At 45.5% G+C, this 480,445-nt stretch overlaps 5 protein-coding genes, 3 long non-coding RNA genes, 2 other non-coding genes and 2 pseudogenes across 35 annotated transcripts; 10 read left to right on the top strand and 2 right to left on the bottom strand.

Moving 5' to 3' along the window:
• Window positions 1–9,701: 9,701 nt before the first annotated feature.
• LOC105471297 (formation of mitochondrial complex V assembly factor 1 homolog) lies at window positions 9,702–15,372 on the top strand. Of its 3 annotated transcripts, none has more exons than XM_011723696.3 (2): window positions 9,702–10,182; window positions 15,078–15,215. In XM_011723696.3, the coding sequence occupies exon 1, from the start codon at window positions 9,794–9,796 to the stop codon at window positions 10,139–10,141; it is 348 nt and encodes a 115-aa protein (XP_011721998.1). In that variant the 5' UTR covers window positions 9,702–9,793; the 3' UTR covers window positions 10,142–10,182; window positions 15,078–15,215. The 3 variants fall into 3 exon arrangements, 2 of the variants coding, with proteins under 2 accessions (XP_011721998.1, XP_011722000.1); XR_981066.2 differs by having other exon boundaries at window positions 9,779–10,202; window positions 15,078–15,216; XM_011723698.3 differs by lacking the exon at window positions 9,702–10,182 and adding an exon at window positions 10,722–11,117 and having other exon boundaries at window positions 15,078–15,372.
• On the top strand, window positions 10,283–10,355 carry TRNAR-CCU (transfer RNA arginine (anticodon CCU)). The gene has a single exon. It is a non-coding gene; the product is annotated as a tRNA-Arg (tRNA).
• A 13,626-nt stretch (window positions 15,373–28,998) lies between the features above and the next one.
• On the top strand, window positions 28,999–95,791 carry LOC105471436 (LUC7 like 2, pre-mRNA splicing factor). Of its 11 annotated transcripts, none has more exons than XM_071094389.1 (12): window positions 28,999–29,132; window positions 31,979–32,062; window positions 40,965–41,041; window positions 45,663–45,757; window positions 70,720–70,818; window positions 74,175–74,285; window positions 77,666–77,809; window positions 79,423–79,599; window positions 82,086–82,177; window positions 85,019–85,048; window positions 89,884–90,075; window positions 94,501–95,791. In XM_071094389.1, exons 3-12 carry the CDS (start codon window positions 40,990–40,992, stop codon window positions 94,676–94,678), a joined length of 1,170 nt encoding a protein of 389 aa, XP_070950490.1. In that variant the 5' UTR covers window positions 28,999–29,132; window positions 31,979–32,062; window positions 40,965–40,989; the 3' UTR covers window positions 94,679–95,791. The 11 variants fall into 11 exon arrangements, with proteins under 11 accessions (XP_070950490.1, XP_070950486.1, XP_070950494.1 ...); XM_071094387.1 differs by lacking the exons at window positions 28,999–29,132; window positions 31,979–32,062 and adding exons at window positions 32,288–34,152; window positions 35,077–35,170; XM_071094386.1 differs by lacking the exons at window positions 28,999–29,132; window positions 31,979–32,062 and adding exons at window positions 32,288–34,710; window positions 35,077–35,170.
• A 24,069-nt stretch (window positions 95,792–119,860) lies between these two features.
• Window positions 119,861–119,964, top strand: LOC139363048 (U6 spliceosomal RNA). Its single transcript, XR_011622931.1, has one exon. It is a non-coding gene; the product is annotated as a U6 spliceosomal RNA (small nuclear RNA).
• A 3,646-nt stretch (window positions 119,965–123,610) lies between these two features.
• LOC105471296 (killer cell lectin like receptor G2) lies at window positions 123,611–152,545 on the bottom strand. The gene is made up of 5 exons (XM_011723695.3): window positions 151,764–152,545; window positions 150,644–150,745; window positions 150,124–150,269; window positions 125,031–125,134; window positions 123,611–124,629 (listed from the first exon to the last, which is right to left on the bottom strand). The coding sequence occupies exons 1-5, from the start codon at window positions 152,512–152,514 to the stop codon at window positions 124,509–124,511; spliced, it is 1,224 nt and encodes a 407-aa protein (XP_011721997.2). The 5' UTR covers window positions 152,515–152,545; the 3' UTR covers window positions 123,611–124,508.
• Window positions 152,546–173,662: 21,117 nt separating this feature from the next.
• On the top strand, window positions 173,663–175,173 carry LOC105471435 (hsc70-interacting protein pseudogene; annotated as a pseudogene).
• A 17,047-nt stretch (window positions 175,174–192,220) lies between these two features.
• LOC105471293 (C-type lectin domain family 2 member L) lies at window positions 192,221–213,438 on the top strand. 2 transcript variants are annotated; one of them, XM_011723693.2, is made up of 5 exons: window positions 192,221–192,452; window positions 204,580–204,654; window positions 208,343–208,509; window positions 210,389–210,489; window positions 212,576–213,438. In XM_011723693.2, the coding sequence occupies exons 1-5, from the start codon at window positions 192,236–192,238 to the stop codon at window positions 212,685–212,687; spliced, it is 672 nt and encodes a 223-aa protein (XP_011721995.2). In that variant the 5' UTR covers window positions 192,221–192,235; the 3' UTR covers window positions 212,688–213,438. The 2 variants fall into 2 exon arrangements, with proteins under 2 accessions (XP_011721995.2, XP_070950482.1); XM_071094381.1 differs by lacking the exon at window positions 204,580–204,654.
• On the top strand, window positions 201,965–204,573 carry LOC112424841 (enhancer of rudimentary homolog pseudogene; annotated as a pseudogene).
• Window positions 213,439–230,595: 17,157 nt separating the features above from the next.
• LOC105471291 (homeodomain interacting protein kinase 2) lies at window positions 230,596–450,616 on the bottom strand. 10 transcript variants are annotated; one of them, XM_071094375.1, is made up of 18 exons: window positions 450,225–450,428; window positions 416,199–416,374; window positions 414,448–414,643; window positions 388,783–389,866; window positions 302,750–302,873; window positions 302,313–302,432; window positions 300,110–300,196; window positions 297,508–297,692; window positions 291,068–291,230; window positions 284,255–284,462; window positions 283,171–283,292; window positions 273,982–274,124; window positions 270,317–270,496; window positions 266,288–266,569; window positions 252,769–253,016; window positions 244,104–244,264; window positions 241,909–242,355; window positions 230,596–236,649 (listed from the first exon to the last, which is right to left on the bottom strand). In XM_071094375.1, exons 4-18 carry the CDS (start codon window positions 389,862–389,864, stop codon window positions 236,581–236,583), a joined length of 3,621 nt encoding a protein of 1,206 aa, XP_070950476.1. In that variant the 5' UTR covers window positions 389,865–389,866; window positions 414,448–414,643; window positions 416,199–416,374; window positions 450,225–450,428; the 3' UTR covers window positions 230,596–236,580. The 10 variants fall into 10 exon arrangements, with proteins under 10 accessions (XP_070950476.1, XP_070950477.1, XP_070950474.1 ...); XM_071094376.1 differs by lacking the exon at window positions 414,448–414,643; XM_071094373.1 differs by lacking the exons at window positions 414,448–414,643; window positions 416,199–416,374 and having other exon boundaries at window positions 450,225–450,616.
• Window positions 270,525–278,830, top strand: LOC105471289 (uncharacterized). The gene is made up of 3 exons (XR_981058.3): window positions 270,525–270,555; window positions 275,236–275,292; window positions 278,697–278,830. It is a non-coding gene; the product is annotated as an uncharacterized lncRNA (long non-coding RNA).
• On the top strand, window positions 420,987–423,858 carry LOC139362718 (uncharacterized). The gene is made up of 3 exons (XR_011621918.1): window positions 420,987–421,070; window positions 421,887–422,104; window positions 423,739–423,858. It is a non-coding gene; the product is annotated as an uncharacterized lncRNA (long non-coding RNA).
• Window positions 449,530–464,845, top strand: LOC139362717 (uncharacterized). Of its 4 annotated transcripts, none has more exons than XR_011621914.1 (6): window positions 449,530–449,861; window positions 453,388–453,472; window positions 454,899–455,252; window positions 455,354–455,411; window positions 460,386–460,474; window positions 462,347–464,845. It is a non-coding gene; the product is annotated as an uncharacterized lncRNA (long non-coding RNA). The 4 variants fall into 4 exon arrangements; XR_011621916.1 differs by lacking the exon at window positions 449,530–449,861 and adding an exon at window positions 450,895–452,668; XR_011621913.1 differs by lacking the exon at window positions 449,530–449,861 and having other exon boundaries at window positions 452,679–453,472.
• The last annotated feature ends 15,600 nt before the right edge of the window (window positions 464,846–480,445 follow it).

Here is a 480,445-nt window from a genome sequence, read left to right as displayed (position 1 = left end):
CACCAACCTATTCTCCAACTCTCCAAACACCAACCGAGAATCCTACCATTCAATTCCATTTTGACAGTAAGAGTTACTCTAAGACTCACAGGTTGAAGCATTCAGTCCCACAGACTGCCTTCACTTATACGACTTGGGCCAGTCTCTAGCATTGGGTCCCCAAGTTACCCACACTTCTGTCTGACATAACTATAAACTCAGGGGTTCCCACAATCCTCCCAGATTTGATAATTTGCTAGAATGACTCACAGGACCCAGGAAAGTGCATTACTTACTATCGTCAGGTTATTATAAAGGATACAACTTAGGAACAGCCAAATGGAAGAAATGCATAGAGCAAAGTATGGGGACGGGATAAGTGGAGCTTCCATGCCCTCTCTGGGTATACCACCCTACTAGCACCTCAATGCATTACCAACCCCGAAGCTCCCAAAACCCTGTTGTATAGAAATTTTAGTGGCAGTTTCATACACAGTTATATGTAGGCCTGACTGATTCGACCATTGGCCATTGCTCATGGACTCAATCTAGAACCTCTCTCCTCTCCCAACAGAGGCATGGCTTTCAGGAAGAGAAAGTATTTCCCCTCCACTGAAACCAGGGCAGGCAATTAGGAGGGTTATGGAGAAAGGATGAGAGGGTTTTTTGTGAGTGAGCTACTCTGTTGAAAAGTGGATCTGGGCCGGGCGTGGTGGCTCACGCCTGTAATCCCAGCACTTTGGGAGGCCGAGGCGGACGGATCACGAGGTCAGGAGATGGAGCCCATCCTGGTTAACATGGTGAAACCCCGTCTCTATTAAAAATACAAAAAAATTAGCCAGGCATGATGGCGAGCCCCTGTAGTCCCAGCTACTCGGGAGGCTGAGGCAGGAGAATGGCGTGAACCTGGGAAGCGGAGCTTGCAGTGAGCGGAGATGGCGCCACTGCACTCCAGCCTGGGCGACAGAGCAACCATCTCAAAAATAAACAAACAAATAAATAAACAAATAAATAAAAGTGGATCTGCTGGACATGGTGGCTCATGACTGTAAACACAGCACTTTGGGAGGCCAAGGTGGGTGGATCACTTGAGGTTAGGAGTTCAAGACCTCACTGGCCAACATGGCGAAATCCCGTCTCTACCAAAAAATACAAAATTTACCTGGGTGCAGTGGCATGTGCCTGTAATCCCAGCTACTTGGGAGGCTGAGGCAGGAGAATTGCTTCTTGAACCCGGGAGGCAGAGGTTGCAGTGAGCGGAGATGGTGCCACAGCACTCCCGCCTAGGCAGCAGAGTGAGACTCTGTCTCAAAAAAAAAAAAAAAAAAAAAGGCCAGGCGCGGTGGCTCAAGCCTGTAATCCTAGCACTTTGGGAGGCTGAGACGGGCGGATCACGAGGTCAGGAGATCGAGACCATCCTGGCTAACACGGTGAAACTCCGTCTCTACTAAAAAATACAAAAAACTAGCCGGGCGAGGTGGCGGGCGCCTGTCGTCCCAGCTACTCGGGAGGCTGAGGCAGGAGAATGGCGTGAACCCGGGAGGCGGAGCTTTCAGTGAACTGAGATCCGGCCACTGCACTCCAGCCTGGGTGACAGAGCAAGACTCCATCTCAAAAAAAAAGAAAAGAAAAGAAAAGAAAAGAAAAGTGGATCTAATGGAATAGTTTTTCCTTCACTGAGGTTTCACCTTCCAGCTTGTTACTGCTATCAACCGATGTCTGAAAATGGGTGAGTATAGTACAGTTAGATGTTTTGAGAGACCACATTCACATAAACTTTATTATAGTATACTGTTATAATTGTTATATTTTATTAGTCATTAGTCTCTTACTGTACCTAATTTATAAATTAAATCTTGTCATAGGTATGTGTGTATAGGAAAAAACAGTCTATATAGGATTCAGTACTATCTGCAGTTTCAGGCATCCACTGAGGGTCTTGGAACGTACAGCCCTCGGATAAGGGGGTACTGAATCCGCACGGAGTGAAACTACAATGGTTTGAAGAAGCCCATAAAGTGCTGGGAAATGCTGCATAGAAGCCAATATTATGGCACTGGTTTCTGAGAGAAAAAAAAGCTTTATTATCACAAGTCAACTGGCAAGGAGATAGGAGGGAGGCAGCCGCCAAACTTGTCTCTCCAGTCTGCGGGTGGGTCCAGCCTTTATGGCCTGGCCATCTAGTCCGAGGGGATGCCAATGCAGCTGGTCTGCCAGGCTAGTGGTGGTAACAATTAGGAGGTTACAGCCCTTTCTATTGCACATGCCTGGACAATTTTGGCTCCGTGTCACCTGTCACAACTTAAGCAATGGTTAATCAGCTTGAGCTTGTCCCACGGCTACAAAAGGAAGCTCAGTCCCTAGATGACTTTTTAGAGCAGAGCTGCCCTACTAACCTGGAACGACCACTTCTAGACTATTATGCAACATAAATATTTTTAATTTAATTTTTAATTTAAGCTACTGTGTTTGAGGTCTCTTTGTTACAGCAGTTTAGCCTTTAATGAATACAGACAGGAAATCAGTTCAGAAAGAGAAGACAACTGATATACACAGTTTTCGGACCTGACTTCATCTGCTTAAAGTATACAATTTTTATTTATTTATTTATTTTTGAGATGGAGTTTTGCTCTTCTCGCCCAGGCTAGAATGCAATGGTGTGATCTTGGCTCACTGCAACCTCTGGCTCCCAGTTCAAGCGATTCTCCTGCCTCAGCCTCCTGAGTAGCTGGGATTACAGGTGTCTACCACCACGCCCGGCAAAGTTTTGTATTTTTAGTAGAGACAAGGTTTCACAATGTTGGCCAGCCTGGTCTCGAACTCCAGATCCACCCGCCTCCGCCTCCCAAAGTGCTGGGATCATAGGCGTGAGCCACCGCTCCTGGCCTTTTTTCTTTTCTTTTCTTTTCTTTTGAGACAGAGTCTTGCTCTGTCACCCAGGCTGGAGTGCAATGGTGCAATCTCAGCTCATTGCAACCTCCGCCTCCTGGGTTCAAGCGATTTTTGTGCCTCAGACTCCCAAGTAGCTGGGATCACAGGTATGCGCCAGCAAGCCCGGCTAGTTTTTGTATTTTTAGTAGAGATGGGGTTTTGTCACATTGGCCAGGCTGGTTTCAAACTCCTGACCTCAAGTGATCCGCCTGCTTTGGCCTCCCAAAGTGCTGGGATTACAGGCGTGAGCCACCATGTCCGGCTAAAGTATACAATTTAATGGTTTTTGATATAACGGAAACCACTACCCCAAATGAGATTTCTGTCACTATAGATTGATTTGCATTTTATATAAATGGATCATATAGTATGTAGGCTTTGTGTCTGGTTTTGCTCAGGATAATGACTTTAGATTCCTCCGTGTTATGCATCAGTAATTTGTCCCTTTTTATTGCTGAGTAGTATTCCACTGCAGATATGCTACATTTTATTTATTCATCCCTGTTGATGGACATTTTAATGAGTCTATTATTCACATATCGAGTATGACTCCAAATGTGATGTCATTTCTTTTATATTCAACCTCATTTTCAAGTGGTCAAGCAGTCGCTAAGCAACAGCTCAGTGCCTAACACTGCAGCAGTTTCTAGACTGACTTGCTAAACTTCCACAGACCCAGTCAAGAAGGAGACAATGAGTCCAATGGGGTCAGATAGTTTATTATTTACACAGACAGCAAAAGCAAGATGGTGTCTGCTCCCATGTCCCCAGTCCAGCAGGATGATGATGAATCACAGAAAGCAAATGATAGCTTAAGTGGTGGATTGCTCTGCCACGGAGCCAAATCCAACTGCAGCCAAGGCGTTTTATAAACTTATGCAGAAGTCTGCAGCTGTACCATAAGCTAGAATAAAGTGGAAAGTTCTGTGCTCAACTGACATTAGAGAAGTTGATGAGAAATGGCCCTGTAGCAGTCTCCCAAAAAATAGGGATGAGAAACTGCCTTACAGTAGCTCCTTACCAGGCATATCCCCTTTTTGCATCAGGAGCAATCACAGGGCTTTCTACTGAAAAGTGGGGAAGTAGATTTTGGGGGTGCCTAACTGCAATATATGTGGCCTACATGGAGACATGCATGGTTGCCAAGATGCCGTGGCAGACCATTCCTACACTCATCTTATACCATAATGACATCTTTTTTTTTTTTTTTGAGATGGAGTTTCGCTCTTATTGCCCAGACCGGAGTGCAGTGGCACTATCTCAGTTCACTGCAACCTCCACCTCCCGGGTTCAAGTGATTCTCCTGCCTCAGCCTCCTGAGTAGCTGGGATTACAGGTGCCCGCCACCATGTCCAGCTAATTTTTTTGTATTTTTAGCAGAGATGGGGTTTCATCATGTTGGCCAGACTGGTTTCGAACTCTTGACCTCAAGTGATCCACCCACCTCAGCCTCCCAAAGTGCAGGGATTACAGGCGTGAGCCACTGCACCTGGCTTCCATAATGATATCTTAAGTCACATGCCATGACAACAAAAATGCACTAAAAAATGACTAGCAGAATGAATTTGTGTAATTCACTGAGCTTAAGATTTCTCACATAAAATAAAAGTAGCACCTAAATGAATTCCAAGGTCACTTCTACGTCATTTGAATCAATTCAGAATTGTGACTGTACCAAATGATTGTCATTAAATTCATCATGCTAGGTGCATTCAACCTGATAGTCAGGTTTCACCTCAGTAAATCATATACTTTCCCTCAAGTCTTCTTATTACAAACAGCATAGCAAATAGGAACTAAAGAAGTAAACTGTTTAGGTTTCTTTTTCTTTTCTTTTCTTTTTTTTTTTTTTTTGAGACAGAGTTTCGCTCTTGTTGCCCAGGCCGGAGTGCAATGGAGCGATCTCGGCTCACCACTACCTCCGCCCTTGGGTTCAAGCGATTCTCCTGCCTCAGCCTCCCGAGTAGCTGGATTACAGTCATGCACCACCACGCCCGGCTAATTTTTTATTTTTTTCGTAGAGGCAGGGTTTCTCCATGTCAGTCGGTCAGGCTAGTCCTGAACTCCTGACCTCAGGTGATCCGCCCGCCTTGGCCTCCCAAAGTGCTGGGATTACAGGCGTGAGCCACTGCGCCCAGCATTTCTAAGAGTCTCAGGAAAACTGTCCCCCTGGAGGTTCTATGCCATCTGTATTTGACAATTACTGGAAAAATGATGGCAACTGAGAGAGCTGTCTCAAAATATCATCACTCAGGTACGACATATTCCATAATGGTGGACCATCTCCAAACAAAGCTAACAGCACTTTGCAGGTTATCTCGTGGAGATCAGCTATTCCAGGGCCAGCCCCAAAGAACATAGCTCCACATGGGAGCTATATTACATTATCATCATGACCCAGGTAGGTACCAAACTCTCTGGGTGATAGCTTTAATTTAATTCATTCGTTTTAATTATTATTTTATTATGTTTTAATGTTTTTACTCTTTTAAAACCTGGCTGGGCACAGTGGCTCATGCCTGTGATCCCAGCACTTTGGGAAGCCAAGGCGAGCAGATTACTTAAGGTCAAGAGTTCGAGACCAGCCTGGACAACATGGTGAAACCCCATCTTTACTAAAAATACAAAAATTTGTCGCGTGTGGTGGTGCACGCCTGTAATCCCAGCTACTCCGGAGGCTGAGGCAGGAGAATCACTTGAACCTGGGAGGCGGATATTGCAGTGAGCTAAGATTGCGCCACTGCACTCCAACCTGGGTGACAGAGAGAGATTCTGTCTCAAAAATAAATAAATAAATAAATAAAATAAACCACTTCAAAAAGAAAAAACAAAATGTCTGGTGTGATGGCTCACGCCTGTAATCCTAGCACTTTGGGAGGCCAAGGCGGGTGTATCACTTGAGGTCAGGAGTGAAACCAACATAGTGAAACCCCATCCCTATTAAAAACACAAAATTACCATCCTGGCTAACAAGGTGAAACCCCGTCTCTACTAAAAACACAAAAAATTAGCCGGGCTTGGTGGCGGGGCGCCTGTAGTCCCAGCTACTCGAGAGGCTGGGGCAGGAGAATAGCATGAACCTGGGAGGCGGAGCTTGCAGTGAGCCGAGATTGTACCACTGCACGCCAGCCTGGGCAACAGAGCGAGACTCCGTCTCAAAAAACAAAACAAAACAAAATTATCTGGGCATGATGGCATGTGCCTATAGTCCCAGCTACTCGGGAGGCTAAGGCAGGAGAATCACTTGGACCCGGGAGGTGGAGGTTGCAGTGAGCTGAGATCGTGCCACTGCACTCCAGCTTGGGTGACAGAGTGAGACTGTATCTCAAACAAAACAAAAAACAAAACAAAACAAAACAGAAAAACCTTCACAAAAAGAAAAAAGAATTTCTTTTGAGACAGGGTCCCACTCTGATACCCACGCTGGAGTGTAGTGGTGTGATCAAGGCTCACCACAGGCTCAAGCGATTCTCTCACCTCAGCCTCCCAAGTAGCTGGGAATACAGGCACACACCACCACACCTGGCTAAGTTTAAATTTTTTTTTGTAGAAGTGGGTTTTTGCTGTTGCCCAGGCTGGTCTCAAACTTCTGAGCTCAAGCAATCCGTCTGCCTCAGCCTCCCAAAATGCTGGGATTATAGGCTGGGATTACAGCCTCCCAAAGTGCTGGGATTACAGGCTGGGATTACAGCCTCCCAAAGTGCTGGGATTATTGTTATAATAACAATTATTATTATTTTAGAGATAAGGTTTCGCTGTCATCTAGCGTGCCATGCAGTGGAGAGATAATAGCTCAGTGCAGCCTGGAACTTCTGGGCTCAAGTGATCCTCAAACTACTGTGTAGCTAGAACTACAGTCACGCACCACCATCTATACGGTGATCTATTTTTTGTTAAGATGGGGTCTTGCTTTGTTGCCCAGGCTGCTGGCTATCACTGTACACTCAGTTAAATAATCAGTTGGTGTGTCTAGCCAAAAAGTACTATCCGAAAACCCTGAGTCTGAAAAATATGTAAGAGCAAGGAACTTTTTTTTTTTTTAGACAGGTTCGCGCTCGCTGTGTCACCTAGGCTGGATTGCAACCTCTGCCTCCCAGGTTCAAGCAATTCTCCTGCCTCAGCTTCCAGAGCAGCTGGGACTACAAGCACACACCGCCACGCCCAGCTAATTCTTGTAATTTTAGTGGAGAATGTGTTTTTGTCATGTTGGTCAGGCTGCTCTTGAACTCCTGGCCTCAAGTGATCTGCCTACCTTGGCTTCCTAAAGTGCTGGGATTACAGGCATGAGCCACAGCACCCAGCCAAGAGTGGGGAACATTTAAAATGGTAATCTTGAGAAAGCTGTTTAAGATGTTAAAGTTCCTTAATTTAGCCAGTGTGGTAATCAGCTGAGGGTGCTGAAGAGTGACCTATAATGAGACTGGGTTTTGAACAGAATCTTACATGTTAATACAAATGAGTTTACTACATTTTGTATTTATTATCAGGAGCATTTTTTTCCTAAAGATAAGGCAGGGTATCAGGCTAAGGAGATAACAGGAAAGAAGAAAATCATCTAAAAACTTAAAAAGACAATAAAGTTTTAAAAATTTTTCCAAAAAAAATAAAAATAAAAAGGCAGAATCATCAAAGCAGCTTTTTTTCCCATGAAGTAGGCACACCACATGTTTTTACCTTTTCTTAACTTTGAATCCTACCGCCCTTTTTTTTTCTTCCTTCTTTCTTTACAGACTAGAAGTCTGTGGGGCTGTTCTGTTTGGCATGCAGTACTTTTTTTTTTTTTTTTGAGACAGAGTTTCGCTCTTGTTGTCCAGGCTGGAGTGCAGTGGCGAGATCTTGGCTCACCACAACCTCCGCCTCCTGGGTTCACGCAATTATCCTACCTCATCCTCCCAAGCAGCTGGGATTACAGGCATGCGCCATCACACCCAGCTAATTTTTTATTTTTGGTAGAGATGGGGTTTCTCCATGTTGGCCAGGCTGGTCTTGAACTCCTGACCTCAGGTGATCTGCCCACCTCGGCCTCCCAAAGTGCTGGGATTACAGGCGTGAGCTACCGTGCCCAGCGGCATGTAGTACTTTTAAAGTATTCATTAGTAGCCAATATTTAGAAGGAAAGCTATAGTATTAAAACAGATTTCCAGAGTTTCCTGAAAAATAATTTTTTTTAAAAGGATTTGCTTTCCTAAAATAGCAACAATCAGTGGAGGTGAGTAATGACTGCCCCCTGGACAGGTGGGCTAGGTGCTGTCCAGTTCACCAGGTTTCCAAGCAAGTCAGCTTTCCTCATTAATGAACAATTGATGTTCCATTTGTTTGTCATTCCTGCTCAGTAGCTTATGTCTCCTAGCCATTGGGGCCAGACAGTGCCAATCCCTTTAGGAGCTTCAGACTAAGCTGTTATGACTATCCTACCAAGGAGTAAAGCCTGGTGAAGAAACAGGCTTTTCTGTTAGGCACAGGGCTTTCAGAGCTGAACAATTTCCCAGTCTGATGGAGGAGCCTGACAATTACAGCATGGAGTAGTGGCCATGTACCTACATTAAGAGTTATTTATGATGAGTAAATAAAGGGAGCAACAGGGGACCAGAGGAGGTGAAATTGTAGCAGGACGAGCCGCAGACAAAACTCCTCAAACACCGGATTAAAGAAGGAAGAGGTTTTTTTATTTGGCCGGGAGCGTTGGCAGACTCGCGTCTTAAGAACTGAGCTCCCTGAAGAAGAAATACGTGGCCTTTTTAAAGGCTTACAACTTTAAGAGATCCATGTAAAAGGGTCATGATAAATCAAGCATGCGTGGAAAACGTGACGAGGGGCTACATGCATCAGCTAACAGAACAAAAAGTTTTACAGTGCTTTCTCATACAATGTCTGGAATTTACAGATAACACTAGTAGTTTTGGTCAGGGGTTAATGTTATCATTATTATTTTAACCACCAGGGCCAGGTGGCGGTGCCAAGGTCGTCTAGCTATTTATCTTACTTCTGTTTCTTTCCAACTTTTTGCTTTCTCCCCCTTCTTCTGTCTTATAAACTAGGGAAAAGGGGAGAGGGGGAAAAGCTGGGAAAAACAGCAGGAGAAGTGGTGGTCTCATTCTGTAAAATGAGTAATTTTCACCTTGCGGTATTGACCTCAAGGGCCTAGAGATGCGTCTAACTTACACTTCTGGAATAAGCTGAAGCCCAAAGGGTAAAGAGGCATATTAACACAAATGGTTAAGTTTCAGGCAGAGGGAATAACAGGTAAGGTGTGTGGTGGGGAAGAGACAATGAAAGTGGAGATACCTGGAGCAGAGGGTGACAAGAAGCGAAGTGAGAGATGAAGATTAAGATATAAGCAAGGATCAATTTATGTCGTCTGAACTTAGGGACAATGGGAAGCCCCTGTGATACTATAAGTAAGGGTAAGTTTACTGGGACTCTGAAGTGTTTTGTTCAAGTTATACAATTAGGGACGGAACCAAAAAATGAACTGCTAATTTTAAAAATTAATTCCTAATCAATGTACTATTACTTCCCTGCTCTCCCATGTTTATCGCTGACCCACCAATTCAAAGGACACGGCACATGTTTTTTTTTTTTTGAGATGGAGTTTCGCTCTTGTTGCCCGGGCTGGAGTGCAATGGCGCGATCTCGGCTCACTGCAACCTCCGCCTCCAGGGTTCAAGCAACTCTCCTGTCTCAGCCTCCCGAGTAGCTGGGATTACAAGCATGCGCCACCACGCCCGGCTAATTTTGTATTTTTGGCAGAGACAGGGTTTCTCCGTGTTGGTCAGGTTGGTTTCACACTCCCGACCTAAGATGATCTGAGGCTGATCCGCCCGCCTCGGCCGCCCAAGATGCTGGGATTACAGGCGTAAGCAACCGCGCTCGGCCTGCGGAAATGGCCTCAACGCTTCAACCGGAAGCAGAAACTGACCGCGGCAGGCACCACCTAACGGCCGATGGCGCAAATCTCCACCCGGAAAGTCGCAACACCGGAAAAGGTCAGACTGTTTCCGGTAAAAACCCAACAGGGCTGTCGTTCAGAGGGCGAGTCTCGAATATCCGGCCAATTTGTCCAGCGCGCGTGCTCCGCGACGGCGTATGCCTGCTTTTGCGCAGGCGCGGGGACTACTGCGCAGGCAAGCGCGTACGCAAACGCGTGCGCGTGCCCGTTCAACGTCCGGAGCATCGGTGCAGTTTCGAGGGTAAAGCGTTTGGCGCAGTAATGTGGACTTTTGTTCTCTAACTACAAGTCCCAGCATACGTCACCCCTCACGTGGGCGCTAGGTGTGGTTTCGTGGGATAGGGTAAGGCAAAAATGAAATGACGATGACGTACCAAAGAGGAAAATAATTGAATATGTTGTTTGAGCGCGTCACTCACAGAAGCCCCAGTGGCCTAATGGATAAGGCATTGGCCTCCTAAGCCAGGGATTGTGGGTTCGAGTCCCATCTGGGGTGGCCTGAAATTTTTGGCCTTTCAAGTACATTTTTACCTTTCTAAACAAAGCGAAATATGCCAACTTTACTTTTTTTTTTTTTTTTAAATGGGAAGCGCGTGTGTTTGTGTTTTTACTAGCTGCAATTTTCGAGAATCTGCACACTCCCATGTCCTTTCTCTGAGCCGCAGGTGCCCTGGGATTTGGGGAAACGTCAGTACGTTGACTTTTGATATCCCTTCTATAAATCATTTTAAAATGTCTTCTCAGCGTGTTCCGTATCAAATCCACACCCACACCCCGCGCTGGGCCCGCTCCTCCTGAGACTCAGCGGTTGGTCGGCTAACGGGCATCTTAAATGACGTCGTGAAGAAAGGCCCCTATTTACCCAAATCCTTGTTGTGGGTTAGAGGACCTGGTAGCGTCAGTTAACGCTTGGGTTTTGTTTGCTTTTCTTGTTAGGGCGCCCCTCGGCCTTCGATTAATAAGGCTCGGTACAACGGACAAGTGAGCGGTTCCACTGCTAGTCAGTCGATAGGAGGAGCCGGTAGTCGTCCGACCGTACCATTAGGCGCCTGGCCGGGAGGAGGGGTTTTGCAGGGTCGTAGGACGCCGTCGGGCACCAGGCTCGGAGAAGGACAGGAAAATGGCGGCCTTAGGGTCCCCGGCGCGCACTTTGCGAGGACTTCTGCGGGAGTTGCGCTACCTGAGCGCGGCCACCGGCCGACCCTATCGCGACACCGCGGCCTATCGGTACCTTGTGAAGGCTTTCCGTGCACATCGGGTACGGGAGCCCTGTCCCAGGTTCTCCGCGTGCTGGGGAGGGAGGAAGAGTCGGGTCTGGGCTGGGATGGGGAGCACGGTGTCTAATTCCGGCATTTCTGAGGCCAACCCTCCCACGGAGCCCTGGTTCTGACCAAACCAACCCAGGCCCTAGGCTCCATGCTCTGGCATAAAACTCGCTGACCAAAGTACCGGCGGGGGCGCAGAGTCGCTCTGGGGACGTCAGTCTGTCCTGCAGAGGGGCGGACCCGTCCCGAAGGATTTCATTGGCTGGTCTGTTTCCTTTGTGGAGGGTAAAGTCAGGAAAGTGGAATAGAGGAAATGCTGGGGATTAAAGAATGAAGATGGACTTGAAGGGTGTACTGTCACTAGATTTAAAGCCACAGCATTTGGCCAACAATCTCCTCGTCCGTCCCCTAGAAAAGTTACTCCAAGAAGCATTTCTTTTTGAGACGGAAAAGAAAAACTGGGCTTTAGGGAAGGAAACTTGCTGCCCTTGAGCAATGTTGGGAAAGGGAGAACGATCAACTGTCGAATTTCTGAGCCATGGACGTCAGAATGTAAAATCTTAGAACTCAAATTCACCTAGTTTTTAAAAGGTGATAACTTAGGGGTTGTGCTAGGAACCTGGTCTAAATAGAAAGAATCAGATGCACATGGGTCCTGTCCTTTAAGAAGCTTGCTCCCCACCTGAGGGAGCAATACAGTAAAGCACTTAGGATAAATAAGTGCTCAAGGTGTAGACAACAGGGGCTGGGGTATAAAGAAGGGGTAGTTAGGGAAGGTTTTCCGGAGGAAATTAATCAGGGACCTGAGGGCTAATTTGGAGTTAGCAAGTAAATTGGGGTTAGGGTCCAGATTTAAAAGCTAAACAATTGAAAGCCAAAGGGGAGAAAAATTGCCAATTGAGAGTGGTTTAGCCCTAGGGTGTGGTGGATGAAGTGGAGGTAGATGAGGTGGTAGGCGGAACAAGAATTTAAACTTTTTTGTAAGTGTAATGGGAAGCCATTCTAAGATTGCGATCTCGGCTCAGCGCAACCTCCGCTTCCCAGGTTCAAGCGATTCTCCTGCCTCAGCCTCCCAAGTAGTACAGGCATGCGACACCATGCCCAGATAATTTTATTTTTCTTGGAGACGGGTTTCTCCATGTTGGTCAGGCTGGTCTTGAACTCCCGACCTCAGGTGATCCGCCTGCCTCAGCCTCCCAAAGTGTTGTGATTACAGGCGAGCTACCGAACCCGGCCCCATTCTAAGATTTTTAAGGAGGTGACATGATTATAGTTGTACCTTATGGGGATACCATTACCCTTGAGAGAGACTTGGTAATGGTTCTGAAATTCACGGTACATTCCGGAAATACCACTCTGGAATGCACTTGAGCATAGGGGAAATGGTTTCTATTTCCTTCAGGCTCAGAGCTAACTCAGCCATCCCATTTTCTCTATCCTTTCCCTCTGGGGAAGGGATTCTATTAGGGAGAAACCTCCCTTCACAGGGAAAATGCAGTGTTCTATAACATTTGATCTCTTTTATGTTCTTGTGATCTATTTACTGTTTCCTGTCTATTGCTGACCCTTCTGTCCTCATGATTCAGGCTCAACCAAATCAAGGGCAGTATTCTATCCTACGTTAACCTAGAATTCCCATGTCAAATTCCACACATTTAGGCTTATATATTAATAGAAATGGATGCTATGATTTGTTAATGCTTGATATTGGTGTTGATTTCTCATAAAGTTTTGATTACTAAAAAGTTAAGTTTGTATTAAAGCAGATTAATAATGTTTTTAAGCAGCTAATGAATGTTGCTTTCAACATGATCTGCAGATCCTGAAACCCACATTCTAACAGCATGGGCAATATAGTGTAGTGAGACCTCCTCTCCAAAAAATTTGAAAATTATCCAGGTGTGGTGTCCCATCCTCTAGTTCCAGTTAATTGGGAAGCTGAGGTGGGAGGATCACTTGAGCCCAGAAAGTCAATCAAGGCTGCAGTGAGCCATGTTCATACCACTGCTCTCCAGCATAGGCCACAGAGCGAGACTCTGTCTCAAAAACCAAGAAGCCACACACATTCTAGTTTTCAGATTCTAACACTAGATATTCAAATAGAGAAAGGGGATTAGACCAGTAGCGGTGGCTCACGCCTGTAATCCCGGCACTCTGGGAAGAGGTGGTGGGTGGATCGCTTGTGCCCAGGAGTTCAAGACCAGCCTGGCAACATGGTGAAACCCTGTTTTCATAAAAAATAGCCGGATATGGTGGCACGCATCTGTAGTCCCAGCTACCTGCGGGGCTGAGGCAGGAGGATCACTTGAGCTAGGGAGATCAACAGCCATGTTCACGCCATTGCACTCTAGCCTGGGTAACAAAGTGAGACCCTGTCTCACGAAAAAAAAAGGTGGGGGTGGGGATTATGTAGGCAGTGGTACCCAGATTAATCCACATTTGGACATGGCTCCTTTAGTCACTCAGAGTTATGTACACATCCCCATCTCACTTTTCCTGCCCCTTTCTCACAGTCTTGAATACAGAACTAGTCAAAGAGGGTGCAGTGAATCTCAAAAGTATGATGAAGAAAAAAGGTTTAGAGTCATTTGGGGACTTTGGAATGGATATGGAATTTCTAGCTTCTTAAAGTCATGAGTCCAGATTTTTCAGATGGATAAGCAAATGGTGAGAGCAAGAACAACTATTTCTCAGTAACTCTGGGGATTGGTTCTAGGACACCCCCCAGCCCTGCTCAGGGATACCAAAATCCACGGATGCTCAAGTCCCTGAGATAAAATGCTGTAGTATTTGCAATATAACCTATGCACATCCTCCTGTATACTTTGTTATCTCTAGATTATAATACCTTGTGCAATGTAAACGCTATGTAAGTAGTTGTTATACTACATTGTTTAGGGAATAATGATAAAACATATGTTTGGTAAGACATGATCATCCTTTTATTTTTTTCTGAGTATTTTTGATCAGAAGTTGATTGAATCTAAAGATGCAGAATCCATGGATATGGAGGGCCAGTTGTAATAAGTAATATGAACATAAGCATACTACTTTTATACATAAAACCTTCATTTTTTACTATTTAGCACAAAGCTATCATTTTTCAGACAAAGTAAGTTTCAATTTTCTTTTTTTTGTTGTTGTTGAGATGGAGTCTCACTTTGTCGCCCAGACTGGAGTGCAGTGGCCTGATCTTGGCTCACTGCAAGCTCTGCCTCCTGGGTTCACATCATTCTCCCACCTCAGCCTCCAAAGTAGTTGGGACTACAGGCACTTGCCACCACGCCCAGCTAATTTTGTTTTGTTTTTTAGAGACGGGGTGTCACCGTATTAGCCAGGATGGTCTCTATCCCCTGACCTCGTGATCTGCCCGCCTCGGCCTCCCAAAGTGCTGGGATTACAGGCGTGAGCCACCACGCCCAGCCAAGTTTTCAATTTTCACTGTAATGAAAGGTGTATGCCACATTAATCAAAGTCACAGAAATATAAATAAAACAGTCCTTTATTTGCTTGAAAGGGAGAAAGTTCTACATTATATTATTTAGGTGACATTAATGATCAGTGACCTAATTATAATTTCCATATCTACCATTAACCAACCTCTGAGCATCTCTGAGCTTTAGTTTCCTCATCTGTAAAATGAAGGAATTGAAACTAGTGACTTCTTGCAGTACTGACTGAATACAGGAACATTCAATGCAACTCCTTTTAAAAATCCGAAGTAGAGGTCAGCTTTACTAATAATTACAGAGTGCTTTTATAGATGTAGTAGAGGTCAGCTTTACTAATAGAGTGCCTTTACAGATGTATTAAGTATACATGTATATATATACATGTCTGTATTTCCTCTGTGCAATTTACTTTCATTCTAGTGAATGCTTATTTATTAAATCTGTCTCTGTGGACCTGTATCTGTAGCTGGGTTAAGAGTTTCTGACTTGCTGCTTCTCTAGGTCACCAGTGAAAAGTTGTGCAGAGCCCAACATGAGCTTCATTTCCAAGCTGCCACCTATCTCTGCCTCCTGCGTAGCATCCGGGAACATGTGGCCCTACATCAGGAATTTCATGGCAAGGGTGAGCGCTCAGTGGAGGAGTCTGCTGGCTTGGTGGGTCTCACGTTGCCCCATCAGCCTGGAGGGAAGGGCTGGGAGCCGTGAACATGGAGAGTATCCTCGGATGCTACATTCATAGGAGAACTGAATAATTTCTATCAATATGTATTTACCATTAAATTTTTTTTAAGTTTAAGATTTTTCTCTGTAATTTTGTTTACTAGTTCTTAGGGGAATTAAGTGGAGGTTTCATGTTTACTCTCAGTGAATTTACTGAACTTTTTGCACTAGACTGATGTTGTTTTTCTACTTAAAAAAAATTTTTTTTTTTTAAAATTTAAAAAATAGTACAAGCCTTGGCCAGGCGTGGTGGCTGTAATCTCAGCCTATAATCCCAGCACTTTGGGAGGCCGAGGCAGGTGGATCACCTGAGGTCGGGAGTTCGAGATCAGCCTGACCAACATGGAAAAACCCCGTCTCTACTAAAAATACAAAATTAGCTGGGCGTGGTGGCACATACCTGTAATCCCAGCTACTCGGGAGGCTGATAGGAGAATCGCTTGAAACCGGGAAGCGGAGGTTGTGGTGAGCCGAGATCACACCATGGCACTCCAGCCTGGGCAACAACAACAACAAAGTAGTACAGGCCTTTTGTTTAAGGAATTCAAATGTTATAAAATAAGAGAAGCCCTCTTTTCCTTTGTTCCTCCTCCCTTGTCCCCATTACCAAGTGGTCACTATTACTAACAGTACAGTTATACATACATACCTCATTTAAAAATACATAAATATGATGTGTTACAGTCCTGGCAGGAAATAGGTGGCACACTCAAATAGGGTCATTGAGGAGAGTTAAAGGGATACATAAAGGTGTGGGTGAATTAAGGTCGAGATGGTGAAGCTCTTAGGGGTTCTCAGTAGTAGAGGTCTTTTTATCTTTTAGTTTTAATTGGGCAGGGCCCGAACCAGAATAGGTTAAGAGAGACTCTAGTGGGGAGTTCTCACCTCCCCAGGCCTGACCAGTGCAGGCCCTTGGGTTGAGGAACATGGCCACAGCTCAGCTATAATCCACAGAGGGCGATGGATGAGTACATTGACATCTCTTTCTGTCTCCTAATCTTGTCAAATTGTTCCTCCTCTTGAACTCCCTATCTGGGCAAATAGCTCCACCATGCACTTGCTAACCAAGACAGAAACTTGGGCTTCATTTGCTATTCCTCTCTTTCCTTATTTTTCACAATTATTCAGCAATTTCGGCTTCTGCAATAGCTCTAATAACCTTCTCCCCCTCTGTCTCCACTGCCTCTGTCCTAATTCAAGCACTGAGAATCTTTTGGCTGAACCAATAAAATAGTCTCTTAAAGGGTCCCTTTGCTTCTTATATCCTTATTTCCTCAAAAATCATTCTTTCTGTGAATTGCCAACACTTATTTACCTTTGGCTCCTTTATGGTATATGTCAGTTTCTTCTGGTAGATAGATAACCTCTTTTCTCCTGGACTATGTCTCATTCGTGATCTTTGCAGTTTCCAAAGCACCTTCCACAGTGACTTACACATTGCATGTATTAAATGTTTTTGAATACATAACTTAGCTCCACTCGGAGAGGTACAATCTCAACAGAACTATTCATAAAGCAATTCAAGCCAGGCGTGGTGGCTCACGCCTGTAATCCCAGGACTTTGGGAAGCTGAAGTGGGCGGATCACCTGAGGTTGGGAGTTCGAGACCAGCCTGACCAACATGGAGAAGCCTCATCTCTACTAAAAACACAGAATTAGCTGGGTGTGGTGGTGCATGCCTGTAATCCCAGCTACTCAGGAGGCTGAGGCAGGAGAATCACTTGAACCCGGGAGGCGGAAGTTGCAGTGAGCCAAGATCGCACCACTGCACTCAAGCCTGGTGACAGAGTGAGACTCTCTCTCTAAAAAAGAAAAAAAGAAATATTTACATTGTGATTCTACTTTTATAATTTACCAGATGTATGCTCTTGGGCAGTTTAGTTGACCTGTGCTTTTTCCCTCTTATATTAAATGGGAAGGCCAAAAAGGTTGTTGTAATAAATGAGAATAATGTTTATATAAAACACTTAGGGCTGGGCCTGGTGGCTCACGCTTGTAATCCCAGCACTTTTGGGAGGCTGAGGCAGGTGGATCACTTGAGGTCAGGAGATTGAGACCATCCTGGCCAACATAGTGAAACCCCGTCTCTACTAAAAATACAAAAAAACTAGCCAGGTGTGGTACTAGGCCCCTGTGGTCCCAGCTACTTGGAAGGCTGAGGCAGGAGAATGGCGTGAACCCAGGAGGCAGAGCTTGCAGTGAGCCGAGATCGTGCCACTGCACTCCAGCCTGGGCGACAGAGCGAGACTCCGTCTCAGAAAAAAACAAAAAACAACAACCAAAAAAAAACTAGCCAGATGTTGTAGCATACGCAAGTAATCCCAGCTACTTTGGAGGCCGAGGCACAAGAATTGTTTGAACCCGGGAGGCGGAGGTTGCAGTGAGCTGAGGTGGCGCCACTGCACTCCAGCCTGGGCGACAAAGCAAGACTGTCTCGGAAACAAACCAAGCAAACGAAAAAATCCAACACTTGCATGGTGCATAATGAGTATTCAACAAAAAGAAAATCTTACTGTTTTCATCTTTTTACTTTATTCTCATTCCTTTTATCATGAACCCTTTTCTAAGCCCTACTGCCACCAGTCTTCAGAAGTATATACGTATTATGTTATGGTTTAAATAATTTTCTCAGGCCATTTCTGTTCACATTATAACCAACCTGTACCTCCTATTCATAGTTGCACCATCAATAATCAGCTGAACTCAGTGTTAGAATCGATTCTAGAACACAAACTGTATTGGCAGTAAACTTTCTATACTGGAAGGTCCCAGCCTGGGAATCCTGAGGTTTGGTTACTAGTCTAGTGATAAGTGATAAAGCACTAGTGGTAAGTACTTTACTGCATTTCTTCACTTTGTTGTCTCTTGCTCACCTCCTTTAATGTCAGCTGCTCCCCCTCTCTGGATTTTCCTTCAATAGTACTTAATGTATATAATAATAACTTAAATATGCTTTTCCTTCTAAAAACTACTCTGCCTCTACCTCAAATGCTTTTTCAGCTACTACCCGCTGTTCCTCTTCACAAATGGATGAATTTATTCAAAGACTTGAATGAATTATATTCACTTACTATATTTTTGAAACTTCTAAAATAAGTTGTATCAAGGTAAATTTACATATAATAAATATACCCATTTTAGGTGTACAGGTCAATGAATTTTGACAAATGCATACACCTGTGTCATAAACATCCCAGTAAAGCAATGTAACATTTTCATCACCCCCAAAAGTTATCTTGTGCCCCTTTGCAGTCAATTCCCCTTCCCCACACCTGGTCTCAGCAACCACTGACCTGCTTATTGTCACTATAGATTTGGCTGTTCTAGTATTTTATCCAAATGCAGCCATACAGTATGTACTCTTTTGAGGCAGCTTCTTTTGTTGAGCATACTGATTTTGAGCCTTAACCTTTTTGTTTTTGAGACAGAGTCTTGCTCTGTCGCCCAGGCTGGAGTGCAGTGGTGCGATCTCGGCTCACTGCAAGCTCTGCCTCCTGGGTTCACACCATTCTCCTGCCTCAACCTTCTGAGTAGCTGGGACTACAGGCACCCGCCATGACACTTGGCTAATTTTTTGTATTTTTAGTAGAGATGGGGTTTCACGGTGTTAGCCAGGATGGTCTCAATCTCCTGACCTTGTGATCCGCCCGCCTCGGCCTCCCTAAGTGCTGAGATTACAGGTGTGAGCCACCGCGCCTGGCCACCTTATCTTGTTAGTAATCCATGTTGTTGTTCTGTATCCATTTTCTGCATTTTTCACCACTTATCCTCAATGCACTGCAGTCTGGTTTCCACCCCTCTACTACCATCAAAACTGTCACCCAGCGGTACAGATGACCTTCAGGACACCAAACCCCGTGGATCCTATTTATTTTTTATCTTTGTTGTCTAGGGAGCATTTGACACTATGGGCAATTCCCTGCTTTTCCCTTGGCTTTGATGACACCACCACATTATTATTTTTTTTGAGATGGAGTCTCGCCCTGTCACCAGGCTGGAGTGCAGTGGTGCGATCTTGGCTCTCTGCAACCTCCCCCTTCTGGGTTCAAGTGATTCTCCTGCCTCAGCCTCCTGAGTAGCTGGGATTACAGGTGCCCGCCACCACACCTGGCTAATTTTTGTATTTTTAATAAATTTTATATTTTTTTAATATAAATTTATATAAATTTTAATAAATTTTGTATTTTTAATAGAGATTGGGTTTCACCATGTGACCTTGTGATTCGCCCGCCTTGGCCTCCCAAAGTGCTGAGATTACAGGTGTGAGCCACTGCGCCCGGCCCATATTCTTCTGTTTTTTTCTTACTCTAGTCATTTTTCAGTCATGTTCTGTGTATCCCTTACATGTTGGGTATTCCTCAGGGTCCTGACCAAGGTCCTTATGTCACACTCTACATGGTTTCCCCTGAGCGATCACCTTCACTTCCATGACTTCAGTTATTCTCAAAATGCTGATAACTCCAGTTCAGGCTCCTCTGGCATGGTGAAGACCTGGATGTCCAACGGCCTGGCAGATGACACCACTTAGGTAACTCAGGTATCTCAAATTCAGTGTGTCCAAAATGAAACCTCCTCATCTTCCCCTACAAGTCTCTCCTGGTATTATTCCCTATCAGTTCAGTGACACTTTCACTCAGTCCCTGAAGCCAGAAATCTAAGTTATTCTTTACTGCTTTCTCTCCTTCATATCTTCAGTTAAACATTCACTAAATCAGATTTTATCTCCCAACAAGGCCTTCAATTTTTGTCGCTACTATCCTAGTGTAGACCTCTTACATCTCTTCCCTTAACCACTGCCCTCCCTAATTGGTCCCTTTTACCTCCAATTGTGCTCTCTTCAAGTCCATTTTCCCCTATGCAACACAGATCTGATCTTGTCATTCTACTCAGAACCCTTCAAAGTAAGACTTTAACAAGAACCTCCAGGGCCTAGCCTTTGCTGGACCTCTTCAGCTTCATCTCTATTCTCTGTGTTTGACAGTCCAGCTAGAACTGAATACAGAAATTCAGTTACTGGGAGCCATCGTCTTGATTTCAACATTTTGCTGTTCCTTATACAGGGAAAGTTCTTCCAATCATACTCCCCTTCAGTAGCTCTTTCCTATTCATTCTTCAGGATTTCAGGTTAAATCTCACTTTCTCTCTTTTCTTCCTTCAACAAAGATTTATGAATGCCTACTATATGAGTGAAACTACCTTAGCTACCCTTACCTTTTCACTCTTAAAACAGAAGTGTGGGGAGGTGGCTCCTGTTTGTAATCCCAGCACAGTGGGAGGCCTGGATGGGAGGATTGCTTGAGGCCAGAAGTTTGAGACCAGCCTGAGCAACATAATGAGACCCTGTCTCTAGAAAAAATGTAAAAATTAGCCAGGTGTGGTGGCATGCCCCCATAGTCAGGAGGCTGAGGTAGGAAGATCACTTGAGCCCAGGAATTAGAGGCTGCAGGGAGCTATGATCATAGCCACTGCTCTCCAGCCTGGGTGACAGAGAAAGACCATCTCTACAAAAGAAAAAAAGCCAGGCATGGTGGCCCACACCTTTAATCCCAGCACTTTGGGAGGCTGAGGCAGAAGGATGGCTTGGAGCCAGGAGTTTGTGACCAGCCTGGGCAACATAAGTAGACACCTTCTCTCTTTTTTTTTTTTTTTTTGAGACGGAGTCTCACTCTGTCGCCCAAGCTGGAGTGCAGTGGCGCAATCTCGGCTCACTGCAAGCTCCGCCTCCCGGGTTCACGCCATTCTCCTGCCTCAGCCTCCCGAGTAGCTGGGACTACAGGCGCCCGCCACTGCGCCCGGCTAATTTTTTCTATTTTTAGTAGAGACAGGGTTTCACCATGGTCTCGATCTCCTGACCTTGTGATCCGCCAGCCTCGGCCTCCCAAAGTGCTGGGATTACAGGCGTGAGCCACCGCGCCCGGCAGTAGACACCTTCTCTACAAAAATAAAAATAAAAAAATTAGCTGGGCATGGTGCCGCATGCCTGTAATCCTAGCTGCTCAGGACGCTGAGGTGGAAGGATCCCTTGAGGATGGGAGGTTGAGACTGCAGCAGTGAGCCACGATTGTGCCACTGTACTCACCCGGGTGACAGAGCAAGACCCCATCTCAAAGATACAAATTATTTTAAAAAGTTTCTTTCAAGCAGTATAGTTTGTATGCTTACTGATTTTAATTCCCCTGTCTTGAATAAACCAATTACCTAGTTCTTTTGGTTTAGGTTTGGCTCTTGTCATTTCTCCTCTCCACAAGCTTCAGATATTAATACATTTTCACCAGAACTCAGGATGTTTCTGGCTATAAAGTATTGAGTTCCTTGTCTGGTTAAGTGTTAGAGATACAAATATGAACATGTGATAAGAACAAGATGTTCACATACTAGGATTATGTGGTGGGAAAAGTAATGTGTTGCTCTGAACCAAAGGCAGGTTAATCCAAGGCAGTCTGTAAAGTAAGTTTTAATTTAATCTGACTAAAAGATAGTAATTTTCAAAAAATTTGAACTTTAAAATCTACATTAATACACCAGTCGGGCGTGGTGGCTCACGCTTGTAATCCCAGCACTGTGGGAGGCTGAGGCGGGTAGATCACCTGAGGTCAGGAGTTCGAGATCGGCCTGGCCAACATGATGAAACCCTGTCTCTACTAAAAATACAAAAATTAGCTGGGCTTGGTGACAGGCACTTGTAATCCCACCTACTCGGGAGGCTGAGGCAGGAGAATCGCTTGAACCTGGGAGGCAGAGGTTGCAGTGAGCCGAGATCACACCGCTGTACTTCAGTCTGGGCAAAAGAGCAAGACTCTGTCTCAAAAATTAATAGGCACCATGTTTATAAAATTTGATTGTATGTACTGATGCCCCAAATATAACTGCAATATTACTTTGTATGAAATAGCCTTTATTTACCATATTTAGTTCATAAATTACAATAAATTGAAGAGCTGTCTGTTGTGGACAGCTAGCAAAACATGTTACTTGTACCTATTCGGTTTTAATTACCTAGTTTTAAGTCTATAGTTCAACCCTACTTTACATGATGTTTCCCTCTGAGACCTTGTTCCTGGAAGAGGAATGGTTATCGCTAAAATGTAGACATAGACATACAGAGATTTTTGTTTTCTTTTTCAGATGCTAAGATGAATACATAGTTACAACATTTAAACATTTTGCTTTGGGAGGCCGAGGTGGGTGGATCACGAGGTCAGAGACCATCCTGGCCAACATGGTGAAACCCCATCTCTACTAAAAATACAAAAATTAGCCAGGCATGGTGGCAGGCGCCTGTAGTCCCAGCTACTCAGGAGGCTGAGGCAGGAGAATTGCTTGAACCCGGGAGGCAAAGGTTGCAGTGAGCCTAGATTGCGCCACTGCACTCCAGCCTGGTGACAGAACAAGACTCTGTCTCAAAAAAAAAAAAAAAAAAAAAAAATTGAAGGCCAGGCACAGTGGCTCACGCCTGTAATCTCAGCACTTTGAGAGGTCAAGGCGGGCAGGCAGATTGCCTGAGCTCGGGAGTTTGAAACCAGCCTGGGCAACATGGTAAAACCCCGTCTCTACTAAAAATACAAAAAATGAGCTGGGCATGGTGGCTGGCACCTGTAATCCCAGCTACTCGGGAGGCTGAGGCAGGAGAATTACTTGAACCTGGGAGGCGGGGGTTGCAGTGAGCCGAGATCACGCCACTGCACTCCAGCCTGGGCAATAGAGACTCGGTCTCAAAAAAGTAAAATGAAATAAAAAATTGAAAAAATGTACAAACAGGAGAACAAACTTCCAATTCTGTTAATGGCAGTCTAGGTAATTTGGAGTGACCCTTCTGTTGAAGACAACTGAAAAAAAAGTCAAAAATTTTTTTAAATTCTTAAAATCATTAAAGAGCTAATAAAACTAATAGTGAAATGCTGGGTCAGAACATAGGAGAAGACAACCAAGACAAGTAGTGTAGCACACAAAGACACATTGTTGGCTGGATGGCATTTGTCTATTTATTTATTTTTGAAGCAGAGTTTCGCTCTGTCACCCACGCTGGAGTGCAGTGGTGCGATCTTGGCTCACTGCAACCTCTGCCTCCTGGGTTCAAGCGATTCCCGTCTCAGCCTCCGGAGTAGATGGGATTACAGGCACGTGTCACCACAACCGGCTAATTTTTTTTATTTTTAGTAGAGATGGGGTTTTACCATGTTGGCCAGGCTGGTCTCGAACTCTTGACCTCAAGTTCTCCACTGGCCTTGGCCTCCCAAAGTGCTGGGATTACAGGTATGAGCCACCATACCCTGCCAGCATTTGCCAATTTAGTAGAAACAGCTTCAGTATTGAAACCGAGCTACACTTTGAGTGGGCTGTAGGACTGAGAGAAAAAAAGCAGTTTAGGCTCACAAAGGTAGGGACTCTAATAAATCACACCCACTTTAAGCTCGGACCCTGAAATTCAATCCCAAATGTGAATTGGAAGTAAGTAAAACAAAACAAAAATCTTGCTGGACTTTTTTTTTTTTTGAGACAGGGTCTTGCTCTGTTGTCCAGGCTGGAGTGCAGTGGTAAGGTCATGACTCATTGCAGTCTTGACCACATGGGGCTCAAGAGAGCCTCTTGCCTCAGGCTTCTGAGTAGCTGGGATTACTGGCGCACAACATGCTCTGCTAACTTTTATTTCATTTTTTTACTTTTTGTAGAGACAGGGTTTCTCCATGTTGCCCAGGCTGGTCTCAAACTCCTGGCCTCAAGTGATTCTCCTGCCTGGATCTCCCAAAGTGTGGGGATTACAGGTGTGAGCCATGGTGCCCACCCAGCCTCCTAGCCAGACTTTCCACCCAGATTTTTGTCATTTGTTGGTCAAGAGAAAATGAGGCCTTGAACCTGTATTATGGTGGTTCCTGACTAGTAATCTCTTCAATTACCTAACAAAGTAAAATAAAAATCCTCTCTGGAGGAAGACAGGATTATATCCTATACTTAGGGCTTATATTATTTCTATAACTGTTTTTTTTTTTTTTTTTTTTTTTTTACAAATACATGTTCAGCACACAAAGAAAACCAGACACACAAGAAAATATTTCATATGTGAGAACCAACACTAACAACAGACCACAAAAAACCTTAAGATATTAGAATTGGCTAACTCAGATTACACAACAATTGTTCACTAAGGTCAAAGAAGCAGCCAAGCTTGGAAATTTCATCAGGGAACCAGAAACTATAAAATGACGTTATAGGTTTGATAAAGAACCTAATACAAATTCTAGAACTGAAAAATAATTCAACTGATGTATTTAACAAATTAGATACAGCTCTATAATGAGATTAGTGAACTATAAAATTTGTCAGAAAAAGGCATCAGCTTTGAAAGACCAAGGTAAAAGTGCAAAACTGAGAGTAAAGAGATGAGAGAGGATACAGTGAAAACTATCTAATATGCATGTATTTAAATGTCCAGAAGTTGATGAGAGAGGCAATATCTGAGGAGGTAAGAGCTAAGAATTTCCTAAATTGACAAAAGATGTTAGTTGATGGATTCTCAATGAATGAATGAAGGCTCATTGTTCAGTGAGTCCATAGCATGATAAAGTAGTCAGCTATCTTTAAAAGAGTGAAAAACAGAACTAACTTCTTAGGAGCAGTGGAGGATAAAAGGTCACGTAGAATGTATGTGCCTAAAGAAAATAACCACTGGGCGTGGTGGCTCACACCTGTAATCTCAGCACTTCAGGAGGCTGAGGTGGGCAGATTGCTTGAGCTCAGGAGTTCCAGACCGACCTGGGCAACATAGGGAGACCTTGTCTCTACAAGAAAAATTTTAAAAATTAGCTCAGTGTGGTGGTGCATACCTGCAGTCCCAGCTACTTGGGGGGCTGAGGTGGGAGGATCACTTGAGCCTAGGAAGCCAAGGCTGCGGTGAGCCAAGGCAAGATCTCACCACTGCACTCCAGCCTGGGTGACAGAGCAAGACCCTATCTCAAAAAAAAAAAAAAAAAAAAAGGAACCTCCAACCTTGGATTTAGTTGATAAAAATATCCATCTAGAATTTAAAGCAAAATAAAGATCTTTTTAGATAAACAAAATGGGAGCTTTCTCCCAACTAGCCGACCAACACAAAAGCAAACCCTGAAGCAAGGGACGCAAACTTTATAGTCAGGCCGGGTACGGTGGTTCACCCTGGTAATCCCAGCACTTTGGGAGGCTGAGGCGGGTGGATCACTTAAGGTCAGGAGTTTGAGACTAGCCTGGCCAACATGGTGAAACCCCATCTTAAAACAAAACAAAACAAAACAGTCAGATAGTAAATATTTGAGTCTTGTAGGCCACACAGTATGGGATCCCTCACAAACCACTCAACTCTACTGTGGGGCAAAAGCAACCATTAACAATGTAAATGAATGAGCCTGGCAGTATTCAAATGAAACTTTATTCACAAAAATAGGCCGTGGGCTGCATTTGGCCTGTGGACTGTAGCTTGCTGACTCCTGTGCTAAAGGATAAACTTCAGACAAAAGGGAAATGATCCCAGATGGACAGGCAGAGATTTACGAAGGAATGAAGAGCAAAATAAGTGGTAAATAAACAACACTGATTATATAAAACTTGGTTTTAAAAAATAAGACCTGGTAACTAGAGCATGTAACTTGGGATGAGAGTAAATGGAGTTAGTGTTCTAGGTTTCTTGTACTACTTCTCTTGGGGGAGGGGGGTATAAAAGTATTGATTAAATTAGAGTTTGATACCTTAAGGATACACATTATAACTTCTAGGGTAATCACTGAAAGAACAAAAATATAATAAAATGAAACTTCCACACTACTAGAGTGGAAAAAATTGGAATGAGTAAAAATCAGGCAAGAAAGATGAGAAAAACATGAAATAGGTGAGATAAATAGACAAAAATAAGAAATAGGTGAGACAAATAGACAAAAATAAGAGTTTTAAACCCAAACACAGGAGTAATTACATGAATATAAATAATGCTTCAAAGAGGGAACATCACTTAAGTCATTCCTCAATTTCACTCCTCAGTTTTGATCATTATGTATTGTATAGACTATTTTTAATCCCCAATTATATGCTATTTATAAGAGACATCTAAAATATAAACAAGAACTCAAATCTCTTCACCAAAACATAATTATTCGTTTTAGTGTATTTCCCTAAATACACTGTTTTTCAGGGTCAGATCACATTGTGTACATAATAGTGCATCCCTCTAAGACATATCAATTTCCACATTTTTCTATTATTGTAATCAGTTCCCAAAGGATATCCTAGTATTTGGAGTTTGGAATTCAGAGTTCTCTGAATAACTGGAGAGAAGCTATTTTGTCTATTACTAAAGATAACGTGATTAAAAAAAAAATTTTTTTTTTGAGACGGAGTCTAACACTCACCCGGGCTGGAGTGCTGTGGCGCCATCTCGGCTCACTGCAACCTCTGCCTCCTAGGTTCAAGCAGTTCTCCTGCCTCAGCCTCCCGTGTAGCTGGGATTACAGACGCACACCACCACACCCAGCTCATTTTTTCTATTTTTAGTAGAGACAGGGTTTCACCATGTTGGCCAGGCTGGTCTCAAACTCCCGACCTCATGATTCACCCACCTTGGTATCCCAAAGTGCTGGGATTACAGGTGTGAGCCACCGCGTCTGGCCTCAAAAATTTTTATTGGCCCAATATGCATTTATTTTTGAGATAGAGTCTTGCTCTATCCCCAAGCTGGAGTGCAGTGGCATGATCTCAGCTTACTGCAACCTCCACCTCCTGGGTTCAAGTGATTCTCCTGCCTCAGCCTCCGAGTAGCTGGGATTATAGGTGCGCGCCACCATGCCCAGCTAATTTTTGTATTTTTAGTCGAGATGGAATTTCACCATGTTGCTCAGGCTGGTCTTGAACTCCCGACCTGAAGGTCATCCCCCCGCCTCTGCCTCCCAAAGTGCTGGGATTACAGGCATGAGCCATCGCTTCCAGCTGCAATATACATTTAAAGGGATTTTGGGACTATTACTACTATTCATGTTTCTTACTGATCTGCTAATAACAGTTCCAAGGCGATAAATATATGTTAACGGAACACAAATCTCTATTAATAATTTCCTTTCAAAGTATCTAGAAAGTGCCTGTCTTCTTAAACATTTGATTTTATTAACTCATTAATTTTTCTTAGTTTTAAATTTCTTTTTAAGCAACTTTTCTTCCTGCACACAGACCTATATGTCTTAAGGAATTTTTTTTTTAGACGAAGTCTCACTCTGTCGCCTAGGCTGCAGTGCAGTAGCGTGATCTCGGCTCACTGCGACCTCCGTCTCCCAGGTTCAAACGATTCTCCTGCCTCAGCCTCCCGAGTAACTGGGGAGGCGCCCGCCATCACGCCCGGCTAATTTATATATTTTTAGTAGAGACGGTTTCACCACGTTGGCCAGGCTGATCTTGAACTCCTGACCTCAGGCAATCCGCCTCCCTTGGCCTCCCAAAGTGCTGGGATTATAGGCGTGAGCCACCGCGCCCGGCAAGGAATAAATATTTCACTAAAACAGATTTTAGAAACACCAGGGAAAGGCTCTGGGCTAAGTATTTTATTCCAGTTTGTTCTCACAGCCACGCCATAGGAGACATGTGACCACCTCCACGAGCCCTACGAGGGGCAGAACTAAAGCCAAGGACCCAGTCAGTCACGGGCCGGGCTTCAGAACCCAGGCTTCCCCGCGGTCAGCGCCGCTGGCTTCCTGCTCCACGAGATCGCCTCCCCAGTAGCTCAGAATACACTGAGTTTGATGGTTTCACATTCAGACTAAGCCGCCCGCGACCTTGTAGGTAACGATGAATCCGAATGGGTCGGCGCGCCTGTTTCTTAGGGTACTACTTTTGGATGCTTTCTCCTGAAGTTGACACTTCCCAGCCGAGGAGCCTTAAAGCCCCACGCAACGGAAGGAACGCGGCCCCGGCGGCGGCGAGACACGGCTGCTCCCGGCCGGAAAAAGGGCACGAGAACCAGGACGCGTCCACGCCACTCGGGGCGGGCGTTCGCCCCGAGCACGCCCACCTCAGACGCCAAGGAGGCTGACCGCAGTCGGGTCTGCAATGGGCATGGTCTCTACTTACTTTCTGCCCAGGCTAAGCCTCTAGCGCATTTTGCTAATTTGGGTCTGAATCGCCATCACCGCGGGCCGCGCAGCCTTAGCCGCCAGTCCTACAGCTCGGAGGGAGCCTAAGGTTTGGCGCCTCGGGGCGGATCCGGCTTGGACAGTCAGTTAAGGAACCAGAATATCGCGAGATCCAGGGTAAAGGGACGGGAGGAGCGCGCGTGCACGCGCCCAGAGCCGTTAGGGTGGAACTCCACTCGGGAGGGGCGGGCGGAGCGATACAGCTGGATGCCAGTTGGTGGAGCCCCCGCGGGAAACGACTGAGCGCGAGGAGCGTGCGCGCTCCCGTCGTGGCGACGGTGGCGGCGAGCAGCGTCAGAGCTTGGAGGGGGGGTTGACGGCTTCTGGCGGGTGGCGGTGTTGAAGGCGAGAGCTCGCTTGGCCCGTGTCGCTTCTGTCCCAAGAACCGGACGGAGAGTGAGGGCACGAGGGTCGCTGTCGGGGGCTGTCGTCTTCCACGTACACGTCGTCGTGAGGAGCGCAGTCCGGACTCTCTCGCAACCCCTCCGGCTCCCTTTCCGCACGCCTCGAGGCGGCGGCGGCCACCGAGACAGCAGCGCACCTTCCCCCATCCCTTCCCCTTATTCCCCCGCCCAAAAGGGCCCGGTCTGCGCCCCACCCCCGCCCGTCCGCCCGCCCGCCCGCTACGCCGCCGCCATGTCGGCGCAGGCCCAGATGCGCGCGATGCTGGACCAGTTGATGGGCACCTCCCGGGACGGTAAGTCTCTGCCAGGGCCCTGGGGGTGGGGGAGGGGACAGGGACGGCGAAGGGAAGGGGTTCTGAGGGCGCACCTGGGCGCGCGCGTGTGGCTGAGTAAGGGGCTCCCAGATTGGTAACACGAGGTCCCCGGCCCCCGTCCCATCCAATCAGGGCTTGGCAGGCGGGCATGGGGGGCGGTGACCATGCGGATTGGCGGGAACTGCTGCCAATGGGGTGAGGCGGGGCCTGGAGGCAGAAAGGAGAGTTTGTGCTTTTAATGTTGACTTGGCTGGGACGGGAGAGCCCGCGTCTCTCTTGCGTAGTGGGGGGCCAGTTTTGTCGCTGGTTAGGTACCTGCGGACGGCTAAGGCCTCCACCCCCGATCTGATTCCTTAACCCAGAGCTTTGGGATCATCCCTCGCCGCCGTCCTCCAGAGTACCTAGAGAGAAGCTTCCCCCTCCTCCTCTTCCTGGGTCAGGAGGAAACCTTTATTACTAACCCAGTCCCAGAGATGCACCCTCGAGCCCCACAGAAACAACCATTTTTATGGAAAATCTGACCCAAACCATGGTTTCTTAAGTGGGTGTGTTTGGCCCCATTTTGTGAGAAGGAACATGTTATGGCCTGTTTTTCCGAGAGACCTCCATTTTGTTAGACAATTTAATAGAGGCTTTGTTCAGTAAATATTGACAAATCTTGCATGTGCCCCAAATAGAACGATTTTGAAAATTTGGTACCCAGTGAAGTAGAATTGAGGAGAACAAAGATCCTTTCAGGCGCTTAGTTTAGATTCTGTATAGAAAGCCCTTGATTGCTGGATTATCCTTTGTCATAAAGAGAATATCTGAATAAAATGATGAAATGCTATTGCTTTTTTGGTGATGATAATTAGTAATGTACTCTCAAATTCAACTTAAATCCATTTAAATATGTAGGAAAGGTCTAGTTCATTACTTTCTTAACACAGCAAAATCTTTGGTAGTTTTTATGTGTTGTTTGTTGAGGCAGATAGTTTCTTAGCCACTTAGGAAATGCTTTTTTTCTTGACAAGTTATTTAAGTGTATTGATTTAAGAGAAAAGGCACATCTTAAATTTAGTTTTTAAGTTACTCTTTTAATTTACATGAGTGCTTTACAGCAAAATATGAGTAGATTTTAAAAACTTCATTGCATTCAAATCTTTCAGCAGCGCGTAGAGTGGCTTTTCAGTGTTCACATTTTCAGTTTTAATAAAAACCCATATTGGGAACTTTTCTTTGTAGAACATATGGACAAATAGGTATAGATGGCAAACCTACTTGTTGTGTAGAGAGGAAAGATTGTGAAGGAAATTAGTTTTGTATGGAAAGTTAACATTAACTTAAAAATGCCACTGGAGAAACTTAACTGTTACCATTTCTCACGTTTAAATAAGAATGGTTGCTTTATCACTGCAGCATGTCTTAACATTCCTCCTTTTCCAACATGAGAGAGGGTATTGGGAACGGGCTTCATTGGATCCTAGCTAACAGAATAATCTGTGTAATAAAATTAAAGAAATTATTTAAGACTTGCTTTACATGATCCTTTTAATCCTTGATGGATACCATTTTTGGGATCTTCTTCATGGATTGGATTTCTTAGTTTTGCTGGGAGGGTAGTTGAATCAAGGTAAACCATCTCCTGATAAGTTTCTGAATTAGGCAGCCCGTCTAGTATTGCAAAGCTAAATTTAAATATATATATTTCTGTGTGTGTAGTCAGCAGAAACATGGATTTCTTAAAATCCACTTTGTGTATTTTTTTATGTGTCTGTTACTGGATTTTTTTTTTTTGATCTTCAGACTTAGAGGATTTATGATTGAACTCATATTTACGAGTCCACAGTGTTGTTTAGCTGAAATGACTGGATTTTCACTGTTGTATTGGGTCAGAAGTAAAAAGTATTCTACTTTCAAGGAAAAATAATTGAGTGGAGTTTTTTTTAGATATCAAAATCCTATATATGCAAAGTAAGAATCAGAACTTTTTTTTTCTTACCATTTAATGAGTTTATATATATCATTTTATGATTCAGGACTTTTAATAATTAGGATTGTTCTTTTTTAGCGTACAGTCAACTTCAAGTTACCCAGGGATAGGGGAACATGGAAACGTCCCCTGAATAACACCATGTAATTTGAAACCATTTAATGGGAAGCCTTGTATTGGACACACAAACAGCTTATGGGAACGCTGTTGGGTGTCTTTGGCACTAAGAGGTGGAAATGGGGATCCAGGAGGTGGGAGAGAGATGGAAAAGGTAGGTAGGAGGGTATTTAAGGCAACTCTGTCCTTTTTTAAAAAAAAAATTCCAGAGACTATATAGCAGCTACTCTCTTTTTTGGTAGTGGGGTTCAAGGTGGCAGTGACCCCCTCAGCCCTTAGTGTCCTGTCTGTGAAGGAATCTGAAGTGGCACAGAGTCCTGGGGCTTTGGGAAAACATTACCTCCTCACCCCCTCAAGGTTTCTTCCTCCTCCCCTTCCCAACAGTTTTTAATTAGTTCCTTTTAAAATTCATTTGAGATTTAAGTCTGTTAGTTAAATATACCTTAACTTGAATTACATAAAGCAGTTAATCATTTAGATTACCTAAACTTCACTGGAATCCTTAGGAGTAGGAATTTTGTTAGCAGGGAATTGGAGAGGTAATTTTGGATCACTGGGCACTTCAAGAAAGGGCATTCCTGGGTGAGTGGTGGAAGTTGGGGGCTTTAGACGATCTGAGGGCAGCATGATGGTGCCGGGAGGCTGGGCAGGGGGACTGCCAGGAGGTGGGAGAGGAATGCATAAGGGAAGTGGGAGGGCCAAAGACAAACTCTGCCTTCTTTGCAATTTTGCCTAGGGCCCTGGTGGTGGCAACCGCCTGTGTGCCACTGAAAATCGTGCCGATGCCTGGCATACTGCATAAATGGAAGCAGGGTACCGCGTGAGTTGAAACATTGGTCACACTATATAAAGTTTGTATATGTGAATCAGTGTAACTCATACCCATATAACTGGGGGTCTGACTGTATTTGGATTTTTCTGATAAGGCATCATGGGCTAAGGAAAAGAGCACTGGGCTGAGACTCAGGAGACCTGGTTTCTAGCCCCAGCTGTACCTCTAATTGTAACCTTGGGTAAGTCACTTACTTAACCTTTTTTGCCTCAAGTTAAATCTGTAATTTGTTATATGGGAAACCAAATAATTTCCTATGTTATACTCAGAAATGTTAAAAAATAAATATATTTTAAGTTTTTTTTAGAAAGGAGGAGCTGTAAGTAGATAGTAATTACTGGTATCTTATTTTATCTTATTTATGCTTCATTACGTTTTATAAATATCTTTCTGTTTTAGTTGTTAGTATTAGCACGGGGGAGAGGGATAATTTGTTTTCCCTAAACATATTCATTCTATTTGAAAGCAGGGAAGAGGTGCACAGGAAAATCCAAGAAACAGTTTGAGAATTGTCTGTGTGACGATTGGAAGAACCCATTCCCCTCACACAGACTAGGATCATTTTTGCTCAGTTGGATTAATTGCAAGGATGTTCCTTAGCTAAAGCCCCTTTGCCAACGAATATGGTTTGGTCAGAAGTCTCTGGTCTTGATCCCAGCAAAGTCTAGGAAGATGCATGCAATAAGAATTAAATAAAATTGAGGCTGTGGATTTAGATTACATTTTTTTGTTTGTTTGTTTTTTTGTTTTTTTGTTTTTTTTTTGAGACAGGGTCTCTGTCGCCCAGGCTGAAATGTAGTGGCACAATCTCAGCTCACTGCTGCAACCTCCACCTCCTGGGTTCGAGTGATTCTCCTGCCTCAGCCTCCCGAGTAGCTGGGATTACAGGTGGCCGCCACCATGGCTGGCTAATTTTTGTATTTTTAGTAGAGACGGGGTTTCTCCACGTTGGCCAGGCTGGTCTCGAACTCCTGACCTCAGGTGATCCACCACTCCCAGCCTAGATTACATTTTAAGCTTAGAAATTGGGTAAGTTACAGAAGGTAATTCTGAGGGTTCTGTATCTCTTAATTGCTTTTACCTTTAAATGGGAGCAGAGACCACCTTTGAAAGATTAAAATAGGCCAGGAGTGGCAGCCTGCCCTCCAAAACAACAAGTAGACTAGGAACGTTAGATAGAATTTTATAGCATCATTAGTTGTCCCTTATGGTTAGGGACTGTTTTGGGCAAGTTAAAACTTTCAATAATTTTAACTATTTTAAATGTTAATCTTTCTAAATTGTAGGTAATCTTTCTAAATTGTAGGATATACTTCCTCAGTTAATACATTAATCGTAATATTTTTGCTGATCAGTTGTACAGTAGTTATAGTTTGTGGGATATAAAACTGAAAGGATACTCACACTCATCTCATACCCAGGAAAATACAGTTAGGAAAGCCATTTACCTGTTGCTAATGTAAGATTAGTAATACATACCCGTATAATCTGTAGGATAGTATGACATTTGTGCCTTTCTGCAAAATTACGAAACCAAAGTTTGAAGTAGTGCGTTCTTTAATGGATTTTATTTATAAAATCATCTTTACTGTAATCTGTGTTCCTTGACTTTTCATCAACATTGAAAACATTTTCTCTTAATTTTTTTCTCATTAACATAATGAACCATATTCATTTTTTGGTGAGTTATAAGCCATTCTTTTATTCCACTTGGATTGTTCATTTTAAGTGAAGGAGGCGGAGCCTTTAATGTATAAGCAGACGTTTTTGAAATAACAACAGGATATTTCTTAGTCTAGAGCTTGTAAATTCTTTAATATAAGGAATTCTATAGGATTAAACAGTAGTTTCTCTGAGTTTCAGTTAACTGTTTAACTTTATCAGAGTTTCAGGCATATCCAAAACACTGAAAGCACCTGCATAGTGAATCAATGAAAAAAGAAAAATTTTCCTCATTTTGCATTTTGAACTCTGAATAATATTTCTATCTACACAGCAGCCCAGAAAACAATAAAAGTATCACTTCATATAACATTGCATCGTTCCTGGATTCTCTACAGTTGTTTAGCTCTCCTCAAGTAAGCATATGCTTCTGAGACATTCTTTTACTTCAGGTAAATATAAGCAAAACAAAGAAAAATCATTTTGTCTATTTCTGCATCAGTTCTATAAGGAGCAAGTAAATTCTTTATTTTCGTTTAGGTTGGATGTTGTCATATAAGGATAGACGGTAGTGTTCTACATGTTCAAGATGGGCAATAGGAATTCAATGGCCATGAGGTGTCATGGATCAAGGTCAGGTTTAGTGAATCAGGTACTCTTCAGTAACAGGTGGTTCATACAACGCATTGAAGCTTAAAGTTGCTGTGAGTTCAGCAAGCAGGAGGATTGAGAAGACAGGTTTAAAACTAAAGGTCAGTAAGTGGGCAAGACTAGTTAAAGGAGGCAGGTACTCCCCAAAGATGGAATTCCAGAAAAATGCTTGAAAAGGACTGAATCCTTAAGCCTGCTGCTGTTACTATGTAGAGTTCTTGAGGAAACAAGCAGTTTGACATAACTTAATCAGTCTACTAAGAAACTATAAGAAGATGAAGTTGGAACATCTTGCTGGAAAAAGAATGAGGGAGTAAATGAGGGTAAGTTTCTGACTGGAATCTTGTGAATTCAGAACTTGCAGAAAAGCTATTCTGTTTCCTTTTTGTTTAGGTTCTCATGCACTCGCAGCAGCTAGAGTAGATATTGGGAGGCAGGGCTAACATAGATCAGTTTTGCAAGATTATTGAGGATATAGAGAAAAGTAATTTGTAAAAACTCTGAAATCATCTGCAGCTCCATGTTTTTGTTTGAACTAAATAACTTAGGACTTTGAGAAGTCAAAGCCGTCAGAAAGTAACATGAAGTCCATTCAACTGAATGTCATATTTTTCTATTAGCATAGAAAAGAATCTTTAAAACTTCTTTTCCAAAAAGCACTCAGTATTGACCCATATGTTCCAATGTAGTTGTGAACCATGTACAACTGATGTTTGACTTACTTGACTCAACATGAAAGGAATTTAACCAGCTGCCCTTGCTGAATCTTGTCTCCTGAATATGGTAAATGGTTTTTGTTTTTAATCTTCTTAATACCTTAGATTTCTGCAGACCCCAGTTTTTTCTTTTAAGAGTTAATTGATAATTATTGGATAGTATCTATAGTAATTACCTGGCTGTTCTTTTCTGTATTCTGCCCTGCTATTTAAACGGTAGACTCTTCTCTTAAAGTAACTTTAATAGTTTAACTAAAAGTTACTTGAGGGTATGTTTTAGATCAGGGACTGGCACTATGGCCTCCTGCTTTTGGTAAATAAAGTGTTACTGGAACACAACCATGCCGATTCATATACATATTGTCTGTGGCTGCTTTGGCTTATGACAACAGAGTTGAATGGTTGCAACAGAGTCATATGGCCTGCAAACCTGAAACATTTACCATTTGACTCTTTAACAAAAAGCTTGTTGGTCACTGTTCTGGTTTAGTTATTCTCAAAGTGTGGTCCTTGGACCAGCAATTCAGCATCACCTCAGCATCACCTTGTATTGTTAGAAATGCAAATTCTTGGATCCACCTACTGAGTCAGAAATTCTGGAAATAGGCCCCGGTAATCTATGTTTTTAGAAACCTTCCAGGTGATTGATACACATTAAAAGTTTGAGAAACCTTCTTCTAGATAAATGTTTCCCAAATGTTTGTCACACTTATTGCCTTTATTATTATTATTTATTTTTATTTATTATTTTGAGACAGAGTCTCTGTCACCCAGGCATGAAGTGCAGTAGCCTGATCTTGGCTCACTGCAACAGCCTGATCTTGGCTCACTGCAACCTCCACCTCTCGGGTTCAGGCGATTACCTTAGCTTCCCGAGTAGCTGAGATTACGCCCTGCCAATTTTTGTATTTTTAGTAGAGATGAGGTTTCGCCATGTTGGCCAGGCTGGTCTCAAACTCCTGACCTCAAGTGATATACCTGCTTTGGCCTCCCAAAGTGCTAGGATTACAGGTGTGAGCCACCATGCCTGGCCTTGCCTTTATTATTTTTTACTGTTTTCTATTTATTTAATGTTTTCCTTTATGTCAACTCACTTTCTAAAAATTTTAAGTTAATTTTAAAATGAAAGTTTATACCACCATAAAAATAAATACAATGAAAACAAAATAATTACTATACCCTAAAGTATAGTAATTATTGTGTTTTGTTAACTAGACTCTTGACACTTAGGGTCCCTGTGCTAAAAATTAGAAGTTGTTAAATTTATTAAACAAGTACTGTTGCAAAATGGGAACTTTTTTTCTTGTGATTAATAATTTTCTAAGTGAGTGGTATTTAAACGTCATGTTGGCAAAATCATGTAACACTTAAAGTCATCTTCTGTGCAGATCTCATACTTTGGAAATTACTGTTCCAGAGAGTATTCATGTGAAAGGGAAGCTGTTTGAACTATATATATATACCCAAGCCAGTAAGCAGAAATGACTGGACAGAGATACAAGCCTGTGAGACAGAGAGATCTAGGAGATCTCTAGAGAGGTCCAGCTAGACCTCCAGGGTGACATTACCTCATTTAGCTCGATTTCTCACCTCTCCTTTAGTGCTTTGGTCCTCGGGGGTCAATGGTTCTGCAGGATTTCACCAACTGGTTCCACAATGGGAATGTGAAAAGGTGCCTGACTGGGAGAAGCTGCTTATCAAAGAGAGGCCTGATAGAAATGCTAGGGGAAGTGGCTGTGAGTCTGCATTACGGATGGAAGCAGAGCGGCAGGGCATGTTGCTAGGACTAAGCAGTCGATTCACCTGAGTCTGGACACCATGTATGAGTATTTGAAAAAGTCCTGTTACAATTTAATTTACTCCATGGTGTTAGAGGGAATGCTTCCCTGCACATGGTGTTCTATATATGTATTGGTTGGTGTGCTTTAGGGTATAGTAATTAATTATTTATTTATTTATTTATTTTTTTGAGACGGAGTCTTGCTCTGTTGCCCAGGCTGGAGTACAGTGGCCGGATCTCAGCTCACTGCAAGCTCCGCCTCCCGGGTTCAGGCCATTCTCCTGCCTCAGCCTCCCGAGTAGCTGGGACTACAGGCGCCTGCCGCCTCACCCGGCTAGTTTTTTTTTTTTTTGTATTTTTTTTAGTAGAGACGGGGTTTCACCGTTTTAGCCAGGATGGTCTCGATCTCCTGACCTCGTGATCCGCCCGTCTCGGCCTCCCAAAGTGCTGGGATTACAGGCTTGAGCCACCACACCCGGCCTATAGTAATTATTTATAGCAATAGATTCTTAACTTTGCATAGTGTCCCCAGGTTGCTGAGTTGCTTTAGTTATATCTTTGTTTCCTTTTCTTAGAGATTATAGACATAATTTGCTTCTGTCATCTTTTGACTGAAAATCTATTGGGAATGAATAATTACACTTGAATGTTTATTTTTAAGTAATAAGTTCTATGATAGGTGTCTGCATTTGAAAAAAATGTTTTAAAAAGTACAAAGGTCAAACAAGCATCTATATGATTGAACAAATGTTATTTTGCATATTTCTGTCAAATTTAAAAAAGTGGATAAAGTGGCCGGGCATTGTGGCTCACGCCTGTAATCCCAGCACTTTGGGAGGCCAAGGCAGGTGGATCACCTGAGGTCAGGAGTTCAAGACCGGCCTGGCCAAGGTGGTGAAACCCCGTCTCTACTAAAAATATAAAAATTAGCTGGATATGGTGGTGGGTGCCTGTAATCCCAGCCACCTGGAAGGCTGAGGCAGGAGAATTGTTTGAACCCAGGAGACGGAAGTTGCAGTGAGCCGACACGGTGCCAGTGTACTCCAGCCTGGGCGACAAAGTGAGACACCATCTCAAAGACAAAAAAAAAAACAACAAAAACTAGGAAGAAGTGGATAAAGCATTACAAATAAAGTCTTTTGTGGTCCCCTTCACAGTCTCAGTCCTTTCCCCAGAGGCAACCCTTTTCGTAAATTTGTTGTATATTCACTGTGACGCGGTATTTCTGCTCTGTTTAGTTTTAAGGCGCACGTCTCCTTCATGGCAATCTGTTTTTCATTTTAACTTCTTCCTTTATCATTGGGTTGTCTGTCACCTCTGTCCTTTGATATCCTCATCTTTTTTTTTCTTTTTTATTTCTTTTCTTTTAGATTTGGGGAGGCTCTGGTTGGCTTCTGTAACTATCACCAGCTCATGAGAACTTGTCTTTTTTATTTATTTATTTATTTATTTATTTGAGACGGAGTCTCGCTCTGTCGCCCAGGCTAGAGTGCAGTGGCCGGATCTCAGCTCACTGCAAGCTCCGCCTCCCGGGTTTACGCCATTCTCCTGCCTCAGCCTCCCGAGTAGCTGGGACTACAGGCGCCCGCCACCTCGCCCGGCTAGTTTTTTTTTTTTTTTTTGTATTTTTAGTAGAGATGGGGTTTCACCATGTTAGCCAGGATGGTCTTGATCTCCTGACCTTGTGATCCGCCCGTCTCGGCCTCCCAAAGTGCTGGGATTACAGGCTTGAGCCACCGCGCCCGGCCACTTGTCTTTTTTAATAGATAAATCAGCCGGTCACTTTTTCTTTGAATCTTTTCAACTATTGCTTGGTAGCCAAAAGATAGCTTTCATTACTTCTAATTTTGTATATAGAAAGTTCTGGATGATAGGAAGGCACCAGCTATCCAGAGTGCAGTTGTTACTATATCAGAATTGCAGCTCTGCAAGTAAGTATCAACATAAAAAATTTAGCAGGCTGCAACTTTTTATGCCATGTATCTTAAATTCTTTATAACCCATTTTAGGACTTAAAGTAACTATTCAGGCTTTTCTGGTGTCTCTTGTAAATTTAGGAAGAGAAATAAGCTGATAGATTTCCTAAAGCAGGTACCCCCCAAAACATGATGTCATTGATCCCTGCCAGCTGCCAAGACCTTTTGCTTATATTAATACAGTGAGAGAAGATAGGTGCAGGGCATGGAATAGAGCCCTTGGAATGGAGATTCTTTAGTATTCCTGTTCTCACATTTTCATCATCACTATTCTGGTTAGCTTCAAAAGATCCTACGAGCTTTTTCTTCTACTATCAAGGCTGTTTCCCAGTCTCATTCTTTATAATCTTGTGATACGGATTTTTCACAGACAAGTGGGCCAGATTTTTAACATTTTAAAAATGTTATTAATCTTTGATCTTATCCAGCAAGAATGAACTTGTTCTGGAAATTTCTTCTATAATGGGCATTGCATTTTTAAAATGTTCGGCTTGTCGTGGGGATTATGGTGGGGGGTGATACTAGTACTTATTTCTGATTATAAACTTGTGGGACCATATGAACCAGAAGATTAAGAAGGATAGCTTTTCTGAGCTGTATGGCACCCTTGTGTTTGCATTTTCTGGAGGAAAGGAAAGCTGCTTTGTTTTATTAGAGATTACTTGATGTCACATTTGGAAGGCAGACTGTCATAATTGTTTTTTCCCATTGCCATCTTTGGCATAGTAATCTTTCTTCCCTTATGTAATAAATATATGCCTGGAAAGTTTTACATAGATCAAGACATATTAAATGTTTTCAAAGCATCTGTATTATTATGTTAAGACATGGTGATGAGTCCTTTTGTAAAATGAACCCTATACTTTGGACTGTTTAAATATACAGTGAGTTAAACTGAGTGTATGTATGAACAAGGGAACATGTAGTAAGGGAGTAATGTTTTTTTAAAAGGTTAATTACAAAAGGATTTGTATAGGTGGATTTTAAGCTGAATTCTAAAGGAACAACAAAGGTAGGTGGGAGAATTTGGTAGAGTGGGTGAGAAAGTTTGAGGAAGGTGTAAAAATGATCAGATTGGCTCCTTAGTATAATAGTTACTGTGCAGCAGTAGTCATTGCTTTTACTTTGATTCCACATGAAGACACAAGGGTTTTTTGTTTGCTTGTTTTCAGAGAGAGAGCCTTGCTCTGTGGGCCAGGCTGGAGTGCACTGGCACTCTCAGCTCACTGCAACCTCCAATTCCCAGGTTCAAGTGATTCTCCCATCTCAGCTTCTTGAGTAGCTGATATTACAGACATGTGCCACTACACCCAGCTAATTTTTATATTTTTAGTAGCAACGGGGTTTCACCATGTTAGCCAGGCTAGCCTTGAACTCCTGACCTCAGGTGATCTGCCTGCCTTGGCCACCCAAAGTGCTGGGATTACAGACATGAGCCACCGTGCCCAGTGACACAAGGTTTTACTTGTGCACTGCTTTAGATCTCTTCCTGCCCTGGGCTAGACTAGAAATTGGCCGTGGATCTTTGTACAGTTCCCACATTATTATATGTGAACTCAGCAGCTTATGTTGGAAGAAATGGAGGGAGGAAATTAGAGGGAAAAAGAGGGAGGAACATTTCTCTGCATTTAGGGATTCAAGGGGTCAGAAAAACAAGCTTTAAGCTTTTGGTTGTACACCTCTTGAGCTCTAGCTTTCCTTTCACTGAAGGGTTATGGATCTTATTTCAGAGGGAAGGAAACTGTCCTGTCCCAAGCCCACTGTGACACGTGACCCTTAACTAGTGTACCTGTGGGGAGGGCTTCAGTTGCCACACTAGAGAATGTGGGAGGGCTTCCCTTCCCCTGCCCCCATTTATAGACATGGGAGTGTCTCCATTGCTTTGTATGCTGTTGCATTTTCTCCTCCCTCTTTGTTTTTCCTAAGCTAAGCTCTAAGCTAATTCTGTGCAAAATAAATACTGATTGTTTTTATAAATTGCTTGCCATGAATGCCTGATAATGTACAGTAAAATAGGATTCTGCATACCATTAAATATGTCAAATATTACAAACTTTAAGGTTCTTTTGAAATTACAATACTAAACTCAGTTCACTTTTGCTTAGCCTTCACAGTTGTTGATCACATAGCATGGTCATCCACTCACAGCTTAAAAAAATACAGGGAGCATCGGAGAGAATGGGTAAAGTAAAATTTTGATGTTTTTAAAATAGCACCTAAATCTATGAAAGTTGATTTGGTTTCTTGTTTGTACGGGAGGGAGAGGGTGGGTAGTACTGGGGGGAGGGGGTGGATATTGGGAAGATAGCATGCAACGTATAAAATCATGTCGGATACTACCTAGGCTAAGGTTGTAATGTTACTAATAAAATTTAAGTGTTAATATATTAAGTTTCAGAAAAGGCAGGACCATAGAATGGAAGTGTTGGGAATTACAGTGGGCTTATTTTTTTCCCTCCTGACATACTTGGAAGGGGATTTTGAGAATAGCAGTATTTGAGTCAAATTTAGAGAGGAGGCCTCTTTTTAAAGTGACCTGTCCATATTCCCTGAATGGAACTGACTGCCTCAGTACCACCTTAGGTTCTGATACATTGGTGACAGACCTGGAGATGAATAATATGCATCCTCATTTTTATTGTGTACTTGTGACTCAGGTGTTCTCAAAGATTATAATTCATGAAACTCATGAAGGGGTTGAACAAAAGAGGGAGATAAGAGAGTTGTTGCTTGGTAGAGAATTTGGTAGAAATAGGAATTATTAGAAAAGTTGATGTTTCTATTAAAATGAAAAACACTTGCTAGAGTTCTAAATCCAGTTTCTAATTCTAAAAACTTGGCTGTGTAGTTATGTACAAGGCCTAATGAACTATTGTAGAGGTTATAGGACAGAGAGATCTCCATGGTTTTATAGGTGGGATATTTTTTGTTGTTGACAGAAGTAACTTCGTCTGATTTCTCTTCCATTATATTATTTTATTTTATTTTTTTACTTTATACAATAAAAATTTGGATTAAAAAATGAAAATTGTAAGAAATCAAATGTTACTCAAAAAGTGTTCTGATCCCAACTCTGCAATTCTTCTACATGAAGCCATTTGCCAAAGCCAAATACGGTTTACTTAGGACTGTCCCCCCAAACCTTGTTTCTATAAGCTTTGTCAAAGCTATTACTCCAGGTTGTAGTGCTTGTTTTTCTGCTTTCCTTTGATCTAAGTCCTGTCTTTCCTTCGAATTTTGGCTACTTACTGCATGAAGCTTTTCCCAATATCTCCATTCTTGGTGGTAATTTTAGTCTAAGAATTCCTGAAGTACTACCTAATTGAAACATACATTTGATACTTGGATCATGTTATCTTGTATTATAACTTATTACTCCATTAATATATCCTCGGCTGGGTGCAGTGGCTCCTGCCTGTAATCCCAGCATGTTGGGAGGCCGAGGAGGGAGGGTCATTTGAGTCCAGGAGTTGGAGATCAGTCTGGGCAACGTAGTGAGACCCTGTCTCTACAAAAAAATTTAAAAAATTTTAAAAATTGGTATGTCCTATCTCTTTAGCAAAATAATTGGCTCCTTGTGGGGAGAGAGCTTGTCTTATATGCCCCTTTGTAATTCCATTGCCTAGCACAGCAGATGTGGTCACTGATAGGTTTGATTCTGTGATTTGGATCCAATGTCAGTGTGACAGGATACTTTTTTCCCCCCATAATTTAGGTTATTTTTATATGACTTTATGCCCACAAAACCCAAAGATAAAACACACTAAATTGAAAATAATTTCTTTTATTATAAGGTGATTTGGTTCCTATTTGCAGTTCTTTCTTCTTCTTTTTATAAAGTAGGCGCTGTTTTACCTAGTTTCTTACGAAAAACATGGTTTGGGCCAGATATCTTGACAGAAACCAAATTATACCAGCATTTTTCTTTTAAAAATCATTGTTGATTTAGCTGAATTGTACTTCCATGGAATAAGCCCAAATAAATTTGTTAAGTACTGCATGGTTATGCAGCCAGATTGTTTTAAAATGTCAACCTTTATTAAAGTCCCCTAAGCAGAACTTTAAAAATATCAATAAACAGTCAGTTGCTATTCCCTCTCAGAGTATTTCTGTATCTCAAATTATTAAGCATTTTATTATATCATTGTTTTAAAGATTTCTATAATGGCTGCTGTTTGATAGCTGTATTTGTTGTGTTTGCTACAGTTATCAAATATTTATGGAGCACCCATTCATTTGCAGTGAGAAGTTATTTTAAAATGCTTTTTGGCATTTATAGAAACAGATTCTGATTTTAAAAGCTCACCAGGGAAAATATGTACAATTACTATGTATCCATAATAATTTTAAAAAACACGAAAAAACTCACTAGGGATACTTGCTGGTTTGCTATATTCCTATTAGGAATTGTTCATATTTTAACTGATAGCTGTGTCTTCAGGGCACAATTAACTTAATATTTGAATGTAAGTTGTTAAGCAGAAATCAGTTACTCTAGTTGATGAAATGTTTGATTAGTAAACTTCATGAATACTGATTTTATTCTAAGGCCTGAGCCATTAGTTTAACAGAGCACTGAAATGATTCTGCTGTTGCTTTACCAAAACATTTAGATACTTTTAGCAGGAAAACTAATAGATACATAAGGGGTTTTTTGTTTTGTTTTGTTTTTTTGTTTCAACTTTAAAATTTTATCATTTTAAAATTCCTTAATATAATTAGGGTACAGATTTAAAATGAAATATTTTTCTTAAATGATAGGAAGCAAAACGCCTGTAATTAAATAGCACTGACATTCTGATATGAGCTTATCATAGTACCATTCTAACATGAGCTTGAGGTCCTCACCAAAGTCTTGATGAAACATACTTTTTAAAGACATAATTTTTTAAAACCCCACTTGGTTCAAAGACATTGTCCAGAGCTCCAGCTTTGGACTTTTACCTGTAGTCAGTCAAACAATTATCTGGGGTTATGCTTGTTAAGTCAGTATTTTAAAAATGAAACACCCTGATTTTGTTCACTTTTGTTTTTATATAAAAGAATCTTTACAGTCAACATGTACTTCTAGATGCTGTATTGAAATTGCTGGCAGAGTTTATTCTATACAAAATGAACAATCTGGCCCCTTGTTTTATTTGTAAAGGTTCAATGTATCTATGCCTGCCTACCTCAATCTGCAAGGGAGTGTCAGAAAGGCCCCGCATTCGCCAAGCCGTGAGTTATCGCTAACTTTTCAGATGTGTTAATGAATGTGGAACAAAAGCAGTTGTGTTTAAAAGGAAAAAGGACCATCAAAATAACTTTCATTATAGTAGCAGGCGTAAACACTAAACTGAATATTCCAAATTGTGTCAAAAATAACCTACTAGAGACGAGCTTCTAGAAAACCTATTGTTGAACTGCTCTGAAGCCATCGTTTTAACTATAAATTACTGTTGTTAAAATTTTATATACCCTGGTTGCAAATTAGAATGTTTTGAAAATATCTTTAACCAAGTTAAAACAATTTGAACAAAATCTTACCCCATCTAAAAATGATAGTATTTAGTTGAATTTAAGTTAAGCTCTTTAGTATATGACCATATAAAGGGGTAAAATTTTAATCTTTTTTGTTACTTACATGTGAAAATACAGAAACTAAATGATTGAATCACATCCTACACGAAGGTTTTTGGAGTGCTCCAGGCATATCATGTGAAGTACGGAGGTATTTATATCTCTTTTGGCACCAATAGTTCTCGCTTCAGTATTTCACCAGTAGGTTTTCATTCATCAATAGTGTATCAGTTTAAGGCTAAAATAAAACACCTACATTTCTTAGGGCTTATTCGGTATAGAAAGGAAACATCCTTATGAGTTTTTTCTTTTGTCTTTCCGAAGAGATTCTAAGCAAAAAAATTGTAACTAACATCTGTATTTTGTTATTGGAGCTAGTTACCTTTCTTTTTCTTAGATTCTTTAACGTTTTGAGTAGATAGCCATATTTGATAAGCAGGTTGGATGCTTCTTTTGCTTAGGAGGTAGGTGTATTGTGTTATATGAAGACAGAATGAATTTAAATATACCCAGTTTGGCAGCATAGAAAAGCTCAGACTACATAAAACTTGGAGGTATGGAACCTTTGGACGCATTAAAGTTAACGTTTCATTAGGCAATGTGCCTTTGTTTGACTGGTGTGTAAGTCCTTCTTCCAGGTTTGTACGCTCTTAAACGCGTTATTCTACCCTCTCTAACTCCTCCCAGCAGCAAAAGGGAGACACTTCAGCTGGAACAAAATAGTGGAAGAAATGGCGTCTGGGGTTCAGTGGGGATTCGCAGTGTGTATGCAATGTTTGCAAGATTATTTTTTATGTTTTTCAATTACTGTAAATAAAAATATATCAATGCTTAGTGTCAAGAAGGGAACATTGTATACCAGTATAAACTCTCTTAGTGGGTCTGCAAGTTGCTTAACCTCTCGGGGCCTCAGTTTTCTCATCTGCAGTATGAAGGAGTTGGACTCAATAATCTTTAAAGTCCATTCCTGCTCTAAAATCCTATGCTTTTCTGAAGTACTCTATTTAACAGAATGCATTGCTTTCTCACTTTGACTATTTGAATTATGTATGCAGTACACTTACTGCAACTGCATGTTGTCTAAAATAGTTTTTCTATAGGATGTATATAAAAACTAATCCCTCTTGAGCTGATTTATAATGTGTGTATATAGCCACACATAAAAAGCTAGTAATAGTAGGGCTCTCAGAATAATACTTTCCAGTTGTCTAACCTTGAATGTTATTAACTCTTCTATATTACAGGAGATACTACTCGTCAACGAATCAAATTCAGTGATGACAGAGTATGCAAGAGTCACCTTCTCAACTGTTGTCCTCATGATGTCCTTTCTGGAACTGTATGTATTTACTAAATGTATTGTTTGATTACTGATACGCTGCAGTAATGAACTACTTGATAAAGTTTTAATTCTGTGTCAAAAGAATTGACTTGTGAGGGGGGATTTGCATCCTTTATTGTTTGTTTATTCAGGATGATTACTTAAATCTTCAGTAATGGGTTTCCTCACAAAAGTGGTTGATACGTTTTATTTTACAATATTTTCCATTCTTTACAGCAATTTTTTAAAAGCATGTTTTATTTGGAATACAGAGGTAGTTATATAGCATTTGTACTTTTAGTTCAAAAGTAAAATTATTTTTAAAGTAGTTCCTTTTACTGTTAAACAGTAGACTTTTATCTAGTACAGTATATATTTTTGTTAAGATTTTTACACACTTATATTGTGGAATCAGTGGGGAAATATATTAGTAAATACTTATATCCACACAGCTTAATTTGGGAGTATTATCACTTAAAATATTGCTCCTGCTAATAATGTAAAGCTCAATTTTGATTCTATATCTGCAGAGATGTTGATCTTAGAGTATCATTGTTTTAATTTGGAAGATAAACTGCATAAAGGTGGACCTGTTGGAATATGGAACAAAGAATTTGATTCTTTGACTTTTGGATTTGGTTGAAATGATTACAAGTAGCTTCCCTTCATATCTGCATCTGATGCTGGTGGGGAGCTAGTAGGGGCTAAACCTTGAGCTGGCTTTAGTTCTCATTTGCCAGAAATGACTGAAATGAAGAAAGATTTCTGACTTGCCTTTTCAGAAGCAATGAGTTTCTTAGCCAAATGAGTGGTTTCTTCTTTGATAGGAAGAGTTAAAATTAAGGACGTGCCCCAAAGAGATATGTATCAAGGCATATGCAACAGGAAACACCTTTGACTTTTTCCAGTAGGAAAGAGAGTTGAAACTGTTATGTTAATGGGAAAAAAAGAGCCTAGGTTTATTTTAAAGTATAATACTGGCCAGGCGCGGTGGCTTGCGCCTTTAATCCTAGCACTTTGGGAGGCTGAGGCAGGCAGATCACGAAGTCAGGATATTGAGATCATCCTGGCTAACACGGTGAAACCCCGTCTCTACTAAAAATACAAAAAAAAAAAAAAATTAGCTGGGCGTGGTGGCGGGCACCTGTAGTCCCAGCTACTTGGGAGGCTGAGGCGGAAGAATGGTGTGAAGCCAGGAGGCGGAACTTGCAGTGAGCTGAGATCGCGCCACTGCACTCCAGCCTGGGCGACAGAGCGAGACTCCATCTCAAAAAAAAAAAAAAAAAAAAAAAAAAAGGTGTAATACTACAAGGCAAGAAATCCAGTTTCTGAGAACAGGAATTTGGAAGGACTATGGCAGATAATACATATAATGAACTCTAAACTTTTTTTTTTTTAATACAGTCTCGCTCTGTCACCCAGGCTTGGAGTGCAGTGGTGTGATCTCAGCTCACTCTTACCTCCAACGCCTGGCTTCAGGCAATTCTCCTGCCTCAGCCTCCGGTGTAGCTGGGATTATAGGCGTGCGCCACCATGCCCAGCTAATTTTTGTATTTTTATTTTTATTTATTTATTTATTTTTTGAGATGGAGTCTTGCTCTTGTCACCCAAGCTGGAGTGCAGTGGCATGATCTTGGCTTATTGCAGCCTCTGCCTCCTGGGTTCAAGCGATTCTCCTGCCTCAGCCTCCCAAGTAGCTGGGATTATAGACACCTGCCACCATGCCTAGCTAATTTTTGTATTTTTAGTAGAGCTGAAGTTTCGTCATACTGGCCAGGCTGGTCTTGAACTCCTGACCTCGTGATTCACCCATCTTGGCCTTCCAAAGTGCTGGGATTACAGGCATGAGCCACCGTGCCCAGCCCTAACGTTTGTATTTTTAGTAGAGATGGGGTTTCACCATGTTGGTGAGGCTGGTCTTGAACTCCTGACCTCTTGATCCGTCCGCCTTGGCCTCCCAAAGTGCTGGAATTACAGGCGTGAGCTACCGCGCCTGGCTTTTTTTTTTTTTTGAGACAGAGTCTTACTCTGTCAGCCAGGCTGTGAACACTGCCCAGTGCAGCCTCCACTTCCTGGGCTCATGAGTTTCTCCCACCTCAACCTCCTGAGTAGTTGGAGCTACAGGCGCGCACCACCATGCTCGACGAATTTTTGTATTTTTTGTAGAGACTAGGTCTTGCCATTTTACCCAGGCTTGTCTCCAACTCCTGGCCTCAAGTAATCCTCCTGCCTCAGCCTCCCAAAGTACTGGGATTACAGGCGTGAACCACAGCACCCAGCCATAATAAACTCCCTTGTCTACTTTCTAACATTTTCATAATTATTTTATACCGCGCTATACTGCATCTGAAATCTATAAAATCTATGGTTGTCTATAGTATACTGTGAGTCTCCGTGTTTAATATTGTATAAAATTTAACTGTTAAAATTATTTTAAACATTTACTTTTAATTTTTATTTACTGGCTAAATTACCACTTGAGATAAATTTTGAGAACAGCATTAACAAAACCACTTGAGGCCAGGAGTTTGAGACTAGTCTGGTCAACATAGTGAAGCCCCGTCTCTACAAAAAGAATAAAAAAAAAATTAGCTTGGCATGGTGGTATTTCCTGAAGTCCTAACTGTCTGGGAAGCTGAGACAGGAGGGTTGCTTGAGCTCAGGAATTCAAGACTTCCAAGTGAGCTATGATCACACCACTACATTCTACCCTGGGCAACAGAGTGAGACCCTGCCTCAAAACAAACAAACAAAAAACAAAAAAGGAAATAAGAATCAACAGTTATAATTAAGTGTTTTTCATTCTTCATTTGAACAGCAGAGTAGAAATAGGCATCTTGAACATAAAGAGGTGTGAACTATCACACTCTGTCCCAAAAAGCATTTGTTGTATAGGGAATGACTGCTACCAAGTCATAGCTCTGTAATTATAAGCTATTTGTACGCAGGGTGAGCTGTTAAGTTTTTCAGGTCCTTAAGTACACCATTGTATGACACTTTTGGAGTCTTACAATGTCCTTTACCTAGTCCTCAAATCTCTGCTTCAATTCTGAAAGGTTTACAACTCAAGCAGTCCTCCCATCTCAGCTTCCCAAAGCACTAGGATTACAGGCAGGAGCCACTGTGTCTGGCCTTAACTGTTGACTTTATGATGCTTTTTCTTTGTTGTGTACCTAAAGATCATATGACTAAAGGTTGCCCTTTAGTTTTCTGGACCTTGTGTCTAAGATCTGTCACTTGCAGCAGAATATGATTTACCAGTATTTTAGATTATTTAGAAAAAGAATACAGAAAAGCCAGGCATGGTGGTACATACCTATAGCCCCAGCTACTTTGGAGGCTGAGGTGGGGAAGATTTCCTGAACTCAGGATTTCAAATGTAGCCTGGACAACATAGTAAGACTGTCACAAAGGAAAAAAGTATCCAGAAATGCATTTCCAAGCCTTTTCTTCATTGTAAAGAGGTTGGAACTTTATATCAAGCACTTAGAAATGGAGAGTGTGATTTCTAAAAATTCTCTTCATAACTGACAGTTTGGAATTTTTTGCTATTGAGTTTCATGAAAATGCACGTAAAACGTTTTACCTTTCATTACTCTAGTATAACTAATGCTTTTTTTTTTTTTTTTCCTGAGACAGAGACTCGCTCTGTTGGGCCAGGCTGGAGTGCAGTGGCACAATCTTGGCTCACTGCAACCTCCACCTCTGGGTTCAAGCGATTTCTGCCTCAGCCTCCTGAGTAGCTGGGATTACAGGCGTGTGCTACCACACCCAGTTCGCCAGGGTGGTTTTGAACTCCTGACCTCAGGTGGTCTACCTGCCTCAGCCTCCCAAAGTGCTGGGATTATGGGCCTGAGCCGCCGTGCCTGGTCTGGCATAACTAATTCTTAAAATAAATAAATCAGGGCTGGGTGTGGTAGTTCACGCCTGTAATCCCAGCAGTTTGGGAGGCCGATCACTTGAGGTCAGGAGTTTGACACCAGCCTGACCAACCAATATGGTGAAACCCCATGTCCACTGAAAATGTAAAAAACCAGCCAGGCGTGGTGGCCTGCACCTGTAATCCCAGCTACTTAGGAAGCTGAGGCAGGAGTATTACTTGAACCCTGGAGGTAAAGGTTGCAGAAAGCCGAGATCACACCACTGCTCTCTAGCCTGGGTGACAGAGCAAGACTCTTTCTCAAAATAAATAAATAAATAATAAATTAATCAGAGGAAGTAAGACAGAACAGAGGATCAAAATAATTATATGTTTAATGATTTTTATAAGAAATATGAATATTTTCTTTATCTCAGAAAGTTACTATACTTCAAAAGCTTGCGGCTAGGTGCAGTGGCTCATGCCTGTAGTCCCAGCACTTTGGGAGGCTGAGCCGGGGGAATCATCTGAGGTCAGGAGTTCGAGACCAGCCTGGCTAATGTGTTGAAACCCCGTCTCTACTAAAAATACAAAAAAATTATCCGGGCATGGTGGCGGGTGCCTGTGATTCCAGCTACTCTGGAGGCTGAGGCAGGAGAATCGCTCGAACCCTGGAGGTGGAGGTTGCAGTGAGCTGAGATTGTGCCACTGCACTCCAGCCTGAGCAAAAGAGCGAGACTCTGTTTAAAAAAATAAAAGAAAAAATAAAAAGCTTGGATTACTTTTCTATTCTTCTAGAATATTTTCATATTGTAGTCTCTCTCTTTTCCTCATTTTGGCCCACTTTCTCCCTGCTAAATTCACTGTAGGCAGTATGCCCTTTCAGATTTAAGCAAAACAGAAAAACCTAAACCAAGTTGTCATTTTTTTCCCCAACACATTTCTTCTGGTACATATCTTCCCTGAGGAAAGATAAGGAAATTGATAGCTTTAAAAAATATTTCCATCTAGTTCCTTGTCATCTCGAAAAAAGATACATGACGAATAATTTATAGTAGGCTTTAAATATAAAGCAAAGATGTTAACAGAAACTTGAAATTAAGATCTTAGGACGTGGAAAATGTATACTGTCATAGTATGCCTGTTCAAAATTCAGAAATCAGCACCACTAATTTTATTATAGATCTCATCATAGTGTAACTTTACCGTAGATAGACCCTCATATCTTCTAGTGTAAAGTCATCATTTTACAGTTGAGGAAAACTAAGGCTTAGAGAAATTGTGCTGTTAAGTGTCTCACAATAAAAAAACCACAGTATTCTATACCATTTAGGAATCTTAAATCTAGAAATACTTAAAACAATCTTTTGTTAGTTTTTTAGGTAATTCAGTTACGTAGGGCAGTGACTTTCAGATGTTTCTGAAACATCCTTGGAGGCATCTCATGCACTAAGGATTTGAGAGTAGGCTAGTTCGTTCTGTTTCAACTGGAATTTTACATATTTTGTTTTATTTTATTGAGACAAGGTCACACTCTTGCCCAGGCTGGAATGCAGTGATGCCATCTTGGCTCACTGCAACCTCTGCCTCCTGGGATCAAGCAAGTCTCCTGCCTCAGCCTCCCGAGTAGCTGTGATTACAGGTGTGTGCCACTAGGCTCGGCTGATCTTTTTTTTTTTTTTTGAGCCAGAGTCTTGCTCTGTTGCCCAGGCTGGAGTGCAGTGGTATGATCTCGGCTCACTGCAACCTCCCACTCCTGGGTTCAAGTGATTTTCCTGCCCCAGCCTCCCAAGTGGCTGAGATTACAGGCACATGCCACCATGCCTGCCTACTTTTGTATTTTTCGTAGAAACGGGGTTTCACCATGTTGGTCAGGCTGGTCTCAAACTGCTGACCTCAGATGATCTGCCTGCCTCACCCTCTGAGAGTGCTGGGATTACAGGCATGAGCCACTGCGCCCGGCCTAATTTTTTTTTTCGAGGTGGAGTCTTGCTCTGACACCAGGCTGGAGTACAATGGCACAGTCTCGGCTCACTGCAACCTCAGCCTCCCAGATTCAAGCAATTCCCCTGCCTCAGCCTCCCGAACAGCTGGGACTACAGGCACACGCCACCAGGCCTGGATAATTTTTTGTATTTTTTGTATTTTAGTAGAGTTGGAGTTTCACCATGTTGGCCAGGATGGTCTCAATCTCCTGACCTCATGATCTGCCTACCTCGGACTCCCAAAGTGCTGGGATTACAGGCATGAGTCACCGCCCGTGGCTAATTTTTGTATTTTTAATAGAGATTGGGTTTTACAATGTTGCCCAGGCTGGTCTCAAACTCTTGACCTCAAGTGATCTGCCTGCCTCAGCCTCCTAAAAAGAACCAATCTTGAAAAATACTTACAGATAGGGTTAGGGACTTTGATATTGTCACAGTCAATATTATTTTTTATTGAGGACTTTGATATTGTCACAGTCTTATTTATTTATTTATTGAGACAGTCTCTCCCTGTCACCCAGGCTGGAGTGCAGTGGTGTTATCTTAGCTCACTGCAACCTCTGCCTCCTGAGTTCAAGTGATTCTCCTGCCTGAGTCTCCCAAGTAGCTGGAACAACAGCCCAGCCACACCCGGCTTATTTTTGTGTTATTTTTGTAGAGACAAAGTTTTACTTTCACCATGTTGTCCTGGCTGGTCTCACACTCCTGGGCTCTAGGGATCCACCAGCCTAGGCCTCTCAAAGTGCTGAGATTACAGGAATGTGGCACCATGCCCAGCCGAAAGTCATTAAAGTAAAAATTTATCTGCGTATTTGAAGTGATTGGATGGGATTATTGGTTGTCAGATATTCCAGCCGAATTTTATGGTGCCCCAGTAGGTTCCAGGTTTTATCCCAGGTGTACCTTTTATATTTGAAACTCCTTTTTTTATTGCTTCCCTGACTCTCTTTTAAAGCCTAATCTGAAAATCAGCTACGTGGGTACATACAAACCCAAACTTTAAAAACTGCTGAAGTATCTTTTTGGTTTTGGAGAAGGAGTGTTGATTTGTTGCCCAGGTTGGAGTGCACTGTTGTGATCTCAGCTCACTGCAACCTCCGCCTCCTAGGTATAAACAATTCTCCTTCCTCTCCGAAGTAGGTGGGATTACAGGCGCATGCCACCATGCCTGGCTAATTTTTGTACTTTTAGTAGAGATGGGGTGTCACCATGTTGGTTGGCCAGGCTGGTCTCAAACTCCTGACCTCAGGTGATCAGCCCACCTCGGCCTCCCAAAGTGCCGAGATTACAGGTGTGATCCACCACTCCTGGCCCTGAAGTATCTTTGATAGTACATATGCAAAAGCCATGAGAATATGGAAATACAGAATAAGTGCTGAGAAGTAGACTTGCATAAAATTTTCTCAACCAGCCACTAGAATGTAAGTTCATAAGGGTGGGGACATTGTATTGTTTACTGCTATATCCAAAGCATCTAGAACAGGGTCTATTTATTGTATCAGATGAATGATCTGCCCACCCAAAAGTAGAATGCTACATAAATTATTTCAAAAACTAACTTTGAATTTCAAAAGTTAACAATTATTAATGGCAAAAGGGTTACAGATATGGAGCTGGAGAGTATCTTGGTTTTATTGGATTTCCTTTTTTTTTTTTTTTTTTTTTTGGTTGAGACAGAGTTTTGCTCTTGTTGCCCAAGCTGGATTTTGGCTCACTTCAACCTCGGCCTCTCGGACTCAAGCAGTTCTCCTGCCTCAGCCTCCCCAGTAGCTGGGATTACAGGTGCTGCGCACCACCATGCCCGGCTAATTTTTTTTTTTTTTTTTTTTTTTTTTGAGACGGAGTCTCGCTCTGTCGCCCAGACTGGAGTGCAGTGGCCGGATCTCAGCTCACTGCAAGCTCCGCCTCCCGGGTTTACGCTATTCTCCTGCCTCAGCCTCCCGAGTAGCTGGGACTACAGGCGCCCGCCACCTCGCCCGGCTAGTTTTTTTGTATTTTTTAGTAGAGACGGGGTTTCACCGTGTTAGCCAGGATGGTCTCGATCTCCTGACCTCGTGATCCGCCCGTCTCGGCCTCCCAAAGTGCTGGGATTACAGGCCTGAGCCACCGCGCCCGGCCCCGGCTAATTTTTTGTATTTTAAGTAGAAACAGGGTTTCACCATGTTAGCCAGGCTGGTCTTGGAACTCCTGACCTCAGGTGATCCACCCATCTCGGCCTTCCAAAGGGCTGGGATTACAGATGCAAGCCACCACGCCCGGCCTGGATGTCTTTTTTTTTTTTCCTTTTTTTTTTTTTTTTTTTGAGACAGAGTCTTGCTCTGTCGCCTAGGCTGGAGTGCAGTGGCGTGATCTCAGTTCACTGCAACCTCCGCCTCCCAGGTTCAAGTGATTCTCCTGCCTCAGCCTCCCGAGTAGCTGGGGCTACAGGTGCCTGCTACCATGCCTGGCTAATTTTTTTTTTTTTTTTTTGTATTTTTAGTAGAGACGATTTTACCGTGTTGGCCGGGCTGGTTTCAAACTCCTGACCTCAAGTAATCCACCCACCTTGGCCTCCCAAAGCGCTGGGATTACAGGCGTAAGCCACCTCACCTGACCTGGCCTGGATTTCTTATCAAAATATGACACCAGTGGTTACCTGTGCAAGTGTGAAAAATCAATCTGTAAATTGTTTACATCTTTTCCCATAAATAGTTTATTTTGGGCTGCCTTGGTATTATTTAAAGGTTTAAGTATTATTTAACTAAGATTAAAATTTGAAGAGATCTGAATGTGGAGATCTGATGTTCTTGGCATTAACCGTGTTTATTGGCTTAATATTTAGTCATATATATATATATGAGATGTATATTTCATATATACTCCAGGCTGGAGTGCAGTAGCGAGATCACAGCTCACTGCGACCTCTGCCTCTCAGGTTCAAGCGATTCTCCTGCCTTAGCCTCCCAAGTAGCTGGGATTACAGGATTGTGCCACCATAACCAGCTAATTTCCAAATTTAGATTTGAAGTGTGTTGTATTCTTATTTTAAGCAGATTTGCTGTATTTTATTGTTCTCAGTCTATTACAAAAATATACATTCTCTTAACTGTTTCTAGAGACTGTCTAAATAAAAAATGCATTTGGTGCCCAGAAAGTTAACTGCGCTTTAAAAGATTGTCAGTGAATAATTAAAATTTTACTATTAAACCTTAAAAACCAAGGCTTTAATCGTTTAAAGCATTTTTGGCAAATAGGAACAAGAATACTCAGAAATATTCAACTTGGGGTACTTACGCCCTTTGGAAATAATCCATTTCTGTCATTCTGAATAATAATTATTTTTTTAAGAGTTAGGGGGTCTCACTGTGTTGTCCAGTCTGGAGTGCAGTGGCTATTTATAGGAGCAATCATGGTGCCCTACAGCCTTGAACTCCTGGGCTCACGTGATCCTTCCAATTCAGCCTCCTAAGTAGCTGGGACTACTGTAGATGCACACCACCATATCTGGCTCTGTTCTGAATAATCTGAGATCATTCATTTTATATACTATTTAAAATAGTACAATTCAGGCTTATGGAGGTAGGTAATTTTTTTCCCCATGGTGACCCGTGTATAGTAATAAACCATGTATAAACCATGTAGAGTAATACCTTGTTCTGGTTTAGTCTTTGTTTCTAGTTGAGGGTTGTCAGCACTTTTGTGTATTAGTTGTATTAATGATTAAGTACAGATATATGTTCATATGGGTATGGCAGACTGTTGTGTTGATGTTTATTTAATGAATTTCCATGTACCCATCAGCCAGCTTCAGGAAATATTTTACACACAGACTACTGTATTTTATTTATAATCATGTATATTCCCCCTGCAGCTTTTTTTTTTTTTTTTTTTGAAGTACATCTTCAAAAGTCTTGAAACTATCAGTTAGGACGCCTTTTTTTTTTTTTTTTTTTTAATTAAAGAAGCAGTCTCACTCGGGCACCCAGGCTGGAGTGCAGTGGTATAATCGTAGCCACTGCATCTTGAACTCTGGGGCTCAAGTGATCCTCCTGCCTCAGCCTCCCAAGTAGCAAGGACAGCAGGCTCATGCCACCATGCCCAGTTAATTTTTAAATTTTTGTAGAGACAAACTCTTGCCATGTTGTCCAGGCTCTTCTCAAACTCCTAACCTTGAAGGATCCTCATGCTTGGGCCTCTCAAACGTGCTGGGATACAGGTGTGAACAACTGTACTCAGCCGTAGGATGACTCTTGAAGTTAAAGAGAGTAGTAAAGACCAGTTATTCTCAAATAAAGTAGGAGGTCTGGGAGTCATTGAAGCCGATTGTTTTTCATAGTCTAGTACTGGTTAATATATTTCAGTGTCACGTTGATTTCTTTGTACGATGAGTCTCAATAAATGCTTATTAGCTAAGAATCAGGAATTATTCTCTTAGTATTTCCTGGACCCTCCAGATGTTTTTTAGAGATAAGTAGTTTTATTAACTGTATTTTAACACTTCTAAGGAAACAAGCGTGTTCTCTGAAACTGTTTGTTGAAAAAGGGAGTGTGGAGTTGTAAATGCATCATTTGGAGGATGTAGTTCATTGAACACAATAGTAAGAAATGAAAACTTGAAACCGATAAATTTTTTTTTGAGACCAGAGTCTTGCTGTGTCTCCCAGGCTGGAGTGCAATGGCACAATATTGGCTTACTGCAGCCTCCACCTCCCAGGTTGAAGTGATTCTCATGCCTCAGCCTCCTGAGTAGCTGGGATTTACAGGCACCCACCACCACGCCTGGCTAATTTTTGTAGTTTTAGTAGAGATGGGGTTTTGCCATGTTGGCCAAGCTGGTCTTAACTCCTGGCCTCAAGTAATCCACCTGCCTCGACCTCTCAAAGTGCTGGGATTACAGGCCTGAACCACTGTGCCCAGCCTAAAAATATTGTTTATATAGGCGATTAACCACAAACATCAAGCAAATTTACAAAGAATTACAAATTCTCTGTCACTGGAAATATTTTTTAACATGTGATGAGTTCTACCTTTAGGCAGGACCTACATGCTTTCTAGTTGATTCTTACTCATTAAGGGAACTTCTAAAAGCTCATTAGTGTTTTACTTTAACCTGCATAGGATTAAAGGATTATTTTTTTTGGTTTTTTTTTTTGTTTTTTTTGAGACAGAGTTTTGCTCTTGTTCCCCAGGCTAGAGTGCAATGGCTCAATCTTAGCTCACTGCAGCCGCCTCCGTCTGGGTACAAGCTATTTTCCTGCCTCAGCTTCCCAAGTAGCTGGATTACAGGCATATGCCACCATGCCCGGCTAGTTTTTTGTATTTGTAGTAGAGACGGTTTCACCATGTTGGCCAGGCTGGTCTCGGACTCCTGGCCTCAGGTGATCTGCCCACCTCAGCCTCCCAAAGTGCTGTAATTATAGGCATGAGCCACTGTGCCTGGCCAAAGCACTTTGAGAATAAATGGTCTCATAAACTTTTTTGGCTTACAGGATCAAAAATAAAGATGTGTGTTGATTTTACTCAGATAATATGACTTGTAAAAGTTACTCTTTTTTTTTTTTTTTTTTTTGAGACGGAGTCTAGCTCTGTTGCCCAGGCTGGAGTGCAGTGGTGTGATCTCAGCTCACTGTAAGCTCTGCCTCCCAGGTTCACGCCATTCTCCTCCTCAGCCTCCTGAGTAGCTGGGACTACAGGCGTCCGCTACCACGCCTGGCTATTTTTTTGAATTTTTAGTAGAAAAAGGGTTTCACTGTGTTAGCCAAGATGGTCTCGATCTCCTGACCTCGTGATCCGCCCATCTCAGCCTCCCAAAATGCTGGGATTACAGGCATGAGCCACCGCGCCTGGTGACTTGTAAAACTTCTAAGTTTAGATAAGTTTTTGTGTTTTTCTCCTTATATTTATTACAAAAATGTTTAGAGTGATCAAATTTAAGTGATAATTGGAATTAAGCAGAGGAAGAAATAGAAAAGGGTGAGCAAGAAGGATCAGATTAATAAGGTCTGAATAGAGAAAGTAAAGATAATTCACGGTACTTGTTTTGTAATTTCTGAAGTCGCATCATAAACAAATACCCATGTGACTGTAACTTTAACAAATGAAGACTAATTGTAAATTAGCTTTTACATTTAAAATCTAATAAAAATTAACAAATTACTTCAAATTACTCATTGAAGTAATTTGTTATTTTTTTCTCTCTCTGAGGGTATTGCTGATGGCGGAAGTTAGCAATCATTCATTCACTCACTTAAATACTTGAGTACCTACTATGTGTACTGTGGTAGGTGGTGGGAATACAGATGTGGATCTGGGTTTCTGTTCCAGTGGTGGGAGTTTACATTGTAATGTGGGAGGCACACAGCCAAATATGAAAACAAATACTGTGATTTTAGGTAGTAATGAGTGTTATGACACAAAAGCATAGTTTGGTAATTCAGAGTGGGAATGGGGTGGGAGAGGGGGCCAAGGCCAAGGAGCTGCTCTGGCAGGGTTGTTGGAGAAAATTTTTATTTACTTTTTAAAATTCTTTCTTTTGGCCGGGTGCAGTGACTCAAGCCTGTAATCCCAGCACTTTGGGAGGCCAAGACGGGCGAATCACGAGTTCAGGAGATCGAGACCATCCTGGCTAACACAGATCAAGACCATCCTGGCTAACACGGTGAAACTCCGTCTCTACTAAAAAATACAAAAAGAACTAGCCGGGCGAGGTAGCGGGCGCCTGTAGCCCCAGCTACTCGGGAGGCTGAGGCAGGAGAGTGGCGTAAACCTGGGTGGTGGCGGAGCTTGCAGTGAGCTGAGATCCGGCCACTGCACTCCAGCCTGGGCGACAGAGTGAGACTCCGTCTCAAAAAAAATAAAAATAAAAATAAATAAATAAATAAAATAAAATTCTTTCTTTTTTGAGACGGAGTCTTACTTTGTCTCCCAGGCTGGAGTACAGCGGTGCGATCTCAGCTCACTGCAACCTCCACCTCCCGGGCTCAAGTGATCTCCTACCTCAGCCTCCCGAGTAGCTGGGACTAGAGATATGCGCCACCACATCCAGCTAATTTTTGTATTTTCAGTAGAGACACGGTTTTACCGTGTTGTCCGGGCTGCTCTTGAATTCCTGACCTCAAGCGACCCACCCCTCCCAAAGTGCTGGGATTACAGGTGTGAGCCACTGCGCCTGGCTGAAAATTTTTATTTTATTTTTTATATGAGAACTCTTGTTTCCTAATGGAGAAAATTTTTGATGAAGTGACATTTGAAGAGATCCGAATGTGGAGAAGAAGGTAGTCATTTCTGAGTGGGAATCAACTTGCCATTTTGTTCCTACGCAAAACTTGTGGTAGTTCTCTGTTGTTTATACCTGTACTGAAAAATTTAAAATACTTACCCAGGGTACTTCTCCCTTGAATGAATAAATAGTGTAAGTTGTTTTTTCTTTTCCTTTTTTTTTTTTTTTTTTTTTGGAGACAGAATCTTGCTCTGTCATGCAGGGCTGAAGTGCAATAGTGTCATTATAGCTCACTGGAGCCTGGAACTCTTGGCCTCACAGAGTGTTGGGATTGCAGCTGTGAGCCACCGTGCCTGGCTGGTTCCCTCATTTGACCAAACTGATTTGCTTATTGTCATCTCACTCCTTTCTTTCCCTCACATGCTTCTCATTTTTGTTTACGCTCTTTTCCTCTGCTTGCAATATTCTTTCTTCTCACTAAAAATTTAAATCCTGTCTGGCTTACTATATGTGATTGCCTTACCCTGTAGCAGTTTAGCCTCTCAACCCCAGTATAACACCTGCTTTCTGTACTACTGAAAAAAAATGTGTTATTTATCTCGTTTGTGTATATAGTTTCATTTTCTCTCTCTTTCCAGTTAGGTAGTACACCATAGTCTTTGTGCGACAAGACCTCTTGTTTTAACTTTTTCTAGTTTTCTTTGCACATCTAGGGTCAGAAATGGATACAAAAATATTTCCTACGTTCTTAAAAAAATTATAAAAAAGTAGAAAAATATCATGATTTATCTTTACTCTGGGAAAAATGGGTTTGGAGGTGGAACATACACAAGTGGAAAGAGGCAGTTAAGAAATTGGGAAGTGGTAGAAAACCAACAACGTTATATATGCACAATGTGCCCCATTTCTCTTCACCCTATACTCATGTCTAAGGTATAGTTGTTAACATGGAGGTCAGACTCTGTGTTCTTGTGTAATTTGTTACACGGTCTTCTGGAAAAATGCTTGAGCTGTAACTCTGGGGAGGAATATGTAAAACTTTCACCCTGGAAAACTTGAATAAAGAAAGCCTGTAGTGAATGTAGTCATATATCTGTATCATACTAGATGCTGCCACTTAGATTTCCTGTTATTCCTCAAAATCATCTTGTCCAGAGCAAGACGTTTTTCCTCATAGAACAGTTTTCCCATTTGATTTAGTCAGTTCTCTTGGTGGCATCATTGTTTTCTCATGTTTGAAATGCTTGAAACCCTGAAAAGACTCCTGACTTTTTCTTTCTTTCCACACTTAATTTCCATTTAGCTAATACCTGTAGGTTGAAAGTGATTGTGTTATTGAAAGAATATTGAGCTATATTAAAGACCTGTTGAGATTTTTACTCTGCTGCCATTAGCTTATGATCTTAGGCAAATGTTGATCTGAGTCTTGATTTCCACATTTGTAAGAAGGTGTGATGGGATTCATTATTCCAGAGACACTTCACATTTTTAAAATGGTTTTGTTGGTTTGTTGGTTTGTGTGTGTGTGGGGTTTTTTGTTTGTTTGTTTGTTTGTTTGTTTTTTAATTCTTCGGCAGTCTGATATACCTCTATCACCTGCTTTCTCTTTTCTGTTCTAATTTGACCCCAGTGGCTTTATTCCTAGGTTCTTGTAATATCTTCTCTTGCCCTTTGTCTCTTTCTTCTAGTCAATCTGTCTAGTGTTAATTGTTCTGAAACATGGATTTCATTGTGTCATATTTCTGCCTAAGTAGTCAAGTATTCTTTTCCTACAGAATAAATTCTGCATTTTTTTGACTCATTTTCAGACTCTTTCACAATCTAGTCAGAGGCTGTAAACTAGTGGCCTGTGGGCCAGTATAATCCTACATCCTCTTTCCCCCCCATCATTTTCCTTTATCTTCTAGTAGAAATCATCTCGTTCCAGTTAAGTTGTTCCTCTTTATTTTCCTGATAGGAAATATTGCATTCTCCCTTGAAGCATTTGCTCTGGCTCTTTCCCTCTATTCTATGTCTTCTGTGTAAATTATCTTCACTTGTCCTAGAAACTTCCTCATACACACTGATACTTAATAAAGATAGCCCTCTTTTGTGAATTCACTTGAAAATGGAAGCATTAGAAGTATGTAAAGTTATGAGCCAAGGAAATAAGTTCTTCACTGAACAAATAATTGAGCTGTAATATAATATTGTGTCATATTATATAACACAATATTGAGTACCTATTATGTGGTGAACAGTGTTGTCTGATTGGGGCTGTTAGAATGATCAAGAAAGGCTGTGTTCCTCCCTCATTGAGCTTATATCCCATTGCAATCAATATGCAAAATGACTAGGTTGACAGCCTGCCTTCAGAGTGCTTTTATAAACATCTTACTTGATCTGAACAGCAATCCTGAAGTACTTGAGAAAACAGAAGTTCAGCTGGCACGGGCAGGATCACTTGAGGCCAGGAGTTACCAGCCTGGACAACACAACAAGATTCCATCTCAACAAAAAAAAAAATTAACTCGGTGTGGCATGCACATGTCGTCCTAGCTACTGAGGAGACTGAAGCAGGAAGATCACTTAAGCCTAGGAGTTCAAGGCCACAGTGAGCTATGGTCGTGCCAGTGCACTCTAGCTTGGAAGTTCAGAGTTTAAGTGAATTTCTCAGGGTCAAATGGATAATACAAGGTGAAGGGAGGTGTTCTGATGTGGTCTAGTTCCCAGTCTCTTTTCTTTTCTTTTTTTTTTTTGGAGACCAGGGTCTCACTGTGTCCCCTAGGCTGGAGTGCAGTGGCGCCATCTCGGCTCACAACCTCCGCCTCCTGGGTTCAAGTGATTCTCCTGCCTCAGCCTCTTGAGCAGCTGGGACTTCAGGCACATGCCACCACACCCGCCTAATTTTTGTTTTTTTTTTTTTTTTTTTTTTTTTGAGATGGAGTCTCGCTCTGTCCCCCAGGCTGGAGTGCAGTGGCTGGATCTCAGCTCACTGCAAGCTCCGCCTCCCGGGTTTACGCCATTCTCCTGCCTCAGCCTCCCGAGTAGTTGGGACTACAGGCACCCGCCACCTCACCCGGCTAGTTTTTTTGTATTTTTTAGTAGAGACGGGGTTTCACCGTATTAGCCAGTATGGTCTCGATCTCCTGACCTCGTGATCCGCCCGTGTTGGCCTCCCAAAGTGCTGGGATTACAGGCTTGAGCCACCGCGCCCGGCCAATTTTTGTATTTTTAGTAGAGGTGGGGTTTCGCCATATTGGCCAGGCTGGTCTCAAAGTTTCTGACCTCAAGTGATCCACCTGCCTCGGCCTCCCAAAGTGCTGGGATTACAGACGTGAGCCACTGCGCCTGGCCTAGTCTGTCTTATTACTTAGACAATGTAGTTTTTAAGTACAAGAGAATAAAGCATAAAACATGAATGTTTCCAATTATATCTCACCCTCCTTCTCAGATCTAAACCTTGTCAACTATTTACTGTACATCTTTCACTCTCCTTTCTGTGCATTTACACAAGGTTATGTGTTTTAACGGATGGCGTTAAATTGTTTGAATTTTTTTTCACTTGTGTTGGAGAGGTTTCCGTATCAGTTGTCTGCATTTTTAAAAATGCCTGAATAATATTTTGTAGTGTGGCTGTTCTCTTATCTTTTATATGCAGTGAGTATTAATAATAGTCTTTGTTTCTGTTTTTGGTGTACACTGTGGCAGTCAAATCCTTGTATGTACATCTTTGTAGACATTTGCAGCTATTGCTTTAATGTCTTTTTTTTTTTGGTTTTTGAGACGGAGTCTCGCTCTGTCGCCCAGGCTGGAGTGCAGTGGCACGATCTCGGCTCACTGCAAGCTCCGCCTCCTGAGTTTACACCATTCTCCTTCCTCAGCCTCCTGAGTAGCTGGGACTACAGGCGCCCGCCACCGCGCCCGGCTAAGTTTTTGTATTTTTAGTAGAGACGGGGTTTCACCGTGGTCTCGATCTCCTGACCTTGTGATCCGCCCACCTCGGCCTCCCAAAGTGCTGGGATTACAGGCGTGAGCCACCGCGCCCGGCCTGCTTTAATGTCTTGATTTCCATTGTGAATATAAATTCCTTGATTGTAGAAATTATATTCTCATGCTGTTCTGTAATTTTGTTCAGGATCTGGTTCATAGAACTGAACAAATGTTCAAACACATAACAAAGCAGGTGTATTTACAATTACTTGGAGCTATTACTATGCCAAATTCTATCCTTTATATATTAACATATTGCTACTATTAATTTACACTTAACAGTACACTCAAAATGTATAAATCAACCTTTTGATTTGCTCTACCATAATTATTTCTATTCGTTAATTTTAATGTATAGTTTTCACATGCCTCTCAATTTTTTTTTCTCTAAAATTAAATTGGCTTCTTTTTTTTGGAGGAGGGGACAGGGTCTGGTCTCAGTCTGTCACCCAGGCTAGAGGGCAGTGACATGATCTTGGCTCTCTGCAACCTCTTCCTCCCAGGTTCAAGTGATTCTTCTGCATCAGCCTCCCGAGTAGTTGGGATGCAGGCATGTCACCATGCCCAGCTAATTTTTATATTTTTGGTAGAGATGGGGTTTCACCATGTTTGCCAGGCTGGTCTCGAACTCCTGACCTCTAGTGATCTGCCTGCCTCAGGCTTCCGTAGTGCTGGGACTACAGGTGTGAGCCACCACGCCTGGCCTGGCTTCTTTGATTGTTCTAATTGTAATAATAATACATGCTCATTGCTTATAATTCAACTGGTACCATAAAGTTCAAACAACCCTCATAGTAATACAGATTTGTAAATTCCAAAATACATATTTTATTACATCTTTCTTTGCCAGCTTCTCTTTTCTCCACTTGGTATATCAAGAACATCATTTTTAAAGACTAAATAGACACTGTATAGCTGTTCCATAGCTGAATCAACCAAACCCCTGTTGAGAGGCTCTTAAAATGTTTCTTGTTTTCTAGAAAACATTGTTAAACTTTATTCTCCATTTATCTTTTTATAATTATTTCACTATTCCTTAGAAATAGAATTCCTTAGTCAGATTATCAGGTTTATTCAATAGTCATGGTTTGTGCTAAACTTGGTCTCCTGGGAGGGATAAGTAAGAGAAACAGACGGTTTTTCTAACGAAGCTTAGAGTTTATTTGGGGAAATAACACTCACTTTTGGAATTTCAAAAGAAAAGTTAAAAATTCTTGACAATTTGGCTTTGTTACCTTGTTGGTAAAACAACAGTATAAAACGCTGTGGGGCTATAAGTTACCAGGATCGGGTATAGTTATTTGGTCAACATTTCATGGAGTAATAGATTCAGAATGGAGAAGACAAAATGCAGAGCTGAACTTAATTACAAATAAGCATTAAAAAAAAAATCTGGCCGGGCGCGGTGGCTCAAGCCTGTAATCCCAGCACTTTGGGAGGCCGAGACGGGCGGATCACGAGGTCAGGAGATCGAGACCATCCTGGGTAACACAGTGAAACCCTGTCTCTACTAAAAATACAAAAACTTAGCCGGGCGAGGTGGCAGGCGCCTGTAGTCCCAGCTACTCGGGAGGCTGAGGCAGGAGAATGGCGTGAACCTGGGAGGCGGAGCTTGCAGTGAGCTGAGATTGCGCCACTGCACTCCAGCCTGGGTGACAGAGCGAGACTCCGTCTCAAAAAAAAAAAAAAAAAAACCTACAATCTAAGCATTTAGATGTAAAAATTAAAAACCAAGAATAAACTTGTGGAAGGAATTTAATTATGAAGTAAGCTACCTGATTTTTTTGTTTTTTGTTTTGAGATGGAGTTTCGCTCTTGTTGCCCAAGCTGGAGTGCAGTGGCATGATCTCGGTTCACTGCAACCTCTGCCCCCTGGGTTCAAGCGATTCTCCTGCCTCAGCTTCCTGAGTAGTTGGCAGGCACCACCACGCCCGGCTAATTTTGTATTATTTTAGCAGAGTTGAGGTTTCTCCATGTTGGGTCAGGCTGTTCTTGAACTCTTGATCTCAAGTGATCTGCCCGCCTCAGCCTCCCAAAGTGCTGGAATTAGAGGCGTGAGCAACGACTCCCAGCAGCTGCTTGTTAAATTAAAAAATAGTTTAAGACCAGGTGTGGTGGCTCAGGCCTGTAATCCTAACACTTTGGGAGGCCGAGGTGGTTGAATAACCTGAGGTCAAGAGTTTGACCAGCCTGGTCAACATGGTGAAACACCATCTCTACTAAAAATACAAAAATTAGCTGGGTGTGGTGGTGCATTCCTGTAATCCCAGCTACTAGGGAGGCTGAGGCAGGAGAATCGCTTGAACCTGGGAGGCAGAGGTTGCAGTGAGCTGATATCACGCCACTGCACTCCAGCTTGGGCAACAGAGTGAGACTCCATCTCCAAAAAATTAGCCAGGTATGGTGAGTGTGCCTATTGGTCCCAGCTACTCAGGTGTCAGGTGGCTGAAGCGGAAGGATTGCTTGACCCTGGGAGGCAGGGTTGCAGTGAGCTGAGATCATGCCACTGTACTCCAGACTGGGGGACAGAGTGGGGCCCTGTCTCTAAAAAAGTAAAAATAATATATATACACACACACGTATACACACACACACACACACACACACACACATTTTGTGACAGAGTCTTACTCTGTTTCCCGGGCTGGAGTGCAGTGGCACGATCTCGGCTCACTGCAAACCTCTGCCTCCTGGGTTCAAGTGATTCTTGTGCCTCATCCTCCTGAGTAGATGGGATTACAGGTGCCTGCCACCACGTCCAGCTATTTTTTTGTGTTTTTAGTAGAGACAGGGTTTCACCATGTTGCCCAGGCTGGTCTCGAACTTCTGACCTCAAGTGATCTGCCTGCCTTGGCCTCCCAAAGTGCTGGGGTTTCAGGAGTGAACCACTGCATCTGACCTTGTTTTAAATTTTAAATACTCCTCATGTGCGTAGCACAGTGCCAGAGCAGATGCTTAGTAGTCATCATGGTATGGACAGAGGAACATAGATGCCTAGTATTCTGAAAATCTGCCTTGGCTATACCTACTGTCCCACTAGGTCCCTGAAGAGATAACCACTGAAGATATTCCACATACAAAAAAGCCTTCTTTGTTACAATTAGGCCCTTGGTCCTAGGGCTTGTGGTGAGGCAGGCTAGACTATGACAAGCCCTGCCTCTTGGAGGAAAAAAGAAGAGTAGCTCAAAACACTTAAGAAGGTAAGGAGTCCAAGCAAAGGAGATAATCCAAGGAGAGGCTAAGGAGAACCTCCCCTCCAGGAACTCAGATTAGTTTTGTCCTGTAATTCATCTTGAACACTCTGGCTTGTTAATAAGCCCCCCTGTGCCAAATGTTCTTCTTTGCCCTTTTTTCAGTTTGATTTGTTCAGCATAGGCACATAGTAGATAAAACAGAAGAATTCTTGCTCTATGGAAGTCACATTTTAGTGAGTTAATCTTACCCCTCTCATGAATCTTCCCCATGGCATGCCTTCCCCAAAAGGCTACTCTCACCAAGAAGTCCACCTCTACTATAGTGGTAAAATTGTATCTTTTCTTGTGTTCATTTTGTTCTTGGTCTACATAGTTGCTTTTCTTCCTTTGGTTGGTTGTGTGATGTAACTTTAAAGATGTGGAGGCAGGGAGCCTAGAATTCTTGCAATAGAGACAGATGTTTAGGTTAAAAACAATGAGGCAAAATTTATGTGTTACTTTTAAGTTTTTGTTGAATACAGATTGGAAATGTAGTTGATCAGGGAACTGATGAAAGTAAGATAAAGGAGATACAGAAGAAAGAAAGTAGACAGCTGCTTTGAATATCTGCTGTGAGCTTTTTTAGATGTTGTGGGGAATGACTTGCTGAAAAATATTGGAAGGTAAGTTAGTACTGAAATAACGGGAACTAGCATGGTAAAGTGGAAGCTATATTAGACTAGGAATCAGTCTAACGAGATTTTCTGATAAGCACCCTGAGCAAGTCATTCTTTCTGTGCAAAGAATGGGAATAAAACTAGATCAGTGAGTGGTTCTCAACACTGCACATTAAAAGTACCTAGAAGGCTTTTACAATTGAGTTAGTCTTTGGGAGGTAGGAATTGGGACTTTTTAAAAAGCTTCCATCAATATTATGTAAAAGTTCCCCAGGTCTAGTTTGAGAACGACAGTGGATCAAAAAGCCTTTCCAACTGTGACATCTTGCATTTTATGAAATAAAATTTAGCGTGTGAACAGCTATAGCTGTGGAAATAAAATAGTAAGGAAGTTGTTGGCATGATTGATGTTTAGAAATTGTTAATTTCAGAAACCTACTTCCTGGCATATCAAAGACAATGACAGCCTCCTTCTGCCGTTAGCTTCTTTCATTCCTATCATGTTTTCTGGAATTCTTTCTTAGGAATATTTAAGTTTTTCTGCATTTTCTTAATAATTGTTGTTTAATGAGCACCTTTTAAATTTGAATGTCTACACATTCATAAAAAGCTTTACTTTTTGTTTATTGTCACTGAAAAAACTTCTTAGCTTGTTAAACCAGACTAATGAATTGGAGGTAAGGATTGGAGCCTGGAAAAATCTCAGCATACTCAGTAACAGTACAGTACTTTAATACCACTAAGCATGATGAGGACTTTTATAACAGTGATGAGTCCTCATTATTTCCCAAAGGATAACTTTGAGGGCAGAATTTATACATTCTCATTCATTCCATTATGTAATTAAGAACCAAAGGTAATATAGTTTTACAGAAAAACATTTTCTGTTTGTTTTTACTTTTGAGACAGGGTCTAGCTCTGTCACCCAGGCTGGAATGCAGTGGCATGATCACAGCTTACTGCAGCTTTGACCTGCAGAGCTCAAGTGATCCCCCTGCCTCTGTCTCCTGAGGAGCTGGGACTGTAAGCATGGGCCACCATGCCTGGATAATTTTTTTTTTTTTTTTTTTTTTTTACTTTTTGTAGAGATGGGGTCTTCTTATGTTACCCAGGCTGGTCTGGAACTCCTAGGCTCAAGCGATCCTCCCACCTTGGCCCCCCAAAGTGCTGGAATTACTGGCATTAGCCACTGTGGCCAGAAACATTGTTGGTTTTTTGTTGTTGTTGTTGTTGTTTTAATAGTCACAACATCTAAGAGTCCGAAGGAAGAAAAAAACTACCTGATGGTTGAATTCTTTCCTTAATATCCTAGTAAAAGGGTTGTCAAAACAGTGTTTGAACACCTCACTTATCTGGGAACTCACTAACTCTGAGGATGTTTGTTCTACCTTCGGAAAACTTTGATTATTGAAAATATTTTCCTGATCAGGTGCAGTTGCTCATGCCTGTAGTCCAGCATTGGGGTGCTGAAGTGGGAGGATCAGTCAAGCTCAGGAGTTTGAGACCAGCCTGGGCAAGATAGCACCCTTTGTCTCTATTAAAAAAAAAAAAAAAAAATTAGCTGGAAATGGTGGCGGGTGACTGTAGTCCCAGGTACTTGTCAGGGAGGGGTGCTTAGGTGGGAGGATCGCTTGAGCTGGGAGGTGGAGGCTACAGTGAGCCATGATCATGCCACTGCACTCCAGCCTAGGTGACAAAGTGAGACTCTGTCTCAAAAAAAGAAGAACAAGTATTCAGAGAGTTAAAAGTCTGACTCATAATAAAACAAATAATAATAATTGTTTATTTGGCCCCATAATAAAACAAATCTATTTCTGCTGCTTTATGAAAAATTCCTCAGTTGATTGAAGTTGGTTCAGTCTTATTTTTGTCTTCTCTATTTATTTCTGTTCCCTGGCTTTTTTGTATAGCCTGGTTTTGAGATACTTATGTCTAATTTTCTTTTCTTTTTTTTTTTTTTTTGAGACGGGGTCTCACTCTGTCGCCCAGGCTGGAGTGCAGTGGCCGGATCTCAGCTCACTGCAAGCTCCACCTCCCGGGTTTATGCCATTCTCCTGCCTCAGCCTCCCGAGTAGCTGGGACTACAGGCGCCCGCCACCTCGCCTGGCTAGTTTTTTGTATTTTTTTTTAGTAGAGACGGGGTTTCACCGTGTTAGCCGGGATGGACTTATGTCTAATTTTCTCATATTCCTTTTGAAATGTGTTAGTACATAGAATGTGTTTTGGAGAGCAGTGGTTTGCTTTTAAAACCAGCCTTCAGTAGAGAATTCCTGCTTTGTTTATACTGTGTCCTCTTTGAGTTAGTTTTAGACAATATAAGTTTTTCTCAGTTGTGCCATACTGTAACCATTACTCTTGACTACTTAAATTTTTAAATTGTCTGATTCTCTGCTCATACCTACTTATTTGTAAATTTATTATCTTGGATATGTAACTATAGGACTTCATATTTGTTTCTTTTAAATTTTATCTGGTCTCTTAATACTTTTGAATCTTGATTTCGTGAATTAACTATGCTTTTTAGTTGGGATATTTTACAAAATTAATTGTCATACTTTTTATACATATTTAGATTGTTGACAAGTTAAATAGGCAGACTCATTTTTAGATACTGTATACAAAGCTAAGACTCAGACCTGTGTGCCATACTCTGTTCCTGTTCCCTGTTACCATGAACTTCCCTGTGATTAACAGTGGCATATAAATAAATAAATACTTTAAAGATCTGCCTTCTAAATCTTCTGTACAACCTGGAACATTACTTTTTGCCTTTTCCTAAGATTCATTTGCTTCTCCCTCTTGAGATCCAGTTTAATTGTATCCTCTTCAGAAAGGTCTTCTCTGACCAGCTCATCCCAAGTAGCCCCCCATAGTAATGGGGAGCATTGCTATTTTATTACATCATCTAACTTTGTTCATAGACATGATTCTTGTTATTTGTTTCCCCTCAAATAGAATGTAAGCTCCATGAAGTCAGACTGTCTCTGTCACTTAACTCTATATCCCTAGCACCTAAGATAGTGCTTACCACAGTGGGACCTTAATAGTCAAAGGAAGGAGAATGACTTGTACTCCCTTTTTACCAACCCTCCAGAGATTTTGAGGTATTCCAAGGGTGGTCACACCTCCAGTTGGAAAATCTCTGCCTTGCTTTGATCACCGATTAATCATAACTGTAATGATCTTGCATCTTGCCAATTTTTTCTCCTTATATTTTCCCCCAAAAAAGTTTCATGAAAGTTGCCTAGATACATGTAAAAATGGATAGATTTTTAGATATTTTGTCTCAGATACGAGAAAAGCCTCTGGTTTGGTAAATAACACCTAATTGGAGTTTCCAAGTAGAAGGACCCTAGGTTCAGTAAGAGTATTTATTTCCCTGATACATGTTTATTGTAAGTGGGGTTAAATGCTTGTTCTCTGTGCACTTATATTGGGTATTATTAGTAAATCATCTCTTTACTAGTTTGTCAGTCTTGTCCCCCGACAAGACTGTCAGAGTCACCAGTCTGTTTTGTTTTGGGTTTTTTTAAATTTATTTTTTATTTTTAAAAATTGAGACAGGTCTTAGTGTGTTGCTCAGGCTGGTCTCAAACTCCTGGGCTCAAGCGATCCTCCTGCCTTGGCCTTCCAAAGTGCTGGGATTACAGGCATGAGCCACCATGCCCAGCCACCAGTCTGTTTTTTGAGGACTCCATCTTTATTTGAAAAATAAGATATTCTTCAAAGCGCATTGACATCGCAACGATTCAATTTATATATTCTTTTAGTTTGGTTTAAAATTAACTATCTTTTTTGTGTTGTGGAGCTAAATGAACTATGTTTTGATGTAGAAGCTAGAAGCTTTTCTCAGATTCTGAAAAGCTTTTCCATATCCATTTATTGTTAAGTACAAGTGATCCCTGTTCCCATCTGTTGGTAGACAGAATTGGTGCCATTTTCTTCTTCTGACACCACGTTTTTTATTTGTCTATGAAATTTTGTAATTTGGGAGCCCCTACATAAAAAAGCATCTGTATGACTTAATATGTATTCTGAAAAGAACTGTGGTTGTTGATATATTTTTTTAAAAAATGTGTTTTTTTGTTTCAATATTATGTCTTTTTTCCCTTCCAGAGAATGGATCTTGGAGAATGTCTGAAAGTCCATGACCTGGCTTTAAGAGCGGATTATGAAATTGCATCCAAAGAACAAGATTTTTTCTTTGAACTTGATGTATGTGATTTTACTTTAATGGTTTGTTATCTTTTGCTGTAAAACATGTGGATTAATCTCTCTTAATAAGAAAAACTCTTAGCAGTTTATCCTCTGTGGTTATATGAAGGGTAAGACTCAAGTAAGATCATGTACTTTCTTGACAACTCTTTTAAAAATATGAGGTGAGACTGTATTTAAAGAAAATGTGTAAAAGTCATATGATTCATATATTCTTTTGAAAATTAAGCATATTCTTCCCAACAAAGTAGTAATGATTAAGGAAATATCAAGCAAATGTAAGCAACTAATTAATAGTGTATATAAGGACGTATCTTTAGTAATATACTGAGTTTTTACATTCATATTTATTTTTATATCTACTTATATATATACATGTATGTATAGTTGGCCCCCCATATCTGTCGTGGAATCTGTAGAAGGAACCAACTGGGGATTGTAAATATTTAGCAGAAGAAAGGGATTGTTGCATCTGTACTGAACATGTACAGACATTTTGTTCTTGTTGTTATTCCCCAAACATTACAGTATAACTGTTTACATAGCATTTACATTGTGTTAGGTATTATAAGTAATCTGGAGGCAATTTAAAGTATATGAGAGGTTGTGTAATGGGAGATTATATGCAAGTATTACATCATTTTATATTAAAAAATGCACATTCATGGATTTTGGTATCCACTGGGTATCCTGGAACCAATCTTGTACAGATAGTGAGGGACATGCGTACAGGTGTTTGGGGGAATTTTTTTTTTTTTTTTTTTGAGTCAGAGTCTCGCTCTGTCGCCCAGGCTGGAGTGCAGTGGCGCGATCTTAGCTCACTGCAGGCTCTGCCTCCCGGGTTCGTGCCATTCTCCTGCCTCAGCCTCCCAAGTAGCTGGGACTACAGGTGCTTACCACCACGCCTGGCTAATTTTTTTGTGTTTTTAGTAGAGATGGGGTTTCACCTTTTTAGCCAGGATGGTCTCGATCTCCTGACCTCGTGATCTGCCCACCTTGGCCTCCGAAAGTGCTGGATTACAGGCGTGAGCCACCGCATCCGGCCGTTTGAGGGATATCAAGGACAATGTTTATAATGAAAAACCAAGCAATGGAAGACACCATTTAGATATCTAAAAGAGCCTGAAATGTAACTTTATATTGTTGCTTTTACATGAAAATCGTTTGCATAAAAATAAACCTTTTTTGCATATATATAAAGCATAACAATCAGCATTACATAAAACATACTAATGTGCATAATCTTATGATATATTTTATTAGTGAAATAATAGATGTTTTAAATTTAGTTTTTAGGAGATAAACCAGTAAACAGGTCCTCCTGTCTTCTGAATATCCAACAATTTCTGCTAATGGAAATGAAATTGTTTTTGGAAATACAATTTACAACAAATTTTCCCTACTTTTTTGGTGGTTTTTGGCCTTGCGGAGTACTTTTATATTTATATTGTCTGATTTATCAATCTTTAACACATGGGCATGGTGGCTCCTACGCCTGTAATCCCAGCACTTTGGGAGGCCAAGGCAGGGGTGGATCACCTAAGGTCAGGAGTTTGAGACCAGCCTAGCCAACATGGTGAAACCCCATCTCTACTAAAAATACAAAAATTAGCTGGATATGGTGGTGGGTGCCTGTAATCCCAGCCACTTGGGAGGCTGAGGCAGGAGAATCACTTGAACCCGGGAGTCAGGTTGCAGTGAGCCTAGATGTGCCACTGTGCTCCACCTTGGGGGACAGAGCAAGACTCCGTCTCAAAACACAAACAGAAAAACCAAATCTATTTCATTAATTCTAAAGGCTTTTCTTTTTCTGAGGTGCTAAGAATTCTCTCCCGTGGTTTCTTCTGGCATATTTTGGCTTCATTTTATAGACTTTTCGCGTTTATTCTGGTTTAAGGAATTGAGATATGGATCTAGTCACCCCCCAACGTGACATAGCTACTTAGTCACCCAACACTATTTGCTAATTAGTCCATCTTTTCTCTCAGTGCTTTGAGATGCCACCTTTATCTTTACATAAGGAAATTTGAATAGATTTCTGTTGTGATTTAAAAAGTAAATTTCAAATTAATTAACTATTTTTATGTTATCACAGATAAAAGCTTTTTAAAACCTGATCCTTATTGCTTTTCACATTGAAGAAATTCTTGGGTTATCCAGCTGTTTTTGGAATTCAGTGTGTGCTGAATAAATTTGTATTTTTAGTTAAACATTTGTATCTTGAATTAGTTATATTTCTGTACAGTAAGATTTGGAAGTCCAAACTTGAGAATGAATTCTTAAAGTTTACTTTTAAATGAACTATTAATTATACACATTAATATGTGCCTCACAAATATCGTTTATATAAATATTGAATTTTTATAGTGTAGATACTGCTAAAATTCTCAATGGTTTATTCTCTGAAAAAAGATAAGTTTTCCTAATGTATGAGACTCTTGTCTCAAAAAAGAAAAAATTATAAAGCAGTTTGGAGAATTAAAAAAGGGTAAAAATGTCAGAAATGCTTATTGTTAGCATTTTGTATAGTTTTCCATTTTTTCCGTGTTTTTGTCCATTCAGATCTAGACTTGGCAGCAGATTTTTCTGTCTTTATTTTACAAAATTGGAATCTTACTGCATAACATTTGTAATTTGCTTTTTATTTACAAATGAATCCTGAACATTTCTCCATGTCCTCAAGTGATTTTTTTTGAGACACACACTCATTCTGTCACCCAGGCTAGAATGCAGGGGTGCGATCTTGGCTCAGTGCAACCTCCACCTCCCAGGTGCAAGTGGTTCTCCCGCCTCAGCCTCCTGAGTAGCTGTGATTACAGGCGCACACCACCATGCCTGGCTAATTTTTGTATTTTTAGTAGAGACGGGGTTTCACCACGTTGGCTAGCGTGGTCTCAAACTCCTGACTTCAGGTGATCTACCTGCTTTGGCCTCCAAAGTGCTGGAATTACAGGCAAGACCCACTGCGCCCAGCTGCTGCTGCTTTTTTTTTTAATGACCTCACTCTGTCACCCACACTGGAGTACAATGGCATCATCAGGGCTCACTGCAGCCTCAACCTCTTTGGGCCCAAGTGTTCCTTATGCCTCAGCCTCCCGAGTAGCTGAGACTACAGGTGTGCACCACCCACCTGGCTAATTTTTGTATTCTAAGTAGAGGCAGGATTTCGCCAAGTTGGCCAGGCTGGCCTCAAGTGATCTGCCTGCCTTAGCCTCCTAAAGTGCTTGGATTACTGATGTGAGCCACCGTGCCCCACCATGGTAGCATTTTAAAAAGCAAAATGTGATTTTTGTATGAAGATATTTCTGAATAAAGTCGACTTTCTGACAGTAATTGTCTTTAATTAAACTTTGTAGGCCATGGATCATCTGCAGTCATTCATTGCAGATTGTGATCGTAGAACAGAAGTGGCCAAGAAAAGATTAGCAGAAACTCAAGAAGAGATTAGTGCTGAAGTAGCAGCAAAGGTAAGAATTTTAATCATTTCATTAGTACAAAGTATTGTTTCGACTCCTTTTAACTTTTTATTTTGAAATAATTAGATTTGCAAGAGATTGGAAAGACATATACGAAGAATTCTGTATACTCTCGTCTGCCCCAGTGTTAACATGTTACACAATGTAGTACAATATCAAATAAATTGACATTGGTCTAATCCTTATATTTGATTCAGATTTTGCCAGTTATGCATGCATTTATTTGTATATGCATGTCTGTTTGTATAGCTCTGTGCAGTTTTTTTGTTTTTGTTTTTGTTTGAGACAGAGTTTTGCTGTGTTGCCCAGGCTTGACTGCAGTGTTGTAATCTTGGCTCGCTGCATTCTCCGCCTTCTGGGCTTAAGCAAGTCTCGTGCCTCAGCTTCCTAAGTGGGATTACAGGCGTTCGTCACTATTCCTAGCTAATTTTTTTTATTTTTAGCAGAGACAGAGTTTCGCCATGTTGGCCAGGCTGATCTCAAACTTCTGGCCTCAAGTGATCTGCCCACCTTGACCTCCCAAAGTGCTGGGGTTATAGGCGTGAGCCACTACGCCTGGCCAGCTCTCTGTAGTTTAATCACGTGTAATTGCAACCACAATTAGGATGCTTAACTATAGCATTGCCACAAGGCTGCCTCATGTTACCCCTTTGATAGCTACATCCATCTTCACCCCCATCCAACATCTCTTACCTTGGCCATCACTAACCTATTCTCTGTCTCTGTAGTTATGTTATTTCATGGAGTGTTATATAAATGAAATCCTGTGTACTCTTTTGAGATTTGACCTTTTTCATTCCATATAACTTTCTTGAGATTCATTCAAGTTGTTTGTATCAGTTCATTCCTTTTTATTTCTCCATTGTACAGATATACCACAGTATTTTTATTTGCTTTTAAAAGCAAATGTTAAATGTCATATTTCACCTGTAAATTATAACCACAGTAATACATACATAAAGTTAACAGTAATTTTTTAATGTTATCCAGTATATGTTTATTTTTCTTATATAGAGTCGATTTGTTATTAGGATCCAAACAAGGTCTTCGATATTGCATTTTGTTGATGACTTATTACAACATAATTATATTCCAGTATGATCTAGTGTGTTTTATGAAAATGCAGAATGGGAGAAAAAGAGTTACCCAGGTGGAGTTTAGATGACAGTATTAAAATATGGTGTTCAGATATGTATATGCAAATGAAAATAGATTCCATCATTTGAGAAGAGGGTTACTTTTAGTCAGCCTTTTCTTAAAAGTTCTCTGAAGATGGGGACTGGAAAGACGGGCATCCTGAAGTACAAAGGATCTAGTATCTCATGGTTGGAAGAGATCTGTAAGTGAGCCTGAGTTGTATTGGTTGTATTGGTTATCCATCACTACAGAAATGCTGTATAACAAACCACCTCAAAGCTCAGTGACTTAAAACAGTAAGTATTTATTTAGCCCATGACTCTGCAGTCGATGATTTAGGCTGAACTTGACTGAGTAGTTATTCTTGTTTCAACTGGGCTTACTCACATGCCTTGCAGTCCGCTGGAGGATGCAGAGCCATGCCCAGCAGGCTAGCCTGGCCGTGTTCTCATGGTGGTGGCAGAGGTGCAGAAGCATCAAGCCCCATCACACAGGCCTCTCCTTTGGTCATGTTTGCTACCATCTTAATAACCAAAACAAGTTCATGGCCAAATTCAGAGTCAGAGTACGATGGTACACAATTACATGGTCAAGAACATGGATACAGGGAAAAAGAGTTTTGGACAACAGTTTAGTTGTTCAGTAATGTATTTAAAGGAAAATACCATTTGGTAGAGAGGAAGGATAGTAATAATAGAATTAGGACTCTCACTGAGGGAAGAAATATCTTGGGTTGAAGGATATTTGAGAAGTAAAGATTATTAATTAAACCAGTAAACTGGTTTGTTGGGACAGGAAACTCATACCAAACTAAAACCTTCGGCTGGGTGCAGTGGCTAACACCTGTAATAACAGCACTTTGTGAGGCCAAGGTGGGTGAACTACTTAAGGTCATGAGTTTGAGACCAGCCTGGCCAACATGGTGAAACCTTTCTCTACAAAAACTGCAAAATTAGCAGTCATGGTGGTGCATGCCTGTAATCTCAGCTATGGGGGAGGCTGAGACAGGAGAATCGGTTGAACTCAGGAGGCAGAGGTTGTAGTGAACTGAAATCGTGCCACTGCACTCCAGCCTGGGGACAGAGCAAGACTCCATCTCAAAAACAACAATAACAACAACAAAAAATTAAAACCTTCTTTGCTAACATAATTGGCCATACAGCAAAGACTTTGTGGCCCAAGATAATGATTATATGTATGTTTTATGTGCCATTTAGAACAGTAAGAATGAACTAAGTTGCTAGGATGATAATAGTGATAAGGAAGAGGAATGTATTCTTTCCCAAGGCAAGAGTTAATCTCAGTGGAAAGCTAAGGACTCAGAGTGGAGTTGCCAGGCAAGTATGCTGAAAATCAGTAAGGTGCTATGCAGTGTACATACAAGGCATATTTTCTCATTTCTCACAACTTTGTGGGATAGGTACTGTCTGTACTTCTTAGATGAGGAAATGGATTCAGGTATAAGTAATGTGGCCAAAATTACACAAATAGTAATTGGTTTAGCAATAAGTCAGATCTGTTGGACTCCTGAGCTTGATCCACGAATTCATTTCTTTAACTCATATTTGAGCCTAGGCTATTTGCTGAGCACTAGAGATACAAAGATGGGAAATACAGCTAACTGTCCTTAAAGTAGTATGATATTTATGAAAGGAACTGTCAAAAAAGATACAAAGGTGACACAAAGGAGAGAGTATGGCCATGTTTGCTGATGTGTTTAAGTGGGGCTGGGATGCAGTGAATGTTAGGAATGCTTTACAGAAATGACCCTTGAGTTGGATCTTGTTGGAATGAGTGAACATTCAGTAGGCAGACGAAAGGTAAGGGATCCCATCCCAGAAAGAAGAGTATATGCAAAGTCACAGAGGTAGAAAACAACAGGGTAAGTTTGGGAAACTATAGATTATGTTGTGAGGTAGAGGAGTAGCAAGAGATGGTTTAGAAAAGTACAAAGGGCCAGATCATGGAAGAAACGGTATTTTAAACTAGGAATACACCACCTCGCCAGAGGACAGAAAGTTATATTGGGCCCAGTAGTAGCCCTGACTTCATTGAGGTAAGGCAGGCAGGCTCGGAACATCCTGATGTCTCAGTTCATTTGGGATATGCTCCGAAAGCATTCTTTAACCTCATATTGCCTTAGATAACAAGTCTCTTCTCAGCAGTTCTGAAATATCTTGAAGTTTAAAATTCATTCTCTTGTTTATTCATGACCTGTTTTTATTTCTTTTTAGGCAGAACGTGTTCATGAGTTAAATGAAGAAATTGGTAAATTGTTAGCTAAGGTGGAACAACTAGGAGCTGAAGGGAATGTGGAAGAATCCCAGAAAGTAATGGATGAAGTAGAGAAAGCACGGGCAAAGAAAAGAGAAGCAGAGGTAAATTCTTAATAGTAGTAGACGAATTCTGCTTAATTTGGTAAGACTTAAAAAAAAAAAGTAGTAGATGAAACTTTAATATCTATACTTCTCTAAGAACATGTATTTGAATGGAAATTATTGAACAGTTATTAAAGAGAAGTTGAACTAAAAGACAAAAACAAAACACGGAAAAAGCTGGTTGGGGTGGTATGTGCCTTTGGTCCCAGCTATTCTACAGGCTGAGGCAGTCGCTTGAGTTCAGTTCAAGTCCAGCCTTTTTTTTTTTTTTTTTGAGATGGAGTTTCGCTCTTGTTGCTCAGCCTGGAGTGCAATGGCACAATCTCGGCTCATCGCAACCCCTGCCTCCCAGGTTCAAGCGATTCTTCTGCCTCAGCCTCCCAAGTAGCTGGGATTACAGGCCCACACTACCACACCTGGCTAATTTTTGTATTTTTAGTAGAGACAGGGTTTCTCCATGTTGGTCAGGCTGGTCTTGAACTCCCGACCTCAGGTGATCCACCTGCCTTGGCCTCCCAAAGTGCTAGGATTACAGGAGTGAACCACCGTGCCAGGCCATTTTTTTTTCCTAAAGACAGTCTCACTCTCTAAGGCTGGAGTGCAGTGGTGCGATCTCAGTTCACTGAAACCTCTGCTTCCCGGATTCAAGAGATTCTCTTGCCTCGGCCTGCCGTGTAGCTGGGACTGCAGGCGTGCACCACCATGCCTGGCTAATCTTCTGTATTTTTAGTAGAGACAAGCTTTCACCATGTTGGCCAGGTTGGTCTTGCTTTCCTGACCTCAGGTGATCTGTCCACCTCAGCCTCCCAAAGTGCTGGGATTACAGGCATGAGCCACCGCACCTGGCCGGTTTTTGTTGTTGTTTTTAAAATTAATTTTGGTAAATTTGTGTTTCACAAAATCTAAGTTGTATTTATTGATATAAAGTTGTTCATAATGTTCTCTTTTAATATCTGTAGAATGTTTGCAGTTCGTGTCTTCTCTTTTCTTGATTTATCTAGCTGGTCAGTTTTATTTTGTTTTTCAAAGAACCAGTCTTCTGATCTTATTGTTTTCTTGTTTTCTATATCATTGATTTCTGTTCATGTTTATTATTTCTTTCCTTATACTCCAGTGGAGAGAGGCCCTAAGGATAGAGGATGGGGATAAAGGGAACCTATAATTTTCATAACAAAATAGCCATGCTTTTGTGTATTTTTTTTTTTTTTTTTTTTTTTTTTTGAGCTGGAGTCTTGCGCTGTCACCTAGGCTAGAGTGCAGTGGCATGATCTCGGCTCACTGCAACCTCCACTCCCCAGGTTCAAGCGATTCTCCTGCCTCAGCCTGCCAAGTAGCTGGGATTACAGGCACACACCACCATGCCTGGCTAATTTTTTGTATCTTTAGTAGAGATGAGGTTTCACCATGTTGGCTAGGCTGGTCTTGAACTCCCGACCTCGTGATTCACCCTCCTTGGCCTCCCAAAGTGTTGGGATTACAGGCGTGAGCCACCATGCCCGGCTGCTTTTGTGTATTCTTTAGAAAACATTTTGGTAGAAGCATAGTATATTGTATTTAATTGGATGACTTTTAGTAAGATTTATATGGTCATTGTTTTTTTCACTTTTGTTTAGGAAGTTTATCGGAATTCTATGCCAGCTTCCAGTTTTCAACAGCAGAAACTTCGAGTCTGTGAAGTCTGCTCTGCCTATTTAGGACTTCATGATAATGACAGACGACTGGCTGATCATTTTGGGGGTAAACTACACCTGGGATTTATTGAAATAAGAGAGAAGCTTGAAGAATTAAAGGTACATTGGTAAAATATTCCTCACTTTATCCTCTTGTTCTTTTGATCTGTATCAGTTGTCTTTTTGTACAATATTCTTGACTATGGTTCAGTAATATAGTAATCTAATGATGAATACTAAACAGTGTAGGATTACAGATGGAAATTCAAGTTGGTTTAATGGATGCTGCCTGAGAAACAGACTTAAATATTATTCTGTTATTTTGGGAGTTACCATTTTATATTAGATATGACACTGAGTTAGGAATCTTTCAAACTAGTTTCTAATAGAGTCCTGTAAAATTTCATTGTTATCGTTCTTTTCAATAAGGTCAATAAGAATGTAATATTAATACAATATTTATAAGAAGTTTGAGAAAATGAGCCCAATATTAATTTGAAATATTTTGCAATTCTTTACTAAATAACAAGCTTGCAGAATCTCTAGTTTTATTTTACGCTCCTGCTTCCACTTCAGAAAGGACTTACGAAAAAATTTATATATTTTTTTAAAGGGACAATCACTATTCAATATATAGGCTTTTGTGAGGAAAACAACATAGTTTTTACTCTTGTTTAGAGGGGATAAACGTGGTATTTTTATCATATTTGATGGTATTTCTGAAGTGATAAAGATGAGTGTTCGTGGATATAATCTATCTTTTAATATGCTGATAACTTTTTAAGAATTGTGGCACTGTAGTGTTTTTCCATGAATTGAGGACTAGCTGACAGATGGGAAACATGGGATAGTCATTTTCTTTGTAACTGTTATCACTGGAATTAACTCAAGGTCCATAGCATTTAAAATAATGTAGAATCAGAAAATGCCTATGGACATCTCCAGATTCGCAGGTAACGGTGGGCTCTTTTCAGTATTCTGAGTAGCTAGGGTGATCTCAAGTAATTTTTAAAAAATTTTCGAAAAGAGTCACTATAGCAAATAGTTATTGGGCTCCAAGTTAAAACTCCAGTGGTTCCTACTTGGGAATCTGCACATACAGACCTAGCAACAGAACTCAAGCATTTTACTCATATCTTTAAAAGCAGCAGCATCAGGATGGTAATTGGAAGTGACCTAAATATTTCCATATTAGAAATCACAGGGCATGGGAACTTGTAATGATTTATAATGGTTGATTTTTTTTAAAAAAATACAAGATAATACTAGAAAACAGAGGAGGAAAATCTTGTACAAGTGACTTGGAAATGTCACTAAGAAATCATGAAAGGCTAGGTGCGGTGGCTTACGCCTGTAATCCTAGCACTTTGGGAGGCCAGGGCAGGTGGATCACAAGGTCATTAGTTCAAGACCAGCCTGGCCAATATGGTGAAATCCCGTCTCTACTAAAAATATAAAAATTAGCTGGGTGTGGTGGTGCGTGCCTGTAGTCCCAGCTACTCTGGAGGCTGAGGCAGGAGAATCGCTTGAACCCGGGAGGTGGAGGTTGCAGTGAGCTGGGATTGTGCCCCTGCACTCCAATCTGGGCAACAGAGCGAGACTCTGTCTCAAAAAAACAAACAAAAAAAAAAGCATGGAGCTGGGTATGGTGGCTCATGCCTGTAATCCCAGCACTTTGGGATGCCAAGGTGGCCAGATCACTTGAGGCCAGGAGTTGGAGACCAGCCCGGGCAACATGGTGAAACCCTGTCTCCACTAAAAAATATTAATACAAAAATTAGCTGGGTGTGGTGATGCACGGCTGTAATCCCAGCTCCTCAGGTAGCTGCAGCTGGCAGGTGGAGGTTGCAGTGAGCTGAGATGGCGCTACTGCACTCCAGTCTGGGCAACAGAGTAAGACTCTGTCTCTAAAAAAATAATAATAGTAAGATCGTAGGCTGGTCTCAGTGGCTCGCACCTGTTAATTCCAGCACTTTGGGAGGCTGAGGTCGGAAGATCACTTGAGCCCAGGAGTTGTAGACCAATCTGGGCAACATAGCCAGTTTCTGTCTCTATTTTAAAATAATTTGTTTTCATTAAAAAAAAAAAAATAGGCCGGGCGCGGTGGCTCAAGCCTGTAATCCCAGCACTTTGGGAGGCCGAGACGGGCGGATCACGAGGTCAGGAGATCGAGACCATCCTGGCTAACACAATGAAACCCCGTCTCCACTAAAAATACAAAAAAATTAGCCGGGCGTGGTGGCGGCGCCTGTAGTCCCAGCTACTCGGGAGGCTGAGGCAGGAGAATGGCGTGAACCCGGGATCGTGCCACTGCACTCCAGCCTGGGCGACAGAGCGAGACTCCACCTCAAAAAAAAAAAAAAAAAAAAAAAGAAATCATGGAGAAAGGTGAAATTTTACACATTTTCCACAAAGTGGGGAAAGATGATGGAAAGAAGACTTGTAAGCCTAATGATTATTTCTGGCAGTAATTCAAATTGAATTGTTATTAAACAGATTTTGACAGCAGTTGTACTATATTAGAAACCAGATACTGTAAAGTTTAGGATAAAGCTGATTAAGAATGGACTCAGTAAATATGCTCCTCATTTATTACCATTTTTAAGAGAGTCGTAGCTGAGAAGCAGGAGAAAAGAAACCAGGAACGGCTGAAACGAAGAGAAGAAAGAGAAAGAGAAGAAAGGGAGAAGCTGAGGAGGTATGGAGTAATGGGCCAAGTAATTGAAGTTGAATCTCTGGTTCGAAAAAGAGATACAATTGATTTTAAATTTTAGATGGTGATAAATCTGTTATGGGATGTGGGAAACTTCTGCTTACTTTAAAAAATATTACTGTGCGAATTATATAAATGTTTAATTATACAAGTATCATAACTCTTGGCCATTTAACGGAATGTGGTTTCCTTTAAAATGTGTGGAAGAGTGAATAAAGAATGCTTCATATCTTGTAAGATTTATAACAAAATCCTTTTCTAGCCCTTTGATTTTTCATATTGGGCTAGGTTTGCACCAGGTTAGCATAGAATTATTTTTTTATGATGTATTTTGTGAATAAAAGGTTTAAGGGTGATTGTTTCATTGAAGGGTTTATTTTACATTGATCTTTGGTTCGTTATTTCCTCAATTCTAGGAGCCATAACCTGTTAAAAAGTCTATTAGTAATACCTCAATGTATATAATTCCTCTTACATTGGTATTTATGAATTGATAAAATCTTATAATTCTTAGTATTTGGAATGTCTAAACATTCTTCTGAGTCACTTTTACCCATTGGCAGCTAAAATCACATAGCATCATGGTGGCAACATTTTTTTGTAACTCATCTTTATAACCTTTTCAGCAGCTTTAGGATGGACAATTATATCACAAAGGATTTGCCTGTAGTCCTAATTTATAGTGTTCCCTGAATCATATTACATTTATTTATTTATTTATTTATTTCTTTTTTTTGAGACGGAGTCTCGCTCTGTCACCCAGGCTGGATCACTGCAAGCTCCACCTCCCGGATTTATGCATTCTCCTGCCTCAGCCTCCCGAGTAGCCCGGACTACAGGCACCCGCCACCGCGCCTGGCTGGTTTTTTGTATTTTTTAGTAGAGACGGGGTTTCACCATGTTAGCCAGGATGGTCTCGATCTCCTGACCTTGTGATCTGCCCGTCTCGGCCTCCCAAAGGGCAGGGATTACAGGCTTGAGCCACCGTGCCTGGCCCATATTATATTTAAATGTCTGAAAGTTAAATACTTTCTCTTCAGAGTTAGCAGATGTGCTTAAGCTAATTAAAACCCTTTGTAGTATTAGGTTATGCTCACTTCCTTCAATCTTTGAGCATATTATACTCAGTATATTTCAAGAAGTTTAAACAGAATTTGTTACATGGCTTATAATCAGGTAATCTTTTTGCACCATAATGACAATGAAACAAAACTATATGTCTATATGGTTCCTTTTCAGGGGAAGTGATGTCAGTCCTCTATTAAGAGAGAGAGAGTTCTTCATTTACCATAAAGTTTACCTCAGAGCTTTTATCTACTTGTTCTTTTGTGTACACTAAGTCCTTATGGGAATGTTGCCCACTATTCTAATATATAAGTGGAATTTTCAGTAATAATTGGGAATCTCATTTTAAGATTCAATTGAGGTGACAGTAACATGGAACAAAATTTCTTTGCAGGACTACATTTTCACATTTGTAGATGATGAAAAAGTATATCACATCTTACTCCTTTGTTTGCCAAATGGCAAGTTTCTTTTGACAGTGATTATACAATGCAAATTTCAGAAATGTTAAAATAAGTTGTTGAATCTGTGAGCTTAAATACGGAAGTACGGAAGATGAGGAAATTAGAAACTAGTATAAAATTATACAAGATGGGATAAACGAAAAAAATCAGTCATTTACTGGGTGCTTATTGTATGCCAGGCACTGTAGTAAGGAATTTATCCATATTCATCTAATCTTTATAAACCCCACCCCCACTTCATTCCGGTAAAATTTATATTAGTATCCCTCTTGCTAGTGACAGACTAAGCTGAGAGAGGATATATAACTTACTCAGGTCACACAGACAGTGAATTGTAGAACCAGAAATAAAACTCAAATCTGGCTGATCTCAAAGCCATGCTTTCAACAATGCTATGTATCATCCAAAAAAAAATAATCCCTGTGGTGTTCTACTAACCATAATATTCACTTTACATTTTATTGAGTGTTAACTGTGTGCTAGGAAATGTGACAAGTGCCTTATGTAGAGTATCTCATTTCATTTGAAGAAACATGTTGTAAAATTGAACTAGGTGTTCTAGAGATTATATTATGAGGTTGTAGCTCCGAGAGTATATAGATCTCAGACCATAGAATTTCACTCTTCCCAGAAGAGAAAAAAGAAATGACAGATATAAAATAATTTTTTCCAAGCAGTTAAGTGGTTTCTGAAAAATTAGCAAGTTGTGATATATAGGTTGAGCATCCCAAATCCAAAAAATCAAATCCAGTGAGCCTCAAAATCTGAAACTTTTTGAGTGCTGACAGCATTTAAAGGAGGTGCTTATTAGAGCATTTCAGGTTTTGGTTTCTGGATTTAGGGATGCTGAACTAGTGAATTATAATGCAGACACTTCAAATTTTGAAAAAAAATCGGCCGCCTGTAATCCCAGCACTTTGGAAGGCCAAGGTGGTAGGATCATTTGCATCCAGGAGTTCAAGACCACCCTGGGCAACAAAAAATGTAAAAAATTTTAAAATACAGAAAAAATCCGAAATACTTCTGATCCTTAGCGTTTCAGAGTACTCAACCTGTACTGTTTTAATCTCCTAGGAGCATATTCTTTAAGAGCCAGGTATTCTGAGTTAAGCAAACCCTGCAAGGTGAAGAAATCTGCCGAGTTTGTGGTGTATTTTGGAAAATTTTATGTGCATAGGTACATGCCTTGTATTTATAAAATTAATGTAAACATTAGAAATCAGGAAGAATATAATGTAACATTGTACTGTTTTCTTATTTATAGCCACTTTTCTAAAAATACATACTCTTTTTTTAGGTCCCGATCACACAGCAAGAATCCGAAAAGGTAGGTGTATTACATAAGACAGGTATAAGTAGTGAAGTTGTCTTTTTCAACGGTAGTTTTTATAGATTAAATGGTCCTTTAAAAAAATATTTTTTTGGCCGGAGCACGGTGATGCACGCTTGTAATCCCAGCTACTCAGGAGGCTGAGGCAGGAGAATTGCTTGAAGCTGGGTGGCAGAGGTTGCAGTGAGCCAAGATTGCATCACTGTAATCCAGCCTGGGCAACAGAGCGAGACTCTTTAAAAAAAAAAAAAAAAATTTAAGTCGTTTAGATGCTCAGAGTAGAGATGTAAAAGGATTAATTTTTAAAAAATCGATTTGGGTGGTACATTTAGGAAACATGTTCTAAGAGGTTGTAGCTGTTAAAAACATAAGTAGGTTAATAGTTGGAGAAAATTTTGATTGATAGGTTAAGCAAAACCAAAATGTAGAGTATACCCTGCAGTCTTGACTTTATGTGAGTTTATTACCCATTCCTTTATACAGTGATCACAGAAAGCTTTCAGAGGCATTTGCAGCCTTAAGGAGCAAGACAATACTTTATTTTGACTTTCAGCATTAATATTTGGGGTTTGAAACCTTTCTTTATCGTTTTTGCTAGTTGGTGGTACATTTTTTTTGTCTGAGAAAGGCAGGGAAATGTGTTGTATTTACATCATTCTTTCTCAGTTCTTCACTTGCCACTCTCATTCCAGTCGTTGAGCTTTTCTTCATGGATCCAATCCCACCTAGAATGCCCTTTCTCAGTCTTTTCCAAATTCTACCATTCCTCTTGTTCAGATCACATCTTCTTTTAGAAATCTTCTGAGTTCTCAGCTCTAGAGACAATTTCCCAAGAACTTTTCCCTAAAAAGTAGAGAATTTGTTTTTATGAAGGAAAAACCTGGCTGAGCGCAGTGTCTCACGCTTATAATCCCAGCACTTTGGGAGGCTGATCACCTGAAGTGAAGAGTTTGAGACCAGCCTGGCCAACATGGCGAAACTCCATCTCTACCAAAAATGCAGAAATTAGCCGGATGTGGTGGCAGGTCCCTGTAATCCCAGCTACTTGAGAGGCTGAGGCAGGAGAATCATTTGAACCCAGGAGGTGGAGGTTACAGTAAGCCGAGATTGTGCCACTGTATTCCAGCCTGGGTGACAGTGAGACTGTCTCAAAAAAAAGAAAAGAAAAACAAAAAATTTATGGTTCTGTTAGCTAAATCTTTCAATGGTGTTTCTGCCTAAAACACAGAAAAACTAAAGAACATTAATAAGTGGGGCTTGTTGTGTCCGTTAATTTCTATTATTGGTGAATTTCTCTGATCTAGCATGCTAAGTAGAAACATTAAACTGTGATACTGTTCTTGTTTACTGTTTGATTATTATAAGCTGGTCCCTTTGTTGAAAACATAAAGTATTGCACATAGAACATCTTTAGGTATTTGGGCCAGATATTTAATATCTACTCCTCTAGTCCAGTTACCTAGATAGTACGTTTGCCTTGTAACTGGGCTCCTTACTTCTCTGTGCTTGCCCACTCCCCTTCTTCACCTCATTCTATTTTTCACACATCAGCCAGGATAAGCCCTTTAAAAAAATGAAATACATCACGTCAGCCCTCTGACTCTCCAAAGGTTTTTCATCTCATTCATAAGAGAAGTTAACATCTTTACCAAAGCTTTTACATAGAGTGACGGTGTGGTCTGGGGTGTCTCATCTTTTGGCTTCCCTGGGCCACACATCAGATACACTAATGATAACCGATGAGCTGAAAAAAAAAATAGCAAAGAAATCTCATAATATTTTAAGAAAGTTTACAAATTTGTGTTGGGCTGTATTCAAAGCCATCCTGGGCAGCATGCGGCTTAGAGGCTGCAGGTTGGACAAGCTTGGCATAGCCCAAACTGCCCTGGGATAGTTCTGGTTTATGTCTTTTATCTCAGAATATGTATTAATAGCTTCTCATTACACTCAGTAACTTATTCAGAGCCTTCTGGTTTGAATGATAAAAGTATCTGGTCATCCTGCCTGTAAGACCCTGATGTTACTTCCTTTTGCTCACTTCATTCCAGCCACACTGGTCTTTTCCTTCGACATGCTAAGCTTTTTCCCACCTCAGGGACTTTGCATCTGTGTTCCCTCAGCCTGAAGCACTCCTCTCTGAGATGGCTGATTCCACTTGTTGCCTTTCTTCTTTTAGATTTGCTTCAGTGCCACCCTATCAGAAAAGCCTTCCCTGCTTATTCCGTATAAATATTTCCACTCTTTTCTCTTTCTCCACCCTATGTAATACCTCTTTTAATTCTTTTTGAGATGGAGTCTTGCTCTGTCACCCAGGCTGAAGTGCAGTGGCGCGATGCCAGCTCACTGCAACCTCCACCTCCCAGGTTCAAGTGATTTTCCTGCCTTAGGCTCCCTAGTAGCTAGGATTACAGGCACGCACCACCATGCCCTGCTAATTTTTTTTTTTTTTTTTTTTTTTTAGTAGAGAGGGGGTTTCACCATGTTGACCAGGCTGGTCTTGAACTCCTGACCTCAAGTGATCCGCCCGCCTCAGCCTTCCAAAGTGCTGGGATTACAGGCATGAGTCACCGTGTCCAGCAATAGATCTTTTTTTTTTTTTTAACCACCTGACATACCTTTATTTACTGCCTACAAACCTGTATAGATCCCTTTTTATAGTATAAGCACTAAGTTTAGTTCAAGAACTTTATTTTGCTTCTCAACCTCCCGTAGTACCTAGAACAGTGCAAAAATACCTAGTGAGTATTTTTTGGATGAAAAAATTACCTAGAATTTTTTAAAAGATGAATAAAGTTACACATTGGAAGAAAAAGCATTCATTAATAACTCAAAATGAGTGGTTAAATGAAATATAATTTGATAAAACTTATATTGAGTTTTATATCTTTTCCCTCTGCTTCCTTTTGGAATTATTTCAGCTGTGGAAATACGTTTTGTTTTTGTTTTAATTTTGTTTTGTTTTTGAGACAGGGTCTCACTCTGTCCTGAGTAGCTGGGACCACAGGGGTGTGCCACCGTGTCCAGCTAATTTTTAAAAATGTATTGTAGATATGGAGTCTCCCTATGTTGCCCAGGCTGGTCTTGAACTCCTTCCGTTTAAGGATTAAGCAATCCTCCCATTGTGGCCTCCCAAAGTGCTGGGATTACAGACACAAGCTACTGTACCCAGCCAGAAATACTCCTTTTAAGAGTGGCTAAAACTACATCCATGTCATGTACCTTTGTTTGACTATAATGTTGATATAAGCTGAATGTCTTTAAGCATTGTTTATAACAATCAGTTGAACATAAACTGTATTTGTAAACTATCTCATATGTATAATATGATTTTGAACTTGCTGTATCAAATTATGAGCAAACCCCACATTCTTAAAGTGACTTAAATTTAACAGTTTTATTGAGGTATTAAAAATGATTTACTCTGAAGTCAGTGATTTTTTAGCAAATTTAAAGCTGTGCACTATCACCATAATCCAGTTGAGAACATTTCCATCATAAAGTGACTCTTCTAACAAAATTGCATGCCTTTGTTTCCCATCAAATGTTTATGTCCTCTGCATGCCGTTTCCACCCTCCCCACGCACCCCCACCGACCCCACAAGTTAGTTTGTGACCTGGTGGAGGCTATAAAAGTGTCTTACACCTTGTGGGTTTCTTTTCAAAAAATGTTTTTATTTTGCCAGCACCTTGATCGTAGATCTTCTGGGTTTTCAGAATGTTTTTTGTCTCTATTTCTGTGTATTCATTAGAAATACATTTTGTTATTGCAATCGGAGTCAAGTTTTCAAAAATGATTTTCGCAAGTTTTCTTTCTCCCAAACTCTTTGCTCCTTGAATAGAGAACTGTCTTACTGTGTTTTTTCTTGCTCTCTGTTGCCCAGGCTGGAATGCAGTGGTGTGAACACAGCTCACTGTAGCCTTGACTTCCCAGGCTTGGGTGATCATCCTGCCTTAGCCTCCCAAAGTGCTGGGATTAAAGGCGTGAGCTACCACCCCTGGCCCTTACTCTGTTTTGATTACACTGTGACTAGGCATGCATATTGTGGGCATTAAAAACGTATTTCTATGGTTATCTCACCTTTCTAATTGAGAGAGAGAGTAATTTATCCTGACGTATGCTTCCTCATCTCTTCTCTTCTGTCCAGGTCTGTCAGGTACATATTTAATTTCTAGAGAATACAAAAAATGTTCAAGATATTTAAGTGCAATTAAATTCATAACATATCTAGATAATATAGTCCCTGGCATATAGTAGTGGTTCGAAAGTTGCTTTCACTTGAAAAACTATTTCTGATATAAATTTATACATTACTGATTGATCTCTGAGAATTATCAGTGTCCTGTTTTTGTTTTTGAGACAGAATTTCACTCTGTTGCCCAGGCTGGACTGCAGCAGTGTGATCACAGGTCATTACAGCAGCCTTGACCTCCCTGGCTCAAGTGATCCTCCCACCTCAGCTTCCTGAGTAGCTGGAACTACAGGCATGTGCCTCTGTGCCCAGCTAATTTTTGTATGTCTTATAGAGACAGAGTTTTGCCATGTTGCCTAGGCTGCTCTCAAAATCCTGAGCTCAAGCGATCCTCCTGCCTCAGACTCCCAAAGGGTTGGGATTACAGATGTGAGCCACGGCGCCTGGCTGAGAATTAAGTTTTATTTTGAATTCTAGTATGTAGTTATTAACACACCAGCAATTTAGTGTAGATTTAGCTGACTTGGAATATAATTGACATTAAGACTACTGAAAAAAAGTTTCTCTTTAAAGAAAAGCCTTTAATAAATGAGAAATGTAGTAATTACAAAGATAAAAACAAAATCTAATCTTGTCTGGTAGATCCAGGTCCAGAGAGCATCGCAGACATCGATCTCGCTCCATGTCACGTGAACGCAAGAGGAGAACTCGATCCAAATCTCGGGAGAAACGCCATCGCCACAGGTCCCGCTCCAGCAGCCGTAGCCGCAGCCGTAGCCACCAGAGAAGTCGGCACAGTTCTAGAGATAGGAGCAGAGAACGATCCAAGAGGAGGTATTGATGTGTCAATCAGAGGATATGGAGCTCCCTTAATGTTTTAGAGTTGTTTATGTTTACTTATGTTACTTATGTTTAGAGTTCAGATTATTGGTTTGAAACTTTTGCATCTGGTAATATGTACACATTTGTGTGTGGGTGTACAACGTTTTTCTGTGATTATATGGGTAGTTTTGAAAGAATATACTTATGAGCCAGAGCAAGAAATTGGAACCAATATGTGCAGAGGTTATTGCTTTTCTCTGGTTAGTGTGTCTTGGAAAAAAGTTCTTTACAGGTAAATAATATTAAATACCAATGCCCTTAGTATGGATCAGCAAATTAGGGGCTCTGAGAAGTCCTTTCATTAAAAGAGTTGTTTAGCTTTGATTTATTGTTTTCTAAACTTATTTGAGCTGGGATGCTTTTTCAGAGCAGACACATTCTAGTATATTCTTGTTTTATCTGCACTATAGATATGTATTGTTACATACCTTTAGCTTGGCAAGGCAGACTCGTAATCTTAAGGAAGTTCGAAGACTTCCTTGGTTTAATGAGAACATTCAAAAGGTGCAGGCATAGGGTAAGGTATGTTTGAGGACTTGAATATCTATTAAGAATAGACAAAGGATTATAATGTGGTAGAAGAGTTTAGCATTCAGTCTGTATAGATCAAGCTCTCAAAACTTCTCAGGTCACATGATGGCCCTTAAACCAGGTAATTTCTGTGTAATGTAAGCCATGTTTAAAATTGCTTTTTTCTTGACAACTATTCAAAGGTATATGTATGATAAACATTTTTTGAGTGCCTAGTGCCTACTAGTCTTACATATTCTGTGGATTACTCCACATAAAATCTATAATAAAATCCACAGAAAGCTGTTAAAATCTTTCCTTTTTTTGACTCAACTTTCCATTCCCTGAAATCACTCACAAGCTGAGTTTGTTAATAGGCTCTCAATATTTTATTTCTTATATTCTGGCCTTGTTTTTAGTAGTCCTTAAGGTGATTTTAATAATAATTGTATATGTTTTACCGTAGTAGACTTAGTAAAACATAAGAAAGACATATAACATAGTTGAACAACTTTAAGTTGCTCTAAGAAGTTTCCTATGTGAGGCCAGGCACGGTGGCACACGTTTATAATCCCAGCACTTTGGGAGACCGAGATGGGCGTATCACTTGAGATCAGGAGCTCAAGACCAGCCTGGCCAACCAACCCCGTCTCTACTAAAATACAGACATTAGCTGGGCATGGTGGCGCATGCCTGTAATCCCAGCTACTCAGGAGGCTGAGGAAGGAGAATCGCTTGAACCTGAAGGTGGAGGTTGCAGCGCGCCAGGATCGCACCATTGCACTCCAGCCTGGGTGACAGAGCGAGACTCCATCTCTCAAAAAAAAAAAAAAAAAAAAAAAGTTCCTATGTGAGTTAGAACACAGGATCTACATCTTTGACAATAATTAGACTGGCATAAGACTACCACATGTTACAAAGTGCTGAACTGCATATCATAGAGTAAGTGATCCGAGAGTTCAGATGAGGCAAATAACAAAGTAATCAAAAATGGCTTCAGGTAGTCGATAAAATTTGAACAAGTAGAATCAGCTAGGAAAAAGATACTTCATATAGAGTGAATATCCTAGGCAAATGCAGAGAATGAGCAGGGAGTTTGTAAAGGACAGAGTGATTTGTAGGCCTCTTATCTCACGCTCTTGAAACTGATTTTGGGGGTCCACCCTCAGTGCAGTGTTCAGAAATAAGCATTTTTTAAAAAGTTACCTGTCTTATCTGCACAATGAATTTTCAGAATTATCCTGCTAGGTGATGGAGGGTTTAGACATTTTCTTGTGTCAATCTGCCCAATTGTCATTGTTGTTGCTGAACTCTTAAATGTCTTTATTGGTGGTGGGTATGGGAAGGATGGGTGTGAAGTCCCCTCATCTGAGATTGTGTTATTTTAGTCCCTGATGCTTCCTGCGTTTATGAAGTTGTATAGGAATTTTTCCACCATACATGATACATGATCATATCTAAGATGTCAGCATGTTCATAAGGAGGATTATTTTTGTAAAACTATTAAAATTTTGCTTTTCTCGAGCACTTTCTCATCTTTGAATTGAAATTATTCTCTTCTAAAGCATCATTCTTTGTTTTTACTAAAAATTATCAGATAATTATTAAAACTTGGTATTTCATACAACATCAAGTTATCGCTACATATTTGGGTTTAATTTTTCAAGGTAAAAGTTCTTATTGAAAGCCTTTTATGTTTTGCTGTTCTCCTTTCCCTACTGTAGAATACTGGTCTCTGATATAAGTAGATTGTCTTTGTGACCTCTTCCTGGCAATAGTACCCGTGTAAATGAGGACCATTTGCATCTTTCTTTTTGCTCTGTTCAAACATGTTTAGTGCAGACTCCAAAGTCAGATTACTTGGGTTCATTGGTTTAGGCTAAGTAATTTATTTTTTTGAGACGAGAGTCTCTCTCTGTCACCCAGGCTGGAGGGCAGTGGCACGATCTTGGCTCGTTGCAACCTCTGCCTCCCGGGTTCAAGCGATTCTCCTGCCTCAGCCTCCCAAGTAGCTGGGATTACAGGCCCAGGCCACCACACCTGGCTAATTTTTGTATTTTTAGTAGAGACAGGGTTTCACCATGTTGGCCAGGCTGGTCTCGAACTCCCAACCTCAGGTGATCCACCCGCCTTGGCCTCCCAAAGTGCTGGGATTACAGGCGTGAGCCACCACGTCCTGCCTTGGCTAAGTAATTTAATTATCTCACCTGTCTTTCCCCATCTACTAAGTGGAGATAGTAAGAATACCTGCTTTAAGATTATTGGCAGTTTGAATAAAATAGTATATGGAAACCACTTATGTGTGGGACATAGTAGTTGATAATCATAGTTTTTCATTTATTATTACTGATCTCTGGGACTGTTTAGCATCTAGTGTCTTTTTAGGTATCATTTTTACCGTCTCTTTTCATATTTTTTTCCAACAAGGGCTATGGATAGGACTGATGTAGACATGGAATCAGTAGACTTGGCGCTGTGATTTGTATTTTTTTTTTTTTTTTTTTTTTTTGGAGATGGAGTGTCGCCCTGTCACCTAGGCTGGAGTGCCGTGATGCGATCTGTGCTCACTCACTGCAGCCTCCGCCTCCCAGGTTCAAGTGAATCTCCTGCCTCAGCCTCCCGAGTAAGTGGGACTACAGGTGCGCACCACCACACCCAGCTAATTTTTTGTATTTTATGTAGAGGCGGGGTTTCACTATGTTGGCTAGGCTGGTGTCGAACTCCTGACCTCAAGTGATCAGCCCGCCTTGACCTCCCAAAGTGCTGGGATTACAGGTGTGAGCCACTGTGCCCAGTCTTTTTATATCATTTTAAAATTAAGTTTATTAAAACATTAAGTAGAATATTCAAAGTTTACATTATTTTAGAACCTTTTTTTGTTTAACCCTCAACTATATTTCTAAAACTGAACAGTCATATTTTTTATTTCCTGAAAGTATTAATTATTCAGGTTCTTGGTAGTGCCTCAGATCCTAATTTTGAATATGGGTTGAGTGAGATAATTATGTAAAAGTACTGTGTCACCTGTAAAGAACCAAATAAGTGTAATTTGTTGGATTTTAGGTGTTGGAAGTATAGAAGATTCCATGTTTATTCTGATTCCATAATATGCTTGGTTTTCCTTCTGATTGTTATTATTTACACCTTTCTTATTGAAGTTGGGTGTATGGGAATGGAGAAGGTAGTAAACAGTTACGGCTAATCAAGATTTATTAGTGTGAGCATCTTTGTCTTTTTTTATTTCCCCTTGTTGGTTGAATAAGCTAACTCAGTATGAGTCGATTTTTTAAAGTGGTTATTTAAATTCATATTAATAATTGAGTAGTTCTCTTATCTAAGTCAGGTGTTGGCAAACTGTTGCCGATAGGCCAAATCTGGCCGGCAGCCTGTACAACCAGCAAGCTATGGATGGTTTTTACATTCTAAAAAGAACAGAACACTGCCACAAAGATTGCATGGACCTGCAGCACCCCAGATAGTCACCATCTGGCCCCTATTCTAAGCCATTTTAAAATTTAGACAATACCTTTCTTTCACTTTTTAAAGCTATTATCTATGTATTAGTTTTATATTGAAACACCTTTTATGAATTGGAGAAACTCTGTTGTCTCTGAGATAATGAGAGTAGCCTGTAAGAAATTATTTTAGCCTTCTGACCCTCAGCTATTTGTTTTCACCTGTCTTCTTGTTTTAATGCCCTTATCAGCTATGGTAGTGCTCAGTATTTGGTCAGAAAACTGACTCCTCTGTCATGGGTATATTCTTCTATATATCTTCAGCTATCAAGAGCTTAATATTTATCCTATTCTTTAATTTGGGTTTTTGGGTTACCCAACATATTTTGCTCCTCAAATTAATATTTTTCAGATCCTCAAAAGAAAGATTCAGAGACCAAGACTTAGCATCATGTGACAGAGACAGGAGTTCAAGAGACAGATCACCTCGTGACAGAGATCGGAAAGATAAGAAGCGGTCCTATGAGAGTGCTAATGGCAGATCAGAAGACAGGAGGAGCTCTGAAGAGCGCGAAGCAGGGGAGATCTAACTAGCTGTGTACATTTCTTCAATCCTTAAGCTTCCTATGGAGTTACGTACTATTGTTTAGTTCACAGCTGTTCAGGGCGACAGTGAGCAGATCCAGACACCAGATCCAGCTAGGCTAGATGTACAGTATCTAACTTTATCTGAACTGAACCTGTTTTCCTTGATGATGCCTAAAACTACATCCATAGTTTCTGGTGAACCTGTAATACAGTTCTGAAAGTACAGTTTTATATAATAAGATGCTGATCTCTTTATTCTTTCAAGTAAGAGTGATAGTGAACAAATTGTGTTACTTGCCTTGGGATTTTTTGAACGTTTGTAAAATGCTGTCTTCCTAGTCCAAACAGCTGCAGCTTTGGGCATTTTTCTTTTTAATTCTTCTTCCTCTGACTTTGTATCCCTTAATACCTACACTCTCCAATTGTAAGAGAAAGGGGGCAGGGAAGCAATATAGCTTCCATTCTAAGGCTGTATTCCTGTTATGAATTACTAGCTGATTACAGTTCAGAGCATTGATCCTGGAATGTGTGCCGGAGAAATTTAAAATACTGGGGTTTGTTTAATGGTGCCTATTTAGAGTTGGAAGTTGAACAGCTGTTGCATTACATACTTTTGCTTTTTTATTGAAATTTTGAAATCAAACTTGTCTTGATTTTTCTGTTCTGTTGAATTGCTATGTTCAGGATGTTCTTGGGGGGTGGGGGCAGGGACTCTTTTCATAATAAGCACTTGTTTTATTTTGTGTGTGTGGAGTATAAAGGCTACACCCTTATTGTAAAAAATAATAATAAAATGAAAAACAATCACCACCACCATTATTAAACTGTAACTTGTCTAGTAAATTGTCACTAGAACTATTTGCTGTGGGCATTTCCTCTATTCTGTTACATCATTAACAGTGCCTTACTGTGCAAGGCACCAAAGGACATAAATATGTACTTGCAAAGATTCCAGATGAGCTGTTCACGTGGGCCCCTTGCTGACTATATTCCAGCCACTTAAGGGTTGTTTGTAATGACCATTAGAGAGAAGGACTGGACCTGCAGAAGAAACCGGGGTGTTTTTATTCTCATTCAACAAACCCAAATAAAAACAGTATGTGTAACCAACATAATGAGACTAAGTTTCTGCATTGAAGAGGTGTATATCTACTAGTAACTTAAACTGTACTTGGCAGGTATCACTTGTGATTCTAGAAATTCTGAGGAAGAAAAATTCCTTAAGTAATGAAATTAGTATCTGTTGGTAAGGTCACCTTTCAAGAACTGTTAATGTCCTTCGTCCCCAAGTTTGACAGATTTGATGTCACAGGCATGTGGGCCTGTGTGAAGGTGGTGAGAGAATGGGAAACTAAGGCCATTCTAAGTGATACCAGATTACATTAAAAAAAAAAAAAAAAACCCTCATCAAGTTCCCAATTTACCAAGCTATGCCTCATTAACTGAGGGTTTTCTGCTGGATTTGGTTCCACACATGCAATTTATATGACATTTAATCTGAGAGACCCATCTGCCTCAGTGGCCCGTTTCCCTTCTTTTATTTTTGGTTGCTGAGAAATGTTTTGTATCTGCTTTGTTCCTGGTAGTCTGTGCTGTTCTAAATCCTTACAAGCACTTCGGATTTCATACATTGGGGTTTGGAGTAAAATCAAAAGGACTAACTGGTTGGTGTGAGGAAGAATGTCTGGGACCTGGCCCATTATAATAGTGTATCTGGACTTAGATTTTGAACTCTAAAGCATATATCAGTTGGAATGGAACACTTGTAGAAGTAACATAGGTCTGTGTATCAGTGGTTACTGCAGTTGTGGTTTCTAGGTGGTACAGGCTGCCCCAGCATGAACAGGGCATGAAGTGCACCGTCACTGCGGGGCTGCATGCCACACTGGACCACTTCAACTGCATGGCTCTTTACATGATTGATGCCACTGAATTAGAATAAAATCTCAAATCTTAATATCACTATCTCATACAGTTTTTGGTCTTTCTGTGCTGGTGACTGGTAGAAAGCAGAACTAAGTATGTCGTATTTGCAAAAAACTTCTGTTCCTCTGGGGAATGTTTTGCTAGGTTTTTACCTTCAGTAAGGTTTCCTTCATTTTGCTGTCATCAAGTATTACCCTAAAGCTCCTTTGCTGAGCTTATCAACACCAACTAAAACTAAGGAAAAAAGCCTCCTTAATAGGTACGTTTTAAAATTTATTTTATTTTTTTTTTGAGATGGAGTTTCACTCTTGTTGCCCAGGCTGGAGTGCAATGGTGCAATCTCAGCTCACTGCAACCTCTGCCTCCTGGGTTCAAGCAGTTCTCCTGCCTCAGCCTCCCAAGTAGCTAGGATTACAGACGTGCACCACCACGCCTGGCTAATTTTTGTATTTTTAGTAGAGACAGGGTTTCACCATGTTGCCCAGGCTGGTCTCAAACTCCTGGCCTCAGGTGATCTGCCCACCTCGGCCTCCCAAAGTGCTGGGAGTATAAGGCATGAGCAACCCTCCCCACCCTACCCCTGCCAGGCTTGTTTTTTAAACAAAGACTTTACCTGTGATTATTAGACCTAAAACCAATATACCTTTATCTTTTCCAAGTTCCCTCTTTCCCCTCCATGTTACATTTTAAGAATCTATTTTTAGTGATAACTTTCAACATTGGCCTTTTGAGCCATCACCAAGTATGCATTACAATTTCCACGAACACTTTTGCCATTTGATGTAGTAAATTCTTTCAAAATGGTTTTTAGGTAATGATTATGTATATCATTTAAGTTTTTTCAAATAAATGCTGGTTATAATTGTTAAATGTTTATAGTTTTTTTTGTTTTGTTTTGTTTTGTTTTAATACAAGGTCTTGCTATGTTACCAAGCTAGAGCACAGTGGCATGATCTTAGTTCACTGCAACCTCAATGTCGTGGGCACAAATGATCTTCCCACTTCACCCTCCCAGTGTGCTGGAATTATAGGCACGTACCACTATGCCCAGCTAATTAGAAAAGTATTTGTACAGGCCGGGTGTGGTGATTCATGTCTGTAATATCAGCATTTTGGGAGGCCGAGGCAGGCGGATCACTTGAGGTCAGGAGTTTAAGACCAGCCTGGCCGACATGGTGAAACCCCATCGCTACTAAAAAAAAAAAAAAAGAAAAGTAGCCGGGTGTGGTAGCACACACCTGTAGTCTCAGCTATTTGGGAGGCTTAAGGCACGAGAATCATTTGAACCCAAGAGGCAGAGGCAGAGGCTGCAGTGAGCCGAGATACTCCAGCCTGGGCAACAGAGTGAGACTTCGTCTCAAAAAAAAAACCAAACAAAATTAGCTGGGCATGGTGGCACATACCTGTAATCCCAGCTACTCCAGAGACTGAGGCAGGAGAATCACTTGAACCCTGGAGGCAGAGGTTGCAGTGAGCCGAGATGGCGCCACTGCACTCCAGCCTGGATGACAAGAGTAAAACTCCCATCTAAAAAAAAAAAAAAATTGTAGAGATGGAGTCTTGCTTTATTGCCCAGGCTGGTTTCCAACTCCTGAGCTCAAGCAATTCTCCCACCTCAGCCTCCCAAGGTGCTGAGATTACAGGCATGAGCCACCACATCCAGCCCATTTACTGATTTTTTAGCTTTAAAATTCTAAGCAAATATTACATATCTAAAAAAAAACCACACATACCTAATGTGGGTGTTCAGCTGTTACGGCTATCCCAGTTGTGAAACGATTGAAACGTCCTTTCAACTGGTAAATTACCTGCTGCCCTGGGCTAGTTGAGTGCCTGCCCCCAACGCAAGACCAGCAAGCACAGCCAGGAACCTCCAGCATTAGTTCACTACCACATGCTATACTGACTTAAATATTTTCAAACACATTCTTGTCTGTTTTGTATCTGAAAAAGCAGAAGCTATTTGATGTAATACTGATTTTCTTTCAAAAATGCTTTTTAGGTAATGGTTATCTACCTTTTAAGTTTTTTTCAAATAAATGCTGTAGGGTTTGTTTTGTTTTTCTTTTTTCTTTTTTAAGACAGGGTCTCACTCTGTTGCCCAGGCTGGTGTGCAGTGGCGCAAGCTCGGCTCACTACAGTCTCATCAACATGCTGGGCTCAGGCGATCTTTTCACCTCAGGACCCTGAGTAGCTGGGACGACAGGCGTGTACCACCACCATTCCTGGCTAGTTGTAGTCTAAGAGACAGGGTTTCATCGTGTTGGCAAAGCTCATCTCCAACTCCTGAGCCCCAGCGATCTGCCTGCCTCGGTCTACATCATGATTTTATATCTTGACTGTTGATAATTAAAATTTCCTGGGGTATAAATAAGGCAATACAAAGTTGCCCTTTCTCAGTACTTTTCTCTGTACTGCCTGTTATTTGAAAAAGCATTTTCTCCCTCAGGGGAGTTAGGAAAGGTTAGAGAACTGAGAGAACCAGGGTTTCCCTAGGCAGAGGCTAAGTAGGGGAGAGCAGGCAGGGTTCTGTCAGCAGAGTAGTACTGGGGCCATGCGTGAGTGGGGCCTTGGAGGCTCTAGGGTCAGCAGGCAGCACACCTGCATGTTCTCCAGGTAGCAGCAGAAACAGGGTGTTAGAGGTTTGGGGTCTGTAGGCATATCTGGGGATCAGAACAAGCTAATGGCCATCTTGTGTCTCTTAAAAGCAGGGCAACTTTTCCCAGGACCTCTCGCAGCCGCCTTCTCACATCTCTGTCCCTGGCACAGAGACCTACGTAGACGATGCTCGAATGTGGAATGAATTAATGAAGTGCCTCATTGTGCCCAACATAAGTTAACCCACACCATTTCATTTGATTTGTACAGCAATCCTGTGGTTATTCGAAGGGACCATATTCTATCACCATCATGCCTGTTTTCCAGAGTAGGAAGCTGAGCCATGCTGAGTGACTAATAGGACACAGTCAGCCGACAGCTTTTTGATTCTAAGTCCAAGGCTCTTCCTGGCATAAAGTTTTATGATAGGTAGGTCTCAGCTGGGAGTGGCAAGAAGGGAGCAACAGAAATGTCCATCACAAAAAGGACTGAAATGAATGAAGCAGGATGATAACTGCAAGTACTGTCCCATTTCCAGCACCTTTTATTCTAGTCTCATAGTATCTCAAGCTGATTGTAACAGATAAACCCGTAGTTATCCAAATAACATGGTATATAGGAGTTACCATTTTTTGTTTTTTGTTTTAGACAGGGTCTTACCATGTTGCCCAGGCTGGGGTGCAGTGGTGCACATGGCTTACTACAGTTTTGACCTCCTGGGCTCAAGTAATCCTCCTGCCTCAGCCTCTTGAATAGCCCCAGCCCCACCCACCACCCTCCCACTCAGCTAATTTTTTTTTAAATTTTTAAATTTTTTTTGCAGAGATGGGATCACGCCATGTTTCCCAGGCTGGTCTCAAACCCCTGAGCTCAAGGGATCCTCCCACCTTGGCCTCCCAAAGTGCTGGGAGTATAGGCATGAGCCACCCTGCCTGGCCAGTTACATTTTTTGATTTCTTGAAATTTTTGTTCAGAAAGTTTAATACAAATTGCTTGAAATCAATACAAAAATCTACTGGGTAATGAAATATAAAGGAGACTGAAGAGATGATAATCAGTAAAAGGGCTTGAACTCTGATGGGATGTTTGTTTAAAAGGCTGGAATAACTGGAGAAACTAGGATATGGATTGAATATGAATTTATTGCTAATTTTATTAGGTATAATGGTGGAATTGCAATTACACAGAAAAATACTCTTAGGAGATAAGTGCTAAAGTATTTAAGGATGAAGCATCTGGATGTCTGTGGCTTTCAAATGGTTCAACAATTTGCTAAACACATATGCAGAGCAAGTATAACAAATTGTTCACTGTTAGATCTAAGTAGATCATTGGTTTTTCAACTTTTATGTATTTTTGAAAATTTTCACAAAGTTGGGGGAGGAACTCTTAGATTTTCCATTTAAATAATCACTTTAGGCCAGGCGTGGTGGCTCACGCCTGTAATCCCAGGCTGAGGTGGGTGGATCACCTGAGCTCAGGAGTTCAAGACCAGCCGGGCCAACATGGTGAAACCCCATTGCTACTAAAAATACAAAAATTAGCCAGGTGTGGTGGTGCGCACCTGTAGTTGCAGCTACTCAGGAGGCTGAGGCACGAGAATTGCTTTAATCCTGGAAGTGGAGGTTGCAGTGGGCTGAGATTTTGCCACTGCACTTCAGCCTAGGTGACAGAGCAAGACCCTGTCTCAAAAAATAAGTAAATAAATCATCACTTTACATTGTTATTTTCTGGAGGCCATATATATGGGTGTTTTTAAGGCAGGGTTCCTCAAAATACGATCTCTAAACATTCTGAATCAGAATCACAAAAAAAAAAAATATTCAAATGGCCAATGAGCACATCAAAGAAGAATCAACATCATCAGTCATTATGAAATGAAAGTTAAAACTGCCGGCCATGATGGCTAATTCCTGTAATCCCAGCACTTTGGGAGGCTGAGGTGAGCAGATGACTTGAGGTCGGGAGTTCGAGACCAGCCTGACCAACATGGAAAAACCCTGTCTCTACTAAAAATACAAAATTAGCCAGGTGTGGCAGTGCATGCCTGTAATCCCAGGTACTTGGGAGGCTGAGGCAGGAGAATCACTTGAACCCGGGAGGCGGAGGTTGTGGTGAGCCGAGATCACGCCGTTGCACTCCAGCCTGGACAACAAAAGTGAAACTCCATCTCAAAAAAAAAAAAAAAAAAAGTTAAAACTATGAGATCCCATTATACATCCACTAGAATGTCCAAAAGTAAAAAGACTGACAGCACTAAGTGTGAATGAAGATGTGGAGCAACTGGAACTCACATTTGCTAGTGGTCGTGTTACAGGGTATAGCTATTTTGGAAAACAGGCAGCTTTTTGCAAATAAGCATATCCTTACCATATGGCCCAACAGTCCTCATTGGTGCCCAAGAGAAATGAAGACTTACATCCAAACACTTGTATTTGAACATTCATAGCAGCTGTATTATAAGAGCAGAAATATCCATCAATTAGAAAGCAGATAAAACAGGCCAGGCGTGATGGCTCACCCCTCTAATCCCAGCACTTTGGGAGGCTGAAGCGGGTGGATAACTTGAGGTCAGGAGTTCGAAACCAGCCTGGTCAACGTGGTGAAACCCCGTCTCTACTAAAAATACAAAATTAGTTAGGCATGGTGGCAGGTGCCTATAATCCCAGCTACTTGGGAGACTGAGGCAGAAGAATCGCTTGAACCTGGGGGGTGGAGGTTGCAGCAGTGAGCTGAGATTGCACCATTATACTCCTGCCTCACAAAAAAAAAAAAAAAAAAAAAAAAAAGATAAATTGTGATATATTCCTACAAAGGAAGGGATTACTGACACAAGCAGCAACATGAATACCTTTACAACAAGCTGAGCTAATAAATCAAAAGCTGAGCTAAAGGAATGAGACACAAAAGAGTACACATACTGTACAATCAATTCTCTTTATGTGAAATCCTAGAACAGGCAAAACTGGTTTCTAGGGACAGAAAGCAGGTTTGCCTGGGGCCAGAGCTCAGGGAGGACCAGGGATTGATGGCAGAGGGATACAAGGGAACTTTCTTGCGTGTTGGAAATCTTCCATATTTTGACTGGCAGTGGTTACATGGGTGTCTACATTTGTCAAAAGGCAGTCTTGAAATGGGTGCACTTTCTTCATTGTGCCTCAGTAAATCTGATTGAAAATATATACACTTTTTTTTTTTTTTCCTGTTGGCAGTATGGACTCTTTTAGGCAGGGTAGCTCAAAATATGGCTTCTGGACCACCAACCAGCATCAGAATTGCCAGGAAAACCGGGAAAGACCTTGTTTGGGGACCCCCATCCCACACCTGAGCTACTGAAAAACCAAATATCCAGAGCTGCTCTTCTGTGGCCAGAGATCCGCTAGGCCATCCTGAGTGTCAGAGCCTGACCTCAAAAGCTCCACTGCCTAAGCTGGGGCTGGTGGTAATGTTGAGTGTCAGTTTCAAACAATAGCTGGCAGTGCGTGGTGGAAAGAGACTAGTAGAGGAATTCCATGCAGACCAACCTGCTGTGTAGCTCTTCTCTTTAAACTTCTGCTTGTAGAAAGCAAAAGATACGTTCTAAAGTAAGGTTGAAACTCATGAGAATTTACCTTGGTGAAAGAAAGGGTTAGAAGCTATTTTTAAAAAGCAATCGCAGGAAGCATTTCTGAAGTCAGAACTTCTCAACCCAGGCTGTATACCAGACTCTTGTGGACCTTTTAAAACATCTAATTTCTATTTTTATCAAAGGAGACATGAATATGGTGTTTTTTAAAAAGGTGGATATGGTTTTAAGTTTGTAAATGTATGTTTAAAAAAAAAAAAAAAAATCAGTCCTGACCAGGCACGGTGCCTCACACTTGTAATCCCAGCACTTTGAGAGGCTAAGGCAGGAGGATTGCTTGAGCCCGGGAGTTCGAGCCCAGCACAGGCAACAAAGGGAGATCCTGTCTCTACAAAATATTTAAAATCTAGCCAGGCACAGTGGCCTGTGCCCGTACTCCCAGCTACTTGGGAGGCTGAGGCAGGAGGATCACTGGCACCCAGGAGTTGAGACTGCATTGAGCTGTGATCACACCGCTGCACTCCAGCCCAGTCGACAGAGAGGGATTCTGTCTTTGAAAACATAGAAAAAAAAAAAAAAAAAAAAGTCTGCCTGCAGCCTAGTCTGTCTGTGAACTGATTCCTCTTTGGAGGGAGACATTTAAAAATTTTAAATTATATGTAGGCGAAATACACAATCTTCAGAGTACAGCTTCATGGGTTTTTATATATGTACAGTCATTCCTCAGTATCTATGGGGGATTGACTGAAGGATCCCCCAATTTTTTTGAGACGGAATCTAACTGTTCCTCAGGTCTGAGTGCAATGGCGCGATCTTGGTTCACTGCAGCCTCTGCTTCTGCTTCTGGGGTTCAAGCACCAAATCTGAGGGTGCACAAGTTTCTCATATAAAATGGTGTGGTATTTGCACATAACCTATGCATATCCTCTATATACTTTGTCACCTCTACTTATAACACCTGATATAATGTAAATGCTACGTAAACAGTTGTTACATTGTTTGTATATTATTTGTATTTTTTTGAATGCTTTTTTTCCCCAAATACTTTAAACCCAAGGTTGGTTGAATTCACCGATGTAGAATCCATGGATAGGGAGGGCCAACACCCAACTCCCACCCAGATCAAGATACAGACCATTTCCAGCACCTAGAAAGTTCCCTGATGCTCTTTCCAAGGTAATAGTCCCCGCTTCTCAAGATAATCACTATTCTAACTTCAGATACCACTGGTTAGAACAACTTTGGGTGCTTTCTGCGGTTCCTTCTTGTATTTGTTTTCATAGGTCTAAATAATGCTTATACTGCTGTTTCTTGGCTTGCCAACTTGGGACAATAGTAACTTTCTCAAACGGCAGACCAGACTTTGACTCAGTCTCCATCCTCACCAAGTAAAGCAAAAACGTTCCAGATTTACAGGCCCCGGGGTCACTCCTACCACCACCTCGGCTTACTCAGATTGAATCCTGCACTTGGGAGGAGTCTGGGTACCCGCGGGTTTTTTTGTTTTGTTTTTTTTTTTTTAAGAGATGTGGTTTTGCTCTTGTTGCACAGGCTGGATACAATGGTGCAATCTCGGCTCACCACAACCTTCACCGCCAGAGTTCAACCAATTCTCCTGCCTCAGTCTCCCAAGTAGCTGGGATTACAGGCATGTGCCACCACACCTGGCTAATTTTATATTTTTAGTAGAGACGGGGTTTCTCCATGTTGGTCAAGCTGGTCTCGAACTCCTGACCTCAGGTGATCCGCCTGCCTTGGCCTCACAAAGTGCTGGGAGTACAGGCATTAGCTGCTGCGCCTTTTTTTTTTTTTTTTTTTTTTGAGACAGAGTCTTGCTCTGTTGCCCAGGCTGGAGTGAGTGGCACGATCTTGGCTCACTGTAACCTCCACCTCCCGGGTTCAAGTGATTCTCCTGCCTCAGCCTCCTGAGTAGCGGGATTACAGGTGCCTGCCACTACACCCAGCTAATTTTTGCATTTTTAGTAGAGACAGGGTTTCAACCATGTTGGCAAGGCTGGTCTCGAACTCCTGACCTCAGGTGATCCGCGCCCCCCGCCCCCCGCCCCCGCGGGCCTCCCAAAGTGCTGGTAGCACTTTGGTGTGAGCCACCGTGCCCAGCATCACCTGCGTTTTTTAACCTCAGGCGATTCCAGCGGGCACCTGGCCCTGGGGAGCCCTGAGCCTGCGGTACTTGGCCCTGAGGCTGAGAGGAGCTAAAAGGCTCCTGATGTCCCAGACACAGGATGTTTGCTGAGGAACTTGGAAGTTAAAATCGAGTATGTTCTCAGACTGCCAGGTTGATTTGCAGTTGAAATCAGCGGCAAGCCATGAGAATCACTAAAGTGTTTCTAAGATTTTTATTGCTTGTCAAGTACATCCTTTAAGGCTCCATATCTAAATATTTAAGATTCCAGCTTTGCTCTTATCAGAGCTCAAATGTGGCCACAGTTCTCCCACCCTTTGCCTGGTCATAATTCAGAACCAATTTATCATCATGGTTTGTTCTCATTCTCCTTCTCTTACTCCCAACCAGTGACACCCGGGCTTCTGCTTACAGCTGGAGGCACTGGCCACCTACCTTGCTTCCTTGGCTGAGGGCATCAATAGTCTTTACACGGCAGTCATCTTGATGAGTCGCTGGGGCCAAAGTCTGCCCTCCCTCCCTCTCTAAGCCGTATGGATTCCTTGTGGCCTTCTGAGCCCTCTCCTTGCTACTCAGAGTTTCCAAATCAGAAGACTTGCAGCCTGTTCCTGTTTTTCAAAAGTATTTATAAAAGCTGAATGTCAATTTTCTTGTTAGAGTTATAAATAGAAGCAGATGCTTTTGTTTGTTGATCAGCACGCTGTGTTCTTACAGGGGAAGTCGAAGAATCCAAAGTGTGCTTGGGAGCATAGAACTAGCACAAGAGGGCGCTAGTGAGGCGGCGCGGGCGGCCAGGAGCTAGAGTTTGGAAACAGACCGGTTTGAGCCCTGAATCTGCCGCTTAGAAGCTGTGTGCCCTTGGGCAGCAATAATACATTTACCAAAGTCAGACTAGATAACCCCAGCGCCGAGGAGTTATCCACATCATCTCTTCATCCTTCACAACAGTAAATCTATGAGCTAGAAGTTGTCATCTCCAGACGTACAGATGAGATTGCTGAGGCTTAAAAAAAAAAAAGGTACTTAGGGTGTCATGATAGGGTCTGGGGGCGTTGAATGCAGTTTGGATTAACCCCAAGACCTACTACTTTATTTTTATTGCGTTTATTCAAAGGCAAAAACCTATAAGAGATGCCTAAAAATGATAATGGCTACCTTTTTAAAAACTGCTTTGAAATGTAATTTTCCCACAATAAAATTCACCAATTTCATCTGGGCACAATTGTAATTGCTCACACCTGTAATCCCAGCACTTTGGGAGGCCGAGGGGAGTGGATCACTTGAGGTCAGGAGTTCAAGACCAGCCTGGCCAACATGGTGAAACCCCATCTCTACTAAAAATACAAAAAATTAGCCGGCATGGTGGCAGGCGCCTGTAATCCTAGCTACTCAGGAGGCTGAGGCAGGAGAATCACTTGAATCCTGGAGGTGGAGGTTGCAGTGAGCCAAGATCGCGCCACTGCACTCCAGCCTGGGTGACAGAGCGAGACTCCATCTCAAAAAAAAAAAAAAAAAATCACCAATGTTAAGCATATGGTAAGTTGACAAGTGTATCCTACCACTGCAATCATGATATAGAATAGTTCCATCTCCCCACAAATTCTCTCCTGGCCTCTCCCAATCCTCTCCGCAAACCTTTGGCCCTGGCAGCCACTGATCTCTCTGGCATGAGCTTTATCTTCTCTAGAACTCTATATAAATGGAGTTATTGACATACAGACTTTTGTGCCGGCTTCCTTCCCTTGACATGATGCTGCTGAGACTCACCCGGGCTGTGTGCATCAGCACATCCCACCTTTTCACGTTGAGTAGAATCCATTGTAAGGGTGTCTCGTTGCTTATCCACTTACCGTTACGTGTTTATTTGCTTTTTGTATATCTTTTTGGTGAAGTGTCTATTCAGATCTTATATAAGGTCTGTAATCTTTTTTTTTTTTTTTTTTGAGAGATAGGGTCTTGCTCTGTCGTCCAGGCTGGAGTGCAATGGCACAATCTTGGCTCATTGCATTGCAACCTCCACCTCCCATGTACAAGTGATTCTTCTGTGTCAGGCCTCCCGAGTAGCTGGGATTCACAGGTGCGCACCACCACACTCCGCTAATTTTTGTATTTTTTAGTAGAGATGGCGTTTCACCATATTGGCCAGGCTGGTCTCGAACTCCTGACCTCAGGTGATCCACACACCTCAGGCTCCCAAAGTGGTGGGATTACAAGCGTGAGCCGTTGTGCCTGACCAGGTCTGTACTCTTAACCAGCACACAGTATCTGCGCGTTTTCCTTGAGTCTCATCTATTAAGTGGAAATAAAAACGCAAGCATGAAAGAAGACTGCTGTTGTTCCATCTGCCCTTCCCCCACTGTCTGGGGAACCCCCCCCACACACACACACCTCTGCAGTCACATGAATGTTTTAGTCAATGTCGACCTTTCCACACTGGTAACAGTGACAGCTTAGTGGTCCAGAGGTGGGTGCCTGAGCCTGTTTAAAACAATCCCAGTCCTTCCTTGGGATTAGTTTCTAACTTGGACTGGCTGTTCTCTTGAACTGAAGACGTCGCGGAAGTTGAAAGCTGTTAGTGGCCATGTGCCGCCATGTTCTCCAGGAGCAGATAAAGCTGGCCACCACAGAAGAGAGTGACCCAGACACAGGAAGAGAGGTCGAGGCAAGACGCAAGGAGCCCGGCTCCAGCCAGTCCCAGGCCCAGTTGTATCCCTACTCTTGGCCTCTCTGAGGCCCTCCCGAGTCTTCTAATCATTTCTCTTTCTTGCTTAGGCAGCTTGGAATTGGGTTTTTGTCACTAAAAGCCCAAAGAGTCCAAACTAACCCACTAATGTACTGGGTCATTGTGGGAATTCCACGCACTCTGTACATAAACTGCTCACGCACACTACCTGCGGCATGGCAGAGTTGCCACATTTGGTGGCTACATTCTAGCAGTGCCAGCTAGAATGACCAGGCACTGGGTCCTGCTGCCCTCACTTCACTCAATGTCCTTGGATAGCCACAGCCTCACTAGGACCGTGTGTGCAAGGACCTTAGGGGTTTGAGGCAAGGCCGGAGCTTGACCTGACAGGGAACAAACAACTAAGACCCTGTGAGTGGGAAATGCCGTCTGTGAGAAAGACGCCATTGTGCAGAACTGACTGACGCAGCCTCTAGACTCTTCCTACATTCAAGAAATGAATGATTCAGCTGGGCGCAGTGGCTCACGCCTGTAATCCTAGCCCTTTGGGAGGCTGAGGCGGGTGGATCACCTGAGGTCAGGAGTTCAAGACCAATCTGGTCAACATGGTGAAACCCATCCCTACTAAAATACAAAAATTAGCCAGGCATGATGGCTGGTGCCTGTAATCCCAGCTACTCGGGAGGCTGAGATGGGGGAATCACTTGAACCTGGGAGACGGTGGTTGCAGTGAACCAAGATTACACCACTGCACTCCAGCCTGGACAGCTAAGGGAGACTCCATCCAAAAAAAGAAAAAAAAATTCATCATTAGTCTTTTGTTTGAGACAGAGTCTCGCTCTGTTGCCCAGGCTGGAGTGCAGTGGCATGATCTCAGCTTACTGCAACCACCGTCTTCCAGGTTCAAGCAATTCTCAGGCCTCAGCCTCCTGAGTAGCTGGAATTACAGGCATGTACCACCACACCTGGCTAATTTTTTGTATTTTCAGTACAGATGGGGTTTTGCCACATTGGCCATGCTGGTCTCCAACTCCTGACCTCAAGTGATCCGCCTTCTTAGGCCTCCCAAAGTGCTGGGATTACAGGCATGAGCCACCGCACCCGGCCATCATTAGTCATTTTTCTACAAGTTATTAGGCATAAATTGTGAAACATTTGCAGAATGGATTGTGTGTGAGATCATCTCTGGTCCAGTTCTTTGCCTCTCCCCGCATCCATGCCCTTTCCACCTGAGCCTGCAGCTCCATCTACTCCAGGACCAGCTGGACCCCCCACCCCTGCCTGCTGAGTTTGGCTGTTTCCATGGCTCCAGCCAGTGGCCTGTTGGGGAAAGGATGGTGTGTCAGTTCTGACTTGGCCTAAAAAGGCCTTGCGTGTTTCTTTTGGCTCTCTTGCCATTGTCACAAGACTATGCCCCCCCATCCCAGTAACTGGAGGACAATGAAGGAAACACAGAACAGGGCTGCCCCACCCAAGCCAGCCTGCAGATGTAGGGGAGCCCAGCTGAGATTGGTGGAGCCAGCCAAATAAACATGTATTATTCAGAAGTGCAATTTTATTTATTTTTATTTGAGATGGAGGGGTCTCACTTTGTCACCCAGGCTGGAGTGCAGTGGTGTCATTGTAGCTCACTACAGCCTTGAACTCCTGGGCTCAAGTGATCCTCCCACCTGAGTAGCTGGGGCCACAGACATGTGCCACCATGCCCTATTTCCTTTGGTATATACAGGGTCTTGCTTTGTTGCCCAGGCTGGTCTAGAACTCCTGGGTCCAAGAGATCCTCCTGCCTTGGCCTCCTAAAGTATTGGAATTAGAGGCGTGAGCCACTACACTGGACCAGAAATGCAATTTTAAATGAGATACCACTATACACTGATCAGTAGGGCTGAAAGTAAAAAGACAACACCAAGTGTTGGTGAGGACTTGTATGTAGCACCTGGACTTTCATGCATTGTTGGTGGAAACAGAACATGATACACCTTCTTTGGGAAACATTTTGGCCATTTTTTTCCCCCCACAAAGAGTCTCGCTCTTGTTGTCCAGGCTGGAGTGCAATGGCACGATCTCGGCCCACTGTACCCTCCACCTCCCAGGTTCAAGTGATTCTCTTGCCTCAACCTCCTGAATAGCTGGGATTACAGGCATGTGCCACCACACCCCGCTAATTTTGTATTTTTAATAGAGACGGGGTTTCTCCACGTTGGTCAGGCTGGTCTCAAACTCCGGACCTCATGTGATCCCCTCCACCCCCCCAACCCGCCTCGGCCTCCCAAAGTGCTGGGATTACAGACGTGAGCCACCACACCTGGCTTGGCAATTTCTTAAAAGGCAAACTATGTACTTAGCATATGACCCAGTGATCCAATCCCCAGGAATCCTGGAGATATAAAAACACTTCCATATAAGTACTTGTACTGACATGTTCATAACAGCTTAATTTATAACCACCCCAGACTGGAGACAAGACTAATGTCTATCAACTGGTGAATGGATAAACACATTGTGGTACTGTGTATCCATGCAACAGAATGAGCTGCTGGTAAGTGCAACGTGAATTTCCAGAAGCATTGTGCCGCATGCAACATACATGCTCTGTGGCTCCACTTCTACGAACTCTACGACAGGGAAGATGGATGCGGTGGAACACATCAGGACAGTATTTGTCTCTGGAGTGGGTGTGGGGGGCACGGGGAAGGGCCTTGAGGGAGCTTTCTGGGGTGCTGTTAAGGGGAAACAGTTCAGATGGTTGGAGCAGGGAGAGACCAGGCCGTGCAGTTGGAGACCAGGTTTGAAAGGTGGGCGAGGCCAAGCGGCAAGGGCCTTGTGCGCATGATCTGATTCGTCTGTTATCCCGAGAACGGTGGCGACACTCATGGGGGTTCCAGGCTGGGCCAGAGACTGAGTCTTCCTCTTTTTGCCCAAGCTGCCATCCCTCAAGACACTTAGTAGTTCCCCGCTTCCTCCCCAATTTCCGGCACGTGATACTCTGGAAACATTAAAGCCTGAGGGGTAACATAAACCTCCTGGACCCCCGCCTCGGCACAGGAGGGGATGCGGATGTTGGTTGGGAATAGCGGACACAAAGGTGACGGGTTGGTTTCCCAGGGCTATCGTAACAAAGTATCACAGACTGGGTGGCTTAAACAGAAATCTTTTTACCAACCTGATGCTTTTGTTTAAAAAATAATAATTAAAAATAATTTTAAAAAACAAAAACCCAGAAATTTATTCTCTCACAGTTCTGGAGGTCAGAGTCCAAAACCAAGGCACAAGCAGGGCCCGTGCTCCCTCTGATGGTGCCAAGGAAGGATCTGTTTCTAGGCCTGTCTCCTGGCTACTGGTAGCGTCAGGCGTCCCTTGGCTGTCTTCTCCCTTTGTCTTTTTACATGATGTGCTCTCTATGGGCATGTCTGCCTCTGTGTTCAAATTTCTGCCTTTTTTTTTTTTTCTTTTACAAGACAGAGTCTTACTCTGTTGCCCAGACTGGAGTGCAGTGGCATGATCTCAGCTCACGGCAGCCTCCGTCTCCCGGGTTCGAGTGATTCTTGTGCCTCAGCCACCTGAGTAGCTGGAATTACAGGCGTGTGCCGCCACGCCTGGCTAATTTTTTTGTATTTTTAGTAGAGACTGGATCTCCCTATGTTGCCCAGGCTGATCTGGAACTCCTGTGAGCCTCCCACCTCAGCCTCCCAAAAGTGTTGGGATTATAGGCGTGAGCCACCAGAGCTGACTTAATTTGTGTGTTTTATAAAAACACTAGTCAAATTGGATTAGGGTCCAACCTAATGATCTCATCTATTTTTTAAATAGAGATATGATCTCACTGTGTTGTCCAGGCTGGTCTCAGACCCGAAGGCTCAAGTGATCCTTCCTCTTCGGCCTCCCTAGTAGCTGGGACTACAGGCATGCCCCACAGTGCCTGGCACGACCTCATCTTAAAAGACCCCGTTTCCAAATAAGGTCACATTCATAAGTATTGGGAATTAGGACTTCAACATTTTGGGGGACACAATCTATAACAGTAGGCTCTATTTTAATATTATTTATTTATATGACCTTCATCTAGCAGTCTGTCATCTTCAACTGACAACCATCAGCTGTGCAGATTATATTTCTTTTATAAGTGTCTTGAGGCCGGCCATGGTGGCCCATGCCTGTAATCCCAGCAATTTGGGAGGCTGAGGTGGGCAGATCACCTGAGGTCAGGAGTTCAAGACCAGCCAGGTCATCATGGCAAAACACTGTCTCTACCAAAAAATACAAAAAAATAGCTAGGCGTCAATCCCATTACTGGGTATATACACAAAGGATTATAAATCATGCTGCTATAAAGACACATGCACACTCATGTTTATTGTGGCACTATTCATAATAGCAGACTTGGAACCAATGCAAATGTCCATCAGTGATAGACTGGATAAAGAAAATGTGGCACATATACACCATGGAATACTATGCAGCCGTAAAAAAGGATGAGTTCATGTCCTTTGCAGGGACATGGATGAAGCTGGAAACCACCATTCTCAGCAAACTAACACAAGGACAGAAAACCAAACACTGCATGTTTTCATAAGTGGAAGTTGAACAGTGAAAACACAGGAAGGGGAACATCACACACTGGGGCCTGTCGGTGGGGGGCGGGGGTACGGGACTGGGGGAGGGATAGTATTAAGAGAAATACCTAATGTAAATGATGAGTTGATGGGTGCAACAAACCAACATGGCACACATAAGCCTATGTAACAAACCTGCACGTTGTGCACATGTACCCCAGAACTTAAAGTATTTAAAAAAAAAAAAAAAAAAAGGCCAGGCACAGTGGCTCACGCCTGCAATCCCAGCACTTTGGGAGCCCTAGGCAGGTGGATCACGAGGTCAGGAGATCGAGACCATCCTGGCGAACATGGTTAAAGCCCGTCTCTACTAAAAATACAAAAAATTAGTCGGGCATGTTGGTGGGCACCTGTAGTCCCAGCTACTAGGGAGGCCGAGGCAGGAGAATGGCATGAACCAGGGAGGCGGAGCTTGCAGTGAGCCGAGATCACGCCACTGCACTCCAGCCTGGGCAACAGAGTGAGACTCCGTCTCAAAAAAAAAATAAATAAATAAAAAATAAATAAATAAAAATAGCTGGGCATGGGGGCACACACCTGTAGTCCCAGCTACTTGGGAGGCTGGGGCAAGAGGATCCCTTGAGCCAAGGGAGGTGGAGGTTGGAGTGAGTCAAGATTGTGCCGTTGCACTCCAGCCTGGGCAACAGAGCAAAAATGAGTGTATTGAATCTCTTGATTCATCTATTGAATAGGGCTCTCCCCTGGCTGCCACGCTCTGAACCGAGGCTGGCTGTTTAGACAGGCTGCAGCACACAGCAGAAGACCTTCCTGTTTAAAAATGTCAGAATGCTGCTGCTTCTCTCCAAATCTACCCCAAAGCAGCAAGGAGAACAAGCAGCAGAAATCCAGACCTTGGCACTAAGGAAACTGGGAGACATCTGAAACCCTCAGCCACGAAAGTCTGAGGAAGGGATGCCAACTGCCCTGAATGTTAAATGGGTGCAAGGAGAGGGGTGCATCCTGGAGGCAGCCAGCTGAGCATAATTCTCCAAAGTCAGTGACACGCCAGGGAGAGAAGCATGACAGGATGCTCAGGTGGGGACTTGCCCCGACCCAGGCAGGGAGCTGGAGTGAACACAGGAGGTGAGGCTGAATGTGGAGTCACACAGACAAGCCTTGTTTGAAGGAAGGAATCTGCAGGTGAGGTTGGGCAGAGGGGAGCAACTGTCCACCATGAGCCTGCATCCGATGAGCTCGGCGGACAGGAGGAGTGAAGGTTATCCACTCATGCGGATGCTGCTCTCCTAGAGCATAGCCCAGGCCCTTCAACTCCTGACATCTGGTGGTCTAGAGCTGCCTCATTCAAAGATGACTGATAGGCCAGGCACGGTGGCTCAGGCACGGTGGCTCACGCCTGTAATCCCAGCGCTTTGGGAGGCTGAGGTGGGCGGATCAGTTGAGCTCCAAAGTTCAAGACCAGCCTGGGCAACATGGCAAAACTTTCTCTACAAAAAATACAAAAATGAGCCAGGCATTGTGGCACACACACCTGTAGTTACATACTCAGGAGGCTGAGGCAGGAGGATCGAGGGAGCCCAGGAGGCGAAAGTCATAGTGAGTCAATATCATGCTACTATACTCCAGTCTAGGTGACAAGAGTCAGACCCCACCTCAAAACAAAACAAAAGCCATCACAGACAGCCAGGCACAGTGGATGCAGCACAACTGAAAAGAATCCTGAAATCATAAAAAGAGCAAGAAAAAAACCAATACACTGGGATTGAGAAAAATAGTAAAGAACAAAGTAGAATAGACAAAAGTTTAAAATGGATACACAGAAAATGATAGACATGAAGATCCAAGAAGTACTATATACATTTAGTTAATATTCCTGGAGGCAAAAACAAAAATAATGGAACAGGAAAATTTTTTTTTTTTTTTTTTTTTTTTTTTTTTTTTTTTTTTTTTGAGGTGAAGTCTTGCTCTGTTGCCAGGCTGGAGTGCAGTGGTGTGATCTTGGCTCACTGCAACCTCTGCCTCCCAGGTTCAAGGGATTCTCCTGCCTTAGCTTCCTGAGTAGCTGGGATTACAGGCATGTCACCATGCCGGGCTAATTTTTGTATTTTTAGTAGTGACAGGGTTTCACCATGTCGGCCAGGCTGGTCTCAAACTCCTGATCTCAAGTGATCCACCCGCCTTGGCCTCCCAAAGTGTTGGGATTACAGGAGTGAGCCACTGGCACCCGGCCAGGGAAGATATTTAAAGAAATAAAATATGCCAAGAGGGCTTTCTACAAATAAAATGACTTGGATCAACATGCTGATAACGTATATACCAAGCCCTAGGAAAAAATGAAACAGTATGACCAGTGTATTAGTCAGGGTTCTCTAGAGGGACAGAACTAGATGTTTAGAGGATGTATGTATAGATGAGAGGGCGTTTATTTTTTGAGATGGAGTTTCGCCCTGCCACCGAGGCTGGAGTGCAGTGGCATGATCTCAGCTCACTGCAACCTCCACCTCCCGGGTTCAAACGATTCTCCTGCCTCAGCCTCTCAAGTAGCTGGGATTACAGGTGTGTGCCACCACACCTGGCTAATGTTTGTATTTTTAGTAGAGGCGGGGTTTCACCATGTCGGCCAGGCTGGTCTCAAACTCCTGACCTTGTGATCCGCCCGCCACAGCCTGAGAGGGAGTTTACTGAGAATTGACTTGTACTATCACTAGGTTAAGTCTGTTTGCTGTCTGCAAACAGAGGAGCAAGGAAGCCAGTAGTGGCTCAGTCCAAGTCCCTAAACCTCAAAAGTAGGGAAGCTGACAGTACAGCCTTCAGTCTGTGGCCAAAAGCCTGAGAGCCTCTGGCAAACCGCTGGTGTAAGTCCAAGAGTCCAAAAGCTGAAGAACTTGGAGTCTGATGTTCAAGTGCAGGAAGCACCCAGCACGGGAGAAAGATGAAGGCCAGAAGCCTCAGCAAGTCTGCTATTTCCAACTTCTTCTGCCTGCTTTTATCCTAGCCATGCTGGAGGCTGCTTAGAGGGTATCTACCCATACTGAGGGTGGGTCTGCCTCTCCCAGTCCACTGACTCAAACATTAATCTCCTTTAGCAACACCCTCACAGACACACCCAGGAACAGTACTTTGCATCCTTCAGTCCAATCAAGTTGACATTCAATATTAACTGAAACTGGGATTACACGCGCCCACCACCAGGCCTGGCTAATTTTTGTATTTTTAGTAGAGATGGGGTTTCACCATGTTGGCCAGGCTGGTCTCGAACTTTTGAACTCAGGTGATCCACCCATCTCGGTCTCCCAAAGTGCTGGTATTACAGGCGTGAGCCACCGTGCCCAGCCGGTAATTTGGTTTAGATGAGGTCAAGAAGAGGAGCCCCTGTGATGGAATTAGTGACCTTATAAGAGACACTAAAGAGCTTGCTCCTCCTCTCTGTGCCACACGAGGACACAGCGAGAGGGTGGCCATCTGCAAGGCAAGAGGAGAGCCCTCACCAGGAACGGACCCTGTGGACACCCTGATCTCAGACTTCCAGCCTCCAGAACTGGAAGAAAATACATTTCTGTGGTTTATGTTTACCTTGCACCCAGTCTATGGTATATTGTTATGGTACCATGAGCAGCCAATGCAATATAAAAATAGTCACTAGTCAATGACACAAAACTCCCAAACTCTAAGATACACACCCTACAGAGCAAACAGATTAAATAGTGAGATATTTTGAACATAAATATGCAGACAGCGCTAAAACCAAACATATTTTCTCCTATCCATAAGTATAAAAATAGGCTGATCTTCCTATGAAGTCTTAGATTGAATAATGAAGCAAATCCATCATAAACTGTGGACAAGAGACGAGATTCACCCAAACACAAAGAGATTCAGGAAGGTTCATCCCTTCCTCCTTTCCACTAAGGGGAATTAAGCATTTCCTATGGGCTGGCACTATTTCCTTCTTTTTTTTTTTTTTTTTTTTTTTTGAGTTGGAGTCTCTCACTCTTTCACTCAGGCTGGAGTGCAGTGGTGTGATCTCAGCTCACTGCAATCTCTGCCTCCCATGTTCAAGTGATTCTCCTGCCTCAGCCTCCCGAGTAGCTGGAATTACAGGTGCCCACCACTGTGCTGGGCTAATGTTTTGTATTTTCAGTAGAGACGGGGTTTCCCCACATTGGCCAAGCTGGTCCTGAACCCCTGACCTCAGGTGATCCGCCTGCCTCGACCTCCCAAAGTGCTGGGATTACAGGCGTGAGGCTGGGCTGGCATCATTCTAAGCACCAAGGTTGGATTCATGCATAGACAAATCCTGTCCATGTGGAGCTTACGCATAATCAAGCACACAGATGATTTCGAGCAGGTGAATTTCAGCCATGGAAGGAGAAGAGGGAAGGAGAAGTGACAGGCGGGCTTGAGAAACAGCTGGAGGGGAGCGAGCCCAGGGAAGAAGGGACATGAGGCCTGACAGGCGGCTGGGGACCAGATCTGACATTCAGAAGAGCGGCACAGCCTACAGATGCCTTTCTGAAATCGTCAGCTTATTGATGGTATTTAATGCCATGAGACAGGGTGAAATCACAGGGGACAGATGGATCACGGGTTCTTAACCTTTTTTGGTTTCACGGACCCCTTTGGTAATCTGCCTATAGAGTCCTTCCTCCAACCCCGGCTTCTGACATCCAGTCTCCTCCTCCTCCTCCAGCACCCTCTGACCTGCCTGCCTCCGTCTTATAAGGATGCTTGTGATTACACTGGGTACACCTGGGTAACCCAGGCTCCTCTCATCTGAAGACCCTTAATATATATGTTTTTTAAGACAGTTTTGCTCTTTAAATTTTTTATTTTTTTGAGACGGAGTTTTGCTCTTGTTGCCCAAACTGGAGTGCAATGGCATGATCTCGATTCACTGCAACCTCCGCCTCCAGGGTTCAAGCAATTCTCCTGCCTCAGCCTCCCGAGTAGCTGGGATTACAGGTGCGCACCACCACACCCAGCTAATGTTTTGTATTTTTAGTAGAAATGAGGTTTCCGTGTTAGCCAGGCTGGTCTCGAACTCCTGACCTCAGGTGATCCGCCCGCCTCGGTCTCCCAAAGTGCTGGGATTACAGGTGTGAGCCACCATGGCCGGTCTAAAATATTTTTAAAGTTGTGATACAGTTGATAGTGTTGCTACAAACTTAGAGGCTCAGAAGAATGCAAAATGTGTACCTTACCTCTGGAAGGCCAGAAGTCTGCAGTCTGACTGAGGCAAAATCAGGGTGTCGGCAGAGCCACGTTCCTCCTGGAGGCTTGAGGGGAGAATCCATTCTTTGAGTTTTCCAGGCTTTTTTTTTTTTTTGAGACAGAGTCTCCCTCTGTCGCCCAGGCTGGCGTGCAGTGGCGCAATATTGGCTCACTACAACCTCCACCTCCTGGGTTCAAGTGATTCTCGTGCCTCAGCCTCTTGAGTAGCAGGGATTACAGGTGACTGCCACCATGCCCGGCTAATTTTTTGTACTTTTAATAGAGAAGGAGCTTCGCCATGTTGGCCAGGCTGGTCTTGAATTCCTGACCCCAAGTGATCCACCCTCCTCAGCCTCCCAAAGTGCTGGGATTACAGGCGTGAGCCACCGCGCCCAGCCTCTTTTTCAGCTTCTGGAATCTTCCTGCAGTCCGTAGCTCCTGGTCCCCTCCTTCAAAGCCAGAGTGTAGCATCTTTGAGTCCCGACGACGACGACCACCCCGGCTTCTGACATCCAGTCTCCTCCTCCTCCTCCTCCAGCGCCCTCTGACCCACCTGCCTCCCTCTTATAAGGACGCTTGTGATTACCCTGGGTACACCTGGGTAACCCAGGCTCCTCTCATCTGAAGACCCTTAATTTAATCACAGTAATCCTAAGAAAAAAGATTTTTTAAAGCAAAAATTAATTAATTTAAAAAGAAAACTGCCTTTGGTCAGTGAAAGCCTCTTCAGGTTCGTCCTCGGTTCTTTTGACAGGACCTGGAAGACTCTAAGCACTTCCTTGCCTACCCTGCCACACACATCAGTGGTGTGTCCTGCAGAGCTCAGATGACAGAGAGTCCTTATTCTTTTAATGAAGTCAGCATAACATTAAAATCCGATAAAATAGCATTCGAAAGAGATAGCTTCAGATCAAATACATTTTAAATAGTCATGTGTCACTTAACAACAGGGAAATGTCTAAGAAATTTGTTGTTAGGCGATTTTATCATTGTGCAAACATCATTTAATTACACAAACCTATAGGGTAGAACCTCCTACCCACCTGGGCTCTATGGTATGGCCTATTACTCCTAGGCCACAAACCTGTACAGCATGTTACTTGTGAAAGTTGATTATATGACTCGGGTCATTCTTTTTTTTCTTTTTTTTTTTTTGAGACAGAGTCTCGCTCTGTCACCCAGGCTGGAGTGCAGTGGTACGATCTCAGCTCACTGCAGCCTTCACCTCCTGGGTTTAAGCCATTCTCGTGCCTCAGCCTCCCAAGTAGCTGGGATTACAGCCGCCCACCACCACACCCTGCTAATTTTTGTATTTACTTTAGTAGAGACTGGGGGGGGGGTTTCACCATGTTGGCCAGGCTGGTCTCGAACTCCTGACCTCAAGTGATTTGCCCACCTCAGCCTCCCAAAGTGCTGGGACTACAGGCGTGAGCCACCGCAACCGGCCTTTTGAATTGGGTCGTTCTTGTCGGACCCAATTAAAACAGTTGAGAAGCTGGGGGGAAAAAGCACTTAGAGCACATAACACAGCTCCCAGAATGCAATTCTCTGCAAGCCTGGCGGCCAAAACGGCCTGCTCTCACCTGAAACCAGTTTTATCTAATGGCTTCTGAAACATCCTGCTACCGCTCTAAATCTAGTTTTACCTACTGAAGCCACTTACCAATCAGAGCGTGCCAGCTCCCCAACACTCTACTAGTGCTAATGGACTTTCTGGAAAAACAATGCATAGCATTTCTCCTTTCTCTTCTTGTCGGACAGACAGGTCTGACTGTTACTCAGGCTGGAGTGCAGGGGTACAATCAAGGCTCACTGCAGCCTCAACCTCCTAGGCTCAAGCGATCCTCCACCTTCAGCCTCCCAAGCAGCTGGACTACAGGCTGGGGGCCACCACACCCAGCTTACTTTTTATTTTTTTGTAGAGATGGGGTCTCACCATGTTGTCCAGGCTGGTCTCAAACACCTGGGCGCAAGCGATCCTCCTGCCTCTGTCTCCCAAAGTCCTGTGATTACAGGTGTGAGCCACCACACCTGGCCAACATTTCTCCTTTTTATAAAACCTCCTCTTTGTTCTTTGGACATATTAAAGACCAGTCAGTCTGTGTGTATGCCTGAAGTTGCAATTCTGGTATCCCAAATAACATGAGAAATTTAGGGATTCATCTCTATATTTTAATTTTGACTTCAATATACTGCACTGAATACTGTTGGCAGCTGTGTGTAATACAATGGTAAGTATTTGTGTATCTAAACATAGAAAAAGTACAGTAAAATACGGTGTAAAAGAGAAATAGGCTGGGTACAGCGGCTCACGCCTGTAATCCCAGCTACTCAAGGCTGAGGCAGGAGGATTGCTTGAACCCAGGAGGCGGAGGTTGCAGTGAACCGAGATTGCGCCACTGTACTCCAGCCTGGGCGACAGAGCAAGACTCCTTCTCAAAAAAAAAAATAAAAATAATAAAAATAAATTTTAAAAACAGAGAAATAGTGCTTTCTTCAGTAGCACACATACTAAAATTGGAACAATACAGAGATTAGCATGGCCGCTGTTTAAAAATTAAATTTAAAAAAAATTGACTGGGCACAGTGGCTCACGCCTGTAATACCAGCACTTTGGGAGGCTGAGGCGGGTGGATCACAAGGTCAGGAGTTCAAGACCAGCCTGGTCAAGATGGTGAAACCCCATCTCTACTAAAAATACAAAAATTATCCAGGCATGGTGGCGAGCACCTATAATCTCAGCTACTCAGGAGGCTGAGGCAGAGAATTGCTTGAACCCAGGAGGTGGAGGTTGCAGTGAGCCGAGATGGCATCACTGCCTTCCAGACTGGGCGACAGAAGGAAGGCTCTGTCTCAAAAAAAAAAAAAAAAAGCAAAAACAAAAATTGCTGGGTGTGGTGACTCACGCCTGTAATCCCAGCACCTTGGGAGGCAGAGGTGGGTGGATCATCTGAAGTCAGGAGTTCAAGACCAGCCTGGCCAACATGATGAAACCATCTCTACTAAAAATACAGAAATTAGCCCGGCATGTTGGCAGGCATCTATAATTCCAGCTACTCGGGAGGCTGAGGCAGGCGAATCACTTGAACCTGGGAGGCGGAGGTTGCAGTGAGCAGAGATTGTGCCACTGCACTCCAACCTGGGGGACAGAGTGAGGCTCCGCCTCAAAAAAAAAAAAAATAAAAACAGTACACTTGTATGGGGCATTTACAGGACTGGAAGTTGTTCTGGGTGAGTGGGGAGTGACTGTGAAGGTTTAGGACATTACACACTGTTGGAGACTTTATAAACACTGCACACTTAGGCTATACTAAATTTATGAAAAGTAATTTTCTTTCAATAATAAATATTAGCTTACTGTAACTTCATAATTCTTTTAACTTTTTGACTTTTTTGTAATAACACTTAGCTTAAAACACAAATATTATACACCTGTACAAAAATATTTTCTTTATATCCTTATTCTTGACTTTTAAAATTCTATTAACAATTTTTTTTTTTTTTTTGAAATGGAGTCTCACTCTGTCACTCAGGTTGGAGTGCAATGGTGCGATTTTGCCTCACTGTAACCTTCACCTCCCGGGTTCAAGTGATTCTCCTGCCTTGGCCTCCTGGGTAGCTGGGATTACAGGCGTGCGCTACCATGCCTGGCTAATTTTTGTATTTTTAGTAGAGATGGGGTTTCACCATGTTGGCCAGGCTGGTCTCAAACACTTGACCTCATGATCCGCCCACCTTGACCTCCCAAAGTGCTGGGATTACAGGCGTGAGCCACTGTGCCCAGCCATAATTAACGATTGTCTTGATGAATTCAGAAGTCCTACAGGTTTACAAAGCCTTTTTTTTTTTTTTTTTTTTGAGACGGAGTCTCGCTCTGTCGCCCAGGCTGGAGTGTAGTGGCGCGATCTCGGCTCACTGCAAGCTCCGCCTCCCGGGTTCACGCCATTCTCCTGCCTCAGCCTCCTGAGTAGCTGGGACTACAGGCGACCGCCACCGCGCCCGGCTAATTTTTTGTATTTTTAGTAGAGACGGGGTTTCACCGTGGTCTCGATCTCCTGACCTTGGGATCCGCCCACCTCGGCCTCCCAAAGTGCTGGGATTACAGGCGTGAGCCACCACGCCCGGCACAAGGCCATTTTTAAATTGTGAAATATTTCAGACACAATCAGTTTTATTTTTATTATTACTTTTTAAGCTATACCTACTGGGATGGGAGACAGTTTTAAAGTTAATGATTTTCTTGGATGTTGCTGTTTTTAACTCCGCAAGTACTTCGGTTCTGCCAGTGCTGCCCTGAGCACTGCGGCTGCGAGAGCAGGTAGCAAGGGCTAGCACTGGATACAGCATAAGGACATATTTCTCTTCCCCTTCAAACTGGCTGTCCCTGTAACCAATAAAATGTGGCCCATGTGACACTGGGTGATTTCTGAGGCTGGCCCTCCAGAGATCCAGCTTATGTTGTCCTTTATTTGGGAATGCTCCTTCTTGTAATCCATCTGCCATGCTATGAGGAAGCTCAAGCAGCCATGTGGAGAGCGGCAGGTACAGGAGAACTAAGAACAAAGGGCCCCAGCTAGGAGCCTGCACCACATTGCTGGCTGAACAAGTGAGGCCATTTTGGACTTTCCAGCCATTCCAGCACTCCATCCAATACCATCTAAAGCAGAACTGCCTGGTCAATCCACAGAATGAGGGGGAGGAAAATAGTCGTCTGGGGCAAATAGTTGTTGCTAAGTTTGGGAACAATTTGTTATAAAGCAGGCCATGCACTGTGGCTCACTCCTGTAATCCCAGCACTTCGGGAGGCCAAGGCGGGCAGATCACCTGAGGTCAAGAGTTCGAGACCAGCCTGGCCAACATGGCGAAACCCCATCTCTACTAAAAATACAAAAATTAGCTGGGCATGGTGGTGGATGCCTATAGTCCCAGATACTCAGGAGGCTGAGGCAGGAGAATCACTTGAACCCGGGAGGCAGAGGTTGCAATGAGCTGAGATTATGACACTGCACTCCAGCCTGGGCATCAGAGCGAGACTCTGTCTCAAAAAAAAAAAAAAGATTGTTATAAAGCAACAGATAACCGAGGGTGTGGATTATCACAAGTGTGAAGTAACTTGGTACCTCCTTTCTCCCTCACTCCACCTGATGGCTTCCCACTCGGCTGCCACTAATACCTTTCTAGATTCCTCTACTGTGTGCTGGGATGGAGAGTATGGCCTTTGGAGTCAGATAGCAAGTGGGTTCCATTCTAGACCTTGCACTTTCTAGCTGGGTGACTTTAAGTACAACACTTCCCTTCTCTAAAAGGTACTGAGAAGGCTAGATAAGGTTTTGTATACTCATAACCTACAGATGTGTCATTTCTCCAGGCACAGACCCTGGGAACATACGGCAGGGGGTGGGAGTGGTAACATACACAGCTTCTTGCCCACATAGGATGTATTTTGATTGGTGTCTGCCCTACCTGAGACACCCATTTCACCTCCAGCCAGGGAATTTCCATTTCCCTTTTTTTTTTTTTTTTTTTTTTTGAGACAGAGTCTTGCACTGTCGCCCAGGCTGGAGTGCAGTGGTGCAATCTTGGCTCACTGCAACCTCTGCCTCCTGGGTTCAAGCAACTCTCCTGTCCCCACCTCCTGAGTAGCTGGGATTACAGGCGCCCACCACCATGCCCAGCTAACTTTTTGTGTTTTTAGTAGAGATGGGGTTTCACCATGTTGGCCAGGCTGGTCTCGAACTCTTGACCTTGTGATTCGCCCACCTCAGCCTCTCAAAGTGCTGGGATTACAGGCATGAGCCACCGCACCTGGTCTCCATTTCCCTTTTTGTTGTTACATCTCAAGAGTGTGAGAAGTGCGGGGCTGGGGGACGGATAGCACTAGGAAAAATTTCTAACGTAAATGACAGGTTAATGGGTGCAGCAAACCACCATGGCACGTATATACCTATGCAACAAATCTGCACGTTCTGCACATGTACCCCAGAACTTAAAGTATAATAATACTAATTAAAAAAAAGTGTGAGAAATTTCTTCCATCTAGGACTCTCCATCCCATTCTCCCAGACAGCCCATTACTGGCTCAGATGCACCAATAAGGATTTCTGTTTAGGAGGGATCTGGGTGCGTGGTCTGACTTTAGAGGGAAGGCTGGCTTGCAAGGGCCAGTTGAGTGCGTGCCCAGCACCAAGCTAAGACGCAGGCCCAGGCTCCTGCTGTTTGGAGGTCTAGCTGGACTCAAGGGACTACACAACTCTGTCAGCCACTTCCTCCAGCCTGAAGGTCTTCACCGCACCCCAGCACAGAGGCTTCTTCAGGCTGGTCGTCTCTGCAGCTGTGGGTGGAAGAGCTGCCTGGAACCTGCCCCCATTTCTCTGATTTCCTTTCTCACTCAGACTTCTCAGCTTCCACTTACCAAGCTGGGGTGCTCTCCTGGCTTCTCCTGCCAGATGGCCCTGTCCTCTCTGTCTTGTCTTACCCTTGGGCATCAACTTGCCAGGAGCCGGCCAGCCCACATGCGGGATCTCCACCCAGAACCTTCCTGTCTGCCAACCCTTTGCCAACTCTCAGGGCGGGGAAGGAAAACCTTTCTCCCCACTCCTCCCAGGCCTGACCGCTCCTTTTCCTTGGTTAATTTCCCACAGAGGCTGCCAGGAGGCTGTGTCCGACGTACACCCAGCTGCCTGGAATAGAATTCACAGCAATGACGTTATCCCTGCCAAGTCCCACTGCCACCGAACAACAGCAGACTCGTTTCCATGAGTCGGAATGAGAACCCAGATTGGAATCAGCTATGGTTGCTAACCCTGTCTTTTTCCTCTAGGGAGAAATTGTCATTTTAATGAAACCAAGGCACAGAAATGCTAAACAACCATCCCAATGTCATCAAACGAATCATCCACAGAAGCTGGAGACTAATATTGGCACTCAGGCCTGAGGCCACAGAAAATCTCCTTTCCCTCGGATGCATCTTCCTGGGTTGAAGTCCAGCTCCTAGACTCGCTCGTGTGTGCCCCCTTGAACAGAGCAGGGAGACCTGGATGCCTGGGTCCAGGAAGAGGCTGCCCAAGCTCTCAACTGGCCTCCCCTGTAGGGGTGCTGCATCCGCCTGGCAGGCTGAGGACAGGCAGAGCCCAGATCACTGGGTCCCCTTGGCACAGACCCAGGGTCTTGGAGTGCTGCAGTTTGCAGCCACCAGAGTGCCTTCCTCCAGGGCCCCGCAGTTGATATCCGGGTTGTCCTTGCCGTCCTCAGGGAGTCTGGGGAAGGGTGGGAGGGGAAAGAGGAGAGGTGTTTAGGGTGCCGGGGCCTCACTTCCCAGACAGACCCTCTAGCCTGTGTGCCTGTCACCTCTACCGGCCTGCGCACTGAGTGAGTCACTGCACTGGTCAGCCACGTGGCACTGGATGAATCCCCAAACCTCCCTGGGCAGCTGAACCCGCATCTGTAAAACGGGGGTGACAACCCTGCTTGGGTGAACGTGCTGGGAACCCAAATAAGGAGTGAAGTGACAGGGACTCATCAGGCACCAGGCCGCGAGGATGGGCGTGGGTTGCTTTCCGAGTGGCATTCCAGGTTAGGGGAGCAGCAAGGAGGTGGACCCTGGACAAATGGAGGATCCAGAACAGCAGAGGAGGGAGAAAAGCCCATGGTCACTCACAGCCGGGGCGGCAGAGGGGCCTCGTCGATCCAGTGCCAGCCCTGGGGGCCTCGCCAGGCCCCCACCCAGGAGTGCCTGGAGACTGGGTATCTGCCCAGGAAGTCCTGAGGGAGAAAAGTAAGATGGTCACTCCCCTGGACACTGGTGTGGCTCACCTGGGGCGTATGGGTTCCACAGGGTCCCACCTGGCCAATCCAGAAGGATCCGCTCAAGCCAGTGCTTGCAGAACAAAACCACCTTGAAAGCTGGATTGGATGCCTGCTGGGTGCCAGGCGCTGTGCTCAGGGCTGGGTGCCAGAATGGGGGTGACCCTGTCTCAGCCAAAGGGATGTGAACGCCAAACACTACTAAGCGATGCTCAATGGGCGTTGAGTGGGCAAAGAAACAAGGAAGCTCAGAAAGTGAGGGAGGTGGTCAGGCACGGTGGCTCATGCCTGTAACCCCAGCACATTGGGAGGCCGAGGCTAGCGGATTACCTGAGGCCAGGAGTTCGAGACAGGCCTGTCCAACAAAATGAAACCCCGTTTCTATTTAAAAAAAAAAAAAAAAAAAAGCTGGGCATGGTGGCAGGTGCCTGTAATCCCAGCTACTTGGGAGGCTGAAACAGGAGAATCGCTTGAGCCCAGGAGGCAGAGGTTGCAGTAAGCCAAGATTGTGCCACTGCACTCCAGCCTGGGCTGACAAGAGGGAAACTCCATCTCAAAATAATAATAATAATAATAATAATAATAATAATAATAATGCATGCAGACATGCAGGAACAACAAAAACCAAAGTATGTTGGAGAGGTACTAGAGGAGACTTTTTTTTTCTTTTAAATATTTACCCTCAGTGTCACATTATTTTTAACAATGAATTAAAGCAAAAAAGACAATGTTTTAAAGTATATATTTAAGATTTTTTTTTTTTTTTTTTTTTTTTGAGACAGAGCCTTGCTCTGTCACCCAGGCTGGAGTGCAGTGGCACGATCCTGGCTCACTGCAGCCTCCGCCTCCCAGGTTCAAGCGATGCTCCTGCCTCAGGCTCCTGAGAAGCTGGGACTACAGGCATGCACCACCAGGCACAGGTAATTTTCATATTGTTAGTAGGGATGGGTTTTGCCATGTTGGCCCAGGCTGGTCTGGAGCTCCTGGCCTCAAGTACCTATCCACTTCAGCCTCCCAAAGTGTAGAATTAGTGGTGTGAGTCACTGCACCCGGCCAAGATTTTTTAACTTGGAAAAAAAAGTTTAAATATTTTAAGCCCCAGGGTCGGACGTGGTGGAGGGGCAGCGATGCCGGCACAGCCCGCATCAGCTTGTTCTTTCTGAAATGTCGTTTGGCGCTATGTAACAAGAGCAGCACCACCGCTCCTGCTCCAATGGGTGATTTCGCTGGGAAATAAATCCGAGAATATAAAGGGGAAAAATGAACTTATCTAAAGATAACACGGTGCCATTTGTGAAGAAAAACCGGAAACTCCCCAAACGCTCAGCAACCGAGAAATAACAAGGCAAATTATAGGATGTCGACGTGATGGAAAATTATAGTGCTATTAAAAATGACAAGTGTATAGAAAATGTCATTATGCAGGAAAATGTAAATATGAAATCATGCCAAGTAAAAAAAAAAAAAAAAAAGACTATACTAGAAAGTACATATCGCTCACAACGTCAAGAAGCACATGTTCCCTCTGAGGCAGGTTAGGAGCAGAGTGGTATACGTGAATTTCGTGTACGCTGAATTCTTCTTCCCTGAGAAAATGGTGTAGGTCAACAAAGACAAGCCCTGGGACTCAGAAAGCCAGCACTGGACTGATGATTGTCCCGTTGCTGCCACCTCCTCCATCCTTCAGATCTGAGCTAAAGGTTGCTTTTTTTACGGACACTGGGCTGACCCTCTCCAAGGTGAACTAGGTGTTCCTCTCTCCCCTTGGTTTCCACAACTTTCACAGAATAAAGTTGCCTCTTTTTTATTTTTATTTTTGAGACGGAGTCTTGCTCAGCTGCCCAGGCTGGAGTGCAGTGTCACAATCTTGGCTCACTGCAACCACCGTCTCCCAGGTTCAAGGAATTCTCCCATCTCAGCCTCCTGAGTAGCTGGGATTACAGGCACCTGCCATCATGCCCATTTTAGTAGCGATGGGGATTCACCATATTGACCAGGCTGGTCTTGAACTCCTGACCTCAGGTGATCCACCCGCCTTGGCCTCCCAAAGTGCTAGGATTACAGGCATAAGCCACCGCACCCAGCCTCTCTTTTTTATTTTTTAAGAGACAGGATCTCACTACGTTGTCCGGGCTGGCCTTGAACCCCTGGGCTCAAGCGATGCTCCCACCTCAGCCTCCAAAGTAGCTGGGACTGCTGGTACGTGCCAGCACTCATGTGCTACCTCCTAATGGCTTGCCTCCTTGTCACTTTCCTGTATTAGATGGTGAACCTGGTGCAGGCCAGGAGCTCGTCTTACTCAGCATTGCACTATGACAGCCCAGCACACAGTAGGTCAGCTCAGTGAAACTGCCTCCCCGTGCTCACTGCCAAAAATCAGCAAGAGCCACAGTGAACCCAGGCCATCAGGCCACTGCGTGTCCCAGAAGTGTCACAGAAAACCCATCTTCTGCCCCTCAAGGTTAGTACCAGTCAGTCAGCAGCCCAGAGAGAAGCCAGGGGCAACTTCCAGGCTGAAGGTTGCTAATCTTACCCTTCTTGAATCCTAAAGAGCACACAGGAAAATGGAGAGTGGTGAGTGGGCGGAACAGAGAAGGTACACTGGGCAGCTGTTCCTTGGCTGGTGCTTCGGGGACACACTGGGGCCCAGGATGGGGCTGGGCGGGGAACCCTAGAGAGTATGGGAGGGCCCCAAGCTGCTCTGAGGTGTGAGTCAGAGGGCTGAGCGGCCCAACAGCGTCTTCCTGGGAGCCCTCAGCTGCCTGTTTGGGAAGGCACACCAGGGCTCAGTGCCTCTCCAGGGCTGAGATGGGGCCAGGCTACCCCATATGCAAATTCTGGCTCCATGACTTGTGAGCCACATGACCTTAGACAAGTTACCCAACCTTTCAGAGCCGCTGGGTGGTCCTCTGTAAAATGAGGATGCTTGTGATGAGGCTTGAGATACTAACATAAAGCCAGGGCTACCTAGTACACACTCATCCCAGTCCTCTTGCCTCTGATGTGTGGTGGGCAAAGCTTGTGACCTGCCTCCGACACACATGAGCCCCTTTGATGCTTACAGCAACCTCAAGAGGACCCTGCCCTTCTGTCAGAGCCCCAAGCCATCTGCCTCTCTCTCCCTTCCCCTCTGGGCCTCCTGGTGACAGGAGCTGAAGGCCTCCCCCAGCCCCAACCCCGCCTAGACCCACCCACTCCATTCCATTCTTCTTTTCCTTGCAGTTGAGACTCCTGATCTCATTGTTAGCAAAAATGGTGGTGTGGGGAAGGTGTTCAGAGTTATAAATAAACTCCAGGAACTACTAAGTAATTTGTGGCTAAAAGGACTGCTCTGTGCAAAAGATTCTGAGGCCTCCTTAAACTGTGGATTCTCCAACTTTCCCACTAATATGGGGAGAGGGAATGTGATCCTGTGCAGAATGGACTGAAAATCTCATCTTTTACATCTTAAAATTATAGAAAATTATTTCCTATGCCTTCATACATTTCTTTTTAAAAAAATTGTGATAAAAGATTCATGGCCAGGCATGGCTGCTCGCAGCTGTAGTCTTAGCACTTTGGGAGGCTGAGGAGGGCGGATCACTCAAGCCCAGGAGTTTGAGACCAGCCTGTGTAACATAGTGAGACCCTGTCTCTACAAAAAATACAAATATTAACCAGGTGTGGCAGCACACTGCTGTAGTCCCGGCTACTCAGGAGGCTGAGGCCGAAGGATGGTTTGACCCCGGGAGGTCGAGGCTGCAGTGAGCCATGATCGCACCACTGCACTCCAGCCTGGGTGACAGAGCAAGATCCTGACTCAAAAAAAAAAAAAAATTTAATGACATAAAATTTACCATTTTAACTATGGTAAGTGTTGAGTTCAAGGGCATTAAGTATATCCACATTGTTGTGAAACGGTCATCACCATCCATCTCCTGAACTTTTTCACCTCCCCAAACTGAAGCTGTCCTCATTAAACAACTCCCCATCCCCCGCTGCCCTGGCAACCGCCATTCTACTCTCTATCTTCACCCATGTCTATTTTAATATTAAAATGTTTCAAATTACTTTTCTTAATCCTAGGATGTATATGTATTCATGGTTTAAACTTTTTGAAATTAGGATCGGGCTCGAGTTCAGCATGTGCTGTTAAGGTAGCTTCCTCCCTCCTCCACTCTGCAAAGCAAAGCTGTTAGTAAACTAATGGTGAGCACTTACAACTTCCTACTTTTCACTAATCCTGAGCAAAACAGGCTTCTGGGGAAGATGAGCCACGTCTATCCTGTACCCCCGGGCGCCCTGGCCCTGGTGCGTTCCTGGGGTTTGTGTGCGCTGCTTCTATGTGTGCGTCCTGTCCTCCTCACCCTGCCTCAGCACCTTCGGGAGCTTCCGGTCCTTGTCCAGAACTCAGGAAAATTCCAGAGTTCCACAACCATTATATTCCAGATTTTAACTGCCTGGATCTTGAATCTTAGCATTGTTCTTTTTGCAGGGAAGGGGTTTACCCAGAATGTGATATGTTTTCTGTAGATTTACTTATGTTTCAAATGATTGATGCTGTATGCATTTTTTTTGTTAAATTCTTTATCTCAGGTTCTGTTTCCAATTTGGATAGTTAAACCCACCTCCCCACACTGGCAACAAGGAGGTCTAAAATCATCTGAGGTGAACCTGTCTGACGCGAGGCCCGTTTTACTGGCTTCCTGTTGGCATTTGCTGTGCTCAGTTGGTCTGTCTCAGGACAAAATGCCATGTTCATCAGTCTTAAGCGATGGGATTCCATAAGTAAGTAATGGGATGAACTATGTCCCTGCAACAATCTGATCCGTGCCCTGCTTGGCTCCTGGCCCCAACTCCAGGCACTCTGGAGACCACCTTTGGACCCACCTACATTCCTATAGGCCTTCAATTTGCAGATACAACCAGTCTGGGTCTGTACAGTCTTGGTACAGGAGCCTGGGGTGCTTTCTTTGCACAGCCCATTCCCATCTCAACGACAACACCTCAGGGCCCAGCCCAGGAGCTGAGCAGAAACCGTTCTCTACTGAGCTCCTCTTGCCCTCATGGGCTACTGGTGCCCTGGCATATTCCCCCAGTCACAGCCTATATTATTTGTGAAACATTTAGAAATAAATGTTATTCCTGGTTACACAGTAATCTGTGCTCACTGTAAAACATCACCTCCAGCTGGGCGCAGTGGTTCACACCTGTAATCCCAGCACTTTGGGAGGCCGAGGTGGGTGGACCATGAGGTCAGGAGATCGAGACCATCCTGGCTAACACGGTGAAACAAACAAAACAAAACAAAAAATTACCTACAGCAGATTTTTTTTTTTTTTTTTTTGAGATGGAGTTTCACTCTTCTTGCCCAGGCTAGAGTGCAGTGGTGCAATCTCAGCTCACTGCAACCTCCACCTCCTGAGTTCAAGCGATTCTCCTGCCTCAGCCTCCTGAGTAGCTGGGATTATAGGCACGTGCCACCACGCCTGGCTAATATTTGCATTTTTTTAGTAGAGAATGGGTTTCACCATGTTTGCCAGGCCAGTCTTGAACTCCTGACCTCAGATGATCGGCCCACCTTGGCCTCCCAAAGTGTTGGTATTACAGGCGTGAGCCACTGCGCCTGGCCCTCCAGCAGATTTTTATATGGGAAAAATGGGAAGATACCAGCCACCCTTTCCTGAGCCTGCCATGGGGGTCGTGAGGGGACCTGGCCCCAGTGTTGGTGGTGGCTCCAATGTCATCGTCTTGGTCTGTTTAGTCTGTTTTCTGTTGCTGTCACAGATTACCACAGAAAGGGTAATTTATAAGGAAAATAAATTACTTCTTACAGTTTTGGAGGCTGGGTCAGGTGCAGTGGCTCATGCCTGTAATCCCAGCCCTTTGGGAGGCCGAGATGGGGAGGTTTCTTGAGGCTAGGAGTTTGAGACCAGCCTGGGCAATAGAGTGAGACCCTGCCTCTACTAAAACTCAAAAAAATTAGCCAGGCGTGGTTCCAGCTACTCAGGAGGCTGAGATGGGAGGATTGCTTGAGCCTAGGAGGTGGAGGCTGCAGCAAGCCATGATCACCACACTGCACTCCAGCCTGGGCAACAGAGCAAGACCCTGTCTGAAAAAAAGAGGGCTGGGTGCAGTGGGTCACACCTGTAATCTCAGCACTTTGGGAAGCCGAGGCAGGCAGATCACTTGATATCACGAGTTTGAGACCGGCCTGGCCAACATGGCAAAACCCCACCTCTACTAAAAATACAAAAATTAGCTGCATGTGGTGGCAGGAGCCTGTAATTCCAGCTACTTGGGAGGCTGAGGCACCAGAATTGCTTGAACCTGGGAGGCAGAGGCTGCAGTGAACCAAGTGGCGACCTGCCACTGCACTCCAGCCTGGGTGACAGAGCAAGACTCTGTGTCAATTTAAAAAAAGAGAAAGAGATGGCCGGGCGCGGTGGCTCAAGCCTGTAATCCCAGCACTTTGCGAGGCCGAGATGGGCGGATCACAAGGTCAGGAGATCGAGACCATCCTGGCTAACACGGCGAAACCCCGTCTCTACTAAAAACACAAAAAATTAGCCGGGCGAGGTGGCGGCGCCTGTGGTCCCAGCTACTCGGGAGGCTGAGGCAGGAGAATGGCGGGAACCCGGGAGGCGGAGCTTGCAGTGAGCTGAGATCTGGCCACTGCACTCCAGCGTGGGCGACAGAGCTAGACTCCGTCTCAAAAAAAAAAAAAAAAAAAAAAAAAAAAAAGAGAAAGAGGTTGGGCAAGTTGGCTCACGTCTGTAATCCCAGGACTTTGGGAGGCTGAGGAAGGTGAATCAACTGAGGTCAGGAGTTCGAGACCAGCCTGTATTTTGTCTCTACTAAAAATACAAAAATTATCCAGGCGTGGTGGTGGGACCTGTAATCCCAGCTACTCAGGAGGCTGAGGCAGGAGAACTGCTTGAACCTGGGAGGTAGGTTGCAGTGAGCCAAGATCATACCACTGCACTCCAGCCTGGGTGACAGAGCCAGACTCTATCTTTAAAAAAAAAAAAAGAGAAAGAGAAATGTGGGGGACACACTGAAACCATAGCAGCAGTGTTGGGGTGGGGCTTCTGAGCCAGGTGTTTGGTGCAAATATCTTCTCTGACACTCTGATCAAGCACAAGTTACTCAGCTTTTCTTTGCCACAAGATTCCTTATCAATGAAAGAGAAAAAGGAACCATCATCTCCACATCACAGGGCTATTTGAACTGTCAGGCCTCTGAGCCCAAGCTAAGCCATCATATCCCCTGTGACCTGCACGTACACATCCAGATGGCCTGAAGTAGCTGAAGAATCACAAAAGAAGTGAAAATGGCCTGTTCCTGCCTTAACTGATGACATTACCTTGTGAAATTCCTTCTCCTGGCTCATCCTGGCTCAAAAGCTCCCCCACTGAGCACCTTGTGTCCCCCGCCCCTGCCTGCAGAGAACAACACCCTTTGACTGTAATTTTCCACTACCTACCCGAATCAGCTCCACCCTTATCTCCCTTCGCTGACTCTTTTCAGACTCAGCCCGCCTGTACCCAGGTGACATTAAGAGCCTTGCTGCTCACACAAAGCCTGTTTGGTGGTCTCTTCACCCAGACGCGAGTGAAATTTGGTGCCGTGACTCGGATTGGGGGACCTCCCTTGGGAGATCAATCCCGCCCTCCTGCTCTTTGCTCCGTGAGAAAGATCCACCTACGACCTCTGGTCCTCAGAACAACCAGCCCCAGGAGCATCTCACCAATTTTAAATCAGATAAGCAGCCTCTTTTTACTCTTTTCTCCAACCTCTCTCACTATTCCTCAACCTCTTTCTCCTTTCAATCTTGGTGCTATCTTTCAATCTCTCCTTTCTCTTAATTTCAGTTCCTTTGCTTTTCTGATACAGACAGGAGACGCGTTTTATCTGTGAACCCAAAACTCTGGCGCCGGTCACGGACTCGGGAAGACAGTCTTCCCTTGATGTTTAATCATGTGGGGACGCCTGCTTGATTATTCACCCACGTTTCAGAGGTGTCTGATCATGTGGGGACACCTGCCTTGGTCCTTCACCCTTAGCAGCAAGTACTGCTTTTCTGGGGGGCAAGCACCCCCCACCCCTTCTCTCTGTGTCTCCACCCTCTTTTCTCTGGACTTGCCTCCTTCACTATGGGCAACCTTCCACCCTCCATTCCTCCTTCTTCTCCCTTAGCCTGTGTTCTCAAGAACTTAAAACGTCTTCAACTCACGCCTGACCTAAAATCTAAACGCCTTATTTTCTTCCGCAATGCCGCCTGACCCCAATACAAACTCGACAATCGTTCCAAATAGCCAGAAAATGGCACTTTCAATTTCTCCATCCCACAAGATCTAGATAATTCTTGTCATAAAATGGGAAAACAGTCTGAGGTGCCTGATGTCCAGGCATTCTTTTACACATGGGTCCCTCCCTAGTCTCTGTTCCCAATGCAACTCGTCCCAAATCCTCCTTCTTTCCCTCTCGCCTGTCCCCTCAGTCCCAACCCCAAGTATTGCTGAGTCTTTCCAATCTTCCTTTTCTACAGACCCATCTGACCTCTCCCCTCCTCCCCAGGCTGCTCCTCACCAGGCCGAGCCAGGTCCCAATTCTTTCTCAGCTTCTGCTCCCCTACTCTATAATCTTTCTATCACCTCCCCTCCTCACACCTGGTCTGGCTTACAGCTTCGTTCTGCAACTAGCAACTAGCCCTCCCCGACCTGCCCAGCAATTTCCTCTTAAAAGGTGGCTGGAGCTGAAGGCATAGTCAAGGTTAATGCTCCTTTTTCTTTATCCAATCTCTCTCATTGGCTAGCGTTTAGGCTCTTTTTCTTTTCTTTTCTTTTTGAGACGGAGTCTCGCTCTGTCGCCCAGGCTGGAGTGCAGTGGCACACGGTCTCTACTCACTGCAAGCTCCGCCTCCCAGGTTCATGTCATTCTCCTACCTCAGCCTCCCGAGTAGCTGGGACTACAGGCGCCCACCACCACGCCCAGCTAATTTTTTTGTATTTTTTTTTTTTAGTAGAGACGGGGTTTCACCATGTTAGCCAGGATGGTCTTGATCTCCCGACCTCCTGATCCACCTGCCTCAGCCTCCCAAAGTGCTAGGATTACAGGCGTGAGCCACCACACCTGGCCTAGGCTCTTTTTCATCAAATATAAAAACCCAGCCCAGTTCATGGCTCGTTTGGCAGCAACCCTGAGACGGTTTACAGCCCTAGACCCTGAAAAGTCAAAAAGAAGGCCGTCTTATTCTCAATATGCATTTTATTACCTAATTCGCTCCCGACATTAAATAAAGCTCCAAAAATTAGATTCCGGCCCTCAAACCCCACAACAGGACTTCATTAACCTCACCTTCAAGGTGTACAATAATAGAGTAGAGGCAGCCAGACGGCAACGCATTTCTGAGTTACAATTACTTGCCTCTGCTGTGAGGAAAAACCCAGCCGCACCTCCAGCACACAAGAACTTCAAAATGCCTAAGCCGCAGCAGTCAAGGATTCCTACAGGACTTCCTCCCCCAGGATCTTGCTTCAAGTGCCAGAAATCTGGCCACTGGGCCAAGGAATGCCTGCAGCCTGGGATTCCTCCTAAGTCATGTCCCATCTGTACGGGACCCCACTGGATATCAGACTGTCCAGCTTGCCTGGCAGCCACTCCCAGAGCCCCTGGAACTCTGGCCCAGGGCTCTCTGACTGACTCCTTCCCAGATCTTCTCGGCTTAGCGGCTTAAGACTGACGCTGCTCCATCACCTTGGAAGCCTCCCAGACCATCACAGACGCTTTGGGTAACTCTTACAGTGGAGGGTAAGTTCATCCCCTTCTTAATCAATACAAAGGCTACCCACTCCACATTACCTTCCTTTCAAGGGCCTGTTTCCCTTGCCTCCATAACTGTTGTGGGTATTGACGGCCAGGCTTCTAAACCTCTTAAAACTCCCCAACTCTGGTGCCAACTTGGACAACATTCTTTTAAGCACTCCTTTTTAATTATCCCCACCTTCCCAGCTCCCTTATCAGGTCGAGACATTTTAACTAAATTATCTGTTTCCCTGACTATTCCTGGGCTACAGTCACACCTCATTGCTGCCCTTGGATCTCCCTACCTTAATCCACAAGTATAAGACACCCCTACTCCCTCCTTGGCAATTGATCATGCACTCCTTACCATCCCATTAAAACTTAATCACCCTTGCCCCACTAAACGCCAATATCCCATCACACAGCACGCTTTAAAAGGATTAAAGCCCATTATCACTCGCCTGTTACAACATGGCCTTTTAAAGCCTATAAACTCTCCTTACAATTCCCCCATTTTACCTGTCCAAAAACAGGACAAGGCTTACAGGTTAGTTCAGGATCTGCATCTTAACCAAATCGTTTCGTCTATCCTCCCTGTGGTGCCAAACCCATATACTCTCCTATCCTCAATACCTCCCTCCACAACCCATTATTCTATTCTAGATAAACCTAGCTGACCCCATAAATCCTAAATCATTTCCCCACTCCCCTTTCCATTCCTTAAAAAACAGCCCTAAAAGCTGCACCCACACTAGCTCTCCCTAACTCATCCCAATCTTTTTCATTACACACAGCTGAAGTGCAGGACTCTGTGGTCCAAATTCTTACACAAGAGCCAGGACCGCACCCTGTAGTCTTTCTGTCCAAACAATTTGACCTTACTCTTTTAGTCTAGCCCTCATGTCTGCATGTAGCAGCTGCCGCTGCTTTAATACTTGTAGAGGCCTTCAAAATCACAAACTATGCTCAACTCACTCCCTACAGTTCTCATAACTTCCAAAATCTATTTTCTTCCTCACACCTGACGCATATACTTTCTGCCCTCTGGATCCTTCAGCTATACTCACTCTTTGTTGAGTCTCCCACAATTACCATTGTTCCTGGCCTGGACTTCAATCCGGCCTCCCATATTATTCCTGATACCATACCTGACCCCCCATGACTGTAGCTCTCTGATCCACCTGACATTCACTCCATTTCCCCATCTTTCCTTCTTTCCTGTTCCTCACCCTGAACACACTTGGTTTATTGATGGCAGTTCCACCAGACCTAATTGCCACTCACCAGCAAAGGCAGACTATGCTATCATATCTTCCACACCTATCATTGAGGCTACTGCTCTGCCCCGCTCCACTACCTCTCAACAAGCCAAACTCATTGCCTTAACTTGAGCCCTTGCTCTTGCAAAAGGACTATGTGTCAATATTTATACTGGTTCTAAATACGCCTTCTATATCCTGCACCACCATGCTGTTATGTGGGCAGAAAGAAATTTCCTCACTATGCAAGTGTCCTCCATCATTAATGCCTCTTTAATAAAAACTCTTCTCAAAGCCACTTTACTTTCAAAGGAAGCTAGAGTCATTCACTGCAAGCAGCCATCAAAAGGCATCAGATCCCATCGCTCAGGGCAATGCATACGCTGATAATGTAGCTAAACAAAGCAGCTAGCATTCCAACTTCTATCCCTCATGGCAGCTTTTCTCCTTCTCATCTGGCCACTCCCACCTACTCCCCTACTCAGACTTCCACCTATCAATCTCTTCCCACACAAGGCAAATGGTTCTTGGACTAAGGAAAATATCTCCTTCCAGCCTCACAGGCCCATTCTATTCCGTCGTCATTTCATAACCTCTTCCATGTAGGTTACAAGCCGCTAGCCCGTCTCATAGAACCTCTCATTTCCTTTCCATCGTAAAAATCTATCCTCAAAAAATCTCAGTGTTCCATCTACTATTCTACTGCTCCTCAGGGATTGTTCAGGCCCCCTCCCTTCCCTACGCATCAAGCTCAGGGATTTGCCCCCGCCCAGGACTGGCAAATTGACTTTACTCACATGCCCTGAGTCAGGAAACTAAAATACCTCTTGGTCTGGGTAGACACTTTCACTGGATGGGTAGAGGCCTTTCCCACAGGGTCTGAGAAGGCCACCGCTGTCATTTCTTCCCTTCTGTCAGACATAATTCCTGGGTTTGGCCTTCCCACCTCTATACAGTCTGATAACGGACCGGCCTTTATTAGTCAAACCACCCAAGCAGTTTCTCAGGCTCTTGGTATTCAGTGGTGCCTGGTTTTACCTCAAACTGCCACCCTTAAGTCTCTCTTTAAGTGGATAGAAGATCTTCAGTGACAAAGTACACTCCAATACTTTCACCCTAATGAAGTCCTATTCTTTACTTTTATATTCTCTTATTCTCATTCCCATTCTTATGCCACCCTCTACCTCGCCCCAACTATCTCCACCACACTATCAATCTCACTCACTCTCTCCTAGCCATTTTTTTTTTTGAGACGGAGTCTCGCTCTGTCGCTCGGGCTGGAGTGCAGTGGCCGGATCTCAGCTCACTGCAAGCTCCACCTCTCGGGTTTACGCTGTTCTCCTGCCTCAGCCTCTGGAGTAGCTGGGACTACAGGGGCCCGTCACCTCGCCCGGCTAGTTTTTTGTATTTTTAGTAGAGACGGGGTTTCACTGTGTTAGCCAGGATGGTCTCGATCTCCTGACCTCGTGATCCGCCCGTCTCGGCCTCCCAAAGTGCTGGGATTACAGGCTTGAGCCACTGTGCCCGGTCTCCTAGCCGTTTTTTAATCCTTTTTTTTTTTTTTTTTTTTTTTGAGACAGAGTCTCTGTTGCCCAGGCTGGAGTGCAGTGGCGCAATCTTGGCTCACTGCAAGCTCCGCCTCCTGGGTTCATGTCATTCTCCTACCTCAGGCTGGAGTGCAGTGGTGCAATCTCGGCTCACTGCAAGCTCCGCCTCCCGGGTTCATGTCATTCTCCTACCTCAGCCTCCCGAGTAGCTGGGACTACAGGCACCTGCTACCACGCCCGGCTAATTTTTTGGTATTTTTAGTAGAGATGGGGTTTCACCGTGTTAGCCAGGATGGTCTTGATCTCCTGACCTTGTGATCCACCCGCCTCGGCCTCCCAAAGTGTTGGGATTACAGGCGTGAGCCACCACGCCCGGCCTTAATCCTTCTTTAACAAACAATTGCTGGCTTTGCATTTCTCTTTCCTCCAAAATTACCAAGGCCTTGACTTACTGCTAAAAAAAAAAAAAAAAAAAAAGGACTCTGTATATTTTTAAATGAAGAGTGCTGTTTTTACCTAAATCAATCTGGCCTGGTATATGACAACATTAAAAAACAAAACAAAACAAAACAAAAAAAACTCAAAGATAGAGCCTAAAAACTTGCTAACCAAGCAACTAATTAGGCTGAACCCCCTTAGGCACTCTCTAATTGGATATCCTGGGCCCTCCCAATTCTTAGTCCTTTAATACCTGTTTTTCTCCTTCTCTTATTCAGACCTTGTGTCTTCCGTTTAGTCTCTCAATTCATACAAAACCGCATCCAGGCCATCACCAAACGTTCTATATGACAAATGCTCCTTTTAACAACCCCACAATATTGCCCCTTACCACAAAATCTTCCTTCAGCTTAATCTCTCCCACTCTAGGTTCCCACATCACCCCTAATCCCGCTTGAAGCAGCCCTGAAAAACATCGCCCATTATCTCTCCATATCACCCACCAAAATTTTTGCCGTCCCAACACTTTACCACTATTTTGTTTTATTTTTCTTATTAATATAAGACAGGAATGTCAGGCCTCTGAGGCCAAGCTAAGCCATCACATCCCCTGTGACCTGCACATACACATCCAGATGGCCTGAAGTAACTGAAGAATCACAAAAGAAGTGGAAATGGCCTGTTCCTGCCTTAACTGATGACATTACCTTGTGAAATTCCTTCTCCTGGCTCATCCTGGCTCAAAAGCTCCCCCACTGAGCACCTTGTGTCCCCCGCTCCTGCCCACCAGAGAACAACGCCCTTTGACTGTAATTTTCCACTACTTACCCGAATCTTGTAAAACAGCCCCACCCTTATCTCCCTTCGCTGACTCTTTTCGGACTCAACCCGCCTGTACCCAGGGGAAATAAACAGCCTTGCTGCTCACACAAAGCCTGTCTGGTGGTCTCTTCACACGGACACGAGTGAAAAGGATAGTGTTCTCTTTTGAACTTATGGATAGTGTTCTCTTTTGAACTTATAAAACAATTTGATACATATCAAAATGTCACGTGTGTCAGTCTTTTAACTGTTGGGATTCCGTAAGTGTGACGGGATGAATTCTGTCACCCTAAAATTCATACGTGGGTACCCTAACCCCCAGTACCTCAGAATGTGACTGTACTTGGAGTCACGCCTTTAAAGAGTGCTTAAATGCACATAAAGCTGTTCAGGTGGCCCCTAATCCAATGTGACTGGGGTTGTTACAAGAGGAGTAAATTTAGACATACCAAGAGACACTAGAGATGGGAGGGCACAGGACTGCCAGGTGAGGACACAGGGAGAAGGGCCACTACCTGAAAGCCAAGGAGAGGCCTCTGGAAACCCGGAACCTGCTGACACCTTGATCTTAGACTTCCAGCCTTCAGGACTGTGAGAACGTCAGCTTGTTGAAGCTACTCAGTCTGCAATATTTTGCTATAGTAGCCCCAGTAAACTAATACAATAAGATTTGTTTATTTACTTATTTTTTTGAGATAGGGTCTCGCTCTATCACCCAGGCTGGAGTGCAGTGGCGCGATCTTGGCTCACTGCAGCCTCTGCCTCCCGGGTTCAAGCGAGTCTCCTGCCTCAGCCTCCCGAGTAGCTGGGACTACAGGCATGTGCCACCATGCTCAACTAAGTTTTGTAGTTTTAGTAGAGATGGGGTTTCACCATGTTGCCCAGGCTGGCCCTAAACTCCTGATCTCAAGTGATCTGCCTGCCTCGGCCTCCCAAAGTGCTGCGATTACAGGTGTGAGCCACCATGCCCAGCCTACTTATTTTTTGAGACAGAGTTTCGCTCTGTCACCCAGTAGCGCGATCTCGGCTCACTGCAACCTCTGCCTCCCAGGTTCAAGTGTTCTTCTGCCTCAGACTCTTAAGTAGCTGGGATCACAGGCATGTGACACCATGTCCCGCTGATTTTGTATTTTTAGTAGAGATGGGGTTTCGCCGTGTTGCCCAGAATGGTCGCAAACTCCTGACCTCAGATGATCCACCCGCCTCAGCCTCCCAAAGTGCTGGGATTATAGGTGTGAGCCACTACGCCCAGCTAATACAATAAGATTTGAAAAAAGGTTTTACTTCTTTAATAAATGGAAGACTACAGGACTAGGAGGAAGATCTGAGGGCTCCCACTGGACCGTGAGGCCCGGCCATGCCTTCCGCACCCCTGCATGCCCAGTCCCCAGCACAACGTCAGGACACTGTGGGGTATAAGGAGTAGAGATTCCTTATGGCACAAGTGTGCCTAAGGGCATAAGGATATTCCCTATATAACAAGCGGACAACCGAAGGAAAGAGTTCCTACACACCAACAAGAAAAAGACTGAGTAATGCTAAGAGAAAAGAAACAGACAGGGCATGGGTAAGCAATTCTTTTTTTTTTTGGATGGAGTCTCTGTCGCCAGGCTTGAATGCAGTGGTGTGACCTTGGCTCACTGCAACCTCCGCCTTCCAGGTTCAAGTGATTCTCCTGCCCCAGCCTCCCAAGTAGCTGGGACTACATGTGCATGCCACCATGCCCAGCTAATTTTTTTGTATCTTTAATAGAGATGGGATTTCACCATGTTGGCCAGGATGGTCTCGATGTCCTGATCTCATGATCTGCCCACCTCAGCCTCCCAAATTGCTGGGATTACAGGCATGAGCCTCCGCACCCAGCTATGGATAAGCAATTCTAAGACTATTCCCAGACAGCCGAACCAGTATGAGCCATGGTCTGGCCTTATGTGGAAATACAAGAAATGCAAAGCCAGTCTTCTTTTTCCCCTGTCAAACTGACAAAGATTTAAACAAAAGTTAGAAAAAGAATTGGCCAGGCACAGGGGCTCATGACTACAATCCCAGGACTTTGGGAGGCTGAGGTGGGAGGATCGCTTGAGGCCAGGATTTTGAGATCAGCCTGGGCAACACAGTAAGATTTCATCTCTACAAAAAATAAAAAATTAGCTGGGTGTGGTGGCACATGTCTGTGGTTCCAGCTACTCGGGAGGCCGCGGCAGGAGGATTGCTCGAGCCCAGGAGAGTTCGAGGCTGCAGCGAGCTATGATGGCACCACTGCGCCCTAGCCCGGGCAACGGAGTGAGACCTGTCTCTAAAAACAAAACAAAACAAAAAAACAAAATAAAACCAGATTATGAAACAGCACATTTCTTTTCTTTTCTTTTCTTTTTTTTAAAGAGACAGAGTCTCACTCTATCGCCCAGGCTGGAGTGCAATGGCACAATCTCAGCTCACTGCAACCCCTGTCTCCCAGGTTAAAGTGATTCTCCTGCCTCAGCCTCCTGAGTAGCTGGGATTACAGGCACCCGTCACCACACCTGGCTAATTTCTGTATTTTTAGTAGAGACAGGGTTTCATCATGTTGGCCAGGCTGGTCCTGAGCTCCTGACGTCAGGTGATCCACCTGCTTCGGCCTCCCAAAGCACTGGGATTACAGGCATGAGCCACCAGGCCCGGTCTTCCATTTTTGTTTTTTTAAAAAAGTTACATATCGCCGGGCGCGGTGGCTCACGCCTGTAATCCCAGCACTTTGGGAGGCCGAGGCGGGCGGATCACAAGGTCAGGAGATCGAGACCACGGTGAAACCCCGTCTCTACTAAAAATACAAAAAATTAGCCGGGCGCGGTTGTGGGCGCCTGTAGTCCTAGCTACTCGGGAGGCTGAGGCAGGAGAATGGCGTGAACCCGGGAGGCGGAGCTTGCAGTGAGCCGAGATCGCGCCACTGCACTCCAGCCTGGGCGACAGAGCGAGACTCCGTCTCAAAAAAAAAAAAAAAAAAGTTACATATCATAGAAAAAAGCCTGGCAGTAGCTATTCCAAAGTATTTTGTTAGTGCTTATCTTTAGATATGAGATAATGAGTAAAATTTATTTTCTAAATGTTCATGTTTTCCAAACTTTTTGCAGTGAACATATTAATAATGAGAAAAATACATAGCAATAAGAGATACTGGTATGTGTGTTCAAGACTTCACTTCTTGGCTGGGAGCAGTGGTTCATGCCTGTAATCCTAGCACTTTGGGAGCCCAAGGTGGGCAGATCACCTGAGGTCAAGAGTTTAAGACCAACCTGGCCAACATGGTGAAACCTCGTCTCTACTAAAATACAAAATTTAGCCAGGCATGATGGCAGGTGCCTGTAATCCCAGCTACTTGGAAGGCTGAGATGGGAGAATCGCTTGAACCTGGGAGATGGTGGTTGCAGTGAGCCAAGATTGCGCCACTGCACTCCAGCCTGAACGGCTGAGCAAGACTCTTGTCTCAAAAAAAAAAAAAACAAAAACAAAAACAAAAAGAACTCACTTCCTGTCCTGCTCTCACAAGGGTCCTCAGGGGTTCTCAGGAGGGCTCCTCTTGGCTCCTCCAGAGCAAGAGACATCAGGCACTCCAGGCAGCTGACAGGACAGGCCCAGTGGCCAGTTCTTCAGGGCTCTGTCCCTCCACTCTCACTCTCATTGTCCCCAGGCGAGGTGGCACAAACAGAGGTGAGTCTCAGAGGAGGCGTGTGTCTCAGAGAGGTGTGGATATGACAGCCAAAGTGGGTGGGATAAAGGGCTGGGAAGCCCAATACAGAAGGTGGGGATACCAGACCGCAGACTGTTTCAGAGCTGTCACCTGACACGTGGCAGTTCCTGACCCCTATCCCCGGGCAAAGCCTGGACCCCTAATCCTTCTGTAATGCATGGCAGGCACTTGCAGGAACAATCCCACAGGAATAAAAAGCTAGGCACTCCCTCCCCTCCCCACTGTGTGGGGCTGAACAACTTTGACTCCAGGTAGGGACAGTCCGACAAAATGTCATGCATGTAAATATCTTCAGTGACATATTAACAAGTCAAGTCCAGAAATATTTGGGGAAAAAAAATCATGACTAAGTAGACTTGATCACAAGAAGCCAGGAATAAAACAAACCACCACAAGAGATTAAAAGGAGAAACAAAAAAGATATTATCATCCCACTGGATGCATAAAAAGCATTCAATGATTTAAACTCATTCATATTTAAAAACCTTAAATAAGAGTAGAACTTTTTTTAAATGATAAAAATAGAAAGAAAAAAGGACAAAAATAATGGGAAGAGAGGCTGAGTGGGTTGGCTCATGTCTGTAATCCCAGCACTTTGGGAGGCCAGGGCAGGAAGATCACTTGAGCCCAGGAGTTCAAGACCAGCCTGGGAAACATAGTAAGACCCTGTGTCTATTAAAAAGAAAGAAGAAAAAAGAAAAAGAATGGGAAGAGCCAACATCAGATGAGAAACATCAATATTTTGGAAGCTGGATAACCGTAACAGCCTCAGAGCTGAGAAAGCTCAGTGGTTTTCAAGGAAAGGACAGATAGACAGCTGGGAGAAAGCCAAGAAATACCCCCAATGTGTATTGAGAAGCTCCCAAAGCTTAAGTATTAGAGACAACGGGTCCTTCTGAAGGCCAAAGTATGGGAAAAAGGACTGGTTGAAAGTCTGTAAAAGAAGCAGTTAGGATCCTCCACCTCTAGCCCAACGATCCACTCATCTTCCCTATGGAGCGAGCTATTTGGAAAGATGAACCACAGAGGCTTTTAGAATCCAGGATATCAGGTTCAGCTAAGGGTGAAGGTGTTTATACTAAAACGGGAAGGGGATGCAGTAGCTCGTGCCTGTAATCCTAGTATTTTGGGAGGCCAAGGTGGGTGGATCGCTTGAGGCCGGGAGTTTGAGACCAGCCTGGACAACATGGCAAAACACCGTCTCTACAAAAATACAAAAATTAGCTGGGTGTGTTGGTGCGACTCTGTAATCCCAGCTACTCAGAGGGCCAAGGCGGGAGAATCACTTGAACCTGTGAGGCAGAGGTTGCAGTGAGCTGAGATTGCTCCACTGCACTCCAGCCTGGGTGACAGACCGAGACTGTCTGGAAAATAAATAAATAAATAAATAAATAAATAGGAAGGATATTTAAGTGCTACACACTTAGAGGTGAAACCACCCCCTCCTACCCCTAGAATGATGACAGCTCAGCACTCACTAAGAAAATGACTGCGTCCCTGCCTGATTTCCATATGGTAAAGCCTGCCTCTAAAAAAGCTCAGCCTCACCCCCACCCTCCCACCTGACATAGAACACTTAATCTGTAATTTAGTGCTTTACTCTCAATGACAGCAGCTGGGGATCGCAACATTTGAGGAAATTTTCTAACATGAAAAAGACAATAAACAGAATAAAAAGTACACACAAAAAATCAGAGCTAATGCAGGGAGCAGAGGAAAATTTCAAAACCACCAGCATCCACAATGAAATAAGAAAAGATGGCATCAGCCAGGTGTGGTGGCTCACACCTGTGATCCTAGCACTCTGGGAGGCCGAGGCAGGCAGATCACTTGAGGTTGGGAGTTCAAGACTGAAAAGATGGCCTCCATGAAACAGGAACAGGACAGCATAAAAAAGGAACATTTGGAAGGTCAAAAGAGTTCTGAAAATTAGAAACAAAGCAGCAAAACTGTAAATGAAGAAAAAGACCCACAGGGCATATTATTAAATTTCAGAACACTGAGAACAAAGAAGACACTGAAGTTTTCCAGAGAAGAAATAAAAATGAGTGACATACAAAGAACTGGGAATCGGAGTGGCTCATACTTCTTTTTTTTTTTTTTTTTTTTGAGACCTAGTCTCGCTCTGTCGCCCAGGCTGGAGTGCAAGTGGTACAATCTTGGCTCACTGCAACTTCTGCCTCCCAGGTTCAAGCAATTCTAGTACCTCAGCCTCCCGAGTAGCTAGGACTACAGGTGTGCGCCACTATGCCTAGCTAATAATTTTCTACTGTGCCTGACCTTGGCTCAGATTTCTTAATGGCAAGACTAAGAGCTGACAGTCACGGAGAATTCTGGGGGAAAGCGGTTTTCTACCTAGAATTCTATACTCAGATGTGATATTATGATATCTATGTCTCTATCTCCATATCTCTAACTAAAATAATGTTTTTGGCTGGGCATGGTGGCTCACACTTGTAATCCCAGAACTTTGGGAGGCCGAGGCAGGTGGATCATTTGAGGTCAGGAGTTCAAGACCAGCCTGGCCAACATGGTGAAACCCCGTCTTTACTAAAAATACAAAAAAATTAGCCAGGCATGGTGGCACATGCCTGTAATTCCAGCTACTTGGGAGGCTGAGGCAGGAGCATCACTTGAATCCAGGAGGCAGAGGTTGCAGTGAGCCGAGATCACGCCACTGCACTCCAGCCTGGGTGACAGAGTGAAACTTCATCTCAAAAATAAATAAATAAAATAAAATAAAATAAAATAATGTTCTTGTCCACAGTTCCTGGCTCATAACTCCCATAGCCCTTGCCACATGATTTGTTATAATGCTGTGGTGCTCCAGGCCTCAGACGCAGTCCCAGGCCTAGGAAATAGAATCTCTCTCTCTCTGACCTTCTGCCCAAGGCAGGACTCTAATCTGCTGTGGGTCATAAGACCTTATTCCAGGGAAGGTCCTGGCCCATCTCTGCTAGAGCAAATTAATCAAACCCAAAGGGGGAACGTGGGAGCCCAAACTTAAAGCCAGCCAGTCAGAAGTTCCAGAGGCCTGGACTTATGACTGGTGTCTGAAGCTGGGCAGCCTTAGGGACTGAGCCCTCAAACTGTGGGATCTGAAGCTACCTCCAGGAAGACAGCATCGGAGTTGAATTAAATTACAGGACACCCAGCTGGTGCCCACTGCTTGGTGCATAAGAGAAAAAACAACAAAACAAAACACACATGCGGTCACAGAAGCCTTCTGGGTTGATGGTGGTTGTTGTGTGAGAGCAGAGGAAAGACAGTTTGAGTGTTTTTCCTACACACCAGCCAAGTGATTGGTAGCTTGGAGGTTAGAATAAAAGTTCTTTAAGCACAAAAGGTCTCAAGAAATTGAGGTCGGGTACGGTGGCTCACATCTGTAATCCTAGCACTTTGGGAGGCTGAGGCAGGCAGATCGCCTGAGCCCAGGAGTTCAAGACAAGCCTCGGCAAGGTGGCAAAACCCTGACTCTACTCAGGAGACTGAGGTGAAACCAATGAAAAGACAAGCGATCTGTGAAACAGGGAATCCCACCAAGGAGAGAGGCAAAAGGCATAATGAGGATGCAGGTAAATAGAAATTCTGGAACAGCTGTGCAGCAGACCTGGTGAGCAACTGGTCCAGACTGGAACAGAGAAGAGAGGATTCCAGGAGGCTGTCTGGCCCAGTGTCACTATCTTTTTTTTTTTTTTGAGATCGAGTCTCACTCTGTTACCCAGACTGGAGCACAGTAGCACAATCTTGGCTCACTGCATCCTCTATCTTCTGGGTTCAAGCAATTCCCATGCCTCAGTCTCCCAAGTAGTGGGGACTACAGGTGCATGCCACCACGCCTGGCTAATTTTTGTATTTTTAGTAGAAATGGGGTTTCACCAGGTTGGCCAGGCTGGTCTTGAACTTCTGACTTCAGGTGATTCGCCTGCCTCCTCAGGCTCCCAAAGTGCTGGGATTATGGGTGTGATCCACTGCGCCTGGCCTCACTATCTTTTCTTGAAAGTGTTTTGAAAGGCACCTGGTGCCTTGCTCACCTTGACCTTCAGGACACATCCTCCTGTCATTTACTCTCATAGCACTGTGCACCGCCCCTTCACAGCACAGATCAGTGTGGTCATTAAACATCTATTTCTATGATTTCCTGATTGATGTCTGCCTCCCTCACTGCTCTCTTAGCTTTGTCAAGGTGGGGGTTGTGCTATTCTGGCTCATTACTGAATCCCCTATGCCAAACACGGAGTAAGTGCTTAATACACACTCCTTAAAGCACTGAAAGAAGGAATGCTGCGTTTTCATACGTACCAGAACAGCTAATATAACCTCCTGGCACCTGCCCCCAGGTAAAATTAAGCCAAGGATTGCTGGGAATGTAAAATCGCACAGCTCCTGTGGAAAACAGTACGGCAATTCCTCAAAAAATTAAAAATAGGATTACCATATGATCCAGTAATTCTCACTTCTGGGTATATACTCTAAGAACTGAAAACAGGCTGGGCATGGTGGCTCACGCCTGTAATCCCAGCACTATAGGAGGCCGAGACGGGCGGATCACAAGGTCAGGAGATCGAGACCATCCTGGCTAACACAGTGAAACCCCGTCTCTACTAAATATACCAAAAAATTAGCCGGGCGAGGTGGCGGGCGCCTGTAGTCCCCACTACTCGGGAGGCTGAGGCAGGAGAATGGCGTGAACCCGGGAGGCGGAGCTTGCAGTGAGCCGGGATTGCGCCACTGTACTCCAGCCTAGGAGACAGAGCGAGATGCCATCTCAAAAAAAAAAAAAAAAAAAAAAAGGGTCTTGAAGAGATATTTGTCCACCCAAATTCATAGCTGCGTTACTCACAACAGCCCAAACATGGAAGCAACCCAAGGGTACTGACCAATGAATAAATAAGCAAAATGTGGCACATACATACAATGGAATATTATTCAGCCTTAAAAAGGAAGCGAATTCTCATACAGGCTATGACACAGGTGAGCCTTGAGGACATGATGCTAAGTGAAATAAGCCAGTCATGGACGGGCATGGTGGCTCATGCCTGTAATCCCAGCACTTTAGGAGGCCGAGGCGGGTGGATTACGAGGTCAGGAGATCGAGACCATCCTGGTTAACACAGTGAAACCCCGTCTCTACTAAAAATACCAAAAAATTAGCCAGGCGTAGTGGCGAGCGCCTATACTATCAGCTACTCGGGAGGCTGAGGCAGGAGAATGGCGTGAACCCGGGAGGCAGAGCTTGCAGTGAGCCGAGATTGTGCCACTGCACTCCAGCCTGGGTGACAGAGCAAGACTCTGTCTCAAAAAAGAAAAAAAAAGAAATAAGCCAGTCACAATAAGACAAATACTGTGTGATTCCACTTGTATGAGGTTCTTAGAGTAGTCCAAACCAAAGAGAGAGAGAGAACGCAGCATGGTGACTGCCAGGGACTGGGGATGGGAGCAATGGGGAATTAGTGTTTAGAGGCGTTAGAGTTTCAGCTGTACAAGATGAAAAGATTTCAGGAGATGGATGGTGGTGATGGGTGCTCAACATTATGAATGTATTTAATATCACTCAACTGTACACTTAAAATGGCTAGGATGGTAAATTTTATGTTATGTGTATTTTAACACAATTTTTTTAAATGGGAAAAAAAAAAAAAGCCAGGCACAGTGGCTCACACCTGTAATCCCAGCACTTTGAAAGGCTGAGGTGGGAGGATTGCTTGAGTCCTGGAGTTTAAGACCAGCCTGGGCAACATAGCAAGACTTGTGTCTCTACAAAAAATAAGGTAGCCGGTTGTGGCACATGCCTGTAGTCCTTGCTATTCAGGAGGCTGAGGTGGGAGGACTGCTTGAGCCTGGGAGTTCAAGCCTGCAGTGAGCCATGACTGCACTACTGCACTCAGCCTGGGCCACAGAGTGAGGACCTGTCTCAAAAAACAAAAGAAAAAAAAAAAAAAGGAAAATGCTAGGTACAGTGGCTCATGCTGTAATCCTAGCACTCTGGGAGGCCGAGGCGGGCGGATCACCTGAGGTGGGGATTTCGAGACCAGCCTGACCAACATGGAGAAACCCTGTCTCAACTAAATATACAAAAATTAGCCAGGTGTGCTGGCGCATGCCTGGAATCCCAGCTACTTTGGAGGCTGAGGCAAGAGAACCCCTTGAACCTGGGAGGTGGAGGTTGCAGTGAGCCGAGATCATGCCACTGCACTCCAGCCTTCCTGGGCAACAGAGTGAGACTCTGTCGCAAAAAATAAATAAATAAATAAAAATGAAAATAAAAATTATGCCAAGGGCTGGATCCTGTCTATTGGTCCCTTTTTGTGGGTGCTCTCAAACCCACTGACTGGATTACTGTTCAGCTAACATCCACTCCTCTCCCTCTCCCATGGGAATGGACTATTCTACACTGCCCTTTGATATTCGGCTTGGCCATGTTATTGCTTTGACCACTGAAACGCTGGCCTGTGTGACAGGAGTGGCGGCTTCAAATGATGCTTGCACAGTTTGGCTCGTTTCTCAGACGTCCGCCATCTTTCTTATGAAGAGTTTCTCTCAGGTAGAAAGATGAGGGGCTTCTGGGGCAAACACAAACCCAACCTGCAGCCTCAAACCAAGCCCGGCAATCTGCATTCTAAAGCTAAGCTGTCCAGCCAAACCCAGCCCATCAAAAGATGACCCAGAGACCAACGATTAGAACATAAGTGCTTGGCTGTGCGCAGTGGCTCATGCCTGTAATTCCAGCACTTTGGGAGGTTAACGAAGGAGGATCACTTGAGGCCATAAGTTTGAACCGGCCTGGCCAACATAGTGAGACCCTGTCTCTTAAAAAAAATTTTATTTTTATTTTTATTTATTTTTTTGAGATGGAGCCTTGCTCTGTTGTGCAGGCTGGAGTGCAGTGGCGTGATCTCAGCTCAACTGCAACCTCCGCCTCCCGGGTTCAAGCAATTCTCCTGCCTCAGCCTCCTAAATAGCTGGGATCACAGGCACCCGCCACCATGTCTGGCTAATTTTTAGTAGAGACAGGGTTTCAGCGTGTTGGTCAGACTGGTCTAGAACTCCTGACCTTGTGATCCGCCCGCCTTGGCCTCCCAAAGTGCTGGGATTACTGGTGTGAGCCACTGTGCGTGGCCAAAAAAAAATTTTTTTTTAAAGCTGGTCATGGTGGCACATGCCTATAGCTACCTGGGAGGCTGAGGCAGGAGGATCGCCTGAGCACAGGAGTTAGAGGCTACACGAAGTTATGGTCATGCTATTCCTCTATATCTTGGTGACTTCTATAATGAAGAGCTGGATTCAATCATTAAGCTTCTTTCCAGTGCTAGGATTCTGTGGTCTAGAAGGATCTGTACCCCCTTAGATTGGCCACCCCCTTCTCACCTGGGTGTGGCTTAGCAGGGGGAGGGTAGCGTGGTAGGCTGAGCAGAAAGCCTGGCTGGCTTCCCAGGCCTGCGCTTCTACAGAGAAGTAGTAACAGTGCTCCTCGGACAACACCCAGCCTGGGGGGCATGGCTGACATCTGGCTCCTGCAAGCACAGAGACTGCTGGTGAGCTGCAGGGTAAGCTGCATTAAATAAACAAAGCCTGGTTGCCACCTCAAATGAAGGGGCATGGAACTGGCAAACCTCAGGGTGGGCAGGGCCCCAGGGAGGTTTTATAGTGTGTGCAGTGCACAAAGTCCCTGGGGTGACGGCTGGCATCTGATTGATTATCAGGGCACAAGCTGTGTCCAGTGGGAGGAAGGCACCAATTTTCCTTAACTTTGCTCATCAAGTACCATGTCTTCATGTTGCCTCTCCCAGTGTCTCTTTCGAATTCTAAGGTGTTTTAAGGGCTGGAAACACAGTCCCAGTAGTGGAGCAGCAGGGAGAAGGGATGAGGACTGCGGGGGACACCATACCTGCTCTTGAGGCCAGGACCACAATGACAACCCCAGAGACTGCCAGGAGCACAGCCATGAACGCCAGGGCCCAGTACAGGGACTTCACATACATGGGCAGCCCTGGGACAGGGGCAAACAGGACAGTCAGGTTAGCGGAGACCATCCCAACCAACCCAACTCAGAACCACAGACATAGCACACCAGCATCGCACCCACCTCACCCCAGCACCCAACCCCTCAGCCTGGGATGCCAACATAAACTGCAACATTTAAGTTCCAACTTTATATTCTGGAGAAAGAAGTCAGATATTCTTTATTTTTTTTTTATTTTTTTGAGACAGTCTTGCTCTGTCACCCAGGTTGGAGTGCAGTGATGCGATCTCGGCTCACTGCAACCTCCGCCTACCAGGTTCAAGCAATTCTCCTGCCTCAACCTCCCGAGTAGCTGGGATTACAGATGCACGCCACCATGCCTGGCTAATTTTTTTTTTTTTGTATTTTTAGTAGAGACAGGGTTTCATTATGTTACCCAGGCTGGTCTCGAACTCCTGACTTTGTGATCTGCCTGCCTCAGCCTCCCAAAGTGATGGGATTACAGGCGTGAGCCAACGCGCCCAGCCCTTTTATTATTTATTTATTTATTTATTTATTTATTTATTTTTGAGACCGAGTCTTACTCTATCACCCAGGCTGGAGTGCAGTGGCATGATCTCAGCTCACTGCAACCTCCACCTCCCGGGTTCAAGCAATTCTCATGCCTCAGCCTCCCAAGTAGCTGGGATTACAGGTGCCTGCCACCATGCCTGGCTAATTTTTGTAATTTTAGTAGAGACAGGGTTTCATCATATTGGTCAGGCTGGTCTCGAACTCTTGACCTCAGGTGATCCAGCTGCCTCGACCTCCCAAAGTGCTGGGATTACAGGCGTGAGCCACCGCAACAATGTGGATTACAGTTACGTAGGCAGGAATGTTATTGATTGTAAGCCCGAGATGCCAGATCGGGTGGGGGATCCGGATGGCCCACTGGGTCCCTTAGTCGGTCAGCTACCCAGCGGTCCAGGACTGGGCGCGTGTGGGGGTTTCGGCTACGTCCACCCGACCTGGCGGCGCCGGCTGCCGGCGCAGGTGAGCAACTCACCGGTAAGCGTTACTGCCCGGGGCAGCTTCTCGTCGCCCTCCAACCCCGCGCGGGGCAGCAGCGCCGCATCCTCCTTCTCCAGCCCCAGCTCCTTGCAGCGGCAGCACGTGGGGGAGCCCGGGGAGCTTCCTTCCACTGGGCTGGCCCGACCCTCAGCGTCGCGGCCGCTCTCCGTCCCGGCTGCAGCCAGCGTCGAGCCGCGTTCCCACGTGCCGCTCAGGGACGATGCGCGCGGCAGGAGCTGGTGCGCTGTGTCCGCTTGGCGGGAGAAGGCGGGGGACTCGGGCACCGGCACCGTGAGGAAGCGCGTGGAGGGCCTGGGCGACGGCGTGCGGCTGCCACCGGCCGCGCCCACGGGCTTCACAAGCACATCTACCTGCAGCTCCATGGGCGCCCAGGCGCCGGGCGCAGGCTCAGCCCCGGGCGCCTCGCCATTCCGGGGCAGCTTGACCGAGGCGGGTCCCGGCGACGGTGGCTCGGGGCAGGCGCCGTAGTCCAGGCTGAGCGGCGGCACGCGCGGGGTCCCGGGGCGAGGCGAAGGCAGCTGCTTCTCGCTCGAGGGCTCCCGGCCTGCGCCCGCCGCCTTCTTCATGGCCCTGGACGGACTCGGGCTGCTTTCAGGACCTTCAGGTTGTCGCGCCTTCTCGGGGACCTGCGGCTGCTCCAGCCCGGGGACCAGGCTTCCCACGGGCTCCATTGGGAGCTCCGCCCCGGCTTGGCCTCCGCGCGCAGCCTCCCAAACCCGCTCCATCCCGCGCGCCCCGCGAGCCGGGGACGCTGAGGGGCGCACCTGGGGTCAGGTGCAGAGGAGCTTTGCTCTCCTGCGTCCAGATTGCTCCAGCCGAGCTGCCGAAGTTGTCAGGCCACGCCCCTCCTCGAAGGCCCCCGCTGTGATTGGCTGTGGCTGCGGTTCTGCTGCCCCGCCTCCACAAGGCACTGGGAGGGAGCTGGCAAGGGCGGCCGGGCTAGGCGAGGGTTGCAGGGTGGGCGGGAGCTCTCCGGAGAAAAGCAGAACGTGAGCGGAGGCGTGTGGCAGGGAACCCGGAGCCCCACCTGACCTTTCCCTCTTCTTTGTCTCTGACCTCACCTATTTTCCCCTCCACCCCTATGCCAGGGTGTTGGTTCTGAGAGTTACAGTTTGGGCGGGGAAGGATTGGCCAAGCCTGTCTGGATCCTGGGACCTCAGAGAAATCAGAACCCAAAGGAATTGGGGCGGCCTGTGGAAAAGTAGCTCACCTGGTTGTCCTAACAATCCAGTGGAGTTTCGAACGGACTCTCCATCACACCTGGGAGGACTCCCTCCACTGAGTAACGCTAAGATAAAAGATAAGCAATTCTTCTTCTCCTTCTTCTTTCTTCTTTCTTCCTCTTCCTCCTTCTCCTCCTCCTCTGCCTCTTCCTCCTCGTCCTCTTCCTCTTCTTCTTCCTTCTCCTTCTTCTTCCTTGTCTTCTTCTTCTTCCTTTTCTTTTCTCCTTCTCCTTCTTTTCTTCTTCTTCTTCCTTTCTTCTTCTTCCTTTCCTCTTCCTCTTCCTCCTCTTCTTCCTCCTCTTCCCCTCTTTCTCTTCCTCTCTTCCTCCTCCTCCTCCTTCTTCTTTTTTTTTTTTTTGACAGAGTCTTGCTCTGTCCCCAGGCTGGAGTGCAGTGGCACAATCTCAGCTCACTGCAACCTCTGCCTCCCAGGTTCAAGCGGTTCTCCTGCCTCAGCCTCCTGAGTAGCTGGGACTACAGGCACCCGCCACCGCGCCCAGCTAATTTTTGTATTTTTAGTAGAGACAGGGTTTCACCATGTTGGCCAGGATAGTCTCGATCTCCTGACCTCGTGATCCACCCGCCTCGGCCTCCCAAAATGCTGGGATTACAGGCATGAGCCACCGCACCCGGCCTGTCCTCTGGTATTTTTAAGTGCCCCCAGGATAGGGTTGATAGACAAAATGCAGGTCAGTCAGTTAAATTTGAATTTCAGTTAAACAAGGGATAGTTTTTTAGCACAGTAGTCCTCCTTTATCCACTGGGATAGTTCAAAGACCTCCCAGTGATTGCCTGAAACTTTGGATAGCACCAAACCCTATATATACTGTTTTTTTTCTATACAAGTGGTCTTCAAAAGGTTCATGGAAAATGCATATTATGCATGCATGAAAAATGCAAAACTATGCATGGATTTCAAAAGTTTTTGGCACCAAAATAAATTTGTACTAACTTGTTATCACATGTCTGAACGAGATCTAGTTTGAAGCACTAAGAAGGATAAGACATCAGCTTGAAAAGAGCTCCTGTCAGAGCAACAAGAATTCTGCTAAATTTGAAACAAGAATAGCCATCACATTTATGGCGAAATCAGTGATGTTTTCATGAAAAGCTCATGGGGATAATGCCCCGAAGAAACCAGCAGTTTGCAAATGGATAACTCATTTTAAGAAGGGATGAGGCCAGGTGCGGTGACTCAGCCGGTAATCCCAGCACTTTGGGAGGCCGAGGTGGGTGAATCACTTGAGGTCAGGAATTCGAGACCAGCCTGGCCAACATGGTGAAATCCTGTCTCTACTAAAAATGCAAAAATTAGGCCAGGCGCGGCAGCTCACGCCTGTAATTCCAGCACTTTGGGAGGCTGAGGCAGGTGGATTGCCTGAGCTCAAGAGTTCGAGACCAGCCCAGGCAACACAGTGAATCCCTGTCTCTACTAAAATACAAAAAATTAGCTGGACGTGGTAGCATGCGCCTGTAGTCCCAGCTACTCAGGTGCCTGAAAGTACAAATAATTAGCTGGGCATGATAGTGGGCGCCTGTAATCCTGGCTACTTGGGAGGCTGAGACAGGAGAATTGCTTGAACCCGGGAGGCAAAGGTTGCAGGGGGCCGAGATTGTGCCACTGTACTCCAGCCTGGGTGACAGAAGGAGACTCCATCTCAAAAAAAAAAAAAAAAAAGAGAAGGGATGAGACAATGTTGAGGATAAAACCCTCAGTGGCAGACCATCCATGTCAGTTTTTGAGTAAAATAATTAATCTTGTTTGTGCCCTAATGAAGAGGACCAATGATTAACAGCATAAACAACAGCCAACACCAGAGACGTCTCAGCTGGTTCAGCTTACACTTTTCTGACTGAAAGATTAAAGTTGAGCAAAGTTTCCACTCTATGGAAAACCATTGTGTCCAGATCAACTGCAGCCAAGAGCAGAACTTTCAATGGAAATTTAAAACAAGGAAGATCAAGATCCTGAAGCATTTCTCTGAAGATTTGTAACAGGAGATGGGAACATGGCTTTACCAGTAGGATCCTGAAGACAAAGCATAAAGCAATGGCTCCCAAGAGGTGGAAGTGGCCCAGTCACAGCAAAAGTGGACAGGTCAAGAGCAGAAGTCACAGTCACGGCAACAGTTTTTTGGGTGGCTCAAGGCATTTTGCTTGTTGGCTTTCTAGAGGGCCAAAGAGCAATACCATCTGCTTATTATGAGAGTGTTTTGAGAAAGTCAAAGCTTTAGCAGAAAACCTCCAGGGAGGAGGGTCCTTCTCCACCACCACAAGGCTTTTGCTCATTCCTCATCAGTCAAGGGCATCATTCAACATGCTCAAATTTTAAATGCCTCTTTGGGCCCAACACCCTCCTCCTGCTAACACCCTCTCTATTCTTCCTTGTCATGGCAGTCTCATGCGTCCATGTACAGAGACCACCAAACAGGCTTGGTGTGAACAAGGCTGTTTATTTCACCTGGGTGCAGGCGGGCTGAGTCTGAAAAAGGAGTCAGCGAAGGGTGGTGGGCTTATCATTAGTTCTTTTTTTTTTTTTTTTTTGAGACGGAGTCTCGCTCTGTCGCCCAGCCCAGGCTGGAGTGCAGTGGCACGATCTCGGCTCACTGCAAGCTCCGCCTCCCGGGTTCACGCCATTCTCCTGCCTCAGCCTCCCGAGTAGCTGGGACTACAGGCGCCCACAACCGCGCCCGGCTAATTTTTTGTATTTTTAGTAGAGACGGGGTTTCACCGTGGTCTCGATCTCCTGACCTTGTGATCCGCCCGCCTCGGCCTCCCAAAGTGCTGGGATTACAGGCGTGAGCCACCGCGCCCGGCCTTATCATTAGTTCTTATAGGTTTTGGGATCGGCGGTGGAGTTAGGAGCAATGTTTTGCAGGCAGGGGGTGAATCTCACAAAGTACATTCTCAAGGGTGGGGAGATTACAAAGAACCTTCTTAAGGGTGGAGGAGATTACAAAGTACATTAATCAGTTAGGGTAGGGCAGAAACAAATCAAAATGGTGGAATGTCATCAGTTAAGGCTATTTTCACTTCTTTTTTTTTTTTTTTTTGAGACAGAGTCTCGCTGTGTTGCCCAGGCTGGAGTGCAGAGGCACGATCTCGGCTCACTGCAAACTCCGCCTCCCGGGTTCACGCCATTCTCCTGCCTCAGCCTCCCCAGCAGCTGGGACTACAGGCGCACGCCGCCACGCCTGGCTAATTTTTGTATTTTTAGTAGAGGCGGGTTTTCACTGTGTTAGCCAGGATGGTCGTGATCTCCTAACCTTGTCATCTGCCTGTCTCGGCCTCCCAAAGTGCTGGGATTACAGGCGTGAGCCATCTCGTCCGGCCTATTTTCACTTCTTTTGTGGATCTTCAGTTGCTTCAGGCCATCTGGATGTATACGTGCTGGTCACAGGGGATATGATGGCTTAGCTTGGGCTCAGAGGCCTGACAATGGCCAACTTTTTTTTTTTGAAACAGAGTCTTGTTCTGTCACCTAGGCTGGAGTGCAGTGGTCTGATCTTGGCTCACTACAACCATGGCCTCCCGGGTTCAAGCAGTTATCGTGCCTCAGCCTCCCAAGTAGCTGGGATTATAGGTGTGCGCCATCACAACTGCTTAATTTTTGTATTTTTAGTAGAGACAGGGTCTTGAGCTCCTGACCTCAGGTGATCTGCCCACTCAACCTCCCAAAGTGTTGGGATTACAGGCGCGAGCCACCACACTGGGCCATGACCAACCTTCTTTAACAAGGTAATTGCCCCCATTTGTCTGCCAAAATTTTCCTTGGCAAGGGTACCAGTCACCCAGCAAATGCTTTTTTTCCCTTTTTGGAAAAAAAAATACATATATATATACACACATTATAAGGATGGGGGAGTCTCGCTATGTTGCCCGGGCTGGTCTTGAACTCCTGGCCTTAAGCCATCCTCTCGCCTCGGCCTCCCAAAGTGCTGGGCTGACAGATGTGAGTTACTGTGCTCGGCCTGCAGATGCTCTTCAGTGCTCGTTTTATCTCAGGTTTTGACATTATGATCATTTCTTCCTCCTCTCAAAACCCACTCATCTGTGGCTTGCGGCCTTCCTGACACCACCTCTACCAGCTCTCCTGCCTCCCTGGTTGTTCCTTTGAAAGTTGCTGCAGAGCTTCTCACCCACCATATATGAGTGACCTTCAAGCCCAGATCTTTCTCCTGAGCTTAGGTTCTTCTTTGCAGGAATTTGACACTAGATCTGAAAGACCCAGAGCTGAATGTTGTCAGATTTCCTAGTAGGGCAGCTCCCTAGAGAGAAGGCCCAGAAACTCCGGCTCTGGGCCCCAGAGTTTGTCCAGTCTCAGCCCTTCCTAAAGCTTGTTTGTTCAATTCTGTGGATTTCATGAGACCCTGAGTATCCTTCCCATACCTCCTCCACTTTTTGCCTTATCTTTTTTTTTTTTTTTTTTTTTTTTGAGACGGAGTCTTGCTCTGCCGCCCAGGCTGGAGTGCAGTGGCCGGATCTCAGCTCACTGCAAGCTCCGCCTCCCGGGTTCACGCCATTCTCCTGCCTCAGCCTCCCGAGTAGCTGGGACTACAGGCGCCCGCCACCTCGCCCGGCTAGTTTTTTGTATATTTTAGTAGAGACGGGGTTTCACCATGTTAGCCAGGATGGTCTCGATCTCCTGACCTCGTGATCCGCCCGTCTCGGCCTCCCAAAGTGCTGGGATTACAGGCTTGAGCCACCGCGCCCGGCCGGCCGCCTTATCATTTAAGACTGGGTCAGGCATGGTGACTCATACCTGTAATCCCAGCACTTTGGGAGGCCAAGGCAGGAGGATCACTGGAGCCCAGGAGTTTGAATCTGGGCAGCATAGGGAGACTTTGTCTCTACTAAAAAAGCAAAAAGTTAGCTGGGTGCAGTGGCATGCACCTGTGGTCTCAGCTACTAGAGAGGCTGAGGCGGGAGGATTGCTTGAACCTGGGAGTTTGAGGCTGCAGTGAGCTGTGATTGTGCCATTGCATTCCAGCCTGGGCAACAGAGTGAGATCCTGTCTCAAAAAAAAGAAAGGAAGGAAGGACAGAAAGAGAGTAAAGGGGAGAGAAGGGAAGGGAAGGGGAAGGGGAAGGGGAAGGGAAAGGGGAAGCGGAAGGGAAGGGTGAAGGGAAGGGGGAGGTAAGGGTAAGGATAAGGTGAAGGTGAGGAGGAGGAGGAGGCAGAGGGGGAAGGGAATGGGAGGGGGAGGAGGAAGGGAAGCGCAGGGCGAGAAGGAGGGAAGGGAAGGTGGATAAAAGGAAGGAAGGAGGACTCTGATTGCAAGTGGCCGAAAACCCAAGTCCCACTGGGCTCCACGTCTCTCTTGGGGTGAGGGCCAGGCTTCGATGACGTCTCTCGGTACCTCCTGTGACACAGCACAGCAGCCTGGCACCAGAAGGCCATTTACAACTTCTAAAGTGGACATCCTAAGAGAGGTGAATTACCCAAATGTTTCAAGGGGGTTCAGATGTTGGCTGGCAAAAGGGAACAAATACCTACTGTGATCCTTCCTTTCATCTTTTCTCGCTTTCCCTCGCTTTTAAAATCCTGTTTGCTGCTTGCAACAGCAATGCATGCCTGCAATACGAAATGTAGATATTACAAAAGTGTATACTGTAGAAAATAAAGGTCACCTGTTTTCTATGCCCTGTTATTAACATTTTGGTATGCAGTATTCAAGATTTTTAAACAAATGTATATGCTAACCTGTACTGTTATTATATATAAAAATATCTTTATTTCCAAAACTTCACTCACATTAAACATTTTCCTATATGTAATTTATTTAAGAAGTCTCCTATTGATGGATATTTGAGTTATTTCCATTTGGGTGACATAATTACTGCAATGCTGTACATGATATAGGTATAATTCAGTGAGCATCCTTGTATATATTGTTTTTAAAAATCACATCTCTGATAATATCTTCAGAATAGAATCATTAAAATGAAATTGCTGAGCCAAAGGGTGGTCAGAATTTCGGATGTGATGGGTACTGGTAAATTACCCGCAAGAGTCTCAACAAACAAAGGATGAGAGGGCTGTTCCCATGGCCGCCCCATCGCTCCGTATCATCAATCTTCTTAGTCCTTACCAATCTGATGGGCACAAATATTGAATTCCAGCTTGCATTTCTTTAACTATGAATGAAGCTGAACATCATTTCGTTTGTTAATTGTGCTACTGAGAAGTATCTTGGACACTGTCAGGACCTGGGTAAAATATCACTAAAATTTCCTCTAATGCCAGTTCCAGATCACTGGCTGGTTCCAGGAGGTGGCCCTACAGGAATCATCGTTATTTTTCCTGCCCCACACCATGAAGTTCACTGGTCAAGGGTGGCTGATGGTATCTGGTCTGTCCGAACAGACTGAGGAGTTCTACAAGCATAAATTAAACTGCAGCTTAATTCCCCAGAGAGGAGGCAAACATTCCCACTCCTGGTTCTTGGCTGATGTCATCCCGTGGTATCTTGGGCCCCTTTAGGGGCCCTGGAGACACACATGAGAAAGGAGAGAGGTTTCCGCACAGCCATCTCCCTGGCAAGGCCCATCCCCAGCTCACATTCTACCTGCTCAGAGGCTCAGAGGGTACCCAAGCCAGTATGACATCCCCCACCCTGCCTAAGCCCCCACCTTGGTCTCTCACCTGTCAGCTGTCTTTCTAGCACTCTCCGCTGTCTGTGGTCAACACGTGCACACGGTTGTTCATCCTTTAATGCTTGTCTCTGGCCCCCTAGAAATCCTCACTGCATCCCCAGATCAGTATCTGGCACTCCATCCCTGGTTCTTGACTGACATCTCCGCCAGGAAATTAGTGAATATTTATTAAATAAATTATGCTGAATGGGGCATTGCACAGAGTGCTTCACACACCTGGTCTATCTTTTCCCCCCTAATCTTTAGTTGACACATTTTTAAACATTAAGAAAAATGGAAAGAATAAACAGTGATCACATGAACACCCTCCGCCTTGATTCAACAGTTAGCATTTCACACCTTGTTCTTGTCCTTCTCTCCATCTCTGTACAAACATTCTGTCTGTTGTTATGGAACCATCTGAGTGTGAGCTGCTGACCTCATGAACCCTCACCCTTCAGTATTTCAGCGTGCATCTGCTAAGAATACACGTGTTTTCCTGAAGTATAATACCATTCTCACACCAAAGAAATTAACAGTAACGCCAAGCTAGGTGATATTCTAGAAACCAAATTTAAATTTTTCTATTTTTTTTTCCAACCAGGTTCCCATCAGGGTTCACGCATTACATTTGACTGTTAGGTCCATTTACTCTTTATAATAACAAAATCCCTACTGCATAGGTGAGGAAACTGAGATTCAGAGAGGTTGAGGAGCTCGTGCAGGGTTGCATGGCTCCTAAGTGGGAACGCCAGCACGTCACTGGGCAGCTCTGGCTCCCAAACACATCTTTTCTCCCTTTTTGCTGCTTTATGCTCCCCTAGTTCTCCTGGTTCCCCGAATGCTTCATCCCGTCTCCCACTGATGGAGTCCTTGCAGGTCATGGGCTGGGGCAGAGGTATAGATGTTGCTCCTGTTACTCAACAGACTAAGCCTCGCTTTCCAGTTCCTTCAGCCACACCACACCCCTGTAACTTTCCGAGACATCAGTCACCCATTGGGAGTGACGAGGCAACCTCATTTTAGTGAAGGATCCACCTGCAGCTGGGCGAGGCAGAGGAGAGAGCTAGGCAGCTCTAGGAGAGGAACAAAAGGTGGCTTTAAGTCGAGAGTGTGGGTAAGGCAGGGACTGAGAAAACATTCCACCTGAATGCACGCAAGCTTATCCTGGGAGAACTGGAAAAGAGCCGTGGCCCAGCAGGAAAACAGGTCCCTGAGACATCTGCATGTTGAAACAAAGACCCTCCCTTGAGGTGGAGGTTGTAGTGAGCTGAGATCACGCCATTGCACTCCAGCCTGGGCAACAAGAGGGAAACATCTCAAGAAAAAAAAAAAAAGGAACATGAGGTCAGGAGTTTGAGACCAGCCTGACCAACATGGAGAAACCCCGTCTCTACTAAAAATACAAAAATTAGCTGGGCGTGGTGGCGTGCACCTGTAATCCCAGCTACTCAGGAGGCTGGGGCAGGAGAATCACTTGAACCCGGTAGGCAGAGGTTGCAGTGAGCCGAGATTGTGCCATTGCACTTCAGCCTGGGCAACAAGAGTGAAACTCAGTCTCGAAAAAAAACAAAAAAACCCCCCAAAAAACCAAAACAGATTACGAGGTCAGGAGTTCAAGACCAGCCTGACCAACACGGTGAAACTCCGCCTCTACTAAAAATACAAAAATTAGCTGGGCGTGGTGGCAGGCGCCTGTGATCCCAGCTACTCAGGAGGCTGAGGTAGGAGAAACGCTTGAACCCAGGAGGTGGAGGTTGCAATGAGCCGAGATGGTGACGCTGCACTCCAGCCTGGGTGACAGAGTGAAACTCCATATCGAAAGAAAAAACAAAACAAAACAAAACCCTCCCTTTTAGGAACTCCATCCCCAGAATCCTTTCCTGTCCAATGCAGCACTTGTGGGATTATAATGGTGTGGATAGACAGCTGTGACTCAGGGATATGGGGGACAGACCTAGCTCTCCTCTGGATTAGTGTCCCCAGCCTTAGCTGACTTTGCTGAGTCTGGGGCTCAACACTTGCAAAGACTTAGATGGGAGCAGGTAGAAGGACCAGGGGACCCGGGGGAGCAATGGAGTAGGACTGGGCTTGGATATACAAGACCAGGAAAAGCACTTCCTCGCATCACAGGTATGTAACAGACTTTTCCTGCCAGGCTGTGTGGGACTCCTGTCACCAGAGACTGAGGGTAGCAAAGGGAGGAGACACAAGTGCCCAGGAGCACCTTGGTGAAGAGGCCCCAGATTTAAGGATAATAGTATTCTCTTCTCCTTTGAACTAAATCATTATGAATGAGATTTGCTAGTCCAAGAGTCTTGAGGCCTAGGGATCCCCCATATCAAACAGGCCTTGCAAACATCTAATTAAAGGGCCTAGAACACACCACCAGAAAGTCATGACTAAATTTAGAAAATTGTAGTCTAATCAAATATATTAATAGATATGTGTTCATATGTGTTTTAAGACAAAGGTGGTAATTATTTATATAATCAGGAAAAAAGCCATGAAGCAATCATTTTCAGGGAAAAGTGGGAAGCAGTGGAGAAAAGAGTAGAATATAAGGTCTCCGAAATAACAAGACCTTGGCAAGTTTCTCTAGCACTGCCCAAGATAGAGAGACACCAGATGTTCTGATTCCCTGAGATGCAGGGGACCCATGCCTGATCCATGCCACCCACTGCCAGGCTCCTAACACTGAAGCCCTAAGCCAATATGGGAGGGAGAGCTGGCCTGGGAAGTATCAGAGGTCCTTCACCACTAATGTGCAGGTGGCTGGGAGTCTCTCCTCTGCTTCTGTCTTAGTCCATTTTCTGTTGCTTTAGCAGAACACCTGCCAGGTATTCTGAGACTGAGTAATTCATAAAGAAAAGAAAAGGCCAGGTGCAGTGGTTCATGCCTATAATCCCAGCAATTTGGGAGGCCAAGGCAGACAGATCACTTGAGGTCAGGAGTTCGAGACCAGCCTAGCCAATATGGTGAAACCCCATCTCTACTAAAAATACAAAAATTAGCTGGTGTGGTGGCGCATGCCTGTAATCCCAGTTACTCAGGAGGCTGAGGCAGGAGAATCACTTGAACCCAGGAGGCAGAGGCTGCAGTGAGCCAAGATCATGCCACTGCACTCAAGCCTGGGCAACAGAGCGAGACTCTGTCTCGAAAAAACAAAAAAATGAAAAAAAGAAAAAGAAAAAAGAAAAGAAAGTTGTTTCTTATAGTTCTAAAGACTGGGAAGTCCAAGGGCATGGCGGCAGCTTCTGGTAAGGGCTTTCATGTTGCACCATAACATGGCAGCAGAGGCGAAGGGCAAGTGAGTGAATAATTTACCCATTTATGCTCTCAAGAGAGGCATTGATTTCACTTAATGATCTATTCACCTCTTACTAACCTCACCTCCTAACACTGCCACGTTGGGGACCAAATTTCCCACACATGAATTCTGGTGAATACATTCAACACACAGCAGCTTCCCTGTCTAACCCCTGAGCATAGGGCCAGTCTGCCCAGGTCCTGGACTCCATATCCTGCCAGACTCTCCTTAGGTCAGTCTCACCTGAAGCTTGGCCCAGTTGTCTGTCCCAACATAGTTCCTGGCCATTCCCTTCCCTTTTTCCCTCTCATTTAAAGCTGAATCCATTAGCCTGCTGTGAAAACCTGCCATTGAAAACCATCCACTCAACCTTGCCCCTTAGACGGGATCCTGCCTGCTTGGTCTAGAGTTTACTATTCTCCTGTAATCTTAGTGCTACTGCCTCATACTGGGGTCCCCTCATCTATTGTGATTTCTCCAGTTCCTCTTCCGCCTAATCATGGCTCTTTCTTCCCTTCAGAAAACTCCCTGCAGGTAGAAGGAGAGGCCGTGCTGCAGTATCTCCCCCACCTTATATGAATGATCTTGTATTTGGATATATGTGTGATTTGGTGACCATCTGCTTTGGCTTTTTTGTTTTGTTTTTTTTTTGAAATGGCGTCTTGCTCTGTCACACAGGCTGGAGTGCAGTGGCGTGATCTTGGCTCACTGCAACCTCCACCTCCTGGGTTCAAGCAATTCTGCTGCCTCAGCCTCCCGAGTAGCTGGGACTACAGGCGTGCGACATCATGCCTGGCTAATTTTTGTATTTTTAGTAGAGACAGGGTTTCACCATGTTGACCAGGCTAGTCTTGAACTCCTGACCTCAAGTGATCTGCCCACCTTGGCCTCCCAAAGTGCTGAGATTACAAGCGTGAGCCACGGTGCCTGGCCTTGTTTTGTTTTGTTTTGAGACAGAGTCTTGCTGTATCACCCAGGTGGAGTGCAGTGGCATGATCTCAGCTCACTGCAACCTCTGCCTCCCAGGTTCAGGTGATTCTCCCACCTCAGCCTCCCAAGTAGCTGGGGTTACAGGTGCGTGCCACCACTGCCAACTAATTTTTGTGTTTTTAGTACAGCGGGGTCTCACAATGTTGGCCAAGCTGGTCTTGAACTCCTGACTTCAGATGATCCACCTGCCTTCGCCTCTCAAAGTGTTGGGATTATAGGCGTGGGCCACTGTGCCCAGCCCATGTGCTTCATTTTTTAAGCAAGAGATTTTTAAGGGAGTTTTAAAATTTATTTTTAAATTTATGTCTAAGAGACAGGGTCTTGCTCTGTCACTTTGGCTAAAGTGCAGTGGTGTGATCACAGCTCAGTGGTGCAATCATAATAACTGCAGCCTTTATCTCCTGGGCTCAAGGAATCCTTTTGCCTCAGCCTCCTGAGTAGCTGGGACTGCAGGGACATAGCACAATGCCTGGCTAATTTTTTTTTCTTTTCTTTTTTTTTGAGACTGAGTCTCTCTCTGTCGCCCAGGCTGGAGTGCAGTGGCGCGATCTTGGCTCACTGCAAGCTCTGCCTCCCGGGTTCACGCCGTTCTCCTGCCTCAACCTCCCGAGTAGCTGGGACTACAGGTGCCCGCCACCATGCCCGGCTAATTTTTTTGTATTTTTTAGTAGAGACGGGGTTTCACCATGTTAGCCAGGATGGTCTCAATCTTCTGATCTTGTGATCCGCCCGCCTCTGCCTCCCAAAGTGCTGGGATTACAGGCGTGAGCCACCACGCCTGGCCCATGCCTGGCTAATTATTTATTTTTTTTAATTTAAGAGACAGGGTCTTGGTCATGTTGCCCAGGCTGGTCTCAAATTCCTGGCCTCCAAACGAACCTCCCACCTTGACCTCCCAAAATGCTGGGATTACAGGTATTGTCCAACCTGCCCAGCCAGGGGAGAGTTTTCAAAGGGAGATCTCCTAGCTCAACCATCATGTCTGCAACGTGCTTATCCCTGATGTCCCTGATCTCACTTTCTTTTTGAGACGGAGTTTCGCTCTTGTCACCCAGGTTGGAGTGCAGTGGCGCGATCTCAGCTCACTACAACCTCCACCTCCTGGGTTCAAGCGATTCTTCTGCCTCACCCTCCCGAGTGGCTGGGAGTACAGGCGTGTGCCACCATGTCCGGCTAATTTTTGTATTTTTAGTAGAGACGGGATTTCATCATGTTGGCGAGACTGGTCTCGAACTCCTGACCTCAAGTGATCTGCCTGCCTCAGCCTCCCAAGGGCTGGGATTACAGGCATGAGTCACCACGCCTGGCTCCCGACCTCACTTTCTTTAAAGTCCAACCCCACCGAACCTTAGGAAACAGCTTTGGAGATGAACTATTTGTTGGTTGAATCCTATCAACTTCCTCTCCTATTTCTGCATTACTGTTGTCCCTTAGGTGGACAGGGCTCCTAAAAGTCACTGATGAGTAGCAATGTGCTTCTTAACACTCAGGTATGAGAAATGTCACCTTCCTTATTTCCCCGAGTTACACTGTATCCAGCTCCAGGCCTCATTTATAAAGATACATGAGAACTCCACAATGTGTGCATTCTGGTGCTACCTCTTCCCAAGAGAGTAAACAAGGACCCCAGGGCTTATTCACGTCCTGAAAAAGGATGCTCACTCTTGGGCTGTGGGTCAGAATTTTGCTGCTTCTTCTGCCTGATGTAGATGTAGTTTCTGGGCACCAGTCTTTCACTCTTTAGGATGTAGATGCCCTTTATGTGGCATTGACAGCCATTGCACCTGCCCACACTTTCAGGGCCACCCCCTACAGGCAGCCTTCACTCACACCCTCCACAGTCTGGGGGCCTGCCGCCTCCCCAGACCCTCTGGGAACACCTGTCCCATCAGCCTCCTCCATCTTTGGGCTATTTTTAGGTCTCAGTCCACGGAGGCTTCCTTGATTCCAAACCTCCTGTATTATTATTATTTTATGAGTCTAGGCTTTTAAAAACAAAACACTCAACTCTCCCCTGAGGCTAGGCACACTTCCATTTTCAGGATAAAAAGTTCAACTGCCCTCTTCAGAGAAGGAAGCAGAAAATCTCTCTTTTTTTGGGTAATGACTCAATAGGAAAGTGAAAGGGCTAATTTTAAACCAGACTCTCTCTAGCCCTCAGCGGGGTGTTTTTGTCACTGTCAGGAGCGGGGATGATGAGTGGCTCAGCTCCAGGGATGTCATTCACATCTGCATCGGGTGAATGGCACTCTCTGGGGCTAAGCAGCCCACAGTCTGCTCTGCTGAATGCACAGCCCTGGTGAACAGCCCCTCTCCTACAGCCTGTGCCCGGGCCCCAGTGGGTTGCCAGACTGCAGAGGAAGACCTGGGGGTCTCCTCACAAGATCCTGGCTACCCACTTTGGCCTGACTATGTGGAGCTCAATGAGGACAAAGAGATTGAATCCATTTCAAACCCACCAGATTCTGGTTCCACCTGGATCTAAGAGCATGGTCCTCCCAGGGAAGTCAGTCCACTGCAATAAAGCTGGATGTCAGGCTAGATGGCAGGGCTGGAGGCAGCCAGCAGTCTGGGCTACCCCGGATTAAAGGGTAGACGCAAAACCTCAGCGGCGCCACAGCTCTCCAGGGTTCAGTTTTGCCTGATGGTCTCTCGGGCCCCGGTGTTGGCTCTATCGGGACTGAACTGGCCTGGTCGCCTCTGCCTGTCCTCAGTCTGAGGTCCACCGTCCAGCCAGGCCCTGGTACATCTCAATCCTGTCTTGCTTCTGTGACGGCTCCCTCTCACCTGCCTTCACCTGTTCTCTCCATCTCCTCTGCCCACCTCAGGACAGGAGGGGATGCTTCCTGAGAGCTGTCGGATATTGGGAGGATCCTGAATACTCAAGGACTTGCCCATGTGAAACAGAGGAGGGAGCTCACATGACCACCGTGCCTTTCCAGGGACACTCACACACCCCAAAAGGGAGCAGCCCTAGAATCCAGGTATTCTCCACACCCTGCTCCCAAATCGTAGTCACTCCGTCCTGCAGGCCGTGACATCAGCACACTTCAAGGCCAGATCTTCCTTTGGGCCTTAATCCAAACCATGTGTCCCTTTTCTCTGGGGGCTCAGGGTCACATCCTGCCTCCCGCCTCACATCCAGCCCTCAGTGCCCCTATTGACCCAAAACTGGCAATGGCAGGGAGAACCCCCCAGCCAGGACTTGCTATCCATGGGCATTTTGTGCCAAGCTCTTCTGTACCTGTTGGGACCACCCTCAAGGGTGCAAATCAACTGTGGTCCAGAAAAAGCCTGAAATTCCCTCACTGCCCTGGAAGTGGGAGTTGTAGGAGTTCCTCCTTGGCCCAGGTTAATAACTCTGGCAATAACCGTGGTCTTTAAGGGAGATTTGGGGCACACAATGACACTACAGCACACCAACACTAACATCCATGCATACGGCTTGGCTGGGGAGGAGGGTTCATGACGGCATCAGGCGGGGTTGCGTCAGACATACGCTTTCCAAGCAGCGAGACTATCTGGTCAGATATCTGCACAGTCCTCTGTGGTACAAGCATAACATGATCGCCAGCCTGTCAAATACGAGGAGCCAGGTGGCTGGAGGCAGATGGTCACAGCCCACAAAGAGGCTTTTCTCCCCAGAGTAAAAGCCACATTCGTCAGTTAGAGAAGAATAAATGTCTGATGAGGAGCCTCTGGCTTCAGGGGAAATCTACTTCAGAAAATAGTTTAGGCCGGGTGCGGTGGTTCATGCCTGTAATCCCAGCACTTTGGGAGGCCGAGGCAGGCAGATCATTTGAGGTCAGGAGTTCGAGACCAGCCTGCCCAGCATGGTGAAATCCCATCTCTACTAAAAATATGAAAAAATTAGCTGGACGTGGTGCACACGCCTGTAGTCCCAGCTACTCAGGAGGTTGAGGCAGGAGAATTGCTTGAACCTGGGAGGTGGAGAGCCAACATTGCGCCACTGCACTCCAGCCTGGGTGACAGAGCAAGACTCCATCTCAAAAAAAAAAAAAAAAAAAAAAAAAGAAAAGAAAATAGTTTAAATGCTTTGCTAAAATTTCCTAATTTCATTCTATAAAAGTTGGTATCTGGTTGTCCTTTTCTTAATGCAAAGTGAGAATGTTCCCTACCGCAGACCCCACGAATATGATCCAGATTATGTTGCCATGAACATGTGGCCCAAAACGCCTGCTGAGGTTTTCAGGATGCAGAGTTTCGCTTTGCTGAAGTCTAAGCAGATATAAATATTTTAAGGGTGAAGAGTAGAGGAGGATCAGGGTCAGATGAATGGGAGAAAGAGAAAGTTGGACAGTTTGGGTCCTAATCAAAAACATCTTGAAGCCGGGCACAGTGGCTCTTATCTGTAATCCCAGCACTTTGGGAGACTGAGGTGGGCAGGTCACTTGAGCTCAGGAGTTCGAGACCAGCCTGGGCAACATGGTGAAACCCCCCACCTCTATTAAAAATACAAAAATTAGCCATTCATGGTGGCAGGCACCTGTAATCCCAGTTACTTAGGAGGCTGAGGCAGGAGAATTGCTTGAACCCAGGAGGCGGAGGTTGCAGTGAGCCGAGATTGTGCCAGTGCACTCTAGCCTGGGTGACAGAGCAAGACCCCGTCTCAAAAACAAAAACAAAAACAAAAAAATATTGTGAGTGCGTCAGCCAAGTGGAAATTGTCAGCCATCACTTAGCTCTGGCTGAAGTGAACAAAAACCTTCTATAGATGTGACCTTCTCTTTTTTTTTTGAAACAAGAGTCTTACTCTGTGCCCAGGCTAGAGTGCAGTGACTCAATCTCTTCTCACTACAGTCTCCGCCTCCCAGGTTCAAATGGTTCTCACGCCTCAGCCTCCTGAGTAGCTGCGATTACAGGTGTGTGCTACCACACCAGGCTATTTCTTTCTTTATTTATTTTTTATTTTTTTTTTAGTAGAGACGGGGTTTTACCATGTTGCCCAGACTGGGCTCGAGCTCCTGAGCTCAAGTGATCCGCCCACCTCAGCCTCCCAAAGTGCTGGGATTACAGGCATGAGCCACTACCTCCGACATATAGAGGTGACCTTCTAAGGGACAAATCTAACATCTCTAACAATCTTGGGACCAAGTCCATGGATCCACCAAGGTCCACCCTCCTCCCTAAGGGAATAGACACCCCTACTACTGAGTACCCATCAGAGACACCAGGCCCCTGAGGACAAAATCATTTGCCATTTTGTGATCACAGGGGCTCAGACTGCACTTTATAAATCCACATATGTAACCTTGACAGGAATTTCAAGGCCCAGCTTGGGAAATCGACCACTGTCAAGTTTAAAGCTTTTGCTTTCATTGCTAACGATTCTAGTTTCGTGATGAACCTTTTACAGTTCAGGAAAAATCGGTTGACTATTTTACTCGTGGGTAATGGGAGTTCCTAGGGAAGTAGTTCCAAATTGGTTTGTATATAGATTCCTTGAAAATGCCAGTAAAAGTTGGGAAACTCCTCCCTAGTAAATACCTATACATTTCCGTTTCAGGGGGTCACAACCTGAAACCCACTCATGAGCAACAACAGAAGGAGCCCTGGTTCCAGGCGGGAGTTCTACCAGCTGACTTACTGAGTCCACTGCTTTTTTGCCCAGGAGGCTGTCACACGGCATGGGAGGGCTGTTTTCTTTTTTTTTTTTTTTTGAGACAGAGTCTCGCTTTGTTGTCCAGGCTGGAGTGCGGTGCCGCCATCTCCACTCACTGCAAGCTCCGCCTCCCGGGTTCACGCCATTCTCCTGCCTCAGCCTCCCGTGTGGTTGGGACTACAGGCCCCCGCCACCGCGCCCGGCTAATTTTTTCTGTATTTTTAGTAGAGATGGGGTTTCACCGTGTTAGTCAGGATGGTCTCGATCTCCTGACCTCGTGATCCGCCCATCTCGGCCTCCCAAAGTGCTGGGATTACAGGTGTGAGCTACCCCGCCTGGCCAGGGAGGGCTGTTTTCTATCCGATTCTTCAGAGCCCCAAACTGAGATGATGGATGGCTTTTATCCAGATTTAATACCAGAGTTAAATACCCTGACTCAGCCAGCATGAGAGCTAGTCTGATCATAGCGCTTGAGAATGGCACACTATGATATTCAGGCAGAAAACTTTCACATTTCTGCAAGCAAAACACATCAACTAAAACAGGCGTTGCTTTGGGAGGCCAAGACGGGCTGATCACGAAGTCAGGAGATCGAGACCATCCTGGCTAACATGGTGAAACCCCGTCTCTACTAAAAACACAAAAAAACTAGCCAGGTGAGGTGGCGGGCGCCTGTAGTCCCAGCTGCTCGGGAGGCTGAGGCAGGAGAATGGTGTAAACCCGGGAGGCCGAGCTTGCAGTGAGCTGAGATCCGGCCACTGCACTCTAGCCTGGGCGACAGAGCAAGACTCTGTCTCAAAACAAAAACAAACAAAAAAAAAACAGGTGTTGAAGCTATCGTCACTTTTGAGAGGTCTTCACAATGATGATGCAGAAAATGTATTTCAAAAGTTGAAGGGGTGACCTCGGCAAGGCCTGTGGCGGCTCAGGTGCGCTGACCAGGCCCACCTGGCCTTCTGCAGATCTCAGTTTCTCTGGCCGCTAAGCTAACTCAGGGTCTGTTTTGGCCACCAAAACCTCCTTCCCCTTGGGAGTTTGTCCCCTGCCTGGATGCTTGCTGGGTGCAGAAGGTGCTTGCTCCTGGTGGCTGTGCCTGTGGGAAGGGTGGTGGGGAGCGAGGTAGTTCTGAATAGCTCTAAAGAGACTGTTCTGGGACCTAGGAGTTCTGCTCTCCCTGTCTTCAGGGTCTATAATGGAGGTGCCCTCAGGGAGGGCAGGGGGCAGGCCTTCTAGTCAGTGCTGGAGCCCCCTCTCATATCCTTGTCTCCCTGAACAGTTTTGTTTTTGCTTTTGAGATGGAATCTGGCTCTGTTGCCCGGGCTGGAGTGCAGTGGTGTGATCTCGGTTCACTGCAACCTCCACCTTCTGGGTTCAAAGGATTCTCCTGCCTCAGCCTCCCAAGTAGTTGGTATTACAGTCGTGCACCATTACACAGGGCTAATTTTTGCATTTTTAATAGAGACGGGGATTCGTTATGTTTGTCAAGCTAGTCTCGAACTCCTGGCCTTAAGTGCTCTGCCCGCCTCGGCTTCCCTAAGTGCTGGGATTACAGGCGTGAGCCACCGCACCCGGCCCCATCTCTGAACACTTTTCCCACCTGCCAACAAACGATGGGATTTCCTAAGCCCGCGGGACTTCCAGACAAGTCGTCTGCTCTGGAGACGCTGGGGATTCAGTCAACATGATCCAGTGTTTGCATTAGACCAGCCTTCCTCTGGGGAGTCGGCCCCAGGCCGCGTGTTGCCGAAGAGCCAAGGGCCCCCAGTGATGCTCCTCACCAGAGTCCAGATGAGGTGCACTCCGGGGCCGCAGAGTTCTCCCGCGCAGACCAGAAGCCCCAGAGCCGCAGCGGTGGAAGCCTTCGCGTGGGAACGTAGCAGTGCGTCCTTGTTGTCACTAGAGGGCGACCGCACGTAACAGGAAAGAAAAGCGCTGCGGGACCGCGCTCCCACGCAGGATTGCAGAGGCAAAGAGGGGACGCGGAAGTTTTCCAAGGCGGGGGCCTTGAGGCCACGAAGGCAACGCAAGGCTGGAGAGAGCAGGAGACTCGGGAGATGTGACTCAAAAGCATTCCGGCGGGGGGCGTTGGCTCACGCCTGTAATCTCAGCACTTCGGGATGCCCAGGTGGGCCTCCGCAGCTCGCGAGCGGCGATCCAAGGGCGGAACCAGAGTGGCTCTGTGTGCTCACAGCTTGTAAACGAAATAATGACTAAAATTACATAACACAACAGCAACAACAGGGTGTGTTTGGGAGCTTGATGTGAATTCGCTCTGCCCTGCGAATGTGCCGGGCACAGGTTCCTGGGCGTCTGCTCAGGATTCCAGGGTCGAGGCTGTCAGAGGCCATTGGTGTCACCTGTTGGTTAATAAACTGGGAAAGAGTGAAGAATGGGATGGGGCTTCAGAAAGGCTGTAACCTGTTGTTTCCAAAGCCAAACCAGGGAAAATAAAGATTTAAAGGTGTGGAGTCCTTTGCAGCAACAAGGATGCAGCTGGAGGCCATTATCCTAAGTGAATTAACACAGGAACTGAAAACAAACCAAATATGCATTATCTAACCTTTTTTTTTTTTTTTTTTTTTTTTGAGATGGAATTTCGCTCTTGTTGCCTAGGCTGGAGTGCAATAGCGCAATCTCGGGTCACGGCAACCTCGGCCTCCCGGGTTCAAGAGATTCTCCTGCCTCAGCCTCCCGAGTAGCTGGGATCACAGGCATGCGCCACCACCCCCGGCTAATTTTGTATTTTTGATAGAGATGGGGGGAGGGTTCTCCATTTTGGTCAGGCTGGTCTCGAACTCCCAACCTCAAGTGATCCACCCACCTCGACCTCCCAAAGTGCTGGGATTACAGACGTAAGCCACCACACCTGGCCGGTTGCATGTTCTCACTTATAAGTGGGAGCTAGACATTGGGTACTTATGGACATAAAGATGGGAACAGTAGACCCTGGGGACTCCTAGATGGGGGAGGGAGAAGGGCAAGGTTGAAAAACGGTTGGATACCGTGCTCAGCACTTGGGGGAAGGAATCATGTCTACCCCAAACCTTGGCATCACACCATATGTCCAGCTCACAAACCTGCACACGTACCCCTTGAATCTAAAATAAAAGTTGGGGGAAAAAAAGATTTAAAGGTTGTATTTTTGCCCCAATCAAAATGAAAATACAAGGCCGGGCGTGGTGGCTCATGCTTGTAATCCCAGCACTTTGAGAGGCCTAGGCGGGTGGGTCGCTTGAGGCCAGGAGTTCGAAACTAGCCTGGTCAACATGGTGAAATCCCATTTCTACTAAAAATACAAAAATTATTTGAACCTAGTGGCCCGCGCCTGTAATCCCGGCTACTTGAGAGGCTGAGGCAGGAGAATCGCTTGAACCCAGGAGGCAGAGGTTGCAGTGAGCCGAGATCACACCACTGCACTCCAGCCTGGGCAACAGAGCGAGACCTTGTCTCCAAAAAAAAAAAAAAAAAAAAAAAAAAGAACCAAAATGAAAATACTATTTTAGGCCGGGCGCGGTGGCTCAAGCCTGTAATCCCAGCACTTTGGGAGGCTGAGACGGGCGGATCACGAGGTCAGGAGATGGAGACCATCCTGGCTAAAACAATGAAACCCCGTCTCCACTAAAAATACAAAAAAAATTAGCCGGGCGTGGTGGCGGCGCCTGTAGTCCCAGCTACTCGGGAGGCTGAGGCAGGAGAATGGCGGGAATCCGGGAGGCGGAGCTTGCAGTGAGCCGAGATCGCGCCACTGCACTCCAGCCTGGGCGACAGAGCGAGACTCCACCTCAAAAAAAAAAAAAAAAAAAAAAAAAAAAAAAAAAAAAAAGAAAATACTATTTTAAAAACAGGAAACAATGCTTATTCATACAACTTTGGATACCTATTTAATTGGATCATAGAATGTGAGGGAAAAAAAGAACCCTGCTTTTATCCCCTAAAATGTGAATCAAGGTCTGGGCATATTTGAAAAGCGATCTGGAGGTAGCTTTCTCTAGTCTTTACCTCTTACATTCATTTGCAATACATGTTCATGTGTATCGTTTAATTGCAGCCCTGAACTAACCCCATGAGGTCGATGGTGTCTCACTCTGCCCCATGGGGGCTGAATCCAGGCCTCAGGTCTGGATAAGGGAAAACGCCTAATAATAATTACCAAAAGTCACCTTTTGCACGGTCACGCCAAGCCAGTGCCTGGGCCTGGAACTGGGCCGCAGCTCCTCAGCCTCGCCCACCGCCTCCCGACTGTGGACGCCAGCAAAGTGAACAAGCTTCGGGCCTTTGTGAAAATGTGTAAGCAGGATCCGAGTGTTCTGCACACCGAGGAAATACGCTTCCTGAGGGAGTGAGTGGAGAGCATGGGGGTAAAGTACCACCTGCTACTCAGAAAGCTAAATCAGAAGAAAATACCAAGGAAGAAACACCTGACAGTAAGAAGGTGGAGGAAGACTTAAAGGCAGACAAACCGTCAAGTGAGGAAAGTGATCTAGAAATTGACAATGAAGGTGTGATTGAAAGAGGCACCGATGCCCCTCAAGAAATGGGAGATAAGAATGCAGAGATAAGAGGAGATGATGGATCAGGCAAATGATAAGAAAGTGACTGCTATTGAAGCCCTAAATGATGGTGAACTGCAGAAAGCCATTGAGTTGTTCACAGATGCCATCAAGCTGAATCCTCACTTGGCCATTTTGTATGCCAAGAGGGCCAGTGTCTTTGTCAAATTATGGAAGCCAAATGCTGCCATCTGAGACTGTGATAGAGCCATTGATATAAATCCTGGGCCAGGCACGGTGGCTCACGCCTGTAATCCCAGCACTGGGAGGGCGAGGCGGGTGGATCACGAGGTCAGAGTTCAAGACCAGCCTGGCCAAGAAGGTAAAACCCCATCTCTACTAAAAATACAAAAATTAGCTGGGCGTGGTGGTAAGCGCCTGTAATCCCAGCTACTCAGGAGGCTGAGGCAGAGAATTGCTTGAACCTGGGTTGTGGAGGTTGCAGTGAGCCAAGATTGCGCCACTGTGCTCCAACCTGTGTGACAGAGCGAGACTCCATCTAAAATAAATAAATAAATAAATCCTGATTCAGCTCAGCCTTACAAGAGGTGAGGGAAAGCACACAGACTTGCCTGTAAATTGGATTATGATGAAGATGCTAGTGCAATGCTGAAAGAAGTTCAACCTGGGGCACAGAAAATTGCAGAACATCGGAGAAAGTATGAGCGAAAACGTGAAGATGAAAGAAAGAATAGAAACAGTTAAGAAGGCTCAAGAAGAGCGTGAGAGAGAGGCCGGAGGGAGGAAGAAGCCAGACGACAGTCAGGAGCTCAGTGTGGCTCTTTTCCAGGTGGCCTTCCTGGGGGAGTGCCTGGTCATTTTCCCAGAAGAATGTCTGGGATGGGAGGAGGCATGGCTGGAATGGCCGGAATCCCTGGACTCAATGAAATTCTTCGTGATCCAGAGGTTCTTGCAGCCATGCAGGATCCAGAAGTTATGGTGGCCTTCCAGGATGTGACTCAGAACCCAGCAAATGTGTCAAAATACCAGAGCAACGCAAATATTATGAATCTTATCAGTAAATTATCAGCCAAAGTTGGCAGTCAAGCGTAATGCTCTTCTGATAAAGAAAGCCCTTACACCGGATGTGGTGGCTCACACCTGTAGTCCCAGCAGTTTGGGAGGCTGAGGCGGGCGGATCACGAGGTCGGGAGTTCGAGACCAGCCTGACCAACATGGTGAAACCCTGTCTCTACTAAAAATACAAAAATTAGCCGGGCGTGGTGGCACACGCCTGTAATCCCAGCTACTCGGATCCTGAGGCAGGAGAATTGCTTGAACCCAAGAGGCAGAGGTTACAGTGAGCCGAGACCATATGCCACTATACTCCAGCCTGGGCAACAGAGCAAGACTCTGTTAAAAAAAAAAAAAAAAAAAAAAACCCTTGCCGAAGGAAAAGTAACCTAGATCACCTTATGGATGTTGCAATAATACAAGCCAGTGTATCTCTGACTTTCTCATCAAGAGAGCTGGGATGCTTTGAAGATAATCCCTACCCCTCTTCTCCAAATGCAGCTGAAGCATTTTACAGAGGTTTGCCATTAGGGTACTCATTCAGATAATGTTTTTCTGCTAGGAATTACAAACGTTAAACACTTTTTAAACCTTAAAAATACTTAAAACAAATTTAAAGGGTCTCTTAATTCTTATATTTTTCTTCACTAATCATTTTGGATTTTTTTTCCTTTGAATTATTGGACAAGGAAAAGATACTTATGTATGGAAGATTATTGCTCTAACTGAGTGAAATAAAAGTTTATTAGTGCGAGGCAAACATAAGTCATTTGAGGATAAAGCTTGTGTTGGACATGTTGTTCCCGAAGCATTTTGACTTGTCTTTTGAAATGCTTTATCTTTTCCTTTAAAGGTTTATTTCAGACCAGGCACGGTGGCTCACACCTGTAATCCTAGCACTTTAGGAGGCCGAGGTGGGTGGATTGCGAGGTCAGGAGTTTGAGACCAGTCTGACCAACATGGTTAAATTCCGTCTCTACTAAAAATACAAAAATTAGCCAGGCATGGTGGCACACACCTGTAATCCCAGCTACTCAGGAGGCTGAGGCAGGAGAATCACTTGAACTCGGGAGGCAGAGGTTACAGTGAGCAGAGATCATGTCATCGCACTAGACAGAACTAGACTCCGTCTCAAAAAAAAAAAAAATTATTTCAATAAAACTAATTGGGACCACCAGTATTCAGTAGGACCTGGGTAGGGACTGGAAGTACTTGGCAGGGCCGCAGCAATCTTGCTGTGTTTTATGTAACATGCATCCGCCTGGGCGCGGTGGCTCACACCTGTAATCCCAGCACTTTGGGAGGCCAAGGCAGGCGGATCACGAGGTCGGCCCTTACGCCGGATGTGGTGGCTCACACCTGTAGTCCCAGCAGTTTGGGAGGCTGAGGCGGGCGGATCACGAGGTCGGGAGTTCGAGACCAGCCTGACCAACATGGTGAAACCCCCGTCTCTACTAAAAATACAAAATTAGCCAGGCATGGTGGCGCATGCCTGTAATCCCAGCTACTCGGGAAGCTGAGGCAGGAGAATCGCTTGAACCCGGGAGGCGGAGGTTGTGGTGAGCCAAGATCGTGCCATTGCACTCCAGCCTGGGCAACAGGAGCGAAACTCTGTCTCAAAAACAACAACAACAACAACAACAACAACAACAAAACATGCATCCTTGGGCAGGTTGCCCTTAAATCTTACACTGTGGTGAAGGGATGGATTTTGTAATGCTGCAGTAGAGTTGGAGTACTTAGTTCTGTTTTTGTCCAGTATATCTAATAAATGTTTCATATTATTTCCACATAAAAAAAATAGTTACCAAAATCCAAAGAGGTCCCTACTGTTGTGGGCAGGACACACAGCTGCTGCTTGGCCTTCCAGAGAGCTACTTCTCAAGACCTTCCTGAACCAAACGTTCAAATATGGAAGTGGTTCCAGAAACATTTTTGGTTGTCACAACTGGAAGCCAGGGGTTGCTACTGGCAGCTGGTGGGTTGACACCAGGGATGCCGCCAAACATCCTACTATGCACAGGACAGCCCCCTGAAATGAGGAAGTTTCTAGTCCAAAATATGGAGAGTGTGGAAGTTGAGGAAGCTTGAAATATGAGAACGTTTATTTGGCTCCTTTAAAAATCGCAGTCCAGGCCAGGCATGGTGGCTGGCGCCTGTAATCCCAGCACTTTGGGAGGCCGAGGTGGGCAGATCACCTGAGGTGAGGAGTTCAAGACCAGCCTGGCCAACATGGTGAAACCCAGTCACTACTAAAAATACAAAAATTAGCCGGGGGTGGTGGTGCGTGCCTGTAATCCCAGCTGCTCAGGAAGCTGAGGCAGGAGAATCACTTGAACCTGGGAGGTGGAGGATGCAGTGAGCTGAGATTGCACCACTGCACTCCAGCCTGGGCGACAAACTGGGACTCCGTCTCAAAAAAAAAAAAAAAAAAAAAAAATGCAATCTAAAGTTGTTCCTTTGCCTGTTCTCCTACTGCACAGCAGGTGACCACCTTTCCATTTCCATTTCCAACAAACTTTCCAATTGCTTGACCATTTTTCAAGCCATTGTGCCAGTTCCTTTCAGTTTCGGAGCAGCACGGAGAGTTCAGTAATGCGGGTGTGGCAGTGAAACGGCGGTGACATGTGGACACTGACTAACTGGGAGGCTCATCTGCTAGCTCTGGGAGTGTCCTTCTACACCATTCCATACCATGGGCCTTTGGTCACTCCCAAAATGAGAACACTCACTCACTAAGACTCTCCTGGAGTCTTGTTGTGTTATACTGTATTAACATTAGTTAAGAAGAAGTTTAGACAGCAAACATTTGCTGGCGAGTTTCAGAAGAAGAGAAATTGAACCCTGCCTTCTCTAAATGCAAAGGCCAGCTGCTGGTTGCGTGAGAACAGGTGCTGGCATCTGCATGACACCTGGGGGCGCTGTTCTTTTTACAGAGCAGCACCTACTGTGAGTCCGAGGACTTCTCTATCAGCTGTGTGTTCACAGTGTGTGGTGTGTTCACTTCATGACTACTCCTGAGGCCGCCATCAAAACCCTTCCCAAGGCCGGGCACGGTGGCTCACACCTGTAATTCCAGCACTGTGGGAGGCTGAGGCAGTCGGATCACCTGAGATCAGGAGTTTGATACCAGCCTGGCCAACATGGTGAAACCCCGTCCCTACTAAAAATACAAAAATTAGCCAGGTGTGGTGGCGCACCCCCGTAATCCCACCTACTCGGGAGGTTGAGGCAGGAGAATTGTTTGAACCCGGGAGGCAGAGGCTGCAGTGAGCCGAGATGGCACCATTGCACTCCAGCCTGGGTGACAGAGCAAGACTCTGTCTTGAAAACAAAAACAACAACAACAAAAACCCCCAAAAAACCCCTTCCCAAGGTCTAGCAGTGGGATCAGGGGCACGCTGAGCCAGGATCCTTCTCTGCACATTTCCTGTCCTAGCAGGAAGGCAGTGACTGGAACATTTCTGAGCAGGCCTGCCAACGGCATCCCCTCCAGCACACTTCACAGTTCACCATGAATAAATAATCATGTGTATCATTTTCTGCCCCTCTGGTCTGCAGAGTGTTCACTCATAGGGTATTCTTTACCTCAAAATCAAATTCTACAATTTCAGACAGTTTCTGACCCAGTAATTCCACTTCTGGAAATTTCTTCCACAGAAATACTTCCACAAGGGCGCAGAAGTGTATGTGCTAGGATGTTCATTGCAGCATTGTAATAAAAATTTAGTTTGGGAGGCTGAAGCAGGAGGATCACCTGAGGCAGGAGTTTGAGATCAGCCTTGGCAACATAGCGAGACCCCATCGCTACAAAAAATACAAAAATTAGCTGGGCATGGTGGCATTTGCCTATAGCCCCAGCTACTCAGGAGGCTGAGGCAGGAGGGTCGCTTGAGCCTGGGAGGTCAAGGCTGCAGTGAGCTGTGATAACACCACTGTACTCCATAACACCACTGTATGCCTGGGTGACAGAGGGTGACCCTGTCTCAAAAAAAAAAAAAAAAAGAAAGTAACAATTTAAATGTCCATCAATAGAAGAATAGGACGGGCACAGTGGCTCATACCTGTAATCCCAGCACTTTGGGAGGCTGAAGTAGGAGGATTGCTTGAGCTCAGGAGTTTGAGACCAGCCAGGGCAACATAGTGGGACACCATCTCTACAAAAAATAATTTTTAAAAATCAGCAATGGGGTTAATGGTGATATGTACCTGTAGTCCCAGCTACTCAGAAAGCTAAGGCGGGAAGATGGCTTAAGGCCAGGAGGTTGAGGCTACAGTGAGCTATGATTGCTCTGCTGTACTCCAACCTGGGTGACAGAGTGAGATCCTGTCTCAAAAAACAAAGAAGAAACAACAACAACAAAATAGAATAATGAAATAATTGTGGTAACTCCATACTCTAGAATTCTACTTTTTCTTTCTTTCTTTATTTTTAATAATAAAATAGACACAGGAGTCTCACTATATTGCCCAGACTGGTCTTGAACTCCTGGGCTCAAGTGATCCTCCCACCTTGGCCTCCCAGAGTGCTGGGATTACAGGTGTGAGCCACTGTTCCTGGCCTGCTCTGGAATTCTAGGTCAAGAATGTGATGAAGCTGTCTCTACTAAAATACAAAAAAAATTAGCCGGGTGTGGTGGCGGGTGCCTGTAGTCCCAGCTACTCGGGAGGCTGAGGCAGGAGAATCGCTTGAACCCGAAGGTGGAGGATGCAGTGAGCCGAGATCGTGCCACTGCACTCCAGCCTGGCGACAGAGCGAGACTGTCTCAAAAAACAAAACTAAGCAAAACAAAAAAGAAAATAATTTTATTTAAAAAACCCAGTAGCTAGACATAAACATTAATCACCTCACATATAAACATTAATCACCTCCCATAAGCAATGGTGAGTGGCGTTAACGGCCAAAGCAAAATAAGCACTTCCGGGGCAGCTTTGGGGCCAGGGTACAAAGGAAGGGCCTGGGTGGGCTTGCAGTGTTCTGAGCTCCTCCAAAGGATCATTGGACCCCAAATCCAGGCGTGCACAGAGACTAGCCCTCCCTATCCCCAGCCTTGAGCTCTTACGGCTGAGCCCGAAGTTCCCCTTTTCAGCTGAAGGTATCCCCAGCCTCTGCCCCCAACAGCAACAAAAAAATGCGATGGGGGGGATTTGCTTTGCCCCAGCTCCTGCTCTAGATCCCTGGGCTTTGCTATCAAAATCTCTTCCAGTTCACAGACTCCACACACCTACACCTACACACACCTATCTAGTGGTATTCTCCATTCTCTGTAGGGGTAAAAATTCTAATATAGATGTTCTGAATGGAATTAAACCACTGGGCCTGGCTAGTTGGTATTCACTGAAAATGCACATGTACGCAGTTAAACATCAGAAGGCTAGAAAACAAAAAGAGTCTTCATTCCACCCTACCCAGCCAGGTCTGCACTACAGAGATAAACACCATTAACTATGTCTTGTGTATCCTTCCAAAAATCTTCATGCCTATACAAACACACACACTCATCCACATGCACATGTCTTCGGCACCTTGCTTTTTTCTAACTTAATGTATCTTGGAGATTGTTCCAAATCAGGATATACACATCAGCATTATTCCTTTTAAACAGATGCATACTATTCCAGTGTATATGTGGCCCTTTCTTCCCCGGGAAGCTCTCCCCTTTCCTCTTATAATAGTAGCCTGAATTTTGATGGGGAATCATGTCTTCCCCATTTTCAGTTCTTTGATTTAGGTGGAGGTGGCCCATTGTTGGGCAGATGACTCAGGCCTTACCACCATGACTGGTTCAGAGATGGACCCAGAACCCATGCTGGGACAGTGCCAATCATGACCAGGACTTTCTTTGAAGTATTAAAGGAAGAGAAGCTCTCTTTTTTCTGCTGGCTTCACACATGAGGATATACTGACCTGGAGTGCTGGAAGCCAAGTTCTTATGGTGTGGAGTCCAGGAATAAAGCTCACATGGTGAAGAACAAAGAGAGACGGTGCTCGTCGTATTTTTTTTTTTTTAATTTTTAAAATTTTTTAAATTTTAATTTTTATTTGCTCTATTTTATTTTTGAGACAGTTTCGCTCTTGTTGCCCAGGCTGCAGTGCAATGGCGCAATCTCCCCTCGCTGCAACCTTCACCTCCTGAGTTCAAGCGATTCTCCTGCCTCAGCCTCCCAAGTAGTTGGAATTACAGGTGCCCGCCAACACACCTAATTTTCGTATTTTTAGTAGCGATGGGGTTTCACCATGTTGACCAGACTGGTCTCGAAGTCCTGACCTTGTGATCCACCCATCTCGGCCTCCCAAAGTGCTGGGATTACAGGTGTGAGCCACCGCACGCGGCCTGGAGCTTGTCTTGACGACACAGCCAAAGTGCCTGGTTCAGGCAATACTCGGAACCCTTCCTCTCCACTCTGAACTTTCAGTTACATAAGGCAATGAATTCCTTTCTTTTTTTTTTTTTTTTTGCCAAAGCCAACGTGGGTTAGGCTTTCTGTTGCTTACCCTGGGAAGAGTCCTGATATAGAAACTGGCACAAAGAATGGAGGATTATTGACTAGGTACAGTGGCTCATGCCTGTAATCCCAGCACTTTGGGAGGCTGAGGTGGGAGGATCACTTGAGGCCAGGAGTTTGAGACCAGCCTGGCCAACGTGGCAAAACCCACTCTCTGCTAAAAATACAAAAATTAACCGGGCGTGGTGGCATGCGCCTGTGATCCCAGCTACTCGGGTGGCTGAGGCAGGAGAATTTGTTTGAACCTGGGAGGTGGGGGCTGCAGTAAGCCGAGATTGCGCCACTGCACTCCAGCCTGGGTGACAGAGCAAGACTCTGTCTCCCTCCCCAAAATAAGAAAAAGTAAAATAATGGAGGATTGCAGTGACCCTAAAGTGTAGAACTGGCTGAATCAAGGTAAGATGAAGACCCGTCTATCCTTGGCTAGCATATTGGTGATTCTTGTTATGTAACAACGAAGCAACAAATTAAATTGTTGCCCCTCAAACCAGGTGTTTACAAATGCGGGAGAGCTAGGAGGCTGAAGAGATGAAGTTGATGAGCTTTTCCTGTCACTTTGGGTAAGATCTTACACGAAAGAAACAAACCTCAAGGACTTTCTGACCTGTGCTACAACTGTGTTGAATCTTGGCGTTTTCCTAAGTGAAATCAGCCAGCCACAAAAAGACAAATACGGTTTGATTCCACTTACGCGAGGTCCCTAGAGTAGTCAAATTCACAGAGAGAGAAAAGAGAAGGGTGGTTGCCAAGAGAGTCGGAGAAGGGGAGACGGGGAATTGTTTAACAGGGACGGAGTTTCAGTTTTACAAGATGAAAGGGTTTAGGAGATGGTGACGGTTGCACAGCAATATGAAAATACTGAAGGAATGCCACTAAAATGTACGCTTGAAAATGATTCAGATGGTAAATTTTATGTTCTGTGTATTTTATCACAATTTACAAACAACAACAACAGCACACAGAAGGGAGAAAATGCAGCTTTATTAAGAAAGGCCCTTTCTGTCCAGCGATGCTGCCTTAGAACAGTGGAATTATCTGCAGTGCGCTAAATCTACTGTGAGCAAAGCCTGGGAGGCAGAAAACACAGCAAGAGAGAAGGATGGAATTTAGGAGAATAAGGATGATAACATTTCAGCTTGTCTTATAAATGTTTTACAGCCGGGAGCCGTGGCTCATGCCTGTAATCCCAGCACTTGTGAGGCTGAGGCAGGCGGATCACAAGATCAGGAGATCGAGACCATCCTGGCTAACACGGTGAAACCCCGTCTCTACTAAAAATACAAAAAATTAGCCGGGCATGGTGGCGGGCGCCTGTAGTCCCAGCTACTCCGGAGGCTGAGGCAGAAGAATCGCTTGAGCCCAGGAGGTAGAGCTTGCAGTGAGCCGAGATCGTGCCACTGCACTCCAGCCTGGGTGACAGTGAGACTCTGCCAAAAAACCAAAACCAAACACACAAAAAACTTTTACATATATGACCTCATCTATTTCTTATAACACCCCACAAAGTTGGTACAGTTCTACAGCTGAGGAAAATAAAGTCATGGGAAGTTAAATGAATCCATCCTGATGCAGTAAGCGACAGAGCCAGGCTGTGCCCCACTCAGTCTGGGTCAGGCCTGAGCTTCTAACCTTTGCACAACGTGGGTTCTGCAACATCTGGGCTCTTCTTTGTCTCCGTCTCCTTCTCCTTTTTCCTCTCCCTCTTCTTCTTCTTCTTGTTCTTTTTTTTTTTTTTTTTTTTTTTGAGATGGAGTCTCACTCTGTTGCCCAGGCTGGAGTACAGTGGTGAGATCTTGGCTCACTGCAAACTCCACCTCCTGGGTTCAAACAATTCTCATCCCTCACCCTTCTGAGTAGCTGGAACTACAGGTGCATCACCCCTGCACCTGGCTAAGTTTTGTATTTTTAGTAGAGGCGGGGTTTTGCCATGTTGGCCAGGTTGGTCTCGAACTCCTGACCTCAAGTGATCCACCCACTTCGGCCTTCCAAAGCACAGAGATTACAGGCGTGAGCCACTGCGCCCAGCCCCTTCTGCTTCTTCTAAATACCTCCTTACCAGTACCTCAAGGCAGAGACCAAGATGGGGATCCTTAGCGATTGATCAGAGCACTGAGGCCTGATTCAAGACATGGAAGGTTCCAGGGCGGATCTTGGAATCAAACACTGCCCCTTGGCAAGATCTCTGGCTTTGTGACGGCTCCACAGCATTGACTGGAAGCAAAAGCCAGGGTAGCCCTGAAATCCTAAGGGAATTGTGCCGGCAGAGGAACTGGCATTTGGTTCACAAAGGCTGGGGTTTGCTAACCTCACAGGTAATCTCCAAGCCCTGTTGCACCAACGAGGAGCAGGCTGTGCCTCTGGCTCTGCAGACAAGACATGTCACCTTGCCCATCCTCAGGAGATCTTTCCCTCATTCCCACACCCTTTAAATCCTGCAGACTCTTCTTTCTCTAGAAAAATCGTTGGAGCAGCTGAGGGAAACATTCGACCATGAGAAATTATCTGCTGATTCAAACCACTTGATGTGCATGGATCCAAGAACTCACCCAGCCAAGGCTCACTTCCTGGGCTATAATATCACTGATGACATTTCCCACAGTTAACTCTGGGATCTGAACAGCTCTTGGCCCAAGTCTTCTGATGAGCCCCGCTCTTTCTGCTTTGAGTGATCTATTTGTGTCCCCTACTTGGGGTTGCACATGGAGGCTGTGTATCAGCGTTGGGCTGGGGGTGGAAAGGCTTCTGTGTCTTCACCTGGCCTGGGAGGAGGATGATAGCAATGAGTTGAGGAAGAGTTACATCACCAGGAACCCATGGCAAAGGCAGGACCCAGGAGTGGTCCTTAACTGCCGGGGAGACTTGTTCTAGCAAGAAGAGCCAGCATCCAGAGGGAAGCAGAGGTAGGCTTTACAGAGGCATGGCCTTGCACCCGTCAGAGGCATTTCTTCAATAGACGGCAGCACCCACCGCTACTCCACAGAAAGGACAGTGTTTACCTGAACCCCAGGAAGAAGGGCCTTGAAGCCTCCATGGCTCCGAGCAGAGCAGTAGGTCATATGGTGATACTCACATGGTCTTGGCAATGGGAATTTGATTGTTTTTTTAATTGTTTTATTATAAACTGACAAATTATATACATATATAATTTTTTTTTTTTTTTTTTTTTTTGAGACAGTCTTGCTCTGTCGCCCAGGCCAGAGTGCAGTGGTGCGATCTCCTCAGCCTCCTGAGTAGCTGGGACTACAGGCACCTGCCACCACACCTGGCTAATTTTTGTATTTTTAGTAGATACAGAATTTCACCATATTGGCCAGGCTGGAATTTTTTTAATTAAAAAAAATTTTTTTTAGCAATAAGTTCTTGCTCTGTTGCCAAGGCTGGAGTGCAGTGGCACAGTCATAGCTCACTGCAGCCTCGACTCCTGGGCTCAAGCAATCCTCCCACCTCAGCCTCCTGAGTAGCTGGGACCACAGGCAGTGCCACCACACTCGGGTAATTTTTAAAATTTTTTTTAGAGATGGTGTCTTGCTATGTTGCCCAGGCTGGTCTGGAACTGCTGGTCTCAAGTGATCCTCCTGCCTTGGCCTACCAATGTGCTGGGATTACAGATGTGAGCCACTGCGCTTGGCCTATAATTGTATATATTTATGGATACAAAGTGATATTATATGTATACAATGTAGAATAATTAACTCAAACTAATTAACACATCCATCACCTCAAATACTTACTTTTTTTGTGGTGAGAACATTTGAAATATACAATACTGTACATTATTATTAACTATAGTCACTACGCTGTGCACTAGTTCTCAAAAATCTTATTTCTCCTAAGGGAAACTTTGTGCCCTTTGACCAGCAACTCTCTGTGTCCCCCACTCCCCGTGGATTGGATTGTTAGTCAAGAATAGAGTGAGGAAGGAGAACGTGTCAAAATACGATCATGTAACAAAACGTCTTCCGCTTCCAGTACTTAGTGTTTCTGCTCTTTGTTTTGGTTTCACAATTTGTTTTACTTGATTAACTTATTAAAATGTAGTGAATATTTATTTATTTATTTAGAGACAGAGTCTTGCTCTGTCGCCCGGGTTGGAGTGCAGTGGTGCAATCTCGGCTCACTGCAATCTCCGCCTCCTGGGTTCAATATATTTGTTATTATAAGTCACCTCTTCCTAGTCCTTTCTCCCAAGAACTAATTCCTCCCTGGTGTCCCACAGTAACGTGAAGACAAGGGCAACCTGGTTGCAGATCTTAGGTGGCTTCATTAATTTCTGACATGTGGCAGGCTGGGGGGACGGGTATGTGATTTCTCAAGCCCAGGCCAAAGGAATAGACTGAGAAACCTATAACCCACTTATGGCTAAGTTCTCATTCATATGCAAATACCTTTTCCAGCATCCTCCCCGTTCTGTGCCTCCTCATCGCCCCAACAGCATCTTGCGCTCTATGGGGCCGCTGCCACCCTGCGTTTGAATGTGTTGCTTAAATCAGGGATTGTGACCTGGCAGCTCAGGAGCTGAATCCATCCTGCAGATGCATTTTGCTTTGTTTGGGCTCAAAACAACATTTTATATTAAAAATCTGAATTATTTGCCGGCATTCAAACTTGCAGTTTCATGTAACAACTCAGATTCCCAGCTCCTTTGGGAAACTGGAAAGTTCTGGTTAATAGTGGGGCAGTGATTTTAATGACCTGCTGACATGAGCAGAGGTTGGGGGACTTACTCCTTCCTGTAAAATGTCTAGGGAGATTTCAGCTTGCAACGCTGTCCCCTACCTGGTCCAGTAAACACCAACATTCCAGAAATGCTCAAGGACCCATTGGGAAAAGACAAAGGATTCAGGTCTAAGCACCACACTCTGGCAGGTGGCAGGATAATTTATTGATATAAAAGTTTTTGGAGAAAAAGGTGGGTGGGGAGGCCGAGGTGGGTGGATAACTTGAGGCCAGGAGTTTGAGACCAGCCTGGTGAAATCCTGTCTCTACTAAAAATACAAACACTAGCTGGGCATGATGGTACATGCCTATAGTCCCAGCTACTTGGGAGGCTGAGTCAGGAAAATCACTTTAACCTGGGAAATGGAGGCTGCACTGAGCCAAGATCATGCCACTGCACTCCAGCCTGGGCAACAGAGTAAGACTCCGTCTCAAAAAAAAAAAAAAAAAAAGTGTTTTGCCTCTCTACATATTTCCCAACTGTAAGCAATTTGGCAGGCTTTGTGCTTCCTTTCCTACAGGATTTCAGTGGGGCAGAGAGCAAAGCAGTCTGAGAATGAGGCTGGTCTGTACTGAAAACCTAAGGCCACTAGGAGATTATAGGCTGTCCTGGAAAAGGAGAGGAAAAGGGAAACAGCCTTGCAGAGGTGGTGAAATGAGGGGTCTCACCCTGCCTAAGAAGGTCTGAGGCCCCTCAAGCGCCACAATGCCATCCACTACTTAATGATAGCCTCCTGAAAGGGACCACACGGCAGAGTGGCCAGGAGAGGCAGGACTCTACCCCTAGAACTCCAGCACCAGCAAAGACTCCATATCTCCCCTGCTGGGCTTCAAGGGACATGCTAATTTGATGTCAGCCTTGGCCACAGTTGACCTTCCCTCCTAAGCCTTGGGGATTGTGACACAGCCTTGGAAGAATGAGGAGCCCTCTGCCAGGTGTAGTGGCTCACGCCTATAATCCCAGCACTTTGGAAGGCTGAGGCAGACGGATTGCTTGAGGTCAGGAGTTCGAGACCAGCCTGGTCAATATGGCAAAACCCCGTTTCTACTAAACATACAAAAATTAGCTGGGCCTGGTAGTGGGCATCTGTAATCTCAGCTACTTGGGAGGCTGAGGCAGGAGAATCACTTGAACCTGGCAGGCGGAGGTCATGGCGAGCCGAGATTGTACCATTGCACTCCAGCCTGGGCAACAGAGTGAGACTCTGTCAAAAAAAAAAAAAAAAAAAAAAAAAAAAAAAAAGAATGAGGAGTCCTCAAAACTGGCTGAGAAGAAAAGGAATAAAGAACTGACCCATGCTATGACATGTGACCCTTGAAAACATTATGCTCAGTGACAGAAGCCAGTCTCAGGAGACCATGAATTGTACAATTCCATTTATATAAGATGTCCAATATAGGCAAATTCATAGAGACAGAAAGTAGGTTAGTGGTTACTTATAAGTAGTAAATGAAAAATAGTAATACAGAAAAAGGAAAGAAAGTAGATTAGTGGTTGCCAGGGGCCGGGGGTGAGGTGAAATGGAGAGGGGCTGATTGGCGGGCGCAGGATTTCCTTATGGGGTGTGAGCATGTTCTGGAATCAGACAGTGGTGAGGGTTGTGAATATACTAAAAGTCTGAATTGTGGGCTTTAAAATGGTTAAAATAGTGAATTTTATGTTATTTAGATTTTAGTTCAATAAATTTTAAAGAAATCTTTGACAGAATTTTCTTTTCTTTTTTTTCTTTTTTTGACACGGAGTCTCATCCACTCTGTTGCCCAGGCTGGAGTGCAGTGGCAAGATCTCCGCTCACTGCAACCTCTGCCTCCCAGGTTCAAGCAATTCTTCTGCCTCAGACTCCTGAGTAGCTGGGACTACTGGCGTGCGCCACTACACCCAGTTAATTTTTGTATTTTCAGTAGAGATGGGATTTCACCATGTTGGCCAGGCTGGTATCGAACTCCTGGGCTCAAGTGATCCACCTGCCTCAGCCTCCCGAAGTGCTGGGATTACAGGCATGAGCCATTGCACCCAGCCTGGTGGAATTTTCTACCCCCATAATGGGATGGTGACCTGAAGTTACAATTCAGTTGACTTAAAAGAAGGAAAGAATATGTCATTATTTTTTTCAACCTCTGAATTTGTGGGCCAGGAGTCACGCCTATTCCATAACTCTAAGAAAAGGAGATGGAGTCAATATCCTGAGACACAGGGGAAGGCAGGACAGAGCCATTCAGAGATGGGGACATACACTTTGTTAGACAGTAGTAAACAAACAAACAAACAAACAAAAACCCTGCCCAGAAGACCAAGGGAAGACTGGTGCTGGCCAGGTTGCATTTGAAATCTTCCCAGACCTCTACTTAAACTCACTCTAAGTCTGATCAAGTTTCCTGTTGGGCCTCCTTGACAGCACGTGGAAGTTCACATGCTGGGGTTCCCTGGGGAATTGTAGGTGTCCACTGTAAGCGTCTATAAATCTGAGGGAGTTTGAAAGCAGACGAGTTACTACTTGCTACACCCTTGTGGGACAAAACTGGGTCCCGAGAGGTAAGCAGTACATCCCCTGCTTGCTCCTGGGAGTTCAGCTGGTGCAGCCTGTCACCCAAGCTCCTCAAGGAGGGCCGTCTTAGAAACTCTACAGTCACTCAGGGATAGAGGGCAGGTGTTTTGTTTTTTTTTTTTTCCTGACGGAGTCTTGCTCTATCGCCCAGGCTGGAATGCAGTGGCACGATCTCCACTCACTGCAAGCTCTGCCTCCTGGGTTCACACCATTCTCCTGCCTCAGCCTCCCAAGTAGCTGGGACTACAGGCGCCCGCCACTATGTCCAGCTAATTTTTTATATTTTTAGTAGAGACGGAGTTTCACCATGTTAGCCAGGATGGTCTTGATCTCCTGACCTCGTCATCTGCCTGTCTCGGCCTCCCAAAGTGCTGGGATTACAGGCGTGAGCCACCGACCCCGGCCTAGGACAGGGGGTCTTGATGGGTTTTATCTCAATTGTGGTGTCTATTTTCATGAGCACCTTTTTCTTGAGGAAGCAGACCCTTTCACAGCCCTAAGGGTCATTATCTTTTGGGTTCCCCCCAAAACAGACCCTGACACAAGGATTTCAGTGCAAGTAATTTATTTGGGGAGTGATCCCAGAAAGCATCAGGAGGGGAGCAGGGAAGTTGACAAGGGCACGCAGGGACTCTGGGAGGCTTAGATCCTGCTTCCGATAGGTCCTGGATATTGTGATTGACTGGGAAGTTCCTAAGGTCAGCTCCACTGCCAATGCGTTGGTATCACGCCTTTGTTACTCCTTTTTATGTCAATGGTTTATTTCAAGAGTTTCTTTGCTGATCTGCTCCCAAACTGCTTTGTACCTGGTACCAAAGTTAATTTTCCTAAAGCATGGTGTGACCATGACCTTTCTTTGCTCAAACATCTTTGATGCTTCCTTGTGCCTATGTGAAGTCTGAAGCTTTGGGCCTGGTGTTCCAATGGGGCACTGCCCTAGGAACGGGGGATATAGCAGTGCCTCTGCCCTCACGCCACAGCTGGCCATCTGGTTGGGGATCAAGCAATGACAGTAGGATGTGTCAAGTGCTATGGGAAGAGAGGTGGAGAGTGTTCCAAAGGCCCAAAGGACAGGTGCCACAGTCTGGGATCACAGGAGGCTTAGGAGGCAGGGATTGCTGGTCATGCACATTTTCCATTCTCCCCTTCTTCCTGTCAAAATCTCTGCATTATTGAGCGTGGCAATGGCTTTAGCTAATTGCCCCTATACTCCACAGACTTACTTGGGATAGAAGTGGCCAGTGGAAGGTAAGTGGAAATCACTGGGGGTTCCAGAAAAACTCTTTAAAGGAGTCTGATTCAACAAGAGGCATGCCCTTTTCCCCTTGGTTTTTCCTACTTTCTGTAATCTGGTGTGCAGGTGTGATGGCTGGAACCACAATGGCCACAGTGAGACCATGAGGGAATCCTGAAGATGTAGGGTATATACTAAGGATGATGGTGAGCAGAAAGAGAGAAAGAGCTGGGGTCCCTGATGGTCTTGGAGCTCTCAATCCAGCCCTGGGCTGATCACCTCTAGACTTCTTTCAGGTAAAAAACAAAACAAAACAAAACAAAGCAAAACAAAACAAACAAAAAACCCTTCTTTCTAATTAAACTCTTCCTGGGGTTTTCTGTTGTAGTCTGCTGAACCTAATCTGAATGAATGCAGTATCCTAGAGACTGTGCAATCAGAAGCATTAGCAGAAATTTGGTAGGCAAACTAGGGTGCATGGGGGCTACAAGGAGGGTTAGAAGGACCAAGGAGGAGATGGGTTCCAGGCAGAGGGAAGAGTGTTCAAAGGCCCAGAGGAAAGAGTCAGAATAGTTGGGTGTGTCTGGGGCTGGCAGAGAAGGGGTGGGAGGAGAGGAAGCCTTAGGTAGGAGCAGGACTTCGACCATGAGGGACCTTCAGGCCTTGTAAAAAGATGGCCTTAACCCACAGGTAAAGGGACCCCTGAAGGAGTGGTGAGTTTGCACTTTAGGGAGATGCTGCGGGTGCTGAGTGGGAGGGGCTGGAAAGGAAGGAGCAAGAGTGGAGGCTGGGAGACCGCTTAGAAGGCTGCTGCTGTGGTCGGGCAAGAGAAGGCATTGGCTTGTACTTGGCCAGTGGCTAGAGGGATGGAATGCAATGGGCAGACTAAGAGTTTAAAACGGGCCGGGCACGGCAGCTCACATCTGCAATCCTAGAACTTTGGGAGACCCAGGTGGGAGGATCGCTTGAGCCTGGGAGGCCGAGGCTGCAGTGAGCCGTGATTTTGACGCTGCACTCCAGCCTGGGCTACAGAGCGAGACCCTGTCTCAAAAAATAAAAATAAAAATATTTAAAAGAGAGAATTCACGAGAGTCAGTGGCCTATTGGATTTGGGGGAGGGAGCAGGAGGAGCTGCGGATGAAGAACTGTAGATTGAGAGAGGAACCAGAGGTGGGACTGAGAATGGTGGAGGGGAAAGAGGATCAGGGCTGGAGGCGTAGGGCCTCAGGCGACGCGAGGTCAGCTGAGGCAAGGGGCCAGTGAAGACTCCGGAGTCAGACACCCGCCAAGCACATACCTGCCTGGCGCCGCCTTCGGAAATGTCCTTGACCTCAAAATTCCACTTCTCGGCCTCACCTGGGGGCGTTGTCAGCTAATATATGTGAAAGTCCCTGGCGCTTAGTAGGTGCTCAATAAACGTTAACTGAATCTGCAACGTTGCTTCGCTCGCTCCTTTAGACTCTACTCTCTCTGTGTTCATGGTTCGGACGTTTCTCTCCTTTATCAAGAGTTTGAGGGTCAAGTTACAGCCCCTACCACTCTCTGCTCTGGCTCCGGGGCAGCCTGGAAGAAAGGCGCTCATCTTCCCTGAGACTCCCTGCACTGTCCCTGTGAACTTTATTCCCATTTTCACAGATGATGAGCAGGCGGCTGGGGAGGTGGAGCTGAGTTAGAACCAGGTCTCCCGGCTCCAACACTGCGCTCCCAGCTCGGCAGCATCCGGCCTCCAGCTCAGGTGGCGGGGTCGGGGACCCGGCTGTCCCCGCTCCTCCACGCCTCCTCCCTCTCCGCGCCCGCCCCGCCCCGCGCGGGTCCACGGCTCCCGGCTCCCGCGCGCCGCCTCGCGCTCCTCCCCAGCCCGGCTGTGCGTGGAGGCTGCGGCTCCGCGGGGCAGGCGCTGAGCGCACGGCGGCGGCACCCGGCGCAGAGGCTCCGGCGCGGGGAGCCGGGCTCAGCCCCGGCCTGCGAGCGCCGCGGTCCTAGCCCACCCGAGGCCGGCCTGGGGGGCCCGCAGGGCGCGCGGAGCGCCGAGTGCGCATCGGGCTGGGCCCCGCACCCCGGTGCAGGAGCGCGGGCGCGGCGCGGCGGAGCGCCCCGCATGGAGCCGGCCCGGGAGCCCCCTGCAAGGGCCCGGCCGCCGCCGCCGGTAGCCGCGCGCCCCGCGCCCGCCCCCACCGCCCCCGCCGCCCCCGCCGCCCCCGCCGCCCCCAGGCCTCGCTCGCCCGCAGAGGCTGAGGCCCGTGGCCCCGAGGGGCTGCTGCGGCGATCCGGGTCGGGCTACGAGGGCAGCACCAGCTGGAAGGCGGCCTTGGAGGGTAAGCGCGGAGCGGCCTCCCTCTCCCGGCCCAGGGACCCCTGCCCAGGCCCGACCCGGGACCCGGAGGCGGTCAGAGTCACCTTGGCCGCTGTCCCAGAGGGGAGCGCTGGGAGCGCGGCGCCGGGACGCGGCGGAGTCATTCATTTCAGGGCGGCCAGACGCCGCTTCATGGGGTGGGGTGGGAGGGAACCGGGGGCCACCGCGAGTCACAGCCTCGACCCCGCCGCTGCTGCGACTCCCTGTCTGACCTTGGAGCGCGCTTCACGCTCTGAGCCTTCGTCTCCTCACGCATGAAGGGGACAGCCACTGCCTGACACCCACCTGAGGGTGGCGGAATCTGTGGCCGTGAACATACTTCAAGTAAAGTAAGAAATCTGGAGACCCCAGAGGTGGTGCACGCCCCTGTGAGAGCCGCGGGGACCCCGTGTTGGTGGGGCATGTGGGGAGGGCAGGGCAGGGGTGGAGAATCCACGAGAGGCTCTTCCTTGCAAGGTCAGGGGTCACACCTACTCCTCCATCAGACTGTCTCAGGGAGGGACCTCTGGCCTGCCGCGGGGGCAGGAACCCAAGTGGAGAATTGATTTCAAGTTCACGAGCTTTTAGGAAACTGGTATTAGCTACCGACAGCGGCGTGTGGTGTGGGAGATGCTGGAGTTGGTGAGAGGGTGGCTGGCCCTTTGGGTGTTTCTCAGGGTGCTCCTGGCACCCTGAATCCAGGGACAAGGAGGACCTGGGCAGCATTAACTAGGGAAGCCCGGAGCCTGGATCGCTCATCCTTATGGAGGCAGTGTCAGAAAAGGAGGGCTTCCTGGAGTAGGTGACCTCTGAGCGGGCGTGGAGACAGAGGGGAAGGTGTTCCAGACCCAGAGCACGATGATTCCGGGCCAGGTGGTCAAAGCTAGTCTATCCTATGTGGAAACTGAGCCCTGGAGTACTGGGATGGGGCAGGGTGGAGAGAGACGGGTCTGAAGGACCCGGACGGTGAAGGGCCAGCCAGGTCTTGCCCAGGAGCTTGGACTTTGCTCTGAAGGGGCTACTGAGGGGTGGAGACAGTGGGTTTGCCTTTGGAAGACTGGTGGTGGCCCAGAGGGGTGGGACTGAGGCTCTAGGTCAGGGAGGGGGTGGGGCAGTGCACTAGGAGGGACATAATCAGCACCTGGGCCAAGACAGGTCATGGGGGCTGCTGAGGGTGGTGAGGTGGGGGTGGTAATACCAGCCTTCTGCACAAAGGCTGTGGGCCAGGGGACGTGCACTGTCCGAGGAAGGGCTGGGCAGACTCTGAAGCTGGACCCCCAGACAGTGGCAGGGACAGAGGAGGCGAAGATGTTGCGTCACTGAGGAGCTGTGGCAGAGCTGTGGGTTGTGAAGAGTTGTGTGGAATGGATGGAGGTGGTGGGACACCTCCCTGTGACGCTGTCTCCGGCTTTACTGTTGGAGTGGCCCTGTGTTCCCACGCTTCCCTCCTGCCAAAGCTATTTCTTGAAGTTGTTCCCTCCTCTTGCCTGTGTTTCTTCATTCATTTATTCATCAGCATTGCTGAAGGGTCTGTCCTAACCTTAACCGAAGCCCCCATGGGAGGGCTGCTTCTGGGCTGCTGTGGCTCTTCAATGCCTCCTGTTTGCTCTTCCTGTCCACCTCCTGCCCTGACTTCTACCCCCTTGGGCTTCCTCCTCTCCACTGTGGCTGGGCTGCCCACCTGCCAGTCAGGCTGCAGAAGAGACCACACACCAAGCTGGAAGGTCACCCAGAGGCTGCCTGGGACCCTGAGTCAAGCCCACTCCCATGCTTAGCATCTTCCTGTGGTCCAGCCTTGCCTCACCATGGCCTCCTGCCTTGCCTTGCTCTCTGACTCATGCCACCTGCAGTCCCCTCCTCCTCCTTTCCCTGGACTCCCCAGGAGCAGTCCCGCTCCTGATAGCCTGTGGTCCTTGGGTGCTCAGCATCTCAGGCCTACTTTCTTTGCCTGCAGGAGTTTTAGGATCTGGAGTCTGAGTCTGACCAGGGGCCTCCCCTCGGCCAGTTCTCTGAAGGTCTCCTTGGGTACCCCCAAGCTCCCCTCTTCTGAGAGGAGCCTGGAAAAGGAGCCTGAGAGGAGACAGAGGGAAAGGTGTCCCAGACCCAGAGCACGACGTGTTCCGGGTCAGGTGGCCAGAGCTAGTCTGTCCCATGTGGGAACTAAGCCCTGGAGTACTGGGGATGGGGCAGGGTGGAGAGAGACAGGTCTGGAGGACCCAGATGGAAGGAGGGGTTCTCTTCTGGAGGACCCAGAAGAGAGGAGCTCGAGCAGCAGAGCTGGTCCTCTCCAGGGTGCTGCTGCAATGGCCCAGTGCTGGCTTTTGCACTGGTCTCCAGCATGCATTCATTCTTTCTGCAACATCCAGGTACCAGTCTGGGCCCTGGGCACATTTGTGTTCTCTCGGAGGTTCCAAGACAGGGCCTGAGACAGTGTGGGGAGGTGCAGGAAGCAGAGCATCTGGTAAAGCTGGGGCAGAGCCTTCCATTGCCACAGGCTGGTGGGCTTTCCAACTTCTAGGAGCATTTGTTTCCTCATCTGCTAAGTCAGGTCATGATTTCTACCTCTCAGTAGACAGAGGCCCTGTAGTGTGGGCTGTGTGTACGGTGACTCCTCTTCCCGACTGCCTGGACTTGGCCTCCTGCAGCTCTGCCAGGGGAGCCCACGCCCAACTGCAACACTTTGACTTCTGGTCAGCCTCCCTTGATTCTGCCTCCCACCCCAAACCTGAGTCCAGAGTTCACGTAATGAAACACTGTCAATGGGAGGAGGGATCTGTCCCTCTGGGGACCCAGGGTTATGCTGCCCCTGCTTAGCCAAGCACCTGTCTTGAGAGAAATGGGACATTTCCTGACTTGACCAAGCTGAACCCTCCCAAGAAGTCTCTGCTGCCTTATCGCCAGGTTTCCAACGCACAGCAAGCACCTGCTACGCGCTGGAGCCGTGCTGGGGCTTTCATAGTCATCATCCCAGTCCTCACCTCTCCCCCTTGCAAGGGACTGGTGAGTGTTCTGTTTCATAGACAAGGGAGCCGAGACTGAGAGCCTGAGTGTCTTGCCCAAGGACATCCCAAAGCCCTGTTGTGAAGGCTCCGACCCCTTCCTGCATGGCCAAGGACATCAGCCTTGGTGAGGCTAGCTGGGGATCATCAGATTCCCACACACAGCCTCTCCTCCCCTGCTCCCCAGACAGCCCTGCCACCTCCAGCATTGACGTTTTTCCCTCCTTATGGGTTAAATGAGTCAGAGAGCTTCTTAAATCAGAAAGCTGGGATTACAGCCCAGGTCTTTCAGACTTTTCTGAGATGCATAACTAGCTTTATAAACAGGAAGCCAAACAGAAGTTGCCTTAATCAAGTATTTTCTCTCACTGTAGGTATGAACCTCTCCTTCCAGCCTGGGGTATGAGGCTAGAAAAGGTGACCCGGAGAGCCCGCCTGGGTTCTGGGAACAAGAGAGGTGATTCGAGATGGGGATATTTCCGGCATCGAGAGTGGCAGTGGGGCGGAGTGGCCTGGGGCTACAGGAGAGGGGACAGAGTGAGCCTGCGTGCCTCAGCCTATAGATTTTTCAGTGCTCACCGATTCTGAATTTTTAATGCTGAAAGTTTCTTGATTAGGCAAAAACCCACAACTTCCTGATCAAAACCACACACATGCTTTTAGCCTCTTAAAAATTTAAAAATTACCAAACTTCACATTTGGTAGTTTTTAAGTCAAGATTATGCTTGCCAGGCTGTGTCCCCGATGACTTAGAGACAGCAACGTGGGCCTTTTTTGGGATATGAGTGTGAGGATGATGGGAGCTTTGTCTGGGCCTGGGAGTCAGGTTTTTTCAGTTGTTCTTTCTAATATTAGGCGAAATCACACACAGTTAGAAACCTAAATAAACTGCACCCTTAAACGCCATCTAATATGGGCCATGGCATAGTAGGGAACAAGAAATGAGTTAGACATTTGTTAGAAGTTGAGTTGTGTCCCCGCCAAAAAAGAGATGTTGGAGTCTTAACCTCTGGTACCTCTGAATGTGACTGCATATGGAAATACAGTCTGGCAGATTATTTGTAGTAAAGATGAGGTCAGATTGGAGTAGGGTGAGCCCTAATCCCGTATGAACTGGAATTCTTATAGGAAGATGGTCTCATGAAGACAAGGGCACTGTATTAGTCCGTTCTCACACTGCTAATAAAGACATACCCAAGACTGGGTAACTTATAAAGGAAAGAGGTTTAATGGACTTATAGTTCCACATGGCTGGGGAGGCCTCACAGTCATGAAGGAAGGTGAAGGAGGAGCAAAGACACGTCTTACATGGTAGCAGGCAAGAGTGTGTGCAGAGGAACTGCCCTTTATAAAACCATCAGATCTTGTGAGACTTATTCACTATCACAAGAACAGCATGATTTTGGAAAAACCTGCCCCCATGATTCAATTACCTCCCACCCAGACCCTCCCATGACACGTGGGAACTATGGGAACTACAATTCAAGATGAGATCTGGGTGGGGACATAGTCGAACCACATAAGACACACCGAGAGAATACCATGTGATGATAAAGGCAGAGATTGGAGTGATGCGGCTGCAAGCCAAGGAGTGCCAAAGTCCATCAGCAACCACTGGACACTAGGAAGAGGCAAGGAAGGAGTACCTGCAGAGTCAGAGGAAGCATGGTCCAGTGCAGCATCTAGAGAAATTATCTCTGAGACATAATGAAGAGGCACCTCGGGTCTGGCAGTGTTGGAGATATATGTACCGATCCCTCTTCCCTGTGTGGTCTTTCCTACAAACTCAGTTGAATTTAAGGTCGACCAAGGATGTTGTCATTTGGTGTGACTAAATTTCTTGCATAGTTTTTGAGTCCCAGTGGGTGCCCTGTAACATGCAAGGCAATGACCCAGCCCTATTTCAGGGAATCTGAAGGTGAGTAAAGCACAGTCCTTACCCCAAAGGAGCCTAGGGCTGATGGTCATCATCACACTGATGGCCCGCATAATCGCCACAAGTTGATTGAGTAGAGTTTATTACGCCAGGCACTGTGCTAAGCACTGTACACTGAATTCCTATAACACTCTAAGAGACAGATAGATATTATCATTACCTCATTTTCAAGATGAGGAAAATGAACTACAATCGTGGCTAAGAAACTTTACCATCCGTACACATCTAGAAAGTGGCAGAGCTGGGATTTGAACCCAGGCAAAGTGATGTCAGATGCTATACTCTTATCTTCAGTGCACAAAGGATTACAGCATCAATGATAGAGAAGAGGCTAATAGAAGGCAGAAGAAGGGTGCACTCAGCATGCTCACCATAGGCAGCCATCCTGTAGCTCCAGGGAACTGTGATGAAGCTGCCACCAAGGACAGCAGAGCAGGAATAGAGAGAGCCCAGTCCAGTGCAGGCTGAAGGCTCTGCTCTTACCACGTCTGAAGCTACCCACCCAGGACTCCCCGTCACTTGCCAACATAGACCTTGCCCATAGGAAAGACTAGAAATGTTTGTTGGACTTGCAGGTCAAGATGGCAGACTGAACACATGCATTTTTTCTTTTTCCCTTCAGAAGCCCACTAATACAACAGTAAAGGGGCCAGGTGCGGTGGCTCATGCCTATAATCCCAGCACTTTGGGAGGCTAAGGTGGGTGGATCACCTGAGGTTAGGAGTTTGAGATCAATCTGGCCAACATGGAGAAACCCCAACTCTACTAAAAATGCAACAGGTTAGCCAGGCATGGTGGCGGGCGCCTACAGTCCCAGCTACTCAGGAGGCTGAGGCAGGAGAATCACTTGAGCCTGGGAGGCGGAGGTTGCAGTGAGCAAAAAAAACCCAAAATTAGTCGGGCATGGTGTCACGTGCCTATAATTCCAGCTACTCGGGAAGCTGAGGCAGGAGAATTGCTTGAACCTGGGAGGTGGAGATTGCAATGAGCTGGGATTGTGCCACTGCACTCCAGCCTGGGTAACAGAGCGAGACTCCATCTCAAAAAAAAAAAACCAAAACAAAACAAAACAGAACCAAACCAAACAGCAAAGGGATTTTTAAAAGGCCATAAAGACAAGAACAAGAGAGAAAATAGCAACAAAATAGAGAGCTAAGGAGCAAGTGGATAAATGGTAACTGACTTCACCCCACCTGAGAAAGTCCAGAGAGGACAGGAGCCACCTCAGCCTCATGGGAGGACTCCTAAGGCTCAGGAGTTGGTGGCAGTGCTTGAAGATGGGGCTGAGAACAGGAGGACTGGTTGAAAATTTCTTTAAGGAGGATTTAGATTCCCATTCTGTACAGATTCTCCCCAGCCCTGGCAGGAACCTGGGGTGAAATCTCTCAAGAGGGCTTCAGCCGGGCACAGTGGGTCACACCTGTAATCCCAGCACTTTGGGAGGCCGAGGCAGGCAGATCACCTGAGGTCAGGAGTTTGAGACCAGCCTGACCAACATAGTGAAATCCTGTTTCTACTAAAATTACAAAAATTAGCTGGGCATGGTGGCAGGCACCTGTAATCCCAGCTACTTGGGAGGCTGAGGTGGGAGAATTGCTTGAACCCAGGAGGAGGAGGTTGCAGTGAGCCGAGATCACACCACTGCACTCCAGCCTGGGTGACAGAGTGAGACTCTGTCTCAAAAAAAAAAAAAAAAAAAAAAAAAAAGAAAGAAAGAAAAAGAAAGACAGCACCACCCTGAGAGCAAGCAACTAAGCCAACATTTACATATTGAATGCTGAGGACAACGTCCCAGCCTCTTCCCTCAGCTAGCCCGTATTCTCTAGGGGAGAAAACAGAAAAGCCTCCTCCATGGACTCTCATCCATCCAAGAGGAAAAACATAATGAAATAAGCATTCAGAGAATCCCAAGGATCATCCCAGCCAGGTCACTCTACTGTGTCCCCCACAGCTAATAAGCCCCCATCTATGGGCTTGGAGGCTCCAACAAAGTCATTAGTCTTCCTGCCTTAATCATGAACAGATAACTGTGGTCCCCAGACCACTGAGGAAAGTCTCTAACATGGAAGCTCAAGACCAAAACAGAGGTTATACAGGGGGAAATAATCTTTCTGCTCATTTTCCCCACCCCTCCAAAAAACCTGTCAGTCATATCTTCAGAGAGAAGAGATAAGAGAAAGTACTGCATCATCATTAAAACAAGAATAGGATTCTTTAAGAGTGGGTATTCATAGAACAGCAGCAACAAAACCAAGCAAACCTTGGAAATTAAAAATATAGTCACAGAAATTAAGAACTCAGTAGAAGGGTAGGATGATAACATTGAGAAAATGTTCCAGGAAATAGAGCAAAAAGGCAAAGAGATAGCAAGCAAGAGGGGAAAATAAGATGAGAAATTTGGAGGACCAATCTAAGAGATCCAACATTTGAAGACTATGCCTTCCAGAAGAAAACAAAACATGGAAGAGAAGAAATCATCAATAATATAATTAAAGAAAATTTCCTGGCTGGGCACAGTGGCTCATGCCTGTAATCCCAGCACTGCGGGAGGCCGAGGCGGGTGGATCACCTGAGGTCAGGAATTCAAGACCAGCCTGGCCAACATGGTGAAACCCCATTTCTACTAAAAATACAAAAAATTAGCCAGGTGTGTTGGCAGGCACCTGTAATCCCAGCTACCTGGGAGGCTGAGGCAAGAAAATTGCTTGAATCCAGGAGGTGGAAGTTGCAGTGAGCTGAGATCATGCCATTGCACTCCAGCCTGGGCAACAGAGCGAGACTCTGTCTCAAAAAAAAAAAAAAAAAAAAAGAAAAGAAAAGAAAGAAAATTTCCTGGAACTGAAAAATACCACTTTCCAGATTGAAAGGGCCTACTAGAGTAGATGAAACAGACCAAACCAAGGCATGGCACGCAATGATGAAATTTTAGAACATTGTGCGATGAAGACCCTAAAAGCATCTAGAAAGAAAATAATTAAGCAGTTGAAAAGGATCATGGGTGAGAATGGACCTAGACTTTTTGAAAGCAACACTGGAGTTAGAAGACAATTAAGTGATACCTTCAAAATTCTGAAGGAAAATTATTCTCGATCTATAATACTTAGTCCTCTGGGTTCACAATTCCACGAGCAACATTCACCAGTGCACCATGGAACACAATGAGAATCTTTGCTCCTCGGGTTTGTGCAGTGCAATGCTTTGGCTCTACCCTTCCTCAGGCAGCCATTGGATGATGTGCTTCACCAAGATGAGGGAGTAAACCAAGGAAGGGGAAGGCATGGGAGAAAAGGAATAGAGGAGTCAACATAGGAGAGGGGCAGATAAATCCTCAGACTGCTGGTGTGGGGAGACCCTGGATGGCAGCTGGGCTTAGAAGGCAACTAGTCAGATTCGAGCAGGTCAGAAAGTTCCAAGGGACATTTCTTCAAGATGGTCGTTATGGCCTGCATGTTGGTTTCCTCCCCAAATTTATAGGTTGAATCACTAACCTCCAACGTGATGATATTGAGGTGGGTAATTGAGCGGTAATTAGGTTTAGATGAGGTCATGAGGGAGAGCTCCCATGATGGAATTACTACCCTTATAAGAAGAGGAAGAGACACCAGAACTTCCTCTCTCCACTCTGTGAGGACACAGTAAAAAAGCGACTGTCAGCAAGCCGGGAAGTGGGCCCCCACCAGAACCTGACCATGCTGGCACCCTGATCTAGCCTCTAGAACTATCAGGAGAAATAAATGTCTGTTGTTTAAGCCACCCGGTCTATGACAGTTTGTTGTAGCAGACTGAACTAAGACCAAAGTAAAAGAGAAATTCCGATTTTGTCTCATCATGAAAGAGTTTTGGCGTTGAAATATGATACGCATACAGAAACTGAGCAAAGGGAAAAGAAGACCAGGATTAACAGGGAAACGAAGTTCTGTGGACATGATCACAGCACACGTCATGGCTTTGCTGAGAGTACTGTTTACACTGACCTAAGAATATAACACCAAAGTATCAAGCTAATACAAACTATGATATTGAGAGGGCAGGGAGTGAGTGGTCAGGGTAGAGTGGTAATGCAGAGAATTAAGTCTGCATCACTATAATGGGAAGTCAATAAATTATATCTAAAACAGAAAAAAATCTAGAAGTATTTACATACACATGGCACTTAGAAATTTGGAGCTAATACCAAAAGAGTCAGCTAAAAGAGTTGAAAATGGTTGGCTTTGGGGAAGGAGCAATGTTATTACTACTATTATTATTTTTTGGAGACAGAGTCTTGCTTTGTCACTCAGATTGGAGTGTACCAATGTGATCTTGGCTCACTGCAACCTCCATCTCCTGAGTTCAATCGATTCTCCTGCCTCAGCCTATAGAGTAGCTGGGATTACAGGCACACACCAACACACCCGGCTGATTTCTGTAATTTTTGTAGAGACAAGGTTTCACCATGTTGGCCAGGCTGGTCTCGAACTCCTGACTTCAAGTGATCCGCCTGCCTCAGCCTCCCAAAATGTTGGGATTACAGGCGCAATCCACTGCGCTCTGCACTATTATTTTTTAAATGAAGCCTATTAGAATTTCTTGATTCCTTAAATCTGTGCTTTTCAGACTATCCTTGGTGAAGGAAACAGGTTTCTTTTCAAAATCCTTTGTAAAATACAATACAAATGAATAACGAGCAACAGGCACTTGGATATCGGGTAATGCTGAATTGCTACAGATTCTTCCTCTCAATTTTGGCACTTTTATCATGATGGACAAGTAACAGTTTACAGACAAACACTGAGCTGCAGAGACAGTGTTTTCATCTATGATTTATGTATAACATTGACTAAAAAAAAACACTTTCAAAATGGGTGCACAACGACGTAACTGCACTTAACTGTGCGCTTAATGGTTAAGATGGTCAAAAAAAAAATCCAAACAAAGTTGTAAAGGGAATTCACACCTGCTAGGAGGGCCGTAATCAAAACAATGCAAACCAACAAGTGTTGGTGAGGATGTGGAGAAACTGGAACCCTCGTCTATTGCTAGTGAGAATGTAAAGTTATGCAACCAGTGATGGAGTTTGTGGTTCCTCAGAAAGAACTACTGGGAGCGGCGGCGGTGTCGGCAGCGGCTGTAACGAAGAGAGTTTGGCGCGATGTCTCACACCATTTTGCTGGTACAGACTACCAAGAGGCCAGAAGGCAGAACTTATGCTGACTATGAATCTGTGAATGAATGCATGGAAGGCATTTGTGAAATGTATGAAGACATGTGAAAAGAATGAATCCCAACAGTCCCTCTATCACATATGACATCAGTCAGTTGTTTGATTTCATCAATGATCTGGCAGACCTCAGCTGCCTGGTTTACCGAGCTGATATCCAGACATACCAGCCTTATAAAAAAAGACTGGATTAAAGAGAAGATCTACATGCTTCTTCATCGGCAGGCTCAACAGGCTGAGAAATAACTGTGTTGGAAGCATTGGGGGATGGGGGTGGGCTTGGAACACGGGTGTGTACAGTGTGCTGTAGTGGAAGTTTTGTATCATAGTAATCCTGTTTCCACTTTGTTATACTCTAGCCAAGATGGACTGTATTAGATGAAATGTGAAGATTTTGTTCAATCAGAAACCCCTGTTGCCCCCTCTTTTTTTCTTTTCTTTCTTTTTTTTTACTCAAACATTTTTATGATGATTTAGATGGAAGTTGTTCTTTGTCAGTTAATGTTGGTTCCAGTCCTTCAGTCTCCAACTGGGTTCCAGTCCATTCAGCTGGAATGCATAACATTCACTGTAGTAACCCTTCTTCAAGTTGGAGGGGGGAGGGTGGAAACACAGTTTAGCCATGTCCTCAAGATAAAGTTTTGGTAAAAATAAATAAGTGTTCTTTAGTAAAAAAACAAAACAAGTAAAACTACCATGTGATCCAGCAACTCCACTCCTAAGCATATACCCAAAAGAATTGAAAGCAAGGACTTGAACAGATACTCATACACCATGTTCTTAGCTGCATTATTCACAATAGCCAAAAGGTGGAAACAGCCAAAATGTCTACCAACAGATGAATGGATAAACACAACGTGGTCTTGCTATACAGTGGAACATTATTCAGCCTTAAGATGGAATGAAGTTCTGACGTATGTGACAACATGGATGAGCCTTGAAAACATGCTGTGAAAGGAACCAGACACAAAAGGACAAATACTGGATGTTTCCTCTTATATGAGCTTCCTAGTGTGGTCCAATTCATAGAGACAGAAAGGAGAAGGGTGGTTGCCAGGGGCTGGGAAGAGGAAGGGATGGGAGTTGTTTAAGGGGACAGAACTTCTGTCTGGGATGATGAAAAAGTTTGCAAACAGACAGCGATGATGGTTGCACGACATTGTGAATATACTTAATGCCACTAACTGTACACTAAAAAATGGTTAAAATTGCAAACTTTATGTTACATATTTTCATCACAACTTAAAAAATTATTAAAATACCCTAGGTTTAAAGTCTAAAAGATTTCTCTCTTTAAATATAAAATGAGAATATTAAATGATAACAAAATAAAATAAATAAATGAAAATAACAAAGGGAGAACCCAGAGGATCAGGAAGAGGACGGATCGTGTAGAGGTGGGCGAGTTTTAGAGAGTGTCTATGGAGGAGGTGGAGGAGGAGACTTCGGGAGCAAAGATTCAATAGCAGGGCTGTGAGAGCTGAATGGGTTATTTTGAGGAACCCATGTGGCTGAAACCTGCGACCGCATAGAGAAGAGCAGAAGATTCAAGGGGGAAAGCTCTGACCATCACTGAAGATTCTGTGAGCAGTGGGTAGCCCGGCAGGGAGGGTTTCAAGCTGAGGAGTCACAGAGTCAGAACTGCGCTTTACATCAGTGGGTCGCAAACTCCAGCCTGCATCAGAATCACCTGGAGGGCTTGTTTAAACACAGCTTGTTGGCCGGGTGTGGTGGCTCACACCTGTAATCCCGGCACTTTGGGAGGCTGAGGTGGGCGGATCATTTGAGGTCAGGAGTTCGAGACCAGCCTGGCCAACACGGTGAAACCTCGTCTCAAAACAACAACAACAACAACAAAAAAACACAGTTTGCTGGGCTCCACCTCCCCCTGTTTCTCATTAGCAGGATATGGGGCTGGTGGTGGGATGGCAGTGGGACAGGTAGTGGGATGTTGAACTCCTCTCTCTTCTCCTAGACACCACCACACGTCTCCTGCTGGGTGCCATCGCGGTCCTTCTGTTCGCCATCTTGGTGGTGATGAGCATCTTGGGTGAGCATGCATGTCAGAGCATTTATGCAATTCAATTTGCACACTCCTTGTTAAAAGCACATCTAATTAGTTAAAGAAAGATTCTAGACATTCCAAGAATCCTGTGGGGGACTAAGTAACTAGAAAATACATAGTGTCAGTTGTTGAGATTTTAGCTTAAAATAATATATTCACACACAGACTATACATGTCCCCTTTATTAAGCCATGCAAGTAGAGTGGAGATGTTACTTAGGTATTATTTTTTAAGTGCTGTGAGAACTCAGAACAAACTTGGGGTAAGTTAGGAAGACAGTGCTTCTTGGAGGAGATGGTTTGGGAATAAGGATCATATTCAGTCAGGCACAGTGGCTCACGCCTGTAATCCCAGCACTTTGGGAAGCCGAAGTGGGTGGATCACCTGAGGTCAGGAGTTTGAGACCAGCCTGGCCAACATGGTGAAACCTCGTCTCTACTAAAAGTACACAAATTAGCTAGCTGTGGTGGTGGGTGCCTGTAACCCCAGCTAGTCGGAGGCTGAGGCAGGAGAATTGCTGGAACCTGGGAGGCAGAGGTTGCAGTGAACTGAGATCGCACCACTGCACTCTACCCTGGGCGACAGAGAGAGAGAGACTCCATCTCAAAAAAAAAAAAAACAACAAAAAAACCCCCACACATCACATTCAGTCAGCAAACATTTATTGAGTGCTGCTGTGTGCTAAGCTCTGGGCTAAGTGCTAGGGTTAAAAAGAAGACGAATATGACACTGTGTCCTGTGTCCAGGGGTAAGTGCAATAATAGAGGTATTACTGCCCAGTGGCTTCCCAGAAGGAAAACACATGTGCAATGAACACTGAAGAATGAATAGGAGCTTCCCAGAGATTAGGAGGTAGAGAGTGCTAGGGAGGAAAAAGCTTTTCCTCTGCCCTCTTAAGTTCAGTGTCTAGGGGCCTGTAAATTAAACTATCAAAGACAAATTAGCAGGAGAAAAGGTACCTAATGTTTCTTAATATTTATGTTCATGGGATTTCACAGATAATAAGTGAAACTCAAAGAAGAATTTAAACTCAGGGGCTTACACACCTTTTTAACAAAGGAAAGAGGGCTTGGGTTTCAAGGGCTGGTAAATTAAGGGAAGTGACTAGGAAATACACGGAGGAACAATAGGAGATAAAGGCTATTTTAGTAAGCTTTGCTTATGCAAACTAATCTTGGTGTTGATTCCTTGGCATGTTTGATGATGAGTCACTCTTCCCTCCCTGGTTTAGGGTGGGCAGTGGGGGTATGGGAGGGTATGGGGTGAGGGATGGGGAGTAGGGAAGCTCCCTCCCCAAAGGGAAATTTATGCCCTACTTTCCGGCAGATGAGAGGGTAGAGAACTCATCCTGTTGATTCTGAATTGCCTTCAGCTTAAAATGATCCATATGTCAAAGTGGCATATTTTAGGGTGGCATATTCTGGACCCTATCAAGGGAATAGAACATTCTAAGTGGGAGAGGCCTGAGAAACATAGAGAGTGTGTGAAACTGACAGGGTTGGATAAATGAAAAACGTAGAAACTTCAACTAAGAACGTGTGAGGCTATATGAACAGGGAATCTGATTACTTTTAAGAGATTCAAATACAAGTGTATTGTAGGTTCTGAAGGGTTTCCAAAAATGATATTAGTGCCTCTGTCTTTAATCTTTGAGAAATGCCGTAAGACCAGAGGTGGAATCCATAAAATGGGGGAAAATTCCACCAAGATTATCAATTCCTACCAAACCCTCCCCTATAGGGCTTGTATGACAAGGACAGGGGTTCTGAGTGTTTAGAAATGGATATGGCAGCTGGGTGCAGTGGCTCAAGCCTGTAATCCCAGCACTTTGGGAGGCCAAGGTGGGTGGATTACTTGAGGTCAGGAGTTCGAGACCAGCCTGGCCAACATGGTGAAACCCTGTCTCTACAAAAAATACAAAAATTAGCTGGGCATGGTTGTGTGCACCTGTAGTCCCAGCTACTCGGGAGGCTGAGGAAGAAGAATCGCTTGAATCCGGGAGGCAGAGGTTGCAGTGAGCTGATATTGTGCCACTGCATTCCATCCTGAGTGACAGAAGAGACTGTCTTAAAAAAACAAACAAAAAATAAGGGTAACCACTGGGCCTAGCTTAAATTCACCTAGAATAATTCCTACAAATTAAATCAGTTTTCTTTTATCCTCTTACATCAGTTTTCTTTTATCCTCTTACTAGGTTGGGAGGCCAGAGAATGTGTAGACATAGCTAATATGATTTCAATAAAGCACAACAGTCTCTTAGGAGATCCTTGCGGAAAAGCAGTTGAGATGTGAGATGTAACCACACCATGGTCAGTACTCCCAGGTGGACTTGCATCTCATTGAACAGATATATATGCCCAGGGGGTGTCGATGGATGAATCGGTGTCTGTGTGGCTGGAGATCCCTAGGGGCTTGAGTACCAGAGGCCTGTTCTTGGCTCTGTCCTGGTCTACATTTTAATCAATCACTTGTATGAAAACAAACAAAAAGTATGCTTATGGAATTTGCAGCTGACACAATCCAAAAACACAATCCCACATGACAGATGGGTGAAAGAAATCAAGATTGAAATGTATCTTGAAAAACTCAAATGATGAGCCAGAGTGAATGAGATAAATGTGGAAGAAATAAATATAAGGTTCTGCATTTGGATTTAAGAAGTTATTTTCACATGTTCTGACACTGGGGGAGACCTGGCTTAGAATCAGATCATATGAAAACAATCTAAGATTGTGGATTAATTCCATTTGGCAAGGAGGCCCTTTGAGAAGCTCCGGGCTCCCTTCCCAGAAAAGTCCATCTATGCACATACCCGCCGATCTGTTCACGGAAGCAGTCTGCAGACTGGAGATCCCATGACAACTGGAAGACAGCATGGTGGTCACTGTCGCTGCTGGTAGAGCCACATCTGATGTGTCCCGGTCTGTCCTGGTGGCAGTGATTCAGTGGTAACCTGGGGACATTGCAGTGAGCAGGCAGGATGGAGAGCAACCCTTGCCAGGAATCTCGGGAGAGATGGCATCTGTTTCAACCTGGATGAGGCAGGCTGGTGTGCTTCTTTGAGTAGGGGGTAGAAGACAGAACGGGTGTCTCTGGGTCACTCCAGAGGCTAGATCCTAGACCAGCAGGTCTCGGTCACAGGGGTACAGGTTGGGACTCAACATTTAAGAACTTTCCATGCACACTAACAGCAAGGGGGTTAAGCAAATAAAAAATGCAAAGAACTTTCCAGCAGTTCAGTGGTGGAATGGCAGCCTTGGTAGCTAATGTGGGCATGGTTAATGATAGCGGGCAGTCTGTCCTGCTGTTGGTACCTGGCCTAGCTGGAAAGAGCGGACACGTAGCGGCCAGGTCTCTTCCCAGTCTGAGTTTCTGGCGTTCCATGCCTCTGGGAGTTTGGAGACAGAGGAGATCCTAACCCAGTGGCTGCGCCACTGTCATGTCCCCTTGCGGTGACGCCTGCCAGGCTTCCCACTGTCCCCTTTCTCATTCATTTAGTGGCCACCCTTTTACCTCCAGGCACCAGGAGAGGTGCTTACCGGAGAGGATAGCCACGCCTGCAGTGTCCCTGGAGGATGCCAAAGCTGAGGCAGGGGAGGGAGCCACAGAAAGCAGAGTGGGACTCTGGCTGGGGAGTGGGGCGGGCAGGGCCAAGCCGGTCTCTTCCCTGCAGCTTCCAAGGGCTGCATCAAGTGTGAAGCGCCCTGCCCAGAGGACTGGCTGCTCTACGGAAGGAAGTGTTACTTCTTTTCTGAGGAACCCAGAGACTGGAACACAGGCAGGCAGTACTGCCACACCCACGAGGCAGTGCTGGCTGTGATTCAGAGCCAGAAGGAGCTGGTGAGTGTGCCGAGGTGAAGGGCGGCGGGGGAAGGGATCTTCAGGGCCCCCAACCTTGACTCTAGGGGACAGTCACACCCTAAAGGATGCAGTGTTCCCTGTGACCCATCTCCAAAGCCACCACCTGCTGCATAACCACTGGGGGTGCAGGAAGACCTCATGGTCTGAGCACGTCAATGAGTGGCTCCAGTTTCCACTTCCATTGTCAAGGCCACCTATTTCAATCCAAGGCCCACTGGTTGAGGTCACTTAGCATTATAAATCATAAGAATGACCAATTATAAAGTTGGTGATGTGGTATACACCTCTAGTACCAGCTACTCGGGAGGCTGAGGCAGGAGGATCACTTGAGCCCAGGAGTTGGAAGTTAGTCTGGGCAACACAGTAAGACCCTAGCTCTACAAAAAGTAAAAGGAAAATTAGCTGGGCATGGTGGAGCGTGCCTGTAGTCCCAGCTACTTAGGAGGCTGAGGCAGGAGGATCACTTGAACCCAGGAGTTCAAGGCCAGTCTGGGTAACATAGCAAGACTTTGTCTCTCTTTTTTTTTTTTTTTGAGGCAGTCTCACTCTGTCGCCCAGGCTGGAGTACAGTGGTGCCATCTCGGCTCGCTGCAGCCTCCGCCTCCTGGGTTCAAGCGATTCTCATGCCTCATCCTCCTGAGTCCCTGGGACTGCAGCCGTGCGCCACCACGCCTGGCTACTTTTTGTATTTTTAGTAGAGACGGGGTTTCACCATGTTGGCCAGGCTGGGCTCGAACTCCTGGCCTCAAGTGATCCACCTGCCTAGGCCTCCCAAAGTGCTGGGATTACAGGTGTGAGCTACTGTGCCCAGCCACAAGACTTGTTTCTTAAGAAAAAAATAATTGGCCGGGCGCAGTGGCTCATGCCTATAATCGCAGCACTTTGGGAGGCTGAGGTGGGCAGATCACGAGGTCAGGAGATCGAGACCATCCTGGCTAACACTGTGAAACTCTGTCTCTACTAAAAATACAAAAAAAAAAAAAAAAAAAAAATTAGCCGGGAGTGGTGGCAGGCGCCTGTAGACCCGGCTACTTGGAGGCTGAGGCAGGAGAAAGGCGTGAACCTGGGAGGCGGAGGTTGCCGTGAGCCGAGATCGCACCACTGCACTCCAGCCTGGGCGACAGAGCAAGACTCTGTCTCAAAAAAAAAAAAAAAAAAAAAAAAAAAAGAAAAAAGAATTACAAATTATAAATGCATTGTGAAATGTAAAAACACGTTGTCATTTTCTAAAGATCCAAATCAGGATATGGTCTCTCATTTAACATCCAAAACAGTTTTAGCAACAGAAACATGAAAGAAATACAATTAATGGAGTCTATTGGCTGTTTTGGATTTTGAGGTTAACAGTGGTGTTAACCAAAATAGAAGATAATCTAAAAATCACTTCTGTTTGCCTTTGATACACAGTATGATATCCCCAGTCTGCAGGGAAAGTCCCAGAAATTTGCAGGTAGGACAACCAACCTGAGCATTGAGATTTGTCCCAGATCCTCCATCCAATGGGCAATCCCCAAGCTTCCTGCAAATCAGGAATGCTGGCCTGCTGAGCTAGGAGGGCAAGCCCTGTACGGCCTTCCTGGCCAGTGGGTGTGCACACAGAGCCAGGGTCCCTTTCAAGCGGTCGGAGGCAATTGCTGTGAGGTCAGCGAGCAGCTCGGAGCCGAACTCTGGCAGTGTGACTGCGGAGGACCCTGTAAGCCTAGCTCCTCACTTTCGGGATGCAGCGAGACAGCAGTCACTCTCCTGGCGTCTGTACCTCCCGAGAGCCAGTATCTTCCAAGCTGAGGTTTGTCTTGGGATGTGACAGCAGTCAGGAGACCGCATCTGACCCTGAGGTGTCCCTCTTTCCTCGGTGCAGGAATTTATGTTCAAGTTCACGCGGAGGGAGCCCTGGATTGGACTACGCAGAGTTGGGGACGAATTCCACTGGGTCAACGGGGACCCGTTTGATCCAGACACGTGAGCTGAGGCTTCATCTTCTGGCCACCGAGCTTAGACTGAGAAAGGCCTGACTCACCCCCTGGACACAGCTCCCGAAGAGAGAAGCCCTTGGTTTTGTGCTAGCTAGAGATACTAGTCTCGGGGTCCCGCAGCGTGCGCCAGAGACCCAGTCATGAAAATGCCTGTACTTCTCCCTCTCTCACAAAAGTCCAGCCTGGCTTGGTGGCTCTGCCCTGTGAAGCCATCGGAGCTTCCCAGGGTCTCTCCACCCTTGAGTCCCCGATCTATGCAGCCTGGCGCTCCTCAGCTCCACTCTGGCACAACCACATCCCATTCAGCCCCAACAGGACAGCGAACGGGAGGGAGGGCCCTGGATGGCCTCACCCTATTGGCCAGAACTTAGTCACATGGCAGCACCTGGCCGCAAGGGAGGATGGGAGACACGCCTTCGTCCTGGGCAGCCACTTGGCACCTAAGCACTGTAGCTGTGGAAGAAAGGGGATCTGAAGGCAGGCACCCGGAAGTGTTCTAGGCCACATTTTCCTGGCGAACGCATCTCTTGATGGAGGGGGCACTGCTGAGGTGGTGGCGTGTGCCGTGGTGGTTTTGTAAGACTCACGTGGTGTGGAAATGAGTGTGTGATGCAGGGCCTGGTGTGTGGTGTGGGGGTGATGGTCATGGGTGGAGTGGGTGGCAGATGTGTGGCTGTGGCAGTACAGTGGGGACTGTGTGGGGCGTGGGGAAAGGAGTGGTCTAGGCCTAGAGAAATGCAGGGAGGTGCATACAGGGGAGTGGGACCCTCAGAGCAGACCCTGTGGCTAGAGGAATAGGCTCTGAGGTGCCAGCGGGAGGGCATGGTGTGGGGTGGGGAACACAGCTCCTAACCCGATGATGATGACACGTGAGTGTCCCCAAGGCAAGGGCTAAAGCAGAAGGGCGTCTGAGACCCTCGGATCCTCCTGGTTGCCAGAGGTGGCCATCAGCTGCCCTCCCACCTGAGGGTGGCTTAGGCAGTCACGCCCATGGCAGCCCTGGAGGCAGGGGCATTCATGATGCTTCCCCTCCTCCTCCTTTTCCTTATCTCAAGCACTCTTCATTTTTGCCCCTTACTCTGGCCTCAGTGCCCCTTCCGTTTCTCACCCACTTTCCTGTCCCCCTCTCAGGTCTGCTCTCAGAGTGGCTGAGCAGGTCTTGCACTTTCCACCCCTCTCCCTGCCTTTCTGGAAGCTTCTTGCTCTCAGAGCCCTGCAGATTGGGGTCTGTGGCATCCTGACCACCTGGCAACCAAGGGGCCTTTGGCCACATTTCTCAGACGCTGCAGAGGTTCTTTCCCTTGCACTCCTTCTTGGGGTCATTCCAATGCCCTCTGTTGTGAGGGTCTACCTCCAACCTTGGCAGGGATCGGAGGTCTGGGTGAACAACTAAGGTTAAGAAGAAACCTCTGAGGCTGGAAAGGGGTGATTTTAGGTAGGGGGGAATCTTTCTACCGCACACGTCTGTGTGTGATGTCAATGAGTTCCTGGGCAACACAGCCTCAGCCCATATTGGGGTTATTGCCGCCTGCCCCTAACCTGTGAGGGGTAGCTGACTTCAGCCAGCTCTGCGGAGCTCCTCCTGTGTGCTTGACTCTGCGCATTGCAGGGGGCCAAGATGAGAGGACACAGAGCTCGCTGCTCAGGAGCTGACTGCTTTGGGGACCTGTGTGGACAGACAGGTAGAGGCCCCAGGGGGCTGTGGGAGTGCCCCACAGAGCAGGCAGGGGACTGTGGGGAGGTAGGGTGGGCAGAGAGTGGCCCTGAACTGGGTGTCATGGAGCCTGGGACCTGTGAGCCAACCCTGCAAGGACATGGAGAATGGGGAAGTGTGTGTGTGTCCAGGACGTGTCTGAGCGGTGTCCCGGGGTGGCTGAAGCTACGGTGCACAGAGTAGGAAGACAATGGGATGCCAAGCTAGAACAGTCTGTCAGCACAAATGTCCTAGAAGGCAGCTCCAGTGATGAAGTGAGGGAGGGATAGGCCTCAGGGCCTCCATGGCCTCCCCTGCCACTGGGTTTTGGGCTGAATGTCCCAGATCATAAACGCCTGGTCTTCTCTCCTGGCCACAGGTTCACCATCGCAGGTCCAGGGGAGTGTGTCTTCGTGGAGCCCACCAGGCTGGTGTCGACGGAGTGTCTGATGACCCGGCCCTGGGTGTGCAGCAAGATGGCCTATACGTGAGGTGGGTGGGGCCAGAGGTGGCCCCTCCCCCCAGGCCTGTGGGAGGTGTCTGCCCGAGACCTGCTCCTGCGGAGCCGCCTGCCCTCTGCAAGACCAAGCAGTGGGGTGGGTGGCCTCTGCCCCAGGCCCCTCTCCCAGGCCCTGGCGCTCTGAGTCCCTGGTTCCTGGCCTCCTTTGTCTCCAGGCAGGTCGTGTGGCTCAGCAGTTAAATCCCATATGCTAAGTAGTGTAGGCATCTGCCCACCTACGCACACACACACGCATACGCACACGCACGCGCACACACAGACGCATACGCACACGCACACGCACGCACGCACACGCATACGCACACGCACGCACACACACGCACACGCACACGCACGCACACACACACATGCATACGCACAGGCACGCACACACACTGTCCCCTCTGAAGCTCAGTGTCCACCCTGAGCCACCCCACAGATCTCTCTCTGGCCCCCTAGAAGCCCTCTCCTCACTGCAGCCCTGGTGCTCTGGGGAAGGAGGAGCATTGACAGGTGGTTTGACTGTTCACTCAGTAGTCCTGCTTCCCCAGTGGTTTCTCTCATGGCTGCCGGTGGAGGCAGGCTGGGAAAGCTTCCCCCTCACCTAGGCCAGGCCAGCCCTGGGCCCCAGAGGTCCCCTGCGTCCCCCTTCTTTGCCTTGCCTAGGTTCTCAGGCAGGGCCCCTGCTGTGTCCGTGGTGCTTTGTATTGGTCACTAACGGAATAAAGAGTTAATAACTCGTGTCCAGAGAAGTCTGCTGCCATTTGTTCCAGAGTCAGAGCTTGGGGAGGGATAGCGAGGGGCACATCTCTGGGTGCCAGTCTGTGGGGACCACCACAAAATTCACCTGTTCTAGTGCAGCAGATAGCGGTGTGTGAGGATGAAAAAACGCACCTTCTGGCCTCAGGGCATCATTTTTTTTTTTTTTTTTTGAGACGGAGTCTCGCTCTGCCGCCCAGGCTGGAGTGCAGTGGCCGGATCTCAGCTCACTGCAAGCTCCGCCTCCCGGGTTCACGCCATTCTCCTGCCTCAGCCTCCCAAGTAGCTGGGACTACAGGCGCCGCCACCTCGCCCGGCTAGTTTTTTGTATTTTTTTTAAAGTAGAGACGGGGTTTCACCGTGTCAGCCAGGATGGTCTCGATCTCCTGACCTCGTGATCCGCCCGTCTCGGCCTCCCAAAGTGCTGGGATTACAGGCTTGAGCCACCGCGCCCGGCCAACAGGGCATCATTTCATGTTGCTAAGCCTTTAAGGTATTCTTAGGTGGCCATTCCAGTTCCTTCATTGCTAGTCACCTCAAGATGACAAATGTTTATTCACACCTACCACAAGCCAGACACCACACCAGGCATGGGGGATCTATGGCCTTATCCCCCAAGAAGCACAAAAGAAGCAGAGGAAACAGCTCAGAAAGTGCTAGAACATTCTGGAACACAGTCAAGGGATGGTTTATTCTGCATTGGGGCAGGATGGAATGAAGTGAACGGGAAGATTAAGTAGTGTTCACATTGAGCTGGAAAAGAGTTTGTGAAGGTCTTATGGCCTCTTCCTATCCCCCTTGATCTGCTTGGGGAGGAAGTGGTGGGGGCATGGGGTTGGCAGGCAGTGCCCTCGGGCCTGTAGGGGCTCCACACTCTCCTCTGCACACACTTGAGGCTCCAGCACCAAACTGCAGTGGATCCCGGGCCTCTCTGGCCTCCTGATGTTCCCAGATGAATGAGATGTGGGTAGCCTGCCTGGGAGCCCAGTGTGTGCATTTGGGTCCTGGCCCATTTTCAGAAAATAGCTCGGAGAGAGAAACCGGGTCCTGCTGTGCTCTGCGCAGTCCTAGTACTGGTTTTATAGTCTTCAGACAAAACCTCCAACTTGGGTTTGTTACATTTTCGGCATGCTTTCCAGATACTTTGTAAAATACAGGTGGTTTGTGGTTTTATATTGTGCTGTCACTGGGAAGCCAGTTGGGGATCTGAGTATACAATAAAGTACTTAAGGGAATTCAGCTGGTGGTGGTGGGCCTGTAGGGGTGGCTGTGAGGGGTTGAGGGTTGAGGAAGTGGTCAGCTGCTGCCGCTTCTCGGGTGGGAGTCCCACACTCCCACCTGTTCTCAGTTACGTATAAGCCTGTGTTTTTCACCAGTATCCACCCCTCAAAGACAGCGAGGTTCAAAGCCTCAGTACTGTTTGCTTTACGTATGGCAGCTCCCTTAATTCTCGCAGAAATACTGGAGGCAGGTCATGCTGCCAAAGGTGAGTAAACTACCTTGCCAGGGTCCTGAGAACCACGTGACCGAGGGCTTCAGAGCCTTGCTTTCCTCCAGCCCTGTGGGTTCAGGGAAGCAATGTGAGAGGACACAGAATGGGTAACCTGTGCCTTTTGGGTTTTATTTTATTTTATTATTTGTTTTTCCGAGAAAGAGTCTCACTCTATCGCCCAGGCTGGAGTGCAGTGGTGCAATCTCGGCTCACTGCAACCTCTGCCTCCTGGGTTCAAGCGATTCTCCTGCCTCAGCCTCCCGAGTAGCTGGGACTACAGGTGAGTGCCACCATGCCTGGCTAATTTTTGTATTTTTAGTAGAGACAGGGTTTGACCATGTTGGCCAGGCTGGTCTTGAACTCCTGACAGGTGATCTGCCTGCCTCGGCCTCCCAAGGTGCTGGGATTACAGATGTGAGCCACTGCATCTGACCTGGGTTTTATTTTTTATTAAATGATCCAAAACCCGCTGCCTGAAGCTTTTAAAACCTGGTGGCAAATAAGGTCTTTTAACTTTAGATTTGCCCTGGACCATGCAACAATTCTAAATCAGTTTGGGAGAGCATGTGCCCTGATCCAGGGTCATCAACGTTTTAAGATTTTTTTCAATCTGTTTTCTACCAATGAAGGAAGTACAAGATAAAAACAAAACCCAACTTCAGAAATGTCGAAAATCCTTCCAAAGGTTACAGACCAGCCAGGCCGCCCCTGTCCCCTTTGTGGGCTGAACCAGGCTCAGTTTGCAGAGCCTTGGCACTCTGTGCTGTGCTCTCAGCAGCTAGAGGCGGCAGCACTGAGGGCAGACATGCCACTTTTTTCTGATCCCCAGGGTTCATGGCTTCTTCAACCAGGAGGGTCTATAGGACCACATATCTCCAAGTCTCACTCCTCATCCCCTGGGGCAGATTTTTCCTTTTTGAGGTGACTGGCCTTGGAGCTCAGAGCTGGGGAAGGTGCTCCCTAGGCAGGGTTGAGCCCTAATCCCAGTAGGCAGGGGGCTTGTAGAAGCCAGAGCACACACACAGCCACCCACAGATGCACTTCGTGATGGAGGATACCCAGAAGAGACTTTTTATTTCATTAAATTAAGTAATTAATTTATTATTATTATTATTTGAGACAGAGTCTCACTCTGTCACCCAGGCTAGAGTGCAGTGGCGTGATCTTGGCTCACTGCAACCTCTGCCTCCCAGGTTCCAGCAATTCTCCTGCCTCAGCCTCCCGAGTAACTGGGACTACAGGTGTGCATCACCACACCCAGCTAATTTTTTGTATTTTTAGTAGAGACAGGGGTTTCACCATGTTGGTTAGGCTGGTCTCAAACTCCCAACCTCTTAATCTGCCCACCTTGGCCTCCCAAAGTGTTGGAATAACAGGCGTGAGCCACCGCGCCCAGCCTATTAGTTATTTTTTTTTGGAAAGGGAGTCTTGCTCTGTTGCCCGGGCTGGAGTGCAGTGGTACGATCTCAGCTCACTGCAACCTCCGCCTCTCGAGTTCAAGTGATTCTCCTTCCTCAGCCTCCCGAGTAGCTGGGATTCCGGGCACGTGCCACCATGCCTGACTAATTTTTATATTTTTAGTAGAGATAGGATTTTGCCATGTTGGCCAGGCCGGTCTTAAACTCCTGACTTCAGGTGATCTTCCTGCCTCGGCCTCCCAAAGTGCTGGGATCATAGGCATGAGCCACTGCGCCCGGCCCTAGGAAAGACTTTTTAAGAAGCTTGACTGGGTGGTAGCATTTGGTGCTGTCCTAGAGGATTAACTAGTGTTGTATGCATCTTCCTCATAGCCCTGCCAGGTCAGAATGATCAGCCCAGCTCATCGGCTACAGGACTTGCCCCATAGTACACAGTTGGGAGGTGGCAAAGCCAGGATTTGAACCCAGACCCATCCCCACAGCGCCCTCGGGCGGCTGCATGTGTGGCAGGCGAGCTGCCTGCTGCGCTGGCCAGCTCTGGGGAGGAAGGGTAGGAAGTGTTTGTGTGTGCCAGTGGCTGAGAAGGGGCCACCCTGGGAAAGGAAATCTACATGCCCACGGGCGATTCTTTTTCTGGTTGTCTTTATCTTCATTACACGACATTCATGTGAATTACCCATGGAGAGTACGTGATGTGAAGAATGACTTCTGTCCTTCTCTTCCTTTAAGGTCCAGCTCCAGCCTCCCTGGAATGCCTCCCTGGCAGCAACAGCACTCGTGACCACTCCCTTTGCCCAACGTCTCTGCCTCTTAAGACTGAGGCTCTTACATGACCCTGTGTCTGTGTGGCTTGTCATCTTGTGACTCTTCTCTTTATGTCATCTGACCACTCCTGTCATCTGTTGATACGCCGCTCCACAGTGGCCCCAAGATGGCAGGGACTCCATTATTGGTCTCTTTGTAGTACACATAGCAGATGCTCAAAAATTGCTGTGTATGATAATCAGATCACCTGGAGTGTCATCTGTGAACTATTTGCCATGGTGGGAGGTAGCGATGGCTGGCTATTGTCCAGAGCCTCATCTTTTTGGCTTTGGTGGCATGGCATGATTTCAGAAGCACAGCCAATACGAACTCCTTGCTTATGTTAAATGAGCTCATTCAAATTCCCTAAGCGTGCACATGCTGGACGGGTTGAGGGTGGGGTGGCCCAAAAGTCCAGGGGTGCTGAGGGAAAGCTGCCTTCATCTCCCGAGTGTCCTTCACATCACACGCTAAGCCCAGTGACGAGGAGACGGCTGAGAGGAAGCCAGGCCCGGGAATGTCGTCATCAGTAACTGGGGTTGGCATTTGAAGGGTCCTGTGATCGCTGGGAAAGTCCTGTCCATATCATATCACTGTGTTGTTCTGTGAGAGGTGACCTGGTTTTCAGAAATGCCCACTCTCTGCTGAGTGCTTGCACCAGGAGCGGGTGGAGAGGTACCTGCCTCTTTCTTCTTGGTCTGTGGCCAGCTCCAAACTGTAAGTGTGGGATTCAAATTGGGAGCAACAAGAAAGCCCCTTGCCACGCCCATCAGAGATTCCCCACTCTCTGCCAAGGCAGCCTGGAGTGGACGCACTCTACACAGCTCCCAAGGCCTGCCTGGATCTGGGTCTAGTTCTACCAGCAAGCAGTTGTGTAACTCCGGCTGCCATATGAAACCTCTCTGACCTTAGGCTTTCCATCTGTCTATAAAGTTGGAATAATAGTTGCCCTGCTGACTTCACAGGGCTTTGAGAATTGTAAATGTTAGTATTTCAGGAGCTAGAAATGATCTACCCCATCTCACTATCCATGAGGCCCAGGGCAGTTAAGTAACACATCCTAAGTCACATCACTCCGGCCGTGTGGCTCTCCTGTTCTGGTTTATATTCATTATTGCACGTGTCATGTTTTGTTGAATTGTTTACTAGTCCATCATTCATGCAGAGGTGTGAGCTCCTAGAGAGCAGGGATCCAGTCTCACACTCCTCTGTAGCCCTAGCACCTGGTACATACAGAAGGTGCTCCATAAATGTGTGTTGAATTAAACTGATCTTGCCTCCTAGTTCAAATGCTCTTTTCTTTACGCCATGCTGTCTGTGATCCTAGAAACCCATATTTCCAATTCAGCTGCCCACAAAGTAGGAAACTTGCAGATGGTTTTGAGAAAAAGATAAATGAGATGCCAGCCACTTAGGATATCTATTAGGGTCCTGTGGTTTTGAGGACAGACCCTTTTCAGCAGATAAATATACAACTAAGACGAAATTGGAATAGCAATACCTGGAAGAAGAGCAGCAATAAATTGGAATAACAATAACAACATTAATTAAGAGCTTGTTATGGACTAGGTGTTGTGCAAAGCATTGTGCTAGCTTCTCTACTAATGCCCAAATTTCAGAGGCTGGCCCTTCACATCTGCGGGTTCTGCATCCATGGGTTCAACCAACCATGGATTGAAACTATTTGAAAAACAAACAATAAAAGAATACAATATAGCAATTATTTGCAGTGGCTCTCGCCTGTAATCCTAGCACTTTGGGAGGCCAAGACAGCTGGATCACTTGAGGTCAGGAGTTTGAGACCAGCCTGGACAACATGGCGAAACCCTGTCTCTACTAAAAATACGAAAATTAGCTGGGCATGGTGGCACATGCCTGTAACCCCAGTTCCTTGGGAGGCTGAGGCAGGAGAGTTGCTTGAACCCGGGAGGTGGAGGCTGCAGTGAACCAAGATCGCGCCACTGCACGCCACAGAGTGAGACTCTGTCTAAAAAACAAAAACAAAACCCACAATTATTTGCATAGCATTTACATTGTATTAGGTATTATAAGTAATTCAGAGATTACTTAAAGTGTATGAGAGGACATGCATAGGTCATATGCCATTTTATATAAGAGAACTGAGAATCCGTGAATTTTGGTATCTATGGGGGGTCCTGGAGCCAATCCCTCATGGATACAGAGGGATAACTGTATTTCTTGCTCATACCACAGACTAATGTGGGTCAATGATAGGAACCACTTGGCTCCAACTAGGAGCCATTCACACAAGATGTGCATTAAGGGGTGTGATAGATATGACTGCCCTGCACTAATATTTGTCACTTTTCTTTGTCTCCAGGCAGGTGGAAGGACTGTATTTCCTGGCCTCTTGAAGTTAAGGGTCCATGTGACTTGCTTTTACCAAGGAAAAGTGACACATGCCATTTTTAGGTGGAAGCATTTAAGAACCAATGTCTGCTTCATATTTTCCCTCCCCATTGTAGTGATTGATTTGGAGGTTCCATAATACGGAAGCATCCTGGGATGCTAAGCCAATATGTGGGGAACAGGTTTCCTGGAGAGTTGCTTGGATTGGTTTTTTGGTTTGTTTTGAGGTGGAATCTTGCTTTGTTACCCAGGCTGGAGTGAAGTAGTGCGAGCTCAGCTCACTGCAACCTCTGCCTCCTGGTTCAAGCGATTCTCCTGCCTCAGCTTCTTCCCAAGTAGGTGGGATTACAGGCAGCTGCCACCATGTCCGGCTAATTTTTGTATTTTTAGTAGCAACGGGATGTCACCATGTTGGTCAGGCTGGTTTTGAACTCTTGACCTCCAGTGATCTGCCCAACTTGACCTCTCAGAGTGCTGGGATTACAGGCATGAGCCACCGCTCCTGACTGACTTGGACTGTTTAAGTGAGAAATAAAGGCTCTGAGATTTTGAGTTTGTTGCTGTGGTATATCTTAACCTATGTTAGACAAGGGCCAGATCTAGAGGTGGCACACAAAACTTCTGCCTACATTTATTGGCCAGACTGGTCATGGAAGGCTGAGAAATAGAGGCTAGCTGTATGCTGTGTGGAGTGAAATTCTTGATTTTGTGAGTGTATGTCTTTCATCAATTTTGAAAAAGTCTCCACCTTTATCTCTTTAAACATTTTTTTCTGCTATACTTGTCTGTTTCTTCTCTCCTTCCAAGATTCCAATTAGGGCTGTTATATACGTGTGTGTATGCATGTGTGTGTGTGTGTGTATATATATATATATATATATACACTTTTTTTTTTCCTTCTTTTTTTTTTTTTAGAGACAGGATATCACTCTGTCACCCAGGCTGGAGTACAGTTGTGTAATCATAGCTCACTGCAACCTTGACCTCCCAGGCTCAAGTGATTTTCCTGCCTCAGCCTCCCAAGTATCTGGGACTAGAGGCATGTACCACCATGCCCTGCTCATTTTTAATTTACTGTAGAACACACTCTCCTTACATTGTCCAGGCTGGTCTTGAACTCCTGGGCTCAAGCAATTTTTCTGCCTCGGCCTCCCAAAGTTCTGGGATTATAGGTGTGAGCCACCATGCCTAGCCAGTTTGAATATTTTCTACTGACAAATCTTTGAGTTAAGTGGTACTTTCAGCCGGGCGCGGTGGCTCACGCCTGTAATCCCAGCACTTTGGGAGGCCGAGGCGGGCGGATCACAAGGTCAGGAGATCGAGACCATCCTGGCTAACACTGTGAAACCCCATCTCTACTAAAAATGCAAAAAATTAGCCGGGCGAGGCGGCGGGGGCCTGTAGTCCCAGCTACTCGGGAGGCTGAGGCAGGAGAATGGCGTGAACCCAGGAGGCGGAGCTTGCAGTGAGCCGAGATCGCGCCACTGCACTCCAGCCTGGGCGACTAAGCGAGACTCTGTCTCAAAAAAAAAAAAAAAAAAAAAGTGGTACTTTCTTCTGCTGTGTCTAGTTTGCTGTAGATTTTTCAATAGATAAAAATTTTTCAAAGTACATTTTAGATAATGTACTTTTCAATTCTTCAATTTCCTCTTGGTTTTTTTACAGTTTCCATTTCTCTGCTCAAATTATCTATCCTTTTATTAACCAAATATATTTTTTCTTTTTCTTTAACATATTCATAATAGTTATTTTATTTTATTTTATTTTATTTTTAATGCTCCTGCAGAGATATAATGGTTATTTTAAAGTCTTTGCCTGCTGATATCTGTGGGTCTGTTTCTACTGATTATTTCTTCTACTGCTTATATTGATTATTTATTTTCCTGCTTCTTCCTATGTCTTATAATACTTATTTTTTGAGGTATAGTTACATACACAGAAATGCATAGATCTTATGTACACTTTAATGAGTTTTGACAATTGCATACACTCATAAAGTCCACATTCTTATCAATTTTCAGAACATTTCCATCATTCCAGAAAGCTTGCTCATGTTCCTTCCAAGTCAGTCCCCACTCCTTAAGGCAACCACTGTTACAATATCTTTCACTATAGATTAGTTTTGACTGGACTCTCACAATACGTGCTCTTGAGTGTTTCTTTGTTCAGTCAGTATAATATTTTTGACATTCATGCATATTATTGCATATATTAGTAGTGCATTCTACTTTTTTAGTTGTATTCCACTGTATGGATATATTATTTCTTTAATCTTTTCTCCTTTGATGTCACTTGGGTTGTTTCCAATTTTTAGCTATCATGAATGATATGGTTTGGCTCTATGTCCCCACCTGAATTTCATCTTGTAGCTCCCATAATTCCCACATGTTGTGGGAGGGACCCGGTGGGAGATGCCTGAATCATGGGGGTGGGTCTTTCCTGTGCTGTTCTCATGATGGTGAATGGGTCTCACAAGATCCAGTGGTTTTATTTTATTTTTTATTTTATTTATTTATTTTTTGAGACGGAGTCTGGCTGTGTTGCCCAGGCTGGACTGCAGTGGCCAGATCTCAGCTCACTGCAAGCCCCGCCTCCCGGGTTCACGCCATTCTCCTGCCTCAGCCTCCCGAGTAGCTGGGAGTACAGGTGCCCGCCACCTCGCCCGGCTAATTTTTTTTGTATTTTAGTAGAGACAGGGTTTCACCGTGTTAGCCAGGATGGTCTCGATCTCCTGACCTCGTGATCCGCCCGCCTCGGCCTCCCAAAGTGCTGGGATTACAGGCTTGAGCCACCACGCCCAGCCCAGTGGTTTTAAAAATGGGAGTTTCCCCGCACAAGCTCTCTCTTTGCCTGCTGCCATCCATGTAAGACATGACTTGCTCCTCCTTGCCGGCTGCCTTGATTGTGAGGCCTCCCGAGCCACGTGGAACTGTGAGTCCAATAAACCTCTTTCTTTTGCAAATTGCCCAGTCTCAGGTATGTGTATTTATCAGCAGTGTGAAAATGGACTAATTCAGTAAATTGGTACTGGTAGAGTGGGGTGTTACTGAAAAGATACCCAAAAATGTGGAAGTGACTTTGGTACTGGGTAACAGGCAGAGATTGGAACAGTTTGGAGGCTCAGAAGAAGAGAGGAAAATGTGGAAAAGTCTGGAACTTCCTAGAGACTTGTTGAATGGCTTTGACCAAAATGCTGATAGTGATATGGACAATAAAATCCAGGCTGAGGTGGTCTCAGATGGAGATGAGGAACTTGTTGGGAACTGGAGCAAAGGTGACTCTTGTTATATTTTAGCAAAGAGACCAGTGGCATTTTGCCCTACCCTAGCGATTTGTGGAACTTTGAATTTGAGAGAGATGATTTAGGGTATCTGGCAGAAGAAATTTCTAAGGAGCAAAGCATTCAAGACATTACTTGGATGCTGTTAAAGGCATTCCATTTTACAAGGGAAGCAAAGCATAAAAGTTTGGAAAATTTGCAGCCTGACAATGTGATAGAAAAGAAAAACCCATTTTCTGGGGAGAAATTCAAGTTGACTGCAGAAATTTGCGTAAGTAAGAAGGAGCAGAATGTTGATCATCAAGACAATGGGGAAAATGTCTCCAGGGCATGTCAGAGGTCTTCAGGCAGCCCCTCCCATCACAGACCCAGGGCCTAGGAGAAAATGATTTCATGAGCCCAGGGTTCCTGTGCTGTGTGCAGCCTAGGGACTTGGTGGCCTACATCCCAGCTGCTCTAGCTGTGGCTGAGAGGGGTCAATGTAGAGCTTGGGTCGTGGCTTCAGAGGGTGCAACCCCAAAGCCTTGGCAGCTTCCACGTGGTGTTAGCCTGGGAGTGCACAGAAGTCAAGAATAGGGGTTTGGGAACCTCCTCCTAGATTTCGGAAGATGTATGGAAACGCCTGGATGCCCAGGCAGAAGTTTGCTGCTGTGGGGGAAGGCGGCGCTCATGGAGAACTTCTGTTAGGGCAGTGTGGAAGAGAAATGTGGGGTCAGAACCTCCACACAGAGTCCCTACTGGGGCACCACCTAGTGGAGCTTTGCGAAGAGGGCCACTGTCTTCCAGACCCCAGAATGGTAGAGCCACCGACAGCGTGCACTGCTCGCCTGGAAAACCCACAGACAATCAATGCCAGCCTGTGAAAGCAGCCAGGAGGGAGGCCACACCCTGCAAAGCCACAGGGGCGGAGCTGCCCAAGACCATGGGAACCCACCTCTTGCATAAGCATGACCTGGAGTCAAAGGAGATCATTTTGGAGCTTTAAGATTTGCCCTACTGGATTTTGGACTTGGCTGGGGCCTGTAGCCCCTTTGTTTTGGCCAATTTCTCCCATTTTGAATGGCTGTATTTACCTGATGCCTGTTACCCCATTGTATCTAGGAAGTAACTAGCTTGGTTTTGATTTTACAGGCTCATAGACGGAAGGGATTTGCATTGTCTTGGATGATACTTTGGAATGTGGACTTTTGAATTAATGCTGAAATGAGTTGAGACTTTGGGAGGACAGTTGGGAAGGCATGATTGGTTTTGAAATGTGAAGATATGAGATTTGGGAGGGGCCAGGAGTGGAATGATATGGTTTGGCTCTGTATTCCCACCCAAATCTCATCTTTTAGCTCCCATAATTCCCACGTGTTGTGAGAGGGACCTGGTGGGAGATGATTGAATCACGGGGGCATGTCTTTCCCGTGCTATTCTCGTGATAGTAAATGGGTCTCATGATGTCTGATGGTTTTAAAAACGGGAGTTTCTCTGCACAAGCTGTCTTTGCCTGCTGCTGTCCATGTAAGATGTGACTTGCTCCTCCTTGCCTTCTGCCATGATTGTGAGGCCTCCCCAGCCATGTGGAACTGTGAGTCTCACAAACCTCTTTCTTTTGTAAATTGCCCAGTCTCAGGTATGTGTTTATCAGCAGCATGAAAACGGACTAATAAAGTATAAAAGAAAAATCTATCATGAACATTCTTTTAGAAGTGTATTTATGTATGTATGTGTTCATTTCTCTTGAATAAATGCCTAGAAGTAGAATTGCTGGGTCATAGGGTGTTCATAGGAACTTTATAGGAAGTTGTCAGATCAATTTCCAAAGTGGCTGTTCCATTTTACACTCCCATCAGCAAATAATCAGAGTTTCATTTGCTCCAAATACTGTTGTCGGCTCCACAGGGTATGTAGAGGTGTCTCGTTATTCTTTTAATTTACATTTTTTCTGATGAATAGCACTGTTGAGTACTTTTCTATTTGCTTATTGGCCATTTGTCTATCTTCCATTGTGAAGGGAAAGTTCAGAAATTTCACTTATTTTTAAAAATTGGGTTGTTTGTCTTTTTATTCTTGATTCATAGGAGCTGTGAACTTATGCAATATTCTGGATACATTTCTTTCCAAGGTATATGTATGTGAACATTTTCTCCCAGTCCGCAACTTATCTATTCATTTTTTAAATGATGATGTTTGATGAACAGAAGAGTTTAATTTTGATACAGTCAATTTTGTTAGTTTTTTCTTTTGCACATCTTGCTTTTTTATGTCCTGAGGAATCTTTGCCTATCCAAGATTGTGGATACTTTTCTGTTACATATTCTAGAAGCTCAATAGTTTTAAGTTCTGCACTTAGGTTTATGATCTATCTTGAATTGGTCATTGTATATGTTGTGAGGTATGGATCAAAGTTCCTTTTTTTCCCATATAGACAGCCAGTTTTTCCATATAGATAGCCGTTTGTTGAAGAAACTTTCTATTTGCCGTTGAAATGCTTTGGTGTGTTAGTTGAAATGAATTGACCCTGTAAGTGTGGATTTATTTTCTTTCTTTCTTTCTTTTTTTTTGAGACAGGGTCTGGCTCTTCGCCCACGTTAGAGTGCAGTGGCATGATCTCCACTCACTGCAACTTCCACCTCCCAGATTCAAGTGATTCTTGTGCCTCAGCCTCCCAGGTAGCTGGGCTTACAAGCATGTGCCGCCATGCCCAGCTAATTTTTTGTGTTTTTGGTAGATGTAGGATCTCACTTTGTTGCCCAGGCTTGTCTTGAACTACTGAGCTCAAGCGATCTGCCTTCCTCAGCCTGGATTTACTTTCATACTCTCTGTTTTGTTTCATTAATTTATTTGTTTGTCTTTACAACAATATTATACATCATTCTTTTTCAAAATTGTTTTGACTCTTCTTTGGGTTCTTTAATTTTTCACATACATTTTTGTAATCAGTTTGTCAATTCTAAAAAAGAAAGTCTGCTAGGATTTTGATTGAGATTGCATTGAATCTATAAATCAGTTTAGAGAGGTAATTTTAACAATGAGTATTTCATTCAATGAACGAGGTGGCTCTCTGGATTTATTTACAATTTTAAAAATTTTCTTTTAGCAATGTGTTACAAGTTTTAAGGATAAGCTTTTACATATATTTTGTTAAATTTATCCTTAAATATTTTTTATTTTTGTTGCTATTACAGATGGTATTGTTTTTAAAATTTAATATTCCAATTGTTGGTTGCTAGGATAAAGAAGTACACATGATTTTTGTACACTGACTTTTTATACTGTAACTTTGCCAGATTGACTTGCTAACTCTAGTAGGTTTTTATGTAGATTGGTTAGGATTTTGTATGCAATCATGTTTTCTCTGAATGAAGACAGTTTTACTTCTCCCTTTTCAATATTTTTATTATATGGTGTTTCATATTATACAATCTTGTGTTTTGTTGTATTTTTTTTTTAACTTCTATAAAAAATGTTAAATAGAAGTAATGAGGTTGGGCGTGGTGGCTCATGCCCAGCACTTTGGGAGGCCAAGGCAGGCGGATCACGAGGTCAGGAGATCAAGACCATCCTGGCCAACATGGTGAAACCCTGTCTCCACTAAAAATCCAAAAAATTAGCTGGGTGTGGTGGTGCATGCCTGTAATCCCAGCTACTCAGGAGGCTGAGGCAGGAGAATCATTTGAACCTGGGAGGCAGAGATTGCAGTGAGCCGAGATCACGCCACTGTACTCCAGCCTGGTGACAGAGAAAGATTCTATCTCAAAAAAAAAAAAAAAAAAAAAAAACAAAAAAACCAAACCAAACCAACCAAGCAAACAAAAAAGAAATAGAATATATATGAGGACATGAAAGTGGACATCAAGTGGTCCTTTTCAAGGTTACCTGTAATCTAGCATTGCTTTAGAAGTGGCAGCAAATGAGGAGTGACCCTGTAGAAGAGACCATAGACCTAGAGATCTCCGTACATGGACAACAAGCATTTACAAAATGGAATTGATGGTCTCACAACACTGGATGAAATGTCTAGTTTCTAGCTATCGGTTTCTTCCGTATAGAATGAGGGTTGGGGTTGATGCTGAACAGTGGATGTTTTTCATCTTCAAGTAGTGCAAGACAGTGTATGGGAAGTCATGAAGGAAATAAATTTCCTAAGAGGAAGTTTGTGTGGTCCAAGTTGGATATAAAATGTGTGAGGTGGGTGAAAGAAAGAGTCCCAGATTCCTTTTGTTTTTGAGACAGAGTCTCGCTTTGTTGCCCAAGGCTGGAGTGCAATGGCATGATCTGGGCTCACCGCAACATCTGTCTCCTAGGTTCAAGTAACTGAGATTACAGGCGTGAGTTACCGCGCGTGGCACAGATTCATTCTTTAAAGCTGAATGCTGGCAAAAAGGAAGGACTGAAAATGAAAGTTAAGAGACATGAGGATATTCAACCCTAATAGTGTTACATCTACACTTTGCTCTTAATGTATGCTCTGCTTTTATACTTAATATTTGCTTCAAGTTACCTATTTTAGTAAACGGTTAGAAAACATATATAAGCTAGACTGTCATAAAAAAAACTTTACACTTGTTTGGAACAGGCTAGGGCATAGCTGTTGAAACCCAGCCATGTGCCCTAAAAGCAAGGAAGGGTCTGCGATGCAGGAGCATCCCGTCTAGAGCCAAAGCCGCAACAGGGACCACCACAACCTGGATGCCAAATGAGGGCGCCATTTACTTGTTTACTTGGTCTTTCTCTAGGGGCCGCCTTGGCAGGTAAGCAGCTTATCAATTTTATTACCCCAATATTAAATATGCTTAAGGGAAATATTGACAACAGTAAGTGTATCTTTTCATTTTAGACTTAAACAACTTTGCGGTGCACGGATGTGAGCTCCTTGGATACAGCTACACTGCCTTCCCCTTTGACCCACTCTTATCTCTTTTTTGTTTTTGTTTTTGTTTTTGAGACAGAGTCTGGCACGATCTTGGCTCACTGCAATATCCACCTCTTGGGTTCAAGCCATTCTCCTGCCTCAGCCTCCCGAGTAGCTGGGATTATAGGAATGCGCTACTACACCTGGCTAATTTTTATATTTTCAGTACAGACAGGGTTTCACCATGTTGGCCAGGCTGGTCTCGAATTCCTGACCTCAGGTGATCCCCCCAACCCCGCACCGGCCTGGCCCACTCATACCTCACTGGTGTGCAGAATCTACTTCCCTTTCCGTTTCCACATGATGTGATTCCTTTCAGTGCATTTGTCGTAAAAATGACAAAATGCATGATGGAAGAATTCTGAAGCTTTGTCCAAATGTGTTGCGTGGATTTCACATAGTTTACATTTTAGCTGAGTTGAATTTAATCTGAGTTGAAGTGTGGGCCACATTCAGGGTTTTGTTTGTATTACTGGAGTTCTGGGAGATGCTGAATTTGGAGACTGGAAAGGTGGGTTGGGGGTTGGATGAAGGTGGCTGAGGGGTGTGTTCATTCACCTGAAGATGCCTTGACCACACACTCTGTGCCTGGCATTGTAATAGATGCCCCGGAGGCAGATGAAAGACAGATCTTTACCTGAAAGAATGTTAGGGTTTTGTGGGGAAGGAAAATAAGGGAAACAATGTTGACAGTGTGGTCTAATGAGGAACAATGTACAAGGCGCTGGGAACCGAGACCGGGGCTGCCTGCCTCAGTCAGGAGCGTTAGGGCAAGCTCCCTAGAGAGGGGACTCAGGCTGCTTCTTGAAGGACATTTGGGAGCACGGCTGAAGGTCTGAAAGAAGGAGGAGACGTTTGAAGGAGAAAGAGCCCTGGGGAGACAGGAAAGGACGGGGGAAGCACAGGGACTTTCTCCCCTGGGGCTGAAGGGATCCGAGGCAGCAAGGCGGATGCCGCTGGGACTGGAGGAGGGGGATGAGAGCACTCTGTCCAGCAGCCTGAACCTCTTTGGGTTGCCTGGGGAGTAGAGGTCTCATGAGAGTGGGGCTCAGGGCCTGGAGAGATTGGTGTTTCCCATTAGCCACAGAAGTTGCTGCTGGAACAGAAGGCCTAGCGAGGCTGGAGGTCGTTCGTTTTCAGGGCTTGGTGGTCCTCCCCAGTAGCCCTCGGAGCAGAGGTGGACGGCAGAGTCACTGAGCCATTGTGAGGGGGTGTGGCAGAGGCAAAAGGCGGTGAGTTGCGGGTGTGGGGGAGAAGGTGGGTGGAGTGAAAGGCTGTGGAGTTTAGCCTGGCCAACCTAGAGGCACAGAAGACTGAGGGCTTGGAACCCAGAGCTCCTCAGACTTGAAAATCCTGGAAATGGAAGCCAGGATGAGTGCTGGGTAGAGAAACAGGGCCCCTTGTGCATTGCTGGTGGGACTGTGAAATGGTACAGCTGCTATGGGGAACAGAATGATAGGACCTCAAAGAGTTAATCTTAAAATTGCTGTACGATCCAGCAATTCCCTTGTGGGTACGCTCCCAGAAGAATAGAAAGCAGGGATTTGAACAGATCTTTTGCCCACCAATGTTCACAGCAGCATTGGCACAACAGCCAAAAGGTGGAAGCAACTCAAATGTCCATCAACAGATAAATGGATCAGCCAAATGTGATCTCTCCATACAATGGAATATTATTTGGCCATGAAAAATAATGGAATTCTGAGGTATGCCGTAACATGAATGAACCTTAAAAACATTATGCTAAGTGAGATAAGCCAGACACAAAAGGACAAATATATGATTCTACGTACATGAAATATCTAGAATAGGCAAACTCATGGAGACAGAGTAGAAGGGTGGTTGCTAGGGGCTGGGTGGAGGGAGAAATGGGGAGTTGCTAATGGGGACAGAACTTGTGTTTGGGATGAGGAAAAAATTCTGGAAATAGTGGTGACGGCTATATAATAATGTGAATGTATTTAAGGTTGCTAGCAGTCCACTTAAAAATGTTAAAATGGTAATTTTATATTATGTATATTTTACCATAATTTAAGACAAAAAGAGTGTCAGAAGGCTGGGAAACCCCAGTCCCAGCAGGATGTGGAGTTTCTTAGGCTTGCTGAGGTGGAGCTGCTGCAGGCACAGAGCCTGGATGGGGCTGTGGAGCACAGGTGCAGAGTGACAAGAGCCCTGGTGATGGGTTAGCAAGCCACGAGGCTGCGGGTGCTGATGGTGTCTGGTGAGACGGCAGGGCCTGGGTGCGGAGGATCCGGGATGCATGTTGGAAAGCTTCCAGGACAGCAGGTGACAGCCACACCTTAGGTGTCAGGGACAGAGATTGGGAGCAGATGGGGCTGAAATGGCTTGGAAGAGGCAGTAGGAAGCTGGGAGACTCTTAGCCCCACTCAGCTGCATGGGAATTGGTACTAACATGAGTTCAAGGCCCTCCCTCTCTCTGCAAATTTTCAATGCAGTGGTGGCTTCTACACATTTCCAGAGCCATTAAATAATCTCGGCTGGGCACAGTGGCTCACGCCTGTAATCCCAGCACTTTGGGAGGCCGAGGTAGGTGGATCACCTGAGGTTGGGAGTTCAAGACCAGCTTGACCAAAAATGGAGAAACCCCGTCTTTACTAAAAATACAAAATTAGCCAGGCATGGTAACGCATGCCTGTAAATCCAGCTACTTGGGAGGCTGAGGCAAGAGAATTGCTTGAACCTGGGAGGTGGAGGTTGCAGTGAGCCGGGATCGTGCCATTGCACTCCAGCCTGGGCAACAAGAGCAAAATTCCGTCTCAATAAACAAACCAACCCAAAATACATTACTTGTAACAATAAACTCTTCACTCTTATGACAGGTCTGGTTCCAGGATAAATAAGCATGCCAGGCAGGTGTACAGTGATTTCAAACAGTTTAATGTAATTCCAAGACAAAGTGTGATTACATTTCTACACATATACAATATGCATATGTGAGTTTACAAATTTTAATTAATAAGTCGTTTCACCTCGGAGACCGAAAAAATGATCAAAAAGAAACTGTGAGTAACAAGCTATAACATAGTTCACCACAATGGGACCCCCCTTTTTCTCACCCTACAGTTAGTAATATTACAATTAAAATAACTATATTCTTCTATATTTTTTCTGTTAAAATCATCTCATAGATTTACAATGCTATTATTAGTTTCCAAGACTAATATAAATTCACTCCATTTTTCTACAACGAAAATGATTAATTTAGAAGCACACGACGTCATGATGAAAAACACAAGCATTTTAGTAGCAAGGACTTGATCAGTTAAGAATTAGTTTTCTTGTAAAACATTCTAAAGCCAGGTAAAATATCCATTCTTATAACATACCTATAATATGAGACTAAGGAATAGGTTACATATAGGTCTACAACACATTGGTTTGTCTTTAAAAAAACAAAAGTAGACATTTATAAATAAAAAAGAGGGACAATTCACATAGGAAAAAGAGGTACACGAGAAAATACTGTTGCACGCAATAATTTTCACACAGATTAACATGGATTAACACTTTTTATTACAGAAACCGTACGGTGAAGGAACACAACAGACCAGGGCTTTCATAGGGTTATTGAGATTGAGCTGAGATGACCTGGGAGAGAAAGATCTAGGTGAGATGACCCTGGGGAGGGAGCCATGTTCCTTGGACCTGGTGACTTAGTGTCACCAGGTCTCCTCTTCCCTGTTCTCATTTTGGGGAGTGAGTCTTTCTATCCAGTGTCCTGAATTCATGGGCAGTTGAAAGGTAAACATTTCTACAGATCCGTTCTCTTTCTATCCTAATGGATACCATTTTTGGAAATGTGATAGAATATCAGAGGCTGCAGCTCAATACATGTGGTCAAAGCAAAACGGGATGGAAAATTCCAGTCACTCTGATTTGTTGCCCCCGTCACCCACCGATGCGCTTGAAGCTGGGACCCAGTGAGAGCAGGGGCACCCTACAGGGCCCGCTGGCTCTGCCATGGTGAGGTGGATGACAAGGGCCTGGTGCCACGCCTCAGCCCCATGTGTGCGGAGTGGCCTGGGACAAGGCCCATGCACGTCCAAGACACCAGTGCTAACTCCGACCTCTAAAGAGCTCTTCCTCCTCCTCATCCGTAAAGCTATACTTCTCCTATCAAATTTGGTTTGATATATATACACAAACATATATATCAATATCTATCTCTATACAGTGATTCTACTAAACTAGAAATTCTGCTGCCCCAAAGCATGACTTTCTGGTCTATTTCATTTGGTTAAAAAAATGCACACAAAGAGGATGAAGAGATGATTTGGGGGCCAGAGATGACTGTGCCCTGGAAAGTCCATGGAAGAAGCTTGAAGTGAGCAGGAACACAAAAGGGAGGAGAGCCAAAACGGGGGACCGACTGACTCACGGCAGTGCAGACGGGAACATCTGCCCGGGTACCGGGTGGGGCAGGACAGGGCGGGGTGGGGGTGCGCTCTCTGTTCATTAGTTACAGGAAGCTACCAGGGATGTGCATGGTCAAGTCACTTTCTACTTCCCAAGTTCCTCCTTATAACCTGAGCCAAACAATTTCAACAATGACAATCTGTTGCCCCTTCAGCCCAGCAGGCGACTCTTGACAGGGAGTTCTGACCACCAGTCTCAAGGCTGACTGGGGCCTTCTTGCTGGCTCTCGCGCTTTCTGGGAGTCCTGGGTGCCTTGGCCCGGGGCAGTGGTGACAGCAGGGTGGAGGCAGAGGTGGCCCTGGGGACAGTGACCCTATATAAGGAAGGGGGCAGTGCCAGGAGAGATTCATTGGAGATTGGTTACAAGGAAGCTAGGGAGAGCAGAGGCAGAGCCCTTTTTCAGATACAACATACTTACTTTTCAAATGAACAAAAAGGCAATTTCTATGTTTTAAAAATATAAGCCCTAAAAACAATGACACAAAATTCATTTGGTTAATTCATGTAAAGGAAAAAACACCACCACCACCACACAAACAGGAAAGTGGGAGTATGATTAGGAGGGGTGAGATGAAAACTATTTTACGGTAACATTTCTATCAAAAGACTGTCGTAAGAACACACTGTCAATGCAGTTCACAGGGAAAAAGCAAAAGTGGTATATTTTTTGTATTTTTTAAAAGCTCCCTGGTCCCAGGTGTTTTGCAGTTTTCAAGGTCTTATCTGCTAAAGGAATGCCCTTTTGGTCACAGCAGGTCCTCTGCAGTTTGGTGGTGGCACAAGAGAAAGCAAAAGAAACCAAGACTCAGGGAAACTGCCATGCCCCCAGTCTGTTTCTGCGTGACAGTGGGGCCCATTCCCATCTCAAAGCATCTCTCTCGTTCCAAACACGATGTCTGTTTAGAGTAGGTCTCAAAGGACCAGGCTGAGCTGCCCCTCTGTCTCCGCCTTCTTCTCCTGCTCAGCCCTGACCATCTCTGAGAGGATGCTAAGGTCCCCCTCCCACCGAACTAGGCTTTGAGTCTAAGCTGGACAATAAGTAAAACGTAAACATAGCCTTTTACACTGATTTTGCTTTCAAGGGGAAAACGAATAAATGACAGCAGATATATGGAAAACCCAGCCAGCGACCATGGGAATAGGGGTAAATGGTCCTCCCCTACAAAGCGCTGATCAAAATATCACCCCGGGCCCAGAAGTAGCAGCTGCGCCTTCATGGTCACCTGAATCCCAGTCTCTTCTACTGCCTGGTGCCTGGAAATCAGTGGATCTATTAATAAGTTAAATATTCAAATCAAGACAAAAATCAATGAACCAGGTTAACTGTTCTCAATGACTTTTCCAAGATGTCAGAGAGAAGGCCTTGAACTCAAGTGTTTAGATGACATGCATGAGACCTTCGCATCTGGCCCGGGCTGCGGACTCACACCTTCTCCCTCCATCTGGATTGCCTTTCATGTTCTCTCGAGTTCACATGGAAACTAATAATCCGGAGGGCAGTGCACATGCTGGACTACAGAAGAGTCTGGGACAACACACCTGCCTTGGGGGAGACGCAGCCTGCAACTAAGAGGCATTCGCTGGGGTTTGCAGATGTCAGTTATAAACAGAACTTTTCTTTAAAAAGTACCAGTCTAAATGTAAACTATAAAACACTTTAACTATAAAACGTAGCCAGAAATATGCTTAAGTATCCACAGTCAATAGTTTAGTTTACTCATTTAAAATGTGACTCTCTTGATAGCTTAGAAGGCTAACAGCATTTTACAGTAGCTAAAAACATATATACTTAACAGGTGCATTTGAACATCACATTTGAGTACAACACACAAAGAATAATCTCTTCCTTGGTTTCATTTTTGTTGTAAAGATGAGCTATTTTCAGAATTCACTTAAGCAACGATGACCGGGGTATGAAGTAATCATTATTTTCAGCCCACAGAGAATTCATAGTCTTTAAATTCCAAGATCAAGCTGGCTACATGATTTCAAAAAAGGCTAAAACCAGGATGAATGCCCACATTTGAGGTAATTATTGCCATTAGGTCACAGTTTGTGTAAGATAATGTATCTAAAACCTTCTAAAAAAAATCTTTAGGTGTTCTGCCAGAATTCCAGAATACCTATTGAAACCAACCAGGATTTCAAACTCCGATTAGTTGGGTTTGCTTCCAATGGAGTTAAAGTTCTAAAAGATTCTAGAACTTGTGTAAACTACCTAAGAATTTAGGCAAACAAGCCTGGAGCCAGTCAACAAAGAAGGTTTTAAACAAAAAAAGGAACAAGAAACCCACTGAAAACAACTGAAAAATATTTCATAATAAATGATAATAGTTCTTTTAAAAAATTAAAAATCTAGTCCTAAGCATTTCTAAATTATCACCATCTTTCAACCAAAACAAAAATGCATCTGTATTTCTGTTAATCTCATACCAGGGCAAGAGACACTCCTTCCTTTTATCATGAAAGCTGGCTGGTTTTCCTGTTTATACAATTGTTGCTATTTCTTTGAGAAGAGTATCTATCTCAACAGAAAACGTTCTTTTGTTCCTCTAAGTCTTGTCTTTCTTCCACCTCTACTTCTTTTTTTTTTTCTTTTTCTTTTTTTTTTCTTTTTTAACAGAAAGAAAAAAGTTCCTGGACACCAGACCCACATATGGTATTTACAAATTTGGTGTGAACCCTGCCTCTGGTTCTGCCCAGAGCTGAAGAGTGAATCTATCACAGAGATCAGAGCTGTCAGGATAATTATCAAGTGCAGTAAAAAATAGCATTTTGAAAAAAATATATACCTTTAGTATTGCCTTTCTAGAATTAACTATAAGCAAGAAAAAATTATTTTTTAAAGAAGAAAAGAATACTTCTTTTTCACTCTTACTTATAAGAGCTGGTTGTAGCAGCACTACTAAAGCTAGTTGGTATGCTGGAAAGAAATCTAAAAGGAATTCTACTATGAATCAAAAGAAACTCTCCAGAGATTTGCTCTCAAAATCAAACTAATTCTGCCCCTTTTGCCTAAATCCAACTCAGGAGCCCCCTCTTTGCACAGTCCTTCAGCTGAGTCCCACAGTGCACGGGATGGCACAGGGTGATGCTGTGTAAAGGCCTTTCTTTGCTCAGACATGCAGGAGACAGCTGCAGCCAATGGCTGCAAGCTCAGTTCTGGAGCTGGGCAGACTCAGGTTCAAGCCCTCCTTGCCCCTCATGAGCTGTGTGGCTCTGGCCAGTTTCCTCGGCTGCAGGGGGACTAATATTGCCGATCTCACAGGGCTGCTGAAAAGATGAAACAGGACGACCCATGAGCAATTCCCGACACAGTGTGTGGCATGCAGGAAGCGGGAGTATCACTAAATGGTTCATAGAAATATGAGGCCACGCATTGCTATTAATTTAAAAAGTTAAAAGATTAAAAATCACATCTCAGGAAGGGCACCTTGGGAATTCTGGCCCATCACTGCTTTATCCTTCCTTCAACACCTGCCACTTCTCGGAGCATCTGGTCAGCTCCCTTATCTATAAATGGGGGCTGTTATCCGCCTCCCTGTGGGGTGGCTGTGGGGGCCCCTTGAGACAGTGCTCATAAAGGCCTTGGCCCGGGAGTCGTGAAAGTATTCAACAAATGCTGGCTATTATTTACTTGAGAGATACTGCAAATTTTAACAAATAAGGGACAGTCGGTGCCATGTTCAGCACAGGGATCTGAGATGAGGGGCTCCCAGGCTTGGGCAAGTCCAGCAGGGGACATCAGGAAGACCCCCTCTGGTGCTGGTGTTCTGGGACAGGAGACCTGCAGGGGGCACTTCTCCACAAACTCTCACTGGGTCTGAGCAAAGAACGGCCTGGAGTTCTTTTTTGAACTTTTCGGAAGCTGCAACAAAGACACGAGAAACCTCTACTATGCTGGGTCCCTCTAGTGAGCCATGGTGCCAAAAGCCTCCAATACGTTTCTTTTGCATTTAAATCCTGTTTCACCGCCTTCCATTCTCTAGTGGCCTGAGATTTTACTGAGTCTGGTCTGTGGAGATGAGAAGTAAGAGTTCTAAGGCATCAAAGTGGAAAAGTACTGCTATTCCGAGCCCAGCCCCCACATGCTCTACGTCCCTGATGCAGCTGAACTCCTGGCAGCTCTGCTTTGCTCGCTCCCATGGTGGCCCGGGATTAGTCAGGCCCACCTATTGGTACAGCTCCTTGTCTCCCAGTAGCAGCAGCATCCAAGGGGTCTCCTCCACTCTTAAAAGAATAGCACAGTTTTGAAACAAATACAATTTTTTTTTTTTTAAGAAAAAGGAGAGGAAAGAGAAAGACAAACAGAATTGCATCACTAATGATGTCATTATTGCCTGGAAAGAAAGGAGGGGAAGGCCATTTTGTCCATCTCTGGAGGCATCTTTGAGAAGGGTTCTTTGGCTAAAGAAAGGAACAGCTTCACCTTCCTTTCCAATTTGGTAAGGACATCTCTGGCCTGCTCAAGTTTGAAGCTTCCCCGTCAGAAATCTGTAAAACACATCAGAAGGAAAAGACACAGACAGGGAATGAAGCCTGCAAAGTCCCTTGGGCTGGAATGTCTCGTGGCAAAGTCACTCCTGCTGGCGCTGTGGAGTCCCAGGCTGCCTGCGGAAGGAACCCTCACCTCTCTTGAATTCTCTCTGCTAGTTGAGAGCACTGAGTCATTTCCTTCTTTCCATTTTCTGTCCTAGTGGCTACCTGACAGGCCAGCAAGAGTGGTGGTCCCACACCCCACCCTGCCCTCAGCATCAGACAGAAAACCTGGGATGAAAGCTGGGGCGAGCTGGGGCCCCATGTCGCTCTCTCAACCATAAGCCATCAGTAATACTTCCCGAAGCCTCCTCATCTCCTCCCTCCAGTTTCCAAGAAAGTTTGTTCCACTCACTCACACACGCTCACACGGCCTAAATCTTCCACCCCAAGCTTGTTCCAATATGAGTGTTTGCCATTCCCAAGGTCCAACCAAGGGAAATCGTTCTGTCGGCAGTTGGGCTAATCTCCCCTTCCCTTCCTGACGTCCATTCGTCTCACACGTTGTGTCGGGCAGGCTGAGTCTTCCAGGTTGAAGAGGACAAAGGTCAGCTGGCTTCCCCAGCCTGCAAACACCTCAGCCACCAGGAAGACTAGAAAGGCTAACAGTCCAGGAGATGAATGCCGCTTTGCTCCAACCCTTCTTTTTCCTCTGAATTCCACTGACCGCACGCTCCACTTCACAGTATTAATTGGCATCAAGCCTTGACTCTCCCACCCCCTTGATCTGCTCACCCACTTCCCTTGGAAACATCCAAAACATCATGAAGAGGCCCTAAGCACAGAGACATGGGGGCCCACGTCCAGACGGGCCCGTCAGAACCCAGTGAGCAGAAGCAAATCGCCCTGCGGTTCACCAGGCTCCAATTAAACACTCCTCCATGACCTGATATTTCAAATCTTCCCCTCTTCCTCTGAACAATGTTTCTTCAAAAGGGAAGGAGGAAGCCCATGAAAGACTAGAGGATGCGCTAGATGATTTGTGGGCTAAGTAAGGACTAGATTGGCATCCCTCTGCTTGAGAGCTTGGTCCTAGTGACAGCAGCCTATTTGCCAAGGTGACCACATGGCAGATTTGGCCAGGTATGCAACTGGGCTTTCAGGGAGCTGGCCTCTCCAGCACGGAGCTTCTCCTGGGGCTTCTGATGTGGCAGCTCCATGCATGGGGTAGAGGAGGCCATCGGGTGAGGACTAGGAGGATGTGCACTAATGTTTGCTGAGCATCTGTGGGGCTGGCATCGCCCAATACTTCCCTTCCCTTCCCTTTGGTGAAGCTGGCTATTTCACCCCTTTCTTCATCTGGGGCCTAGCACTTTGTGGGTCTGCGGACAGCATGTGAGCACCCAGCACACACAGCACAGTGCACTGAGGATGTGGCCGGAGCCCACTTTCAGAGGGGGCATAACTTGTGATGCCTGAGCAGCCACCCAGCTTTGTTCAGGGTTTCTCTGGCTTCTTGCCATCCTTCCACCCACTTCCAGCTGGCCAGAATTGGGTGCTGGGAGCATGCATCACAGGGGGAGGGGGCAGGCTGAGGAACTGGGTGGTGTGGTGAAATTTCCTGGGGGAGGTACCACCTGCCAGTCACTCTTACACCACCTCACTGTGCCCAGCAGCTTCTGGGAGGGGGCAAATGTTTCTGCAGTGAAGAATCTAAGCCACGCCCCAGGTGCGCAGATGGGAAAAGGGTGGATGTGTGGGGAAGCGGCTGGGGTCACCTCTGGGAGGGAATTTTCTTGCTTAAATATCAGAGGCAAGCCAAAGATTTAGTTAACAGATTTCAGAAGCACAGGAGAACTCTGAGGATGTGGGAGAGAAGCCAGCTAAGGGCTGGATAGTCAGTGACTCAGCATTCCCCGAGCCCACGAGATGCCACCTGACATCGCATCCCAGCTCGCTAGGATCTAGAAAATGACAACCTGGATGGTGACCATGTTGTCAGAAGCCCAATCAAGGCTTTGATTCTTCTTTAAACTTTTGTTCTGCGGTGGATCTTTCTTGACGGCTCTTGGTGGGATAGAGATGACAGAAACTATTTTCCTACTTCTTAAGTCTTTCCTTTTTTTTTCGCCTGACAAAACTGGACATCTGGATGTCCCTCCAGTCTACTCATATACTCACAGAGAGAAGAAGTTTAAATATTAAAGAGAAAACACAAAGATACTTGGAATAAACGTGCATGTAAAACCCTGACTAAAATATCAACATAATGATCATAATTACAATGGTAATAAAAATAATTAGTACAATATTATCTTTATGAGCAGCATGGAAATTTCATTCCTGATCTGGAAGAATAAAAGGAAAGAAAACGTCAGGTGAAAGTAGCCTCCAACTTAAGCAGACAGAAGAATTTTCTTTAAAACAAAAAGAACATTTTAAGCTGTCTTTCCCCCTAAAAGATCAGATCTAGAAAGGGCTGGAAGTGAACTGTGCCCTGGAGTCTGGGGGTGCTCTCCAATAAGGCGAACTGAGGCTCATTTGCAGCCACGACTTGGAACTCGGGATGAGACCTAATGGGCTACTGCTGCCATCTGGCTGCCAAAAAGTCCCTAACAGACGGATTTTCCAGGCTGACCCAGCTGTGGAGCAGGGGGTCCTCTGGCTTCTGTGTCCTCTAAACCTTTGCTGCCCTCACCCTCTCTGAACTGACCATTGTCCTGCTGTCTCAGAGGGTTGCACTTCCCCACCTCCAGATAAAGATGGTATTGACAATGGCCTGAGGGGAGGGCATCTCCTTGCTGTAGGCCTCTTGCCTGCTCAGCCTCCAGCGGCACTTGGCAAGACGGCCCAGCTGTGCCCAGCATCGAGCAGTCATGGTGCCCTTCCTTCTCGCTGGACTAAGCTGTTTCCAGTTTGGGGACCTATTTCTTTGTAAGTAAGAATTTATGGTTGGGGTGGGGAAGTTTCCAGAGTTATTTCACAGCTAAGAGCTAAGTAACGGCTTCGTTACTGAGTTAGTTGGATATCACTACAAACACACCTTTCACAGTAGATCCTTGAGGGAGACTGCAGAGTGAGGAAGTAAAGGGCGGGAGGATAAGGATGGGGCCGCTGACTCGGGAAAGATCTCTTTGCACCTTGGAAACCTGCCTGTGGGGTCAGCTAAGGACTCAACATCAGAAGCAAACAATTAGAACCACCTTTTCGGCCCCATCCTTGGCCAGATTCTCCTGCCAATCACATTCACATATTTCAGAGTTATTTACTATGAAGACAGAGAACTCCCCACCTCTCCACACCTCCATCCCCAGCAGTGTCCAAAGCCTGAGAAAACTTCCAGAATGTGTCAAAGGTGCAAAGAGGGCAAAGGGCAGATTTCTTTGGAAATTTAACTGTGTGAATTTTTCCAAAGTGCAGCGTCAGACCCCCGGTCACCCTCATAAGTGTCCCTCCAACCTTCTGCCCACTAGAACCCTTGGAAACCAAAACCAAAATCATGTCTTGAGCAGACCTGGGTAATGTGAGGAGAGAATTCAACAGCAAACAGAGGTTGGTGGTTGTCTACAGAGGGAGGGATCTGGCAAGATCGTTAGAGCAAAACAGCCCAGGGAGTCGTAGGAGAGAGTGGAGTCCCATGCAAGGCTGAGAGCTCCAGGCTCTCACCGTGGGAGGGACTAGGGGGTGCTGCCTGGGGCGGGAGACAGCTGCCTGGCAAGGCCAACAGTCCCGAAACCTCTGGCCTCACAAATGGCAGAGCTGGGGACAGAGTGGGGCAGGGGTGAAGGGTGGGGAGTCTCTCTGGGCCTCCGCCCACAAAGTACAACTCAACTACTACCACAACTCAACTCCCGCTGTCCCCATCTCCAGACGCACCTGCCAGGCATCTGTCTCCCATATTTCTTTCAAGATCCACGGACTCTCTCCTAGCTCCTGCCAGCTTCCCTGGCATCCTTCCGCTAGCAAACAGCCCAGGAAAGACAATGGGCATTAACATTTTAAAAAGAAAAAAAAAAAAAAAGGCCAGAGTAAACTGTTACAACAGCACAACAGAAGAGCTGAGATTGTGTCTGACTAGCCTCAGTTTCTTGGAGTACCAGTGGAAGTAAACCCTCACGCCGCGTCTGTCGCTCGGTAAGGCACTAGGAGGGAAGGATGCAGTGTCAAGACTGCGCCAGCTAGGGTGGCGGCGCCGAGGGCCACCCGGGGAGGGCGGTGCGTGCACACTCACACGCGCTCGCTCACCCGCACACCTGCACCGCCACATTGGTTACATGCCTATGTTATATCGCTTTTTTTTTGTGCAATTACATTGAGGAATATTCTATTGGTATCATTGGAGTTGAACACAAGGTAGGAGACAAGGGTGCTGAGTGCTACATTCTACTAGGGTGTCCGTGACGACCGCTAGCCCTACGCTATGCGACTAGGGGTGGACTCAAAGAGAAAATACATTTTCAGAAAAGAAAAAAAAAATCTAAAGTTTGCAACACACATTATTAATGACATTTGAGGAACAACATTGCTTAGGGATTTATCCAGAGTGCTCAGAAAAAGAAAACCCGCCCCGCGCCCCCGGGGGCCTTCCAGCAGCCTGGCGTTCCCCGTCTTTCCTGACTAGGGAGCCTGGACTCAGCCTCGCCAACCCCACACCAGCTCCAAACATCAGCCTCCTCAGGCTGCAGCCTGACGTTCTGGAGAGCTGTTGACCCTTTCGAGTTCTGGAAAAATCCCTAAATCTTATGTTCAATTAATTAAAAATCTATTTGATTTCCATATCAGGTGTCCCTGACAGCAAAGTCTTCCGTATCACTTGCTGCCATATGAAAATAATCTTTGAAAAGTTCATAAAGTTCTTCAAAAACTGGGGCCCCCCGCTTCTGGAATCTTCCTGTTGCTCTCTTCTCCTTTCCAGTTTGGCGTAGAATGGGTTCTTGAGCTGTGTTTTTTGTTATTGACTTTTTTTTTTCCTTTTTCTTTTTTAAAATAAAAACCATAGATTTCCCACCCTCTATAATCCCTTCCTCTTAAAAATGTTCTCTTCTCTGCTCTACGTCCTCCCACTTCCCGGTTCAAGTTTCACTGGTGTCCCGTCCCGTCCCCCTGCCCCCCGCCCCTACCCCTTTTGCATTGTTTGTGTGCGGCATCTTCAGTATAAAAGGCCAGCGCCCACGGTCCCAGGAGCGCCTCCCTCCTTCTCTCCCTCCTCCCTCGGGCCATTCTCTCCCTCCCTCCCTCCCTCCCCTCCAGTGTTTATATGTAAGGGTACTGGTTGACCTTGGCGGGGCTCAGTGGGTATCCAGTGTAGACGGTGGAGGCTGGCGAGGCGCTGATGTAGGTCTGGTGGGCAAACTGGGCTGGATACTGACTCGGGTGGATGGTGGGTGAGGGCAGGACCCGGGGGCCCATGCTCACGGGGACCTGGTGGACGATGCTGGCTGGGTAGGCAGTGTGCTGAACGGTGTGGCGCGCCGAGCCTTGCGAGGCCACCAGGTGGGCCACGGTGCCGGTGGAGCCCAGGGCCGCAGGCGCGGTGTAGGTGTAGAGGTGAGGCTGGGTGGGGAGGTGGGCGGCGGCGGCGGCTGCAGCCAGGTGGGGGTGGACAGTGCCGTGGCTGGGGCTGTTGTGCGGGAAGGAGTAGGGAGCCTGGGCCATGGTGGGAGTGATATAGGCCTGCTGCCGTCGGTGGCTCCCAGTGCGGTCCGCGGTGATGTGCTGCTGAGCCTGGGGAGGAGAGGCACCAAGAGAGACGTCAGGGGCTGACACATGGGGAGGAAGGAATGGGAGGAGGGGCAGGAGGGCAGGAAGGAGGAAGAGAAGGGAAAGACGCCAGAAGTGACAGAAAGGGCTTCCCTCTGTGTGTTGAGAAAGTAAAAATTTACTTGGGACCCGGCGTGGTGGCTCATGCCTGTAATCCCAGCACTTTGGGATGCAGAGGTGGGCGGATCACCTGAGGTCAGGAGTTCGAGACTAGCCTGGCCAATATGGCGAAACCCCGTCTCTATTAAAATACAAAAAAATTAGCCGGGCATGGTGGCATGAGCCTTGCCTGTAGTCCCAGCTACTCGGTGGGCTGAGGCACGAGAATCACTTGAACCTCGGAGGTAGACGTTGCAGTGAGCTGAGATCACACAAGTGCACTCCAGCCTGGGTGACAGAGTGAGACTCTGTCTCAAAAAAAAAAAAAAAAAAAAAAATCACTTGGACTGAGAAAGTCCCGACTTGGCCTGCCACTCACCAGGCTGGGGTGATACACGATAAAGCCAGCTGCAAAGTTACAGGAGAAAATATTTCTCCCAAGGACACATAGAAGCTGTGGCATTATCAGGATGCCCCAGGTTGGAGTGCAGTGGCATGAACCTAGCTCACTGCAGCCTTGAACTCCTGGCCTAGAATGATCCCCCCCACCTTGGGCTGCCGAGAAGCTGGGACTACAGGAGTGAGCCACCGCACCCGGCCAGGACACACTCTTTGAGCAGCAATTGCTTTCTCACTCACTGTAAAATCTTGTTCTCAAAATTGTTGGCTCTCACAGCATCTCTACAAAAAATTTTGAAAATTAGCTAGGTGTGGTGGCTCATGCCTGTAGTCTCAGCTACTCGGGAGGCTAAGGTGGGAGGATTACTTGAGGCAGGAGGCAGAGGCTGCAGTGAGAGCCATGACTGTGCTACTGCACTTGAGCCTGGGTGACAGAAAAAGACCCTGTCTTTAAAAAAAAAAAAAAAAAAAAAAAAGGGTTGGCTCTCAGAGGCATCGCTGTCCAAGGTTCTGTCAGTCCAAATAAAATAGCCCTGTCCTACCTGGAGAACCTAAGTCACGTGACAGAGACACAGGCTCCACTGATGACCTGGGCAGCACTTCAGCTGAGAAGCTCTGAACACAAACACCCCATTTATCTCATCTTGTTTCTAGAGAAACAGGGGCCCTGAGTCCACCGTGTGAGTCAGGCCTGATGAAGAGCCCTTGACACAGCCCTGTGCCTGCAGAAACTCAGGTCACTCCCATTTCACCTCAACCCACCCCCCTTCCTCCAGGTCCTGGGACAACTCTTCCTTTCACTTGGGGGCTGTGGTGTGTGGGCCCTCCCTGCAATGAGTCGGATGCAGGTCTGTCCCTGGAGTCCCAGGCCGACAGGGCCGGGACACGGTGCTCTACCCTTTGCTGGGCTGAAACAGCAATATGTGGGCCATCCTATTTTTAAGCTCTAGCATCATGTCACTAAGGGCTTTGTAACATTAGACAAGTTGCTTTGCTTTGGGCCAGCTCTCTGTACACCGGTGATATCAACTTCCCCCAGGGTGACCTGTGGTGGAAGAAGCCACCAGAGGTCACCAAGGGCATGTGCTGCCACCCGTGGCCAGGACTGCAGCCCTGTGAGGTGGGTGAGGGGCCGCCACAGTGATCCTCTCTGAAGCGGAAGGATGAGGGGATGGGGGCTCTGCCTGGCCTGGGGCGCCAGCCGTGGGGCTTACCTGACTGAGATTGAGCGGCTGCTGCTGCTGGAAGTGGGGGCCTGGCCGCTGCTGCCGGTAGGTGATGGCTCCAGATGAGCTCCCTGAAGAGTGACCGCTGGTGGAGGTCACGTTGCTGGAGGACTTGGACTTGTAGGAGGACGAGTGGTGACTGGTGTTGACTGTGGCAGGAGGAGAAAGAGGTCAGATGGGTGGCAGGGTCCCAGCTGCCCAGAAGATGCTACCCCACCAGAGAAAAGTGGTATTCCAGGAAGAAACATGTGCCTGAAGCCGGGCAGTCACAAATCAGCCTCATCTCCTCTGGACCCACTAGGACTTTGCCTTGACTCTGGATGCAGTGGGGCTCTGGCTCACTCGCTTGGCTGGGAGGGTGGATGGGGCTGCATGAGGGGACGAAGAAGGGAAAGCGGAAAAGAATCAGGAGAGGCAAGGTGGGCCGGCAGCCTAAGGCCAGGCCCAGTGCTGCTCCTCTGGGAGGTGTGACTTCCAGCATCTGGAAAATGGGTGGGAGAGATCTGCTATAATTTGAATGTGTTCCCTGAAGTTCTTGTGTTAGAAACTTAGTCCCCAGTGCAAGTGTTTAGGGTGGGGCCAGTAAGGGATGTTAGCTTCTGAGGGCAGAGCCCTCACGAGTGTATGACTTATCAGCGCATTAATGTTGTTATCTCGGGAGTGGGTTAGCTATTGAGAGATTGGCTTTTTTGATGAAAACAAGTCTGGGCCCCTCACCCTCATGCTCTCTTGTCCTTCTGCCTCCTGTGCTGGGAAGACGCAGCACAAAGGTCCTCGCCAGATGCTGGCACCCTGTTCTTGGACTTCCAGCCTTCAGAACCGTGAGCCAAATAAACTTCTATTGATTATAAATTACTCAGTCTCAGGTACTCTGTTACAGCAATACAAAATAGACTAAGACAGGATCCCTGCTTGGTCCCCACCGTGGGTGACTATGAGTATCAGAGGAGACAGTGTCTGTAGTGGGACATAATGAACTACTAGAAGCTAAAATAACCCTCAGAGTCACCTGGTCTAGTTACCTGCCTCTAGGCAGGATGAGACTAAGTCATCCAGGAGTGGCCCTGTGAGCCAAACACAGCCAAGCACAAAATGGCTTCCATGTTATTGCCAAGGGGGCTGAAGAGTGGAAGAAACACTGCGACCCACCAGAGGTGACCTCATGGTCAGCAGGTGGCTCGATCAACACTTCCCAAATGTAATTCCTGCATCTTGTTCAGTGCAGACTCTGGCCAGCAGCTCTGGGAGGCCTGAGCATCTGCATTTCTGACAAGCTCCCAGGGAGTGCCAGTGCTGCTGGGCAGTGGACCATGCTCTGAGTAGTCAGGGGCTCTGAGAGAGGCAGGTTGAACCCTGAGCTGGATGTCTTCCATGTTACCCAGCCAGAGAGCCACAGGAGCCTCTTCAGAGCCCAGTGGTTTTAACACATCCAAGTATTTTCTGAGCTCCTGCTGTGTGCTAAGGACAGTGACTGTGTACCACCAGGGACAGGGGTGGCAGGGAGAATGCTGAAAGCGTGAATAAGGAGGAGGCATCACAGATTCCACAGATGAGGTGGCGAGGCCAGAGGATAAACCAGGTGAAGATGCTGACAGGCAGGGACAGCCCAAGTCCAGGGAGGCCACCAGAACAGGACAGGGCAGGACAGGGCATGAGTGTCCAGCCCAGCAGGGGCAAGAGCCCCAGAGAGCGGGAGTTCTGCTGCTGTGTGGGGGTCATCTCCCCACCTCAGGTGGTGGAGCTCTGCAGGCAGGACCATCGCCCCTTGATAAAAGCAGAAGAGATGCTTTACCTCAGCTCTCCTCCAGAAGGGGGCCGCCTAACACACAATGCAGTATTAATACAGACCGAAGTGAAATTTCAAATCAAATGCACCCAGATGCACCGGCCATAGCCCTTCCTTAAATGCAAGCACTTTTGTAATGGCAAAAGCAACAAACAGACCCAGACTGGTGAGAAGATACTGGGCTTTTTTTTTTTTTTTTTGAGATGGAGTTTTAGTCTTGTTACCTAGGCTGGAGTGCAATGGTGCGATCTCAGCTCACTGCAACCTCTGCCTCCCAGGTTCTAGCAATTATCCTGCCTCAGCCTCCCAAGTAGCTGGGATTACAGGTGCCTGGCACCACGCCTGGCTAATTTTTTGTATTTTTATTAGAGACAGGGTTTCACCACATTGGCCAGGCTAGTCTCAAACTCCTGACCTCAGGTGATCCACCTGCCTTTGGCCTCCCAAAGTGCTGGGATTACAGGCATGAGCCACTGCGCCTGGCCGACATTGGGCTTCTTTAGGAGCAAACCTGCATAATAGCCTACAAAAGTGTGGGAGGGAGAAAATTCCAGACACCTTTCTCTAACTTCAATGCCGATGGGAGCAGAAAAAGAGGGGTTTAGGAAGTGAAGGCTACGACAAAGCAGCCTGAAGACTGTGTGGTTTGTTTTGTATAGTTAGAAACCATAGTTACAACAAGCATTGCTTCTGTTCCTTAAAAGCTAAAGAACAGTAGAGTTAATGGAGAAGAAAACATCTTCCAGGTGGAAAGACAGGCAGATGGTCCCCCACCAAGAAGGGGAGGGCAGACCAGGGAACGAACAAGAGCCTGGTGCTGGGGCTGGGGGCTGTCCCGCCTCCTTGGGCAACCAGTCCTGCTGAGGTGAGACGTGCACAGAGACAACACTGATTCTTTTTTTGAGATGGAGTCTTGCTCTGTCTCCCAGGCTGGAGTACAGTGGTGTGATCCTGGCTCACTGCAACCTCTGCCTCCCAGGTTTAAGTGATTCTCGTGCCTCAACCTCCCAAGTAGCTGGGATTACAGGCATGCACCACCATGCCCAGCTAATTTTTTTTTTTTTTTTTTTGAGACAGTCGCGCTCTGTTGCCCAGGCTGGAGTACAGTGGCATGATCTCAGCTCACTGCAGCCTCTGCCTCCCGGGTTCAAGCGATTCTCCTGCCTCAGCCTCCCAAGTAGCTGGGACTACAGGCGCCCACTGCCACGCCCAGCTAATTTTTCTATTTTTAGTAGAGACGGGGTTTTACCATATTGGCCAGGCTGGTCTCGAACTCCTGACCTTGTGATCCGCCTGCCTCGGCCTCCCAAACTGCTGGGATTATAGGCAGGAGCCACTGCGCCCAGCTGCTAATTTTTGCATTTTTAGTAGAGACAGAGTTTGACCATGTTAGCCAGGCTGGTTGTGAACTCCTGACCTCAAGTGATTTGCCTGCCTCGGTCTCCCAAAGTGTTGGGATTACGGGCATGAGCCACCGTGCCCAGCCATGGTACTGATTTTTAGTTTAAGAACCAGACTGAGGAAGGCTTTCCCCAGGAAAAAGCGAGCACATTTTAAGACAGAAAGGTAATGAGTGACCTCCTTGCCACTGTCCTTTGTTGATCTGAGCACTTTCTGTGTTGTATCTTATACTCAGTTATTTTTCTTCATTAAGTTTCTGGAATGTGCTTGAAATATTTTTATTACCTTGACTTTCCATGGAGGACAGCTAAATTCCTTTTTTTAATTTGAGATGGAGTCTCGCTCTGTTGCTCAGGTTGGAGTGCAATGGCGCAATCTCGGCTCATTGCAACCTCCACCTCTTGGGTTCAAGCGATCCTCCAGCCTCAGCCTTCCAAGTAGCTGGGATTACAGGTGCGTGCCACCAAACCTGGCTAATTTTTGTATTTTTTAGTAGAGATGGGGTTTTGCCATGTTGGCCAGGCTGGTCTCGAACTCCTGACCTCAGGTGATCTGCCCACCTTGGCCTCCCAAAGTGCTGGGATTACAGGTGTGAGCCACCATGCTGAGCTGAGGACAGCTATATTTCTGTGATTTATATTTTCTGGAAACCTTGCTGTACTTTAGGATTACTGCCTGGTGACACTGAAAAGTGTAAGGAAGCCCTAGGAGAGGAAAGATGAAATAACTGAGTATGGGAAAGAGCTTTGGCCAGGGAATCCGGTCATCCGCCAAACTGTGGCACTGTCGTTCCACAGAGCCCCAACTCTAAAGCTGTTCATATTTGAGGAAGTTGCCCAAAGTAGGGGTATTCAAAGGATGAATCAGGTAGAATGTTTCATATTAAGGGAGAGGCAGCAAGAACATATTGCAAGATGTCCAAAGACAGGTCTACACCCCATGTTCAGACGCAAGAATTCGGAGCATTCATTTTGGGGCCTGAGCATCTTAGGTGAACCGGAAGGCTCATATCATCTCAGTGAAGTATCCTGTGGGTGGTTAGTGGAAAAGGAGAGAATTTGGTCATTCTTGGGGCAGAGGGTGCTAAATATTAATGAGCCATGCATGGAAACGACCAGGCCCTTGATTGAATTCGGTTGGATCAATTCTATTACAAATCCCAGGGTGATGAAATCAAAGTCAAAGAGGAGATGCTTGAGGCTGAAGCCCAGCAAGAGAGAATGCTGATTAATTGTTGATTAAGAGAGAAATGTGCCTCTAGAGGTCTCAGCCTCTCAAGAAGGTCAAAGGAAAACCGGAAACCTGGGGACAGGGGATTCTGGTGCACACTGCAGGTGGAAGGGGGCCTTCCTGACCCCAAAACCCACAGAGCCCCCTGCTCTGAGTGAAGGGTGAGCTGCCTCAGTGGGGATAGGGGCAGTGGGTGCAACTCAGAGGCCGCAAATCCAACCGTGTATTAGCGCCTGGGGCCCCTCCCACCCCATCTACTGAATCAGAATTCCTTGGGTAGGTGCGGGAAATCCGGAATTGGTATTCTTAGCAAGCCTTCCAGGACTCCAGAGCCGCCTGGCCCTGGCTGAACAGACCTGCATTTGGGAATCAGGGCCTTGCGACCCAACACTGTGCCCAGGCCAAACCCGGTAGACTCAAAGGTCCCCCAAAACCTGGCGGATGGAGGGATTTTTGTGGACTCAATGTAGAAAAAAAAAAATAGAAAGCTGCAAACACTGGCTCTGCAGAGCCTGCTTCTCACCTTCCGCAGCCACACTGCTACTTTGTTGGGGGAAGCCCCATTCCTGTTCTGCAGTGGGTAGCTGGGCCCTGCTGTGCATGTCACCTACTTCTTCTATTCCAACTTCCTGGGCATTTTGTGGTAATGATATTTGAGGGAGAAACACTGAGCTCGAGGGATCAGCGAAGGGGTCAGGGAATGTTAGATGAAATGGGCGTGATGCAACCCTGATGCTACCGTCAGCATGGGGACAGGAGATGGGGGTTGGCTCAGAGCTTGCCAAGCTCTCAGAGGACGAGAGCCCCGAGTAAGGGAGGACGTCCTGAAGGGGACCAAGAGATTAAAGTATAATAGTAACTCCTCCTGTGGCAATGGACAAAGCGACAATGGGCTAATGCTGAAGGTCAACCTCCTAATGTGCACTTTGGAACAGTGAGGAAACATTCTATAGAGTTTTCCAGTCATGCCTTGTCCACTACTCTCCGTGATCCCCTGTCCTGAGAACAGCTACAGCGGCCTTGTCTGCACTAGGTGAGTTGGGGGGCGGGTTGCTTACAGCACAGATAAGCTCCAGGGCCAGACCTCCGGGATGCCCAGCCACACGGCTCTGGGAAGGCTGTTCAACCCCTCTGTGCCTCCATTTTTAACCTGGGAAACTGGGAAAATCATGGCAGCTCCAGGTAGGGCAGTGATGAGGATTAAATGAGTTAACAGGTATAGAATGCTTAGTATCTGGCATCTAAGGGCTTAAGTATTGAGTATCTGGCATTTAAGTTTTTAGCTACTGTTGGTGTCATTATTGAACTGTGTCTCCTGGTTAAAGCTGAGGCTCAAAAAATAGGTGTCTTGGCCTGGCGTGGTGGCTCACGCCTGTAATTCCAGCACTTTGGGAGGCCAAGGCGGGTGGATTGCCTGAGCTCAGGAGTTTGAGACCAGCCTGGCTAACACGGTGAAACCCCATCTCTACTAAAATATAAAAAGTTAGCCAGGCGTGGTGGTGCATGCCTGTAATCCCAGCTATTCGGGAGGCTGAGACAGCAGAATTGCTTGAACGCGGGAGGCGGAGGTTGCAGTGAGCTGAGATCGTGCCATTGCACTCCAGCCTGGGTGACAGAGCGAGACTCCTCTCCGAAAAACAGAAAACAAAAGTCTCTCCAAGCTGGGACAATCAATTCTGGTCTCCTGGAAATGGGACACTGGGAGCCTGGGAGTTGCTGGCTGTGAGTCGGGTGAAGGCAGCTTCAGAGAGCAGGCATCTGGCCCCCAGGGCTCAGGTCCCAGGGATTCTGGCTCCTGCCCTGCCTGGGACTTAGTTGTTGAACTTCCCCTTAGCCCTGCATCCTTCCAGTAAGTTGTTTGTCTTAAGCCAGTGTAGAGTTCATTCTGTTGCTTCCAAAAGAAACTTCACTAGCCCCAACCTGAGAAGGACTGAAAGGCTGAGAGCCACAGGAGGGGCTGAGTATGGCGGAGAAACAGCAGCGCATATGCTGGCCTAAGAGGGCTGAGGGAGCCCTGAACTCTCCCATGCTCTGGGCGCTGCAGCTGGGGTAGCTGCTACTGGCTCTACCTTGGCCTGTGTGCATCACCGCACCCCAGGGAGCTGAGGAAGGCTGCTTTCCTGACTTTTCCAAGCCTAGGATGGTTCTGCAGCTAAAGGTGTGTATGAGTATTGAACGCCACTGGCTGGGGAAGGGCAGGCACCAGACGAGGAATGCCCCTGCTCGCGAGGGCACAGGCAGCACTCCTGCATATGGAATGAGTTCAGTCTGCAGCTTCGAGGTTTGCACAAACATATATTTAAGGAACTTAAATGATACAAGACAAATGCTATCCTTTGCAAATCTTTAAACTTAAAAATGTGTGCTGCATATAGCTTTAAACAATATTTAAAGGATAGCTGAGCTGAAAAGTGTGCAGCTCTCTCTAAGGAATCCTGGCTCCTGGTGCGAATGACTTCGGGTGCCTCCCAGGGCCCTTTGGTTACTGCTAGAGAATGTTGCTCCCTGGCAGGGTTTCCACCAAAATATTTCCCTGGGGGGAAAAAGATGGTTTTTGGAGAGAGATGTCCTTGTAGCCTTGTGGAAGGGACAGCTTCATTTTCTTTTCCTCACAGAGTGCCTAATTTTGGGAGGGCTCCAGCCTGTTCTCTGTCCCCAGGTCACCAGACCCTAGCAGTAAGTACGGTCTGGCCCCTGTCAACCAGAATGCTCGCCCTGTCATGTGGCTGCTGTGGCTCCATTTTTCCCACAGGTAAGGTCTCCTCCTTCCGAGAGAGCGCAGTGTGAGCTGTGTGCTGCTTGTGTCTTTCTTGTGGAGCAGCCAGGACACCGTGAGCACCACGACCCCCTGCCCCCAGGCCCACAGGAACGCTGGCTCTGACGTCAAAGCTGCTTGGAGGCTGCATCGTCACGATGGTACTGTTGGGGACAGACCAGGACTTGAAAACGGAGATGTTTTAGCAGGGTGCTGAGAAGCCGTGTTTCACAAGCATTTCTTCAGAGGAAAGGTAGCTGGGGTAACTCCAAAGTCAGGGAAAAAGAACTTCCGATACAAATGTCGGAAAGGGTGATGCTGCCTTGGGTTGGGAAGTGAACGGCAGGGAGCATGAGCCTGCAGCTGTCACCATCTCCCCTTCAGGCAGAGCCTCTCAGCAAAAGGGGCCCCATCCCAGGCAATGCCACGAGCTCTTGGGAGAGCGTCCCAGGGCGCTGACCCTCACCGTGCAGGCTGGCCTGAGGCACTGGGCTGGAAAAGTCCTAATGACCCCATCCTGCCTCCACTCTTCACCCGCAGTGGCAGCTCCTGAATGGGGCCTGTGCCCACTGGGCCTTACATGTGGTCACCACCCAGGAAGAGTCCCCAGTTCCTGTAGCGACCTCAGGTGTCAGACGTGAGACCCTCCTGAGAAGTAACAGCTGCTCATATCTAGACAAAAGCTTCTTGGCGTTTCCTTTCCTTCCCTTTTCCGTTGCGCCATCATGCAGGTGCAGGCTGGCTTGGGTGTGGTTCGTGGCGGAATTAGCGGGATGTGCAGATTTCTTCTGGTTTAGTCTCCACATTATTCCACTGTGAGCATGAGCAAGGGAAATGCTAAATAGATGCTACAAAATCTACGGTGAGCCGCTGAGTTTATTCAGGTTATGTTCTCAGCCTTTATTCCAGGGCCCAGTTTTCAGGACAAGCCTTCGCGGGACAGGAGGAGTCCTCTGAAGAGGGCAGCGCGTGAGCAGAGAAACACGCACGGCTTGGTCTCGCTGCCCGGCAGCTGATTCCAAGGAGGGGCTGGGAGGGGCTGATTTCACCCTTCCCTAGCAAGACTCGGAGGAGGTTCTTCCTACACAAGAAGCCCACCTGACCACCAGGGCTTCCTGGAAGGGAGTGGTGCTAGATGTCAGCCAGAAACTCCCCAGACCAGGTATTCTTCCAGGCTCGGGCATAAAGAACCAGGAGGCTTTTATTTTCTATTAATCAACCTAGTTGGAAGCAGAGCCATTGTAAAGGCAGAGAGGTATTGATTACAGAATTAAAGAAGGAAAACGCTGCTTATACAACGTGCTGTTAAGCAGAAGCCTCCCCTGGCTACTTCAGTAACATCCTCGGTGAGGATCGCCTGCAGTCACTGGCTGGACACTTTCTATTGTACTAGCTCCCATACAGCAACATTTCTAGCAGCAGAAAAACAGGAAAACCGCTCTCCAGGGAGATGTTCCTGTCCTGTCTTGGCCCCAAATTACCTGGCACCAGGCTATCACACTCCACCAATACTTCGCTGGCCTGGGTTTTCAGGGGTGGCACGATGATGGTTCGGGGGTTCCCCGTGCAGTGATTCTCCAGGCTCCCCTTGCTGTCAAAGGCGTTGGCGTTGTTGTGCCCGGTGCGCTGCTGCACGGAGTAGGGGCTGGTGTTGCTGGAGGAGTCCGAGTAGGGGGAGTCGTGGACCGTGACACAGCTGATGACGTTTTTTCTTTGCTTGGAGACAGTGCTGAAAATGCAAAGGGAGAAGTCAGAGGTGGGAGGCGGCCATGAGGTGAGACACCCAACTAGCATTTCATGCCCTGGGGCAGGGGAGGGAGGCAGAGGGGAGAGGGCAGGAACAGGGCTTTTGCTCGCCCTAACCCCCCTGGAGAGGCTGGGCATGCAAATGTCCCCTGTGTAGCCGGCAGCAGGGGCACATGTGAAGACGTGGAGAAGGGGCCGGTGCTGGACCCACAGGTGCTTCTGGAAACTAGGGAGTGCGATGCTTCGGGGCTGGCCTGGGCTCTTCCTGTGCAGCAGAGCTCAGCACAGCGGCAGGGGAGGCACCTGCAGCCCAGAGCTGTGTACAACCCCCATGGGCCCACCAGAATGGAACATCTGAGCAAGGAGAGAACCAGCAAGAACCCAGCAACCTGGGGACCTGGGTTAGGAGTCAACCTTGCTGGGAGAAGAATGTCATAAGTTTAGCTTTGGTGCCTGCGGCCTGGCAAAGCTTATGCAGGAGGGCGCAGAATGTCCAAGGAATGGGATGCAGTGTGAGGCTCTGAGGAGGCTGCACCCACACAGCACAGTGCAGACGTGCCGTGGAGAATGCAGAGCTGGAGTTGACACCCTCTGCCTCTCCTTGCTCTGAGTGTGCTCTGTGGGCTGTGTGCAGGCCACTAGGACCTCTGCATTCCCCTTTTCAGGAGCCAGGCCCACCTGTGGCTTTTCCACTGCCTGGGCCAAGGATCGGGGGAGATGGTACTGCACTGGGGCCTGCTGGGAAGGCCCTGCCAGGTTGATGCTCTGTGAAAGCCACTCTGACGCCCTGGCCTTCATCTTACATGTGGAACTTCATACAATAGGGAGGCACTGGCTTTGGATGGCTCTTGGCCAGCATGTTTGTTCAGAGATGTTTAAGTTAGTGTGGTTACTTTGGGAACTACTTCTGTCTGTCTTCAAACTCAGTGAGAGGCTGCTGGCATGATGGATGTGAAATTTATTGTTTATTGTGTGCTTATATAAGGCTTTAAAGATGAGTGTGCATCTATTTTTATATATTGATCATTTATTTTTAAGAAATGAAAATTGCCTAGGCAAGCTGGTCAGTTTCCAGCTAATTGGATGAGAGAAGCCGCTGGTATTTATAGAGCCTCAGAGTCACAGGCACCTCCGGGTATACTGCTTGAGGCCACACAGCCAGGTCAGGCTCTTCCCATGATGGATCTCCACCACCCTAGGGGCAGCAGGGAAGTGGGCAAGTTCCAGAGCCCACAGCAGCCAGGCAGGAGGGACAGAAGAACAGAGCCCTGCTGCTGAGCTATAGAAGGCTGAGGGAGCTGTGAGGTGCAGTCCCCAGGAGGCGCTGGCCCTGCTCCCCAAAGCCCAGTGCTCCTGACATCTAGATTGGATAATTCTTCCAGTGGCTGGACACTGTCCTCTCTGGTTCAGGGTGCCTAACCGTGTTTGTGGGTGAGAACATGAACCTTGCAGTCAGCTATCTAACTTCAACATGTGCTGCTGACAGGGCGGTGGGCAGCTATTTAACCTCTCAGTGATTCAGTGGCCTCATCAGTAAAAGGTAGGTAACAATTGGACCTGTATCATAGGCTTGTTTTGATAACTAAGTGAGAAAGCACATGTGCTTTTTTTTTTGAGACGGAGTCTCGCTCTGTCGCCCAGGCTGGAGTGCAGTGGCCGGATCTCAGCTCACTGCAAGCTCCGCCTCCTGGGTTCAGGCCATTCTCCTGCCTCAGCCTCCCGAGTAGCTGGGACTACAGGCGCCCGCCGCCTCGCCCGGCTAGGTTTTTGTATTTTTTAGTGGAAACGGGGTTTCACCGTGTTAGCCCATGTTGGGATGGTCTCGATCTCCTGACCTCGTGATCCACCCGTCTCGGCCTCCCAAAGTGCTGGGATTACAGGCTTGAGCCACCGCGCCCGGCCAAGCACATGTGCTTTAAATGATACACAACACATGATAAGTATTCCATAATGGCTGCTATGATTCTTCTTCTTACAAGTTGTGTTACCTTATTTAACATGTGAAAACAGGTTTGCAAAAAACTTATCTAGGCAAAGAGAATTCTATCAGGGTGAGGACTTGCTGGAAAAGTTTCCTTTTTTCTAGCCTGTGAATAAACCAGAAGATTGAAATGAAAGAAAATTAAAACTCATGATATCTTGGAGATCTATGCGGGGTACTACAGGGAATAGCTGCTATACAAAGAAATATGTGTCTCTGCCCTCGAGGAGATTAAAATCTCAGTGGAGGACTGTATAAAAACATGACAAGTTAAATAGTAAAAGCTTTAAAATAACCAGTTAGAGAGAATAATGGATGTCACAAAGCCTCCGTGATTAACTGTCAGATGAATCGTACAGATGATAATTGCTAACAACTCAAAAGAAGGTGAGGAATGAATTGGCTGCATATATTTACGGCTCTTCACGTTAACTTAAAGTAGATAAATTTTAATTAATACAGACCCACACCTCCCAGTTATGACAGTTTAAATGTGAAATGTCCATATGCTTGTTCTTCAAAAAGCTAAACACAGAGTTACCATATAGCAATTCCATTCCTAAGTACGTACTTAAAGGATTGGAAACAGGTACTCAGATACAGGTAAGCCAATGTTCACTGCAGCACTATTCAAAATACCAAGAGGTGGAAACGACCCAAATGTCCATCGACTGGTGAATGGATAGAAAATGTGGTGTATCCATACAGTGGAATACTATTCAGTCATAAAAATGAATGAATGCTGGGAGGGGTGGACCATGCCTGTAATCTCAGTGCTTTGGGAGGCTGAGGTGGGAGGACTGCTTGAGGCCAGGAGTTCAAGACCAGCCTGGGCAACACAGGAAGAACCCATCTCTACAAACAATTAAAAAAATAAGCGAGGTATGGTGGTGTGTGCCTGTAGTCCCAGCTGTTTGGGAGGCTGAGGTGGGAGCCCAGGAGTTTGAGGCTGCGGGGAGCTATGATCACACCACTGCACTCCAGCCTGGGTGACAGAGTGAGACCCTGTCTCCAAAAAAAAAAAAAAAAAGAAAAAAAAAGTTCTGATACATGCTGCAATATGGATGAATCTTGAAAACATTAAATGAAATAAACCAGACACAAAAGGACAAATTGTTTGAGTCTACATATATGAAATATCTAGAATAGGCAAATTCATACAGACAGAAAATACATTAGAGGTTACTAGAGGTTGGGGGCTAGGGGAGAGGAGAGTGGGAAGTTACTGATTAATGGTATAGTTTTTGGTTGGGGCAATGGAAAAGTTCTGAAAATAGATAATGGTGATGACTATACAGCATTATGAGTATAATTAATGTCACTGAATTTACACTTAAAAATGGTTGAAATGTCAAATTTGTTATATATATTTTACAATTAAAAATTAACAGCCTAAAACCACTGAATTGTGCACATTCAACGGGTGAACTGTACAGTATGGTACATGAATTACATCTCCATCAAAAACAAAGTCCAGGCCGGGTGAGGTGGCTCATGCCTGTAATCCCAGCACTTTGGGAGGCTGAGGCGGGTGGATCTCCTGAGGTCACAAGTTCGAGATCAGCCTGACCAACATGGTGAAACTCCGTCTCTACTAAAAATACCAAAAATTAGCCGGACGTGGTGGCAGGTGCCTGTAATCCCAGCTACTCAGAGGCTGAGGCAGGAGAATCACTTGAACCCAGGAGGCAGAGGTTGCAGTGAGTCAAGATTGTGCCATTGTACTCCAGCCTGGGCGACAAAGCAAGACTCCGTCTCACAACAACAACAACAACAACAAAAAAAAAGCAAAAGAGATTGAGAGTCTTGGGCACTTTGCAGCTGTACATCAGGGCTCAGCAGAGACACCTAGAGAGTGGGAGGGCACTGACATCCAGTACAAGAATTACAAAGTGGGAGCTAGGTGCGTTAGCTCACCCCTGTAATCCCAGCACTTTGGGAGGCCAAGGTGGGAGGACTGCTTGAAGCCAGAAATTTGAGACCTGCCTGGGCAACACAGTGAGATCCCATCTCTACAAAAATAAAAACATTAGCTAGGCATGGTGGTGTGCGCCTCTAAGTCCTAGCTGCTCAGGAGGCTGAGGCAGGAAGATGGCTTGAGCCCTGGAGTTTGAGGCTGCAGTGAGCTGTGGTCATGTCACTGCACTCCAGTGTGGGTGACAAAGAGACCCCCACTCTAAAAAAAAAATTAAAAATAAATAAAAATAATTAGGCACGGTGTCTCACACCTGTAATTAGCAGTTTGGGAAGTCAAGGCAGGCAGATCATTTGAGGTCAGGAGTTTGAGACCAGCCTGGCCAACATGGTGAAACTTTGTCTCTACTAAAAATAAAAAATCTGCTGGGCATGGTGGCTCACACCTGTAATCCCAGAACTTTGGGAGGCCAAGGTGGGCGGACCACTTGAGGTCAGGAGTTCGAGACTAGCCTGGCCAACATGGCAAAACCCTGTTTCTACTAAAAATACAAAAATTAGCCAGGCGTGGCAGTGTGCACCTGTAATCCCAGCTACTAGGGAGGCTGAGATAGGAGAATCGCTTGAACATGGGAGGTGGAGGTTGCAGTGAGTGGAGATCGCACCACCACACTCCAGCCTGGGCGACAGGGAGACTCTGCCCACCACGCTCCACTGCTGCAAAAAAAAAAAAAAAAAAAAAAAAAAAAAATCCTGGCTGTGGTGGCACATGCCTGTAATCCTAGCTTCTTGGGAGGTTGAGGTGGGAGATTGCTTGAACCTGGGAAGTGAGGTTGTAGTGAGCTGAGATCGCACCACTACACTCCAGCCTGGGTGACACAACTTTTTTTCCGTCTTAAAAAGAAAAAAAAGATTGCTGTCTACCAATAACAACAAAAAACAGTATCTCAACATATTTTATAAATATAAATTAAGTAAAAAAAAAAAAAAAAAAAAAGAATTAGGAAGTGGGACTCCAGGAGGTCTCTGAGCTAGGAGGTAGGGAGGAGGGATCTGAGAGCAGGGAGACACAGGAGGCTGAGGACAAGGAGGGAGCAGGAAGGAAGGAGAGCTGCCTTAACAAGACAAGGGCAGTGAAACCTGCAGCTGTCTTCTGGGATGAGTGGTGGGGAGTAATGGGAAACAACTGGTCTGCTGCAGTCTCTTGTGTAATAAGGGAACTCCTCCCACCCGGCACTGTTTCAAAGTGCTTGAGGGCCAGGGGAAGAGGTGGGAGCCATGACTGGGAGCAGCTGCTGGTTCCTGAGGGGAGGTGAGGAGGAGATGGTGCTGCCCTGCCCTTCACTCTCAGTTTCAGGCACAGGTACTCCTGAATGATGAACATGCCTCTGGTCATTTCACGAAACACAGACATGTTCTGTTGCAGGTGCACATTCTGTGGGCAGAGGACCCCAGGTGAGGATGGAGGCTGACTCCCGAATGTGTCCTGGGAGCTGGCGCTGGGTCCTAGCTCTGATGTTCCTTTACTGGTGTGGCTCTGGACAGTGTCCTGGATAACCTGTAACATCCATCCAGCTCCAACCTGCTCCGAAACTCATTGAGAGAGATTACTCATGGCATTAAAGGAGCCATTGTGAGGATCTCTGAAAGATTCCTAGAGACATTTTCAAATAGGAATGGTCTAGCCCTAATCTGGGGAGGAAAGAGATCCTTTTAGTAGATGTACTTTACATATAGACCCAGATCTGGCCAGTTCTTGCTGATCATATCTTCCTTAGGATCTGAGTAGTTTAGAAAATGAGCAATTTAAAAAAAAAAAAAAACAAAAAGACAAAAACACACACTAATTTTGGCTAAACTGTAATCTGTCCTCGAGTAAAATTCCAATTGGGCATATTTGGAGCTCTTCACTCAAATGTGGAAATTGTGGAGAAGCTTCAGCTTAACGTGAAAAAGAATTTTCTAACTAGAACTATCTCAAGACACAATAGCCACTTCATGAGTCACTGAGCTTCTTATCACTGAAGAATGGCTTTCTGGCATGAGTCTTGTGAGAGCGGACAGCTTGGCCTGGGTGACCTGTGAGAACTGAGGGCCATCTACTTGATGGAAACCCAACAGGTAATGAGCCTCCCACCAAAGAGACTGAAGAATCTGCATGTCAGCGTCTAGTTATCTACAAGGAGTGTGGGATAAAACCTTTATAAACCCTTCCCGGGTCCCATCCCTTTGTTGTAGCTGGGGAGCCCCTAGCTTAATGAGCAAATATGTACGGCACGGCTTGATGCTGATTTGCCTACCTTTTTGGATTTACAAGTGGCACATTTATTCGCAGAAGGTGAATTCATTTGCTAGCTGTTTTTCATCTCTTCCATTGTGAGAAAGCTCTGCGCTCTACCTGAACACACTATGCAGATTAGAGAACTAATGGGAAGCTGTGAAATGAGTCACTTTAGAAATGAGCACATATTTGAGATGACTACTGCAGATTCTTTAGGCTCGTATCTATCGATACTACTGGGATTCGTTCCATGATTGCATCTAATTATTATTGACAGCTTATCAATCCCATTATGAGTTGGTTAATGCAAGTGAGAGACATAGCAATAGGAGCAGAATGAGAAATATTTGCTGAAATGGGCTTGAAAGAACGTCACTTCTGAATAAAGAACAAAGCTGACAGAGTTCACAATTGCATTATGTTGTCATGGCAATAGATAATTTTCATCATTTCAAAATGATGAAAACAAATATGGAGCTAAAAAGTAAAGCAATCCCTAAAGGAGAAAACACTGGGAGAAGATCAGATATAACCTGTGACCCCTTCCCTGTAGGGTCTTATCTGGAATGTGTCTCTGATTTCTATTTGCTAATATGAGTCAATTTCATCCTTCAAGACCAGGGTCAAAACTCATCTCCTCCAATAACTTCTTTCACCCTTCTGATTTCATAGTCAATGCTATATGTTCTATTACTATGATGCTGATTATTAAGTACAGGTAACATTTATTGCATGCATACTAACCTACGGCTTAAAGTGCTTTATATGTGTTATCTCCTTTAATCATCATGGAAAGATGATGTGGTAAAGAATATGACTACTTTTGGCTGGGCACAGTGGCTCACGCTGGTAATTCCAGTGTGCCTCCAGACCACTGTGTTCCTTCCTGATACCTGCTGACTTACAGTCATCAGAGAGAAAAAAAATCTTCATTTTAATATGGCACATACATTCCATTCAAATGATTATTATTATTTTTAGAGGCAGGGTCTCACTCTGCCATCCAGACTGTAGTATGGTGGTGTGAGCGGAGCTCACTGCAGCCTCGAACTCCTGGGTGGAAGCAATCCTCCCATCTCAGCTTCCCCAGTAGCTGGGACTATAGGCACGTGTCACTGCTGGTACCACTTCCCAAGTAGCTGGGACTACAGGCCCGTGCCACTGCTGGTACCACTTCCCAAGTAGCTGGGACTACAGGCACGTGCCACTGCTGGTACCACTTCCCAAGTAGCTGGGACTACAGGCACGTGCCACTGCTGGTACCACTTCCCAAGTAGCTGGGAATGCAGGCACGTGCCACTGCTGGTACCACTTCCCAAGTAGCTGGGACTACAGGCACGTGCCACTGTGCCTGGGGAATTAAAAATTTTTTTTGTAGAGACAGGGTCTTGCTAAAGTTGCCCAGGTTGGTCTCAAACTCCTGGCCTCAAGTGATCCTCCCACCTTGGCCTCCCAATGTGCTGGGATTCCAGGTGTGAGCCACCATGCCTGGCTCCTCCTTTCAAATTGTATTATCTGCATATTTATGTCTATGTCTATGTCTACACGTGTGTATATAAACACACATATATCACCAGTAAGATCATTTTTTAGATGACTACTTTCTAGAGAAATCAGAAACAGGGTCATGGAAGGAGCCAGGAGTAGTCACCTCATCCTTGTCCCATCAGATGCAGCGGAAGGAAGTGTTTGCTCTCCTTCCATCTTCTTCTGAAGCCCAGTCTCTCTCTTCCCAACTGGCCTGGGTGATTAGGACTCATCTCTCCAAATCACCTTCAATCTATCCACTGAGCACCACTCTGCCCTATGGTATCCAACCCTCTCCCACCCCTCTTCCTCCCTCTTCCCTGTGGAAAGCCAGGAGCAAACCAGGAAGCTGTGGCACATCAGTGACAGCTTTGTAATGTGACAGCAGCTGAGGACAGTAGGGTGGAGTGTCTCTTCTTCAAAATACACCCCTAAACCATTCCACTCAACCCACTGGAGTGTCTTAAATGGAGCCCTGTAAAGAGGGTGTGGCAAAGTCAGCTGGACAAAAGATCCTTCCATCATCTCTCCAGGTGAGTCACATGACTGAAGTAGCTTTCAACTGGGGATGTATTGTACTCAAAATGGAGAGACACCAAAGTTCCTTCAAATGGCACTGTGTGTTTGGGTTCCTTTGTTCCTTCACTCAAGCCTGATTCCCACGTCCCCATAAGCACGGCAGGAGATTGGCTGTAAGTAGGTTCTCAACCAATGGCAGGATGGAGCAAGCTATATGGTTATAGGTAGCCATGGAGGCTAATCCCACTTTGGGTTTTTTGCCCATAAAATAATAAATGAGTGTGTGTGGGTTTTGCTCCCTCTGTTAAGTGGATGTTAATTTTTCAGGTCAAAGTAATTTGAGCAGCAGTTTATCAGTTTTCTAACCTTGCTTTATCTATAATAATTTCTCTAGACTTTCATCTTAGTATAAAGAAGGAAAACATTTCAGGTCAAATTTTTTTTATATATAAACATGTTAAGAGTGACCTAAGTAACTGTTTCTACATCTAAAATACTGAGTGATATTTATGAATCATTTTTCTTAAAGTTTTCATTTTTGGTAACGGTGGCTGAAACAGTGGCTGCTTACACAGGCACAGTAAAGTGCAGCCTGCAGGAGGGCCTTGATGACCGAAGCAAAACAACCCACCCACCAGAAACATCCAGGTAACTCAATGAGTGAATACAAGAGTGAATAATGGAGCTGGACAAAATCATTTCTAGCTGATCAGTTGACACAAGCCACTTTGGTTTACACACTTAAAAAATTACTCTTGGCCAGGCATGGTGGTTCACACCTGTAATCCCAATACTTTGGGAGGCCAAGGCAGGAGAATTGCTTGAGCCTAGGAGTTCAAGACCAGACTGGGCAACATAGTGAGACACTGTCTCCAGTTCTTACTAAAAAAAAAAAATTACCCTAATGACTAAAGGTTGTATGCTACAGCCTTTACAAGACCATTTCAGCACAAGGTAAGGTTAGCAGGAGTTCTGGATCAGGAGACGTGTACCTATAAACCGTCCAAGAGAGTCCAGGAGAGAAAAGATGGCTTGTTCAGTATGTGTAGACAATTAAATGCTTTTCTAATCAAAATTGTCTATAAATATTTAAAAGAAGACCAGTTCTACTACTGAATCCTGGGGGACCCAGAACAATATCTGTTTGTCTCATCTTTTGGCCAATTCTCTAGCCATGACCAGAGTCCCCTAGTCCACAGTAATTCACTGAAAAGGAGTCCCTGGCTCTTCCCTGACCTTCCTACTTTTAAAAGAGCTGACTCTGCCCTTCTCAGTGCCATGGCTCCAGCACCCTGACAAACGCCCAGCACCAAGAGGGGGCTCAGTGGACAACACTCTAGACTCCCTGTGGCCCTGGCATGGTGCTCTGCACACAGTGGGTGCCACCACGGCATGGTGGTAGTCACGGGAGGGAGCAGGATGGAATTTGTATTTGTTGAATGAATGACTGAAATCAGTTATTTTTTGCCGGTTATTAAGTTTGCCATTTCTTCAAGAGCATGGCACCTGAGTCCCAACTCTGCTATTTAGAACCTTTATCAATTTGGGTGAGTCACCTACCTTTCCTGAGCCTCAGTGTCTTCATCTATCAAATGAGAATAGGAATACCAGCCTCGCGTGCCCCATCAAATGACGGAGGAGCTAGTGCGGGTACAACATCCGGTGTATGTTTGCTATGATTTTCCCGTCTTTAGCTCAGCGTCTCCCAGCATCTGCCTGCAACATGCCCTGGAGTTCTCACGAGTGGAGCTGCTAGCCAGCCATCTGCTGTGCAACTAACAGTGCCACATACATGGGGTCAGGAATAATGATTTTGCCTTGGCCTTCTTTTAAAAATTCTAGGCTGTATCATCTAGTCCTAGAGGTTTAGTGACACCCTCAATCAGGTCTAAAAGCCCCTTTGGTGGTGGAGGCACTGCCATCCGTCTGAAGGTCATTGGCTGCCTGACTCTGGCTGCCAAGCTGAGGCTGAGCCATGTTAGGGGAATTAACCAGTATTTCAGGCAAAGTTACAGGACTGGCACTGGGGTAAGTAGCAAATAGAAAACGAGGCTGGGAACACAGAAGGTGGGAATCAACATGCCCACAGCACAGGAGAAATCAGGCTTGGGAACGAGGATGATCAACATGTAGGAGGGAAGGTCTCCGTTGCTCCAGCTGGGACACAGAAGGGCTGGGGAAGCTCTTCAGCTGGAGAGGGACCAGGTGACCCCTCCATGTGGCTGCACTTGGGGGTGCATCCTTGTTTTCCCAGGACTGATGCTTCCCCTTGAGCCCCTCAGTATCTCCTGACAAAGCTGACCACCCCCATCTAAGGGGAGATCCCTCCCCAACCCCCTTCCCATCCTGAAGCCCCTTTTGGATAAACTCCTGCACAGGGCTCTTGATCCTGTTCGCCTGCCGCAGAGGCTCTGCCCCATCAATCCCCTCACTTGAATTTGCAACCCCACCTCCTCTACGGTGTGGACCTGCGAGACCTTTAGCCTTCAAAGCCCCCTCCCCTGCTATTCCCTTAAGCTTTTTCCCTTTGAGTCCCCCATGGTACTTTGCTCATTTTTATGGGACTGATACTCTGTTTTGTGTTATAATGATTTGTATGTGTTTCGTCTTGCTTATTACCCTGCAAACCTCAAGAGGACACAGACTGTCTACCTTATTTATGTAACACCTGCAGTTCCCAGCATAATATCTTACACTAGTGGGGCCAATAAATACCGACTGTGTTAAATTTTATGATAATTCTGACTTCTAAGAACAAGTAATCATATTTCCCTACATTTTTTTTTCTCATTCCAAAATGTAGTCACAATAATGTGATCACAATTACACAGTGGTTTCTCTATAAATAAAACAGCTACTGGTTTCTGTTTTATCCTACTCAGACTCAAATACACTTTCCTACCTTCTTGAGTGTGAAGACATTTTCTAAGGCAATAGCCATTGGATCTCTCTAGAAAACATTATTCTGGGAGCTCCCAGTCACAACTGCAGACAGCTGAAGTCTTTTGGATGACTCCTTAGCCTCAGTCTGCAGCTTCCCTATTCAGCCTGATGTGTCCGGCACATTTTCATGACCCTGGCAGGCTGGCAGTCCCTGCCACTCTTCACTGCAGGATGCTGTGGGACTCAGTGGCCACTGCTACTGTCTGTGGCTGTCCCTCACCTGTGCACCTGGCTCCCACTCCTAGGTTTCTTTGAGTTGTTCTCATGAAGGTCCTCATCTGCTGCCCAGCCTCTTGGTTCTATCATTTCCTTCTGGGGGCCTTAGGGGCTGCCACGGAGGCAGGGACATGCTCGGGCTTTGCGTTCCACTTTCAGCCCTGTCAGCTGTCTGATTGGTGGAGAGACGGCTCTCTCATCCTCCTTCTCAGACACGCTATTCAATTCTCTCCTGGGCACAGATGTTGAGAGTCTATGTCAACTCAGATCTCATACGTTAGGAATGAGATTCCAATCTAGCTGATTGTCAGATTTTAAATTGCTTTTGCTTTCCTCCATTTGTGGCAAAGGGCTGGGCAAGGCTGCTAGGCCCTTCTGATGACCAAGGCTACCCACGTGTGGGTGGCTGCTCCAGGCCAGGCTTTGGTCTGGGGCTGGGCAGGGCCATCCCCTTTGTGAAGAGACCACTGAGCCCACTCGAGGACTGAACCGACAGTATTCCTGGGTGGTGGGGTGGGGCACTGTAGAGAATGGCCCATTGACTCAACTTGAGGCTGTCATTAAAAAGGGACCTGAGGCCAGTTCTGGACTACGCAGATGGGGAGTAAGGCAGTCCTGGGCTGCCAACGTATTCAGTGCTGTGCCTGGAACTTTGACCTGGGTCCCCTCTGGCACCTGGCACAATGCTACGGCCACAAGTGCTCCACTACATTCTTCTCCAAAAGACAATGACAATTAGGCTGTACCTAATTGGTGGGAAGAGGACACTTGAAAGAGACATGTACTAACCCCACCTGGCAACAAACTAAAACCACTGGACTTCATTAAAAAGACGGAAGGGAATGTCCCATGCAGGAATAGTTATAATGAGAATGTTTTCATCAGTCTCTCTATACATTTTGTAATGATTTCAAAGGTGAGAATTTATTATCTAATCAAAGGATTTGTGATTACTAATTAGTTACATTGTATCCAATCAGGAATTAATAATTCGAGCCTAATTGTGAATTAGAGTTCACATCCCGCTGCGGGATGCGTGCTGATGGGCAGCGCTGGGCTTGGGAGGGGCAGGCCTCCCTTCCCTGGCTCTCGGTCCCAATGCAAAGGAGCCAGTAGGGTGGAGTCATGAGATTTTGGGCTCTACAAGGCCACAGGGACTCTAGGGGTGCAGAAGGCCAGGAAGACAACTGTTCTAGAAGGGTTGCTCAGAACGTGAGCTTAGTGGCCCAAACAAAAACCACATTTTACTGAAGTCTGGCTGGGCAGTACAGAAAAAGAGGCTCTGGCGCCAGGGTTAATAGTTTTGTAAATACAATAAAGATTTCTTCCCTCTCCCCAGGAAGCACACAAAGACTAAAATGAATTATTATTACTTTGGGATAAACAGTAATGCTCTCTGGGTGAAGAGCCAACTGGCAATTTTGAAAGATTAGGTTAATCAGACACAGGGAAATTTCTGATTAATTGGACAATTACTTCGTCTTCTGAGTGAGCCAAGGCAATGTCAGAGAAGTATCCTGACCAACTGGGAATAAATTCACTAGCTTGAGGCAGAGACTTTTAAACTTACAGAGGATGAAATACACTGGCATTGTGTGCCTGATTTTTATGGTCTCAAGTTCCCCAAATGTATAGGGCCTATAATTATTTTTTAAGACCAAAGTGATTCAACATTATTTTGGTTTTAAACAATTATGGAAAACCTGTTTGACATTCTCTTGAAATAACTTTAGGACCACAGTAGATGGCAAAACCAAACTTTAGGGGTCAGAAGAGAGGGATCCTTATGTTTGATGATGGAAGATGGTCAGATCCACACACAATGCAAACCCTCCCGGCTCCTTCCTGGAAGGCTAAGGTGGCACCGCCTCACCTGGTGGGGGCGTGTTTCTGTTCCTCCTCCTCATCCGTATCACTGCTGATGGTGATGACGCTGACCGTGGGGCTGGGGGTGTCAGGAATGACAATTGTCTGCCGCTGCCGCTCCCGGGTGGTGCTGGAAGCCACGTCGCCCCACCCACAGGTGACCGAGGTGCTGCAGGCCGGGCTACTGTGCACCATGGCGCAGCGGGGAGGTGTGTTCTCCTTGACACGCTTGGATCGCTGTGGGGAGCTGATGGCCTGAGAGGAGGACACCTCACAGGTGGAGACATTTCTGTAATGAGAAAACCACACTCGCACACAGAGGAAGGTCAGGCCCCACAAGTCCTTCGAAGGAGCCCAATTGCCTAGAAACACCTGCTTTGCCAAATCTCTGTAAAACAAGTCAGCGGCTGGACAATGAGTCTCCATCTGTGACTGGGAATGGGATCATTCAGTGAGCAGCTACACAGGCCTTCTCTGGGCTCTGGTTTGGATCTACATGCCTGCTCCCAGCAGGACAAAGGGAGCAGCCAGGGCTTTCGGAGCAGGGAGGGGGCTCTTGTGCCCCAGTCTCTACAGGTCTTGTAGGAGCAGATGTCATGCCAGGATTCCAATTGTGTTTGCTCCAACACAGTCCCTTGCCTTCAGGGTCAAGGCCCTACTTCTGAGCTCTGTCTTGTGTCATCCCTTCAAAGGTACTTAAGTCTTGTTTTGGGGGTGGTGGAAGAACTGGTGTTTGCCACATCAAGCTTTGGTTTCCTTGCTAATGGTTATTCTACTGAAACATTTATTCCTTAAGAGTTTCAGGATCTATTTATTTTATTTTATTTTATTTTTGAGACAGAGTCTCGTTCTGTCGCCCAGGCTGGAGTGCAGTGGCGCGATCTCAGCTCACTGCAACCTCCGCCTCCCGGGTTCACGCCAATCTCCTGCTTCAGCTTCCCGAGTAGCTGGGACTACAGGCACCCGCCACCTCGCCCGGCTAATCTTTTGTATTTTTGGTAGAGACGGGTTTCACGGTGTTAGCCAGGATGGTCTCGATCTCCTGACCTCGTGATCCACCCACCTCGGCCTCCCAAAGTGCTGGGATTACAGGCGTGAGCCACTGCACCCGGCCAAGAGTTTCAGGATCTAAAGGACCTAACCTTGGTGACTAATGGTTCAGTTTTCCTTCTTTCCTCCTCTGGAAAAAGAACATGACCATCAAAAATATCTGTGTGCATATAATTGCTAAAAACCTTAAAAATGATTTTTCTGGATTTTGTCTCGTGGAGCCTCATGGCAGGCTCAGTCTAAATTGTAATAGAAAATTTGGAAAAGTGTAAGAGGAAAAAGCACTCTTAAAAAGAGACCTTTTAATCTTAATTTTGATCAACTTGAAATTCCTTACTAAATTAACCAATGTGATTTTTGGTAACTTTAGGGGAAAAATACTTTCTCCCCTCCCCATTAGATCCTCACTGACTCTGGCACAGGTTGAACATCTTTATCTGAAATGCTTGGTCCAGAAGTGTTTTGGATTTTTGTTTTTTTTCAGATTTTGGAATATCTGCATATACATAATGAGATATCTTGGGGATGAAACCCAAGTCTAAATACAAAATTCTTCTGTTTCATATACACCTTATACACATAGCCTGAGGTCATTTTATACATTATTTTAAAATAATTTTGTGCATGAAACAAAGTTTTGACTGAGACCACATGTCAGGTGTGGAATTTTCCACTTATGGCATCATGTCAATCCTCAAAAAGTTCTGAATTTGGGGACAATTTTGCATTTCTGGATTAGGGATGCTCAACCTGTAGTATCTATGCAGTGAGGGACTAACGCCAATGTATAACGAAACTCAGACTTTTATATGTCTTTAGAGATTCTAGCACCTTCTAGCTAAAGGGATGGCAGTAAAATGAAAATAATTCAATAAAGGTGGATTTATTTTTCTATCTAGCTAGTGCCAGATACATTGCTTGCTCCTTCCTAGGGACTGGTAATACGTTTCACTGGTAAGATTGTACCATTGTTTGTACTTACTATAAACCTATGTATTTGTTGTTGCTAATACATTACGATTTTAAGATTATGTTTTTCACTACCAATGGTTTTAATATCTCCACTTGGCATTGTTGAGGAAAAGTACGCCTGGCCACATCACCAACAAGGGAGAGACTACTGTTCTTTCAGACTGTTTTGCCTAAGGCATTGGTCTTAAAAATAAGCAAATACATAACTTTCACTATAATTATATCGATCTTGAAATGCACTGGCAATGAGCCTTCGTGAGGCCAGCTGGGTGGTAAGTAGACAAAAAGGAGGGACTTGCTAAACAGCTTGGGAGGCTAAGGGTTCTTACTGCCCCTACTCAGCCAAGGTGAACCACAAAGATGCTACGCTCAGTCCTGAGACAGACTAGTGTTCCATGTGACCTTGCTGGACATGACAGCCCATGAGGATTGAGACAGTGGACTTTGTTGCCACCCAGTCTAATAATGACATGGGTGAGCTGTCACAAGGCTGCCACACAAAAGCGTTCTGGAAAGCTGCCAATGATCTGAGATAAATTTTCCTGAGTTGTCAGAAACACCCAAAAAAGGAATCTTGAAGGATGACAACTTCAGCCCTTGGATGAATTTTTGAATGAGAATGAAAAGAAGAAGGCCTAGTTTCTGGTATCCGGTTATATGAGGAAGCAGAAAACCAAAACCACTAGACATTTTGTAAACCGGATTTCTCTTGATTAACTTATCACAAATAAGCAATTAAGCACCTCAAAGCTGTGCCATTAGGAAGAGATGTAGGAGCAATCACGAGAGTCACACGATCTCTCTCTCACTCTCTCTGTCTGGCTTGGAAATCTCTATTTTTTAACAAGTTAGGTTTATTAAGGTATAACTGACATATAGTAACATTTCTCCCTTTGAAGTGTTTGATGAGTTTTGACAAATGCACAGTCATAACCCCCTACTACAATCCAGACTTAGAGCTTTTTCCCTTAGGCTTCTTCGCAATCTCCTCCTCTCCTACTGGTCTCTGGCAAGCCCTGATCCGATCTCTGTCTCTATGTTTTGCCTTTTCCAAAATGCCATATAAATGGAATCATACAGCATGCAGCCTTTTGTTGACCTTGATTTTTTAAAGTGTTCACTGAGATGAGAATGGATTTAAAGGGAATGGGAAAGATTCGTGTTCTGCTGGTTAGTGTCTGGTATTAAACAAGCTATTGCTTATATTTAAGCAAGGTGCTATATCAGTTAAACTTCTGATCTTAGATACAAAGAAAGCACATTTCTTTAGTATTTTTAAAACATTTTTTAACACCTTCAACATTTTAAAACATTTTTAAACAAGTATTATGGTAAATTGTTTCCAAAATGAAACTTCAGGTGAGGCTGAGTGTTCTCTGGACAAGTAGAAAATGACAAAAGATCATTTGCTTCACCAAACTTTAGCCAGGCTTGTGAAGCTTCTCCTAGGTCTAACTGTGCACTCTGCTGTACAATCTCCTTTTGGCAAAAAACCCTGCTCAGTCAGTTTAGCAAGAACCCACCATCCTTGATATCTGATCACCCTTGATATCTGATTAGGTTCCTCAGCCTCCAGGTGTGATGTCTGATCACCTGGGCCTGTCATTAGCAAGAATCCTGTTAGGTCAGCTTAGGCAGAATCTCCCTTACCCCTGATGCTTCCTCTTAGTAACTTCCCATCCACCGACACTCTCCAACCCTGCCTTGGCTATAAATTTTCACTTGCCCATACTGTATGGAGTTAAGCCCAATCTCTCTTGCCCACTGCAAGATTCCGTTGCATCCATCCCTACACTATTACCACGGTCTTAAACCAAGTGCTTCCTGCAAACCCTAGGCCAGTCCATGTGGTACGGGATGTTTTGCTAACCACTGCAGGAAGAGGAGTGCCCCCGTCCCATGCAACTGTCCCATGTTCAGAGTGGGTGCTGATACTCCCTAATCCTAAACTACGTTTCTTTAGCCCTCACATCTCCTGGGATTTCTCTTCCCTAGGGTGGCTCTCAACACCTACCTCACAGATGACTGGTGCTGCTTACTCTTCCGGGAGGAGGTGGTGCTGGTTGGCTGCTGCCGCATCACGTGGGCTACACCCACATTTAAGGGCTGGGCTGCTGGAAGGGTCACATGACCGGTCAATAGCGCAGGCTGCTGCATGATGGGATTGTAATGGCTTCCGTGAGCATGCGTGTTCCTGAAAGGGAGCCAGGACAACAAGGTGCCTTAGAGGTGTTCTAAAAGCAGAGCTCCTCTGTAAGATCAAGCTTCCTCCCCAGTTAAACGCTGACTGCAGTTGGTTATTTCACTAGCTGTTTCACGGCTAAAGGGATGAGCCTGGCCATGTGTGCTCATCGAGTGGGTTTCTTCTACTCATAAGGAGTAGGAGAAACACAACTGGTTGTGAGTGAGAAAGAGGACTTTCAAGTGGGAAGAATGCCAAGTGCACCGGCTCCGAGTTTTTAAGTTCTAGGGACAGGAGATAAATATTTCCTCCAACTTTTAAAGTCCCTGAGCACGTAGGTGATTATCCTGAACAATATTTTATTTTAGAATTTACAGGCCAGGCATGGTGGCTTACGCTTGTAATCCCAGCACTCTGGGAGACCAAGGCAGGCTGATGGTTTGAGCTCAAGAGTTCGAGACCAGCCTGGGCAACATGGCAAAACCCCCTTTCTACCAGAAATAGAAAAAATTAGCCGGGCATGGTGGTGTGCACCTATGGGCCCAGCTACTTGGGAGGCAGAGGTGGCAGGATCACTTAAGCCTGGGAGGCAGAGGCCGCAGTGAGCCGAGATGGTGCCACTGCACTCCAGCCTGGGTGACGGAGCAAGACACTGTCTCAAAAAAAAAAAAAAAAAAAAGGTTTCACCTTAATTTTATAAAAATAATTTTTAAATGAAGAAAAAGTGGAATTTACAAAGTGTCATCAATGGGTTATTTTATTCTACTCTGTGATGAAGGCAGGATATCTTAGCAATACCATTTTATTAATGAAGAAATTGTACTTTACGTGAAAAACAAACTTTGAAGCCTGGGAGCCATATGCTTCTGGTGTTAGGAAGTGTTAACGTTCTTTTGAATTACCTCAGTGGCTAGAACAATGCTCAGGCATGTAGCAGCTGATCAATTAATTACACGCTTGCTGAATGAACAATTAGATTAACTGAAGGTTGACTAGACAAGTATAAAGTTGGTATTAAATCAAAATTACTAAGTCATGATAGAAATACTGACAGCCCTCATCCTAAAAATGGGTTATGTTTCAAAATTCTTATAATCTGGGTTGTATGAAGCTCAAAGCCTTGTTTTCCCACAGAAATGTTAAAGGTGGTGACTGACTCACAGATTTGCCCATAAGAGCTCATTTAACACATAATAAAATTCAGAGCTAAAGGATAATTCATTTGAATTTAAAAAAATTATAAGAACCTATTGTTGCAACATGGGGAAAAGGATGAATAGGAAAAAAAAAGAAGTAGATGAATACTTTTGTAGGGATTTTGATAGCGTCTTCTGGGCATTTACATGGACTTTAGAAACTCATTACGGCTTTTTTCTGAGATGGAGTCTCACTCTGTTGCCCAAGCTGGAGTGCAGTGGTACGATCACAGCTCACTGCAACCTCTGCCTCCTGGGTTCAAGCGATTCTGCTGCCTCAGCCTCCTGAGTAGCTGGGATTACTGGTGTGCACTGCCACGCCTGGCTAATTTTTGTATTTTTAGTAGAGACTGAGTTTGGCCATGCTGGTCAGGCTGGTCTCAAACTCCTGACCTCAGGTGATCTGCCTGCCTCGGCTTCCCAGAGTGCCGGGATTACAGACGTGAGCCAAGAAACTGATATTATGGCTTCTTTATTTTGTTGTAGCTCTTTCTCCCATAGACAGATGGCATTCCTTCTCCTTTGAGTCAGGCCCAGCACTGGTACCTCTGTTTCTTATAGATATTAGATATTAGATATCTATCCACAATAATAGACATTCTTTGGCTCACACAAGACATGGAGAGAGACCAGGAAGAGAGTATGCTGGCTGTGGATGTCTTCTGTGGTCAGTAGGTAAGAGACGCCAAAAAGAAAGGAAGGAGGGAGGAGGAATAAGAAATACGTAGGAATTAGTAAGTGTATGTGTATTTCTGAAATTAGATGAGCTATAAATGCTGAAAGACAAAGGGGGAAAATAGGAATATGTTACGTGTGTGGTCTTTTAGGAGAAAAAGGGGCGAGGGAAAAAAAAACCCAGTTGGTCAGACAGCTTTCCACTTGGCTGCTCCTAATGAACTGGAGGAGGAAAGGCGATCTTGCTGAGCATGGGCCGATGTGATAGTGGGGAGGGAATATGACGGGTTTATTTAATGCCTGTCATGTACCAGGCACTGCGATGGTACATGTTAAATATAGGCCAAGTGCTTTGTATTTTACCTCAATTTAAACCTCCCAACAATCCTGTGAAGTAGGCATTACTATCCCTTTATTGAAGAAGGAACTGAGGTGCATACAGGTTAACTTGCCCCAGGTCATGCAGAGCCAGGATTGAACTCAGCTCTATGCTGTTTGAGATGGATTCTCACTCTGTCGTCCAGGCTGGAGTGCAGTGGTGGCATGAAGGTGTTGCCAGTGGGGAAGTGAGTGGGACTGTGGGGAAGGGCCCAGATACTCTGTACTAGGCAGAAAATGAAGTGGAGGAATGGAGGAAGCTGCAGTAGGGGTCTGACTGGGGGCTTATATCACCACCTTTCTACTTTTCCCTGAGAGACTTTAATTCACAATAGCCGTGTAGGTCAGAATAAGAACTGTGGGAGGCTCCCTGGGTGATATGGAGGCTGTCAGGGGGTTGAGGGAAGTGACCTGCCCTGATATTCGTGCAGAATGAGAGATAGTCCAAAAGGGCCGTGAGGAGTTGGGGACAACTTGGAGGGCTGCCATTTGGCTCTGCACTGGTGAAGGGGGCCATTGTGGTGGTGTTGGGGGGAAGGTACAAGGGTATCTAGCCATAAAAATAACAGAGGAGTGCATCTGTGAGGAAATCATGAGTTGGACAGGGAAGAGTTCTGGAAACAGATGCAGAGGGTATGCAGTGCTGGCAGGCAGGCAGGTGGATGCCTCTCGGGTGTGTGGGAAGTAGCCTCTAATCTGTAAGATATGCCTATTAACTGAAGAGGCACCCTGAACAAATATGCCAGCATTTACCCTTCCAAATAAACCCCATTCTGTCAAACCTTCCCCTGGGAGGTCAGATAGACTCTAGAGTACCCCCATCTCAAACATCTTCAGAACACTTTCTAGAATTGCTTAGGGCTTTGGGGACCCTCTTCTGCATTCTTTCACTGGTGACAGACCTTTGTTTTCTGAATGTGGAAGTTAATTCTGAGAAACTACCAAACATCATCCAGAACCAAGTCTGGTGAATTACACTGATGATTAAATGATATAACTGAATTCTGGGTGGGAATGACAACTGAGCATAAATTAATGAAGCAGGTTTTCTTGTATCCTGGTATATTATTTAAAAATTGCTTCTTGTTACACTGCACTCATAGTCCACACAATATTTTTAAAAGCTTTAAAAAGCTCTCTACAAACCAGAGAATTCAAGTATAGGCCGGCCTGGCAGCCCTGTGTCTGCAGTGGACATGCCTCTCATCCCAGACACACCCACTCACCCTAGAGGGGTTTCCTGCTTACCTCCAGTCCGCCAACTGCTGGGTGCCTGCCATGGTCTCAGGAATGACGGTGGCGTGCTGCACTGATGTGTGGGTGGCCACTCCAGTCAGCTGCTGCCATGCTGGGGGAAGCAAGATCTGCTGGGTCCCACTTGGCCAAGCCTGCTGTAGAACACAGGACATGTGCAATGACCATGTTTGCTAATCACATAATTGATTTGCATGAATCCGCACTTATTCTGTGCCTGTGGTTGTGCTAGACATTCTTATGGGTGTGAGAGTGAGGGCCTGGTCTCTGGCCTCAAAAACTAAAGTAAGGGAGATAAACAATGAACATATAGGCCGGGTGTGGTGGTTCATGCCTGTAATCCCAGCACTTTGGGAGGCTGAGGCGGGTGGATCACGAGGTCAGGAGATCCAGACCATCCTGGCTAACATGGTGAAACCCCGTCTCTACTAAAAATACAAAAAATTAGCTGGGCGTGGTGGCGGGCGCCTGTAGTCCCAGCTACTCGGGAGGCTGAGGCAGGAGAATGGGATGAACCCGGGAGGTGGAGCTTGCAGTGAACTGAGATGGCGCCACCACACTTCAGCCTGGGCAACAGAGCGAGACTCTGTCTCAAAAAAAAAAAAAAAAAAAAAAAAAGAACATATATGAACTAAGTACAAGATAATTAAGTATAGGGACACATCTGTATGGAAGGGATTCATTCATGTTGAAGAATGATTTCTTTATAAATTTGCTCTAATGAGCAATGCTTGAAGTTTCTGAAAGTTTATTATTTATTTACTTGTTCTGTCCCACAACCATGTACAGGGGATTAGGGTAGTTGAGTTGGGCTAGATGAGGGTGACTGCTGGCCCTCAAGAAGCTTTCTGCCTAGTATTATTTATTTAACATTTTACCTTTGATTTATCAATTAGAATCTAGGTTCCAGCTTGTGAATCTTCTGAATCTAAGTTTACACAATTCTAAGATCACCAAATATCTGGAACCTACATCTGAGAGCAAGCAAGTATGAAGTAAAATTCTTAGCTGTGACTATAGCATAATTGAGAATTACTTTGATTTCTCAAAGCAAAAATGAGAGGCAGGTGGAAGTCACTGCTTGAATCTAATTTTTCTAAGAAATCTAAAATGAACGTTTGTAATTCTTCCTTGATAGATTCACTGGTGTGTGTGTGTGTGTGTGTGTGTGTGTGTGTGTGTGTGTGTATGTTGTGTTTTAAGCTCTTTTTATCCACGATCACTATTCTGCTTGTCTTTGGTCATTAGATGATTCAGACTGAATACCACTGCCTAAAGTTGGACACTTAAAGGATAGTCACTAAGGTAAAATACCTTTTGGACAGATCAAATATTTAAAGGTTTGATATCTTAGCTACCTCTCTTTCTATCAGAGTGGATGTGACTAACATTGGGTAATTTATCGAATGCAGTGTTCACAGACTGTGCATGTGCTCAATGTGGGTGTTTTATATGTACAAATAAGCACTTCTGGAAATGGATTACGGATTTGAGTCAGGGCTTAAAAAATACTGGTGCTTATAAAAATGATAGAATCACATTTGAGAGCTGAGTGGACCAGTTCACCTATTCCATTATTTTCATGTTGCACCTGAGGCCCAGTGAGATCTCTTAGATGTTTCTGATACTGTTTGTTTGCTTTTGATATAGGCAGAAAGCTCAGGGACCACAGTTCATACCAAGAGTGCTTAATATCTGTTGATAAAATGAAAGAAGCAACTCCACAAAGGCTATTAACTACAGTTAATTGTATTTCAGGTTTACTTAATTCACAGAATGCAGAAACATAATTAATTGATTAAAACAGTTGCAAATTCCAAATATTAAATGAATAACAATTTCGTTTGCTGTAAGGTTTCTACTGACTTAGCCAATTGGAACTCATTTCAGATCTCATGAAAAGCATTAGTTTTAACTAATGTCATTTAAAAAAATAAATCTTGATATCAAGCTAAGGTTATCATTTTTCTTCTATTTCCCTGAAATGGATATTAACATTTTACCTCAAAGAGATGGGGTAGAAAGACTGTTTTTGACTTATTTCACTGATTGATATGCTTGGCTCATTTGTGACAACACTTCATCAGACATTTTTATAATTTATTACTACTACCAAGAATGCAGCGAACATTTCTTAATGCATACTGTGTGCCAAACACAGAGTTAAGTCATAAATGGGTTTCTGACTACTTCTTTTTTTTTCTGACTTCTTAACACCAGTTCTGTGAGATAGGGACTGTTATTTTCTTCCATTTCTCAGATTAATAAAGTGAGACACAGAGAGGTTAAATATTAATAACTTGCCCAGAAATATGGTAAATCAAACATACACATTTATTGCCTTCTTTACACTCAACTAAAATGATAGTAAAGGAATAAAAATACAGATTCATAAGGGCAAAGAGAGTAGGAGAGAGGCAATCACCATTAATAACATTTTAGAAGCTCAAAAACTGATGGACAATTACTAAGTGAATTAACAGACTGAAGAAATCTCAGGTCAGGTCTTCATTTCCCCTTAGTTCCCAGATTCTTGGTGTACATGCTTATACCACCCTCCACTCCCCGCCCCAAAGCAGGAGGCTAGAGGATTCTCTCTAGGGGAAATGACTAGTCCAAGAGAAAATAACTACAGATATGACATTTAAGGATCAGGGGATCTGCCAGTGAAAATGCTGGACTTGCCTCTTTTCAGCCTATAGAGAAGCCCACATTCAATAGTCTCTACCCTGCCCTCCAGCTTTCCAATTAGTTTTTTAGTGCTTTCGTTTTAAATAGGAATGAATAGCTAATGAACACCAGACAGTAAAGGAAGCTTCTAACCTAAAGAGAATAAAATAAGCAAACAAAAGAAAGAGGAAACAAAAACAGTGTGGGAATCAGAAGAAAATTTTCTAAAATCTATAATTAATGCCGTGCAGAGTTAAAAAATATATCTACGAAACAAGATCATATAAAGAATCATTATCTATATTCAGAGAACATGCTCTTTTTTGGTGGGGAGGGAGCAGAGAACAAACTCTTGGAAATGAGAACTATGACAACAGAAATTAACCATTCAAAAGAAGGTTTTTAAAAAGTTTAAGAAATCTCTTAGAAAGTAGTGCAGACAGAGGATAAACAGGAAATAGAGGGGAAAAAAAGATAAGAAAATCAGAAGATCAATTTAGAAGTACCAACACTCAATTAATAAGAATACTGCAAAGGAGAAACAGAGAAAATGGAGGGAAAGAAATTATCAAAGGAAAAAAAAATCCAGATTAAAAGGGCAAATAGGGTGTTCAGGACAATGTAAGAAAAAAGATCCAAAAGAAGGCATGTAGTCATGAAATGTGAGTCCAATGTGGATGAGGAAAAAGTCTTAAAAGCTTTCAGAGAAAGAAAAAATAATATACTGAGATAAGTGTGCTCAAACACAGCAACACAGCAAACATATAACCCTTTTATAGCTCTGGAAGGGTTTGGGGCTGTATAATGAGATATATAGAAAACTAACCCAATGGGAAAAATGAGGCAATCATTAACTCTAGGAAAAACAAAAAGATGTGTAAGAAAGGAAACATAATCATGGTATATTATAAGGCTCAACTGAGAATAATCTTATATAATATTGATAATTACGTAAATATTAAAAAGTAGTTGAATCAAAATTATGTGGGAGGAATAGGAGAAAAGAGTGAGTGAAAAGAGGAACAGGAGAGAAATTGTGTGTGTGTTATGGGATGGCAGTGGGTTAGAAAGCTAAATCTTCATCTTCTTTAATAGGAAGTCAATGGATAATACTTAAAATGGAAAAAAAATCCATAAAAAGCAGTCTAAACATGTTATTTAGAAACACAGAGTTAAAAAACAGATTAAACAGTTAAGTTAAAAATTATTGTTATGGGCAGGGCACAGTGGCTCACACCTGTAATCCCAGCACTTTGGGAGGCCAAGGCAGGGGGATCACTTGATGCCGGGAGTTTGAGACCAGCCTGGCCAACATGGTAAAACCTAGTCTCTAGGAAAAATACAAAAAAATTAGCCGGGGCATGGTGGCACATGCCTGTAATCCCAGCTACTCGGGAGGCTGAGGCACGAAAATTGCTTGAACTCAGGAGGCGGAGGTTACAGTGGGCTGAGATTGTACCACTGCACTCCAGCCTGGTGGCAGAGCAAGATTATGTCTCAAAAAAAAAATGTGTGTGTGTGTGTGTGTGTGTGTATGTGTGTGTGTGTGTGTATATATATATATAAACTTTCAGGAATAATATATATTATATATATAATATATATAACAGGGATAATATATATGTGTGTATATATACACACACCTATATACATATATAATGTAATAATATATATATTGTTATGGGGAGTAGACATTAAGGATGGGATAGAGCAGAGGACTATAATTTTCCTATAAGCTTATGGTCTTAAAAATTTTTTAAATTATGTACTTTTAAAAATTATGTACATGTATTACTTTGAAAAGGAATTAAATTTAAATTTCAAAAATAACTTCCCCAAAGTCACACAGCCATACGGTGGTGAGGCAACCATCTGAATGTGGGCAACCTAATTCCAGCGCCCATGCTTTCAGCCAGTGTACTACCTCTCCTTGTGCTGATAATACACAAAAATAATGGCCCCTATTGAGGATCAGGCATTGGTGGTTAACTGTATAAAGGTGGCATGAACAAGTCTTCTTTATTCTCTAACAATATCAGGTGCCAGTCAAGAGAGAGGCAGACAGCAGGACAACGTAGCAAAGACTGCTTGCTGAAAATGTTATCAGAGGAAACATTAAAGTTTTGTATTTTGAACAGTTTAAAGGGTGAGAAACATTAAAGTTTTGTATTTTGAACAGTTTAAAGGATTCAAGACAACAGTTTGTTTTTAGGGAAGTATTTAAAGGTTCAGTTGGTCAAATATGAACCCAAAAAATAAAGTAAATAAGTAAAAAATAAAGAGGTTCAGGTGATACGATTTGATTGGCTAGAAGAATGCAAAACACTTCATGGAAGGGTAGAGTCTACAGTGACCTGGCATTTCTGAATTTCTTCTCTAACGCTGCCAGTCAAAGGAGATTTTAGATCCTGCCATTTGACAAGTGAGATAAATTCAATACTGTCTCAATCAAGAACTGTGCTTCCCATCTCTCCACTATTACCTGCTCATTCACAATTTCTGTTGGTGGCCAAGATGCTAGCTGTGGCGTGGGGCTTGTGAGGATGGAGATGACAGCTCCTTTTAGGCAGTACCAAAAAAGCTTTTGTTGCAAGGTGATCCACAAAGATCACTCCCATATCACTGACATAAGCAGAATGATTACCATTTCCACCTGCCATGCACACATCCTCTGGGTGCCCCACAGAGGCTTGCTGCCCTGAAAGTTTTATGTGATGCTGCTGGGAGGTGGGGAGAAAAAGGGCAAAGAAAATGAAGTTAACATGAGGAGTGGATTCAAAGATTCCATCTCTAAGTGTTCACAAGTAAAATCCTTTAAAAGATTTTCAATATTTAGAGAAAAAGAACAATGTCAACTTTTTGAATACATTTATGTCAAATAATAGTATTTGGAATGCCTCTGCCTGGTGCCTAGAAATTTAACCGTAGGAAAATGAAGGCTTCAGTTTAAATGCTTAATTGTTGCTTTTTTATAGCCACCATAAGAGTTTTATAAATTAACTTATTTTTGTCCTTTGAAGGGAACATTTAAAAATATCTAGGAGAGAGCCCATCTCAACAGGCTAACATATTGGCATGGATTAAGTGACAAGCGGAGAGAAAAATAAAAAGCAACAGACAAAAAGACACAACATGATACTGGATAGGGCAGGATTTTTTTCACTTAATATATCTTAGAAATCTCTGCATGTCAAGACACATAGGTCTACCATGTTCTTTTAATGGCTACATGGTATTCTATTTTATGTATGCATCAACTTATTTAACCAATCCCCTACTGACGAACGTTCAAGTTTCTTCCAACAATCTCAGTTATAAACACAGTAGCAATTAAAATCCTTACACATATATTTTTTGCTCACTTTCCTAATTACAGCTTTAGGTTAAATCTACTTGGAGATTTACAAAACTCTAGGGACCCTCTTTCAAGGAAGCAAAAGGTAAAGTTCTCCCCTGCTACGATTAAAAGACGGAAACAAATTCTGACTGCTGAGGCTACTGGTTCCACCAAACTGAACAATGAAGAATCCCTATTTTAGCTAATAAGAGATGCTAATTATTATTTCTTTCAGAGATGGTTCCTGGCTTACTAGGGTTAAGTATGCAAATATAAAAAAGATCTGTAATTATCCTTTAAAAGTACATGCGAGTTCTGTAGATTTGGGCTCACAAAGGTGGAGCACTGGTAGACTGGTGTGGATTTTTGCCACTCAGATAAAGTATGAACAAGCTTTTTTGCCCCTGGACTGAGCTGTAGTTCTTTCTCTGATCTATCTAGGCCTTTTCTGAACTCCCCGCTACTGAACTATGCAAATAAAAGGAAGCTACAAGGACCCACTGGAGAGAGAGCAAGGAAGAGAAGGCCTGTTTTAAATACAAAAGGTTCTCTGTTTACAAACTTTCAATAAGACAAAACTTTGTGTGCTACCAGTCACTGGTGTTGCACAGTGTCATTCTGGACAGAAGCACAGAGATGAAGAATGCTTAATATCAATCTTCAACAAACTGTTCTGGAAAACAGAATAGATAATAATGTAACCACAGCAGCCTGGTTCAACTTCTACGTAACAAAGTTGTGAGCTGTTTTTCATTTGCCATGGATCCACAGGTTAAAGGTCACATAACCTAAGCATGCCCAGATGAACCAGGTATGCAACCACAGGCAGAACCTAAGTGCCTGGATTGAGGCGAGTGGATGGAATTTAGAAATGGATACCACACGGCAGGATCCAGGATCCAATCAGATCGAGCTCTGGCATCACCGCATGGCAGGATCCAGTCAGATCATGCCTCTCATATCAATTCGTTGCAAAATCCAATCAGATTATGCCTCATTACCCTATGCTTATAAAACCTGACCCAGCCCTTCGCTCGGAGACACTGCTTTGGGAACTATCTCCAGTGTTCTCCTTACTTGTTACAGGTAATAAAACCCCCTTGCTAAATACTCCTTGGCTGTGGTCATTGGGGTGGTACCTGTCAAGTGACCAAACCCACTCGTGTGGGTAACAACAACAAGAAGATAGTTTATGAGCCCGGTGTAACCTTGTACTCAAATCAGATGAGGATTTTATAAAAAGGAAAATTATATGCCATTTTTCACTTATGAACACAGATATAAAAATACTAACTACAGTATTTATAAACTGAATCCAATATTAAAAAGCATACCATATCAAGCACATGAGCAAATGGGGTTTATCTCATAAATAAAAGGGTAATTTAATATTATAAAATATATTAATATGACTTGTCCCATTAGTAGATAAGGAACAAAAAGCATATGAGTGTCTTAATAAATACAGAAAGAACATTTGATATAATTCAATATTCATTACAAAACTTAAACATGATAAAATGTTTCTATCAATTCTTTTTTTTTTTTTTTTTTTTTTTTTTAACAGACAGGGTCTTACCCTGTTGCCCACCCTGGAGTGCAATGATGTGATCATAGCTCACTGCAGCTTCAAACTCCTGGGCTCAAGTGATCCTTTTGCCTCAGCCTCCTGTGTATCTGGGACTATAGGCATGTGCCACCATGTCTAGCTAATTTTTAAATTTTTTTGTAGAGATGGGGTCTCACTATGTTGCCCAGGCTGGCCTTGAACTCCCGGGCTCAAGTGATCCTCTCATCTCAGCCTCCTGAGTAGCTGAGACTACAGGCCTGGGACTACAGGTGTGCACCACCACACCCATTACAGAGTGTTATACCATGTTCATGGATAAAAATGACTTACATGTTTAAAGATGTCAGTTGTTCCTGAAGTAAATATAAATTCAATGTATATCCAATAAATATAAAGCAGATTTTTTGTTTCTGGAACTAAAATTCTTATGAAAGAGTGATGTTAAAATTCACATGAAAACGTGAAGGGACAAGAACAGACAAGGAAAATTTGAAGAACTCTATGGGAACAGGGCTTCCCTACTAGATACCAGGACAGATTAAAGTTACAATGGTTAAGACAACAGGATATTAGAGAAGCCCATGGAATAGAAGAGAGCGCAGAACAAACCTATGCAATTTGATTACATAAAAACTAAACAACAACAAAAACAACTTCCATTTAACAAGACAGAGCAAATAGTGTCTTTGGGAAAAGACTTTGTGAACCTATCTTATTTAAAAATAAAGTTGCTTCTAAACTAATAACATTAAGGTCAAGCTACTCAATAGTAGAAATGATTATACAAAAGTAGTGGCTTTTGGTGGCTGAAATACAGATGCTGGCATCAGGCTTATCGGGTGTGTGTCCTGGTTCTGTTACCTAATTGTTGTGTAACTCTGATGAGCAAGTTATTCTGCTTCAGTTTCCCTGTTTGTCAAATGGAGACAAATACTGTGGCATTGTGGGGATTAAATCAATTAACAACTGTAAAGTGCCCTGGTACAGCGATGATGCATTTGTTATTAGGGTTCAAGTGTCATTAAGGATTGTTACTGTTATCACTGCATCACTACTGTTACCTTATGTTTACATAACACTTTACAAATTTTCAACCATTTTTCATCTCTGCCATCTCATTCTACCATCAAAGCACCTACATGGATAGATAAGGAAGGTTCCAGCTTACAGTTACCTTGAGCCTGGTTTTTCAACTATAAAATGAGAGGATAATCGCCAAGGCTCCTTTTGGCTCTAAAAACTCATTTCTATTTTACAAGAAAGAAATTTGAGGCAAAGAGATATTAACTGACTTGCCTTAGGTCATAGACAAGTTACTAGCAGTTAGGATTAAAACCTAGGTCTCCCAGATAATTTGCATTTCAAAGATAGAATAATAATAATTTCCCCAGACTCTCCCTGTATCTAAATTTCTTCTTGGAATTGTAAGCAGATACTTAGGAAGGTAATTCACTTGGGGACCATTTACAATATTACAGATACATTCCAATGACTAGAAGCACCTAACTCATTACTAGGGAGAGAGGGAGTGGAAAGATCTATCTTTTGTGAACCACATTAACATGGGTGATGGTAATACCAGTAATAATAAAGGAGAAAGAATTACCTGGGCAAGCAGACCTGGTTGGATCTGAAGAGGCTGAGCTCCTGGAGCTTGAGTGACGATGGGAACTGCATTTTCCATTCGCACCGAGTAGCCAGCGTGCTTAGAGGGAGAGGCCTGCAAGCCTGTTCCAGACAGTGTGAGGGAGAGAAGGGTTAGCTGAGAGGCTGTGAACTGCTGGATGAAGAAAACCTTCCTAGCCAGCTACGTCATCTTTCAGCTTCCCTTTGCACTGGTCACCGACAATAACCAGGTATTGCCTGGTCCTTGGGAAGTCTCCCCTTAGCTTCTAACGAATTAAAAAACAAAACTCCTCCTGACATCTTGAATGTTTTCAAAGGCTAGAAGGTCAAATTAAGGAGGCTGTGAGGCCAAAAGTAGGACAGTTATGCTGACAGATTACAACAGGAAAACAAGGACTTCTGACCATCAAGATGTACTTGTGTATGTCAAAATAAAGGGTGTTGGGGAGACGTATGAACCCATTTGGAATTGCATTGACTATAACCACACAGTTTACACCATGAGGCTTGCAAAAATAAATTCTTAAGCTTTCTGGGTAAATTGTAACAAAGTGCACAGTCTAGCTTCTTAGAGTCTACAGAAGAGAAGTGCTGGGGTCATGGCCAAAGAATCGTTTTGAGGAGGGGTTCCAGGGAAGTACTTTTCAGACTGATTGATATTCTTCATGGGAGCTGGGACTACATTGGCTGTCAGAGATTGGCAGTTTTCTATAGATAACCCACACAGAGGATATTTCATGCAAGGAAAAGCAAGAGCTGACATCAGCATAACAATGAAAGCACAAACAATGTACTTATTTACAGACAGCTGGCCAGGGACACAGTCCCTGGCAGGTGTGAGAGTCACAATGAATTGACTTGGTGCTGAGGCATAAGCCCTATTGTTTGTAGGTTGGCCACAGTAGGAGAGGAGCCCTCAAGTTCAGTGATACCAGCGCTCTCACTGGAAGAAATGAGGAGGGCCTTTCTCCATGAAAATGAGCGTGACAGAAAACTGCAGGTGCTGAAGCCCCAGAGGCCATTCTGTAAGGAGCAGGTGAGAGGCTGTGGCTGCTTGACCTTACCTTGGAAGCCGGGGGGACACACGATGAGAGCTTGCTGGAACGGGTCAGGCCGGGCACAAATCTGGGCTGTTCCTGTCTGCAGGGGCATGCTCCGCTGGGCCACTGCAGCCATGGATGCCGCTGAGGGCTGGTAGAGTGTAGATGGGTAGTTTAGTATGGAGACTTCGGGATTGGCTAAGGAAACAGTGGCACTGGTAGAGGAGGGAGCCTAAAGGAGTGATGGGGATTAAACAAAAATAAACAAAAATAAAAAATGAGGGAGGTGGTATGTTGGGAGACACGAATCTAAATCAAATAAATGAACTCAAAGAAGAACAAACCAACAAAAACTAAGAGCAAAAAGGCAGAAGCAGAGAGGAGTGGAAACACAGCTGAAAGTCACAGGGAAAAGCAGGTCCCTGAAGGCACGAGAGACAGTCACCTTGGTGTTCACATTCAGACCTCCTCCTGACATTTGTGGGGCCCGGACAAGAGGACACATGGATGTCTGCTACCATATGTCTAAATGCTGAAAAGCCTAAAAATAAAGCTAGAAACCTGTTTAATAAAATGTTCTGCCTTTTCATTTTGACAAAAACACCTTCTCAATCACCCGGAAGACCAGGCGTGAGTTGAGGACTCTGGGATTCCTTGGGTTCTGTGCTGGCGCATGGTGACGGGGAGAGCGCTGGACCTTGCCCTCCTTCTCTCTGCCGAGCCCCATTCCATCCCACAACACGATGGGCTTTGACTGCCTGGACCTGCCAGCCTGCACGTTCAAGCTCTGCTCACACTCCCCTCGGGCCTGGTGGGTGCAGTCCACATGTGGGAGGACAAATCCAGGGGGAGGCTCTTGCAGGCCCTAAAGAACTATGCTCTCAGGTTCCCAGAGCTTGGCACAGAAGCACATGCAACAGGCAGAGAGCAGGGCCGAGGACGGGCTCAGATCTACGGGCAGTACTGTTTATAGATGTCCTTAGATGGCTGCAAAGCAGGTTACTGCTAAGAGAAGTGCAGGAGACGTATGCAGAGAGGGAGAGGGACATGCTGAGCCTGGGCTTTGTGTCTGAATCCCATGCATTCATGCTGGTATGCAGTGATGAAGCCTGGCAGATAGAAAAGATGCTGGTGAGTTCAGATAACTGAAATGGAGGTGGCTTTGACAAACACAAGCCACTGGCATTATGTCCTCTCGCCTTTCTCCTTCAGAAAGAGACATCACTTGAGACTGAACTTGCATGCAAAATGAGGCTGTAGAAGGAAAACAAATTCTAACTTTGGAATTCTCCCGTTTCCCCCATCTTAGCCTTCATACTGATCCTTTAGCAAAGTAAGTGGAGGTTACCAGTGGTTTCACGTTCAGCACTGTCTACAGGGGGTTTTGCCTCTAGAAGTTGCAAGGACCAGGGAATATGGAGGCAGAAACCATGAAGATATCTTGGACACAAATAGACTTTCAAGTAGGGTGTGTATGTGTGTCACATTTGATAAAAAGGACAAAGTCTTATTTCACATATGTTTTCTATACTTAGAAAGATTTTGTGCTAAATTTCATTGCAAAGCAAATTGATTTGTTTGAAAATAATCATGAAATTGAGTGGCACAGATGTCTGATTTTAAGCCACGTTTTTTTTTTTTTTTTTTGAGACGGAGTCTTGCTCTGTAGCCCAGGCTGGAGTGCAGTGGCGCAATCTCGGCTCACTGCAAGCTCCGCCTCCCGGGTTCACGCCATTCTCCTGCCTCAGCCTCCTGAGTAGCTGGGACTACAGGCACCCGCCACTGTGCCCAGCTAATTTTTTTTGTATTTTTAGTAGAGACGGGGTTTCACCATGGTCTTGATCTCCTGACCTTGTGACCCACCCGCCTCGGCCTCCCAAAGTACTAGGATTATAGGTGTGAGCCACCGTGCCCGGCCAAAGCCACGTTTTAAAGTGGGTGTGCTTTTGCAGCATCGCATAGTCTGCTTGGGACATGTGTGCACATATGTGCACATCAGTGTCTGTGTTTTGTCAGATGACATGACTTGTATTTCCTGTTTTCTCCATATCACGATCTCTTCCGGAGGCTTCTTCCCCCTCAACCCTCCACATTCCCCATGGTCTGCTCATATCTAGACTCCCCCAGCCCTTAGCCCCTGTGGGTGTCCCTGCTGGGGGTCCAGGGACCTGTATCCTCTAGGTTCCCAAACTTGTGCTCGGTGGTTCTACCTTCTTGCCAGCCACTGCTCCTGCTGCTTCCTTCCTGATGTCCCTGGAACCCACTGACTCTTTTCAGTTGCGACTTCCTGGCGCCTGGGACCTGTAAGGCCCTGACTAGAAATGTTCTGGTCTCTACTTCCCTTCCGGGCTTCTTGAGCACAGAGGCTAGATCATGCTTTCCAAAAGACACCTTTGTGCATGTCAGCACCCCTGCTCCAAAGTCCCAATTACGGCTTGATGAACATGGTATGCGCCTTGGTCTGGCATGCCCTGTTTTCCCTGGTTTGGCCAACCTTACCTTCTAGACTTATTTCCCTCTGCCCCTCACTCTTCTGACACCAAGATTAGTTTACTCATTGTTTTCCAAGCATACTATGAGCACCGGCCTTTCCCCTCATACAAGTTCTCTGACCCATAGCATTCTCTCCAAGCCTCTGTGCTTTAAGGCCTAGCCTGGGTCCCATATGCCCCATTGTGAAAGCCTTTCGGACACCATTAATGGAAATGAATTGCTCCTTCCTTGGCTATCACACAGTACAATATAGCCTTCTAGCCCAGCTCCTGTCACAATCTGCCTTACAGTACAGTTGGTCTTTCCAGCCTAAAGTCTCCTGGGAGGGAGGGGCTGTGTCTTAGTGGTGTTTTCCTCCAGCCTGCAGTGGGCTCTCCTTCCTTTCGATTCTGTAACACATAATCTGTTCGTCTACCTGGCCCCTAGTGCATGCTATTCTACATTTTGATTAATGAAGCTTACAGGTCTGGCTATGGATAGCTTTAGGGCTGGGCAGGGTTTGTTTTCAGACTCCCAACAGCTCTTTCACCCTAAGGAGAGTTTCAAGAATGCTTTTTCTTTTTGCTTCAGCCTGTCTCACCATGGAGACCATAAGCTTCTTGAGAGGCTGAATCTTCCAGTTCTTTGTAGACTCAAGGACAAATGGCACAGTCTCCAGTGTGACCATCAGACATGCATAAGGTTTTCCCCCAGTTTCTAATCCTGCTTAAGGACCAGTTGAAGAAGCCCATGTGAGGGCAACAAAAAGTTTTCTACTTCTGTGTATCTTCCTGTAGCTCTCAGAAAGGTAACTAGCCTATCATTGCCAGAGAGGAGCACACAGAGAACTGGGAAGAGCTCTTGCAGCTGACAAATAGTAATAACAAGAAAAAGCAAGTTAAAAAAAATTAGAGACTGGGGTCTTGCTATGTTGCCCTGGCTGGAGTTGAACTCCTGACTCAAGTGGTCCTCCCACTTCAGCCTTCCAAATAGCTAGGATTACAGGTGTGCACCACTGTGCTTGGTGAAAAAGCAAGTTTACTGATGACACAGGTTTTCCAAAAATGAAAGAAGTGATTCCTGGAAGCAGTTTTAGTAGATGTTTCAAATGGTTCCAGAAAGAAGGGGTTTGAGCTTGGTCTATAAACCCAAATTCAAATTCTTGGTAGAAGACTAGGTCCAAATAATAGAATTCCACGGAAATGTTAGAGAAGTGGCTGACACACATGATAAACAAGGAATAGCTCAGAGAAGACTTATTATTCAATATGTTACCAACTGGGTAACCTGAAAGTTTTAGAAAGCAGAGGAACTCAGCTGCCCTGAGACATAAGGGGTTATGAATTATTGACCCAGCTTCCTTGAGAAATAAAGGATTGTAGATTCATGATCATTTGGGAAATAGTTCTTTGGTTAGTCTACTGGATATATGTTAAAGGCAGCAAGAAATTCTTTAAGTAGTTTAACGTCCTTCAACTTCTAACAGAAAACTATGCATATATTTTATTGCTTCTAAATATCTAAATGGGCAAACAGCTCCAAGGAGCTCATGTAGAAAGCAAGCTACTAGAACCAGCAATAAACAAAAGAAGTCTTTTTGGATTTAAAGAGCACACATCATCTAGGAAAGGCATTTGGGGACCTTCATAAGACTTACTTAAGGCTTACTTATGCTGCTGTGTATGTATATTTTAAGAGTCCAGACTCTGAAGTCAGATAGCTGGTGTAAAGCCCAAGATCATCTCTCATGAACAAGGAAGGGCCTTGGGTAAGAGAATTAATCACTCTGTGCCTCAGTTTCCTTCTCTAAAATGGAAATGATAATAATAAAACCTATCGCCGGGCGCGGTGGCTCAAGCCTGTAATCCCAGCACTTTGGGAGGCCTAGATGGGCGGATCACGAGGTCAGGAGATCGAGACCATCCTGGCTAACACGGTGAAACCCCGTCTCTACTAAAAAATACAAAAAACTAGCTGGGCGCAGTGGCGGGCGCCTGTAGTCCCAGCTACTCAGGAGGCTGAGGCAGGAGAATGGCGTAAACCCGGGAGGCGGAGCTTGCAGTGAGCTGAGATCCGGCCACTGCACTCCAGCCTGGGCAACAGAGCGAGACTCCATCTCAAAAAAAAAAAAAAAAAAATAATAATAATAATAAAACCTATCTCACAACGTTGCTGGGAGGATTAAGAGTTATGGTGCACTTAGTAGAGCCTGGCACATAATAAATGTTAGCTATTAGTAATGATGTTATTTATTAACAACATTATCAGTGGAGGGAAAGCATGCCTTAGAACTTAAGGCTAGGTGTGTCCTGAGTAATTTTTTTTTCTGATGTATTCAAAAGTAGGGAGCAGAATGCAATGCAAGAGAATGGAAATCCTGTTCTTGGACCCTTTGCTTTTGTGGGATGTCATTTTCCCTTACCCACAACTCTGGCCCAACCATTACACTAAGTTACCAGCTACTTCTACTTTACCCCAGTCCCAAGCCAGATCTGGATGGTCTCAGTGCTGTGGAGAAGACAGGTGTTCTTATTTGACAACTGCCTTTTGATGAGAAACCCTTTTAGTTTTGCAGAGCCTTTGTGACACTCTTTGGAGTGGATATGCTGGCTGTCATATGACCAGCAAGATGGCGGTGGCCCCCCCGTCTGGTCAGGGACCACAGTTCTCCAGCCCAGCAGAAAGACATCCATGGGAAGGACAGCCTGCTGGGGAGACTCCACCTGACATGACGCCTGCATTAGAGGGGTGCTCCTTCCTCCTATTTCTCAGATGCCTTTGATACCTGATGGGGCAGATGGCAGATGGGGACAGGTAGTTTGGGGTTAGGGAGTTAAGATCAGGTGTCTCATGAGGGAAAAACAAATATCTTCAAGGAGGTAATGAACAAAACCATGCTGATTTTTGTCAGGAAGCTCACAGGTCTGGCTATGGATGCCTTAGCCTTAGGGCTTGGCAAGGTTTGTTTTCGGACTCCCAACAGCTCTTTCACCCTAAGGAGAGCTTCAAGAATGCAAATGGCCCCCAGGGGGCAGCAGATTCCAGGTGGCCTCTCCTAGAATTTGGGCAAAGGGAGATGGCAGGCTGGGAAGAAAAGCTAGGCCTGAGCAGGGCAATGTGCCACAAGGATGGCCTAGGGAAAAAGGGTGGGAAGGGGAGGGGCTGAAAAGCAGGTGGCACTGACTCTTCAGTGACAGGAGGGACCTTTTAAAAAGAATGGACATAAGGTATTCACATTTCAGGTACACACACATCCACACAGAAGTCTTGTCATTCCAGATTGACATTAAGACCAAAAATCTGGGGACCCTTCTTTGGGGGAACCAGGAAGATTGAAACATGGGAGTAGGAGTCACAGTTTCTTAGACACTAGAGGCAGTCTCAGCTCGGACTTGGAGATTATCCATTCAATAAATATTGCCTGGGTGTCATCCAGGTTTCAAGCAGTATGTTAGCTGCTCGTTCTGCCAATTTCCTGGAAATCTGTGGGAAGAAAACTTTAGCTTCCTGATCCCATTTAGTTCCAGCTGCTGGGATTCTGGTGACAGGCTGATGAACTGATTTTCTCCATGACTCGGAGAAAGGACAGGTTTTATCTGTCCCAAAAGGAGATCAGGTAGATCCAGCCATGTGGGGATGAGGGGAAGGGCCTGAACTGGGTGATTCCCTGAGTCCTTCCCAGTTCTAGAATCTTTATTTTTTTTTAGATTAAACCCATGTTTCCATGATCTTTTTCTTTGTTTTCTGAGACGGGGTCTCACTCTGTCCCCTAGGCTGGAATGCAATGACATAATCATAGGTCACTGCAGCCCTGAAGTCCTGAGCTCAAGTCAATTATCCTACCTCTGCCTCCTGAGTAGCTGAGACTATAGGCATGCACCACCACACCCAGCTACTTTTTGTATTTTTTGTAGAGACGGGGTCTCACTGTGTTGCCCAGGCTAGTCTTGAACTTCCTGGCTTTAAGTGATCCTCCTACACTGACTCCCAAAGTGCTGGGATTATAGGCATGAGCCACTGGGCCTGGCCAGTTCTGGAATTCTTTACGAGGCAGATATCAGGCATAAAAGGATCATAGCACCCCCTTCCCCCTATTCTCACATCAGGTCAGAGGAAAGCAGTAAGGGGAACCCTCTCAGAGAGAATGCCCCTCACCAGTCCTTTCTGAGACCTGTCAATGGGGCCCGTAGTCAACACAAAATGTGCCTGGGTCCCTCAAAAGAAATAACCTTGGATGCAAATACTTTGTTCAGCTGTTGAATATGACAGCAGGAATTTGGTCTCCTGACTAGGGATGATGGAAAATACAACTTCTGAGGCTCACACCGTGCAGCCCCGCCTCTTTCCCCTCTGCTCCCCACTTACCTGGTTGTGGACAGTGGTCAGCTGGTTGTTAAAGGTCATGGTCAGGTTGGTGGACGTGCTGGGGGCCACGTGCGTGATGAAAGGGGTTTTGCTCTGGTTCACTGTGTCATACATATTCACCCGACGCTTGCAGATCTCCATGTTCTGGAAACATGATTTGACGCTGTTCATGCAAAAGGCAGAGGCATATAGAGACATAAGGGAGGGGAAGAGGGTAACATGGGATGAAGGGGAGAAAACAGAGAAAGAAAAGGAGAGAAGGGTTAATTCAGGAAACAGGACAAGCAGGGAGACTAAACTTTAGGTCTGAGTTTTTTGGATTGCTTGTGCAAAGTCTGTGCATTTGCAACAGGCACGGTTATTTAGATGAATTTCCTCCAATGCCCTACTACCCTTTCTCCATGTAGGTTCTACATATCACAACAAAACTGTCTGCTCACACTGCATGCTCACTCAGATCCACCTGCAGCGTCACTGCTCATTCTCAACTCTCAGCCTGCTTTCTGGCCCATACACCAAAGCATAAGCTCTCTGAATGGGAACATTAAGTAGTCACTTACAACCCGTTATAACCTGCCTCCACCTTTCCCAAACACAACCCTTGTGCTCACCTTCTTCAGCTACCCTGGGTCACCAGCACCACCTAGGGGATGGCCAAAGAACTCTTCAACCCAGTATGGTGACCCTATTGCCATGCTTTCTCCCACAGGAGTTGTGCAGGTAGATAATGGAAACAGTAATAATACTAACAATTAATAATAGTGGTTAACATTTATTAGTGTCCTAATAATAATACTCTGCAACTTCTCACTCGGTCCAGTGACATCAATAAGACAGAGACATGATTCTTGTCCCTACTTTATGAGTAAGGCTGAAGCTTAGGGAGGTAGGGAGTTTCCCGAGGATAGGTAATCACTGGCTACTTTCGCATATGCACATACGCACTGTTTCACCAACTTCAGCCTTCATTTTCTTGTCTAAGTCTTGTCCAGTTACATGAAATATACATTTTCTCCTTTTCTTCCCCCATTGCATCTATGTATCAAAACAAAACCCCAACTACAAAAGTATAAAAGTGGTGCTGAAACCAGCATCAAGGAAAAGGAAAGCCACAAGTGGCCTCAACCACCCAAATTCTTGAAAATTGACCAAAAAGTGTCCTTCAGAATTTATACAGTGCTTCTCATTCATTTCTTGTAGTTAAACTTACTTTTCCTCAAATGCTAATATTCAAGATAATAAAATCCCTTTTAGTCTGTGTGGGGTGGCTCTCGCCTTAATCCCAGCACTTTGGGAGGTCAAGGTGGGAGAAGTTCAAGGGCTCAAAACCAGCTTGGACAACATAGGGAGACCCCATTCTCTATAAAAAAACATAAAAATTAGCTGGGTGTGGTGGCACATGCTCATGATCCCAGCTACTTAGGAGGCTGAGGTCGGAGAATCACTTGAGCCTGCAAGGTCGAGGCTACAGTGAGCCATGATTATGCCACTATATTCCAGGCTGGGTGACAGGGCAAGACCCTGTCTCAAAAAAAGAAAAAGAAAAAGAAAAAAATCCCATTTAATTTTCAATTCAAAATGTCTATTTTACTTATAAAAAAATGTAATAACTGAATATAAAAGTAAAATAAAAGTTTTCTACTATTTTAGGATTACAAACGTGTACTACTTCAGCACTCTGTGAGTGTGCTATCTTTGGGGCTAAGCAGGTGTCTGTGGGCTATTCCCAAACATCCTTGCTGTGAAAAATGCATTCCAAGTTTCAAACAACTGACTGAGACACGACTTAGAGAGTCCTACTTCTTTCTAAGATTCTGACCACTTACACTGCCCGTGTCATGCACACGACATAACCTTTTACCAACTGATGATGCTGGAGAGAAAAGAAAACATATTGCACGATATCCCATAGCTAAAAATACTCCTAATAATGCTGTTACTGCCAGTGTGTTTTCAGCTCCTACTAAGCACCAAGGTCTTGCGTGTGGAGGCTGTAGCAAAAAACCAATGTATTTTGTATTCTTTTTGGAATCGGTTTAAAGCATTTGATGTTTCATGACAATTCAACACAAAATTTTCATACTCCTTCAGAATTTTCTAACTGAAATATTTCAAGTTTTGGGTTTTAGGAAAGGGCAAGTACTTTCACTTTAGGTTTACAAGAAAATTGGTTTTAAAAAAATTGTGCACTGGAATCCTGGTATGGAGAAAGGAGTGGGGTCTCTATCACCTAGTAATCCAGTAGCTGTGGCTCAGCTCCCAGGGTGGGGGCGCTACAGCAGCATGGGCCTGGAGGTTTATCCTTGCCCTGGAGTTCTTCAAGGTCTTCCCAGCAAGTTCTAGAGAACTTTAGGGACCAGGCCTACTTTCAGGCAAGCCTAGGTGTGTTCAGAGACCCACCTTTCCTTCTTAGACTCATTTCTGAGTTCTAACCTGCCAGTGCCCCTCTTGGGTCCCAGACGAACTTCTGAATTGGTTGCTGATGCTCACCGTCTCCATGTGACCAAGCCGTGAAACACTCTACTGATGCTTCCTTACAGAATCCAGAGGTGGATGGACTCTGAGGTCATTAAAGTCCCACGCTTTATGGGGGTGGCTGTCTGACTGTTGGTGCAGACGACTAACAGGACCTCTGTAGAGGGCACCTCCACCCTCAGTCTCCTATCCATAGCTGTTTCTCAGTCATTCCATTTTACCCCTGATATCAAAAGACAGAACTCATGGGAGCCCTATCCAGTAAATTGCCAAGTGTGCCTTTCTTGGGGTACAGACGGACAGCTCTGTGGCTGACCCCTATGGCACTCGGAAACAGGACAAATCCAGGTCAGGTGCAGTGGCTCACGCCTATAATCCGACCTGAGGTCAGGAGCTCAAGACCAGCCTGGCCAACATGGTGAAACTCTGTCTCTATTAAAACTACAAAACTTAGTAGGGCATGGTGGCGTGTGCCTACTCGGGAGGCTGAGGCAGGAGAATTGCTTGAACCTGTGCGGTGGCTGCAGTGACGCAGTGGGCAGAGATCGTACTGCTGCACTCCAGCCTGTGCAACAGAGTAAGACTTGAACTCAAAAAAAAAAAAAAAAAAGAAACAGGAAAAATCCCGTAACAAGAGTAGGGGAGGGATGGGTCCAGATTCCTTCTTTGTATGGGAGTTTAGTTGTTTCAAGCATCCTTTTACATTAAAGAGGCACTATCTGGTTCTTGCAATGCCATTTGACTTGCATCACTGAGAGTAAGACATAAAACTGAAAAGGAGGCAGCACTATCCATGGCGGTGCCGCCCACTCACTTCCTGTAGGCCAGGAAGGGGCGGGTCCAGCCTTGAGACCCAGCCCTCTCTGACTCTGGAGACAGCAGGGCCCGCCATGATACGCGCAATTCTCACATCTCCAGGCTCTTCTCACAGGATTCCCTTCCCCTGTTGATCCTTACAGAATCTGTTGCTCTCTTGAGCACACCCCTTTTCCCTGCAGATGTAGGATGTGTTTATTTATTCTTTCACATCCCAAGTACCTCAGGGTTGAGAGGCTGAAGTGAGACCCTCCATTACCTTCCCATCCACCAATGGCTTCCTTTTTTTTTTTTTTTTTTTGACGGAGTCTCGCTCTGTCTCCCAGGCTGGAGTGCAGTGGCGTTATCTCAGCTCACTGCAACCTCCGCCTCCTGGGTTCAGGCGATTCTTGTGCTTCAGCCTCCACAGTAGCTGTAATTACAGGTGCTCCCCACCACGCCTGGCTAATTTTTGTATTTTTAGTAGAGACGGGGTTTTACCATGTTGTCCAGGCTGGTCTCAAGTTCCTGACCTCAGGTGATCCGCCCTCCGTGGCTTCCCGAAGTGCTGGGATTACAGGTGTGAGCCACTGCGCCCGGCCATGACTTCCTTTCCTCTCCTCTTCGTTCACTGAGGCCTTTGCCACTGGCTGGATCTTCCACTCCAAGCCATTCCCTGCCTCGCCAGGAAGGCTTCAGAAGTCACAGGTTCCTTGTCAAACACGCTAGCTTCCTGCTTACTTCTTATATCCAGTGACTCTTGTCCTCAACTCAGTACAGCAACTCATTCATTCCCTGGACCGTCAAACCTGAAATTGCTCCACCTCCAGAAACTGTAAGTTCAAGCATCCTGTTTCCCAGCCACATTCTTCCTCCATCCGGCTCATTCCACTATGACTATGATAACCCTTCTCTGCATTGACTAGAACACCGCGTTTACTTGGATCCCCTCCCATCTTCACTTCCTTTCCCTTTGGGCAAAGCCTCCAATAGCCATCATTCTGGATTACAGTTACTGGCTGGCTAGCCTCATCAGCTTCCTTGTCAATCTGTCTTCTTCTCTTATAAGCCTGGCAAAAATTCCACCTGGACAAGTCCAGATCAGGAGACTGATCTGTCTTCTCTACGCCTTCACCCGGGGAGATCAGTTACACTATAAACGATTCATGTCCAACCTCAGGGCTCAACAATTCCACCGTATTTCTCTGGTCAGTTTGCTCTGCCACCTTCTGCTCCAGCTACTTAAATTTTCTACCCTTCCTAAACCACCCTCCACCTTGTTCTCAACAGATAACCTCATTGCCTACTTCTGAGAAGCAGAAGCTGTCTGACAGGACTCCCTCAACTTTTCTCCACTAGACCAGCACATACGCTGCATCCACACGCCCCTCCTCCATCCATCCTTCCAGTGACACTAGCCCATCCCTGTGTTCTGAACCCTGTCTAAAAAACAATCCCCCTGACCCCTCCCCAGTCACCCCTCTATTTCTTCTTTTGCATAGCCTCACTTCATGAAAGGTTGCTATTTCTTCACCTCTCATTTGGTCTTTCAACCTGCTAAACTGGTTTCTGCTTTTACCACTCCACTGAATGGCTGCCACTGTGTTACTGACAACTTGCAAATTGTTAAACCCAATGGACATTTTTTTGCCAGACTCATTTCACTTGTGTGGCAGCAGACAGATCTTTGCTCAGCACAGATCTAACCAGCTATTCCCTTGCTTAAGAATCATTTAATGAGTTCCCATTGCTTTTTGGATCAAGATTAAAAACCTTAACATGTACGGCCTGCCCTGGCTGACTGGGTGCCTCACTGTCTCACCTACTGCCTTCTGGGATGGGTGCATGGTCCTGCCCATGGGGGAGTGTCCTGTCCACACAGGCAATGCCCTGCCTGCTCATGCCCATCCTCTTCCTTATCCTTCACAGGCCACTTCCTGGGAGTCTTCCTGGTCTGCCCCAAAATGATGCTCCCCTGTGGTATGCTCTCATCACACCTGATACTTGTCCTGGGAGCAGCCTGCTGATTTGGGCATCACTTGTTTTATACCATTGTCTCCTGTGGATTGCAAGCTCCAGTGGGCAGGGCTGTCTGCTCTGCTCACCACTGTACCCCAGCACACAGCACACTGAAGAAATGAATGAACAAATCCAAACCCAAACTAGACTGGGTCCACTCTGGGATGGTTCTGGGAGCAACCTTTGGCCCTGAGACTGGTTTTGCTCTACAAAGACTACCATTTCGGGCACCTCTCTTCCTGCACAGATGCCCAGAGTCAGGCTCACCCAGCTCTGTGCTCTCCTCTTCCTTCCTTTTCCGTGTGAAGCCAACTGCAGGCCAGGAACCCAATCCAGCCACTGCCCACTTTCTTTCTTTCTTTTTTGAGAGGGAGTCTCGCTCTGTCACCCAGGCTGGAGTGCAGTGGAGCGATCTTGGCTCACTGCAAGCTCCGCCTCCCGGGTTCACACCATTCTCCTGCGTCAGCCTCCAGAGTAGCTGGGACTACAGGCGCCCACCACCATGCCCAGCTAATTTTTTGTATTTTTAGTAGAGACGGGGTTTCACCATGTTAGCCAGGATGGTTTAATCTCCTGACCTCATGGTCCGCCTGCCTCAGCCTCCCAAAGTGCTGGGATTACAGGCATGAGCCACTGTGCCCGGCCTCTTTTTTTTTTTTTTTTCTTTTTTTGAGACGAAGTCTTGCTCTGTCACCCAGGCTGATGTGCAATGGTGCAATCTTGGCTCACTGCAACCTCCGCCTCCTGGGTTGAAGTGATTCTCCTGCCTCAGCCTCCCAAATAGCTGGGATTACAGGTGCGCCCCACCATACCCAGCTAATTTTTGTATCTTTAGTAGGGACAGGGTTTCACCATGTTGGCCAGGCCGGTCTCAAACTCCTGACCTCAGGTGATCCACCTGCCTCGGCCTCCCAAAGTGCTAGGATTACAGGCGTGAGCCACCATGCCTGGCCCTGCCCACTTTCATAAATGTTTTATTAGAATGCGGCCTCACTCATCTGTTTATGTATTGCATCTGTGGCTGCTTTCAGCTACAGTGACAGCAGAGTAGCTGTTACCGAGACCTTATGGCTGCAAAACCTAAAATATGTAGTGTCTGGGCCTTTAAAGTTTGCTGATCCCTGGTACGAAGTATCAAACAGGACACCTACTGTGTGCTGTGGGGAAAATCCAGTAAGTGTGTCATGGTGACAAAGGGATGGTTCAGGGTTTCGATTGGAGTGATTCTCTTGTCAGCGTCAATGGTCAGCATCTTCTTCAACAGGTCAATGAACTCTCGCCGGTCAGCCTTTTCCACCAACATGTCGCTCCCTTCCAAATCTGTTGTCATGTTCACCTGGACGCAAGTAAGGACAGGTTACCAAGGACGACCCCAGCGTGCCTCCCCTCTCCTGGCTCCCCTTATTTTTTGCCCTGCAACTTCCTCCTGATCTCTCAAGCCCCCTTTCTCAGTTCCCAGGAACTCTGCCCCATGGGAGGCACCACCCACATGTTGTCATTGCCCACAGGATGTGGCTTGTCTCTCTGCAGGAAAGGCAGAGAGGGGCTGTGCCCCAGGAAGGGGAGAGGGCCGCTGCTGGGACCTGCAAATATAGCTGAATGACAGGATGTAAACTGCTCCTGCTTTCATCAGTTAAGTTGAAATGCAGCTTTCATCACTCCTCATTAAAAATAACCACAAGATGAAAAGAGTCCTGCAGACTGGCTGCATAACAATGGGAGTGTTAATACTATTGAACTGTACCCTTAACAAAGGCTAAGATGATAAATTTTATGCTGTTTGCCACAATTTTTAAAAAAGAATCACAGCCAAGCAGTAGAAATAAGATGCAGAAAAGTCTATGTATGTATGTATTTAACCTTTAGAGGGAAGTGGAAGGGCCGAGTGTGCCCCTCCTCCACCTACAGCATATCATCCTTCTCATGGCTCCCCCAGTTAGGGCCAGAATTATTTTAGTCCCTGTGTTCAATGGAGTCACCTCTGGCCAAGACAGGCAGGATATCTGAACACAGGATTTTTCTTCCAAGGGTGAGTCTCTACTACGATCGCTTTTAAAAGGCTTGTTTTGTGGTGATTTGTATATTTTCCAGGACATGGTCTGGAAACCAATTTCAGTTTTCTCAGACAATCTAAGTTACTAATCAACTGACAAGCACACTTTACTCAGAATCATGATTTTTGGTTATACTCATCTACAGTAAGAGGGGTGCTAAGTGTTTACTGGTGTATGGCTTTTTTTTTATTATTATTATACTTTAAGTTCCAGGGTACATGTGCACAATGTGCAGGTTTGTTACATATGTATACATGTGCCATATTGGTGTGCTGCACCCATTAACTCGTCATTTACATTAGGTATATCTCCTAATGCTATCCCTCCACCCTCCCCGCTCCCCACAACAGGACCCGGTGTGTGATGTTCCCCTTCCTGTGTCCAAGTGATCTCATTGTTCAATTCCCACCTATGAGTGAGAACATGCGGTGTTTGGTTTTCTGTTCTTGCGATAGTTGGCTGAGAATGATGTATGGCGTTGTTTCTCATTGCTTTAAAGAGAAAATTCACTTTGGATTGTCCTGGTTTCAGACTAGTTTTCCCACTAAAAATAGCTGAAGTTCTAGAATTTTCTCTGGGGCACAAAGGTGAGAGCCTGTGGTCCCTGCCAGTGAGCTGAGACTGTGTAGCAGATTGAATTGTATCCCCCTAAAAGTATATTAAAGTCCCAGTCCCCAGTAGGTGTGAATGTGACCTTATTTGGAAATAGGGTCTTTGCAGAGGTAATCAAATTAAGATGAGGTCATACTCGATTATGGTGGGCCCAGTGACAAGGCAAGGGAGATGTGGACACAGAAGCACAGAGAAGACACAGGATAAAAGCCATGTGAAGAAGGAAGCAGAGATTAGAGGGATGCAGCTACAAGTCAAACAATGCTGAGGATTGCCAGAGCTGCCAGAAGCTGGGAGACAGACATGGATGCTCTTCCCTAATGGCCTTTACAGTGAACATAGGCCTGCTGAAGCCCAACTTCCAATTTCTGGCCTCCAGAACTGTGGGGGAGTGAAAATCTGTTGTCTTAGGCCATCCAGTTCATGGTACCTTCTAACAGCTGCCCCAGGAAACATATACACTCAATCATGAGCATTAAATCCATGGGTACTAATGGGCTGGAATTCTTCTCACGATAACATCAGGAAGATTGGCCAGTACTATATTACAAGTGGGAACCAATAAACTGGAATGATTTTTTTTTTTTTTTTTTTGAGACAGAGTTTTGATCTTGTTGCCCAGGCTGGAGTGCAGTGGCGTGATCTCAGCTCACTGCCTCCTGGGTTCAAGCGATTCTTCTGCCTCATACTCCCAAGTAGCTGAGATTGCAGGCACTCACCACCATGCCCAGCTGATTTTTGTATTTTTAGTAGAGATGGGGTTTCGCCATGTTGGCCAGGCTGGTCTCGAACTCCTGACCTAAGGTCATCCACCCATTTCAGCCTCCCAAAGTGCTGGGATTACAGGCATGAGCCACCATGCCTGGCCAACTGGAATGATTTTTATGGAGCTGGTATGACGTTTTAAAAATGTTTTACACACCAAATGGTATTCTTACTAAGGTTGGCTGTAACTGTTTGAGGTCAAGGTCAACCACTGCAGTTGAATAATGTGGATTTCAACCCATTATCTTATATTACTATTGCAGAAGTCTTGCTGCCCTTGGTTTTAAAGGGCTCACATTTCATACTCACCCATGAAGCTTACCTGGGCCATATCATCTAAACAGTTGAAAATGTATTTTCTTGCTTCTTTTGACTTAATCCCTGTCTCTGCTTCATGGTCATCTGGTGTCTGCCAAGAGAGGCAAAAGCCAATTGGTAATGTGACTTAGCTCCTCACCACTGGGACTCAAGCCTGGAATTCCTGTGTCTCACAGAGGGTCTCTTTCCCACCTTTCAGAAGAGATTTTGATTCTTCAGTGGCCTGCACTGCAATTCCTTTCTCTCTTCATCCACACCAACCCATCCCTCCTCCTTCCCATGCACATGTGTCAGGGGCCGGCTGTCAGTCAGGTACGGAGCAGTCTTGCTCCATACCACAAGCTGATCAAGGTATGCTACATCCTTGATCAGCTTACAGCCTTCTCTGAGTCTAAGGAATAAGACAAGATTCCATTGTGGAAAAGCAAAGGACTTTTCCATGCATTTTCCAATTTTATTTAATAAACCCTTATGCACATAGCTCTTGCTACGTGCCAGACATTGTTCTAAAGCACATTTATTCATTTAATAGTTTTGACAACCACATTAGGTAGCACAATTACTATCCCCATTTTCCAGATGGGGAAACAGGAAGAGAGAACCCAAGGCACTTGCCGTGGTCACATGGCCAATAGGTGGCAGCTGGTCCCACAGTCTGTGGTTGGGCTGCCCCTCTATTGGCGGCTGAGACACAGACATACATTCCCCAAATGGCTGGGGAAACTGCTGTTTCCAATTATTATGGGTTTTTGGACTCTTCCATGAGGTAATCCAGAGGTAATTAATCCTTAAAATCTCACTCAAGGACAGCACACCTGGAGCGGCTTAAGTCCTGGGAACAGCTGGACATGTGGGACTGAGGCTCTTCAATAAAACCCAGCAGCGAACTCCAGCCTCACCCTCCTTCACTGGAGGACTCTTTTTACTGGACACTCACCCTCACAGTTGCTAAATGCCAGGCCTCCCATCATTAGCCTGAGTGCTTGCTCAGTTCCCAAATCTCTTTTCTCAGTCTTTTGTCACTAGTGGATATATATTATCTTTAAACCATATTAGAATTTGGCTGCAGTTTCCATTAAAAAAAAAAAAAAACCCAAAACAACAACAAAACAAACATCCCCCCACCCTGCTGCACAAAAAGAAATACCTAAAATGAAACATATTTAGGACTTTATTATTTTATTTTTACCAGGAACATACTTCGATTTTAATTGCTAGGCACAGATCAAAGCGAAAGCAAACTATGTTTCTGTTAAAGTGAAGCCCCTGCCTTGGAGTTTCAGGTTTATGGTCACTAGAGTGAACCAGACGCCTCCCTGGGCCTCAGGACGCTCCCATGGGTTCATCAGGCAGCCTCCTTTGCCTGGAATCCCTCTCCCTAACCCCCACCACCCCAGCCGCCACCCTGCACTTCTCTACTGGGCAAACCCGCTTCATTGTTCCTTGTCTTTTTTTTGAGACACAGTCTCACTCTGTCGCCCAGGCTGGAGTGCAGTGGCACAATCTCAGTTCACTGCAACCTCCGTCTCCCAGGTACAAGCGATTCACATGCCTCAGCCTCTCGAGTAGCTGGGATTACAGGCGCATGCCACCATGCCCAGCTAATTTTTATACTTTATAGTAGAGACGGAGTTTCACCATGTTGGCCAGGCTGGTCTCGAATTCATGACCTCAAGTGATCTGCTGGCCTCAGCCTCCCAAAGTGCTGGGATTACAGGCATGAGCCACTGCACTCCCTCTTCATTCTTCAGTGCCCAGTTCAAACGCTCCTCCTTTCCCCTCTGCTGCAGGCAGAACTAAATGCTCCTTCCCCTTGGCACCCACACCCATTCTTGACCAGGAACAGGGCCCTTATTACAGAGGGGCGGGAGCTTGTGGCACATGGTCCCGTCTCCCGCTGGAACTGCCAGCTCTAAAGGGCAGAGTGGGGTTTGTTTCTCTCCCTAGCACAAATCAGACAGTCATCAAGGCTTATCGGATTAAATCCTGGGAGTTCAGCAATCATAATGTGGGACTCTCACAGGCGGTGATAGGCCAAGAGAAAGTGGGGCTTCTAAGCATTCAGATTCAGTCACACCGTGTATTAACAACAGCACCCCAACGCCCTCATTTTGCTGACTGAATCAAAAGCTCCCCACTAATGAGTCTACGGCCCTCTTCCCTAAGCGCCGGGCCACCGTGAGGAGTGGAGGGGATGCTCTTCCTACCTTCAGTCTCCACAAAGGATATGGTGAGTCCGTGTCACGGTTGAAAAACCTAGTTGTCTTTGTCCCTGCGCTTAATAAATATTCAGCAGGCAAACCCTGTGTTTGTGAAATATACCGAATCTGCAAGAAAAGATAAGAATGAGGTCAGGGCTTTTCCTGTCACTATACATATGGTACACTAATGGCTCTGCTGGCTTTGAGAAAAATGAAAATGACAATTTTTGTAGGGAAAGAAGTTAACAAAAAAGAGAAAAAAGAAAAAGGGAAAAGAGAAAGGAGTAAAGAAAAAATAGCAAGGTTAAGGGAAGCAAGGTTTGGGAGACAACGTGACATTCCACAGTCCCGCCCCTTTGTCATGTAATCAATGCAGTGCTAATCCAGGCTATTTTCCAGATGAAGAATGAGGTCTTGTGAATATCTGTGTCATCTGGACCCACCTGATCATACTCTGAAGCTCCTGGATATAACGGCCAGCCCAGGAACAGCTCTGCAATCACACAGCCCAGGGACCACATGTCAATTGCCTCACAAAATGGTAAACCAAGGATGATCTCAGGGGCCCTGAAAATGAAGAATGGAAGAAACCATTAGCAAGTTGGAAATGCAGGCAGCTGTTTCTATATGAATACTATCTTTCAAACCTGGGGTGCCGTTACTGAATCCTCCTCTGAAGGGCCCGTGGCTCTCAGGAGAGGCGCTGTGCTACAGTGATCCTTCCATTCTTTGGCTTGGTCCCCTCCATTCGTGGAGGACCCACTTAGAAGGTTGGCTGAGATGAAGGATAAGTCTGTCTTTAGAACACACCTACAGGGAACCACACCTACTGACTTCAGTACTTTCACATGCCAATCAGATGAGCTAACAACCAGTTTAGAGATATTCTTAAGTTATCTTTTGTAGCTGAAAGTCTGGGAAACTAATCATCAGAGAATGCCTGGTTTTTACAAAGCAATTCTGAAATGCAGGTCTTCTATTTTCTTCTGTCTCTCTAGAGATGGGAGCTCACTATGTTGCCTAGGCTGGAGTGCAGTGGCTATTCACAGGCATGATCATAGCTCCTATAGTCTTGAACTTCTGAACTCAAACAATCCTTCTACCTCAGCCTCCTGAGTAGCTGGGTCTACAGGAATGCACAATCACACCCAACTCAAGGTATTCTATTTTCAGGAATATATAAAGCAAGCTGCCCCACTGCCAAAATAATGGGATTAAATCCAATATCTGTTTATGCCAATTATCCTTTCTTAAGAATTTACATCACACTTTCTTTTTTTTTTTTTGAGACGGAGTCTTGCTCTGTTGCCCAGGCTGGAGTGCAGTGGCCGGATCTCAGCTCACTGCAAGCTCCGTCTCCCGGGTTTATGCCATTCTCCTGCCTCAGCCTCCCGAGTAGCCAGGACTACAGGTGCCCGCCACCTCGCCCGGCTAGTTTTTTTTTGTACTTTTTAGTAAAGACGGGGTTTCACCATGTTAGCCAGGATGGTCTTGATCTCCTGACCTCGTGATCCGCCCGTCTCGGCCTCCCAAAGTGCTGGGATTACAGGCTTGAGCCACTGCACCCGGCCTACATCACACTTTTTTAAGGAAACATTGCTTTTTTTTTTATTTTTATTAACTTCTAAAAAGCTAATCTTCTTAAAAGTTACCTAATATTACAATTATAGAACTCCATTCATCAATACAGAGTTTTGTATCAACCAGGATTCCAGCATAAACTCCATGAACAACCTGTTCCTGAATGTCCCTTCAAGGAAATCACCTAAACCCCAAGAGAACATTTCACAGGGAGTTGGTAATCAACACCAAAGAGACCACCCAGCTACATCTTCTTTTCTAAGAATTGGTCATGATTAGGTAGGGGTATGTTTTGGACAAAACCAGGCTCAAAGTTTGAGATATGAACACAGCTTATGTTTTTTTAAACATATGTCTCAAGGCCAGGCGCGGTGGCTCATGCCTGTAATCCCAGCACTTTGGGAGGCCGAGGCAGGTGGACTGCTTGAACCCAGGAGTTCAAGAGCAGCCTGGGCAACATGGTAAAACCCTGTCTCTACCAAAAACAAACAAACAAAAAAACCCAAATTAGCAGGGTGTGGTGGTGTGTGCCTATAGTCCCAGCTACCTGGGAGGCTGAGGTGGGAGGATTGCTTGGACCCGGGAGGCAGAGTTTGCAGTGAGCTGAGATTGCACCACTGTACTCCAGCCTGGGCGACAGAGATAGACCTTGTCTTAAAAACAAAACAAAACAAAACAAAACAAAACAAAAGTGGCTCAAGGCATTCTACTGATAATGAAATGCATTAGCTTGACTTTTGTCTTCTCTATAAATTTTCCACGTGACTAAGCGACGCTAGAAGAGGCTACTTTCCCGCCCTTTCTGCAGCCTGGAGTGGGAGTGAAGGGAGCTGGGGAGCCCTTTCTCGGTTACCTTTCACCCACCTAGCATGAGAGTGGAGAGGAAGGGGGCAATCAGAAACACCCCCACTGGTCTTGGATCTTCTAGCTGAATTTTTCTCTACTGAAAAAGCATCTCCTCTTCCCCCTTCAAATTTATTCTCATTGATAACCTTTTTTCTTTATATAATAGTATTGAAAAGAACAAAACAAACAAAACCCAAAAGTGTCTTATTACAAAGTTTCGATTTTTCACATGTAAAATGGAGTTTGGCCAGGGGTGGTGGCTCATGCCTGGAATCCTAGCACTTTGGGAGGGTGAGATGGGAGGATCACTTGAGTCCAGGAGTTTCAGACCAGCCTGGGCAACACAGTGAGATCCTGTTTCTAAAAAAAAAAAAAAAAAAAAATAGCTAGGTGCAGTGGCTCGGGCCTGTAATCCCAGCCCTTTGGGAGGCCAAGGTGGGAGGATCATTTGAGGTCAGGAGTTCAAGACCAGCCTGGCCAATATGGTGAAACCCTATCTCTACTAAAAATACACACATTAGCTGGGTGTGGTGGCGCACGCCTGTAATCCCAGCTATTCAGGAGGCTGAGGCATGAGAATCGCTTGAACCCAGGAGGCAGAGGCTGCAGTGAGCTGGGATGGCACCACTGCACTCCAGCCTGGGTAACAAAGTGAGAGTCTGTTGTAAAAAGAAAAAAAAAAAGTTAGCCAGGCATGGAGGTGCGCACCTGTGGTCCCAGCTACTCAGGAGATGAAGTGGGAGGATCGCTTGAGCCTAGGAGTTTGCAGGTGCCATAAGCCATGATTTGCACCACTGCACTCCAGCCTGGTAACAGAGCAAGACCCTGTCTCAAAAAAAAGAGGAGTTTATTCCTTTCCTCAGAACTGGAGACTGGGTACTGGCTACTAGGTGCTTCTAGAGTGCCAGCCACAGTTGCTGGTCTGGGCAGCAGGAGGAGTGACCGCTGGGGGGTGGAGCGAGTTGCCCTGGTGCTATTTAATGAGCCTTCCGTTGTCCCCATCCCTTGCTGCTGGGCATCTTCAGCTGCCCGTGTTCTGCCTGGCACTTCACCCCGTCTTTGGCCTTTGTCTCCTTTGGTCCCCACACTGGACCGTGCATGTAGCGTCAGGGGCCACTCTTACCCACAGGCACTGATGAGCTGGGGATGCCTGTGGTGGCACGACATGTCCCTGCAGCAACCTCATCTCCCATGTGGTCACGAGCCCGCCACCTGCCTAGGCCACCTGTGTCAGTGTTGGCCATTCACCAGGGCCCCCAGGTTCACTCACCATTGTGTGTAACTGATGAGATTACTGCCAGATTGCCTCTAGCAGTGCCTTTAGAGATCATTTCAGTTTATTTAAAAAATCACATCCCTTAGAAAAGAAGGGATTATCTGTGTGTGTGTGTTTTTTTTTTTTTTTTTTAATTGAGACAGAGTCTCTCTCTGTTGCCCAGGTTGGAGTGCAGTGGCATGATCTTGGTTCACTGCAACCTGTGCCTCCTGGGTTCAAGCGATTCTTGTGCCTCAGCCTTCCAGATAGCTGGGATTCCAGGCGCCCACCACCAGGCCTGGCTAATTTTATTTTTAGTAGAGATGGGGTTTCACCATGTTGGCCAGGCTGGACTCAAACTCCTGATCTCAAGTGATCCACCTGCCTCAGCCTCCTAAAGTGCTGGGATTACAGGCAGGAGCCACTACACCAGGCCAGAAAAGAAGGGAATATCTGAAAAGAACACTGTCAAAAAAAGTATTATGGTGTCAGAACCTGTTTCTTTCTGCCCTCCCTGTTCTAGAGTCAGGGGTGGCCTCCTGCCTCCTCTCACATGGATCTAGGCCTCTTCGTGGGAGGAGAGTTTTGGCCTGGACTGCTTGCTCAAGGATCAAGCACATTCTCACCTCTGTCCCCCGATTCTTGTCACCTGATCCCTCGGCTGGCCCCTGCCCTCTTGCAGCCTGACATTTGGATGCTTGACACTCCAGTCTGTAGGTTTGGATGTTTGACACTCAAGTCTTAGGAAGAGGCCAGTCTGGCCCCGGGGGACTTCTCTGAACTCGACTACATGCCTGTCCTTCCTATCAGGTTAGTTACATGGTTCTCATGGCCCGGAAGGCTGTTCCTAATCCATGGAAACCTTGTTTTCCAGTTTCTATTCCCCAGTGATGAACAAGGCAGACTGCAACAACTAAAATGGCCACACAAAGGCACTTTAGTGATGTTCTTTAGCAGGAAATACCAGACAGACTTTGACGACTGACATGACATGAACGGGGCCTGTGAAAATTGCTTGTAGTCCACCAAGAAAATGAAATGGCAGCCATTCAGGGTACCATGATACATGATGCAGAATGTTCCTGCTGCGACCATAAAGAACAAATACCCAGACATCTGGCTAGGTGGCTGGGAGACAGTACTGTCCATGAAGGCCGCCGATGCTGGGAAAGCCACATCAAAGCACACAGGACAACTCAAGTCGAATACAAAATGTGTGTCACAGAAACACACAGACATAAAAATTGAGCCGACACAGTACACCACATGCTCTAGCGGCTCCCACGTTAGAAAACAAAGCAGAACACAAAAAACAAAACAAAAGCCCCAAACACAAACCTTTCCTAATCCCTTCGTCTCCCAGCAGCTGTTGCCCTAGTTCTCGGCTCCCCTTCAAGGCCCACTCTCTGGAGAGTCATCTCCCCCTGCGGTTCCCACCTCTTCACCTCACAGCATTTGCTCAGCCTCCTTTAACTGGAGTTGGACACTCTGCATCACTGACGCGCTGCACTTGCTGAGATCAGCAGTGATCTCCATGCTGTCACATCCGTTGATCAACTTCTTAGCTTTGTGACTGGGAGCTGCATTTCTTTCATGCGGGTGATCATTCCTTCCTGCCCTGAAACACTTATTCTTGGTTTTCATGGCATCGCTTGCTCCCCATATCTGTCCCACCTCTCTGCTTGTGGCTTGCCCATTTCCTTTGTAGACTCGCCCTCTTCTACCCAACTGCTGTGTGTTGGCCAAGTCCTAAGCCCGCCTCTTCTCTCCTTCTACCCTTGCCCTAGATAATTGTTATGGGTTGAACTGTGTCCCCCCAAAAGTTATGTTGAACTCCTAATTCCTGGCACCTCAGCATGTGACTTTATTTAGGAATGGAGTTGTTGCAGATATAATTAGCTAAGATGAGGTCATAATGGAGCAGGTGGGCCCTAATCCAGTGTGACTCACATCCATATAAGAGGGAAATCTGGACATAGAGACTGACACAGCAGCAAGATGGTCGTGTGAAAACTGAAGAAGAGACTGGAGTGATGCGGCCACAAGCCAAGGAACACCTGGAACCACCTGAGGAGGGAAGAGACAAGGAAGGCTCTAACCCTGGAGCCTTCAGAGGGAGCATGGCCCTGCTGACACCTTGATTTTGGATGTCTTTTGTTTTAAGCCAGTATTTTGTGGTACCTATTTCAGCAGCCCTAGGAAACTGACTCAGTCATCTTACTCACTCCACAGGTTTAAATTCCATTGGTATTTCCAGGTTTGTCTCCATCTTGGAATTCTTCTGGCTCTAGATTTACATTCTGGAAGCCTGGTATTGCCTCTGGAATGTCTCATAGTCATCTCCAATTCCACAAGTCCAGAAGGGAACTCTTCTCTGATCCCCCTCTCTAAACATATTCCTTCCACTGTCCTCCTCATTTTATGAAATGGAATCACCACCCTCCAGCTGCTTAGGCAGAAATCCAGGAAAGATGTTTGATTTCTTCATCCCCACCATCTATCCGCTAACATGGCCAGCTCCAAAGTCTCAAGTCAGCCCCTGATTCTCCATCCCCCCTGCCGCAGCAGTGGAGCTGGTCACCCCTGCATCACCTGGAGCTTCCACCACAGCCTTTCCACTTGTCTCTCCCTTCCTCCTGCCCACTTCCTCCATGGCAGCCACAGGGAACAGATGGCACTCCCCCTTGCTTAAGCCTTCAGGGGCTCCCCACTGGACTTGGAATGAAATCTAAACCCCTCCATGGCCATGGGGCCTCCACGACTGGGACCCTGCCCACCTCTCCACTGTCCCTGCCAACCACTCTCCTAGCTCAATATGTTGCAGGCCCGTCAGTTTCCTTTCTATTTCCAAGAGTACCAGGGGCTCCTTTGGAGCTAGAGTCTTCATGGGATGCTGTTGCTTCTGCCTTAAATGCTCTCCCTGCTGGCTGTCACATGGCTGCCTCCTTCTCATCCCTCAAATCTTAGCTCAACTGTCACGCTACAGACAGGCCTCCCTTGACACCAGTTAGTCTTCATATAGGGTGCCATAAATGCCACTTCACAGCACTTTCTTAACCTGCTCACTGTCTGTCTTCCCTGACCAAGTCTATGAGGGCAGCACAGGCATTTGGTAGCCACTCATCAAGCATCTGTTGATCAAATAAACCTCTACTAAATATAAAAAAGTGTTAAAATATGGATTAAGACAAAGCTCTAAGGCAGTGCAGACAAAGAGAGAAGGGCTGAATCGTTATGCAGCAATCAAGGCTGGGCATGAGGGGGCAGGATTTAGCCCAAGGAGGAGGAGAAGCTGAGGCCCAGAGAGCGGCACGAGCATCCCGGCTCACACTCAGGACAGACAGCAAGAGTGCCGAGGACAACTACTTTGTAGGTGGCCAACGAAAGAATTATAGTAAAAATGACAGGAGGAGCAGGAGGGGTGGAAGTGGCACCTGGGTCATGCAGGGTTAGGACTTGGGACCTCAGGGATTTAGTCCAAACCTCTTATTTTATGGCCATTGTCATTATGCCCTCTAGAGCCTCTATCTTAGCTCTTCTGTTGAAGCCTTTTTATCCCGCGCAGTCCCACTGCAACATGCTAAATCGCGTGCTCCTCCACCTGGGCCTCACCACAGCCACCTGCTGCTCTCTTGCCTTTGGTTTCAACCTTTTCCGATCCCCTCTGGATCCCTCTCCCATCCCTAAGGGTGCAGCCTTTTCTCTGTACTCATGAGACATATTTCGGATACAGCCTGCCCCCCTCCCTGCCCCCTTCCATTCTTCCTTATTCAAACAGACACTGCCCACTGTCTCTGTGCTGGCTCTACCAGGTGATAAGGATACAAAGATCAGTGACATACTCAGACCAGACTGGTCCAATAAATACTGAGCACCCACTGGCCCCACAGAACCATCTTAAAGAAATTCCTCATCGCTATTTTGGGACATCAAAAATAAACATATATATGAAGTGTCAGACAAAATCTGCACCTAAGAAAGACGACTCATTCCTTTCCAACATTCCCAAAGCAAGCCACTAAACATTCTTGTTCTGGGGAAAGAGAGTAAATAATTGTCATTTTTGACACATAAATACGTTTGCATATCTGCCTCTACTATACCTCCTGGAGGGCAGGGTCTGCGTCTTACTTGTCCTTGATCCTCAGCTTGGCACACAGAAGCTGCCTCATAAACAGCTGCTCAACACCCAGCCCATAAACCCTCAAGTAAGGGAGGTAGTTCCCCATCTGGCCCCTGGGAATCTTTGGGGACTTCAGACCATTTTGCTGTGATCTGATCTTGCAGAGGCCTTGTCCCCCTCCTCTGCTAGTCTATAAGGCTCTGAGGTACTAGAAGTTCAAAGTCAAGTCTAAAATGTTTTTTGTTTTTTTTTTTTTTTTTTTTTTTTTTTTGAGACAGAGTCTCGCTCTGTCACCCAGGCTGGAGTGCAGTGGCGTGATCTCGGCTCACTGCAAGCTCTGCCTCCCGGGTTCACGCCATTCTCCTGCCTCAGCCTCCCGAGTAGCTGGGACTACAGGCGCCCGCCACCATGCCCAGCTAATTTTTTTGTTTTTTTTTTTTTTTTTTTTTTTAGTAGAGACGGGGTTTCACCGTGTTAGCCAGGATGGTCTCGATCTCCTGACCTCGTGATCCCCCTGCCTCGTCCTCCCAAAGTGCTGGGATTACAGGTGTGAGCCACCGTGCCAGGCCGTAAAATGTTTCTTTTCATCCAGCCACCTGAAGCATGTTGGATGGTTGCTAAAGCATGCTTAATCTTCAGAGAAGCTCATTCTTACTGATGGTCATTCTGAGCCAGAATCTGTTTCAAGCTGTCTTCACTCACTTATTAGAATATTCAACCACCATTTACTAAGTGTTTCCTCTGGGCCAGGTACTGTGCTGGGTGCTAAAGATCAAAAAGTAAACCAGACCTCGTGGCTCTTCCAGGAGTTTACTGTCTAACCAAGGTAGCAGCATAGTGACATCTGACATACAGTGTGTGAAGTGTGTACGCAGTACACAAAGATGGGGGAAACTGGAGGAGAGCGAAAGCAGGATGGGCTTCCCAGGAGGAGTCTGAGCTGAGCCTTAGTAAGTGGCCAGGCAGGGGTGGCCACCACACACAGAGCAGCGCAAGTCCCCCGACCCCCATGTCGCTGCTCTATCTCCAGTGCCTAGCATGCAGCCTGGGCATGCAGGTGCTCCATACACATTTGTAGAAGGAATGAATCTACACCAAGTGCACACCCCCAGCAGTTGCCAGTTTTCCCCGGAGCTGGCAATGCCACCTTGTCAGTACCTCCTATGTGAGAGGCAGACATCTTGGCCTTTCTGTTTCAGAGTTTACATGGTTTTTTGGGTTGATCATCACATTTCAGTTGCTTCCATGGGGGCTGTTTCTGTTCTTGGTTCGGGTTCAGGCAGGTAGGGCTGTTGGTTCCTGAATGCTGTGAGTGGGCATCTCCAGGTTCTGTTATAACTGATCTCTCATTTGCTGTTCCTCACCTTCCCTGCTACAGCTCCACCCCATGGAACCATCTTAAAGAATCGCCTCATTACTATTTTGGGACATCAAAAATACTTTAAACACACATGAAGTGTCAGACAAAATCTGCACCTAAGAAAGAGGGGGATAATTTCTTTCCAACGTTCTCATAGCAAGACGCTGAAAATTCTATCTTTCTATAGAAAGAGGAAAAACAACTGTCATTTTGGACACCATCAATATGGAAGTTTTGATAATTTAGCTCCATTCACTCTCTTGACTGCACACACTGAGAAGCATTCCCAGGTCACGTCCAGATCATGTGACCCTGCAGGGGAATGGCCTCCAGTGGAGGTGTAGAGGCTGCAGAAGTCAAGAGGTTGTGGCCCACACTTGGGATCCCAGTGTTCACGGGGTCGAATCCCGGCCCTGTTAGGTACTGGCTGTGTACCTACTTCTGGGTACGGGTATGAAGATTAGGTGAAACAGAGCATCATGGGGGCACCTTGCATAGGCCTGGCATAGAGTAGGCAGCCGAACAGTACTAAACCACTTGTCTATAATACGTCTAAGTCCATGTGAAAACAATGAAATAAACAGATCATCCCTCTTCCTTATTATTACTATTTTTTTTTCCTTTTTGAGATAGGGTCTCGCTCTGTTGTCCAGGCTGGAGTGCAGTGGCACGATCTTGGTTCACTGCAACTTCCTGGGCTCAAGCAGTCCTCCCTCCTCAGCCTCCTGAGTAGCTGGGACCACAGGCACGCACTACCACACCCAGCTAATCTTTGTATTTTATGGTAGAGACAGGATTTCACGATGTTGCCCTGGCTGTTCTTGAGCTTTTGAGCTCAAGCAATCCTCCCGCCTCAGCCTCCCAAAGTGCTGGGATTATGGGTGTGAGCCACTGCACCCAGCTTCCTCATTTTTTAAAGCCACTTTCTTTCTGATATGGAATACTCTGTTGAAATATATTAAAGCGTATACACTAAACAACTGTTTCATTTATTTACATAAAAAGGTGAAAAGATTAATATAACCAACAATGAAGTACCTACCACCTAGCTTTAGAAATAAAACTCCCTGGCCGGGCTTGGTGGCTCATGCCTGTAATCCCAGCACTTTGGGAGGCCGAGGTGGGTGGATTGCCCGAGGTCAGGAGTTCAACACCAGCCTGGTCAACATGGCGAAATCCTGTCTCTACTAAAAATACAAAAATTAGCTGGGCGTGGTGGCACGCACCTATAGTCCCAGCTACTTGGGAGGCTGAGGCAGAAGAATTGCTTGAACCTGGGAGGCGGAGGTTACAGTGGGCCGAGATTGAGCCACTGTACTCCAGCCTGGGTGACAGGGCAAGACTCTGTCTCGAAAAAAAAAAAAAAAAAAAAAAAAAATGGAATAAAACTCCCTATCCACAATCCTCTTGCTTCTTCCTTGTGTAGGGAAATACTGCCGTAACCTAGTGTTCCTTTTATTTCATCTCACATGAATGCTGGGTACATGCAGTGCACTAGGCAATGAAGACTGAAAAGACAGCCCTGCCCTTGGGCTGCTTGGAGTCCTAACAGTGTGCCAGGCTAGAGGTCAGAGTGATGCCCAGGGGACACAGCCCAGGGAATAGGTTTGGGAGGGTGGTCCCGTGGGTCTGAGGGCCCCGGTGGGCAGAGTCAACCCGTATTACTGTGTTTGCTTATGGCATCAGTGGCAACAAGGGCTGTGACGCAGGATTCAGGGTACAGTCCCTCGCTCACCCCAAACACTTTGGGCAAGTCTGAGACCAGTCAGTGTCTTCCTCATTTACACAGTTCACTGATAAAATAAGGGCAGGGTTCTCTGCCACTCCGAACTTGGGCAATGAATTTGCAACACTAATCGGAGCGCACAGGCAGAGCTGTGCATTTCTGGAAAAATGTTACTCAATTTCTTATTTCACCATCTATAAAATGTGATTATTAATCTCGCTTTTTCTCTTGTCTCTACGGCAGCTTATGAAGATAAATTATGGTTGGCAGAATTCTAAAGCAGTTTGAACTCCTTGGAAGCAAGACACTCTATTAGTCCATGGTATTTTATAATCACTGATATTATAAGGTGTACTTGAATTGAACTGCAGTGAAAAAGTCCGTTCCCACAAATATATGTAGATTGAAAGTAACCTCAGTATGGCTGGGGCAGAAGCAATCAAAATGTAAAATTGTATTTCAGATGGGTTGTTAAATCTTACGTTTCCACTGCAAAAATAAGGAGACTTGTATCGCTGTCTTGAGCTCTGAGCCGCTGTTTGAGCTGGTGACTCTAAGTGGGAGGCGAGGGATTACAGTGAAGCAGTGCAGGACCCGAGAAACAGTGGCGGAAATCTGAAGAGCAGGGAGGAGGAGGAGGCTATTTTAGAGGAATTGGAGGCAGAGGTAAGAGAGAGCTGTACAGAAGACAGTCAGAAAGGCAAGGGCTGGAAAGCACCTTGGGGCAGCCGCATAGAGAGACAACATGCCCTGTGACCACAGGCAAGCCTGCCGGGGAAACAGGGGCAGCCTCCACACAGGATGAATCCACACCATGCCTGGGGGGATCTGGAGGGTCCAAGTGGAGATGTAGATGGCCATCGAGGTGAGCTAATCCCAGGTCAACCTGTGATTTGATTCTGAAAAAGACACAGCTTCCTAGGCAAACAGGAGACCGGAGAGAAATAGCTTTGTCTTTGATTAGGGTGTTAGGTAGACAAGCAAAAGGAAAAAGGGACCCAGAGACGAAGCTCTAGAACCAAAACACGGGGAGGCTGACGAGGGGCCCACCCATTGTGCTGGCTTCCACAGAGCCATCCTTGGAATGGCCCAGCCAAACACCGTAGACCCCAAGATCTCTGTGCACTCTGCAGCAGGGTACTTTTGCCTGGTTAGAAGCTGAAGAAATTAGGGTGGAGAACGGCTGCAAGGGAACAAGGTTCTGACTCCAAAAGGAGAGCTGGGGGAACAGACATGCCACTCAAACTTCTGGGTGGTTGCAGTTTGATGAAACACACGTATCTCCACTGTTGCAGAGATGTTCTACCTAAGGGGCTGCTGCTGATGTCCATAGAACTGTGTGCTAAGGAGGATCATTTCAGACCCTCACTGATGATTCTGTCATAATTGAGTATCTTCAGCTATCACCAATAGAAGTGCTCAAGACTTCAGAATGAACCATCATATCCATATGGAGGTTGACATAATTGCAGTTGGGTCTAGATGTTGACATCATTCTCATGCCACACTTGGACAGTCTCCTAAAGGATGCAGGCTTTCTTCATTCAACTGGCCATTCCCTGTATAATGTTAGAATCAGAGTGGCAGTTTTTTCTATTCGTACTGGCAGTGAACATCTTGGCTCTGAATATGTACTAAATACACACACGCACACACACACACTTTTCACGCTGATCCTTCATTCCTAGTCCCGCTCCAACTCTGCTAAGTGTAGCACCAAAATCTAACTCACTTGCTTACACGCCAAAGGAGAAGGTTGCATCTGCAACTGACATGAATATAATCTCCAAAGGTTTCTAGTGATGTTGGTGTAAACTGGAAACCAGTTCTCAGATGTCCAGAGCATACTGGCCTCTAAATTTGTGGTTATGTGCTTGTGCATGTAGAATAAAGTGAAGAAAGTACAGCCAGGGACATGGATCCACCTAAACGATATTGACTTGACTTGGTGAAATAAGAAAAGCAACAAGGGAAGTAAAAGAAAGAGAAGAAAAAAAGAAAACCATAAATTGTAATGTCAACGAGGAAGGTTCCTAGAAGAACCAGCTTGGACTCCGTGGTGAGGCATTTCAAAGGTACTCACGCTGCCCTGTAATTCCTGTGATCCTTATACTCCTGACACGTGCTGTGCCTGCTTTACCCATTCCCAGCCTGGGTGGTCCAGTATCCCCCAATCTGGTCTCCAGCGGTTTTACCATGAAGCTCTGTGTTGCTGGAGAAAGCCTTTTCTGGCCTCCCAGCACTCTACCAGACTACGGTGTCACCAGGCCAGGCTTTATGCTTGGTGACTTTTGCCAAAGAATGTGCTCAACAAACGTTTGCAGAAGCACAGCTGTGCTCTGCCACTGCGCTCAGATGAGGCTCCTAACCAGGTGAGCGCAAAGGCCAGAGGCCGGGAATCCTAACACAACACAGTGGCTGAGAAAGCAGCCAGGCCTCAGCCATTCTTTTATGATGGTCCTCATCATGGATCCTTTTGTTGATTGTTTTTCTTCCGATTCATTGTTAGCCTGTTGACTGAAGCGGAGGGTTGAAACTGGGCATTCAGAGCTTTGTTGGGAAGCCTGCTGATTCTGGGAAGGCCCAACCCAAGGCCCACTGTCACCTGCTGTCACTTTTCAGCTTTCTAGGGCCACTCCTCTTTTCTCCGCACTGGCACGGGATTTGGAATTTCAGTTCCTGTGGATCAACTGCAGATATGGCATCTTCACTTTATTCAGCCTGGTGATGTTACCCACTTATAGGGATCATGAGATGTGAGGCTGGGGAAAAGGCTGCCCTCTTCCACACTGGCCTATTAATTCAAGCTTCACCCTCTACTGTAGATGGATGCATACTAAGAAAGTAACATTATTTATGTGCAACTTTACTGATTTAAATGCAAAACTTCTCATTGCTTCGACATTCACCTTTGACTGGTTCATGGTGAGTACTCAATAAGTGTTTGCTGGATGAATGAATGAACCAACAACAGGCAGAAGAAACGATGCTTTCCTTCCCAAGGTTCCCTGTGCCTGCACTGGAGAAGCCCCGAATCTCCAACTCTCAGACGAGTGACTGTGCCATAGTCAAGGCTCATCTTTGGGGTATTTTCTTTCCTTACAGCACCATCTGATCATGTGGCTTGTGGAGCTAAGTCACAGCCAGTCTTTATGGCTGATAGTCTGGGATAAAAGACAGAAACTTGCTCCTTCTTTGAAAGGGAGATACATTCAGTGTCAGCAGCCGGAGATATACCAATTAAGAGAACAGAAGCCAGAAACTTGAGCTATGAAAAGGAACTCACTGAGTAAAAATGTCAAACACAAGTTAGAGAGTGAATTTCCATTGCAGCCTAAGGGATATTCCAATAAAACAGGTATCGTCTGAGGAGTCTCCCTCCCTGCATTGTGTGTTAGGTGGAAAACTACTGAGAAAGCAGGGCCAAAACCCACCAACACCCTACCGAAGCAAGTTTCCAAATAAAGCCACTACTCCTGGCCAATGGAGTAGGCTCTGACCCTGTAAGTACAGGACGCGGCCTGACTCCAAGCAGGCAGGTGTGAGTGGGGTGAGGGGAGCCAGGTGGATGAGGATGGCCTTGCTCTCCGGAGACATGCACACCATCAAACCAGCAGAACAGGACTCACTGAGGGTATGTTTTTTACCCAATTTTAGAGCAGGAAGCATCCACAGAGTAAATGTGGCCACGGCCCGTCTGCTCATAGCACGCCTGGTTAGGACCTGCTGTGGTCTGGACAAGAGCGAGCTCTCACGGTGACTCGTTGGTTATTCCAGCAGGAGTTAGGAACAAGAAGGTCTTGTCAAACAAAATGGGCATAAACTCCAGGTCTCCAGCCAAGGGCAGCTTATTCAGGGAAAACCTTCCAACACTCAACTTTTCTTAAAGGAGCTGAAAAAGAACAAACCAAACCAAACCAAAGTTGGCCTTCTTGTGTTTGGGTCACAGAGGAAATACTAAGCTGGCTCTTTACACCTCCCACTAGGGGGCACTAAAGTGCAGCAGACACAGGCTCCAAAAGCCACCTGAACCTTTAACTCCTATGGAGACAGAGGGACGCGACCCACTGGGTAAGGGAATAAAGGGTTCCCTTAAGGCTGGTATGGTGGCTCACCCATGTAATGCTAGCACTTTGGGAAGCCAAGGCGGGAGGATCACTTGAGGCCAGGAGTTCAAGAGTAGCCTGGGCGACACAGTAAAACCCTGTCTCTACAAAAATTTTTTAAACAAATTAGCCAGGCATGATGGTGCACACCTGTAGTCCTAGCTACTCAGGAGGCTGAAGTAAGAGGATGGCATAAGCCTGGGAAGTCGAGGCTGCAGTGAGCTGTGATCACGCCACTGCACTCTAGCCTGGGTGACATAAGACCTTGTCTCAAAAAAAAAAAAAAAAAAAAAAAAAAAAAAGGAAAGGAAAGGAAGTTGTTCAGATGAGGATACCACTGCTCCATCTTCTCATAAACCAGTTTTCTTATCCTAACAATGGGGCCTCTTTGTAGTCCAAGAGCAGGGACTCTCCTACAGCGCCTCTGGAATGGAGCAACATTCAGCAAAAGAGACGAGAATGCTCATTTTGTTCTCGTGAGCCTGGAACACTACTGCAGCCAACTGAGCTAACCAGTTGTGGAATCAGGGAGCTGTCCCACATCAGCGGGAGCTTCAGGTGGAGAAAGGAAGAAAGGAAGGCAGGAGGAAGGGAGGGAGGGACTCTTGAGGGAAGCCAGAGAAGGAAGAGTGAGGGGCAGTGAGGCAGCACCTGAGACTCCTGGCGGTCCTGGACTCTCCCTGAGCACACCCAGGCTTCCCCTCCACAGCTCTGTCCGTGGCCCTGTGGAAAGCACATCTGGCCTGGCTCTCATGGGAAGCCTTCAAGGCTTTCTACTCAAACCTTACCTGCTCTAGCACTCCCTGCTGACTGAGGCTCCCTCCTGTGCTCTATTCCTACATTGCTAACGATGTCTTTACTGCCAATTCAGCTCTTTCACTCATCCTTGCACTGACAGTTTTTTTTTTTTTTTAATGAGAATAATCTATAATCAGCTCCTAGACTGGAAGCATCCCAAGGCCATTGCCTGTGCATGACTGATCTCTGTACACCTCATAGTACCCAGCGTAGAGTCTTGTCTACTGGGGTAAGAGGGTCAGTGTCCACAGACATTGTGTGTCATTGTTCACACTCATGAGCTAGAAGAGACTGTGGTTTCATCATCTTCTTTCCTACCACCAAGCACTGTGCTACGAACAGTAAATACCCAATACACAGATGTTTGCTGAACTGAGTAACTGATTGTGTGAAGAAGTGAAAACTGGGATTTCTTACTGTTTATTTACTTTTAAGGAAATAAGTGGTAGGGAGCGAGCTCTTTTAGTTCTTCTATGATAATAAGGATTTCAATGGTGAAATCTGAATAGAAACCTATAAAGCTCCACTTTTTAAAAGGAGAAGTTAGACATAGGGAGTTTGTATCTTAAAATATATATATATATACACACACACACATACTGAGGAATATATATATATATATATATATATATATTTATATGCATGCTGAGGAATAGTGGGTGATAAAGGAGATACTATTCATCTACCTGAAGAAGAAGAGAGAGTAAGTGGAGAAAGGCAGCTAGGGAGATTTTGAAAATTAAAAAAAATCCATAAGCAATTAAACCCATAAAAAACCCTGTAAGATGTTTGAAAGAATGACAGTGATCATTGGTATGAACAGCTTAGTTTCTTTTTTTGTTAAAGAAGAAAAGTTTTGTGGCATCACTGGAAGTCAGTGAGCGCCTGCCTGGCAGGCCTGTCTCTGTAGTGTCAGCTGTGTAAGTAGGTCTTTGTATGGTTGTATTTAGGCTTGTCCCGGATTCCCCCAAGAGATCAAAAGTTCCTTGAGGAGACAGAACCTACATTTGCTTCCCAGGGAAGTGCTCAGCTGCCACACAGCTCAGGGTGGTGATGCACACAGCAGGGGTTCAATCGACATTAACCCACTAAATGGAGCTAACCAGATTCCACCCCCAGTCTGAAAGGCTCTGACACAGAACTGTCTAGTTCCTTTTCATTTGGCCTCAAAAAGGGTACATTTTTCAAAAACAAAACAACCCCACATACCCCAAAGATTCAAATTGAGATTCAGTTTTGAGGCTGAGTGAACAATTCTGCCTAACTCTTTAGTAATTCTTGCTTGTGTGAAAATCAAACGGAAGCCTTCCCTCTTTCCTCTTCTGGGTTTCCCTGACTGTAGAGAGGTTGATAGACTTCACATGATCACAGAACCCAAAGTTACAGGCCATCACTAGGGAGTCACAGTTCAGACCAGGAAATCAATAGTGGCAGAGAGAAGTGTGGAGGGAAACGATGTCGCAGCTTTCGGGTTGCACAGTGGAAAGGCTGATGAAGGGAATATGGCACACAGTCCCCAGCCTTATTACTTTTCCCCCTGGGAGTCCATCAATAGCTTAAATGTTAGTGAGCATCGTTCCTGCTTGTACCTTCACGTCTGGTTAAAATGACTTTATTCTGCAAGCCAGGGCTTAGGTTCCATCTCTTTCCTACCGAGCAACGCCCCCCACACTTCTATCAGCCCCATCTGCATCCTTATGGAGGATGGCTCTCGGGACTGTCTTGCTTGGCAGTGGAGGGCGGAGCAGAGGGAGGGAAAGGGTGCTGTGGGGTTTTTTTCCTTTCCCCAAATGTATTGTGTTCAGTGTGGACAAATATTTGTGTAGTCTGTCTTTACCATTAATACTAGGATAAAGTCATTGGTGATTCGATTTTTCTATGGAAAGCAGCAAAGCATGGGGCGGGAAACAAAACCCCAAACGGAAGAACAGAAACTCTAAAAGCTGGCATCTGAAGGTATTATTCAAAAACAAGATGGGAAAAGGCAGCACTGTATTTCCTCTGTTCTTCTAAGGGGAAGTTCAGAAAAAGGTCAGAAAGAGAACAATGCAGGCCATCTATCATAGCAGCCTCTAACCTAGAGGTGACTTGTCCACTGCAGCCTCATTTCTCAGTTCTGTAATTACCACCCCTCCCACAGACTGCACGTGACCGCGGCCTATGAATTATGCATTTCATTTCCACCTCCCCACACCCCGACTCAGTGACCACTGCCGCGGCGGGCAGCTGCGGGGGGCGGGCCAATGCAGCACCCCTTCCCCCAGGTACACGTGCAAATGTTACAGGGCCCCAGAGCCCCGGCGCACAGCCGTGGATGCTGCCCGTGCTGACCTTCAGTTCCCAGCCTAAGGTTTTGTTTATTGAGCAAATAAGACTCGTTACCAGTAAGCATTTTCCTAGGGGAAAACACACTGGGCACCTTTCCTTCCCCTTCACGTTTTTATTCAGGCGAAATCTGGTTAAAATGAATATTAAGGGTGGTCTTGAAGGAGGCAAAGGTGACGTAGAGCCCGAGGGTATGCGTGTGTGTGTGTGTCTCCTACTGTTTGAGTTGGGAGGTGGGTTGGAAAGTGGGTCCCAGAAGTGGATACTGCGGCAGGAACAGGAGCAACCCTGCTCCTCCCTGTCTGTGCCTCTGATTAACTGGTGCCCCTCTCCTACCAATTCAGAGGGTCCCAGAAAACTTCTGAGGCCACCTGTCTTCACAAGTGCTTCTGGTATACCAAAGCAGGGACTACTCTTTGCTCAGGATGATTTTTCCTTTCAAATCTTTACAAAACATTAGGTTTAGTAGAGAAGTTGGTTAGACTTAGTTGCTCGGGCAACTGAGAGACCTAGGAATACCCCTGGAAGCATACAGGGGTAAGCAACAAGCGAAAGGGTTCCCTTGAGAAGCAAGAGTTCTTCTGTTTGGTACACCTCAGTCTATCGCTTGAAGAGGTGGTATGGGTACGATTTTAAAATATATTTTTAAAAAGTGATTCGAGACACATTCAGGGAAGACAGTTCTAAGATGGGATATAAAAAATACGGTATTTAGGCCAGGCATGGTGGCTCACGCCTGTAATCCCAGCACTTTGGGAGGCCAAGGTGGGTGGATCACCTGAAGTCAGGAGATCGAGACCAGCCTGGCCAACATGGTGAAACCCCATCTCTACTAAAAATACAAAAATTAGCTGGGTGTGGTGGCATGCACCTGTAATCCCAGCTACTTAGGAAGCTGAGGCAAGAGAATCGCTTGAACCCAGGAGGCGGAGATTGCAGTGAGCCAAGATCACGCCATTGCACTCCAGCCTGGGCGACAGAGTGAGACTCCATCTCAAAAAAAAAAAAAAAAAAAGGATATTTAATTTCTGAAGCTGATCTTAGGAACACAATAGTAAGTGGGCTAAATATTAGGTGCAAATCACTATGATATATATTTTATTCCCTTGGGTTTTTTTTTTTTTTTTAAACTATTCTCAGGTTGGACCATTTGGTTATAAGGGACTGACTGAGGGCTATGATTATAGCTGTGACAGCCAGCCCCTAAGATGGCCCCTGAGGACCCAGTCCTCCTGGAAGTCAACACCCTGGTGTGGTCCCCTTTCACACGGAAAAGGGCAAGCCTGTGTAACCAATAAGACAGTGTAGAAATGACAACGTGTGGCTTCTGCTTTGCTCTGTCTTGAATCACTTACTCCGGAAGAGGACAATCAATGGCCTTGTGGAGAGATCCATGTGGATGGAACCCAGGCCTCTGGCCAACAGCCAGCACTGGCTTGCCAGCCACAACAGTGACCCACCTAGGAAGAGGACCCTCCAGCCCCAGTCACGCCCTTGGGTGACGGCAGCCCAGGCTGAGAGCTCACTGCCACCTCATGAGAGAACTTGAGTGGGAAGTGTCCTGTCATGTTGCTCCCAAATTCCTGGAGCATAGCAACTGTGAGATAATGTTTATTGTGTCAGCCATGGAATTTTGAGGTACTTCATTATGCAGTGACAGATATTCATTGGGCATCTCTAAGAGGGGAGGGAGCACGCAGAGAAGCTCTAGACTTGTGCTACCGACAAGCCTTAGGTGAGCACCACCTGATACCCAACACAGCAATGGGTCCTCCATCCAGCCCCTGCCCTGCCCTGATGGGAACCAATGAAGCACATTCTAAAACGGTAGGAGGTACAAGAAAAATGAGGCCTGAGGAGGACTTCCAAGCACCCAAATGCAGGCAAGACTGAACGGATGGCATGAAGTTTGCAAACTGCTATCCCACAGGATGAACCTGAGACAGACACTCTTTGGCCTGCATAGATAATAAGTTTTTTCAACTAGCTATTAACATTTAGAACTCAGGTGATATTCCTAAATGTTTGGATTTCCTGCTGAAAATCAAAAGCTCTGACAAGTGACTCTGGGCCACTTGTCAGTTCTTGTCCACAATGACCTGGGGCTGGACAACGCTGCCCTCTGCACGTGTGTGTCACCAGATGCAGGCCTTAACCATGACTAGCTCACTGATCGCCTGCCTAGCCCGGGAGGCACTTGAGTTCGTGACTCTTAGGAGACAGGTGAGCTGGAGGGGGACAAATGAAATACTTATACGGAATTACTGTGTTTCGCTCTCTAGTGGGGGCACTGAGGAGGGGACACAACTTGTTTTCTTTTATTAAACAAACAAAAAAGGGTTAGTAAACAGCTGCCCCAGAAGGAACTTCTTAGAACTTACAAGGAATGTAAAACGATTATTCCACTTTACATTACACAGTGTGAACTGTAATAGGAGAGATCCGATGTTAAGTTTCTGCAACGTTTGTTTACGAAGGGCTTCGTTATATAAGACCTCCGTGGAGAGGAAGTGCAATGCTGGAGTCTTGCTTTGCCGATCTGGCTTTCTACTCTAACAATTATTTACAATAACATTAGAGAGGAAGGCTCTGGCGCCATAACTCAGTGAATATCTGCCGGATTCTTCCCTCCTACAAGATACAATAATATACCCTTTATTGGCCTTCTCCCAATTCTCCATTTGAAACAGGATCATAATCAGTTTTCAGAGTGGCTTACTCAGGAATTAAGTAGCCAAGCACGGGATCACTGCTTCTTGAACAATTCTATAGTCCTTTGCATATTTTTGGAAAAGGAATGTGATGTCAATAGCCGCATGCTCTTGAGAATATCCTTCCTAGGTGGGCAAGTGCTGGGTTGGGGGAGAATGGGGCCTTTTGTTTGCATAAGATGCTGCTCAAGAGTGGCTTTATATAAGACAGCAGGAGGAAGGCATTCCACCTGCTTCCCCCTTCCCCTGAGCTTGCAGAACATGATTGGATTATTGAGTGATTATGTAGTAAGTTCAATCACCGATATTTATTGAGCTCCCAGCATGTTCAAGACTCTGCTAGAAGGTGATACAAAGTCATGGTTTCTGTTCTCAAGAAGCTTATCATCTCATGTACATGTATAGAAAAAGGAATATGGACAGAAATCATGAATGTCAGATGCCAGCTACGATTAGAGGGAGCAATCTCTCTCATTCAATAAACATTTATTGAGCATCCATTAGGTGCTGGGCACTAAGTATTTGGCAGTGAACAAAAAAAGACAGTCTCTGCTCTCATGGAACTTGAACTCTAGTAGACCTCAGTGGACTCCACTCCAGGCTGGGAAGAACAGGAGAGAATTCAAGGAGGCAGAATTTAACTAGAATCGTTAGGGACCACTGACTTCAGAGTTGAGAGAAGGGAGAGGGCACTGCAGGTAAGAAAACATCATTAACGAAGGTACAGAGGCAGGAAAACACAAAGAAGACTGTTCAGGGCTGGGCACGGTGGCTCATGCCTGTAATCCCAGCACTTTGGGAGGCCGAGGTGGGTGGATCACTTGAGGTCAGGAGTTCGAGACCAGCCTGGCCAACATGGTGAAAGACCGCCTCTACTAAAAATACAAAAATTAGATGGGCATGGTAGTGGGGGCCTGTAATCCCAGCTACTCAGGAGGCTGAGGCATGAGAATGGCTTTCACCTGGGAGGCAGAGGTTGCAGTGAGCCGGGATCACGCCACTGCACTGCAGCCTGGGTGACAGAGCAAGACTCTGTCTCAAAAAAAAAAAAAAAAAAAAGACTGTTCAGGAGAACAAGGAAGTGACACAAGGGCTAGGGCAGCAGGACCAAGGGGCAAGTGGCACCAGGGCAGAAACAGCGTCACTGTCATCCTTGATAATAACTCTGGACCTCCTATGCCACGGTGCTGAGGCAGGACAACAGCTGGTCTTTGATTTCTTCAGAGAGCAACTACAGACAAAGGGACATTTGTCTCTAAACATGAGTAACTGGAAAATGCAGTGCTGAGGACTATCAAGTGTTACAGAATGGGTGGTGGATTTAGAGATCTTATGGGGCAAATCACACCTCCCACACCGCCACCTCGTATGGTGAAAGTCTGACCCATGGACCTCTGGAAGGAGGCCTCTGCCTCCTGTTAGAGACAGGCCATTGAGAGGCACAGGTGATAAGCGAGCAAAGGAAATCAGCTTCCACTGCTTCAAGCACAGTCTGAGATTAGTTGACCCGGTGTGATGAAAATCGCCAAGTTTTATGTTGCATTAGTGAAGCTTTTCCACTTGTACAATGTTTTTTTCTTTCCAAAGGTAGGGGGAACAAAACATGCTCCTCTGGCCTCCTCGAGACGGTTTTTGTTTTTTGTTTTTTGTTTTTTTGAGATGGAGTCTTGCTCTGTCGCCCAGGTTGGAGTGCAGTGGCCAGTGGCATGATCTCAGCTCACTGCAAGCTCCACCTCTCAGGTTCAAGTGATTCTCCTGCCTCAGCCTCCTGACTAGCTGGAGTTAAAGGTGCCCGTCACCAGGCTCAGCTAATTTTTTTATTTTTAGTAGAGATGAGGTTTCACCATCTTGGCTAGGCTGGTCTCAAACTCCTGACCTCAAGTGATCTGCCCGCCTCGGCCTCCCAAAGTGCTAGGATTACAGGCGTGAGCCACCGTGCCCAGCCACAACTGTTTCTTTACTACAGAGACAGGTTTGTGTATGTGCAGCCCAGCTTGTTGAATGATAAAGCAGCAAAACAGAGCCTCAGTGACACAGGGGCTGGCAGGTCCCTGTTCCTATAGGTTTAACAGCATGAGATACACATAAGAGCTGCTGCTATACAAGTGAGGCTCTTAAATATCATTAAAAACACATATTGAGGTTAGGCACAGTGGCTCATGCCTGTAATCCCAGCATTTTGGGAAGCGGAGGCAAAAGGATCCTTCGGGCCTGGGAATTTGAGACCAGCCTGGGCAATATAGCGAGACGTTGTCTCTACGAAAAAATCAAAACATTAGCCAGGTGTGGTGGTGCACACCTATAGTCCCAGCTACTCGGGAGGGTGAGGCAGGAGTACTGCTTGAGCCTAGGAGGTTCAAGCCACAGTGAGTCATGATCATGCCACTGCACTCCACCCTGGACGACAGAGCAGGGCCCTATCTCAAAAACAAACAAACATAAACGGCCTAAAAACCCCAAGCCAAAAAACACATCTTTGGAACTGCTTAATGCATTTAGGAAGCATGGAGTCCTTATGGTGGTATGGGCTTGAGGCTTCAGCGAGCCCCTATGAAAACTCCAAGCGCTGTCTCCATGGTGGGGGTGCAGTCAGTAGCAAGATGTTAAAACTCAGACGGGAAGGACAAAGTGCAACATGGATGCTCACGAGTCCAGCCAAATTCTGAGTGCTTAAGAAGAGGCTTGTTCATTATGATATTCCTGGTAATATCAACTCTCAAACTACTCCTTGGATCACCTACCCAATATTTATTTTTGGGAACATTTTAAATCAAGAGAAAAGCTATTAATAAGTTAAATAAAAGCTGTTGAAGGGATTCCTGCGAGTGGGAGGTTGAATAGGGTGATTTCTAAAGTCCTTGCCAACACACGATTCTAGGATTCTATCACTGCTTTCCTCCCGATCCCATGCAATTACATATTCACAGGCGACAAAGAGCAATAGAAAATAGCTAATTCACATGAAGGGCTGCTCTGACTGTGGGGGGAATTCGCTTGGATAAGAAAGTGTCTGTAGGAATTAGGGTCCCCAACCTGGAGCTGAGGTACTGATGAGCCAGTTACTGAATTCTCAGTGCCCATAAGGTGCAGAGTTGATGACGAGGATCACAGTCAGTTAAGGGACCAGAGTCATGACAAATACAAACCAGGAAATAGTTCAGGGAAGGGTTGAGCAGGCACACAAATAAATTCAGAGCAAGCGAAGCAAGTTACGATAAACAAAGAAATGTCAGTCTTCCCTTTGGGACAAAGATGTAAGCTGCAATGGAGCCAGTAGAGAGTGAATGGGCAGGCCCTGTGCAAGAGGCTCCCGCCAGGCAAGGAGGCTGCTGCCTGCAGTTCTGCAGGTGTCTGTAGACAGAAGGCATGTGGGAACCTGCACAGCAACTCTGTCTTCCTCTGGAGTCTTTCCGCTTATCCCACATGGCAGGGTCTTCTTGGCTCTTGCTTCTGACATGCTCACTTCCTTTTTCTTTTCTCCTTGGCCCTTTCTCTCCTTCTTCCTTTAAGGGTAGCACTGCTTGTCCCTGCTCGCCGCCCTGCACTGATGGATGCACAAGTGAGGGGTCTACACACCCCTCCTTCATCTCCTAAGCAACCCACAAGTCCAAGTGAAGATGTATGATTACATTTGTATTTTGGAAACATAACGATTGATTGTGGTTATGACTTTAAAGGAAGGGCACCCTTGTGATGGGCAACTGGAGAATGAATTAAGGTCAAGAAGGCTTGGGGTGGGGAGGCGAGTCAGGAGGCCTATATGATAATTGGATGATGATTTAACCATGGATGAGGAGGCTTGTGCCAGGGAAGCTGGAGAGGCTGCACTCACACATCACCACCAAGCTGCTTTTGGGACCCACGGGCCTTCCCTTGGTTCTCATCCTCAGCCTTGCCTCTCTTTGATAACTGACCCTGTTGACCTCAATTCGCTTTCCAAGTCCCCTTAGGGTTGCTAATGTGTTCTGCTGGTGTCTGCTCATTTCTCCCATCATTCTTCTCTCTCCTCTTCCTTCTCCTGCTCCCTCACTCTGTACCCTGGTCCACCTCCATGGTGAACTCATTGACTGCCAGGCATCTACCACCAGGTGGATGCATTCCCAGCCCTGATCTCTCCTAGGACCATATTCTCATTGACTTAAGTATCTTTAATTGGATGCCTCAAAGTGAAGTCATCACATCCCTCCACCCCCACAAAATGGGGCTCCTTTCCAGCTCGCCCCACTTATTCCAGCAGAACCATTACTTTTTCATCTCCAAAATTAGGATGCTCAAGAGTCATCTCTGCTTATCGCATTTGCCTTTATTTCTTGAGTTTCTGCCTTCTTTTGGGGATGTACCTCATAGTCACTTTTTCTTCTTTATTCTCAATGCCACTACTCCCTTGGCCTGGGCCAGATAACTGAAATAGTCTCTTGCCCAGTTTCTCTGCCTCTAATCTTTCCCTCCGTCCAATCCAATTTACAGCCTGCTGCCTGACTCACTTTCATCATCCCACAGCTTTCCTCAAGAACCAACTTGCCTATCACACGGAATCCAAATTCTAATTACTCCCAAGGCCCCAGAGCTGCCCTTCTTTACCCCATCATGTTTTTCCATGTTCAGTTCATAACATCCTCTTCTTTTAGGTCTGACCCTTCCCTGTCATTTGTGCACACCATGGCAATACTCTCCTTACTTGACACTTGTGTGCATGTTGCTTTTTTTCATCTGTGATACTCTCTCCTTCTCTTATTCAAATCCTAAACATCCTCAGAGTTCAGTTCTACCTCCACTTTTTTTTTTTGTTTTTTCTCTGAGATGGAGTCTCGCTCTGTCACCCAGACTGGAGTGCAATGGCACGATCTTGGCTCACTGCAACCTCTGCCTCCCAGATTCAAGCGATTCTTCTGCCTCAGCCTCCCAAGTAGCTGGGGTTACAGGCTTGCACCACCATGCCTGGCTAAATTTTGTATTTTTAGTAGAGATGGGGTTTCACCACATTGGCCAGGCTGGTCTCAAACTCCTGACCTCAAATGATCCTCCAGCCTTGGCCTCCCAAAGTGCTGGGATTACAGGCGTGATCCACCATGCCCGGCCTACAAGTTCTACCTCCACTTCTGTTAGCAGTTCCCCGACAGCTCACCCAGGCTTCTGCTGTAGTCAAGAGCCTTGGACTGCACTGTATCCACCTTGGACACTGACCCTCCGTGGGAGGTGCTATGTCAGTCAGAGTCTTCTGTTAGACAGCATTCACCGTGGCATCCTAGGTAGGGATTGCGCTGTTAGGATGGCTTGTGTTGACCCAATGTCCCTTCAGACCTCGTCCATTCGATTTTTCACTGTGTTGGTTTCAAATCCCCAGGACTTATCTATGCTGAGCTTATCAGACTTCACCTTCAGCTGCACATCTCCAGATAGAGACAGGACCAGCACATTCTGCCTCCACCCAATGATTCTTGGCCATAATCCCCTGCCTGGGTAGACCGTTACTCTCATTGGCCTCTGGAATGACCCAGTGCTATCTCTGCACAATGTTCAGTTTCAGTTCTTCCTGAGGAACTTTTTGGTGCCTTCCAGAAGGCTCTTCTTTCCCTTCACACACCTTCCATTAAACTATAAGAGTCATGCCAGGCACTTGTTTCTAGGTGTAGCAGTTATCTCTCCAATTAAGCTATAAGCTTCTTGATTAAAAAAAAACACACACAAAAAAACAGAAACACAGCATCTTCTTTTCTTGGACAGCCGTATCACTGAACACAGTGTCACATAATAGGTGCTCACGAAAACACAACTGATTGACTTATTTTGTGTCATACCATGTGACTGGCCACTATTCTTCCAGATGCCCTTTAAGAGGTCTGCATAGGGATCAGGAGACCTGGGTTCTCCACATGACCTTGTCACTATGTACTTTGTGTTCCTGGTTGAGTCACTTAAATGTTATGAGCCTAAGTTCCCTCAGTTGTAAGATGGTAGCAGCCATTCCCACTTGATCACCTTAAGAATTAACAGGGGATCACCTGAAGTCAGGAGTTCTAGACCAGCCTGAGCAACATGGTGAAACCCCGTCTCCACTAAAAACAGAAAAATTAGCTGGACGGGGTGGTGTCTGCCTGTAATCCCAGCTACTCCGGAGGCTGAGGCAGGAGAATCACTTGAACCCAGGAGGCAGAGGTTGCAGTGAGCAGAGATCGTGCCACTGCACCCCAGCCTGGGTGACAACAGTGAAACTTCGTCTCAAAAAAAAAAAAAAAAAAAAAAAAGAATGAACAGGGGAAAAAGACCAACAGAGTGTTGACATATTTGACAAACTTCATTGTACATTTAATTAACTCATTCACTCACTCAAATCATTCAATGTATATATGCTACACAAATGGCCATGTTATGAAATGAAGATGAGTCAAGAGTTTTCAATTCCACTGAATTATTTTCATGGAAAGTGACTTCATGAGAAGTAGGAAAGTGAAACCAAAATTTTCTCCATAGAAACTAATTTAATGCCCATACTACTTTAACTTATTTTATAAACCAAATACCAGAAATTTGGACAGAGAAGAGTCTTTGACAATATATAACCTAAGTAGGAAAAGGGGACAATCAGAGTTCTGGTAGGTACGGCAGAGGTGGGAGGCGCTGTGAAGGTGGGGATAAGATCTTGTTTTGTACATCCTAATTCCAAGTGCCCTTTTATTACAACTGCTTCCTGCCATCTCCTTCAGGCAAAACCCCAGGTTGCTGAAGTGCGTGCTGATTTTATATTGGAAGGCCAGTTCTGGGTCACTGCACTACCAGTCTTTCTCAACCAGGGTTTTCTATCTGAACTACAGAACACAGAAAACAATCTGTGTGACTGTAACCCTCCTATATACCACTCTCAGTGGCCAGGAGAGGAGTCGATTCATTACAATGGATGTCTTAAAGCAGGAGGGCTTATTTCTCCCTGGGAACCCTCATTGGGGAAGGCTAAACACTGACTGATGGACAGATTTCTCACTGAGGCCGACGGCATGTGGTATTGGTATTGGCTGACCAAAAACAATAGGGCCCTGTCTCTGCTGCAAGGGGGCCGGCAGGGATTTTTTCACTGAGGAGCACTACCTTAATGAACTCCGTTGCTTTTCTATGCCCCTTGTGTCCACATGTCCCTCACTGCCCTACTTCTTTCCTGGGACTGTCTCTTGTCTTAACCTTTTCCCTGCCACGCATCACAATTAGGCCATTCAGACCAAATTTTCTACTCTAAAAGCATTCACAGATAAGCCATTTCACACAGCTGAAGATTCAACAGGCATGATTTAATGACATCCGACTCTTTCTGCACCCTTCAAGTAGTAGCGGCCTTTCTTGAGTCCATCTTTTCAGTGGGTTCCCTGGCCCTGAGCTGCGGGGTCAGAGCTCTGGCCAGAGGACCCAGCACAGACCCCTGGCTGCAGCTGCAGCCTGTGCATGGCTAGAGAGAGATTCCTGCTTGGGCTATTACTGTCCCAGGTCTGGACTCTGGTTAATATGGTCGTCACTGTCACCTCTGCTGCTGCTATTCTGTAGTCGCTGCAGTAGGAATTCAGTTTTCTCTTTATTCCCTGTCCTTGGCCTATGCCACAGACCCTTCCTTTAAAGGGTGTGTCTCCAGCCCATGAATTTCTGGCTGGCTAGAGCTGCACTCTCCCTCGTTTCTGCTCTTTTCTTCCTGACACCCTATTAGAAAATTAGGGTTATTTCTTTCTTTTCTTTATTCAGTTCTCCCTGACCCTTCTATGTATGCCACCATCATAGAGGCATATAGCTAATCTTTACTTGGGTTTAGTCTCTTCAAAAATAGACCTATTTATAGCTTCCCAATATATAACTGCATATTAAATGCAGCCCCTGTACTTCAACTCTCTTACTTATAATTTGAATTTTGAAATGCAGAGTTGTTCCATGGTTCAAAAATCACCTTTGGGCAGGTTGTTTTGCCAAGAAAACCTTTTATCAAAAACAAACAGTTCACTGGCTGGCAATACACACTTTACTGGAATGGCCTCCCACAGTTTGAGAAGCTCATATCTGGTTGTAGCCTCACTGGTCAAGGTGTTCTTGTCTGTTTCTTGGGAAACTACTAAAGGAAAGAGTGGGAAGTAGGCATCCTTGGGGAAAATGGCAAAGCCTTTAGGGTTTCAAATGGAACACAGTAGGCAACTAAGAAAAGTAAAAACAACCAGCTTTTTTTTTTTTTTTTTTTTTTTAAATTAGAACCTCAACCAAACTCAAATACAATTTGCATGACCACAGCTGAATTTGCCTATCATGTATACCACAGGACATTTGCTTTTCCTGGTTACATCATGACTCAGACTTTATTTAAATCCTTTTTACAAAGAAATAAGGGAGATAAAAATGACAGAAATAAAGTCATTGTTTGCTCTCTGCCCAGGCAGCATGGGGACAGGCTGATCTGACGTCAACCCGAAGTCCCCATCGGTTGGGCTGTTATTGCCATATGGCCTGCGGGGCTTTGTTATATTTGTGGGTTGGACCTTGCTCCGATAATCACTTGTTCTCAACAGCCCAGGTGTTTCCAAATCCTATTTCACTGCTTGAATTCATCTGATATTCACAGTCCTCGAGGCTAGTGCTAAGAATGAGGTGGGAGGCACCTCTCACAGAGGGCTAGCCAGTCTAGATGCATAACAAGGAAAGAATTATTCCAAGCAACAGAAGATATCTGCGTTTTCCTGGCAGATCCAGTGGCAGAGAAACTCACAGGCCCCAGATCTTGGCAGGAGATAGGAAGTGGTATGAGCACCAAAGGGGAGCTACGCACCATTAACAAGGAAACAGAATCTGAAAACTCCAAAGAACATGCACATGGATGTTCCCACCCCCATCTGCTCTTCCACATTCCAGAGAATCCCGGCTTCTAATAGACACCTTTTTATTATGGATAACCCGGGTGGTATGCTGGCATGCTGACACTGGGGGGAGAGGGGTGGGGTTGATTTATTGTCAATTTCCTTGGTATAAATACTACCTCCATGGCCCATTTCAAGCAAACAACATTTTAACTACTAGCCCTTAAGAATCCTGATTATTTAACAACCAGCTCCTGCAAGCTGGTATGAACGGCTCTGGCACACCACTGGGTAATACTTAACACACTGGAAACCCTGAGAACAATCTGACACCCAATATAAGCGTCTCTTCTACAGAATCCCTGACAGCTGTACACCAAACCTGTTCTGCTCTCCACGGATGAGCTGCTCATGAAGTCAAACATCTGCCCAGCTTAGAATGCCCTAAGTGTGCCCACCGGAGAAGTGCAGGACAAATCCTCCCGTCTGTGGTGTCCTCAACATGGCAATCTTTTACATACTTGAAGACAGTGGTCATGAACCTTGGCGTCTTCTCCTTTCTTCTCCACGCTCAAACACATCCCCAGATCCTTCTGTTACCCTTCACATCAAAAGTATAACGGCCCTCCCACAATAAAATGAATATAAAAATGTACCACATGTAACATAACACAATGGGGCCATTATCTCTCTTGCTCTAATCAGAAGAAGAATTGTTTTGCATCACACATAAAATACACTAACACTAATGATAGCTGATTAGTTAAAAAAAAAAAAATCATACACAAAAAAATCTCACAATGTTTTTAGGAAGTTCAGGAATTTGTGTTGGGCCACATTCAAAGCTGTCCTGAGCTGCATGCAGCCTGCAGGCTGGACAAGCTTGCTCTAAATACTGTTTTTCTTACTCTCCTAAGATTGCATTAACCCTTTTGACAGCCATCTGATACTAACCATTCATCCTTATACAACTATCTCCCCCAAAGCCTCTCCCTCCTCCCAGAGTCTTTTAATATCATTTCAGGTTTTTCACATTAATTGATTTTTAAAACATACTTGCTAAGACTATATTATTCTCACCACATGTTTTATGTTCAGCTTCGCTTCTGTCCTCTATTGAGATCTTTTTCAATTGTGATTCCCTCATCTGGGATCTTATTTATTCTTCCAAAGGGTGTTACCCACAAAAGTGCTAAAAAGCCTTTTATGTCTTCATTCAATTCACTCACATAGATTTCTGCAGCATCTACAAGGGACCTCGCCCTCTTTAATCCACGCTCTTTGAGTACAGTCCTTAGCTAAAATCCAGCCAGCGGCACCACTCTCCAATCTGCGTTTCTCCATCTTGCTCATAGAATTTCACACACTTGTCAAATGCCTAGTTGAAATTTAGAATGTACTTTTAGCAGGAAAGCACTGTATAAAGGTAAGGATTTGTCTGTTATTTCCCTGCCAGAACTCTCTGAGAATGTTATGAAGAAAATAAATGGGATTCATTTGGCATGCCTTTATCCTCAGTGAGGTCACATGGGTACCCTGTGGTCTTTCTATAGTTGCTTATAAACCACTTGCCAAAGAAATCCTGTAAGAAATTTCCTTGGGAATCAATCACATTCAGGTTGAGTTTACCACTCGGGCCATATACCAGGGTTGTACAAGCCTGTCCCTAGCTCTCTCTCCTGTGTACGACTGCCAGGTGAAGTTTCCTAAAACCCACTTTCTTTTTTTTTTTTTTGAGACGGAGTCTTGCTCTGTCACCCAGACTGGAGTGCAGTGGGTGGTGCAATCTTGGCTCACTGCAACCTCCACCTCCCAGGTTCAAGTGGTTCTCCTACCTCAGCCTCCCAAGTAGCTGGGATTACAGGGGCACACCACCACACCCAGCTAATTTTTATATTTTTAGTAAAGACGGGGTTTTATCATGTTGGCCAGGCTTGTCTCAAGCTCCTGATACCAAGTGATTTGCCGGCCTCGGCCTCCCAAAGTGCTGGGATTACAGGCGTGAGCCATTGTGCCCGGGCCGAAATGTCACTTTCTTCAGGTTGCCCTGTTGTTCAGACATTCTTGACACTATCCAAGTCTTGTCTCTGACTATCAGGGCTCTCTGTCATGAGACCCCACCTTCCCATTGGCCGCCATCGCCTCGGGCTGGGTTTCAGGCCACCCCCTTTCTGTCCACGACTTTCGACCTTCGATACTAATTCCTGCTCACATTTCCCTTAGCCCAGGAACTCTCCCTGCATCCTGCCCTTCTCATGCCCACGAACCTTTCAAAGTGCACTTCAAGTCCCCTCCACCATGAAGCTTCTCCTCCAGGTTCTGGTCTCCACTGACCTTCACTTTCTTTATATGATATTCAAATACTTACAGCCATGGATTCACAGAAGCCTTACTTGGAAGGCTGGACTGGAGGTCACCTAATTCAGCTTTCTTCCTAATGAGGAAGGCAGCAGTGCAATGCGGCTGGAGAGCCACAGCGGCCCCGAAGCCGGCTCTGCCACTGATAAGCTGGAGGCCTCACGGGCTTCCTCCATTGTCCTGACGCTGGGATAGGACACTGCACTGAAAATCCTTCAGAAACTAAAAAGAGCACCTCAGCTGTGTCTACTGGAGTTTTACTGGTATTCTAAGCCAAACCATATGTACCCATAAAGGTAACTGGTGGGAAGGAGGGGCTCCAGGCAGGGCCGACCTGAAACAAAGCTATTCATCTATGTTAGGGATCCCAACCCAACAGAAACTGTAAATAGCTTTGAGTAAAACAGGGTTTTGAAACATTAGAAACAAAAAAATAAAATGTAAAAGTTAAATTCAATTAGACTCCGGGGTAAAATTTAACCTTGAGACATTAGCATTCTCCACAATACTGACCTTGGAAGCTGGAGACACACTAAGCAAGGAGAAGGAAGTAGCCAGGAACTTCCTCAATTCTATCTCCTGCTTTCCTGAAGCCCACCCGTAATGCCAGCCCAAGAGTCTTCCTTCACCAGCTCTCAGAAATATTCTTGTCCTCAACTTCTGCCAAGCCAGTGTCCACATACAGGCTGACCAGCGAACAAACCCCAGAGGCCTGGGCCAAGGGGCCATTCTTCAAGGAGGACTCTGCCCCCACGCTTGGTCCCCTGAGTCCCTGACAACCCTCCTTTCACACTTGGTCATCTCGCTTCAGTGTCCGTCCCTCATGCCCAATCTGATCCAGGTTTCTCCTGAAGTCAAACGAGCAAGCAAACCAACCAACCAACCAACCAACCAACCCACCCACCCATCCACCCACCCAATATCTCACCTTAATCTCACTTTGCATTCAACTACTTATTTTTCCTGTCATCTGCACCCTTCTTTCTCAACTACCATAAGTAGCTTGAGGGGTTGGGTACAGTGGCTCAAGCCTGTAATCCCAGCAACTTTGGGAGGCCAAGGTAGGTGGACTGCTTGAGACCAGGAGTTCGAGACCAGCCTGACCAACATGGCAAAATCCCGTTTCTACTAAAAATACAAAATTAGCCAGGCGTGGTGGCGGGTGCCTGTAATCTCAGCTACTAGGGAGGCTGAGGCAGGAGAATCGCTTGAACCTGGGAGTCGGAGGTGACAGTGAGCCAAGATCACGCCACTGCACTCCAGCCTGGGGAACACAGTGAGACTGTCTCAAAAAAAAAAAAAAAAAGTAGTTTGAGGATTTTTCTCCCGCAAGCTCTTGATTTTTATTCCTCCCACATGGCTTCCACCCTTCCTGCTGTGGTGCAACATCCCTTTCAGGGGACAATGAGGGCCACCTCTGCTGGTCTCTTCTTTTGGTAGTGAGCAGCTCTAAGCTGTACTGTAGCCCTCAATTTCTCTACTGTCTCCTTTCTCGCTCTCCACCATTAATTTAGGTGTCCCTTTGACTTTCAGCTAGCTTTTCCTTCCGCATATTAACTCAGCCAAAGCAGAAATGATCAAAAAACCTAATCTCTGCTCCTAACTGCTCCCTAATTTTTTACCTTAATCATTTGCATAGACATCCTACAGATATCAGCTATTTACTACACACCAACAAGCAGCTCAGACTCCTTCCTCTGACCTTAATACAGAGTGTCCCTAACACCACCATAACAACGGTTTCTAAAGGCTTAAAATTCCTTCCAGCTCTTTCCTTGGTTACCCTTCTTCATTCTTTCTCTCTGTCTCTCTCTTTTTTTTTAGACAGGGTCTTGCTCTGTCACCCAGGCTGGAATGCAGTGGTACCATCATGGCTCCCCGCAGCCTAGACCTCCTGGGCTCAGATGGTCCTCCCATCTCAGCCTCCTGGGTAGTGGGGACTGCAGTTGCATGCCACTATGCCAGGTTGATTATTGAATTTTTTACAGAGATGGGAGTCTCACTATGTTGCCCAGGCTGGTATTGAACTCCTGGGCTCAAGAAATCCTCCTGCCTTGGTCTCCCAAAGTGCTGGGATTACAGGTGTGACCTGCTGTGCCCAGCAGGGCAGACCTGAAACAAAGCTATTCATCTACATTAGGGATCCCAACCCTTCATCATTTTTGTCTCACATTCAACACTTTTAAAATGAAACCCAACAGACTCCTTTTATGTAAAGTATCAGGAATTTGCTGTGTCTTCCCCATTTTCTTAGCTTATGCCCTAGCTATGCATGCACTGACCTGGCTCTCCTGGATAGAGTCCTGCCTTCAGCTTCCTGGCCACATGAATCCATGAATCCATGAATCCATCCATCCCTCCCTCCCTCCCTCCCTCCATCCCTCCATCCCTCCCTCTCTCCCTCCCTCCATCCATCCATCCATCCATCCCTCCCTCCCTCCCTCCATCCATCCTTCCCTCCCTCCCTCCATCCCTCCCTCCCTCCCTCCATCCCTCCCTCCCTCCATCCATCCATCGTGCTTAGTCACAATTTTTATTCTGCTACCCACCAACCAGAAATCTGCAAGCGTTCTTTATCCTCATTATATTACCAAACTCCTCGCCTCTAAATGAGTGCCTAGACCTTCACTTTTCCTTCCATGCATGCTCACTCCATTTGGGCACCCAGTGCCATCTACCTGGCTACTATGATCCAGATGCCCATTTGTTCAAGGTCCTGCGGCATTCAGTTCCGTTCACATGTCTGTAATGTGACTTGTTCATGTTGAGCTTTGAGAACATTCTTCAGTCATTTCATGTCTTCTGTTTACAACTAGACTGTAAGCTCTTTCAAGTCAATAAGGAGGTCTGTTTTTTCTTTTGTTTTTTTTTAAACACTGAGCTGCCCAGATGGTGCTTTCAAGATAGCAATTATGTGATAGGTCCTGCCGATAGACAGTGACTGTCGGGGGCCAGAAGCCAATTTCCATAAGGACTGGCAATGACACCCAATCAAAGATACCCAAGAGAAAAGGGTAGGGATGACATGGTAGCCTGTTTTGGGAGATTGCCATTGTCAAAATAATTCACTGGCATACTGAAGAGCAATGTTTTACCTGTTTTGGTCCTCCTTCAAAGAAAAGGTCAAGAAGAGTGTTTTTTTAAAAAAATCACAGTTTAAAATGAGGTGGGAATGTCAAGCTATTATTTCCAGCTACCATGGGTTCAGGCCTTCTGAGACTTGAGGAGCAGGGGCTACCGTGGTGTGTCCTCTGAAAGAGGCCTTCGCCACGAAAGCACAGAAGAGAAAGGGCTCACTGGAACCATCAAGGGTCCTCTGGCGCTTCTTAAAGTCAAAGATTAGGTGCCAAAATGTCAGTTTATGTACTGGTAAATATCATCTTCTTCCTTGGAGTTTTCAGTATTCAGATAAGATGCAACAGAACGAACTGTCCCACAGAGTAAATAACTTTCTGGGAGTAGGTCAGAGACTCTCAGTAAAGCAGTCACTCTTTTAGAATGCCACAAAAGAATGCAATCATTTTTGTTAAGAGGCACCACAGTACAATAAGACACCATATTTTGGGGATATGGACTGATGCCTTCTAGTCCTCCATAAAGTGCATCAAAAACATATCAGAAACGTATTAGACGACTTTGTAACAACATGAAAAAAACAAAATTAAAAAAATCCACATTCTGGCTGGGAGCAGTGGCTCACATCTATAATCCTAGCACTTTAGGAGGCTGAGGTGGGTGGATGGCCTGAGGTCAGGAGCTCGAGACCAGCCCGGCCAAAATGGCGAAACCTGTCTCTGCTGCTATACAAAAATTAGCTGGGTGTGGTGGCAGGTGCCTGTAATCCCAGCTACTCGGGAGGCTGAGGCAGAAGAATCGCTTGAACCTTGTTGGGTGGCGGAGGTTGCAGTGAGCCGAGATTGCACCACTGCACTCCAGCCTGGGCAACAGAGCGAGATTCCCTTAAAAACAACAACAACAAAAAAAAACCACACACATTCTAACTCTAACACAATATATTTTCATTTAACTCCTTAAATACATAGTTGTAATCATAGTATCATATAATTTTGTCACTTGATAGCCTATAATTACCCTTGCATAGTTTTGGTCTTTCTACTTATAATCAAGTCCACCAATTATTAATATTCCGTCTTACAAACTTTGTTACTGCTCATTTGCTGATTTTGGTTGTTTTTAATATTTAATCTTTAGAAACAGTTGGATAATCACATATACGCATACAGCTTTTAAAAAATTAATTACTTGTAATTTTAAGGAATGAGATTATCAGGTAAAAGGATATAAAAATATTCATGGCTGCTGATATGATTTGAAAAACTGACCTTTAGAAGAACTGCACACATACATAGTTTTAAATTAATTTTATAATTTTTGATCCACCCTTTGTGACAACTGGTAACATGGCAGAGTGTCACTAACCTGGTGCTGAATCACTGCTACAGGATCCTAATGTAGTGACTGCCATTTCAGAAGTGGCACTGACTCACTGGCTTTTATCATCAGAAAACAACAGGAAAGAATGAGCTGCTTTTTAGAAACATTGCCAGATTCTCAGGAAAATATTTGTACATTTGTATAATATATAAAACATATTGGTCAATTTCCTTTATACATTAGAACAATCTAGTTTCATAGGTATTAAGTAGCAAATATATTCTATTTTACTTTGGCTTATCTTTTGGGTAAGAACAAAGAAAGCAGTTACTTGTGGCCGGGAGTGGTGGTGTGTGCCTGTATTCCCATCACTTTGGGAGGCTGAGATGGGTGGATCACCTGAGGTCAGGAGTTCGAGACCAGCCTGACCAATATGATGAAACCCTGTCTCTACTAAAAATACAAATACTAGTTGGGCACGGTGGCATGCACTGTAATCTCAGCTGCTCAGGAGGCTGAGACAGGAGAATAGCTTGAACCCAGGAGGTGGAGGTTGCAGCGAGCTGAGATCGTGCCACTGCACTCCGGCCTGGGTGACAAAGCGATACTCCGTCTCAAAAAAAAAAAAAAAAGCAAGCAAGCAGTTACCTGCATATGATATGCAACTAAAATCAACGGTATCTTATGCAATAATAGACAACCTCAATGTTAACTAAATAAGTATAATTAATGTGAAATGCTATTTTAAAAAGGTATGATTTACTGGCCGGGCGTGGTGGCTCACACCTGTAATCTCAGCACTTTTGGAGGTCAAGGTGGGTAGATCATGAGGTCAGGAGATCGAGACCATCCTGGCTAACATGGTGAAACCTCGTCTCTACTAAAAATACAAAAAATTAGCCAGGCGAGGTGGCGGGTGCCTGTAGTCCCAGCTACTCGGGAGGCTGAGGCAGGAGAATGGCCTGAACCTGGGAGGCAGAGCTTGCAGTGAGCCGAGATTGTGCCACTGCACTCTAGCCTGGGTGACAGAGCGAGACTCCACCTCAAAAAAAAAAAAAAGAAAAAAAAAGGTATGATTTACTTTTCATTTAACTGGTGTCTGGTGAGACATTTCTCACCTGAGGCATGAATAAATATCTGAAGTTTGATTAGAAAAAATTAACAAATGGAATCTATTCTGTTAGAATTTAATGCCATTAATTTTGTGATTAAAAGTTACAAATGCTATTCAAAATTTCTGGGTCTGACTGGTTACAGTTGCACATTAAATTGGATATAACTGTTCTATTTAGTTGAAATAAAATCCAGCTTTGAATCCAAATGGTTAAAAATGGTGAAGTAAAAAAAGACTGATGGCTGCCTTTTACTCCTCTAAATGTAATTATTTACATGATTGGCTTTTGTCTGTATGCCTTTCAAATGTCAAGATATTCTGAAAATAATCAAATAACCATGAAAGAATTCAAGTGGCAGGATCACTTTAACCTGTGCATTATATAATGTAGTCAATTTACAGAAAAGCCAATTCCATGTTCTTATCCAAAACAACAAAATCAATGATGCAGTCTTAAAATCTCTTCCTTGAATTAATCCCTTTACCTAACAACCATATTCTAAAAATTGAGGACTTATCATTCTGGATAGAGTGACCTTTCGGGAAGGATCACAGAGTCCTCTCCCCAGCCCCAGACCATGATCAATCCCCTCTGGCTAGGAGGTCAACTGTGTACTCAGCTTCCTTTTAAGTCATTTCAAAGGATGAACAATAAACAGAAGCTGTGCTCTCTCACTTTGAGGCGTTGGTGATCTGGCAGGGGAGATAACACCCAAATAGGGAGATAATTGTATTGTGACTGTACATAATTAAAGGCAGTGGTGACAGTAATAAGCCCATTTTTTCTTTTGTGGACTGAGAGAGGAAGATCTTAAAAACTTGTTTTCTTGAATTCGGCCTTTCAAGACTCATTGGTGAATGAGAAAACGAGATAACTGGTTCTCCAAAATGTATCTATTGAGCATGGTTCTTACAGGGATGATATCTGGCAAATAGAGACGAGCGTGAGACCACATAAATGCCATAGGAAATTCCCAGGTCTCACTGAACTGTTTCATTTGCAAAAACACTGTCACAGTCAGTGGGGTTGGGGAGGCAGGCAGGGATGACACAATTAAGTAATGAAATAAAAAGTACTAAAGCATAGAATGTCAGATATTTCACACACACAAAAACTACAATGCTAGGCTACATCAACTATAATGGAACAAAAAGACTACAAACACGATAAATGTGTGTGTGTGGCTTTTTTAGGAAATTGATTAAACATAAAGAGCTATTGATGGTGGTCATATGGCAATGAGGTCAACACGAAAGCCAGGCACAAGAGTACCCATGGATGAATTTTCAACTGGAATAATCAAGCTTTATTGACTTCTTGTGGCCATCATTTTAACCTTTTACTTATTGAGATGCCAAGACAAATCCAAACGGCACACAATTAACAGGTTAAATTTATTTTTCACAAGGCCTGCTAAAAGATTTGGTTGAAATTACTCTCAAATTGCTTTCGGAGGTCTGGCAAGTGAGACCATACAAGAAAAACGAAACATTTTCAAGTCATGTTGTTTTGAGAGGCAGGCCTGAGAAGGTTCAAGTCCTACAAGGCTGTTCTTCTATACCACAGTCGTTTTTCTGGGCGGGTCGGAGGTGCCAGACTCGAAGAGTCCCCCTGATCTGCATTCTGAATTGAGATTCGGGACATGCACCCAGCTCTTCATATGTCAAAAGAAACTGTGGCTGGGGATGGTGGCTCACACCTGTAACCCCAGCATTGTGGGAGGCTGAAGAGGGAGGATCATTTGAGGCCAGGAGTTCAAGACCAGCCAGGGCATCATAATGCGAGCCTATCTCTACAAAATATCAGTTAAAAAAAAATTAGCTGGGCATGATGGCACACACCTGTAGTCCCAGCTACTCAGAAGGATCGCTTGAACCAAGGGGACTGAAGTTGCAGTGAGCCATGATGGCACCACTGCACTCCAGCCTCGGTGACAGAGCAAGACCTTGTCTTGAAAAAAAAAAAAAAAAAGAAAGAACAAAAAAAGTGAAGGAAAAAGAAAAAAAACATTGTGTAATTATTTATGATTCCTGTTGACTGGAGCAATTAAACAGGGAGGTGTGTAGCTGCCATCTTTGCATTCCCAATCGTTCAAAATAGGTTTTATTTCCTTTTTTTTTTTTTTTTTTTTTTTTTTTGAGGCAGAGTCTTCCTCTGCTGTTCAGGCTGGAGTGCAATGGCACAATCTCAGCTCACTGCCCTCTCTGCCTTCCGGATTCAAGCAATTCTCCTGCCTCAGCCACCCTAGTGGCGGGGATTACAGGCGGGCACCACCATGCCTGGCTAATTTTTGTCTTTTTGGTAGAGACAGTATTTTGCCACGTTGGCCAGGCTGGTCTCCAGCTCCTGGCCTCAAGTGATTTGCCCACCGCGGCCTCCCCAAGTGCTGGGATTACAGGTGTGAGCCACTGCATCCGGCCCAAAATAGGTTTTTAAAGCCAAGTTTAAATACCTTCTAGTTCTCATTACAACTTGAAAAATAACACTTTAAAACTCCACAACTGGACACAATGAACCAAAAGAGTGATCTGCTACAGAAAGAACATTAAGATATTTTTATAATACTTGAAAACAAAGTATTACAACTGGAATTCAGGGAATTGAAATTGGCATGTCAAACAGTAATAGAAGATTCTAAAGGTAAAAAGTAGAATAATTAAAAGAAATACTAATTATACCAAAGACAGGTTTACAGAAAACAACACTGGTGAACTTTTTATTTATAGACTTACTTAAAAAGAACTTCTAGTGTGACATTTTTTCTAACATTGTAATTGCCCTGCACCTATCTTTACATCGGTCTCCATAAACACTGCTGAATGTAGATCAGAAAATTGAAGACGATTAAGAACTATTTATATGATCTGTGTACCAAAATGGATTAGACTCACTGGTGGTACTTTCAGTTGAGAATAAAGTTTTTTTTTGAGACAGAGTCTCTCGCTGTGCCACCCAGGCTAGAGTGCAATGGCATGATCTCAGCTCACTGCAACCTCCGCCTCCTGGTTCAAGCAATTCTCCTGCCTCATCTGTCCAAGTATGTGGGATTACAGGTGCACGCCACCACACCCAGCTAATTTTTTTGTGTTTTTACTGGAGACAGGGTTTCGCCATGTTTGGCCAGGCTGGTCTCGAACTCCTGACCTCAGGTGATCCGCCTGCCTCGGCCTCCCAAACTGCTGGGATTACAGGCGTGCGCCACTGTGCCTGGCTGAGAATCAAGTTTTAATGGAGTGACTTTAATGCATTTATGAGAAATGGGCATCACTAAAATCTAAGCCTTGAATGTGATAGTTCAAGATTCGAGGCAAAGAATTTTTAAATTCCTCCTATTTGTTTGCTACTTATACCTCCGGTATAAGTTTAACATTATAATATATGATTCTATATTTTTAGAAAAGATTTTTATGAGTTTCTTATAGTTTATGTCTATAGCTCACTCATTCATTTGTTCAATATTTATCTAGTGACCACAGTGTATGCTGAACACTGATTTAGATGCTAAAGATAATGCAGGGAATAAAGTAGATGATTCACCTATGGGTGACTCCCTGCCCTCATGGAATTTACATCTACCTCATAACACTTGAAGATAAGTAGAACTGATTAGCTAGTGACTTAGTTATTTGAAAATCAAATGCTACATTTATGTAAGTTAGCATGAAATTATAAAACATCTTTCATACTGAAGACCAGTCAAGATGATAAAAACTACTGGGAAGTTCTAAATATGTCACACCAAGTAACCATTAACTATTTGTTAAAAAAAAAAAAAATGGTTAGTTTAAGTCTTGACTTAGAATATGAAGACTTCAAAAAAATAATTACAAGTGACTTTTTTTTTTTTTTGAGATGGAGTTTTGCTCTTGTAGCCCCAGCTGGAGTACAATGGTGCAATCTCAGCTCACTGCAATCTCTGCCTCCGAGGTTCAAGTGATTCTCCTGCCTCAGCCTCCTGAGTAGCTGGAACTACAGGTGCTGCCACCACACCCGGCTAATTTTTTGTATTTTTAGCAGAGATGGGGTTTCGCCATGTTGGCCAAGCTGGTCTCATACTGCTGACCTCAGGTGATTCACCCACCTCAGTCTCTCGAAGTGCTGGGATTATAGACATGAGCCACTGCGCCCAGCCACAAGTAACATTTTTATTAACTCTGGTGATTAATTAGAATCACTAAACCAGAATCATAGTTTATTTAATCAATGCAGGTTGTTTTCTACATGACTACCTCATCTTTAACTTCTGTATTAATAAAGAATTTGCACTTTCACTATTCTCAGTCATGGTATGACTCAATGTACTAGAACTGACTTAGTATCCTCCTTGCAAAAAGTAATGCAAGTTGGAACAAAGCCCATAAGGCAACATTTACCACCTGGAACAATCAAAACAAATATTTTAACAGCAATAGGTTTGTGGAGGACAGAAAGTCCTAGTGGCTAGAACAGTGGTGATTAGAAAAGCAGTAGTTAGAACATTTTTTTTTTTTTTTTTAAATGAAAAAGATGGGAGGGAAGATGGCCACTAAATTGTATTTGAAACCAACAGAATGATCTATCTGCTCTGGGGTCCATGGAGAGGGAAGAGAGCGCAGATTATGAACTGGGAAGGCAGAAGACAGAAAGATGATCAGTTGGAAACAAACTGAAGGAGTGTGTTGGCTAGCAACACATAACGAGAGTAGCGGCAGGCTTCTGACCTTGACGGTGACAGAGCCTTGTTCTCTTGTGTAATCTGTCAGTTCTCTCTCCCTCTTACGGGAGACCAGCCTGTCTGGGAAAAAGTCACTTCGCTACCAGTGCCTCTGAGCACACGGCCAAATTCCCCCAACCTCCTCTCTGATCAGCTTCTGCTTCTTTTTGTAACACTAAGTGGGTTGGGGAAGCCCCTGGAGGCTGAGGGCTGTCACAGACATCTGTGTGAGGACTCCCAGGGGCCGAGGGAGCTGTGAGGAGGGACACAGAGACTGGGCTGACACCAGGTGCTTACCATTATCATGTAAGTTCTCTAACTGTTTCATGTGGGGTCTTCCCTATCCTTCTACCTACAGTGATGGTAGGTAACTTGAAGAAGTCCGACTTTTTAAAATTGGCACAGAGCAAAGCCCATTCATAAGGGATGTTAAAAAATTTGCTGACTTTTGACAGGACGTGGTGGCTCACACCTGTAATCCCAGAACTTTGGGAGGGTGAGGCAAGTGGATCACCTGAGGTCAGGAGTTCAAGACCAGCCTGGCCACCATGGTGAAACCCTCTCTCTACTACAAAAAAAAAAAAAAAGGAGTCAGGCATGGTGGCACACGCCTGTAGTTCCAGCAACTCGGGAGGCTGAGGCAGAACAATCGTTTGAGCTGAGGAGGCAGAGGTTGCAGTGAGATGAGCCCCCTGCACTTCAGCCTGAACGACAGAGTGAGACTCTGTCTCAAAAAAAAGAAAAAAAGAAAGAACAATTTGCTGACTTTTGGCTGGAGATTTTAAGTACAAATGTAGTAGAGAAGCTAAGATTAATATATAAAATAATCATACTGATGATGCCAATAACTAAACGTTGTGCGGCACTTTTTAGTTTATAAGGAATCTTCCCTACATCACCTCATTTGGTGCTCACAGCTGTGTTGGGAAGGCCTCTCACCAGCTCAGTGAGGTCAGATTTCATACGCCTAATGCAAGTGAGGGGAGATGTTTGGTTTTTCAATCTTTTAATTCTTTTTCATTATTCCACACATAAAGCAATAAGAAAAATTAAATGCTAAGCCGTATGGTATTGATTAGGTAAAGCGGTGACTTAAAGGAGACCTCGGTAGTGTCAGAAGAGCGCAAATCCATCCTGGGGATGAGATGCGCACTGAGCCTGAAAGAGCAAGGTTTTAAACGGAGGGCCTTCCGTCTGTGGAGAGGGCAGGAAGAAAGGCACCAGGATGGGAAGCAGACAGGCTACGTGGGAAAGACGAGAACAGATTCCAGGCAGCATGGTGCTAGCCCAAAGCAGCAAACCTGGCATGGACCAAATTCTGGCTCCTTTCCATGAAAGGAAGAAAAACGAACACAGTAATCTATTAATCAATTAGTCTTCTGTTTTCAACTTCAATTCCCAGAGCTAATTAATCACTTCATTAAGTAGGAGATTCTCTCTTGGTTTAGGTCATTAACGAATTATTACTAAGTAAAACCTGGTTTATATTTCTAAAACTTTTGCACTTCAAACTCCTGGTAGGGCTTAGGGTGAAGATGTAAAAGAGGTGTCACATGTGGACTGGAGGTTCCATCCCAGCCACCGCTTCCTGCCATCCACCCTGGCTCTTCTCTGGAACAGCCATCTCCAGACCCGTCCTGGAAGTCCGCACGCTTCTGCATTTGCCTTTGTTATCGTAAGGCTAATGCTGGGAAACGTGCTCATGTCTTGATTGTATTTATGCTGTGTCTAATTTTAGTTCTATTGTACCAAAATGACTGACATGGGCTTAATTGCTTGATCCGATAGATGTTGGTGCATCAGACCAACAGATGCTTGCTCTTACCGTTATTAACCTGATATATTCTGACTAATTCACAGAATGAGGGAGAGTATGTTTTCTTCTTACAGCATATCCTGCTCAGTGACTGTGTCATCACCAAACATTTAAAAAGGGTCTGTTCTGTTAAAAATATTATGCTAACCACCGAGAACACAAAGAGGTGTGGACACAGTCACTGCCCTTCAGGGTACTGAGAGGTTGTGCAACAGGTCACTTTACAAACAAGACCAGAGGACAACATATGAAAAACAGTGAGCAAGGCCACAGGCACTGGGTGCTTGGAGTCCGGAGGCCCAAACTTGCTTCCATATTTAAATGTCAGCACTCACTTCGCTGCCAGTGACTCTTGTCTTATTTCTCACGTGCGGACTTGACATAGCATGAGGGGCAGGCAGGTGGGGAGGTAGGAGCAAAACGAGAATGCATGGTTCTGACCTCAAGAAGCCTGAGAGTTACTGTGGAGAAAAGAAAAAATAATCTGAAAACAGTTACAAAGTTGATGTCAGCAAGAACCAGACACCATGCTGTGAGTTAAATGTTTGTGCAAAGATCACCAGAGAGGAAGTTAGCATGTGACCAGTTGGGTGGGGTTGACCTGAGGTTTCTGGAGCTGTGAGGTGGACCCCCAATTTAGTGACATGAACTGGGAGAAGGGCAACGGTTTCTAGCCTAGGAGATAATACATGCCAACCCAATGCTTAGATAAGACTCAAGCTGATGCTCTTTCTTCAATGATGCCTGAACAGATGGCTGTAATATCCTAATTGGTTTTCTTATACTTGGTCCCTTTCCCAAAAGCTCCAGTCCACCGAATCACTCACATGTCAACTTTCCTAAACCATACTATCTCCAATCAGGTCAGTCTCCCGATCAAAAGAGAACCAAGTATGCATCGCCACTTTACAATGGGGCCCCCTAAGGTAACTGCACTCATTTTTGTTCTATGCCTCTATGGCAGAGTTCAACAAACTCTTTCCATAAAGAAACAAATACTAAGTCTTTTCGGCTTACCAGGCTATCTATATACTGCAACTCCTCTCTGCTGCATCTACTCATGTTTGCTGATAAGGCACAAGAGTTGCCACAGACCACAGGTACATGAATGGATGGGGCTGGCCTGTGGACCCTAGTTTGCTAACCCTGGCAAGGGAATCCCTGGCCTCACCCATGCTGAACTTCTGGTTGCCCTCCTGCAGGTGTCTGAGCCTACACAATAGTCTCCTTACCAGAAGTAGCCTCACACCCATCACTGACAGTCAGAGTCCTACACTTGCCTCTGCCTGCCTCGCAGACTTCCATCACATCTTTCTGCTCACCCAGTGTGCTCCATTTAACAGATATTTGTTGGTTACCCACCATGTGCCAAGCACCTCCCAGGTCCTGGGTATACAAAGTGAATGACAGCCCTTTTTCTGTGAGCACTTAGATCTAGTAGGGAAGAACAGACAGTTAGAAGATCTGTTTATTTGGTTCAACAGACCAAAGCTAGATATGAGTCCCCCTTCTTCCAACATGCCATAGCACTTCTTTTCTGCAATGCAACACTCACTAGGCATCTCTGGAGAGCAAGTGAAGTGCTCACAAGGTACCTCACACAGTTCCTTGTACACAGTAGGTACTCGAAAAACATGTACTGAACTGAATTAAACTGAAATTAATAGTGCCATACATCCAATTGACACATAAATCCAAATTTTAGAACCATAGTATTTTTTTCTTTTTTTGAGATAGTTTTGCTCTTGTTGCCCAGGCTGGAGTGCAATGGCGCGATCTCGGCTCACTACAACCTCTGCCTCCCAGGTTCAAGTGATTCTACTGCTTCAGCCTCCTGAGTAGCTGAGATTACAGGCATGTGCCACCATGCCCAGATAATTCTGTATTTTTAGTGGAGATGGGGTATCACCATGTTGGCCAGGCTGGTCTTGAACTCCTGATCTCAGGTGATCCACCCGCCTCAGCCTTTCAAAGTGCTGGGATTACAGGCGTGAGCCACTGCGCCCGGCCAAACCGTAGTATTTCTAATGTGGAATGTGTGTGTGCGCGCGCGTGTGTGTGTGTGTGTGTGTGTGTGTGTATGTAGAGAGAGAGAGAGAGGGACCAATATTATATATATAATATATATAATATATATAATATATATGGAGACTGACATACACACACACACACACACACACACATTTTTTAAACAACAATAACAATAAAACAACGATCCTGTGACTATCCTTCTAGCTGGGTAAAGTGACTTCATTTAGTCAGAAAATGTCTTAGTTTGTTTGTGCTGCTATAAGAGAACACTCGACATCGGGTAATATATAAAGTTTATTTCTCACAGTTCTGGAGGCTGGGAAGTTCAAGATCAAGGTGCCGGCATTTGGTGTCTGGGGAGGGCCTTCTTGCTGAGCCCTCACACAGCGGAAGGCAGAAGGGCAAGAGAGCAAGCTAAGCTAACGACTACATGAAGCCACTTTTCTATTATCATTATTTTTTAAAATTATACTTTAAGTTCTGGGATACATGTGCAGAATGTGCAGGTTTGTTACATAGGTATACATGTGCCATGGTGGTTTGCTGCACCCATCGACTAGTTATCTACATTAGGTATTTCTCCTAATGCTATCCCTCCCCCTAGCCCACCACCCTTGACAGGCCCCGGTGTGTGATGTTCCCCTTCCTGTATTCAAGTGTTCTCATTGTTCAACTCCTACTTATGAGTGAGAACATGGCGGTGTTTGGTTTTCTGTTCCTGTGCTAGTTTGCTGAGAATGATGGTTTCCAACTTCATCCATGTACCTGCAAAGGACATGAACTCATCCTTTTTTATGGCTGCATAGTATTCCATGGTGTATATGTGCCACATTCTCTTTATCCAGTCTATCACTGATGGGCATTTGGGTTGGTTGCAAGTCTTTGCTATTGTGAACAGTGCTGCAATAAACATATGTATGCACGTGTCTTTACAGTAAAATGATTTATAATCCTTTGCGTATATATCCAGTAATGGAATTGCTGGGTCAAATGGTATTTCTGGTTCTAGATCCTTGAGGAATCACAATGGAATCCTTGAGGAATCACATTGTCTTCCACAATGGCTGAACTAATTTACACTCCCACCAACAGTGTAAAAGCGTTCCTGTTTCTCCACATCCTCTCTAGCATCTGTTGTTTCCTTTTTAATGATCGCCATTCTAACTGGGGTGAGAGGGGTATTTCATTGTGGTTTTGATTCGCATTTCTCTAATGACCAGTGATGACGAGCTTTTTTTCGTATGTTTGTTGGCCACATAGATGTCTTCTTTTGAGAAGTGTCTGTTCATATCCTTCGGCCACTTTTTGATGGGGTTGCTTGTTTCTTGGAAATTTGTTTAAGTTCTTTGTAGATTCTGGATATTAGCTCTCTGTCAGATGGATAGATTGCAAAAATTTTCTCCCATTCTGTAGGTTGCCTGTTCACTCTGATGATAGCATCTTTTGCTGTGCAGAAGCGCTTCAGTTTAATTAGATTCCATTTGTTGATTTTGGCTTTTGTTGCCATTGCTTTTGGTGTTTTAGTCATGAAGTCTTTGCCATGCCTATGTCCTGAATGGTATTGCCTAGGTTTTCTTCTAGGGTTTTTATATTTTTGTATGAGGTGTAAGGAAGGGGTCCAGTCTCAGCTTTCTGCATACGGCTAGCCAGTTTTCCCAACACCATTTATTAAATAGGGAATCCTTTCCCCATTGCTTGTTTTTGACAGGTTTGTCAAAGATCAGATGGTTGTAGATGTGTGGCATTATTTCTGAGGCCTCTGTTCTGTTCCATTGATCTATATATCTGTTTTGGTACCAGTACCATGCTGTTTTGGTTACTGTAGCCTTGTAGTATAGTTTGAAGTCGGGTAGCATGATGCCGCCATCTTTGTTCCTTTTGCTTACAATTGTCTTGGCTATACAGGCTCTTTTTTGGTTCCATGTGAAATTTAATTCTGTGAAGAAAGTCAGTGGAAGCTTGATGGGGATAGCATTGAATCTATAAATTACTTTGGGCAGTACGGCCATTTTTATGTTATTTATTCTTCCTATCCATGAGCATGGAACATTCTTCAATTTGTTTGTGTCATCTCTTATTTCCTTGAGCAGTGGTTTGTAGTTCTCCTTGATGAGGTCCTTCACATCCCTTGTAAGTTATATTCCTAGGTATTTTATTCTCTTTATAGCAATTGTGACTGGGAGTTCACTCATGATTTGGAGCTCTGTTTGTCTCTTATTGGTGTATAGGAATGCTTGTGATTTTTGCACATTGATTTTGTATCCTGAGACTTTGCTGAAGTTGCTTATCAGCTTAAAGAGATTTTGGGCTGAGACGATGGGGTTTTGTAAACATACAATCATGTCATCTTCAAAGACAGACAATTTGACTTCCTCTCTTCCTATTTGAATACCTTTTATTTCTTTCTCTTGCCTGATTGCCCTGGCCAGAACTTCCAATGCTATGTTGAATAGGAGTGGTGAGAGAGGACATGCTCGTCTTGTGCCAGTTTTCAAAGGGAATGATGAAGCCTCTTTTCTAAAGGGCCTTAAACCCATTCACTAGGGAGAAGCCTTCATGGCCTAATCACCTCTTAAAGGCCCCATCTTTTAATACTCTCACACTGGCAACACCTGAATTTTGAAGGGGACCCATTAAAACCATAGCAACAAACAATTATAAAGATTGTGCTAAGAAGATGTGGGTACTTCGGGTAGACAGAGACACGTAAATGGGGTTAGGAATTGCATTAGGAACACTACATGCTCAGAAGTACCAATCTTTAAATTAAACAACCTATTGAACTGCCTTCACATGGTGCACTGCTGGTTATAAATGTGCAATACCTGATGGGGGGGGAAATTCCAGGAGAGCTTATAAAAGCATGCTAGAAGCCTTAAAAATTTCCAGTCATTTCATTATTTGTCATTCAGCAAATGTTAATATTTCTCTTTGTATTCCTACTGAAGCTTGAAATTAACATGGCTTTTTGTTTATTTCTTCATTTCTGCCCCCTTGTCAGCTCATCTCAGGAATGCAGTTGGTTAGCTAGCTGCTGCAGAGCCAAATAAAAAAGCCTAAAGAAACTCAAACACTGACTGGCAAAAGGCTCTGCATGAAAAGGCATTTGTTTTTTAACCTCTCAGAAGTAGAACATTTAGCTTAAAATAAATATTTAACATCTAGGATGCTTTTATCAAGAATCATTTTGACATGGACATTAGTCTTTATCCCGAAAGCCAGATACCCTGGGGAGCAAAGTTCGCTGCAAATGTATGCAAAGGAATAGCGTGTGCAGGATACGAGGAGGCCGGAAGGCCGGAAAGCAGGGTGAGTACAGGATTTCCTAAGGTAAACTGATCTCTTAAGAATGCCTGTCCCCCTGCCGCAAATAATCATTAAACAGAATTTAGCATAAGTTCAGCATTTTCAAGTCACTCTGGGACACAGGTACCCGGGAATGTTCCCTCTGCCCCTGGACTGTTTGTGTTGGATTCCGATCTGGCTCCTCCTGTCCCCCGACTGCAGGACTGTTTCCCACATGGAATCACGATTCAGTCACGATTTACACCCTCCCCACAGCGTGGCTGGTGCCCAAGCAGCCCCAGTAGGGCTTGGGCCTTGTGGAGGAGAGCCCTCCCCTGGGTGAACAACCCAGGCAAGCCAAGTCAACTCTGGTTTTGGGATTGAACATTAAAATCATGTCACTGGCTTTAATTCTTTCCTTACCAGGTGCCTTGGGTTTTGAGGTGATGCTGTTTTACGAGGGCTTTTGTGAGGGCCAGGGATGTTTTCAAAACTACAGGGCTTGGCAGACATTGGTACTGAATGTCCCCAGGAACAAAGTAACCAGGGATTGTATCCAAAACTGGCTAGAAGAAATGCCTCAAATGTAGCAAACCATTTTTTAAAATTCATGTTAAGATCAGCCAACAGCCTTCAGAAGACAGAACCTTTTTCACGTCCGTGGCATGTGTGTGTTCACGTGTGCTTCCTGAATTTCCCAACCAGGACATGAAGAGCACAGCCCACTGGGGTTTTTTGCTGGTGGCTTCCCATCCGGGAACAGGCTCTGAGAGACGATCTGAGCGTGCTTCCTGCATTGTTTGAGGCCAGCTTCCATAGGGCTGCCATCAGTCAGCCCATTACTCAGCCATGGGCCCAGTGAGGAGGCCACAGGGCCACCGTGCTACAAGCACCCTCCCTGTCCCTGGTTTTCATGCCACGGGTTTCCTGTGGAGAACATCATCACGCTATATTCATCTTTCCTCTTAGCTGGCGCTGAGTCACTCCATGATAAAGCCACTCTTCAAGCTCTATTTTGGGTATACTTTACACTCTGAGGGAGCCGGTAACACATCTCTCCTGATATAAATGTACAGGAGAGCCCGTCAACCACAGCTCTCTGATGGAGCCTACAAGTTGCAATTGGGTCAATGTTTTCACTGTCACCACACTTAATCACTTGAAAACTTTATCTAAACTTGTGAAGTTTTTCCTGCTTTTAGCTTTTCATTCTTCTCTTTGGCCTGTTTTGATAATGGAAGCATGCTGCCATCCATCCCAGGTCAGAGCTGGTGGCAGGAGAGAGGTGGCTGGGAGAGGAGGGAGGACACAGCCCACTTCTCAGGTCCTTTTGAACGGTCTTTATTAGGCGATTTCAAAATTTTGTGGTGAATTATCAGAACACCTGGCACCTCCACATTTAAACGGAAGCACAAACCCAATTCCAAAGCCAAAAGCTTCTTCTGGATCCCCTGCTGTTTTCTATAATCAGTGCCAGCGCTGCACTCCCCTTGCCTCCCCCGCCTCAGTGGGGTGTCAAGAGGTGACCATGAAAGAGGCACTCCGGTGGCTGCTCGACATCACCTGAGAACAAAGCCTCCTTTCCTGCGATTGCCAATGAAGACTGTTTGCTGTACCAGAAAATTAAGGATGCTGTGGCTACCACCAGAGAGCACATTTAAAGCTCCTCACATGAAAGGCCCTTGTGCTCCTGGGGAAAATATTCTCACTTTAAGGAGAGTCGCAGGGTGCAGAGCCTGGACTTTCCATGCACCAAGCCCGGGGTCCAGCGTAGCCACCACTGCTCCAGGTAGCGGAAGGCCTGACATTCTCTGAGCTCGAATCTTCCTACATTTCTTTGTCCACTTACTGGGGGCCTTGGTTCTAGGACAGCGTCTCTCCTGGTGCTAGAGTTGCTCACACCACCATGGCCTGGCCTGAGTGGGCTCTATCCTTTCCAGGGCAGGCATCACAGTGGAGCCCTCGGGTCTGGTTGACACTTCTGTTACTGGCACACGGTTTATGTCATGCTGGTACAGACACTGGGCCATGTAGAGGACTCATGGTGAGGTGCCAATGTGGCTACTGCCCCAGCTTCTGCCCTCACTTGGCACATACCATAGACCATGTTGCTTCCACTCCTTAGAAGGAAAACCTCCTCTATTGCCAAGCCATTCAATATTCACGATAGGCAAGGTCCTTATGATTCTGTCCTGTTACCTCTCCAGCCTCATCATCCACCACATTCCCTCACTCACTCACTCATCGAACATCCACGGAGAGACCACAGTGAGTCAAGACCTGGGCTTGGCACCAGGAACACCGGGTAAAACCCATCTCTAGCCTCAAGAAACTCATCCATGAGCAGGGGTAGCCAGATCTGTAACAATACATGTGCAATGAGGGGTTGGAATGAAGGGCTCTGTTGAGGCACCAAGGACAGAGATGTCAGTTCCACCTTCTTCAGGGGCAGCGCGGACACCACCTCTCACAGGAAGCTTTCCCTCATCCCCCGGCTGCGTGCCTGTGCCCTCCTCTGGGTCCCTGTGGTGGGTGGGGCTGTAATGACTGTGCTTGGCTGTTCCTCAAGAGTAGGAACCCTGCTTTACTCATCTCCTCCCCACGGCACCCCGCACCATGTCCTGCCACAGAGTAAGTGCTCCACACATGGTTATTGTTTCAAATGCGCCTAACGGTAAATCTCAGACTCTGAGTCAATGGCAATCTCCCAAAAGCACTGTGTTAAGAACCCGCATTCCCCTTTCTTCTAATGGAGGGGACAGAAGGTGCTGGAAGACTCTAGTCAGGACATGTGACTGCTGGAGCAACCCTAGCTGCTCATGAGCTTTGTGCATTCCAGAGATGCTTCTGGCCCCTCCTGCCCCTTGTCCCCTCCTCTGTAGGCCAGTGAAGGGCTCCTTGGCATCACAGGGCCACAGACAGGAAGTGGGGTGGAGCAAGAGAGGCTGGTCCTTTCTGGGAAATGACAGAGCAGCAAGAACCAGACTTTCTGGTGGGAGAGAAAGGAGAATGTGTGTCCTCTCTTAAAGATAAGGCATTTTTACCACCAACACGCCACTCAGTAAGGTCACTCCTGGGTTGATGAATAAAACCTTGCTGTTTGTACAATATTTAGTATTACCTGGAAGGGCTTGGCTCTCACCTCAGAGCCTGGACGTGACCTGTTTCATGCTTATCTGTATAAGATGCATGCCACACACAAGGATAAAAACATGAATAGAGACTGCGTTAGCTGTCTGTTAATGTGTAACAAGCTACCACAAAACTTAGTGCCTTAAAATAACCATTACTTCATGGTTGCTCTAGGCCGGTGCTTTAGCAGCAGCCTAGCCGGGTCTGGTGCAGGGTCCCTCGTGAGGCTGTGATCAAGATGTTTCCAAGCTCCCCACGCCGGCTGTGGTCTGTGAGCCTCAGCTCCTCCCTACGGGGGCCTCCACAGGACTGCTCACAACACGGGAGCCAGACTGAGAAATACCAGAAAGAGAGAGACACACGCACACTAAGACAGAAGCTGCAGAACCTCTCAGCGTCTAATCTTGGAAGCGAAACACCGTCATTTCTGCCAGATTCTCTGGGTCACACAGACCAATCCTGGTGAATACCAGCAGGTGAGGGTCATTAGGGGCCTTCCTGGAGGTTGGCTGCCACTGTCATACCCTGACAATGGCATTGATACCACTGCAGGCAATGGCACGTCATACAGTTTTGTGAGGGTTGGTGATTTTCTTTCCAGAGTAAAATAGATAGATTCATTATTCTGTATTACACCAACAGTTAGGTCTTACTCTCTTGTGGTTTTAAAGGGCAGGAAATACTTCAGATAATAGTTGTAAAATGTTGAATGGGCTTGGAATTTGGGGAGGGGCATATATATATATATAGACATACCTCATTATATTCCCCCTAGCTTGACTGAGCTTTGCAGATACCGTGATTTTTTTTTTTTTTTTTTTTTTTTTAACAAATTGAAGGTCTGTGGCAACCATGCATTGAGCCAGTCTGTCAGTACCATTTTTCCAAAAGCACGTGCTCACTTCATGTCTCTGTGTCACATTTTGGTAATTCTCACAATATTTCAAACTTTTTCATCATTATGATATCTGCTACGGTGACCTGTGATCAATGATCTTTGATGTTACTATTGTAATTGTACTGGTGCGCCATGAATTGCACCCATATAAGATGGCAAACTTAATCAAACATGTGGTGTGTATTCCATCTACCAGCTGTTTTCCCATCTCTCTCCTTCTTCTTGGGCCTCTCTCTTCTCTGAGATACAATGATATGGAAATTAGGCCAATTAATAATCCTACAATGACTTCTAAGTGTTCAAGTGAAAGAAAGAGTTGCGTGTCTCTCATTTTAAATCAAAAACTAGTAATGACTGAGCTTAGTGAGGAATATATGTCAAAAGCTGAGATAGGGCTGGTAATGGCGGATCATGCCTGTAATCCCAGCACTTTGGGAGGCTGAGGCGGGAGGAATACCTGAGGCCAGGAGTTTGAGACCAGCCTGGATGACATAGTGAGACTCTATCTCTACAAATAAAATATTTTTAAAAATTAGCTGGACGTAGTGATGTGTACCTGTAGTCCTAGGTACTCTGGACGCAGGAGAATCACTTGATTTCAGGAGTTTGAGGTTGCAGTAGGCTATGACTGCACCAATGCACTCCAGCCCGGATGACAGACTGTCTTAACAAAATAAAAAAGGCTGAGATAGGCTGAATGCTAGGTCTCTTGTGCCAAACAGCCAAGTCGTGAATGCAAAGAAAACATTCTTGAAAGAAATTAAAAGTGCTACTCCAGTGAACACATGAATGATAAGAAAGTAAGGCCAGGCGCAGTGGCTCACACCTGTAATCCCAGCACTTTGGGAGACCAAGGCAGGCGAATCACGAGGTAAGGAGATGGAGACCATCCTGGCTAACACAGTGAAACCCCGTCTCTACTAAAAATACAAAAAAATTAGCCGGGTGAGGTGGCGGGCACCTGTAGTCCCAGCTACTCGGGAGGCTGAGGCAGGAGAATGGCGTGAACCTGGAAGGCTGAGCTTGCAGTGAGCCAAGATCGCGCCACTGCACTCCAGCCTGGGCGACAGAGCGAGATTTCATCTCTAAATAAATAAGTAAACAAAGAAACAAACAAATGCATAAAAAGAAAGAAAGTAAAACGGCCTTCCTGCTGATATGGAGAAAGTTTTTTAGTGGTCTGGATAGAAGATCCAACCAGCCACAACACTCCCTTCAGTCAAGCCTAATCCAGAGCAAATCCCTAACTCTTCAATTCTGTGGAAGCTAAGAGAGGTGAGGAAACTGTAGAAAAAAAGTTTGCAGCTCAGACGTTGGTTCATAAGGTTTAAGGAAAGAAGCCATCTCCATAACATAAAAGTGCGAAGGGAAGCAGCAAGTGCCCATGTAGAAGCTGCAGCAAGTTATCCAGAAGATCTGGCTAAGATCATTGATGAAGGTGGCTACACGAAACAACAGATTTTCTTTTTTGTTTGAGACAGGGTCTCATTCTGTCGCCTAGGGTAGAGGGAAGTGGCCCGATCTCAGATCACTGCAGCCTCAATCTCCTGGGCTCAGGTGATCCTCCCATCTCAGCCTCTCAAGTAACTGGGATTACAGGCATGCAGCACCACAGCCAGCTAATTTTTTGTGCAGACAGAGTTTCGCCATGTTGCCCAAGCTGGTCCCAAACTCCTGGGCTCAAGCAATCCTCCTTCCTCAGCCTCCGAAAGTGCTGGGCCACCACACCTGGCCAACAGGTTTTCAATGAGCCACCACACCTGGCCAACAGGTTTTCAATGTAGATGAAACAGCCATCTATTGGAAGAAGATGCCATCTAGGGCTTTCATAGTTAGAGGGGAGAAGTCAATGCCTGGCTTCAAAGCTTCAAAGGACAGGTTTGCTCTCTTGTTAAGGGCTGATGCAGCTGGTGACTTTTAAGTTGAAGCCAGTGCTCATTTACCATTCTAAGGTCCTTAAGGTCCTTACCATCCTAAGGTCCTTAAGAATCGTGCTAAATCTACTTTGCCTGTGCTTTATAAATGGAACAACAAAGCCTAGATGACAGCACATCTGTTTAAAGCCTGGTTTACTGAATATTTTAAGCCCATTGTTGAGACCTACTTCTCAGAACAAAAAGATTTCTTTCAAAATATGACTGCTCATTGACAATGTACCTAGTCACCCAGGATCTCTGATGGAGATGTACAAGATTAATGATTTCATGCCTGCTAACACAACATCCATTCTGCAGCCCACAGATCAAGGGGTAATTTTGTCTATCATGTCTTATTATTTAAGAAACACATCTTGTAAGCCTATAGCTGCCATAGACAGTGAGTCCTCTGATGGATCTGGCCAAAGTAAATTGAAAGTCTTCTGGAAAGCATTCGCCATTCTAGATGCCATTAAGAACAGTCATGATTCATGGAAAGACGTCACCATGTCAACATTAATAGGAGTTTGGAAGAGGCTGATTCCAACTTACACGGATGACTTTGAAGGGTTTAAGACTTCAGTGGTGTAAGTCACTGTAGATGAGGTAGAAATAGCAAGAGACAGAGAAGTGGAGCTGAAGATGTGACTGAATTGCTGCATTCTCATGATCAAACTTAAATGGATGAGGAGTTGCTTCTTACGAATAAGCAAAAAAAGTAGTTTCTTGAGATGGAATCTATTTCTGGTGAAGCTGCTGTGAATATTGTTGAAATGATAAGAAAGGATTTAGAATATTTGATATGGTTTGGCTGTGTCTCTACCCAAATCTCATCTTGAATTGTAGCTCCCATAATCCCCACGTGTTGTGAGAGGGACCTGGTGGGAGGTAACTGAATCATGGGGGCAACTGCCTTCACACTGTTCTCATGATAGTGAGTTCTCATGAGATCTGATGGTTTTATAAGGGGCTTTCCCCTCACTTTGCTCTGTACTTCTCCTTGCTGCTGCCGTGTGAAGAAGGATATGTTTGTTTCACCTTCCACCATGATCATAAGTTTTCTCAGGGCTCCCCAGTCCTGTGAAACTGTGAGTCAATTAAATGTCTTTCCTTTTCAAATTACCCAGTCTCAGGTATTTCTTCATAGCAGCATGAGAACAGACTAATATAATATTCCATAAGTCTCGTTGATAAAGCAGTGGCAGGGTCTGAAAGGATTGACTCCAAATTCGAAAGTTCTGCTGTGGCTCAAATGCTATCAACCAACATCATATGCTACAGAGAACTCTTTTGTGAAGGGAAGAGTCAAGTGATGCAGCAAACTTCACTGCTGTCATTTAAAAAAAATTGCCACAGCCACCCCAACCTTTAGCATCCACCATCCTGATCAGTCAGCAACTATCAACATGGAGGTAAGACCCTCCAACCAGCAAAAAGATTATGACTCACTGAAGGCCCAGAGGATCACTAGCATTTTTAGCAATAAAGCATTTTATTCATTCATTCATTCATTTATTTATTTAAAGATGGTGTCTTGCTATGTTGCCCAGACTGGTCTCAACTCATGACTACAAGCAATTCTCCTGCCTCAGCCTCCCAGGTAGCTGGGATTACAGGTGCAAGCCTAGCTCTAGCATTTTAAAATTAGCTCTAATATTTTAAAATTAAGTATGTGCAATTTTTTTAGACATAATGATATAGCATACAAATGATATAAATACAAACAATTGCACACACAGACTACACTACAGTTTTGTACATTGAGTTTTGTACAGTTTTGGCCCATTGAGACTGCAGGGACAATTCACTGGGCCAAAACACACACACACACACACACACACACGCACGCACACATGCCATGCATGCAGCCCATTGGGCCTGCAGGGACAATCCACTGGGCACACACACCCACACCCACACACACACACACACACACACACACACACCATCCCTCCTCTTGCCCTCTGAAGCCTGGCCAGACCGGGCCTGTGTGAGCTCCTCCTCGTTCATGACCACGTGAGTCTGGAGCTGATGACTCATTCATCGAGATCAAGAGGCACTCCCTTTCTCATTCTCTTGGCCTGGCAGTCTCCTCCACTTTTCCACTTTTTCCCTTTCAATCTCCTCTCCTTACCGCTCCCCCTAACTGGGAGTGATTGTCAAGTAAATGATAACTTGACCTCTGAACATCAGAAGCAGTTGAACAGCTAGAGACTGGAAGACACAGGAAGGACTGGAAGAATGGCCTCCTCACTCCCTCAACTCTAGAGTTTGGGCCGATGTCCAGGGCCAAAAGGCAGGAGCTGATGGCTGCTGCCTGGTTCTCTTCCAAGGGCTATGGTTGCGGGTATGATCCCAGTTAAAGGTAGATGTCTCAGAGGGCTGGCAGGCTATTTATTTTCATCTACAGTCTACAATTTTAGCATCAAGTCCTCCCCTGAATAATGTGGCACAGGATAATATTTGTGTATCAATCATATGCCTCCATTGACTATTTTTAACACCAGAGATGAGTTCCCATGTAAAATCACTTTCCCTCTTCCCACCTCCCACCTAACCAAAATCCAGACAGCAAAACTGAAAAATACTAATGTTCATTATAAGACGGATTCTGCCTGCATGGGAATTTAATGCCACAAGTATAGAACATGAGGGAAAAAAGTCAAAGTGACCAACAACTTGTATAAGACTTTTGGGTACATTCAGGGGCTTATGTACAGTAAAATAGCACAATTTTATTCCCAGTTTTACTAAGAGTTTATACCTTATGGTATCACTACAAGTCAAACCTGAATATTAACAAGGTAAATGAAGAGAAACTCTCAAAATGAAAACTTTCCTAACTGCCAAGTGGTGACCAAGAGCAAAAGCTAAAGTTGAATCTTTGTGCAGCCTGGAGACAACCGATGAGTGCCACGTTTGGCTGGGGTGTAAATGCAGCCACAGACCCCACAGAGTCCTCCCCAAGGGCTGGGGAAATGAACTGCTGGCAGGGAAAACGGCTATGGGGAAAACTTGGAAGTTGGGAAATGCAATCAGAGAAAAGCGGTCACATTTTGTTGGCGTTAACAGGGCTGCCTAATTCAACATCACAATGAAGCCCACATACCAAAAGGAACCTTGACGTTCTCAGGATTAAGATTTAGGCAGTACAAGTGTGTCATTCTGAAGTTATGTATGTTATATGCTGTCTTATAAGAAAGAATTGGCTTGCTATCCAACTTGGAATGAAAATAAATATTTCTTGTGAAACAGCCCGGAATTACTTTCACACAACATCATTTATATATATTAGCTAAATTGCAAGTTCCTCATAGGTAGCACCTTCCTGTCTCAATTACCTTATGTCTGTTGATGGTGAAGAATACTGGGTCTGCTATGGGGGAGCTGTGCAGAAATGTTTCTCAACTGATGAGCCCAGCCTGGAACTTTCGTATTACAAACCTGCCCATCCCTGTCACACACAGCTTCCCACTAGTCCAGGGGTCACATCTGGCCCCACATGTAATTGTGTGGCTCAGAAATCCCAAGCTATGGCTTGTGCTTTGCTAGAGAGGAGCCAGGACTAACTGGGGTCTGGAGACTTCTAACTCCAAAATGCGAAAAAGAGGAGTGGGAAGGAGTCAGGCAGTGAGTCAATCAACAGGAGAGAGGCAGAGCTTCCCTGACAGGACAAGGACAAAGGCCTCAGGCAGCCTGTGAGGGGGAAAAAAGCTGGATGGACGTCCTTGCTCACCATCCACAGTGAGCACTCACGCAGGGCGCAGGGCACCTCGGTGTGCACGTGGGACTGGGGGAGCCTCAAGGTGGGGCCCAATCGATGCAGGTCCATGAGGAGCGGTGGGGGGGTGGTGTGGGGAGGGGCAGCTGACACAGCAGGTTTAAAGGGGTGCCGGGGAAGGCGCTTGGGAAATGAGCTGCACCCAGAAAGCCCCCAGACCCATTCCCGAACACTTGCTTGCCGGACTACACCAGTGTAAAGGGGTGGTGAATGCGTCAACACAAGGGCCATTTGCTAGAGCATCGGTCCCCACTTAGTGGTATGAACACCGCACACAGAGTCGGGGAGGACAGAGGGCCAAGAAGAGTAGGGACACACAGCAGGCTGTGGACAGATGCTGGCTTCCCTATGCTACAGTCTGGATGTTTGTTCCCCCAAATCTTATGTTGAAATGTGATCTCCAGTGTTGGAGGTGGGAACTAATGGGAGGTATTTGGCTCATGGGGACAGATCTCTCATGAATGGCTTAGTGTTGCCCTTGCAGTAATAAATGAGTTCTTGCTCTATTTGTTCCCACGAGAGCTGGCTGTAACAAAGAGCCAGCCCCAGCACTTTGGGGTGGGGGGCCAAGGTGGGAGGATCGTTTGAGCCCAGGAGTTCGAGACCAGCCTGGGCAACATAGTGAGACACTGTCTTTACAAAAAATAGAAATAAATTTTAAAAATAAAATAAAATAAATACAAATTGAAAGGAGCCTGGCACTCCCCTGCCCCCGCCTTGCTTCCTCCAGTGCCATGTGATCTGCACACGCTGGCTCTCCTTCACCTTCAGCCATGAGTGGAGGCAGCCTGTGGCAGCAGATGATCACATGTCATGTTCAGATGATCAATCTTGAACTTTTGAAGACATCAGAATAATGAGCCAAATAAACCTCTTTTCTTTATAAATTACCCAGTCTCAGGTATTCCTTGATAGCAACACTAAAGGGACTAAGACATCCTATGAACCGGGTGTTTGATCCCAGCCAATCTTGGCCTGGGAAGCCTGCAAATGCTCACCTTTAGCACCTGGCCGAGAGCCTTAAGCCTCGAATGTATTTGACATAAATAACAAGAATCTGTAATGAAGGAGGTGAGATTACATAATTGCCAAGATCACTTTCGGGGCCACAGTGTTGAGATTCTGCGGGAAACCTCTTTTCTTTGGACAAAAGGAAAACGCCCCCCTACCCTTATTATCACAGTGTGGTATTGGCTCTATATGAGGTTAGCTGCAGAGCTGCTTTATATGTCCCTATAGTTCCATAGCTTCTATTGTGCAAACATCTGGCACCCTTGCTGATAAAACCGAACATCAAATAACACTGCAGTTGCCGGTAATTTAGCACTCTGACGAGCCCCTCCCCATTATGACTAAGAAAGTTCAGTGTTTATATCTGCGGAGAGAGTGACAACAAACTTAGGCCCTCTTTTCATGTAATAAGACAATAATAGCAGATATCCAGTGTCATTAAGTCTTGCTCTTTTGCAACCCCGCTCCCTGCCCACCCAAGAGTAACATGTGGCTTAGAGTCACTTACACTCTGACCTGGTACTGCTGCATGGAGCACAATTTCTATGTGAAACATTGGACCAAAATGAAAGCCTGACCCTTCACCTCATGAGCCCTCATAAACCACATGGGATAAGTGTGGCACAGTGAGCTGCCTCACAGCAGCGAAACCAGCTGGGGTAAGGAGGTGAGCCTGGTATGGAGAGAGCTGGCTGGGGACCAGCTGGCTTGACTCCTTCGTGGCTCTGCTTCCAGGGACAGGGCAGATTCTCAGTTTCCACCTGTGCAAGTGGGGATGAAACAGAGCTGCTCAGATGATTAAATGAAACTGTATACATGATGGTGCTCTGTCAAGTACAAAATTATATTAATACCTCAAAAATAAATAATACATTAAAAACTGCGGCCTATGAAAAAAATCCAGAGTTCTTGGGGAATAGAAATATATGTGGTATACTTATTTCTCCTTTTAGGGAAGGTATTAAATCCACCAAAACCAGGATATTTATAAAAAGACGATTTTTAAACAGTCATATATTAAAAAGTAAAATTTAAGGTAAAAGGTTTTTGATATAACATTACATACATATCAGTAGACCGACAGTAGATGGACAGTTTTTGGTTTTCTAAAAATTTTAAATAGGCCAGCGCTCAAATAAACGACCAACACCCTTGGTGCAGTTTCTAATTTTGAAGTATCCGAAACAGTATTTTCTTTTTTAAAGAAATATATACATTTAATAACATTTGGAGCTCATTTTCATTTGGCACCAGCAACTACCTAGAACATAATCCAGAACCTGGAAGTGAACTCAAAAAGGCCTTTGAGCACCGAAAATAGATGTTGTAAAATCCGTGCATAAAGCTCATGCACACTGGCTACAGAGAGGGCGTCAGGCCCTCCCTGAGAGCCTGCTTAATGCCAAGGTCAAAGGTATAGAGCTAGCTCTGTATACCCTGCACTATGTTCCCACATCCTAGACTTGCACAGCAATCCTACTAAGGGAGCAGGACACGTTCTTTTCCTGTGTACAGACAGGGGTGACCGTGGCTCCCTGACATGAAGTGGGTTTCTATCCTCATCTGTAGAACTGGGGGTGGGGGAATGGTTAGATCCCACATGATAGTAATTGCATTGTTATTATCTTCCAATTGAGAAAATACAAAATACCAAAAAGCCACAGTAGCCAAGCCACATTTTCCAATTTATTAATCACAATAGCATCTATATGCATCAGAAAAAAAGTTACATGCTTATGTCTCAAACATAATTTCGTCTGTACCCATTATGTGGGTGGAGCATATGCAGATTCTCACACATTCGTGACAAATGCCCATCCCAGGCAGGAAAGAAGTAAGGCTCTCAATTCCAGGAGCCAAGGGCTTGCTTAAGGTCACATGCCCAGCTTGGGGCTAGAAGCCAGGTCGTTTGGTTCCTATGCCAATATTTTTTCCATTACCTCCAACAGGTTTGGTGACTTGATTCTGCGGTCATGAAGAGATGGGAACATGACATTAGAACAGGAGACAGCCACTGCAGGAAGGGGCTGGCATACTGACAACAGTTCCCAACCCTGAGAGGAACAGAGACCAACCACAGTGAGAAGATGCAAAGGTTTTAGAGGCAGAAAGACTCCAAAGGCTCTATCACTTAGTAATTATAGGATTTAGGGCAAGTTATTTGACCTCCTTGAGCTTGTTTCCTCATCCACAGAATGGAAAAAATATCTTGTGAAGAACAGAGATAATGCATGTAAAATTCCTTGCATATAATTGGCACTTAATAAATGGCAGCTAGAGTTAGAATTTTAACTGAATGAACACAGATACAAGGAGCCTTTTAACTGAAGCAAAGATAATTAAACATCTAAATAGAGCATCTAAGTGCATGTCTGTGTTTGAACACATTTCATCACGTTCATAACAACTCCGAGGGATTAGGAAGGGGTTCAGTTGGAGAGAGAGCACCACTTGGTGGAAGAAACGTGTGTCTGGGGGTCAGACACACCTGGTTCAAATCCCAGCAGCACTACTTCTAGCCTTGTGCCACTTGGCAGTTGGCTTCCTCAGACTCAATTTTCTCACCCACTAAATGGGGAGTTGTCCCAAAGATTAAATGTAGGCCTCTGGCCTTTAGCAGATGCTTATTAAAATGCCAGTACCATTCATTCCCCTTTGTCCTCTACTCTGTATCAGAAGGTGTGGCATGCTATGATGTCTTCCTGTTAAATTTCTGTCCAGAAAAACAAAACAAAACAAAACATTTTAAGTATGGTGTTGAAATGGGTAAGTTTTAGTCACTTGGAAAATTTATATACACATGATATCTTTATTATCCAATAATGTGTGACTCAGGTAAACATTTCTAAAAACATATGCATTTATCAGATACTAAAATGCAGTAGCCAGCAGGCAGTAGGCACTCAATAAATGCTTGCTGCAAACTGAATGCATGAAAGGAGTGATAATCCAACTCTAAAAACAAGCCACTTCTATGTGCATAAAGAGTGCAGTCTTTCCTTGAAGTGATTAATTCTAAACTGAGAAGAAACTTGGAACTGCAAAAGCAGAAATATACTTTTTTTTTTCCTATTCAATAAATCATCAAGAAAGGTTAAGTCTGAAGGGTCTGCATTACTCAGTACAGAAGGTTTCTCTCAGATTTCTCTTTTGACCTGGCTGAAACAGACACACTTCGAATTAGCAAAAATTCATCGGCTCTTTATGACTCATGAAATAAACGGATGAACTTTAATCCATCCTCCTGTAACTCTCACAGTCTGCCATGCTCCATTCTGCCAGAGACATGTGTGTCCTTAAATGCTCCACAAGACATCAGATATGTATCAACAGAGCAAGGTTCTGTCACCTAGCCCAGTGACAGACACCCATCACCAACACAAAGATACCTTGGATCGATGATCATGACGTATCCCAGCAACACACGGCTCAGAGTTCCGACAGGTGTCTCCTCCCAAGGCAGGACTAAAGGCATGGGGCACTGTCATGCTGAGGGGTCATTCCTGCCCCAGCCCAGATCCACCTTTGGTCTCTGGAACTACATGGGGAGTCTGTTCTGGTCTGCCTGGGTATCAAAGCGTTCTCACCACCTGCCAAGGTTCACTGATCAAGACAAGCCCGCCATTGCCTGGTGGCCTGCTCATTCCTGTGCACATGGCCCACAGTCACATCAAAACAGAGATGGGCACTCAGCTATGATAAATGCGGGAGGTAGTGTCTGCTTTGGTTTGGTGGAAAGATGTCAGGTGAGCAGAGGAAGGTGGAGGATGAGTGCTGGAAGGTGCAGAGTGAGTGGGCAGGAGAACAGGCTTTGCCTGTTAACCCCAGGACAGGTGACTGGGAACCACTTATGGGGCAGGGCAACAGCCTAATAGTTGCATGCAGACATTACAATAGAAAAGGAACAGTCAAACGAGGAATATCCTGCAAAACTGCTGAACCTGTGGTATTTACCTGCCTCAGAAAACAGTTAAAATACAGAAATCCACAGGCTCGCCCCGTATGATACGGCCTGCTAATGTTTACTGGCATTTTTCCTAGCTAGCTGCTCCTAAACATGCTCTTGCCTCTGGCTGCAAGGTTCACCATTTTGTCAAGAAAACAAAATGCCTGTCTGTAGCTCAGTGCATGGACTTCACTCACAAACACCATCTCCATGAAAACCTAATGAAAAAGTAATAAAAGTGAAATATAGTTTATTAATATTCATACTGTCTCCCACTGCCAGCAGCCATATGTGTTCCATCATTAGAGGAGCAGGCTGCTTGCAGGCCGATTCTCAGGGAGCCGTGGTCCTTGTCATCAAAGTGACCATCACAGCGGGCAGCTCACAATGGAGGGTTAGGCCTCACTGGAACTGCATGACTACTGTGTGGCCCGGGGCTGCCTTTCACCACCTGCTAGTTAGACAGGCTCAGGGCCTTGCCACTCCATCTCTTGGGGCCACCATGAACTGGGAAATGAGGCCAAGAATGCCAACCTGATTGCCCAACATTAATGCTACATGGGAAGGAAACTTCTATACTTGAGAACAGAAGTAGATATATTTGAGCTTGAGGACATTAAAAAGTTCTTCAAGAGGCCAGGGGAAAGCAAAGAATTAGAACAAATCAGAACTGCTCTACGGAATGGTTTACAGGACAAACAGTTCATTAAAACTCATATAAACTTCCAAGAGGAGAAAGAACACACACTCAAAAATTTAGGAAAGGGGGATTTATAATAGTTCCAAAATATAACCTGCAAAAGATGTTTTGGACAAATTACCCAAAATTATGGAAGAAGCATGACTCAGGGATGAAATGGCTACAAAACCAGAGTTCAGTAAAATCCTGTCCCACAGCTTAACTGTGATCAGAGTGATTTCTGTCTAATTCTCTGCACTGGACTCTCCTTGCGGGAAGGGCCTGGTTCTGATTCATCATAGCACCCTGCCTTGCCTCTAACAGGTGTCCAATAAATGTTTCCTGAATTAAGGAAGCGGGGAAGAAAGGTACTAACAAATCAGAATTTGAGGAAGAATAGACATTCTAATCAATGTCTAAGACTTGGGAGAACTGGTCAGAGGGAGAAAAAGTGTGCTGTAGATGAACAGAAGGAAACCAAGGCAAAGAGAAGGTACCTGGAAAGCCATTGATAACGTGATGTTTGTTGAAGGTCAGTGATTTTGTTGACAGTAGAGAGGGGGACGCAACTATGTAAATACACAGGGGTAATGTGCACATTTCTTTCTTATATAAAGGCCTGTGAGAATGAAATATAATTATCTATGTGGCAAACCAGGAATGGGAAGAGAAAAAAAGCAGTCTTGGCTGGGCAGGGTGGCTCATCATCTGTAATCCCAGTGCTTTGGGAGGTGGAGACAGGAGGATCACTTGAGGCCAGGAGTTTGAGACCAGTCTGGGCATCACAGTGAGAACCCCCACCCTGGCAATCTCTACAAAAAATTTTTAAAACTAGAAAGGCACAGTGACACACACCCGTAGTCCCAGCTACTCGGGAGGCTGAGGCAGGAGGATGGCTTAAGGTCAGGAGTTCAAGGTTGCAGTGAGCTGCGAGTACACCACTATACTTTAGCCAGGGTGACTAAATGAGACCCTGTCTCAAAAAAAAAAAAAAAAAAAAAAAAGGTAGAAAAAGAAAAATGCAGTCTTCTCTACTTAGGGAAGACAGTTGATGACAAAACAAAACAAAACCCAGATATTTTTCACTTCCTCTAAATGGCAGCACGAAGAAAGGGACATAAAAGTAAAGGGGGCGGGGTGAAAAGGGTAAAGCGGGAAGAGTCACACAGGCTGAAAGAACACTCACATTTCCCTGGCGTCAACACTCAGAGGTGACATGTTTCAGAGCATTGCCTCCTCAGAGAGGTGAATGTTTCTGTGCATCTCCATGGGCCAGGCACTGCATGTGTGGATTTCATCTAATCCTTAAAATCTTTATAAGACAGCGTTATGATCCCCAATTTAGGGGTCAGAAAGCTGCGGTGCAGAAAGTTAAGTAACTCGCCAAGGACACATGGATAGTCAGTTGCAGAACTGGAATTTTATTTAGGCTTACCATCTCTACAGCCAACTATACCATATACTTTAGAATTATTGAAATATCATAGACAAAATACTCCCCCTTTCGCCTCCTCCCCAACCTCCTGCTGGGGATCAGTACTTCTTGTAAGACAGAGAGAGCACCATCTCAGAGGCAGCTGGTCTGACTTCACCTCCTGCCTCGCTGTGCACACTACACCTGTTCTTCAGATAACAACACCACGTCCATCAGGGCAATGCCGAGCTCCGCTTACACACAGGTGGCTGGGGCCTCAGACAGAGCTGCAGAAAAGCTGCTCCTTTTTTCTCCGAGTGAAGGAGAAAACAAAATATTTACCTTAGTGTTCCAGCCTACAGCCAGAAAAGTATAAATCATCTTCGCAAATCTGCTTTTGTTAGGATTTATAAAATCAGCTCCTACGGCAACGACACAAACATGGCTCTCAAAGATCCTCGCATTCTAGCTGGCGTCTCTAACAATGTGAGGTCCCACGTACAAATAAACCAAAAAGGGCCTGAATCTCAGTTCCTAGTAAAAATCTCATCCCATTCCTACTTAGCCTGAAAAAGCTGTTTTTCCTTTTCTGTTGAAAAAATAATTTATTGAGGCGAATTGCATGCATTAAAACTCGTCTTTTTAAAGTGAACAGCTCAGTGGCACTTAGTACACTCATCACTCATAATGTTGTACAAACCATCACATCTATCTAGTTCCAAAATATTTTCATCACTTGGAAGTAAAATCCCTTATCTATTAAGAATTTCTCCTATTATCCCCTCCTCCCAGCCACCAACCTGCATTCTGCCTTAATGGATTTTTTTTTTTTTTTTTTTTAAGACAGAGCCTTGCGCTGTCACCCAGACTGGAGTGCAGTGGCATGATCTTGGCTCACTGCAACCTCCGCCTCCTGGGCTCAAGTGATTCTCGTGCCTCAGTCCCCTGAGGATTACAGGTGCACGCCACCATGCCTGGCTAGTTTTTTGTATTTTTAAGTAGATGAGGTTTTGTTATGTTGGCTAGACTGGTCTTGAACTCCTGGCCTCAAGTGTTCTGTACATCTTGGCCTCCCAAAGTGCTGGGGTTATAGGTATGAGCTACTGTGTCCAGCCATCTTCATGGATTTTTCTATGCTGCGTATTTCATATAAAGAGTATCATATGATATGTGTATGCCTTCTTTCACTTAGCATGATTATTTTGGATGTATGTTCATGTTGTAGCATATATTAGTACATCATTCCTTTATATGGTGAAATCATATTCCATTGTATGTCTATACCACCATTTGCTTATACATTCATCCACTGATGGACATTTGGGCTGTTTCCACTGTTTGGCTGTTGTAAATAGTGTTGCTATGAAGATACACGTACAAGTATTGGTTCGAGTCCCTGTTTGCACTTCTTTTGGGTGTATACCTAGGAATGGAATTGCAGCGATCATATGGCAATTCTATGCTTATGTTTTTGACGAACTGCCAAACTGTTTTCTACAGTGGCTGTACCATTTTACATTCATACCAACAATGTAAGAGGGTTCCTGAAAAAGTTATTTTAAACATAATTTATGAAAAAAATCCTGAAATGATTTTCATTAACACTGACCTTTGTAGCTCATGAAAGGATTAGGGGATTTATATAACAGCTTTCCTTTAACAGGCCTTGTGAAATCTCTAATCCTTACCCCACCCCCCCATCAAGTACAGAGAATATGTTAATCACCAGCACAGACACCCAGAAGGGTTCCAGTCTAGCTCCTTGCCCAGGACTAACACCCAGGACACAGCTATAGAACAAAAGTTCCAAAGCTCAAAAGTTCCATCAAATGCAAGGAGGTATATATTATACCACAGATTTTACATGCAGCAAGAACTTACAGCAGAGAGGAGCAGAGTGTCCAAAGAAAGATGAATAGAGAAACGAAACCTGAGCAGGACCTTGAAGGACGGGTATAATAAATAACAAAAATGATGACCCATGCAGAGCACAGAGCACCGAGCACCACAGCTACCAGGATCCGAACAACCTGCTTTCCTGAGGGCGGCCCAGCCAGCTGCCAACACACTGTAGCTTGGGCAGCAAGAACACTGGAGACACTGGAGAGTGGCACTCGCCATCTCTCCCGCCAGCCCGGGGCAATATCTCATTTCCTCAGGGCCGCAGGGAGTACATCTCCTAAAAAGATCTCCCTTCCTACCTGCTAAGAAAGGCAATGTTGTCATGTTTCGTTAGAAATGTTCAATTTCTATGGCAAAACAAACTCAGCAATCCTCACGCTGTGCAGGTGAAATGGAAAGTATTTAAGTGTGGCGAGTCTCGCTTGCTAGATGGAAAGGAGGATAACATGAATATGTACAGGCTTCCTCCCCGCCTCTTCCCTACCACCTGGGGAACAGGACCATGCTTAGGCCACATGTACCTGCCTTCTACAGCCTCCAACCCAGCAAGAAGTTACATTTTGTCCAGGGGAAGTCTCACCAAGGAGCAGGAGAGTGTAAACCCCTCAGGTACACCCTGCTATCAGGAGGCAAGGCTGGGCCTGCAGCTGGGGAGGGTGGAGCCAGCATGGGTCCCTCTGCACCAGGCACAAGGTGGCCTTTCCCATGGCAGAACCCCTCACCCTTCACCTTTGGTCATCTTAGGAGATGACTGCTGTCCAGCTGGCATGGCTGTCACCTGCATCCCTCCCATTGACATTCTTAGGGTCAATTCAAGGCTGCCCCAGGTCTGAATCCCTCACAGCACTGGGCCACAATCTGCGCACACGGGGTGTACGCAGAGTGAATGCACAGAGGTGCCTCCTGGGAGGCACACCCTGGAAAACTCGCGTGCTTCCTGTGGCTGCACACCACACCGCCTTTGCCTGGGGCACTGAATCATTAATTCTGGAGTAGGGGCAGTGCTGCTCTGAGCAGAGAGGTCAGCAGCATCATTGCCTTGGACAGAACTGAGCAGTGATGCAGATACACGACGTCTGTGCTAACCAAGCACGCGGTTCCCAATGGGACAGGAAAACAAATCCTCAGTGGCGCTCTCTAGGGGGCAGCGCACTCGCCTGTGCCAGGTGGGGGAGGGGAGGGCTGACGTGAGACTGCTGAAATCAGACGTGTTTTCGAGGGTGCCTGAGGCCAGGCCTTTCTAGAGAAGCTGGGGGTTTCCTGCTGTGCACACCAAGCCTGGAGACCCTCAACATGCCTGCTTTCTGCAATGGAGCAGGAATCATCTAGACAGAGTGGGACACAGAGGCTGTACTGTTGTAGTGGTCACCAACATGCGGGTGACCCGGGGCCAGGCACTGACCACACAGTACCCTACGTGATGGGGACAATAAGGCTGCAAGAGCTACCCTCAGAGCTATGATGATAGTCACAAAAAGCCCGTTCCTGGAAATACTCAGAAAACGTGAGTCACCATCATCAGCAAAGGCCTGCTTCAATACAAACTCATGTTTAGTTCAAATAGAGAGCCATGCACCCAACTTCTTAAATGGGTATTTCCTTTGTGTACATGCACGCTGTAGTCTCTGAAATCTGCACATTTACAGTTAACCCTCCCACTCTGGTCAACCTATAAATGATATTTCCTCTCCTCAGTTCATTTCTCTCGTGAGGCTTTCTCAGCAGAATTCCCCTTTTGGTCCGTGTGGGACCGAGTCTCGCAGGCAGCACTGTGGCTCATTTTCCGGGGCCTTCCAGTTCCTACGCTCACTCAAATGGGGTGTGTCCAGAAGAGATGGTCCCTCTCCAAAGAAGCCCCAGCACATTCCTCAAACCCAAAGCGGCCTCCTCCTTCTGCAGGGCTGTGAACATAGTAGGTATTCAAAATCACTTGCAGAATAAACTTTACAAAGCCAAGCACTGAGAAGAATGAAAAGACAGACCTTTCTATATGAACCTTGACATGCAATAGAAAGAGAAAAAGTTGGGAAAAATTAAAAAATAGCACATTTCTCAGAGAAAATCTATCTTTAATCTTTCTGCTTCTGTCAGCGCCAGCACCAAACTAACTGGGACCTGCGGAGAGCCACGTGAATGCATTTCTTGCAAGGACAGCCCTGATGGAGGAAGGTAAAGCAGTGAACTGGCATCGCTCCAGAGGCTGGAATTTCTCCTCTTTGTGCCCAGTGTCTAAGTCGGGCGGTGTCTGGAGATTCCCTATCTACTTCCGACGTGTCCACCTGGATTAGTTTGAGAACCTTAGAAACACAAACAGGTAGCAGGAGGAGAAGAACAGGGGAAAGCCAGGGACAGAGAGTCCACGGTGAGAAATAATAATGTATTTATAGTCTCAGCTACCTGCGGGACATGAAGAGGCTATAAGGCTAGACATGAGGCTTAAAACTTACCAAGACCTTTCCGTTCCCAAAGCCCTCACCTAGAACGTCAGCTCTCATCCAGTGAGCCATGGGAAAGTCATGTCGGAGAGGTGGTGAGACTTACCCAACTCGCACAGCTGGCGGGACGCTGAGACCCAGGTCTCTCAGTCTCACTACCCTAGTCTAGGCCAAGGGTGGCAGGCCATTCATGTTCACCATACAACCAGTGGATAAAATCAGCCTTGGTTCTCTCCCTGGGTCTAAGAGCCAGACCCTGGGCCTAAGAAATGTATCATTTCTTTGGGGATCAAATGGATAAATGAATAAGAAGATGGATTATACTAAATGCAAATATTTAGAGGAGGGAGACATCTCTTTTGCTTATGGCAAAGGTGGCACTTGAGTTTCACAAGGGGAATGGGGCAGGGCTAGGTTTGGAGGCCTGGGGGCCAAGGGAGGCAGGGAAGGCACCCTATGCCAAAGGCACCATGCAGGTTGGAACAGACAGTGAGCAGGTCAGGCTGGTGCGGAGGCCACATGAGGAGAGAGTGGCAGAGGGGCAGGCTGGGGCTACCCAGTAGGACTTCAAATCCCAGACCTTCCAATCCCAGGTTAGGGATCTGGACGTGGGAGCCAAGCAGGGAGCACAGGAGAAACAGAGAAAGAAGAACACACTTTAGGAGGTGTCTTTTGACAGCAAGGAAGGACGGTCCCTCCCAGTGCTGCTCCGGACTCCAGCAGCACAGGCCGGGGCACGAGACAGCGGCAGGAGAGGCTGGGCAGCCTGATCGTGAGTTCACCTCTGCAAATACTGGGGCCTCTCGCTGCCAGGAGTGGCCCTGAAAACCCACATCTTACACTGGCTGCTCTGAGCTGCAGAGGACACCATGGAAGGACATTTACAGGCTGTTGACCCTCTTATTTCCTCCAAAAAAACAAGTGAATGCCCCTATCTGTGGAGACAGGGAAGCATCCTGGCTCCGAGCCCAGCATGTGGCCTTGGGCCACAGCCCAGTTACTGGGGTGCATGTCCCGGGTCAAGCTGCTAGGACCACTCCAGGCACAGGGACCCTCGCCGAGGCCCAGCACTTAGAATGAGGACACGGTACCCCATGACATCCAGGACAAAGGCAGTGCTCTCTCTGCAGGCTGGGGGGAGACCTTTCCTGCCAAGCCAGCTGCTTCTCTATAGTAAGCTTGAAAATGCCCTCAGGAGGGAGGGTTGCCACAGGGGAAAGCTGGTTTTCAGAAAACGATTACAGGGAAAACCATGATGTCTCATGCATGGGCATGCAGGCCGTGGGCGTAAATAATCATGTCAGAAGCAAGGTGAGGACCCCTGGGCACACGGAGGACCCCTGGGCACATGGAGGCTGGACCAACAACCCCACTCAGGCTTCACCTTCTCTCTGGACTGGCAGAGTCCTGCTATTTCAGCAGTAATAGTTCGTCACTTCTATGTTTCTAGCAGTCAGTCCTTAATTTTTGGAAGACAAGTTGATGAACCACATACACAAAACAGCACATGAACTAAAGAAACTGCACGCTGTCAATGCTTCCGCCGTCAGCAACTGTTTATGCCCTAGAGTTGTTTTCGTAGGTTCCCCTGTCCAGCCGTTTCCAGAAATGACTGGTTACCCTCCTGGCCATCCTGTGACAGGATGAACAAAGATATCATTTTTACCCAAACACAGCACAACAAAACAAAAACAGGAAGAAAAATTAGGCACGGTAAGGCTTATGGGTTTAATATTATCAACAATTTCCCTAGAGGTCGTTAGGGGTAAATAGATTTAAAATCATTTTGAAAATATTTTAAAATTAAATATTTTAAAAACATAAAGTTCTATGAATTTTAGCCCATGTCTAGATTTGTGTCACCACCACCACACTCAGAATACAGAACAGCCACATCATCCTAAAACCTTCCGACGCTGCTCAGGGTGAATGTTTGACTTTCACAAGTGCGGACATCATCTGGCTCTCTTGGTGCCAGATCTATTTATATTCTGGGGGTTCGTACTTAGTGCATTTTATTTGCCAATGTAAGTTCTAATTTACAAAAACAGGAGGACAAGAAATCCTTCATGGAGGTCAGAGGATGACAAAGAAGTGGCACTAACAGTTTCTCCCTCGTGTTCTGGCCAAAGAACTTTTATGGCCAACGTCCACATATATAAGGCTGTGACTGGGGATGACACTTCCCCAGTCATGAGAATTAGGACAAAGAAGGGGATCTAAATACAGGGAACACCATGCCGCCACTGGATACACACGCAGCAGCACACGTACCCAACACACACACCACAACCAACACATGCTACACATGCCCACACTACACCCAACACAAACACCCTCCCACATCCACACTGTACCCAACATACACACCCTCCAGCACACACAACACACATACACAACACACACCACACCCAACACAAACACCTCCCCCACACCCACACTAAACCCACTATACCCAACATACACACGCCCAACACACACCACACACATCACACACCAACACACACTACACCCAACACAAACACCCCCCCACACTCACACTATACCCAACTCACACACCCCCAAGACACACCCCACACCCCACACCACACCCAACACACACTACACCCAACACAAACACCTCCCCCACACCCACACTACACAACATACACACCCCACACCACACACACACACCACACACTACACCCAACACAAACACCTCCCCACACCCACACTATACCCAACATATATACCCCTACACACACCACACACACCACACCACACCCAACACACACTACACCCAACACAAATGCCACCCCACACCCACGCTATCCAACATACACACCCCAACGGACACCACACCCAACACATGCTACACCCAACACACACTACACCCAACACTAACACCTCCCCACACCCACACTATACCCAACATACATACCCCCAACACACACCACACACACACCACACCCAACACACACTACACCCAACACATACACCTCCCCCACACCCACACTATACCCACTATACCCAACATACACATGCCCAACACACGCCACACCAACACACACTACACCCAACACAAACACCCCCCACACTCACACTATACCCAACGTACACACCCCTAAGACACACCACACACCCCACACCACACCCAACACACACTACACCCAACACAAACACCTCCCCCACACCCACACTACACAATATACACACCCCAACACACACCACACACACCACACACTACACCCAACACAAACACCCCCCACACCCATACTATACCCAACATATATACCCCCTACACACACCACACCACACCCAACACACACCACACCCAACACACACACCACACCCACACTATACCCAACATACACACCCCTAACACACACACACACCACACACCACACCAAACACGTACACCCCCCCATACCCACACTATACCCAACATACACACCCCCAACACACACCACACATACCACACCCAACACACACCACACCCAACACAAACACCTCCCCCACACCCACACTATACCCAACATACACACCCCTAACACACACCACACCACACACACACCACACCCAACACATACACCTCCCCACACCCACACTATACCCAACATACACATCCCCAACACACACAACACACCACACCCAACACACATTACACCCAACACAAACACCTTCCCACACCCACACTATACCCAACATACACACCCAACACACACACCACACCCAACACACACACCACACCAAACACAAACACCTCCCCACAGCCACACTATCCCCAACATACATACCCTCAGCACACACCACACACACACACCACACCCAACACACACTACACCCAACACATACACCCCCCCACACCCACACTATACCCAACACACACACCCCCAACACACACACACACCCCCCACACCCAACACACAGCATATCCAACACATACACCTCCCCCACACCCACACTATACCCAACATACATACCCCACACCACACACACACACACACCACACACAACACACACTACACCCAACCCTAACTACACTCAACACAAACACCTTCCCCACACCCACACTATACTCAACATACACACCCCCAATACACACACACCACACAACACACACCACACCCAACACACGCTACACCCAACACAAACACCCCCCACACCCACACTATACCCAACATACACACCCTCAACACACACACACCACACACCACACCCAACACACCACACCCAACACAAACACCTCCCCACACCCACACTATACCCAACACACACACCCTCCAACACACACACACACACACACAACACCCAACACACACCACACCCAACACAAACACCTCCCCACACCCACACTATACCCAACACACACACCCTCCAACACACACACACACACACACAACACCCAACACACACTACACCCAACACAAACACCTCCCCACACCCACACTATACCCAACACACACACCCTCCAACACACACACACACACCCCCCACACCCAACACACAGCATATCCAACACATACACCTCCCCCACACCCACACTATACCCAACACACACACCCCGCAACACACACACACACAGCACCAACACATGCTACATGTGCCCACACTACACTCAACACACACACACCCCAACACACCCCCACATCCCACACACCAACATATACATACCCCATGTGAACACATACATACACACCATACACACGCCCACCATACATAAGCACACCCAACACACACCCCATACACACAGACGTGCTCTGTCTTCAGGGGAGTCTTAAACAGGCTCTTTGGCATCACTCCAGCCTTGGCTTTTTGACCCTAGTGATGTCAATAGTGATGCACGTGGCTGCAGGAGGTATCAGCAGGTGTCAAAGGCAGTTTAACCCCCAAGGCCTCCAGTGCCCCATCCCACCACTCTCCTCAGAGGCCCCTGCACCCCACCCTCAGACCACAGGACTCCAGCGTTGCTCCCGGGCCAGCAGGAGCAGCCTGGAGATGCAGCTCTCAAGTCAGGAAGTGCACCCCCACCTTCCTCCCCACAGCAACCAAGATCTGTCCTCCTCCCTCTGGCCTCGGGAAGAGGTGTCTCCTCTCTCCCCAAATGCTGGACCCTGTTCCTTCCTGGTGCCAGAGGAAACCCACTGACCACATTCCCAACATCCAGGCCCTTGTTCCTTTGGGTCCTAGTGAGTCTGACACACGATGCTGGGCCTCCAGGCATCTATAAGATGAAAAAGAAATGATGCACAGCCCCAAGAAGCTTGGGAATACTGGGGATGCCCGGCTTACAAATCATGAATGATGACACCAGGCCAAGGAAAATGCATGCTGTCACAGAAGCATGGACCTGGGCGGGGGGCGGGGTGGGGGAGCATGGTGCTTATTCGTGACAGAGCTGCTGTGTGCCAGGCATGACAGAGGGTGAGTTAAACACATGCAGCTATCTCATTCAGTCCCTTCCAACCTCATCTTCTCTTAAAAGGGAAAGCCTCAGAGAGGTTTGGGAACTTGCCTGGAGTCACACAGCTGGAAAGTAGCAGATCTGGAATTCAAATCCAGCTCTGCCTGCTGCATGATAGTAATGATAATACAAATAATAACAAGGATGATAAGATTAGTAGAAAAAAAAAAGCAGCTAACATTTCTGGAGTGCTCACTATGTGCCAGGCATGGGTTGAGCAGCTGACGACTGGCCTTATTCTCTCCAGAAAGCCTTTGTTCACGCAGCTCTTACGTACGAAGACAAAGTTACAAGGAACGTGAGCAGCATGTCCACAGAGCCTCAAAAACAGAAAAGCAGATGGGAGGTTACGAGGCCCCGGGGATGACGCTGTCTTTCTATCCTCAAGGTTACTCAGCCAGGTCTTGCTGCGTTTGGCCCCTTCTTTATGCTGGGGAAGTCGCTTCTCATTTTCTGTGAAGGTATAATGGGACAAGACAGATGTTGGCTGATTTCAGGGAACTGATCCGTTTGAAGCTGAATCAGCTGTCTGCAGGCCTTAAATCTAAACTTCACACAGGTGGAAAGACGAGATGGGAGGGAATCAATGTTTTTGGTGAGATGTGTATGTTCCTCAAGAGGCGGATGCGGGCAGCCCCTGTGATCCAGGGTTCAGAGATGCTGGATGCCATGGCCCAGGACTTAAGCAGCAGTGAAAGTTCCTGTATGAAAGATGACAAGAAACTGGGCACACGAGGGTTTCTGGTGACGGGATGAGCTAAGCTACAAGGCATGTGAGGCTGCTCATATCATTCATTCATCCATGTAGGCATTTGGTCATTCATTCATTCATTCCACGGATGAGCCTTAGGAAATGGTGTCTGCAACACTTAATAAGCATGAAGGGAGAAAACATGGGAGAGAGTAGCTGAGCTCCACCTACTTCCACTGTTGCTGTGGCGAGCTTGTATTTCGGCTTTCAGCCCCTCCCCTGCTCCAGAGTTCTACTTCAGAGCCCAGCCTGGCTCCTGCCTGCTCACACGGGAGGTGGAGATCCCCAACTCCTCCAAAACAACGTTTAGAGCTCAACTGTGAATTCTTAGCCTGAGTTCTCAGATTTGCCTATAAAGGCATTTTGCTTTTATTCCCTTTCCATTTACAAATGCCACACATGTGATTGGCGGGAAGGGCAAAGAGTGACGCCCCGGCACACTGTGGTTCACACTCTGTCCGATTCAGCCACACTGTGGCCTCAGTCCAGTGCACCTTGCATCCCTTTGCTTTTCTGCTTCAAAGCCACCTCTGACCCTGCTCGAGCCCCCTCAGTCCTGGCACAAGCTCTGCCCAAGCAAAGACACAGGGGAGTTAACACCCTGGGGTAGCCCTCAACCCCTGTGACCAGAGCCCCGGCCTCTGGCCCTTCCCAGGCACATTCCTGGAGGCCTCGGGCAGGCTCCTCGGAGGCGGGATGGAGACCTGTGTGTATATCAGCCCAGGATCATGGGGCTTACTCCTCTCAGCATCACTGTCCCGATTCCTTTATGCCTGTAATCATCTCCCAAACAGGCGATCTGCACCCAGGCCCTTGCTCTTGGGGAAATCTGAAAGACAGTTGCTTCCATAACAACACCATCTCAATCTGTCCCGGAACAAGGGCCACAAGCCAAATACCCGCAAAGCCCTGAGGCTCATCCGGCACTGGCCTCGGGTTTGCTGGCTTCGATCACCCTCCATAAGACCCTGCAGGGGAGACTGGTGAGCGAGAGAAGGGTGGCCCTGTTTGCACTGCTGCAACGCAGGGACATGCTGTCACAGGGCAGCGTCTAGGACTCAGACATGCTAGTGGCTCTAAAAGCCGGAGGAACTGGCAAAATGATTCGAGGTGACAAAGTCCGCCTTCTCAATTAATGAGAGATGTTCAAGCTGGGAGACCAGGGTGGGCCAGGACAGTGGGGGCTGGCTGTCTACCCTGGGACAGCCTCTTCCATCGCAGACTGGGGACAGATACTGCATAGCCGAGGGCACTCCTACTCACATCTTGAGACCTCAGCACAACACAGTGTATGGCACATCTTCGGAATTCAAAAAATTACCTGTTGGATGCATACATGAGAGTTACAGCTCCACACCCAGCTGTGGCTACAGGGAGGGTTCAGAAGCTCCTTGGCAGTGAGTGCGCGATCCATCGTAAATCATGCAGGAAGGAAGGCACGTTCATGTCTCTTCTGCTGTTCACCTTTCTCATTCCCACCAAGTTCCAGCCTTTCCCCCTCCTAACCACCCACTGCTTGCCAGTTCACCAACCCACATAACCCCTCCTATGGTACCCCCCAATTATTCTGGATCTCCTCTGTTGCCCCCCTTCCCCCGGAGGGCATAAAGGGTCTGACCACAGGGAATCTGACAAACGGGCCTTGTAGAGGGGCTCTCAACCACTTGGGAAACAGACAGACAGCTCGATGCCAGGCTGTCATGCTGGCTGCACCCTCTGACCTCCACAGGGTCTACAGCACAGCCCTGTAGGCTGGCACTCTGGAGCCCATGCCATCCAAGCAACAATTCTCAAAGTATAATAATAAAATAAATAAAAAGGGCAGAGGAAACTTTCGGAGGTGATGGATATGCCTATGGCATAGGCTGTGGTGGTTTCATGGGTATATACTTAGCCCCGAATCCATCAAGCCGTGGATATTAAGTATGTGCAGCTTTCTGTAGGTAAATCATACCTCAATAAACTGTGTATGTGTTTTTAAGAATTTGCTGCAGAGCTTGTCCAAATGTATGTCACCTGGCCCCCACCCCCAAAGGGCCGGTTCATTAGGTTTGTTTCAGCAAGTACCCTGGGTCATGATGGGGCAGGAGGGCACTCAGATCCCACTTGGAAAATGACTGGTCTCTACCTTGAGCCCAAGAGTAGTTCTGGCCCTACTGTCCTCAGGTTAGGGACATGTATTTGGCAGCTCTGTGGCAAGGCAGAAAACTGGGCCAAGTTTCCAGGGCATGAACACCGCTTCTGCACTCGGGCCCTTAGTCTCTGGGGATACTGGGGTATTTTCATGTCTTTAAGTGTGTGCGTGTGCCCTTGCATGTCCACGCATGCTTGGTGTGTGTGCCTTGTGGGCATGTGGGTGTGTGTGCATTATCAGTAGCTCTGTATGGAGGGCTGAGTGTCAGCTTCTTGGTCACCATGGTTCTCATAAGCACACCTATGCCTGCATGTCATGCATAGGCTTAAACTGTGTCACCTGAGTCTGTGTGTGTGCATATATGTGTGTGCATGAAGAGGGGACTGCAGTACCAGGGCAGTATACACAGAGCATTCCAGTTCAGTTATTTCATACTTATAATTATATAATAATACTTATTAAGAGAAATTTTAATTGCAAAGTATTTTACCAAACAGCTGAAGGTCCCGGAGATGAATAAGGGAAACTTGAAGATAACCTAACAGCCTAGATAACTTATTGATTACTTCTCTTCAGAAGAGAAGCTGCAACCCGAAACGCATACACATATGTATTTATAACAGTCTGCCTGGGCAAATGAAGTTGTCAGTGGGTTGAATATTTCACTTCATATCTTCAAGTGCAAACTAGAACCTTCTCCTGTTGTTTCTATTAGTAAAAGACAAATTAATTTTAAAAGTTCATGCCTGCGATGCACTTGGCTTTCAGGGCCCCTGTTTTCAATCAAACCTAACTTCTAGTCAGTCACTTTCTTTTTTTTTTTTTTTTTTTTTTGAGACGGAGTCTCGCTCTGTAGCCCAGGCTGGAGTGCAGTGGCCGTATCTCAGCTCACTGCAAGCTCCGCCTCCCGGGTTCACGCCATTCTCCTGCCTCAGCCTCCCGAGTAGCTGGGACTACAGGCGCCCGCCGCCTCGCCCGGCTAGTTTTTTTATTTTTTAGTAGAGACGGGGTTTCACCGGGTTAGCCAAGATGGTCTCGATCTCCTGACCTCGTGATCTGCCCGTCTCGGCCTCCCAAAGTGCTGGGATTACAGGCTTGAGCCACCGCGCCCGGCCTAGTCAGTCACTTTCTATACGCTATAATCTGCATAAGCTATGCAGTTTTTGAAATGACTTATATTTATGGCTTTATAAAGCTATGCCCCTTTTTTGAAATGACTGACATTTCCAGCCCAGGGCATGGCATTTTAGAATATGCCCTGTTCTCTGTTGATCAGGGGATCATGGAGGGTTCCCAGTTTCAGCTAATGAGGCCAAGGTCAGCCCACAGGAGAGAAAACTGCTCCCTGGCCACAGACTGAACCACCAATTCTGGCCAACCGCCTCGTAAACACAGGCCCTGGTCATAATGGGATCCAGATGGAGGAGTGTGGACAGTCACAGCTGACATTCTACTGACCATGACTCAGTGGAACACAGTTAGCTTGGGGCAGGGCTAGGACTGGTTCTAAGGTCTCTTGTCTCTCCTTTCAGAGCCTGTTTCTTTATAGCAGTGGTGGGATTTGAAACTAGGCTCTGAAAGATTGGAGCTTCAGAAGTGAGCCTTAGAGACAGCAAGGTCATTAAACAAAAGAAAGCAAAACAAACAAAAAGCTATTCCCTCTAAGTCAATTCTGCAATCAAACCATCGGAAAAGCTAAATGCACTAACAATGTCCACATTCATACTATGAGGGGGGTAGAACCCCCCATTATAATCTAGGGCCTCGTCCCTTCATTCCTGAGTAACAACAGTTGTCTCCTAGCCTCTGGCTCTCCCCACATGCCCACAACTTTTTTTTTTCTTTGCCATTCCAATTGATTTATACCATCATTAATTTTCATTAAACTTCTCCTTTGTTCAAGAATTTACAATGGCTCTCAGCACTGGCACTTTGGCTCAACCCAAGCCCCTCAAGCCTGTATTCAAAACTCTCTATTGTCAGGCTTCACTCACGGGTACAGGCCTTCGACTCCCGCCAGGTGTCAATGTCTAAGGAGTCACCATCATTTCTCCCATCTTCCCTTATTTATTCCAGTCTCCACGACCCCTAGTCTTCCCCATCCCTATCTCATGTTAACTTCCCTATTAACCCATCTTGCAAAATCTTTCACTGACTTAATTTCTTGAACTGGCTTTGCTCATCATTGTTTCCCTAGAGTCTGGCACACAGTAGGTTCACAATAAATCTCTGTTGAATGACCAAACATTTAAAATATTGAAGCATCAGAATTACAGTGTTGGCAGTGGGTTTGTGTTTTCCATCTCCTCAAAGAGACTGTGAACTCTGCAAGATTAGGGATCATGCCTTACCCTCTGCACTCTGGAGCATGTATCTACTACAGGACACTCAGTAATGAATGTCTGATGAATTGAACTGAAAATTAATCTCCACCCTGATACGGTTTGGATCTGTGTCCCTATCCAAATCTCATGTTGAACTGTGATCTCCAATGTTGGAGGAGGGGCCTGGTGAAAGGTGACTGGGTCATGGGGGCACACTTCCCCCTTGCTGTTTTTGTGATAGTGAGTTCTCATGAGATTTGGTTGTTTAAAATCATGTGGCACCTAACCCACCTCTCTCTTCCTCTTTCTCCAGCCATGTAAGACGTGCCTGCTTCCCCTTTACCTTCCTCCATGATTGTAAGTTTCCTGAGGCCTCCCAGCCATGCTTCCTATACACCCTGCAGAACTGTGAGTCAATTAAACCTTTTTTAAAATAAATTACCCAGTCACAGGTAGCTCTTTACAGCAATGCAAGAATGGAATAATACATACTCCCATCTAAAACCACCATGAAATCAACTTGAAGACAGTGTCTGCACCCCAAAGAATCAGACAAATAAAAAAGCCGGGCGCAGTGGCTCACGCCTGTAATCCCAGAATTTTGGGAGGCTGAGGCAGGTGGATCAGGAGGCCGAGGCAGGTGGGTCAGGAGATCGAGACTATCCTGGCTAACACGGTGAAACCCCATCTCTACTAAAAATACAAAACAATTATCTGGGCGTGGTCATGGGCGCCTGTAGTCCCAGCTACTCAGGAGGCTGACGCAGAAGAATGGGGTGAGCCCGGGAGGCAGAGCTTGCAGTGAGTCGAGATTGCGCCACTGCACTTCAGGCTGGGCGACAGAGCGAGACTCTGTCTCAAAAAAAAAAAAAAAAAAAAAAGAAAAACGTTAGATTATTCTGAAAAAGTGGATTATTTGCTATTTTTCATGTTCAATTTTTGGGTCCTGGTAACAGTCTTACGTGTTTCAAAAAAGTCTAGACAAGAATATTTTGAATAATCCAGAGCAGAAACCAAAAAAAATGCATATATGTTAATCACTGATTACTCTTTACCTGAATGGCATGTGTTTTTGTTTGTGTTTTTCCTGAAAGTGGAGTTTAATATTTGGTCTTATTTTTAGTTTGCTGGTTTTGCTGATAATGGAAATACCCCAGTACCAATTTACTGCTTGCTCCAAAAAAAAAAGAAAAAAGAAAAAAATTAACAAACAAAATGAACTGGCATCAACGTAGAATTAAATAAGGAAAGGGCAGGGGCGCCCAAGGTGAAGTAATAAAAGCAACGACTACCTACAACTCTATTCTTTTGGGTGTGAATACCTGAACGGTGACACCATTAAGAAAATCCCTCTGTCCCTCAGAATAGTGTTTCTCAAAGACTGGTCCTAAGACCCCCTGCCTGGCTCACCTCCAGTTCTCTGAGGCAAGTCTCGGTGGTGGTGGGTGTGGACTTTCTCCCAGGGCACTCCCAGGGAGAATCTGTTCCCAGCAACCTCTCCAGGTGATTCCTGTGCACAGTAAAACCTGAGAACCCGGGCAGCTGACAGTTAACTACATAACCGACCTTCGAGTTGGAAGGGAATACCCCTGCTTCAGACTCAAGAAAAAAACTTAAAAAGCAGCCTTTGTTTCCTGAAAAACACACCAGTGGGCTTGCCTCACAGAATACCAACAGCCACTGCAGCCAGGCACATGCCTGAGAGCTGGGGAAAATAGTTGGCTCTGGGGACACCACCTCCTTTGCCAAGTCCCCCAGGTGAGGATAACATATCCTTGTCTCACACCATTTCTGTGTCACTAGGCGGGGACAATGGTGGGATGAGACACTTAGCCCAGTCCCATGTAAAATGACAGAGGGACACATAAGTACTCTACCTTTTGAAAGTCAGATGTCCTGGGATGATAATGTGCCCCGCTCAGATACAGGGGGCCGAGGGGAGAAAGTCCCCACCCACCACCTGCAGGATGAAGGCCAACCTGCCGGGAGGCTGGATGCACGGCATGCAATGACTTCCCCAGCCCAGGTGGCTCAAACACAGCCATTCTCTCAAGATGCAGATGCAGCTGAAAGCATCTTCCTTCTGGGACACGGGCCTTAACGATGGACAATTAAAGAGCTTTTCTTGTCCCCTCTCTTTCCTAATAAGAGGCAAAGCCATCAGGAAAATCAACTTGATAAACGTGGCCTAGAGCTGGCTGTCCCACACAGCTGGGACGAACAAAGGCAGAGCACTAGAGACTGTCCTCAAAAACTCGGATCGATCTATATGGTGGCAAACCACTGCAGGGCTCAGACAAGGCCTGAGGGAGAAACAGAACATTGAGCCAACTTAGAAATGAAGCCTCATTTCAGGCAGAAGAGAGGCTGCCTTTCCTGCTAACCGTATCCTTGGAACCAGGGATGGACATAGGCAGGCTGACGCGAGGGCCTGAAGGTGACCACAGAAAGGAGGCAGAGGCCTTCCTGCTCAGAATTTTAGGCAATGGTGATTTCAGGGGTGAAAAGAGGATGCTATCACAACTAAGCAGAGGGTCCTTCAGAGGGATGTGGGGATACAGGGGCCAGATGTGACTGTGCCTGTCACGAAGTGGGGAGAAGAGGGCTCCTGAGGGCCCCAGGAACGGCCAGCAAACCAGCCTGCCACACCCACCAGAGGCGTCCAAAAGGCCTGATCTCACCCACAGAGTGGGGCAGGAGAGGATCGTCGTGAGTCCAGGTGAAGGAGTCAGCCCTCCCCAGCCCTCACAGGCAACCTCCTACTGCTGCCGCAGGCTTCCTGAGCTAGGATCCCCGACTTTGCGGCCTGTCTCCTCAGCACTAGAGGCACCAGCACCAGGCAGGAAAGCAAAGAAAAACTGCAGAGTCCAAGGGGATGGGCAGGGAGGGCTCCAGGAAGTGTCCTGTGGGCACCAGAAGGCAAGATGACAAGCGGGTCTTAAGAATCCCCAATTCAGCTTACTTGATTCACCAAGTTTTGCTCTAAGGATGTGCTGCCTTTTAAACAGAGTTTGTTGAAGTCTTTTTACAAGTTGCCATGCTAGCTTTTAGTACATTTTAATAACACTGGTATGTGTTCATAATGCAGCAATTCAGATGAACTAAATAAAAGCCCTAGCAGCCAAGTCAGGGGCTCTTCACCCTGAATTCAGGCCAAGAACTAGAAAGAGCCAGCCTTTGGCATGCTGAATTTACCAACCTAAATATGAAGTGGCACAATGGCCTCCCGTGTGGGGTAACGGAGAGCCAGCACAGCACCAGCGAGACCCCAGAGGGGCTGGTACCCAGCATGGCCACCAGAGCTGGCTTTCAGAGGCCCAGGCACTCTCTACAGAGAACATGTGCTATCGGTACCGGGCACCCAAACCTCCAGATTCACTCAACCATTGCCCATCTTTCTCCTCTGGACACAAGGAGGTGCCCACCTTTCTTGGGGGCTCCTGCCCTGGGCTTACTTCTCCCTGCCATTGGCTCTGGGGCCAGCGGGCAGAGAGTGGATAGCATGGTCAGGAGGAGGGAGTGGAGAGGAAGTGGAGGGGCAGCAGTAGACCTGTCTGTCCACACAGGGCCTGGTGGCGAAAGCACAGGCCAGCAGAGACCTTTCCTGCACATAGGAAATGAGTAGGAAAGGAATCCTCAGGGCAGGGCAGAGAAGAGGCTTGCAGAGAGCTGCTCTAACTCAGGAAATGTCTCCTAAAGGGAAGAGGGAAGAAAGAAACAGCATAGGTGGAGAGGCCTCAAAACCTCCTGTGTGACTCAGGATTAGGATGAAAGGAGACGGGGTGGAAGGTGGGAGGGCATCTGGGGACCGGAGCGGACGGGCTGTTGCTCTCCCAGGGAAGGAGGGCCTGGTGCCCAGCAGGCTGAGGGAGGGGCTGGGAGGAGACTTGCAACAGCTCTGCCTGCAGCCAGGCTGGGGGCCCAGGCAGGGAGCAAGAAGGGGAAGCTGGCCCAGGTCAGCCCCAGGAATGGGTGACAGGTCAGCTGTGTCGACACGGCACTGGGGCATGTTCCAGCCTTCTCTCTGTGGCCTTGAAAGGCGCATGGAGAAAGCACACCCTCAAGCGAGTGTGGGGCAGGAGGTCTCAGCAGGATGGCCTCCAGGGACCCTGGTTTTCCTGCCTACATGGCATGCTCTTAAATGTGCATCCATCCCGTCTTCTCATGGGAGTTTCAGTTTTCTTTCTTGTGACTTCTATCTCTACCGGACTGTTCGGCACCACCCCAAACACATGCCCAGGCTGGTTCCACAGAGCAGGGTCTTGCGTTCCATCCCTGCTGCCTCCCTGCTGCACACCTGCCATGGCCAGCCACGGAGTGACGCACCTAAGCCATGTTACAGCCGTGTTACCCCCCAGCCGCCCACGAGGCTGATGAGAGGATTTCTCCCACTTCATGGGTTAGGAAATGAAGGCATGGAGAGAAATCAGGCAATTAGGAGAGGAGGGACCAGGTTCACTCTGGCCTTTCCTGACTCCAAAGCCAGCACTCCCATCTCAGCTCCGTGTCGGCAGCGGTTCCAATCCTGACTGCATACAGGGGTCCCTAAAAAGCTTCCAGATACCCCAGGATGGCAAGGGCCCTGTCTACATCCCTATACCTAGCACTGTGCCTGGCACATGTTAGAAGTAAAATCAAAGCTTGTTGAATGACTGCATGTGTGAGTCCATGACTGAACACACTTCCCTGCCACAGACACTATCATTCCTCCATCATCCTGACCCAAGCCTGGAGTCACCTCACCACCGGAGCCAGCCAGCTGGCCCCAGACTAGTCTCTCCCCTCCTCCAGCCCTTCTGCTCATGGATAGACAAGGAACCTTCTCAGAACATCCTTTTCACCCCATTACCTTATGTTGTTCAAGGTTTCCAGGACTTGCTCTGGGTTTGAGGACACAGTTGAAATTCCTTGATCTGACATTTAAGACCCCCAGTGACCTGGTTCCAACCCGTCCTTTCACTTACATCTCCCACCACTCACAAACTGTTCTGGCCAGGCGGGTGTCCTTCTTGTCTCCTGTAAATTCCTACTAGTGTGACTGTGGACTGTGGATGGCACGTCCCTCTCTCTCCACCACCTGCCTGGATCCTACCCATCTGGGAGGACGGAACTCCTCTGCTTCGCCTCTGCTCTGCACCCCAGGTCCCAGGGAGCCCTTCCAAAACTGAATGCCTATGCCACGGATCTTACCTGGCTCCGTTCTAATGTGACTTCTAATTGACATCGCAATGTGCACATGTCCTAATTTCCTAAGTACATTAAGATCACTTGAAGGTAAGAACTGTAGACATATAATTTTATCTCACCACAGTGACTAAGGCTGCACATTTTCTGTGAGTGCCACTCCTGTCTCCGTGTGGACAGTCTTACCTGTAATATCTAGACTGCAAGTAGGTGGAGCACACAGCCTTGGACACGTGGCTGGCTGAACCAAAGTCAATGACCTTGACTCTGTATGGTTGTCTAGATGGATCCACCAGCATGATGTTTTCTGGTTTGAGGTCAGCATGGATAAGACCTAGGCTTTTGAGTTTCATCAGGGCTGTGGCTACCTGCTGGAGAACTGGGCGAATGTATTTGAGGGGCAAGGGGCTAAACTTGTTTTGCTTCAGAAAGTCATAGAGGTTCTGCTCCAACATCTCGAAGACCAAGCACGTGTGGTTCTTGTGCTGAAAGCATTCGTAGGCCCGGACGAAGTTATAGTCATCGGCACTCTCCGTGCTCAACCGGGCCAGGATGCTCACTTCAATCTGACCTTGTCGGGCATAGGACGGGTGGTTCTTCAGGATCTTGATGGCTACAATCTCATTGGTGCCCCGTTTCCAGCACTTGACCACTTGCCCAAATGTCCCTCGGCCCAAGAACTCTAAGACCTCGTAAGTGTTGGTCATGGAGCACAGCACCTCATGCTGCACCAGCTGATAGTCGCCCTCGCTGTTGGAGCCACTGTTTTTGGAGGTGGCAGTCGACGTGGTGGCAGTGGCGACAGTGGCCCCGCTGGCATTATTCTGAATCATGGGTGGGTGCTCCTCGATGATCTGCACGCTGCTTGTGTTCTCGATCTCCTCACTCTTACGCTTGAGGCCACATTTTTGGTAGGTATCAAGGAGGCTCACAGTGCTTCGACGCATTAGGTTGTGTGGTCCGCCGAGGACTTGCCCGGTGACAGAAGTGCTGCTTGCTGAGGTGACCACGATGTGCCCGGTGCTTCCTGGGAAGATGATGGTCTGCTCGTAAGGTAGGCTTGGGTTTGGGACCGGCAAGGAGGTGCTGACGGTTGTGGTGGCTGGCTGCGACGGGGGAATGTTCTTGCTCTGGCTATACACTTTGCTGTGGGAGCCGTACCCAGTCATGTCCCAGTTGGAACTCGGCTCTATTTTCAGTTTCTTCACACTACAGAAGGCACTTGATTGAAGGGTGTGAGGGGAGAAAACTTGCACATGTGAGGCCATACCTACAAGGAAAGGAAAACGAAAAGTAAGTATCGGATTCAGCTTGGTATAAGTAAACTCAACAGATCCCCTTCAGTTCTCATCTTGGTTTGGGCCACACAGAATGTTTCCTTCCCACTTGAAAACAAGGTTGAAAAAGTCAATCTATTCCACCCAGAAGCACGTTCTGGTCACTGAGTTTATGGAACCAAGTGGTTCCAGGGTGCCACCTGCCACCATTAGGTGCCAGCAACACAGTTGAGACTCAGAAACAGAATTCCAATATCAGGACATAAGTCATCATTTTTTAAAATAAACATTATTTGTGACAGAAATGGATTCTTCTTCAGTTCTCCCTGGGTTGCTTCCTACTGAAACTCAGGAGGCTATGCTAACTGTCACATACTTTGTTGCCCACATAATCAGCTCAGCCTTGTGGACAGACCCTGTCAGGTTCACTGGTTTGAGGAAACATCTTCCCAAACAGGCCCCAACACCAGGCCACTCAGGATCTTCTGGATCCTGGATGAACCCTAATTCTAATTACCACCTGGCATCTTTGTCACCGTAAATGAATTCGGTAGGGTTGAGTGGATCAGCAGTTGGTCTGATATTTTTCATTTCAACAGCGTAAAACATTTACTTTACATTTACATTACAGCCTTACTGGTGGGGACTGGGTAGCACAATTTGTGGCACAGTTCACTCACTTTTCCTGCTAAATTCATATATCAATACATTTCTCTAGAAAGTACTATTTTTTGTTGTTGTTGATGTTGTTGTTTTTTGAGACTGAGTCTCGCTCTTGTCATCCAGGCTGCAGTGCAAGGGCACGATCTCGGCTCACTGCCACCTCCGCCTCCCAGGTTTCAAGTCATTCTCCTGCCTCAGACTCCCAAGGCTGGGATTATAGGCTCGTGCCACCACACCCGACCAATTTTTGAATTTTTAGTAGGGATGGGGTTTCACCATGTTGGCCAGGCTGGTCTCAAACTCCTGACCTCAGGTGATCCACCTGCCTCAGCCTCCCAAAGTGCTGGGATTACAGACGTGAGCCATCATGTCTGACCAAAAGTACTATTATTTCATACCAACATCTCATCCACAATTTAGATAAACTTAGAAACCTATAAGACCATTATTCTGGAACACTTGTACAAATTATGGTGACACTGAAACAAAAATTCATAGAAAATGTATTAAGCAAAAATAATAAGGTGATGAAGAAGGATAACTCCTTAAAAGTTAAAAGAGTAACAAACATTGCCCATCTTCTAAGCCACAGTCAACAAACATTTCTCACAGAAGCCACAAGGAAGTGGAGCGTCTGCAAGCCCTGCTGGTGGTTGGCTAACCTAGTGTTCCTGTCTCTCTGAGCCCCTGGCGTTACCTAGAGTGGTTATTTAACATGCTTTCCACTCCATCGACCATCACCCTAGCCCGCATTCTCTCTCAGTAATGACCCAACTTCCACTTTGTCCAGATGCCTGAGGTCAGCCTTACTTTCCTCCTTTATTTCCTTCTTCATTTCAGAACATTCCTGAATCTACATCATCCTCCATCCTTCATTCCTTCTCTCCAGTCTGAGAGAAAGAGGTGTTGCTTTTTTCCAATACTAAAAAAGTTCCCGATTCTCATGATCCGTATTTGTCCCATTTTCTCTTGAACTTGCTTCCACCACTGTTCTTTCTCTCGTAGCTTTCTACTTCTCCCTGCACTTAATTGGATCCAAGTACTCAGTAGGAACTTAATATGGCTGGCCAAATGAATCAATCACCTCATCTTTTTCTTCTGCCTTCATGCGTGTGCACACACAAAAGCCCAATGTGGAAGGCAAAAGGAGTAACAGCCGCATTCCCCCCTCTTAATTCTTTCCCTCCTCTCACCTGTGATCAATGGTTTATGCTCCCTTTTCTTCAATGCCCACATCTTAATCCATCTCCCCCCCACTCGTTAATGCACTATAGGCTCGTGTTCTTGAAGGTAAATGACTTCCTAATTGCCTAATCCAATGGCCTTGTTTCAGCCCGTTCTTCTTAACCTCTGCAACATCTGATACTGCTGACCACAACTTCCTTCTTGATGCTGTTATCTGGACTTCAGTGAATCTGTAACCTCCCCCTCCCGTGTCTGATTGTACATTGTGTGCTCAGGTGGTTCCTCTTTCTCCATTACTATTATTTTTTTGGAACAGAGTCTTGCTGTCGCCCAGACTGGAGTGCAGTGGTGCTATCTCGGCTCACTGCAACCTCTGCCTCCCGAGCAGCTGGGACTACAGGTGTGCACTACCACGCCCAGCTAATTTTTATGTTTTTAGTAGAGACAGGTTTCACATTGGCCAGGCTGGCCTCAAACTCCTGACCTCAAGTGATCCGCTTGCCTCGGCCTCCCAAAGTGCTGAGATTACAGGTGTGAGCCACCGCACCCAGCCCTCTTCCTCCTTTCAAATGTTGGCATTTCCACCGTTTTGACTCTGTTCTCTCCGGCAGATATCATCCATTCAAGCAGTTTAAGCCGTCACCCTCTGTGTAGGTGACCCCCACATGTTTATCACAGGCTGGGCTCTCCCTCAGAGGTTACAGTGATATATTGCTACCTCCTGCTACAATGTCAAAGATGCGCTTCCAAAGCTGAACCCCTTATTTTTTCCTAAAAATCTCACCCTCCATCCTAACATCTCCATGACTGTTCATAAAATATTTTTCTAGTCACTTGGCTCCAAAACTATGAACTATGATGGTTCTTCTTTATGTTCATAGACAAAAAGGTGCTAAGCCTTATTAATTTCTCCTTCCTTCAAAACACCTCTTGCATCCAATTCTTTATTTCTGCTGTTGCTGCCACTTCCATAGTGAATGCATTTATCACTTTCCAGTAGGACTAAAGCAAATCCAGACATCTCATCTACCTGAGCACTCTGTCTCCCTTTAATTTGCCTATATTTGGCCACCAGATTAATCTTTCTAAAACATCTCTGAGCATGCCACTTCCCTCTCCAAACTTCCAGTGGCTCCCTAGTGTCAAGGAGATAAAGCTGAGAACTCAACACCTTTACATGTTGATTCCAACAATCTTGTTAGCTCCAGCTCTACCAATCTTCCTGGGTGCTCAACTTGAATGAAGCTGGTCTATTCGCCGTTTCTAGAATGTCTCTTATACTTTCTACCTTCACACTCTTACATTGTTCCTCTATCTGGCATGCCTTTGCTGCTTTTCTCAACTTATCCAAAGACCAGCCAGCTTAGATTCCTTCTCTTTCCAGACCACTCTAACCCAGTGATCATTCCCAACTCTCTGTTCCTACAGCACTTACCATATGCACCATCTGACTTCAGCTCCGACTTCCTAGGGGCAGTTCTGCTAACACCCAGCACCTGCTCGGAGCCCCACCTCCACCCTGCGCCCATGGATCTGCTGAAGGGTGTTTCCTTCTTGCTTCAACCCTGAACTCCGACCTCCACCTACACACTGTGACTGCACATCTGTAGGAATCCTCGTGCCTGACAAGACTATTCTGGCTTGCTTGTTCAGAATTCGTACTTCACCCATTTCTTCCCACTGTTCTTTTTGTTCAATTCAACATCCCCCTTATTCAAGAACAACACAGAATATGGCTATTCCCTATTTATCAGTATCAAGTGAATATCCATATTATTCTAGATGTTGTATAAAACATAGAAATGACCAATTAACTTGGCTTTCAGTAACTTAGCCACTGAAGAGACAAAGCAAAACAGCCATTTCCTTCATCCCTTCATGTCCAGCCTCCAGCCTGCTGCTTATTTTTCAGTCTTTAAGTACCTGGAAGGGGGTGGTCAGAGAAGGCAACAGCAGAAATATGCTGTTTATACATAAAGAAGGTGTTTTCACTCTTTCAAGAAGATCTTGGTGGAAAGGCTGTCCAGGGTGCGGAAGTGGAATTTTACAGAGGGGAAGAGAGTGGCTTATGACTTATTTGTTATTGGGATGACAGCCAAGGGTCATAAAATTGTGGAAATCATCACTGGCTGCCTCTGGTGACAGATGCCCAGGATCAGAGAGGAGGCCTGCATGGCTGGAAACATCCTGCACCACGGCCAGCTGCCTCAGACTCCGGCCTGGCCTGGTGTGGCCCCTGCTGCCCCTTTATGAGGTCAACAGCCACTATTCCAACGACTGGACCCAACGGCCAGTGCAGACGTGTTACCTTTGTTCTGTAGCAGAGGCCACTTTGCTTCAGGCAGCAAAATGCTCAAATAAGATATAGTTAAAGAAAGTCTTCAACAGTAATACTTTTTTAAATCCCTGAAATATCTTCATAAGGAATAAGACACTGTTGGTGGTTTTGTAGCTTAATCTTAAAATATTCTTATGGCAACACACTTATTTCCAAACATTTCTCCTTGAGAGCATTTCTCTGGAACAAACCTTCCTTCCCGATTAGTTTAGCTCTCAGAGAGTTGAGCCCACAACATTTACTTCTCTGTTTATTCAGATCTTAAAGTGGGGGACAATAAAGTGAGGGTACAGAGGGGGACTCGATTTTTTTTTTTTTTTTTTTTTTCTGAGACGGAGTCTTGCTCTGTCGCCCAGGCTGGAGTGCAGTGGCCAGATCTCAGCTCACTGCAAGCTCTGCCTCCCAGGTTCACGCCATTCTCCTGCCTCAGCCTCCTGAGTAGCTGGGACTACAGGCGCCCGCCACCTCGCCCGGCTAGTTTTTTGTATTTTTTAGTAGAGACGGGGTTTCACCGTGTTAGCCAGGATGGTCTTGATCTCCTGACCTCGTGATCCACCCGTCTCGGCCTCCCAAAGTGCTGGGATTACAGGTTTGAGCCACCGCGCCTGGCCTGATTTTTTTTTCTACTTGAAAGCAAGAGCTAAATGTCTCCTCTAATTTCTTTCTGTACTGACCTCTGGACTAGTCAAGGCTACTTCCCGCCTCATTTGTCAATACCCTTTTCAGGAAAAACAGAGGCTTAATGCACATTGTCAGTTTGATCCAATGGCAAAGTCTCAATCACTTTTTAAGTCATCTCTGCACTTCCTAGTTGGCTCTTGAAACAGAAGGCGAACTTTACTCCTCCTAGGTGAGAGACCAGGGAGGCTACTGTACTTGGGAGGGCAGGTTTTCAGCCCATGGGGAGCGTGCCCAGAGGAACCCAGGAGGTTACGGTAGGATAAATCTGCCATAACCACACCTGCTCCTAGAGGGGTGACCCGACCCAGACTTTTCCACAAAAGCCTTAGTGGTCTCCCAAGGTAAAATCTGTCAAAATGGCCACATTTTCATTCACTAAAGGACAGGGAGTCACCATAACCTAGAACTAAAGCTTTTAACAAGTAGCGTGCCTATTACCATACTACTCTGTCTCATAAACAGGCTGAAGTCATAAACACCAAAACTCAGATATGCACGGGGTCTTACGTGCTTGTTAATTATACAGACAAGAGTTCATGTGGATGCTACAGAAGTGACAAGTAAAAAGCATTGAAGAACAAATTTATTAAAATTTAAAAACAACTTCTATTACACAACTATATATAAATTCTTCATTGCATATGACGAATGAAAAATAGCACCTATAAAACTGACATTAAAATATATCCTATAGTTAGAAGAATTAAAGTCCATTATTTGTAAGGCATTTTTCCTTATTACCATAAAGCTGACAAAGTCTCTCATGCCCGAAACAAATACAGGTTATCAGACTAAGAGTGCACTTTGATATGCTAAAGGCAATGAGGGTTCTGACCCTTCTTTTAGTTACTTTATTCAAATTCTCATTTTGCATTTACAAAAAGCCTGTATAAGTAAGTCTGCATTTCAAAATACTATTTTTAAAACATCTGCCTTCTAGCCTTGATTATAGATGCCATTTATGTCTATAAAATGCTACACTTGACTTTATCTGCTATTCCTCAGGATTCTTAAAACACTTATGAGTCTCCAGGTTTTAAAATCTTGAGTATTAAGTACATACCAGGCTCCAGGACAGATGTTTTATGGACAGGGTAAGCATACATCCCACTGCCAGTTGGACATATGCTTATCCTGTTAGGCTAATTCAGTTATTAAGAGCACCCTCTCTACTTTCATTCTCACAAAGGTCCTACTTTTAAAACTGGGAAGTCATGTGATGGGTTTAAGCTTCTGTGATAAGTGAAAAAAATCAGACCCTGACCCCAGAAGTTCAAACCCAGATCTAATTCTTTTTTTTTTTTTTTTTTTTTTAGGGACAGGATCTCACTCCCTGTTGCCCAGGTTGGAGTGCAGTGGTGCAAACATAGCTCACTGCAGCCTCGAACTCCTGGGCTCACATGATTCTCCTGCCTCAGCTTCCCAAGTAGCTAGGACTATAGGAGCATAACACCATGCCCGGCTTCAAACCTATGTTAATTCTATGCACCTTTTGGTTTCTCTTTGTCTTAGCGGTTAATGAGAAATTCATTTGTCTAGGGCTACAAATAATGTAATAATAAGAATACCTAAAAATCTTCATGATTTCTTGAAGTCTTAACTCACACAGTTTTTTAAAAATTTAATTATATTTTATTTATTTATTTTGAGACAGAGTTTCGCTCTTGTCACCCAGGCTGGAGTGCAAAGGTACAATCTCAGCTCACCACAACCTCTGCCTCCCAAGTTCAAGTGAATCTCCTGCCTCAGCCTTCAGCGTAGCTGGGATTATAGGTGTGCCCCACCATGCCCAGCTAATTTTTGTATTTTTAGTAGAGATGGGGTTTCACCTTGTTGGCCAGGCTTGTCTGGAACTCTTGACCTCAGGTGATCCACTTGCCTTGGCCTCCCAAAGTGCTGGGATTACAGGCGTGAGCCACCGCACTCGGCCAACTCATACAGTTTTTTAAAAAATGATATTTGTTAAGGGATTGGCTCATTTAGTGTATTTTTCCCCACTTATTTACTTAGTTTCTTCATGACTTTATATTTCACAATTAGATGAACTGAAAAGTTGCTTCACATCTGAGTACATTTCCTTTCCATTTCACCACCCCTAAATAAATTATCTACTGGAAGATCAGACTACAAGGATGAGTGAGGGTTCAACTACAATAAAACAAAAAAATTGAATTCAATTTCACTGAATTCTAGCAAAGCTCAAGCTCTGATTCCCAGGGAGGTGATCTCTAAAATAGTGGCACCAATTCTATCGGTATATCATATTTAATTTGGGTTTAGCAGATGTAAAACAGATTACCGCTCAGAATCCAGTTGTATTACTAAAGAGAATGGAATCATGAACACCTGATTTTAAGAGGTACTAACTTCCTTACTTCCTAAAATCTTTTGGACACATGCTCTGGCTGAATAATGAGTACTTAATAGATGCTACAGATCTTTTTTTTTCTTTTCATAATAAAGAACTCAAAGGAAGAATTCCCATATTTAATGAAATGCCATATCTGCCTAATATAGATTATGCACATAAGATATAATAAAATTATAGAATACGTCAAAAACATATGAATGTTAGAAATATGCATCCAAATGGACATTTTTAAACACCTAGAAAAGAGTTCATCTGTATAACCCTTGAGAACCCTGGATGACATGGTGATCTAATACCTCAGGGGGTCAAAAAGTACTCGGAAAGTTTCCTTCATTGACATACTAAATAATATTCTAGAGTTTTAATAATCCTGCTTATCAAGTTTAAATTTCACAAAGAGTACAAAGATAATTTCAGGTTAGCCCATTCTAAATGACACATTTCCAAAACAGTGTATACTGAATGTCCCTGGGGCTTTTATGCCATTTTCAATCAATGTCTGTTTATCCACTAGTTGTGTAATGTTAAATATATAGTATATTCCACCAGAGCACAGCTTAGGATCAACCACAAGCTCTAGAGAATTCTTTTGTCAATAATGACAATAACATTACTACTGATTGCAGCACTGGGCATTTGAAAGAAATAGAAAAAAATCTGAAATAAAATCAATCATCAAGTCTGTATTACGGGTCCTCTATATAAAAAAAGACTAGGGTTGAGCACAACAGGAAACACAAAGCCATCTAAGACATCGTCACTGACCTAAAGGAGTTTACAATCTCATGGGGATTGCCATGTACAATGCAAATTAAAAAGGACAGCTGGTAATTCTAAGGCAACATAAACAACTTGCCAAAGTAAACACTAGAAGTTCAGAGGCAGGAGTCACTATGCGTTGTGGTCAGGCAAGGTTTGACAGCAGAGCTAAGACTGAAGCTGCAATTAGAAAGACGGGGCAGAAGGCTGGTGCCTCAATCCTGCGAACTGGGTGTACTTCAGTCCACCAGGAGAGCGACACTCATGGTGGGAGCGGCCAGCACTGCGGTCTCTGTCCTAGGAAGCTCAGGCTTTGCTTGGAGACAACTGAGGTGTGTTTGCATGGTGGCGATACAATAACGAATGCTAACGCAATAAATAACCACCAGCATGCACTGTGTACACAACTACCTAGTTATCCAGAATTGTCATCTTCTGATAACTTCTATCTTCTAGAAGTAATTTCTAAATACTCAGAGAGCTGGGGGGAAACCCAACCATTGACAGCCGCTCACCTAATTTCTCCTTTCGCCTTCTCTCTCACTGGCTGCCATCTAACACATCACTAACAAGTGGTAGGTGACTGTCCTGACTGCCTTTGCTGTCTATACGTCAGACTCCAGGTGTTTACTCGAAACAACAAAAATACAGCGTTTGCCTGTTTTAGAGATGAGTAAATGGAGCTTTAATTTGTCCAAAGTCACTTTGCCACTGCTAGCAGGACTGGGATTTGAACTGAGGTCTGCCTGATTCCCAAATCCATGCCACCAGCCAAACTTCTTCATTCTTTAGGTTCTCAGACTAGAATCACCAAACAATGAGATGAACCCCACACCAGCCAAAGCAAAGATGAGGGCTGGTAAGTGAAGGAAGACAGATTGAAACTACAGGACACAGCTGACTATATGTCACCTGGTAAAATAGTGGATAACAACAACAATGACCCTAAGTCATCTCTCATTTCTGTATCTTCTGGTTATGACATTTGAGAAATATAACCATAAGAAATGATTAAAATAAAATACATTTACCTATTTAAAGAGGTAACCGCTGCTTATCTGATGCATAGGGGGTCAGTGCAGAGAACTGGTCTTGAGTAAGAAGAGCTGGGCTAAGGGACCTTGGGCAGGTTCTCAGCCAATGGGCAGGCTGGTCCAGAGGGGTAAGGAGGACATGGACAAAGGAACTGCCTGAGAGAATAAGAAGCAGCAGAAATATAAGACTCTGCAGAGGAAAAAAAGTAAGACATGCTGACAGATGAGATGTGAGAGCAAAGGAGAGAGGGGACTAGAACACATTTGGGGGTCAGAAGGAGTGGGGCTCCATGAGTGAGAAGGAAGATGGGAAGTGGAGTTAAAGGGTTGGGGGAGGGGAGAATGGAATCTATTTTCAACAAGTTGAATTAAGAGCACTAACGGGATATCTACGTTGAAATGTCCAGTGTTCAGCTATTCATACTGAAACTCTGAGGCAAGAAATTGCTTAATTTACTGAAGTGTCAGGAGCTAATGGTCTTTGCTAATCAGCACCCAGTTCCTAGTTGCTAGGTTGAATTGTGAATGACGATCACCCACTTTGAAAAGAGAATGGAAATCAATAGGATGGGCTGAGCCTGCATGGGATTAATTGGAAGGGGGAGAGAGCAAGGTGACCCTGCACTAGTTCATGGGTAAGGCCAAAGACAGAGGGACACAGCCAAAAGACCAGTAGGACAGAACGAGAAATAGCAAATGGGGAAAAGAGCTAAATCAAAGGTTCATGCCCCAAAGGGCCTAAGAGAATGGTGCTGCGGACGGTAAGAGCACAGGTCAGCCAGAAGAGCTCGGTTTGGGGCAGATTTTATTTTAGGCATTAGTAACAACAAAGAGGAAATGTTCTATATGCAACAAGAAAAAAGCCAGGTTAGGGAATGGGCACAAGGTCCTGGCTGGAGATGTGGACCTGAGGGCTGTCATCGACACCTGGGTGGAAATGGAGGCCCGTGAGTAAAGCTGTTTCCCAGGAGAAATGCTGTAGAAAGGAGAGCAGATGGCAAATCAAGTAATCCTTGGGGGCAGGGACATTGTCAAATAGTATGAGGAGGACAGTATGAGTCACAGGGAAACATCAAGGATGAAATGATGATAAACACAATTAAGGGACCGATCCAGGAGAATAAAAACAGAGAAAGAGCGGCAGAACCTGGCTGGGAATGAGCCAATAGCCCTCTTTTCCCACAGGGTCAGGAGCAGGGAAAGAAGGGGTGCTTTCCTGGGAAGAGAACCAAATGCACCATGTCACGCCTCCTGCTCTTCCAAGAAATGTGGTTCTCTTAAGAACTTTCAAAATCTTTTATGTCATCTGCCTAGAATCTGCAAATGCTACCATAAGCTCTGTTTCTTTGAGAAAACATCCCTTTCCTAACATTTGCAAATTCTCCACACATCTATCTACCTATTGACTCATTATTTGTCAGAGTTACATGTTTAGACTTAATTCTCTTTCTGCAAGCTGCTAACTTGGCCCCAAATAACTCCTTTTGGTAACTCTGCTATACTGCTTCGAATGAAGCCATCAACTGCTGTGGGTGAGCCAGCCTTGCCCTGTAGTAGGTGAGTACAGGCAACTCATAATTGTTTATCTACAGGACATGGTGTCAAGAGCTCATAAGTAATCTGAAAATTCCCAATCCAATCCAGTGCTGAAGCAAACACCAATAAGACACAAATGCTTTTTCAGTTTCTTTCTCCAGAAAACTGATGGGATCAATGAAAAGAAAATAAAACAACTCAAAGAATCCTTTTTGAAACAAGAGTTGCATTGGCTAAGTTTTTTTGTTTTGTTTTGTTGTGTTTTGTTTTGAGACAGGGTCTCACTGTCACCCAGGCTGGAGTGCAGTGATGCAATCATAGCTCACCGTAGGTTCAACTTTCTGGGCTCAAGAGATCCTCCCACCTCAGTCTCCCAAGTAGCTGGGATTACAGGTGTGCGCCATCATGCCTGGCTAATTTATTTATTTATTTTTTTATAGAGACGGGGTCTCCCTATGTTGTCCAGGCTGGTCTCAAACTCCTGGGCTCAGGCGATCCTCTTGCCTCACACTCGCAAGGTGCTGGGATTACAGGTGTGAGCCACTGTCCCTGGCTGGGTTAAGAACCTTAACTATTTAGAAAAACACAAAACACCACTTTCTAAACATAGCGTATGAATCTGCCAGGGTTGCGGTACCAAAGCACCACTTACTGGGCAGCCTAAACAGCAGACGCTGTCTTGTAGTTCAAGAAGCTGGAGTCCAAGACCATGGTGTCAGCAGGGCTGGTTCCTTCCAAGGGCTGGAAGGGAAGGGCCTGTTCTAGGCCTCCCTCCTTGGCTCGCTGATGACTGTCTTCTCTGTGCGTCTCTTCACATCACCTTCCCTCCGTGTGTTATCTGTGTCCGAATTTCCCTTTTAATAAGGACATCAGTTGTATTGGGTTAGGGCCCACTCTGATGACCTCACTTTAACCTGATTCCTTCTATAAAGTCCCTACCTCCAAATAAAGTCACATTCTGAGATACGGAAGGTTAGGAATTTAAGGCATGAATTTGGGAGGGGGGAGACACAATTCAAACCCTAACAACAGTTTTAAGGAAACCAAAAGCATTTTACTAAAGTATAATTTTCTCAGGTTAAATAACTACCACATGCCAAAAGAAGTCTCTTCGGAGATAAGACATTTCATTTTGTGCTTTCTCTATATCTTGCCTTAAAGGACCTATAAGTTCATTTCAATTAGTCTAATATCATAGATGGAAACAAGTAAAAGCATAGTGTCTATTTTAAATTAAGCTCTGCATGAGTTGATGTTACAATGCTTCTGAAAAAGGCCATACAGGAAAGCACCTCTCAATCTACTGAGGGGCAACTGTAGTCACTTTGGTATAAAGGAGAATAGGGGCCAGGTGCAGTGGCTCACACCTGTAATTCCAACACTTTGGGAGGCTGAGGTGGGTGGATTGCTTGAGCTCAGAAGTTCAAGACCAATCTGGGCAACATGGTGAAATCCTGTTTCTACAAAAAACAAAAAAAAATTAGCCAGGCGTGGTGGTGCACACCCGTAGTCCCAGCTATTCGGGAGGCTGAGGTGGAAGGATCGCTTGAAGCTGGGAGGTAGAGGTTGTAGCGAGCTATGATTGCACCACTGCACTTCAGCCTGGGTGACAGAGTAGACCCTGTCTCTGAGAGAGAGAGAGAGAAACAGAGAGAGAGAATTGGGAGTGGCTTATTAGTAACACATAAACTAGGTTTCCAGTTCTGATTCTGTGTGTGTCTGAGGCAGAACCTAAGTAGGCCCCCAAAGCCACCTCAGGAGTGGCTGGCAGCAGGCGGGCAAGGTCAGGCCATCCCTCTTCATGCCCCTCAGCATCGAGGAGGAGCCCTGACTTGGTCCTTCCTCACGCACCCTCTCTCACCTGCCATCCACATTGTTCCATTTTTCAACCCTGCATTTTCTTTCCAATGGAGGATCTCAAGAAGACAACCTTTTAAATAAACTTGATGGGATGAAAAAGGCAAACACCCACAAACTATAAAAACAAAATCAGCTGTACTTCTGGTTTCAACCCAGAGGAATTCCATTTAAATCCACGTTTTTTCAAAGATCTAGAAGGCTGCTCACTTGGTCCCTGAAATGTTCTAAATAAGGATGGTTAAAGTTTCAGCAGTACTAGTTTTCAGGTGTTTGAGTCACAAACCTTTACGAAAGCACCTTCCCTGGATTTTTCAGCCACTTCCTAACATGACATACTAATGTCCCTCCATTCACTATTGGTTCAAAATCCTCACTGACCACCTCAAGAGACAAGTTAACCAGACCTGCAGCAGATAGTGAGGCCAGGTGTGTGCCTGGCAACGCAAGGTAAGCTTCATATGGACTTTTCCTATCCTTTAGAAATGTTTGGTAAAGTCTAAATCAAGACTAAAAATCTGGTAGGCTTTTCCTCTTTTGTGCAAAAGTGAATTTGTTAGCCTTAAATATCTGGTACTACGTTAGTAAAGTAAAATAATGCGTTTTACTAACTGTACACCCATTTCCTGCCCAGTCCACAGCTGAGGTGCCTTTTTGAGCTAACTCAGGTTCTACTTCAGAAATGTTTGCTGCACACAGAATCAGAACTGGAAATCTACTCTATTCTTTCCCATTTTGGTGGTGTTGTCACCATGTCGCTGCTAATTTTTTTTTTTCCTTTTTTTTTTTTTTTGGAGACAGAGTCTTGCTCTGTCACCTAAGCTGCAGTGCAGTGGTGAGATCTCAGCTCACTGCCACCTCCACCTCCCAGGTTCAAGTGATTCTCCTGCCTCAGCCTCCTGAGTAGTGGGGATTACAGGCATGCGCCACCATGCCTGGCTAATTTTTGTATTTTTAGTAGAGATGGGGTTTCACCATGTTAGCCAGGCTGGTCTCGAACACCTGACCTCTGGTGATCCGCCCAGCTCGGCTTCCCAAAGTGCTAGGATTACAGGCGTGAGCCATCGCACCTGGCCCTAATTTTCATTTCTACTAAAAACTGTGTAGATTCTATTACTATGTATCCCCCAACCAAATGATATGTTAAGTCCTCACCCCTAGTACCTGTGAATGTGATCTTTTTTGGAAATTGGGTCTTTTCAGAGGTAATCAAGTTATAATAAAGTCATTAAGGTGAGCCCTAATCCCATATGACTGGTGTACTTATAAGAGGAGACACAGGCATATACACAGAATGGGGGCCACACAGCGACAGAGGCAGAGACTGCAGCAATGCAGCTGTAAGCCAAGGGATGCTCGGCATTGTTGGGAGCCATGAGAAGCCGGGAGAAGGCAAGGAGGGGATTTGTCTGGAGTCTCCGAGGGAACGTGACCCTGCCAACTCCTCTTCCAAAACTGTGAGAGAAGACATTTCTGTTGTTTTAAGCCACCTAGTAACAGTTTGTGTTAGTTTGTTACAGTCACCCTATGAAACGAGTACCCTCTGCAAAATAACTCAGGATGTATTTCGTTGAAAAGGCACATCTGTACTCAAGCTATGATAAAGTATTTATAACAATCGCAAAGTGGCGCTGGCCAAATGGCAGGTTGCCCTCTCAGCCTCCCAGCCTGTGTCTGTGGCCTCTTGGTTGAAAAGCAACAGAAGCATCTACAGCTTTACTCCCACGTTTTAGTCTTAATTCCTGCCAGGGTACTATACACCTCCTCTTCTTATGCAAATACATTTGTTCATTGTGATTGAAGTTTGACTTCAAAACAACAAAATTTCTAAGGAAGGCATCTAAAGTTTGATCTGTTCTCATCAGCGACGTCCACAGTTAAGAGGCTACAGACGGCACTTCCTCAAACCTGCCTTTTCTAAACCTCAACTTCTTGCTGAGTTATATAAAGAAACCAGGACAAAGGGCCGCCATCTGGGTTCTGCTCTCAGTGCAACACCTGTTTGCACACTCCTTGTACTCATGTTTATGTATTTCTTTGAGCATTTCTCTCGTAGGCTGTTCTCTAACTGCAAAGAAAACTTTGTGAAAGACGTTTTGCAGACACAGTGATGCCAGGGATGCGAGACGCAGATAACCCTTTTCCCTGGGCTCTCTTTAAATACAGGATTCATTTCATCCCCCTCTTAAAGCACAATAATCCATCCTTCTTACTCGATTTAAATAGCAACTGCTATTTACAACCGGAGCTCCATGTTACAACTCTTTTGTTCCTTGGAGAATTGTTTCATTCCCCTCAGTTGCCTTTAACTGACATCTGACTAAACTCAATTAGGGATCACTTTGGGAAAGGTACCACCTCCACAACTCGCAGGGAGAGAGAAGAGCAGGAAGAAATGAAAGGAAGAAAGCTGGAGTGTGGGGAAAGTTGGCAGGGATGCTGAGAGGAAAAGGAAAAAGAAACTACAGATGAGGAAAAGGAAAAAGAAACTACAGATGAGAAAAAGGTGAGAAGAGAGAAGGCAAGTGAAATCATATTGGGAGCATACTCACAATAATAAAGTAGCATTGTAATGTGCTTTGTAAACTATAAAGCACAATAAAAATGCAATGCACTATTATTTGCAATATTTAAATAGGTGCTTTTGTGTGTGTGTGTGTGTGTGGATATGAAAATCAGCTGGTACAGGGATCTTCTGGCAGGGCAACCAGTGGCCCATTCTAAGCTGTGCAAATTAAAGTGGGTTCTTTGGTCTGTTGCAAGGACATTTTTCTACTGTGAGTCACTGTCATCAAGCCAGTCCTAGCGTTATTACCCAACAACTCCATGGCACTGAGCCACTTACACCCAGTGCTGGGAGGAGGTGCCCACTCAGATAATACTGGTTCTTGCAGTGGGGCGCCTTCCTCCTGGCGTACATCTAAGACGTCTGATAGCTCTCCTATATCTTGCTTTAAAACAGAAAGGATGGCATTTGGTGATGTAGGCCGTCCCTCTCTTCCTAGGGGTCTGTACTCCAAGAGCTCATTTTCAGATTGTTTCTGCATTCTCAACAACTAGGTCAGATGCCAGTGCTGCCCTTTCTAAATGTGTGATCTCAGCAAGTTAGTTAACCCCTTTCTGCCTCTATCCCCTCATCTTTAAAGTGGAGACAGTAATATTTCATAGGGTCCTTGTGAGGAGTAAATGAACATACATATATAACATATATTATATATATGACATATTATATATAACATGCATAATATATATAACATATTTTATATGTGTGTATATATGCACACATATATACATATATTTTACATATACACATACATATATATTTTATATATATATATAAAAAAAATAGTGAGTCCCTGATATGGTTTGGATCAGCGTCCCCACCCAAATCTTGAATGGCAATCCCCAGTATTGGAGGTGGGGCCTGGTGGGAGGTGACTGGATCATGGGGGTTGCTTCTCAAGAATGGTTTAGCACCATACATCTTGGTACTGTCCTTGCAATAGGACTGAGTTCTCTTGCGAGATCTGTTGGTTTAGAAGTGTGTGGCACCTCCACCCTTGCTCTCTCTTGCTCCTGCTCTGGCCATGTGAAAGGCTGGCTCCTCCTTCATCTTCCCCCATGACTGTAAGTTTCCTGAGGCCACCCCAGAAACTGAGCAGATGCCAGCATCATGCTTCCTGTACAGCCGGCAGAAGCAGAAGCCAATTAAACCTCTTTTCTTTATAAATTACCCAGATTCAGGTATTTCTTTATAGCAATACAAGAACAGACTAATACAGTCCTAAACAAGCATTTAGTGAAAACTGAGGGGAGGGTGGTCAGCTAGCTCCCCGAGGCCTAGCTAACACAGAATAGAATTTACTTTCAAAGCTTCTGCATCTCTTTTCCATGTAACATTTTAACCAAAAGCACTATCCTTGGTCATAACTGAGACCCAGTTTCTATGTACAATATGCTTATTGCAGATTTGTATCTACTGTATAAACAATGACCTCAACTTTTTTGATGAAGCACTTAATCAGGAAGAAAAAGAACACTCCTGATATACATGATTTTTATACTTAAAAATAATCTATGTTTTACTTTCTAATACAGTATCATTAACCAAAAACACAAATGTAGAAAAATTTAAAGGATAAAGTGGGATAAAGTATACATATTCAAATTTTCGTCTGTATCCTAATACACTGTCTTACACCCTTGACTTTGAAAAGCTGTGCTGTAATTCAGGTAAGCTAAGCCATGTAACTTAGAATTAGCCTGGGCCAAATGATCCATCTTGGACAAAAAAAAGTACGTGAGAAGTAGCATTCCCAGGCAAAAGCCTTTCCGGCCAGTGTGTGACTCCTCTTTCCCTGATATTACAGTAACCAACCATGGTCCGGGGAGGAGTAGCTCCTTCGCCTGGTTAGTGGAAGAGGGTAACAAAGAGCAGAGACCCCAGCTGACCCAAGATGTGGCGCAAGTGTGAAACAAACCTCTGTTGTTTGTTACTGCTGTATAACTTAGTCTATCCTAACCAGTGCTGGAATATTCCTTAATGCTGCCATCCCTAATGAGTCACAATTAACGTGGTTCAGTGTAATGCTATTGTGATGCTCAACTAGCAAAACCAGAGCACACGTTTTTAAAGACAACTTTAAAATTCCGAAATAGTTCAGTCCCTTTCTTCCATATTTTAGCATCACTTCTGTGCCCCATGAGAATGCTTCAGAAGATCAATGTGTCAAATGCTGAAACAACTCTCATCATCACCAGTGTTAGTGATTTCAAGTGTGCGCGCACGAATCCCCCACCCAATAACTTTTCTGAACAAGGGGAAGGCACGGGATCTTCAGTGACAAATATTCTGGTTTGGTTTGCAAACTTTGACGCAAGTCACTCTCTGGTGACTAAAATGGGAAGATGCCCTTCACACTGACAACAGGAGTCCGACACTGCTGCATACAGGTCTAAGTGCCCCCATGGGAGAATCAGCTTTTACCCTGGGCTGATGTTTTCTCTGGGAAAAATGGACTTTCCGCACCCTGCCCCCAAATGCATTCTCATACTCCATGACACCACGGTTGTGTTCTTGGTAAAGAATATTTAAGTTCTGACATCATAATAACCATGGGTATTACTCATGGTAAGCTCACAAGGCTGGGAAGGCACATTCTGTACTCTTTATCACTGAAGTCAGCAATGGTTTTAAAAATAGCATGGCTCACACACCCAGGGGACCACTGATTCACTAATGGCCAAATACACACTATTGTGGACTCCTAACTCGTATGGTGTTTAGATTGTGATTTCTAGAATCAAGGCACACATTTATCATTTCCCTCATAGGAGTGTTATGCTGTACTAATTTATAAATAGAGATCTGCAGATCCTAAAAGAAGGAACCCTCAAAAATTACAAAACCAGGATTTGACAAGCCATCTGATTTGTTACTTCAAAATGATGTAAAATTTAATTAATGAGAGTATCTACCAACTTGGCATAACTACAATATGTCACACCTAAATAAAGAGAGATGATGTTACAAAGATAATTGACACTAATCTTAGTGAAGTCTAGAAGTAAGTTATAGGTTTTTCACTGTTGAGGGGGGAAGGGAATATTTGATTCTAGATGTCTCATGCAGGTTCTTTTAAGAGAAGTATACCATGAGCAGAGAATGTTTTCATGATTTATAAATACATTTAGAAGTACACGACCACTTAAGCCTTTTGCTTAAATTCTGCGCTAAATCAGCAACTTTCTCATCTCTTATTGGGATTCCAGAGAGGACCTTCTGACCAAGGAGAAAACACCTAGATATGTAGGCCTAGCTTCTCTGGATGCTAGGATTCTCTCTCTTTAAATTATTCAGATTGATCCATCAGCCTTTTATAGAATTAGTTAGTATGAACCAGTCTTTTAGAACCCAATAATCCTTAAATTTATGGAGTCAAATTTCCAAATCTGCTAAGCTGAGGACTCTAGAGGCCAGAGTGAGCAGCATCCAGGAATATCTGCTGAGCACCTACGACGTCCAAGCACCACCCCAAGAGTGGTAGGTGACCACTGGCATTGTGAAAGAAAGGGTTACCCGCTTTTCAGGAGGTCAACATGACAAGATGCAGCAAGGGGAGAAGAGATAACTGACCACAGAAGGAAGTCACAACTGTCGCCCATTGAATGGTGCAGGCTTCAGAGAATGGAAGGAGTGCTTTCAGAGTCAGCGCCAGCTTTACACACGAGAGTGCACCCCAAGGGGAAGCCAGGGGTGAGCTGAAACACAGAGGCCAGCAAGCACTGGGTTCCAGGGACAGATGAGACCCATTTTTATTTAAGATTCATAAGCCATCCACTGCCTACAGGACCTGGGATAGTGTGCAGATACAATACAAAGCACAATATGAAAATAAGATAAAACAGGACCAAACCCCTCTAAGGGAACATCAGGAAGAATAAAACCATGCCTGTGGTTGAGAGCTCTTGTAGTGAGTGACAAAAGGGTCTGGAAAGGCTGGAGTCAGCATGGCAGGTCTTTGGTGCCTAGTTTCAATTTTGTTCTGTTGAGGAGTCACAGGAGGTGGCTGAGAGAGGAGGGAGGAATGGTACCACTTCTGAATGGGAAATGAATGCATGTGGCCAGGGGCTCTGGCACCCACCACGGAGGAGCATCTGAGAGGTGATGGAAACCCGCAGGGAAGGTGCGGACAAGAGACTCGAGGGATGACCCAAAGACCTTGGCACTGACAGATGGGAAAAGAACCATGATAATGTGGAAGCTGCAGGATCAGGTGACAGGAGAATGAAGGGAAGGCTGGTCCCCTTTGGCGCCCTTGCTGACTTCAAGTGGCAGAGGAAGGCATGCCCTGGTAGGCGGAGGGGCCAATGCCCTGAAGAAGCATTCACCGGGGCACTGCAACTCTATTTCCAGAAGGGGCCCACACACACCAGTGTCAGGGCGGCCAAGGTGCTTCCCTGAGGGAACTCCCACAGCAGGAAGCAGAGAGCACACACTCCTGGGAAAGATGCCCTCCGCTCTGTCCTAATTCCCAGTGAGGGCATCTCCAAGGCCAGAGCTGACCCGAGACAAAATCAGCTCTCAGACACTCCTAGGAGTTACTGTCCTGGGCCAATACCCTTTGTTGAAGCCAGGAGGATGCTATTGAATAACATAAAAATCCCTAGGCTGGAGCTGTGGAGTACAACAGGAACTACAATCCTACAAAACACAGCAACCCTTGTGGAACCACAAAGGCCAATCAAAGCCATTTACCCAACTAGGATGCCTCACGTTACACGTAAGATATTAACAGAGAATGTCCGAATGTATGTTTTCCTTCCAATGGCTGGATGCAGGGAAGCTCTCTGGTTCTTTCACCATCATTAAGTATACTCAATTTACTCCTCCAAACAAGCCATGCAGGCCCAGCGCTAAGAGTCTTCCCTGTCAGTTCTCAAAAGCTGGTCAAGGGGTAGAAACTCTGTTGCCGTCTTGCACCATACGGCTCTCAGCAGCTCGCCTTGTGGTCCTGACCCTGCCAGCCAAGCCCTTTTCATTCCGTTTTAGTTAAGCAGAAAATGAAGCTATCAGCTCCATTTCCACTCTCTCTGCATGAATTCATTTCCCTTTGCCATCCTGGTTCAAACTATAAGGCTCATATAGTATTCCTACCAAGGTCTTACCTTGCTAAAGATTCTACTCTTCTAAGACTTGCTGAATCCAAACAAAAAGGTGGGAGGAAGTATGAGGATACATTCTAAGGGGCAACTTGAAATACAGGAAAGGATTCAAGAATAATAAGCCTGTTGATTTCTTGTTTGCCAGCTTTTACACCGACAAAACCCTAAGAATTATTAGAGGATGGGAATGTCTATGGAAGTGAAGTCAGTGACCCAGGAATCTGTTTTCCATACCTACTCATGCCATGAAATCCCATTAAGTCACCAGAAACCCCTGGAGGATAAGCTGTAACACCAGTTGGTGAAAGAATAAAAACCACTCTGCAATTTGCTCATTACCCCAGCTTGTCACCCAAACCATGGCTGAAAATCACTAGAAGCCCACCTTTCTCCTGGACTGCGGGAAAATGAACTGCCAAGGGCCCTGCACATCTGGCCTCTGCTACACCAGGAGTTTGGCGCCAGAAGCTCCCAATGCCCCATTGGTCCTGGGTCACATGAAGTGATTCAGAGCTACAGGGTCACGACTAAGCCACAAAATAAGAAACAAAGAACAAGATGAGCCTTTTCTTAGTTGCAAGCTAAAATTTGGGGAAAATGATTAGAAAAAAGAAAAACAGTGTGGTTGCTGGGAAGGCCAATTTCCTTTTACTCACAGGAAATCTTTTCTGCTGATTTAAGAGCAGAGCCACACCTGCTCACAGACCAAATGTCAGCACAGAAGGAAGCTGCACCTTTAGTTATTCAACCAGTGACAAAAGCATTAAAACAATTCTGAGCTAAGGAAATTCAACCTGGGCTCCAGGGCCCAGACCCGATCCATCTGCACATGAGTTAGAGGAAGGATTCGAGTTTATGGAAAGAAAGGGTATAGAAAAGGCACAGGCTCAATTCAAGACTTAGCAGTCCTGTTTTATACATGTTCCCCGAGTACAGACCAGCAGATCTGGGCTCACAAACAAGACCTAAGACCTACATTCTAAAAGAAAGGAGAACTCCACTGGGTCAACTGACAAAACTGGAATGCAAACAGTGGCTCGGAAAAAAATACTGTATCAGTGTTACATTCTCTAAAGTTGATCTCTGTACCATGTGTGAGAGTGCCCTATTCTCGGGAAACACACACTGAAGCATCAGGGGTAACGCGGCGCTGTCCAGAGGAGCTGTGTGTGCGACTGGAGAGGTTCTGTAGCCTCTGTTGTCTGAGGCAGCCACACGTGTGTCTATGGAGCCCTTGAAAATGTGGCTGGTGTGACTGAGGAACTGAATGTAAAGTTTTGTTTAGTTTTAGTTTAAATAGCTACTTGTGGCTAGTAGCTACCATTCTGGATGGTGCCGGAATAAAGGGCCATGATATTTGTAACTTACCCTCCAGTCAAATAACTATCATTAGTGTGTCTGTATATACAAATACACCACAGGCACACACACGACAACCAAAAGAGCAACAGTGAGAGACAGCACATTCAAGGGCATGACAAAACAAATGGGCTGAAGTGATAACAGAAAAATCTGGATACAGGGTATAGGGGAGGGGAATCTGGGTGTGGGGTATGGGGTAGTCTTTGTACTATTTTTATTTTTGCAGTATTTTAGTAACTTGGACACTAACTCCAAATAAAATGTTTTTAAATGTATAAGGATGAACATTTATTTATTAATCACTGAAATCTACCAGGCTACAAGTGGAACTCATTTACGGGCAGGGATTGGAACTCAGGATGTCCAAGACATTGGCAAATTTTGAACGAATATCATGGATGCCACAAGACACTCCTCTCTGAATACTGCTCCTCCACACCCATGGCACGGTGCTTCCCCCACAGGGGCAGAATAAATGTCCTCGCCCAAGATAAATTTTCTCACTTCTTTCCATCTGACCTCTAGCCTGTCTATGTCCATGAAGGACTTGGCTACAAAGGTAAGTTTCGGGCAGGCTTTGCTTGTTTTTGAAACAGGGTCTCACTATGTTGTCCAGGTTCAAATGATTCTCCTTGCCTTAGCCTCCCTATTTGCTGGGACCACAAGTATGTGCCACCATCCCCAGCAGGGCAATTTTTAAAGTAACAGCTTTATGGACACAACAACTCACATACCATAAAGTTCATGTTTTAAAAATGTATAGTTCAGGCCGGTGCAGTGGCTCATGCCTTTAATCCCAGCATTTTGGGAGGCTGAAGTGGGCAGATCACATGAGGCCAGAGTTCAAGACCAACCTGGCCAACACGGCAAAACCTTGTCTCTACTAAAAATACAAAAAATAGCAGGGTGTGGTGACACATGCCTGTAATCCCAGCTACTCGTGAGGCTGAGGCAGGAGAATTGCTTGAACCCTGGAGCCAGAGGTTGCGGTGCGGTGACCCAAGATTGCACCACTGCACTCCAGCCTAGATGACAGAGTGAGACCCTGTCCGAAAAAAAAAAAAAGGATAGTTCAATAGTTCGGTGGTTTTGAATACAACCGTATGACCATCACTGCTATCTAATTTCAAAACATTATCATCACTCTGATGATCAGAAACACCATACCCATTAGCAGTCACTCCCCACTCCCCCTTCCCACAGCCCCTGGAAACCATGAATCTCTATTTTCTATCTTTGCGGACTTGCCTGTTCTAGATATTTCATATAAATGGCATCACACAATATGTGTACGTCTGTCTGGCTTCTTTTGCTTAACATAAAATTCAAGGTTTACTCATGCGGTAGCATGTATCAACATTCCATTCCCTTTTATTGCCAAATAATATTCAGTGGAATATTATTGCACATTTTGTTTATCCACTCGTCAGCTTATGGACACTTGGGCTGCTTCTACTTTTTGCTGCGATGCAACCACGTGGACACGTGCTTTTATTCCTCTTGGGTACATACCTGGGAGTGGAACTGCCAGGTCATGTGGCGACCCTACGTTTAACCTTTTGAGGACCTGACACTTGTTTTCCAAAGTGGCCTCCTGAAGTCCCCAGGAGTCATGCAAAGTCCCCCAGATATCCCAGGCAAAGCACACAGAAGGCCCTTCTGCAGAGATGCTGCCCTTCTGTCCTTCAGTAAAATACCAGCCTAAATTCAAAGCAGGAGTCAGGGTTTGTTTGATTTGAGGTAAATAAATTAGAGAAGCTGTGACTCGCTTGGTGCCAGCAGCATGCTTAGCCTGGTAGCACCCTGGAGAAAGAGCCAGCACCTGGCATGGCAGACGAGGGTTGGCACAATGCACACTTGCTTGCCAGATGAAGAGGCGCTCTGTGCAAAGTGCAGCTGCAGCAGGACATAAACTGCTGCTCTCTCTACTGTCCCTCACCAGGGCAAAGCTGTCTGTGCTCCTGGTCAAGGCCTCAGGAGACTGACTTACTGTCACCCACACACTGTGCTCCTGAAAGTGCTGCTCAGAAACTGGCAGGGAGAAGATTTGGAGGGGGTGAGGACCACGAGAAATCAGAGAGCAACTAGACAAGGCAGATATCAAAAAAGACGGGTCCTTCAGGGCCTGCACACCTGTTAGTCCTAATATATTCCAGAGCAAGGGATCAGACTAGTGCACACATGGGCTGAAGCCCAGGGAAGGAGCCAAGTCCACCACCAATGCAACTGGTGAGTCAGTATCAGGCATGTGTCTCCTCCAAGTTGGCAGTAAACAAACGCTCGTGCTTCATGTTTGGGCACCGGACTGAATTACCAGGCAAAAAGCACAAATTCTGGCCAGGCACGGTGGCTCAAGCCTATGATCCCTGCACTTTGGGAGGCCGAGGTGGGTGGATCACTTGAGGTCGGGAGTTCAAGACCAGCCTGGCCAACATGGTGAAACCCCATCTCTACTAAAAATATGAAACTTAGCCGAACATGGTGGTGGGTGCCTGTCATCCCAGCTACTCAGGAGGCTGAGGCAGGAGAATTGCTTGAACCCTGGAGGCAGAGGTTGCAGTGAGCTGAGATCGCGCCACTGCACTCCAGCCTGGGTGAGACTCCATCTCAAAAAATACAAAGTACAAATTCCAAAGCTAGTCAAGCAAGCTCAGAGGTTGGTGAAGAGTTGGTGAGGAGAGGAGGATTTCTGCAGAGAAGAGCAGTCCTGGAACGGCTGGCTCTCTCTTTTGTTCCCTTCAAAAGCACTTTTCTTCCACATGTGCGCCCTGGGGAGACACTTGGTTTCATCTTAGAGTCACTGTGCTGAGCTCCGTAGGCCCCTTCTTTCACTCTGGACCCCATCCTTTGTATCATCCTGTCCTCTTGCAACGTTTCACTTGTCCTTCACCTTTGCCCCCTCGGGACAAACTTTGTTGGCAGGCCTGGCATTATTTTTGTTTTTGAAGATATTGTATTTCAAAAACAAACTGCTACATATTTAATAAAGAAAGCTCAACCACGGTTTGACGCGGTGGGGACGCAGAAGTGGCAGGCAGGTAGCTTGAGATCCTGAATATGTCCTACCAGCGCACAGCCTGTCCCCTCGGCCCCCATTAATCTCCACGCTCTAGCCTGTCCCACCTTTGTTATTTCTCCAATTTCGTGAATATTGATCAGCTCAGTAGAGCTCTGATTTTCACAGGTAACTCCTCCTATGTCCTGCGCATTCACTTTCTCAGTCGCCATTTGATAAATACTCAGTATGATCACCGCGATTCACGTGTTGGTGTCTGTAATATGGTTCGCCTTTTGAAATCACAGATAAGTGGCACAGAACCTGGTATGATAAAAACGTCAGAGAAAACAAAGATAAGAACATGAACTTGATCTTTACATACACTCTCTCATCTAAGCCTCACAGCAACCCTGGGAGGTCATTATTATCATCCTCACCTTACAGAAGAAAGAGATTCAGATAGACTAGCAGGATTCGCTCCCCCAAGGTCATGAGCTCGTAAAATCAGAGGACCTGAATTCAAACACATGTCAGTATGACCCTAAAGCCTTTACATTTTTCATTAGGAATGTAAATGACAACGTTTTAAAAAGTCATAAGCCCTTACTCAGCCATGACATGGTTATGAATTGCAGAAAGAACAATGGAGTGGGAGTTAGAAAATTTGGCTTCATGAAGTCTGGCTTTGTGTTGATTTCGAGCAAGTCACTTAATATTTCTGAATACAGATCTCCTCTTCCATGAAGGAGGCAATGCTTCCCAAACTGTGCTTAGTGTCCTGTGAGGTGCTAACATTTATTATGAAAAAAGAAGAAACACATGAGGTCAAAACAGTTTAAGAAATGCGGGGTTAAATCAAATAAAGCGGTTTTCTTTTTTCAGGACTTCTCAGAGCCTTTACTACAGCAGTGCACACTGGATCTCCAAGAGGGACATACAATATGTTCTGAGGCCCAAATTTATTTACCAAGGGAAAACTTTCTTTTTTTTTTTCCATACAAAATACTCCTTTTTGTCAGGATAGGAGATTGAAAATAATGGATTGGACAATCCCCAAGGAATCTTTTAGCTCTAACAATGGGTAATTTTCTGATTTATCTTATCATTCCAAATGGATAGCAGATTTTCTGGGGGTAGAATGTACTTTTCTAGGAAATCAAGAAAATGGCAGCTAGGTAGGGGCAGGCCAGAATGTTCAGAGAAGCAAAAGGAGCATGAGGACTCATCACAGACAGCTGTTCCTATAAAAGCCTTGCACATCTAGGGGTATCTTCCCCTCTTTAAAATAAGTCAGCATCATCCAAATGCCATTGGGCTGGCTTTGTCTTCCAAAGCAAATTTCCTGGGCATTACAGAGACTGTAAACTGCCTTGACTGACTTATAAGGAAGAATCAATAACGTCTGTCCATGACCCATCAAATCTATGTCTAAGGAAAGACCAAGTCTTTAGGACAGAAACGTGGCATGGCAGCTTCACAAACTAGTGGAGATGGCTCTCTGGAGGACAGTCTAGGTGGGACTCCCAAGGCCTTCACTGCTTTGCAGGCACCTCTTCCCCAGGTGTGCAGGAAGAGGCCCCAGCCATAGAAAACCTAAAAGGCTTTTTTGGGGAGGAACAGGAGACCCTGCCAGACCCTGTGGGTTGGATCTTTACTGGCTGAAAGGGAGGGCTGCACACATCAGGGAAGAGAAATAGAGGAAGAAGATGATGGGCACAAAAGCAGAGGGGCAACAAAGTACAGATCACATTTTGGGGACACAGGGTACAGTTCTCAGAATAGAGAAGAATGTCCAGGTCAAAGGTTTCCTAGAAAACTCCCTTCTCTTTAAAACAGACACATGATTTTCCCTGGGACATTTTTATATACAACTTACAATTGCCAGATCACTCTTGGAAAATACGCTGCTCATCTTGGTAGTGGCAGTGGAAAGAAGCCAGTGTCCTTAGACATACCTCTTTGTGGACCCCAGCCCCAACATGCAGGTGTCCACAGCACAGGACGGAGGACTCCATGCAGCCAAAAATCTGTAGTTACCCCTAAGTCCTCCATCTAGAAAAAAAATGAGACTTGGTAGTAGCCACTGCCCCGGGGATTCAGCTGGAGCCCATCTCCAGACCCCAGTTATCCCCCTGCTGTTCCAAGTTCCAGACTGGGGCTCCAGGATCAAAATGGCTCAGGGCTTTGTGCTAAGAGCTCTGAACAAGACACAAGGGGATGGTTTAAGACTCAGGATGCTGAGGATTAAGTATCTGGGCAGTTAGTTCTAGAGGTCACCTAAAAGATTATAGAGTTCTGCGAGAGACCTGGAATGGGGAACTAATACTGGTTGTACGCCTATTTAAAAGCCAGGCACAACATCCAAAGTATATAAAGAACTCTTACAACTCAACAACAAAAACACAACCTAAGTTTTAAATGAATGAAGAACGGAATATACATTTAGCCAGAGAAGACACAGACATAGTCAATAAGCATCATTAATTATTAGGGAAATGCAAATCAAAAACACAATGGGCATCTACTTTTGTGACTATTTTTTAAATGGCTTTATTGAGATACAACTCACATACCAGAAAGTTTACACAAAACCGTGTCCACGAATGTTCACAGGAGGATTATTCATAACAGCCAAAAAGTGGAAACCACCCACATGTCCATCGAATGATTAACAGATAAGCAAAATGTTGATATTCATAGTGTGAAACACTATTTGGCAATACAAACAATGAAGAACCAATACCTGCTACAACATGGATGAACCTCAAAAACATGCTAAGCAAAAGAGGCCAGACACAAAAGATCACATATTGTCTGATTCCATTTCAATGAAACGTCCAGGACAGGCAAGTCTATAGAGACAGAAAACAGATTAGTGGTTGCCAGGGGCTAGGAGGAGAAGCGAACAGGGAGTGAGTTAACAGGAATGGGATTTCCTTTTGGGATGATGAAATGCTGGAATTGGATAGTGGTGCCTTATGTACAACTTAGTGAATAGGCTAAAAGCTGATGAACTGTACGCTTCAAAAAAGTGAACTTTCTGGTATGTGAGTTATATCTCAATAAAGCCATTTTAAAAATAGTCACAAAAGTAGATGCCTGATACATATTCTCACCCACTGGACCTGAAATGCGCATCATCATCCCATTTCACAGGTGAGGAAACTTGCAGACCGGTGAAAAGCAGCTAATTGCCAAGAGGCCTGCTGCTAAGCCACGTGACAGACTTCTGGCAAGTGGATTTTAACTAGGTTTGCTGACTCCGGAGGCCACGTTCTGCTCGCTTCACCATGCTGCTCCCTGCCAAGATGATAAGCTAACCAGCAACTGCAGAACGCTTCCTCTGGAAAAAAGATCACTCCCTGAACAAAGGATCACTGACCTACATAAAATGCTCGTGCTGGAAGTCACGTTAAGCGGCATCTCACCAAATCCCTTCATTTCACAGATGAATAAGTAGAGTTTCAGGGCACTGTACTGACCTGTCCAACCAAAGCAGCAAGGCTGGTGGGCACAGTCACCCTCTCATTTTACAGAAGACAAGCTGGCGTATTGTTCACTGCAATTAGTTAGGAATCAAAAGGTAGAAGGAGTTCACCCGGTTGGGGCATGCGGGTCAACAGGCATTCACCAACCTTCAAACATGCCAGCCTCACATCCAGGTCCCAGCCAGAAGATCACTCGGGCCAGTTATAGCTCACATTATTCTGCGGTTACCCTGAAATTTCTCTTCTAACCCCAGGAGTGCTCTGAAAAGTCCCACCAGGGTGCGACTGTTCCAAGGATCCCTTGGAGCTTTTGAACTACTTAGCAGGAACGAGGAGTTCTGGATTTAGCATTCAAGTGTGAGGATAAAGGCTAGGGAGACTGAGGAAGCAACTATCCTCCCCCCCAGTCTAAAGTGACTCCATGGGGAACGACTTGAGAAGGAAAGGGAAGGAAGGCGAAGCGGATTATTTCACACTGCAACCGCAGGGCCTCGAGGACTCTAAGTTGGGGGTCTTTTTATTGCCTGCTTAATGTCTCCAGGGAATGTCCTGTCTCAAACTTAAATGTCCCAAATGGAGCTCATTACCCCACTGTTCTCCATCCCACAAATCTATTCCTCCTCTTGTTTTCTTTTTCCCCCAGGACCATCATTCGCATTCCCCAGTGGCTGAGGCTAAGCACCCTGGCTCACCTTCCACACCCCCCTCACTCCCCAACTTCCAGGCAGTGGCCAGGCCTGCTGGCTCAAGCTCTGCCTCCACCTCCTCCTGGAATCACCTCCTCCTCTGCATGCTCACTGCAAGCATTGTCCTGAGGACTCAGTAAATGTTTACTGAATTGAGAAGTCAATCCTACCCAGTACTAGTTAAGTCCTTCACAGCAAGTAGCGGCCATGATTATTTCAACACAGAAAAGGAGAAAAAGAGGAGTTGGATGACCTCATGTAAATAGGTGACAGAGAGGTTATTAAAGCAAAGCTCGAGCCAGGAGGAGCAGAGCAGATGGGGCTGTGAGCCACTCTTCGCACGCGTCCCGCTGGAACAGAAAGGCACACCAAGACACCAGGGCTACCGACTGCATCTGCAAATTATTCATTATTTCAGTGCAGTCCCCCTGAACTCTCCATCTGCTGATGGCTACTACAGTCAAATAATTACATTCAAATGAAAAAATCTGTGACCTGTAACTTGTTCCAGTCAGCCCAAGTGAGACACCCACTGTCCCCCAGCCGGGCCTTGTGCACCCCTGTGTGGGGCAACCTCGGGCTTGCTCCCTGGCCACCTTTCCTTCAAATTCCAGATCAAATGATGCATCCCTGGTCATTGGGGACCTAGGGTTTTCTCTCTGTGCCTAACAGTGCTCATCACGTATTACCCTGCATCAGTTGATGTCTTTTGTTGCTTTGTTTAGTCTTGTCTGCAATGAGTTTATGAGTGCTTGGAAAAGACAGCGACTGTGCTGAAGTGGGCTAATGTATGTAAAGTATTAAGCTCAGAACTGGGCTTGGCACACTATAGGCACTACCAATATAAGCATCAGCTACTGTCAGTTATGACTACTTACTGATGTCCCCCGCGTCCCCAAGCATGATGCTGCACATGTAGCACAAGCTACTGAATCTGCTGGAGGTTGACAACAGGTTTCTCTCACCTCCTTTCTCTTCCTAACCTCTACTCAAACTAAAACTCCTGTCCTCCAAGCCCAGGAATTCTAGCTGCACATCCACCAGTCTCACCACTCAGTCCTTCCTTCTAGGCCATCCCTTCACTGTTCGGAGTCCAGTCGGCCAGGGCGACGTGGGCCAGTGGAGAGGCAGGCTCTAGTCTGACATAGCGTGTCTCTGCCTCACACCCCTTGCTTGTCTCGGGGTTAGAGATATTGTAAGACTTGGTGAACCATTTGTTTCTTTCTGAAATCAGATAACTTAGTAGAGCTAGAAAACGAGGCAATTTTTAAATTATACCAGGCACTGAGCCAAAGCTGGACAACATTCATTTGTCCAGGGCAGGCCAAATCAGTCACAGGGACCCCTTTTCAGTGTGAAACTGCACCTAATACTGCCCAGTCGGGGTTCCATCTCAGATTCTGAGACGTCCCACACGCACGCTCTCTAAACGGCATCCTCTGGTCACAGTCCCTGTGGCAGCCATCCATTCAGCGGCTGGGGGCAGGGTGGCAACTGTGAGGAACGCAGAGGTGGCTGAGCCTCGGTAGCTTTTGTCAGGCATCTGCAATCAACAAGTCTAGTACGACAGACTCCAGGGGAGACCCTCCCAGCTTCAGAGAAGGTGGTTTGCATCTGGACATCCCCACCTTCCTAGCGTTGGGACTAGCGGCCCCTCTGGGCACATCAAGGGCCGGCACTTGAAACCTGTAAAGCAACATCTCAGTCTGCCCATGTCCAGAGACCCAGCTTCCTGGCTTCTCTTCAAGTGTCTTCATCTACCCTGTCTCTACCGAGCACTAAACCAGTTGAAGATAATTCGGGCTCAGAGAAGGAACTGCAGAGAAAGCCTCACATTAAGCATCTCTTTAGTAAAGCATCCAGAAAATTCTGCCTGTGTTACTTCATTTTTACTCCCACCTAGGCCCCTGTCGCTGAGGACGAGACCACACCTGAGGGCACTAGCCAAGCCAGGGTGACCAGTCAGCCCCAATCCTCCTGTGGCCTCCACTGGATATCCAGGCACCCACGGTTCTTCCTTTGGGCCCCAGTCCACCGCTATTCTAGTGATCTGGAGCCATACTGACCAACACAGAAGCAGCCAGCAGGCACGAGTGGCTATTTACATTTAAATTAATTAAAATAAAACATTGAGTTCTTCGGCCCCACTGGCCACATTTCAAGTGCTTACTGGTCACGGGGCAAGTAGCTACCACGGGAGAGAGGGTGGACCAAGAGAAACATCGGTACAGAAAGCTCTATCAGGCAGAGCTGTTCTAGATGGTGACATTTAGACTTGCAGGTGGCCAATTTTTTTTTTTTTTAACTGTCACTTTGTGGTCTTGAAGAAAATATTTTTCCAACCTAAAAAGACAAAATTGCTTTCTCTAAAAAACTCAGTGAGGTAAAAGGTCACCTCCACGCAATGACCTTCACAGAACACCCGTGTTCTTCGGAAGCTGGTCTGCCCATTGGAGCCGCTTCTCTGCTTTCTATGACACTTTCGGAACCCTCAGCCCTACATCCAGACTCCCACGCTCCGATGGAAACTTTAACCAAAGCATAGGAGGGGCTCTTGCTTTTCTTCTGGAGTTTGTAAGTCACTGTTTTTCCATGGGCCCTATGTTACTTTATTTGGCCTAGCATAACACAGCACCACAAGCTGGGGGCATACTCAACACAATTTATTATCTCACAGTCCTGGAGGCCAGAAGTTCAAGATCACGGTGTCGACAGGGCTGGCTCCCTCCGAGGTTGTGAGGGACGGTCTGTTCCATGCCTCTCTCCTAGTTTCCGGTGGGTGCTGGCAATCTTTGCTGTTCCTTGGCTTCAATGCCTATTAACCCAGTCTCTGCTTTCATGCCGATGAGCCATGGTCCCTGTGGGCGTGTGTCTGAATTTCCCCTTCTTAAGAGGACACTAGTCATACCAGATTAGGGGCCCACCCTACTCCAGTGGGATCTCATCTTAACTAGCCACATCTGCAATGACTCTATTTCCAAATAAGGTCACATGCTGAAGTACTGGGGGTTAGGCCTTCAACATGTGAGTGGGGAGGGGGACACAAAATTCATCCCCTGACAGGCCCTCAAAGCCTCAAAGAAAAAGCACTCCTCCTGGCACACCACCTGCCTTCCATTTTTCTATTAATATGAAAAGATTTGTAAGAAATTACTGGCTACTCAGCTTTGTGGCAGCAGCTGGTGATCCCAAGCAGAAGCTTACACCACAGGAGGCTACTTCCATGATACACCAAGTCCATTCAAGCCCACTATCCTCGATTTAACAAGGCCCAACAACAAAAACCTGACCTTGGATAGGGTGTGAAGGAAAAACTGTCACAATTGTCATGGTCACAAGTAGAATGCTGAGGAGTTCCTCCCAAGTTCATCAAACTGCCTTCTTTTACAGATATGTTCTCTGGATGATGTGGCAAAAACAAATGAAAAAAGTCCCTCCTGACCCAGACTCCTTAACACACTGCCGGAGTGTCACTGTCATCATACAAATCACCGCCAAGCTCATCAAACGTGATTATCACAAACAGAAAGCTACCCACCAGCACAGTGGATCCAGAAAGGTGCTGTGGGTTCATGGCCCACGTCACATGTCTGAGTTATAAGACACAGGTGAGTTACCAATAAATTCAGGCAGCATGGAATGGAAAAACCCAATAAGATTTAGTGCTAGAAAGCCTAGTTTGAATCCTAGCTTTGACACTTACTGGACAAAAGATCTTGCACAAGTGAATTTGCCTCTCTATGCCTCAGTTTACCCCACTGGAAAATGCAGAGCCTGAGATCTACTTCACATCAGGCTAAGAAAGCTCTCATGATGGCCATCATTGTGTTAATTAGCATTTACTGGGCGTGGATGACGTGTTCACGACAGCTCCCAACAGGTGTGAGGTAAGACACCACTATTACCCCATTTGCTGGGAGAAGACTCGGGCTTAGAGCCTCTGATTACACACCTGCACTCTAACCATTTCCTACTACTGCCTCGCAGAGGAGGTCGGCAGCGGAAATAGTGGCAGGCTGTATACATGCTTGTTCCCTGCACCCTCCTCTGGTATCCGCCATGCCGCACGACAGTTCATACTGTCCTGGCACTGTCCACTCCCAACATCTTCACAAGGACAGAAGATCATCAAAAGTCATTTAGACGAAATAACACCTCTGCCAGGACACAGTCATTCCCTCATCTGATATTTCCCCAAACTCTCTTCCCTAACCTCCTCCCATATAACATTCCTGACAGCTGGGAGAACAGCACTGACCACTCTCCAACCTCCCATCCAGACCTGCCTCTGTCTATCTGCTCCTTCTCACCCTCTGTTCATCCCCTGGAGACATTAATATGGAACCCAACTGTCTGGCTTCTGACCTCCATACTCTTTTAAAATTGCGGTATAGAGATGACAGTGCCCCTGGGTAAATGGTGGTGTCTTGGTTATGGCCTCATGGTTTTAGCAGTTAGGCTTTGTCCCTTGGAGTGGTTAAATAAAGACAGACATTAGCACAGTTTTCCACCCAATTATCCTATTTACAAAAATAGAACTCTCCTCTGTGAGCATTTTAAATAGAGGCCTTAATTTCCACAGACATCAACTTTACCAGGTCGATTCCTAAAGCCTCAACTGGTGAGCTAGAATACAGCATGGTGGGCAACGGAACGTATCCTCAAATGATCTCTTCCTATATATACTATTTTGGATGTATACATCTATTCATAAATATACAGATATATTTACACACATACGCACATACATGCATGCACATGTCAGTTAAAAAAAGTAGGCCAGGCGCGGTGGCTCACGCCTGTAATCCCAGCACTTTGGGAGGCCCAGGCGGGCAGATCACGAGGTCAGGAGATTGAGACCATCCTGGCTAACACGGTGAAACCCCGTCTCTACTAAAAATGCAAAAAATTAGCCAGGCGTGGCGGCGGGCGCCTGTAGTCCCAGCTACTCGGGAGGCTGAGGCAGGAGAATGGCGTGAACCTGGGAGGCGGAGCTTGCAGTGAGCCGAGATCGCGCCACTGCACTCCAGCCTGGGCGACTGAGCGAGACTCCGTCTCAAAAAAAAAAAAAAGTAATGGTCTTGAAGGTTGTCTGACAGGCATGTAGACTGGCAGTTCTGCTGGGTGTTTTGGGTCTTGTGTTGCATCAAACCTCACCAGTAGAAGGATAAGAAGAAGTACTCAGATCTGTTATTTTGGCCTTCCGTGGAATGATATTTGCTGAGTTGCATTTTCATTTTAGGCCTTGAGCTTCCAATGAGGACTGCTGTGAGAAGAGCTTAAGAACCCGGTTTTTCATTTGTTGTGGGGATGCTGAACACCCTGTTCATGATACCTCTCAGTGCTTCCTAGATAAAAGTCCACATGCAAAATTTAGTTGAAAAGAACTAAAAAAATCTTTGCTCCTCTTGGGGACCTGGTACGCCTTCCTTCTCTGACAGCAAGAATTACCGCAGTGACCACATTTGCCTTTTCTCTTTGATGTTATGAAGCTCAGCTAAATAGCAATGTAAGGGACTGTCTGCATATCTGTAATTCTTTTTCTTCCTGACTTTGAACTTCTGTATTTATTTGTATTTACCCTGATCTTGTCCTAAATTCTTTTATGTATCATATGGTTTATTACAGTATATGTATTTATACTATAAAATCAATCAAAATTTGTAGAACAAGGTGAATTACAAATACTCAAATAGAACTCAATTAAAATAATTACCATAGTAAACATAGCCAAATTTAGAGAATAGTATAGTTAAAAAACACTACACAATCAGAGTAAAACATTAAAAAAATGAACATGTTGAAGCAGACACTCTAAGTTGCCTTCCTAACAGCCATTTCCTCTTTCTCCTCTGGAGAGGCAGGATTTAGTTTAGACGTCACTCTCCCCACCACCACCTCCCACCTCCTTCCACCTGCCCTTCATGGGACTCAAGAGCCAATCCTGGCTAGTCTAAGCTAATTGTTTGCTGTGCCTGGAGTGAAGATCTGGGCTAGGCATGTTGCCCAGTTATAGCCTATGAGAAGGGGAGAGAGAACAGCTGGGACCTTTGGGGAAGGTTCCCTTATTTGATGAATGGTTTATTTGGAGGGACCGATGGATGGATGGATGGATGGATGGATGGATGGATGGATGGATGGACAAACATATTTCTACTGGGTCAACCATGCACACGAACCATCACTTAGTGCTAGGCACAAAACTGAGATATGAGAGTAAATAATTAATGACTAAGGGCTGGAGGAGGCAGATGCCATAAGAATCACAATCTTCTTCAGAAGACACCCCAAAGATGGAGCTTCCAGATTCTCCCAGAGATCATGTTAATCTCTGAGAAACATGTTGAGAAACTCTATGTAAGTACCAAATTTGTATCACTACATACGAATAGCTCTTGCTTTTCCACAAAAGATCACAGAAGGAAGGAAGGATGGGAGAAAGGGAAGAAGAAAGTGAGGGAGGAAGGCAGGCCAGCCAGAAAAGTTTACTGCCCCTTTCCAAAGTATACTTTGTGTATTCTCTGGATTAGGTAGAATTCCTTCCATATTCAAAATCAATTGTAACTGCTCTCAGGCCACTCACAACCTTGCTTTTCTCTAAATGCCTTTTCTCTAAGAGACACCAGCCACACATGTGCCTGTGTGCACACACATGCTCAGAAACTATTTCAAATGGTCTACCACCTCTTCAGCCCCCTACCCCAAAGGTGCAGCTCCTTTGCTAGAAAAGAGACTGAAGTCCAAGCTGCTGGCTGCATCCGCTGGCTCCAGTGTCCCCCAGACGCCTGTCATCGCCCACCCTGGGAGCTCTTCTCCACTGCCCAAACTGTCTTGTTCACGGCAAAATAAAATACTATTCTTTTCTACTCTAATAGGATGCCCTCTGTCTGGCCGTGCAGAGTCTGTCTCATGGTTTCTCACTACTCAACGTGTCTGCAGGTGATTTTCTCCCGTACCTCTCCCCCTTCTGCACAAAATCATGTCCACCTCCCTCCCAAATTGCTAGAAACCAAAATCTTCCTAAAAGCACCCCAAGCTAACTTATGGGGTTAGGACCATCACACCCAGGATTCCCTCGGTCCTCCTATCTTTAGGCTTTGTTTCTTTTTGAGGACACGATTCTCCAAAGTTAACTTCTATAAAGCAAATCCTATTTCTCACTGACCCATATTTTACCCAACAGCTGGCACTGCTTTTTTCACAGTTGGAAAAAAAAAAAAAGAAAAGAGAAAAGAAAACTCTGCTGAAGCACGTGGAGAGCCGGCCATGCAGCCCTGCTGAAACATGAGGGATTTTCCTTCACCGGACTTTCCAGGCTCAAAATTCCTGAACTTCCCACATTAGTCCAATGCTGCTGCTACGGGTTGGACTTCTGCACATTAGATGTCATCATAAAGAGAATCTAGGTGACAAACAAGGCAGAAATGAGCACAAGTTTGTCCTCACCACTGGGAAATCAATTCCCAGTGCACATCCCACAAGAGAGCAGTCTATGTAGGCTTGGGCAAGCACAGGTGTGGCCTCTGTCCCAAGGTTCTCCTGTCCCTCTTTACAGCAGTCAGATGGGCATGGCTGTTTTCTATTCTGTTCTTGGCTGAACCACTGGGCCCCAGGGCTTTGCACACAGTGAGCCCCCCTTGCTGCTGAGAGACTGACTTCTGAGAGGGAGGTGATGGAGACTGAGGCTGCCTCTGCAGAACAGAGGGCAGCAGCAATACCAGACATGCCCTCTGAGAGGTCTTTGCTTTAAGCTGACTGGCAGGTAATAAAAACCCAGGTTCCAAAGGAGCTTAATCGAGGGCGCTGGCTTGGCAGCTGAACTGGAGATCAGAGGGGACCAGCAACCATGGGAGCCTTCCTACATGTCACACCATTCTTTGGGACCAGCGGTGGCTCTTTAAGGATGAACCACACCATCGCACACACCTGAAGCTGGGAGTGGATGAGAAGGGGGAAATCTTCATGGAGAAAGACGCCAAATGTCATGAGTCATAAAGCAAATTCTGCCTTGGAACCATCGAGGGAGATTATCTTTCAGTTCAGAGTGCAGTTTTTTCCAGCAAGATACAAAAAGCTTCACGGATCATAGTAACCAGCTTGCCTGTTATTGAGTTGAGCACAGTAGGGAAAATGCAAAGGTAAAGTGTATGCATGTAGAGTGGCTCTGAGCACTTCTGAAAATGACCACTCAAGGGCTGGAGGGCCAAGGGAGTGTCTCTGCGAGGGCAGGCGTGCGCACACACCAGCGGCCCCCAGCCAACGCCCTGACCCAGCACACACAGGCAGCAAAGGAGGTGAGCCTGTCCCTTTAATTATGCCAATTGTGAGATGGGGAAGGCGCCAGTGGAGAAGGCATTTAAAGCAGATTGCCCCATTTAGGGAGATATGATACTTGGAAGTGAAGACTGGCACTTTTCCTAGACTAAAGGTTGCGCTGAATGGCCAGAGAGCAGGAGGGCAGCAGCCCTGCCTGTGGGGCTTTCACCTGACTTCAAAGACGGGCGCCACGCCGCAGCCAGTGCACAACACAAAGGGAAGCGGGGGCTCGAGGCCCTGGGCTGCTATCTGCTCCAATTTAGGGGACAGTCCTGCTTCTCCCCAAGAGACACCCTTTGGATGTGGGAAGAAAGCAGCTAAACAGGCCTGAACACGAGGGCTGGAAAGAGGAGATACTGCACCTCAGGCCTTGCCCTTTAATTTCAGAGCCATTTTAAGCAAGGTAAGTATTGTATCTAAGTCTCCTATAGAAGAAGCATAAATGGTAGGCGCTCAATTAATGTCATCTCACTTTGAGTCAGAGAAACATCTTCACCTTGCATTACTGCTGAACAGAACTGAGGGCCCTCGAGACCACTTTGTGGTGGCCATAAGGAAAAGGCCTTGAAACTCATGCTTCAGACACTTTCCACCACACCAGGGCTGAAAAGAGCGGCAGGAAGGGGTCTGTGTACAGAGCAAGAAAGCTGGTTCCACCAAAGTCAGGTTAGAATACAGATACATGTACACACGTACACATAGAAAAGCTAAGTGTGTGAGAGAGACAGAGTGTGTGTGCGTGCAGTATGTTAACTAAACCTCTTACAAAAGTCATTAAAATTTTCTAAAAACTAAATTCTGAACAATAATTAATTTGTGAAACCAACAGAACAAAGTGCTAAGGGCCTGGGAAACCACCATCTCTTTACACAGATCACTGAGGACTTGATAAGAAACTTCCTCTGTCACAGGGCAGCCTCTGGGGGCAGTGGGAGGGGAGCTGAAAGGGAGAGAAAGAGAGACAATGATGGAATTCCAAAGCTAGGAGGGCCTTCCAATACGTTGTCTTGCTACGGAGGACACGGGTGATACGGCTTCTTGGAGATCACACAGTGAGTCTCTGATTCTCTAACTACAGCCTGGATGGTTCATACGCATGACACCACGGGGGCACAGAGATCTCCATAAACACTTTAACAACAACATGTGTTGGGTGATCTTTCTGTTCAGATCCCGACTCTCAGGGAAGATGGCCTCACTTCTGGCATGGCGGGGATACACATCCTGGTCAGTTTAACTCAGCCAGTGCTCATGCTCTTCCTGTTGTCAGTGACTTGACTTAGGCGCTGGCACACACCATCAGCCTGGTCAATGAGGTGTGAAGGGAGGTCTGCAGGAAGCCTCTGGAAAAGGTTTGCTTGCTCTAAAGAGATGCTCTTTTTCCCATGGACACTCTCGAGTTGGATGTGATGCCTAGAACTGTGGCAGCCAACAGACCAACATACCACAGACAGTGGGGCAGAAATACAGGAAGAATGTCGGTTCTTTATAACCAACCCTGGAGCTGACGCCCTCAGAACTTCTTGTTAACCAGACAGTCAGCTTTCCCTTTTGTTTATACACTTTGTGTTGGTTTCTGGCTATTGAAGCTAAAAGCATCTTAACCAATAATCTACTAATAAACAGTCCATGAAACAAAAAACAATTTGTTTTCTACCGTCCTGCTCGCTCTGAAGAGAAACAAGGTCTCCTGAGCTGACAGGGAAAATCCCCACCTAACTCTTTTCCCCGCTTCTTCCTTTCTTCCCCCTTTTGGAATTGTAAACACACTCAGAACTACCAACCTCTCTCAGAAGAAGCCTGAAAGATGCTCTGGTCTCACATCCGTGTTATGCCGGACCCCAGTCTCCAGCAGTCCCTTCACAAGGCACTCATCCTGAACACCTCCAGCACTGGAGAAATCGCGGGCCCCACGGCTGTCCACATGTGGAGGGCTTCGGTACGATGTCCTTCTTTAGGGCCTGATGGAAGTCTGCCTCCCGTGGCTTTCCAGCCATTGATTCGACTGGCACCACAGCTACCTTCCTTTATCCATCTGCCCTTCAGTTACTGCTTCTATCTCATACAGCCTGATTCTCAATTATCATCATTCCTTTCAGATAAATGTTTTCTTACAGGAAATGCATATTCTTTTGAGCCATGTTCTACCGTCCCCATCTCTCAGGCTCTGACAGTTAGAGGAATCAATCTGTCCCATTTAACCAATGAATGAATGAGTCAGTCAACCAATCAATCTCCCTCTGTCTTTTTCCTAAACCCAACCCAAACGTGTCTAATAATGTAAGGGTAATAATAAAGTTAACAGTCACATGTTTTTAAAGAAAATTGGGGTAATATAAAAATCCAATATTGTCAATCTCAAAATCCTTGGATAGCGTCCAAAAGTCTTCTGCAAATACACACACATGTGTGCACACCCACGATCTGACTTAATTAAAATACCTTTCTCCAAACACTGATATTAAAGAGAAATATTTCTTCTTCAAGATTATTTTTCTGATATTTAATTATTTCACTTTTCCTAGACAGTAGATGTATTTCAGCTGTGTTCTCTCTTTTTAAAAGTTACTAGACATTATTTATTTATTTATATTTTGAGACGGAGTCTCACACTGTTGCCCAGGCTGGAGTGTAGTGGTGCAATCTCAGCTCACTGCAACATCTGCCTTTCGGATTCAAGCAACTCTCCTATCTCAGCCTCCCAAGCAGCTGGGACTACAGGCACATGCCACCTCGTCTGGCTAATTTTCGTATTTTTAGTAGAGATGGGGTTTCACCATGTTGGTCAGGCTGGTCTCGAACTCCTGACCTAAGGTGATCCACCCACCTCAGCCTCCCAAGGTACTGGGATTACAAGCATGAGCCACTGCGCCCAGCCAGACTTTATTTCTGCAGAGCAGTTTTAGTCTCACAACGAAATTGAGTGGAAGGTACAGGGAGTTCCCATACACACTGCCTGCTCTCATGCATGCATCAACTACTCTCTCTCGAGACCCAAATCTCAGCTGATAGCACTTTATTGTTAACTGTGATGTGTCCACACAACTTGCTTACAAAAGAAGTTTTGGAACACAGCCCTTGGTAAACTTAGAACTTGTAAAATACATATGAACTGATCCATCTCGTTCAAAACTCCTTTCTCCCAGGCCCAGAACTTTACCTAATTTCTCACTTCTATCTTACACATATTACTAAGTAGTTTTCAATAACAATAGAATCTAGGGCTAAACATCATCCTCCTGAAAAGATGAGACACAGACACTTAGACATATGTACCAGAGACTCTCAATCATTCATTTTAATGTAAGAAAAAGTAATATTGACCATCACAAACCATGTATCAGACAAAATTGCTTTTACCAGGCTTTCCTGGAGGAAAAACTCACCCTCTAATTATGTTTCACCTAGGAAAAGATAAAAATTAATTTATATATGCCAAGCTACATTTTAACTTTAAAATGTAGAGGTGGCCTAGAAGTATACTATATCCAATCATTCATTCAATAAGCATTTATTGAGTACCAAATATTTGCCAGACACTGTGGGAAGCACTGGGGATCTGGAATTAAAAGCCAGCCTCCTGCACTCATGAAATCTCAGGAAAGAGAACTAAATACATATAGAAATCAGCAACACTGAGCCACAGTGGTACCCTTCGCACTCACAAGGATGGCTATCCTATAAAAGGCATGCTACAACATGGATGAACCTTGAAAACAAGCTAAGTGAAAGAAGCCAGCTGCAAAAGACCACATATTGCATGATTCCATTTATATAAAATGTACTGAATAGAAAGTAGACTAGTGGTTTCCAGGGGCTGGGGGAGGTTGAGAATGGGGAATGACTGCTAACTGGTACAGAGTTTCTTTTTGGAGTGACAAAAATGTTGTAAAATTAGATAGTAGTGATGGCTGCACAATTTGTGAATATCCTAAAAACCACTGAACTGTACACTTTGAATGGGTAAATTATGTGAATTATATCTCAATAAAGCTGTCAAAAATACATGTGGAAATAAATAGTCCTCATATGCAAACAAGAGGAGGTAATAAAAGATACTATTTATAAGGATTAACTTAAGACATGTCTATAACCTATATATAGAAAACTTTTACACATTACTAAAGCACACACAAAAAGAGAGCACAGAGAAAACAGATCTTTGACAGGAAGACTCAACCTGGTAAAGATGATAATTCCTCCTAAGTAGTTTATAAATTTAATGTGATCCCAATGGAAATACCAACAGGTTTTTTTCTGGAATCAAGAATGTTGGGTCTAAAGTTCATATGGAATAACAAACATGGAGAACAGCCAGGAAAAGGCTAAACGGGAAGAGCAATGAGGGAGAACTAGTCTTTTCAGATATGAAAAGATTATATAAATTTCAATAATTAACAACAGATCAACCCATGGAAAAACATGAGTCCAGAAATAGACCCCAGACCTATAGAAATTTAGTATATGATAAAGTAGGGATTATGATACTATGGGAAAAATATAAACTTTTAAACAAATAATGTTGGGACAATTGAGTATTGAAAAAATATATAGTTGCATCCAATCCTCAGAACATACTCTAAAACAGGGGTCCCCAACCACTCCCCACCCTGTCCTGGCCCGGTCGCAGACCAGTAGCAATTCTGGCCTGTTAGGAACCGGGCCACACAGCAGGAGGTGAGTGGCAGGTGAGTGAGCATTACCAGCTGAGCTCCGCCTCCTGTCAGATCAGCAGCGGCTTCAGATTCTCATAGAAGCATGAACCCTATTGTGAACTGCGCATGCGAGGGGTCCAGATTGTGCGCTCATTATGAGAATCTAACTAACGCCTGATGATCTGAGGTGGAAGGTTTCATCCTGAAACCACCCTCGCCCCCAGTCCATGGAAAAATTGTCTTCCATGAAACCAGTCGCCAGGACCAAAAAGGTTGGGGACTGCTGTTCTAGAAGAAACACCAAATGCACCAAGATGTAAACAGAAAAAAAGTGAAATTACAAAAGTACCCAAAGGAACTGAAAAATATGAGACAGGCAAAGTCTCTCAAACTTTGACTAAAAATACCGAAGCCATAAAAAAATAAATTTGACTACATAAAATGAAAGAGACTTCCAAAGGGCAAACCACTGCCACTAAGTGAATCAAAACACGCATGATCAACCGGAAAAAAAAAAATGCAACTCATAGCAAAGACAATATATAAAGAGCTTTCAGAATAAAGAAGAAAAATACCAACAACATAGTAGGAAAATGTTCGAAATTCAAAACACAGTCCACATAAAAATAAACACAAAAAGACATTTAAATACATTAAAATATGCTCAACCTCACTTATAATAAAATAAATATAAATTAAAGCTATAACAAAATAACATTTCTCACCTACCAGCAAAAATCCAAAAGTTTGACAACAGATTCCATGGGTGATGTTCTGGGGAAAAAGGCACTTTCACATATTGCTTGCATGAGTAAAATAAGGTATAAACCCTACAGGAAGAATTTGTCAATAACTTTAAAAAATAACAGATGTATCTGTCCCTTGGCTATACAACCCCACTTCTAGGATTTCATTTCGCAGATGCACCTACACAAGTATTAAATGACATGTCTACAAGGTTATCTATTACAGGTGACTTGAAAAGAGCAGAGGATTAGACACAATCCAAGATTATGTTGTTGTGCCGTCATCACACATCAACAAAATGCAGTACTCTAAGGTTATAAAAAAGACTGAAGTAATCTCTATGTACAAATATGGAGAGTTCCAGAATGTATTAAGAGAAAAAAGTTAAGAGGTAGAACAACAGACTGTATGTGTTATGTTATCCTTTGTGTAAGAGAATAAGAACACACCCATACACACACTAGAACCTCTAAAGGCATGAAAGACTCAAAGGGTTAAGTTAGACACTAAGAAAAATGGTTATGAGGGAACAAAGTGCACGGGGCTCATCTGCAAAACAGAAATAATAAAAAAGAAAAAGAAAACAGTTCACAGGTTAAGACTTCATTGTGTATACTTCTCTACATTGTTTAATTATTTTAACTTTCCAATACCAGAAGAAATGTAGAAAGAATGATTTAACAATTTCTCACAAACCCATCATCTAGATTAAACATCTACATAGTTTTGACCCTTCAGCCACGTAATGCATTACCCTTCTTAAAAAAGTTCCATTCAAAATTTCCTAAACTGAAAAGAAATGGAATGATATGAGCCTAACCATACATCAACCTGGGTGGCATACCTGCTGAGGAAGAATTTATTTTTAGGAATTTTAGAACACGGTATTTTTAACACATACCCTTAGTGGAATGCATTTTAAGAACAAAACGAAAATTACAAAGAAGTATTAAACTTTCCTCTGTGTTGCATATTGGTAATAATATAAATATTGGTATTTTGAAACTATATTCTTTATATTTATAGGTTAAAGAAAAAAATAAAGATTTTTCCAAACCAGAAAAAGGGAGTTAAAACAATTATTGAGGAAAGTGAGAGCACAAGGATTTTAAAATTAAACTGGACTTGTCCACCTGAACTCTTAAAATTTAACAGTATATATTTTCCAGCTTTGTCCATTGAAATTCTCTAGGAACAAGTCACCTCTGTAGCAATAATCACCCCCAATACCCTGATTGTAGTCTCTAATACCATTGTCCAATACCACTGAAAAGCACAAGATGAGTTTAGGGCATTTGTGTCATGAATCAAGACAGCTTTTCAAGATTATGGAAATTCTGTCAAAACGTCACAGGAGCTAGCTGAAGGAGTCTCACTGCCTAAAAGTTATAACAAAAGAGTAATGATAAGAACACACCAAATCAATAAAAATCCATCAATGTATAATGTTAGAAAGACAGAAAAAAAAATTTGTCACTACTTGAAGTAGTTTAATTAAACTCCTTACTTTGAAAGTTAATGGGGCAAGGGAAAGCATTAGCAGAGATCCTACCTTTCCAGTGGGAACCATGTGTCAGGGTAATCATGCCCCAGTAGTGTAGGAAAGCTCTACTTTATAGAAGAAATGAAAGAATTACAGAAACATTTCCCAAAACCCAAGGAAGGTATGGTTCAGGCAAGAATGACCACTGGGTACAAAACCATTAAGTAAACGATTTGTATGCAAAGTTATACCACACAAGTCACTTGCTGGTCTCTAGGGGGAAAGTGTAACTGGATGATGGTAGGTTCAGGCTGTCACAGCCCTAGACCAGGGGTCAATCTCAGCATCCCCAGTAGTGGGCCTTTTTAATAACAGCAAGTGAAGTACACTGAATCAGCTCTGGTGAGATCTAGTCAAAACAACTTGAATCCTGCAAGCCTTTCCATACAGGAAATCAGAGGATGGAGAAATAAGCCTAACCCCACTCTAAGGAAGCAACCTCACACATCTAGCAGGTCAGAGGTTCTGGAGGCAAGACCAGCAACTCATCTGCTGCTTCAATAAGACATTGTGCTGGATTAAGAGACTAAAAGGAAGTGACAACCAGACACAGGGCATGATACTCGATTAGATGGTGATTTTGACAAATCAGCCTCGAAGGATATTTGAGGGCCAGTTATGGAAACTGGAATAGACACAAGGTATTAAATGAGATGAACTTTATTGAAATATAAAGTTGGAGATTGTTATCCAAAAAAAGCAGACAATGAAACAGTAATATATCATTTTGGTTAAAAAATTGTGCACATATCTATGCATACAAAAATACCTAAAAGATGTAACAGTGGTCATTTCCGGACAGAGAGAAAGAGAGAGAGAAAGAGAGAGAGAGACTGTGTGTATGTGCAGTGTTTTGCTTGCTTTTATTTTCTAATTTCCTTTAATTAGAAAATGTTATTTCTGTACTAAATACATAAAAAAAGCAGTCACGTAAGGCTTTACATTTCATTACTAATCTACACAAGGTCATCTTAGAAATGATCTGTTACCTTTCTAAAATATGCTAAGTGGCTTGTCCATCACTGGCATGGAGGACTCCTGGAATGACTTGGGAACAATCCCTAAGTTGGAACTTCATTGCTTAGATGATTCTCTGACAAATCAAAGATTTCTTCCCCAGATGGGGCAACGCTGTAGAAACGACAACTTGCACCAACAAAGTCTAAGAGAGATGGGGTGATGGTTTCAGCGAAGAAATGAGAGCAAAGTCAATTTTTAAGAGGGGTGCTGAAATGCCTCCTTAAGCAAACTTTACCTCCACTTCCTCATGTGAAAATGTTACCAGCAAAGTTCCAAAGCTCTAGGGGAAAACTGAGACCAGCAGGATTGAATGCAGCACTCAAGTGCCAGGGAGAAAACTTCACACCGGATATACCTGTTCACAGAGTGTCTGTCTCAGAATCACCCTTTGACAATAAAGATACACATTCACACCCATTTACAAACTCACCTATCAAGATGTCTTTTGCTTCTAATCATCACTGTCAATTTTTGAAGATACACTATACACTCTAAAAGAGTGGCAATTTCCTCGATTGCAGTTTCATACAAAAATCTATACGAACAAAAGCATGCATGTGGTACAATCATTGACTGATTTGCCAAGTTTTCGGAAGTGTCTACAATGTGCGTGATGGTAACGGGGTAGAGAACACAGAGACAACCACAGATGCGTTTCTATCTTCGTGGAGCTTGCAGCCTAATGGGGAAGGCAGGTGGAAAACAAATATGCCCAAATAAGTGGGTTCCCGAAAATTGTCAAGTGTCATGAAGGAAAAGAAGAGGGTGCTCTGAGATGAGAAGAGGACCAGGGAAGGCCTCCTGGAGGACGTGACATTTGAGGTGTGACCACAGAGTGAGCATGAATTAACCAGGCTGCCAGGCAGGAGAGCATTCCAGGAAGGGAAGACCGTTGTGTGGGAAAGGGTGCTGAGGCAAGAAACAGCTGGGAACAGTCACAGAACTGAAAGAGGAAAGGATGGGGCAAACAGAGGGGAAGACTGGTGTCCAGGGAGATCAGAGAAGCAAGCTGGGACTGTGCTGTGACCCACGCTGTTTGGGATTCAGGATTTTCTTCCAAGTGTGATGGGACGCAGTTGGACATCTGAAGTGCGATAGTGACAGGATCTAATGTGCACTTAATATCACTATGGGAAAATGGCTGGGGAAGGTCAAGAACAGGTATGGGGGGACAAGTCAGGAAACCAGTTCAGATGAGACATTATGGCGGCTTAGGCTAGCTACCGGGATCCAAATTGCAGGCTGGGCGCCAAATTCAAACCCAAGTCTGCTTTTAGGAATAAGATTTTGCTGGAACACGCCCCCTCCCACCTCTCCCCACCCCCGCGCGACGCGTGTATGTATTGTCTGTGCAGCTTTCACTCTATAACTTGGGTAGCTGCGGCAGAGACCAGATGGCCTGCAAAGCCTCAAATATGCACCACGTGGACCTTTACAGAAAAAGTTTGCCAACCTCCAGACAGGGGTGGCAGTGGAGAGAGAAATGGATGGCTTCACGATAAACAGTCTGTCGTCATTATTCCTGGATTCCACATTTGCAAATTCACCTACTCACTAAAAGGTGTTTGTAACCCCAAAGTCAATACTCAGGGCACTTTTGGTCATGCCTGCGCATGCGCGGAGCAGCAAAAAAGTTGCACTGCCCAACACACGCATTTCCAGCGGAGCTCCACGACGGTGACACTCCGCCTTCGTGCTTCAGTTCTTACACTATAAACAAGTACCCTTTCAACTGTCTATATAGTGCTGCATTTTTTTTTTTTTTTGCATTTTGGTGTGTTTTCTTGGTGATTTTGCTGTTTAAATGGACCCCAAGCACAGTGCTAAAGTGCTGCTTAGTGCTCCTAAGCACCAGAAGACTGTGATGTGCCTTATGAGAAATGCATGTGTCAGATAAGCTCATTCAGGCATGAGTTATAGTGCCGTTGGGCATGAGTTTGATGTTAATCAAAACTATACGCTAAAATATATGTTTAAACAGAAACACACATAAAACATCATCACACCAACGTATGTAATGCTATACCAACGTACAACATCTACCAACATACAACATTATTACACCAATGAAACTGATGCTACGTATTGATCAGTCAATGTTAATATGACCAGAGGCTCACAGGAACCTAACTCTGTATCTCCCTTAGGAGTAATGACTGATTCAGTATTCACTAATTCAGTGTTCCTGGCGACTTTAGAGAACACAGCTACGGCAAATGATGAGAATGGCTACACCTGGGAGGCAAAAATCTATACAATTTGGTGATGGATTAAATGTTAAGTAAAACAAAGTCAAGGATGACTCTGGGTTTCTGATGTGAACTACTGGGTGACAGAAGGTGCCATTTATGGAAATAAAGAATTCCAGAACAGGAGTATATTTCAGGGGTTGACCAAGATGTTTCCTTTGCATGTGTTAAGGATGAGATCCCTATGAGCTATCCAAAGAGAGAAGTCCAGTAGCTTGATGGCTTTATGACTCTGGAGCTCAAAAAAGAAGTCTAGGTCAAGATACAACTTTAGGAGTCCCTAACAGATAGAGGGAGCATTGAAAACCTGGGAATGATATGACACCTGGTGAGAGGGGAGAATGACAGCAGGGCCCAGACAATGAGAGAAGCACCCAGACAAACAGGTGGGTTAATTTAAATTTTCATCTTGGTAGTTTGATTTGTTTAATATAAACATATTATACTTTAGGCTGGGCGCGGTGGCTCACACCTGTAATGTCAGCACTTTGGGAGGCCAAGGCAGGTGGATCACCTGAGGTCAGGAGTTCGAGAACAGCCTGGCCAACATGGTAAAACTTTGTCTCTATGAAAAATACAAAAATTAGCCGGGTGTGGTGGTGGGTGCTTGTAATCCCAGCTAATCAGGAGGCTGAGGCAGGAGAATCACTTGAACCCAGGAGGCAGAGGTTGCAGTGAGCTGAGATCATGCCACTACACTCCAGCCTTGGTGACAGAGCAAGACTCTGTCTCAAAAAAAAAAAAAAAAAAAAAAAAGTATTAAACTTTGGAGAGGAAATTAACCTGGTGATGTATCTAGAACCCAACAGATGTTCAAATCCCTTGACCTAGTATATCTACTTTGGAGGACCTATCCTAACATCTAGACAAACCTCAACGTTACATAGAATTACACTGAGGAATAACTCATGATAGTAAAACTGGAAATAACCTTAACATTTGGGGAATGTTTATGCTTATAAGACTAACAACATTTTCCTCTGTGAGTTCATCTCTAGCTTCTAATCTTAGAAATTTCAACTCCTCCAGAGGTTTAATAAATATACACTTCCATTTCCTTCAAGCTTTTGTGAAAATGGAATATTTGCCTTTATCTGCTAAAACGCAAGCTGCTTCAGGGCAGGAGTTTTATCCGTTTTGCTCAATGCTGTACACTTGGCACCTAGGAGAGTCCCCAGAACACTGAATGTATTTTGAACATATTTTTGTCAAACTTCACATTTTAATCAGGCAGAATTTATGTTGGTGTAATGATGTGAGGTGATGATACCCACTGAGATTTTTCAAATTGCTCTCATATAGTTCCATTCCCATTTGGATAATCAGCTTTCCTTTCCCCATGGCCTCACGGCACCTCCTCCACCATCTGGTAAATGCTCACAGACTATGGAACCTGAAATCTGCCTCCCCTCTTCTGCCCTATGGATGGGTCTGTCAAAGTTTGTCCCAAATGTGAAGTGTTATGGTTTATTTTGACACTGGATAGAGCTAACCCCTTCACCACTCTTATGGTCCATGCCTAACCTATGTCCTACCACCTTATCTTTTAAGAAGAGCAACAGAAATTGGTCTCTCAAGTTTTAAAATACTTCTCCAGATTTTGATGAAAACAAAGACCATTTATACTTGGAGAAGAACCAATGTATTCACAAGTTTCCCTCTCTCATCTAGGAGGGATGGGGAAGACTGTCCACTGGGCAGCTGGTGGTCAGGAGTGAGCCCTGGACCCAGACTGCCTAGAGTCGATCCCATCTCTGCACTCAGGAGCTGCCTCACCTGCCTGGGCCTCTGTGTAACACTGTGGAAGTGGAACCTCTTTTGAGTGTTACTACATGGATTCAATGAATTCACACATGTAAAATCTTAGTGCAGAACTGGCAATAGCAAGTGTGCGGTATTAGCTGTTATGATCATTTTCTTATAATATGTTTTTCCTTAGAGGTCTCAGTAAGAGTATTCCTGAATGTTTGATATGTTTTATTCTCAAAGGGGACTCATGCTTGGCTGCCCTCTACCACACTCCTACATGCCAGCCATGGGTCCAAGTGCTGTACACTCACCACCTCACTTGACCCTGTTTGATGAACACGACAAATGGAACAAGAGCATCACAGAAATCTGTGTTAGCACCTTTGGTCTCCAGCTTGACTGCCTCTTCTCCAAGGAGGATCCCAGATCCTTCTTACTGGAGTCAGTCTTGTACATGGCATGGATCACTCTAACTTACCTGCGAGAAGCAGGGTGGCCTGCCAGTGAAGGTAAGGGCATGCGCTGGCGACAGGTGGACTGAGGTTCAAACTCTGGCTCTACCAATTACTTGTTATGAGTCCTTGCATACGTTATTTCATATCTCTAAGCCTCAATTTCCTCTTCTGTAAATGGAGAAAATCATAGAGCTCTTAAATATTAGTTAATGACAGTGTATTATTATCGTAAGGATAATATTTGGTCCATTTTATTCTGGGGCCCCAAGACCAAACTGGATGAACTACACAGACAAGCTGGCTCTGGATGAACAAGAGAAAGTGGTTCCTGCACTTTCTGACCTTCCCTGAGAAGATGTGAAGGCGGGTGGGAGGAGAGGAAGGCTGGAGGCTGGATCTGCACATGCCTGTGGCTTCTGGAAGTCATGGCTACAAAAGGCAGTAGAGTTGCGAAGAATGCTAATGCCAGGTCCTTGACTCTGTCACATCCAAGAAAAGCTCTCATCAAAACAACCACCATCTGATTTTAAATATTTCTGACTTTCTGTTCTGAATGTACTCCTCCAAAACAATGGTCCTCAATTGGAAATGCAAATTCTCAGGCCCTACCACAGATCTACTGAATTAGAGACTCTGGGGGTGAAACCCAGCAATCTGTGGTAACAAGCCCTCCAGGGACCTGAAGGGCAGAAAGGTTGAAGAACCACTTCTTCCACACAGTCCCTTACACAAATGCACCCCAAAGATGGTTCCGTGTGTACATCCACTTAGACCTTCAAGCCTACAAGTAAAACAAGGCAAATACACACTCAAGGAACACACAGTCAAAGAATAAACAGGTAGGTAAGGAAGCCTGGCTCTGTGGGCAGACAAGCGGGAAAATATACATAGGTGGAAGCAGAGAGGAGAGATGCCATCAAAGAAGGATGGTAGGAGAGGCCATGGAAGTCAGTGGCTGAAACCTACAAAACACAACAGCTATCATCAACTTTACCAGGTTCTCTGTCAGGTTTCACCAGCAGAAGGAACATACTGGTTACTAAGCTACTTTGGCAAGCAACAGGAAATGGGTCAGTTTCATCAACTATGCTTTAGGAAGCAATCATATGTATGAGACCAAGGATGAGGAGGAAAAGGAGAGCAAAGGATGCAGAAATGCAACCACCAGCCATATAAACAAGAAACATTTCAGGTTGCCTTTATTGCTTAAGTTTTTGAAGCAAGGTGTCCCCTTATCAGTACTGCCTTTAGGACAGGGAAATGAGGGGTCAAGCCCTGAACCTTATTAGGTCAAGGCCCAAACTCACCACACCCCAAGGGTCAGGAGCTGTGCCCATCCATACGCTGAGCACTCACTCTCTTCTTCAAGGCCAGGCTCTGGGCCCCCAGGGCCATGATATTCCCTGCCCAAAAGGCTTCATGCGTGCTTCCAGGCCATTTCCCAGGGCCTGTGGGTGTACAGGTACCTGGAAGGTGGGCAAGAGGCACCCCAGGTCCAAGGGGAGGCAGGAGTGGTCGCAACTTGGACACACAGACCAGGAGTAGAGAGAGAGTGTTGGGTCGATGGCAGACCGGGGGCCTCACTTCACACGCTTGACCCAAGACCCACAAATGTCAAGGCAAGCTCACCCCCTGGTTTGTGTCTTATAAGCGTGAAAGTCTGAGTGTTCAACTAATTTCAAAGGCTGTTCATCTGGACTGAAATGCTTCCCAGGCAGGTGTGAAGTAGCCCCAGACAAAGACTACAGCAACAGGAGCCTATCTGAGGTCAGACTGCCATGCCTAGAAACAAGAGGTAGGGCTCAAGTTTTGGTGATGTCAAAGAGATAGAATGACTTTAAACTGTACCTTGGGAAATCAGTTTTGTTTTATTTTTTTTAAAGCTGCTTAATGACTTAAAAGTGCTTTGAGGTTCTGTAAAACTCATCATGATTGTACTGACTTCTCTCCTGTGATTTTTGTTGTTGTTGTTAATAAGTAGATCATGGTGACAAGCTGCGAACTTTCTCAGGAAAACACAAGGAACCACTGGGGGCACCGTGGCCTTGCTTTCCTTGGGACAGAGGGAAACGCTCCCCGCAGGAGGGGCTCAGTGCAGCACTGTGGGCTGCAAGGGGACAGGGAGAACCAGCACTCAGGAGCTTCCGTGTGCCTCTGGGGAAAAAGGAAGTGGCTCTGACAACTTGGTGGGAAACACTATACCTGGAGCCCCACGCGGCAGTGCAGCCTAGCAAAGCTCCACTCAGCATTCCGGAGTGTTCTGGGGCTTCTGTGCATACTGTTACAGGGGAAGGGAGAGGAAGAGCCCTAGCTCTGCTCCCCCAGCACACATGACACTGGGGCAGCATCTTCATTGCTCTGGCCTCAGATTCCTCATGTGTCAAAGACTGAATATTAATGCATGAAGATCCCACCAGGGTTATACTACGACCCAGTCGGATCCTGTGAAATGCGAGTGAGCTTACAAAAAGAGATGCTTTAGAAAAACAGAACATCATGGTATTGCCAATCCCAGCAAGTTTTCCTGATCCTAGATCACTGCCATAAGGTGTGGGGAGGAAAGCAAAAACAAACCAACATTTATTGAATCCCTGGACCAGGCAAACCGACAAGTGCTCGATGTGTGTTCTCTTGCACCACCCCAACAAGAGCCCTGTCCCATCTCCACGGCCGCAGTGCCTTTCACTGCACCACAAGGCCTCCCAGCATGGCCTGCCCCTGGCTGTCTGGTTCCTTCTATTATACCCAGGCCAGTAAAAATTACCTTGTTCAAGTACCATTCTGATAATATCGGTCCCCTTCTCCACACCACAAAATGTCACTTGAATTAGAACCCCTTTTAAACCTTTTAACAACTGATCCCAAACACTTACCATTCTCATCTGCTAGTCTATTTTGTGCTTACCACTCCAGCCAAGCAAAAATTACTTTGCAAATGAATTCCATTATGCACTCTGCTTATTCACCTTGTTAAGCCAACACAAGAGCTTTGCCTGTTTCTGTTGTCTCTTTCTACAGGAATACCTCATTTATCCGACATCCTTGGAAAGAAGCTATCCACAAAATTGATCTACATAAATTAATTTCCCTCTCTACCCGAAACTTAACCATTTAAGCAGCCTTAAATCCTCTTTGGAGTAAGTCACTGTAACAAGCAAATGAAAGAATTTCTTTAACCATTGACTAGCGGAAGCATTTCTGTAATACATTCGAGAACCTCCTAGGCTCAGTTAACAGAATGTAATGAACACTGATGAATCTTTTCCTGATGGTGCAGGTCACACTTAATGAATAATAGTAATGACACTGTGCTGGAGCTGCAGAGGTGAGTGGTTCAGGGGAAAAGGCCAAAAGCACATGTGCCTTCTGTCTTGGTGCTCCTTCTCCCTGTCACAAGTTCCCCTGACACTTACTTTCCTCCAGAAGTCCCTGCTATCTGCTCAGATTCTGGTGAGTAGATGCCATGACACAGAATTCAGGAAGGTGTAACGTGCTGTCTTTCTGCACAATTTCAAAACTGTACCTGCTGGTTTTTGTCAGAGCCCTATAAATCTTTCATTAGATACAAAATAAACAAATTTTAAAAGAACATATTTCCACAATCGGCAATAAGCTGGAGTTTTCCAAATCTCCCTGCCCTGTGACTTTTTAAAATTTTTTAATTTAATACTCACAACCTCGGCATTATAACCCTGTGACTTTTAACAGAAATCCAGGCACAAACACCATTAAAATTTGCTTTCTTAATGCTATGAAACTATAAGTTCTATATTGTATGGAGGTGGCTTCTTATCGTAAGCTCTTGGACGAATGATTTTACTTCGGAATAACAATTCCATAGGTTGAATTAACAGGGAAATATTACTGTGAAGGAAAATGGCAAAAATACACAAACAAACCCTTTGTTCATCAAGATGCAAATCTGTAACTGTGTGGAGCCAGAAGTGCTTTTGTAGTCAATGTTATGGAAGGTTCTGTGGTGATCTCTCACTGCAGACGGACAGAACCACCTGGAGGAAAATGCCCTTGTCCACTCAAGTATTAGACTGCATTCTTTTTGTGACAAAGGTTTTTATAAAGTTGACAGCATTAACACATGCAGAAGAACTGATCAATCTTAATTCTGCTTAAACACAGTGGCATTTAATTGATCAGAACCTACTAAGGCAAAAGTACTTAGGCAAGAATTGTTAAAACAGACTACTTTCAAAAACACTACAAATTTGTTCAATGCTGTGTTCAGAAATAAGTCGCTATAAAACCACGAAGTTATTTTGGAGTTTTAAATGTTTACTGCCTTTTTTTTTTTTTTTTTTTTTTTTGGCAATGATTTTACTAGCTTGCCTTCTAAGGGCAAAGATATCTGTTAGAAAAAACACAAGCTGCAGTGATGTCGTTCATTACATCTTTTGCCTTTTCCATTGGCTTTAGACCAAAGACAGGGAGGACTACCCTCTGAAAGTCTGACTTGTAACCACTCTCATAAACACCTAGCTCACTCACCTTGGAGAACCTAGTAAAACAGGTATGGCTTTAGCTGACTCAGAATCTATAAAGAATTTGACAAACTGTCCTTTCTAAATGAGGATGACCTGACACTGCTTGGAATCATCAAGATTATTCTGTGTGCTCACCCTTCTTTCAAGTGTAGTTTAAGAAGTTTTCATATTTATGGCCTCTGCATTCTGTTTGTCAGATCTACAGGAGATAATTAAGCAAGATTCTAAAGAGTTGGAAGTTGAGGGGTGAAATGCAAAGTGATCAGTGGAGTTAAGCAGAAGGTGGCTTTGTTGGGGTGAGGGATGCTAGACACAAGTACAAGAAAAATAAAGACTCACGGCCGAAATGAATGAGAGCTACAGATGAGTCACCAATCCAGGGCTGTGTAAGCTATAACTTAGATGCATTAAAAGGAACAGTCAATTCCACAAATATTTATGAAGCGCCTACTAGGTTTAAGGAACTGCACGGCTATTGTGGGGGATACAAAGATGAATCAGACATGGTTCCTGCCCTCCAGGGGTTCACGATGATGCAAGAACCCTGAAGTCGTTTTTCTCTTATACACGGTACTAATGAGAACATTATTAAAGAGCTGTATTCAGTTTTAACTGCCACCACTTTTTTAAATAGGGAGAAACTAGAGAGAGTTCAGAGGAGAAGAGATGCTTTCAGTGACACAAAACAGGCTCTGTGAGGAAAAAGCTAAAGAGACCCAGTTATTATCTTTAAGTATATGAAAGGTTTTAGAGAAAAGAATTGAGTAAAAGAAAACAAGTTTGAATGACAGCAGGCGAGATTTCAGCCAGGCCCAGGAATTTCTTGACAATCAGGTTAATAGAATACTGGAATTGGTCACTCAGGGAGTTCCAACTGCCCTTTCCTGGAAAAAAAAAAAAAAAATTAATGAACTGACAATTTCAAGTCACGGACATTCACCTTCCTGAAGACGGGGGTGAACTATATCTCTGTCAAGGTCTTCTGCGCTGGGGCTCTATGCCCCTGAAGCTAGGCCAGGCTTTTCTTTTTCCACAATTCCCTGAATGATCTGCTCTGTGTAAGCAGCCACTGAATGCTTTAGAGTGACCGCCTGATCTACAGCCCCACCACCAAGTGCCACTCAACTACCTGGAATACAAGGTCTCAGTCAGGCGACAAGGCTGGGAATCAGTTCTCCAACAGCCACGTATGATGCAAGGGTCCACTCGCAACAGAGCCTACGACACACCAAATATGCAAACGAACATCTCTGAGAACTTGTGCAAATTAGAAACATATTTGCATTGGCAAGGATATAAAATTTAAGTAACAAATAGAGGAAGACAGGATCTTTTGCAAGTTAGAGACAGTAATATCTAAGGACATTTCTAAGAAAGCTTGTAATGAGTATTTTCTATACTCAGAAACACTTTTCTGAGTCCACGTAAAGAAAATACTTCAAGAGAAAATAGGAAAATGGGGTCTTCCCGCTCTTTATTTATTTACCTACTTATTGAGAAAGAGCCTTACTCCACTGCCCAGGCTGGAGTGCAATGGCACAATCTCAGCTCACTGCAACCTCTCCTCCTGGGTTCAAGCACTTCTCCTGCCTCAGCCTCCCAAGTAGCTGGGATTACAGGCACCCACTACCACATCTAGCTAATTTTTTTTTTTTTTTTTAATAGAGATGGGCTTTCGCACGTTGGCCAGGTTGGTCTCGAACTCCTGATCCACCTGCCTCAGCCTCCCAAGGCGCTGGGATTACAGGTGTGAGCCACCATGCCTAGCCAAGTCTTCCCATTCTAGCTGAAGAAAACATAGGCATGTCAGAAGTACGAACTGCCACTAAAAAAAAAAAAGAAGAAAAAATTCCATCTCGAATCAGACCCAAGGTCTAATGAGTCTATGCTTCTTTCACTTCCCCCACCCTGTAAAGTCAAGGACAGGGATTAAGATTTTGTTATTTCAACAAACCCAGAACCTGCCACAGGGCCTGGCACACAGCAGGTCCTACATAAATGTTTGCTGAATGAATGCATTAAACATGGGCCTTCGTCTGTCAGGTGGTGGCACACGTGAGTTCATGTGGGTGAAGGGTGCAGGGCGGTGCACAGCGCAAAGTCAATATGGCCTAAGTCACCATGATCACCATGACCCTCAAGCATCTGGGTTTCTTTTAGAGGAAAAATAAAGATCTTCCTATACTCTAGGTTTTTCCTTTTCTTTTCCCCCCCAACAGGGAATTGCCATATGAAATGGAACTCTTGCGAGTTTGGGCCTTTCAAGTTCACATCCCATCGGTGGTTCTATAAAGTCTGCTGCCATTATTCTGAAGCCCGTCTTTGATACCAACCCAAAGTCCTTGAATTGTCATTAATATGACTACCAGAAAGCATGGGCGAATTACATGGTCAGAGAACAATAAGAAATGCTCACATATCACACCCTCTTGATCATCACTACTTTGCTCCATACAAACCTCAAAGGTGGTTCACCAAGACTGGTCTCTATGGGAGGGAGAGAGAGAGAGAGAGAGAGAGAGAGAGAGAAAGAGAGAGATGAAGAAATATAAAACATAAAATACAAAGAATCTGAGCCGCTGTAACTTACAGAAAGCACCAAATTGCCTTTTGTAGGAAAATGACGTTTAATGCATGATGAGGCAGACCCTGCCTTGTGGTGGGCGAGGAGCCTCCCCTTGGAAGAGGCCCTTGGTGAACCACCTCTGGGTGCTCCCTTGCCCAGCCTGCTGCTTTGTTTAGGAATGGATCTTGGTTAAGGGCAAAGGTTATCTTTCATACCTGGGGATACTTTCCAAAAGGCACAGCTGCAGCCCCTGAAACTGCCCCAGCAGTTTATTTCCACATTTTTCAAGTAGCACAGAAAGTGCCACTATAGAAGAGAAATTCTCTACCTGAAACTAGCAGAAGCTCAATGCAAATAAAGAATCTGGAAAGGTCACAGAAGGGGTAAAAAGAAGGTTCTTTCTTCTATGGCTATAGGGGGTTTATTGTTGCTGGTGCCCAAACTGGAAAGGGAATCGCAGGAGATTAATAATTGAGATGTTGCTATTATTGGTTTTCTAAACTATTTGTGGGTTATTCTTTCCCTGGAGTCATCATGCCTGTAAGCATCTCAGAAGATAGAGGGATTTAACACACACTGAGAAGATGCCTACTATAGCCAGGGACTTTACATGCACTAGTTTCTAATGGAGTTGCTGCACAATCCAATAAAGCCCAAAGTCATATGGCTAGATTCAAACTCAGGTTTCTCTGATGCAAGTATCATAGCACACTGTCTGAAATCAAGGATAAGATTAAGGCACCTTACTTACTACTCAAATGTGGTGAGAAGAAAAGCAATATTTATACTTACTAATTTTTAAAATATAAAACCTAAATGCAGGAACAGATATTTTAGGGCATGTATCATCAAACTCTGCTAACTGAAGATGATTCCGAATCTCATTTCTTGGGAGACAGCTTGGTAGATAGGCATCTTCAGGTCTATCTGATGATGAATTGCAGCAGAACAGTTTTTGGAAGTCTGTGAAGTATTCCTTTACATAAGCCAATAGTAATCAACACAGCATATCTCAGGGAGAGGAAAACATAAATAACTTGGAATTCAGGCTCCTCTCATTCAGAACCCATGGCAATAGAGACCTTGGCTGTTGGCCTTTGCACTAGATATTGAAAAAGCCTTGCTAAGCAAGTTGATAGAGGAAATACAATCACAAGGCAAATGTTTAACCTTCTAAAGAAAATAAACCTTTTTATAAGAAGTTCAGTTCCAAACCACCAAAAACTAACGTGCTATTTATAAACCTATCCTTCAAGAAAGCCCGGGAAGACTGATTCTCTTTGCCACCCATTAATTCGTATGATCAAATACCCCTTGTTTCAAAAACAGCATTTCTGTCTAAATCTCTGGCGGTTCAGAAAGCTCCATTAATGCATCTGGGCCTTCACCTGGTATTCCAACCTGGTACAGCAGCACCCCATTGAAACAATTCCCCCTTGTGTCACTACACTTTTCCTGAGAAGAATCATGCACAGAGGAGCTCAAAATCCATGAGGAATCCCTCTTCTTATAGAAATCTGCGGGAAAAGCTCTGCTCATTTAGCGTGCACACAGGGAGTCCATGTGTTCTGATTGAGATAGGGGAAAAATCAGGTTTCCTGAACCCAGCGGATGTTACCATGGCGGGAGAAAGGAGGTCATCAGAGTCTTGGCACAATCATCAGTGAGTGAATGCGGGTCCTAGCAACCTAATCCTTGATTCTAGAGGTCACCTGTTGTAGAGCATATCCAACAATCTCTTTCAAAAACACCCAGGCCTGGGCTTTTGGCAGAGTGATGTGGGTTAGTTGAGGTGGGATAGGGAAGAACATTAGAAAAATAATTATAAAGGTGCACAGAGAAACATCCGGAATAAAAGGGTGCACAGCGCGGGAAGAATGAAGAAGGCACATGGATAAGATGGAGGGAAACCAAGGGCTGAAAGAGGCCACCACGGAGGTCACCTGAGAAAGGGAAGGAAGGCTGGCAAATAAAAACAGTTCATGAGACTTTTGAGATCCATGATTATTCTTAAACCGTAACACCCTACACACCTGCAATTCTTTATCTGGCGTAAGGAACTGGAAGAACAATGTAGCAGGAATGGGGAGAGCCAAGTCTCAGCCTCGGGGGCATGGCCTACATTCCACATGGATTTAGAATGAAAGGAGCAGGAGGAGAACAGTGCAGTTCCCAAGATGGCTTTCCACAAAGTTGACAAAATACACCCCAACTCACATACCCGGTCCCTAGTAACAGGGAAACCAGCCGTTTACTATAGTTCTGAATTCAATGCCAAGTTCCTTCTCGCAACTCACCAGGAGTGTCCAGCAGAGGGAGTCTCAAGGAGCTACTTAATAAAGAGAAAATTGTTTCATTTTAACACTCTAGACAGTGGGAGCATTGACTGTAGCCCCCTCCTGTAGACGCAGATGAACAATGAACGCCCGACATGGGTTCTCCCGCATGTTCACATGTCCACCGGCATGTTCTATTCTGCGTGGTGGAGTGATCAGAAATTTCGTTTTGTTTTGTCGAATGGTTAAATGGACCTTGTGTTCTTCAGAATCAAAGAGGAAAGCCCCTGGAATAACATCTCTCTGTTGCCTTCTAAACAGCCCCTTTGTTTCTAAGAGAGTCTGAAAAAAAATATTTACAGTCCATAGGTTATTTACAGCCTCGTTATCCAGGGCCTGACTGGTAACTTTATTCCGGCCAGAAACCTAATTCATTTGGAGCCCTGAATCTAATAACAGATTTTCTTTTCAGATAATTTTTTTTTTTAAAATCAGCCTCTTATAACAGAGATAAAACTATTAACGCCTTCCCTGTCTCACTGGCCACAACTGTTCTCCGGATTTACAGGCGGATTACATTCCCCCCTCGTGCCCTCCTCTGTGCCACACAAACCCTGTCCCCTCTCATTTGCGATTTCATCCACAGAATATCTGAACAAAACCGAAAGAAAGCCAGGGGGACCCACACTAAAAGTATGTGAAGGCTGCGAATTCAATGATTTCATGAGACAAACATTTACACGATGAAACGACTGAAAAATCAGACACACTTGGGTTTAAAATTTCTCCTACTACAAGCACACAAAAACACATCGAAGTGTAAAAACTTAGTTGATTCTGGGTTGCTTTCTGGCTGGAAGCTGACAGAACGGACTGAAGAGAAACGAAACACAGTGTGCGAGGCAGACCTACTGCTTTTCTGCCTTGCATTCTTTTCTTTCTTGCTAAAGGCAAATGGGGAAAAATACCCCGACGCCAGGTGAAGGTGCACAACACAGGTCGACCCAGACCGAGCCAGGAAAACGTATCCGCCGCTCCCCCGGCTGGAAAACCCAAAGTCCACGTCCCCTTCCACACGCTAATGCGGGGAGATTTTCGCCTATTTCATTGTTCTGCCTGGCTCTGACACGGACTTTTCATCTCTCTCCCCACCTAGCCCCGTGCATTCCGATTCCACAGCCCCCCCAAAATCGGAGGCTCGCGGAGAATAAAGGAGCGTGGGGTGGGCGCGGAGAGAAATGGGAAGGGGCGCGGGGCGGAGAGCGAAGTGGAAAGGAGGTGCTCCGAAAGGTAATGTGGGGGGGCGGTGGAAGCTGAGCCGCATCACCTTCATTTATCGCAAATAAATAAAAAGCACAGTCACCGGTCCGCCTTCCCCGGCGCCCCTGCCCTCCGCGGGCAGCCGCCCACCCTCGCACACGCCCCCTCCCCTCCTGCGCCCCCGGTCCCTCTCCCCGCCCTGGAAGCAGGACCCTGCCGGCGCCGGGTCCCGGTCATCTTCCGGGCGAGGGAGGGGGTCGCGGCCCCCTCGGGCCCCGGGTGGGGGCTGGGGCGGGCGCCGGGGGCTGCGGGCGCGGGGCCGCGGGCAGAACAAAGCTGCGGGGGCCGCGGCGGGCGGCGGGCGCGGGGTCGGCGGGGCTGGGCGCCCCTTACCTTCGTACACGGGGGCCATCGGGGCCGGGGTGTCCGCGGTTCATGGCAACGGGGACGGGAAAGCGGCGCGCGAGCTCGGCCCCCCCAGCCTCAGTCGGAATCTGCCATCTTGAGCCTGTGTCTCCGCTCTCGGCGCAGCCGAGGCCGCCCGCGCCCGCATCACCGCCTCCCGTGGCCGGCGCCGGGGGAGGGGGCCGGGCGCGCCGCCGCCGCCGCCGCCGCTGCCGCCCGGGCCCGGCGCGGGGGGCTCGGGGCTCGGGGCTCGGGGCGGCCGGGCGGGCGGAGCGGCCGAGGCCGAGGCGCCGAGCGGCCGCGGCCCCCGAGCGGGTCCGCGGAGGGGCGGGAGCCGGGGGCAGCGCGCGGCCAGGGCCGGCGGGGCTCAGCTCAGCATGGCTGGGCGCGGGGGCTCCGCAAAAGTTGCTGGCGGAGGGGGGCGGCGGGCGGGGGCGGGGCGCGGGGCCGGGAGAGCCACAGGGAGTCCGCGCGCAATCGAGCGCCGATGGCACGGATGCGAGGCGGGGAAGGCCGAGCCGAAGGGCAGAGCCGCGCCGGCGGCCCGAGGGGACCGCGCCGGGAGGGGCTGCCGCGCAGCGCGGGGGGACTGGGCGCGGGGCGGGCCCGGGGTAGCGGGTGAGAGGGCCGGCCTGGACCCGGCGGGCGCAGGGCTCCGAGCCCAGCGCAGCCGAGCCGGTCCGCAGAGGGGCCCCCAGAACTTTGTGTGTGTGTGTGTGCGTGTGTGCACGCGCGTGTGTGTGTGCCCAGGTGCGAGGGTGCGCGCGTGTGCTGGCGGGGAGGGAACCGACCCGAAAGAGAGCCCCAGGCTGGCAAAGTGGCTCGCCCATCTCACAGCCGGTTGGCGCTCGCGGAGTTAGGAGTGGAATGAATGAATGAAGGAGTGGGCGCGCGCCGTGCTCCCGGGGAGGGCGGGTGAGTGGAGGAGCTTCGGAAAGCTACGCGAGGTCAGAGGCACCGAAGCCCTACCGTGCACGTCGCGGAAATGCAGCCCCCGGGGTGGTCGCTGGGTTCCTGCCGGAGTCTGGCTTCGACGTCACCCTGATCTTCGCCTCCTCGCGTCTACACTGTCCCGAGAGTCCCCCCTCCATCACTGAATGGGCGCTCACAGCTGTCTGGGTCCTCGCTTTTCACAGCGCTCTCTCCTATCAGGGCTTTCGCTAAACACTCTCCAAACTCTCCCCAGCCCGGAGCCTCTTCAGGTTTGCTTCTCCAGCTGCCTCCCGGATGCTTGGATAGGATGCCCTACCATCCCCTCCAACTTAGGAAGACTTGTTGAGTCTCCTCTTAGGCACTGTTTTTAAAACTGTGGGTCGTGATACAGTAATAGATCATAAAATAAATGCAGCAGAAGGCAACCGGCTTTCAAAAAGAATGAAATGGAATCCAATAGAAAATATTAGAGTCCATTGCCCTTAGTAAGGGCAACTATTGTTTCATAAACCTTTTGTTTCGATTATAGGTACTGGACAAGTGTACTAGACCATGATGTCAATTTTATTTCCGACTGTAAATCGTGGGTTTAGAAAAGTTGAAAAGCTGTCTTTTTAAGGTGTAAAATAATGATCTCTAACACTGTATGACATTCTTAAAAACAACCCCGTGATTTTCTCACTACTTCTTATCCTTTCCGGTCTCCATCTTCCATTCCCATCCTCTATTCCCCGCCCCTCCCCCCAAAAAAGGCAAGCTCTTTCACATTTTGTTAGTGGCACATCACGACCCCTTTCTCTCTGTGATCTTGGACTCTGCCGTCTTCCTTGCCCCCATAATCAATGCTACACTTCCTACCCCTTCTCTTAACTTAATGCCATTCACATTTGCAGAATCCTAGACCACTGTTGCTAAAAGGGACCTCAGAGGTCATCTGGGCCAGCCCTGCCCTTTTAGAATTGAAGAAATGGAGTCCAGAGAAGTAAAATCTGTTGCCCAATGTCACACAGTATTGAAGCTTAGGAACAGGTCTCGTGGCTCCCACTCTAGTGTTCTTTGCTCCACACCTGTCATTTATCTCTTTCCCTTCTATCCTCCCTGCAATCTTTGACTTTAGTCTTGGCCCAGGTCATCCTAAATACTGCCACCTTCATAATATGTGGTTCTGGCCATGCCATGCTCCTGGCTAACATCCTCTAAGGACTCAAGCTCTGCAGGTGGGGCTGAGTTTTCTAGCGCCTTGGCTTTTCATCAAGGCAGGTGAGTCCTGACTTAGCTTTCTAAGGACATGAGTTCAGCAAGTCACTACTTCTCTAGCCAGACTGGTTTACTTGTAGCCCACTGCCAGCCTCACCCATCTCTGTCATTGTGCCTTTGCCCAAGCTGTCACTTTCCCACCCACTTTCCCAGAGGGGTGCCTTCTCCATCTTCTCTCTTTAACCAGATTCTACCTGTGCCTGGATCACCTCCTCCACAAAACAGCCCAAGATAGCATGGGAGTAAGTCAGACCTAGGTTCAAATCCTAGCTCTTCCACTTAACTATGTGATCTTGGTCAAATTGCTTAACCTCTCTGAGCCTCAGTGTCTGTATATTGATTATGAGAAGGAGAACAATAGTAATGTTCTCCTTTTGCATCTATAAATCTCTATCATAGCCTTCACCACACAGGTATGTAACTCCCTATTACATACATACCCTACATACATGTCTCTCTGCTCCTTTCTAGTGCTGGCCATTAGAACTTGCTGCCATAATGGCAGTGTAGCCACTTATGTCTGTGGAGCCCATGAAATGTGGCTAGTATGACTGAGGAACTGAATTTTTAATTTTAATAATGATGGATAGTTAGTGGCTACCATTTTGGACAAGGCATCTCTGGACTGTAAGCTCAGTAAGGACAGAAACCATGTTTTTCTTGCTTTGTAGTGTATGTCCAGTAACTGTGCATTGCCTAATGCATGGTGAGTACTGCATACATATTTGTTGAATGGATGATAACTGCAATTTGTTGCATGCCCCGTTGTGTCCAGCACAACACTAAGAACTTGATAAAAGGCATTTCATATTGTCCTCTTCACAGCCCCTGAGGCTGGGTTAGATTACAGAGAGAGTTTTGTATAGAGGGCAGACATATAGTAGGGATTCAATAAAAGTTATTATTATTCTAACTCCTCCCTGTGACCAGCCCCGCTGACTTTTGTCTCATCTTTCCTTAGGCTCACAGAACATTTCCTGCCTGTTGCTCACGCTCTGTTGTCCACAGCATACCCCTACCCTAGATGGCTGACTCTTGTGTTCTGTGTAGGTACCCTGTGTTCATAACTGGATTGGCAGCGTCTTGGAGCAAGGTCCCTGCTTTACAGGACTGCCCCTGAACTCAGCACTGACCAGTGTTCATGCCCTCTAAGTCCATCCCAGCTGCTGTCTAGCAGTGAGTGATTCTAGGCAATCTTAAAATGAGTATCACTTGTGTCAACTGAAAACATTTTACAGGTAGTCTCCTCCCCATAAAAAGGGAACCATCTTGGGCAAGGAAATAGAGTCCCATGAAAGGGGAACAAGATGGAGCCAAAAGGATAGAGGCCTACCTTCTTTTCAGGCCGCCATGACTGAAGCTGTATCCATGAGACGCAAAACATGCATTCAATTGAGCTAGCGTAGTTGGTATGATATAATGGAAAAATATTCTTGAAATGAGCTTAGATTTTCTTTCATGAATTGGCAGACTGAGTATACTAATTGTCTCCTTTCCCTCTGGGGACTGCAATCAAGTGGCAGCAAGGTATAAATCTAACAGTGAAATGTCACCGAAGGAGAGCATGGGAGCTGGGAGGAGAGAGGATCTGCGACAAAGCCTGGAGGGTACCAGTATTTGAGGCATGGGAAGAGGAAAAAGAGCTCCCCATGGACGAGAGGGCAGAGAAGTTGGAGGACAGCTGGGACAGGGGGATTCCTCAACATCCCAGCGAGGCCAACAGTGCTGCGTGATACTGAGAGGCCCACATCAGATAAAAGCAGAAAGGCAACTGGGTGCTGTGGCTCACGCCTGTAATCCCAGCACTTTGGGAGGCCGAGGCAGGCAGATCACCTGAGGTTAAGAGTTTGAGACCAACCTGGCCAACATGATGAAACTCCGTTTCTCCTGAAAACACAAAAAATTGTCTGGACGTGGTGGCAGGTGCCTGTAATCCCAGCTACTTGGGAGGCTGAGATAGGAGAATCACTTGAACCCAGGAGGCAGAGGTTGCAGTGAGCCAAGATAGTACCATTGCACTCTAGCCTGGGCAACAAGAGCTAAATTCCACCTCAAAAAAAAAAAAAAAAAAAAAAAAAAAAAACGGGGGTGGGGGGTGCAGAAAGGCATCCATTGGATTTAGCAAGAAGAATTGCATTAGTGACTTTGGTGAACTAGTTTGGAGGGAAATACAGGTTTCTTAAATTCCACCTGAATATGTGTCCTGTTTTATGGGTGGAGATAGTAGAAGGATGGGGAGGGCTAGGGAGGTACCAGAAAAGAGAACCAGAGAGTACTCCAAGCAGAGAGGGCATTGCCAGTCATGGGCCTGAGACAATGAGAGGGTTCTGGGAGCTGTCCCATTTGGCTACAGATAGTGTGCATTGTATTTTATTTATTTAATAAACACATTAGCAGTCAGTGTTCTAAGGAGTTTAATCAATCATTTAAAAAATCACTTTTTTTTTTTTTTTTTTTTTTTTTTTTTTACAGTACATGGAACTCTACGTTGCCAAAATACCGTTTAACTTCAGGGTGCACTGAAGAACAATAATAAAGGCGAGAAAATTGGAAAGGATTTAGTAACCATCTATACCGTTACCTCTTCTTAATTTGCCTTTCTACAAAATGGTGCAAATCATATCTTTCCTGGGAGTTGGTAGAGTGAACATGGGGGAGCTTTGACCTCCTTTCAAGTTCATTTTACTTACAGGACATGGAACGAAGGGTCTTTTTTTTTTTTTTTTTTTTTTTTCATGTATGCCTATAGTTGTGAAGCTGCACAACAAAACAATATCTTCAAGGCCACAGGATAGAGATAACCCTTGTTTTGGTGTATGCATTTGGGTGTGTATGTCTCTATTACTCTCAGGGTATTCTTAGCATGATGTCTGTGTGGCTCGTATCTTATTCTCACTTGGTGTATGTTGCTTTTATTTTCCTGACAGCTCCTTATTTTCCATGTCCGAGCCTGTGGTTTATCTCTCAAGGATGTGCCTGGGGGAGGTAGGTCACTATCTCAAGTTCTGTCTTTTGATATCACACCTCTCTTTTGGTCTCTTACTCTATCTCTATTTTCTTCTCTTTCTGACTGTGTGTTTAATTTTCTTTTTCTTTCTATCTTTCTATCTTTTCCACACATTCTTTGTTTCTTCTTCCTCTCTTTTTCTTTTAATTCTGTTTCTTAACAAGTCATAGTAGAGACCTATTTTTGTTTGGATTATTCTTAAGAAATTATCTTGTCTTTCTGCTTTAAGCCTTTGATCGGTTTCAATGATACAATATGTAACACAGTAGTATTTAATAACAAAACTCTTTAACTGAAAGCTTCAGTGACAAGACATTACACTCACAGAGAATTTAAAAGAGTAGACATTGCATTCAAATGAGGAACAATAGAGCTGTGGCTTTAAGGGCAAAGGGGAGAGCGAAGCTTGGCAGAGTGAAGGGAATCTGATTGTGGAAACGGCAGTCTTGGAGAAATTACACTGGCAAAATCAGGGGAATAGGGAAACATCATTCATTTTCTGCTTCTGCTCCTCGAAGGAAAATGATCAGACACCTGAACAGGGGTGCAGGTTTTCCTGCTGTTTTCCTGATGCTGTAAGAGCATTCAGCAGAAAGGAATTATGGCAAAAAAAAAAAAAAAAAAAAAAAAAAAAAGTGCAATCAGCCCATGAATGAAAAGAAGCTGTAATGTAGATGCACAGAAGGTAGGGCGATTTTGTTGGAGGTTGCGGGAATGGCAGATTAGGATGGATTTGCACATGAGAAGCAGTTCAGAGAAGCAACCCAACCCTGCAGATAAATTTCTCTGATGATGGGAGGAAGGTAATAGCTTGGTTTCCCTGACCTGCAGTGCAGGCTGAACTTGGACAGACTAGGTAGAAATGGTGCAGAAAGCAGCTTGGGGGTGGAGGTAGAAGTAAAGGTAGACCAAGGAGAGCTCTTTTAAAAGCCTACAGGTCCTGTTAAGCCAAGTTAAGCCTACCTCAGTCATGAATCAATGGACATGTGCATTTCTGTGCAGTGTGAAGTTTCAGTTGTAAGGTTTCCTCCCACTGACATGAAAGAGCTTGCTCCTATGTGGCAACCCCTGGAGGGGCTTGACCGTCCTGGCAGAGGGCAGTTAGGACTCACTCTTTGCTCTGAGGTTGCCAGTGGCTTCTTGGATGCCAAATCGAGTGCCGTTTCTCAGTTCCTCCTCTGCTTGATCTCTAAGCAAACATGAGTTAGACGCTGTTAATCACCTCACTCTTCTTGGCTCAGTCCCTTCCCTTTCACATCCTTCACATGTTTGTTTAGTTTTTGTTTTGTTTTTCAATATTCCTAGTCCTTCCTCCCTTCACATGCTTGTTTAGGTTTTTGGATTTTTTCCCCAATATTTCTGGCCTCCCTTCCCTTGTCTTTCCTTCCCTTCTCCCTTCCTTCCCTCCTTCCTTCTGCCTTTCTTTCTTTCTTTTTCTTTTTCTTTCTTTCTCTCTCTCTTTCTTTCTTTCTTTTTCTTTCTTTCCTTCCTTCCTTCCTTCTTTCTTTCTCTCTCTCTCTCTCTTTCTTTCTTTCTTTCTTTCTTTCTTTCTTTCTTTCTTTCTTTCTTTCTTTCTTTCTTTCTTTCTTTCTTTCTTTCTTTCTCTTCCCAAGGAAAGTCAATTCACCAAATGTTCAGCTACAGCTTACTATGTGCTAGATTCTGTAGCAGGAGCTGGGAGTATAAAAGGGAATAAGCCATAGCCCTGGCTTTCAAGGAGCTCAAGTTCAAAGAAAAACCACCAAGCAAGGAGCATAATACAATGTAATGAGTGCAGCAGTAAAAAGGATGCACATGGTCAAAAGATAGTATAGATGGACAAATGGCAAGGAGTGTGTTTGGGGCAGGGGAGGTGGCACGTCTGTGTACGGCACTGTGAGTTCTAGCAGGGGACAGCATATAGGATAGGTATGAGTGTCCAGGATCTGTAAGAAATTATAATATTACTAAACATGAAAAGCAAGGCCGAGACAGTGGTTGAGAATGACGCTGGAGATTGTATGTCAAGCTGAAGAACTTGTACTGTATTCTGAATGCACCAGGTGTGGGGAAAAATGAATTCAATTTTGAACATGTTGAGTCTAAAGTACCGATGAGATATTCAGATAGGGATACTCAGTTGCCAGGTGGGTGTACAGGACTGGAGCTCAGCCAAGGGTTTTTAATGGGAGATAGAGATTGTTTTGAGTCATCAGTAAGTATATAATGGGTGGCTCATCCACAGAAGGAGGTGAGATCACACAGGGAGAGGTTACATGGCAGCACTTCTCGAAGTGTGGTCCTTGGGCTGCCTGCATCGAAGGGGCCTTCTAAGGACACAGACTCCTCAGGCAGAACCCCAAACCCACTGACTCAGGAATCTCTGGGGATGGCACCCAGCAATCTGTATTTTGAATTTACTCCCTAGGGGATACATTTACACAAAGCAGTTCCATAACTGCTGGTGTGGAGGGAGAGGCTAAGGGGCTAAAGGAGGGAACTAAGAAGAGAGAGACCTGATCATTTAGGGGCCATGTCCTTCTCCCTTCACCCTCTTTCTTGATGGACCGAATCTAAGCTCTCTTCTGTTCCCTTCTGCTTGTTCTCTTGGCAAGCTCATCTCTATATCTCTGAGGCTGGTATTTGAATTGACATAGCCTCCTTAGCTCTTGTCCCACATTTCCACCTGCTTTCTGGACACCTCTACCAAATGGAACTCATCTCCTCCCAAACCTGCTTCTGGTAAACAATAACCACCTCCTAGTCCTTCAGCTCCAGCCACTGCAGGTCAACTGCCAGGACCCATTGTGTTGTTGTTGTTGTTGTTGTTGTTGTTGTTGTTGTTGTTGTGAGAGCTTTTCACATTCTTCCACTCCTCTTCATTTCTTTTTTTTTTTTTTTTTTTTTTGAGACGGAGTCTCACTCTGTTGCCCAGGCCAGAGTGCAGTGGCCGGATCTCAGCTCACTGCAAGCTCTGCCTCCCGGGTTTATGCCATTCTCCTGCCTCAGCCTCCCGAGTAGCTGGGACTACAGGCGCCCATCACCTCGCCTGGCTAGTTTTTTTTTTTTTTTGTATTTTTTAGTAGAGACGGGGTTTCACCAGGTTAGCCAGGATGGTCTCGATCTCCTGACCTTGTGATCTGCCCGTCTCGGCCTCCCAAAGTGCTGGGATTATAGGCCACTCCTCTTCATTTCTACTGCCAGTACCCGATTCAGCCTATCCGCACCTCCTCCTTGGGCTGCTGTGCTATTTTTTTTAACAGGTGTTCCTGACTCCAGTCTGTCCCTCTTCTTTAATTCACATAATTCATTGTTGACAACAGTGTCTTCCTGCGCACTGCATACCATTGCTCAGAGATGTTCAGAGTCACCATATTACCTGCACAATAACCTTCATAACCTTCATCACCTAAATCCCATCGTAATCTGCCCCAAATTCCCTTCCCAATCTCATTTCCCACTCTTGCCTCTCATGCACCCTAAACAATAGCTGCACATCTTTGTCTTTGTACACGCCAGCCTCTCTGCCCAGAGTGTCCTGAGCGCCACGTCTTCCCCATCCTTTAAGACCTAGTTCACATGCTATTTCCTTCATGAAGCCCTTCCTATTCCCCAACCCACATCCCCAGAGGTAATGTCTCCTTTATTCTCCCCAAAGCATATTTTAGGTCTGTTTGTGCTGCATTCATTTTTTCCTATCAGTATTACAGGTTTTTGTTTTGTTTTTTAAATGTCTCACCTTTCCCTCTATGGGAGCAGTGAAAGAGGGACTGACCATCAGGAAAATTAGGTCCATCACTTTTAACTGGGTGATGATAGGGAAATGATTTCATTTCTCTGCACCTCAGTTTTCTCATCTATACAGTGGGATAATAATGTCTGCCTCTTCAGTAGAAATTATTCATGTGAAGGGAGGGGAAGATAAACTATACAAGGCAACAAAACACCATAGTGTCAGATATGAAGGAGATAATAAATGTGTACTGAATCCATGAGAAAGGGTATACTTCTAGACAGCTTTGAACAGTTCTGGGAATATAATAATTAAGTGATAGAATGCAAGGAAGAATTTAGTTTTGGGATTACCTGTTATTATTTTAGTGAAAAGTTTCACAGATAGACCTTTTACTTCAAATAACTTCAAAGCTTAATTTTATTTTTTAAGCCTAGGGTTCTTTTTTCTTTTCTTTTCTTTTTTTCCATATAATCCAGAAGCGTTTTTTCACTCGATGTGGAAGACACATGTGGTTGTCTGCTCCCTAGCTCTGGTGCCTTCTTCCTCAGTTGTAGAACTCTGATTTTATTTAGGCAGTAATGTACCTGCCCAAGAAAGTAAATTATGATTGGTCTAAGTCAGTCGCAGCAAATCAGTCATGTTTCCAGTGGTGGTCATGTGGCCCAGTGAGATAAAAGGTAAAACTTGGAGACTTCTGAGAAAGTGTCTCCTTTCTCATAAAGGTGTGTTCCATGGGAAGAGGTGGTCCATTTCCTTTCCCTCTTATTCAGCCATAACATAGTAGGATGGGATGCTTTGGGTGGGATCAATTAGTGACATCTTGCAGGTGAGGAAGTAAACTGGCCTTGGAACCACTGACCTCCAGCCTTATTGAGAGGAGAGCTGTCTTTACGAAGACGCCTTTAGCAAGGATCCCATTACCTACAGCTAACAACATCTTAGTCATTTTAAGGAAGAATTTAGTTTTGTGATTTCCTTATAGTGTTTTATCACAGTCTGTGTATAGATCTTTTAAAAATAATTCACCAACCTCAAAGTGTAAGTTAAAAAAAAACAACAAAGAATCTTTTGTCAGAATTCTGAGGATTTTCTTATGTATGTATGAGATGAATTTGAATTTTTAAAGAATTTCTTTTGGAATATGCCAATATCTTCAGCTCGCATTCCACTTGCCCTAGGTGGTACACTTCATCAACTGTCAGAAGCTGCTGATTTGCTTTGCTTATCTTTTCTTTAGGAGACATATACTGCCTGGACCGCCTGGCTGATTTGAGCTAGTTTGTCTGGTTGAGTTGGATGTTTAAATAGAAGGCACAACAACAACAGGTAAGATTTTTAAAAATATCCTGGAATTTCTTTGTGCTCTATTGACATTATTACATTCATTACAAACTTCTGAATGTTAAGTCCTGTGTTACATAGCCAGAGAGGGGAAGGTGGTGGGCAGTTGGGAGAGTGGTGACTAACAAGATGGCACCACCGGGTTCCTGAGTCTGATGGTTGTGCAAAGCCAGGGCAATGACTGGGATGGCCAAGGAGAGCAAGCAGTAGAAACTTGGGTCCAAAGGGCATTAGGCATGAAACCTAACCTGACCACCCTATTTAATATTGCAACTTGCCCCTCCACCCACACTGTCCTCTACTGCACCCCATTTTTCCTTACCTGGTGTTCTCAACCTTTTGTCTTTTTCGCGTGGATTCCTTCTGCAGTCTGGTGAAGCCTGGGATTACCCTCTCAGAATAATGTTTTTAAATGCATTGAATAAAAACACATAAGACTACAAAAGAAGCTAATTATATTGAGATACAGTTACTAAATGTATATTTCTTTATTGATACAATTTTGAGAAACAGTTATTAAATGTATGTTTCTTTACTGATACATTGCATATCAAGATTTAACCACAGATCCAATAGCTACAAAGTAGTGATGAATGTAAACAACAGTTCAAGAAATCTGCAACAATTGTTGATCTGATACAAAATATCTGTGATTTCAATTGGTAACAAAGTTATAGGTATTGCTGTGGCTTCTGAGGTTGGTTGCCTACAGTCAGGTTTGAAGGTTTAAGATTAATGAAAACAAATGTGTCATTTTTCCTTCTATCCAAGTTCACAGATCCCTTGAATTCTATCCATGAACCCACTATGAGTCTGGAACTCTAGAATAAGAATCCCTGCCCTTATCTTATTCTGCCATATTTGCATAGCATTTATTGTCTTCTAACATCATTTATTATTTACTTATTTTTAAAGTTCATTTTATGTGGTCTGATTCATTTTATATGGTCTGATTCTTTCTATTAGAAAGTAAGTTTCACAAAGTCATTGTCTGTTTTGTTCACTGATACTGTTTTGTTCACTGATACTGTGTCTAGAACAGTGCCTGGCACTTACTTGAGGTTCAATAAATACTTGTTACATGAGTAAGGCCAGAATGCACCAGCATCTGAGTCCAGACAGAGGAGCCAGACCCATGGTCCTTCTGAATGTGGGGCACCATGCAACTGCACCCGTCAGACCACCCACCAACCAATTATCTTGCACTTTGGAGGGAGCCAGACCGCTATGTGGAGGTGGACTTGGAGACACTGAGTTCTGCCCATGGCACCACTGGGATTGGATATGTGGAGGAGAGGAGGAAAGGCTTAGGGCTGGGAATGAAAAATGGACATGGCACATGGAATGACCGTGCCCTAGGGATGGCCCTGCCCCGGACTGGGGCCAGGTGTTAGACAACAGTTAATACAAAATATGTTTAGACAAATAGATCAGGCCTGGACTGGGGAGGGCCTTTACTGCCCAGCAGAAGTATTTACATCTATTTCCAAAAGCAATGGAGAAGCACTGGATATTTTTGAGCAGGAGTCCAAGTAGGTAAAATGGAAGAATGGCTGGAAATAAAGGCTATAAGATTTTGAGTGTAAGTGCCCACCTTATAAATCATTAGCAAAAGCAGGATATAACCCTTTCTCCAATTCTGTATGGATGACACCCACCAGTCTGGTAAATGGAGGTCCTTAGTGTGATGGGGTGTCATTCTCACCTTGTTTAGCACCCCCACCAGACATACATATTCACTTTTTGCCTTTTTTAAATAATAATTTGAGAAGTTGTAGAAAATGCTTGTACTTTTAATACGTTTAATCTCTCTCTCTCTCTCTCTCTCTCTCTTTCTCTCTCCCTCTTTCTCCACAGGGTCTTGCTCTGTTGCTCAGGCTGGAGTGCAGTTGCAGTGGCATAATCACAATTAACTGCAGCCTCAACCTCCCAGGCTCAATCAATCCTCCTGCCTCAGCCCGCCAAGTAGCTGGGACAACAGGCGTGCACCACCATGGCTGGCTATGTTTTAAATTTTTTTTTGTAGAGACATGGTCTCTCTGTGTTGCCCAGGCTAGTCTTGGTCTCCTGGGCTCAAGCAATCCTCCCACCTCAGCCTCCCAAAGTGCTGAGATTACAGGTGTGAACTATCTCACCCGGCTTTTAATCTTTTTGTTAGTGAAATAAATATCTGATCCAACAGCTAGGATCTGATGGTCTTTTTAGTATGACCTCAAATCACTGTATCCCGTAAGCATTTTTTTTTTTTTTTGAGTGGGAGTCTCTGTTGCCCAGGCTGGAGTACAGTGGCACAATCTCAGCTCCCTGCAACTTCTGCCTCCTGGGTTCAAGCAATTCTCCTGCCTCAGCCTCCCGAGTAGCTGGGACCACAGGTGCCTGCCACCACACCCGGCTAATTTTTGTATTTTTACTAGAGATGGGGTTTTGCCATGTTGGCCACGCTGGTCTTGAACTCCTGACCTCAAGTGATCTCCCCACCTTGGCCTCCTAAAGTGCTGAGATTACAGGCGTGAGTCACTGCACCCGGCCTATAAACATATTTTCTTCTAGAGTGTTTTAGGTCTGTACATGGAGTCCTAGGTCAATGCTGTCACCAACTCACACTGACCCCTAACTGTGGAATCTGAGCAACATCATTAGTTAGGCCCATGGACAAAATACCAAAGTCATCTGTTTCCATGTTCCCTTATTTCTTCCTCTCCATACATTATACATACAACAGTTTCCCTTTATCACACATACCTGTGACCACGTGGCAATCATTCTACCCCAAACTGCTGCAACACAATCTGAGGCCTACTAAATATTCACCTCAGTCATAAAGCTGGGGGAGCGTTAGTTTAAAATGCAAGTAGGGACCACGAGGATCTTCTGGGTTTCATGTTGAAACATTCAAGCTGCTCCTCCTACTACAACTATTACTACTAAATGCTTATTATGATTTTTGAAAACTAGAACAATCCAAGTCTTGCTAATTTTTTAAAATTCCCATTTCTTTCACTTTCCCAACTGTTGTCTATTCACCCTTTATTCTACCTTTAAAGCAAGAAAAACTGAAATAATTATTTAGAAAGTTTTTTCACTTCTGTCAAAACAACAAAACCTATATCGTTTGAGTGATTAGTCAGGGACAGTTGATGAAAGGACAGTGGTCAAAAAGAAAAGTGGTTCCTTAAACTCTTAGAGAAAAGAAATCAAGCTTGCATTGTGATCAACCTAAATGAATGTACATAGTAATAAGCAACAATTTGAAAGGTAGACCATGTTTTTCTTGCCCCTATGAATTCATTCAGATGGATAAGACAGATGGCTTAGGACTCCATATTACATTTGTATGAATTAATAGATATTAGAGGAATGTGTAATAAGTGACTTCATGATTGACTGATACAGGTTTTGGATTTTTATTTTTATTTTTCTGAGACAGAGTCTCACTCTGTCACCCAAGCTGGAGTACAGTGGTGCGATCTTGGTTCACTGCAACCTCTGCCTCCCAGGCTCAAGTCTTCCTGCCAACTCAGCCTCCCAAGTAGCTGGGACTACAGGCACCCACCACCACACCCAGCTAATTTTTGTATGTTTTTGTAGAGATGGGGTTTCACCATGTTACCCATGCTGGTCTCGAACTCCTGAGCCCAAGCCATCCTCCTGCCTTGGCCTCCCAAAGTGCTGGGATTACAGGCATGAACCACTGTGCCTGGGCTTAGGTTTTGGATTTTATATCTGATTATCCACAAAAAAAGAACCCAGAAACACTAATAAAGTGGAAGCTGTTGCCTCAGTTAGGTAACACAAGTTGCGGTGACAGATAAGTGCTAACAGCAGCCTAACACAATGAAAGTTTATTTCTCACTCTGACAACAGTCAGGATAGGGATTTAGCAAGTGGCCTTCCACATAGTAATTCAGGGACCCAGGCTTCCCCCACCTGTGAGTGGGAGCCTTGGAGGCCTTCACTTCCAGCTGGCAGATAGAAGGAGAGATTGGAGGATACCCCAACAGGAGATTTTTAGAGGCCAGTCGTAGGCATGGAGTGCTGGTTCCCTCTGCACTCCATGGACCACAACTCAGTGACATGGCCACATCTAACCACAGGCAGGCTGGGAAATGATCACATATGATGCAGCTGCTAAAAATAATGTCTGAGTTATACCCATTGGCCAAGGGGAAGCGTCTGTGATATATTCCTGAGAGGAGTAAGTTTCAGAGTATGTTGTATTGTGTAATATTTATAAAAAGAAATGTGAAAATCCCTAACTATACTGCATGTCTTTGTATAATCCTAGTGAAAGGTACAGGGGGCTGTATACCCCAGGCCCCGCACATCTATTACCATGGAGTTGGGTATGGAGGCAGTGGCAGAGACATGAAATTATTAACTTTTTCTTTATATATCTTTGGAATTTTTTTTTTCATTTCTTGCAGTGATCTCATACTTACTTTGGAATTAAATTTTTAGGTATAATTTTAAAGTATGGGTGGTAGTCTTTGTGAAATTCAGAAAAAAGAAGTGAAGAAGAATGTGTTTGTGCATCTCCACACTGTAATATTTTTTTCCTGCGGGAAGATATTTTTCCAAGTGGAGCAGAGCTTGTGTGTGTTCCAGGGTATGCTGTATCCCATAGAAAGCACACCTCAAGACTGATTCCATGTTTAGCACGTTATCTCCACATTAAAACTTTAATTTATCAGTTTTGTGCATATCATGCACATAAGTGCCCTGAACCTGAACATTCCTGTCCTAAAAGGATATACTTCTCATTCTAAATTAATATATTGATGTTCTGATTTGGGAAAGATAAAGCCAGTCTGGGGTTTTGTAGGAATAGATCAGCTCATCAGATCCTGACAACTCTTGAGCAAACTAGTAAAACAGAGTTACCAAAACCACAAAGCTAAGACCTGGACTCCTGGCTTTACAGAGATTCTTCCAATATCCACCCCTTCCAAGGAGAGCCAGCCAACTTCACCCATGGTCAGCTTGTTGGTTTGTTTACTGGCCTGCATTATCACCTACCTACTTGTCTTTATTCTCTCTGCAGCTCCCCCAGGTTTGCCTTTTAAGTCCAATTTTTCTGTAGAACTCCACCCAGCATCTAGATACAGTTTATTGACAATGAAAACAAAACAAACAGATATAGAGCACAGGTGGCTATTCTTGAGGGACTGCATGAGGCACAGTTGGGCAAATAGCCAGTCCTCTTTATCTGCAGGGATGTGGGTAGGGACAGAAATCAGACTCCCTGTTTGTTTTCACTCATAGGAGACTGAGTTTGCTCTTCCCTGGGTCCTAGACTTCCAAGTCAACCCTGCTACAAAGAGTGAATGAGGAAAGAGAGGAGGGTATACTTTCACCCTTTTCCTCCAAAAGAGATATACTGGAAAATGCACTTTTAAAGTCATGAGTATCATTTGAGGCCCAGGTAAGAGAACATGAATAGGAAACAAAGCAAGATGGTAAAGGAAAAGAAGCGCGATAAGAATGCTTGGTGTGAAGAAGGGTCATGTGGCTGTTTGTCTGCAGCCTGCCTGATTCATGGCTAAACAGACAAAATGTTCAGACCAGGTCACCAGTTTTTAGATATGTAATTGAATGGTTATCTACTATGGGAATTGCATAAACTAAAAATATTACAAAACATATCTCTAGAAATCCTGTGTCACTAATACAATTTAAAAAGTATTTATTGGGCCAGGTGCAGTGGGTCACACCTGTAATCCCAGCACTTTGGGGAAGGCTGTGGTGGGCAGAGCACTTGAGGTCAGGAGTTCAAGACCAGCCTGGCCAACGTAGTGAAACCCTGTCTCTACTAAAAGTACAAAAAAATGTAGCTGGACATGGTGGCGCACTCTTGTAGTCCCAGCTACTCAAGAGGCCAAGCCAGGAAAATCACTTGAAGCTGGAAGGTGGAGGTTGCAGTGAGCCAAGATCCACTGCTGCACTCTAGCCTGGATGACAGAGCGAGACTCCATTAAAAAAAAAAAGTATTTATTGAACACCTGCTCTGTGCCAAACACCATTTTAATGAGTGGCAAACAACAGTGAACACCTTTGTACTAAAAGGCAAAACAGACACCCAGAAAAAACAAACCAGGGTGTGTAGTTTGTGATACTGGGGCCAAATGAAAGACTCTTGTTATAAATTTGATGGACTTTTAGGGGATGGGAAGATCATAGTCTGCCGAAATAGTCAAAGAAAGCTTACATTTTGAGCCAGGCATTTAGGGATGGATTTGATTTAAAAAAGCAGAGAGGAAAAGGAAACATATTTCATATGAGATGGAATAGCATAATAATGAGAACATTTACAAAGTGCTTTACAGTTTGCAGAGCATTTTCTCATTCATGATTCAGAGTGAAAATAAGCCAAGCTTTTCAGAGCCAAGTGTTGAGACCAATCTGACTTAGTAGAAAGTAATCATTCCTTCTTACCTCTGTCTCCTGTCTTCTCTTTCCTGATCAGAGTTCATGGTTTCATATTGACTTTTTAATCCAAAGTCCTTTTATAGTGGATTTCTTCTACAAAGAAGTGGCAAAGAGAATGAGAAAGCTATATTTCTTAAAGAAAATGCATCTTAATGCTTATGTGGGTATGTGTATAATACACGTGTGTGTATGTGTGTCTGCTAACAGTTGGCACAAGACACTTTCTATTTTTTTTTTCTTTTTTGGTCTGTTTATTTAAGATGGAGTCTCACTCTGTCACCCAGGCTGGAGTGCAGTGGCCCGATCTTGGCTCACTGCAACCTCTGCCTCCTGGGTTTAAGCAATTCTCCCACCTCAGCTCCCGAGTAGCTAGGATTATAAGCATGCACCACCATGCTGGCTAATTTTTGTATTTTCAATAGAGATGGGGTTTCACCATGTTGGCCAGGCTAGTCTCAAGCTCCTGACCTCAAGCGATCCACCCACCTTGACCTCCCAAAGTTCTGGGATTACAGGCATGAGCCACTGCACCCGGCCGACACTTTCTATATGGGATGAACAAGACATTTTGTGCTTTATGATCCCAGCGTAAACATCTCCTGGACTTTGAAGGACTTCCCTTTTCTAGCCAATCTTTTTTTTTTTTTTTTGAGACGGAGTCTCACGCTGTTGCCCAGGCTGGAGTGCAGTGGCGCGATCTCGGCTCACTGCAAGCTCCGCCTCCCGGGTTCCCGCCATTCTCCTGCCTCAGTCTCCTGAGTAGCTGGGACTACAGGCGCCCGCCACCGCGCCTGGCTAATTTTTTGTATTTTTAGTAGAGACGGGGTTTCACTGTGGTCTCGATCTCCTGACCTTGTGATCCGCCCGCCAATCTTATGTCTTCTCCCTTTCTTAACTCAAAGTAGATGTGTTCCTCCTGGCTGTTTCACCGCCCCGCCTCCCTTTCACACCTCTCCTGGTGCTGTCTGCTCCTCTGTCCACCTAACTAGGCCCTACTACCACCCTTCTGTTTTCAGACCTAGCCTTACCTCCTTCATGAGCTCTTCTCCAGTTACAAATGCAACTGATGATCATTTGCACCCCTCTTCATCTTTGCAGTAGTTCTTAATTTTGTGGGGGACATATTATATCCCCTTAAGAATGTGATGAATGCCTTGGACCCTGGACACATATATACAAAAAGTATGTGTCTAATCTCAGAGGATCGTGTTCCCCTGAAAACATTGCTTTCCTGGATCACATTTGTTTGGAACTAACCATATACTTCAATGCATTAAAATATACTTTTATATCACTTTGCCTAATACATGTCTTCATAATTAGACTAACCTTGAGGAGAAAACTGTAGTAGAATTTTTTGGTATCCTCATAGAGCTTGGTTAAATGTAGAGCACATAGCAGTATTTAATGAAAATGAATGAATAAACCAACTAGAGTTCATCTATGCAATGGCACAGCATTCAGTAACAAAAATAAGCTATTGAGCCACAGAAAGACATGGAGGGGTCTTAAATGCATACTGCACTGTGAAAGAAGCCAATCCAAAAAGGCTGCATACTGTGTGATTCCAACTCTGGCATTGGCAAGACTATGGAGACATGAAGAAGACAGTGGTTTCCAAGGATCTGAGGGGAGACAGAGGGGATGAACACGTGGAGTACAGATGATTTTTAGGCCAGTGAAACTATCCTCTCTGGTACTGCAATGGTGGTTGCATGTCATTAAACATTTGTCAAAACTCATAGAATGTACAACACAAAGAGTGAACCTTGATGTTAACTATGGTCTTGAGTTAATGATAATGTATCAATATTGGTTCATTGATTGCCATAAATGTACCACACAAATATAAGATGTTAATGATAAAGGAAACTGGAAAGAGGACCAGGGGTATGTGGAAATGCTGTTATCTGCTCATTTTTCTGAAAACGTAAAACAGCTTTTTTTTTTTTTTTTTTTTTTTTTTTTTTTTGAGACAGAGTCTCGCTTAGTCGCCCAGGCTGGAGTGCAATGGCGCGATCTCGGCTCACTGCAAGCTCCGCCTCCCGGGTTCACGCCATTCTCCTGCCTCAGCCTCCCGAGTAGCTGGGACTACAGGCGCCCGCCGCCTCGCCCGGCTAATTTTTTGCATTTTTAGTAGAGACGGGGTTTCACCGTGTTAGCCAGGATGGTCTCGATCTCCTGACCTCGTGATCCGCCCGCCTCGGCCTCCCAAAGTGCTGGGATTACAGGCGTGAGCCACCGCGCCCGGCCACGTAAAACAGCTTTTAAAAAATAAAGTCTATTAATCTAAAAAAAGAAGAGTAGTTTCCGATTTTGGCTGCAGCCTCTAATGACCATAGGGATAAAGAAGTGGCAATGCCTTAACACAATGCATGTATTTTAACTTTTTGAAAATTGTATCCGTCATTGTTAGCCTCAGTTAAACTTGCTGCTTGACGTGATGTCGACACAATGTCCATTTTAAAATGAACTAACAGAATTGGTAGGATATGCTCTCATGGTACTCAGGCAATTCTAATGTCAATGAAAGCCTCCACATTTAATGTACATATTTCAACATGAAGAAAATCCATTAAAATATAATTAGTGAGTTTTACCCATAAATAGAAAGGCCCACCTAGACCTTGCTGCCATTTAAAAGAGTTCTTTCTTCTTTGTCTGTTTTTGTAATTTTCACAGAAGCTTTGAGGAAGAGCCATAACTACCTGGAGCAGAATGATTATTTGGAGCCACAGAAAATCATTTTAGGGAGCAATGGGTCCAGGTTCAGTGTTGTGTGTTCAAATCTGAAAGAACACAGTTGGGTGACTGACCGGGTTACTTCTCCCCTGTGGCTCTGCTTGCCTTGGTTATTCTGAGGTCAGGCAGGGATTTGGCCACAGTGTTAGCCACTGGCCCTGCATTGATCACATATTAACATCTTGTTTGGTTATTAAAGTGGCTGAATTGTTGGAATGAAGCATTGCAAAGTCTTGTTATTCCATCAATCTACACAAAGACTGTAAACTAACTTCACCATGTGGCGACTCAGCTGGTTGGCTAGAAAGCACCTTGTAAGATGGCCTCTTCTGCCAACCTTTCCTATCCCAAACAAATCTCCCAACTCTCACCAACTCTACATTCCTGTGTACTCTTTAGAGTGAGGGGCTGGGAATGGGATGGAGGAAAAAGTAGAAGAATGAAGTAAAGGGTCCGTGCACAGGCAGTAAGTACTGCTGATCACTATAATGTCCACTCACAGCTGAAATACAGTGTTCAAACTTCCCCCCAAAAAGCCACGCTTCCCTCACAGTGACTCCTTGGACCCCAGCCATGGATCTGGCCACAGCATTCATTTGATTCCATGCATGACCTTCTTGAATAATTATAAAAATTATGTTTTCCAAATAGAACAAAGAGATGCTTCCTGAAATTCTTCTCCTTGGAACACTCATGATACGCATTCAAAGTGCTTAGCCTGGGGGTCACCATTGTGTACACACAATAAATCTTAGTGTATCAAGAATTCAGGCAGTCATGAAGCTCAAATGATAAGAATTTTTATTTTTATTTTTTAACAGACAGAAGTCAGGGAGGGCAGTCATTGCTTAGACAATGAGATTCAAGCAAGTGCTGTTCTGAATCTCTGAGCTCTGTAGGGGAGAAGATGGATGAAGCAGGCGGCTTGAAGAAGGAGACACGCCAGCCAGAAGGGAAAGAAAGAAGCCAGTGAAGCAGGAAGAGAAGAAAACATGAAAGGGTAGGAAGATGAGAAACGGATGCCAAGGAGAGGGAGAAAGAGATTGTCAGCAAGGGAGGCGAACCGGGGAGAAAACAGGGAGATTCCCGCATGGGTGGAGCCAAGTTTCCACTGTGCTGTGAGCAGAGGAAGCCAGGTGTATTGTTCCTGAAACTACATTATTAACTGCCTAACATATGGCTCACAAGGTACACGTGGAAACGAGAGCAGGAAACAAAATGCAAGTCAGCTGGGCTAACACTGAAAAATAGTGATCTATGTGAGTTTTGAGAAGTGTGAGAATAGAAACCTTCTATGCAGGAGATCAGCATCTCTGTCTGTTTCCTACACCGAGGCTCAAAGAGAACATTTGCTCCCAAACCATGGTAGTTCTGTTTCAGATAAAGTTGTCTCATACAACCGTAATTCATGTTCCTGATGGTGACCCTGAAGCGCAAGAACCCAAGGAAGCTTCAGAATTTTCAAAGAAAAATGAATTATGTAGAGTGGTATGACTAGCAAATGCAGTTTGAATTTTAAGTGTGTATTCTAATTTTTTAGAAGATTCTGATTCTGTGTGTGAAAGATTGAATTACCCTCAATTATCTAGGATGTGGCCCATTTGCCAGCCAGTCTGGACCTCAGATCTTAGTTCCGGTTCTGTAACTTCAGTTGCCCGCCAGACATTTCCATCTGGGAGCCCTGTCATCACCCTGAAGCACTGTCAGAACCAGCCTCCTTCTCCACCTGCCCTCAGACATTGGCACCATTCCTCTCCCATTGTCACCTTCGATTGTCTCTTCTTTACTTCCGTATACTGCTGTTTTTTGTTTTTTGTTTTTTTTTTTGACAGTCTCACTCTGCCACCCAGAGTACAGTGGTGCAATCCCTGGTTACTGCAGTTTCCACTTCCTGGGCTCAAGTAGTCCTCTCACCTTAGCCTCCCAAGAAGCTGAGACCACAGGTACAAGCCACCAACCCCAGCTAATTTTTTTTTTTTTTTAGATGAAGTCTTGCTCTGTCACCCAGGCTAGAATGCAGTGGCACACTCTCGGCTCACTGCAAACCCTACTTCCCAGGTTGAAGCAATTCTCCTGCCTCAGCCTCCCGAGTAGCTGGGACTATAGGTGCACACTGCCACACTGGCTAATTTTTTTTTATATTTTAGTAGAGACAGGGTTTCACCGTGTTGCCCAGGCTTGTCTTGAACTTCTGAGCTCAGGCAATCCGCCTGCCTCAGCCTCCCAATGCTAAGACTACAGGCGTGAGCCACCACGCCCGGCCTAATTTTTGAATTTTTTTGTAGAGATGGGGTTTCGTCATGTTGCCCAGGCTGGTCTTGACCTCCTGAGCTCAAAAGATCCACCCCCCTTGGCTTCCCAAAGTGCTGGGATTACAGACATAAGCTGCCATGCCCAGCCCAATATGCCGCCAAATTTTTCTTCAAATGATTTCCTAGTTCCTTCCTTGCCATTCTTGCTGCCCTGAATGAAGCCCAGGTCCTCATTTATTGGCTTCCCAATTGACTCCTTCTATTTTAGCCAGCATGCATGTTGTAGAACAACTTCCTCAACGTGGCTTTCACTTGGCTCCCGACTCAGAGTCTATGAGGCCTCCTAATTTCCTAGGGCAGCAGGCCTGGCCCGTCCCCACAAGCCTTATCACCACTTTATTTGCTCATCTCCCATCACCCTCTATCCACATCTTTGTATCCAGTGGGGAGTTTCCACTTCTAGGTTCCAAGCCAGAAATGTGTGGATCATCCTGTCTTCCCTCATTCCCTTAAACAACCCGTCGGCAAGTCCCACAGATTGGATCTCCAGGGTTTCCCTGTCTATAGCTCTTTTCTCCATGCTGACCACCCTAGTTTAGGCCAATGCCACCCTTTACTGAGACTCTGGAAGAACCTCCTGACAGTTCCTGCTCCCCTCTGGCCCCTCCAATCCATTTTCTACACAGTGGCCCAGAATCTTTAAAAATGCAAACCAGGTTGTATCATGCCTCAGTGGCTTTTCATTGCACCTGGGGTAAAATCCAAAATCCTTATAGTAGCTTCCAAGGTCCTGCATGGCTTATCCTCTGTCTCCCTCCTCGAAGACCTCAATGCACCTGACTGCACTGATCTCAGCACGTTTCCACCTCCAACCAGGCTCTCTACCTAATGATCCTCCTGCCTGCTTTTTGATTAATTCCACCTCTCATCTCCTAGGTCTTGGCTTAAATATCTTCAGTGAAGCCCTTCTGATCTTTCCTCAGTAGTGTCATTCCCACTTCCTGCCACTATTCTTATTACCTGTTTATTTCCTTCATACCTTTTTATCATTTGCAATGATTGTGTTTGTTTCCTTGTCTTTTTTCTGCCTCCCCCTGGACCCAAAGCTCCAAAAGACCCTGGAGTGTTTGTCTTGTTAATCATCGTTTCTCTAGCTCTCGACACAATGGTCAATATATTAGCTATTATAATTACTATTTTAATATCACTGTTTCTTGATGATTTCAGACTCTGTGGATGGAATATTATCCCTTCTGTTTGAGGGTGTTTGTGCCCTTCTCATATTTCCTCATGTCCTCTGGAATCCTGATGTAAATTTTTAGTTTTTCCTATCAATTGTCAATTGCTTATTTGTTGTTTTCACTTTTAAAAACTCATTCAACTGCATCCAATCTTTCTTCTTCTTCTTACAAAATAGTTTATACCTAACTACATTTCCTTATTCTCATTTGTTCCTTCCCTGTATTCAGTGTCTCCCCATCAATATCTTTTATTACTCCAAAATAATTTCAGAAACAGTTTTAGACAGTTTTAAAAATAATGCCACTGGCATTTTACTAGGGATGACATTAACCTTATCAATTAGTTTGAGGGAAATCAGCATCTTTGCAATATCAAATCTCTTCCTAATCAAGGACAGACCACATTTTTCCATTTATGTGTTTTTAAATAAAATGATTTTTTGTTTGTATTGGCTTTTTAACATTAATGTTAAATTCCCCTTCAACATTTAATGATTTCACTAGAATATGTCTAAATCTAGGTCTGTTTTTTATTAATTTTGGCTAACATATGATGAGCTTTGATCTACAAATGCAGGTCTTGCTTCAACTTAAAAATATTTTCTAATATCTTTAAATATTTCTTCTGTTCTTTTTTCCTCTCTCCTTCAAAACTAGATTTCTATCACCCGTCTTTCTACATCTAGACCTTGTTTCTGATAGTTTTGACCTCTTTGTCCTTTTTTTTTTTTTTTTTGCTTTTTTTGAGGCAGGTTCTTGCTCTGTCACCCAGGCTGGTGTGCAGTGGCACAACTCAGCTCACTGCAACCTCCGCCTCCCAGGCTCAAACAATCCTTCCACCTCAGCTTCCCAAGTAGCTGGGACCACAGGCACGTGCTACCATGCCCAGCTAATGTTTGTCCTTTTCTTCTGTATTTCTGTACAGAATACAGTCCCATGCCTAGCTTTCTTTTCTGATTGAATTCTCTTCCATTGCCAGTTCTAACCACTGTGGTTGCTAAGTTTATTTACAATTCTTCCATGTCGTTAAATGTTTCATTATTATTATTATTTTTGAGATGGAGTCTTGCTGTGTTGCCTAGGCTGAAATGCAGTGGCGTGATCTTGGCTCACTGCAAGCTCTGCCTCCCGGGTTCACGCCATTCTCCTGCCTCAGCCTCCTGAGTAGCTGGGACTACAGGCACCCACCACTACGCCCAGCTAATTTTTTTGTATTTTTAGTAGAGATGGAGTTTAACCGTGTTAGCCAGGATGGTCTTGATCTCCTGACCTTGTGATCCACCCAGCTCAGACTCCCAAAGTGCTGGGGTTACAGGTGTGAGCCACTGCACCTGGCCTATTATTATTATTTGATATGGAGTCTCCTTTTGTCACCCAGGCTAGAGTGCAGTGGCCTGATCTCTGCTCTCTGCAACCTCCACCTCCCAGGTTCAAGCAATTCTTCTGCCTCAGCCTCCCAAGTAGCTGGGACTACAGACGCACACCACTGCACCTGGCTAATTTTTGTATTTTTAGTAGAGACAGGGTTTTACCACGTTGGCCAGGCTGGTCTCAAACTCCTGACCTCAGATGATCTGCCCACCTTGGCCTCCCAAAGTGCTGGGATTACAGGTGTGAGCCACCGTGTCCAGTCACATTATTTTCTTAACCGTGTGAACTCTCTCGTATCACTTTGTTGGTTTGTCTCATTCTTACCTTTTATTTCATGGAGTCTGAGATTTTTATCTGTCCCTCCATCAAATGTAGTTTAAATGTTGTTTTAAGTGTTGTTCAAATGTATTTCCATTTTCTACAGTAGCTTTTTCTTTAAAATATGCAATTTTAACACTTCTTGAGTGCTATGTGTATCCATCCATTTTCTCGTTACAGAATAGTTGCATACGTTACATGTGATATAGTTTGGCTGCATCCCTACCCAAATCTCACCTTGAATTGTAGCTCCCATAGTTCCCACATGTTGTTGGAGGGACCCAGTGGGAGGTAATTGAATCATGGGGGTGAGTTTTTTCCATTCTGTTCTCTTGATAGTGAATAAATCTCTAGAGATCTGATGATTTTATAAAGGGCAGTTCCTGGCTGTTTACAGTGGCTTATGCCTATAATCCCAGCACTTTGGGAAGCTGAAGTGGGCAGATAACCTGAGGTCAGGAGTTCGAGACCAGCCTGACCAACATGGTGAAGCCCATGTCTGCTGAAAATACAAAAATTAGCTGGGTGTGGTGGCATGTGCCTGTAACTCCAGCTACTCCAGAGGCTGAGGCAGGAGAATCGCTTGAACCTGGGAGGTGGAGTGGCAGTGAGCTGAGATCACTCCAGTGCACTCCAGTCCGGGTGACAGAGTGAGACTCGGTCTCAAAAGAAAAGAAGAAGAAGAGGAAGAAGAAAGAAGAAAGAAGAAGGTGGCGGCAGTTCCCCTGCACATGCTTTCTTGCCTGCCGGCATGTAAGATGTGCTCCTCCTTTGCCCTCTGCCATGATTGTGATGCCTCCTCAGCCACGTGGAACTGTGAGTCTGATAAACGTCTTTTTCTTTATCAATTATCCAGTCTCTGGTATTTCTTCATAGCAGTATGAAAATGGACTAAACAGTAAATTGGTACTGGTAAAGTGCAGTGCTGCTGTAAAGCTACCTGAAAATGTGGAAGTGACTTTGGAACTGGGTAATAGACAGAGGTTGGAACAGTTTGGAAGGCTCAGAAGAAGACAGGAAAATGTGGGAAAGTTTAGAACTTCCTAAAGGCTTAGAGGGCTCAGAAAACAGTAAGATGTGGGAAAGTTTGGAACTTCCTAGAGACTTGTTGAACGGCTTTGACCAAAATGCTGATAGTGATACGGACAATAAAGTCTAAGCTGAGGTGGTCTCAGATGGAGATGAGGAACTTGTTGGGAACTGGAGCAAAGGTGACTCTTGTTATGCTTTGGCAAATAGATTGGCAGCATTTTGCCCCTGCCCTAGAGATCTGTGGGACTTTGAGCTTGAGAGAGATAGTTTAGGGTATGTGATGGAAGAAATTTCTAAGCAGAAAAGTATTCAAGAGGAAGCAGAGAATAAAAGTTTGGAAAATTAGCAGACTGATGATGCAATAGTAAAGAAAAACCCATTTTCTGGGAAGATAGTCAAGCCTGCTGCAGAAATTTGCATAAGTAACAAGAGACCCAATGTTAGTCACCAAGACAATGGGGAAAATGTCTCCAGGGCATGTCAGAGAACTTTGCAGCAGCCCCTCCCATCACAGACCCAGAGGCCTAGGAGGAAAAAATGATTTCCTGGGCCAGGTCCAAGCCCTCAGTGTGTGCAGACTAGGGACTTGGTGCTGTGAGTCCCAGCCACTCCAGCTGTGGCTAAAAGGGGCCAAGGTACCACTTGGACTGTGGCTTCAGAGGGTGCAAGTCCCAAATCTTAGCAGCTTCTACATGGTATTGAGCCTGCAGGTGCACAGAAGTCAAGAACTGAGGTTTGGGAACCACCATCCATCAGAGGATGAATGGAAATGTCTGGATGTCCAAGTAGAAGTTTGCAGAGCTCTCATGGAGAACCTCTGCTAGGGCAGTGCAGAAAGAAATGTGGGATTGGAACCCTCACATGGAGTCCCCTCTGGGCACAGCCTAGTGGAGCTGTGAGAAGAAGGCCACCATCCTTCTGACTCCAGAATGGTAGATCCACTGACAGCATGCACCATACACCTAAAAAAGCTGCAGACACTCAACTGGGAAAGCAGCCAGAAGTGGGGCTGTACCAAGCAAAGCCACAGGGGCGGAGCTGCCCAGGGCCATGGGAGCCCACCCTTGTGTTAGTGCACCCTGGATGTGAGACATGGAGTGAAAGGAGATCATTTTGTAACTTTAAGGTTTAATGATTGCCCTATTGGATTTCAGACTTGGGTGGGGCCTGTAGCTCCTTTGTTTTATTGCCAATTTCTCCCATTTGAAATGGATGTATTTACCTAATGCCTGTACCCCCATTGTATCTAGGAAATACCTAACTTGCTTTTGATTTTACAGGCTCATAGGCAGAAGAGATTTGCCTTGTCTCAGATGAAACTTAGGACTTGGATTTTTGGGTTAATGTTGGAATAAGTTAAGACTTTGGGGACTGTTGGGGAGGCATGATTGTGTTTTGAAATGTGAGGAAAGGAGATTTGGGAGGGGCTAGGGACAAAATTATATGATTTGGCTGTGTCCCCACCCAAATCTCATCTTGAATTGTAGCTCTCACGTGTCATGGGAGTGACACAGTGGGAGGTAATTGAATCATGGGCATGGATTTTTCCTGTGCTATCCTTGTGATAGTGAATAAGTCTCATGGGATATGATGGTTCTATAAAGGGCAGTTCCCCTGCATGTACTCACTTGCCTGCCACCATGTAGGACATGCCTTTGCTCTTCCTTCATTTTCCCACCATAATTGTGAGGCCTCCCAGCCATGGGAAACTGTGAGTTCATTAAACCTCTTTTTCTTTATTAATCACTCAGTCTTGGTATTTCTTCATAGCAGTAAGAAAATGGACTAATACAACATGTTTGCTTTTCCCTCTTAATCTATTTTGGAATGAGGAAAGATCTGTCTTGACTATGCATTCCCCCAAAAATAATGTGAATGGATTTCTCACAGTTTACCTGAAGTCAATTAGAATAATCTTTTTCCATCTTAAATTGGAGGATGGACTGAGATAAGTTCAGTGATCCATCAGGCAGATGGGTGTAGCAGGGAGCCTGGGGCTGGGAGTGTCCTAACAGCAATCCTGATCACAGCCATCAGTGGCACTAGCCAGGTGCCAGGCCTGATTCTGAACATTGTATGTGTGTTTCCTTGTTTAATCCTCACAATCACTCTATGAGTATATATATTATCATCATTAGATGAGGAAACTGAGGCCTCAGTTAAGAAAACTATCCAAGCTAATAATGAGCAGAATGAGCAGTCAAACCCAGACTATCTGACTCCAGAATTCATGGTCTTAACTTCTAGGTTCTATTGCCTCACTTGCTCCTGGGCTTGGGGCTCCAATGCCACAGCCTCCAAGGTAGGAGTGCTTCCTGTTCCTCAGTGGGCTCAACCCGAGTGTTCAGTGGGATCCCCTCCACTTTCATCCCATGACATACAACTCTTTGAAGTGAGTTGAATTGTGAGTCTTCTAGTTCCTCCTCGTCTTAATATCTAGAATAAAAGTCTAGAACAAATCCCTAGATTTTATTTTTATTTTTTCTTTTTCTATACAGCTTGCTGCCCAGACTGGAGTGCAGTGGCTTGATCTCAGCTCACTGCAACCTCCACCTCTGAGTTCAAGTGATTCTCCTGCCGCAGCTTCCCGAGTAGCTGGGACTACAGGTGTGCACCACCATGCTAGGCTAAATTTTGCATTTTTTGGTGGAGAGGGGTTTCAACATGTCGATCAGGCTGGTCTTGAACTCCTGACCTCAAGTGATCCACCTGCCTCAGCCTCCCAAAGTGCTGGGATTGCAGGTATGAGCCACTGTGCCTGGCCTATTTTATTTTTATTTTATTTTGTTTTATTTTATTTTATTTTTGAGACAGGGTCTCACTCTGTTGCTCAGTCTGGAGTACAGTGGCATGATCTTGGCTCACTGCAATCTCCACTTCCTGGATTCAAGCGATTCTTATGCCTCAGCCTCTTGAGTTACTAGGATAACAGGTGCGTGCCACCATGCCCAGCTAATTTTTGTATTTTTAGTAGAGACAAGGTTTTGCCATGTTGGCCAGGCTGGTCTTGAACTCCTGACCTCAAGTGATCCAGTCCCCCTTGGCCTCCCAAAGTGCTGGGATTGCAGGCAAGAGCCACTGTGCCCGGCCTATTTTTATTTTGGTCTTTTTAGGAGTTTCTAGGGGCTGGGGATTGAACGCCTGTGCTCTGCTCCCCTCTTTCCAGGTCTCTCACTCTGCCCTGTCTCCCTCTCTGTCTCCTGCTTCCTGAAACACTCTTCTGCCTTGCCTCCCATTCTGCTGCATTCTCTTCAGGGTCTCCGGCTGTGCCTTCCCCATCCTCCTTCTCATCTGTCTGCATCTTGATTCCTCCTTGGTTCCATCCTCAGTTGTTCTTTTCCCTCTCCACCCTTCTTGGTGACTTCACACACTCTAAAGCTTTCACCACCATCCACACTGGTGTTTGGTCCCTGGCCCCAGCCCAGATGTCTCCCAAGCTTCCTTTCAACAGTGGTTGTCTGCCGAATACTTCTACCCAGGGGGTTTGCAACCGGACAGCACACACTCCCATATGGAACACTGCACCGGTCACCTTTTCTCGTTGAACGTGCCTTCCACTTGCCAGGGAGTCATCCTGAATTCCTGCCTCTGGTCTGGCCACTCTCCAGTCCAACCGTCCTCCCTGCTGTGGGCAGATGACCTCTCCCTTCCTCAAGTTCTCCAAAGTCTCCAGTGCCAGCTCTTCCATGTGGTCTCAGAGGCCATCAAGGATTTGGTTACTTTTCACCTCATTGATCTCTACTTTTTGCTGGATTCTGTTTCCTGCTCTGCCACCCAGGCTGGAGTGCAGTGGTACAATCATAGCTCACTGTATGCTTGAATTCCTGGGCTCAAGTGATCCTCCAACCTCAGCCTCCTCCAGCCTCAGCCTCCTGAGTAGCATGATTACAGAGGTGCCCCACCATACCTAGTTAATTTTTTCTTTGTCCTTCCTTCCTTCCTTCCTTCCTTCCTTCCTTCCTTCCTTCCTTCCTTCCTTCCTTCCTTCCTTCCTTCCTTTCTTCCTTCCTTTCTTTCTTTCTTTCTTTCTTTCTTTCTTTCTTTCTTTCTTTCCTTCTTTCCTTCTTTCCTTCTTTCCTTCTTTCCTTCTTTCCTTCTTTCCTTCTTTCCTTCTTTCCTTCTTTCCTTCTTTCCTTCTTTCCTTCTTTCCTTCTTTCCTTCTTTCCTTCTTTCTTTCTTTCTTTCTTTCTTTCTTTCTTTCTTTCTTTCTTTCTTTCTTTCTTTCTCTCTGAGACAGAGTCTCACTCTGTCGCCAGGCTGGAGTGCAATGGCGCAATCTCCGCTCACTGCACCCTCCACCTCCCGGGTTCAAGTGATTCTCCACCTCAGCCTCCTGAGTAGCTGGGACTACAGGTGCCCACCACCACACCAGGCTAATATTTTATATTTTTAGTAGAGAGGGGTTTCACCATGTTGGCCAGGATGGTCTCGATCTCTTGACCTCATGATCCACCTGCCTCAGCCTCCCAAAGTGCTGGGATTACAGGCATGAGCCACTGCACCCAACCATTTCTTTCTTTCTTTTTTTAAAAGACAGGGTCTCGCTGTGTTGCCTAGGCTAGTCTCAAACTCCT

Source organism: Macaca nemestrina, chromosome 4 (assembly GCF_043159975.1).
Source record: "Macaca nemestrina isolate mMacNem1 chromosome 4, mMacNem.hap1, whole genome shotgun sequence".
In the NCBI taxonomy this organism is placed as follows: domain Eukaryota; kingdom Metazoa; phylum Chordata; class Mammalia; order Primates; family Cercopithecidae; genus Macaca; species Macaca nemestrina.
The sequence above is the reverse complement of the archived record's forward strand: the minus strand, read 5'-3'. Positions and strand labels throughout refer to the sequence as shown.

Excerpts from the sequence above, each read along its gene's own strand:
- LOC105471297 (XM_011723696.3), top strand. The coding sequence starts at position 9,794 with ATGGCCTCAACGCTTCAACCGGAAGCAGAAACTGACCGCGGCAGGCAC.
- LOC105471436 (XM_071094383.1), top strand. The coding sequence starts at position 29,072 with ATGTCGGCGCAGGCCCAGATGCGCGCGATGCTGGACCAGTTGATGGGC. Across the intron at positions 74,286-77,665 it reads GTGCTGAAGTAGCAGCAAAG|GCAGAACGTGTTCATGAGTT; the intron begins GTAAGAATTTTA and ends ATTTCTTTTTAG. Across the intron at positions 90,076-94,500 it reads AGAGAACGATCCAAGAGGAG|ATCCTCAAAAGAAAGATTCA; the intron begins GTATTGATGTGT and ends AATATTTTTCAG.
- LOC105471296 (XM_011723695.3), bottom strand. The coding sequence starts at position 152,514 with ATGGAGCGGGTTTGGGAGGCTGCGCGCGGAGGCCAAGCCGGGGCGGAG. Across the intron at positions 150,746-151,763 it reads CCGGGCAGTAACGCTTACCG|GGCTGCCCATGTATGTGAAG; the intron begins GTGAGTTGCTCA and ends CCCCTGTCCCAG. Across the intron at positions 125,135-150,123 it reads CCCTGCTAAGCCACACCCAG|GACTTCCTGGGCAGATACCC; the intron begins GTGAGAAGGGGG and ends TTTCTCCCTCAG.
- LOC105471293 (XM_011723693.2), top strand. The coding sequence starts at position 192,236 with ATGGAGCCGGCCCGGGAGCCCCCTGCAAGGGCCCGGCCGCCGCCGCCG. Across the intron at positions 192,453-204,579 it reads CTGGAAGGCGGCCTTGGAGG|ACACCACCACACGTCTCCTG; the intron begins GTAAGCGCGGAG and ends CTCTTCTCCTAG. Across the intron at positions 208,510-210,388 it reads TTCAGAGCCAGAAGGAGCTG|GAATTTATGTTCAAGTTCAC; the intron begins GTGAGTGTGCCG and ends TCCTCGGTGCAG.
- LOC105471291 (XM_071094371.1), bottom strand. The coding sequence starts at position 393,696 with ATGTATAAACAGCATATTTCTGCTGTTGCCTTCTCTGACCACCCCCTT. Across the intron at positions 302,874-388,782 it reads TTGCAGTCTAGATATTACAG|GGCCCCTGAGATCATCCTTG; the intron begins GTAAGACTGTCC and ends CTTCATTTTCAG. Across the intron at positions 302,433-302,749 it reads GAGCTTCAGAGTATGATCAG|ATTCGGTATATTTCACAAAC; the intron begins GTGGGTCCAGAT and ends CTTTTCTTGCAG.